Source organism: Rhinatrema bivittatum, chromosome 2 (assembly GCF_901001135.1).
Source record: "Rhinatrema bivittatum chromosome 2, aRhiBiv1.1, whole genome shotgun sequence".
Classification (NCBI taxonomy): domain Eukaryota; kingdom Metazoa; phylum Chordata; class Amphibia; order Gymnophiona; family Rhinatrematidae; genus Rhinatrema; species Rhinatrema bivittatum.
Window position 1 is genome coordinate 769,852,875 of NC_042616.1, and position 576,716 is coordinate 770,429,590.

The 576,716-nt window shown below is 43.9% G+C and overlaps 1 long non-coding RNA gene across 1 annotated transcript; it reads left to right on the top strand.

Annotated features, from left to right (window-relative positions):
• The first annotated feature begins 148,750 nt into the window (after positions 1-148,750).
• Positions 148,751-449,757, top strand: LOC115086284. Its single transcript, XR_003855207.1, has 5 exons — positions 148,751-148,860; positions 219,730-219,900; positions 280,336-280,413; positions 282,108-282,245; positions 449,330-449,757. It is a non-coding gene; the product is annotated as an uncharacterized LOC115086284 (long non-coding RNA).
• Positions 449,758-576,716: the final 126,959 nt, after the last annotated feature.

Consider the following 576,716-nt stretch of genomic DNA (forward strand, 5'->3'; position numbering starts at 1 on the left):
ATCACTTTGGCAGGTTGTGAAATAGCAACTTAGTCGTGTAAATGCTGGCCTCTCTCTGGATCACCCCTGGCCCACCCCTTTCTACACACACAAATTTGGATTTTGAATCTTGATTTACGCATGTATTTTGTGGGTTCTAAAATAGCAGGCACTTGTGTACATGCTATTTTATGTTCGAAAGTGTTAATTTTTTATGTGCGCAACATTTGAAAATTCACCTTTAAGAATCTTAAATCCAATGTCTTGCTTCAGTCCCTTATTTTTAGAATCTTAGATTCAAACAGACATTGGAGATTATTTACTAAGCTGTATTAAAACGGTGCTTTAAGGGCTTCTTCTGAATGAGGAGAAGCTGGAGAACTGAGGTGGTGAGCTGCCCTACCCCACTTCGCCATCGGTAGACGGTTTCTCTCTGCCTATCAGATCAACGTGGCAGTGGCGTGTGGCTGCCACGTTGTGTGAGGCTTTGGCTGTGCGGCAGCGGTGCACAGCCACCGGCGCACGGCCAAAGCCACAAACCAAAGGGGCACACCCCCTAGTGCCCGTTTGGCTGGTTGGTGTTTGACGTTCCTATGGGGAGGAAAAGGAAAGGCAAACTCTCTTGTCCATCATCCGCCTCTGTTCAAGGTCCTGTGCATTGCCGTCTTACACGGCAATTGGGTAATGCCAATGTGGACAGAACCAGAAGTCTCCTCAAATTCGGGAGATTCTCTGAGTCTAGACATGAATTTATCTCTCTACTGCCCTTTTCAACCAGTGTTACGAGGGAACTGAGTGAACCTGATGTCCAATTCATTGGCAATTAGTATCATATGATTTCTTCTGATTTGCCATCAAGTTCATATTCAGCTTTAAGTCCTACATTTAGAGGAGGACTCCCCTTTAGGGAGGTTGTCCTCTACCAGCTGTACTAACTTTCTCTGATGTGTTATGCTTGGCGGACCATGGGCTATTTCCGCGCTCCGCCTCGCTCATCTCCTGGCCAGCCGAGTGGGTGTGCCGCGTTCCGGCGAAGGGGGTGGCTACCTGCGGGATGCGCCAATGCCCGCAGGGGAGGCGCAGCCAGTTCCGGGTCTGACGCGCGGGAAGGCCCTGCTCCAGGGAACTCTGGCTGGCCAGGCACCGCAGGCTTTGCAACCGTCCCTTTTACGCAGACAGCCTTCCTCCAGCGCTGCTTCCAGGGTCTCCTCTTAAAGGGCCAGCGGCAGGAGATCTAGCAGAAGCGTCTCCTGATGACATCAGCAGCCCTGCCCTATGAAAGGGCTATTCAGATGTTTCAAACTCTCCTGTAGCTGATTGCCTTGCTGTTCTTGGTTCCTGATCCTGCTTCTGTTCCCTGGGCCGGTGCTAGCTTTTTTGCTGCCCTGTGCGACAAATTACTTTGCTGCCCTCTCTCCCCCCGATTCATTCAGTGTCTGTCCTGGGCCCATTGAATAAAGCCCAGCTCCATCCTGCAATCTATATTTTTAAAACTGACATGCCGCCCTCCATCCCAGAACCCATGGATAGGAAAAGGTATTAGATACCCTAGGCAAACCTTACAGCCTTGTACACACACGCCACCCTCCCCCCACATCCTTTACAGTCACACAAAATTAAAAAATGCATTTATAATACATTTTACATGAAAAAGAACATTCAAAAGTACAAACTGAGGCAAAAATAAGACTTACAACATGCATATTATTACATGCACTCCTGTGGTGCCAACCAGAAAACTGCAAAAAAAAGACACTTCGAACGCCTGTGGAATTAGACATTTTGCAATGCATTTTTGGTGTGAGCTTGGCCCTCAGAAAGCCATGAACAAACAGAATTATCATTACAATATAGTAAACCTCTCATGCTAGAACATCCCTAACAGCCTTATCTATGAAAAGGCAACACTGCACATAATATACCAGACCCTAGAACACCATTAAAACTCTTATTAGGAAACCAGGCTGCGATAGATCCCTACACAGAAATTACATGCTAGCAAAACACCTCATCTCAGTTACATATGCAGAACATAGAGAGACCCTGACCAAATACAGAATAAAGAGATCATAAAGTATAAACAGAGACATACTGAGAAGAACTGAACTGGAACCCACAACAAGCCAGCCTCTATAAGCAGAGCAACAATGAAAAAACAAAAACATTACCATTCTTCATAAAAACATTAAATAATAACATTAAGAAATATAACACAATCATAATAACAAAATCATATTCATAAAAAGAATATTTCATACATTTAATAAATAGAATATACAAAATTTCCCAAACACCAAGAAAATATTTCAAAATATCTGATGAATAAAAAATTCAATAATTAAAAAATGGTCTACTCCCCCCTAAAATTAATATTTCAAAAGAGCAGAATTATCCAATTACACCCAATAATTAAAAGTAATAAGTATTTAAAAAAATCTCCTGCTCTCCATACCTGTGATTTTCTGATTTCCAGTTACCTTGAGATTGTCGTGGACTGGGGGAGGTAGGGACGCCAGAATTTTATCTTCTCTCTCACACATACACACAATAACGCATTCATTCTCTCACACACTCCCTCTAACATACACAGGCTCCCTCTCCCTCACAGATACATTATGTGTGTGTGTGCCTGTGAGAGCCTATATGTGAAACATGGGCTCTCACAGGCACACAAACATACACGCAGGCTCTCACACAGACACATACATACATACACATACATACACAAGGGCTGTGGCTGGTTTGGCATTCTCAATGCAGAGCTCCCCTATTCCCTCGGAAGAGTCCAGCGGGGGGGGGGGGGGGGTGTCTAAGATCGGTTCTCCTTACTTCCCTGTGGCTGGTGTGGGGAGAGTTGAGTCATTGGAGGAGTTAGCCCCGCTGACCACTTCCTGGGAAGAAAGATACATCATTGGTGGTGAGTTCTTTTTGATTCTATCTCGGTTGGAAACAATGACACTGGAGTCTACGTAGGACTTGGTAGTTGGATTCGGGAAAATCGATGAATTTGCTTAATTCCAGGATTGATCATCTTTCTCCAAGCTCTCAGCAAAAGGCTTCAGAATTCCATGAGCATTTAATAGCGGTTGACTCCAAGGTTTCTGACCTCGAGAACTCTGTTAAAGATTTGCAGGCTTTCAATGTTGCAACTGTGAAAGATCGGAATGTTCTCTCTAGATGTCTCAAATATCTAGAAAATAAAATGAGGCACCTTAATCTCCATTTTTTGAATTTCCCCAAGGTTTTAGGGGAAGCTCCATGCACTACTTTAAAGAGGTTTTTTTCAAGAAACCCTGGGTTTCTTTCTTCCCAAGAAGATTTCTGGTTCTTCCTTGAATGTGTATGTGTTCTGGCTCAATAAAAACTTCCCAAGTTTTCTCATCCAGACAGCTAACTTTCCTCCAAATCAGTATCCAAACAAAGATCTTTTAAGTATGAATCATTTATTGCATAGATAATTTTTCTATTACTCACAATTATTGGATTCAATTCGAAGTAGATTCGAAGTAGCCTCAGGCGAAGATCCTTATGGCTGGAAATAGGTGGGAGAGGGAGGAACGGGAGTTTCTTGAGATGTAGGGTAAGAAGACGAAGGTTTGAAGCTGATTAGTCTTTAGAATTTAAAGCGGTAGGAGGAATGTAAAAAAGCTGTTCGTGTAACAGAGGTTACAGGCACGTGCGTCTTCTACATGGCGTGGCTGAGACTGGCTCACAATCTTGGAGAGTGATTACAGGAAAAGTCCCCACAGGCTGGGGCTAGGGGCGAGATCCAATGGTGGCGAGCCTAGGATCCATGTGACACAGGAGGGGACATGAAGGGCAGTCCCTTCAACCAATAAGACCCCTAAGAAGACCCAAGTTAGATTGAGAAGGCATGCAGACCCTTTCCCAATGGGAGGAACAGAGGGGAGGGGGCTTCTGTTAAAGGCAAAACTCCCTTTAAAGGCAAGGCTCCCAGACTTTTGCCCTGGGTTACAGAAAATGTCATGAGTTCTCAGGAGGGAGGGACTGCAGTAACACAGGTGGGATGCAATGTATACAGACACAAACATGTACCCTTTACTGGGGACAGAACAGTATGCTCAAGCTTTAAATTTGCCTAGCTTTTTGGAAAGGTCCTCAGAGGAGATAATTGATCGATGTACTCTTGTGGTATATTTTATCTCTTGATTTAAGTGAAGTGATGCAAAATTACTTCAGAAATGTTTCTGCCCAGTTTTATGGTCAATCTGCGAAAATGTTTCCTAATCTCACACAAGTTACCCAATTTAGAAGAAATGGTTTATTTATTTTTAAACAGGAAATCACTTCCTTAGGTTTTTTTTTCACCTTGAGGTGTCCCTGTAAATGTATTATTAAACGTGGTATTGAATGTTTCATTTTCTTCTTACCTGAACAATTGAAAGCTTTTTTGGAGTCCCGGAAACCATTAAATCTCAAAGGGGTTATTATGAATTTCTGCCAGTTTAAGTCCTATGTTAATGCCATTTGTTGTGAGTTTTCTCATAATTCATACTGCTTGTGTTTGGAAGACGGTTATTTGTATTTTGTATTTTTATTTTGTTTCTTTGTGCTAAGCACATAATTGTGTTTTATATACTGTGATTCAGGGACAAAAAATTCTATTTTGTTCTTTGCATTATTGAAAATCAATAAAGTATAAAAAAAAATATATTTTTCTCACATTTTTCTAATTGTTTAACCACTCTCCTTATTTTAGAATGGCTTTATATAAACCTATCAGATAGCTGAATGTTCCTATCATAGAAACTTAGAAACATAGAAATGTTGGTAGAAAAGGATCAATAGACCATCCAGTCTGCCCAGTAAGCTTCCCATGGTAGTATCTGCTGTGTAGGTTCCCCCATGTATCAGTCAGTGCTGCTTGATGTGCTTTGCTTATGGACTTGGACATAGAAGCAGCCCTGTGTTTTTTTTCCTTAATGGCTCGCATCAGTACTACAGGCTGTAAAAAATGTAATGGCTCATTTTGGTTGTCCCCGAATCCAAATTCCTTTTTTCCTCCATCCCCCATTCCCCTCCTTCAAAGCAGCATCAAGGTTGATTTGTTAAGGGTAGAATCCATGCCTTCTGTTAAGGGTAGTAACTGCTGCTCTGTTCTGGTTACCCCCATGCTTATCAGTTCCCCACACCATAAAAGTCGTGGCCCTTGTTAGTTGTTGTCTGAATCCAGTTCCCCTTTTCCCCAGCCGTTGAAGCAGAGAGCAATGTTAGAGTTGCATCTACAGTATGAAGGCTTATTGGTTAAGGGTGGTAACCGCCGCACCAGCAAGTTACCCCCATGCACTCTTTTTTCGTTTCTTTTAGGACTTGGCCATAGAAGCAGTCCTGTGCTTTTTCCCTTATGTTTGCATACCGGTATCCCAGACCATGGAAGTCAGGGCCCTCTGTTGTCTTCTGAATCCAATTCTTCTTTTCTTGCAGTTGCATTAAGAGCATCAAAACATATTGGTTAAGTGTAGTACTCTCCATGCCTTCTGCTAAGGGTAGTAACCGCAGTACCAGTAAGTTACCCCCCAATATGCTTATCTCATTTCCATCCACTAGCCTTTGGAGATCCACAGTGTTTATCCCTTGCCCCTCTGTTCTTCACCACCTCCTCCGGAAGGGCAGTCCAGGCCTTCACCATCCTCTCTGTGAAGAAATATTTCCTGACCTTGGTTCTGAGTCGTCCCCCATGGAGTTTCATTTCGTGACCCCTAATTCTATTGTTTTCTTTTCAATCTTCCCTTTCATCTTCCTGATAGTAAAAATTGAACTGTTTGGTCCTCTGTTACATATCCTGCAGCATTTTGGTAGCCTTCTTCTGAACTGCTTCCATCCCTGTAACATTTTTACAGAGAAACATTTAAAAAAAAAAATGAATTCAGATAGCCTCATGTCCAATGATCCTTTGTGCTTATTCCAGGCTTTCTTGAATACCATTAAAGTTTTAGCATCTCCATTGGGAGGCTGTTCAATGCATTTACCAACCTATGTGTGAAGACCCATTTCCTGGATTCTCTACGGAGTGTACTCCCTTTAAACCTTATCAATATCCCTTGTTTCATGCTTGCTTCTTTTTGGATTATTAGCAGCTTTGATGTCTCTATATCTCCCTCTTCTCCATCCTCCTTTCTAGATCCTCAAGTCCTTTAGTCCATAAGACTCATTTCATAGCACTTCTTTTTTTCATTTATTTTTCATTTATTGGATTTTACACAAATACACAATTACACCCTTGTGATTGAAACAGTGGTTACACATTATTCAAACTTATAAGAAAATTATTCCAGGACTTAATATAACAAGTAACCAATTTCATAGCACTTCTAGTGCAAACTGTGCACCATTTTGGTAGCCCTCCTCCAGCTGCCTCTTCTTGATATATATCCTCTTGGCCTTCAGAACTGGACCCAATATTCTACAGGAGATTTCACTAATGACCTGTTCAGAGGCATTTCCTCCTCCTTTTCTCTCTCTCTCTGTGCACCCTTACATTCTTCTGGCATTTGTCACCACCTTATTGCACTGCTTTGCTACCCTGAGGTCATCAGATCTGATCGTCTGGTATCGCTGTCCTGTTTGGTGGACATCAGTACCTCTCCTCTAGCAAACAATGCTCTCGGGATGTCAGGCCTGATTTTACATATTATTGCACTGAAAATAAACATCTAAACCCTTGAACATTATTATTTTTTCAATGTTCTTCCCTTTTTCCCATCCCTTCTGTGTGTCAATTGTTACATATTTTTGTTTCATCTGTAAACAAGTATCCAGACATTCCATTAAGTCCTACAGCAATATCACTAGCAAAAATTTAAAAAGTACTGGCCCCAGCAGAGAACTTTGAGTCTTCCTGCTGCTTTTTTTTACCTTCACCAAGGGGTCTCCATTCATTACCACTTCTTGAGCTCTTTTGCTTAACCAACTCTTGCCTGAATTAATGCACGAATGCACGAATGCACGAATGCACGAATTGCACGAATTGCACGAATCCTCACAAATACACGTAGAAGAGAGCATATTACCCCTATCCTAGTAGACCTACACTGGCTGCCCATCCAATTCCGCGCCCAATATAAGACCCTAACTATTCTACACAACACTCTCTACAAAAACAACTCCCCCTGGCTTAAGGAAATGCCCCACTTCCACCTCTCAACCCGCCAGACAAGATCCACATCTACAGGCACCCTCCACACCCCCCCCCCCTCAAAACAGCACGCCTCTCCACCACCAGAGAAAGAGCCTTCACCATTGCAGGCCCCGCCCTCTGGAACTCCCTCCCCACACACCTCCGTCTTGAACCCTCACTACCCAATTTCAAAAAAGGCATCAAGACCTGGCTCTTCAGACAGGCCTACCCCGAACCCAACCCCTCATAGTCAACCCCCCCCAAACCCCCCTAATCACTGTACCGCCCACCACCCTCCCACCCTAACCCCCCCCACCTTACACCTTTACACTTTACCACACCCCATCTACCCCACAACCTGTACCTCCCGCATGGTAAAAGTTAAAATTAATTATCTTCTTCACCTGCCTCACCTGCTGTAAAAAAGCATATATATATGTGTCTCATAACTTGCCATAACTACCGCAAATAAGCCTTCACAGTTATACTCCATGCAATCCATATATTCCATGCAATCCATATTTCCTCATTATCCGCTGTAACTTTGTGACAATGCCCTAACCCTCATTTTATTGCCTCTCATGTAAATAATGTTACATTCCTTTTAATTTCCCAGCTGCTATCTTCTTCCTCCTTTACTTTCTCCCCTCTCCCCCTCCCCCTTTTTTCTCGAACCTGCTCCATCCCCCTCTCCCTGTTTATTGTAACTTCCTCCTTTCGCAAGTTTATTGTAAACCGGCGTGATGTGCCCGCACGAACACCGGTATATTAAATAAATTAATGATTTTCTGTCCTACTCCCTTACTGCCTAGCTTGTTTACCAGTTGTCTAGTTCCAAGCAGTGTTTATTTAAAGCACTATTGGTAATGATCCCCATTGAGTCATTACATATGGAGGTGTGATCTACAGACCACCATTACAAAGGGAAAACATTTAGAAAGAATAAAGTTATCCAATGAACAGAATGCAAGCATGGTGTGTTGTTAATGAGGGTCTTAAATCTTTCAGATATACTGTAGATTGCAGAGTAGCAGCTGCAGGATCAACTAGAAGCAGGGAGGTATTTGAATCCTTTCAAGAAGTGTTTCTTAAGTAACTAATTAAGGAGTCCACTTTTGGTGAAGTGAAATTGGACCTGGTACTGACAAAAGGAGGCAAAATGGAGTCCAACGATCACTGATAGTGGGTCAGAAACAAACTATATTAGAAGAATAGTACAAAAGGGCTGGCTTTCAGAAAATAAATGATCATGTTAAAGAAGCCTAATCAGGACTAGGTATGTGACGAGGTATATAGGTATATAGGAGAAAACCCCCAAACACCTTAAAAGACCTGATCCAGAGATTTGTCCTGGTCCACTTAAGCCTAAGAAAGGCAGACAGCAGGAAATACTGCTCTGGTTGAAGGTCCCTGGGAGGTGCATAACTAGCCAGGCCCAGAGGGAACAGGAGTCCCAGGGGAGAGAAGGGAGCCTAGAAAAAAAAGAGTAATGCTGAACTGTAAGTTGTAATAATGCATTTGTGTTGTTGAACTGTGAAGAATAGCAGAGCTGCTTTTGCTTGTTTTCTTGTCATCCAGCCCGTCTCTGTTCTCTGGCTACCCTAAGACTGCTCACAGTGCCACAAGGGAATAAAAGACACAGATACAGCAACAGCAAGGAAGGAAGTGAAAACCATGCTCATGGATGAATTTTGTAGCACTTTTTAAATTTGATCCTATTGAAAATGTCCTCACCCTTATTGAATTAAAATTGTTTGCAATAGGGTACCTGCCAAGAAAATGCACTGCGTTTATCCTAAATTTGGACCCAATTGGTAAATTTTTGGAGAAGTTATCCTATCCCTGGACAGATGTTAAGATTGATAGGTACATTGAATTACTGGAGTGGAGGAGTAGCCTAGTTTTTAGAGCAACAAACTGAAAACTAAGAAAGCCAGGTGCTCCTTGTGACCTTAGGAAAGTTACTCCACTCTTTATTACCTCAAATACAAACTTAGGAGCCTATTTACTAAACGTTTTCTCCCATTCTGTGTTTATGGGAAAGATGCATAATAAATAGGTGCCTTACATTGTAAGCCCTTTGGGGCAGGGTACTCGAAATATAATTTGCCTTGAGCTCAGATTTGGAAAGACAGGTAACTAAATCTAAACGCCAAATCTACTGCTCAGGTTGAAAAATGCTAAAAAGGAGCACTGAAAGAGCAATAATGCTTTGTGCCATGCATGTCAGCAAAGGGAAGAGAACAAAGAGAGCCTTATGGTTCACCATAGAAGGAAAAAAGAGCAATATAACATGGCAAGGCTGACCTCACTAATTGTATATATTGTGAAAAGTGTCAGCAATGGGAGGTTCCATGGGTGTAAAGCTAATTTGAGTGATGGGATCCAACCTTACAGGGTGTCCCTGTGTCCAAATTCTATTAAAGTGACTCCATGATTCCTTGGGAAGAGTTGTGGACTGAGGATCTGGAGCAAGGCAGCAAAAGGATCTTGGAGTCATTGGGGACAATAAATTGAAATCCTCAACTGAGTGTGCAGCAGCAGTCAAAAAAGTAAATTCAATCTTAAGAATGACCTGGAGAAAAATGAAAAATAAAACTGCACTTGAGTATTTTGTCTGTGGCCCAGGTCTTAAATTCTGGTCCCTTTGCCACTAGTAATGTTCCCTTAAACTTCCCCAAAATTCCCATTTAACCTCTGCTATTGGTTAATTAATGGGTATATGTGAAGATCAGGGTGGTACTGTTTTGCCTTGTCCTTTAAGTAAGTGTATGGAGAGATGTCCCCTAGGGAGTGAGAGAATGTACCTCCCACTCCTTAGGGGACATCTCTAGGATGAGAGTGGAGATGTGTGTTTCAGAGGGAAGAGATTTTCGGTGCTTTTGACCTTGACGTCCAGAGGGACAGGAGCCCTCCTTTGTTCTGCAAATATCTCTTACAGGTTATTCAAGTCCAGCCAGGCCTTCCTGGGCTTGAACTCAGAGCATAAAAACATAAGAACATAAGATATGTTGTACTGGGTCAGACCAAGGGTCCATCAAGCCCAGTATCCTGTTTTCAACAGTGGGCAATCCAAGCCACAATTAATAGCAGTTTATGGATTTTTCCTCTAGCAACTTATCTAAACCTTTTTAAACCCAGATACACTAACTGCTGTATCCAGAGCTGTATTCTAGAGCTTAACTATGCACTGAGTGAAAAAAAATGTTCTTTGATTTGTTTTAAATGAGCTGCTTGCTAATTTCATGCAGTGCCCCTTAGTCCATCTATTATCTGAGAGTAAATAACCAATTTACATTAACTTGTTCAAGTCCTTTCATATCCCCCCTCAGTTGTCTCTTCTCCAAACTGAACAGCCATAATGTCCTTAGCCTTTCCTCATAGGGCAGCCGTTCCATGCCCCTTATCAATTTGTCCCTCTTCTCTGCACTTTCTCCAGTGCAACTATATCTTTTTTGAGATGCGATGACCAGAATTGCACACAGTATTCAAGGTACAGTCAAACCATGGAGCAATACAGCATTATGACATTCATCATTTTACTTGCCATTCCCCTCCTAATAATTCCTAAAATTCTGTTTGCTTTTTTGACTGTCAGAGCACACTGAGCTGACGATTTGTTATTGTTTGTAAGGTGCCAGAGGTGGCAGTAGTGAGTAGAGATGAAGCCCGGCTGGGCTAGGGTTCCTCAGGACACTGGAACAGCGATTCCCTCTATGGCTGTGCTGTAGTGGAGAAAACTGAGATAGTGAGTACAGTGGAGCATACACAGAGTTCTGGTATAGAGCCTCGTTGGTAAAGTTACTCACACAGCGATTTCTCCAGGAAGGTAACACAGAAGCTGGAATAGAGGCAGGCCCTCGAGGAGCGAGTACCTGGTTCCAGGGAACAGCTCTGAGGAAATAAAGTTGGTAATTCACTGATGATGTAGGCAGTGGTTTCTTCCAAGCAGAAGCGATAAGTTCAGGCAGCGACCTGAAAGAAATGAGAGAGGCCCCCGAGGAGCAGGTACCCTGTTAGGATAAAGTCCAAAAGTTGGAGAGGCAGAGTAACTAGGTACGGAGAACGAATCCCATTCGTAAGGAGTTCCCTTGCTAACTCAATTAGCTACCAAAAAGTGTAGGCTTTTGTATCTGGGATGCATGACGTCATCACAGGGGGACGCCACTGAGGTTCACGCCAAAGAGGGAATAAGAAGCAGGGCCGCGCAGTGCACGCGCCCTATGGTACCTGGACAACATGGCAGGATGCAGCGCCCAAGCCAGACCGCGGATGCTGGAGAGGACGGCAGGCAGATGCCGCGGCAGCCAGACGTCCATCAACCATGGGAGGAGTTGCAAAAAAGGTAAGGTGGGCAGAGTGGAGACGTTGGGCAGTGATAGTCATAACACAATTTCATTGTATTATCCACTATGACATTTAGATCTTTTTCCTGGGTGGTAATTCCTAAGATAGAACTTAACATTGTGTAACTACAGCAAGAGTTACTTTTCCCTATATGCATCACTTTGCACTTGTCCACGTTGAATTTCATCTGCCATTTGGAAGCCCAGTCTTCCAGTCTCGCAAGATCCTCCTGCAATTTATCACAATCCGCTTGAGATTTAACTACGCTGCATAATTTTGTGTCATCCCCAAATTTAATCACCTCACTTGTCATACCCCTTTCCAGATCATTTGTAAACATATTAAAAAGCACCAGTCCAAGTACAGATCCCTGAGGCACTCCACTGAATATCTTGTTCCACTGTGAAAACTGACCATTTAATCCTACTCTCTTCCTGTCTTTTAACCAGTTTGTAATCCATGAAAGGACTTTGCTCCTATCCCATGCCTTTTTAGTTTTCTTAGAAGCCTCTCATATGGGACTTCATTGAACGCCTTCTGAAAATCCAAATACACCACATTTACCAATTCACCTTTGTCCACATGTTTATTTACCCCTTCTAAAAAATATAGGAGATTTGTGAGGCAAGACTTCCCTTAGTTAAATCCATGCTGGCTGTGTCCCATTAAACCATGTCTATCTAAATGTTTTGTGATTTTATTCTTTATCACAGTTTCCACAAATGTTTCCAGCAGTGAAGACAGGCTCACCGGTCTATAGTTTCTCGGATCACCCCTGGAGCACTTTTTAAATATCGGGGTTACATTGGCCATCTTCCAATCTTCAGGTACAACTGATGATTTCATGATAGGTTGCAAATTAATTGAAATAAGTATGAAATTTCATTTTTTAGTTCTTTCAGAACCCTGGGGTGTATACCATCCAGTCCAGGTGATTTTCTACTCTTTAGTTGGTCAATCAGGCCTACCACAGCTTCCAGGTTCACCGTGATTTGGTTCAGTTCATCTGAAACATTACCCTTGAAAACAGTCTCTGGAATGGATTTCTCCCCAATATCCTCCTCAGTAAACACTGAAGCAAAGAAATCGTTTAAACTTTCCGTGATGACCTTATCTTTCCTAAGTGCCCCTTTAACCCCTTGATCATCTAATGGTCCAAATGACTCCCTCACAGGCTTTCTGCTTCGGTTATATTTAAAACATTTTTAATGTGAGTTTTTGCCATTATAGCTGACTTCTTTTCAAATTCTCTCTTAGCCTGTCTTATCAATGTCTTACATTTAACTTACCAGTGCTTATGCTTTATCCTATTTTCTTCTGATGGAGCCTTCTTGCAATTTTTCAATGAAGATCTTTTGGCTAAAACAGCCTCTTTCACCTCACTTTTTAGCTAAGCTTTCCTTCTACCTTTCTTAATGCGTGGAATACATCTGGACTGTGCTTCTAGGATGGTAATTTTTAACAATGCCCATGCCTGCTGCATACTTTTTACTTTTATAGCTGCATCTTTCAATTTTTTTTAACTATTATTCTCATTTTATCAACATTTTCCTCTTGAAAGTTTAGTGCTAGAACTGTGGATTTACTTACTGTCCCACTTCCAGTCATTAATTCAAATTTGATTATATTATGATCACTATTGCCAAGTGGCCCCACTACCATTACCTCTTTCACCAACTCCTGTGCTCCATTGAGAATTATATCTAAAATTGCTCCCTCTCTCATCAATTCCTGAACCAATTACTCCATAAAACTATAATTTATTCTATCCAGGAACTTTATCTCTCTAGTATGACCTGATGTTTCACTTATCCTGTCAATATTGGGGTAATTGAAATCTCCCATGATTACTGTGCTACCAGTTTGGTTAGCTTCCCTAATTTCTCTTAGCATTTCACTGTGCGACTCACCATCTTGACCAGGTGGACGGTAGTATACTCCTATCACTATACTGTTCCCCAACACACAAGGGATTTCTACCCATAAAGATACAACTGTGCATTTATTTTCATGCAGGATCTTTATCCTATTGGACTCTATGCCATCCCAGACTTAAAGCTCCACCCCTCCACCAAGATGCTCCTCCCTGTCATTGGAGGAAGTCTGACTAAAGATTACCTCTTACAGAGGAAAATACACTTGTACCAAGAGCCAGATTTAAATGAACTCTTATGGACAAATGGACTTAATTTAATGATTTCCAATCAGTAAACTTTTATTTAACACCCAGAGCCTATTACAATTGTTTCACAATAGGCAGGATATAAATACTATTAAATAAATAAATAAACAGAGTCTGGTCTTGTTTGATTTGTCCCATCCTCTCAGCTCATGAGATGCATCTACAGTCTATACACACACTGGGGTAGATTTTAAAAGGGTTACGCACATAAGTTATGTGCGTAACCCTTTAAAACCCCCCCTGCACACCCCGAGCCTATTTTGCATAGGCTTGGCGGCGCGCTCAAGCCCCGGGATACGCGTAAGTCCCGGGGCTTTGCTAGGGGGCGTGTTGGGGTTGGCGCGACGTTCGGGGCGTTCCGGGGGCATGGTTCCAGCCCAGGGGCGTTTCAGGGGCATGGCCAAGGCCTCCGAAATTGCTCCAGGGCCGGGGAATTGCGCGGCGGTGGCCGACCAGCGCACGCGTGTTGGGGCAGGTCTAACTTTCGCGATAAAGGTAGGGGGTGTAGATAGGGCTGGGGGGGGGGGGGGTGGGTTAGGTAGGGGAAGGGAGGGGAAGGTGGGGGGAGGCCGAAGGAAAGTTCTCTCCGAGGCCGCTCCGATTTCGGAGAGGCCTCGGAGAGAACAGGCAGCGCATGCAGGGCTCAGGGCACGCAAGGTGCACAAATGTGCACCCCCTTGCGCGCACCGACCCCGGATTTTATAAGATACGTGCGGCTACGCGCGTATCTTATAAAATCCGGTGAACTTTTGTTTGCGCCTGGTGCATGAACAAAAGTACGCGCGGGCGTACTTTTCTAAAATCTACCCCACTGGGAGCAGCACAACGTCATCTGGGCCACAAGCGAGAACTTCCCCCTAAAAAGATTGAGTCAAGTGTGGGAGTCATTTGCTAGCCAGAGTAGCCCCGGAAGAGAAATAAATAAAGGTGCCAGCTCCTTGAACACTACATCCTCAGCAAATGGTGTGCTCACTTTACAGATTCTTTTGTCCTTGCCTTTTGCTTTTGGTTCATATTTGTTTAAGATATCTTCTTTTTACTGATCACTTGCTTCATTTACCTCTTTCTCCTCTTTAATTCTTTCTATTTAAGTTTTAGTCTTCTTTTAATTTATAAATAAAAACATACTTCTCCATTACAGCCATTGCCTATCTAACTGCTTTTCCTGTCTGTCTTTGATCCTACTGATAATTTTCCCTGTGTTCCTCCTTCTGTGTCTGTTTGAATTCTCTAAGTGTAACTCCCTTTCTCGGGGCACTCCCTATAGAAGACACGGGGCCACCTACAGGGGGAAAAAAACCAAAACAGCTGCAACTCCAGATCATGGCGGGCAGCAAGAGAAGCAGCAAAACCCAAGGGGAGAGCAGGAGTGGAAACATGTTGTTAAATGTTAGTTTTTGTTATATATTCTTGATGTCCTTTCTTGGCAGTACATTCTATCATGTTCTCTTGTTGTTAGCAATGGGATTTCGTAGAATGTTTTTATTTATATGTGATATCATAGTGTTTGATAGGTCTTTTTCATGTATGTATATTGTGAATTGTTTTAGAGTGTTCCTTCTTTGTATATTGGAAAAGATGTTGGTCAATAAAATGTTTTTAAATTATATAGTGATAGATAGATAGATAGATAGATTGCAGTCCTTGAGTTTCCACAGTCTGCAGCACAAAGGGGTAGATTTTAGAAAAGTACACCCGTGCGTACTTTTGTTCGCGCTTTTCTGAACTTTTCTTAAAAAAAAAAAACAAACCTTGGCAGACTGCTGAGTTATGAAGACCGACGCCGGTAAACTCGTCGATTTTCGTAACCGGCAGCCGCGAATCCCTAATTTGCGTATAGCATGGCGCTCCCCCCCTTGCGGGCACCATGCGCGCGTTAACAAAGCGGGCACTGACTTTTCAGTGCCCGCTTTCCGTGCTTTTTATTGCATCGGCCCCAATGTGAGAAAGTAAACACACTCAGTGGCAGGAAAGAAAGGCAATCTGCCCTCTCCTTTCCAGGAGCCCAGAGAGCCCAGAATATGCCGCCCTAAGGCAGATCGAAGATTCACCAAGCTGACAGTGGCCAATCTATGTCCCAAATACCTGGCAGAACCTAAAGAATGAGCGGAGACTTTCCCAAATCTACCTAACTAATAATAATATGGGGGCTTTTTATCCAGGAACTTAGCCCCTTTAAACCCAACTTTGCTGGATGCCATCACCTATTTATCTGTTGGGCCCCCCCACTCATGATTTGATAAACCTCTATCATATCCCCCCCCCCCCCCCCCCCCCCGTCACCTCTTCTCTAAGCTGAGGAGTCCTGATCTGTTTACCCTCTCTTCAGTCCATCTACTTAATCAGGCTTGTTGCCTTTCTTTGTCAAACTTTTCATTTTCAGAAGAAAACCAGTATGTAACAAATGCCTTCGGAAGGCTGCATAAAGTCCTTCATGTAGCAGCCTAACATCTTGTGAGGCAATGTCACCGGACATACTGCACCAACAGACAAAACACTCTGACTCGAAAGGGAAACTAGTTTGCAGGCGGAGCACTGAGAGGAGAGGGGAGAGGATCACCTTCCGGGTGGCTGAAAAGAATCAGTAAGTACTGCTTGGGGAAGTTTTCAAAACTTGAAATTACTGGGGAAAAGGAAACTATTGGGGTAAATTATTTAGTGCGTTTGTGTGATTTGTATTAAAAAGGTAGTCAGAAAGGCAGGCAAAAAAACAGAAGGGTTTAGTAATTGTCGGGTAGATTTTAAAACCCCTGCGCACATAAATCCCAGGGTCTACGTGCGTGGCTGGCCCTACATGCGCCGTGCGAATTTTCAAACGGGCCCAGCCACGCAAGTAAACCCCGGTATGCGAATAAGTGCCAGGGCCTGAAAAGGGGGCTGGGCGGGACGGAGGCATTAGACACTGTCCCAGGGAAGCGCACGCCAGCAGCCGGCCGGCATGCATAAATTACTTCTGTCCCGGAGGAGCAGCAAGTATTAAAATAATAAAAAAAAAGAGATAAGGTAGGATAGGTTTAGGGGCTGGGGAGGAGAGGGGAAGGGGAAGGTAGGTTAGACAGGGGGTTAGGGAAGTTCCCTCCCAGTCCGCTCCTTCATTGGAGCACGTATTAAAATCTACTTCTAAGAGTTTAGATTTTCTGTAAATTATGATAATTCGAGCAATGTCTGAATCTGATCTATCCTATCACCAATTTTGATATTATTTGACATTTCCTATATTTTTTTTGCTTTTCATACTAGGAAAGCATTTTTGGGTATTTGATTGTTTTCTTGATGATATTAGCTGGCAATACTCACCCAAGAGGGTTGCAAAGCCTGCTGTGTTGAGTCCTCTCCGCCTGATATGATTCTCTCTAAGCTCCCCCACCAATAAACAATCCTCCCCTAATCCCTGCACCCACCCCTGGCATGATCTTCTCCCTTCTACCGGCAGAAGGAGAGTAGCACTTCTTACTTGTGTCTGCCTCCTCCTCTGTAAGCTTCAATCTGAAGTTTGATCCGTGCAGGGCCCTATAATTTCATGGAACTCACCTTCACATTGAAGCCAGCAGAGGAGAAGGCAGAAGTAGGAAGAGAGATGCAGAGCTCTCCTCCTACTGGCAGGAGAGAATCAAAATGTGGGACCCTCTGCCAATGTGTGAGACCTGGGGTGTTGCTCCGATTTCCACTCCCCTCCCATGGAAGGCCCTTACTGTATATGCTAGTGCTCAGTGAACTGGCACATATACAGGGTGACCACTCGAGATTTCATTCTGATATTTTTGATTATTTACTTTTTATCCTTCAAAAACAATTGCTAAACCTTTTTAGCTTGGACCTTGTTGAACATTCAACCATCAACATATTTCAGAGATTTAAAATGCATTTTCTTATACTTTATGATCCCTTTTATTGGACCAACATGATGATTATAAAAAGAGGCTATAATCAATGACCCTTTGAAATCACGCAGGGATATCTGAAGAAAGGCCCTATGTGGCCTTTAAGATTTGCACACATCAATATCTAGATATAACTTTCAAGTTTATCAATCCAATTAAAGACTCCAGCTTTCTCCAGGACCAATATAGCCACTAGAGGATGCTATGAAAAGTTTAAAATTAAATTAAAGCAGTCATATATTGGACAGTATGTGCATCTTTATTTCATAATTGCCAAAGAGTAGGGGACCAATAACCTAGAAATGAAAATATAATTAAGAAAACCTGTTGGTGTTTTATAATTACTTCTATAATGAATCACATTTTATTTGTGATTTCACAGTGGGCATACCTCATAGGGGATTATAGTCCAAGGTTACATTTAACTCTCAGGAAGACTGATAGCAACCAAAAGACAAGAGCAATATTAGATTACACAAAAACATCTTGCTCAGCATTCAAGAAAGTTACCTAAGTATCATATAGCGAGCAAGTCAACACTTTAGATGTGGCGAATAAGAATGCTTAACCTACAACCCATTATAATAAGATTCTGGTCATTGCTTATGCCAATCTACAATCTGATTGATTGATCTGTGGCACAGGTCTTCTTTGATTCACTTCACCTAGGATCTAATGAAAACGTTCCTGACTGGTTATCTATATAGGAGATTCTTGTTTGCTTAGAACAAAATAAGGGCTCAAATAAGTGTGGCAACTAGGTTCAACTCAGTTTAAAACTACATAGTCAACTGTCCTGATCCATTCTTGAATGCATTTTAAACTGGTTTCAAACCAGGTTCACAAGCATTGCAGATGAAGTTGTATACTATACTGAAGCTGCTTGTTTGATGACACATACTCCTGTTGTAATAGCCATTGGAAGATCTGATATAGAAAAATGCCACAAACTTTTAAAACTCCATGATATCATTGTAATGTACTCCGTAGAGCAGTAGAATACTCCAAGTTCTGATTTTTGAATATCCATTAAAGGGATAATTTTGTAACATTGTGCCTAAATTATGCAGCAAATATGCATCTAAGTTTAACCTATTTTTAAAGCAGACTTGCATGCATAAGTCCGTTTTGAAAATTATCCCACCAAATTTGCCTGCATACTTCCACCTGCTATTTGGTGTGCGCAATTCTTTTTTCAGGAAAATGTTCGCGCACATATATGTGCGCGAACATACTTACTCCAAGTTCTATATTTCCCTGTTACATGTAACTGCTTTTTCTGCACTATTGTTCAAGTTGTTAAGTTTCTTTTAATTTGCACTCCTGTTTCTTGTGAACCAGCATGATGGGACAATCGTCTTGAATGTTGGTATATAAAAAACTTAAATAAATAAAATAAAATAAAATGTTTGAATTTTCAAAGTATGCGTGTAAGTGCAAACCCCTCCCCACCTCGCTCCCTCCCCCAGGTATGCCATTGCTCAGTTTGGATACATTCATTCGCATACATGCCATACCTGCACCTTGGGCAGGCAGCTTTGTAAATGGCCATTTCTACACTGTTATACTTGCAGAGGGCCCTTTGAAAAATACCCTCCTGCTTCACTGAGCATGGCTACACCAGGAAAACTCCCTCCTTCTCTGTAAGCTGACCATCCGGGCTCTCCTTCTCTGCTCTTAAAATGTGTCTATCTACACCTCCTACTGGGTGAGAACATATTTTGTGAAAGCAGAGGAGTGAACGCGATGGCACAATTCCCTGAATGAGGGAAATGGATTTTATGGGCGAAAGAGTCTTACATAGAACCTATAATATGACAACAGATGAAGATCTCCAGAATCATTTGGATGCCCATTACCCCTTCTTACTGCAATATTGCCACCCTTTCTTGGCCTCTAGCTCAGTTCGTCTTCTCCTCTAGCAAGAATCCTCTATGTTTTTCCTCAGGTTTTCTTGAATTCCAGTATTTTCTTCCACTTTGGAAGGTGATTCCCTACATTCAGAACTCTTATGGGCCACATATACTAAAAGGCTTTTTTCCCCCCCGTTTTGTGCTTGCAGGAAAGGTGCTTAGTTCATCGGATTATATTTTTGCCACAAACCAAAAATCTGCCTGTTACAAGGACACCATGCTTGTTTCAGTATCAGTTGGCTATTGTTATTGAATGTTTCTGAGAACACCTCCCTATAATGCTGAAGTCACCAGGTCCACCTGCAGCTGGGATGCCAAGTAAAAAATGCCTCAGCCAAGTCCCTCCTAGGCTTTTGTCCAGGGTTATCATTTTATTCCATACTCTTACTGTATGCTAGCCATTTTCTTTTGCATGCTGTAAAGACATTTTTCCGCTGTGTTAACTTTGTTGTTCAGCGCCAAGAGCCTGATTGACTAAGCTTTCCCCCCCCCCCCCCCTAGAGTGAGTGAGAATCCCATGCAAATCTGGCCCTCAAGCATTTGAGGTATCTTTAGTGTTTGGAAGAGCTTGCTTGCTACCTTTTATTTGTCATTTGAACAGATGATTAATGCCAAGAAACTTCACCTTGTGATTTTTTTTGCTTCCTTCTGACTGTCAAGATGCTTCCTACAGTAAACCCGTGGAGTAAAGATTGATTTTTATCACAAACGTACAATAAGTCATATTCCCATTAGACTCTGGACCAAATGCCCATTCAGCTCTCTCAATCCTGCTGTTCAATACTTTCATGAATTTTAAAGCTGCTGACTACAATAAAGCAGACAAGAAGCACCTTCTGAAAGTGCAAATAATCAGTTTCACACCTGATAAGCAGTCTATTGTATATAAAAAGAACTCCTATATAAAATACCATATGATATATTTGATACTTTTGCTGTAAATGGTTTACAGACCCACCCGCTCCCTCTTTTCTACCTGAAACACGTGGTGGGTCCTTTATCAAGATGGCACAAGCCATGTCAGTGCCAACACTAATGAGCCTCAATATTTTAGTGCCGGGTGAATCTATCATGCAGCTTTAAAATGTCAAGGCATCAGGCAATTTGGGTCCAGATGAAAAATTAGCATGGAATAGCGCTAGCTCTGATCTATGCTAGAAACATATATAGAAAATGATAGCAAAGAAAGATTTCTGAGGCAACAGCACTGAGTGTATTTGATCTCAGGCTTTGCCCTCATATCATCCAAACATCCCCTGATGTGAGCATAACAGGAACCCCTTCAAATCAGCAGCATGACTCTCCTTGATACTGTGCATAAGTTTGAAACTGAGAAATTAACTTTATTAATATCACCTTCCCTTCTATTACAGCCTTAGTAGCAGGCAGTGCCCTTTTACCGGTAATTGTATTTTCCTAGCAAAGGTATGCAATATTTGTTTATTTAAAATGTTTTATGTTCTATATATAAAAAACAAATTGTTCTATATAGATCACAAATTAACATCTAGCAATATAAATAAACAACAAATCATAGAAAAAAATTATAAACCATCAGACAAACACAATAAAATTACAATAACACAAGTATTAATGTTCATCTCTATGCCAATAACATCCAAGTACCAATCCTTTAATTCCTGCGCAGAGATAAAAAAAAAATGTGTGTTCAAAGAGGTGGCCTACCCTTTTGATCTTGAGATCTCTCCACATGGAAAATATATTTTCAAGAAAATCTTAGGTAAGTCGGGATTGTTTCACAATGGAGTGAGAGAGGAAGGGGAAGTTGTTAACTCCATTTTAATCCAGAGATCTACAACAGGACATCTGTGACATTCCCATTCCAAATGATAAAAGGTTTGATACTAGCAAACCAGATATAGAGGCAAATGATAAAAAAACGCAAGACTGGCATTGCCAATAAGGTGTGAAGGAGAAACTTTTTGTTGGTTTTGTTTCTGGGACTGATTTTCTTTTTTTTTTTTTTAGTTAACTTTCTTTGTTTTAATGAATGCTATTTTAGAATAGTTACACTAAAACCAAACCCCAGCTGCTATTTTAAAAAGCCCTCCAGGGATCTCTTCTTCCATTTTCAGTCCCCTCACCCCAATTTGGTGCCACTGTCCCCACGATCCCCATTTGATGTCACGCCATTTTGTTGTATGGCAAATGAGAAATGGTAACAGTGAGGCAGGAGCGACTGAGTAACTCTTTCCTTGATTTTCTCAGAGCCCAAACTAGGAAGATCAAACTCCTTTTCACATATCTGTTCCATCTTTATTTGTATTAGTATTTCTCAGGATGATCATTCAACTAAAATACTATATAGAATAGACATAAAAACATAAGAACATAAGAACATGCTATGCTGGGTCAGACCAAGGGTCCATCAAGCCCAGCATCCTTTTTCCAACAGAGGCCAAACCAGGCCACAAGAATCTGGCAAGTGTTATGGTTTTGAGGTGTTTGAGTGGATTCTTGGGTACTGTGGTGATGACCACTCCCACAGGGAGGAGCCCCGTGAGGAACCACAGTACTAGGCTAGACTCGAGACACGCAAACACAGAGATTTGTCTTTTATTATACAGCTGAGATATACCACCAGAGGACCCTCGGCAGAGGAGACCCGTCTCACAGAGATAGTATAGGGAGATCCGGATGCAGGTTCCCAGAGCAGCAGGGCTGTAGATGAGACAGACTGACAGTGTTAGATTACTCACTAAGTTGGTAGCTGTGTAGGTGGAGATCCCAGCAGGCAGAAGTAGTTGTATACAGGCACCGAGCCAGGGAGAGCAGGCCCTCGAGGAGCAAGTACCTGATCCCAGATAGGCACCTGAAAGAAAGCAAAGAGCCCCCGAGGAGCAGGAGCAACTGGGCATCACCCCTGTCCTATTTGGACTTTGGAGACTTCACAGAAGGGATAAGAGGCTTCTAGGATGGGGGAGGTGGGGGACACAGGAGAAGGGCGGGGAGGAGAGGTTAATTATTCTAAACTTTGGCTGTGCTGATTTTTTTTTTTTTTTTGTGGTGGCAATGGGAGATCGGACCAGGTTTGGTGCCTCCTACTTTTGAAATGAAAAACTCGAGACATTTCACTGGGGTTTGTTTTTGAAATATATAATGAAACAGGCTGTTTTGTGATGTTTTTTCATGTCATTTCAAAATGAATGCACACCCCTACCTCTTACCATGAATAGGTAATATCTCCGAAAATACTATGTTCTTTGCCAAGAGCTTAAGCCCCTGCCCTAAATAACTGACATCCTCCTGTGCTTTACCAGCTCAGTTTCTTGCCAGATCACTGGTCTCCAACTGAAATATGGCATCAGCTTCAGAAGCCCTTTCTGAAAATGTTCGTATTCCTGTTAGCCAATGATCCTAGCAAGCATCTGAGCCCATTATTTCCCTCCAAATGTGGCCCTAGCCTAAATTAATGCCTTTGATAATACAGACTTCCAGGAACTGGAGAGACCTGCTCCTCCAGGATCTTTTGACAGTGCCTTTGGATTTTTGTTTACAATGGGTGTCATTATTCAGTTCTGTTACAACTTAAGATATCTTTTTTTCTTGCAGCATCATTTCTATCTAAAACCATAAAAACATGATGGCAAAAAAAAAAAAAAAAGACCATATGACCTAACTAGTCTGCCCATCCACACCAACTATTCATCTTTACAATCTCTACCACTCTCTCTGAATACCATGAAGGCATTTTGCATCAGTGTCATTTGGGAAAGGGAAGAGTGTCTGAGTCGCAGGTCTCTTCCTACCAGAAACCCACTGTCATCCATCTATTCCTGGTTTATGGGATCCTTTGTGGGAGTAGAGGTAGATTTCTGGGATGATGTATATGGAAGGTAGGAACTCTTAAGTTTAGCAAGCTGCTCTCTTAGCAAAATCAACTCCTTTAGGATTACAGAGAGCTTCAAAAGTCTTAAAAAATATAGTGGTGGTATAGTGGACCTCCCCCAGACCCTCCTTCCATAACACATTACCTAAAATAAAGCATCAGTGATCAGCAATAGCGCTCAGGATAATCCCTAGCCTCGGACCCGTTCAACATTATTTTCCACAATAGGGTCTACCAGGCCTTGCCTCTGTTTTTATTTTATTTTATTTTTTTCTGGGAATTTCAATGTTATAATAACAACAACAATAAAAATCAGTGGAAAATAACTTTATTAGGAAACAAAGGAGAAAAATCAGGGAAATGTCATTTTTCCACAGAATTTTTCTTATAAACATTGAAAACTTACAATAAACTTACAATAAAAACTGAAAACAAAAGCCCCCAGTTATCCAGCTACAGTTAGTGAGTATATTCAGCAGGACGTTTATCCCGCTGAATATCCAGATAACTTGTCCACCTGCCAGCTTACTGACTATGTCCCTCTGTATGTTTTGTCAGTCTGTCTTGATGACTAGATTGTAAGCTCCCAAGAGTAGGGACTGTCCATTATGTGTCTTGGGCAGCGATCTGTATATCTGGTATTATACACTATACAAATGATCAATAAGAATAAGAATAATAATCCTTCCAGAGAAGGCTTTTAGGGATGATGGCAGGGTAGACAGAAGGATGTGAGTATAGGTTGTGCCAGTTCTGCAAATAGATGGATCTCTCCTCATTTTCCAGGGCTTTCAATATGGCATGTTTCATTAGAAAGAAAAGGCTTTATCTGTTTATTTATTTATCATTTTTAATCTGCTCAGCTTTAGCCTTTAAAGAGCAGACTTGAGAACACATTTCCTGCTAAACTGATGTCACAGCCCCAGAGAAATGAAAGCTGACGAGGAGCTGATCCTTACTGCCAGTATCCTGATCACACTATGTCAATATTGGAATATTATTTTCATAAGTGCTGAAGAGAATGACTGCACATGATCGGATCAGAGTTTACTTTTCTCAGGGAACAACTTTCGGCTAGAACACAAATTCCTTTGCAATTACAGTGATGTTAAGGGATGTCTAAGGCTAAAACTGGGTAACATTAATGCAAAATACTAGGGATGTGCAGCAGGGACGGATTCGTCCCATTCGGTATTCGAATTTGTCGGGTCCCAAATCCGTTGCATACGTTCTCGGGGGACGCCGATCCGTTCATTAGTTACATATGTATTCGTTTTCCAAAAAAACCCCCATCCCAACCCTTTAAATTTAATTAACTACAACTCCCCACCCTCCTGACCCCCCCAAGACTTGCCAAAAGTCCCTGGTGGTCCAGCAGGGGTCCTGGAGCGATCTCCTGCACTCGGGCTGTTGGCTGCCGGTATTCAAAATGGCGCTGATAGCCTTTGCCCTTACTATGTCACAGAGGCTACCGGTGCCATTGGTCGGCCCCTGTCACATGGTAGGAGCAATGGACGGCCAGTGCCATCTTGTGCTTCTACCATGTGTCAGGGGCCGACCAATGGCACCGGTAGCCCCTGTGACATAGTAAGGGCAAAAGCTATCAGCACCATTTTGAATACAGGCAGCCAACAGCCCAAGTGCAGGATATGGATCCAGGACCCCCGCTGGACCACTAGGGACTTTTGGCAAGTGTTGGGGAGGTCACATGATAGGAGCACAAGATGGCGCCAGCTGTCCATTGCTCCTACTATGTGACAGGGGCCGACCAATGGCAAGAGATCGCTCCCGGGACCCCCACTGGACCACCAGGTACCTGTAAAATGTTTTTGGGGGGGTCGGGAGGGTGGGGGAAGCAAAGTGATTAGTTTTAAAGGGTCGGGTGGGTTTAGGGGTTATTTTTGTGTGCTGTTTTTCCTGTCCTCCCCCAAAATGATAAGAGAACCCCCACGATCAATATCTTGGGGGGTTCCTATCGTTTCAGGGGAGCCCCTGATTTCTGACGATTTTGAAAATATCGACAATATTTTCAATCGTCCGAAGCCCGATTCACTTCCCTATCAGCAATAAATATGTAAGAGATTGATTTGCATGCACTGGCCTTCATTGAATGCAAAATTATCTCATACGTATTCATTGCAGATATCCTGGAAACCTGGCTGGCTAGGTGTGATTCAATGAATGGTTTGAGAAGCCCTGCACAAATGTATTCTGCTATCTAGTGGCTGTTGAGTCTTCCTAAGAAATCCTTTCAGAAAGATTCCAAGGCATAAGAAATGCATCCACTCATTCTCCGAGCTTTATTTCCATAGGCAGGTTTTGAAGTTAGTGGCCCATTTATTTAAAACAGAAGAGCTCCTAGATCTGTGTTCACTCAAATGCTTATGTAGAGCAACACTCTAAAATTTGAAACCACAACTTTGGAGTTATCTACAGTTATTTCTGGCCATGGTATCAACATTCAATGCTGCCATAGTAAAAATGTGGTTATTGTTTCATTCAAATGCTTTCCCTTTCGTCTACTACTCCACCTGATTGACTTCTTAAGAAAAAAACCTTCTATTAGGAATTGACTCCTTGGACAATCAGGTACTATTGTTATGATTCTAGCAGCCATATTGCTCCTGGAAAAAAACCTGCAGTTTTATTGTACAGTACTGGAGATGTTATTGTACAGTATGAGTTTTAGAGACTACATGGATCTCTTCTGCAGATGTGATTAATTGTCTCTCATCATTTTTCATTATGTGCCCATCATACAAACTTAGATCAAGAAGACCATTTGTGGGTGCAGGTGCTCACATGGTTAGGAATGATGTTTAAGTCCTCAACTGTTAACAGCTTCCCCAATAAGGGTGAGGCATTATCTGCTTTTCATCACAAATGCAATTTGTGTTCCCGGGCCTGGTCATGATTGCGCCATTTCTTGAGGTTTACTTTGAGGCAGCTGACACCTATATAGACATCACTACCGCTTCGTATCCAACAAGTGCCAAGCCTTTAGCTTTTAGAAAGCTAGTAAAATCGTGACTCTTTTTTTAATAGCCTTCGGCCCATATTCACAGTGTGAATAAAAACTGGAACTCCTGTTTTATTGCTCCCGTCCTATTGTCTTCTGGAAATACGAGACTTTGTAAATATCATTTTGCTGCAGCTCTGTATGCTCCCAATACTTTCTGTACAATGTGTTGGTGCCCCCCCCCCCCCCACCCCCGTTAGCTCGGGGTGCTACAGTACTGGGGTTCATCCAGCGGGGTGGAAGTTTAACTTCCTGGGCACTTGGTGTAGACATGGTCCGTGGTCACTAACTGTCCATCAAATACTTACCTCTCAGTGGGACTGGTGTCAAAGAAGGAGGCAGAAGTGGTTAAAAAATGTAGACTAATAAAAAGAAAAAAACAAAACACTCCACACTCTCTCTTTCTCTCAACAATCCAAAGTGCAAGGAAAAATAACAAGTCTTAGAGTCCACTTGGTCTTCAAAACAAAAGTTTAAATTAATATCCAACCTTAACATTAGGGAAATTAAAGTAAAAAATGTCATAGTTCCAGTGTCCATGCCTCTCCTCCTTGTAACTCTTGGCTCCTTTGCACCTTCATCTATATCAAGTAGTCCTTCCCCTCTTAGGGTAGGATAGGTTATCCCAACTCCAACATCAAACTGGAGAAAAAGTGGGAAAAAATCCCCTAGGTCCAAAAACCCAGTCTTTCAAAAATCAAGACCCCCTTCAGCTATCCTGCTTGAAAAAGCTTCAAAATCTTAGATCTCTTCACTTCTTGCATCACTCCTTCGCCAGAGGCAAAAAGAAATCCATATCCAGTTTGTGCAAATACCGAGGGGAATCCTGTCTGTAAGAGCTGGTGCAAACTCAAAATAGCAAATAAACTTCCAAAGTTGCTTCTTTGGTCTCCTCCACTAATATGCAGATAAGCCCTGGAAAATGAAGAGATCCATTTATTTGCAGAACTGGCACAACCTATACTCACATCCTTCTGTCTACCCTGCCATCATCCCTAAAAGCCTTCTCTGGAAGGATTATTCTTCTTCTTATTATTGGTCATTTGTATAGTGTATACCAGATATACACATCTCTGCCCGAGACACATAATGGACAGTCCCTACTCTTGGGAGCTAACAATCAAGTCATCAAGACAGACTGACAAAACATACAGATTAAAAACAAAAATGGACAAAGTCATAAGCTGGCAAGTGGACAAATTATCCGGATAAACCCAGCTCGCACAAATGTACACCCGATTTTATAACACGTGCGCGCTGCTGTGCACGTGTTATAAAATCCAGGGTCAGCGCGGACAAGGGGGTGCACACTTGTGCACCTTGCACGCGCCGAGCCCCGTTCACTCCGAGGCCGCTCCGAAATCGGAGTGGCCTCGGAAGGAACTTTACTTTCACTCCCCCCCCACCATTCCCTCCCTTCCCCTCCCTAACCCACCCTCCAGCCCTACCTAAATCCCTCCCCCTCCCACCTTTGTTCTCTGTTACGCCTGCCCGAGGCGTAACTTGTGCGCACCGGCTGGCTGCCGGCCCGCTGTGCCGGAGGACTCGGGACCACCCCCGCACCCACTCCCAGACCACACTTGAACCGCCGCCCCACCCCTGGCCCTGCCCCCTTCCCGCCCCTTTTTCAAAGCCCCGGGACATACGTGCATCCCGGGGCTTGCGCGCGCCGCCGAGCCTATGCAAAATAGGCTCGGCACGCGCAGGAGGGTTTTTAAAGGGTTACGCGCGTACATTACGCGCGTAACCCTTTGAAAATCTACCCCTCTCTCCTCCTGGTCAGTCCACCTAGGGAATGGCAAAAGACATAAATTATATGCCAGGAGGAAATGTTATAGTCCTCTTAAACCTTCCTACATAAAGATGGGAATAAGAGCAATAGAGGATTCCCAAAAATTGCCCACTCCCTACTATGCTAAAAATATAGCAAACGCTTAGTGACAGGCAAACCTGTGTCACAAAATTCAACTGCTGCTATCCACTAGGGTTGCTAACTGGCTCCAGATTTACCCAACAGGTTGATCCATGTCATTGCATGTCTAACTGCACCCCCATATGGTGAAGACCACTCTCGCTGTTGTGGCTGAGGGATAAGATGCTTCTTTGCAATTGTGGACAGTGTTGTAAGGTCCTCAGTCGACGTCCTACAATGTGCACAGCTCGATGCCCCCCTGCCAACTGGGTTTCTCACAAAGGAAAGGGGTCTGGAACCCACCCAGCAATGTCCCCAGGTTTGGAGAATAAGTAGGTATAAAAGTACAGAGCTGAACTCTTCTTTTGAGCATTATGGATTTAAAACAATTTTATTCTTATCAACAGCTTCTTTTCTTTATATCTTTGAAACAAATCGGGTTCCATGAAGACGCTTACAACAGTAAATCAACAAATTTCTTTTCCTGTTTTCTTTTCTAGAACTCAGGTTTTATGGAACAGATTCCCTCAGTAAAGTAAAGGAAAACTATCATAAGTTTAACCTTGAAACCTAAATCTTTCATTCCAAATTTACTTATTATTTATGTTGTAAGCTTTAAGGTTGATGCTTTATGTTTACTTTTCTCAGGAACAAAGATTACTTAAAGGAAACATTTCCATGGGTAAGTATACTATATTATTTAATGTTCCTTTCTACTTTTTGTACTTTCCCTTTGTATTTCTTTCTAAGTACTCTTTTCCTTTCTTCTCTTTCCCTTTCCTCTCCTGTCTCTGTCCTCTGCTTTGCCTTTCTCCTTTTCCCATGTTTGTAATTTATTGACATGGTATCTTTAGGCCTGCTTTATCTTACTGCTGGTACATACACATTCAGCAGAGATTAGCAGGAGCTGAAGTTGCTTGTCCTTATGGCTTGAGAACGTTCCTTGAGACCGTTGGTATTGTTGTTTGAATGTTCTAATTGCCAGCAATCGAGGCTCGGGACGATGCCTGGAGACCTTGACCTCTCAGATCTCTCTCAGGTTCATCTTCCTACTGCCGACTCTTTAGAAATTTAAGAGAGATTCTGCCTCACTTGCACTATCGATCTTCGGAAGCATATGTCCCCATTGGCTTGAGGAACTGGAATAGCTAGCTAATCAAAATCAAAGGATAAGCAGTACAACCCTATCACTAGATGTAGGATAATGAAGTGGAGCATATGAGAATTCAGTCTCCTCACAAACTAATCACATTTTTTTTCTCCAATCCTTTTGGAGTTAATCTAATTTTATCTTTCTTAAGCTTTCTTATACAGGAAGGAGTTAAATTTATTACAACTCACTAATATAATAGTATCTTATACTGCTTTCAGCTACAACTCAAATTATCTTGTACAGGACTTTTTTGTTAATGAGAACCGATATTGACTTCAGTTGTTTATAGCAACTTTTGTCTTTTCTGTGGCTCTCTGCTTTAGAACTCAGAAAGCTAATTAGTTCTTTCATTTTTGTAAGCTCCACTGGCAAAGTCTCGATGACTACTATTGTCCATATAGATGTACAATAGCTTAACATCTCCTAGGATAATGTATCAAGAAGCTTCAAGTATTAGGCCTCATTCACTCTTTTATTGAATGTTTCTCTTTTAACTCTGTTTTCATTCAGACCAGTTAACTATAAAGGTTGACAATTAATTTCCGTGGGTCAGCAATCTTTATAATATTCTTGACTGCTTTAAGTCTTACCTGGATTGGTCTCTTCTTTACATAAGACACTTTTCGCGCTCACACTCACAATGTGTTCCTATACTTTCCTTTTCAAAGAAAAATTTATTTTTTATTTAACTTTTACATTGTATCCGAGAGGAGCTTGGGCACAGCACTCCCATTCCGGTAAAAATCTAAACTGAAAACAGGGTTACTTTCTAATTGATATCTTTGCTTTAGTGACATCATAAGAAAAAATAGTTCTTATGCTGACTGGGATACCAATTAAACAACCTATAGCCAGCTTCCTTTTCCCTCTGCTGTAGAAGTACTTAATCCTGGGTACATTTTGATAAATATAAAAGGTCTCAAAATGAATTTAGAAATTCAGGAGAAACTGGTCAAAGCACAACTTGAGTATAAATATGCCTGCCTTCTCACCCTATCGTTTACCAGCTTGTTAGTCAGATTGCTTAAGAAATGGGTTCGGAATGTTCCCAATGCTGGGCTGAATGGCGCCATTTTCTGAAGAAAACACAGACCAAACCCAGTCCAAACTGCCAAAACCAATTCAGTCTGGAGTCGATTTTACAGTAAATTCAAATTGTATTCTCCAAAAAAGCTCTGTAAGAGGTGAATTAGAAAAAAAAGTTGCTTGCATAAAAAAGCCCATATATGGGCCGAACGCAGACAACTCCTGTTTTAAAAGTGGCAAATTACGCTTGATTAACGGAACACGTAAAAAAAAGGGGTGGATTTGAGGCAAGTCAGGGGCATTCTGGGACGGGGCCCAGCATTTCTGTGCATAAATCCCGGCGAACTCAGCGTACATAGGGCTGTTTCCTGCGCATATTTACTTCTGCTCTTTGTCAGGTGTAAGTCTGAATAAAACTTGTTGTGGCCAAAAACTGACGGGATAAACTGGAGGGAGTGCAGGCTGAAGAACCAAAGAGAGTCTTGATGACCTAGAGACAGACTGGGCAAAATGGTGAACTACTTGGTCAAACCGGAAATCTCCCTTCACACTCACACGTTTCAAAATGCGTTCACTTGAGCAGATAAAAAGCCAACAAGTCCTAAGGAAAAATATGCGAATAACATTTCCTTGCGTGACTTCTTAAAATTACGAGCGCTAGGTAGATTTTTATTTTATGCACATGTGCCAAATTTTAAGTGGGCTTGCAAATCCTGCTTGTACTGCGTAAATCCAGGGGATTTTAATGACATCATTCCTAGTTTACCAGTTTGTCAACCAATTCGCCCAGTTAACAGCTAGGTCATCCAAGGCCCCCCCCCCCCCCCCCCCAGTTACCCCAGTCCCTTTAAACCCCTCAGAAATGTCTCCATCCTTTTATTTTATGTTATATGTCATCCACGGCAGAGGTAAAGTTACGGGGTGAGGGATCTCGGCTCGCACCCTGGTGCGTAAGTATTTACGTGCGCATCTCTTGGCCATGCCCCGCCCAGACTCTACCCAGACCTCACCTCTTTTTGAAAACAAATGAGACGTGTGGGCCGCAGGAGATACTCGTGCATCCCAGCAGCTTTTAAAATTAGCTCGGCGAATGCCAGCCTGACATGTGCGTGCATGTACCGGGTTTGGCGCCACAGTAAAAGCTTGGTTGGGGACTCTAAACCCCCCCACACACGGTCCCAAACTGTATTTTAATTTATTTTGGCAGATTTTATAAAAAAAAAACAAAACCCCATCATGGATAAACTGGGCCCGCTGTCACTTTTTTCACCCCATTTTCAAACATGGTAAGGGTTTACCCCCATGCCCTTGATCACTGACCTGTTCCCTGTGGTTGTTATAATTTAATTTGGCTGTTTTGACTCTATTTTTATTACTTTTTATGTAATCCACGCCAGATCCACGACTGACATTATGGTCATGACCCCAGAAACATGGTCTACTCTTAAACATCATGCTGGGGGATTTCTTCATGCCCCTGGATGTCTCTAGCAGTAAACCGCGGTGGCACACACCCATTTTAATGACTGCCGTGGCCCGCATAACAGCAGAAGTGACGGCAACAGCAGAGGCCCAATGTCATGCTGCTCGCTCCACCCCCCTCCCTCCTGCAACTTATCTTCACCTTCTCGGCACTAGGGAAAGCTCCATACTTTTCTCACAGTTGCCTCCTGCACAGTCCCACACTGACTCTCCAGTGCCACGGGAAGCTGCTTCTTTACTCCCATGACACCAGCAGCTCCTAGATGCCACTGGCAGCACCGCCTCACTAGCCTACAGAGCCCCTCCACCTCTTCTTTCAGGCCTACACCAGGCCCCTCTCCCAACATGGGAGCCTCTACTGGCTGATGCGGCCTTCTGTTGCTACCAGCCTCTGGCTTCCTAGACCCCCACAGGACCTCCAGAACAAAATAAAAATAAATTAAAAAAAAAAAAAGCAGGGCTATCTAGGCAGGTCAGCTGTTTTTCACCCCGGGCTACAGCCTCTGGCCCCCCCCCCCCTTCACATGCTAACATCTCCACCAGCAGCTAAGGCACCCAGGGAATATCCCTCCAGGTAATTGTTTATATTTAAATTTTATTGTAAACCCCTTATTTACACATGCAGGGACTTGTAGCTCTGATTTTCCTGTTGCATTCTCTATGAAAAGTAAGACTACAAGTCCCTGCATGCAATGGGGTGAAAAGACTAGATCAACTGCGCCAAGTGAATCTGGAGCCAGTAGGTAATATTACCCTCCCCCCAGTCTATCCCCCTCCCCCACTTCTAACTAGGATGTCACCACCTTATCCTAATGCCATGTTTTTATATTGGTTTGCTCTACAGCTATAAATGGAGACTTAAGCCTCATATCCTATCTGCACTAGAATTGTAACTATTGACCTAAGCATCTTCCTTTTGTAAGATTTTGAGTGATTTTCGAGCTGGAAATGTGTGAAATGAAATGATGAATGACGATGTACTTTCACTTTGAAAACTGATGTAAAGACTATGGGTAAAATGTCGGCATGTGTCTTATTACCAACAACTGGAAAATTGTCCCATTAAAGCTGGCATGTTAAATTTTAAACTGCAAATACAGAAAATGAACAGCAGCAGATTTTAATTATTAGATTTTTTTTTTTTTGATCTTTGTCCTAAAATATCACTTGCTCTGTATTCTGCTGTTTGATCTATATATATAAAGGCACATTTTAAAAGCCCTGAGCGTGCCAAAGCCGTGAGATATGCGTACCAGTTGGTCCAGTGCGCGCAGAGCAGATTTTATAAACCACCTGCGAACGTTTGTATCTCCCGCTACACACACCTCAAAAGATTCGAACATGGGGTGGGGCATGGGCATGTCAGGGGAAGATTAAGAGATGTGTGCATAAATACTTATGCGTAAAGGCACGTGCCGGGATCCCCCGCTGCGTAACTTTACTTCTGCTATGGATGGCTTGTAAGTAATAAGATAAAAAAATCTAGGCAGGTCAGCAGGGCTTTAAGGGTGGGGGCTAACAGGAGGAAAGAGAGACTATTAAACTAGGGGGGGATTGGGAAGTCCTATCCCTTGCCTGGTCAAACTGGGAACTAACTGGTGAAGCTGGCAATGGCGTGTACATGCGCCCCTTTTAAAATCCTCTCACTTGCGCAGGATTTGCACACACTTGTGGGCACCCACTCAAAATTATGCGCACATGTGCACGCACTCAGCCTATTTAATAACATGTACGCATACCCGCACGTATGTCATAAAATGGGTGCGAGCCAGCAAACGTGCTTCCGCACGACTGTTTAAAAGTTCCCGTCATTCCGATTATAGTGTATATATGATATATGATATATATATTTTATATATATATATATATATATATGATCATTAAGTTTAATTATACTTAACAGTAAAAATTAATTTAAACATTTAAACAATAGTATCAAAGAAATACACTTCCTATTTGCTTTTAGTATTCTTTGTGCCATAATAGCATAGGATTAAGTGTACTTTCAGGGTACTTGTAAGAATCTAAGATATGTCATTACTGGGTCAGAGCAAAGGGCCGTCAATCCCAGTGTCCTGTTTCCAGTCCAGGTCACCAGTGGCTGGCAGGATCCTAAGGGGTAGGCAGATTCCATGCTGCTGATCCTTGGGACGGAAACAGACTTAGGAGTTTGCCACCTCTAGGCACTGTTGCTGCTGTTGAATCCCCCCCTCCTCCGCAGTGTAAGTTCAGACAACAGTGAGCAGGAGGTGTAAGGCAGAGTCCCCACAGTTCCCTGCGGCGCCACAGGCACAGATTCTGTCACAAAATCTGGAAAACTCTGAAGCGCACTGACAAACATTTTCATCTATCATAGTATAAAAAATTAAGTCATTTCCCAACCTTGTTTGTGGGTGTATAATTTATTTTATTTTACTGGGTGAGCAAAAGGGATCTTAAGTATTAGTATGGGAAGGAGATCTCAGGGATGGGCAGAAGGAGAGGAGCAGGAACAGGGAGAGGAAAGAAGGAGAACCATGAATGGGGTGAGGAGAAGGTGAAAAGATTGGAGGGAGGAGTATGAGAAGGAAAGAGGACTGGGAATGGGGGAGGAGAGATAGAAAGGACCTGGGACGGGGAGGATGAGAGATGGGGAAGAGCGAGGAAAGGGGGAAAATATGAGATGGGAGAGGGAGGGAAGTTCTGGGATTGAGACTGGGGGAACGGGAGTAGGGGATGTTGGGGGGTGAGTTTGTTTCAGGATCTGGAGAGAAGGGAGGATAAAGGATCTGGGGATAGAATTTGAGATCAAGGGAGAGAGAACCTGAAGTGCAATGGGTGGGGAGGGGGAAGGAGAACAGGAGAGAAGGATCCCTACTGTGCCCTGGTCCTAATCCCGCTTACAACTCCTCTTTAACCTCTCAATCTGTCTCAATGTGGCAAGAACATAAGAAATTGCCATGCTGGGTCAGACCAAGGGTCCATCAAGCCCAGCATCCTGTTTCCAACAGAGGCCAAACCAGGCCACAAGAACCTGGCAAATACCCAAAAACTAAATATATCCCATGCTACTGATGCCAGTAATACCAGAAGCCATTCCCTAAATCAACTTTATTAATAGCAGGTAATGGACTTCTCCTCCAAGAAGTTATCCAAACCTTTTTTGAACCCAGCTACACTAACTATGCTAACCACATCCTCTGGCAACAAATTCCAGAATTTAATTGTGTGTTGAGTGAAAAAAAATTTCTCCGATTAGTTTTAAATGTGCTACTTGCTAACTTCATGGAATGCACCCTAGTCCTTCTATTATCCAAAAGTATAAATAACCGATTCACATCTACTTGTTCTAGACCTCTCATGATTTTAAAGACCTCTATCATAACCTATCAAAGAACTTAGCTGTTTCTTCTCTAAGCTGAATAGTCCTAACCTCTTTAGTCTTTCCTAATTGTTTCATCCCCTTTATCATTTTGGTCACCCTTCTCTGTACCTTCTCCAGTGCAAATATATCTTTTTTGAGATGCGGCGACCAGAATTGTACACAGTATTCAAGGTGCTGTCTCACCATGGAGCGATACAGAGGCATTATGACATTTTCCGTACTATTAACCATTCCCTTCCTAATAATTCCCAACATTCTGTTTGCTTTTTTGACTGCCGCAGCACACACACAAACAATTCCCCCTTCCCCCATATGACCCCCCTCTCATCCCTCAGCCTCTCTTCTCACCCGCAACGATCCCCATTCAGACCCCTCCTAATCTTACCAAAATGATCCCCCTTGCTCGCCCCCCTCCCATTTTGTTCCCTGCCTGCTGCCTGGGAAGGGAGGGGCTGGATCAGGAAGCAGAGGGCTGTTCTCTGGCTGAGTGAGATTCAGCACAGCTGGAAGGCAGTAAATCTTCAGCCAGCCCTGCTGTCCTCACCCCCTGATTTTTGCTGCCCTCTTGACAAATCCAGGCCTGCCTAGGGATAAGCACTGGAGCCCTGCAATTCCACCTTAAAAATGGTTTACAGGCCTTCCCTCAAGGAACTTGCCCGAACCTTTTTTAAATGCAGCTATACCGTGACGGTAACTTTCAAACGGGCGCGCGGGTGCGAGCCCAGACGCCGCAATTTTGTAACAAACACGCGCGCATGCGTGAATGTTATAAAATAGCCTAGGTGCGCACATGTGCTCTCCTAATTTTGCAAGTGGGTGTGCACAGCTTTGTAAATTCGGGTATGAGTCACGCACATGGGTAGGGATGTGAATCGTGTCCTCGATCGTCTTAACGATCGATTTCGGCTGGGAGGGGGAGGGAATCGTATTGTTGCCGTTTGGGGGGGTAAAATATCGTGAAAAATCGTTAAAAATCGTTAAAAATCAAAAAATCGAAAAATCGAAAAACCGGCACACTAAAACCCCCTAAAACCCACCCCCGACCCTTTAAATTAAATCCCCCACCCTCCCGAACCCCCCCCCAAATAACTTAAATAACCTGCGGGTCCAGCGGCGGTCCGGAACGGCAGCGGTCCGGAACGGGCTCCTGCTCCTGCATCTTGTCGTCTTCAGCCGGCGCCATTTTCCAAAATGGCGCCGAAAATGGCGGCGGCCATAGACGAAAAAGATTGGACGGCAGGAGGTCCTTCCGGACCCCCGCTGGACTTTTGGCAAGTCTCGTGGGGGTCAGGAGGCCCCCCACAAGCTGGCCAAAAGTTCCTGGAGGTCCAGCGGGGGTCAGGGAGCGATTTCCCGCCGCGAATCGTTTTCGTACGGAAAATGGCGCCGGCAGGAGATCGACTGCAGGAGGTCGTTCAGCGAGGGTTCCGGCGCCTCGCTGAACGACCTCCTGCAGTCGATCTCCTGCCGGCGCCATTTTCCGTACGAAAACGATTCGCGGCGGGAAATCGCTCCCTGACCCCCGCTGGACCTCCAGGAACTTTTGGCCAGCTTGTGGGGGGCCTCCTGACCCCCACGAGACTTGCCAAAAGTCCAGCGGGGGTCCGGAAGGACCTCCTGCCGTCCAATCTTTTTCGTCTATGGCCGCCGCCATTTTTCGGCGCCATTTTGGAAAATGGCGCCGGCTGAAGACGACAAGATGCAGGAGCAGGAGCCCGTTCCGGACCGCTGCCGTTCCGGACCGCCACTGGACCCGCAGGTTATTTAAGTTATTTGGGGGGGGGTTCGGGAGGGTGGGGGATTTAATTTAAAGGGTCGGGGGTGGGTTTTAGGGGGTTTTAATGTGCCGGCTCACGATTCTAACGATTTATAACGATAAATCGTTAGAATCTGTATTGTATTGTGTTCCATAACGGTTTAAGACGATATTAAAATTATCGGACGATAATTTTAATCGTCCTAAAACGATTCACATCCCTACACATGGGGGAATTTATAACAGTCGCGCGTCCACGCCGTAACTAGTTTCACCAGTTGGTCCACCAGTTCTCTCAGTCTGCAGTTAAATCCTCCAGACCCCCCCTGGTTCTTTAGCTCGCATTCCCCCAGTTACCCCAAAGCCCTTAGACCCCTCAGGGATGCCGATTTTATTTTTTTTAAACTTACACGGCACTGAACCCGGGCACACACCAAGGCGTGTGAGTTCTTGTGTGCACTTCCCTTGGCCCCGCCCACACTATGCCCACCCTACATCCGTTTTTTTCCCTGACGTGAGATGTGAACGCTTCGGCACATGTGCTTGCATCCATCCACTTATTAAAATCAGGTGGACGCGCGCATATGCTAGATGCGCACTCATCTGCCGGCGTCGGCGCATGTCTCTTTTAAAATTCACCTTAAATGTTTTCACCATATCCCTTAGCAACAAATTCCAGAGCTTAACTATAGAGTGAGTAAAAAAATATGTTCTCTTATTAGTTTTAAATGTATTACCTAGTAACTTCATTGTGTCCCCCCCAGTCTTTGTACCTTTTGAAAGAGTAAACAACTGATTAACGTTTACTCGCTCCATTCCATTCGTTATTTTATAGACCTCCATTGTATCTCCCCCTCAGCCGTCTCTTCTCCAGGATGAAGAGTCCTAACCTCTTTAGCCTTTCCTCGTAGGAGAATTGTCCCATCGCCTTTCTCATTTTGGCTGCGCTTCCCTGTACCTTTTCTAATGCTGCTATATCTTTTTTCAGAGAAAGTGAAAACTTTTTTTTTTTGTGTGTGGTGCAGTGAAAGGTATCAGTTGTATGAACCATGGAGATCTGCAGCGCTGCCCGTGTAGTGAGTCACATACAAGGAGGTCATACTGTGGCTCCATATGCGAGATGGAAATCTCCATGTTTCATCCTAAGAACACAAAGACTTCTGCTCTTTCTGCAGCTGGTGTTAAGGAACCATCACTGGGAGCCCCTTGGAGGTAGTTCCATAAATAGTTTTCTGCCAGATTGCATCTTTGATCTCTGATTTGACTCTCTGTACAGTAAATGTGTCCTACCTATGCACTGAATCATACAGTGCTCTCAGTACTGTAAGATATACCCTCTATGCCACTTACAGTTCAATGAGTCGCAAGGACTGGTGCAAGGACTAGTGCAAGCAAATGGCAGGGGCAGCGAGGTATCCAACAAACAGTTGGGCCGATACAGTAAAAACGCGGGAGAGCGGGTGACTCTCCTGTGCGCGCAATTCAGTACCTTAATTTATTTAAATTAGACCCGGAGGTAAAAAAAGGCGCTAGGGACACTAGCGCGTCTCTAATGCCTCTTTTTTGACGGAAGCGGCGGCTGTCAGCGGGTTTGACAGCCGACGCTCAATTTTGCCGGCGTCGGTTCTTGAGCCCGCTGACAGCTACGGGCTCGGAAACCGGACGCCGGCAAAATTGAGCGTCCAGTTTTCGACCCGACAGCTGCAGGCCCATTAAAAAAGTTTTGTTTTTTTTAATTTTTTACTTTTTTAAACTTTTGGGACCTCTGACAATATTGCCATGATATTAAGTCGGAGGGTGCACAGAAAAGCAGTTTTTACTGCTTTTCTGTGCACTTTCCCGGTGCCGGCAGAAACTAGCGCCTACCTTTGGGTAGGCGCTAGTTTCTGAAAGCAAAATGTGCGGCTTGGCTGCATATTTTGCTTACTGAATCGCGCGGGAATACCTAATAGGGCCATCAACATGCATTTGCATGTTGCGGGCGCTATTAGGTTTCGGGGGGGGGGGTGTTTGGACGCGCGTTTTGGACACGCTATTACCCCTTACTGAATAAGGGGTAAAGTTAGCGTGTCCAAAACGCGCGTCCAAATGCCGGCTAACGGTGCGCTCCATCGGAGCGCACTGTACTGTATCGGCCCGAGTGTTTGGAACCACTAGCATAGCAGGAGGGCCCAGGAAGTTACAATTTTCTGGTGGTGAGCAGCGGCATGTTATTTCCATAGGTCAATGAGTACACATTTCCGAGGCATCAGTCACTTGAATGTGTGTGTCTGCTTTGAATAGGAAAACCTGTACTGGGCATTTTTACTGATGTTGGGCTTTTGGCCCTGGCTATCGAGTAGCAACGAGCAGAGGAAAAAACAGAAGAGGCCACAGCACAGCTTTCCAAGCTGCTAATACTCAGCTGCATCTGGTGCTTGCACGATTTTGTGGCAACGGCATTTAAATGTGTCCATGTGCAAGAAAGCAAGAGCTGCATAGAGCTGGCTTGACCCTCGGATTGCTTACCACAAAAGAAGCCCGTACGACCGGGACATGGTTCCATACTTAAAAAAAAAAAAAAAAGAAGAAGAAGAAGAAAAAAAAAAGCGGGCACGGCTGTTCCCGTCAGCTGTTGCCTGGTTTCAGCTCTGACATTTTAGGACAGCATGTGATTACCTCTGCTTCTTTAGGCTGTGTCAGATTCCACTTTCCTCGAACTAGGAGGAGGAGGAGGAGGAGGATTCTGCACCGAAGAATGTGGGGGGTGTAATAAAACAACCTGATAACAGCAGGAGCTGCTGTTCAAATGTTACCTATTATACATGCATGGTCATGTTGCTAATTAAAACGCTTTTTTTTTTTTTGGCTGTTCAAGCCATATCTTAAATAGGATATGTAAATAGGCTTAGGCCCGAGGTCTCCTCCCTCGGAAATGTCACTGAAGAAGTTGGGTGGGGAGGCCAGAGAACATGCTGACTCAGCGCAGGCTGTGAGCTCATCCTTCTATTACTAATTAGCTGATATCTCCTTCCAATCCCCTGATGTAATGAGCGGTAAGTGCTCTGTGCTTACACACAGCACTGTATCACCCATCACCTTGGAACACAACCTCTAGAAACAGCAGGGAGAGGCAAACAGAGGAGCAAGGGAAAATATTAAGGACTCAAGTTTTAAAACAGAAGCAAAATGGGAGCACATTTATGCATGTGGCGGTTTGTATGTTTGTGTACAATATGTATGCAGATGTATGGGAAGGTGCTGTAGAGAAACCAGGGTTCAAATTCCACTTCCCCCGATGATACTCCTCCCATTGCCTCAGGAATCTACTTAGGTTGTCAGCTCTTTGGGGGAAGGGACTCAATGTATCTGAGTTCTAATAATGCTGTAACAACCCCTGTTGGGGAGATTTACATTTGTTCACGTCTTTTAGTGGTGCTAAGCATCACTGGGAAAGGAAGGCTAAAAATGCAAAATGCATTATTATTATTCTATGCATTTGAGTATATGTAGATATGTGCAAACATATCTACTATAGGCATGTGGTCAATTGAATGTGGGTCTGGGTGTGTGTTATTTATTTATTTGCATTTGTTAAACACCTACACCAAGGCCCACAGTAGCTTACAGAAAACATACATAATCAAAATAATACATGTAGACATACCTATAGTACCTGAATGTAATCCACTTTGATGTACACTTTGAAGTGCCAAAAAGCAGAATATAAAAATCAAAATCAAAAAATCAAAAATAAAATGTGTATTTTATGTATTTCTGTAAGTGTTGTATGTCCATGAGGATATATGTGTAAGATTGTACGTTTGTATGCATGTGTGTGTATGTGAGTCTGTGTGTATTTGTAAGAGTACAGTGTCTGTGTGTGTGTGCATGTGTGGTTCTATGTTCATGTGTAGGAGTATAGAGGTTCATGTTTGCGTGTGTATGTGGGTCTATGTGTATGTGTAGGAGTGTAGGGTGTATGACTGGATATATGTGTATAATTGTAGGTTTGTTTGTGTGTGTATGTGGATCTATGTGCATGTGTAGGAGTATAGAGGTTCATGTATGTGTGTATATGTGGATCTATGTGGATGTGTAGGAGTATAGAGGCACATGTATGCGGGTATATAATGTGGGTCTGTGTGTATGATTGTGTAGGAGTGCAGGAGTATGTGTGTATATCTAGGCATCTGTATGTTGGTCTGTGTTTATTTATGTATGGAAGAGAGAAAAAGGTTGCCGCTCAAACGTGTAAGTGTAAATAAGGAAATCAAGGCAGCTCTTGCAGCAAGTTACATCATCCAGACATCTGACTTGCTGCCAGCTATTGTCATAGAAAGAAAAAGACTATGGTACCAAGTGCATTTCTGTTGTTAATTCTGCAATCCTTTGGCAGCTGGCCCACAGCCTGGGCCCGGCTCCCAGCGAAGCCTCGACCCGATCAGTCTGCTGCAGCATCTCTGACTAATCTTTACTGGATCAATGCGGTCAGCCCTTGATAGCTCAGTGTGCTGGGAATCAATGCTGCCTCATTTGCAGTGCATCAGGAGGTAGAAATGTGTTAGCCTCAGCTTTTCTTCTTTCATAGATATGTTTATTAGAGATGTGAATCGTGTCCTCGATCGTCTTAACGATCGATTTCGGCTGGGAGGGGGAGGGAATCGTATTGTTGCCGTTTGGGGGGGTAAAATATCGTGAAAAATCATGAAAAATCGTAAAAAAATCGAAAAAAACGTAAAATCGCAAAACCGGCACATTAAATCCCCCTAAAACCCACCCCCGACCCTTTAAATTAAATCCCCCACCCTCCCGAACCCCCCCCCCAAATGACTTAAATAACCTGCGGGTCCAGCGGCGGTCCGGAACGGCAGCGGTCCGGAACGGGCTCCTGCTACTGAATCTTGTTGTCTTCGGCCGGCGCCATTTTCCAAAATGGCGCCGAAAAATGGCGGCGGCCATAGACGAACACGATTGGACGGCAGGAGGTCCTTCCGGACCCCCGCTGGACTTTTGGCAAGTCTTGTGGGGGTCAGGAGGCCCCCCCCAAGCTGGCCAAAAGTTCCTGGAGGTCCAGCGGGGGTCAGGGAGCGATTTCCCGCCGCGAATCGTTTTCGTACGGAAAATGGCGCCGGCAGGAGATCGACTGCAGGAGGTCGTTCAGCGAGGCGCCGGAACCCTCGCTGAACGACCTCCTGCAGTCGATCTCCTGCCGGCGCCATTTTCCGTACGAAAACGATTCGCGGCGGGAAATCGCTCCCTGACCCCCGCTGGACCTCCAGGAACTTTTGGCCAGCTTGGGGGGGGCCTCCTGACCCCCACAAGACTTTCCAAAAGTCCAGCGGGGGTCCGGAAGGACCTCCTGCCGTCCAATCGTGTTCGTCTATGGCCGCCGCCATTTTTCGGCGCCATTTTGGAAAATGGCGCCGGCCGAAGACAACAAGATTCAGTAGCAGGAGCCCGTTCCGGACCGCTGCCGTTCCGGACCGCCGCTGGACCCGCAGGTTATTTAAGTCATTTGGGGGGGGGTTCGGGAGGGTGGGGGATTTAATTTAAAGGGTCGGGGGTGGGTTTTAGGGGGTTTTAGTGTGCCGGCTCACGATTCTAACGATTTATAACGATAAATCGTTAGAATCTCTATTGTATTGTGTTCCATAACGGTTTAAGACGATATTAAAATTATCGGACGATAATTTTAATCGTCCTAAAACGATTCACATCCCTAATGTTTATTGAAGGAGATTTTTTTGCAATAAGATAAATATATGTGTATATATATATATTTTTTTTTTCTCTGTTCTTTTTTTGGTCAAAATGTATGGCTAGAAAATGTGAGCTGTCCAAATGAAGTAGCATGTCGCTTTTACTAGATACTTGCAGCATTACTTTTGTTGAGCTTTGTCGTAATATTTGGTGCAGTAGGCAAATACCTTAAAAGAAAAAGAAAGAAAGAAAGAAAGTGAAGAGCTCATTGTCCAACAAATAAATTGTTTTCATTCTTCCTCTTGGCTGGAAGCACAGCGCGGCAGCTAGAACACAGAGTCCCGCCCCTCCAATATCAGTGTCCTGACTGTGTGCAGGATGCTGACGGATTCTTTGCAGATTTTAACAGCTTTCCTTACCCCAGTATAAAAGTCACCTAAAAATGATGTCAATATATGAGCTTTCAGGAACACATTGGGCCTTTCTTCAGATGTTACCACCTCTAGATAATGTTTGTGCCAAGCAGATAATCAGTATCACCACCTGCTTGAAATCTACTGTCCTTACTGAGTGACCTTAACCTCCCCGGGCTCAGCTTTTGATAGTAACCTCCTTGAAACTAGTTAAGTTATCATACACAGTGTTGCGCTTGGGGGTGGACCCTTGGCCTGTGGTAGTATAGGGACTGTCCACAGGGGGTGGAGCACGGAAGGAGACAGAAGCAGTGTAGAGCTTCACCACTGGAAGCCCGAGGTCCCCCCCCCCGGGCTTCCAGTGGCCCACCTAAGTCCAAGCGGCCCATAGGGACCCGGGCCGCTTGGACTTAGGTGGGCCTCGCAGGGTCTCCTGGGAGAGTGTAAGTCCGGCGTGCCCACGGATACTAGATGAGTGCTATCGGGCTCGAGGATGGAATCAGGTTGAAGCAAGGAGAATTGGAATAGTGATGGCGATGACAAGGCTAGGGACAGAGCCAGAATCAGGAATGGTCAGGCAGGCAAAGGTCAAAGTTCAGAAGTCAGTCCAAGGGGTAGTCAACGAAGTAAGGGTCAGGAACCAGAGGTCAGACAAGGTTGAAGAGCAGGCTAAGGTCTTGGGCAGGCGGCAGGCAAGCAGGCAGGTCAAGAGCAAGCTGGTCTTTGGCAGGCGGCAGGCAGGCAGGCAGGTCAGGAACAAGCCGAGGTCTTTGGCAGGTGGCAGGCAGGTCAGGAACAAGCTGAGGTCTTTACCAGAAGTCAGTCTGAGGTAAGACCAGGAAGACGAACAACGAACACAGGAACAAGCAGGGCTAGGAAGCAGGAACAAGCAGGAATGGAACTGGAACAGAAGGATCCTGGAACGAGACTAGGAACAAGCAGGCAGGAACACAAGCAAGGGCAATCTCAGGAACAAACCAACCCAATTGCCAAGGCAAGGAAGTGAGGCCAGGAACTTCCTTTTAACATGGAATCTATCAGGGTGCGCCGCGGAACTAAGCCCCGCCTTGGGACCTATAAGAGGGCGGCTAGTCCCCGCGCGAGTGCTCCTAGGGGCGAGGCTAGCTGCTGCGATGCCGAGGCCCAGCATGAGGCCGGGCCTCGGCATCGCAGCAGCCGAGGCCCGGCTGCTGCGATGCCGATTGAAGATTGCTTTTATACTGGGTAGCTCTTCCTTTTCAGAAATAAGGAACTTGCATTAGAAAGAAGAGACTTGAGCTTGTTCTTGAAACACTGATCAGCATTGGGTGAGTGGCAAGCAACCATGTTTTTCAAAGATAAGTCTGGGGTAGTTGCTTTTATATGCATAATGAAAATATCAAAAATATTAGGCACATCTGCAGACAACCCCGGACGTGGAGAGTTACCTGGAGGTCCAGCGTTGCCATCCCTCCGCCCCGATCCTGACATCACCTTGAGGAGCCCCAGCGCCTACAAATCCGGTGCTAGAGCGGCGGGTAAGCTGCAGACAACCCCAGATGTGGAGAGTTACCTGGAGGTCCAGCATTGCCATCCCTCCGCCCCGATCCTGACGTCACCTTGAGGAGCCCCAGCGCCTACAAATCCGGCGCTAGAGCGGCGGGTAAGCTGCAGACAACCCCGGACGTGGAGAGTTACCTGGAGGTCCAGCGTTGCCATCCCTCCGCCCCGATCCTGACGTGACCTTGAGGAGCCCCAGGGCCTACAAATCCGGCGCTAGAGCGGCGGGTAAGCTGCAGACAACCCCGGACGTGGAGAGTTACCTGGAGGTCCAGCGTTGCCATCCCTCCGCCCCGATCCTGACGTCACCTTGAGGAGCCCCAGCGCCTACAAATCCGGCGCTAGAGTGGCGCGCGGCTTTGTTCGGCTTCGTTCGGAGCAGTGAGGAAGTGGGACACTCCTTGTCGGATTCTTGCCTGCCCCAGGGATAATAAACAATAATCACAGTTTATCGGACATACCGAAGTTCCTGTTTGGAAGAATTTAAAATTGACTTACTTATGCCTCCTAAACGAAAGGGAAAGGTAAGGGTTTTTCCCTCTGCGCCTCTCCCTTCACCGATCCAGCAGGAAATCGTTCGGTTTATGACCGCTACGACTCTGCAGAGTCCAGCAACCAATGATACTGCGAGTCCAGACCCTTTGGGAGGAGGATCAGGACTATTAGAGGAGGCATCGCTGAGCCCAAATCAAGGATTACCACCTTTGCAGAGGGCAGGAGAGGCCCCACCGGGAAACATCACGGGACAGTTAAGTATGCCAGAATCCAAGTCTATCTTGGTTAATTCTGATGAAAATATCCCAGAAACAGATAGAATTGGGGAGGATCTGATAGGAGTGATGGAGGAGCAGACCCCTCAAACTACTGCAACTGGAGGAATAGAGCAGACTGTTGGAAGTGAGGCCGAGGGAATACTGAATCGCCCTACAGTGGTAACACTGGAGCTATTGTGGGACTTCATGGCTGCTATGGCTACAAACATGAAGGGGTTAGAAAAGAAGATAGATACTATTGCGGGGAAAAATCTACAAGATATATCAGTAGTGCATAATGAGGTTATTAAAGTGGAGGAGAAAGTAAAACGTTTAGAAGAAATGGGTAAAAAGAACCTAGAATTCCAAGCTGCTGTAGCAATAGATAGAGATGCATTGTCTACTCTAAAAGATTAGAATCAATTGAAAACAATTCTAGGCTTCTAAATTTAAGGCTGCTCAACTTCCCTAGAGTGGTTGGTCAGACTCCAATTGAGACGCTTAAAAAATTTCTTAAGGAAGTATTGTTGTTTTCTGAAGAAGAGTTACCTGTGATAAGTTTCTGTTATTTTCTTCCTAAAAAAAATTCTAACTTAGACATTAGAAATGCCTTTTCAGGGAAATCTTACCAACTTTCTTGAAAACTCTAATCAAATTATAGATAGCGGAGTCTTATTAGTATCCTTTGTTCATTTGTCTCACCTGAATAAGGTTATGAAAAAATATTTTGCCAAGTACCCTGTTATGTATTATGATAATGCTGTAAAGATTTTCCCAGACTTATCTTATACTACACAACTTAGAAGAAAGGGGTTTTTACTTTTTCGTCAGGAAGTGATAAATATGGGATACTCGTTCACTTTGAGATTTCCTTGTAAATGTTTGTTAAAGAAAGAGCAAGATATATTTGTCTTCTTCTTTCCCGAGCATTTAAAAAATTTTGTAGAGCAGAGAAAATTAGTCACATCTTCCCCATTGCCCAGTGAGTAAAGAGATAAATATCAGAGTAGAACTGTGTGTGATTGAGAGAAATATTTGATTTTCCTTTTTGATCTCCCCTATGTTAAAGTATCCCTGGTATATTCTTATTGTCTAATAAATGATTGCCAATTGATATGTTATAAAATAAATAAGTATGTTAGCTAATGAATAGTTTAGGTATTAAGTCTGAAGTGTATCAAACTGTACCTTCTTTTTGCTCGCTTTGTTTAATTTCTGTATTTACGAAAGAAAATTTAATAAAGTATAAATTAAAAAAAAAAATATTAGGCACATAAGAGAGAGAGACCTATGATTAGAACTACGCCATATAAGTGAATTATTTCACAAGTGCAGCTTGGCAGTTCAGTTTTGATGGGCTCATTATGATATAATAATTATTAATGGTCCTTGAAGGGTATATTGATCTTCATACAGAAGTCATAATCCAAAGATATTGTGGTCTTTTCTCTGGCACCAAGAGAAGTACAATAGCTTTCTCTCGGGTACTGAGAGTGTACTATAGCATAGGACTTCCAAGATGGCTGGGGTGACCTGAATGGAGGGACCATAGTTAAAACACAAACTTCAGTGAGCATGAGGAGACTGTATTTATTTTTTTTAATAAGATATAGGAGGTGGCCAGTATTGGTCTCATCAGCGTTGAAAATGGCAATACCTGAAGTGGCCTACTAAAGGAAGTGGAGGCAACCATCCCTGTCACAGATTTTAACCACACTTGGGACAGATATAGAGGGCAGTGGTAGGAAAAGAGGTAGGAAATCAGATAATAGATATGAGGAAGAGGGAAACTGGTGTTGGTTAGATGTACAAATAAATTTTCATATGCAACCCAAAGTGCACAAATCTGAATGTAACCTCTTTTTGGCTCTCTAGTTTGCTTTTCTTTTCTTTCCATACCTTATATTATATACTTGTCTCCTTTTGTGTCCAAGAGCTGATTGAGATGGAGGCTACATCTATTAGCCAATAGTACTTAGAATGCTCCAAGAAACCCACCAGTCCTCCCACACGATTGAAGCTCTCTGCTGAGCACAATGCGTAGCATGAAACAAGAGTAACACCATAGGCCTTAGAAAATCCTCCTTTTTTCCCCCCTAATTCACATAAATTGACAGCACACCTATGATTCTGGTTTATTGAATGTCAAAATAATCGTATGGACTGCTCACTGCTTAAAACAAACTGTGCAAAAGAGAAGATGGAAGAATTTGTATATAAGAAAGGCCTGCACATTAATGCCATACATATATAGAGAGAGAGAGAGAAAGAAAGAAAGAGAGAAAGAGAGATGTATACATTGTTATTGTATTTTATATTTGCTGTAAGTTCTGGTTTGGTTACAGGTTTATGTAGTTTGGCATACCCATTATATTTACTAGCTTACAAGTTGTAGTCATCTCTCTGAATTGCTGTGATGATTTCATTCGGACAGGGTACACTTGTTTTGAATTGCCAATGACTAAGCAAATAGAGACAGGTCAAAACAAACAGCAAGGATGGTGTGTGACTGCCATCTGGCATAAGAGAGTAAGTTAATGGAGTGAAATGTGAACTGTACCATTATTCTTGCAGGAATAATTGCTTCTCACCTCAGGCTTCTGCTTCCTTACTATCCCCAGCCCCAATTTTACTTCCTTTGGTAAAGGTTTCACCAGAAGTCCCCCTTTCTTCCTGATTCTTTCTCTAGATTTCCAAATTCCCAGCTGCAAACTCTTTTTTTTATTTTGCTCCATTGCTCGCCATGAGCGGAGGTATTCTCGGGTGAGGGGGTTAGGGCAGGGAATGCAATAACGCATGTAGTTGGGCATTTTCAAAATTATGCCAACTGTGTTTCTGCACTTTTTTAAAACTCCCGATGCATCAGCACACCATTTACTTACTGCATAAAGAGTTAAATATTATTTTCCTGACGGGTTAAAAAACTGTGCCTGGTCCTGACGCTGGCATCAGCCCTGGGCCCAGGCATCGGAACCCTAGCTCCTGGCATTGCATCTGGGGCTAGGCCAAGGCCATGGCACTAAATATCAGGAGCAGGCCTCAAAGCCTGGGCTGTGCCTAGGCCGAGGCCGTGGCACCCTATCATGGCCTAGTCATACACAAGGCTGAGGCTTTGGCCTGAGCCTAGTCCTCGTCAGCAGAACCCCCAGACTGGGTAAGTGGGGGCTGGGGAGGTTCTTGGCCTCGGGATTTTTGTGGGTGAGAGAGATGGGTATTGAGGGCAGGTGACCTCCAGAGGCCACGTTTCTTTTTTTTTATTGCATTTTTTTGGGTATTTTTTTAAATGTTTATTTCATTTTGTAAACTAAAGAAAACAAAATAAACATTAGATGAAAAAAAAATTTATGAAAAAAAACAGCCCCATAACGAAATTAAAAAACAAAATTAAATTTTTACCTCTATGCACCCGTAAAAGTTATTGGGGTTATAGGCTACTAAGGCTTTGAGGAAGAAGGTGACTAAACTAAAGACAGTGGATGGACTACACAAAATCATGCCAACACTCATCTTCTGGAGTAAGTTAGTAGCCAGGAAGTGAAGGAATTTCACGTCTATAGTCAAGCTGTCAAGGTGCTCTAAATGGGGTTGCAGGTGAACTCTAGCCTGCTTACATAACTCAAAGATGAATGGTCTAGTTAGCAAAGGTAGGTATCCTCTAGTCCTCAAGGAGACCAATTTGCTTGGATTTTCAGGATATCCTTAATGAATATGTATGAAATAGATTTGCATGTATGTGCATCCTGAAAACCTGAGGGGATTAATTCCCATGAGGACTGGAGGTTGACTGTCACTACTAGTTAGGAAAATCCTAGTCAAGCACTAGTTAACTCTTCCAGGTCAAGTCTAACTCTAGAGACTATTTTCTGGGTAGCTCACCAGATGCTCATTTTCATTTCCAAGAGTGCCTTGCTCTTGTGATTTTTATAGAGTAGTCTTCATTAGAACTCACAGCCTTATATAACCATCTTTAAGGATATGGGATTGGAGAAAGGCTCTATTAGGAGCTCAATGCCATAGCCTTTTTGCCATGTAGACAATGATGTCACAGGATGTTATGTATGAAAATCTTTAGTGCCTGATTACAGCAGAGAAAGGAACATGGTGCCAACAACAGCAGCAGCAACAGCAGCCAGTGGAAGAGAGAAAGCATCTTGCCACATTTTTACAACTCATTTAAGGTAGGTGTACATGGAACTTCTTGCTTTCTACTGCTGTAAGAGTTATTTTTTATTCAAAACCAATTTTATTTATTAGTATTTGCATGGTAGGAGAGGTGTGAAAGAACCTATGTTGCCTAGTAGAGAAGCTATGTAGAGAGAGGGCCTTCAAAGTAATATCCTTTGTGATATCTTAATTAATGAACCAATCAAATCCAACGAGAATGAGGTAACGTACTAACAAAACAAAGTAGATGGTAGCAGTTGAGGATGGGTTGGTCCAGTTTTTTTCTCTTGTTTTCTACTACTCTGGGTAGATGAGCATACCTGTCACCCCATACAGTCACCCTAGTTACTCCCACTCTTACCAGTCACCCCCCACACAAACCAGGCTTTGTCTCTTTCACCGGTCACCACCCAAACCAGCCTCTCTCCCATCTGTCACCCCATATAGTCATCCCAGTCACTTCTCCTCTCACCAGTCACCCCCCCCCCCCACATTCAACAGGCTGTCTCTCTCTCAACAGTCACCACCCCAACCAGTCTCTCTCTCACCTGTCACCCCATACAGATACCCCACTCACTTCCCCTTTCACCAATCACCCCCGAAACACAGAGACACACACTAGGGGAATTAAATGTATGTATTATCCCAAAATGCCAGGGCCCCTTTCCTAAAATACAAAGGGACCGGCGAATTCAAAGTATGCATTTGCGTTACATGATTTTGCTTTTGCTATCTAGAACTTGATGCTATTACATCATTAGTTTGTTTACAATTGTTACCAGGCACTGGCCATCCCCCCAAAAACACCACCTTGGAGAACCATACCTCTAGCTAACGAACTGCTCCCCCATTGACACTTTTTAACATATCAGTTCACTGCAGTGAGTGCTTGCTAACATCCAGTTAATGTGCATTAAGTCCCGTTAGTTCCCCAAAATTAGGGAAACCCAAAATAAACACCTCCCGAACCTTTTAAAAGAAAGAAATCAAACAGTTAATGATCTGAAATAAAAATGACACACAAAAAAGCACCCCAAAGCACACCCTTATTCTTTATCCAATATTTGATATTCATCTAAAAAAATATCAAACTGAGTCAAAACCCAATTCTTAAAAATTTTGGCTGCAGTGTAGATATTTGAAATAGGACAGTATTTAGATAAGGACTCAGATAATACTTTAGAGTTCTTTATAATGGGTTTTACAATTTATTTTATTTATTTATTTATTATTTTATTATACCGAATTTCATGACTGGAATCACATCAACCCGGTTTACAATTAACAATGTGTGTAAGGCAGAGAGTAACTTAGTAATCAACATTCCCAATTCAAACTTCAAATACAGTAAGAAACTTCAAATACTATAACAATATTATGGATGTGAGAAAGTTACAATAAAACAGGGAAAATTAACTAGGATCTGGAAGGGGGGAGAAACTGAACAAAGAATATTTACATTTCAGCCTATTGTATCAATTAATAAATATATATTATAATATTGTATATATATAGTTGTATAGTAAAAATGAATATATATGATACAGTTGTGAAGGAGGATAATATGGTGCTGTTTATGAGTGGGAAGTTGGTGGATTTTTATTTCAATCCAATTTTTGAATACGAGTTTGTGCTGATGGGTGGAGATTTTAATCAAGGCATGGGAATGCTTTAAAACACAGACCCCCAGCCTAACCTCATCACATCTTGTCCCCCTGCCCAAAGATAGCACCCTTCTCACCTGCCAACTTCCTTCCCTAAATTGACCCCAAAATACTGTGACCCCCTCATAAGCTCACCCGGCATGATCTGTCTCCCCATCCTCAGCTAGATCCCAATACACTGACCTCCCCAGCTCGATCAAGCACACTCAGCCCCCTCCCTCCCCAGCTTGACCCCAGCATATGTGACCCACCCTAAGCTTGACCCTAGTACACTGGGCTCTTCTTCCCAAGCTCAACCCCAGCACACTTGGCCACCCCCCCCCCCCCCCCCAGTTTGACCTTAGCATACTCTGATTCCCTCTTTCACAGCCTGATCCCAGTACTTTCTTCTCTTTTCTCTGGCACAGCCCAAGCACACTATGACTTCCCTCGCCACCCAACCCAACAGTATAGCATTTTAAAGTACTGTCCAGAAGCCATTTGGAGGACTAAAATGTCTGGAAATTGTCCGGATTTTAGCCCTCCATTCTAGTGCATCAGCTTTCGGCATCTGCATCTTCTCAACCAGCCTGAAGGAGCTGTGGTTTAACTCCATAGCCAACGGTGGCGCTATATAACTTCCAGGAAGTTGCCTGTGTATATGCACACCCCCCCCTCTCCTTGCTACAATCTCAGCTGCTGCCACCTTCCTTCTCGGCCACCAACCTACAATGAAAGGCCCTGCGGGGCCGCAGACACCACTCCTCCCAGTTCCCATCTGCAGCAAAATAAGAAAAGAGGCAGCTACCAACTCATCCCCTACCCCTGGCACTTCTGCCCCCGGTGGCAGGCTTGCAGCAGAACAAGAAGTCTGGCCACCAGCACCTTTCCTCCTGCCCGGGGCCCAATAGGAAAAGGATCAGTTTGGGGCCGCTGGCACCATACCTCCAGGTTACCACCAGGGGGCAAAACAAGAAAAGGGGCCTCCAACAACTCACCTCCCACCCGTGGCACCTCTCCTCCCGGCCGCAGTGCAACATGAAGTGGAGCCACCAGCACCTCTCCTCCTTACCATGGGGCAATAAATAAAGGCCACCGACATCTCCTTTCCCATCGGCGACAATATAAAAAGCCCAGGAGGACATAGGTGTGCTGAAGCAAAAGCCAGGAAGAATGAGTGTGAGGATGAGAGAGTCAGTGTGTATGAACCTGTATATATGTATGAGGGAGAGTGAAGTCAGTGAGTGTAAGAGATCCTGGGTGTGTATATGTGTGAGGGAGAAAGTGAGTATGAGAGAGAGCCTGGGTGTGAGAGGGAAAAAGTTGGTGAGTGTGAGAAAGCCTGTGTGTATAAGGGAGAGAGAACTAGTGAGCATGTGAGCACCTGTATTTATGTGAGTGAGGGCCAGAGTTTTGATTGAGCGGGTAAGTGAGAGAAAGCCTGTATGAGTGAGAGAAAAAAGTGAGCATGTAAGAGAGAGCTTGTGAGCACTGTTCCCTCTAAACTGCACGTGTGTGTGGCCACGCACAGCATTTTATTCCCCTATGCAGTAAGATCGGCAGGGCCATGATGGAGCTCATCCCACCATGGCCCAAAGAACAAGACACCCAAACCTCCAGATGCTCCTTCTTCTTCCCGTCCATGCGGCCCCGGAAAATAAACATTGCCAGAGCCGCGCGGGCAGAAAGGAGGAGGCGCGACAGCCTATGTGCAGAAGAGGGGCATCATTTGTGGCAGGGATGCTGCGGATCCCACCTTGCAATAGCCCGAGAAGAGGAGGCCCAGTAGCAGGGCTGCTGTGGATCTCATCTCATGGCGACTAGAGATGATCAGGGTCACCGAAGAGCCCATCCTGCAGCAACCCGTGAAGAGGAGGCCCAGAGGTGAGAGGGAGGCTGAAGCTATGTACAGTAAGTGTGTATGAGAGTGAGTTGAGAGATTTTGTGAGTGTGTGTCTGTGTGTGTGTTTATGAGAGAGAGAGAGAGCGAGTAGAGAGACTATATGTGGGAGTGAAAGTCTGAATGCTGAGAGGCGGCATATGAGAGAGACAGCATGTGTGTGAGACAGCATGTAAGAATGAGAGCCTGCATGTGTATATATGTGTATGAGACAGCGTGTGAAAGACAGTATGAATGAGAGAGAGAGCACGTGAAACTGAGAACCATGTGTGTGTGACAGCATGTGAGAGTGAGAGCCTGTGTGTGTGTGAGAATGAGAGCCTGAATGTATGTGTATGAGAGAGAGAGAGAGACAGCGTATGAGAATGAGAGCCTACGTGTGTGTTTGAGGGAGGAAGGGAAGAAGACAGGTGGAGAGAGATGAAACAGAAAAAAAACTGAGATCCTGTACAAGGAATTGGGAAAAGACAAAGAAAGGGAATGAGGGAAAAAAAAAAAAAGCATGGGACCAGTCAATTAGACAACTAAAGATCACATAGCAAAGGTAAAAAATAAATTTTAAATTTTTAGTGATTGGCATATGTTATCTTTGGGAACATGCATTACATATTTGTATTTTGTTCTTTTAGACTTTCCATTTTATTTTTGAATATATATTTCTGTTTCTAATTTGTAGTCCCTTATTCTGTACTAGAAAAGAGTCTGCATTTCTGTTGGTGTGTAGTTTTTCTGTAGGGCTTAGTAGCAGTACAGCTTGTTCTTTTAATCCCAGTAGGTGGTGTATTAGTATTCTAGGGCATGGTATAATATTTGCATTGCTGCTGTGACATAGATAAGGCTGCTGCTGTTTGAGACTTGAGATAGTTATGGTATGGCAAGGTTCTAATTGTCTTTTTTTTTTTGCAAGGGTTTGTATTCTCAAAGTGTTTGGCAGTGAAGGGTTTGTAGTTACTTAGATGAGTGTGTATTTGAGTCTGATGAGAGTGAATGAGAGACATGAGAATATGTGTTTGTGAGAATGAACATGTATGTGTGAAAAAGAGTATGAGAGTAAATATGCAAGTATGTGTGTGTGTGTGTGTGTATGTGTGTGTGTAAAAACGTTTGTGTGCATGAAACCACCAATGTTTCCTCTAAGGATTGGGTTGCTGTGAGCATAAAATTGATAGGCTTTTTGCATCAAAGAAAGAAGTGCTCACATGGTAATGAAACAAAAATTTTGCTCACGAGCAAAAATGTTTGTACACAGCAACCTATTCCTTACAGGGAACATTGCTTGTGAGTGCCTGAATGTTTGTGTGAGTGTGTGTGTGTCAGAGAGAGAGAGGCTGTGCATGAGAGTGAACGTATGTGAGAATGTGTTTATGAGAGAGAAAATGAATGTGTGTTAGTGTGTGTGTGTGTGTGTGTATGAAAGACAGAGGATAAAGTGTGTACCCTTCCTCTCCCCCATTAATCCATGACAATCTAAGGTGACTGGAAATCAAAAGTTCCCAGGCATGGAGTCCTGGAATATTTTTTACCTCTATTTGTTTGAATTATTGGACTTTATTTGATATGTCTGCTATTTTGAAATATTTTATTGATGATTAGGAAATGTGTACAATTTTTAATATGAGTTATTAATTACTCCGGGGAACACAATTTTCATTGAGTTACATCTGACACTTGTTTTTGACTAACTTTTGACATCTGAAGCCAAAAATGACCCCAGTTTTTCTCTATCATATCAACTTTTTAAGGTATAGGATCCCCTCCCTTTGTCCCAAAAATCATACAAAATGTACATACAAAGGAAATAAAAAAAATAATTACCTGAATATACTGTTTATTTAGAGTTATTTTATTCATAGAAAGGCTATATATTGTTACTGTAAGTCAAATTGAGTACAAGTAGTAAAGTTCTGCTACCAAACATACAACCTAGCTTGATGGACTCTCTACCTGGGTAACATCAAGCTAGGTTGAGAGATAATTGCACAAATCTCATCTTTGGGTGAATTTCCTCACTCTGAAGGTCATCAAATCTTCACAAGAGTGCACTGTTCTGTTTGTACGTCGCACTCTGAATATCAAAGTGGCCCCTATCCCCTACACTAATACCTAAACCTCACCTTGAGTAACTAGGTGGGCCTCCTATAGAGGTATAAATACCTACCTAGTATGAGGGCATTATAGTCAGTCAGTCAGTCACTCTCTCTCTCTCTCTCTCTCTCTCTCTCTCTCTCTCTCTCTCTCTCTCTCTCAAAGTAGGCTGTGCTCTGTCTCCCCTAGCAGCTTAAAACACTATTTGTGAAAACATCCATTATCCAGATAGCTTTGTGATAAACATGCCCCTTTTCCTATCACATGCACTATTTAGTGCATTTTGATAAATCCAAGCCTAACATAAGCTGTAGAGAAAAAACTTGACGTGATAGAAGAAAACTAACTGCAGTTTTGAAATCAGCATGCCTATTTAAGTCTAAAACAGCTGAAAAATCAAACTCAACTGAAATATTTATGAACCATATTGAAATATAATTTTACTATTAAGATGTTTTATAGTTATTGACCTTATTCTTTGTTTTGTGAGGAATGGTGATGTTTCTGTTTTTTCATTCTATCACTTTATAAAGAGTCTGGCTTGTGGTTTCCACCTTTACGTTTCTATTTATACTTTAAGGTCTCTGGATTCTGTATTTGGTGCGGATCTGTGTGTTTTACATGTGTGACCAAAGTCAGTTATTAAGCTAGTGTATAGTTTTTGGGTAGGGATCTATACCAGTCTGCCTTGTTCTGTTTCCTAATAGGAGGTGTATTGGTGTTTTAGAGCCTGCTATAATATTTGCAGTATTGTCTTTTCTTAGATAGGGTTTTTACTTTTTGAGCACTGGCAGTTAGTGCTGTTTTATTTTGGGAGATTTACTATATTGTAATTGTAATTCAGTATACTTCTTGCTTTCTGCTGGCCAAGCCCACACCCAACACACATTATAATGGACCTAATACCATATGGATTCCAAGTGCCTTTTTTACAGGAATTTCTGTTTGGCACCACAGCAGTGCATGTAAATATATTTTTACTTCAGAAGACTGTACTTTGAATGACTTTTTTCCATGTAAAATCTGTTATCACTGCATAATTTTTAATTGTGTAAGAGGGAGTGAGTTCTGCAAGCATGTAAACCTCATACCCTTGCACTGGACCTGTGATGGTAGTGATAGGTAAATGGGGTGTGATATTAGGTAAAAAAAAGCACAAGACAGTGGGAAGAAATTGGTGTTGGGTTGCATGTGGGAAGATGGGTGCTCATCTATCCAAAGCAGAGGAATCTCAATGGGAGACTGGAGGGACCAGTTTGGCTTCATCTGCCATCATCATCATGCCCAATACAAAGATGGTATCACTCTCCAACCCTCTTCTCCAAAACAGACACAGACGTCTTATAAACATCCCTCTTTTGAAAAATAACAAAAACTTTCTTTGTCTCACCTTCCTCCTCATCAATGCTCAATCCTTATCCAAGAAACACATGTTAATTTCCGACATTCTACAAGAAAATAACCCAGACTTCTTTGCCATAACTGAATCGTGGCTTAAAAACACTGATCAAGTAATTCTGAACCAACTGGTCTTCAATGAATATGATACCTTTTCAATCCCTCGCAATTACAAAAGAGGAGGAGGCCTGCTACTTATTATAAAAAAACACTTTTCAATGAAAATGATCCCACATAATCTCCCAAAACAATTTGAAGTTTCTCTTTTCGAATCCCAATATCTTCAAATCTGCCTTGTATATTGCCCACCTAAACTTTTAGACAGTAACATTTCTCCGCTCCTTGAATTTCTTATTACAAACATCAACATGAAAAAACCTTCTATCATCCTCGGTGACTTCAACCTCCATACAGATGCCAACCCCTGTTCTCCAAGCTGCGAAACTCTATTAGACATGATGTCAAGTCTAAACTTCATACTTCAAGTGAATAATTCCACTCATAAAGCAGGTCACACACTTGACCTGATTTTCACCAATAGTTTCTTCATGAACACTTCCATTTCTTATAACCCAGTCCCATGGTCTGACCACCATCTCTTATTATGCAAGTCCCAAACAAACTGCAACAACCCATCAAATAACATTCCTACAAAAAAATCCTTCAAATTCCGTCCTCCTTTTCATTCTAATCTCCTCCTTCAAGAGTTGGGATCTCAACTAGAGAATCTAGATCTGTCAAACATAAATAACGCTATCCAATCCTGGGCTCTAATCACTGAAAAAACCGCTAACATCATTAATCCAGAGAGGGTCAAACATCTAAAGAACAAAAATGAAAATCAAAACCCCTGGTTTAACACCACTCTCAAAAACATGAAAACAGCCCTCAGGAAAACAGAGAAAGAATGGCAAAAAAGTAAGCTGCCCGCCACTCAACAGAAATATCGCACACAATTAGCTGCCTACAAAAAATCAATCCAAAACACAAAACGGGACTACTACGGTAAAAAAATAATAAACGCCACCAACAAATCCAAATCCTTATTTAACATTGTTAACAACCTCATTACCGATAACTGCATCTCCAACTCTACCATCACCAAAAAAAACCTAAGCCAAGATTTAGCTATCTTTTTCAAGGACAAAATTTCCAAAATAACAGATGCCTTCAGCACCTCATCAAACTCCAATATTCTAACATCAACAAACAACATCTCTCCTTGGCTCGACTTCAGACCCATCTCCATCACGGAAACAGAAAAAATGCTGAAAAAAATCAATCCTGCACTCCACGACCTTGACACCATTCCCACCCGAGCACTTAAAGAAATTGCTTATCCTTTAGCCCCTACAATTGCAGCCATCATCAACAAATCGCTTGAGGAAGGCGAGCTACCTCCCAAACTAAAAACCGCCACTATTATACCTCTTTTAAAGAAAAAAAACCTCAATCCTAATGACTAAATAATTACCGCCCAATCTCTAACCTACCCTTTTTTGCCAAAATGACTGAGAAGGCTGCTCTGAAACAACTCATCGATCATCTTGATGATAACAAAATTCTTTATCCCACCCAATTCGGCTTCAGAAAAAACTGCAGTACGGAAACTCTCCTACTTAACCTTTCCAATACCATCCTAAGAGGTCTCGACAACAAAAAAGGTCACCTTCTGATTCTGCTGGACCTCTCTGCAGCCTTCGACACAGTGGATCACAAAATTCTGATTTCCAACCTTGAATCTATTGGGCTTGCTGGCAAAACTCTTAGTTGGTTTACTTCCTTCCTTAATAACAGATTTTTCAAAGTTTCTTACAACAATTCATCTTCAAGCCCTATCCCCCTCGAAACAGGTGTACCTCAGGGATCGGCTCTATCTCCCATTTTATTCAACATCTACCTTATTCCTTTATGCCATCTCTTATCAAGCCTTGACATAACTTATTACATGTATGCCGATGACATACAAATTCTTGTTCCAATCTCCTCTACGATAGAAGATGCCATGTCAAAAGCAGCCTCTCACCTTGATGCAATCAGAAACATGTTAATCCACCTCAAATTATGCTTAAATATGAGCAAAACTGAATGTATCCTAATTAACAGAAAAAACCTTGGATTAAAAACAATACCACCCTTTCACTTCAATAAGACCCTCATCCAACTTAAAGAAAACGTGAAAGACCTGGGTTTTTGGTTAGACATTGATCTAAATTACAAAAAACACATCTCTACAAAAATTAAAGAAGGCTTTCATAAACTTCAAATAATCAAACACCTAAAACCTCGTCTTCACCCCCACGATTTAAAAACCGTACTTCAAGCCCTCATCTTTTCCGGTTTGGATTACTGCAACTCCCTTTTAATTGGTTTACCAAAATCATCTTTGAGACCCTTGCAGCTACTTCAGAATGCTGCTGCCAGATTTCTAACGGGTAAAAGCAAATATGATCACATTACCCCTGTCCTCAACCAATTACAATGGCTCCCAATAGAAAAAAGAATTGAATACAAAGTTCTTTCATTGATCCACAATGCAATCTACAAAGCCGACTACACTGCCTTTGATGACATTATACACATACTTCGCCCTCAACGCACAACAAGAACTTCTAGTAAACTTCAACTTGTGATTCCCTCACTCCCAAATGCCAAACTATCCTCCACCAGAAACAGAGCCTTCTCCATCATCGGACCAAAACTATGGAATTCACTACCCCACTTCCTCACCGCGCAAGAAAACTCAAAATCCTTCAAAAAAGAACTAAAGTCTTGACTTCTCAACCATTCTCTTAAGGACAACTCTCAATAACTTTATACTATAATCCCTTTAACTGCCAACTTTAAATATTCCATTTGGACAATCTCTACTGATTCAAGCCACTGATGCCTCCTTTTTGAAGAACCCAGTTATCTCTGCCTATCTATTCAGTGTATCTACCCTGTTTACACTATGTTCTTTGTTCATATCTCTTCTTTTGGTGCCATTTCCCACTATTGTTAAATTTAAAGTTTAATATCTTTCAATGTAACAAGTTGTTCTATATGTAAACCGGAGTGAAGGCAACTATGCTATACCTCGGTATATAAAAAAAATGCTAAATAAATAAATAAATAAATCACTGGCTCAAGGCATAAGCAACAGTAAAGGGGCAAAATATATTTCACAAGTTATTAGAAAGATTGTGTGACCGGATAAATGAGTAGTATTTGTGATTCCTTTTCAAATCAAGTGCAGGTTTTCCTAATGGTGCGGGTGGCAATTCTTAAGAAATTTTAGTTTCCCTGACTGTTCTCATAAAATGTTATTGGTATTTTTAGATTTGGGATCATATGGTTGCACCTTGATTTGTGCACAGCTTTCTAGTAATAAAGTAGGTAATAAAAGTTTAAAATAAATAGTCAAGTGGAACGACAAAGGTGAAACTTTTACTCTGTGTGACCAAATGTTTGAATTTTCACATTTGAAAGATCCCCAGTTGAATCTGGCAGACTCTTACCCATCTCCCACCTCTCTCCCACCCAGCTCCAACGCACTCCCAGCTTGGTCCCAGTACAATCTGACTCCTTCTTTCCCATTACCTCAAAGAAAATAAACACCAAAAAAATAAAAACCCTCAGAAAAAGACAATGAAAGTACCCCAACCCCCAAATTCATTTCAGCCAAGGCCTTCCCTAATCCCTAGGGCCACCCCAATCTTCACTCACTCCAAGTCTCACCACATCATGGGACAGTGGATATTCCTGGAGTAGGAGACATCCCTCATCATTCAGACCTATTAGTAAAAATTTGTAACCTATCATTAAAATCATCCATTGTACCTGAAGACTGGTGGATAGCAAATATAACCCCAATATTTAAAAAGGGCTCCAGGGGCGATCCGGGAAACTACAGACCAGTTAGCCTGACTTCAGTGCCAGGAAAAATAGTGGAAAGTGTTCTAAACATCAAAATCACAGAACATATAGAAAGACATGGTTTAATGGAACAAAGTCAGCATGGCTTTACCCAAGGCAAGTCTTGCCTCACAAATCTGCTTCACTTTTCTGAAGGAATTAATAAACATGTGGATAAAGGTGAACAGGTAGATGTAGTATACTTGGATTTTCAGAAGGCATTTGACAAAGTTTCTCATGAGAGTCATGGGATAGGTGGTGATGTCCTTTCGTGGATTACAAACTGGCTAAAAGACAGGAAACAGAGAGTATGATTAAATGGACAATTTTCTCAGTGGAAGGGAGTGGACAGTGGAGTGCCTCAGGGATCTGTATTGGGACCCGTACTTTTCAATATATGTATAAATGATCTGGAAAGAAATACGAGTGAGGTAATCAAATTTGCAGATGATACAAGATTAGAGTAGATTGTAATAAATTGCAGGAAGACCTTGTGAGACTGGAAAATTGGGCATCCAAATGGCAGATGAAATTTAATGTAGATAAGTGCAAGGTGATGCATATAGGGAAAAATAACCCATGCTATAGTTACACGATGTTAGGTTCCATATTAGGAGCTACCACCCAGGAAAAAGATCTAGGCATCATAGTGGATAATACTTTAAAATTGTTCTCATGTGTTTGTTACATAAATTACCAGGGGAAAAATTTTGGATTCACAGACCCGGTTCATTTAGAGTCTTTTTTGTTGGACAAGTCAGAAGTTGGAAAGTTAGAGGGAAAAGGTCCTTAAAGAAAGATAATAACTCTTTTCTCCAATTATTGTTATTCTATGTCTAAGTAAATCCCAAGATAGATATTTGGGATTGTAATAGATATTGAATTTCCTATCATTTTGATTATTGTGATATTCTCCCCCAGTTATGTTATATGTATAACAATGTTACCTTTAAATTCTATTAATGATGATTGCCTTGATATTGGGATACATATTTTAAAATTGTTTTCATGATGTAATCATTGAAGAAAAAATTTAATAAAGTATAAATATAAAAACAAATAAAATTGTCGGCTATTAGAAAGGGAATGGTGAATAAAATGGAAAGTGTCATAATGCCTCTGTATCGCTCCATGGTCAGACCGCACCTGGAATACCATGTACAATTCTGGTCGCCGCATCTCAAAAAAGATATAGTTGCAATGGAAAAGGTACAGAGAAGAGCTACCAAAATGATAAGGGGATGGAACAGCTCCCCTATGAGGAAAGACTGAAGAGGTTAGGACTTTTCAGCTTGGAGAAGAGACGGCTTAGGGGGGATATGATAGAGGTGTTTAAAATCATGAGAGGTCTAGAACAGGTAGATGTGAATCGGTTATTTACTCTTTCAGATAATAGAAAGACTAGGGGGCACTCCATGAAGTTAACATGTGGCACATTTAAAACTAATCGGAGAAAGTTCTTTTTCACTCAACGCACAATTAAACTCTGGAATTTGTTGCCAGGGGATGTGGTTAGTGCATTTAATGTAGCTGTGTTTAAAAAAGAATTGGCTAAGTTCTTGGAGGAGAAGTCCATTACCTGCCATAAATTAAGCTGACTTAGAAAATAGCCATTGCTATTACTAGCAACAGTAACATGGGATAGACTTAGTTTTTGGGATCTTGCCAGGTTCTTATGGCCTGGATTGGCCACTGTTGGAGACAAAATGCTGGGCTTGATGGACCCTTGGTCTGACCCAGTATGGCATGTTCTCATGTTCTTATGCTCTTCCCCGGTCCTCCAACGTAGCAAAATGGCCGCCAATCAAAATGAGGCCAGCACCATTACACTGTACAGCAGAACCCAGGAACTTAGGAGAAAGGTGTGCAGCAGGAACAGCAGAGCAGGTCTACAGGACTGGATGTGGAGCAAGAACACAGGTTTAGGACTGCATAGCTGGATACACAGCAGGAACATCAGAGCAGAAATTTAGGGCCAAATATAGTACTGGCACAAGGTCAGATGACCAGAGGTTCTGGAGGACAGCTTCCAGGAGTCTGTGGTACCAGCAAAATTATGTCTTTGTTGCTCTTTTTATATACTATCACCCATCAGAGCATGACCTGTGCTGAACTAATGGGACCTTCCAAGGACCATGTCCAACTATCTGGCAGCTGGAGGGTAACTGTTCCCAGGTCTTTCCCTGCTCCGCTGCCCTTCCCAGTCTCTTTCTTCTAGGGTCGCCAGTTCTAGCCTAATGAATGCACATGAACAACATGAAATTTCATGACCCTCTGGGAAGACTGGGAAAGCTGTTGCTCAGCTAATTTCAAGACATCATGCAGCAGCAGCAGCAGCAGCAGAATAAGACACTTTAGTTTCTTCATTGTGGTCTTCTTCTTTAGAGGTTTGTTCAGGTGCAGTGACTCTCTTCTCAGGCTCAACCTTTTCTATGATTTCAGCATCTGTCAGGGTTTGTGTAACATCAAGATATTGATCAAAGTTAACCTACTCTTCAATGTCAGTATCTCTGAATTTAGTGAAGGGGGTTTTGGGGTCAGCATCTTGACTGAATTCAAGAATCTCTTTTAGTGAATTTTTTTTTTATATTTCACAATTTGAAACCTTCAAATTCGTCTTCAGCAGCTATATCTCTCTTCAAAAGTCACTGCTGTCCACTATTTTCTCCAAGGCCTCCTTAAAGTTCTACTTCTTAAAGCAGACTAGGCACATGCCACATTGAAACGGTGTAACCTGACATGGTGTACTGCAACTAAAATACTTGTGGAGGTCCTTCAAGTTGAGGGATGTGAATCGTTTTCCATATCGTCTTAACGATAGAAATCGTGTGGCAGGGCAAGAAAATCGTCTTAGGCACGATTTTTTAGTTAAAAAATCGTTAAAAATCGTTTTTTTCCGATTAGTGCGCACTAACTCAAGTTAGTGTGCACTAACGGGAGTTAGTGCGCACTAACTGGGAGTTAGTGCGCACTAACTGAAAATGATACAATTTGACACTTTTCAGGTCAGTTAAGGTCAGTTTAGGAATGAATATGTATTCCTATTGGCTGCCCTCTTATTTATTCATGTTACCAAGTTTCCTACTGACAGTATATGGGGGATGGGAAATGGAAACAGTTGGTAGCTTGACAAAACAAGTAATGTGATCAGTCAATGTGACTAGAACTTGTGCCCTAACCCTGATACCAGGGGTATTGTGATCTTCCTGCACACAGTGCCCTATCCCTATTAATACCAGGAGTGTTGTGATCTTCCTGCACACAGTGCCCTATCCCTAATACCAGGGGTGTTGTGATCTTCCTGCACACAGTGCCCTATTCCTGATACTGGGGGTGTTGTGATCTTCCTGCACACAGTGCCCTATTCCTGATACCGGGGGTGTTGTGATCTTCTTGCACACATCCCGGTATCAGGGATAGGGCACTGCATGCAGGAAGATCACAACACTCCTGGTATTAATAGGGATAGGGCACTGCATGCAGGAAGATCACAACACTCCTGGTATTAATAGGGATAGGGCACTGCATGCAGGAAGATCACAACACCCTGGTATCAGGGATAGGGCACTGTGTGCAGGAAGATCACAACACCCCGGAGGAGTGAGGGTCAGGCAGCTCCCCCCTGTCTGTGAAGCCAGCCTCTCACTAGTAATGCAGGGAGGGAGCTGTCTCAGACTTCACCATCCTCCCCCCCCCTCACCCACACACCATTCACTAGCTGGGACATGGGGGAAGTCAGGAGTGAGGGTCAGGCAGCTCCCCCCTGTCTGTGAAGCCAGCCTCTCACTAGTAATGCAGGGAGGGAGCTGTCTCAGACTTCACCATCCTCCCCCCCCCCCCTCACCCACACACCATTCACTAGCTGGGACATGGGGGAAGTCAGGAGTGAGGGTCAGGCAGCTCCCCCCTGTCTGTGAAGCCAGCCTCTCACTAGTAATGCAGGGAGGGAGCTGTCTCAGACTTCACCATCCTCCCCCCCCCCCCTCACCCACACACCATTCACTAGCTGGGACATGGGGGAAGTCAGGAGTGAGGGTCAGGCAGCTCCCCCCTGTCTGTGAAGCCAGCCTCTCACTAGTAATGCAGGGAGGGAGCTGTCTCAGACTTCACCATCCTCCCCCCCCCCCTCACCCACACACCATTCACTAGCTGGGACATGGGGGAAGTCAGGAGTGAGGGTCAGGCAGCTCCCCCCTGTCTGTGAAGCCAGCCTCTCACTAGTAATGCAGGGAGGGAGCTGTCTCAGACTTCACCATCCTCCCCCCCCCCCCCCTCACCCACACACCATTCACTAGCTGGGACATGGGGGAAGTCAGGAGTGAGGGTCAGGCAGCTCCCCCCTGTCTGTGAAGCCAGCCTCTCACTAGTAATGCAGGGAGGGAGCTGTCTCAGACTTCACCATCCTCCCCCCCCCCCCCCTCACCCACACACCATTCACTAGCTGGGACATGGGGGAAGTCAGGAGTGAGGGTCAGGCAGCTCCCCCCCTGTCTGTGAAGCCAGCCTCTCACTAGTAATGCAGGGAGGGAGCTGTCTCAGACTTCACCATCCTCCCCCCCCCCTCACCCACACACCATTCACTAGCTGGGACATGGGGGAAGTCAGGAGTGAGGGTCAGGCAGCTCCCCCCTGTCTGTGAAGCCAGCCTCTCACTAGTAATGCAGGGAGGGAGCTGTCTCAGACTTCACCATCCTCCCCCCCCCCTCACCCACACACCATTCACTAGCTGGGACATGGGGGAAGTCAGGAGTGAGGGTCAGGCAGCTCCCCCCTGTCTGTGAAGCCAGCCTCTCACTAGTAATGCAGGGAGGGAGCTGTCTCAGACTTCACCATCCTCCCCCCCCCCTCACCCACACACCATTCACTAGCTGGGACATGGGGGAAGTCAGGAGTGAGGGTCAGGCAGCTCCCCCCTGTCTGTGAAGCCAGCCTCTCACTAGTAATGCAGGGAGGGAGCTGTCTCAGACTGGTATCAGGGTTAGGGCACTGTGTGCAGGAAGATCACAACACTCCTGGTATTAATAGGGATAGGGCACTGTAAGAGATGACTGTAGTAGATTGAATAAAGATCTGATGTTTCTGCTCTCCTCACACCAAACAAAAACAACACACAAGCAGAGAAGCCCTTCTTACAAAGCTGAGCTAGTGAGTTAAGTAGGAGGAAAAGTAAACATACTTGTGCCAGTGTGGCTACTTAAAAAATACACTTACCAACAATCAATTACATATATTTGAACTGTGTACAGTTCCAGCCAGGACCACCTTTCTAAAATGCACAGTGATTGGCAAATTCAACATGCACTAGCATTTCAGGTGCCTGCTAACAAAAATAATAAACAAACAAGTTCTAGTCACGTGAGTGCTGATCATTACATTACTTTTTTTGTCAAGCTTCCAACTGTTTCCATTTCACATCCCCCCAACCATTACCTCAGTATTAGCCTTGGTAACATCAATAGATAAGAGCACAGCCAGCCAATAGGAATACATACATACATATTCATTCCTAAGTGACCTTTACTGACCTGGGAAGTGTGAACACTTTGTTTCATTTTCTGTTGGTGTTCGTTAGTTTCCAGTTCCATTTCCCATCCCCCCAACCAATCACCTCAGTGGTAACCTTGGTAACATCAATAGATAAGAGGGCAGCCAACCAATAGGAACACATATTCATTCCTAACTGACCTTCAGTGACCTGGAAAGTGTTTATTTGTATCATTTTCAGTTAGTGCGCACTAAATCGAGTTAGTGCGCACTAACGGGGAGTTAGTGCGCACTAACTCGAGTTAGTGCGCACTAACACGATTTAACGATTTTTAACGATAAATCGTTAGAATTTCTATTGTATCGTGTTCTATAACGATTTAAGACGATATAAACATTATCGGACGATAATTTTAATCGTTGAAAAATGATTCACATCCCTATGAGTAACTTCCTCATAAAACTGTTTTGTAAATGGATTCATTTATGAGCCCTTTTCCATTGGCTAGTAGATCTCTGGGGTATTTTTGAGATTGCTGGGATAAGCAAACACTTTATTTACCAAGCAAGCCATACTTTTTAATAATGCTTTATTGAAACATGTTCAATAGATGGACTTGACTTGTTCTAGTGTCAGGCATGGCCAATAGATGGCAGAGCAACCAGTAACAGCATTCCCATCTCATAATATTCCCCCACCATTTCTTTAATTGAAATTGTTGAGCACAAAAAAAATAACACTTATGTAACAGAATACACATGCTCTAATAATGCCTACAATATTAACTTGTAAAACTGAGAATTTACTGGAATCCTAAATCTGAATTATATCACAGACCTGAATACATGTCTACCAAGGCCCTTCAGTGCACAAAGGGTCTGATTTTCAAAAGTATTTCATGCCTAAAACTGGATTTTACATGTTTAAATGCACCTTTGTAAATGGTGTTTTGAAAATTGCTACAAAGTATGCCATTGAATTGTCAATGTACTTCTTGTTAACAGGTCTTATAGCTTTTGCTATTTCAGTTCAGGACGGTGGACTGGAATTTTCACACCACTGTCCTAGTCACCATAATTTCATGTGCTACAGACATTTACAGACATTAAAAGCAGTCTTTAGTGGTTTGTAGTCTGAGTCCGCATAGAATCAAATGGTTCAGAATTCAGAGGCTCGGATGTTGACAAACACTGCCATGAGGGAACTATACTCACCCTCTCTTGATCTGAACTATGAATTACCCCTATGCCTGGGATGGGGAGTACCACATGAGAAATTATAATTACTAATATGATTTATTTTTGGGTTTGTAGCCTGAGTAGGGGATGAGACAGGGTCCCAGTCACTCCGATACCACAGTTCTGTGCCCTTCCCAAACAACCTCTCACTTGTGGCACCACAGACCAGATAAATCATCAGACCAGAATAAAATAGTAATAAACCATTTACTAGTATTATGTAAGCAGACAGTAAATTCAACCAGAATAGCAATTAGGAAAATTACAGTAGTGAAGTATAATATAAACTTGCATTTTTTCTTATTTTAAACCAAGCAATGCAAAAATAACACTGGGTATGGCCTGTTAGCCAGGGTAACCAACATACTCATAAGGATAGTAAAAAAAAAAAGGAACGCTAATAGAAAAAATTTGTGAGAAAAAGCAGTGAAGTAGACAGCTTTAAAAATTGTCTTTACCCCAGAGTACTCAAAAAGAGGGGAGGGGGAACAGATCCACCCCATGTCATCAGTTTGTAAAGGTTGCACCCTGTCCCATGCTAGATACAAGTGCTGCAGTATCGGCCCAAAGCAGAAGAGCAATGCGGCCCGGAGCAAGGTGAGCCCCCGCGACCGATGGGACTCCTTTCTCGAGGCTACAAGCGTTGGAAGAGGGGGAAGCTGCTTCTGCCACCAGTTGTTCTTCGGTGTTGTGGGGGGAGAGTAAGTGAGCAAGCATGTGTGTTTGACACCCTGTGTGTAGGTGTGTGAGAGAGACAGCATGTATGTAAATGTGTGATTAAGAGCCTGTGTGAGAGAGAGAACACATGTGTGGGTGTGATTGAGAATCTTTGTGTGAAAGAAGGAGCATGTGTGTGGGTGTGTGATTGAGAGCCTGTGTATGTCTGTGTATTATTGAGATCCTTTGTGTGTGTGAGACACAACATGTATGTAAGTCTGATTGAAAGCCTGTGTATGTGTAAGAGAGAAAGCATGTGTGTTTGAGAGAGAGAAAGCATGTGTGTATGTGAGAGCCTGTGTGAGTGAGAGAGAGCATGTGTCTATGTGATTGAATGCCTGTGTGTATAAGTGTGAGAAAGCCAGAGAGCATGTGTATAAATGTGTGATTGAGAACTTATGAAAGTGAGAGAGAGAGAGAGAGAGAGAGAGAGAGAGAGAGAGAGCGAGAGAGCATTGTATATGTGTGTGACTGAGAGGAGAAAATTGCCAGCAAACTGCTCCCCCCTTTCACTTCTCCTCCCTCTGCTAATTCACAACAATCTCAGGGCACCTGGAAATCAAATGTTCCTAGGTATGGAGAGCAGAGCATTTTTTTTATCATTAATTTTAATTATTGGGTCTTTGCAACTGCTATTTTGAAATATTTTATTGATGTCTGGAAATTTTTTATGAGTTTTTAATTATTGGATAATCCATTCATCAGCTGTTTTGAAATAATCTGTTCTTTATTATTATTATGATTTTATTGCTATTGATTTTATACTTCTTGATTGGTTTTATGAAGACTGGTGATGTTTCTCTTTTTCCTTTGTTGCACTGCATACAGAGTCTCTGTCTTATAGCAGTTTCCAGTTCAGTTTTGGTCTGCATGTTTCTAGTTATGCTTTTTGATCTCTTTATTCTTTGTTAGGTGAGGGTCTGCACATGTGACTGAGTTGATGTATTCTGCTGTATGTAGTTTCTGTGTAGGACCCTATAGCAGCCTGGCTTGTTCCGTTTTCCTAATAGAAGAAGTATTAGTGTTTAAAGCCTGGTGTATTATTTTCAGTGTTGCCTTTTCTTAGGTAAGGTGGTTAACTGTTTGGGTGCTGGAAGCTGCTGCCATTCTGATATGGGAGGTATACTATTTATGTAATTTCTGTTCAGAGAAAGTTCTTATCTTTAACTTGTGTCGTTCTGAACAATAAAATTAATACCGGGCCTTTTTTTTTTCTTTAAAATTTCCACCGTGGATTGTAATGAGCAGTGTGTCACACATATGAGCGCTGTCTGTCAGGTGTGCCATGATGGGAAAAAAGCTGAGAACCACTGGATCAGAGGATGCTTCAGAGCCGAAGTTGCATGTATTCTTGTATATAGCCTTCTCCACGTTCAGTCTCTGGAGTTGCATTTTCTCATATGTGTCAGCTGATAGAAGAGACTTGTGTGCTCCTTGCACAATTTGAATTTGCATACTGTGATCCTTTCCTTTGTAGGAGCAGGGGCAAGAACATTGTTCTCTAGAGTCACCATTCCACTTTAACTTGACTTTAATTTTTTGCAACAGGGGAATCTCATCTTGTGCTGTAATCATCCCAATATGCTATTAGGCTGCACGATGAACCTCAGTCCATCTGGCACAAGACTTCCTTGCCTGATTGGTTTCTGGTGCTCAGATGAAGTGACACGAACCACTGCACTCCTGAGCTGCTCGCCTTACTGATATGTGTGGTATAGTTGTGAAAACTGATTCATCAGAAGGGCTGCGTCTTCTACCACATGGATCTTGTCACTGTTTGATTGCTGTATACAGACTTTTGCAAAATGATTCCTTTGCTTGCACTTTCAGCGTATCTCCCCAAACGCTGGGCATTGTTGGATGATGCCAGCACTTACAGCTTGACAGTATGGGCACCTGCTGCATTTGCAGATGTAAGCACAGTCAGTCATTTGCAGCTCTGCTTAAAACCAGCTACACCAACCTCACCTGCACCAGCCAGGGTAGATGTTTGCATTCAATACCAAAAAAATGCTGGCTTCATCAGCATTGTAGATATGCTTCTGAATAAACTTCTCGAAAAATGCACATTTTTCAGCAGTCCTTATGATCCGCAGATTTTCTTTTTCTCCTGACACCTCAAGCTTTCTACCTGGGTTCAGGATGAAGCAACACAAACACCAGCCTCGGTCATTTTCATTTGTTGATAGAAATCTTTTGCCTCTGGGCTACAAATCAGGAGCTCCCACTGAACATTTTAAGACAAATCATCATACCGCAGCTTGTCTATCTGTTCTAATATTGGTTCATGCACACTGCAGAATTGTTCAATTGCTTTTCTTGACTCAGAATTAGTCACAAACTATGATAGCTCTATCTTCTGTGTCTTGATGATTTAGATCATAGATGAGCTGACATTGAATTCTTGCATCTACCTTGCATCTGTGGTGTTCACTTCTTTCTCCATGTGACTAATTATGTCCGATTTTTCCATAACTCTCAATACAGCATGCCTTCACTTCTATCCTCTGCTTGTTGATGGAGTGCTAGTAGCCATAGTTGCAAGATAGACAAGATTGTTGTTTTTTTTTTTTTTTTCTTTTTAGAAACAAAATGACATAGGGCCTTATTTTCTAAGGCTATCGCATGCCTGCGCTACCTACATCGGGGCAGAGTAGCCCCTGGAAGAGGAAGAGTCGGGGCGTCACCGGGGCCGACTCTGCGAGGACGGCGCGGACAGCGAGAAGGTAAGGAGCCTTTTCGCTGCCTATTTCGCGCCCAATAACTACACCTTTTATGGTGTAGTTATTGGGCGCGATGCTGGCAGCGATAGCACCGCGGCGGTGCGATCGCTGCCGGCTAGCGCAGGACCGCCCCCCTCCCGTTTCTCCCCCCGCCCCCTGTGACCACCGGATTTTCTAAGTTCTGCGAAATTAGAAAATCCAGCCCATAATGAGATATGAAGTACACCTCCTCCAGTGATTTCCCTCTCACCTATGCTCTCTCTTCCCACAGTGCTCCTCCTCCCTTTCACCATACTCTCACTCCCCCAAAGCTCTTCCTCCATGTTCCCCAATATCCTCCATTCCTCCAGTGCTCTTCTTCCTCACTCAACTTCTGTGGCAGCAGTCCTAGTAATCTTCCCTCACCCAGCATTGCTGTGAAAGGAGTGTGTGCATATGCTCCCTGCCTTGAGGACGTCCCCACCTCCATGCAGTTGTGCAGTCAAAAAAAAAAAAAAAAAAAAGACGCTGTCTGAGATGGCAGTTAACAAGTAAACTGGATAGTGAAGTGCTGGATAATGGAGCTTTTACTGTATTTAATTGCCAAAGTTACTGCTTGCTGTTTGTACTTTGAGAAATACTAGACAGCACATACAGGTACATTTTCAAAAGGCTCATGTGCGTAAATTTTGGGGTTTACGCGTGAGGCCGGGGCACACCATTAGCTGCTGTCCCGGGGAAGTTGCTTCTGCGAAGTTAATAAAAAAACAAAAAAAAAAAATGGGGATAGTTAGGGTTAGGTTAGGGGTCAGGGAGGAGAGGGGAAATGGTAGGGAGGGTAGGGTTAAGGATAGGAAAGTTCCCACCAGGCCCGCTCTAATTGATTTTAAAATCCGCATGTGCATGTGTGGGCAGTGCGTGTGGGGGAGGGGGGGTGTTGAATTTTAGTAATCATAGCACAGCGATGCACTCGGGAGTGGACAGGGAGAGAACCGAGGGCTGACTGCATCGCTGTGCGTAGTTTATTTAAATCCACATCCCCCCCCCCCCCCCCCCCGCACGCACTGCCCACACATGCGCATTCGGATTTTAAAATCCGGCGAGCATGTGCGTGCTGCCATGAGATTTCATAACAATCGTGCGCTGGCTCGTGCATGTTATAAAATTGGCGCATTCCTTTTAAAATCGACCCCATAGTAGGTATAGGTTCCATTTAGTGAAAAGGGCAAAGAAAAACTTTAGAAACTAAAGGACTTATTTGCTAAAATACTTTGACATGTTAACATGTTAAATATAGATGTTAGCACCTTGCACATTTAATTTACATTAATGGCAATTATTGGCAATGCATGCAAAAGCCTTATTGATAATGAAAAAGATAGGTTTCTTGGTGCAAAATATCAATGAGTTATGTCACATGCAAATACTTGCAAAGCAATTTATTAATATTATAATGTCTAAATGAACATAGTGATGCCCTGCAATTTTTGCTAAGCCAAAAAGGAAACAATACTACAAGAAGTGCTGTTGTCTGGTGGCGTCAGTAGGTTAATGCGCCTGCTGATATCTCATCACCAATCCCTGACCATCAGCAGCCTGATGGTCAGGGAGCAGATCATCCTCAATACTCTCTCCTTCCAAGCAACGCACCTTCCTGGAGCAGAACCTCCCCTTGGAGTATCATCTCCCACACCTGAGCATCACCTGTCTTGAATATCACACCCCAACTGGAGCAGATGTCCATCAGGAACAGAACAAATTCCTCCAAGGTTCCTCTTCCCCTTTGCCCTCCCCCTAAAAAAATCCCACCCTACCCCATCGAAAGAGGTTCCTGGAGCTAAGGAACCTCTTTCGGCGTTCTCCACATTCCTTCCTTACTCGCTTAATCTGCTCGTTAAATATATCCGACTGATCTGAAGTTCCACTTTGCCCTGCACATGCAGGTCAAACAAGAGATTTGGGTCAGCTGGCACCAATTTGGAGAATGGAACAGGTGAGGCAGCAGAAGTGAGGATCACTCCTGCCCTGAAGGGTAATGACCCCAGGTGGGGTAGGTAGGGATATGGGGACTTGGGAGGTAGATAGGGTCTCCAGGGGTAGGCCTCATGCCTACAGCTCAATCATTGCTCTGAGAGGCTCCTTGAATTACCACAGCCAGCAACTCTCATGCACTATTGCTGTTGATAACATACACACCTTATCGCCCACAGTAGTTGCTTAATGCTAAATTTACTAGGCGCTTAACACCCTTTAATAAATACAGTGTTAAAAAAGGCCACTGTCCCTATTTTAGTGAATAGGACCCTAAGATAGAGCAACAAAGAATTTGTCTTTGAATATATATTAGGGTTTGCACGACACAACATATTAAGAAGAGAATGTATTACAAACTGAGTACAGCATAGAAACAGCAGAGAAAATCTTTTTGAAGTAGAAGATGGATTTTATTGACACCGAATAAAAGCATAGGAGAAAATATTTTTAAACAGTGTTTTGTTTTTTTTTTTTCAGGGGTCAATCTGATATTCCACAGATGAGACATGAGCACGAACAGAAGAAAGCCCTAGCACTATATTATTGATAAAGGTGCTGTCTTGTCAGTCAGAGGATACAACCTCACATCTCTATTAATATTTCATGCCACCAGCTGCTGGAACTAGCTGCTCCCCATGAGCTTTAGTTTAACCTTTTGATGAGGTCTATAAATGTAATGCTGGCTGATGGATATCATTAAAAATTATACCGCCCCCCCTCCAACAAAAAAATAATTCTGACATTCATAAATTGATGAGGTCAGCAATTTGCATTGAGTTGAGTTACTGTCTGGCATTAATGAGGTGATTTGTAATCCTAAGTAGTAGCGTCTGGAAGGAAGAGGAGCGACAGCGAGAGACAAGAGACAGAAAGACAAACTGAGATGGGAAAGAGATAGAAGAAGGGGGCGAGCGTTCATGGATCAGAAAGCGGAAGCAAGGCCAGCCGAGCATAAGCAAATTAATTAAATGTAATTCAATAAGGCAGGTCTGGCTGGTGCGTGGAGATGAGCCGGGCTGTCTGTCTGATGCAAGGATGTGAAAGTCACACATTGTTCCTCCGTCAGGCAAGCAGCCTGAAGGACCTGCGATTATCCACTGCACTCCAGCGACCAGCAGTAAAATTAAAGGGAACATGGGCAATGTGCCACAGTAATAAATTCATTTCGGTTTTATCCTTGTACAGTGAGTGGGAAAGGCAGCAGGATGGGCTTCGAACTTGTATGGAAAGTGGAAACAATCGTTGGATTTTATGATTAATCTGCTGGCAAAAATCATTGTATTTCCAGGGAGGAAAGGGAACATAAAAGGCAAGGTATTTGTGGGCTTAGTGAGGAGATAGAAAGAGAGAGAGAGATGCTAGGAAAGAGAGAGAGAGACACATGCAAAATAGAATAAATAGAGCAAAACAACATTTCTTAAATTTTTCTGTTTAGTTTTTCAGTTTTTAGTTATATTTATTTATTTTAAACTTTATAATATATTCTGCATTAAGTAGGACCGGCTGTGCTAAGTGGATTACAAAGAAAACATACAATTCTTATAGACATTCAGCAATTAAAACAAAAAACCTCACCCATTCTCCTCTCCATTAACAATTGCACTACTCTAAGGGAAAAGCATCCAAATATAACATCTTCTTCCTAAAAATAACATCATCAGACATCAGCTGGAAATCCCCAAGCAAGCCATTCCACGGGATAGGCCTGATCACTGGAAAAGGCCAGCTTCTTGTCTCCTGAAGGCAGACTGCTTTAACTAATAGTCACTTAGCCTCGCAGTAAAGACTTCACCTGGGATTATACAGAGCCAAAACATCAGATAAATGAGCAGGCCCATTCCCACTGATAGCACAGAAAACCTTACATAGCACATGCAACCTAACCCGATAGAAAATGGGCAGCCAATGTAATCGCTTCAGTATTGGGGGTCACATGTTCCCTTCTGGGCATTCCGTAAAAGCTGCAAAGGCCGAAGCTGGCAGCTAGGAAGTCCCACATAGGAGATACAATAATCTAAGGTGGTTAAGATACAACAATCCTTAAATCAACATTTCTTCCCATGCTTTCTCACTGCTCCACCTTGAATCCAGATCCTGTCTCACTTGATGCAACTTTGCCAGGAGATGGAGACATTTCTCAAACAGCAGGCGATAGAACCAGTCGCTTCCTATCTCCAAGACAGGGATTCTACTCCCACTATTTCCTTATCCCCAAGAAATCCAGAGGACTGAGGCCCATCCTGGATTTAAGAAGCCTGAACAAGCATATATTCTGGGAGAGATTCAAAATGAATTCTTCCACCCAATCTTTCCATTCCTTCATCCAGAAGGGGGAACAAATCTGCTCTTTGGAACTTTTTTTTAAATCTTTATGCATATAGGCGTGAACAGCATAGAACACTGAAATCAGTTGACATATCAAGATACATTTAATAAAACAAGAGTACATTGACAATGCCAATAGCTATAAACAGCTATAAATATGAAAAAGAGAAAACAGCAACAAGTTCCAATATACAGAGAACATCCCCAAAGTATTTTATAATACCCAGGAAAATTGACCAACACATTCATATACAATCATACACAAACAACCACACTCACACAGTTGCAACCACTGGTGATTCATGAAAGAAGAAAGAAATGAAACAAAAATAAAAATTATAGTTACAGATAGGGGTGGCAACAAGATCCTATAGTAGTTACCATTGTGAAGAATAACCACCCATAGCTAAGGACTGTTGAATCTTAGATGGTAACAGGTTATATATATCTGCACATAATTTTACAAATGCTCTATGCACTGTCATGTGCATACACATTGTATCCAATCTCTCTATTTGCATCCAATCGGCTACTTTTTGGTACCTCATCATAGATACAGGACCATGAGGTTTGATCCAGGTAAAGAATATACAAGCTTTAGCCAATATAACTAATATTTGTTTGAATTTTGCTTGATGTTTAACAATACCTGGAGCCCAATGCACCGCACCCAGTAACAAAAATTCACCATAAAAGGGAAGTTTATGATGAATAACTTGTTCAATAGTTTTTAGCACCGTATCCCAAAAAGAGAACAATATTGGAAAATGTACAACGTTATACATAAATGTACCTTTATGTATATGACATTTAATACACATATCTGATTCAGTGATGTTCTTTTGGTATGCTTTGACTATATCTATGTAAGTCCAATACAACAGTTCAAACTGCATTTCTTGAAGCTTTGCATCTATATTCATTTTATATTTTAAATCAAAATAGTTGGTCATAATTTTTATGGTTACTGGAGTTCCAAGTGTTACTGTCCATGGTGAGGCCGCACCTTGAATACTGTGTACAATTCTGGTCGCCGCATCTCAAAAAAGATATAATTGCGATAGAGAAGGTACAGAGAAGGGCAACCAAAATGATAAGGGGAATGGAACAGCTCCCCTATGAGGAAAGACAAGAGATTAGGACTTTTCAGCTTGGAGAAGAGACGGTTGAGGGGGGATATGAAAGAGGTGTTTAAAATCATGAAAGGTCTAGAACGGGTAGATGTGAATCAATTATTTATTCTTTCGGATAATAGAAATACTAGGGGGCACTTCATGAAGTTAGCATGTGGCACAGTTAAAACTAATCGGAGAAAGTACTTTTTTTTTTTTAATTCTTTATTTATTGTTTCAATAAAAATACAACAAATAAAATTTTTGCTGCAATATCATAATGACTTGTACATAAGCAAATTATGTATCCAAACATCAACATCATAAAACTCTCAATCTCTAAACAAGTCACTATTAATATAAAGAAATGACTAAGTGATACACTTCCATATTAAGCGGTAATTATTAAAAAATAAAAAATAAGGAAAAAATTGCACTATATAACCCTGTTCTTTTACTAACTTCCCATCTACAGATTGAGAAGGGCCCTAAGATCCTCCGGGTCAGTGAATATGTAGTTATTTTCATTCAATTTGATAAAACATCGACATGGGTACCTCAATGTATATGTTCCTCCCTTATCTAATACATTCTTCCTCATGAGCAAAAATTTTTTCCTTCGCAATTGAGTGGATTTAACTAAATCTGGGAAAACCCAGACTTTTTGTCCATAGAATGTTTTTAAACGGTTGCGAAAGAAAAATGTCATTATGTTATCCCTATCATTTATAAAAGCACATTGAATCAACAATGTTCCTCTTCGAGTAACTTCTAATTCTTCTTGAGATTTCAACAATAAATCAGAAATATCTATGGAATTATCTTTAGTGCTACTTTCTTTCCCTTGAATTCCTTTACTTAACTTTTCTTGTTCCAATTCTTTTTTTCTTATTTCCCAAATAGAAAGCTCTTACAATAACTGGAAGGCATTTTTCTGGTATACCCAGAATTTGCGATAGATAATCTCTAACTAATTCTGAGATGAGAAAGGGGTGAATATTACCTTATTGCAGCTGAGAGAACTCCGGGGGTAAGCCCCGAAGGCTTGAACACCGCCAGCTTGCAATTACCACGCCGGAGGGGCGTGTCCTTGGCCGGACCCGGAAGAGGGTCCCTATAAGTGGAACCTTTTGCCTTTTCCTTCTGAGACTGAGATGAGAAAGGGGTGAATATTACCTTATTGCAGCTGAGAGAACTCCGGGGGTAAGCCTTGTGTTGCCCCGACGGCTTGAACACCGCCAGCTTGCAATTACCACACCGGAGGGGCGTGTCCTTGGCCGGACCCGGAAGAGGGTCCCTATAAGTGGAACCTTTTGCCTTTTCCTTCTGAGACTGAGATGAGAAAGGGGTGAATATTACCTTATTGCAGCTGAGAGAACTCCGGGGTAAGCCTTGTGTTGCCCCGACGGCTTGAACACCGCCAGCTTGCAATTACCACGCCGGAGGGGCGTGTCCTTGGCCGGACCCGGAAGAGGGTCCCTATAAGTGGAACCTTTTGCCTTTTCCTTCTGAGACTGAGATGAGAAAGAGAAAGTTCTTTTTCACTTAACGCACAATTAACTCTGGAATTTGTTGCCAGAGGATGTGGTTAGTGCAGTTAGTATAGCTGTGTTTAAAAAAGAATTGGATAAGTTCTTGGAGGAGAAGTCCATTACCTGCTATTAAGTTGACTTAGAAAATAGCCACTGCTATTAATAGCAACGGTAACATGGAATAGACTTAGTATTTGGGTACTTGTCAGGTTCTTATGGCCTGGATTGGCCACTGGGCTTGATGGACCCTTGGTCTGACCCAGTATGGCATGTTCTTATGTTCTTAAGAGATATTATCTACGAGGGAGGGACCTCAAATTTGTAGAGCCTTACACCATTCCCAGCAAAATATCATCTGGCAGGCAGCATTATAAAATCTAAAATGAGAAAGCTTTAAACTCCAAATGTTTTGGATCACATAAATGTAGCATAGCTAATTTTAGATGTTTTCCCCTGCCATATAATGTGTACAACTAATGACCGCAAATATTCTACATCTTTAGTTTTTAACCAGATAGGAAGCATTTTCAACTTATATAATAGTTTGGGCAAAAGAGACATTTTAAACAAAACAACATGTCCAAATAAGGAGAGGGGAAGATCTTTCCATAGCAAGAGCTGTTCCTTAATAGACACAATTAATTTAGAGCTATTTAACTCATACATAGAAGATAAGTCCCTTGATACCCATATACCTAAATATTTAAAGCGTCATGAAGAATATGCCAAAGGGAAAACACCTGTCCAGCTGCCAAGATTGGGAGGGTCTCAGATTTAGGGGGTCATTTTCCAAGGAGTTACCGCGGGTGATAATTCCGCAAATCGCGCTAACAGCCGTTAATGCGATTGCAAATTTTTAATTTTGTATTCAGGGGGCGGAGCAAATGTAAAGTAGGGAGGATTTATCGTGTGCCGCAAAACAGCTGCAGTGTTAGCACGGCCAATAACTACACCTCTTTCATTAGTGTTATGGTAAAGGTTTATTGCAGTTCACGATGTATCCGGACAGCCTGTTTCAGTATAGATGGAGAGAGAGAGAGAGAGAGAGAGAGAGAGAGAGAGAGAGAGAGAGAGACTTGCTATAGTGCCTCCTCCCTAGACAGGTATTTGTATCCCTATGGGAGGCCCACCTAGTAACTCGAGGTGGGGTTTAGGTATGAGTGTAGGGGGTTGGGGCCACTTTCACATTCAACATGAGACGTACGAACAGAACAGTGGTCTCTTGTGAAGATTTGCTGGCCTCCACCTGTGGAGAGAACATTGCCCAAATCTCATCTTGGAGTGAGTTTCCTCATGCTGAAGGCCAGCAAATCTTCACAAGAGACCACTGTTCTGTTCGTACGTCTCATGTTGAATGTGAAAGTGGCCCCAACCCCCTACACTCATACCTAAACCCCACCTCGAGTTACTAGGTGGGCCTCCCATAGGGATACAAATACCTGTCTAGGGAGGAGGCACTATAGCAAGTCTCTCTCTCTCTCTCTCTCTCTCTCTCTCTCTCTCTCTGCAGCATACTGAAACAGGCTGTCCGGAAACACCATGATATATACTGGCAATGTAGCCCAAATTGGGCTAATAGTGCAACTTGTGATAAGAGCTTTTCGCATAGCTGATATCACAATTTGCAATACACATGCTTATTAGCATAAGGTACACCCCTTTTTGGTATCGCATGCGATACCAATGCGATATTGGAAAATGAGGCCCTTAGTGAACCTAATCTTCAAGCCAGCAAATAAACCAAACTCTTCTATTAAACTTAAGAGCTTATGCAGAGAAAAAGTAAGATTCCTAAGGAACAAAAGCATATCATTCGCGAAAAAGCAAACTATGTCCTCGATCACCCAAAATAAACCCCTCATTATCTGAGGTCCTCCTGATTTTAATAAGTAAAGGCTCAACCGTCAATATATAGAGCAAAGGTGACAGTACACAGTTGAGTGCCACAATTCAGCGAAAAGGTCATGGAGATTTCCCCTTTAATCAAGATACTAGAGGTGGGCAGAGTGTATAGAAACCGTATCCAATTAATAAAAGTATCAGGACTGTTGTTGTAACGGCCAGAACATATAAGACCATTGGACGTTCTCAAAGGACTTTTCTGCGATCAGATGATCTGGGTTACTCGTTTCACCAGACCCAACAACTTCCAGAAGTTTACGTATATTAGTCATCACTGTTCTCAGCAAAGCCCATTTGGTCATCAGCAATTAAGTGAGGCATGATAACATTGAGACTCTTGCCTCTGAAGCCTCTGAAGCTAAGTTTTAAGTCTACATTTAATAAAGAGATTGGCTGATAGGAGCCTGGTGCTATTAAATCTTTATCCAGTTTTGGGAAGACAACCATCAGGGCACGATTCATATCATTTGAAAATCCTCCAAAAGTAAGGGAATGATTGTACGGATCTGCCACATCATCAATTAAAATTTTATAAAATTCGGGGGAAAGGAGGAGAACCAACTGCTAGCTGGGACCCCGAGACGAGTGCTTTGAGCGGTGAGAGTGAGAAAAAGAACTTTCAACTCCTCGTAGAGGGAGAAGGGAGGTGCAGCCTGAGAGCGTGCCCCCTTGGTGATGTCATCTTCAGGAGCCCCGGGACACCATAAAAGAACGGGCCCTGCGGCGTGTTAGTCGGGGAAAGGAGGAGAACCGACTGCTAGCTGGGACCCCGAGATGAGTGGTTTGAGTGGTGAGAGTAAGAAAAAGAATTTTCAACTCCTCGTCGAGGGAGAAGGGAGGTGCAGCCTGAGAGTGCACCCCCTTGGTGATGTCATCTTCAGGAGCCCCGGGACATCATAAAAGAACGGACCCTGCAGCGTGCAGCCGCCGGCGCGCTGCTAAAGCCGCGTGCCAAAGGGGTGCGCCCCTGATAAATCTTTTTCTTTCCTCTTTTTTTTTCTTTCATTTTTTGTATAATTAGTGGATATTTTGGGAAGAAACACAAAGCAAAGACCTGGACCTCCTCTCCAACAACACCTGGGTCAAAGAAAATCGGACCCATGGATGACCATATAATACATATGGGTGAGTCCATGGCTAGGGACGATATAGAAGGAAACTCCCAGTTGGGGGTTTCCCTAAGTCCCAGGTCCATGCAACCTGGGACTTAGGGAAACCCCCAACCTTCCCTTACAGCCTTCAAGGGAAGGTATTGGTATGACAAATGATGTTGAAAATCCCCTAACAGTGACCCAAGATCTTTTAGGAACTGGGTGCACTGCAGAAGGGAATAGGTTGTTGGTAAATGAAATGGAAGAAGTAAGAACAACTGTTAGTAATAATTTAGTTCCATGTCCAATGGTATTACCAGATATAACTGATGAAGGTGATGAATGTAATGTTGAACCAGAAAGTGTTACCCTCCTAGATGTATGGAGGTTATCTGCAAACATTGATAAAAAATTATCTGTCTGTTTCACAAGTGCATGAATTCTCTCTTCAAGTACGTTCAAAATTTGAAGATTTAGAAAGTAGGGCTATTAAGGTAGAACAAGCGCTTGCAGTATTGAGTCTACAAGTAAATGTTATGTATAATACCAATACCACATTCATCAAGGATAATTTGATACTGCACAATCAAATTGAAACATTAGAGAACGAACTAAGGTCGTTCAATTTAAGGTTATTGAATTTTCCTAAAACCAGATTGCTATCAGCTATCGAATTATTTAATAAATATGTAGTGGAGATATTGTCCTTTGAGAGTGATAAAATTCCTGTGCTGTCAAGATTGTATTATTTGCCTAATAGAAGAGTGCTCCAAGTTCAAGAGGGGGGTATGGACATATTGAATAGTCCTGGAGTCTCCACCTTTTTGGAGGATTCCATGGATAATATACATATTAGAGCCACTTTGTTGGTCTCTTTTTCTTTAAGGAAAGATAAAGATTTATTCTTTTCAAAGTATTTTCAGGTTAAAGATTTTATATTTTGTGGGCAAAACATTCAAATTTTTCTGGATGTTTCACGCATTACGCAAGCGCGTAGAAAACAATTTCTAAATTTAAAAAAACAGGCTCTCGATCTGGGAGCTAGTTATTTCTTAAAATGTCCCTGCAAATGTCATATTACATATCAGAATAATAAGTTTATTTTTACCGACCCCACTCACTTGGAACGCTTCTTAAAGGACAAGTCTCCAAAATGATGTTTATTGTATAAAGAGTTAGGGTTGCAAAAAAGATTAGCGATATGCAGCAGTTAGGATCTCCACCCGTACCCCTAGATGTGGACTAGGAAATAAATATATTGTGTAAAGTATAATTTGAATTGTCAAATGGTTAAAATGTTACCTGAATGCCTTGATTATTACATTTGTGAATAAATGTTATAATTTAATAAAAATATTTAAAAAATTTTTTTTTTATAAAATTCAACATCAAATCCATCTAATCTCAATGACTTGGTTAAAGCTAATGAATTAATAACAATAATGTACCTGCTTTATTTACTTGTTGAAACATGAAATTCTTATATTGCATTATGTGTTGGACCTCTCTAATATAATAAGTGATTTAAGGAATTCCTGACGGAGTCAGTTTGCTGCTGGACATCTGATTGGAGAAATTGGATATGTTGTTTCTTTAAAGATCTCAATTGACCATGAAGTCTAACAATTTCTTTATCCCTGGTCTTAGTTTTATTAGCTGTATGTGCTATAAAATGGCCCTGAAGCACCACTTTTCCATCATTCAAAAAAAAAACATTTCCTGATATATCCTCAGATTTGTTAAAACTCACATATTCCTTCCATTTATGTTTCAGGTAAACATGGAAATCAGTATCATGATATAAGGCCGGGTGTAATCACCAATGAAAGACTGAGGATTTGGGCAAACATGAGGAAAACGAAAAGGCACGTACCAGTCCACAAAGACTCATTGATCTGCATTAAGTTGGTCAAGCAGTTTAATTGCTGTTCAGTTGTTGTTGCTATCGTAGTCTTTCCATCATGGAAAATCCTGAGCTTTGTCGGATACTGTGACGTCTTGTGATAAAGCTCAGCACAAATGGGAGAAAAGGCTTTTCTATTTTCTGATTTAGCAGAACAGTCTTTAAAGAGCAAAAGCTGTGAGCCCTCATATTGTAAGGGTGACAATAGATGTTTCTTTATCTATGCTGTGAGCAATCTCATTTTATCAGCAAAGTTTAAGATCCTCGCTCTTACCGGTGTCTGTTTGTCGCTATTTTGCAAAGGTTAACCAATTCTATGTGCTCTGTTTCCAGAGAAAGGCCCAAATCCTCAGGCAACCATACCTGGAGCCGGATCTTTTACAGATTCAGGAATACTGATCAGGCGCAAGTTGTTACATCTACTCCTGTTTTCCTGCTCTTCCAAACACTCCAATAATATCACTGTGGATCCATAAAAGGCTAGAGGATGGGAATAAATAAAAAAGCTTAACTGGCACGGAGCGGCAGTTACTACTCTTAAGAGAAACATGGGGGTGACCTGCACAGAGTGGCAGTTACTACCTTGGGAAGCTTGCTGGGCAGACTAGATGGGCCATTTTGGTCTTTTTCTGCCGTCATTACTATGTTACTATGTCCTTTATTGCCACTATCTTTGCCTCCAAACAATCCATTGCCATTTCTTGTGTAAGCACACGATTCTCAATTTCATCAACATGATTAAAATGCGCTTCCAAACAGTCTTTTAGCTCATCAATGGATGCACATAATTTGTTTCGTTTGTCTTCCAGTGCTGCTGAGCCATTTTTTGAAATTTCTTTAATAAGCTTGGCTTTTAGGTCTTGTAGCACTGTTTCAAACTTGGATGCGGCTTGAAGAATTTGTGGAGGAAAAGTCAATTTTAGATAAATACCAGTCTGGATTTCACAAGGCCCATAATAAAGAGCATCTTCTGTTATCTCTAACTGATATTTTATACCAAAGATTAGATAAAGAGGTATCTGGCCTGTTGGCAGGGCTAGTGCATTCCAATATGCAAACTAGGCTGTTGCCTAGGGTACCAGCCATTAGAGGGCAGCAAAGAGCAGCCATGTGGGGCCATTAGTGGAGCCAATCCCACTCATGGCCTAGAGGAGTAAAGACTCGAAGGGCCACGAGCAGCAGAGACTCAGCAGGCAGCGACATGCACCCATCCTGCTCACGGCCAAGAGGAGCAGAGACTCGGCAGGCCACGAGTGGCACGAATGCTGCTTGCAGCTGAGAGAAGCAGAGAATCGGTGGGCCACGAACAGCTCCTCTGTTTATGTTTGTGAGTGTGTGTGTGGTTGAGTGAGAAGGATTGTTTGTGTACCAGAGAGCAATGGTGTTAGTGAGCGAGAGGGAGGGAGCCTGTGAAAGGGTGTCTGTGTGAATGAGACAAGGAACCTAAGTGTGTGTAAGAGAGGGGCCTGTCTTAGTGCATGAGATTGGGCCTGGACTGTAGGGGGAGGGGGCAGACACAAGGCAGAAGGTTCGCCTAGGGTGCCTAATACCATTGCACCGACCCTGCCTGTTGGTACATTTAGACATTGTGTCTGCTTTGATACAGTAAATCTGATTTCTCAGTTGGCTAATTTTGGGATTGGGGGAGTTGTGTTGAGTGGTTTGGGTATTTTTAGCAGAAAGAAAACAGCAGGTTTTAAGGGGTTCATTGCAGTCAGTGGAAAAATGATTGTTGGGGAGCACCACAAGGATCTGTATTGTCTGCTGTATTATTCAATATTTCATGGCTCCCCTGGGTATGGGAATGGACTCACTTGGAATTCAATACTTTATATATGCTGATAACATCCAGTTATATATTCCTTGTGAAACCGATGGATCTCTTTCTTATATGCTTTTGGAGAACTGTTTAGATGCTATTAAAAACTGGTTGAATGTAGAGAGCTGTTGCTGAATATTAAAAAGATCAAAAGTCTCTGGGTTAGCAAGAATATTTATAGTTTAATGAGTATAAGCTATCATGATGAGCTACTGAGGGTCGTTACATGGGTTTTTTCTGGATTTTCAATCTCAAGTACAACATCTTGTTAAGCATTCTTTCTTTATGTTAGAAATGCTCAAACCATTAAGATATTTTTTGAAGCACAATTTGTTTAGGATGGTTTTGTAGGCATTAGTTTTAGGGAATTTGGATTACTGTACAGTCTATTGGTTGGGCTTCCAGCCATACTTCTCCGGGTGCTGCTGCTGGTGCTACAAACATGCTGCCGCTCGAATGGTGAGTGGGCTGGTTATTTTGAACACATTTCATTTATTCTTCTTTCTTTGCATTGACTTATGACTGTTTGGAGATGCCAATTTAGAATTGTGGTTATCTTACCTGATACAGGTTGTATACTTGCACAGCAGCTGAACTGGTGTGTTCCAGCTCAAGATGTGAGATCAGCTAAGATGCATCTCTTTAGGCTTCCACTAGTAGAGAACTATAAGTTTCAGACTTCGGGTAAACATGCTTTTTTTATGTTGGGCCCAGACTTTGAAATGAACTTTCTAGAGAAATACGATCTCAGATATAACATTTTTTCGGAAGATAGTTTAGGATTATTATTTTAAGATGGTGTTTACTAATATTGCTTAACTTTATTTATGTTTTATTTGATTGTATTATTTTATTGTTTGTGATATTTTTATGAATGTATTTGTGTAATCCGCACTAGATATACCAAAGGAAGTTGCAGAATAGATAACTTTTATACATATATATATATATATATAATTTTGTAAAGTACTGCAGAGAGAGCTTTGTCTATGACTGGCAATGGGGTAGCTTGACTGCCAGGGTGCAGAACCTGCTCTCAAAAATACAGGCAGGCAACTGAACAATCAGAATGGCTGAATGGCCCCCAGTGATTTATGTTTGTGAGCTCGCGTCCTTTGACTTGTGATCTGTCGGAGTAATTCGAGTTTTTAATCATAGATAAATGGATTGGAATGGGAGCTTTTGTGTCTTACATGATACAGGTCACCTTTAGGTTTTTCTCTCTCTCTCTCTCTATTTTTTTGAACCCACATTGGATGCAGTTCATGAAAGGGAGGTAAGCCTGAAAAGCATCGTTCAGCCTTTCTGGAGATTATTTTCTGCTACGGTTTGCAGTTCCTCTCTTTAAGTACTGCCCTGTGTCTTTCACTCTTGTTATTTGCCTGAAGAGATCAGAGGAGGAAACCCCCCCCCCCCCCCATCATTTTTTGTTTCCTACTACCCCATCACATGCAAACAAGAAATATCTGGTACAATTGTCTGTATAAATAATATATGCTAAGTTGTTTCCCTCGTGCCACAGAGCCTGACCTCTCATCTAATTATTGATCATGGGGGTTATGTGGCTGCTTGCTTGCAGGTGCAAAGCGGGGGTATTTTTCTTTCATCTTTTGGATTTTTGTTTTAGCTGTCCTTCTCCTGATTTGCGGAGACGGCTTTGCTGTCTGCAAAGGCTTTTGCGTATCTCTTGCAGGAAGGTTTCCGCGCAGGAAGATTTTTCGCAGCAGCAAGAAGAACAAGCCCGCACCTCTCCATTCCCCAAACCCTACACTGCTTTTCTGCGTTGCATCACCAGAACGTTCGGAAGACAAATGATTCCGCCTCGGGACCGACCATGACAGCTGAAAAAGATCTACAGCTGCCCGACGATAGGGCGACCTTCAATAGGAGCGGTGGGCGAGCTGTGGTGTCAGTGCCTTTGAGAGAGGAAAAAAAAAATAAACACATTTTTTTTTTAAACTTTATTTGTATTCGTTTTTAAAATATACCACGAGAATAACTTGCTACAGAAAAAGAACATCATGCTGTAAACACAAAGAAAATGACAAAGTGAAACAATCAATGCAGTTTTATTTTCAAAGTTCTTAAAACAGCAAATTCGAATTGCAGTTCTTCTAAAAGCAACATTTCCTCTGCCTAATGGAGTGTACTTAATCTACAATATTGATCAAGAAACGTTCTCTCGTTTAATTACCATGTGTAGCTCTAACGCAGAATGTAAATTATGGGTTTAGCATGGAGACACTGAGTGGGGTGGGTGGATGCCTTGTTCCTTCGAGCCTGCAATCTCATTTTCAAAGGGAAATTCCCCATGCCCCATCTGGCATGTGCAGTGGGTATACAAAGTGACCACCTGCATTGGCGGAAACTGCACATTAATAGGAACACTTGGTGATTTCAAACTAAAATCACTGCTCATACTTTTCAGCCCCCAAAACTGATCCTGTCCCCTTTAGTCACGAGTGCAGGAGATTGCTCCCAGACCCCCGCTGGACCCCCAGGGACTTTTGGCCAGCTTGGGGGGCCTCCTGACCCCCACAAGACTTGCCAAAAGTCCAGCGGGAGTCCGGGAGTGACCTCCTGCACTCGCGCCATATTGCCAATATTCAAAATGGCGCCGGCGCTACTTTTGCCCTCACTATGTCATACGAGTACAGGAGATCGCTCCCGGACCCCCGCTGGTGATTGACTGCCAGTATGGCACAGGGAGTGACATAGTGAGGGCAAAGGCGATCGGCACCATTTTGAAACCAGTCCAGCACCGGCGGTATGATTGAAGGGATGGCTCCCGGACCCCCCGCTAGACCACCAGGTACATGTAAAAGGTTTTTTGGGGGGTCGGGAGGGTGAGAGAAGCAAAGGGGTAATTTGTAAAGGGTCGGGGTGGGGTTTTTTTTTATCGGGCCATCGGCGCCATTTTTATCAGTGGTAGCCAAAATGGCGCCGATGGCCCGAGAGCGGGAGATCACGCCGGGACCCCCCCCCCCCACTGGACCACCAGGTAACTTAACATTTTGGGGGGGGTTCAGGAGGGTGGGAGAGCAAAGGGGTCATTTGTAAAGGGTCGGGGTGGGGTTTTTTTTTATCTGCTCAGGCCTCACTAAAAAATTAACGATGTGAATTGGAATCGGAACCGATTCCAATTCACATCTCTAACGATCCGATTTTTTTCTCCCTCCATCCGAACCTGATCGTTAAAACGATCGGGCACACGATTCACATCTCTATACCTTACCCTCACAGCTAAGGATAGAATCTGATATTAAAGCCTTTAAAAAAGGAATAAAAACTTGGTTGTTTTCCCAAGCTTTTCAGTAGTATAATTATTTTATATTTTAAGTTAATTTTATATTTCATGTTTATAACTAATTCTTACCATTGTTTTTAGCTGTATTTTAATGGTTTTATATGAGTTGAAACAATGTATTTATGTATTTATATATTTTAGATTGTTAATTTTGATTTGCAAATATTTTTAACTGATATTTGTGTAACCTTGTAAACCGACATGATATTTTTTAATGAATACTAGTATACAAAACTTTAATAAATAAAAAAAATAAAAAATTTGGAGTGAGTAAAGTCACACAAAGATGAGATTTCTTCAATGTTCTCTAGCTCTAGCAAAAACGGTAGCTATATTATGCTGAGGAAGTGGAAACTGAATTTTTTGAAGAAGCAGAGGTTTTTCACCATTTACTGAAGAGTATAATTTAAAAGAGCATTCAATTAAATTTGTTAAGTACTTCTTAGGGCGGTAGCCAATCCCAATAATTTTGTGAAGAATACTACTATTACACCATTGCGGAAAAGGTTAAAGAAGTACCACAATTGAAGCCTTTTATTGTTTTTGAGAAAGTCGGTTAGACTGTTAGATGACCGAGGGCTTAAAGGGGATCTTAGGGAAGATAAGTCCATTGCAGAAAGACTAAATTAATTCTTTGCTTCCATGTTTGCTAATGAGGATGTTGGTGAGATACCAGTTCCGGAGATGGTTTTCAAGGGTGATGAGTCAGATGAACTGAACCAAATCACTGTGAACCTGGAAAATGCAGTAGGCCAGATTGACAAACTAAAGAGAAGCAAATCACCTGAACTGGATGGTATGCATCCTAGGATACTTAAGGAACTCAAAAATGAAATTTCTGATCTATTAGTTAACCTATCATTAAAATCGTCATTGTATCTGAAGACTGGAGGATGGCCAATGTAACCCCATTATTTAAAATGGACTCCAGGGGTGATCTGTGAAACTATAGACCAGTAAGCCTGACTTCAGTGCTGGGAAAAATACTGGAAACTATTCTAAAGATCAAAATCATAGAGCATAGAGAAAGACATGGTTTAATGGAACATAGTCAACATGGATTTACCCAAGGAAAGTCTTGCCTAACAACTCTGCTTCATTTTTTTGAAGGGGTTAATAAACATGTGGATAAAAGTGAACTGGTAGATGTAGTGTATTTGGATTTTCAGAAGGCATTTGACAAAGTCCCTCATGAGAGGCTTCTAAGAAAACTAAAAAGTCATGGGATAGGAGGCGATGTCCTTTCGAGGATTGCAAACTGGTTAAAAGACAGGAAACAGAGAGTAGATTTAAATGGTCAATTTTCTCAGTGGAAAAGGGTAAACAGTGGAGTGCCTCAGGGATCTGTACTTGGACCGGTGCTTTTCAATATATATATAAATGATCTGGAAAGGAATATTGCAAGTGAGGTTATCAAATTTGCGGACGATACAAAATTATTCATAGTTAAATCACAAGCAGATTGTGATACATTATTGGAGGACCTTGCAAGACTGGAAGATTGGGCATCCAAATGGCAGATGAAATTTAATGTGGACAAGTGCAAGGTGTTGCATACAGGGAAAAACAACCCTTGCTGTAGTTACATGATGTTAGGTTCCATATTAGGAGCTACCACCCAGGAAAAAGATTTAGGCTTCATAGTGGATAATACTTTGAAATCGTCAGTTCAGTGTGCTGCAGCAGTCAAAAAAACAAACAGAATGTTAGGAATTATTAGGAAGGGAATGGTTAATAAAACGGAAAATGTCATAATGCCTCTGTATCGCTCCAAGGTCCAACCACTTAAAATCTTTATTGGGATAGTTTACTATTCCAAAATTATAGAAAACAAGAATAGAAAGTTGATTGTGTTCCCCCCCCTGTGTTAGTGGTCCAGTGCTCTGCAGGACTAGGAAGTTTGGCCGCCTGCCCTGAAGGGGAGGGAGGTACACATTGCATTGTGCTGTACTAATCTGATGTTTTATATTGTATTTGTGTGTTTTATATTTTTCAGCTGCTTTGTTTGTTGTTGTGCTGATTTATTGTTTCAATTTTGTGTTTTGTTTTTTTACTGACACTGTTTTAGATGTTTTAAGATTGTTATTTTAATTATTTTATTTTATACTGCTTTGTGCAATTTTATTGTAAGAGCATGTTGCGCTCCCCGTCCATGCCCAGCCCACGCAAGGGCCAGCTCACCTCGCTAACTTCTCTGCAAGTCACGGGTTGGCCTCCCCAGTGGCAGCCACGAGCTCCTCCAGGTTTTGGCATCCCGCGGCGGCAGTCGCCGGGCCTTCCATTGCGCACCAGGCCTCACGCCGGAGTTTGGCATCCTCAGTGGCATTGGCCACACCCCTACACGCGCACGGACCACCTGGACTTTTGTAGGGCCAGGGGCGGGTTCTAGCTCTGCGGTGCGCCCTGATTGAATGCACAATATAAGGAAGTCCCTGCCTGCACTTCCTTGCCTTGGCAATGAGGTCGGCACTGTAAGTGTACTAGTTTGCCTCCGCGTTCACAGTCTTGTTCCAGCCTTGTTCCAGCCTTGTTCCAGGGTCCTACTGTTCCAGCATCCTACTGTTCCAGCCTTGTCCAGCGCCCTTCTGTTCCAGCGTCCTTCTGTTCCAGCATCTGTCCGTCCTGTCTCCCCAGGTAGTACCCTCGGATTGTATCTCTGGTACTGACCTCGGCCTGCTCCTTGACCATTCTGTTCGCTGCCTGGATCCTGACTTCTGCCTGCCTTGTGACCTCGTCTGACCTCTGGAACCTGACCCCTGCTTTGTTGACTACTCCTCGGACTGCTCCTCAGATTCTGACCCTGGCTGCCATTGACCACGTCTCCTGATTCTGGCTTTGTCCCTTGCCTAGTCATCACCTACACTGTACTGGCCTTCCTTGCTTCTCCAGACCTACAGCCTAGTGACTGACCGCGCTCCCTTGCTGCTCATGGGCACGCCTCTCTACTACCTCTCCGGGAGACCCTACAGATGACCCGGGTCCCTACAGACTCATCCTAGCCTCTGTCTCCTCCTGGGCTCCGCCCTCTGGGGGCAGTTACTACCTGGTCCTTACCAGGGAGCCATTCTCCTCTGCTCCAGGACAAGGGTCCACCTCCAAGTGCACAGAACAGTTAAAAAGTTATTAAATTAAATGTCTGTGCCTGCTCTGTCACTGGGCTCCCTACTGAGACTTCTATCAAGGGGACCAATTATTGTCTAATTGCGGGGTTTTTTTTTTGTTTTTTTTCAGTTATGTGATATTCATCCAGGCAGGCATTCACTGGGAACTGGACTAAGGCTATCAAGTAATTATGTAACCTAACTGTGCTCAGATAATAAAGATTTTTGGTCCTTAACCTGAACTGGATATGTAGGGGTGATTGTAAACCTCTAGTAAGCAACAGAGCTACCCAACATCCTTAATATGACACCTTAAGAAAGCAATCACAAGCAGAAAAAAAAAAAAAAAACACCAGGGTGGAAATCAAAGTGAGGAAAGACAACCCAGGATGAAATCCCAAATGCAACCTATATCTAGCCTAAAAGATATTCATAAATAGGGGATAAAAATGCTCGCTAAATTGAGGTTCTGTATGAAGTCATAGAATTGGAAACCAATGATTACACAAAAATAAGGGTTACTATTTATCATGGTCTCTTAAGTTAGGTCTAGGCTGCATTTGGAATTTCATCCTATGTTGGTTTTTTCCTCACCTTAAGAAAAAAGGCAGGATAATTTTCAAAGCCTGGGTAATCTAAGCTGTTTGAGCAGTGAACGGTGCTGTCCTCTGTCTGCCTTCCACGTACATGCAGGCTTCCATAGCACAGCTGCAATTACTTTGCAGCTGGGTTTAAAAGAGATGCTCCTGGGTATGTGTTTAGACCAGGGAAGTAAAAACAGCATCCGTGCTTTCAGTTTTCAAATGCACATGGCCACCCACGGGAATAGGTGCAAAGTATGTGGGCGATCTTAGGGCATTTGTTTTGTGGCTGCTGTATTTTAAAGGGAAACAATGAGAGTGGTTTCCCTTGGAAATCTGACTGCCATGTTCGCGTTGAAATGAAAACAGTGTGGGTACATGGTTCCCTATATGGTTTTCTCTACATGGTTTTACAATTGATAAAACTTGAGCAACAAAAAAACCGGTTGTCAATATTCTTCCTAAGATGAAATGAGACTTTTTATATTTATCCAACCTTGAGCCCTTTTTAGTAAAAATTGTTTCCCAGTTAATTCCAAGAAACTCTACTCAGTTTAGAATGTGTTTTCATCGTCAGTTATACTATATTACATTTTCTAATTATTTGTCAATGTAATATAACTTCTCCCAGTGTTGTCCTTTAAAGTTTCAAAGTCTTTAATTACTGGAATCTCTATCGCATAGAAATATGTGAAGCTCCACAGTCACATACTTTCTTCCTCTTTTATAATTAATATTGATGGTTCGACTGGCAGGTTTCAAGACGCATTGATTTTAATTTTGCATATGTAAATTTTGATAAATTGAATTGATCCAGTCTACATGTTACTATTGCCTAATTCAAAAGACATCTAGCTAAGAATAGGGATTGTTTAACGGAGTTGTATTTTTCTCTTGAAAAACTGAGCCATTAGCTTCATGTTTTGTAATAATCCAATTAGTGGTTGGAACAAATGACATTTTATTATACCACTCTTTTTGGATTTGTTTTTTAAATTGTATTCCTTGCTGTTTTTAATAGGGATGTGCAGAGGCATTTTTGTTTCAGTTTGCTTATTCATTTCATAGGTCACCACCATTCATTTGGTTTGTTTCAAATAAAAAAAAAAAAGTTTATTTGTTCCATTTGTTTTTCTGTTTCTTATTAAAATCAATGGGAGTTGCAATGCAGCCAATGTTGAGCTTCAAAATCGGGGCTGCTAATCAATTCTAATAAAACGCTCTCGTCAGAAAAGGAAAGAAAACTCCAAGTCACCAGGATTGTTGCAAAGTGGCACCAAAAGTGGCACGAAAAGCCTAAGGCACCGTAAAGGGGAAAAGTATCTTCTCAATGGCAGAGGTTCTCCAAGGAGCCATGAAAAACACGGAGCCATGAAGAGCCATGGAAAACACGGCATTGGATTGGCCTGTGCCACGAGCAGACCCAGGGAGGGCTATGGTGCAGGATGTAAGTAAGCGCGGTCGCAGCTGTCTGCGACTGACGGGCATAACAGTATATAAGAGAGCCGGACTGCATGTGTGTGTGTATGTGAGAGCCAGTTTGCGTATATGGGAGAAAACCTGCATATGTAAGAGAGAGTGAGAGAGAGAGAGAGAGCCTTCATGTGTATGAGAAAGAGAGAGAGAGTGAGCCTGCAAGTATGTATGTGAAAGCCTGCATGTGTATGAATGAGCAAGCCTATGTGTGTGTTTGTGTGTGATTGAGGGAGAGCGAGAGTGTGTGTGAGAATGTTTGTGAGGGAAAGAGAGAGGGGGTGTGTGTATGTGTGTGTGAGGAAGAGAGTGGGAGTGTGTGTGACCGAGCATGTGAGGGAGTGCATGAAAGAATGAATATGTGTAAGTGTGTGTGAGTGAGAGAGAATAAAATTTGTGTGGCTGCCCCAATGCACTGATAAGACATCAGCACAAGACGTCTCAAATTTTTCCTGGATTTTCCACAGCAAGTTGGGTTTCAAAATAACTTCAATGAATATACATGAGATAAATATGCATACAAATATGAACATTTATGTCATGTTTATTCAATGTGCATATCTTGAGAATCTGATTGACTACGAGGTCACCAAGATAGGTCTGAGAAGCCCTGTATTAAGATTAAAAAATGTTGATAGTTCCTACTACTAACTGTTGCAATTCTGGCTGCTGTGTGGCCTCCTCTCCACCAGACAACCCCAGTGAGCCCAGCTCTGAACTGTTCTCCAGTATTCTCTGGCTCCTGTCCTCAGCCTGTGCTTCTGCCTCCATGTCAGCAGGGGACCGCCATGAGTTCATTCCCCTGGCTAACCAACCCCTTCTCTCTTGCCTGTACTACACCCAGACTCCAGGCCTATTTAACTCTGTCTCTCCCATGCCTCAATGCTTCGCCATCAAGTCTTTCTTGGCTCCCTGCTCTAGCCCTCTCTGCCTTGTGGCTTTTTCAAGCCATTCATAACTTTGTCTCATGATCTCCAGACCTTCAGCCTTGCTTTTCCCTATCAAATGGCCTCTGGGCTTTCTATTCCCAGCTTACCTTGGTCTTGCCTTTTGGCCATCCATCTTTCTGTTCCGAGCCTTGCTCTGTGGCCTGTGGGCCTTCTGACCCTTCCTTGCCTTGAGGCCTGCCTGGCCTCCCAGTTTCCTGACCTGATCTTGCCCTGAGACTCAAGATCTCTTCCTTGCTTCTAGGGCTCTTTGCCTTGCTTTGTCTATTCTGCTTTTAGGCATTCTATGGTCCATGTTCTGTGTAGATCTTGTCCTGGTTTGTCCTGTCTTGTCCTGGTCTGTCTTGCCTTGTCCTTGTTCCTGGAATTCCAGTTCCACGCTTACCCTCACTCTGTTCCAGTATTCAGCTCCAGTGTTCCAGTTCCATGCTTATCTGCATCCAGCTCCACGCTTATCCTCACTCCGTTCCAGTCCACTCTTACCTGACCCCTGCTCCAGTTGTTCCTGCACCTCACTCCAGAGCTCCAGCCCAGCCTGTAACTTGTCCCAGTGCACCAGCTCAGCTTGCATCTTGTTTCAGTGCTCCAGCCTCACCGAACCATGTACACTCTGTTCCAGTCCTGTGCCACTCCAGGAGGTGGTGTCTACAACACCCCCTCTCCAGCTTCCCTTCATTCACAACACTAACTGCCACTACTAAACATTTATATAGCCTTACAAGGTGTCCACACACCACTGCACAGGCTCAGAAGAGACAGTTCCTGATCTGTGAGGGCTTACAGTATAGTCTACAGATGGACATTGAGGACAGGGCTGCCTTAGTGGATCAGAAATTCTTTGTCCTCTAAAGTCTAGAGGAGAGAGCCATCAGCGGAGAGGGTGAGAGTCCAGAGAGGGCTTGCAGATAAGACCATTTGCTTCTTTTGGCTAAATTGAATTGCATGCAAACATGGCTCGTGTACATAGAGTACAATTGGGGATGTTTGGCTAGCATTTTCTTTCCCATTCTCTTTCTTCAACAGATGGCTGGATCAGAGCGAAATCTATAATGAAATCTCTGGTAGAACCTGTAATAGGATCATTTATTAGAGGGAACATACAGCCATGCTCATTATGAATCTAATTAGGGATTCTGCTTTGCAAATCTTTATTAGAAACCTATTTAGGAATCATTTTAGGGGAATAGCCGTAATAAGAGGCTCATAGCTTTTATTTCCTACCAAAACAATGAGAAATAAAACTGTATCTAGAGAAAGAGACAAGAGTCACAAGATTATAGAAAGCGGTGTGAGCTCGTCTTGCGCCGCTGTACATAACATGGGCAGAGAGCGTAGATGGGTGGGGGCTGGTGGGCGGGGGAAGCTGAGGCAGACGTGGCAATGGCAACAATTTTAAATTGCTGCATTGTCATTGGCTGCGGGGCATTTATATGGGGACGCCGGAGGGAACGTTGGCAGTTGGGCATCAACAGCGAAGCAAGCAGCAGATTTCTGCTTCCCTCTCGCCCGCCCTTGAAAAACAATGTTAAAGGATTACTGTGTTTGCAGTTGTTCGTTGCAGTTGGGGGCGGAAAACCCGAACCCTAAGTTGTATTGGACTGTGAAGGACATTGGAGGGGGGGAGTGCTCGTATAGTTTGGAGCTGCTACACGGGAAGGCCTAAAGAGCAAGGGGGGGAGGGGGGTCGATGCTCAGGCCGCACGCTTACCCTCGCTGGTGCTGAAGCGAGGTAAGATATTGGGGGGGGGGGGGGGGGGGGGGGGGGGGTCGAAGTAGGCTTACCATTGGGATGCGGTGGTAAGCGAAGAGGAGCACAACGGAGGGGGGGGGGAATTCTGTTTTGGTTTATTGTATTAACAAGTTGCGGGCTCGGGTTATGTTTGTTAATAAACTGCGGCCTCGTTTTAAAGCCTTCTTGTTGTTAAAGTGTTTTTTGTGCTTTTGGGGGGGAGGGGAGGGGGCACTGGAGAGGTGAGCTGCTGTCTTCCTTCCCTATGTTAAGACACATATAAAATAGGGAGGCTGATATTTTTTAAAATCCACTTAGTACTACTGCTGTACCATTTGAGTACTCAGTCCTTATAGAAGGACTGGAAGGGAATCAGTTGATTTGTTCATCCTGTCAAGGATTTATTTCAGATTTTGGCTGCTAAATCAGATAGTTACATGAATTATTATTGAGGTTTGTTTGATCAAAGATGTGTAATAAAAGCATGTTTCATAAGGAGTTTCCACTTTGTAGGGCTACCTCACACAATTGTTTTCCCCTTCTTCTCTGAGCATGGAGGAAGGTCAAATCATATGATGTTTTTCTGTCATTTGAAGGGTACTGGTTAGAATACATCTGCCATCCATTCAGTGGATAGAGAGTTTGCATCCCTTTTCTACGATGCTAAATATCTGATCACTGCAAAAAAGCAGACCTGGTTTGATGCTTCATTACAAAGAATGACAGGTCATTTGTGTCATGTACTTTGCAGTTACCAGGTGTCAGTATTAAAGGTAGTTTATTTGAGATAGAGCTCATGAATTGTGCTCCTTGTGCTGTTGTGCCTTTCTTGACTATGATGAATCATTCTCACCATTGTGTTCAATTAGTATCATTCAGCTGATTCCATGGCGAGTTTGTACCCGTTGTCCTCTAGCATCTGATAAATCATCTTTGATTGGGGGCACCAAAGACATAGCAGAGCGGTGACACACGCCGGACGGAGGACAAAAATGTGTCACTTCTCTGTCTTTGAAAGACTGAGCTGACCTTTGATGACATTTGCAAGCGGCCATTTTATCCTGATGTCCCTTGGCCATATTGATCTCACGATAGGATTAATCATGGACAAGCAGGCCATCTAATTTATGTAAACTGTTTAGGTAATTAAATGCCTTCTAGTAAAGGTCAGAAGAATATTTAAAATTCCATTTATGAGTTGAAACAACTGGCAAACAAAAAAAAAGAAAACAAAAGAAAATAGAAGCCAACTGGGACAGGGATGCCATTTTAACAACCTATTTTATATGACTGATGTTTCTTTCATGGGAGAAGATATTTTCTTGCTAGGTATTATTCATTGATTTAAAGATGTTTTGAAGCTTGGCCAAGGGGTTCTGAAAAAAAAAAACAAACCACTGGAAAAGGCTCATAGACTGAGTCCTTTATCTTGAAAAAATGATATTTAACATGATTTCCAGGGCTCCTGAACACAGCATTGCATCCTAAGAAAAGCAGTGCATGGCATTTTATTAAAAATTTCCCAGGTCCTACGAGTTCGAGCGCAGAAAGGTAAGATAACTTGCTGATAATTTAGCTGCATAAAAAGAGGACATCGCTGGGGATGCTCTAGAGGTAGGCCTAAACTTTAGCCGCTGAGCACTGAAATTAAAGTCAGCTGAGTAAGTCTGGTCAGAAAAATAGCTGTCCCAAAGTTACTTGGGTTACATTACTTGGGTAACTTTAACCAGGTATAACCAGTGGAACACGTACCCGGCTAAGTTCTGCTGAATAGCTGGATTAAAGTCACCAAGCTAACTTTCTCACTCACCTCGAGAAGTCCTAGTGGAAGTGCAAAGGCTGACATAGCAGTGTCTATCTGGCAGGTTATTCAGAGGACCTAGGCCGAGTATTTGGGTAACAGCTACTAGTGTTGCTGGTTATGTAGATTATTGCAGTCCTACATGTCAGGCCTAGGAAAGGTGGGTGATTTAGGGAACAAAGTGGGATCTTGTATGCTTTTCTACCCAAGATGCAAATCACAAAGGAGAAAGACAAAAACACAGTCTTGATTAAGGAAAAATCTTACAGGTGGTAACACACTATCGGGCCGATAGAGTAAGGACGCGTAAGAAAGAGTGCGGCAGTGCCGGGCGTGCCCTCGTTTGCCGCGCGCATATTTTGGTTCACATACCGCTTGATTCAGTATTCAAATTAGACGCAAATCCAAGTGGCGTCCAAAGTGCGTCAATGAAGCAGTAGGTGTGCTCAATCCATCTTACTGTATACAGCGGTATACAGCACCTATACAGTATCCAGGGTGCGCTGGTACCTGTCATTTGAAATGTCATTCCACCAGGAAATGGATGGTTCTTTCCTACAGACTCCGCTGCCTTGAACGCCTAGCTGGACATCCGAGGTCACGGCTTGGACGTCCAGCCTGGGCGCTCAAGGCAGGGGGAAGGCCCATGAACGTCTGTCCGCACTGAAGCAAGTACCACACACTAGTTACTCACCGAAATACTCTTTCTTCATGTGCAGCTCCAGCTCCTTCTCCAGTTCCAGGGACTAGCCGCACAGGCTGGAGGGTGGACTGGCCTGCGGTGGGCCGGCGCCGTCAGCCTCAGGGTTGCCCGGGGCCCCATAGTGCAAGTCCGAGTAGCTGGAGCGAGGGCTGACGTGCCGCTGGTCGTAGCCCATGCTGATACCGCTGTTCCGGTTGCTGCTGGGCTTGCTGCCGCTGTCGTAGCCGGTCAGGTCGCGGCGTGCATTCATGCACCTTCCCGCTGCCTTGAGCGCCCAGCTGGACGTCCAAGCTGGATGTCCGAGGTCGCGGCTTGGATGTCCAGCTGGGCACTCAGGTCGCGGCATGCATTCATGCACCTTCCCGCTGCCTTGAGCGCCCGGCTGGACATCCAAGCCGTGACCTCGGATGTCCGGCTTGGACGTCCAGCTGGGCGCTCAAGGCAGCGGGAAGATGGACGTCCGAGGTCACGGCGTAGGGTGTGTAGGGATAGGGCCTGATACAGGAGCTCATGCCCACTGCAAGTCAGCGGCGACAAGGAGCCCAGACCCATGAGAAGGCCAGAGGAGCCCCCGGAAATGGTGTCCGTTCTTCCGTACAGAAACTAAACCCTACGGAACCAAAGTACTCTGAAGTTAAGCGCGGTGGTGCCAGGTTGGGTTACTTTTTTCCCCCTTGTGCGAGAAGCATTTTTTTCTGTGGATTGGGTTGGTTTGGGACTGGGCGGCTAAGTTCTAGCAGTCCTCTTTGTTGCTGGCATGTGGTGCTTTTTTTTCTTTGCTGCGGGCAACTCAACCAGTAGTTAGTGATGACTCTTCGGCCGGAGCCAGCGGTGGCATAAACTGCAGCGGGACAAAACGGATTCAGATTCAGAGAACTGCTGCTGGGCTTCAGCTGGGCGCTCAAGGCAGCGGGAAGCTGACTGAACACCACACTAACGCCAGGATTAGGGTAGGCGGTAAATATGCAGGTTAAAGATGCGGCAAATAAGCTGGTTAAAAAGGCGATAATATGGGCACACGTTACTGTATTGGAGGGAATAGCTAAATCGATCATTAACATATCATATACATGTGGTGGGCGGAGACGGATACGCGTCCATTTTGGCAAGCGGTAAGGATGCGTAAAACCGGATACTGAATCGCGGGTTCGCCTTACGCGTCCAAATTGTGCGTCCAAAGCGGGTTAGAAACAGGGTAACCACGGCCGCGTTTTACTGTATCAGCCTGTATGTCTGGCAGCTGGGAATGTATCCTGAGCAGTGTGGACAGAATAACAGGGCAGACTGAATGGACTGATGGTCTTTTTTTCGCTGTCATTTATTATATATTTAAGTTACAACTAGAGATGAGTGTGGGTAAAAAAATAAAAAAACAGGCAGCCTAGTGGCGTAGTGGTAGTGCTACATACTATATTTCAGATTCTCAAGTTTGAATTCTATTCCTTGTGCCAGTTGGGGATGCTATGGAGGAAATGTTATCAGTACCTGGAGGAAATGGAGTCTCAGCCACCACACAACAGTGACATCTAGTGACAAGACTCAGGTGAATGCATAACAGATCCAAGGAGGATTGATTCCTAGCCAAGAATTGTTGCTGAAATTCTTGGGTTAATTGGAAAAGGGAAAGCCTTAAAAAACAAAGGGGGAAAAAAAAACCAGGTTGTGGTGAATGAAGGCTTGGTAACTTGAGTGGTAGTGGCTTGGGGATGGCCAGAGGAAAACAGGAGGCAGAATCTGGCTGTTCCTTAAGTGCAGTTTATTTACAGTGAAAACAAAGGAAAGTGTAGTGCACAGTCAAACAAAACAACTTAGGCAACTCACCTTGGCTTCAGGAATCACAAATATCAAATTATAGGGCAAACCAAAGCAATCACTGGTAGGCAGCTCACCTTGACTTCAGGCAAGTTCCAAACTTAAGGCCTGCAGGTCTTAACAATTGTCACTCTCAATCCTTAAATGTAGCAGGTCTTCTCATATGGTGGGACACTCTCTCTCTCTTCCCCGGAGCCCGCTTAACTTTTCTAGGCCCTGAGGTCTTATACTCTAGTGAAGGGCTCCTCCCTTCACCCAGGATTCCCTGTGGGTCTCAATCTTAAGGAGGACTGGGCGAGACTGATGTGCCTGGTCTCTTAAGAAGGGCTGAGGGAATTTTCTGTATACTCCGTCACACAGTTCCAATTGGAAATATAGAAACATGATGGCAAAAAATCTGCTTTGAAGTGCCAAAAAGAGGAATATAAATCAAATCAAATGAATGAACAAATGAATAAACAAATAAAGACCATAACCATATGGCCCATCTAGTCTGCTAATCTGTCCAATTTATGTATCCCTTACAATTCCCCTCACTTCCTCAGAGATCCCCTCTATTTATCCCATGCTTTCTTGAATTCAGATACAATTTTCATCTCCACCACTTCCATTGGAAGGTCGTTCCATGTATCCACTACACTCTCTGTAAAATAATATTTCCTAATAGTATTCCTGAGTCTAATCCCTTTCACCCTCATACCATGACCCCTCGTTCTAGAGCCTTCTTTCTATTGAAAGTGGCTCACCTCTTGTGCATGGAAACCTTTAATATATTTAAATGTCTCTATCATATCTTCCCTATCTCTTCATTTAGAACCCCCCCCCCAAATATAGAACCCTTCAAAGGAAGGGATGTGTCTGTTTCTACACCACCAGCTGTTGGAGATAATGATTCTTCCCCAATTTTTAATTCTCAAGGAGTTTCTCCTGTGAGTGTAACCCCCATTGGTTACCTTTTTTTTTCAGAGACCGATAAAGAGTGGAGATTAAAAACGTTTTTTGTTTACAGGATAAGATTTTTCTTGCTTGGCATTTGGCTATTTTTCCTGATGTGTCTAAGGCCACCCAATAGAGGAAAAAATATTTTCTTCATCATAAGCAGAGGGTTTTAGCTTTGGCAGTTAACATTATGCTCATGTTCCCATGTAAGTGCTTAAGTTAAAGGATGCTAAATTTCATTTTTATGATCCTGAGCATCTGGAGAAATTTCTCCAGGATAAGCAAACCAGACAACAAGTTTGATTGGAAGGACTTAGCAGTTTAGATGGAGTTTTATTTTCATTTCCTTTCATCCTTCTTTAAATTACTTCCCCATTTGTGGTCTATATGCTGGTGATTATTTAGTTTGTATATCCTTTTACTGATTTTTTGATAATATTTGTTGCTTATTATGGTCACTATGCTTGACTCTAATTCAAATCCACAACATATAATAGAGAGGGTAACCCAATTGCAATTTTTAAATTGTTAAATGTATAACTAAATACTGTACTGAGGACAACTATAGCAGAATAAAGTACCTTGTTTTTAATCCACTGCCTCTCACCCGCAATGGGCCCCAAACAGTATCAGCCATAACGGCACTGTAGTTTAATCATTTATCTACGCCTCATGAACTAAACATATCTATCTGTTTCCAAATAGACGCCTTCAGAACTGTTCCCTCATCCTAAAATTAAAATCAAAAACAGCAAACGTAAAACAATGTTAACTCTGCAACCCCAAATTCCGAAGACTTGCAACCACCTAATTTCCCATCAATGTTATTAATCATTATCTTCCTCAAAATTTGAAAACTCACTGAGGGGGTGCACATTTGTGCCACTTGCGTGCGGCGAGCCCTGCGCGCACTGCCGGTTCCCTTCCACCCCCCCCCGCACCTTCCCCTTCCCCTTCCTTCCCTTACCTAACCCACCCCCCCCGGCCCTATCTAAACCCCCCCCCCCCTACCTTTATCACACAAGTTACGCCTGCTCGAAGCAGGCATAACTCTCGCGCGCCGATGGCCCACTGCCGCACTATCACCCGATCTGGGGGCTGGTCCGGAGGCCTCGGTCATGCCCTCCGGAACGCCCCGGGGCCACCACCATGCCCCCGGAACGTCCCCCGGAACGCCCCAAATGTCGCACCACCCCCGACATGCCCCCCAACACCCCCTCCCTAGCAAAGCCCCGGAACTTATGCACGTCCCGGGGCTTGTGCGCGCCGCCGAGCCTATGCAAAATAGGCTCGGCGGCGCGCGCAGGGGTTTATTTTAAGGGTTACACGCTTAACTTAAGCGCGTAACCCTTTTAAAATCCGGCCCATATTGCACTACCACCTGCGTATTAAAATATTTCTCATGCATATTCATTAGGGCTATCCTGAAAACTTGACTGGCTGGGGGGGCCCATAAGACCGATTTGAGCACCCCTGCTCTAAACTAAGTGCCCAATTTTTAAAAGCATTCACATGTGTAAAACTGGGTTTTACTCGAATAAATGGCTTTTGAGAATTGCTACAATAGTGTGTTACATTTACACATGTAACTCCTTTGAAAATTTAACTGTAAGAAAGGAAGACAGACTTTTTTGCTATATAGACCTAAAGTATTGCAGATTGGTCTTCCTTTTATATGAAATACCCGTGTAAATATCTCAATAATTAGCTGGGAGTGAGAAGTGTTTTGGTTTTTTTTACCTTCCCAGCTATCCAAGTTTTTGTGAGACAAGATACCATCTACCAGCTTCAAAATTACTTGATTAAGTGATGCTTTATATAATTGCTTGTACCTTGGTCTGCTGTGCTGTTTCTTTACTTCATATATTTTCCTTATTTTCTTCTCTTGAGAATTTGGTGCATGGATTTCCCTCTCTTTTTTTAATTTGTAATCTTTAAATATGATGTTAGGTGCTGGTTTTTCCAAAAAATAGTTATTTCTTGTAACTTCATTTGAAATTTCAATAAATATGAAGTTAAACACAATACTAGTATAAATCTGTATGAGCTCACTCACATCATAAATTGTATATCACGGACAGTTTTGAAAGTTGGGCATTAATTGTTACAACTATGTTCAATAATCTAGGACTAGGATCAATCTGAAAATGATTATCACCAAGTTGTCTGTTCATTTCATTAATGTAATAAATAAGGGGTATTCATAACCACAATTCCTCCTTCCTTATCAGCTAGCTTAATAGATCTTTCCTTCTTCTCCTTCATTTATTTATTTATTTATTTAACATTTTTTATATACCGAAGTTCTAGCAACAATGTTGCTAATCACTTCGGTTTACATATAACATTGGAGTGACTTAACAAGTGTGTCTTACATGGAACAGGAAAATGAACTTGGAGAAAATTGAATAAATACTAATAACAATGAACATTAAAACAACAACAGTAGTAATAGAAAAGTTATATACAGGCGAATTAAAGTAAATCAATTATGAATTAGGTATCTGCAAAATGGACAAGAGGGATTGGCAGATTAATTCTTAGTTGTTGATCTAAGAGGAATTATATTGCATAGATCTGGAGGAGAGCTTTGTGAATAGTACTCAATCGTAGGCTTGAGAGAAAAGCCAAGTTTTAAGTCTTTTTTTAAAAGTGAGGGGGCATTGTTCAAGCCTGAGATCTGATGGTAGAGAGTTCCAGTGGATCGGACCTGCAGTGGAGAAGGCTCTTTTGTTTGATGAAATTTTGAGTGGAGGGGTTTTCAGAGAGCCTTTTTGCGCAGATCTCAGTGGACGGGAGGAAGTATGTAGCTGGAATGGGATCCTGAGGTCTAAGTATGAGGCTTTGTAAATGGATTTATGAATGGATGAAAGGGTTTTGTAGGTGATTCTGTATTTTATAGGGAGCCAATGGAGATTTTTTAATATTGGTGTTATGTGGTCTCTTTTTTTTGCTTTAGTTAAGATCCTGGCTGTGGCATTTTGGAGCATTTGTAGCGGTTTTAGGGAGATATCTGGGAGTCCAAGTAAAAGGGAGTTGCAGTAATCAATTTTAGAAAATATGATTGCTTGCAGAACTGATCTGAAATCCTGGGGGTGCAATAAAGGTCTGAGTCTTTTTAGAACCTGGAGTTTGAAGAAGCATTCTTTCACTGTGTTATTGATAAAACTTTTGAAATTCAGTAGGTTATCCATAGTGACTCCAAGGTTTCTGACCTGGGTAGATAGAGGAGGTGGTGCCGGAGGATGAGTGTTGGAGAGATGGTAGTTGCCTTCTTGGGTGATTAGGAGGTATTCCGTTTTGTTGGTATTCAGAACTAGACAGAGATCAGCAAGGAGATTGGATATGGAGAGGAAGCATGAATTCCAAAAGTGAAGAGTTTCTTGCAAGGATTTGGTGATAGGAATAAGTATTTGGACATCGTCCGCATACAGGTAGTGGGTTAGATTTAGCTTAGAGAGTAGGTTACAGAGTGGGAGCAGGTAAAGGTTGAATAAGGTCGGGGATAAAGAGGATCCTTGAGGGACGCCAAGATTAGAACTGATCGGTTGAGATTCATAGTTGTTTATCTTAACTTTATAGAACCTGTCTTGTAGGAAGGATTTAAACCAGTTGAGTGCTGAGTTTTTGATACCAATCTCTGCTAGTCGGTCTAAGAGGATCTTGTGGTTTACAGTGTCAAACGCTGCTGAGAGATCAAGGAGGATCAATAGGCAAGGGTGTTTTTTTTCTTGGTTTAAGAGAATATTGTCGGTTAGAGAAATGAGAAGGGATTCAGTGCTTCGGGATTTGCGGAATCCAAATTGTGTTGTGGCGAGAATGTTGTTATCGTCCAGGAATTCGCAGAGTTGATGGTTGACTAATCTTTCTAGGATTTTAGCTATAAATGAGAGATTGGCTATTGGCCGAAAGTTGGCTGGATTTTCCGGAGAGAGGTTAGGTTTTTTTAGAAGGGGTTTTAGTATAGCGAGTTTGAGTGGGGTTGGCACTAAGCCCTGTGTAAGGGAGATATTAATGATCTGAGCAATGGGCTTAGCAATAGCTTTTGCGCCAGCAATGAGCAGCATATTAGCAGGAATCGAATCAAGCGGGTGGGAAGCAGGTTTAAGTTTTTTTAGAATATTTTCAATCTCTATAGTGGATGCTGGCTCGAAGGCTTCAAGGCTTGAAGTCTGAAGAGGATTGGAAGTTGAGAGAGGAGGTTGGGGGGAAGTTTTTTTCTGATCAAGGAGTGGTTTAAGTAGGTTGGATATTTTCTCCTTGAAGAAGATAGCAAGTTCTTCGGCTTTGCTTGCAGATTTTTCATCTGGGATGATGAATGTGGGTGGTTTAGTGAGGGATGAGACCAGGGAGAAAAGGGCTTTTGGATCATAGATGAAGTGGTGGATTTTTCGAGAGTGGAAATCTTTTTTTTTCTGTAGGATGGAGATCCTGTATTGATGCATGATGGTTTTGAAGGCTGAGTTGTTTTCTAAAGTCGGGTTTTTTCTCCAGATGAGTTCTTTGTTTCTAAGTTCCCGCTTTAAATGTCTAAGTTCGGGGGTATACCATGGCTTTTTCTTTTCTTTGTTAGAGTTGATGGTTTTGGAGATAAGAGGACATGTCTGATCTGCAACTTTTTTGGTTATAGAGGACCAGGATGAGATGGCTGAGTCAGCGTCCGAGATGTTTATGTGTTTTAGTTCTTCCAATAGATGTGTGATAAGGGTTTCCTGATTGCATAGTTTTCTGAATTGAATCGAGGTTTTTAATGAGGTAGTAGTGCTTGGGAGGTGGGTTGCTAAGGATGAGCGGATTAGCTTGTGATCAGACCATGGGATTGGCAAGCAAACTACTGGAGCCGATAGGGAGAGACCTTTATTTATAAAGATTAGGTCTAGGGTATGGCCAGCTTTATGAGTTGATTCGTTTATTAGTTGAAAAAATCCCATGGAGTTGAGAACATCTCAACAAAATGGAACATCTCCACAAAAGAGAAGAGCTGACTTGTATTCTTAAATTTTCGATCTTGGTTCATAAAATAGCCACATTGATTAAGTGTCTTTGGCACATAGTTTCGACGTATTCAGTATTTCAGACTCCTCCCTGTTTACCATATATGCAGGGCAACAACATTAAAGAGTATGACGTGTGAGCTGCAATACCTATTGATGTAGAAAAAATGGAGATGTTGGGCCATTTTGCTTGGACATTGAAATATGTGTGGGAATACGCTAACTGTAGGGACCTTCATATTCACTTTGGGGTGGATTTTAAAAGGTGCGCGCATACGTCCATGTGCATGCGCTTCCCGGTGCGTACACATGGATGTGCTGATTTTATAACATGCGCACGCTGGCACGCGCATGTTATAAAATCCCATGGACGTGTACTCATGCGCGGGGGTGGGGAAGCCCAATTTTGTAAGATTATGTGCGGCGACACAATCAGGCCTCCCTGAGTTCCCACCCAATCCGCTCCAAGTGAGCAGACTGGGAGGGAACTTTCCTACCCCTCTACCCATATACTCCCTCTCTCTTCCCCTCTCCTCCCCACCAACTACCCATACTCCCTCCCTCTTCCACTCTCCTCCCCACCCCCTAAACCCTTTTCTCTTACTTTTCCTATTTTTTTTTCATTGCGTCCTGCTCCGTTGGAGCAGAGGCAACTTGTGAGTGCTGGCCAACTGCTTGCACGCACTTCCCTGGCACAGCGGCAAATGGCTGCTGTACCAGTCACCTCTAGCCCTGCCCCTTCCCGCCCCTTTCTCTGGGCCTGGGACGTCTGCACTTAACAGGGGTTACACACTTTGAAAATGTGCACGGCATGCGCAAGGTCCGGCCATACAAATAACCCCCGTTTTTATGCATGTTGCCGATTTAAAATTCAGCTGTTTTTATTGTTCTTTTTTCTTCCCGGAATTTATCAGATTTTAATATGATATGAACAAAAATAGGAGAAAATCAGTTGAAAAAAATGACTGATTTTTCCAGGTAAATATTGGAGTTTATTTTGGTGACAGAGGCCCGGACACTAAAATATGAACAGATTCATCCACCCACCTACTCAGCAGTATCCCCATCTCTACCCCATCCCCTGCCTAGCATGCCCCTCTCTTTTTCTTCTCACCCCACTGATAATCGTGCTCTCTCCCCCCCCCCCCCCCATACCTATCGCCTCTCTCTGCAATACTTGCAATACTGCACTTCTGCTTTTGTGCAGGCCAGGGAGCCCACTGGAAATTGTCTCTGGTGGACAGAGCCTGCTTCAAATGCATTCACAGTACCAGAGAGCTGTTAGGAACCCCAGCTGCGCTGGCCCGCAACTGGATTCCCCTCACCTGCACCAGCTGGAGGCCCGGCTCTGCCGCCGCCGCTCCCGGCCTGCTCTCGTGGCGCCCCCAAACGCTGCCAACTCCAGCTCCTCGTGGTCTCCTCTCTAGGCGCACGCGCGCGCCGAGTTACGGGATTTAAAGGGCCAGCGGCGAGAAAGTTCCCCGCGGCCCGGGCTGATGATGTCAGGCTAGGCGGGTATTTAAACCCTGCCCCAATTCACCTCAGCAACGGGTCCTGCTCGCCTGAGAGTGGGCGTTGTCAGTGCGTTCCTGATCCCCGCATTCCTGACTCTGCCTTGCTTTGTTCCTGATCCCTGGTTCTAGCGTTCCTGTTCCTTGTCTCCGGTTCCTGCCTTGCTCCTCGTCCCTTGGATTGCTTTCTCGGTTCTGACTCCTTGCCTGGTACTTGAACTCCGCCTGCCCTGACTCCCTGCCTGGTGCTCGACTCTGCTTGATCGCCGCTGGCCTCTACACCTGGACTTCTCCGACACTGCCTCTATCCTCGCCTACTGGTTAAACGCCTGGGAAGGCCCACGCCTAAGTCCTGCCGGCCCAGTACCCAAGGGCTCAACCTGCGGGGAACGAGGGCTGGATTAGGTGAAGGTCCTGTTGGGGTCTTCTCTCCCAGAACCGCCGCCCAATGACGAGGACCTGCAGGGGCCGCCCCCTGGGGGTAACAACAACCTCGCCTCGGCTCAAGGGTCCACTTTCCCAACAAGAGCAAGCACTTTGGCTGCTTGGGGGGTAAAGAGATGGGACTTGAAACCTGGCACGAGCGGCGTCGGAGGGTGAGAGCTTTCAGGGGTGGAGGGTGGGAATTGAAGCAGTATGCACTCTGGCATATGTTGGCTTTCAGCAGGAGGCTGAAGGTCTTTAAATGATGCATCTGCAGCTCTAGAGCAGCTTTCTAATTACCCTAAAATTAGAGTGAATATCCGTTTTAACTGATTGTCACCTTTGGAAATATCTGGGAATTTATGTGTGAAAATTGGTTTAAACTGAAAATAAGGATCCTAGTTATCTGGTACACAATGGGGCAGATTTTCACAGGGGTACGCGCGTAAGATACGCACGTACCCCCCCCCCAAAAACCTGCCCCAAGTTCCCCCTGCGTGCGCCGAGCCTATGTTGAATAGGCTCGGCGGCGCACGCAAGCCCCGGGACGCGCATAAGTCCCGGGGCTTTCCTGGGCGGTGTGTCGGGGCGTGTCGGGGGCGTGTCGCGGCAGCACGTCATTTGGGGGAGGGACCGTGGACGTGGTTCCGGCCCAGGGGCGTTTCGGGGGCGTGGCCTCTGGCAGGCGTAACTTTTGAAACAAAGGTAGGGGGTTAGATAGGGGTGGGTGGGTTAGGTAGGGGAAGGGAGGGGAAGGTGCGGGGGGTGGAAGGAAAGTTCCCTCTGAGGCCACTACGATTTCAGAGGGCCTTGGAGGGAACGGAGGCAGGCTGCGCGGCTCGGCGCACGCAGGTTGCCGATTTTGGGCAGCCTTGCGCGCACCAATCCCGGATTTTAAAGGATACACGCGGCTATGCGCGCATGTATTAAAATCCTGGTGCGCGAACAAAAGTACACGGGAGTGTACTTTTATAAAATCTACCCCAATGGGTGCATCTAAATACAGGTCAGGTGATATATTGCGGAAACCGGATGGATTGCATTGCAAAGAATGTGATGTATGTGTTACAGTGCCCTTTAGCAGATTTGTAAGACTGGCAGATGTTTGTATTTTGAGTAATATTGTGTTGCTTGTACAATTGTTTTATAATTTTATATTTGTTTTATAGTACTGTGAACCGCTCCGACCAGTATTTTTCTGAATGGGCAGTATAAGAAAAGCCTGGAACTAACTAACTAACTAACTAAATAGATGGAGTGCACAAGCCTCTCTATATGTGTGTGGCTGATAGAACACCAAGATACAAACCTCAGTGGTCTAGCATTGCTTCGATAAGCAGCATAATTTTTGTCATCTAAAATGGACAATTTTGGAGGTCATCATTAGGAGATGGAGATGTGCCACTATTCTTAACAAACGGGAGCACGTTTGGCATCTGCTCCCGAGCTCATTTCTAAGATAGAGCTGTCTGGGAAAGGTGTCCCACAGCAGCACCATGTATAACTTTTGATAATTCTGGGCAGCCATCCTGATGGAGACAAACAATAGATTAAACATAGTTGTTTTAGTTTTGAGTTTTTCTCAGATTTAAGATACCTTATCAGCTTTATTTTTTAGAATGTTCTTCTGTGCTATAAATATATGATTTCTTTATGTGATATTTCGAGCTGACATATTTATTTTTATACCCTGATGATGATGCAGATGTTACCAAAACACTGAGACAGTGTCTGATGATCTGTGCCATAAGAATTTGAAATGCAAATATTGAAGACAGACACAATAGATACATCTTTTGTTTGTTTTTATTTGCATTTACAAAATACCTCAGAAAATATAAGCTCTTCTTTGACCAATGATTAAAAATTATAAACACATGGAGTTTCATTAGACACATGACATATGTGCAATTGGCATTTCTTTTATGATGCTCATTTTCACCCATTATTATTTATCTTCATCAGCATCTATCTGAGCGGAATTATTTTCTGGTTGATTTATATTTTCTACTCTATGGTCTATTATTTATAAGGTATAATTAACAAAATAGGTCACAACACATTTTCACCCATTCACTAATTGCTAATAGACATTAACTGGATTTAGTCATTGCCAAAGACCGATAGTACTATTTTTATTTATTTAGGTAACAGTAAAATCCCGGACAGTCAGTACATGCAATGAAATTGGAAATAATTTAGGATTCATTTCAAAGAAGTGAAAATAATAGCACAGTACTACCCTCTCATTGCACTTCCCTCCCCTCCAAAAGCTTATTTGATCTATCATGCTTGAATTGAAGAATGAAACACACTTTTTGCCTGTTTCTGCAAGGTGCATTGCTGCAGTGCCTTGTGGTAAGATATAATGGCTCTTCATCCTTTATGTTTATGCATGAGATGGGCAATAAATCAAAGTGACCATAACCATGGCAAGAAACAGATGGATGATTAAAGCTTTATTTTTTTTTGCTATATAGTTTTGCAAAACTGCTAGAATGGGTTGCAATATCAATTTAAGCTAGCTTCATTCTTGCAGTCATACACTCTCATTTGGGGGATAATTTTCTAACAGTCCACATTTCATTGACGTCAACTACCCATACATTTTATATCAGCTTTAATAGGGAAAGTAGACATGTACTTTCCCTATGAAAATTAACCCACCAAAACTACCTGCACACAATTACACTTGCTAATTTGTGCATTTTGGGAAAACTTCCTTGTGCATGTTAGAAAATGGAAGTGTTTGCATGTAACTGCAAACTATTCCCCCAAGCCCTGCCCCCAGGAATGCCTCTGCTCACTGCGGGTAAACATACATGTAATGACCCACTGGGGTTCATTACTAATATTTCCCTGGTAACTCCTTTAGCTAGGGACAGGCAGGTTAGAATAGAATGGGAGGAACCATTCGGTCCAGCCCTTCCCTTTGAGGGAGCTGGGATGGCCATCCTCCTTGTAAGGCTATAAAAGCAGCTCTCTACCGAGAGACTGGAGGCAGTGCTTTTGAGTTTCAGAGTTAGGTGGGAGTACAGGAGCGTTTTTCCTTAGATTGGATTTTGAGCCTACTTGGAGGAACCAGACAAGCCTTTCCTAGGGATCCTGAGCAAGGTCGGGAAGCTGCCCTACCAGTCCACTAACTGCCTGGTTTGGTTTGCAACCATGGCTATTTCGGGTTTTTTGACATTTTTCAAGTAAGAAGCCTTGTGAGACCCCTGGGTGTCACCTGGGTAGAGGGCATGAGGAACCATTTCCCGGGGGGGCCCCAGGATAAGAAAAACCTGCCCTTCTGCAACCTTCTGGAGGACAGAGAAATGGTGCTGACCTGATGCAAGGACATTCTAGTGTTCTTGTGGAAAACAATTTTTGATTAGAAGAGCCAGGGGGAACAGTTTTGCTCTTCCTTCGTTCCTTCCTGTGAGAAAAGGAACATCGAGAGCTGTGTGTTCCATCGTGGGATTTGAGATAGAGAGAGAGAAAAGGTGTGAGAGATCGAAAGAGAGAGAGAGACATTGGAAGAAATGAAATACCATCTTGAAACTTTTTAAGGACACCCTCTGTATAATAATTTCTGGACTCAAAGCTAGGGCAACAAGAACACTTCCAATCAGCAAGAAGTTTAAAATTTAGTTTATTTGGCTTTTTAAAAGACAAGTCAAAGACAAGTGTTCCTGGGAGTTGCTATATGCCCTCTATCTGTAATAACGAGCATCTCAATGAATATGTGACATGCCCTGACTTATATAATCAAAATACAACATTCCCGAAGCTTCCAGAATGAATGACGTGACTGCCCAAAGACTTCTTTACAAAGATACCTTATGCTGTTGTCATGACAATCTATCATGTATAGGAAATGCTTGTGATGACACCCCCCCTTCAATTGTAAAAATCATTCTATACTAGTCTTCCCTGAAACCACCCTTCCATGATAAAAGTTCCTGTATCACCTTGGCTTTGATGCACTGTATTCTCTTCTGTTCTTCTTTTGTTCTTCTTTGTTGTATAAACAAATCGCAGTCTGGGTCTTAAATAGGAGTTAGGCCTGAATTCCATTTCTTGGCACCAGGATTTAATTAAAACTGTCACCTCACAGGATCTTCTTTTCAACTGATTTCTGTCCGTTGAAATATGCATCTGCAAGACAAAAGCCTGCATCCTGGACCCAGCTTCTCTGTATTGTGAAGTAAATGTTGCCATTAAATAGGCCTCTTTCCTGTTGTTGCCAGCAAATCTGTCTCAGGGATTTTCTGCAAGTCATGCTCAGAAAAGCACTCAAAGTTCATTCACCTCTGACAAGCCACAGTACAGCAGAGGTGTCTGGGTATTCTTGGTTGTCTTAATCAGACATATTCTTCACCTCTTGGAGTCTTCACCCCTGGGGAGAGAGAAATTTGGATTCTCCTTGCAGAGACCTTGTTACCTATTTTTACCAGTTTTGGAAGGGTTTTCCTGCCCACACAAAGATATCCTGTCCACTGGGTGAGCCTCATTTATCCAAGCCCTGGTGAGTGTCTCCCTGCCCTAGTAGTAAGAGACCCTGCTTTCCTGGAAATCCAGATAAAGGCGAAGGGGGTAGATATTTAAAGGTACGCGCACTCATCCATGTGCACGTGCTTCCCGGCGCACACACGTGGACATGCCAATTTTATAACATGCGCGCACCGGGGCAAGCAAGGGGGGGGTGTGTACATTTCCAAGTCCATGCGGTGATGCAATTGGCACTTCCCCAGTTTCCTCCCAATCCACTCCAATTAAGTAACTTCCCTACCCCCCTGCCTAACCTTCCTTTCCCTTTCCCTTTCCCTTCCCCTCTCCTCCCCACCCCCTAAATCTACCCTATCTTACCTTTTTTTTTTTTAAGTTGCTGGCCTTCCAGAGCATTAGTAACTTGCGCGCGCTGGCCTGGCTCAGCGGCAAATGGCTGCAATACTGGCTGCCTCCCGCTCCGCCCCTTCCCGCCCCTTTATCTGGGCCCGGCACGTTATCGCATAATGGGGATTGGGCGTGTGGAGGGGCCCCTTTGAAGGCTTTTTACTCATTCTTAAACTTCAACTAGTTATGCTTGTGATTTCCCATCCATCATGATGCCTCTGAGCCTAAAGAATTGTATCTCTTTTTACTTATTTGTTTCCCTTTAAAAGTCAATGAAACATGTTTTGTAATAGAGAGATATCTTTAAAAATATATGGAGTAGTAAATGGATTATTTAGTGGCCAATGTTCTATCCATTTTATGTGAGTAGCCATTGGTTTATCCATATTAAAATGATATTTGATTATTACACAATGGTCAAGACAGATCAGGAAGAGGCAAAGTAGAGTCTGCATTTTCAAGTATCTGCTTGTGGTTTTTGGTTACTGACCCCTGGTTTCTGTATTTCAGTGAAATTAATGATCATAATGTAGACCTCATGTAATTGGACATGAAAGTTACAGGGTGTCTTTTGGATTCTTTCTCATCTATGTTACTAAAATCAGCATAAGCGGGCTTACTAACACCTTTGACTATAATTCAGGAATGGTTCTACCATTAAGCAGGGTGAAGGAGTTATCTCAGGTGGCAAAATTTAGAGGCATCAGTAAGAGCTTCCCCAATCCCCTTAAGTGGCCTCTTCACTTTCCATCCAGTTGTTGGCAGATGTGGGTTTAAAGATGTGCTGGTGGGGTTCCCACACCCTACCAGCAGGAAGAAGACTCGCATGTCTATACCAGAAAATGACATGCCTACTAATGGGGGTTTCAATACTCCACTGGTTAGAAGAAGACTTGCATGGCCGCACTAGAAAATAACGTGCCTATGGTGGGTTCCCACACCCCACTGGCAGAAAAGAACTTGCCAGCATGCCAGAAAATGAGGTGCCTGCCAGTGGGATTCCCACACCCCACCAGCAGAAAGAAAGAAGACCTGGAGTGGAAGAGGGGAGGAAGGGGGGGGAAATGAAATAAGAGAGATGGGGAGTTAGGGAATGAAGCGAGTGGAGAGAGTGAAGAGAAGGGAGGTAAGAAGGAAGTAGAGGTGATTAAGTGGGTGAAGGGATGAATGAGACAATAGGAATGAAAGGGGAGGAAAGGAAGTGGGAAGAGAAAGAGAGAGAGTAAGAAAGGAGGGAAGGAAAATGGAAGAGGATGAAACTAAGGCCTGGATTTATCAAAATGCACTACATATTGCCTGTGATAGAAAAAGGGATGTGTTTTATGGTAATAGACAGTTTATGCTAATGCCTAGTTTTATGAGAGAGAGAGAGAGAGAGAGAGCGAGAGAGAACCTAGCTGTAAGATGATAAACCTAGATAGGTATTTATATCTCTATGAGAGGCCCACCTATTAACTCGAGGTGAGGTTTAGGTATTAGTGTAGGGGTTAGGGGCCACTTTGACATTCAAAGTGACACGTACAAACAAAACAGTGCTCTCTTGTGAAGATTTGATGACCCTTGGAGTGAGGAAACTCACCCAAAGATGAGATTTGTGCAATATTCTCTCAACCTAGCTTGATGTTACCCAGGTAGAGAGTTCATCAAACTAGGTTGAGAGACCATTGCACAAATCTCATCTTTGAGTGAGTTTCCTCATTCCGAAGGTCATCAAATCTTCACAAGAGAGCACTGTTCTGTTTGTACGTCTCACTTTGAATGTCAAAGTGGCCCCCTAACCCCTACACTAATACTTAAACCTCACCTCCAGTTATTAGGTGGGCCTCTCATAGAGATATTAATACCTATCTAGGGTTAGAGCCTTATGGCTAGTCTCTCTCTCTCTCTTTCTCTCTCTCTCTCTGTCTCTCCCTCCCTCCCCCCAGCTTGGCTAGTGCTCCAGGAGCCTCAAAATTACTCAAACAGGCCTTTGAGAACACATTACAAAATGCAATGAAGAGAATCAGCATTAAAGCCATGAAATAGGACTTCACAAAATGGTTAGCCCACTCCTCCTCTTTTTCAGATTTGCATCTCACCATACGTTATGGTGCTATCGCATTGATTAAAGGCGTTTTTGCACACGTTAAGGGCTTATCACATGCAAAAACGCCTTATAGCATTTTGATAAATGACCCCCTAAGAGGGGAAGGAAAGGAAGGAGGGTATGAGTGAGAAAAAGGGGAGGAAAGGGTAAGAGAATGGGGGTGTGAGTGAGATGGAAGAAGGGAGTGAGAGGAGAAAAGGGAGGAAAGTAGAAAGGGAGCAAAATTGTATGTGGTATGTTTGAGTGGGAGAGAGTGAAAGGCTTTGGAAGGACTAGGCAGTTGCCTAGAGTGCCATAGTTCTAGGATAGTGCAACTGTGGTGATTGCTCATCCTTGTTCTTGCCACTTTTGGAGGCCCGGAAGAAGGAGGCACAATTGCCCTGGCCAGAAGCAGCAGCATGGCCTACATTAAAGGAGGAAAGAGGAAGAGTCCCATGGGCTGAGGACAGAGGCTGCTCCCACTGTGAATTCTGGATGGGAAGAAGACTGTATATATATAGATAGATATTTAGATAGATAGATATTATACTTAAGAGATGACAAAGTTTGTGCTCACCCCCCAACAAATATTCAACAATCTCAGAGTGACTGGAAATTAAATGTTCCAAGGTATGGAGAGCAGAGGATTTTTTAAAATCCTTATTCATTTTAATTATTGGGTATTATTTGATATGCCTACAGTTTTGAAATATTTTATTATTTTTTGGGAAATTTTAATATGTTTAATTATTGGATGATACTATATATCAGCTGTTATGAAATATTTATTCTTTTTATTAGCATTGTTTTATTATTTTGATTGATGTTTTAGATTTCCTGCTTTTATTTTTTTATGAGGAATGTTTCTGGTTTCCCGACTCGACAAGAATCCAGGCCTGAGGAATAAGGCAATCCTGAGATTATCAAATTCTTTTATGGCCCTAATGGAGTGCAGTCAGCTCCCCAGGATGGGGTTACGCTTATTTGATTCATTTTGGTGTTTTGTCATCAACATTTACAGGAAAACTCCAAGCCTGAATGACGCCTTTCACCACACTATTTTACATTTTCCTTTTCATGTTACATTTCAGGTTCTGACAGGAAGATGATGTCCTTTATTGAGGTGCATTTAAATGTTACATGGTTTGTCACCTCTTCAGCTTACTATCCAAGTAAAGAAGTGTAAGGGACCTCTAACTAAGATATCCAATGCGGTTACTGTATTTACTTATGGTAGTTATTTTCTCCAACCCAGAGCTTATACAAGAGTTCTAAAGAAGGAGCGTATTATCTTCATCCAAGGGATTTTGCAGATATATTGGTGAAAGTGTTTATTTTATTTATCCTAGTGAGGATTTGTAAGCATTTTGCACCAATATGTTTTCAGGGCCTGAGTTCAAGTTCAGTGAACTAATTGCCTAACTAATAGAAGCTGTGTTTTTCTTCCACCACACATAGAAGCATTTGTGTTATTCTACTCACAATCTTTTTGGTATTTTTTGCAAAGGACATTGTTGTATCCATGACCGGAGGGACTGCAGAGCTCTTGGTATTGTTCTATATTTTTTGTGCCACTCTCTTTGGCTAAAAGGAAGCGACATGTGACATGTTTTGTTTGCAAAAATGTATTGTGTTTTATTATTTAAAGTGTCTAATAATAGGATTTTACGTTTAATGTTTTGGCACTGTAATGTTTGAGGGTGCACACCTGAATATGAAGGTAACCTTAGTGCAGAAAGCCGAGAGCAGGGAAAGCAAAATATCATATTTATGTATTCCATTTAGAAACAAGCTAGTGAGCCCCATGCAAATATGTCTAATGGAATGGATCCAAAATGTGAATGTTTTAGAAGATACTGATGTTGTGTGTTTATATGTGTCCTACTTATTTTCATTTCCAGGAGGCAATTTCCATATTTCCCAGGTATTGCTCCTGTGCTGGTCACAGTGACATTGACATCATGCAACTCAATGTGCACTTCGAGGTCATCTTATTAATGGGTCTTACCATCTGATTTGATATTTATTGCTGTATCTTTCTTGTATACTGTGATGGGTTATAGGAAAAAAAGGTTTCCTAGTGGTTTACACATGTTTTCTTCTCAGGCAGAAGAAAGTGTAAAGTTTGCTAGGCTTCACCATAAGATAAAATGTGCAAAATCCCATAGACGTGTCAAGTCTCACGCATTAAGCTATCATGCTATGATTCCCTCGTCTCACACATTTGCCCACCAACAGCCAAAAAAAAGAAGATGGGGCTGTGGTGGATGTCATCCCGCTGTGGCCTGAAGAGAGGCCCAGCAGAACTGCGGCAGATCCCATCTTGCTGTGGCCAGAAGAAAAGCCCAGAGGGGCCATGGCAGATCCCATCCTGCCATTACCCATAGAGAGAAGGAGGACCTGAGTGTGCACATGTGTGAGAGAGTAGGACCTATGGGGCAGATTTTTAAAAAATACGCGAACAAAAGTACGCTGGATTTTATAAGATACGCGCGAAGCTGCACGTATCTTATAAAATCCGGGGTCGGCGCGCGCAAGGGGGTGCACATTTGTGCAACCTGCGCGCACCGAGCCCAGCTCGAGCTGCATGTTCCCTCCGAGGCCGTTCCGATTTCGGAGCGGCCTCGGAGGGAACTTTTATTCGCCCTCCCCCCACCTTCCCCTCCCTTCCCCTACCTAACCCACCCCCCCGGCCCTATCTAACCCCCCCCCCCTTGCCTTTTTCGGCAAAGTTATGCCCTGCTCCGTCCTCTGGTCCCGGGGGCTGGTCCGGAGGCCTCAACCACACCCCTGGGCCGGCGCCACGCCCCCGGGCCCACCCCCGAAATGCCGGGGCATGCCCCTGAAGCGCCGCGTCGTTTCGGGAACACCCCCGGACACGCCCCCTCCCTCCCCTTTTCGAAAGCCCCGGGACTTACGCTCGTCCTGGGGCTTTACGCGCGCCGGCGGCCTAGGCAAAATAAGCGCGCCGGCGCGCGAGGGCCCTGCGCGCGTAAATCCAGAAGGATTTACGCGCATGGGCCTTTTAAAATCCGCCCATATGTGCATATGTGCATGTGTGTGTATGTGTGTGAGAGAGAAAGCCTGTGTCCATATGTGTGTGTGTGTTTGTGTGTGTGTGTAAGAAAAAGTGAGAGCCTGTGTGAATGTGTGTGTGAGGGAGATAGCCTTTGCATATGAGAGAGAGAGTGTGTGTGTGTGTGTGTGTGAGAGAGTGCATGGGGAAGTGTACAAGAGAGAGTGAGAGCCTGTGTGCATGTGTGGGTGTATGTATGTGTGTGTATGTGTGAGAGAGAAAGTATATGTACATGCATATGTATATGTGAGAGCATGTGTGTATGTGTGTGTGAGAGAGAGAGAGAGAACATGGGTGTGTATGTTTGTGTGTGAGTATGTGTGTGTGACAGCATGGGTGGGTGGGATATTTGTGTATGTAAGAATGTGTGTGTGAGTGTATGTATCTGTGTGTGTGTGTGTGTGTGTGTGTGTGAGGGAGAGCATGGGTTTGTGTGTGAGAGAGAGTATGTGTGTGTGTGAATGGCAGCATTATGTGTGTATAAGAGCATAAGTGGGTGGATGTGTGGATGCATTTGTATAAGAGCATGGGTGTGTTTGTTTCTACATTGTATGTATGTTTGTGTATGTGTGAGAGCATGGGTATGATATGTGTGAGAGTATGGGTGTGTGTGTATGTGAAAATGAGCATAAGTGGGTATTTGTGAGCCCTTTCTCCTCACCTCACCTCACATCCCCTTCCCACCCTGAACGTTTTGCCAGGGGGGATGGATAATAAATATTTTAAATATAAAAATAAATATATAAAAGAATCCACAACAATCGCTAGGTGACAGGAAATCAAAAGTTCACAGATAAGAAGAGCAGGGGATTTTTTGTCCTTATTAGTTTTAATTATGACCTTATGCAGCTATGTAACACAGAACACGCTTTGGGGTAGATTTTCAAAGGGTTACGCGCGTAACCCCTGAAAACCTACCCCTGCGCGTGCCGAGCCTATTTTGCATAGGCTTGGTGGCGCGCGCAAGCCCCGGGACACGCGTATCCTTCGGGGCTTCGAAAAAGGGGCGGTCCGGTGGCGGTCCAGGGCAGGGCAGGATTTAGGTAGGGCCAGGGGGGGGGGGGTGGTTAGATAGGAGAAGGGAGGGAAAGGTGTGTGTGTGTGTGTGTGGGGGGGGGGGGGTTGAAAAAAAAAGTTCCCTCCAAGGCCGCTCCAATTTCGGAGCGGCCTTGGAGGGAATGAGGAAAGCCATCGGGGCTTCCCTTGGGCTCGGCACGTGCAAGGTGCACAAGTATGCACCCCCTTGCATGTGGCAGCACATGCATGTTATAAAATGAGGTGTACATTTGTGCGTGCCGGGTAGCGAGCACAAATGTACCCCACTCGCGCTCCTTTAAAAACCTGGCCCTTTGAATATTGACCTCACTATTTTTGATTGTGTGTGGCTGTGGAGGGGAGGCCTCAAGGCTGTTAATTTTGCCTAGGATGATTAATACCCTTGCACCAGCCCTTATCCAGAGCCAAAACACAGAAAGTGCACATGGAGAGAAAGAGGAGGCCATAGCAGTGCCTGAAGCACACACAGGCAGAGAGAGGAACCTGAGACAGCGGGAGGAGGTCAGAGATATATTCCCCAAATTGTTGAGCAGCGCGGTCTCTGATTGTGTTTACTGTCCTCTGATATGGAAATGCCATCTGCCTCCCATGGTACAGGGAGTAGCCCAGAGAGGGTTGAAGAGAACCCACATTTATACTCTGGAATCTCATTCATTGGGGGCGGAGGGGGGGAGGGGGGGGGAGAGAGAGGGTTGGTGGTAATCTCAATTATTGGGCGGGGGGGGGGGGGGGGAGGGTTGGCGGTAATCTCATTCATTGGGGGGGCCACTCTTGGTGTCTCTGTTCCCAGCAATAGGTGAGTCCCATGGTACAGGGTGTTTTGTGAGGGAGTGTCATGGTTCACTCTCGAAAAGAATGAATCTCTCTCTAAAATCTTATATATTTATTTATTTATTTATTTATTTATATATTTATTGTTTTTGTTATACCGAGTTTCATGATAGGCATCACATCAACCCGGTTTACAAATAACAAGGCGTGTAAAGCATAACGTAACGTAAAAAACAATATTTTCAATAAGAACCTTGAACTTTAAATACAGTGAATCAGAAAAAGGGAGAGGGAAAGTTACAAAAAACAAGGAAAATAAACTTGGGATGGAAGGGGAGAAATTGAACAGCACAATATTTACATTTCAGCCTATTGATACATTAGAATAGCAAGTGAAAAAATAAGACTATGAAACGGTACATAGGTAATCAAATGAATAAATATGACACAGTTGTGAATGGTAATAGTATGATAAATATTCAGCAGGAATTAGTGAGAGAGGGTTTGAGGTTGGTTGATATAGATGTCTCCACGAAGTCCCATGGTACAGGGTGTTTTGTGAGTGAGTGTCATGGTTCACTCTCGAAAAGAATGAATCTCTCTCTAAAATCTTATATAGATGTCTCCACGAAGCACCAGAGAGAATCAACTTCCTTGAAGAGTGGAGAAAGGCAACAAGAGTGCTGGCCTGCTTTCTGGAGAGATTTCTCCAACTTCTCACGTTTCCATTTGGAAGGCTACTTTTACGGCCTGTTTTCCAGTTTATTCTACTCCGTTGTGGGAGTGAATTTCCCTTTTGCTTTTTCCACAAAGGGAGGAAAGCTCAGCCCTCTACAATTTTTTTTTTGTGTCCAAGGAACCTCTAGGGAGATTCTAAACATCCAGAGTTGTGAGATGTAATTCTGTTTTATTTATGTATTTATTTATTTTTTTGCAAGACAAATTGTTGAGAACTCTATGGGTGCAAACCTTTGAAGTGTGTCCATGTCAAAGGAAACAGCAAAATCATTGCTGAAGGACTGAAGCACTTACAGATATAACTACAAGACTCATTGAAGCCTACAACGTTTTTGGGAAAGTCTTGAAGGCAAAGGGAAGAAAGAAGGGACTCCTTGGATTTGCTCTTAATACTCTGTATTTAGGATTTTCTTGTTTGGATTGTGGACTGAATGTTTAGGATAAGTACAAATTTGGGAAATTAATCCCTTTTGTGTGTGGGGGGGTGGGGGGGTGGGGGGGCATGGATTTGGAACAACCCTACTGTGTGAATATCTATCTATCTATATCTATATCGATCTATATATCTATCTATCTATAAACAGATGTATAGAAATATAGATATATTTGAAAGACTGTGTGACGTGTTCCCCCTTGGGCCTAGCACCTTTTGCACCCCCTTCCTCCCCCACATCACACACACTGGAGAATCCTGATCTGACGTTGCAGCCACTTTTTCCCTAGCCCGCAGCATTTGAAGATGGTCCCTTGCTCTTCTGTAGGCAGTGCCCTGAGAAAGGGGGTTCCACCCAGAAAAAGTGCCCACAGGAAAGATCTGCGGGTACTTTTGCCCATGGCAGTAATCGAAGCAAAATGATTACTCCAAATTTGTTTTGCAGACCCCATGGGTAAAAACTACTCATGGCGTTTGCATCAATGTGGGTATTTTAATTATTGTCCCCCTTCAATATTATTCCATTTTATGCATATTCACCAGGCTTCATGCCTAATTAAGAACCATTTCACAGTCTGGTCTAGCCAAGCTACCTTGGAAAAGACTCTCACATTAGTTAAATGAGCATTTGATGGCTTAAGGAATGAACAGAGCTCATTATGCTTTATTTTAGTCTGCAGAATACATTTACAAAACGTTCTGTTATACCACTCTGCCCTAGTTACTGTGATTTTTCTCTTGTGTGATCAATAGTGGAGTCTGCTCTAGACCAGGTTGTCTGCAGATTAATTTCCCAAAAGAATAGTGGGATTTGCTGAAACAGCAGGGATATGTATGTCACATTTCCAACAGCAGCCTAAACGACACATGTCCTTGAGCCCTGTTTCGCCGCCTAATGAACCTGGTGGAATGCTTACTGTTAGTTTGCTCTGGAAAGAAATAAAAGAAAATACCGCGTGACCCAGATTTGCTGCAAACCATGTTTAAAGTCCCCTGTAGGATGTTTTCATTTTATTATGGGTTTGAATGGTTCTCCCCCCCCCCCCCCCCTTCCATCTTCCCCAGGCTCCTTCCTCTCCATTGTTGCTAGGTTTTGGAGAACAAAGGTTTCCAAATATTGAGATTTAGGGGATTATATTGGAGGCAATCGGGATGGTCAGATATTCAGCATGGCCCCTGCAAGTGTTATTTGGGGAGTCAAAATGATCTTAGATGCCCCACTAATGCCCTCCAACCCACACACAAAACGACCCCCAAAGTCACACACGTACAGTCTGCTCTTTTTATTCAGGCCTCAAAGCCCTCAGACCTAAATATTTTAATGTCAGGCAAGCACTTGAATATCTTTGGGGCCAGACGGATGCTGTGTTTGCACAGCTCCCATTCTAATCTCTTGAACTGCTTTTGACAATTTTATTTCTCTTTTGAGGTAAAAATAGAAAACCTATCTAAAACAACTCAGGGGATTTGATTTTATCTCATGCCATGAGAGGGAACCATTCTATTAAAGCCACAAACTACTATTTCTTAGGGCCAAAACCATTTTTAAGAAGGCAGTTTCCTGTTCTCTGTACAAGGTTGCTGCAATTGTTCTTTAAAGAATCCTTCACCAACACTACACCCTATAAAATCTTCCTGATACTATCTCCTAACTTTTCATAACCTCTTTTCCTATCCTATATTGTGTTCACATCCTCTCTGTCATATACAGACAAGCAGCATTCACACTGTACACATGCATGCAAACTCTTTCACAGGGGGAAGATAATTTAAAAGAATTGCACACAAGCCCATATTTGTGCTCACATGGGCTTGTGTGCACATACACGTGAATTTTATATTGGTGTGGACGCATGATATAAAATATGCATCATTTTTACATATATGTTGCATGTGTATGTTCTGCACACATGTGCACATGGTCTTTCATTCATGCACAAATTTGTGCATGTAGCGTACATGTGTATGCTTCAGCGATGCGCAACTTCCGGTTCTTCTGGTGATGGCTCATTCCTCAATGCCACCACCAACTTGCCAGCCAAACTTTAACTGGCTGGTAACCCTGGTGGTGGAGCATGACAAGATGCTCTTCCCCATCAGGCAAGTAAGGGAGAAACTCTGGGAAAACAAGCAGGCTTGGGCTGGTCTGCAGAGAAAGTTTAACCACAGAGTATCATACCCAAGTGGGATAAGTACACTGTGGCTAGTAGGGGTAGGGACGTTAGGATGTGCATAGGGGGTCACTAATGATGCTATAGTGGGGATGGAGGTGGGGGATAGTAAGGGTGTACATGGGGGATCACTATGGGGGGTATTAGGGGATGGGGTGGGGGTTGGTTAGGTTGTGCATGGGAATAAGGTTAGAGGTAAGTAGGAAGCTTTTCACATGTCTACACCTTGTTTCCATCACTAGCAACACTATAGGCCTATAACTCAGCACAAACCAGTCTCTGCATTTAGCTTAAATAAACCCTCATGTAAACATACATTGACCTTAACATTTCTTTGGGTTATGGGCAACACTGTCATGAAGGCACCCTCAGGCCTAGCTGGATACCCTTTGAGTTGTTCTCACCCACTCCTAAATTTATTACTACTGAAATTATATGCACCCTATCTTAGAAACACCCATACACTATGTTCTCTTTCAAATCCCTTGATGCCTTGCTATGTAGACCACAATCTAACATAAACTATACTGATAGAGAGTCTTCCACTGAGCCCATATCACAAGCAAGGCACCATCCAGTAACATACTATTTAAATGAAGCTTCCATATGGAAACTTTTTAAAAACCCAAATAAGCTAACTGCATCCTCTGGCAATGAATTCCAGAGCTTAATTATGCGTTGAGTGAAAAATATTTTTTTTCAATTTGTTTCAAATGTGCTATGTGCTATCTGCATGGTATGTCCCCTAGACCTTGTATGATCTGAAAGAGTAAACAACTGATTTACATTAACCCATTCTAACCCTCTCATGATTTTATAGACCTCCATAATATCTCTCTTGAGCCATCTCTTCTCCAAGCTGAACAGACCTAACCTCTTTAGCCTTTCCTCATAGGGGAGTCATTCCATCCCCTTTTTTTATTTTGCTTGCCCTTCTCTGTACCTTCTCTAAAAATCAATTTCTTTTTTGAGATGTGTCGATCAGAATTGAACTCTTGCAGTTTCACCATGGAGAGATACAGAGGCATTATGACATTCTCCGTTTTATTCACCATTCCCTTCCTCATAATTCCTAATATTCTGTTTGCTTTTTAACTACCACAGCAGACTAAACTGATGATTTCAATGTATTGTTATTATGATGCCTAGATCTTTTTCTTGAGTGGTAACTCTTAACATGAAACCCAACTGTGTAAGTGCAGTATTGGTTATTTTTCTCTATATGCATCAGCTTGTAGTTGTCCACATTAAATTTCATCTGCCATTTGGACATCCAATCTTCCAGTCTCAAAAGGTCTTCCTGCAATTTATCACTATCTGCTTGTGATTTATTTATTTATTTATTTATTTAAGGTTTTTTTATACCGGCATTCATGAACTCGTTCACATCATGTCGGTTTACAGAAAACAGGGGTGCGGATAATACAACCAAAAAACATAAATAACGTGATGAAGAGAAGCAGTTACAATTAATTGATTGAACTACTCTGAATAATTTTGTATCATCTGTAAATTTGATCACCTCACTTGTTGTTCCCCTTTTCAGATCATTTATATATATATATAAAAGTATTGGTCCAAGTACAAATCCCTGAGGCACTTCACTGTTTACTTCACTCTACTGAGAAAACTGACTATTTAATCCTACTCTCAGTTTCCTGTCTTTTAACCAGTTTGCTATCCACAAAAGTACATTGCTTTCTATCACATGACTTTTTAATTTTCTAAAAAGCCTCTCATAGGGAGTCTTGTCAAATGCCTTCAGAAAATTAAAATACACCACATCTACTGGCTTACCATTATCCACATCTTTATTAATCCCTTCAAAAAAAGTAGCAGATTTGTGAGACAAGATTTCCTTTGTGTAAATCCATGTTGGTTGTGTCCCATTAAACCATGTCTATATATTCTGTGCTTTTTCCCAGACCTGATGTTAGGCTCACTGGTCTATAGTTTCTTGAATCACCTCTGGAACCTTTTTTTAAATATCGGGGTTTTCAGGTGCAATGGATGATTTTAATGATAGGTTCCAAATTACTAGTAATAGTCCTGTAACTTCAGTTTTGAGTTCTTTAAGAACCCTGGGGTGTATACCATCTGGTCTGGGTGATTTGCTATTCTTTAGTTTGTCAATTTGGCCTACTACATGTTCCAGGTTCACTGTGATTTGGTTCAGTTCATCTGAATCATCACCCTTAAAAACCATCTGCGGGTAATTGTCATGTTCTTGTGGCCTGGTTTGGCCTCTGTTGAAAACAGGATGCTGGACTTGATGGACCCTTGGTCTGACCCAGCAGGGCAATTTCTTATGTTCTTATGTTCTTAAGGGTAGCTTCCCAACATCTTCATTAGTACACACTAAAGCAAAGAATGTATTTAGTTGTTCCATGATGGCTTTATCTTCCCTAAGTGCCTCTTTAACCCCTTGATAATCTAATGGTCCTACTGACTTCCTTGCAGGCTTTCTTCTTTGGAATTTTTTAATGTTTTTATTATTTTGCCTCTATGCCAACTTCTTTTCAAATTCTCTCTTAGCCTGCCTTATCAGTGTTTTAATTTAACTTGCTGTTGCTTATGCTTTTTCCTATTTTATTCAGATGAATCCTTCTTCCAATTTTTGAAGGATGTTTTTTTGAAAAAAATTGCCACTTTCACTTCACCTTTAAATCAAGCCAGCAGGTGTTTGTCCTTCCTCCACCTTTCTTAATGGTGGATTACATCTGGACTGCATCTCTAAGATGGTATTTAAAAAAAAAAAAAAAAAAAAGTCCATGCCTGTTGTACACTCTTAACCTTTGTAGCTGCACTTTTCAGTTTTTTACTAGCTGCATCATTTTATAAAAATCTCCCTCTTGAAAATGTAGTGTTAGAGCTGTAGATTTACTTATTATCCCCATTCCAGTCATTAATTCAAATTGGACATGTTATGATCAGTATTGCCAAGTGGCCCCACCACCATTACCTCTCTAATGAAATCCTGAGTTCTACTAAGAATTAGATTTAAAATAGCTCCCTCTCTTGCCGGTTCCTGAATCAGTTGCACCATGAAGCAATAATTTATTCCATCCAGGAACTTTACCTCTCGACCCAACCAATATTGAGACAATTGAAGTTCTCCATTATTAATGCATTGCCAAATTGGTTAGCTTCCCTTATTTCTCTTAGCATTTCATTATCTGTTTTATCGTTTTGGCCAGGTGAACAGTATGTTCCTATCGATATACTCTGCCCCAACACACATGGAATTTCTACCAATAAAGATTATATACTGTGCATTTAGTTTCTTGCAGGATCTTTATCCTGGTTGACTCTATGCCATCCCAAACACAAGGGCCACCCTGCCTTCAGTTCATTCACCCTATCATTGTGGTATAATTTGTTCCCTGATGTAGCACTGTCCCATTGGTTATCCTCTTTCCACCAGGCTCTGAGATGCCAATTATGTCTGCTTCCTCATTCAGTGCTATATACTCTAACTCTCCCATATTATATAAGAGCATAAGACTTGCCATACTGGGTCAGACCAAGGGTCCTTCGTCCAGGATCTTGTTTCCAACAGTGGCCAGTCCAGGTCACAAGTACCTGGCAGGATCCCAAGGGGTAGATAGATTCCAAGCTGCTTACCCAAGAATAAGCAGTGGATATCTGCAACTCCACCTTAACAATGGTTTATGGATTTTTCCTCCAGGAACTTGTCCAAACTGTTTTTAAATGCAGTTACACTAATAGCTTTTACTACATCCTCTGGCAATGAATTCCAGAGCTTAATTATGTGTTGATTAAAAAAATACTTTCTCTTATTAGTTTTAAATGTATTTCCTAGTAACTTCATTGTGTCCCCTAGTCTTTGTACTCTTTTAAAGAGTAAGCAACTGATTAACGTTTACTCATTCCTTTCCACTCATTATTTTATAAACCTCTAGCATATCTCCCCTCAGCAATCTCTTCACCAAGCTGAACAGTCCTAACCTCTTTAGGCTTTCCTCATAGGAGAATTGTTCCATTATCATCTTGGTCACCCTTCTCTATACCTTTTCTAATTCTGTTATAACATTTTTGGGATGCGGTGAGCAGAACTGCACACAATACTTAAGATGAGGTCGCACCATGGAGCAATACAGAGGCATTATGATAGTCTCTGTTTTAAGCTCCATTCCTTTCCTAATAATCTATAGCATTCTATTTGCTTTCTTGGCCTCTTCTGCACACTGAGTGGCAGATTTCAACATATTCTCAATGATTACATCTAGATCCTTTTCCTAAATGGTGACTCCTAATGTGGAACCTTGTATTGTGTAGCTATAATTTGGGTTTCTCTTCCCTAAGTGCATCACTATGCACTTCTGAGAATTTTACCCTAGAGGTTCTGGATTTCAACTCTCTCTGTAAAATCCTAAATTTGGTTTCCAGAACCTCCCTCCTACACTTTTCTATGTCATTATAGAAACATAGAAACATAGAAACATAGAAATGACGGCAGAAGAAGACCGAATGGCCCATCCAGTCTGCCCAGCAAGCCTCACACATTTTTTCTCTCATTCTTATCTGTTACTCTTAGCTCCTTGTTCTATTCCCCTTCCACCCCCACCATTAATGTAGAGAGCAGTGATGGAGCTGCATGCAAGTGAAATATCTAGCTTGATTAGTTAGGGGTAGTAGGGGCAGTAACCGCCGCGATAAGCAAGCTACACCCATGCTTATTTGTTTTACCTAGACTATGTTGTACAGCTCTTGTTGGTTTTTTGTTTTTTTTTCTTCTCCCCTGCTGTAGAAGCAGAGAGCCATGCTGGATATGCATTGAAAGTGAAGTATCAGGCACATTTGGTTGGGGTAGTAACCGCCGTAACAAGCCAGCTACTCCTCGCTTTGTGATTGCGAATCCTTTTTTTTCTTCACCCCTGTCGTTGAAGCTATGCAGGATATGCGTGAAGCATCAGTTTTTTTTTTTTTTGTTTTTTTTTTCCCCCTGCCCTTGAAGCAGAGAGCTATGCTGGAAATGCGTGATGTATCAGTCTTTCTCCCATGCCGATGCAGGAGAGAACCATGCTGGATATGCATGGAAAGTGAAGTATCAGGCACATTTGGTTTGGGGTAGTAACTGCCGTAACAAGCCAGCTACTCCCCGCGATTTGAGTGCGAACCCTTTTTCTTCTCCTTTGCCGTTGTAGCAGAGAGCTCTGCTGGATGTGTGAAGTATCAGTTATTCTTCTCCCCTGTCATTGAAGCAGAGAGCTATGCTGTATATGCATTGAAAGTGAAGTATCAGGCATATTTGGTTTGGGGTAGTAACCGCCGTAACAAGCCAGCTACTCCCCTCTTTATGAGTGCAAATCCTTTTTTCCATTACCTCTTGCTGTTGAAGCTTAGAGCGATGTAGGAGTCACAGTAAGCATGTGTATGTTTATTTAGTAAGGGTATTGTGTCAATAGCCATCATTCTGGCGAGTCACCCACTCTTCATTGGTGGCCTCTTGACTTTATGGATCCGCAGTGTTTATCCCACGCCCCTTTGAAGTCTTTCACAGTTCTGGTCTTCACCACTTCCTCCGGAAGGGCATTCCAGGCATCCACCACCCTCTCCGTGAAGAAATACTTCCTGACATTGGTTCTGAATCTTCCTCCCTGGAGCCTCAAATCGTGACCCCTGGTTCTGCTGATTATTTTCCTACGGAAGAGGTTTGTCGTTGTTTTTGGATCATTAAAACCTTTCAAGTATCTGAAAGTCTGTATCATATCACCTCTGCTTCTCCTCTCCTCCAGGGTGTACATATTTAGATTCTTCAATCTCTCCTCGTACGTCATCCTATGAAGATCCTCCACCTTCCTGGTCGCCCTTCTCTGTACCGCTTCCATCTTGTCTTTGTCTTTTTGTAGATACGGTCTCCAGAACTGAACACAGTACTCCAGGTGAGGCCTCACCAAGGACCTGTACAAGGGAATAATCACTTCTCTTTTCTTACTTGATATTCCTCTCTCTATGCAGCCCAGCATTCTTCTGGCTTTTGCTATCGCCTTGTCGCATTGTTTCGCTGTCTTCACATCATTAGACACTATCACCCCAAGGTCCCTCTCCTGCTCCATGCTCATCAGCCTTTCCCCCCCCATCGAGTACAGTTCATTCGGATTTCCACTCCCCATATGCATGACTTTGCACTTCTTGGCATTGAATCTCAGCTGCCATATCTTCGACCACTCTTCCAGTTTCCTTAGATCCCGTCTCATTCTCTCCACTCCTTCCGGCGTGTCCACTCTGTTGCAGATCTTAGTGTCATCCGCAAAAAGACAAACCTTACCTTCTATCCCGTCTGCAATGTCGCTCACAAAGATATTGAACAGGACCGGTCCCAACACCGATCCTTGCGGCACACCACTTAAAACCGCTCTCTCTTCAGAGAAGGCTCCATTTACCATCACACATTGTTTTCTGTCCGTCAACCAATTTGCAATCCAGGTCACCACATCGGCACTCACTCCCAAGCTTCTCGTTTTATTCACCAGTCTCCTGTGCGGAACCGTATCAAAAGCTTTGCTGAAATCCAAGTAGATGACATCTAGTGCTCTTCCTTGATCCAATTCCTTGGTTACCCAGTCAAAAAAGTCAATCAAATTTGTCTGACAGGATCTTCCCCTGGTGAATCCATGCTGCCTCTGGTCCATCAGTTCTCCAGACTGTAGATAGTTGACTATTCTCTCTTTCAGCAGTGACTCCATTACTTTTCCCACCACCGAAGTGAGGCTAACCGGTCTGTAGTTGCCTGCCTCTTCCCTGTTCCCACTCTTGTGAAGCGGGACCACCACCGCTCTTCTCCAATCACTCGGCACCACTCCCGTTTCTAGGGATCTATTGAACAGGTCACACAGCGGACCCGCCAGAACATCTCCCTCAATATCCTTGGATGAATCCCATCAGGCCCCATGGCTTTGTCCACTTTCAGGTTCTTTAGTTCTTCCCACACATTTTCTACTGTAAAAGGATTTTCATCTATTCCCCTTCCCTCCAGTTTCTTGTTGTTTAGAGATGGTCCTTCTCCAGGGTCTTCTTTAGTGAACACAGAGCTGAAGTATTCGTTTAATATTTCTGCCATTTCTTCGTCTCTCTCTACACATTGATCATTACCACCTTTCAATTTCACTATACCACTTTGGACCTTTCTCTTTTCGCTGATGTATCTGAAAAATGTTTTGTCACCATTTTTTATCTCCTTGGCAATCCTCTCTTCCGCTTGACTCTTTGCCAACTTGATTAATTTCTTTGTCTCCCTCAGTTGATACAAATATTCTTCTTTGTGCAAGTCACCAAGCAATCCTCATGTCTCCCTCATGTCTCCCATTAGCACCCACATGTACCAAGATAGCAAACTCCTCCCCAGAAGTATCTAAAATCCTATCTATGTGTGATGTGTGAGGTCTGCCACCTTCGCACCAAGCAGGCAAGTCACCAAGCAATCCTCATGTCTCCCAGCCACCCAGCTATCAACCATTCTAATGATTGAATCACCAACTACAACAGCCATCCTAGCCCTTCCCTCCTGGACACATGTCTCTGGAGACCTGTCCTCAGTGCGAGAAGATACTACATCACCTCGAAGGCAGGTCCTAGCTACAGGATTTCTTCCTGCCTCATCAAGTTGATACTCTCTTTTCTGGTGACCTCTCTCCTCCAAGGCAGCACAGGAGCTGCCAGATTGGCGGTGGGACCTCTCTATTATGTCCCTGAATGTCTCCTTTATAAACCTCTCTGTCTTAGTTCCTCTAACCTCCAGAGACTGGACTCATTCTCTGAGGGCTGGGAGCTCTTTGCACCTATATGCACATATACAACGTCGCGCCAGCTGGGATAATCATACATGTGACACTCAGTGCAAAAGACTGGAAAGCCTCCCTCTCTCTGCTGGACTACTTTTTGCATCTTAATTTAGTTGATTTGTTATTGAGTTAAAATTTCTAAGGCAGTAGAGGGATGTAAAACTAATCTAATGTACTTGATTTATTTAATTTCAGAATTACAATGGGTTAGAATTGAAGGCTGTGGTTTATTTAATCTGCTATTGAAACTATGCGAGCACATGAACACTGAGATGACCTCTGTTATTCAGCAAGACTGTGAAGTTTGCAAATTTCGGCACTGCTTCTGACATTTGCCAGCACATTTTACACTGCAGCTCCCGGCCTGTGCACTATTATAGTCCTCATTTTGATCTTTCATATTTGCTTAATACTTAGTCACTAAAGCACTGGAAGCACTTAAGCTCTGGAATCTGGCAAGAGTTCAGAGGAATTTGGTTGTCTTGATCTTTTCACTTCTTTGTGGATAGCAATATGTAACACAGTCCAAACAGGTCAAAAGGATATGACTACTAACATGAAGTATGCCACTGTTGGAACCAAAGGGCCAAAAACCCAAAATAAAACAGCTTTTTAAATTGCATAATAATTGTGAAATTCCAATTGTGTGTTCATTCATCCGCACAGTAATAGCTCTGCCATTAGAAATCCCATTGGTATGTATATATATCTGGTGATCTTCTATCAGACAGTGACTGCAATGGAACATAAGAAGTGCTATGCTGGGTCAGACTAATGGTCCATCAAGCCTAGCATCCTGTCTCTGACAGTGACCGATCAATCATGACTTTATAAACCTCCATCCCCTCTGTCATCACTTTCCAAGCTGAGGATCCCTAACCTCTTAATTCTTTCTTCATAAGAGATCCTGTCCATCCTCATTAATATTCTTACTATTGCTACTGTATATTTTGGGCATGGGGCAATCAGAACTGTGCAACAGATTTATACAGAGACATTGTGATATTCTCAGTTTTATTTTCCGACTAATTCCTAACATACTATTTGTTTTATTTGACCACTGCTGTACATTGAGTTGAGATTTCATTGTATTGTCCAGAATGATTCAGAAATCATTTTCCTGAGTGATAATTTATAATGTGGAACCCAGCATTGTATTCAGATATGGTATTTAGGATTTGTACTTGTACTTGTCCAGGTTAAATTTCAACTGCCATTTGGATGTTGAGTTTTTCAATCTCTCAAGAACCCCTGCAATTCCTCAGAGGCTGTGTTACGATTACAGGCCAAGGAGGCCTTAGGTCAGAACCTTCTATCTTCCGACACCTGGCCCTAAGCTCGGTCCCTTCTGCTCTCGCAGCAGTGAGCAGCCCTCTTTGCGGCTGTGTCGCTGGCGAGCATCCCGGTTCCTCCGGCATGGCAAGGGGTTTCCCCTCTACTGGCCTGCATCTCCTCTCCTCTGCCGATGGCTACCACCACATGGCCCCTGCCACCGCCGCCACCTCCCTCGGTGTCCTGTTCCTTGGCGCATACACGTGCCTCACGCCGAGATTTAAAGGGGCTGCGGTGGGAAAAACTCCCGCAGCCCCCACTGATGACGTCAGCAGCTCAGAGTATTCAAGGCAAGCTCTGCCAATCAGAGCTTCCCTTGGCAACAGGTCGCCTTGCTTGTCTTGAGCGTAGTTCCTAGGTTGCCATATTCCTGTTCCTGAGTTCCAGTCTTCGTTCCTGCTTGTTCCTGATCCACTATCTGTTCCTGCCCTGCTTTAGTTCTTTGGACTGACTTTAGCTTCACCCCTGAACCCCGACTACTTATTGTATTTTATTTATTTATTTTTATTTTATTTAATTATTTATTGATTTTTATATACCGATGTTTCACGAGAACATATCACACTGGTTTACATAAGTTAACAAATATTCATTTAAAAATATTTGCATTTCCAAAATTAAAATGCAAATTAAATACAAAGTTTCACAATAAACTAATAAAAAAAACATTTTTGGGGGATTCAGGGATGGAGGGAAGGGGGAGGGCAAATGGCGCTTTCATGCTAGGAACTGGATTAGGGAGGGGTCTGGGTCAGTGGCTTCATAATTTTCCATACAGAGGCCTACTTATGCACTTAAATGTAGAAGACATCCTGCTAACTAGACAATGATCCTGCCACATAAGACAGCATCACTTTAGTCTTACTCTGCCATATGTATACGCTGGCAGGTTAGGCCTACAGAGAGTCCACCCTTATGTAGCTGCATATATTTTGGGTGCATAAATTAGGTGGCACTTTAATCCTGCTGATTATAGGCGACAGGATCTGCTGCTAAATGGAGCCGCATCACTCGTCCACTGCCCAGCAAATTGACTATGCGCCTCTGTCTACTAGCAGCCTGCTAGAACACCGTGTCAGCTGCTGTGTGACAACTGAGGAGGAGTCACAGAGGTGTGGAGTATAGAGATTCCCCACTGCCCCGGAGCAGACAGTGAAGAGGCCTGCTGCTGTTGCTTGGGACTAGACAGACTTCACCAGACTAGCTCCCGCCCCTGGACTGCCTTGGGTTGGTGATCTGCACATACCTCTTAGCTAAGGATAATCTCACACAGAGGTACTGTGGTTGGTGGTGGCTGAGGCGCTGTCTGAGGCTCCAAAGCTGGCATTTCCCAGGCTGATGGGCTGCTCTGGCTGGGTGTATGGTGCATCCGGCTGGTGACAGAGTGTGCTGGAGGCAGGTGGAGACTGGCCACCTTCGTTCCATAGCATCAGGTTGGAGAGGTTTGGGCTTGTATGAAGTTGGAGGGATGAGGGGAGGAAGTAGCTGGTGTTCTTCTGGTGGCTGCTGCAGCTGCTCTTCCTCTTCCTTGCTCCATTGTGTCTGAGCATTCAATTGCAAGGCTACACTTAAAGGCTGGTGCTGCACTACTTGTTCCTGAGGCTGCACTGCTGGTCCTTGGTGCTTCATGGCTGGGACCCGCAGTTTTCTGGGTGAGAACCGTGAAAACAAGAAGAAGACATAAGAATGAAAGCTAAGAAGTGCACATGTGCTATTTGGCCATAATATGTGCACTTTGCACAATGTATGTGAGCATCTTATGCCAACATATCTGTAGCAGACTTGACATTTACAGATGATGTGAACATCAGCCCTGGCTCGCATGTTGTCCAGGGTCTTATCCATCCCCTTGAAGACGTCCTATCCCAGCCATTGAATCAGGTGCTTCTCCATGGGGGTCAGGACTATTGGGCAAGGGGCTCCTCCTCTTGTCCAACACAGATAATTGTTTTGGCTGGCTACCTTGCTTTTCAGCTGTGCCTTTATGTTGCGGTAATGGTGGGCCACTACTCTCCAGTCCTCTTTATTCCACTGCCCCAGGATATGGCCTGGGCAATGATGTGCCATATCTGGCCCTTGGCTGCCCATGTGTCTTTGCAGTATGGTTCCCAAACAGCATGTTGTAATTCTTAGGGACCATGGCGATGAGCATCTCGTTGTCCTCATCACCGAACTTGTATGTGCTAAGGTGATTCCGACCTTCTGTCTGGCTGCCAGATGAGTGGGTTGCCACTTCCGCTTCCAGAAAGATGTCACTATCCTCGCTCTCACTCCCACTTCCCACTTTTCTCCCTTCCTCCCCCCTCCTGCATCTGCTTTGCCAACTCCCTCCCCTGTCCTCTCTGTCTAGCCCTACCTTGCCATCCCCCTCCCACCTCACTTGCCTTCTTATCCCTTTCCTAAACCTTTCCTCCTTCATATTTCTAGCCTTGTCCCTACGCCTACTCCTCCTGCCACTCCTGCCCTCCTCCTCCTTCCTCCTCTCCTCATGCCTCTTCTTTCCTCTTCCCATGCCTTCTTTGCTCCATCCTCACCAATTATACTCCTCCGCACCACCACCACTCCTCACCACCAGCACCAATCCTCTACCACTACCACCCCCATTCCTCACTTCTTTGCTACTCCTCCTTCACTACACAAAGACTAACTGATAAACTTGACAAACAAACAAAAATTTTCACATACAGATAAAGTCAAGAGACAAAAGTAAAGGTAAACAAATAATACTAAACAACAGGACAACTCACTCAGAATTCGCTATCTCCAACTCCACTAAATTCAAATAACTCACCTCCTCTCCTCTCTCTCTCCCACACCTGACACACCCTCATAGAGACAGCTGCAGGAAGCCGGTATATATAAACAAAGAAAATAACGCTCAAGACATAAACTGACAGGCGACACATAAAATGACACATGTCGTGCTAATGCATCGCACAACGTGATACTGTGTTATGCGATGCGATAGGTTATCGTGAGTTGTGCAACTTACCTCGCAATGTAGTATATCAGAAATTTCCCAAACCATGTTCAGTTTTTTATCGTGGACACTAGCAAGCCATATTTCTGCTTTATTTATAGCATTTTGATGATTCTAGGCCTAAGTAAAATAGCCAAGCATATTCAATGGGGTTGCTGCACTGCTGACTATCTTGGCCAAGTTGGCTGGATAAGTTTATCCAGATAACTTCGTCAGCTGAATATTGGCTTCTTATTTTCAAAATGGCATTAGCCAGCCCTTTGCCCCTATCATGTGACAGGGGCTGTCCAATGACACAGGTAGCCCCTGTCACAAGATGAGGGAAAGGGTGGCCAGCGCCATTTTGACTAATGGCAGCTGCCGACCTGGGAATGGGAGGTCACTCCCACTAGACTACCAGGCATTTTTGGTTAGACCTAGGGTGATTGGAAGGGTTGGGGGGGGGGGGGGCTTTGTTGCTTGGGTGGACTCCTCATTGTAATAAATGGGAAGGGCTGGGGCAGGTTCTGGAGCTTTTTTTTTTTAAGTTGCTTTTCTTGGGTTCCCCCAAAAAAACAATAGAAAAAACAACACTAAATATTGTGCTTTTTCCTATCATTTTTTTTATTCTCAAAATGCAATGAAATAAGAAAGATCATCTTTATTTACTACTTCATTGCAAACTAATGCCCACCCCTATTGATTATTATTATAACAATGAGGAAATAGGGGCAGGAGGAGAGAGCAAAGGTGGGAAAAGAAGAGGCTGAGGAGAATAGGACAGGGCGGGGGCGAAATTAGTCAAAGGTGAAGCATTTGACACATATTTTCATTTCGTGTTTTTGGAGAAACTAAAAACAATAGGAATAAGAGGGATTGTTTTGGCTTGTTTTCATTCATATTTAGATGCACGAAAACGAAAAGTATATGTTGGTGAGGATCAATCAGATTGGTTCTTCAAGGATCTGTCCTGTGGGGTTCCTCAAGGATCTGTGCTTGTAGCAGCCTTGTTTAATGTTTACTTAAGGCCTTTGTGTTCCTTATTGGAGGTGCATGGTATCAAATTTAGAATGTATGCTGATGACCTTCAGCAATTTTTCCCATTAAAGGGGACTATTAAAGTGGTATTATCTCATATTTCTAGGAGCATGGAACTGATTAATAACTGGATGAGAGAAAATTATCTTATTCTGAATCTACAGAAGACTGTGACTGGGTGGCTAAAAACAATATTAGTTTGCCCCCTATTATGTGAATCACAGTGCAATTTAAGAGAGCTGTCTGTAATTTAGGTTTCATTTTTTGATAGTAAATTTACCTTCAAAGAGCGTATTTGGCAGGTTTTAAAAACAGGTTATTTTAAACTTAAACTGTTAAGGCATTTAAAGTATATTCTGGATACAAATGATTTTCGATTCATGGTCCAGGCCTTCATCCTGTCTACAGTTGACTATTGTAATTCTCTTTTGGTTGGACTTCCTACTGTCTCATTGAAAGCTCTACAAGTATTACAAAATTCTGTTGCTAAACTTGTGATAGGGGGACAACAATGGGATCATGTCGTCCCCTTATTTCAGAAGCTTTATTGGCTCCCCATTAAATATCTGATCGAATTTAAGGTTTTACTTCTCAGATGCAAGGTTTAAAAATTGGATGGTCCTTCGTATCTAGTTGATCTTTTGAATGCCTATATTCCTAGTCGTACATTGCGATCAGTTGATACAAATTTACTAATAATTCCCACAGTCAAGACAGCTCGATTACAGGAAACATGAGCCAGATCTTTTTCAGTGAATGGGCCTATTTTGTGGAATTCTTTGCCCACAACTCTACGTGCTATTAATGACACTGGGAGCTTCAGGAAACAGTTAAAAGATTATCTGTTTCTACAAGCTCTTGCATTATAATATTGTGAATAGGAGTTAAGAATTTTTTAAATTGTTTTATTGTTCTATTATATATGTTAATGATGTATGTGATTGTATGTTATTGTTGATTGTTTTGAACTATTTTCATGCAATCTGCTTAGCACGATCCATTGTTATAAGGGGGAAAAAAAACATTTTAAAAAATAAGAAAGCAAGGGGTGGAAATAGGGGGAGAGAGGAGGGACTGAAGGATGAAGAGGGGAATGGAGAGAGAGATGGGTCCTGAAGGCTAGGAGAAGGGGGAAAGGGCTGGTGGCAGGTGAGAGAGATGAAGGAAGAGGGAGCAGGAAGAAAGAGGATGTGACTAAGGGGAGAGAAGAGGAGCCGGTACAAAGCCTTAGGGTTCAACCTGACCAAAATCTCACAATGGTACCCTCAAATTTTAAAAACAGTAAGGTCCTGTTTCATGTATTTGCATCATATTCACCAACTACGTAATTCCCCTGATAAAAGCAAACTTGCTACCTTAATCCATATGTTAATTACCAGTTGAATTGATTACAATTCCTTATATAATGGCATCTCACAATGCAGTTTAAAGCACCTCCAGCTCCTACAAAGTGCTGCTGAGAGAACTTTGCTAAGTGCAAAAGTAACTGTTCATATCAACCCTATCTTATATCATCTTCACTGGCTCCCAGTGGAAAGAAGGATAACATTTAATACTCTCTGCTTTGTCTACAAATGTTTGAATAAACAGGCCCTTGAATATCGCTTTCAACTTCTCTCCCCCTTAAACACCCTCAAGGGAACTCCAGTCTGCTGCAATGGCTCTTCTGCCAGATTGTGCTTTCAGCTGTCTCACACCAACAATTTGGAGCAAACTAGCTTAAGTTAAGGAAAAAAGCTAAGACGTGGCTTTTCAGCCAAGCCTTCCCCTAAGATCCGCATTGTCAACCCAGCTTCCTGAACCCTCTACAAAGGACTGCGTTACACAACAGGGACACAACTGGTCTTGAAACTATTTACAAATGGGATTTCCTATACTGGATCCCAATGCTTCATTAATTCCAAATTCTGATTTGACTTTAAGCTGTTCTATAGTCTTTCTTCATTTAAATTTATTGTAATCTCTCTTGGGACCAACTTTGGGAAAAGGCAGAATATTAAATGTTTATAAATAAAAATAAATAAATAAAATAGAAACAATAAAGGCTTGGTGGCCACAGCAGAATACGGGTTATTATGTTGGGGGTCACCAAGCCTTTGTCCTTTTTCTTTGGCGGGAAGGTAGGGATGGGGTCAAAAAGGAGAGAGAGCAAGAGGAGGGGGAAGGGTGGGAGCAGGGAGAAGAGAGAGCAATAGATGGATGAGGGCGGGGAAAGAAGGAGGAGGGGGCTGAAGGGAGAGGGCGAGGTATGGGCAAGGGAGAGAGAAAGGATGGGGAGAGAAGGGGGCTGAAGAGAGGGGATGGAGCAGAGATCAAGAGCAAAAGGAGATGGGAATAGGAGGAGAGAGAAGAGCAGCATGAGGGGGTTAAGGAAGAGAGGAGATGGCTGGGAGCAGGAGAAGGGGCTGATAGCAGGGGAAAGCAAAGAGGGGACTCGGGGCAGGGGAGGTAACCTCTTCTCTCTTCCCTGCTATCATTCTCCTCCCCCTGCTCCCAGCTCTCTCCTTTTCCTCCTTCAGCACTCCACTTCTCTCCCCCTCATCCTCCTCTTCTTCATTCAGCCCCTTTTCTCCCCTATCCCTGCCCCCTATTGCTCTTGCTCCTGCCCTATCATCTCCCCTCATCACCCATTCTCTCTCCACCCTTGCTCTCATCCCCCTCTCTTTCCTCCACCCCTTCCCCTTCCTCTCCTCTTTTGCCTACTTCCTCCTCTCCCTCCCAATCCCTTCTCCTCCTTTACCCTGCTTCCACCCCTTGCTCTTTCTTTCTTCCTGCTGCTAGCCTTCCCCCTCTTTTTCTTGTCTCCCCCTCCTGCCTCCACTCCTTCCTCTTGCTCTCCTGCAGCCAGCTCCCACCCTCTGCTCCCCATTCCTCCATATCCTCTATGCACCCCCATCCACTTCCCTATCTTCGTAGTGCAACTCCCCCCAACCGGGTCTCAAACTATTGAGGGCAGCAGCAGAGATAATACTGGTCTGACAGAAGCAGCAGCAATAATGGCAGCCTTAGAGCAGCACAAAGAGAAGGAGGCTCCTGGCTAACGGGAAGGAGTTCTGGCAGTGAAGAGGCAAAGGGCTTGCCTCTATCATGTGACAGGAGCTACCCAGTGGCACCATAGCCCCTGTCACATGATAGGAGCAAAGAGGGGCTGGCACCATTTTGAACAATGGCAGCCGCTGGCAAAGATTTGTAATTTTAATACTTTTTTTTACTTCATTAAACAAAGCCGTTTTCTGACATTTCTGAGTCCAGTTAATTTATTTGGTTCTTTATTAGAGGAAAAGTAATCTTTAGTAATAAATTAGTGATTGGGGAGAGGAGATCTCAGAAGAGGAAAACGTAGAAGGAATGTTAGGGAGGAGTGCTAGAGAGATAAGGGATGAGGGGGATAGAGGCAGAAAGGGAGGGAAGGATGGGGGAATCAGGGAGGATAGGGAGGATAGGTGGAGAGAAGAGGAAGAGGGAGGAGGGAGGAAGAAAGGAAGTAGTGTGGATGGCAGTGAAAGAGGAAGTGAAAGAGGAAGAGGGATGATCAGGATGAAGGAGGAAAGACTATGGATAGGGGTGGAGGAGAAGGAGGGAAGATTGTAATGGGGTTGGAAAAGGGAGGAAACCACAGCGCCCCCCCCCCCCCCCCACAGTCAGAGCCCAATCCCTTCACTCTCCCTTATTGTCCCTCACCCACATCACCCATCTGAATCCTTCATCCTCCTGGGTTTACTTCCTTCCCCTTTAATCCCTTCGCTTGGCCTCATTTCCTCCCTCCCCCCTCCTTTGCTCCCCTCCCCCACTCACTCTGTCTCTCCTTCTCCCCGCAATCCACTCTCCTTCACTCCCACCTCCCCAGGATCCCCTCACTCGTTGCCTTTGCTCCCATTTCTACATAATCCCCTCGCTCACCTCTTTCACTCCCAACCCCCTCCCCACAATCCCCTTCATTCCCTCCTCCTACTCACCTTCTCTTCCACCCTTGCCTCAGAAGAGTAGCTTCATGAGCGGCAGGTGAGAGAGCGCATTATTTCCTTTCTGTTCTCTCTCTCTCTCTCCCCGCCAGCAGCTGCTGCCACCACCACTGCTGCCACCCCCGTCCCCCCTCACTCACCCTCCATGTTCTGAAAGTGGAGGGGGGGGATCGTGGCCTTGCAGCACCTTGAGCCACTTCCTCCTCCTTGGCTCCCAGTGCCTGAACAACGTCATGCAGGTGGGCAGCAGCCAGGGAGGAGGAAGTGGCCCAAGGCGCTGCAAGGCCACGATCCCCCCCCTCCACTTTCAGAACATGGAGGGTAAGCGAGGGGGGATGGGGGGGGTGAGGAAAAGAAATAGTGCGCCGTCCCAGCTGCCACCGGTGAGACCTTTCCAGAGAAGGGGGGAGGGGTGAGCTGCTCTACTTCCGCCGATGCTCTGGCTGGACCCGGCCCCAGATCTCTGTAGCTATTTGGCCAGGGCTGGCCAATTCCACAGCGAGGGCTGAATTTTGTGGCCTTTCTCATGGTCGCAGGAGACAGAGGCCTTTGCTGCTGCTCCTGCTCTTTATTTATGCTTTCTTGCTTGTGGCGGAAGTTACATCTGTAAACCCGACACTTCCTCAGTGTTTTAAAGAACAGCATTACTACTAATGCTGATTGTGTTTACTCAGTTGCATGGTATCTTTCCTGTTCGCACAATTGGCGTCTCTAGGTCAAATGGTAAGTCGGAATTTTTCTGCCTATCTTGCTTGCTTGCTGACTTATCTTTTGACCTAGAAACGTCAGTTGCGCGCACAAGAAACAGTTGAGATACCATTTAATAGCCTTAATTTAATTAAATTCTAAACCACTAAACCAGGGGCTTGGTATGATCCTTCCAGCCCTGCTGGAAATACTAGGATCTTGGAGAATATCCAGAGATTTCTTCTCCTGGAGGGCTAGACTGAGGATGCCTAAGGAACTGCAGGTTCGGAGAGTTTGGAACATCATCCACCTCCTTGTCTTTGCAAAAGGACTCTCAAATGGGAACTGTAAGTAGGAGGCATCTGAGCACTGGCATATCTGAGGTACCAGTGTACAAGTTCTTGTGGGACAAGGAAAACAGTGCCAGAGTTCTGGCATGGTGATCAGAAAATAGCTCATGTCTAGATCTATCCCTGGGAGCCTCGCACAGATGGAGCTTTTTCTGCCTAACTAAAAGGACACTGAAGGCTCAATTCATAACTCTCAGCACCTTGATTCTGAGGAGTCGGGAGATTGGAGAAGTCCATTCAGCAAGAAAACAAAGAATGATGACACCTAGACTGTATTTTTCTTCTGTTGCAAATATATATTTCCTTTTGTACTCTAGCAATAAATGCAAACTGTTGGGAACATCAGCCTGGCACATGGATAGCCTTTTTACAGAAACTCTGTGTTCCCTGCCATTGAAGTTCAATTTCTTTTTTTTTTTTCTTTTTTTTTTGTGGTTTTCCTCATGCTCCTTGGGGTCCCTGCATTCAATCAGAACCAGGGTTGGGATCCTAGCACCATGGAATATTTCCCCCATTTGATATCTGCCCCACGCCTCCACCCCTGGATATACCTGTTCTGGTCATTGCAGAACCCTGTAATCATGAACCCTGAATCTAGCCACTCGGTCTCACCCTTAAGCAAAGAATATGTCTTCCTCCCCTCCCCTCTGGAGGGCTGTGAGCGCTGCCTCTGCACCTTCTCCAGCCCCAGTCAGTCCAGGGAGTGAGAGACCCAACTCAGGTATGGAACCTGGGATCTTCTCCATAGCAGCATGAAGCCTTCTGTCTTGTCCAAGGGTTCATTTCAATATCTAAAAGACCTGATAAATGGGACCCATGCATCCTGTGCTCCTGTAACTAGGACAGAGAGTGGCTACATTATGCTTTGGTTTCATACTGTTCCTTCATACAACCCTCATAACCACACCTGTTCCTTCCATTTAGATTAAGCAGAAACAATTATCAATGTGAATAAAGGCCTAGTGGAGTAACTCGACAACCACATTGCTTCCTGTATGATTTGTGTTAGTCATTTATTGTATCCCTGTATGGACATAATCATGCTTAGCTGTGTAAGTGCACTATAAATAGTTTAAAGAGGACATCATTTTGCTAGATTTGCCTTGACTGTCATACATCTGTGTGGTTTCATTGTGCTTTAAAGGCTGAATGTCAAAATCATTTGTTGTTGTTGTTGAAATTTCTCTGATAAATAAATAAATAAATCTTTCCTTTAGAGAAAAAAAGTGTTACTGCAAATGAAGAAAGTAGTATGAAATTAATGTGTCACATAAAAAGACCTTCAAATGTCAATATTCTGTGGGGCTGGTAAGCAGGAAAGGCTACCTGGATATCTTTACCCAGATAATCAGTGGGACGTACCCAGATAATAAATAATATTCTGCTGAATACGCCCAGCTAGAATTACCCAAGAAACTTTAGGACAGCTATTTTAGCTAGAGAGAGCTGAATATCAGGCCCGCCAGCGCTGCTTCTTCTGACCTGGCTGAATCTTGTTGGGGTAAAAAAATTATCCCGACAAAATTTAGCCAGGAAATGGGGGAAAAGTTTCAAGTCTCAGTTTTTGTCTGGGCAACTTGAAAAGTCGCTCAGATAAAGCCTTTAAATATTGATCTCCATATTACTCTGTAATAAAGAGATACATATTGCATTCATAATTTCAGACTGTTGTCCTTATTTATATTAAACTTGCAGAGTCTTTTTGTGCCTTTGGCGAACGAGCTTCTTTAGTAAGATTGTCATATAAATGGAATATTAAGAAGCAACTATTCTTCACTGAGGTTGCTTTCACTACTAAATAGCAATACAAATTCATGTATATAGGCGACAGTATTTTGAAGACAGGTAGACTAAGGATTTAATGACAGACAAAAGAAGCTTTGATCCTACTGGTCATTTGTTAACAAGCAGTCATTAATTTGCCAATTCTGTTGCCATTTGCTGTTTAGTACATCTGTATCCAAAGTGCCACAGAAAGTTATTCATTCTGCAATCTAAATATAAGTTCCTATCTCCAAAACTGCAAAAGGAAGGAGGCTATCATGACATTAATTCAAGTGTAAAGTGATAACTTTGAAGGGCATGTGATTTGTATATTTACCATCTAAGGTTTATGTTCTTCAGATATGTGATCAAAGAAATACGAGGTTTTGAATGCACCTGTGAAAATCTCATAGAGGACATTTTGTAAACACTTCTCTTTTGGTTGCTACTGACAGACTACCCAGTGGTGAAAGTAAAAAAGCAAAATAGTATATACGCACAAGATGAATCAGTTGAAGCTAAGAATCTGCATGGCCCTAATGAATTTTTCTAAACCATTTTCCTCTCTCTTTGCAGAGACACCTAGGTGTAGACATTTATTTTACAAATAGACTTAAAAGTTAGGGCTTATGCTAAAGAGGACTTCCCATTCCTAGAGAGACATGAAGTGAAATATGTATCAGATCACGCTCAGTTCATCCATTCCTACTCTATAGCTACCCGCCTTCCAAGATGAAAAACCAGTGGAGGAATAAAAAGAGAACGTGAAGAGGGGTAGAAATCTTAAACAAGTTCATTTGCTCAGTCTATACAGAAAAAGAAGAAGGTGGTATGCTAAAGGCAGAATATAAGGATATAAGTAATCATGAAATGATCACAAATGCAAAAGGACGTTGGCTTACCTTTTCACCTAGAGAAGCCAATTGTACACACAGGAAAGAGCTGAGATACTATACATCAACCTTAACTTAATGAAATCTTAAACTACTAAACCAAGGCAATGGCATGATCCTTTCAGCCTTGCTGGCAGATTGTAAAAGTTGAAACCCAGTGGAGGGTATACTAGGGTCCTAGAAAGTATCCAGAGATCTCTTCTCCTGGAGAGCTGGAGTGAGTGTGGTAGAAGTACTTAAAATATTTACACAAATGTGAATAGATACGTAAAAGGGACCTGAGGAAGTACACCATAGTCCAGGGATTCTCAATCCAGCTCTTGAGACACACCTAGCCAGTCAGGTTTTCTGGATACCCACAATGAATATTCATGATATAGATCTGCATACAGTGGAGGAGTGCATGCAGATCTATCTCATGCATATTCATTGTGGGTATCCTGAAAACCTGACTAGCTAGGTGTGTTCCAAGAGATGAGTTGAGAACAATTGCCATAGACTACTGAAGGAGCTGAAGAAAGTACTCAATGTACTCCTCCTGTGAGGATCCTGGCTGCGATGTGGCCCTCCTACCTGCAGGTGCCCTCAGTGGGCTGTAGTCTGAGCTGAACAGGCTTATGCACCGAAGACTCTTTGAAGCAGCCCCACCACACCCATAAATGCCTATCTCACTCACAGCAACATTGCCTCAGCTTGGAATCCTTCTGCTCCTTGTTCGGAGCCCTTGTTGTTTCAGTCTTGTGTTTGGCCTTCTCTCTCAAGTAACCTTTTTGCTTTGTGTACCTTGTTGCTTGTTCGTGTTTGTTTGTGGTTTGTTTGAGGCCTTAATTTGTGGCCTTCTGTTTTCTCTGTGCTTGTTTGTCCTGTGTCTCCTTGTCTTGGTTTTGTTTGTTTGTATTTGTCTGTCTTTTGTGGGCACCTTTCTGTCTTATTTTGTTCCTGCTCTTGTGGGTGCCTTTCATTTCCTGCCCTTGAACCATCCAAGTCTTGCCACCGGAACCCAAAGGCTCAATCCAAGAGGGAGGTGGCTGGCCCAGTACAGGTGAAGAGTTCTTCCTGTCCTGTTCCTGCTCCTGCTCCAGCCTGTCTTACCTTTGAGCCGGCGCTGCTCCTATCCTGGGGATTACCCTATAACTGGCCAGCATGGCCCTGATACCTGCCAGCTCTTTTTAGCTTGTCCTTGGAAAGTGAAGAAGTTCTGGAGGAAGGTGAATGTAGCTCCAATCCATAAAGGTGGGAACAAGGAAAAGGGCAGGTAATTAACAAGTTTTTCAATTATCGGTATTTGGTAAAACTATGGAAATACTACTTAAGAAAAAGATAGTTCATCTCCTTAGAGCAAAAAGATTACAAGAAGCCAGACAACATGGGTTTATGAAGGGACATCTTGCATTTTTGATGAGATGGCCTATCTGAAATTCAGTAAGGCATTTGACACTGTTCCACATAGAAGGATGGTGAACAAATTGCCAGTACTGGAGAAGAGGTGAACATTGCTAACTGGGTAAGAAGCTGGTTAGGGAACAGAACTCAGAAAATAGCAGTCAATAGAGTCCATTCTGGTGATGGTAAAATAGAAATGGGGTACCTTAGATAGTACTAGGACCATTTTATTTTTTAATATGTTTATTAATGGTTATGCAGAAGGACTTGAGTAAAATATATGTTTGCAGATGACACAAAAATCTTTAACAGGGTAGAAACACTGGGAGGTATGGAAAGAATTAAAGGGAACCAGAGCAAAATGGAAGAATGGTCGCAGATTTGTAAGCTGCGACCATAGTGCAAAAAGTGTAAAGCTGTAGAATATGGGAACCTGTCAGATAATGTCGAAATTCAAAAAGGCAAATAGTTACAGGCGGTATATGGGGTCATTAGTATATAGGAGTCAATATTAAGACCCGCGCGTGTTCTTGTGCACGCAGTTCCCGGCGCGCGCACATGGACGTAGCAATTTTATAACACACACACGGCGCACGCTTGTTATAAAATATGATATCCGCGCACACATGCACGCATGGATGGAACACATGTATGGGTGGATGACCTCCTCTGCGTGCAGGGGGGGAATTTTAAAAGCCCATGCATGGCGACGGAAGAAGGGCTTCCCCAGTTTCCTCCCAGTCTGCTCCAATTAAAATAATCCCTTAGCTTCCCCCACCCTCCCGACCCCCCCAAAAACTTTTTACAGGTACTTGGTGGTCCAGTGGGGGTCCCGGGAGCGATCTCCCGCTCCCGGGCCGTCGGCTGCCACTAATCAAAATGGCGCCGATGGCCCTTTGCCCTTACCATGTGACAGGGTATCCATGCCATTGGCCGGCCCCTGTCACATGGTAGGAGCACTGGATGGCCCGTGCCATTTTTAAAGTTGGCGCCGGCCATCCAGTGTTCCCTCCATGTGACAGGGGCCGGCCAATGGCACGGATACCCTGTCACATGGTAAGGGCAAAGGCCATCGGCGATATTTTTATTAGTGGCAGCTGACGGCCCGGGAGCGGGAGTTCGCTCCCGGGACCCCCACTGGACCACCAGGTACCTGTAAAATGTTTTTGGGGGGTCGGGAAGGTGGGGGAAGCTAAGGGATTAGTTTTAAAGGGTCGGGGTGAGTTTTTTGTTTATTGGCTCGGGCGCAGCCGATAAACAAAACCGCAATCGGGCCGAACGAAAAAAAAAAACACGATGCGAATCGGAACTGGAATTCGAACCGATTCTGATTCCGATTCACATCTCTAGTTATTATATTTCAAGGGAAGTGGCAGTTTTCATTGGAAAAGGCTCAAGTACTGTATGGGTTTTCTGTTATCCATGCAATCTTGAAGATCCAGAGTGCCACGAATGTGTGCTGAATGTTTGCGTAGACAAGCAGGGAATATGTGAAAATTGCTTTTCACACAAGGAGGACAAGCATGAATTCGTGAGGTGTAGGAATTGAGAAAGAGAGAAATGATGTGTATTAATTAAAAATGAGGACCATAAAAATCTAAAAGAGATGATATGATTGTTATATAGGGCAATATAGGCTTGAGTGTAGGCCAAAGTGCGTTTTTTTTTTTTTTTTAACAAGGCAAGCACTGAAGTTCCCAACTGGAAACGCTGCACTGGCCCTTTAAAAATGGTTTTACATTAAAAAAAAGTTTTGCCACTAATTAAAAATAGAGGAAACTTGCTAAAACTTTTCTAGGCATTTTATGTGATTAAAGAAAAAAGGAAAAGTCTGTTTTCAGCTAATTATCAGTATTTCTTTCCCCAAAACGCATTAAGATATCAAATGAATGGGAACTGTGCCGCTGCAGCAGCGCTCCAACCTGACTCCCAGGCGTGAGTAGATATATTTGAGTCTAAGGGCTGTTAGAAATGGAGAAAAGCTGCATGCATATTTGGGTGAATAGGTGTTTGTGGGTTACTGGAGCGTTGATGGTGGTTCCTCCTCCTGCACGCGCTAAATCTTTTTCTCTGACAGCAATGGACAGCTTTTCTTTTTGCTAAATATCTCCTGAACATCTGCCTGCATGACAATTCCTATTCAGCCTACACCCCCCCCCCCCCCCTTGACGCTTGCCCTCCAGAGAGTACCAGAAATAATTTTGAAGAAACCAGCCCTTTGTAAACTGCTGCCTTACAGGTCATATGACCTTCTGTTTAACATCCTTCTTAGTTTCATTTATTAAATTTACAATTAAGCAGCGATCCCTATGTTGTTTGTATCTGAGGCTGCTGACTGTTCCAGCACATAAACATGCCTTTAGGTTGTTTGCTCAGCACGGAGATCTGTGAGAGGAGAGTACAACATGCTTCACGCACACATAGTTCGTGAGCAGAAAAGCAAAGGGGAAAAAGCCAAATAGAACGGAGAGCTATGCTTGGGTTGGTTTTTCTGAGCAGACTCAGACATTTTCAGATGCCATGCTGGACAACAGAAAGCTGTAAGGCGAGAGACCCCCACGACCATCTCTGAAATGGATTATGGGTGGCTATGGAGATGGCGGCACAGACCGAGCATTTTAGTATTTATTGCCGGCTGAAGTGCATTCTGCTGATGCCTTAGCTACAGCGGCAAAGGCTGATAGACTGGGGCAAGGACAGCAAAGATCAGCTCCGTAATGGAGATGGAGCCAGCGTGGTTTGAAACCAGATGCCATAGATCCTATTGCATAGCTCACAGGCAGTAATTCAGAGGGGAAACAAAAAACGTAATGACTATATTGCCCTACTATGTGGCTGCCCCCTGCCACGAAGCACCACCAGTTCAGAGCAACCATCCTAGTCTTTTCAACCATCCATTCTCTCTTTGCGATGAGATCAGCAAAAAAAAACCCAACCATTTTTGGCAGCTGTTTTCCTGAAAGAAGCTATTATCTGTGTATTCAGGCACCTTACATCTGGATTTTCTCTATTCCCCACCTACCCTTCTGTCTGCCCTGAAATGTCTTTATTACACGTTTCTCTTTTGCAAAGTATGTCGTGAGCCCCTGAGCAACGGCTAACTTTGCGTCTTTTGAATATCAGTCGTTACTAACCATACCCTGCTTTGTGCTGTCCTAACGTAGTAGCTGGAAGGAAGGCCAGAGATAGTTTGAGTTCTGTTTGCTAAGCAGTTCATGGGAAGTTTGAAGCTCCAGGTTATCCAATAGGAAGGTAGCTGTAATGTTCCGGATGTGCTGCTTTCATTTCATCATTGCTACACCACACTGAAAGGCTCAAAGCTGCAAAGACCTGACATGAGGAATAAAGGAGAAACAAGGGAAGTTCAGAGATACATGACAGGGTGACTGAACAAGGCTGCTGTGCAACATGGGGCCTATGGAATAAAAGCTGTGCTAAAAAGTCAGTTTAGCCTGCTCATGAAAAATTTTTTAAGGTGAACTTCAAAATGCCAATTAACAATTGATGCAATAAGACAAGGAAGGGCGCGGTAAAAAAAAATGTCATTCAAAGAAACCCAAAAATTTATCGGGTAAATAATGTGAGCCTGCTATTTACCGAGGGGAAGCTAAATAGCGTGATCACATGAAACTGAGCATGCTCGGTCTCTTTTGCCCTTGGCTCCTCCTCCTTGCTTCCACACTGAATTCAAGAAAGCCTGGGGGGATGGGGGTCTTTTTCAGTGCTGAGGGAAGAAATGGGAGAGCTACTGCACGTTCGGAGAGGAGGAGAAAGGAGGGCAGGTTTCCTGGAGAGCAGAAAACTGATATGAGCGCACGTCCAGGCAATCCGTCTTCCGGGCCAGTAAGGGTCTTGAAATGTAACTAAATGCAAGTTTGGAGGGGGCTGTGAAAAAAGGGAAAAATAAATCCCCACGAAGTTGCGAATAACAGCTCCTGACAGCAGATCCCAGACAAGGTTCTGACACAGGAGCAGGAGGAAAAACTGCTGTGCCAGAAAAAGAAAGGGTGGGAGAGACATGGCCTTACAAGGCAATCCAGGGCTTTAATTTCAGGGTGGGTTTTTTTACATTTTTAAACTAGATTTTAAAGTACCCAGACCAAGTCAGTGATCTTGTCTTTCTTTTGTCTACTAAATGTGTCCCCGTTTCTCATTGCATGTGGATCTCTGACAATGCCAGGTGTTGTGGCATGCTTTTGTGCTTGACTCTTGGGCCCCCCTTGTGACTTTTTTCCTGTGCACTCATGGTGCTAAGTAAAACCAGAATGTTTTTGATCAATCCCAGTATTGTGATCCACACATGGTATTCTCGATCAATGGTCCTTGATTTATTTTAATTTTTAAATCATTTCGTTTGCTATCTCACACTGCGATTCACAAATGATTCCTTCTGATTCGCAGCTAGCCGAATACCTTGCTAAGTAATCTTTTTTTTTTTTTGGATTTCTGAAAGTCATATACAAGGAGAGGAGTCTTAAGGTGATTCATTTTGGCTCTGACTGCTATTTCTTATGTTAAAGACATGCATAGTGGAATCTATGATCCATAAACCTTTCAGCGCTGAGTCATTTTATAAGTTTTGGAGTAATCTTTTTTTTATTTTTATTTTGCAATCTTGCCTAGTGGTTTGAGGCTTATGATTTGCAAATCATGGTTTTGAAATGGAGGTTCTGATTAACTTTGCGTATCTTAGATCATCTCTGAGCTGTTACCAGCTGTTATTGTTTTATTGCGAAGACATAACTAAGGAAGTGAACAAGAGAATAAAACAAAACAGGATAATCATTTTTTAGATCCACTGGGACTGGGATAAACCAAAGCCATGATCTATAAGCATGCTAATTCCAGTCTCTAGTTCTCTGTCCAGTATATCCCTTGTTCTGTTTTGCTTATTCCAAAATTCTCTCTGCATTGTTCTGTACAAGAAACGCTGAAGCACGCTGGTGGTAATGCACTGTTCAGCTGAGCAATAATAAATACAGTGATATACTAAGATTCTGCTGCAGCTCTGTCTATTGCCTTGAATACTAGTAGATCAACCAAAGAAACCTCCCCCAGGAGAAAAGCACGGTGCTGCTCAAATGCAGCTGACCTATGACTCCAACATTGGTCTCACTGGCTCTGAACTCTGACCACAACTTCATTCAAATGAACTGGCATCATGTTTTGTCATCCTTTTCTAAATCATAATTCGAAATTGATAATTGCAGCCCTGCCAAAGAAAGATGCTTTGGTTTGGTAATTGCAGGAGCACAAACACTGTGATGCTATGACTTTAAGCTCTGCTAATGTCATCAGTGATACATTTTGGGAAGACACAAGCTGGTGAGACTTGTAGTGGGAGGAGAGATTCTGCTGAGATTCAGAGAGAGATCTGCAGCTGGCAGCAGTGAAGTAGCAGGCAGGCGGTGGTGCAGCTCAGCTCAAGGAGAGAAACTACAGGAAAGGTCATTTTCAAGCTCACAGACATGGGGGAAACAGTACTTTACCTGTGGAAATGGGCTTTTTGAAAACTTTCTGCGCCATACCAGATGCGGGTAAAAGTATGCTCATGCATGTGTCTTTACCAGCAGTAGGGGAGGCATTCTTGAGCGTGGATGGAATTCCGCGCATAGCAGTTGTAAATGTGTGTGGATAATTTTCCTCAAGTAATTTTCAAAATAAAAGCACAAACACACTTTCACATTGAAAAGGTGTGCTTAGTTTCAGGCCGATACAGTACAGTGCGCGCCGACGGAGCACACTATTAACCCGCCACTGGACACGCGTTTTCCCTTACCCCTTATTCAGTAAGGGGCTGAAAACGCACGTCCAATACGCCGAACCTAATAGCGCCCGCAACATGCAAATGCATGTTGATGGCCCTATTAGGTATTCCCGCGCGATACAGAAAGTAAAATGTGCAGCCAAGCCGCACATTTTACTTTCAGAAATTAGCGCCTACCCAAAGGTAGGCGCTAATTTCTTCGGGCGCCGGGAAAGTGCACAGAAAAGCAGTAAAAACTACTTTTCTGTGCACCCTCTGACTTAATATCATGGCGATATTAAGTTGGAGGTCCCGAAACTTTCCAAAAGTAAAAAAAAAAAAATTTGAAATCGGCCGGCGGCTGTCAGGTCGAAAACCGGACGTTCAATTTTGCCGGCGTCCGGTTTCCGAGCCCGTGGCTGTCAGCGAGCTCGAGAACCGACGCCGGCAAAATTGAGCGTCGGCTGTCAAACCTGCTGACAGCCGCTGCTCCGGTCCAAAAGGAGGCTCTCCCGTGGACTTTACTGAATCGGCCCGTTTGTGAGCAAATCATACCTATGGACTTTGCAAATTACCCTCTTAACCTATTCCTGGGCTAATTTACTACTACATCTCTTTGGAGGACCACGGATATCAGAATCTCGGTTTCTTTTCACCATTTAACTTAACTCAGAAATAGAATACTTTTTTTAATGATGAGGATAAACTGTGCTGGCTGTTCCAGCAAATGAATTCAAGCTGAGAGGAGTTTTATTTGCTGCTGTGATGAACTGCTAACTCCGTGCTTTTCATCGCTGTGGAGCCTGCGGCTGTGAACTTTTGTTATATTTACCCTCTTCTCCTTTCTGCTTTTGTTAATAAATTGGGTATCATGGAACCACTACTGAATGTTTGGCCTGAACTCTTTTTTTTTATCCAGGATTTGGGTTCGGGTAAGGTGAAGAAGCCAGAAGAATTGCTCTTATCCAAAGGGGCCAATACGTGAGGAGGATAGTATGATAGTCACAGAGAGGATAATTCTCCCTGTCCGGTGGAAGAATTACCTTGTTCCCAGTCTACATGAACTGCACGACCATTATCTAAAGAACGCGACCCCCTAATTTCCATATTGCATGGCACCCCCCCTTGCGGGCGCCGTGCGTGCGTTAAAAAACGGGCGCTGAAAAGTCAGAGCCCGCTTTCGGTGCACATGATTGCATCAGCTCCACAGTAAACAGAGGCTTTTGGAATCCACCCACCAGCAATCAATTATATAGATTTTATATATATATATATTTTTTTCTAATCATATATGATTAGAAACAGTTCCTGTAAATCCAAGAGAACTGACACAGGCCACTCATTGTTCTTGACACTCTGCAGCAGTTGGGTGGTTTCCTCCCTCTAGTCAAATATCTTTATAGCTCATCGCACTTCTTTATCGGAAACATTCTACAAACAGCATTGCACAGCAAGATCAAACATAGTGAGGGGAATACAAAAGAGAGTGCACATGCTTTCCTCTTGTTATGGGTTTCTAATTTTACTTTTTCAAAGGCTAAATATATGTGTAATTTTGTATGCACTGAGTATTTTTTTTTGTATGGAACATAAATTTAACTAAAAAGGGATAAGCATACAAAAAGAAAGGAATTAAGGGAAAACATGAAATACGTCAAACAGAATTTAATTTCTCCAAGCAATTCAAAACTTCTGAAGTCTCTCATCCTTCATTTCATAAAATATACTTCAGTGGGAAAGAAAAATTCCTATTATTAGAAACTAGGTCTTTATGTGCCATGGAGATCTGGCTGCCATCCATCTTCTACATTATCCTGCCTCATGATTTGTGACGTCTTTTTTACTGACTCATTGGCCTTGACGTCCTTTCTGCTGATTCACCGATTACAAAGTCTACTCTGTGGCACTGGCAAGGAGGGAAAAAATTACTTAGAGTGACTCTTGTAGTATTCCATTATATCTTACTGAAATTCAACCAAGAAAAATAAAAAGGTCAGATGTATTAGTGTTTAAAATAATGTACATATGGTACTAGTTTCAGGTGATTTTTGCATCTAGACATGTGAATTGGAGGCAGATCTTCAGGGGTCTAGGAGTTAAATCTTTCTTTCAGAAACAAATTTCATCCCTGTTCACCCAATCATTTCCTCTTGCAATGCAATTATTCCTCCAAACCCTCCAATCATTCACCTGCTGCACTATAGCCATGTTGTGAGTGAGAATGGGGTCGCTTGCTCGAGAGAGTGAGCCCTTGGACCACGGCACAACCTGAGGGCGAGGCTTCAAGGTATGCACTGGGGAGGCAAGTGTATCCAGGCACGGGCTGAACTTGGAGCATAGCTTGGACTTGGATCGTAGTTCGGATTGGAACATAGCTCAGTCAGGCCTCTGCTGAACCTGCATGCACCAAGAGTGAGAACCAACAACACAATGCTGGTCTCTGGGGTAGCACCCCAACCACTCAAAAGCCCTTTCGGACTTGCCACTTGGGAACAGTGTGTGCATCAAGACAGATGGATGTCGAGGTCAGAAGATGACTCTGACAACAAGGACTATATGAAGGCACAAAGACTTGGCACAGAAGACTTGAAACTTAGAAAAAGACTCAAGTTCAGGTTTAGGTTTCAGATTCAGGTTAAGTTCATGATTCAGGTTCAGATTTCAGATTCAGGCTCAGGTGTAGAATGAACCCTACATTGCAGAATGCCCTACACAGCCCATGGGCTGGTCACGGACCACGCTGAATGTGGAGCAGACTGGGCTTGGAACATGATGAAGACTTGGGACTGGAAACATGATGAAAGCTCTGGAAGAATCCTGTTCCACTGAGCACCCTATACAACCCAAGGGCTGGTCACAGACCACAATGGAGGCGGAGCAGACTCTGAACTTGAGACTTGGGCATGGACAGAAGCTGGAACAAGGAATTCCAAAGACCAGGAACAATATTCATGGATTCAGGACTCAGGAGCTCAGAACCATGGATGGGACCTCGGCATTAAAAACAAGAGACATCGAAGAATGGACCAGCGAAGACTAGCTTGGAAACAAGCCTTGTACCCCAAAGTGCCCTACAAAATCCATGGACTGGTTGCGGACCACATTGCCGGCATGTCTGGAAAAAGGTGAAGGAGAAGACCTGGAAGGCGGGACTTGGAGACGAAGACTAGAACATCAGGGACTTGACTGAAGACTTGGAAAATGCTGAAGACAGGAACTGATGAGAGACCAGGAACATGGAACATGAAACGAAGAAACATAGAGGAGCTCCCACAAAGAAAGAAGAACATGAAGGCCTTGAAGAAGTGAAGACTGGAACTATGAAAACTCCTGGAGTGAAGAGATGGTGCAGAACCTCCAGGAAATGAAGCAACTCCTTGTCCTGAAGAGTCCTTTTATAGGGCTGCAGGCTAGACTTCATCAGAAAGGGCCGTGGGGCTTTTCCTACTGCGGGCCCTTTAAATGTTCAGAAGAGGCCCATGCGCGCACCTAGAGGATCTGGCAGCAGAGAGAGAAGTCGGCAACCTGGGCCGCGAAGAAAGCAGCATCGGCGGTACTCCCAGCTGCATGAGTAAGCAGTGGCACAACTTGGCGCCAAAGGCAGTAGTGCAGGTCTATGCAGTGCGGAGGTGAAAGCCACCCCAGGAGGTCGGTGGCACTCACGCCACATTGGGAAGCCAAGTGCATTCCGGGGTAGTGAGTGAGCCACTTGCGTGCCTGTCCTGCGGCAGCATTTGCAATAAGTCACACTCTATTCCCTTTCCTGCACTACTCTAGCTCCTATCTCCTGATATATTACAATAAATTATTTGTTGGGACAACTGTTGGTCCAGTCCAGGGTTGGTCTGGACATGATTCAGAGGGATTTGAGAATTAGAGCTCTGATGTTAATGAGAGTTTGAGTGACCAAATTAGTGAGAGTGATGTTGCACTGAGTAGGAGCCCACATGGAGCAAGGATGAGAGGGAGAGAGACTGAGAACTAGCTACCTTGCTGAGAGACTTAACACTTTTGCAGAGTTGTTGTGAGCATGGATGGATGATTGAGAGCATGAGCTCCTGTGCCACAGTGCGATCTGCACAACCCCACGGCTGGCTGTGGTTCATGCCGCTGCCTGCAAATGCATCTGGTCAGGGGCTGACTGGAACAGGAATACTCTTGTCTTGGAACTAGGAAAAGGAACACTTGGATGTTTAGCATGCACCAGGAAGGGACTCAGCAACACAATATTGGTATCTGGGCCATTCAAAAGCCCTTTTGGACTGCTGCTTGGTAGTGGATTGTGCGTGAGGACTGACAAAGGCACAGGACTTGGAACAAGATGAAGACTCGGGCCTTGGAACATGACCAAGGCTCTGAAGACTTGGAACTAGAAGAAGGCACTGAAGACTTGGAAACCTGAAGAAATTCTGGGAGAGCCCTGCACCACAGTGTGCCCCGCACAGAGAGGGGAATGGTCTCAGATCATGCTGATGGCAGCACAGACTCTGGAATTGGAACTTAACAAAGATATGGCATCAGGACTTGGAACATGATGAAGGTTTTGAGAAGATCCAGCACCGCTGCACACCCTAAAGAACTCGTGTGCTAGTCACTGACGATTACAATAGCAGTGCAGGCACTGGACTCAGGTAAAAGGTGGAAGCTGGAATAAGAACTCCAAAGGTCAGAACAGAACTTAGAAACTTAGACTCAGAAACTGAGACTCAGGAACTCAGAACAGACTCAGGAACTCAGGACCATGGATGTTACCTCGGATTTCAGGAACTCGAAACAAAGCTCTAAAAACCAAGGGACTTCTAGAGACTTGGACCAGCAAATGAAGACTCTGATGACTGTGGATAGGACAAAGACTAGAATCAGGAACAAGACAAGGACTTGGATTCAAGAACAAGTCAAAAACTTTGATTCAGGAACATGGTGAAGACAGGAATAAAATGAAGAGATGAGGGCATCATAGGAACCAGGAGACCAGAAACATCGTACAGGCAATATGGAGAACCTTGAAAGTGCTAGCAGAACTTTGTGAATGCCAGGAGTAAAGACTGAAGAATGTTTTTATAGGACTGGCAGGATATGACATCAAGAGGCCCCGCAGCATATCCTGCAGTGGGTCCTTTAAATGCGAGACTGTTGCATGCATGCCTAGGGAGAACGCTGGCAGGAAAGAGACCACACAGGAAGCAGATAGCAGCCTTCGAGGTGCTCCAGGCTGCAGGAAGACATGACTGTAATGGCAGCGTCTCAGTGACACATGGAACACATAGTGGTGGTGACTCTCCAGCTGCACAGAGAGACAAGGCAGTGGCAGCACCACTGCCGTGGAGAGCGGCTGTACAAGGCTGCTCCGAGAGGTGAATGAGCTGCTTGTGGGACCCTCACGTTAGTAGAATCACAACAATCTGATTGATTTTTTTTATTAGGTGACTAGGAAATACGATCAAGGAAGAGCACTCAATGTGATTTAGTTGGATTTCAGCAAAACACTTGATAAGGTCCCGCATAGGAGGCTCATGAATAAAATGAGAAGCTTGGGAGTCAACGCCAAGGTGGTGGAGTGGATTACAAAGTGGTTGACTGTCTGGCGACAGCATGTAATGGTAAATTGAGCCTACTCTGAAGAGAGAACAGTGTTAAGTGGAGTGCCATAGGGATCTGTTTTAGAGCCAGTTTTGTTCAATATCTTTGTGAGCAACATTGCGGAAGGGTTAGAAGGTAAAGTTTGACTATTTGCAAATGATATTAAGATTTGTAACAGAGTGGATATACCTGAAGGAGCAAAGAGAATGAATAGTGATTTAAGAATGCTTGAAGAGTGGTCAAAGACTTGGCAGCTGGGATTCAATGCCAAGAAATGCAGAGTAAGAGTATAGTGATAGGAGTACACTACCATCCACCTGGCCAAAATGGTCAGACATGAAATGCTAGGAGAAATTAGGGAAGCTAACCAATTTGGCAGTGCAGTAATAATGGGAGATTTCAATTACCCTAATATTTTATTTATTTATTTAATGTAGTGTTTTTCTATACCGGCATTTGAGATAAAAATCCCATCATGCTGGTTTACATTAAACAGGGGTGTACAATGAGAAAACACTGGAAATCTATAACAAGTGAACAGAGAATCTGAAGTTACAATAAAACAAGGATATTCCAAACTTGGGAGAGGAAGGATAGTCTAAAGGAAATAACAGAAAGAACAATTATTTACAGTGTTCTAAGAATATCTGACTATGGTTGTCGTTGCATAGAAGAGTCCATTGGGTACTGGGAAGGCTTGTTTAAACAACCACATCTTAAGTCTTTTTCTGAAAGTTGGAAGGCACGGTTCTTGACGCAGATCCGGTGGAATGGAGTTCCATAGCGCTGGTCCTACTGTGGAGAAAGCCCGGTCTCTAAATGTTATATGTTGAGAGGTTTTGGTGTGGGGAACATGTAGTGATTCTCTGTATGCTTCTCTAATGGCTCTGGAGAAGGTATGTTTTCTGAATGGGATTTGTAGGTTGAGTGGAGCCTTATGGCTTTATAGATAATGGTAATAGACTTGTAAATGATTCTGTAGTGAATTGGCAGCCAGTGTAGGTCTTAAAATCAACACATCAACACGAGTGCAAGAAACAATGTGAGATCCTGGTAGAATTTTAAAGTTTCATGTGTAACATTTTATTGCGGCAACTCCTGTATTTCAGAACAAATCAACTTTGAACACAGTACCCCCAACACGGTCCGTGTTTCGCCACCCGGCTGCTTCGGGGGGGAATTACTTTTAACAAAAATCTGAAAAGAGCACAGAGAAGTATTAGAGCCAGGATCTGGAGTGATACCGGCCAGGTCTTAAAATCAAGACATGCTAGAGACATAAAGTTCCTGGATGGAATAAATGACTGCTTCATGGAGCAATTTGTTCAGGAACCATCGAGCGAGGGAACAATTTTAGATTAATTTCTTATGGAACACAGGATTTGATGAGAAAGGTAATGGTGGTGGGCCACTTGGCAATAGTGATCATAACATGATCATATTTGAACTAATGACTGGAAGGGGGACAATATGTAAACCTACAGCTCTAACACTAAATTTTCAAAAGGGAAACTGATAAAATGAGGAAAATAATTAGAAAAAACTGAAAGATGCAGCTGTAAATGTTAAAAGTGTGCAACAGGCATGGACATTGTTTAAAAATACAATCTTAGAAGTGCAGTCCAAATGTATTCCACACATTAAGAAAAGTGGAAGGAAGGCAAAACGATTACTGGCATAGTTAAAAGGTGAAGTGAAAGAGGATATTTTAGTCAAATAAAAACATCCTTCAAAAATCTGAAGAAGGATCCATCTTAAGAAAATAGGAAAAAGCATAAGCATTATCAAGTAAAGTATAAAACATTGATAAGGCAGGCTAAGAGGGAATTTGAAATGAAGTTGGCCGTAGAGGCAAAAACTCATAATAAAAACTTTTAAAAATATATCCAAAGCAAGAAACCTGTGAGAAAGTTGATTGGATCATTAGATGACCAAGTGGCTAAAGGGGCTCTTAGGGAAGATAAGGCTATTGCATAAAGACTAAATTAATTTTTTGCGTCTGTGTTTACTAATGAGGATGTTGGGAAGATACTGTGCGCTGGAGGTGGACCCTTGGCCTGGTGCAGGATTGGTACAGCCCTCTGGTCGTATCCAGAGAGCGCCTGCCACCAGGAGGTGGAGCACATGAGGAGACAGAGGCAAGCTGGAGCTTCGCCAATAACAGTCTGGGGTCTCCGCAGGTTGAGCCCTTGGGTACCCGGACCACTTGGACTTAGGTGGGCAGGGATGGCCTCCCGGAGAGGTAGCAGAGGGGTGTACGCACCACGAGCAAGGGTGCGCGGCTCATGCAGAGAGGATGGACTAGGCCCGAACTGGAAACTCCGGAGACCTCAGAGAGGTAATATTTCAAGAAGGTTCTCCGGGCGAGACAGGCAATGCCTGCGGGTCTAATCAGGTGAAGGTCGCGGTTGAAATCCAAGCAGGTCAGTCTGGTAGTCACGTAGGCCAGAAGAGAGTGTCCGAGTGAAACGCAAGGGTCAAAACCAGAGTATCTGTCCAGAAGTGGTCAGCCAAAGCGGGGGTCAATACCACGGTCAGTCCAAGTGAAGTCAAGGCAAGCGAGGGTCGGTTCCAGGCTGCAGACGAAGAGAGTAATCAGGCAAAATCAAAATCAAAGAACATATAAAAAGACATTGTTTAATGGAACACAGTCAACATGGATTTACCCAAGAGAAGTCTTGCCTCACAAATCTGCTTCATTTTTTTGAAGGGGTTATTAAGCATGTAGATAAAGGTGAACGCGTAGATGTAGTGTATTTGGATTTTCAGAAGGCGTTTGACAAAGTCCCTTATGAGAGGCTTCTAAGAAACTAAAAAGTCATGGGATAGGAGGCGATGTCCTTTTGTGGATTACAAACTGGATAAAAGACAGGAAACAGACAATAGGATTAAATGGTCAATTTTCTCAGTGGAAAAGGGTAAACAGCGGAGTGCCTCGGGGATCTTTACTTGGACCAGTGATTTTCAATATATTTATAAATGATCTAGAAAGGAATATGAGGAGTGAGGCAGTCAAATTTGCAGATGACACAAAATTATTCAGAGTAGATAAAATCACAAGCGGATTGAGATACATCGCAGGAGGACCTTGTGAGACTGGAAGATTGGGCATCCAAATGTCAGATGAAATTTAATGTGGACAAGTGCAAGGTGTTGCATATAGGGAAAAATAATCATTGCTGTAGTTATACAATGTTAGGTTCCATATTAGGAGCTACCACCCAGGAAAAAGATCTAGGCATCATAGTGGATAATACTTTAAAATCATCAGCTCAGTGTGCTGCAGCAGTCAAAAAAGCGAACAGAATGTTAGGAATTATTAGGAAGGGAATGGTTAATAGAACGGAAAATGTCATAATGCCTCTGTATCACTCCATGGTGAGACCGCACCTTGAATACTGTGTACAATTTTGGTCACTGCATCTCAAAAAAGATATAGTTGCACTGGAGAATGTACAGAGAAGGGTGACCAAAATGTTAAAGGGGATGGAACAGCTCCCCTATGAGGAAAGGCTAAAGAGGTTAGGGCTGTTCAGCTTGAAGCTGAGGGGGGACATGATAGAGGTCTTTAAGATAATGATGTGAATTGATTATTTACTCTTTTGTTAATAGAAGGCTGGGGGCACTCCATGAAGTTAGCAGGTAGCACATTTAAAACTAATTGGGGAAAATTCTGTTTCACTCAAAGCACAAGTAAGCTTTGGAATTTGTTGCCAGAGGATGTGGTTAGTGCAGATAGTGTAGCTGGTTTAAAAAAGGTTTGGATAGGTTCTTGGAGGAGGGGTCCATTGACTGCTATCCATCGGGATGACTTGAGGAAAAGCCATTGCTATTGCTGGGAGCAGTAGCATGAGATCTACTTAGTGTTTGGGTACTTGCCAGGTACTTGTAGCCTGGATTGGCCACTGTTGGAGACGGGATGCTGGGCTTGATGGACCTTTGGTCTGATACAGTATAGCATGTTCTTAAATAAGTGAACATGGGTTGAAAGAAGAAATCACTACTAATGTAATAATTTTCAAAGTAGGGCCATCTGAATTGCTTCCCAAAAATGCAAATAGTGATATTGAGTAATAACCCTCCTATTACAAAAAGATCTTTTTTTCTCAAGTAATTCCAGCATAGCAATATTATATATCTTCGTCATCCATTGCCGAAAGGGAGGTAAATCACTTCCTTTCAATTTAACAAAACTCCCCTTTTTCACCAACAACAATGACATACATATAAATTTCTTACTCCCAAATGGAAGCATATGACATTGTGAAAAAAAATGTAAATAGATTAGCAAAGAAGTCCTTTCTACTTTACATTGCAATTTCCTTTCCAAAAAAAGCAAACATTTGCTGCCAGTTGGTGCCAATTAATAAACATGTGACAGAAATTCACCACAGAAATATTACACAAGACAGAGATCTGAATCCCATAACTTCATTTTAGACCACCTCTCTTGTAATATACATGCGATGAATAATTTTAAATTGTGTCTCTCTCATAGTGCTGAAAAAAAAAATACGATAAACAGCTGCAAATGATTTAGCAATATTGGGTGGATCCAAAGGACATCCTAGATCTACAGACAGATGCTAATTTTTTTTTTTAAATGGAAAGAATCCAAGTTATCCAGCAAGAATAAGTACCATATAGCAAGTTTATTGTATGTGGGGATTGTATCTTGCACAGACTCCTCTTTGTCTGTAAAAATTAGACGTAAAATCCTACTTATATAATGAAAAACAATAATGACGTACTTGCAGAAAGCATAAAAGGTATGGGCTAGTAAATCCCATTCTTAACTCTTGCAAGGAAAATAAACAATTTTTGATCAGTATCCACCCCTGCAGGGAAGTCCGCACTGCTACTATGCTTAAAATAGGTGAAACAAGATCACTATGATCAAGATGAAGTCTCCAGTCCACCTCCAAGCTCTTTGTATATCCCCCAGCCAGGAACATTTAGACTGTAAAAGCAAAGACCATCTCAACCTTGGTTTATAAGGAGAACCCCCAAATAACCCTTCTGTATCATATCTGTGGCCATCAGAAATCCAAATCAGAATAAATGTAAACAACTCAGCCACATTATAGAGTGAAAGATCAGGTTGTTACTGGCCCCCGTGGTATTCATTTAATAGCAAAATATCACAATGTAAAATGGGCTGGTTTAGATCTCCACAGAAAAGAGGAAACTAGAGACCGAAAAGGTTTAATATCCTGACCCTTAACCCAGAATGGAAGCATTTGTATCCTGTACAAAATCGTTGGGAGGATCACGATTTGAACTAGTGCAGATCTACTGAAAAGGGACAGAAGAAGACATTTCCATGTGTCCAATAAAGCTCAAATCGTGTCTAAAGAAGACCCAATATTTAACTTATTTAAATCAGAAACTGAAGGAGCCTAAAACAATTCCCAGATAACGTATGTTAGTCAGTGCCATTTAAAAGGAAATGGTCCCTCCCACTTATCCTTGAAGGATGTATCCAATGGAAAGGTCTCCAGATTTTTCATAGGTAATTTGTAATCCAGAAAACCCAACACTCACGTGAATTAATGGTCAGGCAAATGTGAAAAAAATAAGACTCAATGTTCTTGGACAGCAAACTTTCAGTATTCATAGCCATGGAACCCAAAGGTGCCTTTTGGTACTCGGCCTTGGCATTTAGCTTTCAGTATTTCCTTATTAGGCAAATAGAGGTTCAAAGCTGGTCTCAACATTGATGTTTTGATGTGCCTTGTTTTGGGGGACCTGTTAAATGAGACTGATAATGGTTGCATGTTGTCACAAATATTTAAAATTACTCAGTCATTTTCCACGCTTCCACATCACATGTTCATTTCATGTCCAATTAGAAGTTGAAAATAATTTTGTTCATGAAAATTGTTTTAAAAGAATGCTGACCACTCAGTTTTAGCATTTAAATCGAAAGGAGTGACTTTTTAAGTCTAGAGATCCCTTTTTTTTTTTTTTTCCATTTAACTAAATATTGATCCAGATCAATCCCTCATAAAGAGGGCTTTAAAATATTCAGATTGCTCTACCACATCTCAATGACAAGTGTGACCTTTCCCAAGGCAATGAGCAGCCATTCGGGATGCGACCCATGCATTTGAGATCCAACCGCAATGTTCTATAATCCTGGTTCAAATTTTCTCTGGGTCTTCCCAAGGTACAATAAAGAGCAGGGGCATTTGATGGCACGAATAACATGCATCATCTCACAATGACTTGATAATTTTAAAACAATGGGAGCCCAATCAGCACATTTTAAAGGGTCAAATTGGGAGCTTTTGAGATATTTTAAAGGCAAATGGAACATCAAGAAAGAGAGCATGAAACAAAACCACTAACTACCATGACTTTATCCAAAAGGATATCATTAGAAGAAATATAAGAATGCACCAGCACTTTGGCCACATTTAAAATTTAAAAACCCAGTGGAACTTGAAACACTCTGTGTTTGGCTAAAAGTGGCCAACATTATAAGATGATTCACTAGAGAGTTGTGAAACTGTGCCAAAAACATTAAAATACAAATCAGCTGTTTTGCGTCTCATCCGCGCTCGGCCCGCACACGGGCCTACTCATCTTGCTAGCTCCTCTGCAGGTCACAGGTTGGCCTCCCCAGCAGCAACTGCGAGCTCCTCCAGGCCTCAGCGTCCGCAGCAGCGGTCGCTGGGCCTTCCACTGCATATCAGGCCTCAAGCTGGAGTTCGGTGTCCTCAGTGGCATTGGCCATGCCCCTACATGCGCATGTGCGGACCGCCTGGCCTCTTGTAGGGCCACGGGCAGGTCCTAGCTCCGCGGCACGCCCTGATTGAACATACTACATAAGGAAGTTCCTGCCTGCACTTCCTTACCTTGGCAATTGGGTCGGCACTGTATGTGTACTAGTTTGCCTCCTCACTCACAGTCTTGTTCCAGTCTTGTTCCAGCATCCTACTGTTCCAGCCTTGTCCAGCATCCTTCTGTTCCAGCGTCTGTCTGTCCTGTCTCCCCAGGTAGTACCTTCGGACTGACTCTCTGGAACTGACCTCTACCTGCTCCATTGACCATTCTGCTCGCTGCCTGGATCTTGACCTCTGCCTGCCTTCATGACCTTGTCTGACATCTGGAACCGAACCCCCTGCTTTGTTGACTACTCTCGGACTGATTACAGGTATTTGACCTCTGCTTTGGCTGACACTTCTCGGACTGATCCTCGAAACCTGACTCCGGCTACCATTGACCATGTCTCTTGATTCTGGCTTTGTCCCTTGCCTTGTCATTGCCTACACTCTACTGGCCTTCCCTGATTCTCCAGTCCTGCAGCCTAGTGACCGACCGTGCTCCCTTGCTGCTCATGGGCACACCTCTCTACTACTTCTCCGGGAGACCCTGCGAGGCCCACCTAAGTCCAAGCGGCCCGGGTCCCTACGACCTCCATCCGGGGGGTCCGCGGGCTTCCAGTGATGAAGCTCATCCTAGCCTCTGTCTCCTCCTGTGCTCTGCCCCCTGGGGGCAGGTGCTTCCTGGTCCCTACCAGGGAGCCGTTCTACACTGCTCCAGGACAGGGGTCCACCTCCAAGCGCAACAGGTTGCCAAGGCCATGGACTCGGCAGAGTCTCCCGCCTCCAGGGCCCTATCGGGTTTGGCCGCAACAGTCCAAGAACATCGCAGAGCTTTGGAATCGTTAGCCTCTTTGGTGGAAGAGCTCCATTCCCAGCTGCGAGATATGGGCCTATTATCCTCTATGCTACCCAAAGCATCGTTGGCGCTCCTGCACCTCCTCGATACAACAGGGACCCACGCTCCTGCTGTGGCTTCCTCAATCAGTGCTTCATGCAATTTGCACTGCAACCCTCCTTGTTCCTGAAGGAAACCACTAAAGTGACCTTCATCCTTTCCCACCTAGAGGGAAGACTCTTGCATGGGCCTCTCCATTGTGGGAACGCTCTGATCCCATGCTTTCCAAGTTATCCAAGTTTGTTGCTCTCTTCTAGCAGACCTTCGGAGACCCAAGCCACCAAGCTGTGACCAGGCATAATCTACTCCACCTCCGTCAAGGGTCTCGGACCCTCTCAGAGTATACGCAGGAATTCAGGACCCTAGCTACTGAGCTCGGGTGGCAAGAAGATTGTCTGGAAGCCATCTCTCTAGATGGTCTCTCCAGCGCTCTCAAAGATGAACTCTCCATCTGTGAGACTCCCACGTCTCTAGAGGACCTGATTTCCCTCACCGGGAAGATCTACCATCGACTCCGGCAATGGCGCCGAGGAGTAAAGGCCTCTCACTCTCCTACTCCACGCCCCATGTGTGTCCAGAGTCCTCCAGCCAAGACTCCATCACCACCATCTCCTGTGGTGGAACCCATGGAAGTGAAGCATGGGTGACTGTCTCTGACTGAACGTCTTCATCGGAGGAAGGAAGGTCTTTGCCTTTACTGAGGCACCTCCGGACAGCTTCGGCAGTTGTGTCCGGTTCGTCCAGAAAACTACAATGCCTGAGCCTGGTGGGGATCCCGAGCTTGGGCGCTACTGTAACCGATCCTTAACTCCTGATTCCAGTCTCTCTGGGCATCGAGTCCCACTCCTTCGCCACCACTGTTCTTGTCGATACAGGGGCAAGTGGCAGCTTCATCATGGTTGGCATTGTCAAGCTTCTGAACATTCCTCTCCAACCATTAGAGGTGAGCCTTCGTATTACCTCCATCCAAGGAGAACATCTTCCAGGTCTCATCACCCATCAAACAGTGGCCATTCATCTTACTGTGGGCACTTTCCATGAGGAGGAGATGTACTTCTATGTGTTAAAATGCTCCACACATCCAGTCATCCTGGGGCTGCCCTGGCTCCAGTCCCACGAACCCCAGTTCGATTGGCAATCTCTGCAAGTGGTACAGTGAGGTTCCAAATGCCAGAAGACATGTCTACGTCAAGTATCTCCAGCTGTCTCTGTCTTGAAGTCTGCCACTCATCTGGTTTGCCTACCCAATATGCCATCTTCTCGAAGCAGAAGGCTGATACACTACCTCCGCTATGTAAGCTGAATTGCCCTATAGAACTTCTGCCGGGCACAATGCCTCCCAAGGGCAGAACTTATCCATTGTCTCATCCAAAAACCCTAGCCATGTCTGAGTATATTAAAGAGAAATTATAAAAAGGGTTCATCAGACCCTCCGATTCTCTCGCCGGAGCGGGTTTTTTCTTCATCAAATACGCCCTTGTATTGACTACAGAGGGCTCAATGCCATAACCTGAAAAGACTGGTACCCATTACCCCTTATCAGTGAGCTGTTTGACTGCCTTCAAGGGCCAGAGGGATGAAGAAAGCCCAAGGAGTAAGACAGAAGCCTTGAGAATGCAAACTGTAAGTTATAATTATTTTTGTTGACTTGTACAAACCAACTAACTTGTTTAGTTTACTATTGCTTAGCAGTGAAGAAGATTATAAAGACTGTTGCCAGAATCCAGCCTGGAGTCTGATCTATGGCTAGTCCTGACTGTTCGGCATCACAGAGAGGTCCACCATCTTGTCCAATCATTATAAACAAGGTGCCATTTTCCAATCAGTGTAACAAGGTGCCAGCATGGTGCCTCACACTTGAGGAAAAGAGGAAATGTACCAAAACAATATTAAAGAAAAGGAAAGAATTTGGTTTGATAGAGGTACAACTAAGCAGGATTTCCAGGCACAAAGAGAATCCTAAGAGGTGAAGGAATTCTATTAATACTACCAGTAGGAGAACCTAGCTGACAGCATGGTGTAAGGCAATGTTGACTGAGTTGTTGGATAAGTGAATGGATACTACAGATTCTTTCACCACTGAATTCAGTGTGTCAAATCATTTATGATGAAGACGGTTTGTTACAGTAAATGTTACTTTTAATGTGGCAACAGTTATTCTAGGTCAAAGTCATTGCACCAAAAATGCCTAGAAGTGAAGTTCCCCCTATTACTTGAGAACGAACAAATCACACCCAGTGTCCCCTTTTTGTAGTGAGGACATAAGAAGTGGGTTACAACAGAAATAAAAGTCAACAGATGAAAAATGTATAACCTAAAACTTATTGGACAAACCCAAATTTAGGCTAGTCACAAATTTATTATACATTTATAATAAATGGATCGTTTATGATTTACTTGTTAATCTTCATTTCCAAGTAATGCGTTTGAAATTTTCTGGAATGCAAAACTAGAAGAAAAAAAGAAGTGATTATGCTGTTGTGCAAGTCATTGTGAGAGCTTGTTTGGAGTACTGAGCCCAGTTCTGGAGGTTGTACTTCCAGAAAGACATACACAGACATACACAGAGGAGGTGGTCCAGAGAAAGCTACCAATATGTTTTGGGGTGTTCACCAAAAGTCCTGTGAGATGAGATTAGTGAACTAAATATATATATATTTCTAGTTAAGAATGAGAGAGAGGGAGATATAATATACATATTCAAGTTCCTCAAAGATAGTCTTTTTCAATGGAAGAAAAGTTCTAGAACAAACAAAAAGGGCAGCAGACTACTCATCCCTCTCCTTCTAGTATCTGGCACCCAGACTCACAGGACACTGGGTTTTCCTGCTGGTGATGCACTTTCAGACTACTAGGAAGCCTTTGAGGCATCTTTATCATTATCCAAGGTAGGAGGAATCAAGGAAATGGGTGCCTGTCAAGCTTCCCCATTCTATATGTCAAAATGCCCTACTATGGAAGAAGGTGAGAAAAGTATAATCTGACAGACTCCACTGCCTTCATCCATTTCAGAATGCTCTGAAATGGATAAGGAAGAAAAGGCTTCTTAGAATCCTATGGCCCTCTTTCTTCCTACTAGGGATGTGCATACATTTTGAACAAATGTGAAAAACATAATGAATGAGGCTATTTTAGATCTGTGCGAATAATACAAACTGAAAACAGGCCTCAGATGAAAATACATGAAAATTTTCATCACGACTAGACCTAGGCTCACATCCAGGCATCAGCGATGGGACCTGGCCTTGGCCGGGCCCCAGCATTGGGCCTAGGTCTAGGCCCAGGCTCAGACTTCGGACGGACCCTGGTGTTGGACCTGGGCCTTGGAGACTGGGACTTGGCTTAGGCCTAGACCCGGTACTGGGTTTCAGCCGGGTCCTAGTGTTGGGCCTAGGACTAGGCCCTGGCCCAGGCATTGGACTTGAATCTCAGGCATAGGATTTAGCCCTAGGCATGGGCCTTGGCAACGGACTCGCTTTGTTCTGGGCCACAGCATTGGGCCTAGACCTCAACCTTGGCATGGAAACCCAGCCTTGGCGTCAGACCCCAGCCAAGACCAGAGTCTGGGTCTTGGTGATAAAACCTGGCCTAAGGCAGTATCCCAGGCCTATTTCTCTTTATAGTGAAGTCAATGAGGCCTTCTTTTATTGACTTTATTGTAAAATAGAAAACAAATGAAACGAATGAATGCATTTTTTTTTCATTTTCAAACTAATGAATCTAATTGTGGTTCTCCCGAAATGAATTAACAAACTGAACCAATTTTTTTCCCTTTGCACATTCCTACCTCCTACTAAGGAGCAAGTGGAGAAGAGAGAAACCTGATAGGTTTGTCATTTCCCCCTTCTTTCTGGAGATGGCAGGATCCTGTAGTTCCTCCTTCTTCCCTGGAGAAAAGTGAAAATGCAATGTACTTTCCCTGATTCAGCTGCTTGTATGCATAGGTAGGAGAACTAGATAGGCTGCAATTCTCTTAGCTGGCTTCCCATGGTCCTGGCAGGAAGACCAGGACTGCTGATTGTCTCCCAAAGGTCTGGCTGGGAATCAGTAGGCGTATGGAGATACCAAGGGTGCCCTGATCAACCTGCGAGTGTCTCCTCACTTTCACCTGATAATTTTTCCCACGGCTGTTTCCTAGCTGCAGAAAAAAGGATAATTTGATGCAATTTTTGCTATTAAGCATGAATTAGCTATACACTTCTAAGAATTTGAGAATTTGATATAGCTAATTTTTTTTAGTAAATAGAGTGAAAACACCCAATTTTAGATGCAATAACTATGTGACTGATAATTTTGGTGACATAGGTTCTATTTTTTTTACCTAACATCAACATGTAGAAACTCAGTCCATGTGAGTGCATCAACATAGCACTAAATATTTAGAAACTAAAGCAGCACCGATGAGACTGAAATGCCAACTTTATTTATATTTTCTCTTTGTCCTCATTTGGCCTCTGTTGGTTATGTGTGTATGGAACTGTAGCAGCATGGGATCTATCTACTAATTGGGGTCCTTCCAGGTGACCTCAATTGACCACTACTGGAAATAGGATACTTGGCTTGATGGACCCTCAGTCTGACCCAGTATGGCATTTCTTATGTAAAGCATTAACATGGGTTTGTCACAGTCTGCCAGCTGGGCTATGCATGATTTGTTAACAGTTTCCTGGAAGGGACATTTCAGAGTCGGCTATTTACAGTCGCATCAGATTCATTCCACGTATCAGCATTTAATCTATTCAGTTTTCTCTCCAGCAACACCAGGATCACCTCAGAATGGTTCACTATAAGTCAGGTCTATGCCACCCCAATTTCCTAGGACCTTACAACATTTATTTCCCACCGGGACCTTTAGCACAATTAAGCCACAAGCAAAGGCTGTAGGTATTTCTGCTTCTGGGTCCCGTCTGGTTCTGACTCTGTTTCTCCCTTCTGTCCACAGGCAGAGCCTAAGAGACATGTTGATTGCTCTGCTGTCTTTTAAATCAATCTCAGTTGTGTCTTCCAAGTGACACCATCCATTTGCCTGGCTGCTGACTGGCTCCTATTGAATTCTCTGCTCAGAATCTCAGGACTACATTTCCCAGCAGCCTTGTGTTTTCTGTTACATCTGACTTAAAATCCCCTAGATTTTTCCCCCCATTTTGAAACAGTGTTCTATGTGAACCTGCCATAAGAGCTCCCTCTGTTTACTAGAGTTTCTACTTGTCCTGTTTCTTAAGGCTGCTTTACCATGTGGAACAATTTGCCAGTTCAAGTTAGAGATGTATCTGATGTTAAGGAGTTTAGACAGGAGATAAATACTTTGTTGTTTATGGAGGCTTTTAGTTAGATATGGAACGTTTCTAATGTCTGCATTTTATGTGATTTTGTTTTAATTGATATTTTAATGTATATTATGTATGTTTCTTGTGATACGCTCTGAACAGATTGTTAATTTGGATGTAGCAGAATACAAACATTTTCAAATAAATAAATAAATTATGACAACTTCTGCAGAATGACCTGGGAATTTGTTTACTGTTCAAATTGTACATGACTCAGGCTACAAGGCTATACATGGAAACTTCTAGGGTTTGTTTCCTACTCTGCCAAAATGTATTTTTAAATTTAATAGGACTAGCTTCAGCAACCTCTTGGCTTTATTTCTTCAGTTCCACATAATCTTTCCTGACACCCTCTATCCCTTGCCAGCTTCCCAGGTTAGTATAGACGGAGTTTTGAGATCAGTGCTGTCATGAACTATGTAATTCAGAAAGATAAATTACCTATGACACAAATGTCCTTCTGAACTATATTTGCTATATTGCAAAATTACCTTAAAATACTCCATTACATGTCCAATAAATGTAATTTGAGGAACAGTAGTGTAGTTTAGAAGACTACATCTAAACCCTGTTTACTACTTACATGGTATATCTCATTATTCCCTTAATCAGAGATCCTGTTATGCTTGCCGCCTGCGGGAGGCCTACAGCAGGGCCCTCTCACCTTCCCAGACGGATCTCAGCGCTCTCCTCTCCATCATTGGTGGCAGTTGGCCGCCGGCTCTGACCTCGGGCCCCTGCCAGTGTCCCTGGTCCCGCCGTGCTGCCTGGAACCTCCAGCCAGGATTCCTCCTCTGGACAGGCCTCTCCGCCTGCTCCGCGAAGAGACGCTGCATCCTTGATCCTTTTAAAGGGCCCGTGGTGGCTGCAGACCCGGATGCTGACGTCACCACTCTCAGCGTACTTAAACCCAGGCAGCACTCCTAAGCGTTGCCTTTGCAACAGGTCTCCTCGGTTCCCTGTTGATAGAGTACTCGTTGCCTTCAGAGATTCGTCTCAGCCTTGTGTTCCTGTTTCCTCGGTGTTCCTGGTTCCTGTCTCTTCGTTCCTACCCTGTTCCTTGCCTCGGATTGACTTTACGGATTTTGACCTTGCTTCGCCTGACCACATGTGCTTTCTCCAAGTCTGATCTCTGCTACGCCTGACCACGCCTGCCTTCTCCAAGCCTGACCTCTGGTACGTCTGACCTCACCTGCTTTCTCCAAGCCTGACCTCTGCTAAACCTGAACACATCTGCCTTCTCCAAGCCTGACCTCTGCTACGCTTGACCATGCCTGCCTTCTCTGCGCCCTGACCATTGCTACGGATAACCTCGCTATAGACTCTTTCTTGTCCAGAGTTCCACGTTGCTTGCTACAGTCTCCTCAAACCGACAGCTTCCATCCGAGTCTCTCAGTGACTTCTCTGCCTCTATCCTCTGGACGTCGACTTACAAGGCTTCGGCCTTCCTTTGCTCAAGCACCCTCTGTCTCTCCTTGTTCCTTGGGTGCCAGTTCCATAACCCGTCTTGGATAGACTTACGCCATCTGCTGGCTGCTGTCTCTGGGCTGAACCATCTACCTTGAATCACATATCTCGAGGCCTGCCTAAGTCCTGCCGGCCCTGGCACCCAAAGGCACAACCCGAGGGGAACGAGGGCTGGTATAGGTGAAGCTCCAGTGGCCTCTAGCTTCAGCCCACTCCACCTGCTGACGGTGGGGACCCATAGGTCCTTACCTACGGGTTGCATCAACCCCACCTCAGCCCAAGAATCCACCTCCAGTGCAACAGATCCTTAGTGATCCAGCCTGATATTCACCCTAGAGGAATTCAAATATGATAATGCAGAGCTACAACTGGTAATCTGTAACCTACCATTCAAATCTGCCTCTATACGTGAGGACTGGAGGGTAGTGAATATAACACTAATTTTCAAAAAGGGCTCCAGGTATGACCTAAGTAACAACAGATCAGTGAACCTGACATCTATCTGTGCCTGGTAAAATGGTGGATGATTAAGAAAAAAATGACTGGTCATATAGATAGACATAGTTTAATAGGGATGAACCAGCATAGACTTAGCAAAGGGAAGCCAATCAAGCCATACCTTACTAACCTTTGACGGTATAAATAAGCATATAAATAAAGGTGAGCTGATCGATATCATGTATTTGGATTTTAAGAAGGCATTTGCTAGAGTTCCCCATGAGAGACTCTTCAGAAAACTAAAAAGCCATAAGATAGGAAACTGTAGATTAGTTATTGGTTAAAAGATAGAAAACAATGAATGGGATTAAATAAATGGTTAGTTTTCTCTATGGAAAAAAAAAGGTGTATGACAGAGTGCACCAGGGATCTATCCTGGAACCAATGTTGTCCAACTTATTTATTAATGTTCTAAAATGTGAGTGATGCTGGTTGTGTACTTCGTTGCCTCTTCTGGTGATTCCTTCGTGTTCCTGGACGCGACCTCTGCTTTGCCTGACCATGCTACTGATCTCATCTCCTGGACGCGACCTCTGCTTTGCCTGATCACGCTATTGATCATCTCCTGAACCCTACCTCTGCCTTGCCCGACCACGTTACCGATCATCTCCTGGACTTGACCATTGCCTTGCCTTGCCTTGCCATTCCTTCTTGCTTGCCACCTGCCCTGACTTCAGCCTGTTCTACGACATCTCTGTTATTTCTACTCTCGACTTGGCCTCTCAGGCTTTAGCCTGTTCTTACTCGGGTTCCACCTGTCTGATTCTTGTTCCTATTGGTACCCGGGGCTCTGGGACTCCGCCTCTTCCAGCTCAGACCTTCCACTCCTACTGTTGCTGGTGCCTGGCTGACCTCCTCCTCGTCCATCCAAAGACCTCGGACAGAGGCCCACCTAACTCCAGCCAGCCCCAGCACCCAAGGGCTCAACCTGCGGGGAACAAGGGCTGGTATTGGCGAAGCTCCAGCCGGCCTCCGTCAGTCAGCCAGCTCCGCCTACCGATGGTGGGGACCCATAGGGCTTGCCCTGTAGGTAGCGTCAACTCCACCTCGGCTCAAGGATCCACCTCCTGCACAACAAGTGTATGATGCAGCAAGGTGGAAATTATGAAGTTGGCTGCACAGATATAAGCAACTTACCCAATGAATGGAATTCACAAGGAAGGGCATAGAAAGAGAAAAAAGCTAGATAATGAGAAGGTGCAGAAAGCGCTCACGCAAAAAGCCACATATGCATGCATGCGGGGCGAGTGCGAGCAACGCACATTTTAATAAGATGCAAAGTATGCGCGTGCATGCTCATGTGCGCATCAAGAATAAGGGGACGGAAAAGGAGCGGGGAATGGGCGTTCTGGGGCGAGGCTGAGACTTACTCACGTACCTCCAAATTTTAAAAAAGCTGACTATGGCGCGCATCAGCATGTTATCCGTGTAACTTTACTGCTGGTCCTGATGAGGAGCAAACCTGGAGATCTCTGTTTTAGGGCTTTCAGCACAGCGTGAGGGTTCAAGGTCAAGCTCAATATAAACTGAACAAACTGGTGGACTAATTAGAAAAACTGGGTTTTCCCTCGCATGAGCATGTTGCAAAATCCGCCTGCATAAGCGCGTAAAAGCTGCTAAAGCCCTAGCAGAAATACACACGGGACATTTACTAGTGTTGCCTCTTGTGTATGCGCATACGTGCGGAGGGGTATTTTAAACGATACGCGCTTACTTGTGCGCATGATATAAAATTGCAGCGTTTATGGTTGCATGCACATTTTTGGTAAAATTAGCCACTTAGATTGTAAGCCCTCTGGAGTTAGGGAAATACCTACAGTACCAGAATGTAGTCCACTATGAAGTGCCAAAAAGTGGAACATAAAATAAATAAATAAATAAATAAGAGAAGCTTGAACTGTATGCAAAAGTGGATGGGGAGCCATTATTGTGACTTAAGAAGGGAGGTTACATGATCCTAGCAGTACTTTAGGAAGATAAATCATGAAGCTGAATTTTAAATAGATTGTAGTGGAGAAAAATGATTCAGTGGGAGGTTCATGAAAAGCAGCTTGCAGTAGTCTAAACAGGAGAATGGATGACTATTTTGGTTCCATGCTCTAAAAGAAAGGGACAGACTTTAATGATGCTGCAGAGGAAAAAAACAATGCACTTTAGCAGTGTTTTCGATGGATGTAGAGGAGAGAAAGACAACAAAGATGCCCTCAAGGTTACGGGCCGAGGGGACCATAAAGATGAGGGTGCCACCCACAGAGACAGAAAAAGAAGGAAGAGGAAGAAATGAACTTGAGTGGAAAGATAAGAAATTCTGTCTTAGATATGTTAAGTGTAAGGTGGCGATGGGACGTCAGACAAGCAGCCTCATTTGTAATACACAAGGGCTCTATCGCTCCATCCCAGACACATACACTATATCCATAGCAGTCATAACATAAGAAAAGGGGATCTGCGTTCATCCATCCCACTCCTTCCATCACCCTGCTACCTTCTACAGCGCTTTTATCATACATATTGACTGGCATAATGTCAGAGCTCTGAACAAAGATGCATGCCAATAGTTATGGAGCTACCCATGTCATGTACAAACATGTCTGGAGGCCAAAGAGTGACTACTGATAGTCTTCTTGCCTTTCCTCTAAAGGCTGCTTTCATCACCAAAGAACACATGATACCTGTCAGTTGTGCCTAGGCAGTACAAATGCTGGGCATTTCCAAACAAGCTGAATACTTCAAAACTACATGAATTTCAGTCAATTATGTCATTTTGTGAAACTTAATATTCAGGAAAACCCAATATTTGAGTAGAGGTCCAAACCTCCAGGGGTAAAATGAGTTCAGGATGTGTATTTTGCCGCTACTTAGAGTAATTTTTCTGATACCGCTGTGGGGTTACATAAGAATATAAGAAGTATTATGCTGGGGTCAGACAAAAAGTGTATTGAGCCCATCATCCTGTCTCTGACAGTGGCCAATCCTAAAAAGTTAATCCAATTTAATTTTGCTCAGTATCAGACAAGTGGTGGGTTTGTCAAAGTCACCTGGTTAATTATGTATTTATTTATTTGTCCATTAATCAGGATCACTTATTTGTTTGGAGATATTTCAAACGTTACCCTCAACAGCATGCATTGCTCCAAACAAATGAGAGTTCCTGATTAGTGGGTTGATTTTTTGGAGAATTTGTTATAAATATTTGACCTACAAGTGGTTTGGGTTTAGGTATGTTTATTTATTTATCTCCATTTGACATTCCACCTTTTCCCATTGTTGGTCTCAAAGCGGATTATTATTATTCATATTTGTGAACTTTTATTATTATTATTTTTATTATTATTGTGTTGCGCAGCTTGGACTAGTGCATCCAATTCTGCTTATCTTTTCTCCAGCTTGGAGGTTGGGACTTGGGCCTGGCCGTGGCGCTTCCATGGCGGCGCGCGCGGGACTCGGTCGGAAGTTGATCGCGGTGCGGCCTTTGATGAGCGCGCCGGATGTCGAGCCTCTGTCTTCGGCTCTGCGTCCGGGGTCGGGTCACTGCCGGGATTCTGCTGGGCGCGCGGTTGGAGCGACTCAAATGCTGGGGCTCTGCTGTCTTCCTCTGGATTTCCAGGTTTCCCTGACGTCAGGTCTCCATAGTCGTGCGGGTTGTTTACTTTTAATTTTAAAGGGCCAGTAGTTTTTTCCTCGAGGCCCTATTCTCTGACATCACAGTGCAGGGACTATATAAGGAAAGTACCTGCACTGCACTAGTGCCTTGGCAACGTTTTTTCCTGTCCCGGGTTCTTTTGATTTTCTGCGTCTCCTGAGTTTTCCAAGGTTCCTGATTTCTAGTGACTCCTGATTTTCCTGGACTTCCCAAGTTCTTCGATGATTTTTTTAAGGTACCGGTGGTTGTCTGATTTTCTGATTCCTCTGACTCTTCGGACTGACATCCTTTGATCTTCGTTGACTGACCATGAATATCGCCACCTGCCTTGTTCTGTGCCCGGACATCGATCAGAGACCCCACATAAGTCCAGCCGACCCCGGTACCCGAGGGCTCAACCTAAGGGGAATGTGGGTTGGTATTGGTGAAGCTCCAGTGGGGTTTCTGATTTTCTCCAGTCTCGCCTCCTAAAGGAAGGGATTAGTGCCTCTTCACGGGTTGGATCACTCTCCTTCAGTCAAAGGGTCCACATTCGGAACATATTGCTTATTTTATTGTATTATTACTGCTCACGGGCTTTTATTTTTGGAATTTGCCCAAAACCTTTTAAAGTCAGTTTGCTAGTTGTCTTGACCCTACCCTCTGGCAACAAATTCCACAACTTTATAGTTTGTTGAGAGGAAAAATGCTTTCTACAATTTTAAATCTGCTACTTGCTAATTTCAAGGATTGTCCCCTAGTTCTAGTGATCTATTCACTTGTTCTACCCCACTCATGATTTTGTAAATTTCTATCGTATTCCCTCTCAATCAACTCTTCTCCAAGTTGAAGAATCCTAATAGAAAGTTTAAGCGTGATTTAAAAACCTGGCTTTTTACCGAGGCATATACAGTTTGAGCTCAGTGTGCTTTTATGCTTCTATTCTATATTTTATGCCTTTTACTGTTTTGGTCAGTTTCTGTTTGCTTCTAATAATAATTTTATTTGCCTTTTATCTCTTTGTTTTATTAGTATACTGTTAGGCTTGAATTTTATGTTTTACTGCAGTTATTATTTATATTACTATTATTCTATGAGCTTTCTTATTTTATGATTAAGGTGTTTATTTTAAGAATTTTCTTAGGCCTCACTGTTCATATTTACCTTTAGTTATTATTTTTAATAGTTCTTATTTTATGTACAAGAATGTTATGACCATATTTGTTTTTGTATTATTGCTTGTTGTTATTTTTTACTATGTTGTGAACCGTTACAATGGTTTGTCTTAGTGACGGTCTATAGAATCAAATAAATAAATAAATAAATCTATTCAGCTTTTCTTCATAAAGGAGCTGTTTCATCCCCTTTATTATTTTTGTTTCCCTTCTCTGTACCATTTCTACTTCCAATATATCTGTGAGATGATGCAATCAGAACTGAGTCCTGTCACCTGCTATGCAGTTTCCTCATGCCAAGGTTTCACCTGCTGTGAACCTTCCTTCCACTAGGGGTCCTCAGTGAGCCTCGATCAGTGCTTCTAGTTACCTCTTCACTGATCACACCATGCCTCAGCCTCATCCCTAATTAACACAGCCTGCTCAAAACCTCAGTGCTTCTTCATCGAGTCATCTTGGCTCTTTGACATGGCTAACTTGTCCTTACTATACTGCCTTGCCTTGTGACCTACCTGGGCCTTGTGCCTTGCTTTGTGGCCTTCCTGAACCACAAAGCAAGGAACAAGGCTACCTGGACCTCCTTGCCTTAATCTGTGGCCTTCTGGGCCTCCTTGCCTAGCTCAGTGGCCTCCTGGACCTCCTTGGCTTGCTCTGTGGCCACCTGAGCCACTTCTGCTTACCTTATGCCTTGCTAGGAACTCCTAGCCATCCTTGTGCCCTATTGGGTTTCCTGTTTATTGTTCCCTGTCTTCTACTCCAGTCCTTGTCTAAGCCCTGTCCTTGTCTAGTCCTGTCTTTGTCCAGTCTTTGTTCTGGCTTGTGTTGCCCAGTCCAATTCCTTCTCTGTTTCCCAGTCCTTGCCCTTGACACTGGTTCAGCCCTGTCTTTGTCCAGCCTGTGCCTGCCCTCCTCTTCTAGCCAGTGCCTGACTCCAGGTCCCAGCCTGCACAGCAGCTCCCAGTCCGTGAATGCACCATGATGTTCTGCCAGAGGCAAGTCCTTCCAGCCCCTACAACCCAAGTGCTCAACCTGCGGGGGAGAGGGGACGTTATGCAGAAGACTAGTCCAGCCCTGTGGTCCTGCACTACTTCTGGGGGGGTGCTCCCTGACCCCAGCTCGCTGCCCCGTGACATACAGAGACAGTCTGATGTTCTCCGTTTTATCCTTCATTACTTTCTGAATAATTCCTAGCATTTTGTTTGCTTTTCTGATTACTGCCATATTCTGAGCTGCAGATTTCAACATATTGTTCACAGTGACTCCATGATCAATTTTTCTGGGTGGTTACTACCGAGTATTGTATATCTAGAAATAGGATAAAGTTTTCTATGCTTCGCTTTGCATTTGTCCACATTTAATTTGTCTGCTATTTAGATACTCTGTTCTCCAGTCTTATAAAGTCCCTTTGTAGTTCCTCACAATCCAGTACCTGAATTTTGTTGTGTCATCTACAGATTATTACCCACACCTCCTACAAAGTTTGGGGTGTGGTACAGTGAAACATTTGTAATTGTTAAAACAAAATAACACAAACATCTACAAACATCTATATAAGATGACATAAGGTAGACATACTGGGGCAGATTTTCAAAGCCCTACGCGCACCGGGCCTATTTTCAAAAGGTCCGGCGGTGCGTGTAAAGCCCCAGGACGCGTGTAAGGGGCGAGGCGGTCTGGGGGTGGGGTAGGACTGGAGCCTCCAGGCACAGCGGCTATCTGGCGCTGTGCCCGGGATCGCGGGCCAGCCGTTGGCTGGCACAAGCAATCTACGCCTGCCCAGAGGCAGGCACAACTTATAAAATAAAGGTTAGGGAGGGATTTTAGGCAGGGCTGATGGGGGTGGGTTAGGTAGGGGAAGGGAGGGGAAGGTGAGGGGATGGAGGGAATGGGGAAAGCCATCGGGGCTCCCCTAGGGCTTGGCACATGCAAGATACACTAGTGTGCACCTCCTTGTGCGTGCCAACCCCAGATTTTATAACATGCTTGCGGCTGCACACACAAATATTCGCCCATGCGTATGTCTTAAAATCCGGCCCACTTTTTTAATGAGACATTCTGATTGCAAGAGCTACTATATCACAGAGGTGCAACTGGAGGTAAACCAAGGTGCACTTTCAAAGTGATTAATTGTCAGGAAATGCAAGCTTGAAAAAATACATTTTTAGTAATTGTTTAAACAGCTTGGAGTCTCTGGTTAATCGTATGCTACTTGGAAGAAAATTCCGTAATTTGGGGCCATTAATAGAGAGAGAGCAATTTTTGGTGACGGAAAAAGACACTGTCCTGTAGAACGAAGAACACGAGCAGGAACTAGCCTACAGCTGCTATCTGCATCAGATTTTATTTTTATTTATTTATTTTAACATGTTTTGTATACCATCATAACGGTTTACACTGATGTCCTCCCTCGGTAAATCTGAACATGTGCAAGAAGCTCAGCATTTTCTCTAGCAGTTGTTAGGGAAAGACCTATGCTGAGAAGCTCTCTCAGAGTTGAAAAAAAGCATTGAAAGTGTTGGATTTGGCACCGGTTTTTGGCTGCTTCTGATCATCTCTGTGCTGCAGCGGTCTCACTCTCATTGTGCCAGAAAGAGAGGCGGTGCACTGATTATTTTTTTTATTCACTGGGGGAGGGTTGGGGTGGAAGACAGAGTGGAGGCAGTTGCAGCAGCAGTGCAAGTAGGATATTTTGTCTCTGTCTGGACATCAGTGAGGTGAGCAGCCAGTGCACGCTCAGAAATTAAAGAGAAGAGTCATACCAGGCTGCCAGTCTTTTGGTGCTATTACAGGCCGATGCAACATCATTTCGTGTTAAATGGGCACTCATGATTGAGTGCTCGCTCTCTTAATGTGCGCTGATCCACCTCTCCTGGGCGCTCGATTCAATATTTAAATGGGCATCCCTAGTGCCTCCTTGGCATCAGGCACCCAGGAGAGGTGGCTGTCAGCGGGTAAGGAGTGTTCATGCACAGCCTCAGGTTAGGAAAATGGATGATTGTGAATTGAGCATCCATTTTCCTAACCAGACCGCCGGCGACACTTTTTTTTTTGGTTGTTATTGTTTTTTTCTGTTCTTATTTTTTAGGTTCCTCCAACTTAATATCACCATGATATTGTGTTGGAGGAACTAAGGAAAAGCAGTATTTTCTGCTTTTCTGTAAACTTTTGGGCTCCTCAAGAATTAACACTTACTCCGAGGCAGGCATTCATTTTTTGAGAGTAAAAATGTGTGTGTCGGGTGCACTTTTTTTTTGTATTGGGAGTAATAGCTAATAGTGCTTATCAGCATGAATTTACATGCCCCAGGACGCGTGTAAGGGGTGGGGTGGTCCATGGGCGGGGCGGGGCTTGTTTGGATGAGTATTTTGGATGCGTTAATCCCCTTATTGCATGAGGGGTTTTGGACGCATGTCCAAGCGCTGGTAAAGTTGTGTATTCAGCCGAGCGCACTGTACTGCATCGGCCTGTTAGTGTTTAACGGTTGTTTTTTTTTAGAATTAGTCAGCATTAGTGCACACAGCACAACCTGTAGACACTGTATATGTGTCTGTCTCTGTGTGCATGTGTGACACAATTATCCAATCTGTGAGTGGGAGTACTGTAATAGTATCATTAAATAAATTCATTTGTAATATCAAAACACCCAGTAGGCAGTGCATTTGACCAAATTCCTTTATGCCAGGAAAAAGGAGAAGACAGGATGTTGGCAGAGGGTAGAGCAAGTGGTGCGAAGACAACCTAATATAGTAGCAGTGATACAAAAAAAGTCAGTATTCCCTGAAAATTAAAAAGACACTTTTTTTGGCTGCATGGTAGCAGGAACCGAAGGCCGAAGAAAGTGAAATTTGCCGAGCATAAGCCACTGCCACTTGTTTCTCTCCCTCTTGTTTTGGTACAGAGGGAAAAGGTGGGAGAGCCAGCCAAGGCAGACAGAAGAAGGACTGGGGCAGCAGAAGTGCAATAGCCAAAACCAGCCCTTCTCAGACAACAGAGGAAGAATATTTTCTGGGATTCCTTGAATCAGAACTTAAAAGGCCCAGTAGTTGAAGGAAATTTGGGAGGATAAATCGATGGTATTTATCCTCCACTTCAGTCAGTCAGTCAGTCAGTCAGTCAGTCATTTATTTATTTATTTATTTATTTATTTATTTATTTATTTAACACTTTTCTATACCGACCTTCATAGATAAAACCATATCGGATCGGTTTATGGGGAGACAGGTGATTTGTAGCCTTTTTTAGGAGCCAAGATTCTGAATTTATTCTTTAAGATGACTCTCCTAGTGAGACTAATTATATACTTCAGTACCTCCCTTATATCACATCAATGATAAGAGATCTCTCATCTCTCTAACCTTGCATGAGACAGCCCTTGTTCCAAGGGATAGAAACAGTGGGCCGGATTTTAAAAGGGTTACGCACATAAGTTATGCGCGTACCCCTCTTAAAAGGCCCCTGCGGGCGCCGAGCCTATTTTGCATAGGCTCGGCGGCGCGCGCAAGCCCCAGGACGCGCGTAAGTCCTGGAGCTTGCAAAAAGGGGTGGCCGGGGGCGTGGTCAGGGGGCATGGCGTCGCATTCGGGGCGTGTTCGGGGACATGGGGGCGGTCCGGGGGCTTGGCCAAGTGCCCCGACACAGCGGCCTGTGTCGGGGCCTGCTGCGCCAGATGACAGCTGGCGTGCGCAAAGTTACGCCTGCCTCGAGCAGGCGTAACTTTGCCGACAAAGGTAGGGGGGGTTTAGATAGGGCCGGGGGGGTGGGTTAGGTAGGGGAAGGGAGGGGAAGGTGCGGGGGGGTGGTGGAAGGAAAGTTCCCTCCGAGGCCGCTCCGATTTCGGAGCGGCCTCGGAGGGAACAGGCAGCGCCCACAGGGCTCGGCGCGCGTATCTTATAAAATCCAGCGTACTTTTGTTCGCACCTGGTGCACGAACAAAAGTACGCGCACGCGCTGTGTTTTAAAATGTACCCCAGTAAGTGCAGTAGGGGGGTTACGCATGCCAGACCTATTTTAGGGCTACGCATGCCGGCCGGGGGATCGCACGCCGGCACAGCACTCGGCTGGCGTGCGCAGGCAGGCGTAACTTATAAAACAAAGGTACGGGGTTTAATTTCGGGCTGGGGGGCGGGACAGGTAGGGGAAGGGATGGGAAGGTGGGAAGGGGGGGAACGGAAAGCCAGCTGGTCTCCCCGAGGGCTCGGCGCACGCAAGGTACATTAGTGTGCACCCTCTTGCGCACGCCGATCCCTGATTTTATAGCATGCGTACGGCTGCGCGCGCATGTTATAAAATCGGGCGTATGTATGTACCCCGCGCGCGTACATTTTAATATCTGCCCCTTAATGATCAGATGGACAGAGCATCGTACAATTTTTTTTTTTAATTCGGTAACCTTTGACTTTACTTGCTGGAATTCTCAACCTCTGGAGTTGTTTGGAAATTTGCTCTGGAATTGTTCTCAAATTGTTTTCTGACTTCCCTGTTGAGGATAACTAGGGTCTAATGTTAATTAGGGATGTGCGTTCGTTAAATGTAGCACATTTAAAACTAATCGGAGAAAGTTCTTTTTCACTCAACGCACAATTAAACTCTGGAATTTGTTGCCAGCAGGATGTGGTTAGTGCAGTTAGTATAGCTGTGTTTAAAACAAGGATTGGATAAGTTCTTGGAGGAGAAGTCCATTACCTGCTATTAATTAAGTTGACTTAAAAAATAGCCACTGCTATTACTAGCATCAGTAACATGGGATAGACTTAGTTTTTGGGTACTTGCCAGGTTCTTATGGCCTGGATTGACCACTGTTGGAAACAGGATGCTGGGCTTGATGGTCCCTTGGTCTGACCTAGTATGACATGTTATTATATCTTAAGTCACCTTAGCGCTACTTAACTGCACTTTTATTGCCACTTAGCTGGATAAATCGAAATGTATCCAGCTATGACTAAAATACATGGCATATATTTTTTGATACACAAACATGCTATTGGGTAGATTTACATGTATTTGTGTGCGTGTATTTGCACATATGCACATATTATATAAAATAGTGTACATACAAGCACGCGTCCATATAGCTGCTTATATGGGTGTGCTTGTGCATGTTTTAAAGTTATCCTCATTGCTGCCTGTCTCCAGAATGAATCTCTTCCAAGCCTTCTGTCAGGCAAGTAAGTAAGCTTAATCTTGTTTTCCTTAATATTACTTCTTTTAAGTTCAGCCTTAAATTACACTGATTCTGGGTTTGCTTTATTTTGGGAGTTGGGAGGTCCTGCCATATGTTAAATCCAATCTACCAAATAACTCCTTTGACAGGAATACAAATATTTTAAATATTCTTATTCCAGTCTTCACAGTCAATGATTTTATTATATGACTAAAAAAACGGAACTGCCTTAGATTTACATGGCTGGGCAGATTTATATAGCTGAATCCTACCAGCTTAAATGCCTAGAAACAGCAATCTTAGGCAGATTATTTCAACATGCATTAAAATAGCTAAAAAATGTAGCCAGCCTGCAGATATGACCTGCCTGACACAGACATGCTGCATCTTCCTGGTCTAACAATTGTAATATATTTGTGAAAGGGCTTCTGGATTTAAGATGAATGGAACTGAGGGTGGCACGATTGCATGATCCAGGTAATGCTGGACTTCTGCAATTTAACAAAGTCAGCACCAGATATTGCTAGCTAGGGATGTGAATCGTTTTTTGACGATTTAAAAAATCGTCCGATATTTTTTAAATCGTCAAAAATCGTTAGAGTGCGCGATACAATACAAATTCCCCCGATTTATCGTGAAAAATCGTTAATCGGGTACGGGAGTTATTTGGGGGGAGGGCGGGAAAACCGGCACACCAGAACAACCCCTAAACCCACCCTGACCCTTTAAAACAAATCCCTTACCTTCCTGAACCCCCCCCAAAATGTTTTAAATTACCTGGTGGTCCAGCGGGGGGGGTCCCGGTGCGCTCCCGCTCTCGGGCCATCGGCTCCATTTTGGCTGCCACTAATAAAAATGGTGCCGATGGCCCGATTAAAAAAAAAACCCACCCGACCCTTTAAAACTTACCCCTTAGCCTCCCCCACCATCCTGACCCCCCCCAAAACCTTTTAAAATTACCTGGTGGTCCAGTGGGGGCACGGGGAGCGATCTCCCGCTCTCGGGCCATCGGCTGCCACTAATAAAAATGGCGCCAATGGCCCTTTGCCCTTACCATGTGACAGGGAAGCCGTGCCATTGGCCGACCCCTGTCACATGGTAGGAACACTGGATGGCCAGCCATGGCCCACGCCATCTTTAAAGATGGCGCCGGCCATCCAGTGCACCTACCATGTGACAGGGGTCGGCCAATGGCACGGATTCCCTGTCACATGGTAAGGGCAAAGGGCCATCGGCGCCGTTTTTATTAACGCAGCCGATGGCCCGAGAGTGGGAGATCGCTCCCCGTGCCCCCACTGGACCACCAGGTAATTTTAAAACGTTTTTTTGGGGGTTTGGGAGGGTGGGGGAGGGTTTTTTTGTTATCGGATTGGGCGCAGCCGATAACAAAAAAAAAATCGAGCCGGATGATAAAAATTTTAAGATTTGAATCGGAACCGGAACCGATCAGATTCCGGTTACGATTCACATCTCTATTGCTAACCATCAGTTACAGAAGCAGGATCCTCCGACGTCGGGGCAAAACCACCAGATGGAAGCGCAGAAGGCCTGAACAAGCCCAATGCGCCGGCCTGAGGAGCGCCGCTGCCAGCTGCCCAATGCGTCTGCCCGAGGAACATGCCAAAATTGCTGCCATTTAAAGGGCCCGCAGCTGGAAATTCCTTGCAGCACCCTCTGATAATGTCAGGAGCAGCTCCCTATTTAAGGCTCCTTCTGATGCCCCTCAGACACCTCGGCAATAGTTTGTCTCCACTGGAGTAGCGGTTTACCTCTGTGCTCCTGATTCCTGATCCTGATTCTTGCCTCTGTGTTGCTGGTTCTGCTGTGTTTCATTTTCAGTTTCCTGTGTCCTGTCTGCTCTTCCCCTGAGTTCTTGTCTTCATGGTCTGCCTTCCCTCATCTGTCTTCAGCATCTTGCCTGTCCTGTTGTCCCTCTTCTCCTCGCCCTTCATATTGGACTCCTGGCTTTGACGTCGGTTTGTACTTTGACACTGCTTGATTTCCCCTTGCCCTTCGACCTCTGCCTGTTCATTGAATTCTGCCTACCAGACCTCTGCCCGGACCACGTCACTGCACAAACTCCACCTGCCTCTGACCACAGCCTGCCCCAGTCTTTGCTGCCTTCTGCCTGCCCCAACCACTGCTCGTACTGTCTCCACTTCTCTCCTGCTGGCCTGTAACACCCTACGCGACGGATCTACATCTCCATGGATGCCCGCGCCTAAGTCCAGCCTGCCCTGGCATCCGAGGGCTCAAACTAAGGGGAACAAGGGCTGGTTTTGGGAAAGCTCCTGTTGGGCCTCTGCTCCAGCTAGCTCTGCCTGCCCATGGTGGGGACCTACAGGGCTTCTCCCTGTGGATTGCGCCGACTCCACCTCGGTCCATGGGTTCATTTTTGCACCAGTAAGAGAAAAATCAAGCCACTGAGTGTGAAAGAGTGCCTGTGTTTATGAGGGAAACATAATTTTTATTTTATTTTTTATTTGTTAGCTTTTATATATCGACATTCGTGAGTGTGAGAGGATGACTGTGTGTATTTGTGTGTGTGAGAGAGAGTCACTGAGTGTATGTGTAAGGAATAAAGAGCCACTGAGTGTGACAGAGTGTCTGTGTATATGTGGGAGAGCCACTCATGATGAAAGAGAGTGCCTATGTGTGTGAGAAAGAGAGACAGCCACTGAGTTTGAGAGATTACCTGTGTGTATGTGTGTGGGAGAGAAAGCCTCTGAATGTGAAAGAATTTCTATGTGTGTGTGGGAGTGAGGGCTACTAAGTGCGCTCGCATGCGTGAGAGAGAGAGAGAGAGAGAGAGTGTGGGAGGGTGGGTGAAGGGAGACAGCGATTGAGTGTGAGGAAGATGGCAGGGATAAATCAAATTCCTGCTCGAGCTAATGCTGCACTCAGCTGCCACTTCCTTACCCCCAGAGCTGGTAGCAGAAGTAAGGGAACATTATTTCCTGCTGCCCTTGGGATCATAGTTTATTATAAGATCAGTCCCACAGCAGCAGGAGTTCATGTTGTATTAACGTGACTGCTATGGTCGCACAGGCTATTTGGAGCCTATTTTGTGGATGAAGAAGACAGGAGACCCCACAACCTGTCGGCCCTGTGTATGTGTGGGTAAGAATGGGAGCCTGGGGGTGTATGTGGATTAGAATTGCAGCCTGGGCATGTGTATATGTTAGTGAGAATGGGAGCCTGAGTGTGTATCTGTCTGTGGATGAGAATGGGAGCCTGCGTGTGTTTCTGTGTGTGTATAAGAATGGGAACCTGGGGGTCCATCTGTATGTGTGAGAATGGGAGCCATGGGGGTGGGGGGGAGGGACGGCAATTGAAAGAATGAGAGCTTGTCATTGTGGTACAGCATGTGAGAGTTAGTGTATGTGTATGTGTGTATGTGTATGTGTGTATTAGAGTGAGAACTTGTGTGTGGGTGTGTGGTAGAGCATAGAGTGAGAACTTGTGTGTGTGTGTAAAGAATGTGAGCGTGAAAGCTTGGGGGGGACAGCATATGAGAGAGAGCTTGTGTGTGTGAGGGAGTCTGTGAAAGCATTAGCCTGTGTGTGTTTGAGGGAGGAAGGGAAGAAGACAGTAGGAGAAGAAAAAGAAAGAGAGACCTTAAAAAGGTATTAGGAAATGACCAACAAGGGAAAAGTAGGAAAAAAGAGACCGGGACCAACTGATTAGAAAAATACAAAGAGCAGACAACAATTGGAATATGCCATCTTTGGGAATGTGCATTTCTTATATTTTTGTATTTTGCTCTTTCTTCAGTATTCCACTGCACAGAATCTAGTTTCTCAGGCTTTCTATTTCGATTTTCACTGCATGTTTCTGTTTCTAATTTGTAGTCTCTTATTTCTATATTAGGTAAGGGTTGGTCTTTGTTTTGCCTGTGTGTGTGTGACTGAAATGCAGTATTTCTGATTGTGTATAATTTCTCTGTAGTAGATGAGCTTATTCTGTTACTCCAGTAGGTGATGTATTAATATTCTAGGGCCTGGTATAGTATTTGCAATACTGCTTTTTCATAAGGTTTCTGTTATTTGAGTCAGTGCTGTGACTGTATGGTATGGCAAGGTTCTAGATGTCTCTTTTTTTGTTGCGCGTCCCAGCCACACCCGGGCCTGCTCACCTCACTCACGCTCCAGCAAGGCCCGGTCCGACCTCTCCCACTGCCGCAGCCAGTTCCCTGCATCCGCGATGCCGTGCGGCGGCATCCCCAGGCCCTTCGGGGCCTTCTACCTCCCAGCTCTTCTCACAACGGCATCTTCCTCGGCGTCGGGCCCGCCCGGCCCTTTAAAGGGCCAGGGGCGGGAATCCGCTCCGCAGCACGCAGTGATGACATCACCTAGCTCTAGTATTTAAGCTAGGGCCCGCTCCGCAGTCCTTCACCTTGGCAATCGGGTCATCAACTCTGTGTGAGCTAGTTTGCCATTCTCGTTCCTGTGCTTGTTCCAGGGTTCCTGCGTTCCTTGTTCCTGTGCTTGTTCCAGTGTTTCTTGTTCCTGTGCTTGTTCCAGTGTTCCTGTGCTTGTTCCGGTGTTCCAGTGCCTGTTCCAGTGTTCCTGCCTTGCTCCTATGTTCCTGTGGTCCTTCCTGTGCTCCAGCATCCGTTCCTGAGTCCTGTTCCTCATCTTGCTACCCAGGTAGTACCTTCTCGGGCTGATACCCGGTACTGACCTCGGCCTACCTTTGACCACGCTCAGACTGATCCTTGGAACTGACCTCTGCTTGCCTTTGACCACGCTTGGACTGATACCTGGAACTGACCTCTGTTTGCCTTTGACTACTCTTGGATTGATACCTGGAACTAACCTCTGCTCACCTTTGACCACGCTCGAACTGATACCTGGAACTGACCCTCGCTTTGGCTGACTATTCTCAGATGGATACCCTGGCTTTGACCCTTGCGCTCCATTCGGACATTCTCTTCGCTCCTCCCATGATCACCGGGCCTGCCTATTTTGACATTACCCATGGCTTTCTTCGAGCTGGACCACTAGGCGTTGCCTATCCTATCCAGAGGCCCTTCAGTTCCTGTCTTGTTCCAGTGGTTTCCGGTACTCTCGGTTCCGGTTTAGCTCACCTGTTTACTGACAGCCTCACACCTCTTCTCTTGGTGGGCACACCTCTCCGTCATCTTTCCGGGAGACCCCCAGAGGCCCACCTAAGCCCAGGCAGTCTGGGAATCCAAGGGCTCAATCCACAGAGCCCCTGGACCGTTATTGGTGAAATTCCTGTCAGCCTCTATCTCCTTGTGTGCTCCGCCTCCTGGGAGCAGGAGCCCTCTGGGATCCCTCAGAGAGCCGTACCAATCCTGCGCCAGGCCAAGGGTCCACCTCCAGTGCAACATTTTTTGCACGAGTTTATGTTACTTCACAGAATGTTTAACAATGGAGGGATATTTTTTGCTGAGGTGACATCAGAGTTTGAATATTTGTTTTTCATATTGGTCGTAATGTGAGTTGTTCTAGCTCTGCTCTGCACTTGTACAGATGAATAATGCTATTTTATTGTAGTTATGATGATTTCTGGCTTTCTGCAAAGAGTACTCTTGAAAAAATGCATTGATTTTTGTTTTATTACATGATTGATTGGGTCTGTTTGTTTTCTTTGCTTTTTACATGATATACTCGTGCATTTATAAACTGCAATAAATATAAAACAAATTAATACAGATTAATAAGGAGTTTTTAATGCTGGTTAGTGCTTGAAATAATTGAGGTAAAATCTTTTAAAGTTTCATGCATGATGCATAATGGCTGTTGCAAATTACTTAGAAAGCCATTTTAGGGTGCAGTATATGGCATTAGTTATCAATAAGAATATAACTAGTAGGCCTCAGACCTGCATGCCTACAGCCCACCCATGTTGTTAACCTTGTACCCACCTAAAAAATCAGTTCTGGCTATGCCACTGTTTTGAACACCACTTTGGACTCTGCTCAATTTTCCTTATTTACCGAGTCCTGTGACTGCATGGATGGATGTTGGTTTAAATCCTGTCTTCTACCGCCTTTTGTTGGTTTTGGCTTCTTTGCTCCTATTTTGGACCAAATGGCACCTCTTGGAGATTTATGAGCTAGGATGCGAGTTTCTGACCGTGAATGGTGATTGACCACACCAGGGGCCCTGGAGATTAGTTTCTCCCTCCCTCCCATCCGGACTCGGACCCGGAACCATGGTACCCCTGGATGGTGCTCACAATATAAGACAGGAGCCGGCTACACAAAATATGAAAGATTGATAATTGTGCCACAGGACAGTGCATGCTCCTTCTCTCTCTCTCTCTCTCTCTCTTTCTTTCTCTCTTCTTCATCTCTCCCCTATCCTCTTCATCCCACTTGCCATAACATTGCTTCCTCTAACAGCCTCATCTCCTCTGGATTATAGGTACAGTAATTAATGTCTATCCTGTATGAAGCAGATTTAGCCGTGGTGATCCATGCCCTAATCGCTACTTGAATTGATTATTATTTATAACTCCATGTTTGTGGGTTTTGACAAGCCACAAATAAATAGGCTTCAGGCATATTCCAAACACTGCTGCACATACTGTATACTAATGGACCACATTTCCCCTCTACTAAAGACGTTTCATTGGCTTCCTGTTTCATTTACAGTTAACCTCAAAGTCCTTTCTCTGGTTTTCAAATGCTTGAATAGTATGGGCTCAAAGTCCCCGAAAGACCTTATGCAGTTGTATAGGCCTGTTAGACCTTTTGTGTTCAGACAGCATGCTGACTTCGTAAGATGTAAAAAGGCTTTTGACCATTGGAAGCTTTGTAAGGCTTGATTTTTATTTCGATACCACTCTTTCTTCATTTTGACACAGGTTATTGTTCTAATGATGGTTACCTAAAGCATGTGCTGATATCAGATTTGTCTCTTCTTAGGACTTTGATTATATTAATGTTTGATATTTTTTAGGTGCTTTTAGACCTACAGGGCTGATTTACTTTTTTTTTTGCTTTTTGATAAGCATGCATTTTTTTTTAATTGTTTTATTTGTGTCTGTACCATGCATAGTCTTTATTTCACATGCTAGGTTCGGTGTTTATACCCTTTTGTTGTCCAGACTTTCCTTATACATACTGAGTTATGTACCTGTGCATTTCTGTTATCTATTCTGTACACAGCTTTGAGCCCAGGATGGATAGGCAGATAACGTAAATAAATAATACATCCTGTTAACTGATTCCTCGAAACAGTATGCAGGCTAAAAAGTTAACAACTAATCCAAGGCAGGTGTTGCATTGTAGGTCTTTAACCGTCCTAATCAATAAACCTTGATCCTGTGGATTCTTTCTTGAGTCTCACTCTCTACTACAGATGGAAAAAGAACAGATCATAAAGATGGCTTTGAGCCCAGCCTGTCTTGCTCTCCTCTACTGAACTTTTCTGATATTGCAGTGTACTTCCAGGTAACATAGCCTCAGAAGTGCTGTTAAAACTGATTTAATGTGATAACATATGTAAAGATGATGCAGCACAGTAAAAGCTAAAGTCATAAAATATTATCCAAATTCTATTGTGTATTGGGCATATGACAGCATAGTGACACTGCTGTATAAGCCCATTGGGGTAGATTTTTAAAGCAGCGTGCGCGGCATACATGTGCGCGAGCTACCCGGCGCGCGCACATGTACACCCGACTTTATAACTTGTGCGCGTGCAAGTTATAAAATCAGGGATCGGCGCACCCAAGGCAGGTGCACAATTGTGCACCTTGCACACCCCGAGCCACGCTGCCTTACCCCGTTCCCTTCCCCCTATACTGACCTTCCCACCCCTTCCTCTAACCTTTCCCCCCAGCTCTACTCTACCCCTCCCCAAATTTTTGTTTTACCTTTTGCGCCTGCCAGCTGACTGCCGGTGTGCGATCCCCTGCCCCCGCCCCTTTTTGCAAGCCCCAGGACTTACACGTGTCCTGGGGCTCTACGCGCATCGCCGGGACTTTTTAAAATAGGCCCGGCGCGCGTAACCTTTTTAAAACCCGGCCCATTGTGCACTGTTGGTATTGGATTATTCTTTTGGAACTAATGGCAAATGAAATTCTCTTGTTTCCTAATCCTGAAACTGAAGCCACACCATGCAAGGTTAAAACATTTGTTTTGTGTTTTGGTTCATTTTCTGGAGGTTTTTCTCCCATGAATTTCAATTTATTTAAAGGTTGATTTACTTCTTTCATTTAAAAAAAAAAAAAAAAAAAGATTCAAACATTAAAACCAAACCCCCCCACAAAAACAAATAAAAATAGAAATTGGGGCCTCCCGAGACCTCCCAATCCCACCACCTTTCCCTCCCACCTCCCCCTCCCCCGATTTATGATTGTTTGACGATAAATCGGGGGAATTGTTATTGTATCGCGGCTCTAACGATTTTTGACGATTTAAAATATATCTGACGATTGTTTTAAATAGTCAAAAAAACGATTCACATCCCTATTACAAACTGGCTAAAAGACAGGAAACAGAGAGTAGGATTAAATGGGCAATTTTCTCAGTGGAAGGGAGTGGACAGTGGAGTGCCTCAGTGATCTGTATTGGGACCCTTACTGTTCAATATATTTATAAATGATCTGGAAAGAAATACGAGTGAGGTAATCAAATTTGCAGATGATACAAGATTAGAGTAGATTGTAATAAATTGCAGGAAGACCTTGTGAGACTGGAAAATTGGGCATCCAAATGGCAGATGAAATTTAATGTGGATAAGTGCAAGGTGATGCATATAGGGAAAAATAACCCATGCTATAATTACACGATGTTGGGTTCCATATTAGGTGCTACAACCCAAGAAAGAGATCTAGGTGTCATAGTGGATAACACATTGAAATTGTCGGTTCAGTGTGCGGCGGCAGTCAAAAAAGCAAACAGAATGTTGGGAATTATTAGAAAGGGAATGGTGAATAAAACGGAAAATGTCATAATGCCTCTGTATCGCCCCATGGTGAAACCGCACCTTGAATACTGTGTACAATTCTGGTCACTGCATCTCAAAAAAGATATAATTGTGATGGAAAAGGTACAGAGAAGGGCTACCAAAATGATAAGGGGAATGGAACAACTCCCCTATGAGGAAAGACTAAAGAGGTTAGGACTTTTCAGCTTGGAGAAGAGATGGTTGAGGGGGATATGATAGAGGTGTTTAAAATCATGAGAGGTCTAGAACGGGTAGATGTGAATCGGTTATTTACTCTTTCGGATAATAGAAAGACTAGGGGGCACTCCATGAAGTTAGCATGTGGCACATTTAAATCTAATCGGAGAAAGTTCTTTTTCACTCAACGCACAATTAAACTCTGGAATTTGTTGCCAGAGGATGTGGTTAGTGCAGTTAGTATAGCTGTGTTTATAAAAGGATTGGATAAGTTCTTGGAGGAGAAGTCCATTACCTGCTATTAAATAGGTTGACTTAGATAATAACCACCGCTATTACTAGCAACGGTAACATGGAATAGACTTAGTTTTTGGGTTCTTGCCAGGTTCTTATGGCCTGGATTTGCCACTGTTGGAAACAGGATGCTGGGCTTGATGGACCCTTGGTCTGACCCAGGATGGCATGTTCTTATGTTCTTAATAGTGGTTATCACATGTAAATTCCATGTAGATGAGGCTATTAGCTATTATCTCTCAATGCAGAAAATCACCACTTGGCTAATGCATCCTTGTTAATGTGGCAAATTTAATGCCAGCCCCAGAGCTGGCATTGTCATACCGCAAGTCAAGGGCCTGTTAGCCGAGCGACGATTTTCTGGTTCCTCCCACTTGCAAAACTAAGATCAGGGTTTGGACCTTAAAAGACTTCAGATCGCGGAATCTGGGTAGTTTCCAAAGCAAGCAAAAAATACTTTGAGGCAGGTCTGGAAAATGGAAGACTGTTTGTGAATGAAAGGAGAAAGAGGGAGAAAATCTGCGGTTCTTTAGTTCCCTACTCAATGACAATGCGTCAGCTTTTCTTCGGCGGGACATGAAAACGGGCGCTCATGTTGCGCGTCTGTCTCCCTAATGGTCACACAGCCACAGCTCTCCTGGGCGCCCGATGTACAATGTTCTCTGGCATTTTCTTTTTTAATGTAGCAGCTCTTTAAAATATAGCATCAGGTGTCCAGGGGCGGTGGATGGACACACGTTAGGAAACCAGGCGCTCAGTAGGAGCACCCATTTTACAGCACAGTTTTATTGCATCGGCTCCAGAGTGAGAGGAACAGTTTTGAAGAGATAAGTTCTATGATGTTATGTGAGTGTTAATGGCTGTTGTTGGAATGCCAGATTTGAAAGCAGTAGTTAAATTGATCAAATTATCTTCTTGACTGCGTCTTTCTCAATTGTTTCTTCTTCAGCTTTTGCTCTTAAATGACTTTTACATAGTTTTTTTTTTATTTTTATGCTTTAGAAAAGTATTTTATAAAATTAAAATAGCGCACACCTTTTATTACATCCTTAGTTTCTGCTTTTATGGCCCTTTCCTCATTGCTTAGCACTCCATGCTATATTCATGCATCGCATATGTGATGTTTGTATACACACTACACATGATACAGGTAACCATGTTTTGGTTACATGCATTTTGCACTGTTACCAAATATCATGCCTTTAAGGCTGATTTATGTATTAAATAAATATGTAAATGGAAAATGTGCTTAAATAAAAAAACCTCAAACCAGGAAGAAACAAAACACAGGTCAGGTAAACCAAGTAAAAATACAAATAATTATAATTAGAAGGGCTCAAGAATATACCCAAAACGAGTAAACCAAATAAAAGTAAAAAAGGATTATAAATAAAATATGCAATAAAAATAATTTCTAAGACTTAAACATAGAAGCAAACAATAATTAAAATAAAAGTAGTATTTAGTTCCACTTTTTAAGACATGACAATTTTAATTTTGATTTTGATGTGTTGTGAATACCACCATGCCTTGTAAATCCTCGGATATATATTTGTTTTGGTTGTAATGTTTGTGATATTGAAAACTCCAATAAAAATAATATAAAATAAAATAAAAGTAGTAATAATAGCAAACAATAGTAGATAAAATTTAAAAAGGCAATAATAGCAACAAATAAAACAAAACTTTACAAACTTTTTTTTAAGCAGGGTTATTCCCAAAAACCAGACATTAACTGGCAAAGAAAAATCCTAAAAATTAAGGCTAGCTGACTAAACACAGAATAACATTTACCTATCCAATGCCAGAATAAACCTATTAGCCACTCAAGTAAAACACAAACACAGATGAGGACTTCTACATTCCATCCAGTTTATCATCTTCCAGCCTCTCCTTAATAGGTTTCAGTCTTCTTTTACTTATTATGCTTACCTTGCAGCTCAAATACTGGACCTCTCATGTCTAGCTCCATCTTCTTTCTCTAGCCTCCTCTTGATAGGTTTTAAGCTTGAAACCCTGAAACCATTTGCTCATATTGACCCGTATGCTATGATCCAGTCCTGTACCCTCTGCCTGTTTGCTTTGGCTGGTCATCTTTTGTGAGGGAGACCTTGCCTCGTACCTTCTCCTGGCTTCCCTAAATGCCACTGGTTGGACCTACTCACAACAAAATTTGCATTCCCTCCTATGTGTGTGAGCTTTTTTCTACCATAGCTTTCAACATCTGGCAGCTTAGTGGAAACACAATTTGTAACCTAGGGCCCAGCTAAAATTCAATGCAACGGGCTTATGTGCCTCGATATCAGAAACAAACTGGCATTTCGTTTCAAAGTGTTCTGTTTAGGAGTTTTCCAGCACAACCACAGTTAGTGATTAGTGTGAATTTCAAACTGGATGCAATGATTATGGATAGGCATCATAATTTAGAGAACGGTAACTCTCCCAAAATAATGTTAAATACTACATATCATTTGCTATGGCTTCCAGGCATCCAGAAAAGTAGGCTTGTTCTTTTGTAGACTTCAATATTTTTATGGTGACAGTTTTCAACAAACACTTACAGGAGCTAAATATACCCTAGCAGGGAAAAAAAAATATGTGAAGGTGAATTTTAAAAGAGACGCACAAATAAATAGCAGATTCACATGTAAGTAATGCTGATTCAGGCTAGAGCTATTTTATAGAGGTGTGCAGGGATACAAAAATAATTTTTGCTTTTCAGTTCATTTTCGGGAAATATTTTCCCTATACATTTTGGTTCATGGAAATTTTAATTTCTTTCATTCACGGAAAAAACATAAAATAAACAAAAAGAAAAAAAAAGAAAAAACAGGGTCTCCCAAGGTCTCCTGTCCCATCTCTACCACCCATCCCTCCTGCCTGGAAAAATACTAGGGCCAGGATCCACCCAGGGACAACTTATTTGATCTGCTAGGTATCCACCTGCCAGGCCTAGGCTTAGTCCAAAGCCTCGGCCTTGTATAGGCCATGATTTAGGCCTATGCAAAGCCCCTAGGCTGGAAACTGGGCTCAGCGGACAACACTATTTTGTTGTACAGCAATGCCATACAATGCCTTACATCAAAATTTATTTATGTATTTATTTTTATATACCGACATTCGATCTGAGATATCCCATCGGGTTACATTCCGGTACTGTAGGTATTTCCCTATCCCCAGAGGGCTTACAGTCTAAGGGGCGGATTTTCAAAGGCCCGCACGCGCCTATTTTGCATAGGCCGCCAGCGCGCTTAAAGCCCCGGGACGCGCGTAAGTCCCGGGGCTTTTGTAAGGGGGCGTGTCGGGGGCGGGGCCTACTGACGCGGCGCTTCGGGGCGGGCCCGGGGGGCGCGGCGCTGGCCCGGGGGCGTGGTCGAGGCCTCCGGACCAGCCCCCCGGACCAGCCCCCGGGACCGGAGGACGGAGCGGGGCTGCCGGCCGACGCGCGCAAACTTACGCCTGCTGGAAGCAGGCGTAACTTTGCCAACAAAGGTAAAGGGGGGGTTAGATAGGGCCGGGGGGGTGGGTTAGGTAGGGGAAGGGAGGGGAAGGTGCGGGGAGGGCGAAGGAAAGTTCCCTTCGAGGCCGCTCCGAAATCGGAGCGGCCTTGGAGGGAACGGAGGCAGGCTGCGCGGCTCGGCGCGCGCAGGCTGCCGATTTTGCGCAGCCTTGCGCGCGCCGACCCCAGATTTTATAAGATACGCGCGGCTACGCGCGTATCTTATAAAATCAGGCGTATTTTTGTTCGCGCCTGCTGCGCGAACAAAAGTACGCGCTCGCGCAACTTTTTAAAATCTGCCCCTAAGTTTGTACCTGAATGGAGTGAATGTGCCAGAGTTAATTAACTCTGGTGTGATCCAGTGCATGGCACCAGTTTAAAGAAGAAAGAAGAGGATATAGTGTCAATGGAGCTGTGAGGCCTGGGCTCTGAGCCTGGGCCTGACCCTGAGCAGAGGCCCTAGCATCAGGACCTGGCCTCCAGGCCTGTCCCCGACATCGGCCTGGGTATGCACGTATGCCTGCAATTCCTGATGCACAAATAACTTTTCCCATGTAAAAAAAGGATGGTTTTGGGGTGGGTCAGAGCTTTCTGGGCCGGGCCAACATTTACGCCCATAAATTTTGATTTTATAACCTGCGCATGTAGGTCTGTTATCTGCACATATTTACTTCTGCGCTTTATCAGGTGTAAGAATAAAACTCATTATAGCCAAAAACTGATGGTATAAGGGGTCTGGGGAAACGGGGGGGGGGGGGGGTGTGTGCAGGCTGAAGAGCCAGAGGGGTCTTGATGACCTAGAGATAGACTGGGAAACTGGTGGGTAAGACTTGTTATTTCCTTCATGTGAGCATGTTATAAAATATGCTCACTTGAGCGCGTAAGTCAACCAGTCCTAACGATAATATGCGATTAACGTTTTCTTGTGTAACTGCTTAAAATTAGGAGCACACATGTGTGCAGTTAGGTGTATTATATTAAATGTTGTTCACCTGTGCGAATGATATAGAATTCAAGACTGTGTGTGCTTACACCTCCATGCACAATATAAGGGTGTGTGGGTGCTGATTTTAAAGTAACCATCAATCAGGTCAATCCAGTACCGAGCGGTAGGAAGAGCTGCGTTAGTGCCCGGCGCACTATGAGGGCAGAATGGTTTAAGAAAGCAGAGGTCCGTTAACCTATGTAGTTCAAACATCCCTTTTTAGCAGAAGACCTTTCAAGAAACCACTTGCTTATGTTGCAACAGTCTATCTATGCCTTCTATGTCTATCTATGCCTATCTATGTCAGAGAAACAAACTGAAGATTTAGGTATTCCAGTACCTTGGGAGAGAACCTAATTCACGCAAGGCAAAAAAACAGTCCTAGGATTGTGATTTGAGATGGTGCTTCTGATCACAAATTGAAATCCAGGATCACAGCCCGCTCATGATCCCCTGATATGCATCTCTAATACCCTTTGAGTGTAATTTTAAAAGCCATTTCCATGGGAAAACAAACAGCACGTTATCCAGGGAAACGGGCTTTTAGTAAATTGCTTGCCCAATATGCGGGTAATATTAGGAACATAGCCACATTACACATGAGACTTTACTAACATAAGTAAGAGGCATTCCTGGGGCAGGGCTGGGGATAAGTTTGTATTTTTGCGCATACTTCTGAATTTTCAAAAGTACGCACAGAATTTTTCTCGAGAAAATCAGCTTCACAAATTAGCAGTGTATGGGAAGTTTTCCTGGGATAATTTTCAAAGTGAACATGTGCGCAGAATTTCATTTTGAAAATGAATGTAAAGCCTGTGGATAAACATTACTGCAGACTTTGCACCAATGTGGGCAATTATGAAATTACCCCTATTAAGGGCAATTTTCAAAAGCCATTTACCCTGAATGTATGGGGAAAAGTAACAATGTGACTACTTTCACCCACATTTTCCTAGAGGTCTTTCTGGGTGGGGTTAGGCTGTTGGAGGCAATGGCATGCGTAGTTTCTCATTTTCAAAACTATTGTATGTTGATTTGGCTGGGAAAAATACTCACAGGAAAAAACAGGCACATATCTCGCCAGATACGTTTTCCTTGGGCAATTTTCCAATGGAAAATATATTTGTTCTTTCCTTTTGAGAACTGCTATAAACTCTGCGGATAAAAGTACCCACGGACTTTACACCTGCCTAACCAGTTTTGAAAATTGCCTCCCTAGAATGAATTATTTGCCAAAAGTAGCATCATTCGTGACAGCACTAGAGCTATGTTGCCCTGCACTGTGCCAGAATGCAAATTTTATTGTCAGGAATTAATTACAATCTTGCAGTAGGATAATATTTAGTTTACTCATGTTCTTAATTGGCTTTCTGACGTGAAAATCAAAGTGACTTACAATCATAAAACAATAATTCAAAAGTGCAAAATAACTAAAATTAAAAAAAACATGAAATACATTAGTATGAAAAACATAAAAATGAATCACAGCTTGTTGCGTCCTTTGGTCTCAGACAGCTTCACCCCTTGTGCCTCACCTTTTTCTCTGCTCTCCCCGCTAGCCTTGGGAAGATGGCTACCGCCGCGTTTGCAAGCCACATTCTCCGGCGTCCCCGGCTATGGCAAAGCCTCACGCCATGTTTCACCCACATCTTTATCCACGTCATGGCAGGAACCTCAGGGGCGTCCCCCTCGAGTGACGTCACGCCATCTGGGTATTTAGCCTACGCTTGTTTGCTAGCTCGTTGAGTTAGCAAGGATTGTGATACGGATCGTATGGATTGGACTCGTCTGGTCTAAGCTACTCTGCCGCTTCCATGCTGCCGCTGGAAGCCTCTCTGCCCTTCGGGGTATTCTCTTACCTGGGTACCCGCTCCTTGGGGGTCCTCTGCTTTCATTCAGGTGCCTTTCTGGGATCAGGTACTTGCTCCTTGAGGGCCTGCTCTCCCTGCCTCGGTGCCTGTTACCATTTACTTCTGCCTGGTGGAATCGTCAACCTTACAGCTACAATCTAGTGAGTAATTCTAATTCTCAGTCTGTCTCATCTACAGCTCTGCCGTGCTGGGAAACCTTCACCTGGATATCCCTATACCATCTTGGTGAGACGGGTTCCCTCTGCCGAGTGTTCCTGGACTGCTACCTCTGGATCACCTCACTACTGCCACCTCTGGTGGTATACATGATCTGTGCAATAAAAGACATAACTCTGTGTTTGTGCGACCTGAGTCTAGCCCAGTTCTGTGGCTCCCTGCAGGCTCCTCCCCGTGGGCGTGGTCATCTGCCACAGTACCCAAGAATCCACTCAAACATCTCAAACCATAACAGATTGCTAACTCCATGGATTTGGCTCAGCTCACCGCATTGCAGGCTATTCCAGGCCTGGCCCAGTGAATCGCCGAACAGCAGAACGCACTGGAGAATTTGACTGCTGCATTTCACCAGCTGCACGAACAGATGAATTCACCAACCACCACAGGTAAAGAAGTTACACCGCCAGAAGTGATGGTCAAGACAATTGTACCTCTATCTGCTCCAACACGCTTCTCAGGGGAAGTTTGGAGATGTAGAGGATTTATCAACCAATTTTGCATGCATTTTTCCCTGCAACCTAATCATTTTCCTACAGCCTATGCCAAGACCACCTATATCTTGTCTTATCTGGACGGAAGAGCGTTGGCTTGGGCCTCTTCGTTGTGGGAGCGCGATGATCCTATCCTACATGATCTTTCCGGGTTCCTTGAACTGTTCAGATCAGTTTTTGATGACCCTGCCCGGCACACTACTGCAGGATCTTCGTTGGATCACCTGAAGCAAGATAATAAACCTTTATCAGACTTCACCATAGAATTCAAGACACTGGTGTCTGAATTACATTGGAACCCTAAATGCCTGAGGACCCTCTTCTTTGAGGGATTAAACTCTCATTTGAAAGACGAGCTGGCAGCTCGCGAGATGCCTGAGACCTTGGCTGAACTGGTGAAGTTAGCAACAAGAATTGATTGCCGACTTTGTGACAAGGTTCAAGAGACCAAGACTTCCAGAAAGGGCTTGGAATGGTCGGAGGACTGTTCATAAGACCACCATTGCATTGTTGGTTTTTCCAAAGTGTGCAGGTCTGGTGGAGGGTCAGTACCTTTGGTCATCATTGTCTTCATTCCAGTCTTGTTCCTGCTCCAGATTCCTTCATCAGTCTTTAGTCTAGCCTTGCTCCTGTCGAGCCCATGCTCAGGCATGCCTCGCCTGCCTTGGCACCTCTTCAGAGTTCCTCTGGGGTCGAGCCGAAGTCCAAGGACACACAATCCCCGGAAAGTGGAACCACTCTCCTAGCGCTTCCGTAACATACTGTATTTACAAGGGTAAGCTATAAAACCTGTTTTGCGAGTCAGTATGGGATTTTTTTCTCCGTCATTCAAGGCATCCTAGTGCTTGTTTTTTAAGTTTCAGCTGAGATGTATATCAGGGTGCATTATATTTGCACCATCTTGTGCTCCTACCATGTGACAGGGACTGACCAATGGAACCGGTAGCCCCTGTGAAATAGTAAGGGCAAAGGCTATCGGTGCCATTTTGAAAACTGGCAGCCGATGGCCCGAGTGCAGGAGATCACTCCAGGACCCCCGCTGGACCACCAGGGACTTTTGGCAAGTCTTGGGGGGGTCAGGAGGGTGGGGGTTTTATTCGTTAATGATACGTTGCATTCGTGGGGGTTCGCCGTATGTTTCGGGGACCCACGAATGCAACGAATAGGGACCTAAACGTTGAGGATTGCGCATTCGTTTAAAACAAATGCACATCCCTAGAAGCTGCTCTGCCGCTTCTACTGGAGCTGGAAGCTACCTTCGCCCTACAGGGTTCTACTAACCTGGGTACCCGCTCTTCGGGGACCCTTTGCTTATTTCCAGGTGCCTATCCTAATTACAGGTACTCACTCCTCGAGGGCCTGTGAGTCTATCCTGGTGCCTGCTACCAATCCTTCAACCTGCTGGAACACTACCTATCAACTACAGAGAGTGAGTACTACTTCTCCCAGTCTGTCCATCTACAGCTCCTCACTGTACATCTGCATCGGGCCCTACACCACCATTGTGGAACGGGTCTCCTCTGCTGAGCATCACAGACTGTTGATATCTATCCTCTCTCTAATGCTCACTGGGAACTCTATCTACTCAGCTACAAGGGAGTATGTTATAACATCTGCCAGTCTGTCTCTCCTACAATGCCGTACTGGACATCTGCATCGGGACCTTACACCACCATTGTGGGACGGGTCTCCCACGCCAGGATCACAGACTGTTGCTATCTAATCTGCTCTTTACTGCCACCTCTGGTGAACCAGACAAGCTGTATAATAAAAGATATATTCTCTGTGTTTGTGCATCTGAGTCTAGCCCGGTGCATCAGTTCCCTATGGGGCTCCTCCCCGTGGGAGATATCACCACTGTTGTCCCAGCATGGCAATTTCTTATTTTCTTATGAAGAAACAGTGTGTATTGAGGATGCTGAGGACATCCTAGAACACTGTTGGTATACCAGGTACTGTACTGGGGTACTTAGGGCGACATTGTTTGATATTGATGAAACTAAGAACATAAGAACATAAGAAATTGCCATGCTGGGTCAGACCAAGGGTCCATCAAGCCCAGCATCCTGTTTCCAACAGAGGCCAAACCAGGCCACAAGAACCTGGCAATTACCCAAACACCAAGAAGATCCCATGCTACTGATGCAATTAATAGCAGTGGCTATTCCCTAAGTAAACTTGATTAATAACAGTTAATGGACTTCTCCTCCAAGAACTTATGCAAACATTTTTTGAACCCAGCTGCACTAACTGTACTAATCATATCCTCTGGCAACAAATTCCAGAGCTTAATTGTGCGTTGAGTGAAAAAGAATTTTCTCTGATTAGTCTTAAATGTGCTACTTGCTAACTTCAAGGAATGCCCCCTAGTCCTTCTATTATCCGAAAGTGTAAATAACCAATTCACATCTGCTTGTTCAAGACCTCTCATGATCTTAAAGACCTCTATCATATCCCCCCTCAGCCGTCTCTTCTCCAAGCTGAATAGCCCTAAGCTCTTCAGCTTTTTCTCATAGGGGAGCTGTTCTATCTGTTGTGACTGTCGCTGCTTGACGTCCTCACTCCGCCCTCTTTACCTCTGTGGCGACTCCCTCCGGGTCTGATGGACGGCTGGCTGCCGCAGCTTCTCCATGCCATCTCCCTCTGGCGTCCCCGGACCGGCTTGACGTTGCAGATCCGCAATGTTGCCTGAAGACTTAGGGCGCGCGCATGCTCTGATTGAAGTACCAGCAAGAGCGCGAGCCTCAGGGGCGTCCCCTGAGATGATGTCATCCGCTTCCAATATTTAAAGGTCTCTAATTTCGCTATCAAACTGAGTTAGCAAGGAAGGGGTTTGCTTCTGCTACACCTCCCAAGCTACTCTGCCTCCTCAGACTTACCAGAGGTATCCGCTCCTCGGGGGCCTCGCTCTTTTTCTTTACTTTCAGATTACAGATAGGAACCGGTACTCGTTCCTCGAGGGCCCATGTTCCTGGACACTCTGAAGATTCTCAAAGAGATTCTGGATGTTCGTAACAGAGGCAAGACTTTTGAATACCTTCTGATTTGGGAAGGCTTTGGCCCCAATTTAATCTCTTGGGAGCCTCAGACCAATATCTTCGACAAAGAGATGCTTCATCAGTATCACCTCGCGCATCCTTCTAAACCTAAGCTTGGTACCCGAAGACATCACCCTTTGAAGGGGGGGTACTGTTGCGACTGTCGCTGCTCGACGTCCTCACTCCGCCTTCTTTACCTCTGTGGCGACTCCCTCTGAGTCTGATGGACGACCCCCGCAGCGTCTCCATGCCATCTCCCTCCGGCATCCCCAGACCGGCTCGACGTTGCAGATCCGCCATGTTGCCTGAAGACCTAGGGCGTGTGCGCGCGCACGCTCTGATTGAAGTACCAGCAAGAGCGCGAACCTCAGGGGTGTCCCCTGAGATGACATCATCCGCTTCCAATATTTAAAGGTCTCTAATTTCACTATCAAACTGAGTAAGCAAGGAAGGGGTTTGCTTTGGCTACACCTTCCAAGCTACTCTGCCTTCTTGGACTTACCAGAGGTATCCACTCCTCGGGGGCCTCGCTCTTTTTCTTTACTTTCAGATTACAGATAGGAACCGGTACTCGTTCCTCGAGGGCCCATGTTCCTGGACACTCTGAAGATTCTCTACTACTTGGAAGCTATCACTGCTACAAACAATTGTGAGTTGCCATCGCTCTCTCAGAGCTTTCCTTGGAACCAGGTACTCGCTACTCGAGGGCCTTTCCAGCTCCTGAGCTTCCTTGTGACCTTACGTGAGTTTTGACATCTAGTTCTGTTCATGAACTGCCTACTCTGCCTACTCACTTTCTACAGTTTCTCAACAGCTCAGCCATCCTGGATCGCTGTTCCAGTACCTGAGGGACTACAGCCCTGCTGGGCATACCCAGTCTTCAGGTGCAATGGATGATTTTAATGACAGGTTACAAATTTTAACTAATAGATCAGAAATTTCATTTTTGAGTACCTTTAGTACCCTAGGATGCATACCATCTGGTCCAGGTGATTTGCTACTCTTTAGTTTGTCAATCTGGCCTACTACATCTTCCTGGTTCACTGTGTTAAGGTGAGGTTTTAAGAGAAGGCTGAATTACTCTTTGGATTGAGGGGTGAGGTTTTGCACAAGTGAGATTTTGTGGAACGATGTTGATATGTAAATAACTTATTTCTAATGACATGTGAATGAAGAGTAATGTAAAGCTTAGTGCAAGTTTGGTAAGATGATTGGCAGTTTTGTATAATTTGTTGATCATGGTATAATTAATTTCTGGGTTACTGTACTTGGGCTCGGAAAGCCTGTAACAACTGTAGTAATCCTTTACTACCCTCTATTATCATGGAAATAATTGCTATTTTGATCTCTCTGGGATAATAGTTTGATTGTTTGGAAGTACATTTGGTGTGAATCTTGCTTGGAGGGGAGGAACGGGCATATTGGCTACCAGCAACCACCATGGAAATAGAAAGGGAAAGGGTACACAAAGGGGAACTCTAAGAGGCTGGTTTCCCTGTTCCAGCTCAAGAAGAGAATATTACCCTCTATGCCCCTGGGCCTGGATCCACTTCATAGTTTGCCTGATCCATATTGATGAATCCTAAAACCTGAGAGACTGGAACTTGGCCAGCTCAGTGCCAGACCCTCTCATCTCTGGGGAGAGGAGAGAGGGGATGGGTTACAATTAGATATAGCTTCACGCTTGCAGGTTCTTAACAAGGAACGGGAGACCTCATCATCCATAATTTCATCTGCTAAAGGGATGTTATTTGCATCTTTAGTATCAGAACCTGATATAAATTTGCTCATGAGACTTTCTTTCATAATATTATTAAAACCTTTATGGGTTAGTTGTCATGTTAGTTTATTTTCTTATGTATCTTGTATGACACAGTCCTGATATTTCTAAACCGGGAGCTAGCTTTTTCATTAAAATATGCCGCTAAATGTTGTATCTTGCATATATAGTTACTTATGATTTTTGGGACCTTCCCGAGTTAAAAAATATTCTGAAGTACATGCCACATCTACCAGATCTCCGTCGTGCAATAAGTGACGTCAATTCTGGCTCCTCTGAGGGTATAAAATAATGGTACTACACCACTTAGTCTTTCTTTGTTTTTCTTTTGTTAGATGTCTTTTCGTTTGTAGGTGACTTGTAAGAATTGCAGCTTATTTGCCTGTTTTTTTTCTTGCTGAAATGCTACAGGACGTCTCATATATGTTCAAACTTTTTGTTGATTTTCATCCTCACCTTTTCTCCCATTTTTTTCCATTTTTCTGGATCTCTTCTCAGTTTCGCCTCTTCTTTTTTTTAATAAAATGTATTGTATTCTTTTTGTTAATATGGTATGGTGTAGCCAATCACATGTGTTGGTTGTATAACTGACATATTGCATTTGAAATAATAAAAGAAACTGCATGAAAAACTGAAAAGCAGTGAGTTTTTTATGAGAACAGTTTGAAATGAAACAGTGCATAGAAGTAGAGCAAAGAACGTAACGGCTGATGAGGACTGTAATCATCATCTAATCATTGACTATTTGCATCTATGAGTTGGATCAAAAAAAATTCTAAGATGAAGGGTGATGTTTTACTTTAATAATTTAGAACTGTAAAAGCTCATTTTGGTGCAACTGGACTTTGGTGTGAATATTTTTCACATGTCTTTGCCTAGCAAGGTGACTCCTGCCACAAAAAGCATGAACAGAAGCAAAAGCATAAATTGTTGTTCACCCACATGATAATATGAAATAAAACCAAAGTGAGAAAAAAGGATCTTAGCCACTTGGGGCTGTTTCAGTTGTCCACTGAATTATCTTCTCCCCCCAATAAATAAATAATAATTCTCCTTACTTGCCTAAGTTGTAATGTAACATGCAGACTATACATTTTAATAAATCAATAAGCTCTTTGGATGGGATTCTAAGAAATGTTCAAGCATAAACTCTGCAGCAGCCCCAGTCCTCTGATGCCAAAACCACAGAGCTTGACATATTTTTTGAATTTATATAGTAAACGTCTTTCCAAGATAATCACATTGAAGATCCTACTGTACATCCTTAGGGATATTGACCTAGCTTATAGTCCTGCCATTCATTCGTTTAATACTCATTTGGTTTTCTAGTTATCACAAGGTTGTAGCTTATTTTGTGTCAGGAGAATTGTTTAATTTCTTTAAGTAAATATTATATAATTGCGTTGTAGGACCTGGGAATCTATAATAATGTCTGTTCCCAGAGTGGGTAGTGAAGCCCGTCCAATAAAATCATTCTCGTGGTATACATTTCTGGTTCCAGTGAACAGGTGGTCTCTTTTCACATGTGCAGTGCATGTGAACTGGTAAATAACAGGGATAATTCCTACTGATGTACTAAAAGTTACTGAGAGGTGGTTCAAAGACAGGTTTCATTTATCATACATAATCTTATTTGCCTTTGCATCTGCTTTATAATGAGCCCATTCACATTGCATCTTGTTCCAAGGGTGATCGTAAAAGGAGAAAATGAGGCAGAGTTGTTTTAGATAGTTGGCTGAACCTGAAATGAAGAAACTCCCATTGTGCTCTGGCAAAAGATAATATGGAGAAAGTGTAGGGAAGATAAGGTTGAAATGTCTTTTTGTGGTTGAACAGCTGAGCTAATTATTATCAGCAAGAAGACATGATGCATTTGTACAATAGTGTAGTAATTTTCCAGGATCTAAGCAAAGTGTGTCTCTGAGAAGAGGGAGTTGGCCAACATGCTTGCTCTGATAACTGGCTCTAGGTTTCAGCCACCCCTGAGTGTCTCTTTTGGAAAAAGTGTCACAAAAGGGCATGGAGAAATATACAGAAATATGGTTCAATAAGCACCAATTTGGAACTTGGAAGCACACAATTAGAACATGTCAAGGTTTTAACGCTGTAAATATGGTATCAATCATATACTGTAGTGGGTCAAAGACTTATATCTTGGACAAGGTAGATGGCATAAAAGTGTGGTCGTAAAAGGCACCAAGAGAACCGATGTTGACCACAGTAATACAATTAATAATGACTTACTTATTAATTAATGACTATGGTTTAATTCAAACAATATCCAGAATTTATGAATGAAAATTTAATAAAGCAATGAATAGACTATTTAAACATGTATCAATAACACTTTATTTCTTTCTATTCCTTTTCTGATCAATTCTTTTAATACATATCAAAGGAATCAAAGGAATCAACAATTATCAACACATTGTTATGGTAATGGACCCTTGGGTCAAGGCAAAGTTGGCACTATCTGCTGGTCCTCGCTGTCGACAGGTGGACCTGGCTGAAGAAGACACCCAAAGGGATCTTCACCAATACCAGCCCTCATTCCCTGCAGGTTGAGCCCTTGGGTGCCAGGTTCGGCTGGACTTAGGTGTGGGTCTCTGGATGGTGAAGAATCTCATGCAGACTGGAGATCCGCTGAGAGCCGTTGGTACAGGATAAAGGTTGGACAGGTAGCAGGCAGAGTCAGGAGGTACCAGAGGTTGGGGCAGGTGGCAAACAGCAAGAATGAAGACAGGCCCAAGATTGGGACAGGCAGAAGACGAGCAGAGTCTGGAGGAGATCCTAGATTAGCCAGGCATTGATTGAAGAGGAGGATGAAGTATCAGGAGCCAACGAGTCCAGGAGTCCAACGAGTCCATGTCAGCCAAACAGGTTCAGGAATCATAAGTTACGTAAGATATGCTATACTAGGTCAGACCAAGAGCCCATCAAGCCCAGTATCCTGTTTCCAACAGTGGCCAATCCAAGTCACAAGTACTTGGCAAGTCCCCAAACATTATATAGATCACAAGCTACTATTGCTTATTAATTACCATCACAGCAGTTTATGGATTTATCCTCTAGGACTTTATCCAAACCTTTTTTTAAAGCCAGTTACACTAACTGCTGTAACCACATCCTCTGGCAATGAATTCCAGAGCTTGACTATGCGCTGAGAGAAAAATAATTTTCTTTGATTTGTTTTAATTGCGCTATTTGCTAACTTCATGGAGTGCCCCCTGGTCCTTTTATTATCTGAGAGAGAAAATAACCGATTTACATTAACTTGTTCAAGTCCTTTCATGATTTTGTAGACTTCTATCATATCCCTCCTCAGTCATCTCTTCTCCAAACTGAACAGCCCTAACTTCTTTAGCCTTTCCTCATAGGGCAGAGGCATTCGCATCTGGGCAGATCCTGGTTTAAATACCCATGCCCTGCTGACATCATCAGGAGGTGTCACGGGATTTTCTCGCTGCAGCCGCAACGTGCGTGATGCACCTAAGGCCACCCCCTCACTCAGAATGGCATCTCTTGTATGGCTGGGTCCGTGCAGCAGCCTGCCACGTCTTTGCCACGGCATTGGGGAGAGGTAAGAGCGGCTAGCCATGGGGTGAGTTGGCAGCAGGCTGAACACAACAATACCCACTTCTCTAGAGCCTCCCTCCAGAAGTTGGAGTCTTCTGGGGTGATCTGCATGGAAGGTCCTTAACAGAACCTTATTCAAGATATTTGAGATGGGATCCCACATGTTTTGTTTGGGGCCATAGCCCTCCCAGGACATTAGGTACTCCCACTTGTGATTCCTAAGGCATACATCCAGCACCTCCCTGACCTGGAAAACTTGGTTCTCTTTGGAGGATAGGTCTGGTGGTTTCGGCACTCTATGGGAAGGCCAGGAGAGTACTAAGGGTTTGAGTAATGACACATGGAACACATTGTGAATCTTCAGAGAAGCGGGTAATTGCAACTGGAAGAAACAAGACCAACCTGGCGTGTAATAGAGTAAGGTCCAATGTAACGTGGTGCGAGCCTCATGGAAGGTACCCGAAGCTGGATATGGCAGGTGTTTAGCCAGCCCATATCCCCTGGTTTAAACTGAGGAGCCAGTCACCGATGAAGGTCTGCTGTCTCTTTAGCTCATTGGGCCGCCATCTGAATCAAGCCCTTAGTTTGAACCCAGAGGGTGTGTAATTCCTTAGCTGTCAGCTGGGCTGTAGGTGATGGGACAGAGAAATTGGAAGAGGGGGAGCTGGCTGTCTCTTGTGCATTATTAAAAATGGTGAAGACCCTGTGGCAGCATTAACGTGGGAGTTGTGAGAGAATTCGGCCCACGGAAGTAGTGTAGCCCAATTATCTTGCTGTGCATTGATAAATGGTCTCAAAAATGTCTTCAGAGTTGTTCACCTGTAGGTGATAGGTGGTGGTGAGTCGTACGTAATATTGAATTTCCGGCAGAGTGAGCACCAAAATTTGGCCATGAATTAGATGCCTCAGTTGGAGACTATGGGTTGTGGGATACCATGCATACAAAAGATGTGAGAAATGATGTGCCAATTCAGGGGCAGATGGGAGGCTTGGAAGTGCAACGAAGTGAGCCATCTTAGAAAATTGGTCAATTATGAGCCATATAGAACAACAGCAATTAGAAAGAGGGTCCACCACAAAGTCAATGGACAAATGGGGGCTGGCAAGAGCTGTAACAGCCTCCAAGGTATCCTACTGCAAGTTTTTGTTGAGCGCAGGTAGGACATGAGTCCACATAGGCCTCAATATCACCCTTCATCTGGGACCACCAATAATACCATTGAAATTGTGCCATGGTTTGAGCTCGCCCAGGATGTCCTGTGATATGAGAATCATGGGGCCATTCCAGAAATTTCTAATGGAGTCGACTTGGGACCAGGAGGAACAGTCGAGGCAGTTGCCAGGATAATTCGAGTTGGGTCGATGTTATGCCCCGGTGGATGGGCATGTCCTCTGCCTTGAAGGACTGGATAGAGCATCTGCATGGACATGCTTGTCTGCCGGCCTGTATTTCAGCTTGAAATCGAATTTAGCAAAAAACAGGTTCCACTGGACTTGGTGAGCGCTCAAGTGTTGGGCCTTGTGTAGGTGTTCCAAGTTCTTATGGTCAGTATATATTGTAATTTGTTGTTGTGTACCCTCCAGCCAGTGTTGGCACTCCTCAAGTGCCAATCTTATGGCTAAAAGATCCTTATCCCCTATACTGTAATTTCACTTGTCTGATGAAACCTTTTGGGAAAAAAATGAGCAGGGTCGGAAGACTCCCGAGTTCACATGTCAAATTTCACACAGCTCCCATGCCCAGGGAGGAGGCATTGACCTTTAAGAAAAAAGGACGTGTGGGATCCGGTGACAGAGACAGGGTTTCTGAAGAAAGGCCTGTTTCAGCTCATGAAAGGCCGTGACTGCTTTGGGTGTCCAGGCCTTGGTATTGGCTCCTTATTTGGTAAGTGCTGTGAGGGGAGCGGCAATCTAAGAGAAACTGGGAATAAAGTGTCGATAGAAATTGGCAAATTCCAGGAACCTTTGTAAGACTTGGAAGCTGGATGGTTGCGCCCAGTCTTGAATACAATGAATCTCCTCCAGGTCCATACAAAAAACCCTGCTAGAAATTATATACCCCAAGAAGGGTAGGATCTCTTTCTCAAAGGAGCATTTTTTGAGCTTGGCATACAGCTTGTGAGCCCATAGACATTGTACGACCTGGTGGATGTCCCACTGATGGGCTTGAAGATCTCGTGAGAAGACAAGGATATCGTTGAGGTATACTTCTACAGAAACATATAGCAGATGCCAGAAAATCTCATTCATCATGTTCTGGAATACAGCGGGGGCATTGCACAGCCCAAAGGGCATTACCAGATATTCTTAATGACCGTCCCGCATGTTGAAAGCTGTCTTCCATTCATCACCTGGCTTGATGTGAAGAAGGTTATATACTCCACACAAGTCCAGCTTGGTAAACATTCTGGTACCCTGAAGCTGGTCAAGAAGTTCTGGGATGAGGAGTAAGGAGTCTCAATCTTTTTTCGCTATAGCATTGAGCCCACAATAATTAATGTAGGGGTGTAGAGTCCCATCTTTTTTAGACAGAAAAAAGAACCCCACTCCTGCTGGCGAGGTGGAGGGTTTGCTGAATCTCTTGTCAAGATTTTCTTGAATGTACTGAGACATGGCCTTAATCTCTGGAAGGGACAAGGGGTATACCCAAGGGGTATACCACAGGAACTGCTGCTGGGGGGGTCTAACTCGAGGAAGGCATGAGTCATGACAGCAGGGACCCAATGGGTAAGCTGTAGTGACTCCCAATCAAATTGGGGTGAGTGACGCTGCAACCAGGATAGTCCCAAAACTATGGGGTGCACTTCTTTGTCGATGATGAAAAATGTTATTTGCTCCATGTGCAGGAGACCTGTGTGGAGGCGCAGTGGAGCTATCATTGTTGTAATCCGAATGGGTATTGATTCTCCATGGCTAGAGGAGATGATAAGAGGCATCTCCCAAGGGACTGTTGGTAGCTTCAGATGGTCTGCCAAAGCTTTCATGAGGAAGTTTCCTCTCATGCTGGAATCCACCAGTGCCAGTGTGGCAAATTCGTGGTCTCCTACGGAGATCATTACTGGAAAGGTGAGTTGGGGAGCTGAATTAGTACAACCTAGGATCATTTCCCCACTGGCTCCTAGGCTTGTTCGTTTCCCAGCCTCAGGGGACAATGGTCCTGAAGGGCCCCTCCCGGCCCATTGGTAACATAGGCCCAGCCTCTGGCAGTGGAGCCTCTCCTCCATGGTGAATCAAGACTGTCCCAGCTGTATGGGTTTCAAAGCTGAGATGGCCATGCCTGGCAGAACGAGTGGAGGAGAAAAATGCAAGGCCAACAGTACTTGCCTCCAGGGACCCCGTAGCTCCCGAGCCTGGGCATCAAGGGACTCGAGGATTTCCCTGGCTGCAAGTTCATCTTTTATCCATGAGGACAGACCTTCAAGAAAAATACTACACAGGCTGTACTCCCACCAATTCAGCTCCATGGCCATGGTACGAAATTCAATGGCATAATCAGTCAAGGACCGCGAGGTCTGCCGAAGGTGCAGCAGATCATAGCCAAGGATGGCCACCCTGCTACTGGTCATCAGACACTGGCTTGAAAGCCTGGATGAACCGCTGTATATCTTGGAGTAGCGCCTCTCCATGTTCCTAAAGAGGGGTGGCCCAATTCAGGGCTTTTCCATCCAATAAGGAGATGATGAACATGGCTTTAATGGCACTAGTTGGGAACTGCATGAGTTGTAGTGAAAAGTGCATCAGGCATTGGTTCACAAATCCTCGGCAGCGTTTGGGGTCCCTCACATACCAAGGTGGTACCGGAAGGTGCATTATGGGAATGGCTGCCACAGGATCTGGAACAACCGCTGTCAGGGTACTAGTCATGGTGGTGAGGGCATCGAGACAGGCTCTAAAATGATCCACGGTGCCTGCTGCTATCTCTAGATCTTGCTGCTGCTGCTAAATCTTCTGGTCTAGGCCAGGTATAGCCTGAAGGCTGGAGAGATCCACTGGGTCCATGGCCTCTGCAAACTGTTATGATAGTGGACCCTTGGGTGGAGGCAAGGCTGGCATTACCTGCAGGGAGGAGCCCTGCAGGTCCTTGCCATCGACAGATGGACTTGGCTGAAGCAGATACCCATAAACAACTGACAGAGGACTATAGCTCGATGACCCCCTCCGCCTCCTTTGTCCCAATCAACCCACTAGAACCTCCAACAAAGCAACTCTCCAAGTTCCATCCCTAAAGAAGGCATATCTCACCTCCACGAGAGATCGGGCCCTTTCTATTGCTGGCCCAATGCATTGGAACTCTCTACCAACCCACCTTAGGCTAGAAACTTGCCCTGTGAAATTTAGATCTATTAAAGACGTGGCTTTTTAAACAAGCCTTTCCCCACATCACTTAACAGCCCCTGTACTTTTTCTTCTGCTGGAATATTGCTCTGTATTATAATCTCTCCGTTTCAAATATTGTCCATAGCTGTATTAATTTGTACATAGCCGTTCTTGTTATGACAATCTTATAACTGCTCTTGTTACCCGTTGTGATTTGCTCTTGTGCTCCTCTCTGGCTTTTAGTTTTGTATCCCTTTCCCCTTTCTCTGTTCATTATAATTCTCATCTTATAAGTTCCCTGTAAACCGATATGATGTCCCCACTAATATCGGTATAAAAGACTTTCTAAATAAATATAGAGTATAATGTACAAGATGTCCAGTATCACTTGTATGAGCTGAAACCATACATTGGTTATAGCTTCAATATTTATGTATACCAATTTTAATTTTTATAGATTTTCAATTGCAAGTGTTCCCAACTCAGTGGTATTTATGTAATATAAATTTTTTATCATTAAAATATTTGTGAACGTCTTTTTTGTGGTAAATGAATTGTCTAAAGATCGCGCTCTCCCAAACGGTCACCCCAGATCGCATATTGCTATCCAAAAGGTTTTTTGCACTTATCTAGTCTCTATTTTGGATGCCATCATCTCATTTTGAACCCATGCAACTTCTGCGAAAATGGAACAGTCTGCCCAACACTGCCAGTGTTTCGATGAAAACTGTCTTCTTCAGGGACTAGGAGAGCTGTATTGAGACAAGTCTAGAATTAAATTTTTTTTTTTAAAAACGAGTGTCACCATATTTGTGTACATTCTGTGCTTTTTACTTACATTTATGACATCTTGTTTACTTATAGCACGCCGTTTATCTTTCGGATTGCGTATCTGAATCACTCTGTTATTTAAATGTTAAAGGGACCAATTACCTGTCTTCATTTCTAAGCGAGGCTGTGGGCAGTTCTATATTGTCCTGACAGACCTAACTCGACTGATAGTTCTCCACCACATCTTCAATTCTCCATTCATACTTCTATCAGGGACAGGTCTTGACTTTTCAATAGGGACTCCTTTCACGTCCATTTCTAATAGACTACTATCTGTTCACCTTCAGGTCCTCTCTCACATCCTGATGATGCCTATTGTTGCGCTGCAAAACCGGTGACTCGTGCATCCCTGGGAGTCTCTATCGCGACCAACTCTCATGATGCAAACTTATTATGAAAGGGGCTTTCCCACCTTTATTGTATCTTCAGCTATCACCTACATTATGGAACTCAATGCCACCCGAAATAAGACTAATGAGGGATCAAAAACTTTTCAAAAAAAGCTTAAAAACATGGCTTTTCAAAAAGGCCTTTCAAAGTGAGAATGGGAAATAGGTAGTACTAAGAAACAAGAAAAGGACTTATACACACAAGCAAAAGTCACCTGAGAACATATGTGTGTTTTTTTATTTTTATTTTATCACATTTAAGTATTAAGTTAAAGAATTACAGTATACCTCATCTACGGTTAGCCCATAAAGGGAATTTTAATACACTTTACATATAGCTTATAATATTGAATCATGTATCTGAACAACTGCGGCACCCTCTGGTTAAAGTACAATCCATCTCGAATTTATTTATGTGCCTATTTGTAAACCGTTGTGATGGTATATCACTAAATGACAGTATAGAAAAATTTTAAAATAAAATAAATAAATAAATAAATAATGTCCCATTCTTCTTTTTACAATGGTTTAGGACTATCATCATTTCAGAAAAAGGCTGTAGATTGTTCTATATTGTCCAGACAGACCTGACTCTACCGGTTGTTCTCCACCAGCAGAGACCCAACAGGACCTTTACTAATACCAGCTCTCATTCCCCGCAGGTTGAGCCCTTGGGTGCTGAGGCTGGCTGGACTTAGGTGCGGGTCTCTGGATGGTGAAGAATTTAGTGGAGGCTGGAGATCTGCTGAGAACCATTGGTACAAGATAAAGATCGTACAAGTGGCAGGCGGAGTCAAGAGGTACCAGAAGTCGGGGCAGGTAACAAGTAGCAAGAATGAAGTCATGCCCAAGGTCGGGACAGGCAGCAGAGTCTGGAGGAGATCGTAGGTCATCCAGGCATCGATCCAAGAGGAGGATGATGTATCACGACTTAACGAGTCCAGGAGTCCAATGAGTCCAGGTCAGCCAAACAGGTTCAGGAATCAGGACCTGTTGCAGAGGTATCTGAGTCTAGGCAGGTCTGGGTTTAAATACCTGCGTCCTACTGATGTCATTGGGAGGCATGATGGGAGTTGTCCCGCCACAGGCCTTTTAAAACAGCCCACAATGTGCACGTATGTACCTAAGGCCGTCTCTGCTTGGAGCAGTGTCTTTTGCACAGATGAGTCCGCACAGAGGCCTGCTGAGTCTACACTGCAGCATCGGGGAGAGGTAAGAATGGCTGGCCGTGGGATGAGCCCGCGGCTGGCCGAACACAACACACAAACTGTTAGATACATATAATTTTAATATTCTTAAACCTTTATACTATATTCCATAAAAGTCTTTATTATAAATCTGAGAATAGTTTCTTTGTCTAAATCTTTAACAATGCTGATGTATCTTACTGTTAAGGCTCCTATAAGGTAAGTAAATTGTTCATTTCTTTTCTATTGTCAGTCTCTTTAAATAGGATGACGAGCTCAGGCCTAGCTATTTGACTATTAAATTGAATATTCACTTATCTGTTCTCGATTTCTTCTTCCTTCTTTTCTTTTTCCATTGTTGGCCAGTGTGCTTGTCTTTCTCTTCTTTCTTTTCTCCTTCTTCTTTGTAATTATTACTCTGTGCTTTAAATAACTCAAAATCAACTATCATCTCCCCTCTCCATTTCATAAACTACAATCAGTAGTATATCCTACGAGTATGAACAGTGGTATAAATTAATTACAACTGTATCAACTCTAAAAAAAAAAAAAAAAAAATCATTTTTCCCTATCACTGGGTTAAAAGAATTGTTTTACAAGCTTTCACTCGTTCTTTCTTTTATCATTTCTTTTTTTAACTCATTTATTCACTAGAGATATTCTACATCACAATGCATCTCAATTTTTTAAATTTACCATCTTGTTAAGTTTTGCTTAAATTAAACTAAAACTAGTCATAAACTACATCCACACCATTTATACATCAATCATTGCAAAGATATTATTTTAAAATAAATTAATTTCCCTAGATTTTTAGGCCTTACAGTGTGGAGAATAGTGCAGCACCTCCTTCCTCATTGATAGCCTGCTCCTAACTGAAGCTATTTCCAACTGTCTCTTGCTTTTCCTAACTAATGGTATTCTGCTTTTGATGATGTCACTGACTCAAATAGTGCTGAGAGTTGCTTGATTATTGAGGCTCCTTCTGCTTGTGTGTTATTGTTATTTTATTTTTAATTCTATTAATGTTGCTTATTTTTTAATACATTAGGTAATCTTTGAGCTTTTGTTAATTTTGAATAAGACCTTTGTGCTTTAACTATCAGGGTCATTTATCATTTCGTGTTACGACTTTATTGCGCGCCATAATGCCATAACACGCGTGATAATGCTGTAATGGGAATGATAAATAACGCAATGCAAAATATGTATGCAAATTAAAAATTGAATATTCGTGTGGGAGGAGTTTGGGCGGAGTAAATGGAAATGTGTGTCTGCTAGCGTGGAGTGAGATAGAATAACGCATGCTATCTTGGGATTTAATGCTGGAAATAACTACACCCTTTTTTTGCGGTACGGTGAAAAAACTATTTATTACACTTCCGCAGCCGGTATTGTGGATCGCGGGTATTATCACAGTGATTATTGTGTGTGATATAAAAAGGAATTATAATGGACACACACACCAGGCCTTCCTGCCCCAATAAAAACACCTGTTCTTACCTGGTCTAGCTTCCTAAAGCCACAGGGCTGGATTTTAAAAGCCCTACGGGTGTAAATCCTGTGGATTTACGTGTGTAGGTGGCCTTTCGCGCGCCGAGCCTATTTTAAAAAGGCCCAGCCACGCGTGTAAAGCCCCGGGACGCGTGTAAATTTCGGGGCTTTGGGAAAGGGGAGGGGGCGGGGCGGTCTGAGGGTGGGGTGGTTCGGGGGCAGGGTGAGGCTAGATGCCCCCGGCACAGTGGCCATTTGCTGCTATGCCGGGGGATCATATGCTGGCAGGGCAGGTGTGCTCCTACACTCAATGATCTGCTCTGTGTATAGCATTAAGGCTAGAGAAACTGCTGTCAGCTGATGATACATGAACCTACAAGCTGCCTCCATAGTACACGGGACATGTGATTGGCCTGATGGCTGATGGCCTTTTTGTGTTGGTCTCTTGCCAGACACACATTTAGTGCCTCCTAAGGCCTTCAGGGGCCCATGTCAGTACCTCAGACAAAGTAGGTGTCATATATGCCTCTGACAGATGTGTTTTATGTGGCCAGGAAGGACTCAGACTACCTCATTAGCAGTTAGGGACAAGCAGCCACAGACATCAATGTTGTTTGAGGTCAAACATTCCAGGAAGTGCTGCAGGTAGTCCGTACTCAAAAGATAAGTGTGTCAGTATGCGACTCGGTGAGTGATGTGCTGTGTTATCTTCTGTCAATCTCTGTCTCTGGGGGTGCTGTAGCACTGAGAGGTCCCTCCGTTACCACAGCAATCCATACCCCAGAGTAGGCAGTGTGTGTGCATTCATTTGGCACACACTGCTTTTGGACTGCAGTGATCGAGTGCTTCCACTCTTGAGAAGGGGCGCCTCTGAGAGTTGACCGTATGGACTGCAGTATGCATGGTCTCAGGCCTCCTACTCTAAAATTTCCCCTAGTCCACTCACTGTTTATACCAAGCATTGAGAGAGGGGCAGAGGTGTGAAACTTGACAGCGTGACACATCAAATATGCAGTCTTACAAGTATGCGTATTAGTTGATATTTGCCTGTAATGCACACTGTCCAGCCCACCACCACGGAGGCTTTTCCACCTAGTACTTGAACTGGGCCTAATAGTTTTTATTTGGGGGTGTGCAGGCTACCCAGAGTTTGTCACCAAGGCTTGCCACTTTATGGAGGGAGGGAGGAAGTGGGTGTTAAGAAGCTCTCCACTGAATGTGGGGATACTGGGATGGCAGAAACATGGAATGGCAAGGACCACCTAATGGCTTCGATGTTGGGCTGCTTCAGGAATGGTTTGGATGAGGGTTTAGTGGCAGCATGTAGTAAGATACCCAGTGCAGAGGGTTGTGTGTGTGTGTGTGTGTGTGTGTGGGGGGGGGGGGTTGGTTTGCTTGACAGGTCCTGGAGGCAGTCCTATTTGAGAGTCTCTTTTTGCAGTAGAGATGTGAATCGGAACCAGAATCGGTTCGGATTCCGGTTCGGATTCACATCGTGTTTTTTTTTTTTCATCCGGCCGATCGCGGTTTTGTTTATCGGCTGCGCAGATAGACCAACAGCAGAGGCCTAGAGGGCTCTGCTTGTTGGTCCATAGGCCAACAAGCAGAGCCCTCTAGGCCTCTGCTGTTGGCCTATGGACATTCTCGACACAACAATATTCCCTCACTCCTTTCTAGTTGTCACACAGCAAACCAGACAACACACTCAGGTAATCTAATCAGGAAAAGCTCCTACTCCCTCTACTCCCATGCCTGACACACCCTCAAAGAGGCAGCTGCAGGAAGCTGGGATATATAAATTGAAAAAATAACGCACTATGTACTAATTTACGCTAGCCGTGTAAAACGACACGGCAAATGCTGACACAACGCGCCTTGTGCTGACGCAATGCTCCATGTGTTACCTATGCAATATGGAAGCCTGCAAATTATCTTAACAACGCCCCTTTTTTTTATCGCGGGTGCTATTTTCGCTATATTTATAGGGGTAGATTTTATAAATTTCCGCGCGCATACTTTTATTCGTGCACCAGGCGCGAACAAAAGTATGCTGGTTTTTATTAGATACGCACGTAGTCGCGCGTATCTTATAAAATCCGGGGTCGGCGCGCGCAAGGGGGTGCACATTTGTGCAACCTGTGTGCACGGAGCCCGGCGTGCGCTGCCTGTTCCCTCCGAGGCCGCTCCGAAATCGGAGCGGCCTCGGAGGGAACTTTCTTTCCACCCCCCGCACCTTCCCCTCCCTTCCCCTACCTAACCCACTCCCCTGGCCCTATCTAAACCCCCCCCCCTACCTTTGTTGGCAGATTTACGCCTGCTTTCAGCAGGCGTAAATCTGCGTGCGCCAGCGAGCTGCTGGCGCGCCATCACCTGACATATTCGAGGCCTCCGGACCAGCCCCCGGGCCGGCGCCACTCCCCCGGTCCCGCCCCGAACCGCCCCTGACCCCAGACACGCCCCATCCCCGCCCCTTTTACGAAGCCCCAGGACTTACGCGCGTCCCGGGGCTGTGAACGTGCCGATGGCCTATGCAAAATAGGCACGCTGGCGCGCATAAATCCGGCTGGATTTACGCGCGCAGGGCTTTTAAAATCCGGCCCATAGCTTTTTGATGGTTTATGTTTGGTGTACCTGCGCTGACCTGTTTACCTGTATCCAGGGGAGCCAATGACACATTTACCTGGATACGATCTCTCTTACAAGCTCATATATAAGTTTGTGAGCTTGCTGGTGATGATGTTTCCTGCATGTGTTAGTGCTGTCACTAACAACATACACTATTTTAGACTGAACTTTTATATCTTAAAAATAGCTTCTCACCACCACCAGTAACCAAAAACAACAGTAAAAAAAATACAAATGGGCTCCAAAGGCACTTACTTAAGCAGATCGGCAGCAAAGGCAGTGGCAACAGGCTTCTTAATTTTTATTATTTACAGCAGCTCTTGCCCCAGGAGGAGGTCTCTGCCGGCAGTGCCAGCTTTTTTTATTACAGCTGACTGCTGCCGGTCAGCTTAATCCTCCCGGTTCTATTTTTCAATCTTCTTTTTTCTTCAGACATCCGCTAACAGCATCGCGGCCTCTCTCGGTCTTTCTTCACAGTCATTTTGATTCATTACCGCCATTCCTGCAATTGGCTTCTTTTCAGCGGGGTCTCTTGTCCCATTGTTTCCAGGGCTCATTGTAACTCTGTGGTCCCAGTCGCCTCAGGCTGGGAGGTTTAACCTCTGCACTGCTCTTCGGGTACTTTGATCGTGGCTGTCTCTTGTGGCAGGAAGGCAGGAGCCAGTGTGGCACTTCCAGGTCTGTGGGGTCTCTCTCCCTCTCTCTTTTCAATATGACCATGGCAGACCTCAAAGTGGATCATCGTGGTTGGGAGCCAGGTTGTGGAAGTGCTCCTCCTGCTGGTGAATCCGGCGTTGCTCAGCCCTCTGCGTCGCGCCAGCTGCTTCCCACAGGATGTCACACTCCTCCCTCAGGTCCTCCTGTGCTCAATATCGTGGCCTGCCATCCGCAGTGCTGCACTTCCGGGTCACTTTTGGCCCTGTATCACAGTGGTGCACTTGAATGAGAGCGACGATCCAACCTCTCTTCGGAGCGCCAGGTCCAGGTCTTCCTCTTGTGTCTCAGTCCCTGCTCCTCTCTCACAGCCGGCTCTTTCCTTCGCAGCCCTTGTTTTTCTTCAGTGTCTGTCCCTCTGGGCTTTCTCTCACCAGTTTTCTCTTGTTTCCCAGTAGTCCATGCTTACCAGTCCTCTTCTTCACAAGGTGGCTCTCTCTTGTTGAGTCTTGTGTACCACCGTTATCACATAAGAACATAAGAAATTACCATGCTGGGTCAGACCAAGGGTCCATCAAGCCCAGCATCCTGTTTCCAACAGAGGCCAAACCAGGCCACAAGAACCTAGCAATTACCCAAACACTAAGAAGTTACCATGCTACTGATGCAATTAATAGCAGTGACTATTCCCTAAGTAATAGCCACTGCGCACTATCGCCGGTCCTTGTTTCAGTTGAGCTGGTGCCTTTCTATCTTGGAAACCAGCTTTTGGTGTCTTCAGCCAGCTTCTTCTGGGCTTCCCTTTCTGGAAGCTCTGTGGTCCTGTTTCACTGCGATCTGGCCTCCTCACCCTCAGTTGTAGTTTAGCTCCTGGAGCTCTTGATTTGGCAATTCTTTTCTTTTTCTTGTTTGGTTTTTTTTTTTTTTTTGGTTTGCTCTGTTATGTCTTCTTAATCTTGGGGTGGGTTATGGTTTTTGCTGGTAACAGGGTATCAGGTTGTTATCTCTCTGTTGTTATTTTCTCTCTCTCTGATCTCAGTTTTCTCTTTTTCTTTTTCTAGGTTTCTTCTTGTATCGGTTCTAGCCTGTAGCAATTGCAAGTCCCTCGCAGCTTCGTAGAGTGCTGTCTTTAGCCTCTGCCCTGCCACAGCCTTCGGCCTTCTCAACTCAGGCCCCTTTCCAACTCCGGACCCATCTAGACATCAGCACCCTCCCTGGAGCCCAAGGATCAGGTAAATCATATTTTAATTTTTTTTTATTAGGGTACCCCCTTTACAATGGCCGTGCAAATCATGAGCAGAGCGTCCGCTCTGGTGCCAAGAGCTAAAATGTGAGAGTTGCAGCAGCATGAGAGAAGGATTGGCCTAGTTGTTAGAACAAAGGGCTGCCCACCAGGGAAATCAGGGTCTAACGTCTGGATGCCCCTTGAGACTGTAGGGAAGCCACTTTGCCTCCTGTTGCAGATTGGACCTTGTTTAAGTAGAGCAGAAAATAAGTATTCATGGGGAAGGAAGGAATTACTAAGGCCTCATGACATTTAGCAGCTAGTTCTACCTACTGGATGGACAGAGTTTGCAAAAAAATATTTAAGTTACACTGACTTACTTCATCAAATTCTGTGTTTTCTTTTTCTCTTTGTGTGTTTGCCATTTTGAGATAAGGTTTGCGAAAGATCATGAGCAGTGTCGAGCAGAGAGCCAATCAAAACCGTCCCAGATTTGATCATTCGTGATGTGTTAACACCCATAGCCAGCAACGAATGTAATTTTAGATGTGCTGCAGATACAGATGTCATTATATAGTTGAGCACGTTCAGGAAACCACAGAAGGTGAAAAAGTCAATGCAAAAAGAAAGAAAATGTGCTTTGGATGCTGCCCAATATCTGTGCCATTCCCGGAACTCTTGTTTTGCCCCGCATCCTGTTTGTAGACTGATCATTGTCATCATGCTAATTAAAATAGAAAAAAAACAAAACCCAGAGGATTTTTTTTTATTCCATTCGGCTTCATGAGTTGCTAAACTCCTGAAGAAATGAAAGCACCTTTTGTGACAGAAAACCCAAGTAAAGCCCATATGTAAATATTAGACACAGGACAGTATCCCCTAATTATTCACATTGCACAAAGGCAACACCGAGCGGTTGTAATATGGGGGTGGGGGAGAGATCAAGGCTAATTGTGGTTTTTCAAAAATTACCAATGTAGATTCCTACATCTACCACTAGTATTTAAGGTGTTTTGTCATAGTGGAAAACTTCTTCAGCGCGATTTCCACCACAGGAAGTGTTCGTATGCATATATACCCTACTCAATAAAAAAAAAAAAAAGATAGAAAAGAAAGTGACACCTTTGCCTCTTGCTCTGCTCTGAATAAATGTTTGCCATGCAGAATCTCATGTTCTCCAGTACCATGCAATTTGCAGGTCATCAAAGCAGGCATGCTGACTTGCAGATGTTTCGCACTAGCTATGCCTGATCTTTCAATCCGATCCAATGAGTACCGTTTACATTTGGAATTCAAAGCAATCAGTTTTTTCTCTCTTTTTTTTTTTTTGTTTTTTTTTTAACAAGAAGCAGGCTATTGATATTTCGCAGTAGTATGCTGCAAATCTACTTGTTCCTTGTTATACTCTCAGCCTTAATTCACAAAATTATTAGCACTTCATCAACTGTCCAGTTTAATCTTTTTTTTGCAAACGTGTATGATAAGAGCAAGCAATGTCAACAAAGATGACGGGCTCAAATAAACATTTGTTAGAAACTATTTGGGGGAGAAATGTGAGTGGTTGACATGAGGTAAGGACGGTGCTATAGTCTGCCAGAGTGTTGTGTTCGTCAGTCGCAGACGGCTGCGACTGCTCTGCTTTACCTCTTTTTCTCCCCTTTCTCTCTCTTTGGGCAAGATGGCTGCCTCCGATGCCAAGTGCCGAGGGCTTCGGCGTTTCCAGACCAGCATGGGCATCCCCATCCGCCATGCTCACTCCCGTGGCCTCATAGGGCGCAAGTGCGCACATCTCCTACTCTCAAATACTCATCATGGCGGGAACCTCGGGGGCAGCCCCACTGCATGACATCAGTACCTCCGGGTATATCTAGCCTCCTCTTTCACTACCACCTTGAGTTAGCAAGGATTTCGATTTAAGCTACTCTGACCGCTCTAAGCTGCATGCTTAGACGCTGCTTCACTTCAAGGGCCTCGCTCCAGTAGAAGTTCAAGATACCCGCTCCTCGGGGGTCTCTTGCTTCCAACTACCCTTCGGGGTCCTCTCTAACTACACAACCGCTCCTCGGGGATCTTTCTCTCTCTTCTACATTTCAGGATTTCGGACCATCGGGTACTCGCTCGTCAAGGGCCTACCAGCCATTATATCCTGCATCACGGAACTAAGGTCCCAGCTTTCCACCATCAGGAAGACGCCGTCATTCCTGTGAGTACCTCTACGATCCGGTGCTCCAGCTCCACCCACCAGCTGCGACGTTACCCGCACTGCGGGCTTCTGCCTACCGTGAAATGTCTGGGTGAGATTTCACATCTGAGCCTGTTGAACGTACTGGCACTTCTGGGATCAGTGCCTTACCTTCCTGCTTTACCATCTATCTACAAGCAGTACAATAAAGCCTATATCCATACTGTGTCTACTATCTGAGTTCAGCCTATCGCAGTGGTTCCCCACGGGGCTTCTCCCCGTGGGCAGAGTCATCTCCATTGCGACCAAGTGTCCACACTATGCCACAAACACAACACAGGGGTTCCAAACCCAGTCCTCAAGGCACACCTACCCAGTCTGGGTTTTAAGATATCCATAAGGAATATGCATCAGATAGATTGGCATCCAACAGAGACAGTGCATGCAAATGTATCTCATGTATATTGATTGTGAATATCCTGAAAATCTGACAGGCTGGGTGTGTCCCGAGGACTGGGATGAGAATCCCTGGTCTGTGCTCTTCATCTGCTCCAAAATAACTTAACTATCCCTGAAACAGTAAACAAAGTACATGAACACTGCCAAACATTTACAAACTTGATGATACTTCTAGAGTGAAAATGTTGACCTTCCCCCCCACCCCCCCCACACTAAATATCAGAACGGGTAAAATGAAAGCCATATCTACAGTGAACCTTAATTTTACTAATGCATGGGGTGGCCCACTCCAGTCATAAAATCCACAAACAGGCCACATTTTCAGGATATCCACAATGAATATGCATCAGAGAGACCTGCATACCTGGAGGCAGTGATGCAAATTTATCTCATGCATATTCATTGTGGATCAATTGAAAACCTGGCCTTTTTGTGGCTCTTGAGGACTGAAGTTGGCCACCCCTGTATTAGTGAGTTTTGTCATTCTGGGTACAACCCAAATAAACTAATTGGTATCCATATTGGGGTAGATATTCAAAAGCCATTATTTATTTATTTATTTAAAAAATTTGATATACCGCTTTTACAATATTAAAATTTATCAAAACAGTTTACATACAGTACATACATAATAAAATACAAAAATACTTTAAAGGCTTATCCAGCTAATTTCTAGCCAGATAATGAATTACCCGGCTAGAATTTAGCTGGGTAAATCAGGGGCATTCCTAGGCTGGGAGGTAGGCGTTCCAGGGAGGAATGGCCAGATACCAATAATCTGGCTAACTCTAACTTATCCGAGTATAGTCAGCTGCACGGCTGTGTCACTGAATATCCTGGTTAATTAATTAATTAATTAATTAATTAATTCTTATTTATTTAAAGCTTTTCTATACCGACTTTCGTGATACAAATCAAATCAAATCGGTTTTAGCCGGATATGGGTATCCAGATAACTTAACTAGCTTCTTAGCGACTGAATATTTACCCCATTATTTTTAAAATACAGTATATATTATTAAAATCATGAACCATATTCTTTATCAGCTGAAGTTCCCGAAAAGCCCTTATAGGGGCCTGGTTCTGCTCTGCTTACAAAAATGGACTTACTTTGTGCTTACAAATCTAGCTTTGATATTTCTGTTCTGAGTCAAGTGCCTTCTTTGTTGCAGAATGAAACCTTGAAAGAACATTGGTCTTTTTTCAAATTTCATTTGAAAATTTTCAGACTAAAGGATTTAAATGAGAAACCCCCATGTGTAGTATAAATGTTCCTGGTGGAATCGTACTGCCGTCTAATTTGATAGCGTCTAAGCTACCTTCACTTCAGTGAAACCTATAGCTAATTCACATGGCTGTCATTGGTCTATGTCTTAATCTGCAAGTCTTTACTCCAGGCTTTTCTCTTTCTTAGGGCTAAATTGCAGGGCTTCATTTCCTGTAAACCCCAACGCTGAGAACTACTGCAGCTTGTCAAGGAGCGTGGGGCTACCCCATGAGTAAGAGTGAATACAATATCAAACAATCAGATAATGGGGGCGGAATGTTATTCTCATTGATTAAGCTTTCCTTTCTCTGAACAAACATATGCTCATGGATGCTGTTTTCTAAGGCATGTTTGTCTTAGCCACTGATTAACATTGCCTTCCCTGCAGCCCCATCCTCATCAGTTTATGGGAATTACTCTTGGGAACTGGGAGGGTAAATGTAGAAGGGACGATAAGCCTCCTCTTCCCTTGTGCCATAGGTGAGCTGTTGTTTATGGTTAACCATGCAGCTTTGGCAATATTTGATTGTGAGGGCTGTCCTTGGCCAGTCGGCGCAGTCAGATTATTGTCCAGATCATGGCCAACCGTGGTCAACAAAGATTGTGTCTGTTTCTGAGTATGAAATCCTGTGCCTTTGTTGGATGGTACAAATTTTTATGAAAATAAATGAAACTGCAATCATGGGCTTGATTTTGAATCAAAACTAGAAAGATTACTTCCAGCTGTCCGTTCCCCTTTTATCCTCTGAGGATTGCACCAGGTTAATGAAGTTGGGTTTCAGTTCAGATGGCCACTGTCTGCTTTTGAAACTGAAGCCCACAAAACTGGAAATCTACTACCCTTGATTGGTCCTATGACCCATTCAGAAACATCCGGAAGTCCTAAGCTTTCATTTAGCCCCTCCGTCCTGAAAGTTTGTTCATCTTTCTACCAGCTGTTGTGGAATGGGAAGACAGGAACAGCTATCTTTACATACATTTAAAACTCTGATCCTGTTCCCTCTGGGAACAGCAGGCTATGGAGACAAAGTCCCACTAAACTTTAAATAAATCCAGCTGCTATGTTGGTCCTGTTCCCTATTGCAGTGGAAGAACAGCACTAGTGATTTAAGCAATGAGCTGAGAACCAGGGAAGCCAGGGTTCAAAGCTTGCATTTCCCACTGATGGTTCTTGTGACCTTGAGCAAGTCACTATACTCGCCATTTCTCAGGTACAAACTTACGGGCCGATTCAGTAAAGTCCGCAGGAGAGCGGATGAACTCCCGGCACACGCACAGGCCACTCGCCTGTGTGCGCGATTCTGTATTTAAATTAGGTGGTGCGGTAGAAACAGGCAAAAGGAGGCACTAGGGACACTAGCGCGTCCCTAGAGCCTCCTTTGACCCGGAGCAGCGGCCGTCAGCGGGTTTGACAGCTGACGCTCAATTTTGCCGGCGTCGGTTCTCGAGCCCGCTGACAGCCACGGCTCGGAAATTGGACGCCGGCAAAATTGAGCGTTCGGTTTTCGGCCCGACAGCCGCCGGCCCATTTAAAATTTAATTTTCTTTTTTTTTACTTTTTTTACTCTTTGGGACCTCCGACTTAATATTGCCATGATATTAAGTTGGAGGGTGCACAGAAAAGCAGTTTTTACTGCTTTTCTGTGCACTTTCCCGGTGCCGGCAGAAACTAGTGCCTACCTTTGGGTAGGCGCTAATTTCTTAAAGTAAAATGTGCGGCTTGGCTGCACATTTTACTTTCTGTATCGCGCGGGCATACTTAATAGGGCCATCAGCATGCATTTGCATGTTGAGGGTGCTATTAGGTGACGCGGGTTGGACGCGTGTTTTCTGCCCCTTACTGAATAAGGGGTAAGGGAAAACACGCGTCCTAGGGCAGGTTAAGAGTGCGCTCCATCGGAGCGCACTGTACTGTATCAGCCTGTTAGAGATATATTTACCAGGGTTTGGAGAAAAATCCTACAGGATTCACAAACCCTCGGTAATACCGCTGGTAAAAATACTGCAAAGAAATGCCACTGGTTAGTGATGGTGGCCCTATACCCCGGGACTGAACTCTTCTTAAAGGGCCCTAGTAGCCCTAGTTCTCTCTGTGTGCGCCTTAAGGGCGCACACAGAGAGAACAGGAACAACCTATAATTAAGGACCCCCTTCCCTCAGTGGCATTAGACCTCCCCCTGTTCCCTTACTGCCCTGCAAGATAGCCCCTATGGTCACCATATTTTTAAAAGAATAAAATACTGCAGGGCCCTGACCCTTCCCTCTCACATTCTGACCCCTTTAAATATAAAATTAACCCCCTGATCTCCAACCCACCCCCTACCCTAGCCCTCTTCCTATCCCCTATCTTCATTTCATGATGGTCTAGTTGGGCCAGGAACACCTTCTATGACTCTAGGCCCTTTGCCACCATTTTCAAAATGGTGCTGGCCAGGCCCGGTGCCACCGGATGTGCAAACCATGCAATTGCACAGGGCGGCACACCCGGTGGAGCAGCATCGGGAGCAGGGAGAGGTCCGTGCTGCCACCAGTGGACTAGATCCCACCGGCAGCGGAAGAAGAGCGTCCGTGGTACTGCTGGTGGACCCAATCCCACTGGCGGCAGAAGAAGAGGAGGCCCGTGGTGCCACCGGTGGACCCGATCCCACAGGTGGCAGAAGAAAGAGGTCTGTGCTGCCAAGAAAAAGCAGCGTGGCCCCTCAAAATCCACAACAGGGTCAGCAACAACCCTACCCCGTTATCCATACCTTGGAACTTTTGATTTCCAGATGCCCTGACACCACGGGCATCTGGAAATCAAACTCACATACATACTGTGTATGTATGTGAGGGAGTGAGAAAGCATGTGTGTGTATTAGAGGGAGCATGTGTGTGCACAACTACCTCAGTTACTCTCTGCCTGATAATCCATGACAATTTTAGGGCATCTGGAAATCAAAGGTTCCAAGTATGGATAATGGGGACTTTTTTAAAATTCTTATTTTAATTGTTGGGTGTTATTTGATGTGTCTGTTATGAAATATTTTATTGATGTTTGGAAGATCTGTTTAATGTAACGCCTCAACCGCGACAGTTTTGTTCTATGTAAACCGACCTGATTTGATATTTGTATTGAGAAGGTCGGTATATAAAAACCATAAATAAATAAATAAATAAATAAGATGTTTATATGACTTTTTAATTATTGAATGTTATTCTATCCATTAATTGTTTAGAATTATTCTTTTTATTGGTATGTTTTACTAATTTTGTTCTATGAGGCGTGATAATGTTTCTGTTTTTTACATTGTTGCAATGCATACAGCATTTGGCTTGTTGCAGTTTCCAGTTCAATTTTTGTCTATACATTTCTATTTATACTGTAGGGTCTCTTTATTCTATATGTATTTATTTGAGGGTCTATCTGTGTTTTGCATGTGTGACTGAAGTGTTAGTGTGTAGTTTCTATGTAGAGATCTATAGCAGCTTGGCTTGCTCTGTTTTCCTAGTAGGGGGTATATTACTATTTTAGGCCTGGTGTAATATTTATAGTATTAACTTTCATAGGTAGTAGGGTTGTTGCTGTTTGAGTGGCTTTGTGAGGGTCATGCCCATGCCCAAGATGCATTACAGTAGTCCTAATACCAAATAGATTCCAAGCGTCTCTTGCTTTTTTGCAGGGTTTTCTGGTTGGCACCTCAGCAGTGCATGTAAATATAATATACATATTGTAAGTGATATCTTTACCTCAAAAGACTGTGCTTTAAATGTTCTTTTTCATGTAAAATCTGTTATTATAAATGCATAATTTTTAATTGTGTGTGAGGAGGGAGTGATGGGGTAAGAGGTGCAAGGCTGTAAAGTTTTCCTAGGGCACCTAATACCCTTGCACTGGCCTTGGGCATTGCTGTACAAACAATGAACAGAGTCTCCCAACTCATGTTGTCATGTGCCATAGGCGCCAAATTGCCTGGCTACAGCTCTGGCGGAAGGTGGCCCGTGGTGCCACTGGTGGACCCGATTCCACCAGCAGCAGAAGAAGGAGGCCACAACAGAGGAAGGCCGAATAGCAATTCCTCCCCCGGTCCTGGTCCTGCAGTACTAGATGAGAATGCAGGAAGTAGGGGTGTGCATTCGTTCCCTACGTATTTGTAATCCGCAACGTATAGGGCCATATTCGTTGTATTCGTGGGGAAGTGAAAGGTATTGCGATTCCCCACGAATATAATGAATCTTTGCCGAATTATTCGGCCGTCTAAAGAGGCGAATTTAAACAAACCCCCCACTCTCCTGACCCCCCCCAAGACTTACCAAAACTCCCTGGTGGTCCAGCGGGGGGTCCGGGAGCCATCTCCTGCACTCACACCCTCAGCTGCCGGTATTCAAAATGGTGCCGATAACCTTTGACCTTCTATGTCACGGGGGTTACCAGTGCCATTGGTCAGCCCCTGTCACATGGTGGAAGCAATGGATGGCCGGCGCCATCTTGTGCTCCTACCATGTGACAGGGGCTGACCAATGGCACCGGTAGCCCCTGTGACATAGTGCAATGGATGGTGCCGGCCATCCATTGCTCCTACCATGTGAACACAGAGCATGCACCCTCAAGGACAAAGTCATTAAGAACCTATCTCCTGAACTAAATACCCTATCCCAAGTATGTGTCAATTTTTAAAATGTAAGTTGTTTGACTTCATTAAGTCAATGACCCTGTCGATGTATAATATGTACATCATGTTGTAAACCATTGTGATCCATTGTGATCTTTATTTAGAATAATGGTATATAAAAGGACCAAATAATAAAATACATAAATAAAATAAACTCTATATATTTTAGAACAAACTCTATATACTTTAGAACAAAGACCATTGATCATTTTAGTAGCCACCCTCTGGACTGACTCCATCCTGTTTATATCCGTTTGAAGGTGCGTTCTTTGGTATTGTACACAGCATTTCAAGTGAGGACTCAATATCAACTCCCTTTCCTGCTGACCATTTCTTTCCCTATGCAGCCAAGCATCTTTCTAGCATTTTCTGTCACTTTATCTACCTGTTTGGCCACCTTAAGAACATCATATATAATCTCCCCCAGATTCCACTTTTCCTTCATGTTCAGAAGAATTGCATCTCCAATACTGTACCTCTCCATTGTGTTTTGCATCCTAAATGCATTACTTTGTATTTTTTAGCAATGAATCTTAGCTGCCAGTCCAGAGATACCGGTAATTCCTTTAGCTTTGCTCATGTTGGCTGTCCACCCTGTGGCAGGTTTTGGTATCACCAGCAAAAAGATAAATCGTTCCTGATAATCCTGCTATGTTAAAAAGAACTGGTCCAATGACTGCTAGTAACAACTCCCTCCTCAGAAAAAAACTCCATTTACCACTACCCTTTGTCACCTCCCACTCTTCCAGTTTGTAACCCAGTCAGTCACTCTAGGCCCTATACCAAGGGTGTCAATTTTTTTATGTTTCTTATGCAGAACTGTGTCAAGGCCTTAATGAAATCCATGTATAGTACATCTAGCACTCTACCTTGATCAAACTTTCTGGTCACCGAATCAAAGAAATTGATCAGATTTGTCTAACAAGATTTACCTCTGGTAAAACCATGCTGCTTCGGATCTTGCAGTTCATTGGATTCCAAAAACGGCACTATGCTCTGTTGTAGCAGCATTTCCATTAATTTGCTCACCACAAAGGTCAGACTCCTCCTTACTTCCACTTTTATGACTAGGAATCACATCAGCCAATCTCCAGTCCACACCTGACTCTAAAGAATCATTGTAAAGGTCAGCCAGCAGAGCCATACCCTTAGACTTATCTCATCTGGCTTCTTCGCCTTATTCATTTTGGGGTAGATTTTCAAAGGGTTACGCGTGCAAGATACACGTGTAACCCCCGAAAACTTATCCCTGCGCGCGCCGAGCCAATTTTGCATAGGCTCGGCGGCACGTGCAAGACCCGGGACGCGCATATGTCCCGGGGCTTTGAAAAAGGGGCAGTCGGGGGCATGGCCGGGGGTGTGGCGGCAGTCCAGGGACGTGGCCGGGGGCATGATGGCGGTCCGAGTGCTCTGGCACAGCGGCCAGAGCACTCGGACCGGCTGGGGCATGGCGCACCGGCAGATGGCCAGCACGCGCAAGTTATGCCTGCCAGAGTTGCACGCAGGCGTAACTCGACGAGATAAGGTAGGGGGGGGGGGGTGGGATTTAGGTAGGGCTGGGGGGTGGGTTAGATAGGGGAAGGGAGGGAAAGGTGGGGGGGGACCAAAAAAAAAGTTCCCTCCAAGGCCGCTCCGAAATCGGAGCGGCCTTGGAGGGAACAGGGAAAGCCATCAGGCCTCTCCTAGGGCTCGGCGCACGCAAGGTGCACAAGTGTGCACCCCTTGGGCGAGCCGACCCCAGATTTTATAACATGCGCGCGGCAGCGCGTGCATGTTATAAAATCAGGTGTACATTTGTGCACGCCGGGTGGCGCGCACAAATGTACCCCCCGCCCGTAACTTTTAAAATCGGCCCCTTTAAGTTTAGTTAGGTCCTCATGAACACACTGCTCTGAAAATCAATTTGAGTTTTACCTCGTTTCCAATCTTATTTGTGCTTGTTTTATGTGGTCCCACTCCAGGCCTTTCCACAATGAACACCATTTGTTAAGAAATTTGTTAAGAAATTTTGCTTTTTCCTCAGCCTCTACATATTCGTTCCCTTCACCTCTGAGTCTTGAAACATCACTTTTCCTTCTATCTCTAACATATCTGAAAAAGTCCTGTCCCCTCATTTCACTGTTTGTTATTTTTTATTCTATTTGCATTTTTAAGTACTTGACAATTTTCCCAGATTCTCTTACTTTTTCCAGATGTTGTCACCTGTCTTTCTCTTGCTGCAATCTCTTGTATGTAACCCTTTTTTGATGGATTTGCACTGTTTCCAAGGGCACACGAAAGAATGTGTTTCTCTGGGGCTGTCTTCGCTAACACTCTCTCTTCCCCTCTTGCTTGCCCCCGAGGTGTGAGTTCTTTCTGTGGGAGTGAAGACCGACCTTCTTGGCCCAGGGGGTGGTGATATGAATTTATCCTAGTGTGTATATCTCTCAGATATCTCTTTTGATGCAGAAGTAGGTGGCTGGGAATGTCTCTGGGTTTGTGTCCTGTCTCGCAGGTTCCTGGGATGGAGCTTATCACGTCCTCTCTGAGTGCATAAACTATCCCAGTGGATCAGGGAAAATCTTACTTGTGGGGAATCCCCTAAATCCCAGAAAAATCCTACCTGAGCCCAAATGTTCAATCTCTTGCTCCCAGCCTGTGTCCTGGTCCCTTTGGGATGGAGATCCTACTGAGGGTCCCTAGATTTTGCTCCTTCTTCCCAGCCTTCTGATGAAAGTGATCCCTCTGGAGGAGAGATCTGATGGTGAACAAGAAATTGTTATAAAGTCTCCCAGAGAGAAAGGGTGGATCAAACCTCCTCATAACACAAAGAAGGGAAAACGTCTTCCAATCAAAAATCTAACTCTGGGGTGAAGTTATCACTGATCTCGCTCCATCTCTTGTCTATTTATTTATTTATTTATTTAATTTATTTATTTATTTATTTATTTAATTAATTAATTAATTAACAGCTTTTCTAAACCGACATTAAAATACACATCATATCGGTTTACATTTTAACGTAAAAATGGTGGAAATAACAATAAACAGGGAAAGGGGGAACCGGGCAACTGATAAATACAAAAGGAAGCACAGAGAGGCGAAATTTAGCAAAATGAAAAATGAAAACTAAAGAGAATACAGTATGCAAAAAGTAAAACATATCTACAAATATACAAGCAGTAGTATGTGGCTACATGGAGTCATCAGAGAGCAATTGAGAGGTGTCATGGAGCGACGGGAGGAGTAATAGGTGCCGGGGAGGAGGATAGTAGTCGAACGAGGAAAATTAATCAGGGAAATCCTGGTGAAAGAGCCAGGTTTTTAGCATTTTTCTGAACTTAAGAGGGCATGGCTCCAAACGAAGGTCAAGGGGTAGAGTGTTCCAGTGCATGGGGCCAGCAATCGACAGGGCGCGGTCCCTGGTGACTGTCAGACGAGCCTTTTTAAGTGGGGGGACATGTCTAGAAAGGGCTCACAGGTCTTCAGACCTTGACCTCTGGATCCAGGGAATGACCATCAGCCAAACCTCATAAAAATAGCCCAATAATGCTATTACAGTCTCTATCAAAATTGAGGCAGAGCCTCACAGGCAGGGAGTACATTGCTTGGAATTTCCTCAGTGAACAAAACTGAATGGGGTGAGTAGGCCTCACTCAAAACTAGAGAAACACAAAATAGCTACTCACTCCTCTGATGCTAACTCAAAATACCTACACTATTTCTACTCCTAGCTACCCCCAAGTAGAGACTAAGAGACTTATCAATCACAGGTAACCTCAGGGGAGGTGCTGCATAAAAATGGTGTCTCTCTTAGCTGGAAAAACCTATGGCAGGGATCTAGGGCCATATAGTGGCTGACCAGGGGGTTGCCATATGTGGTTTATGAAAATTTACAAATACAAAAGATGTAGCGCTAAGAACAATAGGATCCACAAAGTAACAAGAGGATTCAGTCAATTCCACAGGATTGTGAGGCAATTCCACTTTTATTAACAGTCGTATCAAAAGGAGCTGATTTTGGTCCCCTGACACAGACCGTGTTTTGCCACTCCGGTTGCATCAGGAGGGACAGAAGCCGAAATCTAATGTGCGTGGCACTACACCTTTTGAATCTGGATGTTTTCCACTGAGTGTACCACTCGTCCTCTCCACCTTCATTTTTGTTTATGAAAATTAACATTTCTCCCTTGCCTTTTCAGTTACTTCTTTAGAAAACCAGAGCAGCCTCTTTATTTACTTTCCTTACAAAAAGATTAGTTGCCCTTATGATATCTCCTTTTAGTTTTGCCCACTGCCCTTCCACTTCCCCTAGATTTTCCCATCCAGTCTAGGCCCCTCGCTTTTGAATGAACCTTCACCTCTTGTGCCCTAATACTGAACAGCACCATCCAGGGATCACTGGATCCCAAAGGCTCATCCACTGCAACATCCAGAGATACTGTGCCCATTCGTAAGCATCAGGTCCAGTACCGCCCCCCGAGTGGGTTCCGTTACCCTGACAATTTGAAAAGCCTGACTCTACAAATCATACTCAGCCTCCCTCAATCCCCTCAACGATGACAGCCACTGAGCTGAAAATCTGATGCTTTTAGGGAGTGGAGAACAAAAACAGCTGCTTTCAGTCAGTGGTAGAGCTCTTCTATTATTCACTATCAAGGAAATTACTAGGCATGCAGAGGAGCAAACCACAATGCAGATTTTAGAAGGGTTCAGGCAGAGCTACCAGCCAGTACTCTGCTTCTTGTAAACTCCCATGGGTTTGCGTGCACTTTTGCTTTCATTATTGCCTCCTGAAATATTAACTTCAGGGAAATGTGCCTGCTTTCTCTGGGGGTCTTTTTTTTTTTTTAATGTCGGAAACGGAGCACATGGTTTTCATTATGCAGGCCTATATGTGTGGTTCCATCCCCCCCCTCCCCCATCCCTCTTCCTGCCAAAACCCCTCCCCCTACCCCGGGAATGCCTTTTAACAAGGAGGGGATTTTGCCGGCATTGAGGGTGGGCAATAATCAAAGGCCTTGCTTCTGTGAGTAAAACTATATTTTAACCTGGGAAATGGCTGTCATTATGGATAATAATGCTTAGCGATAACAAATGCCTATCCTTTAATTACAATAGCACTTGTGAGCCCTGTTTTAGATGCAAGGGAAACAGCAAATCTGTAAATAATCAATGCTTTACATTTTCTTTTCAAGATCCTTTAAGTAACTGCTTTTCGATGGATGGGTCAGTGAAATAGATAAATGCAAACCCAAATCATCTGGGAATTTTGGAGTACGCTGAGCTATTTTATGAAAACAGCTGGGCTCACTGAGTGGGGCAGAGGTGGTGAGATCTCCTTGCGATAAAAATAAAACAACTGGTAACAGATCACTGGTGCTCAGTCTGATCTCCTTTTACCATATGAGGGCTCCAGGGAGGGAAGAACAGGTAGAATAGGGAGAGTGGAGATAGAGAATGAAAGAGAAACATCAAGGCAAGGGGGAAATACATTTAAGCTGCTTGTGAAAAAAGGCTGGGAAGAGTTAAATGAGCATTTTCAAAGAAAACAAGAGAGAGAGTGAAAGAAAGAGGGGAATGCAAGAAATCAGCTGGAGTCTAAGGCATTGCAACAGGAAGTAAATTGATCATATTAGATGATCTTTACCAGCCTTATCTGCCATCACATTCTATGTTTCTGTATTTCTATGAATGAGTTTGGGGACAAGGATGTTGAAGCAAGTCTTATGAATGTACATTGTGCTTGCCTGCACCCAGCAAATGCAAGTGCGCCAGTCTTAGCCCTGGGTGAATTGTGAATATATTTTAAATGTATATCCTGGCATTGTTCTATAGCAGAAGAGCTAAAATCATAGCAATCATTTGCATGGTGAATTACAAATAGAATATGCACTATGCTATTATCCAGCATTTAGGTTTGGTACAAAGGTTGTCCTCTCCCATGCTGGCACAACTAATTATGCAGGGCAGATGGCATAATAGAAAGAGGTAATAAAGGTCAGTGAAGACCTTGCCCTACTGGTTTCAAGTTCTCTCCTTTACCCTGCCCTCCAAATTCACGCCACTGTATTGGTCACCCAGTGCTACTGTATTCTGCAGGACTGCAGTTCCACTCCTCAGTCATTCACTTAATACTCCATTTCTTGTGTCATTGCTCCTCTGGCACAGGTGTCACTCATTGCCCTTGCTTTCACTGTACAAGCTTGACCAGCTTCATGCATTGTCTTCCTTCAGGTCACTCTCCTACTGCTGTGCAGTCTTCCTCTTCCTCCTCCTCATTTCCTCAGCCATTCATGGCCATGAAAAGCTGAAAACCTGGGCTGGCAGGATCACAGGATCTGACTGCCAGAGCTTTTGGTGGGCAAAAAACACAACTGTGACAAGTGAAATTCACCTCCTCCCCCCAGCCTGTTTATTGCTCACTCATCCCCTCCCCCATTACAGTTGCCTCACATTTAACCAACTGGACCTGTGAAAGAACTCTATATTTGAGAAAGAAAATCTTTATTGGATGTGTATGGCCACACCATAGGTCGACTGCATACACAAAATCCATAGCTGAATATAAACAAATATGCTGTCTTATTTCCTGACTACCCTTAGGATGAGCACTCCCTCACCTGCTGAATTTCAATTTTTTGAGGATTGGTGAGATGTGTTCAGATCTTTTGGTGTTTGAGAGTGATCGTGCCACTGCATTTTGGAGCAGTTGCAGTAGCCTTAGAGATTTGGATGGGAGGCCCAGGAGTAGGGCATTACAATAGTCGAGTTTGGAAAATAGCAGTGCTTGGAGTACTGTTCTGTAGTCTTGGGCGTAGAGCAGTGGCTTGATTTTTTTGAGGACCTGGAGTTTGAAGAATCCATCTTTATTATTGAGTTGATATGTTTCTTCATGCTGAGTTCATTGTCAATGAGTACACTGAGATCTCTGGCTGAGGAGGTTATTTTACCATCTGTGACAGGTGCTGCATTGTTGTCTTTGAGAGTTGAGATGGTCTTGTTGTTAATGTGAAGTATTTCGTTTTATTGTGGTTGAGGTTGAGGGACATTTGTGATAGTTATGTTATTTTCTGAAGGTGGTTGTCCCAGGATTTTAGTGTGTTTGTGATAGTTTCTTTTATAGGGAGTAGGATCTGAACATCATCTGCGTATAAGATTTAGACCATATAGCAGCATACATAGGGGAAGGATGTAGATGTTGAACAGGGTGGACGAGAGAGATGAACCTTGAGGTACACCCTGTGTGAGGGGAATTTGTTTGGATTCTGCAGAATTAAGTCTAACTTTGTATGACCGGTTTGTCAGGTATGATTTGAACCATTTGAGTGTGGTGTTGCCTAGGCCGATGTCACTTAGTCTATTTAGTAAGGTTTCATGGTTCACAGTATCAAAGGCGGCAGAGATGTCAAGTAGGATTAGGAGGTAGGATTGCCCATGGTCAAGGCTTCTGAGGATGTGGTCAGTGAGGGATAGAAGGAGCGTTTCGGTGTTAAAGTATTTTCGGAATCCATATTGGGCTGGAGATAGGAGCTTATGATTTTCCAGGTGTTCGGAGAGTTGACGGTTGACAATTTTTTCGAGGATCTTGGTGATGGTTGGAGATGGGTCAGTAGTTTTATGGATCATCTTTGTTGAAATGAAGTTTTTTGAGGATTGGTTTGATGCTGGCGCATTTGAGAGAGTCAGGGAAGGTGCCTTGTTCAAGTGAAATATTAACTATGTTTGCTATAGGTCTGGCTATGGTGTTTGGGATTTGCTTTAGAAGTTTTATTGGAATGGGGTCAATGGGGTGTGTAGCTGTTTAGTTTTGGATTATTGATTCTACTTCAAATGAGGCAAATGTTTCAAATTGAGACCAGGATGGTGTGGTAAGGTGTGCTGAATTGGGTGCAGGTTGGTTGGTGTGTGGGTTGGCAGCAATTATTTTAGCAATTTTGTCGTTAAAAGTAGTTGGCAAGTTCATTACATATTCTGGAGGAGTTTTCTTGATGAGGTTTGTTGGGGATTGGTTGCATTAGGTCTGTGACATAGGCAAATAAGGTTTGGGATTAAATTGGTGGTCATGGATCTTTTTGGCATAATAATCTCTTTTGGCTTTTTCAATGTCTGTTCTGTAAATATAAAGAATGGTTCTGTATCTATCTTTTAGTTGAGGGGATGGGTCTTTTCTCCATTTTTTTTCAGATTGTCTTAGGAGGTGCTTAAAGTTTTTTAGTTTAGGTGTATACCATGGTGTTTTGTGTTTATTGGCGGTCTTGATAACTTTTTTGATGGTTGGGCACTTAATCTTTGCTACTTCAGTGTTAATGGCCGTCCAAGAGTTTGTGGCGGTGTTTGCGTCATTCATGTCAAGGTCTTTTAGTTTGTTTGGGAGGATTTCAGTGAGTTCATTGCTTGGGCATAGTTTGATGAATTTGATGGGTTTGTTGGTTTGGTTTGATTCTATGGGTGGGTGATTCAGTTGTAGGGTGGTGTGGGTGAGTTTGTGGTCTGACCAGGGGATGGAGGAGGTGGATGGGAGATGGGTCTGGGCTATGGTCTAGGGTGTGTCCGGAATTATGGGTGGGGGTGTTAAATATTTGTTTGAAACCTATGGCTGTCATGGTTTCAAGGAGGAGTTCGCAGGTTGGTGAGAGTGGTGTTTTGTCCATGTGTAGGTTGAAGTCCCATAGAACAATGGCAGGTATGGCCATGTTGATGTTGGTGATGAATGTTTCAATTAGGGCGGATATATTATGTTATAGTGTTCCAGGTGGGGCATATAGGAGGATAATTTGTAACGATTTTGATTTTAAAAGGCTGATTTCTATGGAGGATGGTGGGTTGATGGGATGGACTGCAATGTTGAGTTTCTTTAGGGCCATGAGGAGCATGCCGCCACCTTTCTTTTTTGGTCTTGCTTTGGAGTATATATTGTAGGTTGTTTTGGGTAGTTGGTTGATAAGGGCGGGGTCTGTGTTTTTGAGCCAGGATTCGGTTATACAGAGTATGTCAGGATGCAAGTAGATTAGGAGGTCATGTATTATTGGTATCTTTTTGGTGATGGACTGTGCATTGAGTAGTAGTTGCGATATTATGGTGAGGGTTGTGATTAGATTGTTTGGGTGGGTAGGGATTGTGATAAATTTTCGTGTTCTAAAGGTGCATTTTGTTTTTGATTTGCTGGAGGCAAGATGTTGGTTTAAAGTTGGAGGTGTGATTATTGCAAGACTTGAAGATTGGGCATGCAAATGGCAGATGAAATTTAATGTGGTCAAGTGCAAGGTGTTGCATATAGGGAAAAATAACCGATGCTGTAGTTACACGATGTTAGGTTCCATATTAGGAGCTACTACCCAGAAAAAAGATCTAGGGCATCATAGTGGATAATACTTTAAAATCGTCAGTTCAGTGTGCTACAGCAGTCAAAAAAGCAAATAGAATGTTAGGAATTATTAGGAAGGGAATGGTTAATACGACGGAAAATGTCATAATGCCTCTATATCGCTCCATGGTGAGACCACACCTTGAATACTGTGTACAATTCTGGTCGCCGCATCTCAAAAAAGATATAGTTGCGATGGAGAAGGTACAGAGAAGGGCAACCAAAATGATAAAGGGGATGGAACAGCTTCCCTATGAGGAAAGGCTGAAGAGGTTAGGGCTGTTCAGCTTGGAGAAGAGACGGCTGAGGGGGGATATGATAGAGGTCTTTAAGATCATGAGAGGTCTTGAACGAGTAGATGTGACTCGGTTATTTTCACTTTCGAATAATAGAAGGACTAGGGGGTTACAAGTCTTTATTGCAGGATTTTGTGTTGGCACCACAGCAGTGCATGGAAATACATATATGTTGTAAGTGATATTTTTACTTCATAACACTGTACTTTGAATGCCCTTGTTATGTTCTGTGTGTCTAGAGTTAGACAGTGGGCCCCTGGGTCGTGGTAAGTGTAGACTCCACCCACAGGGAGGAGCCCTGTGGTGACTCACCATGATAGGCGGAGTCTCAGTGATGATGGACAACAGAAAAATAACTTTATTGTACTGCAACGGACCGGAGGAATGGGTAATGAACTTAGTCCAGGAAGTAGGACCTGCAAGCAGATCTTTTCCGATGATAGCCCGCAGTGCGGGATGGTCCTGGAAATACTTCCTCTTAGTGGTGCTTGTGTAGAATATCTCTGGTAGAGGCCCATAGTACAGAATAGGCCGGAGATAGTAGATGAATGTACACAAGGTAATAGAGAGCCGGTGATAACCCCCAGTGTGGGGTGCCCTGAAGAATACCTTCTCTTGCTGGTGTCTGTGCAGGCAATATCTGGTAGAGGTCCGCAGTGCGGGGTAGGCCGGACACTGAGCGCAAGTTGCACAAGATGGTATGGATCCGGTAGTGGTCCGCAGAGTGGGGTAACCCGAGAATCCACACAGTGAAGGTAGAGGCAGATGGAGAACAGGCATTGAAAAAGTAGGCAGGTGGAGAACAGGCATTGAAAAAGTAGATTGAAGCGTAGGCATCGAGAAGACCTGGAACGTAGCAGGGCCAGGTCATCCAAGGAACAAAGCTGGACTCACTTAAAAAGAGAGCAGAGGCAGTGAGAGAGGCCTTCTGAGGAGCGGATATCCCTGAGTGTGAGCGAGGCCCCCGAGGAGCGCATACCAAAAACACTCAGATAGGAACAGCAGAGAGCTTTCCAAGATGGTGACCTGAATGGTAGCGGCGAGAGGAGCTCCTGATATTTTTTTTCCTCTTTTCCTATTTCATTATGCCTCACACAAAGCGCAAAGCCCGGGTGAGGGGTGGAGAAAGCACCTCCACTCCTCTGGATTCATCACAGCCCAGGATTGGGAGCTTTTTCGCCACTATTCCCCCGCTTACACCGGGTGAGGTTGCTGGGGAGAGAGTTCAGGAGTGAGAATCTACTTCCCTGACCGAAACATCGCTAAGTACCGGATCACCAATAAGGCTGGAACCGCCAGGACGCAACGAGGAAAGAAGATTGTTGACTGCCATGGGCCTAACGGAGAGAAACCATGGAGAGGCTGGAACATCTGAGCAAGACGGAGAAGGACTTACCATGCAAGTGCAAGGTAAACCCCGGAGGAGCTGAGGGTGAATTGGGGTTGAACCTTGCAGCAGGGTGAGATCCTTTGCTCCTGGAAATGGCGGCGGCCTAGCACTGGGTGTGGGCATAGGAGTGAGTCAGGAACTCTCGCAGCAAAAAACGCTACTCCCTGAGTCGGAGATATCTCTTAATTCTATTTGGAAAGCTCTCCAATCTTTAGAAAAAGCTATATTGGGACTAACTAAAGAAGTAATTGAGGTAAAACAACAAGTTAAAGATAATGCCATCGAAATAATGATATTGAGATTTTGGAATTGAGAGTTTGGAAATAATGATATTGAGAGTTTGGAATTGAGAGTTTGGAAAAACGAGTACTGGAAGTTGAGAAAATAAATACAGTAATGATTCAAAATGATACTGAAGTAAATAAAAGGCTTGAAAAGGTCGAGAATGCACTGAGAGCGCATAACTTAACATTCTTAAATTTTCCAGTTCTAAGGAACATTGCCCCTATTGATTTATTTAAGCTGTACGTTGCTCAGGTATTGAAGATCCCGGAAGAGCTCAAGCCGGTAGTCTCTAAGGCTTATTACTTATATCCAACAGAAGAAAATCGTGAGAATGCTCCAGATCAGGATATTCCAGACATAACATCTCTTTTGAATTCATCTCAAGATTTGACTGTTTCTTACCGTAGACCTCTTTGGGTCACATTCACATTTCTAATGGACAAAAATAATGTCTTCAAGCAATATTTTAGAAACAATTAAACTTTGCTTTTTGGTCCAAAAGTACAGTGCTACCAGGATTTAGTAAAGCAGACTCAATTAAGAAGGAGAGCCTTCCTGGATTTAAGAGGAGAAGTCTTGCAGAAAGGTGCAATTTCCTTGCAAATGCTGTTTGATGTATCAGGGGCAGCGTTATATATTTTTTGACTCAATACAACTGCGGGCTTTCATTGCGCTAGTCCATATAATCTCACTGTTTTGGTGGATAATGAAGATTAGTTGGAGGGACCTGTTTAGATCGCTATATAACATTTGATTATATTTCCAATTGTTAAACGCTCTATTTAAGCTCTACAAGTATTTCTTCTATTTAACTACAATGCAATAGTTTATATATGATTGTAATATATGTTTCATTTTGTACTCATTGCAAGGAGGTATTGTAGTATATTTCATTAACAAGTGGATGTTTGTAAATGTATAAAAGCATTAAAAAAAAAAAAATAGGAACAGCAACCAGAGTCGCAGGAAGGCAGAATAAGCAGGACTGGAATCCTTGCTAACTCATCGTACTGAAGGTCAGATGAGCTTAAGTAGTAGAATCGGGTGACGCGCTCAAGAAGGGGCCAGGCGTGCGTGCGCATGCCCTAGGTTACCCCGGAAGCAAGATGGCTGCCAGGAGCGCCCACTCTTGTGGGGAATGGAGAGTGTTATGTTGGAGCTGAGGGTGTTTTGTTACATAACACTCACCCCCACCAAATACAACAATCAAAGGGGCTTGGTGGCCTCAACATAACACTTCCTTTGTCTGTTTTATCTTTTTTATCCTCTTTTGTTTTTAATGTATTCCCGCTTGGTTAACATGCTTTACAAGTGGAATATAAAATATTAATAATAATAATAATAATAATAATACCCGTAACCCCTTCCAAGTTTTGGTACTTTGCTTCTCCCAGCCCAGTACCAGTATTCCTCTCTTTCCCCTGTGCGCAGCAGCCTCTAGCCCTGACTCCATCTCAAAGTCATCCAGCCTCAAGCTTCAAAGCCCCCCTACCATAGCCATCTGCCAGCCTCCAGAACTCCTATGCCCTCGTACAATAGGCCAGGCTCAGTCTCAGACCCCAAACCCAAACCCCTGCCCCAGCTAGTCCCTTACCGGCCTGGGTCTGTTACAGAAATGCTGCTGCCGGGGCCACCGCACGCTTTCTGCCTCTGTTTTGCATTGGACACCAGAGGAGCGCAAGAGTGCAGGCAGCAGCACATGCGCTTGTATCCTTGCACTGATCTGAGGCACTCGCGAAGACAGAGGCAGAAAGCAGCACGGCTGCAGCATCTTCACAGGCAGCAGCAGTACTTCTGGAGATGGCAGCGCAAAATTTGGGTGGGTCGGAGCCTGGGCGGCCTACCCCGGTCCACCGCCTATGTGCTGTGCCACTGCCAAATTGTGAAGGCAGGGGGGAAGAGACAGAGATGGGGTCCGGAGAACGGGCACGCTGTACACCTGTGAAACAAGCTATTGTTCCACCTATTTGTGGCAAATTCATTTTACAATTATGCAGTTTTTTGGTTTTTTTATGGTTATTAGTGTGGATGAAGGGAAAGGTGAAGAGAAATAGAAAATGAAAGAGAAAGAAATAAAAATGTCTTTCCTCCTTCACCCCTAGGTGCATCTTGATTCTCTTGAAATTCCCCTATAACCCTAGGTCTCAGGCAACACCAGCAGCTGGAGTGGAAACAGCCAAAAAAAAAAAAAAATCATTTCCTAATTCCACTCTCACTTCAGAGGTACCAAGTAAAACAAAAGTGCTCCGATCTTGCAAGTTCCCTCTCCCCCCTGGTGAGTAAAGCATTTCACATCTGGCACAGAAACTTCAGATTTCAGTCTGAATCAGATTAGAGCTGGTCGAAGAATACCTTTCCCTCTTCCTGCCCAAGTGAAGTCAGTTTGATCCAAACGGAATAACAGCAGAACATGGGGGTTCACATCTGCTGCACGCTGTCTATCCTCTACAAAAAAATAAATACATGAAAAATAAATATGAAAGAAGCATATTAGCTGGTGATAAATTCTACAAGCACTGAAAGAATTACAAATTAGATGTATTTTATCTGTGTCAAAAGAAATGATGTCATATCTGTCCCCTTTGGGAACTTCTGCCATCAGAGTTTTCACTGTTTGGCTGCATGTGTTTGATGTCTGGAAGCTCGAAGTCCTTGACTGGAGAGAAAATCATCACCTGCTCGGTCACAAACAGCATAATAACACCTACGCCGGTTGGTTGTTGACTGAGATCATCTAATGCTTGCATAACGGAGCATCAAAGCCTAGCGGCAGAGTTAATGAAGTTTTTGTAGATACTGTGGCTCCGCAGAGGCCTTGGACTTTGCTGCTGACATTTAATGCGAGCTGTTTTTCTTTTTTTTTTTTACTTTGCTGTTAAGGCCTTGTTTCTGCTGAAATCTCCAAAGCAGTTCTCAGCGGCAGGAAATCGGTTATTTCACATCCCAGAAATGAATCGTTCAGAAAGGACTTATTTTCAAATGTTCATGTAATAAATTCGCAAGCTATCAGCAGGAGGCTGCGTAAGCAGTACACGCCAGACGTCTAAATTCGCCCTCAAGTGCATTTGAAAGAAATTTCAGCTTGCTTTAGAGGCAATTTTCAAAGGGGCAAATGGCAGAGTGAAAATTACCCTTCCCAAATGTGGTTCAAAGCCCGCTTGGCTTTGCATAGCATACATACCTGTTGCTGCATTAAATTATGGCCCTGGGGGAATTCTACGCTACTGTGGAACACAGAATTTGCACAAAATTCCCCCACTGACTAGAATTGCCAAATTTTGCACAGAAAATGGCAAAGATGGAGGAGAACCTGGCGTGCTACGAGCAGAGCTCATCCCGCTTGTTGCAAAGGTGAACGCCACAGTGAGAGTGTGTGTAGGAGGGGAGAGAGTTGAGTGTGTGTAGGAGGGGGTGTGTAGGAGGGGGTGTTTGAGAGGGTGAGTGTATGTAGGAGGGGTGTGTGGTGTGTTTGTGTGGGTATGTGTGGCAAGGGTGTGTACGGGGGTGTGGGGTGTGGAGATGTGTGTGGGTGTGTGTGTGTAAGTGGAGGGTGGAATGTGTGTAGAGGTATGTGTGGGGTGTAGGGGGAGGGTGGGGATGTGTGTAGGTGAGGGTGTAGGTGTGTGTGTGTGTGTGGGGAAGATGTATTTAGGCGGGGTGTGTGGTAGTGTATATAGGGATGTGTGTGTGAGACTGTGAGCCTGGGGGGGGGGGGGGGTGAGAGAGAGCATGTGTGGGTACTTGAGTGTGGGTGCCAGAGAGAGGGAGTCTATGTGAGCAGATTGTGAAGGAGTGTGTATGTGCGTGAATTGGGAGCTGGTGTGTGTGAATTGTGATTGTGTGTATGTGAGAGTGCTTGTTTATGAGAGAGGGAGCCTGTGTGAAGGGGTGTGTGAGAGAGAGAGATATTGGTAGCCTGTGTGAAGGTGTATGCGTGAGAGAGAAAGGGAGCCTGTGTGGGTGTGTATGCAAGAGAGAGAGAGAGGGACCCTGTATGAGGGAATGTGTGTGTGGGAGAGAGAGAGAGAGAGAGGGACCTTGTGTGTGTGAGAGAGTGAAGGAGTCTGTATGAGGGAGTGTCTGTATGTGCCTGTGTATGTGTGAGAGAGCGAGAGACAGGGGGACAGTGAGGGGCAGTACTGAGAGAGGGGTCATACTCTGGGAGTTGAGATAGAGTGAAGGAGTTGAGTCTAGAGGTGGAGGGGAGAGATACTGGCAGGGGGAGGAGTTGGGGTCTGAGAGGGCAAAGTGGCCAGGAGAGTAGGGAGAGAGAGTGGAAGGGACACTCTTACAGTGAAGTTCCAGGGAAATTCTGCTCAAAATATTTTAAATTCTGCATCTTTAAGTAATTTTTTTTCTTTATTACATTTTAAACTAATTACTTAAAGACTGTCATGTATATTATGTTCTTTTGACCAATAAAAAGTATGCAGAATTTTGCAGAATTTTAAGTTTGTGGTGCAGAATTAAACATTTTTTGCGCAGAATTCCCCAGGGAGTAATTAAAGAGAATCATTCTTGGGGGTATGTTTAGGTCGGTGGAGGAAAACCACCTACCTCCATTTGATTTTGAGTTATTTAACCACCAGCACAAACAGCAGGAAGAAAGCAGGCAGAGGCTTTTAACGTGAGCACTTTGAACCGGCTCACGTTTGAAACCAAAGAGCACAATTTCTCTTTGAAAATGTGTGGAAAAATGCGACTGTCAATACGAATAATTATTTCTGAACTGCTGCTGAACATACCTAGCACTGTGCAGTAGGGATGTGAATCGTTTTTTGACTATTTAAAAAAATCGTCAGATATTTTTTAAATCGTCAAAAATCGTTAGAGTCGCGATACAATAGAAATTCCCCCGTAAATAGGGGGAGGGGGGAGGGCGGGAAAACCGGCACACCAAAACAACCCCTAAACCCACCCCGACCCTTTAAAACAAATCCCCCACCCTCCTGAACCCCTCCAAAATGTTTTAAATTACCTGGTGGTCCAGTGGTGGGGTCCCGGCGCGATCTCCCGCTCTCAGGCCATCGGCGCCATTTTGGCTGCCATTAATATAAATGGCGCCGATGGCCCGATAAAAAAATCCCCACCCGACCCTTTAAAATTACCCCCTTAGCCTCCCCCACTCTCCCGACCCCCCCAAAAAACTTTTTACACATACCTGGTGGTCCAGGGGGCCGCGGGGACCAATCTCCCGTTCCCACGCTATCAGCTGCGCTAAAAAAAATGGCGCCGATGGCCCTTTGCCCTTACCATGTGACAGGGCAAAGGTAGCGCCGGCGCCATTTTGAATATTGGCATTACGGCCGGAGTGCAGGAGGTCGCTCCTGGACCCCCGCTGGACTTTTGGCAAGTCTTGTGGGGGTCAGGAGGCCCCCCAAGCTGGCCAAAAGTCCCTGGGGGTTCAGCGGAGGTCCGGAAGCGATCCCTTCACTCGGGCCGTAATGCCAATATTCAAAATGGCGCCGGCGCTACCTTTGCCCTGTCACATGGTAAGGGCAAAGGGCCATCGGCGCCATTTTTTTTAGCGCAGCTGATAGCGTGGGAACGGGAGATTGGTCCCCGCGGCCCCCCTGGACCACCAGGTATGTGTAAAAAGTTTTTTGGGGGGGTCGGGAGAGTGGGGGAGGCTAAGGGGGTAATTTTAAAGGGTCGGGTGGGTTTTTTTTTATTGGCGTGGGCCTCACTAAAAATGTAGTGATGTGAATTGGAATCGGAACCGATTCCAATTCACATCTCGTAACGATCAGATTACCCCCCCCCCCCAGCCGAACCAGATCGTTAAAACGATCGGGCACACGATTCACATCTCTACTGTGCAGATGCCTGAAGAGATGGCTCCTGCTCCTTAGAGCTTACATTCTAGTCAAGACAAACATTCATGATGAACGAGTCCAAAGGAAGCGTATTTAACGTGGAAAAGTAGTTAGGTTTAAAAAGCAACTTGAAAAAGGTGAATTTGACTACCGCCTCAAAGGGAGCATGATGCACTGACTCCGGAAGATTTTTCTAGGCAGGCGGCACAGCGAGATGGAAGGCGTGAAGATGGGAGTTGGCGGTGAAGGATAAGGGCACAGATAAGAGAGACTTGCTGATTGAACAGAGTTCATAGGGAAAGTTGTAAATTGAGAAAAGAGAAAATAGATTATGAGGAGCTGCAGAATGAATGCATATCTAGGCTCGAACTATGTGTGGAAGTGGACTTGGGAAGAAGGGGTGCATGGTCATAGCAACAATGAAGGAAGATATCTGCAGCTAAAGTTTGAATAGACTGCAGTGGAGAAAGATAGTTCAGTGGGGGGCCCATGAATAGCAAATTGCAGTAGTCTAACCAGAGTGGAACCAGGCTGCTGGAGCTAACTTTTAAAAAGGAGATAGAAGAGCTTTTAAACTAGAACAAGGGGGAAAGCCAACAGTCACTCAGCAGTGCATGGTTCGAAGGAAGGGATCTTCAAAGGATACTAATGAAACAGGGCATCCCAACAGAGAGGTTTCAATAAAAGCAAAAGTAATCCATGTGCCTATAAGTAGTAATCACCGGAACTAAAGGATTCCAAATGATCTCTGTCAGCTGAAAAGCAGGTTCCTAAATCAAAGCAAAACACACACTTTGAAATATCAGTATGCCAGTGCCAGAAGTCTACGTATGATGGGAGAGTTAGAGTGTATAGCAGTGAATGATGAGATAGACATAATTAGCATCTCAGAGACATGGTGGAAGGAGGACAACCAATGGGACAGTGCTATATCAGGGTACAAATTATACCACAATCTGGCCAATACAGTACAGTGCGCTCTGACAGAGCGCACTGTTAGCCCGCCATTGGACGCACGTTTTCCATTACCCCTTATTCAGTAAGGGGCCGAAAACGCGCGTCCAACCCGCTGAACCTAATAGCGCCCTCAACATGCAAATGCATGTTGATGGCCCTATTAGGTATTCCCACGCGATTCAGAAAACAAAATGTGCAGCCAAGCCGCACATTTTGCTTTCAGAAATTAGCGCCTACCCAAAGGTAGGCGCTAATTTCTTTGGGCACCGGGAAAGTGCACAGAAAAGCAGTAAAAACTGCTTTTCTGTGCACCCTCCGACTTAATATCATGGTGATATTAAGTCGGAGGTCCCGAAGGGTAAAAAAAGTAAAAAAAAAATAAATTTGAAGTCGGCCCGCGGCTGTCGGGTCGAAAACCGGATGCTCAGTTTTGCTGTCGTCCGGTTTCCGAGTCCATGGCTGTCAGCGGCCTCGAGAACCGACGCCGGCAAAATTGAGCATCAGCTGTCAAACCCGCTGACAGCCGCCGCTCCGGGCCAAAAGGAGGCGCTAGGGACGCACTAGTGTCCCTAGCGCCTCCTTTTGCCTGTTTCTACCGCTGGGCCTCATTTAAATACTGAATCGCACGCACAGGCGAGTGGCCTGTGCACGTGCCGGGAGAGCTGGTGTTTGCCCGCTCTTCCGCGGACTTTACTGAATCGGCCCAAATGATAGGAAGGATCAACTTGGTGGGGGTGTGGCACTTTATGTCCTGGAGGGCATAGAGACCAACAGGATAAATGCTCAGTAGAATCTAAAGTTCAATAGATTCCATGCTGTTTATCTCAAGTTTTCCTAGCTTTTTTGAGATATGCAAAACCTCTGTAATGTGTTTTCAATAGGGATGCACGTGGCAAAAAATGTTTCTGTTTTTCATGGGGGTTTTTTTTTTTTAATTTTTTAAATTTCATTTTCAGGTCTTTTATTTTTTTGTTTTAATTTGTTCTCGGCAAAGTATTTCAAATAGCACCCACTATTTGCAAATAGTGCAAACAATTTGTAATACTTTGCTGAAAATGAACAAAATCTAAAATTGTGTTTTTTCAGGGGGCCAAATTTGTTTCATTTGATACAAAATAAAAATGGGCTCATTCATCCCGTCTTTCCATTTTCATTTCAAATGAATGTACATTTCTAGTTTTCAATTTAGGGCCTGATTAAATATATTTACTGAAAACTTTCTGTTGAAAATGTTTCCACTTCTTGAATCTAGATGAATCAAACTTATAATGATAAATAGTAAAATACTTCCCTATTTCATTTCTTCACACCATTTACCGATTTAGATCTCTCTTTTCTGGCTGAAGAGTCCTAACCTCCTGAGTCTTTTCTTGTAAGCAGACTGTTTCATCCCCATGATCATCTTTGTTACCTGACTTTGTACCTTTTCTATGGGTACTATTTAATGTGGATACGTGCAAGGTGATGCATATAGGGAAAAATAACCCATGATATTGTTACACAATGTTAGGTTCCATATTAGGTGCTACAACCCAAGAAAGAGATCTAGGCGTCATAGTGGATAACACATTGAAATCGTCAGTTCAGTGTACTGAGGCAGTCAAAAAAGCAAACAGAATGTTGGGAATTATTAGAAAGGAAATGGTGAATAAAACGGAAAATATCATAATGCCTCTGTATTGCTCCATGGTGAGACCGCACCTTGAATACTGTGTACAATTCTGGTCGCCGCATCTCAAAAAAGATATAATTGCGATGGAGAAGGTTCAGAGAAGGGCTACCAAAATGATAAGGGGAATGGAACAGCTCCCCTATGAGGAAAGACTAAAGAGGTTAGGACTTTTCAGCTTGGAGAAGAGACGGCTGAGGGGGGATATGATAGAGATGTTTAAAATCATGAGAGGTCTAGAATGGGTAGATGTGAATCGGTTATTTACTCTTTCGGATAGTAGAAAGACTAGGGGGCACTCCATGAAGTTAGCATGGGGCACATTTAAAACTAATCGGAGAAAGTTCTTTTTTACTCAATGCACAATTAAACTCTGGAAATTGTTGCCAGAGGATGTGGTTAGTGCAGTTAGTATAGCTGTGTTTAAAAAAGGATTGGATAAGTTCTTGGAGGAGAAGTCCATTACCTGCTATTAAGTTCACTTAGAGAATAGCCACTGCCATTAACAATGGTAACATGGAATAGACTTAGTTTTTGGGTACTTGCCAGGTTCTTATGGCCTGGATTGGCCACTGTTGGAAACAGGATGCTGGGCTTGATGGATCCTTGGTCTGACCCAGTATGGCATTTTCTTATGTTCTTATGTTCTTAAGGCCCAATCTAATAGGATGCGAGTGACAAGGGTGCACTGAATTTCAGCCCACATTGTCTGTACATGCTAAAAATGCGAATGCATTGGAAGCATAAAAAATGTTAATTCAAAAATGTGTACATAAAACATGATTTATGCACATAAAACGTATTTTATGCGCATATGCCTGTTAAGGTGTGCAGAAAAGCATGATTTGTGTGCAAAAACGTTGTGCACAGAAAACATGAGTTAGGGGCATTAAAAATGTTCCCCTAAAAGGTCAACAACATGAGTTTGTAGCACAAAAGCTGAGCTCATAAAAATGAGGAGCATACCTTGGAGCACAATTTTTATTCTCCGAACTCATATTTTGAGCACACACTTTTTATGGAGCAGAAAATTTGTGCGAACAAATCATCTTCTACACATAGCAATGCACTGAGACCATGGACCTGATCTGTTTATTTATTTATTTATTTGTTTGTTTAAAACATTTGTATTCCACCAATCCACAATTCTTGGTGGATCAGAACAATACATACATAATTTATTAAAACATTTTTCCCCTTTTTGTGTTTATGGGGAAAGAACTTAGTGAATCAAGCCCCAGAAAACATGATTTGTGCACAAATCATTGTTTTATGTGTATAAATGTTGACTGCCTCAAACTCTGGGTTCAGCCCCATAGACTTACATTAGCCCCAGAAACTTTATTCCACCTCTGACCAGAAATTCCTTTACCAGTTTTAAGGAAACCTGAGTTAAGCCTACACATCTGTCTGCATTAGGGAGTAATAGCTAATGCCTTGATTCACATGGGATTTGCATGGAGGAGCACTAATTTGTACACATGGGGCTGGATTTTAAAAGATTATTTTACCACGCGCCGGGCCAATTTTCAAAGGGCCCAGCCATGCTTGTCAGATCTGGGGTAAGCGAAAGAGGTGGTCGCAGGGCTGGGTGGTCCGGGGGTGGGGCAGGGTGGGGCTAGAGGCGCCCGGCACAGCAGCAATTTGCCACTGTGCCAGCACGAAGGTAGGACAAAGCATTTGGGGGGATTTAGGATAGGGGTAGGGGGAGAGGTCAGGCTAGGGGGGTTGGGAAGTTCCCGCCCAATCCAAACCTTATTTGGAGCGGATTAGGAGGACACTGGGGAAGGCCCCGATGCGTCGCCATGCGTAAGTGCATATGTTTCCCCCCCCCCCCCCTTGCGTGCGCCGACCCTGCATTTTATAACATGCGTGCGCCAGCTGACGCATGTTATAAAATCGTGCGCCCATGTGTGCACGCTGGGTAGCGCGTGCACATGGATGCGCGTGCGAAATGTTTTAAAATCTACCCCATAGTTTACTCTGGGTTGTGCGCAACTGTTTTGTGTGCTACATTAGTTTATCAGAAGTATTACATATGCATAACTCTGTGCATACAACAGTACATGAACGTGTGCGCGCAGCCAAGTTCATCTTATTATATCTGGGCCGAACTTAGGTGATAGGAACTGTACACGGCAAGTCAAGATGTGTGGATACATCTTTTGTTTATATAGTGGAATCTTTTTAAAAGAAATGTTTTTAACCTTTGTAATGTGCACCCAAATAATTAATTTGATTCTTTTTTTCCTTTTTGCATTTCATTCCTTCCCTCTTCTCATTTCTGTTGTCTTTTCTGTCATTCCTTTTTCTTTCTCCAATTCCTTTCTGCACTTGCCTTTTCTCTGCTCTCTCTTACACCATCTTTCAGGCCGATACTGTAGAATGCACCCAGCGGAGCGCACTGTGTAATCCAGGTTGGAGGCGCGTATTGGGCGCGTCCACAACTCCTTATACAATAAGGGGTCGATTTTTAACGCAGTGCACGTACGGGGCGAATTTTCCTTAAATACGCACAGCGACACAATCGGGACTTCCCCAGTTCCCCTCCAGTCTGCTCCAATTAAGGAACGGACTGGGAGGGACGTTTCCTACGCCCCTACCTAAACTTCCTCCCTCTTCTCCTCTCCTCCCCACCCCCTAAACTAAACCTAACTTTCCCAAAATTTTTTATTCTATTACTTACTGTTCCTCTGGAACAGCAGTAATCTTCCCCGGGACAGCGTTGAATCGCACTATCCTGGCCTGCTCCCCTCCGGCCAGCCCCTTTGGAGGGTCCCAGCACTTTTTCGTGTACCAGGGTTTACATGCGTGGCATGCGCGCAAGGCCCAGTCATGTGCTTAAACCCCAATAATTGCGAGCATGGGCCTTTGAAAATTTCCTCGTTAGGGGTTTAGCGCATCCATATCGCGCATCCAAATGGCCCCCGCAACTAATAGTGCTCATCACATGCAAATGCATGTGGATGAGGCTATTAGTCATTCGCCCCAGATACTGAAAACAAAATGTGCACCCGATCGGCAAGGACAGGCGTTAATTTCAGAGTACATCGTCCGACTTAACATCATGGTGATATTAAGATGGAAAAACCAAAGGTTAAAAAAAAATAAATTTTTTTTTAAAGTGTGCCGGCGGGGTCAAGTTAGGGAAACGGATGCTTGTAAAATTGAGTGTCTGTTTTCTTAACCTGCGGACAGCCTCCTCTCCTGGGCCAAGGAGACATTAGGGGCACGCAATTGTCCCTAGCACCTTCTTTTAGTGCAAACCCTCATTTGTTTGCTGTATCATGTGCCCAGGAGAGGGGGCTGAGCACGTAGCAAGAGCGGATGCCGAAAATGGACACACTTTTTTGAAAGTGTCTCTTCTCCTCTTACCTCCCTAACTTCCCCAATCTGTGCTTTCTACCCTTCAATGCACCCTCCCCTTAATGTCCCTTCCTCTCTTCGGGTAGCTCCTCCACACCTCCATTCCTCATGCATTCTCTCCAGCACTCCCATCTCTCCCTTCCCTTCAGTCTCTCCACCATGCTTTTATTATCGCCTTCTCTCCTACCTTTCCCTACAATATTTTCTCATGACACTTTCCTCCCCCTCGCTGATTTCATTGCAAGTAAGGAAGGTGGCTGAAAAGTTAAGTAAAAAGAAGTCTGATTTGCTGCTTTCTGAATGTCACGTGGTGCTATGAATTTCACCCCTGGTATATTTTTGGAGTAGCAGAGCATGGAATTTTAAGGCTTTCTCTCATGAATAGTGGTTTCTTTCTGCCACTAAATTAGCTGGTAACTTTGCTGGCCTGTAACTCTGATTAGCATGTCACACGGCTGCTTCTTAAAATAGAGGGGAAATCCCTTGCAAGGCTTTCACTGTGGGTCTCAGTGCTCATTCTCAATCACTAAGGACACATTTCTGGGAAACCAAATGCATGAAGTACAGGATTAGAGTGAAACTGGAAGGCATTAGTCATTATTGTATTTTTTTTTTGCTGTTCTAGCTGGATGGTCAATTAAGCTTTTGAATACAACAACTTAACTGAATTCTTTCACTTAACTTCTGACGGCTTTGCATATTATGATGTTAGGTACATATGCATTTATTTATTTGGAACCCTACCCAGAGTGAATCAAGATTGGCACACACAGTAGTTAGCAGAGCATAAAGGAGCAGAGAAGCATTTGAAAAGGAGACACGCTAGGGTAATTGCAGGAAAGTCAGTTTAATGAAGTAGATATTTAAGTGAGAGAAACATGCGAACAATGTTGAAAAATCTTGAACTTCTGGGGGCAGGTTCTCCCAGAGCCAAGAAGGAGAAGATAGAAGACGTGTAATCATGAATGTACTTGTTTGGTTTGAGGAATTCAGAGGGGGTGAAAGACGAGAATGCAGAGGTCAATGAAAAGAGCAGCAGGAGATAAGGGCAGAATGATAAGCTGGAGCCAAGCCATGTATGCACTTGAAGGCAACCTGATATCTTGAATTGACAATGAGGTTGAACCAATACTCAGCGGAAATCGGAAATGACAGGAAAGGCAGAGGAATAATGGGGCGTCTACAAGAGCACTTAAGCAGCAGAATTCGGAAGTTGCTGGAGAGGATGTAATGTGGAAACAGAAAGCCCAGTCAGACACTGTTACAGTAAGCAAGACAGATGAAGAGAGCTTAACGGAGGTTTGAGGTCAAATGAGATCAGGGGCTGAATCTTATGAATGTTGTAGAAGAGGAAATGCTGAGAAATACAGATACTAGAGATGGAGGGAAGGGGGGGTTGGAGGGAGTGCGCAGCAGCGAAAGTTGGAAAGGTAAAGTAAGGCTGGAACAGAAAGAAAATCAGATGTGGTTGGCAATTAGGGTGGGGAGAAATTCAGTTTTTGAGGGTTTCAGAATCAGGAAATGGAAAAACAAGAAGAAAGAAAATATGATTCTGAGGGAGATGGTGGAGAAATAAACAGAAGGATTTGAGTGTTGTCCACATAACAGATAGGAGTAACCAGCTGGACGAACATTATTATTCAAAGATGATATTGTGTATGAGCTTTCAGATGGCACTAAAGAAGAAACCTATGTAGTCTTCAAAGTCATGAACAACAGCATACATAGTAAAATAGTAAATGATAGCAGATAAAAAACAAAATAGCCCACCCAGTCTGCCCAATTAAGATTCATCCTCTTTTAGCAGGCATGCATATAATATTCATAAATGCAACCCAACACCAACTCCTCCTTTGGGTCTTTCACTTAATCTCTCAATCCCCCTTTCATATCTATCCCAGGCATTGCCAAAATCCATCACAGTCTCCCAGCACTTTCCTGGAGTCCTGATGCAATTGTTCAGCAGTGGTTGAGGATTGTAACTGTGCAGGCGATCCCCATGTTTTCTTGGAGTCGCTGTTTCTCTTGACCCAGGACATCAACCTTTCTGGGTTGCTGGGCACCCACCTCCAGAGGCATCGATTGGTTCCTCTCTCTCCCCAGCCTCCTTCCATTTTTTGAGTGTACCCGAGCATGAGCAGTCGGTGATTTAATATGTTTTGAGATTCAGCGAACGGTATGCTGTTTGAATTCGTCCATTATTTGTGATAATTGATCACAAAAACATCAACTACAGCACTACATTCACTGGCACCACTGTTTATTTATTTATTTATTTATTTATTTAAAAACTTTTATATACCGGTATTAGTATGCATACATCATACCGGTTTACAATGTAACTTCAAAGGTAGAAATTACAATGAACAGGGAGGGCGAACAAGGAGGAGTATACAAAGAGCAGGAGGTGGAGGAATTAAAGCAATAAATAAAAAGACCATATGATGCTCCTTTACACATTTTATCAGAATAATCAAGAATTTTAATTTGATTAAACAAAGCCCCTGATGCAGCCCCATTGTGAGAGGGCAAAACTCGGCCTGAGTCGGGCTTTTTAAAGATATTATTTCCTCAATAAAGAATCTTAAATTTGGACATCTTGGCTTCTAACTCTCATCTTGTTGCCTCCACGGCTTCGTTAGACAGCCTTCCTTGCTGCTTTCTCAACCCTGAGGATTGTAACTGTGCAGGCTATCCCCATGTTTTCTTGGAGTCGCTGTTTCTCTTGACCCAGGACATCAACCTTTCTGGGTTGCTGGGCACCCACCACCAGAGGGCATCGATTGGTTCCTCTCTCTCTCCAGCCTCCTTCCATGTATGAAGCCAGCATTCCTTTGGTTCCTTGCTCCTTGGGTTGCAGGGTTGTTGTGAAAGAGGTCCCTGCCCTCCACACCTTGAAGTGATTTTTATGTTGGCTGAATAAAATGATTCACTGCCTGCAAAGAATCTCATTTTATCCAGTGACATTTTTTTTAAATAAACTAGAGCAGGTAGATTCTATTGAGACAGCAGTCAGCTTTGGACTTAATGGGAGAAGCTCATCCTTCTGTAGAGTAGAACTGGACGGGGATATCGATATATTCATTGGCCACTTAAAGGGGAACCAATTTGAACAAGAGTCACAGAGTTAGTTTGCTTTATAAACCATTAAAAAATGCTGTTTATCAGACAGTGCTCGATTTTACAATTAATGCAGTAGGAGTTTTTTAATTTACATTTTTTCTAAGAACATAAGAAATTGCCATGCTGGGTCAGACCAAGGGTCCATCAAGCCCAGTATCCTGTTTCCACAAAAGGCCAAACCAGGCCACAAGAACTTGGCAATTACCCAAACACTAAGAAGATCCCATGCTACTGATGCAATTAATAGCAGTGGCTATTCCCTAAGTAAACTTGATTAATAGCCATTAATGGATTTCTCCTCCAAGAACTTATCCAAACCTTTTTTGAACCCAGCTACACTAACTGCACTAATCACATCCTCTGGCAACAAATTCCAGAGCTTTATTGTGCGTTGAGTGAAAAAGAATTTTCTCCGATTCGTCTTAAATGTGCTACTTGCTAACTTCATGGAATGCCCCCTAGTCCTTCTATTATTCGAAAGTGTAAATAACCGATTCACATCTACTCATTCAAGACCTCTCATGATCTTAAAGACCTCTATCATATCCCCCCCTCAGCCATCTCGTCTCCTTTCCAGATCATTTATAAATATATTAAAAAGCACCGGTCCAAGTACAGATCCCTAAGGCACTCCACTGTTTACCTTTTTCCACTGTGAAACTACCATTTAATCCTACTCTCTATTTCCCGTCTTTTAACCAACTTGCAATCCTCTTAATCTTGCTGATTAAGAGGCTGATATTCAGTGCCACTTAGCCAGAAAAGTTTAGGCTTTTCTGGCTGAGTGGCCCCCATTTCAACATTTGGCTGCATTCAACAGCTGCCACTTAGCAGGATAACCATTTATCTGGCTAAATAGTTAGTTAAGTGAGGGATGGAACAGGGCATTTCGGGATGGAGCTATTTATCTGGCTAACTTAGGTCTGGATTCATCATTCTTCGCAGAATGATGAATCCTGTGAAAACGGGGGCAGGTGGGCAGGCCTGCGAAAGCCTGCAGCCTTCGCACCACAGCGATGCGCCACCTGCCGGCTTTCGCACCAAATAGTGCCACCGTGAAAGGTGGTGCTATTCGGTGCGCTACTGCCGAAGATAATGTTAGTAGCATTATTGCCGGCAGCGAAGACACTGCCGATTCCGCCCCCTCCCCACCCCGACTCCTCCCCGTCCTGACTCCTCCCCTCCCCGACTCCTCCCCTCCCACTAATTTGCATGATATTGCACGTGATACGCCTTTGATAAATGACCCCCTTAGCATGATATGTTGCGATATCCAGCCTTATCCAGCTAAATTAGCTGGATAAGTTAGACCTCCTATTACATAGAAACATAGAAATGACGGCAGAAGAAGACCAAATGGCCCATCCAGTCTGCCCAGCAAGCTTCCCTCATTTTTTCTCTCATACTTATCTGTTTCTCTTAGCTCTTGGTTCTAATTCCCTTCCACCCCCACCATTAATGTAGAGAGCGGTGATGGAGCTGCATCCAAGTGAAATATCTAGCTTGATTAGTTAGAGGTAGGAGGGGTAGTAACCGCCGCAATAAGCAAGCTACACCCATGCTTATTTGTTTTTACCCAGATTATGTTATACAGCCCTTATTGGTTGTTTATCTTCTCCCCTGCCGTTGAAGCAGGGAGCTATGCTGGATATGCGTGAGGTATCAGTTTTTTTCTTCTCCCCTGCCGTTGAAGCAGAGAGCTATGCTGGATATGCATCGAAAGTGAAGTATCAGGCACATTTGGTTTGGGGTAGTAACCGCCGTAACAAGCCAGCTACTCCCCGCTTTGTGAGTGTGAATCCTTTTTTCTTCTCCCCTGCCGTTGAAGTTATGCTGGATATGCGTGAAGTATCATTTTTTCTTTTCCCCTGCCGTTGAAGCAGAGAGCTATGCTGGAAATTCGTGATGTATCAGTCTTTCTCCCGTGCCGTTGAAGCAGAGAGCCATGCTGGATATGCGTCGAGAGTGAAGTATCAGGTACATTTGGTTTGGGGTAGTAACCGCCGTAACAAGCCAGCTACTCCCCGCTTTGTGAGTGCGAACCCTTTTTTCTTCTCCCCTGCTGTTTAAGCAGAGAGCTCTGCTGGATGTGTGAAGTAACAGTTTTTCTTCTCCCCTGCTGTTGAAGCAGAGAACTATGCTGGATATGCATTGAAAGTGAAGTATAAGAATGGAGTGATCAAGCTAGTTGAAAGGCATCAGGAATAGAGGAAGGTGGAGGTAGTAATTTGGTTATTTGGTTTGGGGTAGTAACCGCCGTAACAAGCCAGCTACTCCCGTCTTTGTGAGTGCAAATCCTTTTTTCCACATTTCCTCTTGCTGTTGAAGCTTAGAGTGATGTTGGAGTCACAGTAACCATGTGTATGTTTATTGAATAAGGGTATTGTCTCCAGGCAGTAGCCATCATTCTGGCGAGTCACCTACTCTTCATTGGCGGCCTCTTGACTTTATGGATCCACAGTGTTTATCCCACGCCCCTTTGAAGTCCTTCACAGTTCTGGTCTTCACCACTTCCTCCGGAAGGGCATTCCAGGCATCCACCACCCTCTCCGTGAAGAAATACTTCCTGACATTGGTTCTGAATCTTCCTCCCTGGAGCTTCAAATCATGACCCTATTAAGCATGCAGAGGCAGGAACTTTATAAAGTATGTGTGTATACCATTTTGAAAATACTTGCACCTATCCTTGTAATCACCAGTTCGCCATTACCTCCACCTGTTCATCCAGTCATTTTCCAGTTCACACAGACCCTCTAGAATTTCACTATGAACCCCCACCAGATCACCCAGACCATTCCACCCAAAAAATGCAGGCAACAAACAAGTCCAATTTCACTTGCATGTGTCTGAGGAATGGGAAGTAGAGAGAACAGGCCTGGTTAATAAAAATTACTCTGCTAGGCCTCAAAATTTCACAGAAACAGCAGACTCAGAGGCCAAGAAACCGGCCAACCCTAGGCATGCTCTCCATCTACTCTCCCCACTGTGTTTGGGGCTGATGGAAGAAAGTCAGAGCTGAGTGTCCCATCACTATCTGGCAAGATTGCGATAACTGTGCCTACTGGCTTTGGTTCACTTTTTTGGCATGAAGCATTTGTCTATACTGATTTGTCTGCAGTGGCATCGTATTTGTCTTTCATCATAATAACCCCTTGAGGTGAAACAAAGAAAAAAGAAGAGTTGTTTTTTTCCTGAAAGGCAACAAAGAAATGCCAGGACATAAATATAACTTTCTTTTGTCATGCAGAAAGCAGTAAGGGACAATGCATCTGGTCTGCATGCTGCCCTCTTGAGGAATGGCTAATTAGCTTATTTTACACAAGTGAGCGAGTAAGTGGGTCATATTCTCATGTAGTAGGCAATGAACAGAGCTGCCAAGTTACCCAGCTCCAGGAGGGAGACGTTTTGGCCAGGCCTGGTTTTAAACTTATATTTCCAACTCAGTGTGGTATTTGTAGACCCTGATTTCACCCAGTGACGTTAGTGCTTCAGGTCCCAGAATGCATCAGAATGAGGTTGTCAGAATCCTAGGACTGTCTTGCAACCTCCCTGGGTAACTTGGCAGTGCTGCTTCAACGATACTCCCTTTTATCAACCAAAAATTGAATAGGAGGAAATGCTTTAAAACAAGCACCTGGAAAGGTTGTATTCACATTTATTTTTGCTAAAAGCTGTGATATTCTGTATAGCAAACGGAGAAAGAGAACAAATAGAACAGAGCTCTGTACACATATCCCCTAGCACAGAATGTTCCAGGCGTGCATGAAAGTGGCAGTTCATGAATAGGGGAAGGCAAACAAATCAGTATTGACAAAGAAGAAACGTGAACTTAGGAATAAGAAACGACTAACAAAAAAAAAAAAGGAAAAGCAAGGTGCAGCTATGGAAAGAATACATTTTATTGGAATATAGTTAATGAGAAAAATAAATAGAAAAGAAGCATATTACTGTTTGCCTGTTGAAATGGAAGTTAGGATTGATATTTCTTAATTCACTCTGAACTTGAAGGCATGGCCTTTCAAGATCCACCCTGTGCTTACAGAATGCTGCTTCCTTAAGTTAGAAGGTCATGGAGCTTACGGAGAACTACATTTCCAAAAGGGATTTTTCTTTTTGGAATAGATCTAATGAAAACGTGATCCTTGAGTGCGCACGATGCTGTCGGCATACATATCAGTAATACACGAGAGCTTGTATGACTGCAAACTCCATGTCCCACTGCATGGGAACAGATTGTAAGACAGTCTTCCAGCTGGAATGCTGTGCTCGGCAGATTAACAGCCATTGAATGATATTTTGCTTAGGTACGCAAGTTAAGGGGGCGCCATCTGAGTTGTAATTTAGTTTCATTCAGAAGGAGTTGCACATTTTGAAGTAGATTTTAAAAGCCCGGTGCGCATCAGTTAGGAGTTGCATGCACAAATTGGGTTTAAGTGCTCCCACTCAATTTTCAAAGATCTGAGATGCGTGTGCATCTTGGGCTGCACACATATCTCACGGAGTTTCAAAAAGGGACAGGGCATAGGCCTGGTCTGGGCGTGACACGGGTGTTCTGAGGCGGGGCCAAGAGATGTGTGCGTAAATACTCACGCATCAGGGCGCACAGGTCCAATTTACTTCTGCTATGGAGGAGGTGTAACTTAAAATATTAAATATAACTGCCATTTCTGATGGGTTTAAAGGGTCGTTGGTGGGTGGGAGAGCAGGCTATTCAACCAGGGGGTTTGGAGGACCTAGCTCTCGACTGAGCGAACTGGTGGATGAACTGGTGAAACTGGCAATGATTAGGATGTGCGCCCATTATTGAATACTCTGGCTATGTGGTAGAAATGGAATTTATACACATCGGTGTGCCCGGTGTATTTAGTAATATGTGTGCGCATGTTATAAAATAGCCACGTCCTTGGGTGTGTGATGACGGACACGAATCAATGTGCGTCCATGTGGCGGTTTGAAAGTTACCGTCCGTGGCTTTACACTTGGACACTTTAGGAGTTGATGATTGTGCTTAAAATCCATTGGACTAATATCTAGCACTTGACTGATGACCCCCTATCATTTATTGAATATTATCTATTTCTTTGTGCTAGAGTTTTTGATATTGAATTTTGTACTTGTCTGCAATTGCTACCATCCATTCCTATAATGTTGATTTCTTTTTATGCTGGTAGCCCTTTGTTTTTACTAGTTGATACTGATAAATGCATCTTTTTTCTTCTTGTGTCTGCCTACAATCCCATGCATGCATAGGGAGCAGGGGAGCTCCTATGGAGACACCTCCTGTGCTATCATTATTGTGTCAGGAATGATGTTGGAATGCTACAGCAGGTAAAATAGTCTGATAAAATCCTCCTTTTCTAGAAAACTACATTTATCATCGTCTGGTATTTATGTTTATAAGAGGGATATACGTACTGTGTGCCTAAAGCAGAGGTTCCCAACCTTTTTGGGAATGTGGACCCCTTTTCAGCCTTCAAAATTTTCACAGACCCCCACAAGCTTCTCTTTAATTTTTGCCTGCAGTAATATGTCATATGTAGAAAAGTTATTGTAATAACAAAGATTTAATTATATGCACATCAGACTCATTAATAATAAATACAACTTATTAAACAATGTTTACTGAAATAAACTGAATACCTATAATTGCAAAGCACAGCAGTGTATGTACTCATCTTCATTAACTTATATAGTATAAATACAGGCAGCCACATAGCTGGATCTGTCTGGATCTGGATCAATTGGAGGGATTGGACTGGTGGAGCAAGGGGGAGAGAGAAAGAGAGAGAGAGACTGGTGAGAATGGAATGGTGGAGGGAGAGACTGGTGGGGATGAACTGGTGGAGGAAAAGAGAGACTGGTAGGGATGGACTGGTGGAGAGAGAAAGGTACTGATGGGGATGGTGGAGGAAAAGAGAGACTGGCAGGCATGGACTGTGGAAGGGAGAGAGAGACGAGCGACTGGCAGGGCTGGACTGGTGGACAGAGAGTGAACGACTGGCAGGGCTAGACAAGTGATGATCTGAAGGTGGCGAAGAATGTGACAAGGCGGTAGCTAAAGCCAGAAGAATGCTGGGCTGCATAGAAAGAGGAGGAATAACCAGTAAGAAAAAAAGAAGTGATAATGCCCTTGTACAGGTCCTTGGTGAGGCCTCACCTGGAGTACTATGTTCAGTTCTGGAGCCCATATCTCAAAAAGGATAGAGACAGGATGGAGGCGATCCAAAGAAGAGCGACCAAAATGGTGAGGGGTCAGCACTGGAAGACTCATGAGGAGAGGCGGAAGGATCTGAATATGTACGTCCTGGAAGAGAGAAGGAACAGGGGAGATGTGATACAGAACCTTCAGATACCTGAAAGGTTTTAATGATGCATAATCTTCAAACCTTTTCCGTGGGAAAGAAATCAATAGAACTAGGGGTCATGAAATGAAACTCAATGGAGGATGAATCAGAACCAATGTCAGGAAATATTTCTTCATGGAGAGGGTGGTGAATACCTGGAATGCCCTTCTGGAAGAGTTGGTGAAGATGAAAACAGTGAAGGAATTGAAAGAGGCATGGGATAAACACTGTGGATCCATAAAGGCTAGAGGTTGGCAATAAAGAAAAGAGTGCATGGGAGTAACTGGGGGTAACTTGCTGGTGTGGCAGTTGCTACCCTTAACAAATAACTCTTGATACTGTTAATGCAACTCCAACATTGCTCTCTGCTTCAACAGCAGTGAGAAAAGGGGAATTGGATTCAGAAAGCAACCAGTAAGGGCCCCGCCTTTTACCATTTGGGGAACAAATAAACATGGGGGTAATTAACTGATGCGGCGCTTATTACCCTTGTTACTAAGCCTGATACTTTTGATGCAACTCCAAAATTGCTCTCTGCTTTCACGGCAACAGTTAAGGGAAATTGGATTTAAACAGCATCTGAGGGCCCTGACTTTTACAGTCTGGGAAACTGATAAGCATGGGGGTAAACCTGCACAGTGCAGCAGACACTGGCATTAGCTTGCTGGGCAGACTGGGTGGATCTTTTGGTCCTTTTCTGCTGTCATTTCTATGTTTCTATGTTAAGTGAAGGGAGAGAATGGGACTGGTTGGGATGAAACTTTAGGGAAATACCATCTTTCCACCAATAGACCCAGAATGGGAGCAACACTTTAGTAAAACACCCTAAACGATTCTGGGCAAACAAATGAATTAATGGAAAAATAGATTGTGAAAGACTAATAGAAATAATTTGCTCTAGCAATCCCAAGTGGAGTTGCTAAGGGTTGTACCATTTTGTTCTGAGCATGTACATTTTTTTGGGGGGGGGGGGGGGAAGGGTGGGGACTGACTCTTGTGAAAGCTCAAAATGGAGAGAGTTGTGCTTGGAATTCATTGCCATAAGATGTGGTTAAGGCAGTCAGCATAGCTGGGTTTAAAAAAGGTTTGGAAAAGTTTCTGGAGGAGAAGTCTATAAATTGCTTTGAGTGATTTATTAAAATTTGTATAGCAATTAAAAAACATTTTAAATAAATAAGCTGTCATTAACCAAGTAGACTTAGAAAACAGCCACTATTTATCACTGCAAGAGAGTAGCATATAATCTATTTACTGTTTTGTGATTTTGATTGGCCACTGTTGAAAACAGGATATTGGGCTTGATGGACCCTCAGTCTGACCAAATATGGCAATTCTTATGTTCTTATCCTTCATGCAACCTTAGAGGATCTAGCTTCCTGTAGAATGAATGTAAACTCCTAAGGGAACATGCCATCCAACTTCTTGAATCCTTCCTATTGAGCCTCAAAATGAACTGTCTTTTGTGAAAACCATGGAGTTGCATAAGTTCATGAATAATAACTCTCAGATTTTATGAGCAAGACTTCTGATTTACCACCTTATAGTGCACCAGCAGTTCAGAATTTAATTTTTAACATCTAACTCCATGCTGGTGACTTATTGTGAGCCATGTTAAATGTATGCAAGAAAACAAACAAGATGATTGGAATTGACCTGAGTGTTTCTGGGTTTCATTTGGATCACATAAGAGCATGGAATGCTTAGGTATCGATGAGGACTGAACACTTGAGGCCTACATTTTGATAAACTCTATAAACCCAATCGAAGAAAGGGTGTCATAGGTTGCATCAGCACCTGAGATGGAAAACAAATGAAACGAATCAAGCAATCCATGAACTACAATTAGTGGGGGAAAACCTCCCAAAAACCTCCATCGGTGCTTCCATCGATGCCGTCGGTGCCACTTTCGATGCTGTCTGTGCTGCAGTCAATCCGTCGGTGCCATCGTCGGTGCCACTGTCGATGCCATCGCATCGGTGCCTCCTCTGATACCAGGATTAACACTATTTCTTCCCTCTGCTGATCCTATGGGATCTGGGGATCAACCTTACGATCCTTGGACCGATGACTCTTCCCAGGATTCTAATGATTTGCCTTCAGAGCCCTCTCCCCCTGAGGAAAGACGACGCTCTCATCCAGAGGATCTCGCCTGTATTAATTTCATAAAGGAAATGTCTGACATGATTCCATTTCAGCTTCAGACAGAAGAGAACTCAAGGCACAAGATGCTGGAAGTACTCCAGTTTCTTGATGCCCCAAAGGAAATCATGTCTATTCCTATTCATGAAATCCTAATTGACCTGCTGAAAAGGAATTGGGAGCACCCAGGCTCGGTACCACCTGTCAACCGAAAGACAGATGCCACCTACCTTGTCCAGACAGCCCCTGGCTTTCAAAGAACACAGCTGGATCACCATTCTGTGGTTGTGGATTCAGCCCAGAAGAAGGCACGACGTTCTAAACCTCATTCCTCCATACCTTCAGGGAAAGAACAGAGGTCCCTAGATGCTTTTGGTAGGCGTGTCTTCCATGGCTCAATACTCATTTTTCACATTGCTTCCTACCAGTTATACATGACCCAGTATAGTAGGGACCTGTTCAAGAAGATCCAAGATTTCTATGAATCTTTACCAGAACAATTCCAGGATCCACTCAATGCTCTGGCTCAAAAAGGCCTAGATGCGGGCAAACACGAGGTCCGTGCTGCCTATGATATTTTTGACACTGCCTCCAGAGTCTCTGCAGTGGGAATTAGTGCAAGAAGGTGGGCCTGGCTGAAGTCCTCAGGCCTACAACCAGAACTGCAGGACCGGTTAGCAGACCTACCCTGCGCTGGAGATAATCTCTTTGGGGACAAAATTCAGGAAACAGTGGCACATCTAAAGGACCACCATGAAACACTGCACCAGCTTTCCTCAGTACTCTCTGATTTCCCATCCATTTCTAAGAGGACTTTCTGAAGGGACTCTAAGCGACCGTCTTTCAAGCCATGGAGATATTATCCTCCTGCCGCTCAAGGTCATCCTTCCAGGCCTTACCAGAAGGGTCAGCCCAGGCAAGCCCGACCTCAGAAGACCAAGCCAGCCCCTCAACGGGGCCCAGCTGCTGGTTTTTGACTCCTCGCTGGAGAGCGTAAGCCAACCTCCTCTACCGCCCATACCAGTCGGCGGTTGACTGTGCCATTTCAGCACATATGGCACACGATCACTTCAGACTAGTGGGTACTTGCTGTACTGACCCAAGTCTACCACCTCAACTTCCTATCGGTACCAGCAGATTCCCCACCTTGGCTGACGTGGGGTTCATCCGACCACTCCGCTCTTCTGGAAGAGGAGGTATCAACCCTCCTGAAATCCTGGGCAATAGAACCAGTGCCCCTCTCACAGCAGGGACAGGGGTTCTATTCCAGGTATTTCCTCATCCCAAAAAAGTCAGGCGGCATTCGTCCAATACTGGAACTGCGTGCCTTAAACAAATATCTATAGAGGGAGAAGTTCAGGATGGTGACCTTGGGTTCTCTACTGCCTCTTCTACAAAGAGGAGATTGGCTTTGCTTTCTAGATCTTCAGGATGCATATACACACATTTTGATCACTCCGTCCCACCGCAAATTCCTTCGTTTCCTGGTCGGCTCCTGGCATTTTCAGTACCGAGTACTGCTGTTCGGCCTATCATCCACTCCTCGAGTCTTCACCAAGTGCCTCATAGTCATAGCTGCCTCCCTGAGATGATTGGCTGATAATGGCTCCGACTCAGATGGATTCATTAGCCTCCTTGCGTCTCACTATCCATACTTTGCTGTCTCTCGGGTTCCTGATCAACTACCCCAAGTCCAGCTTAGTACCATCTCAAACTCTATTCTACATAGGAGCCGACCTGGACACCATGCAGGCAAGAACATTCCTCCCTCAGGACTGAGCTCGTATTCTCATATCCCTGGCACAATGCCTTCAGAATCGGCATTATTCAACAGCTCGTCATTTTCTTATTTTGCTGTGTCACATGGCGACCACTGTACATGTCACTCCAATGACACACTTCGCCATGAGAGTCATGCAGTAGACTGTACAGTCCCAGTGGACTGAGGCTTACCAGCCAATGTCCATGATTGTCCATGTTACCCAGCAGCTCTGCCTGTCGCTTGCCTGGTGGATGCAGCACTCCAACCTCCTTCAAGGCCTTCCCTTTCAGGTTCCAGTGCCTCAAATTGTCCTAACGACAGACACCTCCATTCTAGGTTGGGGTGCTCATGTCAACGACCTACAGACTCAGGGTCCCTGGTCTCCAGAGGAAGCCAAACATCAGATAAATTTCTTGGAACTTTGAGCAATCAGATATGCCCTCAGAGTCTTTCAGGATTGCCTCTCAAGCAAGACCATCCTGATTCAAACCAACAACCAGGTAGTGATGTGGTACATCAACAAGCAAGGGGGAATGGGCTCCTATCTTCTGTGTCAGGAAGCTGCACAGATATGGGCGTGGGCTCTTTCCCACTCGATGTACCTCAGAGCGACCTACTTGGTGGGCGTGTACAATGTTCTGGCAGACAGGTTGAGTCGGACCTTCCATCTTCATGAATGGTCTCTCAACCCCACAGTAGCGGACACAATATTCCAACGTTGGGGGTATCCACACATAGACCTCTTTGCATCCATCCACAACCACAAAGTAGAGAACTTCTGCTCCCTCACTCGCAGCCACCACTCACAGCCGAGGGAAGCTTTCGCCCTCTCATGGTCCAGCAGTCTCCTCTACGCGTACCCTCCACTTCCACTCATATCAAAGACTCTCGTGAAGTTACGAAGGGACAAGGGCTTAATGATTCTGATAGCCCCACACTGGCCACGCCAAGTCTGGTTCCAATTCTCGAGGATCTATCAGTTCACCAGCACATCCCTCTAGGGAAAGATCCGCTTCTCATAACTCAGAGCAATGGGTGCCTGCGCCACCCCAATCTCTTGGCCTGGATGTTGAAAGGTTAATACTTCAACCCCTTAACTTTTTGGAGTCAGTATCCCAAGTCCTGGTAGCTTCACGAAAACCTTCCATGAGACGCTCTTATCGTTCCAAGTGGAAAAGGTTTACAGTCTGGTGCACATCTATGTCCATAGACCCCCTTCACTTGTTCCACTGCGAAGTTTCTGGACTATCTCTGGCATCTGTCAGAATCAGGTCTGAAAACTTCCTCTAAAATAGTGCATGTCAGTGCAGTAGCCACCTTCCACAACGGAATAGGAGATGTCTTTATTTCAACACAACCCTTAGTCACACGCTTCATGAGAGGTTTGCTCCATCTGAAACCTCCATTGCGCCCTCCGGCTCTCACTTGGGACCTTAATGTGGTCTTAGGGCGGCTCATGAAACCTCCGTTTGAGCCTCTCCACTCCTGTGAGCTCTGCTATCTCACTTGGAAAGTAATTTTTTCTTCTCACTATAACTTTCGCTCATAGAGTTAGTGAGTTACAGGCATTAGTCACCTACCTGCCTTACACTAAAATTCTACATGACAGAGTGGTCCTCCATACACACCCTAAGTTTTTACCAAAGGTAGTGTCTGAATTTCATCTTAATGAATCCATCATCTTACCTACTTTCTTCCCAAGACCCCATTCAAACCCAGGAGAAAAGGCTCTAGATTCCCTGGACTGCAAACGTGCCCTAGCCTTTTATCTAGAGCGCACATCAGCCCACAGAAAGTCCCCTCAATTATTTGTTTCTTTCAATAACATCAAATTGGGAAATCCACATACTTTTGCTATACACGAGACTGAAGGGGGACCCCTGCTGGATGCAGGGTTAGTGCCATGCTGGGCATGCCCAGTAGGTGCCAGTCAAAGTTCTAGAAACTTTGACAAAAGTGTTCCGTGATTGGACTCTATCCTGATAATGTCACTCATATGTGAGGACTAACATCCTGCTATCCTGTGAGAATACCTGTTACAGGTAAGCAACTCTGCTTTCCTCCACCAGTTCACCTAGTTAACCTGGTTGATCAGCCTACACTCCCCCCAGTTACCCCAAACACTTAAAACCCTAGAGATATGGCTAGATTTTATTTTTTTAAACTAACACCTCGATCCTAGCAGAAGTAAGCTTACGTGGCAGAGGATCTGGACACCTGCCCAGGCTCATAAGTATTTATGCACACATCTCTTGTCCACGCCCCAAAACACCCATGTCCTGTCCAGACCAAGCTCACACGCTTTCTGAAAACTTTTGAGATGTGCATGCAGTGGGAGATACGCATGCATCTGGATGGCTTTTAAAATTTGGTGGGTGCACGAATATACATCCCAATTTTGGCACGACCGGGCTTTTAAAATCTACCTCAGAGTGAGCTCAGTATTAAACTAGTTTGAGCAGCTAAGTCCCTAACTGTTCATTTCATTTGTTCTTTCTTTTTTCATTGACTTCAATAGAGGAAGCAATCCATAGGCCCTATTAACTTAAATGTAAACCAAAAAGTGGGCCAGGACTGGCACCAAGGCACAGCTCAAGGCAGGGTCCTGTTCCTGAGGCCTGGACCTAGGCCTAGCCCTGATACCAAGACATGTCCCATTGTGGATGCCCAGGACTGATGCTGGGGCCTTGTCTGAAGCTGGGTCCTATTGCCAAGGCCCAGGCCCAATGCTAGGTCCCAGTTTGAAGCTGGGTCCCATTGCCAAGGCCTAGGACGCATTGCTGAGGCCCAGGTGTAGGCCTAGGCCTGATCCAAGGCCAGGTCCTGTTGCCAAGGCCCAGCCTAGGCCCAGAAGTGATGTGGGGCCCAGCCTGATCTGGGTCCCATCACTGAGGCCCAGACTTTAAGCTGGGGCCCAGCCCAAGTCCAGGTCCCATCACAGAGGCTCGAGTCTAGACATTCAAAATTCGGTGTCACATATTGGAGTACCTTGAACTTCATGTGCTCATGCTTTACTGATTTCCATTCTCCATTGATACTCAGCGAGATCCTCCTGGTGCTAGTGGAAGAGCAATACCCACAGAAACACCATACTGCTAAATGCCAGGCCAACCCGCAGCCAGAGCACGGCCTGAGGTTGGGTCCAGTTACTAAAGCCAAGTCTTTGGCTCAGGGTTTCCACCATTTTCTTTCTTCTTTTATTGAATAACAATGATGCTGTCTACCAGACGGATTCGCTGTATTTGACATTGTCCGTTCATCAAAATGGCGCCATTTCTCAGGAGGAAGGTGCTGCAGTGTGGCTAATATATCCAAAGACTTCAACAAGCGTTCAGAGAATTCAGGAATTTCAGTAGTCTGGGTATCAATGGTTTCTTTCAGTTCACCATTTCTTGCAAATCAGTGAATTTAAATGCACAACTGTTTCCTTAGTGTGCCAGCTAAAATTTCATGAAACTTACTTTTAGTGATTGTGTACTCTGCATATCACTATCTTAAGGGAGATTTTTGCATGCATAGTTAAAAATGTAGTTCCTCCATGCTAAAATATTTTTAGTGTATAATTTAGTAACTGGAACCCTAGTATTTACAATGAAAGTCAATGGATTCTTCATAAGTTGTGGTAGTTTTATATAGGCCAACATACAAATTATCCCAAGATGCTGTTGTACATGAGCTTTCAAATCCTCTAAAGGTCGTTTTTTATGTACCATCATCTTTGAATAATTCTTATGTTGGGCCAATAAAAGGTATCAAACTACAAAGAATCTAGTTTCTTTCATGGCTAATGTGTAATTTAAAACTCTACACAAATGCATCAAATGCATGGGGATGGGGGCATTGCTTACTGTAATACTTGTTCCATCTCCCATCTCCTTGAAGTCAGCAGTACAAATTTTGCTTGGCTGCTTGAAGGAGCAAAAAATATAAGAACATAAGATATGCCATACTGGGTCAGACCAAGGGTCCATCAAGTCCAGTATCTTGTTTCCAACAGTGGCCAATCCAAGCACCCAAACATTAAATAGATCACAAGCTACTATTGCTTATTAAGTAATTCCTCTAGGAATTTATCCAAACCTTTTTTAAATCCAGTTACACTAACTGCTAAAACCACATCCTCTGGCAATGAATTCCAGAGCTTAACTATGCGCTGAGTGAAAAGGAATTTTCTTCGATTTGTTTTAAATGAGCTACTTGCTAACTTAGGTTAAGAAATCCCAAGGTAACAATCAAAAGATGAGTGTCGTAGCTGAATAGCTCCACGTGATCAGAGAGAGGATGAGTCCGTGCCTGTTTTGCCTTTATGCATGTATGGATTTATAGTCTGGATTTTGTTATAGGGAAATCAGAAAAGCATATACAATGGGGAAGAAAACAGGAGAGGCTCAAACTGTTTCCGATGATAGGGCAGAGGGTTGCCATCTCAGAATGATGGATGTAGAATTTTATTATGAACCGCTCTCCTTTTTTTTTATTCTTTCTCCTCCCTCTTTCAGTAAATCCATTTGACAAAATTAATTGTGGATTGTTTTCCTTGCAATCAGGATTAAATAGTTCTTCCAGTTCTCCTGGATTAAACAAATGCATTGGGATGAATTTTCAAAACATTTTCTCGTGTACATGCGATTTTAAAAACATTAAAAATCTGTGTGTAATTTTGGTCTCATGCGCACATTATGTGCTGCTCAAACAGGAGCGGTCTAGGGCCAAGAGCTATGCAATGCAAGTTGCTATTTTATAAGATGTTTACGTGAATAAACTTGTCAACTTATTCGTGGAAATTTACTCCTACTATCTTGCACAATTGATATCAGACTCATCTGATATATATGGGTGAATTGGGGGGGGGGGGGGAGGGGGGGGCAATTGACGGAATACAGACCTAGCAGGGTCTCGATGACCTGGAGAAGAACTGGTTGAGATGGGGGAGTGATTTCAATTCCATATGCATTTTTTAAAATAAACCTGTGATGAGTGACTTGGGAGTGAGCCCTTAGTGCTGTGGCTTAATTGATGACACCTCATAGGTGAAACTTTTTGGCCGACACCAACAGCTGGTGAATGCGCCCTGAAGCGGGACCGACTGGAGCTTCACCTATACCAACCTCTGCTCCCGCAGGATGAGCCCTTGGGTTTTGGCGCCTGGAAGGGGGTATCTAGGGTGGTAGAGAGAGAACGAGTCCAAGGGCATGCCAGGGTTAGGACAGACAACAGGCTGGAGATACCAGGAACAGGTCAAGGCTGGGGGCAGATGGAAGATGTATAGTTAGATCTAAGGCTAGAGTTCAGGTCCAGGCAGCAGGCAAGCTTGGTCAGGCCCAAGATAAGAGGTTAGTACCAGGAGATCAGGCCAGTGTGGATGAAGACAAACAAAGACTGGGAGGAGGAGACGAGGCTGGATGAGACAGGTTGGGCAAGGCAAGACTGGATGAGGCAGGCTGGGCAACGCAAGGCTAGTCGAGGGAGACTGGGCTAGGCAAAGCTGGAACTAGAACACTGGAACACTGCAACAGAAGACATTAAAGCACAGGAAAACAGGAATGGCTGAATGTAGGAGCAACATGTACTGCACTGCACTTGGCAGGAGATCTGTTACTATGGCGTCATGGCATCATCTTGGGAAGCCTTATATAGGGAGGGCCAGTGATATCAACACAGGGCACTGAGGGGGGTCTTCCCGCCATGGACCCTTTTAGTCTCTATACGCGCCGTGCACATAAGGGGGCCTAAGGATGGAGCAGGAAGATGGTGGCATCCAGGTGCAATGTGCCACACTCATCAATGCTCCCTCATTGGCAGCGTCCATGCTGCGGAAAAAGGCCATCGAGATCTGGGGTGAGTGCAACAGCTTACGGGGTCATCCTGTGAGCTGCCAAATGTAAGATTACCGACTTCCGAATATAAAACATGGTTTTATGCGAGCAAGTTGTGATTTTTTGCATGTAAAATATACCTGCATCTGTTTTTGAAATAGGTAGTAAAGGTATGTGCTTTCAATGCATTGCAGGTATTCGTGTGCATGTTTGGAGATAGGCATATGTGTATTTTATAATTTGTGCACACCTCATATGCGCTGGTTATAAAATAGTTTCGTGGATCTCCACGAGGCCATATATGTGCATATATGAGGCCACATGGAGTTCTTTCAAAGTTACCCTCCCTGATTCTGGCTAATTTTTAAAAAAATCTTGCCCATCTCTATTTAAAAGCTCTATGCCTTAGGCAGAGAATGAAAAAAAAAAAACCTTTTGGAAATAGATCCCAGAGGTTAATTCCCTGAAAATGCCACGTGTCACTGAATTAAAATTTTAAAAGAAGCCTGCTTTGAGGGCTTTCTTTTAATATGAAAAAAAAATTCCTTAGAAAATCGAAAAAATGAAGCACATTTTTGCTTAGAAATGCAATCATCCTTCATGGGCAGGGCAATTACTCTCCATTAATGCCTTATCTGTGCTAAAAGCTTGTAATTTTGCTATGGGCTTTCATGTCCGCCGAATAGGGCATTAAATGTCAGGAAATGCTCCATCCTTTGGTAATTATTTCTTGATTAGAAAGTTATCTCTTAAACAGCAATATAATGTTATAACAGTAATTCAGTCTGATTTTTAGGAATACATAATTTACTGGTAAGGGTATGAAATCAACTGCTTAGTAAGCAGGTTCATGCAGTATCAGTGGACATGTTTTAAGAGAAAATTGGGTAATCTCATTAAAATATGAAGCATCAATGAGTAATATATCACTGAGCAGGACTGGTTCCAGAGGCAATCAGAGGAAAACTGAGCCCAATAGACAGTTTTCAGTCCAAAAATATGTCTAATTTGATTTAATACAAGTGGAACAGTAGCTTCCAGTTATTGGTCAGATACATTTTTTTTGTTCCAGACCATCACATTCAGTTTAACACAATGTGCTACAGACATAGCTGTGTACTGTTATGGAAGTTTAGGTTTTATAATAGATTCAGCAATTAAAATGCAGCAAGTCTTAAGAAGAATACACATCAGTGATAACATTCTAGGAACATTTTGTAACGGTAATTTCTGTTTCTCCGTATTCATCGATAGATTTGTCCTGTGCAAATCTGTAGCCATCATACGCTAAAAACTTGAAGGTGAAGACTCAGTTTTCAGGCGTTGGCATGCACGGTGCCTATGGAGACAGGCAGCAATTTAGATTTGGGCGTGCCAGCATTCTTCTTCACCACTCCGCTTGGAACGTTCAGACACATGCAAAGGTAGGCATGGCCTGCCTGGTCCTGCAGGGAGCCACCGAAGTCCTGGTGGCAATCTCCATCTCACTTACTTTTTTGAGTAGACCAGTGCAACTACTACTGCTATTACTTATCGGGGTCCATTTTCAGCTGCTGTGCGGCTCGGCTAGTTAGCCGGATAAACATTACTACCCACGGATCGCACCCATGTTATCCATAGCCGGGTAGGGATGTGCATCCATTTTCCACGGATTTGTAATCCGCAACTTATTTTTTGCTATCTGTTAAATACGTGGGGAGGCGAAACGCATCGCGACTCCCCACGTATTAAACAGATTTCTGTTTTATTCGGCCTCCTAAATAAAAATGTAAACCCCCCACCCTCCTGACCCCCCCAAGACTTACCAAAACTCCCTGGTGGTCCAGCGGGGAGTCCGGGAGCCATTCCTTGCACTCTCACACCCTCGGTGCTGGTTTCATCATGGCGCCGATAGCCTGTGTCACAGGGGCTACCGGTGCCATTGGTCAGCCCCTGTCACATGGTCACCGGCGCCATCTTGTGCTCCTACCATGTGACAGGGGCTGACCAATGGCACCGGTAGCCCCTGTGACATAGTATGGGCAAAGGCTATCGGCGCCATTTTGAGTCCTGGCATCGGACGGCAGGTCGCTCTGGGACCCCGGTTGGACTCACAGGGACTTTTGGTCAGCTTGGGGGGGGGCCTCCTGACCCCCACAAGACTTGCCAAAAGTCCATCGGGGGTCCGGGAGCGACCTCCTTGCACACCAGCCGTCCAAAGCCAATACTCAAAATGGCGCCGATCGCCTTTGCCCTCACTATGACACACATAGTGAGGGCAAAGGCGATCGGCGCCATTTTGAGACTCAAAATCGCCGTCCGATGCAAATACTCAAAATGGCGCCGATCGCCGTCATAGTGAGGGCAAAGGGCTACTATGGTAGGAGCACAAGATGGCGCCGGTGACCATGTGATAGGGACTGACCAATGGCACCGGTAGCCCCTGTGACACAGGCTATCGGCACCATGATGAAACCGGCAAACGAGTGCAGCGATGGCTTCCTGACTCCCCGCTGGACCACCAGGGAGTTTTGGTAAGTCTTGGGGGGGTCAGGAGAGTGGGGGGTTGTAGTTAATTTTAATTTTAGCTGGGACAATAATTTAACTCGCCGTAGTAACGTATTTACAGATTGACAACTTATGGAATTCTCCATACTTCCGCATGAAACGGAATTGACCCCCCACGAATTCGTATCACGTACGCAACGAAAACATTTTGGCTGCACATCCCTATAGCCGGGTAAGTCATTAAGAAGGATAACTATTAAATAATCCATTTAAATGGCTTTTAAATATCGATCTCATCTTTTTTTAAAGCACTACTAGATATGTGCAGCGCTGCTTTAGAGACAAAGAATGGAATGTGTGATTATGCAGCCATTCGTCTACACATCCCACAAAGAAGCTTAAGATCAGCTAACAAGGGCCTTTTAACTATTCCATCAGTGAACTCTACCCATTTAAGCCAGGTAAGAGAGAGAACAATCTCACTAGCTGGACCCAAACTGTGGAACTTGTTACCAACAGAACTAAGGCTCCAATCAGAGATCAAAATTTTTTAAAAAGATCTAAAAACATGGCTATCTAGTAACGCCTATAATGACCTTGACTGAGATCAGCCATGCGACCTACTTCATTTTCTCCTTTATTTTATGTATTTTATTAATATTGCTATTTGATTAAGAGTATTTTCTATCACTTTTCTATGTCATTTTAATTTTGTAATTATTTTATTGTATTTCCTTTTAACTTTGTGAACCGTTGCGATGGTACGTCTGAACGACGGTATATAAAATTCAATAAATAAATAAATAAGAGGGCTCGTTATCTTTGAGCGTTGTTGCTGCTTTATTTTGCCTGCAGCCATGCAGCGACGCTCAAGCTGATTCAGCATCAGCTATTCCTGATCATTTGTGGCTCTGTTCAGATCAGGGCGGGGTGGCAGCTGCATCCTCAAGAGACGCTCGTTCCGGCTCCCGCCTCGCTATGGCCACATTCTCTTGCCACGGGGAGCTCCCCAGGCTCCCGCGGCACTTCTCTCCATCACAGCAGACTGCCACTTTCATTTTTTAATCACGGTTCAAAGCCGCTGGCATCAAGAGGCTGCCTCTCCCTCTGGGCCTTAAAAAATATTTTTAAAAACCTTGCAGCAATGCTCCAGGCCGCCCAGAGCCCTCCATTCCTCCGGGGCTCACTCTTTTTTTTTTTTTTTTAATCTGGCCAATTCTTTTTATGCCTCAGGGCCCCTGCATAATTACAGCCTCTCAGCGCCACCACAGAGAGAGGACACAGACCTGGCAACAGCACAGCCCCCCCCCCCCCCCCCCCGGTCTAGGGCAGTTAAATAAACTTATTTTATATTTAGTTTTATCACATTCATATTCTATAAGAACATAAGGAGTATTATGCTGGTTCAGACCAATGGTCCATCGAACTCAGCATCTTTTCTTCAATAGTGGCCAACCAAGGTCGCTTGGAAGTTCCCAGTTGATGTTAACGGAGAGATCCTTTCCTTGTTACTTATTCCCAGAAGAAAGAGGCGACCATCCCACGTCTGCTCAGCTAATTATTGCTAATGAACTTTTCATCTACAAACTTTTCATCTACAAACTTGTCTAAACCGCTTTACTGTTGACCTTGACCACATCATCCAAGAACAAAGTCCACATCTTCATGGTGCATTGACTGAAAAAAACATGCTTTCCTAAATTTATTTTAAATATGCGACCAGTAAGTTTCACTGGGGTTTCTCCCTGGTCCAAGAACTCTTGGAAAAGGTAAATATCCGTTCCCCATTATCGCGTTGCACACTGCACATGATTTTGGAAACCTCTTATTCCCTCTCAGTTGTCTCAGTCTCATAAGGTCCTCCTGCAATTCCTCACAGTCTGCTCATATTTTAACTAATTTGAAATATAAGCAGATTGCGAGGCATTGCAGGTGGTCACTATTTTGCTTCCTGTCATGGTTAAGCTATTTAGTCATTGCATTTTGAGGTTTCTGTGCATAATAATAGTATGAATACATTATCAGAGGCATTTATTACCATATCTAAGCTAAATCTTCCTGCATTGCATAGTAAGTGACATTTTAATGTGCAAGTTAATTATTTTCCAACACACACATTTAAAACATTTAACACAAGTTTTATTGCATAGGTTCCAATATAACATTTTCCTCCTGGGTATGGTAATATTGAATCCTGCCAGGGTCCTTTAACTGAGCCAGGCCTTCTCAGACTTTACTTAGGGGTTTTCTTTTTATGGCATTTCAGATATATCCATTAGTTTTCCTTCTGTTCTGAGCTGTTTTCATAGATTTTACAAAACCCCTGCATGCAGGTAGTGTGAAGGTCTGGCCCACTCACTTCTCAGAACTTTGCCCCAGGGGCTCTTCTAGACTTTCTGCTTTCCAAGCAACAATATACTCCTTCTTGGGGCTATGTTAAACTTCTCCTTGTCAGAAAATGTATTAACATTTCCCTGCAGTTTCCTGGTGTGGTTGCCCCATCCCTATCTAATCATGCCTTTCTATATGACCTTGTGGAATTATTAGAAAAAATAAAAGCCAGGTGTTACATTTTTGGTTTTAGTAAGCATATGCTAAATAGTAGATGGAGGAAAGCATACTCTACTATTTCCAGTGCACATGCAAAGCCTCATGTAACGCCCTCAGTAATGGTAGACCCCTGGTAGTGTGGTGAGGTTGATGCAGCTCAGCAAGCAAGCCCACTAGGCCCACACCAACTGCTGGCGGATAATCCTGGAGGCAGAACTGCCTGGAGATTCTATACCAACTGCTTCCCTGCAGCTTGAGCCCTTGGATTCTGGTGGCTGGCAGGACACAGGTGAATCCCTTGGGCACTCTAAGGTACAGAATCCAAAACCACGGGAAGATTAAGGCAGGCAGCAGACAGCGGATACAGAAGATGAGCCAGACGTCAGGGCAGGCAGCAGACAAGGCGAGGTCAGGTCCAATGCAGGGGTCGGATCCAGGCAGCAGTCTAGAAGGTCCAGGCAGAGGTCAGAATCCAAGAAGGCGGGCCAAAGAGAACAAGATGAAGACATGGACGAAGAGAAGACAAGTCTTGGGCTAGGCAGGGCAAAATGAACAAGGACTGGGCGAAGCAAGGACACTGGAACGTGGAACCACAGGAACAGGAATAGAAGCAGGGACAGTGGGGCACAAAAACAGGACAGGACAAGAACAGGACAGGAACAGGAACAGAAAAAAAGGAATGCATTCTGAAGGCCGAAGAATTCCTGGAGACCCTGTTGCTGGAATAAGTGAAATGGAGATTCCCACCAGGACTTCTGTAGCTCCCTGCAGGACCAGGCAGACAATGCCCACCTTTGCATGTGTGTGTATGTTCTGAGCAGAGTGATGAACAAGAATGCTGGGGTGTCCAAATCTAAATTTGGTACTGCACATGCAAAAGTCTGAAAACTCAATTTTCACCTTCAAGTTACAGCGCATGGTGGTCACAGATTTGCAGAGGACAAATCTGTCAGTGAATACAAGAGAGAGAAATTACAGTTACAAAATGTTTCTAAAATGTCCTATTCTTGCTCATTTTTGGGAACACAGAATACTAATGTATTCTGAACCCCCATTTTTAGAATGTTCTAACCTTCCTTAGCATGCACACTAAGCTTTATTTCAAAGGTCCCAAAGAGTTCCAGAGTTTCTGCCTCCTTTTTCTCCCTCTGATCCCTTTTCCAGTCCTTTAGTGTAGAGCACCTCTGGTATTTGGATGTCCTAGGCTGAAGGCAGGGGTGTGATGGTAGATAGGGACTCGCAATGTTCCCTTGCGTTGTCCCTTCTTAAAAGCCCTCTTTCCTGCTGGGCATTGTGTGGTCGAATAAAATGACCTGCCCAGTCCATCTCCCAGGGATAGGATGGGAAATCAGGGATAAAACATCCTCTGAGGGGTTGTTGGTCCAAAAAAAAACCCCTCTGCAATAAATAATTTGTGCGGTAAAAGTTTTAATGGTTTTATTTTAGTAGGATAAACAAAAAATATATATTTTTTTCAGTTTGGCAATAAACAATAACATAGATACATGAATTCTTTCAACAAATATTTTCTCTGAGTCTGTGAACCCCTAGGCCGGCTGACTGGAGGAAGGACTCCAGCCGATGGTAAGGAAGCCGGGAGGCGGAACAAGGTCAGAGCGGATGACGAAGTCTTCGCTCTGGAAACCCGAGACCCCCCCAGGAGGAGCCCGTAGGGGTCCGGGTTGCTGGGACTTAGGAGATCCGGTAGTTGAGGCTGGCTGAAGACAGGGAGAATCGAGAAGAAGTCCGGTGGTCGAGGCTGACTGAAGACAAGGAGAAACGAGAGGAAGTCCGGTGGTCGAGGCTGACTGAAGACAAGACAAGGTGCTGGAGAGGCAGGAGCAGGACCAGGAGAGCGGAGGCAGGAACAGGCGGTACTGGAGAAGGGCTGGAACAGGCAGGATCCGGAGCATGGCAGGAACAGTCAGGAACAGGCAGGAACCAAGGCACGGCAGGATCAAGCAGGAACCAAGGCACGGCAGGAACAGGCAGGAACAATCAGGAACATCAACTAAGCACTCACTGGAAGCGACCTCATTGCAAGGCAAGGTAGGAGAGACAGGCGCCGGTTTAAATAGCTGGCCGGCGTCTGACGTCAGGAGAGGGGGGTTCAGCACTTCCGGGTGCTGGACCTACAAGAAGCGTGCCCTCGCGCGCGCGAGTTCCCCAGCAGGGGGAGGAGTCAGGTTCGGGCCTCGGCGGCGTTTCCACGAGGGAGACGCCGCTGCCATGCAGCCAGGCAGGCCCTCTTCTTTGCGGTTCGTGGCGCAAGCGGGGGGATCGGCAGCAAGGTAAGGACCCGGTTGCTAGCCTGGCGACCCGGATCGCAACAGTACCCCCTCCTTTACGCCCCCTCTTCAAAGGTCCCGGCTTATCAGGATGGTCTAAGTGGAACTGTCGCAAGAGGGATTTGTCCAAGATGTTGTGGGCAGGTTCTCAGGTATTGTCCTCGTCCCCACATCCCTCCCATGCAAGCAAGTACTCCCAACGTCTGTTGACAAACCGAGTATCCAGAACGTCTCGTACTTGAAAGGTGGGATCTTCGGCCGTGGGTGCCAGACTAGAATCGGGTGGTTTAGGATGGAACCTGGAGAGGATCACCGGCTTCAGCAAAGAGACGTGAAAGACATCATGAATGCATAGTGTGGTAGGTAAACGCAAATGATAAGATACCAGGCCCACTTTCTCTGCTACACGAAAGGGACCTGCAAAACTTAGGTGCCAACTTCTTTGAGGGTTGTCTCAGATGGATATTCTTGGTGCTGAGCCACACTCGGTCCCCTGGAAGAAAAGTGAGTGTGGGTTTTCGATGCCGATCAATATATTGCTTAGAGGTGAGTGCGACCCTTTGGAGCCGCCGTTGAGTGGATATCCAAAGTTTACCCAGTTGGTTGGCAGTTAACTGCGTGGCAGGTGAGGAGACAGGTACTGGCAAAGGCAGAGGTGGTTTGAGTTGTTTTCCGTACACAATTTGAAAGGGTGATTTCCCAGTTGCATATTCAAATATGAAAAATTTAGTCACGTGGGAGGAGTTTACGAAAATGAGGGGTGCTTAACATTGCGTGCAATAGCATAATGCATGCTGTTGTGGGATTTGACTACACCTTTTTTTCCTGGTATGCCCAAAACAGGATTTGCGACAAATATGGCAAATCCTATATGAGGGGGAGGGAGGGGGAGAGAGAGAGAGAGAGAGAGAGAGAGAGAGAGAGAGAACCTCTGGTGAGGTGTATATATTAAACAGATTTTTACACCACTGTAAGAGGGGCCATTCTGAACTCTGTGTGAGGTTTTGGTGGTGGGCTAGGTTCTGGGGGGGGTGGGGGGGGCGCAGTTTTACATGCACAGTCAGAGGTACAAAAAGCACAATAGACATCAGTGAAAATTTTATGTGCTTTGGAGTGATGAAAGATGTAAAAAGATGAGATTTGTACAATGTACTTTCGAACTAGATTGATGCACTTTCGACCTAGCTGCTATCAAGCTAGGTCGAGAGTACAATGTACAAATCTCATCTTTGTGTACCTTTTTCACTTCGAATCACATAAAATCTTCACTGATGTGTACTTTGGTGTTTGTACCTCTAACTGTGCATGTAAAACTGCCCCTCAAAACCTAGGCCACACCAAAACCTCACCTCGAGTTATTAGTTGCCCTTCTTACAGTGGTATAAATAGTTCACTTATATGAGAGCCTCTCTCTCTCTCTGTCTCAGCAGCAGCCCAAAATGCGATAAACGCCTGTCTGGGCACTTCTCATCTTGCTATGTGAAAATATCGCGGTGTGATTAATTTAATGCGCATTGCAGTAATATAGCTATGTGATGTGGTATCAGGAAAATTACCCTAACCACGGCCCTTTTTTTTTATCACAGGCACTATTTTTCATAATTTTATAGCAAAATGATAAATCTAGGGGTAAGTTTGTATCTGAGGCAATGGAGAGTGCTCAATATCACAAAGGGTGTCAGAGGGATTTTAACTTTGGCTTCTCTGGTTTGCTCTAACTAGGCAGGTAACTAAGGAGTTATTTGATTAGATTTGTGGTACTGATAAGTTGAATCCCACTGGGCAAGTACTTTCTTACTGAAAATCCAGATATATTTATGTGGATAAATCTACCCAGGGAATGTAATCTTCTCAGCTTCCCTCTCACTGCATGTGAGCTGGTAGTGGGTGAGTTGCAGGAGATATGTACTAGGATACTTCTGTACACATGACTTGCTCTCCAGAGACAGATGGGAAGGAAATCAATAGGGATGCATTTTAGAAGAGGAAGAACAGAAAGAAATCATAAAAGGAATCAGAACAATTTTAAAGCTGTTGATCCCTGGTACTACAGTTTCATGCAAGCAGGTTGTTTAGACGAATGGTACAGTGCTGCAGCCCAATGTCGCTTGCATGGGTTGCTCTTATGACTGTTCTAAGAATTCACAGCTCCATTAATAAACCACAGATTATTTGCTCACTTTAATTACTTTTAATCCTGTTTGCCTGGTGTTTATTTGTTGTTAAATGGCTCTTTTGATCTGTTTTTCAGTGTAATTACAGAGAAATGGAAAATTCACAGATGATTCTCTACTATCAATCTGTATCTGCAACAAATGATGGCTGGAAGGTAAACATTTATCTTTTACTGATATCTTACTTAAATAGCACAGTGCTAGTTGTCCTAATATTTTCCTCTCATTAAATATGAGCAGAATTTACTATAATCAATGTATCTGCTTATTTGCTTCACTAAATAGTTTTATCTTGTGGACATTTTTTTAAAAATTGGAATTCCTGTTTTTACAACTGAAACCCTTGGGCTGAAGTCCTAGGTGGGCTCGCGGCGCATGCGAAGAGCCCACTGCTTACCTGGGGCCGTGGGCCGAAGACGGGCGGGAACCCCCAGCGCAATGGCGCTGGGCCGATGGCCTCGGGGAGCTCCTGTGCTCCGAGGGCGGCGTGAGCCAGTGTCATCGAGGCACACCGGAGCACCGGTGCGTCCCGATGATGACAGCAATGTCGCCACGCACGGGGGTGTGTGTGTGTGTGTGTGTGTGTTCCTGCAGGCCGATGTCATCGGGGATGGCCACGTATGGGATGGCCACGCATGGGATGGCCATGCATGGGGATGGCCACGCACGGGATGGCCACGCATGGGGCCGACGTCATCGGGGATGGCCGCGGCCGGCCCTGATGACGTCGGCCCGGGTACTTAAGGCACGAGCCGCGCTGCAGCCGGCCTTTTTTCACCTCCCCCCGGGGACCAGCATCCCACCCACCCACCCCAAGGAAGGGGATTAAAAGTGTCAAGGATTAGGGTGGGGACGGGGCGCCTACCTGCACGTAGGCAATGTCGCAGCTTGGAGGCGGGTACCCGGGCCAACAGAGATTAGACCTAGGTCAGCCGTGGGGCTGACAAAAGGCAGGTTGAATACGGGGTGGGGACCACGCCTGGAGGCAGGGCCCCCTTGCTGGTAAACGCAGGGGGGGGGGGGGGGGGTCGGAAGTGACGTCGCCTTGCTAGAATCGTGGCGGGCTACAAAAGAGGGGCGTGGTTCCAGTAGCAGTGAGACTGTCGGGTTGGCCCGGGTGGGTGAACTGTTATAATGTTGAGTTCATATTAACTGTTATGTTAATAAAAGCTGCGGCCAATTAATACCAAGATTAATGTGTAACATGCAATTATTTCGGGAATGGAAAAGGGGCAAGTTTCCGAAGGGAGCCCGAGAGGTGTCACGGCTCCCAGAGTCAATTATTAAGGAATCCAAGAGCACTCCTCAATTTCCAGGGCTTAAGATGCCCTCTCCTCCCGTACCACAAGCCCACCCTTTTTCCAGATTCCCTGTCAGAGAGGCAATTTCTTTCCAAGGCCCTCAGTGCTGCTTTAATCATTTTTAAAGTAGACAGTAAAAATACCCTGGACTTTTGATATGGTTCCCACACAACTTTACTGATAATTGATTTTAAATTGAACTTAATAACAAGGTACAAGTCCTTATTTAAGGTAGAGTCCATTTACATAATCCTTTTTCAATAAATCTGTGATTTTAAATACTTTATTTCGTAGTTTCATCCATATTTGTCCCTCCCAATCTGGGGCAGTTTTGAAGCTTCCTTTATCTGATGACAATGCTGGGGAATAGTTGGTCCAAAATAATTTTCCCATTTGACCATTCCTTAACTCTGATGTCTTGAAGCTCATCTTCACTCTCCTTTCCTGTCATGTAATCCTGGTGGTACCTTTTTGAGGTACCTCTCTACTCCTTCTCCTTGAATATCAGAATTATTAGACGTTACTTCTTAAACTTCTTCTCCTCCCAGGAATGGATGGCAACCCATTCCCCTCTGATGGGATAAAGATGAACCTCTCTGATGAGAGACTCCACTAGAAACTCCAACATTCTTCTCCAACAAAAATATGGAAGGAAGGGTTGATAGAAGCTTCCGTCGATAAAAATGGTAACTGAAAGCAAAGCACTTTTCTATTTCCAAACAGGAATTACTAAAAGAAAGAAAAAAAGAATCGATACAATTCAACTCCTTCTCCTTGGAAAACTAAACTGGAAATCCACACCCTCTCTAGATATTTCTCCTTTTTATATGAACAAGAAGCAAACAACATAACAGCCCATAAGAGGGAGCTGGAAAACTCTCGGGGGTAGATTTTAAAAGGTGGCGCGTGGGGGTACATGTGCGCGCACTACCCGGCGCGCACACATGTATGCCCAATTTTATAACATGCTTGCGCATGTTATAAAATCCTGGGTCGGCGTGCGCAAGGGGGCGCATGATTGTGCAACTTGCGTGTGCTAGGCCGTGCTGCCTTCCCCCGTTCCCTCCTGGGAGGCCCTATCCCCCCACCTTCCCTTCCCTTCCCTTCCCCCCACCCCACCTTCCCTTCTCTTCCCCTACCTTCCCCGCCTTTTCCCCCCCTACCTTTTCTTTGTTTTCGTTTTTATCTCGAAACTTACTTCAGCCCTGGGGCGCAATCCTTGGCACAGCGGCAAATATGGCCGCTGTGCTGGGAGCCTGACCCCGCCCACTCCCCTCCCCCTCCCCGCCCCTTTTTGCAAGCCCCGGGACTTACATGCGTCCCGGGGCTTTACACGCGTCGCCGGGCCTTTTTAAAATAGATCCGGCGCACGTAACCCTTTTAAAATCCGGCCCTTGGTATGCTTTTCCTCTATCTCCACTGATGGTACAGTCTGCTTATTAGAGTTCCAGTGGGACTCTACACAACAAACTGGGGGCTACTTTTTGGCTCATTGAGAGGCTCAGTCACTAAGGACTGCCAATACTTAGTAGAGCCATTTAGGGGCTTATGCATTTAAACTCACATGTTCCTCGTGTGTTTTTCATGACTGTATGTTTTTGTTTGAAGTTTACTATAATGTTTACTTTGCTGCTATAATAAAAATTATTTTGCAAAAAAAACCCCCTCACACTAAAATATTTAGCATTAGTCACCAAAAGTGAAGGAGATAATGATCAAACGGCCTACATTTCTGCAAACTCTACAAGTTTTTTTAATTACACAGATAGATTATCATAACATCATAACATAGTAATGATGGCAGAAAAGGACCAGATGGCCTATCCATTCTGCCCAGCAAGCTTCTTAAGGTAGTACCTGCTGTTTCGTGCAGGATACTCTCATGTTTCTCTCAAGGATAACAACTAGGGATGTGAATCGGGCTTCGGATGATTGAAAATATCGTCGATATTTTCAAAATCATCAGAAATTGGGGGCTCCCCCAAAACAATAGGAAAACCCCACGATATTGATCGTGGGGGTTCCCTTATCATTTTGGGAGAGGGCGGGAAAAACAGCACACAAAAATAACCCCTAAACCCACCCCGACCTTTTAAAAGTAACCTCTTAGCTTCCCCCACCCTCCCGACCCCCCCCAAAAACCTTTTACAGGTACCTGGTGGTCCAGTGGGGGTCCCGGGAGTGATCTCCCGCGATCTCCCGCTCCGGGCCGTCCTCCTGCTTCCAGGCCATCGGCTGCCACTAATCAAAATGGCGCCGATGGCCCTTTGCCCTTACCATGTGACAGGGTATCCGTGCCATTGGCCGGATCCTGTCACATGGTAGGAGCACTGGATGGCTGGCGCCATCTTGTGACAGGTGCTGACCAATGGCACCGGTAGCCCCTGTGACATAGTAAGGGCAAAGGCTATCGGCACCATTTTGATTACTGGCAACCGATGGCCCGAGTGCAGGAGATCACTCCCGGACCCCCGCTGGACCACCAGGGCTTTTGGCAAGTCTTGGGGGACCCTCCTGACCCCCACAAGACTTGCCAGGTACCTGTAAAAAGTTTTTGGAGGGGGGGGTCGGGAGGGTGGGGGAAGCTAAGGGGTTACTTTTAAAGGGTCGGGGTGGTTTTTTTGTTTATCTGCTGGGGCGCAGCCGATAAACAAAACCGCGATCGGGCCCGATTGAAAAAACCCACATGTGAATCGGAACCGGAATCCGAACCGTTTCCGGTTCCGATTCACATCGCTAATAGCAACTGCCACTCTGTGCACTAACCCCCAAGCCTTATGATAAGAATAGTAATATTTACAATTAATCAAAACCAAGCAATGTCAAACCCATAAGTCAACATTTTTACTGGGTAATGAGCTTTTTTGAAAGTTCAGACTGTGCTGCTTGATGTTCTTTGCTTTGCGACTTGGCCACAGAAGCAGTCCTGTGCTTTTTCCCTTATGTCTGCATGTCAATACCCCAGACTGTAAAAGTCAGGACCCGTGTTGGTTGTTGTCTGTATCCAGCTCCCCTTCTCCCCCCTCCCGGCTATATTTCATTGCATTAAATATCATAGCTTAGTAAATAATCCTTAAGTTTGTACCTGAAGCAATGAAGGGGGAAATGACTTGTCCAAGATGATGATAGATATACTCATGACAAGAATACCCATGATAAGCAGCCCTCTGATAAAGATAATGCTAGACAAGTACGTTTTAATGAATCTGAGGTACAACATGAGGGTAATTACCCTATTAAAAACGGAGCAACGGTAAGGGGTAAAGGCTCTAGAGGGGATTACAATTACAAGTCACGTAAGACCTACGGCTATAGGGAGCCCTACAATTTTCGACGTTAATCCAGTAATTTTGTCAAACCCAGATAATGATTTAGGTAAACATAATGTGGTAAATTTATCATCTAGATCTTTCGACAAGTCCAGAGATCGGTGCAAGGGCTAACTGGAGCTTCACCTTTGGAAGCCCACGGTCCCCCCGGGAGGAGCCCGGGGGGACCCGGGCCGCTGGGACTTAGGTGGGCCCTTGGAGATGAGGATCCACAAGAAATCCGAGGTCAAGTGCCAGAGGGTCGTCGCTTACCAGTCCGAGGTCACACACCAAAGGATCGCCACTTGCCAGTCCGAAGTCACACACCAGGAATCACCGCTTGCCAGTCCGAAGTCAGGAACCAAGAATAACTGAGACGAGAAAGGAACCAAGGAGCAAGGATCCAAAGTACAATAACTCACCGAAGCAAGCAGACCTGACTACGTGGAACGTTGCCAAGTCAAGGAATGAGCAGAGGAAGCCTCCTTTTATACTTCCTCTGCTCTGGCTCATTGAAGACAGCTGAAAGTAGTTAAAAGGATCAGGTCCCTTTAAATCTGGTGAGGAGGTGCGGCCTCACACCTAAGATGGCAATGGCCATCTTGGATTCCAGTTGCGGGGGAGAAGCTGCCTGAAGCCGCGCGGGAGGAGCAGGGACGGCTCCCAGCCTGGCGGTCACCCTGGGGTCCTGCGCTGACGCATGGGAACACCGGACACCGGGCCACGGCTCTTCTCCTGATGCTGCCGCGGCGGGTCGCCGTAGTTGTCAGATAGGGGGACGCGCCCGCGGATGACCGCGGGTGCAGAACACAACACTAAGTTATCTGGATAAACTTATCTGGCTAACTTAGCCAGGATATGTAGTGGTGGCCGCTGAATGGGACTGGATAGTCAGACTCACCGGTTAGCCAGATAAGTCCCTACTTATCTATCGCCTGTATGTAATGGGGTCTTGAATGCTGAGACCCTGCACTAAAACTCACGCTAGGACTAGCACATCTTCATGCAAATTGCAAGATAATGAACTTATTAACCATTTCCCTGCAATGCAGAGCTGGAGGGTGTTCTGCATTTTGAGGGCTGATGTGACATGGTGGGGTCCTGCCCCAACCCATAATACAGCAAGACACTCAGAAATATAGGGCCAGACTTAAGAAAAGGGAACCCAGGGTGGGGCTCCAACATAAGAGACCAGTGGAGTCTTAGGCACTGAGGCTGTATCTAGGTCAGGAGCAAGCTGAGGGTAGAGGACTTAATCACCTAGGCAACCCACCTGCAGCAGCAGGCAGGGAATTAGGGCCCAGCCAATCCTAGGATGAGCCCTCCCCTGAAACCGAGGCTTATAAACCCCTCTAGCAGGAGGCCGAGCTCTCTATGAAAGAGATGGAGGTAGACCCGATACTACTATAGACCCACCCAACAATGATGCAGAGATCCTTTTCTTGAGTGGTGACTCCTAATGTGAAACCTTGCATTCTGTAACAATAATTTGGGTTACTCTTCCCTAAGGGGTAAATTTTGAAAGGGGTACGCATGTAACTTATGTGCGTAACCCCGAAAACCTGCCCCTGCGTGCGCCGAGCCTATTTTGCATTGGCTCGGCGGTGGCGCACACAAGCCCCGGGATGCGCGTATGTCCTGGGGCTTTGAAAAAGGGGTGGGGTCGTGGGTGTGGCACCAATCTGGGGGCGGGCTGGGGGCGGGACCTAGGCCTCCGGCACAGCGGCTGTGCTGGGGGATGGTGCGCCCGGCGCACGCAAGATACGCCTGACAGAGGCAGGCGTAAAAAGTTACATAAGGTAGGGAGGGATTTAGGTAGGGCTGGGGGGTGGGTTAGATAGGGGAAGGGAGGGGAAGGTGGGGGGGAGCGGAGGGAACGGGGAAAGTCATCGGGGCTCCCCTAGGGCTTGGCATGCACAAGGTGCACAAGTGTGCACCCTCTTGTGCGTGCCAACCCTGGACTTTATAACAAGCGCACAAATATACCCCGCGCACACTCATTTAAAAATCTGCCCCTAAGTGCATCACTTTGCTCCTGTCCACATTAAATTTCATTTGCCATTTTCATGCTCAGTCTCCCAGTTTACTTTAACACTCAATATGAAAAAACTGGTGAAATATGTGATAAAAATATCAACAAACCAAGAAAATCACATATATTCAATGTGGGTTATTGAATAAGGTGCACCCTCATATATGAGCTATTGTACATGTCTGCTGAAACAGCGTTTTAACTGTTATGCACTTATTACAAGTGCCTGCTCACTTAAATTAATCATGGGGTAACCCTTTTCAATTCACGTTGTGGTATGCTGCTCTTTTAAGCAGAAAAAAACTTTTTTTTGAAAAATTGTTTGATACATTTTTTTCCCATTAGAGGTTTGCAACATCAGCTCCAACTTAGTAGGAAAACATTAATGGAATAGAAAACTTATCTTTTCCTAAAAAAAACGGACTAGAGCCCAGAGCTTGTCAGCTCTGCTCAGCCGAACGCCCGACACCGCTGGTGTTTCGAAGGCTTATTCTTCAGGGTCTTTAAACAATATCTAGAGTTGGAGAACAGATCATCAGATGATGATGTGTCAGGCTTTAGGCTGAGAAGAGTTCGGTGTCGGGCGTTCGGCTGAGCAGAGCTGACGAGTTCTGGGCTCTAGTCCGTTTTTTTCAGAAAAGATAAGTTTTCTATTCCACAAACAAGAGTACGCCGGATTTTAATAGATAAGCACGAAGCCGCGCGTATCTTTTAAAATCCAGGGTCAGCGCACGCAAGGGGGTGAACATTTGTGCACCTTGCGTGCGCCAAGCCTGTGCGCACTGCCCGTTCCCTCCGAGGCCGCTCCAAAATCGGAGTGGCCTCAGAGGGAACTTTCCTTCCGCCTCTCCCCACCTTCACCTCCCTTCCCCTACCTAACCCACCCCCCAGCACTATCTAAACCCCCCCACCTTTATTATAAAAGTTACGCCTGCCTCAGGCAGTCGTAACTCGCGTGTGCCAGCCGACCACTGGCGCACAATTCCCCAGCCTGGGAGCAGTTTCAGAGGCCTTGGCCATGCCCCCGAAACACCCCCAGGCTGGAATCACGCCTGAGGCCCCGTCCCCAGGCGACGTGCCACCGTGACACGCCCCCAACACTCCCTGACATCCCCCCCAGGAAAGCCCCGGGACTTACTCGCGTCCCGGGGCTTGTGCGCACAGCTAAGCCTATTCAACATAGGCTCGGTGCGCGCAGGGGGAGCTTGGGGCAGGTTTTCGGGGGGTACGCACGTATCTTACGCGCGTACCCCTTTGAAAATCTGCCCCATAATGTTATAAGATGATAGAGTACATTCTGTTTGTTGGTACCAAGCTGGATTGCTACCACTCTCTATAAGCTTTGCTAAAAATGATAAATTTGATATTGGTTGGTGATTAGAGAGTAGATTTGCATCTATGTTTACTTTTTTTTTTAAATGGAGCATATCCTCTTTTACTCTTGATTGCAAGATCCCTGAACTAAGCAACACTTTAATAACAGATTTCAGTATAGAAATTCACCGTTATTCACAATTTCTAATGAGCCATGTAGGAGAAGGATCCACAAGAGTCTAAAATTTTTTCAGAAGGCATTCCAACTCCTTATCAGAAACAAGATCAAACTCTTCTAAAATCTCAACCATCCCCACCTGCTTAATCAGCTGATATATAGCAGAATCTTGCAAAAGAGGCAATTCAATCAACTTTTTAGATTCAAAATATTGAGAAAATTCAGTGGCCTTAAAAAGGTCTTTTCCCCTGGCTGAATTCATTGAGCAGGAATAGTTCTCTACAGTCCATTACTATTTGAAAAAGTAGCTTAAAGCAATAACCTTCATCGGAGGTCTTAGAGAAATATTTCTTCTTTATACTATTTTTTTCTATTATAGTCTCTAAGAAGTCAGTAAATTATTTTGTCTTCCCAGATCTGCAGCAAAGGCACTTCAATTGCTTATCTTTAATTTTTAAAGTACTTAAGTCCTGCATATACCAAGGGGCTGATTTATTAGAATGCTTTCATACTCGTTCATTAATAGGGACAATCCTGTCCAATGCCTGAAAGCAGCTCAAATACCATGCGACTACCCCTTTTTCAAGGGAAATCACCAATTACAAGGAACTGGGAAGATGTAATGGCCTTTATAGAATGATATTGACACAGTGTTTGTCTGTGAAGCCAGATGCATCTTAGAACCATAAGCATCAAAATTGATCAAATAATGATCTGTCCAGCCTACTTCATTCACTAGTATATTTGGCAAAGTGAGCTAATAATTTTCTGCTGCTGGAAAGTTTTCTAAGTCTCAGATATGGGTGAACCAAATTCATTCATCACTGTTCTGTTTATTGTGTGGATATCAAACAAAATATAACCATCTTACATCTGAATTTAATGTCATAGTAACCTATTAAATAGACATTTTCTAATAATACAGAAAGCCCAGAGTGATCTAATTGTGATGACATGTTGATCTCATTATAATATGAAAGGTACAATCATAGTTGGTCAGTCGTGACTGTGAATTTCATTACTTCTTTTATTTATGCATATTAAAATCATGTAACACAATTTAGAAAATTACATGTTACATTTAGATTACAATTTACATGCATATTTTATTAACATTTATAGATTGTCTTTCATCCAAATAGAGCCTTTGTAGTATTAAATGTATCCCACTGCATTTTTTTCTAACCTTCCTCAGAAGCCTTTAAAAAAACAATGTAGGACTTTTACACATTGCTGGGTAGGTATATATAACTTATTTTGAATCTATTTCCTTAATGAAGGTCCTAACTATGGAACTGAAACAGAATTTTTATGGATATATTACATTTCTTATAATTTGGACTGGGATGCTGGGTTGTTTTGGACCAGTTTTAATATTGCCATAATACAGCACGTGCATTATTTGCTGCATCATACATCCTCATGCAGCATCCTATTACTTCTGTAAGTGCCAGTCCATGCAGGCATTTGCATTTCATTGGTCACTTCAGTTGAAGCCTTTGGGCAATAAAATTCAACTGTGCTCCAGTACGGTCTACTCAAACTGATGATTTCATGATTTAGATCTGCAATCTGAATTTTCAAGGTAACAATAAGAATATTAAAAAAAAAGTGTCTGGTGTCATAAACAGGACAAACCTTAAAATGAAATATTCTAAAGTGAAAAGAACCATAAAAATATATACTTTATATGTGACAATGCATGTATTTGTTTATTCAAATATTTACTGATTGCTGTATCTACTTATATTTGTACCTATTCAGTGCCCTTATCCATAGTGCCTTCCAAATATGGGAGTCTAACATATAACAGCATCAGCACATAAACAATAAAATATGCACATAACCAGAGAATATGGCATCAAATAAGGACCAAGAGATCTGTCTAGTCTACCCTATTTCATTACTGGGGAACAGGCATAATAATGCGTCAGTTGATCTTTGACTTTCCTGTCTCTTCGCAGCAACATTTATTTATTTATTTTTTGATTTTGTTACTTGGTATATATCAGTGGAGAAGTCATAGCGGCATACAATGCAACATTATTACAATAAACAATTATAACAAATTTACAAATAATACAGACTGACACAAGAAAAGAATATAACAATATAAAATAAAAGTATAGGTATGAATTTTCAAAAGAATTTCTGCATATAAAATCTGATTTTAGGTGTATGAGTGGTCTTTGAAAAATTTGCATGGGGGAGGGGTATTTTAAGCATTTAAAAATACACACAGAAATTATTCCATGCATGCTCTAGAACAGTGATGGCCAACCTTTTGAGCTCAGTGTGTCAAAATTCATAAAAAAAACCGAGCATAACTCGGGTGGTGTGTCACTTCTAGAAAAATCCATAATTGTGATATTTGTAGCTCTAATTAATAACAAGAAGTTATAATTTTAATATATGTACTGTATTTATTAATAAAGCAAAAACAAATAATTCTTTACCTTGCCTGCTTAGTGACTTTTTTGTTGCTGAATTTCGTCGGCTAAATCTTCAATTAAAACACTCTCTCCCCCTCCCACACAAACTCTTACTCCCCTGGATTTTCTCATACACACTCATGCTCTCACACTCACTGGCTCCCTCACATACACACAAACACACACACCCAGGCAGGCTCCCATTCATTTTCACACCACTCCCGCTCCATCCTCCAGGCAGGCACCAATTCATTCTCACACACACACACCCCCAGGCAGAGTCCCATTCATACACATGTACACACTAAAGGCAGACCCCCCTCTCTTTTGCCAGCAACCTCCGAACCTCTCTCATTCCTCTGCTGCCACTGTCACTGCTGCCACATGACTACTGGGGATGTTGCTATTCTTGCACATTCCCAAAGATTACATGTGCCAATCACTAAAAATATATTTTTTTTTAACCTTTGCTGTCTGATCTTAGTTTTCTAATTGGTTGGTCACGGGCTTTTTTTTTCCACCTTCCCTTTATTATTTTTTTTGCCAATTCCTTTTATATTGTCTTTTTTTCTGTTTCTTTTCTCTCCATCTTCTTCCCTCAAACACACAGTCAGGTTCTCATTCTCACATGCATTTCTCTCTCTCACACACACAGTCTCTCACTGTCACATGCTCTCTCTCATACAACCATTCATACACACAGTCTCTCACTGTCACATGCTCTCTCTCATACAACCATTCATACACACAGTCTCTCACTGTCACATGCTCTCTCTCATACAACCATTCATACACACAGTCTCTCACTGGCACATGCTGTCTGACCCTCACACACAGGCTCTCTCTCACTCCCACATGCTGTCTTGCTCAAGCACATGCAGTCTCTGCAAACATTCAGGTCCTCACACACAATCTCTCAACTCATCTCGCGCGCGCACGCGCACACACACACACACACACACAGACCCTCAGCCTCTCTCTCACCTCTGGGCCTCTTCTTCGCGGGTCGCCGCAGGATGGGCTCTGCAGCGGCCCTGCTACCGGGCTTCTTCCTCTTCTCGGGCCGCTGCGATTTGAGATTCGCGGCGGCCCGTAAGCGCAAGCGATGCTCCTCTTCTGCACGCACTGATGCTTCACCTGAGCCTCCTTCCTGCCCACGCGGCTCCGGCAGCGTTTACTTCCGGGGCCGCACGGGCAGGAAGGAGGAGGAGCATCAGCGCGTTCAACACGATCTTTTTCTTTGGGCTGTGGTGAAGTGAGCCTCACCACGGCCCTGCCTATCTGCCTGTCGCTGCGCTTCCCTGCGCCCGGGGGCATTGGCGGGGGGGGGGGGGGGCTGGAGGGATACTAAAAAAAACTAATTTTAAAGGGTTGGCACAGCCGATAAAAAAAAAAAAAGGCTCGGCGCAGCTGATAAAAAAAAAAAATCGATAGTTCCGAAACGCTACGCGTGTCAGCAAAAACGGCTCGGCGTGTCACCTCTGACACGCGTGTCATAGGTTAGCCATCACTGCTCTAGAAGGAGGCATTCCAGGAAGTTGGTAGATAAAGAAACCATTTATGCACATACTTTCAATTTTCAAAAGAAAGGATGTAAATCTGATTGTACACATTTACATATGCTAATGACTAGGAATAAATTAGTGATGTACAGGTGCAGACATTTTTTTCAGTTTATTAATTCATTAAGTAGGTCGTAGTTATTCACTAGGTTCATTTGAAATGAACAAATATATCATCTTTTTATTTCATTTATTTGTTAGTTTTTCATTGAAATCAATGGCCCCGAGGCTGGGTCCCCCTAGGCCTGACCGAGGCAGGGTCCTGTCTCTGAGGACCAGCCATAGGCTTAGGCCTAAGCCCAAAGCAGGAACCAGGCCCAAGACTGGTTTCTATTGCCAAGACCCAGGCCCAGGCCTAGGCCTAGGTCTGATGCAGAGACCAGGTCCCAATGCTGAGGCTCAGGCCTGGGCCTAGCCAAAATGCTCGATTCTGGTGCCTGGCCTGAGGCTGGAACCAAGTTACCAAGGCTAGGTATCATCACAGAGGCATGGGCCTGGGCCTAGTCTAGGTCCAAAGCCAAAGCCTGGCTTGAGGCTGGGTCATAGGTGCTGAGGTTCAGGCCTAGGCCTGTTTTGACACTAGAGCCCAGTCAAGATCAGATCCCATTGCTGAGGCCCAGGCCTAGGATAAGGCCCATATCCAAGGCCTAGACTTGGGCTCAATGCTAGGGCCCAATCATGGTCCTGTCTCCAAGTCCCAGGCCTGAGACCTGGGACTTGGATTCCACACTGGGGCACAGCTGAGGCTGGGTCCCATTGCCAATGCTCGGCCCTAGACCTAGGCCCAAGCCTGATGCCTTGGTCTAGGTATAGCCTCAGACTGGCTCCCGTTGTGGAAGTCCAGGCTCTTTTCTGAGGCCTAGAACCAGGCTCAAAGCCAGGGCCTGGCCATGGCTGGTCTCATCACTGCGACCTGGGCCTAGGCCTTCTGTCACCTTCTTTCTTCTTCAGTCAACTCAAACTGTTATCCTTCACTTGGAGGATGTATCACACATTAAGAAAGGTGGAAGGAAGGCAAAACGATTACCAGCATGGTTAAAAAGTGAGATGAAAGAGGCTATTTTAACCAAAAGCACTTCATTCAAAAATTGGAAGAAGGATCTGAAAGAAGAAAATAGGATAAAGCATAAGCGTTGGCAAGTTAAATGTAAGTCATTGATAAGATGGGCCAAGAGAGAATTTGAAAAGAAGTTGGCCATAGAGGCAAATACTCACAGGGAAAACCTTTTAAAATATTACCAAAGCAGAAAGCCTGCATGGGAGTCAGTTGTTCCGTTAGATGATCGAGGGATTAAAAGGGTACTTAGAGAAGATAAGGCCATCACAGAAAGATTAAACAATTTCTTTACTTCAATGTTTACTGAAGAGGATGTTGGGGAGATATCTGTTCTGGATAAGGTTTTCATGGGTAATGATTCAAATGAACTGAACCAAATCATGGTTAAATTAGAAGATGTGGTTTCCCTGACTGACAAACTGAAAGTGTAGTAAATCACCTGGACTGGTGTTCTAAAGGAACTAAAAAATGAAATTTCAGATCTAGTAGTTAAAATTTGTAACCTATTATTAAAATCATCTATTGTGCTTAAAGACTGGAGGGGGCTAATGGAACCCCAATATTTACAAAGGGTGCCAGGGGCGATCCAGGAAACCACAGACCTGTTAGCCTGATTTCAGTGCCAGGAAAAATAATGGAAAGTGTTCTAAAGATCAAAATCACAGAACAAATAGAAAGACATGGTTTAATGGAACAAAGTCAGCATGGCTTTACCCAGGGCAAGTCTTGCCTCACAAGTCTGATTCACTTTTTTGAAGGAGTTAATAAACATGTGGATAAAGGTGAACCAGTAGATGTAGTGTATTTGAATTTTCAGAAGGCATTTGACAAAGTTTCTCATGAGAGGCTTCTAGGAAAAGTAAATAGTCATGGGATAGGTGGTGATGTCCTTTCGTGGATAAAAACCGGTTAAAGAACAGGAAACAGAGTAGGATTAAATGGACAATTTTCTCAGTGGAAAAGATTAAACAGTGGAGTGCCTCAATGATCTGTACTAAGACCCGTGCTTTTCAGTATATTTATAAATGATCTGGAAAGAAATATGATGAGTTAGGTAATCACATTTGCAGATGATACAAAATTATTCAGAATAGTTCAGTCACAAGCAGATTTTGATAAATTGCAGGATGATCTTGTGAGACTGGAAAATTGGGCATCCAAATGGCAGATGAAATTTAATGTGGATAAGTTCAAGGTGATGCATATAGGGAAAAATAACCCTTGCTGTAGTTACACGATATTAGGTTGCATATTAGGAAAAATATCTAGGCTCAGTATCATGTGGCAGTCAAAAAAGCAAATAGAATGTTAGTAATTATTAGGAAGGGAATGGCAAATAAAACAGAAAACATCATAATGTCTCTGTATTGCTCAATGGTGAGCTGCACCTTGAATACTGTGTACAAGTCTGGTCACCGCATCCTAAAAAAGATATAGTTGCAATGGAGAAGGTACAGAGAAGAGCGACCAAAATGTTAAAGGGGATGGAACAGCTCCCCTATGAGGAAAGACTAAATAAGTTAAGGTTGTTCAGCTTGGAGAAGAGATGACAGGAGGGGATATGATAGAAGTCTTTAAAATCATGAGAGGTCTAGAACGGGTAAATGTGAATCAGTTATTTACTCCCTGGAATAAGAGAAGGATTAGGGGGCACTCCATGAAGATAACATGTAGCACATTTAAAACTAATCAGAGAAAAATTCTTTTTCACTCAAGGCACAATTAAACTCTGGAAATTGTTCCCAGGGGGTGTGATTAGTACAGTTAGTGTAGCTGGGTTTAAAAAAGGTTTGGTTAAGTTCTTTGAGGAGAAGTCCATTATCTGCTATTAATCAAGTTGACTTAGAAAATAGCCACTGCTATTACTAGCATCAGTAGCATGGGATATACTTAGTTTTTGAGTACCTGCCAGGTAGTTGTAGCCTGGATTAGTCACTGTTGGAGACAGGATGCTGGGCTTGATGGACCCTTGGTCTGACCCAAAATGAAAATTTCTTAGGTTCTTATGTGCGAGATCTCGGTGTCTCCCTAGACCATCAACTAAACTTCAAAAACCACATTAATGGAGGATTTTTCAAGCTCCATATCCTCAAAAAACTTAAACCCCTACTCGATTCGCAAGACTTCCGCACAGTCCTGCAAGCGACAATGTTATAAAAAATGGATTACTGCAATTCCTTACTTCTAGGCCTTCTCTACTCTACTATTAGGCCCCTGCAAATGTTACAGAATGCTATGGCAAGAATCCTTACAAATACACGCAAAGCTGACTACATCACCCCTATTCTTAAGGAACTCCATTGGCTTCCCATCTCCTCCCGCATCAGATACAAACCCCTCACCATTATTCACAACTCCCTGCACAACCACAATCACTCCTGGCTTGAGAATGTTCTTCGATACCGCTCCTCCAATCGTCCTATTAGAACCGCACTTTCAGGAACCCTCTACACCCCTTCCCTTAAATGTGCTCACCACACTTCCACCAGAGAAAGAGCCCTATCCATTGCAGGCCCCTCCCTCTGGAACACTATGCCACTTGAGCTCCTACTAGAACCATGCATTTGGAAATTCAACACAGGAGTTAAAACATGGCTCTTTAAAATGGCCTATCCTGATCCGGATCCTACGTAGTCCCCCTGCTCCCTCTACTCCTTCAGATAAAGTGCCCTTGTCATTAACGTACTCATAGCCTTCTCCTTTATTCCTTTAATTATACTGTCTCCCATTTCTCTTCACCTCCTTATTTACCCCCATTTATACCCCTTTCCCCCTTCCCCTGTCCTTATACCCTACCTTTTTCCCTATAGTAACCCTTTTATACCCCTTTTATTTACCCCTCCGCTATCCTTTAAACCTTACTTTTCCCTATAGCAACCCTGCTAGTCTATATATAGTTGCCTTTCTGAACGCATAATTTGTAATGTCATATATAGTGTCTCCTGTATGTACTAGTTAAAGATAATGTATATTATTGTATATTATTGTATTTAATACTTTGTTATTATTGTATATAATACTTTTTGGAGTGTATAATTTATATAAGGTTATTCCCAGTATATAAGGTTATACACAGTCCCTTACTGAGTGTATAATTTGCAATGCTACTTATTTTGTTCTTCTGTTTTCCATCAGGTACTGTTCCTTTTCTCCTCTTCCTGTTTTTCCCTCTCTTCTCTCACCCCTTCTCTCTTCCTATCTGCTCCCTCTCCCCCCACCCTGGTTTTTTGTAATTTCCTCCTTCAGTTGTATTGTAAACCGGCATGATGCACCCACGAATGTCGATATATAAAAGCAAATAAATAAATAAATAAATAAATAAAATAGTGACTCTACTGTAACTCCTTGCTCTAGAACGGATGGTGCCATTTTGTTGTATGGCTGAGATGTACAAGTCTGACAAAGGACCGGGCCTTAGCTAGGCCCTGGCATCACACCCGACCTAAGCCTCTGTGACCTGGACCTGTCCTTATCTAGGCCTCAACATCGGACTCAGGCCTAGGACTGGGCCTCAGTGATGGGACCCCACCTTGGAACAGGCCCCATGGTTGAGACTAGGTGAAGGCCTTTTCCCACCAGAGGCTCCCTTTCTTTTAAATGGCAGAATACAAATTCTCTGGAAAGAAATACAACTAGTGAGGTGATCAAATTTGCAGATGACACAAAATTATTCAGAATAGTTAAATCACAAGCGGATTGTGATAAACTGCAGGAAGACATTGCGAGACTGGAAGATTGGGCATCCAAATCAAAGATGAATTTTAATGTCGACAAGTATAAGGTAATGCATATTGGAAAAATAACCCATGCTCTAGTTTCACAATGTTAAGTTCCTTATTAAGAGTTACCACCCAGGAAAAAGATCTAAGCATCCATAGTGGATAATACATTGAAATCATCAGCTCAGTGTGCCACCATGGTCAAAAAAGAAAACAGAATTATTAGGAAAGGAATGGTGAATAAAACTACCATATGGAGAATGTCATGGGGTAAATTTTAAAAATTTTAAAACATACGCGTGCACATGTTATAAAATCGGGGGTTGGTGCGCGCAAGGGGATGCACACTAGTGCATCTTGCGCACGCCGATGCCCACGGCCTGGGAGGGAACTTCCCTTCCCTCTATTCTAACCTTCCCACCCCTTCCCCTAACCTTTCCTACCCTTAGCACTATTCTAAACACCCCCATGACCTCTATCTTACCTTTTGCGCCTGCCTCTGAGCAGGCGCAAGTTGTGCATCCCGCAGCCTCTCGGCATGCGATCCTCCGACACAGCGGCAAATGGACACTGTGCCGGAGGCCTCTGGCCCTGCCTCCACCCCACTCTGCTCCTTTTTTAAAGCCCTGGGAATTAGATGTGTCCTGGGCCTTTATAAAATAGGCCCGGTGCGCGTAACCCCCTCTATGCGTGTAAATCTTTTAAGATCCGGCCCATAATGCCTCTGTATCATTCCATGGTAAGATCATACCTTGAATACTGTATGCAATTCTGGTCGTTGCATTTCAAAAAAGATATAGTTGCACTGGAGAAGGTGCAGAGAAGGGCAACCAAAATGATAAAGGGTATGGGCAGACTGGATGGGCCGTTTGGTCTTCTTCTGCCGTCACTTCTATGTTTCTATGTTATGAATGGCTTCCCTATGCAAAAAGGCTAAAGAAGTTAGGGCTGTTCAGCCTGGAGAAGAGATAGCTGATGGGGAATATGATATAAGTCTATAAAATCATGAAAGGACTTGAATCGGTAAATGTGATTTGGTTATTTACCTTTTCAGATAATACAATGACTAGGGGGCACACTATGAAGTTAGCAAATAGCACATTTAAAGCAAATTGTAAAAATTATTTTTCCTCTCAATGCACAATTAAGCTCTATAATTCATTGCCAGAGCATATAATTAAGGCAGTTAGTGTAGCTGGGTTTAAAAAAGGTTTAGATAAGTTCCTGGAGAAGAAATTTACCAGTCTCCTGGTCTGATCATCACTTAATCACATCCTCACTATGTTTTAAACTCCCACCTGTTGAACGACTCACATTTAAGATTGAAATTTAATTTAGAAAACCCTGTAGTATGGATGAGTTGACTGCAACATTCCTGGAGGCCTTCACTTGTTTAGATACCTCTTCCACATCAAAGGGAGTTAATTCCTGGGAAAAGATTATGTTAGATTTTTTCAAAAACTCTGTGCCCTACTATTAAGAAATGGATCACTCCATTTACGAAACATAAAGCCCGATGGTTTACAGCACAATTAAAAATGCTTAAATAAGGCCTTCGTCGCCTTGAAAGATCTTGGCGTAAATATCGCAATTCTAGTGCTTTGACTCAATATAGAATAGCTTTACATAAGTATAGATCTGTCATTACACAACAAAGTGCAGTTTCTATTCTGATAAAATTCACAAATTTCAATTTAATCCAAAAATCTTATTTGCTTTTGTCTCGGATCTTACCAATTCTAAATATTCCTCACAATCTTCGGAAACTTCTAAAGACAAAGCAAACAAATTTGCCAACTCTTTTAAAGATAAGATTTCTTGCATTTTAAATAAGATAGCCACTACACCTAAACAAGTTATTTTGCTTCCTGAAAACCCGTCGGTTAGTTGGTTGTCCTTCGAAATGGTTTCGTCCATTAAAATCGCCAATATTCTTAAAAAGATGAACCCAGCATCCCATGCACCCAGCATCCCATCCACAAGACACGATTCCAATAAAATCACTTCAATCTATCCCAAATATAGTTGCCCGCTCATTAGCTATCATCAACATTTCCTTGGAAGAAGGTTTATTTCCAGATTCTCTAAAATGTGCAGTTGTTAAACCTCTATTAAAGAAACCGCAGTTAGATCCTGATGATATAGCAAACATTCGGCCCATATCAACTCTTCCCTTTCTAGCAAAATTGATAGAAAAAGTAGTAAATACACAATTAATGGATTATTTAGAGTCTAATCAGTTGCTCTTTCCTTCCCAGTTTGGGTTTCGGAAATTTCATAATTTTTATTTATTTATTTATTTAGAACTTTTCTATACCGACTTTCCAATAACAGAATTACTGATCAATTCGGTTTACATTTTGAACAATAACAGTGACAAGAAAATGTCTTACAAAAAACAGGTAGAAATAACTTGGAGATAAATATATGGGGTTAAATAACAAAGAAATACAATATACAAAGCCTAATATAGGCTGAGGCAATACATAATACAGAAACTCTTCTCACTTCTCTTTCAGATACAATGTTAAGAGGGCTTGATTACGGCAATTCATATCTTTTAATTTTACTTGACATCACGGCCAAATTTAACATCATCAACTATGGTTCAATGATAGCCAGACTTCAAGAAATTGGTCTTAAAGAAACTACTTTATCCAGGTTCAAATCATATTTTGTTAAATGATTTTTCAAAGTCAAATTAGGGCCTGCAGAATCTGTCAAAGTTCCCCTTAGCTCTGGTGTTCCTCAGGGTTCTTCCCTTTCTCCTACTCTATTCAATATTTACATGGCACCGCTTTGTAAACTTCCGACAGGTCTAGGACTAGTCCACTATATTTATGCGGATGATGTCCAGATCCTTTTACCAATTAAAGACTCAATACACAATACTCTGAAACTTTGGGAAATTTATTTTAGTTCTATTAAACTTCTTACCCAAATGATTTTAGCCTTAAATGAATTCAAAACTGAAATTTTGCTCATATGTAATAAAATTACAGAAAAAATTACATCTACTATTACTTCATGCCTTCCTTCTTACCAAATTAATCAAGAAGCTAGAGATTTAGGCTGTATTCTAGACCATGAGCTTAACCTGAAAGCTTTTATCAGAGCCACAGTCAAAGAGGGCTTTTATAAACTCCAAATATTGAAGAAATTAAAACCACTGCTTCATAAGAGTGATTTCCGGATGGTCTTACCAGTTTTAGTATTATCAAAACTTGACTATTATAATGCCCTCCTTTTAGGATTGCCCTCAGTAGCAATCTGCCCTCTGCAACTTCTGAAAAATGCAACGGCACGCTTACTTACTAATTCAATGAAATTCAATCATATTACCCCTATGCTGGCTGAGCTACATTGGTTACCAATCCACGCCCGAATTCATTATAAATGTTTAACATTAATTCAAAAAACTATTTACAGAGAAAACACTGATTGGTTAAATGCACACAACAGTCCATCGAAAACCAATCAATAGAAATAATCTTCTAATGTATAACAGTTTCCATCCATGGGCCTTTAAAAATGGCCTCCCTGTCATCCAGTTTTTTAGAATCCACAGGCTGTGTTCAACCAATCATGAATTCAAAATTCAAGTATTTTCATTAGCAAAAAGATTTTTTGACCGCGGCTACCCTTACCCTGTAATGTACAAAGCCTACAAACGAGCCTATTACTCTCCCCGCACTGCATTATTACAGTACCAATCCAAACTACCTGTCACAGCTAGTATTTGTGTTTTACAACACACAGACAAATCATATTTGATTGCACAATGCATTAAAAAAATCATCCTTCATTCGCTGAATCTCCACTGATTTCGTACCAAAGAAGTAAAAATATTCGAGATTATGTGGTGCATGCAACCCTGTCTCAGGTTGATCACTCTCCATTCAATGGAGTTCACAGGCAGTGCGGTAAATGTGATATGTGCATCACCACCATTGAAGGTAATGAATGGCACCATCCAATCACCGGAAGAACATACAAAAGAAATCACAATACCACATGTGAGTCCACACAAGTAGTGTACTTGATCCAATGTCCTTGTCCACTTTTATACGTTGGCCGCACCAGTAGATAAATTAAAACGCGGCTGCGTAAACATAGAAGCCATTTAAACACCGGCAACATAGAGGCTCCAATTGTCAAACATTGTCTCCAGGCTTACCATACATTTGAACAAATTAAATGGACAGTCCTGGAACAAGTGTCCAAGAGCGATCGCAGCGGAGATATCAGTTGTCAACTCAACTATCGCGAGTGGTGGTGGATTTTCACCCTCACGTCAGAAGCCCCAGAAGGTCTAAATGACAGTGTTGAATGGTCTTCATTGTTCTACCCTTCAATGGTTGTTAGGACCACTTCCTCCACCACTGATTGGCTTGTTCTGAATCAACTGGTTACTTTAAAAAGTTTGTTACAAACAATGGCAGATCCCAATTTAGTTAAAGCTGAGACCGAGTAGCAGCGCATGCAGTGAGACAAATACAAAGAATGTATGAAACCGTGGACAGCGATACATATTGATGTTCAGCAATTTAAGAAGATAAGTATAATTCTTTGCTTTTATATTGTAGACACCACACAACTTTACCACCACTGACGAAGCCCGCGGAACATGAACCGTGTCGGGTCGGGCCGGTGTTGTCAAATGCTGTCCAAGCAAAGCAATGCAATAAGTGTCCAGTCTCCAAACAAAAATGTATTTAAAAATTTTTTAAAAATGCATAACAACAAGTGTGGTCACCAATGATTGCAATGAGGTTATACAGTCTTAAGCAACCCAACTGACTGGTAAGCAGCATTTAGAATGCTGCAAAACCTAACCGTGAGTAAACTTCTTAAAACAAAAAGAAGCTCACTTTGTTTATGAGGTTTCCACACTCATCCAATAGCCAATTCATTCAAAACAATTGCACATCCTTAATATAAATGTATGCACATATGCAGCACTGAATTCCACTCACACATGCTAATTTTCAAAGTGGACCAATGCTTATAAATACGCTTTGAAAATTCATGCTGAAATTTGCGTGTCCTTTGTACATGCAAACTTTAGTCCTACATAGCCCGCTGAAAAGTGCCCTCCCTTTAAAAGACAAACTATAGCTAATCATGTGCCTGCAACCGAAAGAATAAGACAATAAGACCAAGAATAAAACCCTAACATGTAGATCAGTTTACAATCCAAAACTCAACTCCACAATACCAACTCAGATTAAACAAACATAAAATTCTCTGGCACAACCCAAAATGCTGATCGAGTTGTACTCCTCGACTCTGTACAGTCTTTAGATTGTAGGGGGTTCCTTACAAGGAGGGTAAGGTTGTCTGCTTAACCACAATACTATTCTCAAAACAGTTTTTTATTCAGGACTTGCTACAGCTCTGACACTAGACCTTACCATCCTTACACCTGTGTGGCTGACAAGAATTTACAGAGCCATGGCTCATGTTGGTTGTCCCTGAATCCAAAATTAATTTACTACAGTAATGTTCCTTTTAGCACCATTGTTTGCTTTAACCTGAGTATTCATTGTTTTGGATGTGAATATAATTCTATATATATATTAGCCACAGAGTGTGGGAAAAGTGGTATTTTTATTTCTCCCAGGCCTTTGAATCAGCGAGGGAATTGCCTGTTTATATGCAGGTATAAAGGAAATCCAACTTGACCAGTTAAGTGTTTGTTTCTTTTGTTTTATTACTTACAAGGGCTATCAATGATGAACTTTAATGCCTGTTTATATAATACACATCATGCAATGAGATCAACAGCTATGGATTGACAGTGAGGAAGGAGACTGCAGTGTACTTTTAACCTCGAAAAGTGCATTGTGCAAGAGGTAAGACAAGCTGGTATGAGTTGAGTGATGATCTAACACTAGAAAAAGATTGATTAGAAATTTCAACAGCTCACATGTGACAGTAATGAATCAGTGTATTCATTTTTGCCCTTTGGTCCCAACTCTTTATAAACTCTAATTTAGTAAAACACTGTGCATATTTTTTTCCTACAAGGAATTCCCCCCACTTTGCAGCATATGTATATCTGGCCATGATGAGATCACCAGATTTGGATCTACGTGGAATAAAATGTTTGAATGAGAGGCAAATATGATGAATGATTTACAAACCAGACTGTTGGATGTTAGATATTCACTTTGCTTTGATCCAGCTCTCTATTTCTTCTATCCCTTTATGACCTCTTGGGTCAGAAGAAACAAAAAGCAGGATGGACTTTCTAAGATCTTCAGTCAGCTCAAGATAGAAAGTTAAGGCTCTTTTGCAATCCAGACTGCTCAATGCTTAAGAACATAAGAAATTGCCATAACTGGGTCAGACCAAGGGTCCATCAAGCCCAACATCCTGTTTCCAATAGTGACCAGTCCAGTTTACAAATACCTGGCAAGTACCCAAAAACTAAGTCTATTTCATGCTACTGATGCTAGTAAATAGCAGTGGCTAGTCAACTTGATTAATAGCAGGTAATGGCCTTCTCCTCCAATAATTATCCAAACCTTTCTTAAACCAGCGACACTAACTCCACTAACCACATCCCCTCACAACAAATTGTAGAGTTTAATTGTGCGTTGAGTGAAAAATGTTTTCTCCGATTAGTTCTAAATGTTCTACATGCTGTCATCATGGAGTGCCCACTAGTCCTTCTATTATCCAAACGATTAAATAACCGATTCACATTTACCCGTTCTAGAACTCTCATGATTTTAAAGACCTCTATCATAACCCCCTTCAGCCGTCTCTTCTCCAAGCTAGACAGCCCTAACCTCCTTAGTCTTTCCTCATAGGGGAGCTGTTCCATCCCCTTTTTGGTCGTCCTTCTCTGTACCTTCTCCATCACAACTATATCTTTCTTGAGATGCAGTGATCAAAATTGTACACAGTATTCAAGGTGCGATCTCACCATGGAGTGATACAGAGGCATTATGACATTTTCTGTTTTATTAACCATTCCCATCCTAATAATTCCTAACATTCTGTTTGCTTTTTTGATTGCTGCAGCACACTGAACCGACGATTTCAAAGTATTATCCACTATGATGCCTTGATCTTTTTCCTGGGTGGTAGCTCCTAATATGGAATTTAACATTTTGTAACTACAGCATGGGTTATTTTTCCCTATATGTATCACCTTGCACATCCACTTTAAATTTCATCTGCCATTTGGATGCCCAATTTTTCAGTCTCACAAGATCCTCCTGCAGTTTATCATAATCTGCTTGTGATGTAACTACTCTAAATAATTTTGTATCATCTGCAAAATATAATTACTTCACTCGTATTCCTTTCCAGATCATTTATAAATATATTGAAAGTACGGGTCCTAGTATAGATCCTTGAGGCACTCCACTGTATACCCTTTTCCAGTGAGAGAATTGTCCATTTAATCCTACTCCTGTCTTTTAGCCAGATTGTAATCCACCAGTTTGACATTGCCACCTATCCCATGACTTTTTACTTTTCTTAGAAGCCTCTCATGAGGAACTTTGTCAAATGCCTTCTGAAAATCCAAATACACTATATCTACTGATTCACCTATATTCACCTATATTCACCTATATCTACTGATTCACCATTAATCATGCCATTTGTACATAACTTGTAATGTGACTTGTATATCGTTTAACCATTTATTCTTTCCTTTTTCTTCCTCTTCACCAAGTTCTGCCACCCTTGTTAATTGTAACTGTACTTTCGGTCACCTGAGTTCTAGTTTGATGTATTTAATGCACTCCCGTTTCATGTAAACCAGCAAGATATGTTCTCATGATTGCCGGTATATAAAAACCTTAAATAAATAAAATAAAAAAATAAATATCTACATGTTTATTAACCCTTTCAAAAAAGTGAATCAGATTTGTTAGGCAAGACTTGCCTTGGGTACCATATTTTTCGCTCCATAAGACGCACCTAGGATTCAGAGGGGGAAAATTAAAAAAAAAATGGTGTGCTAAACCGGCTCTGTTCCCGGGCGTCTGTGCATACAATTATTTTTGTCCCCATTTCATTTTCAGATCTGGGGAGGGCCATTTCGGTCTTTGTCTGGAAAAAAAAACCCACCCCAGCTCTTTAAATTTAATTAACTCCAACCCCCCACCCTCCTGACCCCCCTCCTGACGCACAGACATTTTCCCCCCACTTTGGGGAAAAAAAAGTGCGTCTTATGCAGCGAAAAATACGGTAAGTCATGCTGACTTTGTTCCATTAAACCATGTGTTTCTATATGTTCTGTGATTTTGATCTTTAGAATACTTTCCACTATTTTTCCTGGCACAGAAGTTAGGCTAACTGATCTGTATTTCCTGGATCACCCCTGGATCCCTTTTTAAATATTGGGGTTACATTAGCCCAAGCACAATGGATGATTTTAATGACAGGTTACACATTTTAAGTAATCGATTTGAAATTTCATTTTTTAGTTCCTTCATAACCCTGGGGTGTATACCATCCAGTCCAGGTGATTTACTAGGGATGTGGAGAGGGACACCATACGTTGCATTCGGGATACGTATTCGTCGGGGGGGCAGATACGTTGCATACGTTCGTATGGCGCCCCGATACGGTTATACGTCTAATCCTATTCGTTACCCGGCTAAAATTAAAATTTACTACAACCCCCCACCCTCCTGACCCCCCCAAGACTTACCAAAACTCCCTGGTGGTCCAGCGGGGGGTCCGGGACCCATCCCCTGCACTCTGATACCCTCAATACTTCAAAATGGTGCCGGATAGCCTTTGTCACAGGGGCTACCGGTGCCATTGGTCAGCCCCTGTCACATGGCCATCGGCACCATCTTGTGCTCCTACCATGTGACAGGGGCTGGCCAATAGCACCGGTAGCCCCTGTGACATAGTAAGGGCAAGGCTATCGGCGCCATCTTGATTCCTGGCACCCGACGGCACGAGTGCAGGAGATCGCTCCCGGACCCCCGCTGGACCCCCAGGGACTTTTGGCCAGCTTGGGGGGGGCCTCCTGACCCCCACAAGACTTGCCAAAAGTCCAGCGGGGGTCCAGGAGCGACCTCCTCCGATCGGGCCGTTTTGCCAGTATTCAAAATGGCGCCGGCGCTACCTTTGCCCTCACTATGTCACAAGGGCCGACGGTCGGTGACATAGTGAGGGCAAAGGCTAGCGGCTGCCAGTACTCAAAATGGCGCTGGCGCTAGCCTTTGCCCTCACTATGTCACAGGGGCCGACCATCGGCCCTCCCCGCTGGACTTTTGGCAAGTCTTGTGGGGGTCAGGAGGCCCCCCCAAGTGATCTCCTGCACTCGTGCTGTCGGGTGCCAGGAATCAAAATGGCGCCGATAGCCTTGCCCTTACTATGTCACAGGGGCTACCGGTGCCATTGGTCAGCCCCTGTCACATGGTGGGAGCACAAGATGGCGCCGATGGCCATGTGACAGGGGCTGACCAATGGCACCGGTAGCCCCTGTGACATAGTAGGTCAAAGGCTATCCGGCGCCATTTTGAAGTGGTATTGAGGGTGTGAGAGTGCAGGGGATGGGTGCCGGACCCCCTGCTGGACCACCAGGGAGTTTTGGTAAGTCTTGGGGTGGTCAGGAGGGTGGGGGTTTTTTTTAATTGGCGGCCGAATAATTCGGCGAAAATTTGTTGTATTTGTGGGGAATCGTGATACGTTTCACTTCCCCAAGAATACAACGAATATTGGCACATCTGTTGCGGATTGCCAATACGTAGGGACCGAATGCACACCCCTATGATTTACTACTCTTCAATTTGTCAATCAGGCCTACCACATCTTCTAGGTTCACCATGATTTGGTTCAGTTCATCTGAATCATTACCCATGAAAACCTTCTCCAGAATGGGTATCTCCCCAACATCCTCTTCAGTAAACACCGAACCAAAGAAATAGTTTAATCTTTCCGCAATGGCCTTATCTTCTCTAAGTGCCCCTTTAACCCCTTGATCATCTAACAGTCCAACTGACTCCCTTGCAGGCTTTCTGCTTCAGATATATTTTTTAAAAAGTTTTTACTGTGAGTTTTTGCCTCTACGGCCAACTTCTTTTCAAATTCTCTCTTAGCCTGTCTTATCAATGTCTTACATTTAACTTGTCAGTGCTTATGCTTTATCCTGTTTTCTTCAGTTGGATCCTTCTTCCAATTTTTGAATGAAGATCTTTTGGCTAAAATAGCCTCTTTCACCTCACCTTTTAACCATGCTGGTAATCGTTTTGCCTTCCTTCCACTTTTCTTAATGTGTGGAATACATCTGGACTGTGCTGCTAAGATGGTATTTTTTAACAATGTCCACATCTCTTGCACACTTTTTTTTACCTTTGTAGCTGCTCCTTTCAGGGGGCGCTCCTTTCAGGGGGTGCTCCATGAAGTTAGCATGTGGCACATTTAAAAATAATCGGAGAAAGTTCATAAGAACATAAGAACATAAGAAATTGCCATGCTGGGTCAGACCAAGGGGTCATAAGAACGTAAGAACATAAGAACATGCCATACTGGGTCAGACCAAGGGTCCATCAAACCCAGCATCCTGTTTCCAACAGTGGCCAATCCAGGCCACAATAACCTGGCAAGTACCCAAAAACTAAGTCTATTCCATGTTACTGTTGCTAGTAATAGCAGTGGCTATTGTCTAAGTCAACTTAATTAATAGCAGGTAATGGACTTCTCCTCCAAGAACTTATCCAATCCTTTTTTAAACACAGCTATATTAACTGCACTAACCACATCCTCTGGCAACAAATTCCAGAGTTTAATTGTGCTTTGAGTAAAAAAGAACTTTCTCCGATTAGTTTTAAATGTGCCACTTGCTAACTTCATGGAGTGCTCCCTAGTATTTCTATTATCGAAAAAAGTAAATAACCGATTCACATCTACCCGTTCTAGACCTCTCATGATTTTAAACACCTCTATCATATCCCCCCTCAGCCGTCTCTTCTCCAAGCTGAAAAGTCCTAACCTTTTTAGTTTTTCCTCATAGGGGAGCTGTTCCTCTCCCCTTATCATTTTGATAGCCCTTCTCTGTACCTTCTCCATCGCAATTATACCTTTTTTGAGATGCGGCGACCAGAATTGTACACAGTATTCAAGGTGCGGTCTCACCATGGAGCGATACAGAGGCAGTATGACATTTTCCTTTTTATTCACCATTCCCTTCCTAATAATTCCCAACATTCTGTTTGCTTTTTTGACTGCTGCAGCACACTGAACCGATGATTTCAATGTGTTATCCACTATGACGCCTAGATCTCTTTCTTGGGTTGTAGCACCTAATATGGAACCTAACATTGTGTAACTAAACATGGGTTATTTTTCCCTATATGCATCACCTTGCACTTATCCACATTAAATTTCATCTGCCATTTTGATGCCCAATTTTCCAGTCTCACAAGGTCTTCCTGCAATTTATCACAATCTGCTTGTGATTTAACTACTCTGAACAATTTTGTATCATCTGCAAATTTGATTATCTCACTCGTCATATTTCTTTCCAGATCATTTATAAATATATTGAAAAGTAAGGGTCCCAAAACAGATCCCTGAGGCACTCCACTGCCCACTTCCTTCCACTGAAAAAATTGTCCATTTAATCCTACTCTCTGTTTCCTGTCTTTTAGCCAGTTTGCAATCCACGAAAGGACATCGCCATCTATCCCATGACTTTTTACTTTTCCTAGAAGCCTCTCATGAGGAACTTTGTCAAACGCCTTCTGAAAATCCAAGTATACTACATCTTGAAAATCCAAGAATACTACATGAAGCCCAGCATCCTGTTTCCAACAGAGGCCAAACCAGGCCACAAGAACCTGGCAATTACCCAAACACTAAGAAAATCCCATGCCACTGATACAATTAATAGTAGTGGCTATTCCCTAAGTACATTTGATTAATAGCCGTTAATGGACTTCTCCTCCAAGAACTTATCGAAACCTTTTTGAACCCAGCTACACTAACTGCACTAACTACATCCTCTGTCAACAAATTCCAGAGCTTTATTGTGCGTTGAGTGAAAAAGAATTTTCTCCGATTAGTCTTAAATGTGCTACTTGCTAACTTCATGGAATGCCCCCTAGTCCTTCTATTATTCGAAAGTATGTGCCATGCTTTTTCACTCAACGCACAATTAAACACTGGAATTTGTTGCCAGAGGATGTGGTTAGTGCAATTAGTATAGCTGTGTTTAAAAAAGGATTGGATAAGTTCTTGGAGGAGAAGTCCATTACCTGCTATTAATTAAGTTGACTTAGAAAATAGCCACTGCTATTACTAGCAACAGTAACATGTAATAGACTTAGTTTTTTGATACTTGCCAGGTTCTTATGGCCTGGATTGGCCACTGTCAGAAACAGGATGCTAGGCTTGATGGATCCTTGGTCTGACCCAGCATGGCATGTTCTTATGTTATGGAAGAACAGTATCAGAATTCAAGAAAACATGGAACAAGCACTGAGGATCTCTGAGGTAGAAGGGACTATAAAACTGAGCAGGATGTGTGGATGAACAGACTGGATGGGCTGTATGGTTATTATCTGCTGTAATATTCTATATTTCTATCATTTATGTATGACTGTCAAACATTAGCAAATCCTGTGACTGAAATTAAAATTAGACTGAAGAAAGAGAACAGTATGTTATACAGCATAAAAGAAATATGTGTTTGCAGGCTCAAGAATTAACATCAGTCATCACTTCAAGGCAAGGCTTGGGTGTATCATGTTACTGTAGATGTTCTGTACATGGCCTTGAATGAACTAAGGGCTGTGCAAACAAACTTTCCTTCAAAGTGCACATGATTATTTTTAGCAGTTTTTGTTAGGCAGCGCTAGGAGAGCGGTTCCGCTTACCAGGGGATGTGTGTTCTTGGACCATGGCTCGACCCCAGAGGAACTCTGAAGAGGTGCCGCGGCAGGCGAAGCATGCCCAAGCATGGGCTGGACAGGAGTGAGGCTGGACTGAAGACAGATGACTGAAGATACTGACCCTCCTCCGGACCTGCATGCTTCGGGAGACCACAATGCAATGGTGGTCTTATGAACAGGCCTCCGACCGTTCCAGGCCCTTTCGGACCTGCCGCAGGGCACGGAAAGAAGCGGCAGGCCGGATGGAGGCCAGGGCAGCGAAGACCGGAACATGGAGATTCAGATGAAGACTCAGGAACAAGGTACTTGGGTGCACAGACGAGGACTCAGGCAAGGTTCTAGGTATTCAGAAGACTCGGGCAATATTCAAGGTACTCAGAAGACTCAGGCAAGATTCAAGGTATTCAGAAGAGTCAAGCTAGGTTAAAGGCATTCAGGAGAGTCAAGCAAAGTACTGGGTTGAGCCTGCGAAGCAGCGCACCCTACACAGTCCACCCACGAGACTGGTCGCAGACCACGCTGGACTCGAAGTAGCCTCTAGACGAGATGTGGAGTAATGAAAGGAACATGTCTCAGAAGCTGTAGAGGCCTGCACCGGGGCACACCCTACACAGCCGCCAGTGGCTGGTCGCGGACCATGCTGGGATGGCACAGATTCTGGCAGTGTCTTTGGCATGGACAGAGCCAAGCACAAGGGACTCCGAAGACCAGGGATAAGGACAGAAGTGGACGTCTCCCGGAGGCTTGTGCTGCAGAAGTGGAGAAGGCATTGCACCACGAAGCGCCCTACACAGCCCGCCCATGGGGCTGGTCACGGACCACGACATGGCATGCCAGGAAGGGTGGCAACGAGGAACCAGGGGTTCAGGATAACTGGACCACGGACATCAGGATCAGGAGAACAAACATCTGGACTGGAACACAGATTACAGGATCAGGAGACAGACCTCAGTACTGGATCACGGACATCAGGAACAGCAGGCAGACATCTGGACTGGAACATGGACAACAGGAACTGGATCACAGACATCTGGACGAGACATGGAGCTCCAACGAAGAACAGGAAACACAGGACCTTGAAGAAGTGCTGGAACAGGTACGACTCCTGGAGCAAAGGTCAGAAGGATCCCAGGAGTTTCTAACTCCTTGCGAAGGCAACACTGGAATGGATGCTGAGCCCTTTTTTAGGGCTGAAGAGGACAATGCCCGGAGAGGAGCTAGGAGAGGGCCACACCTGGCTGGCCCTTGAAAAGGAGAAGAGAGGCGCACACCTGCGCCTAAGAAGAGCAGGAGGAGAGAAGCAGGATCGTTGGTGGCGTCTTCTCAGCCACGTGGAAGGCCCAAGAAGCAGGCAGGCAGCGGGAGCAGCCCTGCCAAGAAGCTGGAGGAAGGTAGGCTGCAGGAGCGGCCTCCAGATGCGAAGAAATCAAGCAGGGAGAGAAGAAGGGCTGCAGGCACCGGCAGGGACGACCTCCCTACCGGCTGAAGACCCCGGCATCAGTGAGGACGGCTCCCCGCCATCCGAGGACCCCAAGGAAGGTCCTAGCCGCGTCGGGAGGAACAGGAGCGGAGGTAGCTGTCCTGGCCATGAGGGAGAGTCCCTGGCAGCCTGACCCTGCCACGCAGGGCCGGAGACCGCTGGAGAGGAGCCCAGTGATGGCAGCATGCCTGCTGCGAAAGAAGCAGCGCCAGCGGCCCGACTGGCCGTGGCAAGGTAGGGGACCTGCCCGCGCTCCTCGCGGGCAGGTTCACAACAGTTTTGCCTTTTTATGAATTTGCATACAACACAAAAGAAAGAGAAAGCTCTTTGGAGCCTCAATGCTGCAACATTCAGGAGGAACCAAGGACTTGATTTGCTGTAGGCTTTTATTTTCCCATTCTGTATAGGAAAAGACCTTGATGAGTCATGTTCCAAGTTTGTAGATACATGGACTTTAGGTTTATTTGTTTTTCTTGCCAATGGAAATATATTATGCTAGCTAGACGTTTGCATATATTTGACAGGTTCTGTGCCAAGATTATTCAGGCAGAAGAGGAGAAAACGGTGGCAGGGATGGGGGAAGCTCCATAGTCCTTGTCCTGACTTGGAATTATAGAATCATGCTGCACACTTCCCAGGTGCCTTCTGCAAGCAGGATAAATCCCCGCCCGTGGTTACCAATGGGAGAAATACATTTCTGTTCAAATCTATGGTAACCTTTGCTGCTCCAATTTCTTTTCCCTTCTACTCTCTTCCACAATATCTCTTTCTTTCCTCGTTTTTTGATTCTTATGCCTTAATTCACTTTAAATTAGTCCCCTCCTATAGCCTACAGCCCAACTTTTTTCATTCTCTGGTCCACCTGGGCTTATTACCCTTAACATATGAGAAGTGCAGTAAAAGCTCCATCTTATGTACTATGGTGTGCTATGTGGCAGTGAGACATTATTTTCTTCTGCTTGAAGACCAAGATGTGGATGGAGAATCTGCAGGAATTGAGCAGCAGCCTATACAGAACAAGAATACCTCTGAATTGGGCATGAATCGGCAATCCTTTTGAGTGAGTAAGTTGTTCTGCTGGGCAGGATTATCTGTAAAATTATTGTAACCCAAGTATTATTCTATAAAGGCTTGTCATCTTTGGAAGTCAAGTTTTCCTTGGAGAATCTCAATCCTAATGCTATCTTTTTCTGTTTTGTTTTTTGTTATGATTCAAAGGAACATAAATACTACTGCAAATGATATATGACAACTGGGTCCTTCAAGCTTTGCTATTACACACCTATACTTAACAGTTACCTTTTTAAACAACACATCCAGTGGTACAATTTGAGGTTCAGACTCACTGGATTTGGGTATAAGAAGTTTCCCAAATCTATACTCTGAGTTTTCATATATGTTATTGAGTATGCAAAAGAAGGTAGGACTGCTGCAGATTCTCCATCCACACCTTGGTCTTCAAGCAGAAGAAAATAATATATACTTATGCCTTCTATGTAGTGGTCCTCTCATAGAGCAGTGAAGTTTGGTTCCCGATGTAATGGTGGCTTCGCATCCTTATCACACATTTTTCCCTATTTCCATCTGCTTATGTAAATTGTGTTTGGCTGTAGTTTTGGTTTGGAGAGTATTGGAGGGTTTTGTGCTGTGATCCCAGTAGGCTCCACAGTCTGTAAAAAAAAGGATAACAGAGAGAAAGACTACCAGTGTTTTGTAACCTCAGTTCTCAGGGTATTTGCTGAATTCTAATGAGGCCATAAAAATCACGTGGCTAAGTCCCAGTGTTAGAAAGACTGGTCCTTTTGCTCTTGGGCTGTGGGATCTTGATATCTGGGGGAAAGTATGTCCTTCTAGATTTAGAGCGTGCATGTGAAATCCCTTCCTGGTGTGTTACTATTAGCTATGTGGGGTAGGTACACTAAAAAAACAAGTTGGACTCACTGGTGGGGTGTTCCAAATGAAAAGTTTACTATAATTGAATTCAAAATAATCAAATGGCAAAAACAAAATGATATCTCTATCTCTTTCCCTGTGGAAGTGTCTCTCAGTGCTGAGTCCTGAGAATGGCTTACCCTCCAGGGAGTGGAAAGCTAAGTGTACCAGGGGGGCCTGGAGGTATCTTACATGTGGAGGGATTCCCTTCCCTACAGTACTCAAGGTTCAGATACACTCCAGATCTTCAAAAACACACCGCTGTTCTGTGTCCCAGGGTGAAGACTCCTTTGGGGGTCTCAAGATGTCATGACTCCTTTCTCTCTTGATCTTCTCTCCAAAACAGATATAGTAGACCTACCTGGAGGAAAGGCCTCTCACTGGAAAGACATGTGATAGGAGTCCAATCCATCATTAACATTGCTCTTGTAATTTGAATATTCAGTAGCTATAGAAGAGTTTTGTATTTTTGATTCCTTCCTATGTGATAACTCTACCTTTTTGGGGGTATAAGATCTGGGGTATATATTGCCCAGGAGCAAGCTGAGAACTTCAGAGAGAAAGATGCAGCCAGAGATTCCTACAGGGTTTTGAGCAGTGGGCAGGTGGAGCTGAGAGTAGAAAGTAGAAAAGAAGAGAGCTGGTGATGCCTTCAGGATCTCAAGCAAGTAGGAGCTGGTTTTTTTGATAACCCCCCAGAATTTCAACTATTTTGAAGAGCTTTGGTTCTCCTCAGGATCTACAAGAAGGAGAGATAAGTTTTGGGACTTTCCACAGGGTCTCAGAAGAAAAAGTGCTGAGTACCTTTTGGATGGTCCTTCTGATCATCAACTTGAGTATTTTTTGCTATTGGAAGACTTTGGATTAAAGATTTTTTTGGACTTTGGCTTGATCAGTTTGAAGGGAAGGGTGTACCTCCAGTATTGCTAAGTATTTGGGCAAGAATCTTGTTGCCTGAGCGACCTGAAGATGAAAGGGTAAGAAGATTTTCATACATTTTGATACAAGATTCAAGAGGCTATACCTCATTGAGATAGTGATACAGTTTTTCCCAGTTTGAAGAAAAGTTAAAACTTGGACAAATTGAAGTTGGATGTTTTAGTTCATGAGAACAGGTGTCCTGCAGTTTTGTGCTTAAGGATTTTCTTCTATTTGCTGATTAACTTCATGCTGGAACCCCATTCCAGTTTTCCCACATTGCAAGGGTAACCACTTTTCTCCATGGATAATGCTGCAAAAGAAGTGCGAAGGGCGGTAACACCTAAAGTGGACAAATTGATAATAATCTTCATTGCTAGTACTTTTTTTTTTTTTTGCTATTCTTGTATTGTGGCATGGATTATCCTTTTTAACTTACAGTAAAGACTATTTTATTTGAACACCATTCTTGGACTTAAGAGAATATTTTTTCCTGAATTTTCTACCCTTTTAGTGGTTGAACTGTATGGCTGGACATTGGTGTGAATCCATTTATATACCCTTGTTGCTGTTATTTCCTTCATTACTCCTTCTCTGGATTGTTTCACACCTGTTGGAAGTCCTCTACCTCCAGTGTGAACATTTAGAGTGGATACATATGCCAGAGGCCCCGGAAGATTATTCTTCCTCCCCATCTGGATTGAACCTGGACCTGTACCATCCCTTAGTGATGGATAAAGCACCAAATGGGCGACACTTACATTTATAATTCCCATTACTCCATTAGAGTTTCCCTGATTTATCCCATGTTGTCTTAAATTCAGATACTATTTTTGTCTCAACCTCATCTCCTGGGAGGCATTCCATGTATCTACCACCATAACTGTAAATAAATATTTCCTAAGATTACTCCTGAGTCTACCCGCTTTCACCCTCATCTCAGGACCTCCTCATTCTAGAGCCTCTGATCTGTTGAAAAATGCTTGTCTCTTGTGTATTGAATCCTTCGAGATATTTAAATGTCTATAATATCTTGCTTTTCCTCAAGGGTGTACATTTTAATTCTATCCCCATATGCTTTAGAACAAAGACCAATGACCATTTCAGTAGCCACCTTTTGCATCTACTGCAGACTAATTATATTCTTTTGAAGATGCAGTCTCCAGAATTGTACACAGTATTCAAAATGAAGCCTCATCAGAGAATTATACAAGGGCAACATTTACTGGCAATCTTCAAGTCATCCAAGATGATTATTCCTAAGTCCCTTTCGTGTTTGGTAATTACCAGCTTTTGCACACTTCACTGATTTTTGTATCCCAGATGCAGAATTTTACACTTTTGCCGCTGAAGCACAGCTTCCAAACTCTTGTTCATTTTAACATTTTTTTTCAAGTCCCTTTTAATTTTTGCCACCCCTTTTCATGTATCTACTTTGCTATTTTTTTTAATGCCATCTATAAACAGATATACTTTTCCCTCTACTTCTAGTGCATGGTTACTAATAAAAATATTGAAAAGAATGGGCCCAAGACAGAGCTAGTGAAAGGAGTCAAGATAGCTGCATGACTGGCGGTCTTCTATATCTTTTCTCCTTGCGCTGTTTGCTTTTTTTAAATATACTATTATGCCATCTAAAAGGAAGGGAAACATGCAGGCTTTCCCTCTGGAGTCTTCACCTTATCCTCCAGACCAGCAGTGACTTGAAGGTTTTCTCTGTTGTTCACCCAGGACCTCTATTTGGGTGAAGGGTTACTTGGTGGTGTCATCAGGAGTAGACATGCTGCCTGGAGCACAGGTATCGCTCTGTCCCCCAGAGCGAATTCAGCCACTCTGTCCTGAGGGTATCCCTGTTCATGCTCAGCATGTTATGGTCCCAGGCCATGCCCTGGTTCCTCCACCTACCTCGGGTTCGGCCCGGGCCATTTCTGGGGTTCCTCGGGCCTGCAGGCTTCTAGCGCATCTCTCCCTCCTCGGGAGAGACGATGACAGTCCATGCGCGCATGGGGAGGAGCTCCATTTAAAGGGGCCAGCGCGGGAAAACCTCAGTCCTGCCACAGGTGATGTCAGACGCCCTCAGGGTATAAGCACCCTGCATCCAGACTACTCCAGTGCCTTGCAATGAGGTTCTTTAGGGTTCCTGACTGCTAGTTGCTGCGTATTGGTGATTGCTTTCTGTCTTCAACCCGGCTTGCCTCCTGACTCGTCTCCTGCCTCTGTCCCCTGGTTCTGGTATCTACTTCTGACCTTTGGCTTTCGACCCGGCTTCATTCCATGACTTCGTCTCCAGCTTCAGTCCCTGGCTTGGCTTCACTTCTAACTTCTGGTTCTGACTATGGCTCCGTCCTTGACTCCGTCTCCTGCTTCATCCCTGGCTTGGTTTGGATCTCTGACTCCCGGTCTCCGACCCGGCTTCTTTCCTGGACTCCGCCTTCGGCTTCCTCCGCACCTCAGGTACTCGGTGCTCCCTGGCCCAGAAGATTCGCCTAAGTCCCAGCGGCCGGGCCCCTACGGGCTCCTCCCGGGGGGGCTTCGGCTTCCAGGGTGAATCTCCTGTCCCAGCGGCTGGACTCCTACGGGCTCCTCCTGGGGGAGTACCGGCTTCCAGGGTGAAGACCCTCCAGCCACCCGGGCCCAACCGTCGTCCGTCTCTTCAGCCACTGTCGAGGGTCCTTGGTCGCATAGGACTCCATCTAGTCCGAAGGGGACCTCTGACTGCCAGCGACAAAGCCTTCCCTGAGTCTCTTCCGAGCCGCCTCCCGGCTGGGACGCTTGCTGTGGTCATCCATAGCATACCATCCTCTGTCCCAACTGGCCCAAGGGTCGACAACCGTAACACAGCAATTGGCACCATCTGATGATGTCAGCATTGTACTGACTGTGGAAAGAGCTATTGTGAGGAGCATTATTCTAAAGGCTGGAGGAGTGGATGGAACTGGTATTTCTATCCAGCCGGTACATGTGGAACTGACTTCAGCAGCTGAAGATCCATTTGGAGGAGAAGATATGGAGTGAGAAGGAGGATCAAAAGCCTCTCATCAGGATCATCTTACGGAGGTGACACTGAGTCTGGTGAGTGCATCACAATCTCCTCTAGTAAAACCAGTGGTGGTTACCCTGGAAGCTATTTGGACTGTTCTTTTTTTTAATGTATGTATTTATTGAAATTTCAAAATAATATTTCTCAAAGAATCCACTTTGCTTCAGGAACATGATACTTCACTTTACAGAAATTAAAAAAGGAAACATCTCCCATTTCAAAATCAAAATCACAGTATCCTTTAGACCCAAATCATGGGGGGAGGTTAGCCTTATTTAGGAGATTTAAAAGGAAACATATTTTGAAAGGTAAGAGTTAGCTTAATACAGCTACCAAATTTTTTTTTGACGTTGTCTGGACTTCAGTCCTAACAGATGGTAACATTTTCCTGGAATCAATAAAGTTCTTAAGTTGCTCCTCTGAAAAAAAACACAAAACTATCTCCTTTATTCTTGACTAAACATTTGCATGAATATCTCAGAAAGAAGGATGCCCCTAGGGCTAGGGTATCCTGGCGCAAAGCTAGGAATCACTTCCTTCTTTCTTGTATGGTCTTAGCCAAGTCCAGAAATATTCTTACAGACTGTCCCATAAATGGTACGTTAAATTTCTTGAAATACTTCTTCATGACGGAACTCAAATCACTATCCATTAAGGATGATACCAACATAAGAACATAAGAACATAAGAAAATGCCATACTGGGTCAGACCAAGGGTCCATCAAGCCCAGCATCCTGTTTCCAACAGTGGCCAATCCAGGCCATAAGAACCTGGCAAGTACCCAAAAACTAAGTCTATTCCATGTAACCATTGCTAATGGCAGTGGCTATTCTCTAAGTGAACTTAATAGCAGGTAATGGACTTCTCCTCCAAGAACTTATCCAATCCTTTTTTAAACACAGCTATACTAACTGCACAAACCACATTCTCTGGCAACAAATTCCAGAGTTTAATTGTGCGTTGAGTAAAAAAGAACTTTCTCCGATTAGTTTTAAATGTGACCCATGCTAACTTCATGGAGTGTCCCCTAGTCTTTCTACTATCCGAAAGAGTAAATAATCGATTCACATCTACCCGTTCTAGACCTCTCATGATTTTAAACACCTCTATCATATCCCCCCTCAGTCGTCTCTTCTCCAAGCTGAAAAGTCCTAACCTCTTTAGTCTTTCCTCATAGGGGAGTTGTTCCATTCCCCTTATCATTTTGGTAGCCCTTCTCTGTACCTTCTCCATCGCAATTATATCTTTTTGAGATGCGGCGACCAGAATTGTACACAGTATTCAAGGTGCGGTCTCACCATGGAGCGATACAGAGGCATTATGACATTTTCCGTTTTATTCATCATTCCTTTTCTAATAATTCCCAACATTCTGTTTGCTTTTTTGACTGCCGCAGCACACTGAACCGACGATTTCAATGTGTTATCCACTATGAACCTAGATCTCTTTCTTGGGTTGTAGCACCTAATATGGAACCCAACATCGTGTAATTATAGCATGGGTTATTTTTCCCTATATGCATCACCTTGCACTTATCCACATTAAATTTCATCTGCCATTTGGATGCCCAATTTTCCAGTCTCACAAGGTCTTCCTGCAATTTATCACAATCTGCTTGTGATTTAACTACTCTGAACAATTTTGTGTCATCTGCAAATTTGATTATCTCACTCGTCGTATTTCTTTCCAGATCATTTATAAATATATTGAACAGTAAGGGTCCCAATACAGATCCCTGAGGCACTCCACTGTCCACTCCCTTCCACTGAGAAAATTGCCCATTTAATCCTACTCTCTGTTTCCTGTCTTTTAGCCAGTTTGCAATCCACGAAAGGACATCGCCACCTATCCCATGACTTTTTACTTTTCCTAGAAGCCTCTCATGAGGAACTTTGTCAAACGCCTTCTGAAAATCCAAGTATACTATATCTACTGGTTCACCTTTATCCACATGTTTATTAACTCCTTCAAAAAAGTAAAGCAGATTTGTGAGGCAAGACTTGCCCTGGGTAAAGCCATGCTGACTTTGTTCCATTAAACCATGTCTTTCTATATGTTCTGTGATTTTGATGTTTAGAACACTTTCCACTATTTTTCCTGGCACTGAAGTCAGGCTAACCGGTCTGTAGTTTCCCGGATCGCCCCTGGAGCCCTTTTTAAATATTGGGGTTACATTTGCTATCCTCCAGTCTTCAGGTACAATGGATGATTTTAATGATAAGTTACAAATTTTTACTAATAGGTCTGAAATTTCATTTTTTAGTTCCTTCAGAACTCTGGGGTGTATACCATCCGGTCCAGGTGATTTACTACTCTTCAGTTTGTCAATCAGGCCTACAACATCTTCTAGGTTCACCGTGATTTGATTCAGTCCATCTGAATCATTACCCATGAAAACCTTCTCCATTACGGGTACCTCCCCAACATCCTCTTCAGTAAACACCGAAGCAAAGAAATCATTTAATCTTTCCGCGATGGCCTTATCTTCTCTAAGTGCCCCCTTAACCCCTCGATCATCTAACGGTCCAACTGACTCCCTCACAGGCTTTCTGCTTCGGATATATTTAAAAAAGTTTTTACTGTGAGTTTTTGCCTCTACAGCCAACTTCTTTTCAAATTCTCTCTTAGCCTGTCTTATCAATGTCTTACATTTAACGTGCCAATGTTTATGCTTTATCCTATTTTCTTCTGTTGGATCCTTCTTCCAATTTTTGAATGAAGATCTTTTGGCTAAAATAAGGTGGCTCATTACATCACTTCGTAGCTGGATGATTCAAGATATTCTGTGTTATCCATATCGACAGTGTTGCGTCGGATGTGGACCCTTGGGCCAAGGTGGAGTTGACGCAACCCATAGGTAGGGACCTATGGGTCCCCACCGTCGGCAGGTGGAGTGGGCTGAACATAGAGGCCACTGGAGCTTCATCTATACCAGTCCTCGTTCCCCGCGGGTTGAGCCTTTGGGTGCCGGGCCAGCAGGACTTAGGTGGGCCTCGAGGTTAGTTAGTGAAGAAAGGTGGTTCAGCCCAGAGACAGAAGTCGATAGGTGGTGTAGTCCTACCCTGGACTTGGTTCAGTACAGGAACTCAGGCGCCAATGGAACGGAAGGTAAGTGTAGGCGCTTAAGCAAAGAAAGGCTGGAGCAACGCAATAGCGTGAGGCCTGAGCTTTATATAAACTGATGTCAACATCCGGGGCCGTGGCCAGGTTTCCACTGCGGGCCCTTTAAAAGGATTAATGATCCACGCGCGTGCACCTAGGGAAGGGCACGGCGCCGACGGCGGCGTTTCTCCGTGGGCCACGTGGAGAGGCCCGATGAGCAGGGGCATCCTGGCTGGCAACACTGGGGATCATGGCAGAGCCGGAGGCACCGGAGGCGACCTGAGGTCAGAGCTGGTGGCCCACTGCCACCAGTGAAGAGGAACCAGGAGCTGGTTTCTGTGTAAGAAGGTGAGAGGGCTGCGCCATGGGCAGCACGTGTAACAGACAGCAGGCACTTGCATTCGAAAACCTGAACCAGCTGGTAAAAAATATACTTTATCCAAGGGGGGGATTGCTTCAGAAGAGAACTCCAATATTTCAAGAAAAAACTTCTTTAAGGAGAAACGTGGCAATTCTCCTACAACCCTTGGAAAGTTCAGAAAACGAAGGTTCAAGTGTCTCAGTCTATTCTCAACAAATTCTACTCTTCTATTCAAGAGGCCACTATCTTGAATTAGAGAACTTTGTACTCCTCTAATAGTATGCAAATCTTCTTCTAATTGATTACATTTTTGCTGGTTATCCTGATATTGAAGCGTGTTATTTTTACATAATGTCTCAACTTAGGGAGGAGAATTAGCCTAGTGGTTAGAGCAGTGGACTATGAACCAGGAGACCAGGGTTTGAGTCCTGCTGTTGCTCCTTGTGACCTTGGGCAAGTCACTTTACCCTCCATTGCCTCAGGTACAAAAACTTAGATTGTAAGCCCTCTGGGGATAGAGAAATACCTACAGTACCTGAATGTAAACCGGTGTGATATCTCAATTGAGATCAAATGTCGGTATATAAAAATAATAAATAAATAAACTTGATGTGACAAGGCATTAATCTTAGAGGAGCACTCAGTGAAAGCTTTACCAGTTGTTGAAACAAGGTCCCACATTGATTCCAGGGTTACCACTCTCTCTATAGCCATTATCCATTCTCTCTTTCTTCACCACCTCTCACCCCTTGCAGCATCTCACCTGCTGCAAGGGTGCATCCGAATTCCTAGTTCCAGTCGCAGAGACTTCCAGCACTGGGGGGTGTGCAACGCAGCTGCTCCCTCGGTGTCTGCTGCTCTAGAAACCTCTCCGTTACGCCGCACGACAAGCTGCTGTGGCCTCTCCCGTACGGACAGAGGTGGTCGAATGTCAAGGGGGCTCAAAGATGCCTCCTCCGAAGCTGTGGTGAGCTCTTCTCCGCTCCACACAGCAGCCAGATCCACAGTCCCTGAATGCGTAGCTGCTGCTGCCAGGCATTGCTGAATTGTTGGCTGCCCAGACAGAGGAAGGTGCTCCGAGGGGAAAGATTTAACTTTCCCCTTTTTCTTAGGCGGCATCAGAAGGTAATTTGAAAAGGGGGAAAAAAATCTGCTTTGCAGCGCCGAGCAGAGCAATGTCGGTGTTGGGCCGCCATCTTGGCTCTTCCCCCCTATGTCATTTGGACTGTTCTAACAAGATTGGATGCAACTGTGTCTGCATATGCTTCAGGTCTGAATCTGCTGGCTAAGTCTTTTACTGACTTGACTCATAAAACAAGATGCTAATGTGTTGGAATATAATGGGAAGTTTGAAATTATTGAAAAGGAGATTTGGGAGTTAAAATCTGCGGATGCTTCTTTGATACGAAATAAAGGACTGTTACATAGGAAATTTGAGCAGATGGAAAATCAGTTGCGACATTGCAATCTGCGCTTTTTGAACTTTCCAAGAGTTTCAGGATCATCAGCAAGGGACATCTTTTGTAATTATTTGTGAGAGGTTTTGGCCTTCCCTCCCAGTAATTCTATCACTTACTTAATGAGATTTATTTTCTCCCTGGCAGGAAGGTTGGAGGGAGTTTAAGAGAAGGGACTATTTTGTCCCCTATTTCATCTGGGAGTCTGGATGTATTGGCTTTTTTTGAAAGCTCTCCAAAGGAGAGTATTCTCCAAAGGAGAGAAACATTATTTCTTGGTCAAAAAATCTGAATATATCCAGATATTTCTAGAGTCACCCAAGAAAAAAGAAAATATATTTTGGCTATGTGTCAAGAGAGTAGAGCTCTTGGAGCTGTTTTCTTTCTTTAATATCTATGTAAATGCATTGTTAAATATGCTGGAGCTAGACATCAATTTTTTTGGCCAGTGTTGGTCAGGTGGCTCCCGGTGAACAGTAAAGTTGACACTGCTGTAACATTCACCCTGAAGCAGAGTCTCATTCAAAACATGACGTTTGTGTCTGGTGATCTCACATGTCGCAGTGCTGCCTGCTTGCCATCTGTGAAAGGGAAATAACTTTCCAGTTTTCTATTTGCAAAATTTATAATTCTAAAAAAGTGTATTTTTTTTTTTTACAAGACCTATGACTAAACATGACCCATGTGTGAATGCTATTTAATATGCGTGTATGGTGTTATGATGGTCCACTGCAGCAATTTTTTCAGCTGTGTCTTGAATATATATGAATCTATATCACATTCGGTAAACTTGAATTCATTGAATTCCTTGTTGTGCACTTTTCTGCCTTTGGTTTTCACATCATTTGCACTCAACTATTGTGACTCTTCTTCTTTGTATGATCAATTTGTTTTTTAACCTGAACAACTGTGTTTCTTCATATATTCTAAAAGGCTTACTGGACCATTAGAGTCCACTAAAGAAATAATCTGAGCATCTCGCTGTATGCATTATACCTGGATGTTATCATGTTATCGCCTTTATTCCTTTTTATAATTTTCCTTTATTTTCTGGCTTATAATTTCTTTTTTCTTTTTTGGGGGGTCTAATGGATACCACTTATGGTTTTTTTTTTATTTTGTTGTGGATTCTTATGTTAATTATTGGCATTCTACTAGCGGTCTTTATTGTGTAATCCTTGGGCTTGCAGTCCCAGATAGAAGGTTCCAAAGGCCATGCCTCAAATCACAGTTTTGGTGGTAAACTCTATTTTAGGTTAGATCACTTAAAATCATAAGATATGCCATACTAGGTCAGACAAAATGTCAATCAAGCCCAGCATCCTGTTTCCAACAGTGGCTAATCCAGGTCACAAGTACCTGGCAGGTACCCAAACATTAAATAGATTTCATGCTACTAATGCCAGCACATTAAGCTCTAGGATTCCCTGAGTGGGGGGAAGAGAACTCTTCTAGGTCCTCTTTGCATTTGAAAAGACTTAGATCCCCAGAACACAGTCCTTGTATACAGTAGTGATGAGTGCTCAATTCATCAAACAGTAAGAAGCACACTTGAAGCAAACTTAGGGGGTTATTTTCCGACTCGCGTTATGGCATTTGTGCACCACAACATAAGTACAAAAAAGTCAGAGTGGGGTAAAAAGTTAGAAGATTCTCATGCACTTTGACACAGTTATTTAATGCCAAAGTACATGAGAATGTGTTTGTGATCTACACTAGCAGGATCTAAAAACAAATTCATATTCCCTGTCAATTGTTATTTTTTAACTCTGTTTCTCTCTTTATAAACCTCCAGCAAAATTGAATAAACCCTGGCCGGCATTGAGGACTGCTCTTTTGATACTAACCCTTGGTGCCACCCCTAAAGCAGCAGGGGTGACTGCAAGAGCGGCAGCCATCTTCCCTCCCTTCCCAGAACTGGAGCCCTTTGCTTTTGCATTGTGATTGAGTGCCTCATTGAAGAGGAGGCTTAAATCTGAGCCGTCCGCGCAGCAGCTCGCAGCACCATCACCCAAGCCACGTGTCGGGTCCGGAAACTGACTATTGTGTCACGAAGGCCACTGTCTGTCACGCAAATGTGTTCCACCTCTAAGTGGTGCGAAAACAAAATGGCAAAGCTCCAATTATGATTTTAATGGCAAAATGGCAGATAAGATTGGTTGGAGGACAATTAACAATCCTCTGGAAAATGGAGATAGCAAGGGCCCTCTGCCTTTCTCTATGATGCCCAAAAGGATTTGGCAGATAGACACTGACTAATTTGCTCGGTGCCTGTAGTCCTAATGAAAAGAGATCTGATCCACTCACAGATCTGCAGATGGACATCTGGAAGCCTAATTTTAAGAGCAGAGGCCAGGGGGGGGCAAAGAAAGAAAACAATCTCTTTGTGTCAAAAAAAAATCCCTTTTTCCTCTTGGCTTTTTTTTTTTTTTTTTAACTTATCAGAGCGGGTTGCAGCACTCTGTGCTGGTAAATCTGCTTGGCGGGTAATCTGCCACCCATCTGCCAGCTGCTGTCTTGGCAGAGCTTGTGCTCCTGTTGCCATGGCAAAGCTTAGGCAGGCAAATGACATGGAGGGCTGGATCTGTGCCAAGGTAATCTGATGGCACAGCTTTTGTTCATAGAAAGAAGACTGGGGGGTAGCCTGCCTCTGCCTGCCAATAAAGGCCGAACTTTGAACAAAGTGCAGGACTAATTAACTGCCTCAACCAGCTGTTGGTTGTTGCATGCCAGATCTGACAAGTGACCGAAGCTTGTGCACATCTTTAACCCTTGGTGCCTGACAGTGGAATAGACTTTTGTTGACTGTGCTGCCTGCCCGGTAATGTATTATTTCCTGATCAAAACCTCTGACTAACGCACTGCCTTCATCAGTGATTTGGAAGCAATTGAGGTGTGCTTCCCCCATTGATCTGCACATTTCTGGTGTTCACAGAGATCTCCTCCCTTCTCTTTTCTGCTATCTTCACATGGCCCAACATAGATGCACCCCCATGCACACAAGTTGCAATGCCCTGCTTTGATTCTAAAATCTTCTTGTTATTAGAAAAAGATATGAATAATTTTGGGAAATGTGGCTGATGTGAACATCCCATTTTTTGTTGCTTAATGAAAATCTGATATTTATGCTGATTCAGAAAAGGGTATCACATTCAGTAAATTCAATTTTTCCTGGGACTAGTGAAGTTTTAAACATTTCTAAAAAGGAAATCATGAGGTCTGTATTCAGCAGCCTTGACATTGTAAAGTTTGCCAAGAAATTCAGTGGGACTTACTCACATAACTCTGCCGCTGAATATACTTGTCTGAAGTTGCCCAAGTAGTCTTAGGCCAGTGCATTTCATTGGTAAGTTTAGTCCGATAGTGCTCAATATTAAACACCCCCAGAGTTACCTTCGCCCTTCTTTATTTTATCTGGCTACACCAGGCCAGCAGAAGAAAGGGTTGAGTGCGAGCCATCCATTCACCTTGGGTTCCCTTTCCTGATTCCTTCACCCCTCTGTTGCTCTAGTTGCTGGCTACTGCTGCTCCCCCAGTCCTGCCCATGCTAAGCTTATCAAAGGGGCCAGACTAGCCAGCCAAAGGGCCATGCTGGAGGTGTGCCTTCACATTGGCGGGCTTGATGACACTGAAGGGGCACATAATTCCCAAAACTTTAACTACCCAGATCAAGCTGAAGAATGATGTTGCCTACAATTCCTACAATTGTGAGTATCACTAAGGGGTTCAAGCAATAGCTTAATTTCCCTTCCTGTGACAGGGCAGGAGCTACAATAACCACCCCACCCTCACCCACTCATCCCTATCCTAAAATATGGGCCTCAGTCCCTCCTCCACCTAGCCCAAGACTCTTTCTCCTGTTCCTACATAAAAACAATAACAGACCAAGGCACACCCACACAAACATATCAGTTCCCAGAGAACCCTCAATCACCCATCAAGACAAACTCTAAGGCCAGCAATTCCAAACCCTTCCAAACCACTCCTCTCAAATTACTTCTTCTCAACATTAGGCCCAGCAAAAAAATTAGTCTCACTATATGACCTTCTTATAGCATATCCTGTGGAAATCATATGCCTGACATAGACTTGGGTACATGATTTGGAGTCTCTCTAATTCCTTCAAATCTGCCTTCAAATCTGACCTTACGCTCATTCCCCATGCCAAAACAAATAAAGGGGAGGGGATAGCAATATTCTTCAGGGATACTCTTGGTTTCATCCACTCATCCCATTAGAGAACTGGACGGAATCAAATCTATATTTGTACAGATGAAACCAAATGGGTCCTCTTCCTGCCTTACTGTCTACCACCTAACCAGCAAAAAGCCCTCCAAGACCTCTGAATAGCCAAGGCAAAAATCATCCTAGAACATCCAAGAACTCTCTTTCTCATTGACTTTAATGTCCCAATTCAGAACCCAAACTCTTCATCCACAAAGGAATTCCTCGCTTTATTGGAAACCCCCAGCCTCGCCCAACGCATGAACCAGGCCATCTCCTTGACCTTGTACTTGCATCATACATTTGGCTCCAAGAGCTGCACTTCAACAGTACTCAAATCTCCCCACTCTCTTGGACAGACCACCATCTAATATGCCTAGAGATGCAGCCATTTCCAACCACAAAAAACCCCCTAAAATGACCACCAAAAAACTGGCCAGTCCTTCTACTAACCTGACCCCTGAAACCTTTCTACATGTCTTGGAATGTCACTGCCCCTGCCACCCTCCAGCATTAACCTAGGAGAATTCTCTATAACAGCACTTATAGACTCCTGGAATTCTGGAATGTCGTAAACCATAGACACATTTGTCCAAAAGAAAATCATCCACCTCAGATTTCCCAAACCCAAGCCCTGGTTTTCACTTGTACTGAACAGCTAAAACAAATTGGAAAAAGACTTAGACCTCAAATAGAGGAAATCTAGATCAGAAATGGACATATACAATTGTAGAAGACACCAAACAACTTACCACAGTGCCATTAGAGCAACAAAAACACTTACTTCTCCCAAACTATTATCCAAGGTAAAAACTCACCAGGAAACACTTCTTTATAGTCAACAAATTAAGACTCACTGCTGCTCCACCTCCATCCATTACAACAGAAGCCTTATGTGTCAGATTAGCTGACTTTTCACGTCCATCAGATCAGATCTAGACAGCACTAACAAAAAAATGTATCCCTCAAGAAAAACCTCATCGATCCCTCAAAGCATTCTGCCTCCTACTTAAAGAAGCAGTAGACTCCCTCCTCACTAAATTTAAGCTCACAATATGCCCAGAACATCCCAACCCCTCCTAGCTTTTAATTCAATCCAAAACTGGGCCACTAAGCCATCTCCAGCTTCTCATCACCACCTTATTATCAGAAGGCCACCTTCCAAAGTCCATAAAAATTAAAAAAGACAATAGTAAAACATGCATTGAAGAAACCCAGCCTGGACCTAAATGACCTATGCAACTACCGACCAGTCTCAATCTGCACAATAAGCACTAAAGTTGGGGAACCTCTTAGGAGACTTTTAGGAGGGAAAATGGAGGGGGGGGGGCAATTTATTAAAGCTCCATGGGGTAGAGGGAAATATGCTAATAATGGTGGGAAAATGAATGTGGAGGATGGAAAGAGTGGTAGACTATCGCAGAGAAATGTGAAAATGTTAAATGTAGGACATAGTTTGGAGAAGGAAGCTGATAATAGTGAAGGAGGGGGAATTGAAATGTATTTTAGTAAAAGCAAAATCAATACAGAAAAATAAGTTGTAAATACATGATGTGATATTGGAGAGGAAATTGGATATGGCTTATATTATGGAGACCTGGCTTAAGGGAAATAAAGGTGTGGCTTTCTCACAAATATGTCAGAAAGGGTTTAACATATAATAGAATTTAGGTTTAACATGTAATACAATTAGTAAAAGGGGGGGGGTTGGGTGGCAATTATTTATGGGCAACATCTGCCATTAAAACAATTGGTTGTGGAAATTGTGAATGTTTACTAGTAAGGCTAGAATACAGCAAGCCTATAATTCTGTTTTTATGGTATTGTCCCCCAGATTTTACAGGGGACAAGATGGAAGAGGTTTTAGAAATGTTATTAGCTCATGCTATTAAATATCTATATTATTAGATAATAGGGGATTTTAATTTGCATCAGGACAAAAACACCAGTTTGAAGATAGCTGATTTATTAATTGCATTGCAGCTTAGTGATTTGGTTCAAAAATTTCTGAGCCTACACATAGGAAAAGGCATGTTCTTGACTTGATTTTAGGTTTGTTTTTGGCACAACATTCAGGAAAGATTGAGATATGAAGGAGTTGAACAAATTTTGTGGTCTAATCATTTTTTGATTAGTTTTTACTTGCTGGTTTTCCAAGGACAGGATTAAAAAGGTAGTGTGAAGAGGATCAAAATGGGGGCTAGTAAATCCAGAATTGTTTAGGGAAGAGATGGATCAATTAGTAGATAAGTATGGGGGAAAATTAGAAGAAAGAAATGTTGAAAATATTGTTGAGGGTTGGTATGAAATAGTAGAGGAGAGTAAAGTAGGAGGAGATGAGGGAAAAAATTAAGGGTGTCACATATGGTAAGAGTATGCAATCCCCTTGACATACATTAGAGTTAGCTGAAATAAAAAGAAGCTGTCACCGTTTAGAAATAAGATGACAAAAACCATGAATCGGCAAAAATCTATTACAAGTTCCAACAATCAAGTCCGCTAGGCTGGACTTAACAAGGAAATGTGCCTTTTCAGTAGCAGGCCCCATTCTATGGAACTCAATCCCCAACTCCCTCAGATTAACATCAAATGCAAAAGAGTTGAAAAAAATGTTGAAAACATATCTATTTTCCACCACTTTCAGCAAACTCCGAGCAATATGAGACCTTGCTCATTTGGTTAATTGAACTGTTTATTCAACAATTTGTGTGTCTTATTTTTATTTATTTTTTCTGTTTACCTCAAATTCCCTTCCCTCTTCCTTTATGATTTGAATTATGAATGTTCTTTTATGTAAACTGCTTAGATCTACCGAAAAGTATTGTATAGGCGGCATACAAAAGATTTTAAGTAAATAAATAAATAAAGTACTGCGGAGGAAACCTAATACTGAGTATTTTGAAAAGGGAATATTATAATGAAATAGTCCAAATTTCACAATATAATCCCAAGTTGTTATTTAAGATAATGAAGTCTTTAGTAGGAGATTGGGAAAAGCTCATACGTTGTACATGGATATCCCATATTGTGATGTTAGCTACATATTTTAAGGAAAAGGTAGATTTTTTAGTGAATATTTTAGAGAGAAAACTAGGAAGTGGAAATGATGGAAAGCAAGTATTCCAGGTAGATAAGGAACCACAAGAGATATAGGGAAAATAGAAAATGATTGATAATTTGGAGGTGTTTGAGCTGGTTTCACTATGTGAACTAAAGTCATCTTTGGCACAGATGAAGCCATCAAACACTTTTTTAGATCCCTGTCCTTCTTGGTTAAAACAAGGGATGTCAGATAGGGTTTTAAGAACATAAGAACATAAGAAAATGCCATACTGGGTCAGACCAAGGGTCCATCAAGCCCAGCATCCTGTTTCCAACAGTGGCCAATCCAGGCCATAAGAACCTGGCAAGTACCCAAAACCTAAGTCTATTCCATGTTACTATTGCTAATGGCAGTGGCTATTCTCTAAGTGAACTTAATAGCAGGTAATGGACTTCTCCTCCAAGAACTTATCCAATCCTTTTTTAAACACAGCTATACTAACTGCACTAACCACATCCTCTGGCAACAAATTCCAGAGTTTAATTGTGCGTTGAGTAAAAAAGAACTTTCTCCGATTAGTTTTAAATGTGCCCCATGCTAACTTCATGGAGTGCCCCCTAGTCTTTCTACTATCCGAAAGAGTAAATAACCGATTCACATCTACCCGTTCTAGACCTCTCATGATTTTAAACACCTCTATCATATCCCCCCTCAGTCGTCTCTTCTCCAAGCTGAAAAGTCCTAACCTCTTTAGTCTTTCCTCATAGGGGAGTTGTTCCATTCCCCTTATCATTTTGGTAGCCCTTCTCTGTACCTTCTCCATCGCAATTATATCTTTTTTGAGATGTGGCGACCAGAAATGTACACAGTATTCAAGGTGCGGTCTCACCATGGAGCGATACAGAGGCATTATGGCTAACTTTTTTTGAATAATTCACTTGAAAAGGGTACCCAGTTTCGAACTTGGCCTATATGGTGAAAAATCTAAAACGACTTATGACAAAGCAATTATCAGATTACTTTGAGACAGGGGAGCTTTTTGATGTAACATAAGAAGGTTTTAGAAAAGGCCATAGCACGGAAACCCTAATGAAGTCCATGATAGATGAGCTTTTACCAGGAATTGATAAAAGGGAGACAGTTATGTAAATTTTGCTTGATTAATCTAGTGCTTTTGATTTAGTTGACCATTTTATTTTATTACAAAGATATGAGGAATTTGGGATAAAGGATATAATTTTAAAATGGTAGAATGATTATCATAGGGATAGACAACAATGTGTTTTTTTTTTTCAAGGAAAGAAGTCAATATGGTGAATGGTAGAGTTAGGGGTACTGCAAGTTTCCTCCCTCTCACCTTTACTTTTCAATGTTTTTTTTATCACCATTGGGAAAAATTGTTTGTTCCTTTGGATTTAATGTGTATATTTACACTGATGATATCCAGATTTTGGCCTCTTTGGGCCACAATCGGAATGATGCCATGGTATGACTAAACAAATGTTTATGGAGGATTATGGATTGGTTGATGGAGAACAGATTGGTTTTAAACACCTCAAAGACAGAACTTTTGAAATTTGGGAATGGAAAAATTTAGGAATGTACTAAATTGGGAAAATTAGAGCTGTTTCCTAAAGAGGAAGTTAGGTCATTGGGAGTAAAGTTAAATGAAAAATTAAATATGTAGAAGCCGATAGCACAGGTTACTAAAAGTACGTATTGGAAATTGAACATATTAAAACAATTGAAACTTTATTTAGACTCACAACCTGCATACAATAATGTATGCCTTAATTTTGAGTCATATATATATGATTCTAATACATTCTATTTGGGGCTACCAAGTAAGACATCTTAAAAATTGCAATTGATCCAAAATGTAGCAGCTAGGTTTATAACAGGTAGATTGAGAAGGACGTCAGCAATATCATTATTGCTGAAATTATATTGGTTGCTGGTGTTGTGGGAGCACTGGAGGTGGTTCCATCTCTGGGATTTCGTGTAACCTTGGGCCATGACACCGTCGCAGAGGAGCTCCGGCAAGCGCTGTGGCAGGCGAGGAGTGTCCAAGCATGGGCTGAAGATCTAGGAATGCTGAACTCTGGCCCCTGCCAAACCTGATCACATAGAAGAGACCCAGCAACACAATGTTGGTCTCTGGAGTAGCCCTCCGGCCACTCGATAGCCTTTTGGGACCTGCCGCACAGGAGCAGCAAATGCGACAGGACGGACAGTGGCTGAAGGTCAAAGACATCAAATGAAGACATCAATTGAAGACGAAGACTCAGGATACGTGAGGGCTTCACGGAGGGTTACATGAAAAGTCGACAAAAACGAAGACTTGAAGGGCTGAGATGCGACTCAGGGAATCAATGATGGAACAAAGACTTGAAGGGATGAGACGAGACTCAAGGGTAATCCAACGTAGAGATGAAGTCTTGTAGGCTAAGACAAGCCTTGGTTATACGGAGGACTCAGATGGAGTCACAAGATTTGAAGTTCTGAATTGGAGTTCTGCAGTGGTACTGCCACACCATGCGCCCTACACTACCAAGCAAGGCAGGTCGCGGACCATGCTAGAGGTTTCCCAAGACAGGTTGCTTGAAGAATCAAGATGAAGGTATGACAAGACTCCAGCAAGAACTGAACCCGAGGAGCGCCGTCCCGGCCAATGAAGGCAAGGTGCGGTCACGTCAGAATGGAACAGGGTTTAGCAGAGTTCATTATCAAGACAGAAGTAGGTGCAAGAGGCTCCGAAGATCCGGATGGACTCAGGATGAGGAGAAAACTTCAGGATCTGTTCCTGCACATTAAAACCAGGGTTACAGCTAAGGAAGCCCTCAGGATCCAGGGGCTCGGAGTGAGGCTCGGCATGAAGCTCAAGCGGCCTCGGAGTATGGATGCTTTTGCTGGGAGAATAAAAGTTGGGATCATCTGGAGTGTTGCACACCAAGACAAAGAGCATCTGGAGATCTGAAGAATGAAACATCAGCAGATCTGATGACAAAGGATGAAGACATCAGGACAACTAGAACTGACGAGACGAAGATGCAGGGTCAGACAAGAGACCATACAAAGATGAAGACGTAGACATGGAATTCCAACAAAGAACATGGAACAGAGTGCCAACAAGAAGCTGGATTGAATAGAAGTCCAAAGGAGGACTGGCTCCTTGCGAAGGCAAGGGAGAAGTGAGCCAGGCCCTTTTTATAGGGCTGAAGAAGAGACTCCCTTGATGATGTCAGAAGAGTACCACTCCCTCGCTGTACCTTTAAGAAGAGAGAGGAGGCGCAGCCTCGCCCCTTAGGAAGAAGGGGCGGACCTTGGAGAGTGGTGTCCCTGCCGCTAAAGACTGCAGGAACAGGAGCAGGCCCTGAACCAGGCCTAGCACATTGGAGGCAGCTTCCCTGCCGCAGAAGAGGGACTTCTGGTGGCTCCATGCCGCAGGAAAGCCTGGGGATGAAGGCACTCCCCGCTAGGAGACGAGGTAAGGTCAGTGGCCTCCATGCCACCTAGGAATGCTGAAAGCAGCCTCCTGAACCCAGGTCAGCACCCGGATGGCTCCCTGCTGCCGGGCAGTGGGTGAAACATTGGCGGTTTCCGGACCAGGGAACGCCGTAAGCGGGCCCCTGAGCACAGGGGTTGCACAAGTGCGGCACCTGCCACGAAGGAACAGCAGCGGCGGTGGATCCCTGCTGTGGGTCGCAGCAGAGATGACTGTCAGCGGCCTCCGGGCCGCAAAGGCTGTACAGGGGCGGCTCCAGCCACGTGTGAAGTGCGTCGGCGGTCTCTGGGCCGCGTGATGTGCAGAAGCGCGGCTCCAGCCACGTGAGGAGAGCATCGGCAGCCTGGGCTGCAGGAAGAGCAGTAACAGTGCGGCTCCAGCCGCACTGAGAAACGGCAGAGCGGGAAAAAAAAAAGAGAAAAAAGGTGAGATACTGCCTAGAAAAGGCAGAATCGCAACAGCTGGTAGAGGCAAGATGTACATTTAAGAGCCATTTAGATGGATAACCTAACAATTAACAATCTAAATGGCGTAGTTACCCAGCTAGAATTTAGCCAGATAAAAAAAGAGGCATTTCAGGGGCATTCTGAGGAGGGTCTGAAATATTGGGCTAACCTAACTGGATAATTTTAGACTGCTCTAATGGGGGGCTCCAGGGGGATGGATAAGCATTCAGCGGAAAGGAATAAATAAATACTTTTAGACTGGGGGGGGGGGGGGGGTCGTCAAAATTGTGCAAGGGGTGAGACAGAGACAGCCCATAAATGCATTTGAGGAGCACTGGGCCAGTTATTCTAATTTATGAGAGGATGAGCACTGTGAGCCCTTTAGTTATCCAGTCCAGCTAATTTTAAAATCTAATCAGCTGTATTCAAACTTAGGAGGTTATTTTCTAAATGTTTATCCCGTGTGTTAGGGCCTAACGCACGCGATAAATCCCTATCGCACGCAAAAAGGGCCTTTTTGCGTGCGATAGGATGCAAAAAAGCTGGAGGGGAGGAGTCGGGGCAGGGAGGGGGAGGAGTCGGCTGCAGCACCTCTGCCGGCGATAATGTGAGGAACATTATCGCCGGCAGTAGCATGGTGAATAGCACCACCTTTTATGGTGGCGCTAATTGTATGAAAGGCTGCAAAATCACACCAAAGTGCAGCGAACGGCTGCAGCCTTTCACAGGCCCGCCCTCACCTTTGCCCCCCCCCCCCCCCCCGCTCCCTTTTTTGCGGGCTTCATCATTCCGTGAATCCGGCCCTTAGCTGGTTAGGTATTAAGTTAACTGGATAACTTTACACTAGTATATTCAGTGGGGAGATTTATCCCACTGAATATATACCAGACAAGTTATCCGGCTAACACTGGCTGGATAAATTGTCCACTAAATGGCCAGCAGAAAAAATGACCTCTAAATGTCTAACCTTGGCCTTTAAAATATTAAGAGGGAGTGGTTTGCCAATTTGAAAAATAGTCTGAAATACATGAGGCAGCAAGAAATCTGCATTTGGCTGGAAAACATCTACTGCAATTGGTACCATCTAAAATGTTCTGTCATTTGAGATTGTTTAGCAGATCATTTTTGGTTTCTGCCCTGATATTATGCAGCAATCTCCTGCTTTATATAAGAGTCAAAACTGATTTCAAGCAATTTGAAAAAAAATGAAAACATGTTTGATGTCTACAATCTTCAGTTAATCCCATAATGAGTAACTATCAAGGGTTGCTAAAATGTTTGCAAGAGCTTGTAATGTGATCTATATAACAGCATGAAGGAGATCTAGTAGAAGTAATTACTGGTATGTGATGATGGTAGCTGGCAATTGGTATAGAAAAGTATTATTTTATTATTTTTAATGTTACATTGTAATTTTGTATAGTGTATTTTGTTTTACAATTGTATATCGCGTTGGGTGTTTTTAACAGTCAGGCGATTAATAAATGCAATAAATAAATAAATGCCAGAGCAAGTAGCCATAAGTATCTGCCAGGGAGAAGGCGATGTTTCAAAATTAGTCATGGAATGGGATGAGTTATCTGAGTCAATGAAAATAAAAAAAAAATATTCTGTAGTGGTTTAGTTAAAATGAGGCAGGGATTAAGGAGGCTTGAAAGACATGGCAAAGAGCAAAGCAGATCAAGTTGAGAGAGCAATATCTGTTTACCTTAAAGATATAAAGAGGAGGAACAGGAATGTATATTATTGAGAGTAAAAAAGGTCATCTTTAAATCAACCCAGGGAACTGATTTTTTACAGTAAAGAAATTGATGAGGATATGCAGAAGGCTATGGTAAACAGGCCCAGTTGTGAGGACTCTGCAGTTTTTTCAGACGATGGTACAGAATTTAAATGCTACCTTTAAAAATGCGGAGTTACATGTAGTTGGAATGGAGAAGGGAAGCTTTGAGGCGCGGTGATCACATACACCAACTACAATGACCGACCTTGAGAAGTTAATTCCAAAATTAAAATTAACATATAGCCAATTGGATCCTTCCTCTTTTGAGCTGTAAGGAGTATTCAAGGTGTTATGTAAGGACTATTAGTGAAAATTGTGAATGCCTCACTGCAGGAAGGTTTATTGCCAAAAATGCTAAAGAAAGTGATAGTCCGTCCAATATAAAACAATCCCCTGCTTTCATGATCTGACATTTCAAATTATAGGCCAATTTTGATCCTTCCTACATTAAGTAAGATGAATGAATGTTTAGAAGATAATAATGTTCTTGATGTCCTGCAATTTGGCTTTAGAAAAGCCTGTGGGATAGACACTTGTTTACATGTTTAACTGGATACATTACATCGTCAGGTTAATAGACTGCAGCATTATTAATATAGTTATAGATATTGGCTCTGTTCAATACAGTGAATGATCAGATACTGTTGTCTCGTTTGCAGGACATTGGAATTTGATCTACAGTACTCAGTTGGTTTTCATCCTACCTCTCTGAGAGAGAACAGCAAGTAAGAATAGGTAATAACTTAATAAATTAATAAGAAATTCAGGGAGTTCAACAAAGATTGGTCCTATCGGCTGTTTTGTAAAGTGTACTTGCAACCATTAGCAGTGATATTGAGAGCATTAGGAGTATATTTTTACATCTGTGCAGATGATATTCAGTCTGTCATTTCATGCAAGATGGATGAGTGCCCTCAGAATTTCTCAATTACTGTACAAAAACAATACATATCTGGATGCATGATAATAAGCCAGCAAATAATTTACATAAAACAAAGTTATTATGGGTAGGAAAGGGAGTTCCTGTTAGCACTGTATAATGTGAGATGATAGCATGGGATTTAGGAGCATATTTTGATTCAATCCTCCCTTTTAAGGATCAAGACAGAAAAGGTGGCGGTGTCAGCATTTTCAAATTAAAAATGATTAGACCATAGTTGCAAAGATAGATTTAAAGTAGTAATTCAAGCCCTGGCATTAAGCAAAATGTACTACTGCAATTTCCTATACCTGGGATTACTCAAGGGTCTTGCAGCTAGTCCAAACTGCAGGAGCGAAAGTAGTAATGGGAATAGGTGTTGTGTTGGAGGTGGACCCTTGGGCTGAGATGGGGTTGATGCAATGCATGGGCCTATGGGACCCCACCATCAGCAGGTGGAGTGGGCTGAAGCTAGAGGCTGCTGGAGCTTCACCTATACCAGCCCCCCTCAGGTTGAGCCTTTGGGTGCCGGGGCCGGCAGGACTTAGGTGGGCCTCGAGGTTAGCTAGAGATGAATAGTAATTCAGCCCAGAGACAGCAGTCTGTAGATGGCATAGTTCTATCCTGGACTGGATTCGATACGGAGGCTCAGGTGCCAAAGGGACAATGAAAAACTGGGGGCACCCAAACAAAGGAAGGCCTAAGCCTAGAAAGTCCACGTCCAGAGGATAGGCGAGGATAGGCATCACTGACAGGCTAGGTTCAGAGTTGGCAGTGAGTAGAAGTTGTGGCAAGCAATGTAGAACTCTGGACATAGGAAAGTCTGTAGCGTAGTCGTACAAAGCAATGGAGAAGGTAGGCGTAGTCAAACAAGCAATGGTCAGAGCACGAAGAAGGCAGGCGTGGTCAGGCATAGCGGAGGTCTGAGGCTGTGCGACAATGGGTATCTGTGGATTTCTTAGCCTGAGCCGCTGCTTGACGCAGATGAAGTTTAGTCTGATTCCAAATGGCTTTGAGGGCATCAGCAGTGGTCTGAGCGGTTGGCGAAGGCACAGTCAGTGGGATAGGTAATGGAGGTTGTGGCTGCCTGCCATACACAATAGAGAATGGCGATACCCAGTAGCAGTGGCAATGTGGGAGTTGTGGGAAAACTCTGCCAATGGGAGAAGTTCTGCCCAGTTGTCCTGCTGATTGTTGATGTGGGCCCGTAGGAAGGCTTTCAAGGAGTGATTTGTGTGTTTGGCTTGACCGTTGGCCTGCGGGTGGTAAGCTGTGGTGAGGCTGATGTTAATGCCGAACTTGCTGCACAGGGCGCACTAGTAATGGGTAACAAACTGGGGACCTCTGTCCAAAGCTATGTCTTTGGGTAGGCCATGCAGACAGAACACATAGAGAAAGAAGAGACATGCAAGTTCTGGAGCTGAAGATAGGCCAGGCAGTGGAACAAAATGGGCCATTTTAGAGAACCTATCGATGACCCAGATGACTGTGTTTCCTTTTGACGGAGGCAAATCCACAATGAAATCTTTGGAGAGGTGCATCCACGGCTCCTCCAGAGCAGGAAGAGGTTGGAGAAGACACCAGGGTTGACCAACCGGGGGCTTCTGCTGGGCACATGTGTTGCAGGAATCGACATAGGCTTTGGTATTGGAGACTATGTTGGGCCACAGAAGAAGCGCTGAAGTAGCGCAAGAGTTCTTGCTCGTCCTGGGTGGCCAGTGAACTTAGAATTGTGTGCCCAATGGAGAACTCTTTCATGCAGCCGGCAAGGTACAATGGTTTTTCCGGCTGGTACTGGGATGGTAGCTGGTAAACAGATATATGCAGGATCAATGATATGGCTTGATGGCTTGGCTCCCCGGGAACATCCTCTGGTTCAAAAGAGTGAAACAGGGCATCCGCCCATAGGTTCTTCTCTGCAGGACAATACTGGAGTTCGAATTTGAATCTGGAAAAGAACAACACCCAGCAGGCCTGGCGAGCGTTGAGACGCTGGGCATGACTCAAGCGTTCTAGGTTCTTATGATCAGTGAAAATTGTAAACTTGTGTTGAGCACCCTCTAGCCAAGGGCACCACTCTTCTAAGGCAAGCTTGACAGCAAGCAGCTCCCAGTCACCGATACTATAGTGTCCCGGTCGCTGATACTATAGTTCTGTTCTGCGGGGGAGAATTTGTGGGAGAAGAAAGAGCATGGAGTCAAATTCCTGATGTCTAGTGCTGGCTCAAAACCTCCCCAGTCCCTATAGCAAAGGCGTCTACTTCAACAATAAAGGGTCGGTTTGAGTCCGGGTATCGCAGACAGGGTCCAGCAAGAAAGGCCTTTTGAGGCGTTGAAATGCAATCAGGATCTCAGAGGACCAATTCCGAGTGTCTTGGCCCTTGTGGGTCATAGCAGTGAGGGGAGCTGCCAGAGTCGAGTAATTGGCAATGAAATGGTGGTAATAATTTGTAAATCCTAGGAAGCATTGTAAAGCTTGTAAGCTCACTGGCTGGGGCCAATCCTGAATATCTTTCAGTTTTTCTGGGTCCATAGAAAACTCTCGTTGTGAAATGATATATCCCAGGAAAGGTAGACTGGATTGCTCAATGAGGCATTTGTCCAACTTGGCAAAGAGATGGTTCTCACGAAGACGTTGGAGGACCGTGCGCACGTCCGCTTGGTGGGTGGCTAAGTCCTTAGAAAAAACAAGGATGTCATCAAGGTATGCAATGACTTTGACATACAGGAGGTCTCGGAAGATCTCATTGATCATTCGCTGGAATACAGCTGGGGCATTACAGAGGCCGAAAGGTATTCGTAATGCCCATCCCTGGTATTAAAGGCCATTTTCTAGATGTCCTCAGGGCATAGGCATACCAGGTTATAGGTTCCTCTTGTCTTGTTTAGTGAAGATGGAAGCCCCTTGAAGGCGATTGAATAATTCAGAGATCAGTGGCAGAGGATACTTGTCTTTGCGAGTTATAGCGTTCAAGCTGCGATCGTCCAAACACGGCCTCAAGGACCCATCCTTCTTCATGACAAAGAAAAATACCACTCCAGCGGGAGAAGTCGAAGATCAAATGAACCCTTTGGCCAGGTTCTCTCAAATGTAGTCCGTTATGGCACGGGTCTCAGGAGGCATAGTGCCAGGTAGAGGTTCGATTGGACAAGCGAACCTGCAGAGAGGTGGAAGGATATTGGCCTTCTGTTTTGAGAAGATGTCTTCAAAATCTGCGTAGGGAGCTGGGATGCCTGAAGTAGTGGTCGCAAGAGAGACTGTAGGTGGTGGTACCACCTTCTTCAGACACATCTGATGTCAAGCTGGACTCCATTCCGTGAGCTGGAGTGTTCCCCAACCAAATTAGGAGGAGTGACGTTGGAGCCAGGATAATCCTAAAACCACCAGGTGAATAGATTTTTCTAAGACGAGGAGTTCCACCTCCTTTTCATGGAGGGCACTGGTGAGAAGGTGGACTGACTCAGTTAGAGAAATTTGGTCGGGCAATGGCTCACTGTATATGGAGGCAATACGCAAGGAAATCTCCAGGGCATGGGTAGAAATACCCAGGAGTTGTACTAAATCCTTCAGAATAAAGTCCCCCCCCCCTGCTCTGGAGTCAATGAGAGCAAGGAGAAGGAAGGAAAGGGAGTCCCAGGTCAGGATAACAGGTAGAGACAATTGGGGGTCCGGTGAGGTAGCACCCAAGTTCAGGATCCCTACTGAACTTAGGCCCAGAAGTTTCCCAGACAGACTGGACACCCTGGAGACGGTGACCAGGAGCTCCACAGTATAGACTGATATCCAATCTCTCGTTTTTAGCAAAACTAACAGAAAAAGTAATGCAAAAACAACTCTCAGAACATTTTGGGGTAGATTTTCAAAAAGCGCGCCTTCGCGTACTTTTGTTGGCGCATCAGGCGCAAACAAAAGTACGCTGGATTTTAGTAGATACGCGCGTAGCCGCGCGTATCCGCTAAAATCCTGGATCGGCACGCGCCGGCTACACGATTTACTTCTCCCTCTGGGAGGCGTAAATCCCCCAACAAAGGTAGGGGGGGGTTTAGACAGGGCCGGGGGGGGTGGGTTAGGTAGAGGAAGGGAGGGGAAGGTGAGAGGAGGGCGTTAGCGAATTCCCTCCGAGGCCGCTCCGATTTCGGAGCGGCCTCGGAGGAAACGGAGGTAGGCTGCGCGGCTCGGTGCGCGCCGGCTACACGAAATCGGTAGCCTTGCGCGCGCCGATCCAGGATTTTAGCGGCTACGCGCGTATCTACTAAAATCCCGCGTACTTTTGTTGGCGCCTGGAGCGCCAACAAAAGTACGCCAATGCGCCGTTTTTGAAAATCTACCCCATGGTGTAAACACAAAACAGTAAGGAACAAACAAAAAATATAAAACAGTGATTCAACAGGTAAAAAAAAATCACATCTCCAAGTAACTAGAGTTTCTCACAGTACAAGCAGGATGGTAGTCCTCACATATGGGTGACATCACAGGATGGAGCCCAATTATGGAACACTTTTGTCAAAGTTTCTAGAACTTTGACTGGCCTCTACTGGGCATGCCCAGCATGGCACTAACCCTGCAGCTAGCAGGGGTAACCCTCAGTCTTCTTTTTTCCACGCAGCAGTAGCCACACGGTTAAGGCGCTCCACAGAGATTCCTGACAGGAATTTTCCTCATGGAATTATTAAAAAGTTTTCATACCCCACAGGGGTCCCTCCTTCAAATTTTTGACTCCGCGGTATTCCAGTAAGTTTTTTTTACCCATTTTCGGTCGATTCCCATCGAGTTTGGCCCTCGTAGCCTACTGGCCAACGACTGTACCGCAGCTCGAGTTTTTCATGGCCATGGCATTGGGGTTCCATCAGTGCCCGGACTGTAATCGCACCATGTCCATAACAGACCCTTATAAGGTCTGTGTAATGTGTCTCGGATGTGAGCACGATGTCCTGATACGCACCAAATGTGCCCTAATGACACCAAAAGGTCGCAAGGCCAGAATGGAGAAGATGGATTCTCTTCTGTGCTCAAACCCCGACGCCGTCGATTGCATCAACGTCGTCAGAACCGGCACCGTCAACTTCACGCCAGCCCAGTATCGACCACTGGCCAGTGACCGGACGGCATCGACGACTTCTTGGCCTTCAACTCCCTCTACTCCCCCTCAGGACCGAGGGGATCGTAGATAGCGACATCGCCATCAACATCGGAAGTCTCGGACCATCGAGGGAGCAAAATCATCAACCTTGCCATCGTCCGAGCCGCCATCGAAGAAACCCCATCCAGAACAGGCACCGACCTTTTCAGCGACCGGTCACCAAGGCAACCCTCACCTGAAGGGAATTGGGAGCCGTGACGCCGTCTTAATGGTGGTTCCTCCGACTATGCCTCTGCCTCCTTCTTCTGTTCCGGAGCCGGGGCTGCTTGCTCCAGGTCTCCAAGAAGAACTGGACCAGCTAGTTCAGGAGGCCATCGACAAGGAGATGCATCGACTCCAAGTTCCTCCGGCACCGCTGACCCGATTCCGGCAGTGTTGGCACAGCTGCTCTCGAAGATGGAAGCGCTCATCACCCGCTTTTCCACCAATGGATCCTGGGTCACCGATAGCTCTGGTGCCCTCTCTCCGCTTACCTTGTCATTGGGAGGGGAAACACCGTTCCGCATCCCTCCATCAGGAGTCCTACCGATGCCTCAGCGATTGATGCCGATACATCCATCGATGCAGATACGTCCGTTGGTGCCACCGATCCATTCATCGATGCCCTCAATGCCTGCACCGGTGCCTTCGATGCCTTCATCGGTGCCTTCTATTATTCCTTTGATTCCTTCAGAGCCTAGACTAGGACCTTCAAGGATTCCACCGTACCGTACCCCTAGGGCTCCTAGAGAGGCAGATGCTGATCCCTATGATACCTGGACAGATGATTCTTCACCAGACACCGATGACCTGCCTTCACCACCTTCTCCTTCTGAAAGCAGAAAGCGTTCTCCGCCAGAGGACCTTTCCTTCATAAACTTTGTGAAGGAGATGTCTGAAATGGTTCCCTTCCAATTACAGACCGAACAAGATGACAGGCACCAAATGATGGAGATGTTGCAATTCCTGGATGCTCCCAAGGAAATAGCCTCCATCCCTATTCACAAAGTTCTTCTGGATCTCCTCAAAAAGAACTGGGAACACTCTGGCTCTGTTGTTCCCGTCAACAGGAAGGCTGACACCACTTATTTGGTACAGTCAGCCCCCAGGTTTTCAATAATCTCAATTGGATCACCACTCTGTCATCGTGGAATCTGCCCAAAAGAGGGCAAAGAGATCAAAGCCTCACACTTCCTTTCCCCCAGGCAAGGAGCAAAACTTTTAGATGCCATTGGGTCACCGGGCCTTCCAGGGATCAATGCCTCATCTCTCAAATCACCTCTTATCAGCTCTATATGACCCAATACAACAGGGTCTTATTTAAACAGATACAAGACTTGACAGACTCCCTGCCTCAGCAAATTCAAGATCAGCTCCAAGCCCTAATAATTAAGGGTTTTGAGGAGGGCAAGCATGAGATAAGATCATCTTACAATATCTTTGACACCACTACCAGGGAATCTGCAGCTGCTATCTCAGCGAGAAGATGGGCCTGGCTCAAGTCTTCAGACCTTCGCCCTGAAGTGCAGGATAGATTGTCTGACCTGCCCTGTGTAGGAGACAATGTGTTTGGCGAACAAATTCAACGAACAGTGGTGGAATTCAAGGACCATTATGAGACCCAGAGACAGCTCTCTCTGATGCCTTCTGAGTATGCCTCCAAGCAGCCATTCAGGAAGGATACTAAAAAGTCATTCTTCCGTCCAAAGAAGTCCTATCCACCACTGTCTAGGACTTGTTCCACAGACCTTTCCAAAAGTCCCAGTCTCGTCAGATATGAAAACAAAAGCCACAAGCAGTTCCTCAGCTGGGCCCTGCTTCCGGTTTTTGACTCCTGCATAGAGAGCATCAGCCAGCTTCCACTGCCTCAGATACCAGTGGGAGGTCGATTGTGCCTTTTCCACAACAAGTAGAACACAATCACCTCAGACCAGAGGGTCCTCACCATAATCTCTCAGGGTTATCACCTGAACTTTCTCTCCATCCCACCGGACTCCCCACCTCGGCTGATGTGGGGAACATCCGACCACTCACCACTTCTGGAACAGGACCAGACACAACCGGAACTTTTGGCCAGCTTGGGGGGGCCTCCTGACCCCCCCAAGCTGGCCAAAGTTCCGGTTGTGTCCAACGAGGGTCCCGGAGCGAACGCGCGGGGAATCACGTGACGTCCGCGTCACGTCGGAGTGACGCGGATGTTACGGTTTCGCCGCGCGTTCGCTCCGGGACACAACCGGACACAACCGGAACTTTTGGCCAGCTTGGGGGGGCCTCCTAACCCCCCCAAGCTGGCCAAAGTTCCGGTTGTGTCCAACGAGTGTCCCGGAGCGAACGCGCGGGAATCACGTGACGTCCGCGTCACTCCGATGTGACGCCGACGTCACGTGCTCCTCGCAAAGGAATATAGAAATGGCATCCTGACTCTCCGCTGGACCACCAGGGAGTTTTGGTAAGTCTTGGGGGGGGGGGGATTAAGGAGGGTGAGGGGTTTAAATTTTTATTTAGGATCAACAATTGCGATTTCCAACGTATTCAACATAGCTATGTTGAATACGTTGGAAATCCGATCGTTTTCGCCTCATCACTTTTTAAGTTAAAAAAAAAATTACGTTGCGTTTTACATATGCGTTGATGAAAACGAATGCACACCCCTAGGACTCAATGCATTCAGCCCCTGTTGAACATTATCCATGTCACCGACTCACTCCATCAGTCTCTCGCCTGGTGGAAAAATCAGATCAATCTCCTTCAAGGCTTGCCCTTCCAGCCTCCAGACCCTCAAATAATTCTCACCACCGATGCTTCCAACCTCGGCTGGGGAGCCCATGTGGCCAATCTGCAGACACAAAAAACTTGTCCAGAGGAAGCCAAACACCAAATCAATTTCCTGGAGCTGCGAACAATCAGATATGCTCTCAGGGTATTTCAGGATTGCCTCTCCAACCAAGTCATCCTGATTCAGATGGACAACCAGGTGGCCAAGTGGTACATTAACAAATAGGGAGGGATGGGCTCCTACCTACTGTGCCGGGAAGCTGCGCAGATATGGGCGGAGGCCCTCTCCCTTTCGATGTACCTCAGGGCCACCTACTTGTCAGGAGTGGACAACGTGTTGGCAGACAAGCTAAGTCACACCTTTCAACTGCACGAGTGGTCTCTCAACCCCTTAGTAGCGGACTCGATCTTCCAACAATGGGGTTACCCTCATATAGATCTCTTTGCCACATGTCAAAACCTCAAAGTAGAGAACCTTTGCTCCCTCACTCGCAGCCAACACTCACAACCAAGAGATGCGTTCTCCCTCTCGTGGACGACAGGTCTCTTATATTTATTTATTTATTTATTTATTTATTTATAATTTTTCTATACCGACATTCTTACATTAAAATGCAAATCATACCAGTTTATATGCATTCCCTCCACTTCTACTTCTCTCAAAGATTCTCGTGAAGTTACATCAGGACAAGGGAACCATGATCCTGATAGCACCTCACTGGCCTTGCCAAGTGTGGTTTCCAATACTTCAGGATCTCTCTATTCACAGGCATATTCCCTTGGGAAAGGACCCGCTTCTGATTACGCAAACGATGGTGCCTGCGCCACCCAATCTTCAAGCCTTGTCCCTGACGGCATGGATGTTGAAAGGTTAATCCTTCAGCCACTTAACCTTTCTGAATCAGTTTCCCGTGTCCTCAATTCAGGTAAAGCAACAGAACTGAATTCATCCTATTGTCATTTACCAATAGTATCTAAATACTGAACTAGAGGATGACTCTACCAAGGTCTTATTAGATCTTTCTGCACCCTTTGGCATAGTTGATCACAGCCTTCTCATTCAGTGAAATATTGCATTGAAATTATTGATCTTAAATGGTTTTAATCTTCTTATCCAATAGAATACAATATGGTTTGAAGGCCAACAAATATCGATGTATAGATCACTTAATTGTGCACTAATCTAAACAGACTCCAGTATCTTAAATAATATCCCAAAAAATACCAATTAGTGGTTAACTGGTCAGATGATTAAGCAACTGGAAAGTTAAATATTTCTTAAGGTTGTTTTGCTGAACTTTGATTTATTATTCATGTTGATTATGGGACATTTGATGACATAGAGAAAGTATTAATTGGACGCATTTATTAAAAGTTTTTTTGTTTTTTTCAATAAATTAAAGTGGACAAGCTTACGTTCAACTCTCTTAAGAACAAAAGAACATAAGAAATTGCCATGCTGGGTCAGACCAAGGGTCCATCAGCCCCAGCATCCTGTTTCCAACAGAGGCCAAACCAGGCCACAAGAACCTGGTAAGTACCCAAACACTAAGAAGATCTTATGCTACTGATGCCAGTAATAGCAGAGGCCATTCCCTAAGTCAACTTGATTAATAGCCATTAATGGACTTCTCCTCCAAAAACGTATCCAAACCTCTGGCAACAAATCCCAGAGCTTAATTGTGCATTGAATGAAAAATAATTTTCTCAGATTAGTCTTAAATGTGCTACTTGCTAACTTCATGGAGTGCCCCATAGTTTTTTATTATCCGAAAGTGTAAATAACCTATTCGCATCTACTTGTTCAAGACCTCTCATTATTTTAAAGACCTCTATCATATCCCCCCTCAGCTGTCTCTTCTCCAAGCTGAACAGCCCTAACCTCTTCAGCCTTTCCTCATAGGGGAGCTGTTCCATCCCCTTTATCATTTTGGTCACCCTTCTCTGTACCTTCTCCATCGCAACTATATCTTTTTTGAGATGCGGCAACCAGAATTATACACAGCATTCAAGGTGCAGTCTCACCATGGAGAAATACAGAGATATTATGACATGTTCCGTTTTATTCACCATTCCCTTTCTAATAATTCATAACATTCTGTTTGCTTTTTTGACTGCCACAGCACACTGAACCGATGATTTCAATGTGTTATCCACTATGATGCCTAGATCTCTTTTCTGGGTGGTAGCTTCTAATATGGAACCTAACATCATGTAACTAAAGCATGGATTATTTTTCCCTATATGCAACACCTTGCACTTGTCCACATTACATTTCATTTGCCATTTGGATGACCAAACTTCCAGTTTCACAAGGTCCTCCTGCAATGTATCACAATACAATTGTGATTTAACTACTCTGAATATTTTATTTATTTTAGATTTATATTCCACTTTTCACACTTTTTTCAGCACTTCAAAGTGGATTACATTCAGGTACTGTAGGTATTTTCCCTATCCCCAGAGGGCTTTACAATCTAAGTTTTTACCTGAGGCAATGGCGGGTAGAGTGACTTGCCTAAGGTCCCAAGGAGCGACAGCAGGACTCAAACCCTGGTCTCCTAGTTCATAGCCAAACGGCTCTAACCACTAGGCTACTCCTCCACTATCATCTGCAAATTTGAGAACCTCACTCATTGTATTCCTTTCCAGATAATTTATAAATATATTGAAAAGCGCCGGTCCAAGTACAGATCCCTGAAGCACTCCACTGTTCACCCTTTTCCACTGAGAAAATTGACCACTTAATCTTGTTATGAGCTGTTTCAGCATCGGTCCTACATATTTATAAAAATCCAAAATGTTGTTTTTAATGGTGAAATTACTTACCTGCTAATTTTGTTTTCCTTAGTATAGACAGATGGACTCAGGACCAATGGGTTATGTGCTCCCCTGCTAGCAGATGGGGACGGAGTCAAGTTTCAAAGCTGACGTCACCATGGATATAACCCCTGACCTCAGCCACTCAGTATTTTCTTCAAAAAGCCATTGTAGACATATTATTTATTTATTTATTTGATGGGTTTTATATACCGTCATTCTGTAGAGCCATCATAACGGTTTACAAAGTGTACATTTTTCTTAGCAGTTTTGCCACAGTATAACAATGTGAACATTTACAGAAATAAACATATCAAGTCCAGAAAGCATTATTAGGTTGGATGAGGAGGGTATGCATGTTCAGGTTGGAGAGAATGTATTAAGAGGTTTATAGCTGAGAGTTCATTTGAGAGTTGGGATGATAAGACGTATGAAGGTCAGTGTAGAATTTGCGAAACAGGGTTTTTAGTGTTAGGACTTGTGGACCCTTGGGCCGGTCGGGACAAGAGCTGGAAGCTGCGGAGGACCTCAGCTACAGGTCCCAACCAGGAGGTGGCTCGATGGACCGGGGTAGGCTTGAATGCCGGAACTGGGCGGAGTCCTATGCGACCAAGGACTTGAGGATGATACGGAGGCTGGACAGCGTTGGGCCCTGGAATAGGGATCTCTTCACCCTGGAGACCGGCGCTCCCCCGAGAGGAGCTCGTAGGAGCCCGGCTGCTGGGACTTTTGGAGATTCGCCCTGGAAGCCGGAAGCCCCCCCAGGAGGAGCCTGTAGGAACCCATCCGCTGGGACTTAGGAAAATCTTCGGGCCAGTGGAGTGGTGAAGATCCGAGATGGAGTCCAGGAAGGCAATAATTCGGAGTCGAAGGTGGAGCCGGGTCAAGCCAGAGATCAGAAGTCGTACCGAAGCCAAAGGACAATTCCGGAAGCGGAGTCAGGGACGGAGCCAGGTCAAGCCAGAGGTCAGAAGTCGTACCAAAGCCAAAGGACAGATCCAGAAACGGAGTCAGGGACGGAGCCAGGTCAATCCAGAGGTCAGAAGTCGTACCGAAGCCAAGGGACGGATCCAGAAGTGGAGTCAGGGACGGAGCCAGGTCAAGACGGAGAATGGTCAGCAGGCAAGCCGGGTCAGAGCGAAGCTGGAACCAGGAATGCAGCAACTGAAGACAGGAACCCTGTGAACCTCGTTGCAAGGCCAGGAACGCTGTGACTGCAGGGCTTAAATAGCCCTGCAGCGTCTGACGTCACCAGCTGGCTTCCTGAATCTCCCGCGCTGGCCCCTTTACATGCAGAGGCCTGCCGCGCGCGTGCGGCTAGGGGGCGGGGCCAGCCGCGGGAGGACGCCGGCTGCTCGCTCGGCGTGGAAGCGCCGTGCCCAGGGCCTGCACGGCCCGAACGCAGCTCGAGGGGGGCTGGGACCGAGCCAGCGGTAAGTGGCGGTCCTGGGGCCGACCCGGGATCGCAACATTTAGGTCTTTTTTGAATGTTTTTAGGTTGTGCTGGGTTCTCAGGACTTTAGGTAGGGTGTTCCAAAGTTTGGGGGAGGCGATGGAAAAGGCTCTTTCTCTTGTTGTTGCCAGATGCGCATCTTTGATGGTGGGGATGTTTAGGTAACCTAAGTTATTAGAGCGTAGGTTTCTTGGAGGATTTTGAGGAATTATGTTTAGGGTCTTTAGACCTTGATGATCATTGATGATCATTATTGAAGAACTTGATTAGAATTTGGATACAACTTGATTAAAAACTTGATTAAAAACTGGAGACCATAACTGTACTCAACCAATATAAGTGCTGAAACCCAGCAAACCTATAAATAGATGCCATCATGAACTAGGGAAAGGGCAATAGCCTTACCCATAATCACATGAATCGAGGTTCACCTCATGGACGATTCCTTGGGCACCTCTCCTGGGCAGCCTTGGGCAGGATGCTGAGTCCATCTGTCTACACTAAGGAAAATGAAATTATCAGGTAAGTAATTTCTCCATTTCCTAGCGTGTATCCAGATGGACTCAGGACCAATGGGATGTACAAAAGCTACTCCCGAATGGGGCGGAAGACTTGCCCATGATCCAGTTAGCACTGCCCTTGCAAAGGCTGTGTCCTCTTAGGTCTGGACATCCAGGCGGTAGAACCTGGAGAAGTTGTGTAAAGAGGACCATGTCACTGCTCGACAGATGTCAGCGGGAGACAGTAGCTTAGCTTCTGCCCAGGATACGGCCTGGGGCTTAGTAGAATGAGTTTGACCTGAAGGGGGTAAAAGCTTCCCTGCCTCTATGTAATCTCCCTTGATTATTTCCTTGATCCAGTGAGCTATGGTAGCTTACGAAAGCTTGTTTCGCCTTGTTTCTTTCCCCCGTGAAGAATAAACAAGCGATCTGTCTTGTGCACCAGTTCTGAACATTCAGATACCGCACTAAGAAGTCTACCGACATTTAGATGGTGAAGAAGGCGGTATAGTCTTCCGTGTCCTTGCGTCTATCCAGGGACAGTAGAGGAGATGGATTGGTTCAGGTGAAATTCCGAGACTACCTTGGTAAGAAGGATGGAACGGTACGAAGCTGTACTGCTCCTGGAGTAAATCGAAGGAACGGTTCCCGACAAGACAGTGCTGTAGTTTAGAGATGTGATGAGCCCAAGCATTTGCTAGCAAGAATACCATCTTTAGTGTTAATAAGCGTAGCGACAAACTGCACAGTGGTCTCTGAAGGAAGGCCCTGTAGGAAGTCCAATACTAGATAGGTTCCTTAGGGGGTCCGACCCACTTAAGGGTGGTCGGAGTGTTTAACCCTTTTTAGGAAATAGGCCAAGTCCGGATGCGCCGACAGATGGTTTCTTTTCATCTCGGCCCTGAAGCAGGAGAGGGCTTGCCACCTGGACCTTCAGGGATTTTGAGGGACAATTCTTTGTTCAGGCTGTTCCTGTAAAAATTCCAGAATCATGGGGATCTTAGTCCCGCGCTCCTTGCAACCAGGCTTCAAATATTCTCCAGATCCAGGAACATTGAGAACTTCTGCGCACGGAGCAATGGGGGTGATCAGGGTCATCAGGTTGAGCCCTCTCAAGGGCCAGACTATAAGATAGAATCGAGTTGGATCTTTGTGAAGAGTTGGGCCTTGCTGGAGAAGGTCCCTGTGCGGGGGGAAGGCAAAGAGGACTCTCTACAAGAAGCCTCCTCTTGTCTGCATTACCACGGGTGCCTGGGCCAATCAGTGGTGGACCAGAAGGACTAATCCTCTGTGGTATTCGATCTTGTGGATGATCTTGCCCAAGTAGAGGCCATGGAGGGAAGGCGTGTACAGAAGTCCTCCTCTGGTCAGGTCTGGATGAGGGCTTCGATCCCTTGGGAACTGTTGATGCCCTCTTTGATCCTTAGTGTGTTCTTCCTACTCTTGCTGCTTCTTTGATTTCATGGTGCCTCGGAGAACTCCTGCCACTGCTATTACCCCTTGGTGCCTTTACAGTGCCTTTGGCAATGCATGCCACTTTTGGTGCCACTTTGCCACAGTCTAGGTGCTGTGGAGTTCTTTTTCCCTTTTGATGATGTCTTCCCACAAGTTTCATTACAATTAATGAGAAACCCCAAATTTTGTATCCCAATATAGGCTGCAATGCTTCCCCCATTGACTTTAATAGTAAACAAATGAACAAATAAAAAAATAAACATTTTTTTCATTTGAAAAGAACCAAACAAATGGAGGTGACCTACGAAATTAATATTTTGCTTCTGCACATTACTAACAGTTATTTAGCCTTTCAAATAATAATAAAATAAGGGAACACTCCAAGAAACTAAAAATCAGCAGATTTAAAACAAATCATAGAAAGTACTTTTTCACTCAACACACAATCATGGTGTGGAATCTGTTGTAAGAGGATGTGGTCAAGGTGACTAGCATAGGTGGGTTTAAAGTGGTTTGGATAAGGCCCTGGAAGAAAATGTCCATAAGACATTTATTAGCCAGGAAAAACTAATGAGCTATTGTTATTCCTGGGAATAAATAGGAAATAAAATAGATCTACTCTATGGGATCTGCTGGGACCTGGAGTGGCCACTGTCAGAGACAGGATGCTGGGCTTGATGGGACTTTGGTCTGACCCTGCATGACATTTTTATGTTAATATTTAATATTATCACAACACTATACTTAGAATAGTTTTGTTTTGTTTTTTTTTGCTTTGCAGTAATTGGATGGAATTTCAGATTTAAAGGCAGAATTAGCCGGACAGTTTATGCACTACTATTTCCATATTTATCTTTTAGAAGCTAACAGGTTTTTGTTATTGGTGAAGACTGTAGAGGTTTGGCTGTGAGGACATGTACAGACTACCAAACCATTTTGATGAATACAGTGACATTGTTAAGCTCTAAGACATATTAGCAGTAGCAGTGACTAACATTATAAAGCATGTAATAATATTTCTAGGTGCATAATAATAAATATAGATATTTTAAAAAGTGCTTCCCCTTCCCTCCACCTATCCGCCTCCAATAGAACAGTATAACTTCTGTTTCATTGCATATGCTAGCTAGGACTGTAGAAGATATGCAGGAAAGGGAAAATGTTAGTCAACTGAACAATTTGATTGACTGCCCCCTCCCAATACTCTATGATAGAAGTACTGGCGCATACAATACTTAAATCATCATGGTGTTTTCTCATCAACACAAAATGGGAGAAAAACCTTAAGGGCAGATTTTAAATGCCCTGCGCGCGTAAATCCTGGCCTTACGCGCAGCGGGCAAATCTTCCAAGAGGCCCGGCCATGCGCGTAACGGCTGGGACGTGCTCAAGTGCTGGGCCACTTGGAAGGGGAGGGCCGGAGGGCGTTTGTTTTGGCGGGGAGGCGGTCTGGGACAACGCCATTGTTCGCTCTGTCCTGTCGCTCGCAAGTTACTTCAGGTCGGGCGCGCTGAAGTAACTTGAAAAAAAAAAGGTTAAAAAAATTTAAATTTGCTTTTAGAGTGTGGGGAGGAGAGGGGAAGGGAATGGGAGGTTAGGGTAGGGGGTAGGAAAGTTCCCTCCCAGTCTGCACCTAAATTGGAGCAGACTGGGAGGATACTGGGAAGGCCCGATGCGTTGCTGAGTGAATGATACAAAACGACTCCCCCTCGTGTGCGCCGCCGATTTATAACATGCGTTGCACCGGCTGCGCGCACTGATATAAAATTGTGCGTCCATGTGTGCGCGCGCTTGGTTTTTAAAAATCTACCCCTTGGTGAATCAAACCCTAAAACTAAAAGGAACTAGTTAAATGTTTGGTGGGAAAATATTGTAAATGAAATCCATGGCATTGTTAGATATATAAACAACATTAACCTGGTTAATGGTTGTTTATAGTTACTGCTTGTTCGATTTTGTAAACCGAGTTGATTTGATTTGTATCAAGAAAGTCGGTTATAGAAAAAACCCTAAATAAATAAATAAATAAATTTGTAGAGATCTCAAGGGGATCTCCACCTAATAGATCATCAGCTGCATCATCAGGTTTTATTTAATCAGATTGCCACTCCCATCCAAAACACTGAAGGTGATAGCCCAAGTGTTAGGATGCATCAGTGAAGTATGAGGTGGAGTATTTATTTTAAGTTTTGGAAGAAAGTTTTTTTGCTTATCCTTTCTGCACAAGAGAGGTGTGGGATAAAAAGAGGGCTTTGTTTCCTCTGTTGTGATCTTGAATCTTTAAACTTGGGAGTGAGTGGAGGGGGGAAGAGGTAAAGCTGACTGGGCTGGCATTGAATTTTTTACTTCTTTCAATTGGGGGGTGGTGGTGGCTGCAAGCCCTGACATTGAATCCTCGGGAAGAGAGGGTATGTGCTAGGCCTAGCAGACCCACAAATATATATATTTTTTAAAGCCTCATTTCAAAAGAATATCCAGTTATATTTAAAATTATCTGGCTAAGAGTAGCCGGATAACTTTAATCGGGATATCCAGTGGGATGTTTATTATACTGAATATCTAGCACAAGTAAACCAGTCTACTAAAGGGTCTATTGAATATTGGCCATCTAGTGTTTATTTCTCCTCAAAAACAAAGTTTGAAAGAAAATCCATGAAGACAAAGGGGAATCTTAATTGGTTTATTTGCTTCAAAACTTTGATGGTTAATTGGATTATAAAAAAAAAAAAATGTTGGTAGTTGTGTCACTTTAATCCACTCTTAGCTGAAGCAAACACATATACTCAGGTGAGATCCAGTCTAATTTGCATACATTCTCAGCTTGTCAAACATTCCTTTGCACCCTTTAAACTTAGCTCAGTATATCATCTGCAAGCTCCAGCAGGCTTAGCAAACGAGTGTATAATCACAATTCTCAACTTCTACAGTCCCCCTTTTTAAAATGATTAATAGCATGAATGCAGCAGAGGCAAGGTGAGCTGTTTTGCATATTATTTGAGTGGAGATCTGGTTTTCTGGTTAGAAAGCAAAAGCATTTCATTTAGCATCTTTGATTGACTGAAAAAAATTGAATTGTATTTGCATGTCTGAAGCAGAACAAGCTTTGTGAATGTATCTTTTTTAAAATAAAAACATTACATTACTTTGCTCTCAAGAAGTAAACTTGTTTAACCTGGTGTTATGTAGTTTACAGACCACTGCTTGAATTTGTCATGAACTAAGCTAGCAAAATATTCAACAATCACCTGCAGTTTTGAAAAAAACCCCTTCCTCTTTTTTTGATTTCTGTATGATAGTTCTTGTAGCCATATTAGTTGGCTGTGTGTAAGACCTTGTATATGTAGCCACCTACTTCGGTTGTTGGGCCAATTGGTTGCAGGAGACACATTCAGTCCTGGGGCTAAGCCTCAGTTCTCTTGGACCAGTCTCTCAATGGCGGGAGCCTTATCCTCCTGGGCACAAGCTGTGCAGGGGAATGGAAAACCCCCTTTCCGTCTCTGCACTCTCCACAGTTAACACTCACTATCCATTAGCTCACAGGGATGGTACCTTCCTTCAGAGTGGAAAACAGGCAGGACACTGGAGGTGGTGTTCAAATAATATTTACTGTATCAAAAAATAACTGCACAGTTCATTCAAAAGCTAAAGTTCAGGAATCTTCACAAAAACACAAACACTCACAGTGCCTGTTCTAATTTTTCTGAAACAGTAATCCCTATGGGGTAGGGACAAACTTAACACCCATACTCCCGAGTAATTGAAAGTGGGCTTCTGGAAAAAAAGGTCATGATCTCATTCTCTTCAATGATAATCAAAACTCCTGGGACCTTGGATGGCCAAAGTGCAAAAACTTCCAAAACTGATTCTCTCTTACTTTTCTTCTCTGGGCAGATGCAAAAGCCACTAGAGATGTGAATCGGTTCCGGAATCGGTTTCTAGTTTCGTGCATCGTGGACCCGCGGGAAATCTTCTTTTCCTACAGTCCAGACGTTTGGTTTTTTTTCGGCTGTCCCGAGCCGAAAAAAAAACCCAACCCACCCCGACCCTTTAAATCTAATTATTTAGAATCCCCCCCCAACTTTCCTAAAGTACCTGGTGGTCCAGCGGGGGTCCCAGGAGTGATCTCCCACTCTCGGGCTGTTGGCTGCCAGTAAACAAAATGGTGCCGATGGCCTTTTGCCCTACCATGTGACAGGGGCTATTGGTGCCATTGGCCGGCCCCTGTCACATGGTAGGAGCAATGGACAGGCCGGGCACCATCATAAAAATGGCACGGGCCATCCATTGCTCCTAGCATGTGACAGGGGCCGGCCAATGACACCCGATAGCCCCTGTACATGGTAAGGGCAAAGGGCCATCGGCGCCATTTTGATTAGTGGCAGCCGACGCCCGAGAGTGGGAGAATTGCTTCCCGGGACCCCCACTGCGACCACCAGGTACTTTAGAAAGTTTTGGGGGTCAGGAGGGGTGGGGGATTCTAAATAATTAGATATAAAGGGTCGGGGTGGGTTTGGGTTTTTTTTTTTCTGTGTGCCCTTTCTTACCCTCCCCAAACGATAAGAAAACCACACGAAAATTGTGTGGGGTTTTCCTATTGCTTTTGGGGACCCCCCGATACTTGAAAGATTACAAAATATCGTATGATATTTTCATCCGTCAGAAAAACGATTCACATCCCTAAAAGCCACTCCACTTAAGATTTATTTGTATTTATTTATTTTATTTATAAACTTTTTATATACCGACATTCGTGAGAACATCACGCCGGTTCACAAATAAAAGAATGGAAATTACAAAGAACGGGGTGGGGGGAGGGGGAAGAGAGAGGATAGCAGGCAGTGGGAAAATAAAGGATTAGAGAGAAAATAGATCATAACAGTGCTATAGAGAGCATAAACTTCTTATGAGAACTCAAAAAACATCGTAAAATATGTACAATAAAATCGCGTGAAAAGACCATAGTAATCATTTACAATCTTGCAATGATACAGTGCTGTACAATTCTAAAGGGGGGGTGGGGGCAGGAAGGGCAGGACTAGGGGTACAGAAATAAAGGAGCTGAGGGACTTAAGGACAGCCTAAAGTGCCAAATTTGGACATCTGGCTAGGTTTTGCTTGTGTCAGGTTAAGCCATGTCTTAATTCCTTTTTTGAAATTGCGTAAGGTGGTGTTTTTTGAAATTTTTTGAAATTGCGTAAGATGGGTGTCAGGCAAGAAATACACCCAGATTTTCTTTCCCTCAGAGTGGGATCAAGTCTCAAAAACAGTATCAAGAAAAACCTTTCTTCCAAAAAGTCAATCTCTCCAGCGAAAATATTCTTTCTCTTCTCCACACCAGGGAGGGCCCAGCAAGGGACCCCTGCAAAAACACTTCTTCCAGCTCTTGCTCAGCTCCAACATCCTCTGCTTTCTCCATGTGCTCAACCCAAATTTAAAGGACCAAGCTGACCAATCCCAGCCTTGGGAAAAGAAAATTTTTAGGGATGGTCTAAATAACTGCAAGTCCCTTTAGTCCACAAAGGGAAAACTTATTAGTAAGGGATCAGAGTATCCCTTACATATAGGACCAACAGATAAAAATGGTGCAGCACTTAATTAATTTTTTTGTTTGTTTGAGAAATGTATATGCTGCATATCCACAGTTCTGTGCAGCTTATAATAAAACATTCATAATGAAAATTTAAATAAAACAATAAATAATGCAATACAACAAGACAAATTAAAAGCAAAATCATATAAAACATAAAACTGACTAAAACAAGTCATCTTCCAATCATTTTCTCTGCCTTTCCAATTCCATGAGTCTTTACAACTAACCCCTAAACATCAGCTTAGAAATCAGGGAAAGCTTGCTGAAATAAAGGCTTCAGCACTTTTTTAATACTCACAGAGCACTCACTTAATCGAAGCTCTCTTGGTAAAGAATTCCACAAGATAGGAGCAGCAGCAGAAAAGATCATCTCTTGAGACTTGACCAGTCTTACTGCATGAACTGATGGAACATATAATAGCCCCATATGAGATTATTTATTTATTTACAAACATTTGATATTCCACCTTTTTCCAAGGGTGGTTTCAAAGTGGATAGCAATCAGTTTTAATAGACTAGCAGTTACATTAGCAGTATTGTGTGCAGTCATCATAGCATCAGGGATGTGAATCGTTTTTCTGACAATTGAAAATATCGGAAGATATTTTCAAACTCGTCAGAATTCGGGGGACCCCGGAACCCGATAGGAAAATCCCACGAAATTTTTCGTGGGGTTCTCTTATCATTTTTTTGGGGGGGGGGGCAGGAAGAAAGGGCACTTAAAAATAAACCTCAAACCCAGCCCAACCCTTTAAATTTAATCCTTTCACATCCCCCACCCCTCCCAACCCCCCCAAAATGTTTAAAGTACCTGGTGATCCAGCGGGGGTCCCGGGAGCGATCTCCCGTGCTTGGGCCATCGGCTGCCACTAATCAAAATGGCGCCGATGGCCCTTTGCCCTTAGCATGTGACAGGATGGCCCGCGCTATCCAGTGCTCCTACCATGTGACAGGGGCCGGCAAATGGCACGGATACCCTGTCACATGCTAAGGGAAAAGGCCCATCGGCGCCATTTTGATTAGTGGCAGCCGACGGCCTGAGCACGGGAGATCACTCCCGGGACCCCCGCTGGTCCACCAAGCACTTTAAAAAAAATGTTTTGGGGGGGTCAGGAGTGTGGGGGATGCGAAAGGATTAAATTTAAAGGGTCAGGTGGTTTTTTTTTTTTCAGCACGACACAGCTGATTAAAACGGGTAAGAATCGCGGGAACGAAGATTTTCCCACGGTTTTTACCCGAAATCAGTACTGGAAACGAGTCTGGTTTCCAGTACCGATTCACATCCCTACATAGCATAAATGTACAGCCAAAAGGGCGGATTTTCAAAGCCCTAACTGCGTAAATTCCGGCATTTACGCGCGTGGCCGGGCTTTGCGCATGCCAAGTGAATTTTCAAAGAGTCCCAGCCACGTCCGTAAATGCCGGTACGCAAATAAATGCTGGGCCTTTTCGAAGGGGCGGAGAGGGGGGCGTGTTCTGGGTGGGAAGGGGGGGGGAAAGGGGGCGGGCCGGGACAGCACCATTGTTCACTGTCCTGAAGCTTTGTGAAACAAAGTAATTTGTGAAACAAAGGAAATAAATTTAAAAGATAGGTTTTAGGGGATGGGGAAGAGAGAGGGAATCTAGGTAGGTGGATAGGGAAGTTCCCTTAATTGGAACGGATTAGGAGGGAACTGGGGACACCCCGAATGTGTCGCCATGTGGAGGTTGCATAATTTCTCCCCCTCTTGCGTGCGCTGTCCACACTTACACGTGCAGATTATAAAATCTGGCACGCATAACTGCGTGCATAACTGTGTGCATAAGCGCACGCGCACCTAGCGCACAACCGGTCGCTTAGATCTACACACGCCAAGGCGAGTCTGTGCGCGCTTGAGAGGCATTAACCGGCTAAACGCATAAGCTACAGAGGTGATGGCCCCCGGCAGCAAAGAAGCTCAGACGACACTCCCTGCCATATTAGGGCTGCACAGTTTGCCCTGGAATCCTGCCTTTGTCAGCACAGTGAGGAGGCCCAGGGAGAGCTGGATTCTCAGAACTTTTCCAATTCCGGCCCATCCCAGTCGGAGGTTGGGTCAGGCACGACTTTATCTGACAGCACCCCGAACCTGAGCAATTCTGGGGCTGCGTTCTCCCCAGGAGAGGGCAGTTCAGTGGCCCCTACCCTGGTTCCTCCTGAGCCAAATATGGACACGATGGCCTTCTCATGATTGGAATTTTTTCAGGGCCTTCACGGCTTTGTTCAGATGCAGTCAGCTCCTGCCCCTGCCCAGGCTGAGCCCTAGCTGGGGAACCCTCGCCCTGCCAGCCCTGTCAGCATGCCTCGGGACATGCCTCACCTCACCAAGGGTATTCCTGACAGGGACCCAGACACCACAGATGACAAAGGGGATTCATTGGAGAATGGGGAAATCCCTCCAAGCCTGGAACCATACCGGACCATGCTTCGATTTTCCCACAAAGATGAATTACCGGCCCTAGTCTCCCAGACCCTGAAGACTCTGAGAGTTCCAGGCATGGACTCTATGTTGGAGCCAAAGAAGAACCCCATCTTGGTGTCTTACAGAAAGCCTCTTGCTATTTACCAATGCTGGAAGCCATTCAGGCGTTGATTGACCTGGAATGGGATGGCCCAGAGGCAAGTTTTAAAAGAGGTCAGGCCTTGTACCCTTTGGACCTAGTGGTTAAGGAACGCCTGCATTTCCTGAAAGTGGAGGCCCTGGTCTGTGCTGTGTCGAAGTGAACAACTATTCCTGTAGAGGGAGGAGCGGCCTTGAAGGATGCTCACAATAGGCATCCTTAAGCAAGTCTTTGAGGTGACAGCAATGACACTGCAGATTGCTTCCTGTTGTGTCCTGGTGGCTTGTTTGTGTCTGCTCCTCTCGAGAAAGGCAGATAGCTCAGGGGCACATGCCAGAGAGGCGATTGAGCCCGCCGCAGCCTTCCTAGTGGATGCAAGCTTGTACCTAGTGCGTACCTCAGCCAGAGGAGTAGCCTCAGTGGTGGTGGCCAGAAGACAGCTATGGTTGTGAAATTGGTCAGTGGATGTAACCTCTAAGGTGAACCTCACAAAGATGCCCTTTAAAGGATCCCTCCTATTCGGAAGTGAATTGGAGAAGCTAGCCAGTAAGTGGGGTGAATCTCCAGTGCCCTGGCTACCGGAAGATAAGAAAGAGGTCACAGCCTTACCCATGAGGGGTCAGGCCAGGGGCTCCCAGCACTTCTGGACATAAGAACATAAGAAAATGCCATACTGGGTCAGACCAAGGGTCCATCAAGCCCAGCATCCTGTTTCCAACAGTGGCCAATCCAGGCCATAAGAACCTGGCAAGTACCCAAAAACTAAGTCTATTCCATGTAACCATTGCTAATGGCAGTGGCTATTCTCTAAGTGAACTTAATAGCAGGTAATGGACTTCTCCTCCAAGAACTTATCCAATCCTTTTTAAACACAGCTATACTAACTGCACGAACCACATTCTCTGGCAACAAATTCCAGAGGTTTAATTGTGCGTTGAGTAAAAAAGAACTTTCTCCGATTAGTTTTAAATGTGCCCCATGCTAACTTCATGGAGTGTCCCCTAGTCCTTCTACTATCCGAAAGAGTAAATAACCGATTCACATCTACCCGTTCTAGACCTCTCATGATTTTAAACACCTCTATCATATCTCCCCTCAGTCGTCTCTTCTCCAAGCTGAAAAGTCCTAACCTCTTTAGTCTTTCCTCATAGGGGAGTTGTTCCATTCCCCTTATCATTTTGGTAGCCCTTCTCTGTACCTTCTCCATCGCAATTATATCTTTTTGAGATGCGGCGACCAGAATTGTACACAGTATTCAAGGTGCGGGTCTCACCATGGAGCGATACAGAGGCATTATGACATTTTCCGTTTTATTCATCATTCCTTTTCTAATAATTCCCAACATTCTGTTTGCTTTTTTGACTGCCGCAGCACACTGAACCGACGATTTCAATGTGTTATCCACTATGACACCTAGATCTCTTTCTTGGGTTGTAGCACCTAATATGGAACCCAACATCGTGTAATTATAGCATGGGTTATTTTTCCCTATATGCATCACCTTGCACTTATCCACATTAAATTTCATCTGCCATTTGGATGCCCAATTTTCCAGTCTCACAAGGTCTTCCTGCAATTTATCACAATCTGCTTGTGATTTAACTACTCTGCACAATTTTGTGTCATCTGCAAATTTGATTATCTCACTCGTCGTATTTCTTTCCAGATCATTTATAAATATATTGAACAGTAAGGGTCCCAATACAGATCCCTGAGGCACTCCACTGTCCACTCCCTTCCACTGAGAAAATTGCCCATTTAATCCTACTCTCTGTTTCCTGTCTTTTAGCCAGTTTGCAATCCACGAAAGGACATCGCCACCTATCCCATGACTTTTTACTTTTCCTAGAAGCCTCTCATGAGGAACTTTGTCAAACGCCTTCTGAAAATCCAAGTATACTATATCTACCGGTTCACCTTTATCCACATGTTTATTAACTCCTTCAAAAAAGTGAAGCAGATTTGTGAGGCAAGACTTGCCCTGGGTAAAGCCATGCTGACTTTGTTCCATTAAACCATGTCTTTCTATATGTTCTGTGATTTTGATGTTTAGAACACTTTCCACTATTTTTCCTGGCACTGAAGTCAGGCTAACCGGTCTGTAGTTTCCCGGATCACCCCTGGAGCCCTTTTTAAATATTGGGGTTACATTTGCTATCCTCCAGTCTTCAGGTACAATGGATGATTTTAATGATAAGTTACAAATTTTTACTAATAGGTCTGAAATTTCATTTTTTAGTTCCTTCAGAACTCTGGGGTGTATACCATCCGGTCCAGGTGATTTACTACTCTTCAGTTTGTCAATCAGGCCTACCACATCTTCTAGGTTCACCGTGATTTGATTCAGTCCATCTGAATCATTACCCATGAAAACCTTCTCCATTACGGGTACCTCCCCAACATCCTCTTCAGTAAAAACCGAAGCAAAGAAATCATTTAATCTTTCCGTGATGGCCTTATCTTCTCTAAGTGCCCCTTTAACCCCTCGTTCATCTAACGGTCCAACTGACTCCCTCACAGGCTTTCTGCTTCGGATATATTTAAAAAAGTTTTTACTGTGAGTTTTTGCCTCTACAGCCAACTTCTTTTCAAATTCTCTCTTAGCCTGTCTTATCAATGTCTTACATTTAACTTGCCAATGTTTATGCTTTGTCCTATTTTCTTCTGTTGGATCCTTCTTCCAATTTTTGAATGAAGATCTTTTGGCTAAAATAGCTTCTTTCACCTCCCCTTTTAACCATGCCGGTAATCGTTTTGCCTTCTTTCCACCTTTCTTAGTGTGTGTAATACATCTGGACTGTGCTTCTAGAATGGTATTTTTTAACAATGACCACGCCTCTTGGACATTTTTTACTTTTGTAGCTGCTCCTTTCAGTTTTTTTCTAACAATTTTTCTCATTTTATCAAAGTTTCCCTTTTGAAAGTTTAGCACGAGAGCCTTGGATTTGCACACTGTTCCTTTTCCAGTCATTAAATCAAATTTGATCATATTATGATCACTATTGCCAAGTGGCCCCACCACCGTTACCTCTCTCACCAAGTCCTGTGCTCCACTGAGAATTAGATCTAAAATTGCTCCCTCTCTCGTCGATTCCTGAACCAATTGCTCCATTAAGCTATCATTTATTCCATCCAGGAACGTTATCTCTCTAGCGTGACCCGATGATACATTTACCCAGTCTATATTGGGGTAATTGAAGTCTCCCATTATTACTGCACTACCAATTTGGTTAGCTTCCCTAATTTCTCTTAGCATTTCACTGTCCATCTCACCATCTTGACCAGGTGGACGGTAGTATACCCCTATCACTGTAGTCTTCCCTGATACACAAGGGATTTCTACCCATAAAGATTCAATTTTGTATTTAGTCTCATGCAGGATGTTTATCCTATTGGACTCTATGCCATCCCGGACATAAAGCGCCACACCTCCTCCCGACTGCTCCTCTCTGTCATTGCGATATAATTTGTACCCCGGTATAACAAACTCATCATTTCAGTCATCTTGGCTCTCGGGAAGGTCTCAGTCCTTTCGGAACCGACAACCAAAAAGAGAAACAGATTCAGGCTGAGGCTTGACCTGAACTTCCCAATTAAGTTATGCTGACCCATCCACGGCACGAGGCAGATTATCTCTCTTCTATCAGCGGTAGTTAGAGATCACATCGGATAAATGGGTACTGGACATCATACGAGAAGGATACGTGCTGGAATTTCACAGCATCCCTTGGGACAGGTTCATGATGTCACCTTGCCACTCCCAGCACAAGAAACTGGCAGTGGAATCCACACTGATAAGGCTCTTCAGTCTGAGGGCTATAACTCCTTTACCTACACCCCAAGTAAATACAGGGTGTTTTTACATCTGTCATCATGCCCAAGAAAGAGGGTTCCTTCCGACCTCTCCTGGATCTCAAGAGCGTCAACCGTCACCTGCAAATAATTCACTTCTGCATGGAAACTCTTCACTCTGTCATAATGGCAGTGCAACTGGGAGAGTTCTTATCCTCCCTGGACCTCTCAGAGGCCTACCTTTGTATCCCAATCCATCAATACCACCAGCATTTCCTACACTTTGCAGTACTGGGCCACCATTACCAGTTCTGGGCATTGCCCTTCGGCCTGACAACTGCCCCCAGAACATTCTCCAAAATTATGGTGGTTGTGGTGGCGGCACCGAGGAAAGAAGGGATCCTTACTTGGATGACTAGCTGATCTGGGCGAAGTTGTTGGAAGAGAGCCTCCAGGTGACCAGCAGGGTCAGATCTCTCCTACAGGAACTCGGTTGGGTTGTAAACATGGACAAGAGCAACCTCAAGCCCTCCCAGTCCTTAGAGTACCTGGGGGTCCAATTCGACACCAAGCAGGACAAGGTCTTCTTCCCTCCCTCAAGGAGAAGGAAACTGATGGACTAAGTGCATCAGTTGACAAACACAATGCGCCCCAGGGTGTGGAACTATCTCCATGTCCTCTGCCTCATGACATCAACCCTAGAAGTTGTACCATGGGTGAGGGCACACATGTGGCCTCTCCAACACTCTCTGCTGTCTTGTTGGAACCCACTGTCTCAAGACTACCTGATTCGCCTCCACCTACAAATAGAAGAATGCTCTCAGCTCCAGTGGTGGCTACAGGAAGTTCACCCAAGCAAGGGTGTAAGCCTGTCCCCACCTAACTGGATTATCCTCATGACAGAAGCGAGCCACTGAGGGTGGGGAGATAACTGTTAGGAACTGACAACCCAGAGGCGATGGACTGAAAAAGAGGTGAGCTGGAACATAAAATGCCTGGAAGCTCACTCTCTCCTCCCTCCCTCCACCTCACTCTCTCCTCCCTCCCCCCACCTCACTCTCACCTCCATCCCTCCCTCTCCTCCCTCCCTCCCCCCACCTCACTCTCACCCCCCTCCCCCACTCTCTCCTCCCTCCTCTCAGCTCACTCTCTCCTTCCTCCCCTCACTCACTGCCCCTCTCTCAATCCCCTCCCCTTTCAGCTCATCCACACCTGGCAGACAGGGGGGTGTCCCTCCCTCGCGTGCGTCGCCGCCGCTGCTCCTCCCGCTCCTGCTTGTTGTCTTTGTTGTCGTTGTCGCCGCCGCGGCTACTGCTCCTCCCGCTCCTGCTCGTCGCCGCCGCTCCTGCTCGTTGCTGCTGCCGCCGCCGCTCCTGCTCCTAAGGAGCAGGCGCCATTTTTTTTTTCGGGCACGCTCCGCTCTGGCCGACGTGCTGCCCGCGCATGCGCAGTAGAGTTGCTCTCTACTGCGCATTTGCGGCACGTCGGTCAGGGCTCCCTTATCTAGTAGATTCTGCTTTTCAGTTGATAGGGATAAATTAGAATTTTTTAGCTCAATTGAGTCTTGGACTACTTTTCTTATTATTGGAATCTCTCTGTTGGGATGCCCTGACTCTAATACTTCATCAGTATCCTTCGAAGATACCTTCCACCGAACCATGCTCTGCTGAGTGACTGTCGGTTTTCCCCTTTGATTTAGTTTTAAAGCTGTTCTAGCTCCTTTTTAAAGGTTAGCACCAGCAGCCAGCTTCCACCCTAGTTAAGGTGGAGCCCATCCCTTTGGAAAATACTCCCCTTCCCCAAAAGGTTCCCCAGTTCCTTATAAAACTGAATCTCTCTTCCTTGTAGCATCATCTCATCCACACATTGAGACTCTGGAGCTCTGCCTCCCTCTGGGGACTTGCATGTGGAACAGGAAGCATTTCAGAGATTACTACCCTGGAGGTTCTGGATTTCAGATTTGTATCTAAGAGCCTAAATGTTGACTTCCAGAACCTTCCTCCCACATTTTCCTATATCATTGCTGTCTACATGTACCACAACAGCTGATTCTTTCCCAGCATTGTCTAAAATCCTATCTAGGTGACGCATGAGGTCCACCACCTTCGCACTAGGTAGGTATGTTACCAGGTGATCCTCGCCACCCAGCTGTCTACATTCCTAATAATCAAATCATCAACTTTGACGGCTGATCTAACTCTTCCCTCCTGGGCAGTAGACCTGGGAGACACATCCTTGGTGAGAGAGGACAATGCACCACCTGGAGAGCATGTCCTTGCTACAGGATAATTTCAGTCTGTACCAGGTTGATACACTCTGATGAGAAGGTTTTCCTTCTCCAAAGCAGCACCAGGGCTGCCAAACTGTAGTTGGGACTTGGCTACTATGCCCCTGAGAGTCTCATTTATATACTTCTCTGTCTGCCTCAGCTTCTCCAGGTCTGCCACGGTAGCCTCAAGAGATTGGACTTATTCTCTGAGAGACAGGAGCTCTTTGTACATTATTGGCAGGTAAAAAATCATACATTTGACACTCAATGCAAAAGACTTGGATATTCCCCTCTTGCTGCTGGATTGCTGCCTTCATCTTAAATTTGTTCAATTCCTAGTTAAATTTAGGTTGCTCTGGGAGGAGGAATGCATACAATTGGTCCTTTAAATGTATTAGTGTTTTCACTATTTATCTGGTAGTGACCTACAGGGGAATGATTAAACTCTTGATAAGGTGTGGGGAATTTCAGAATTTAAGTTAAAAGGCTGATTATAATTTTATTTTTTAGTGTGAAAGTATCACCTGCTTATAAATTAAGGATGAGCTAGGGGTGGGAGGTAGGGAAAGACAAACACACAAACTCCTGGTTTTTGCCTACCCTTTGACTAGCTTGGATCTTACAGGAAGGCCTGGCTGAAAAGCCATGTTTCAGTTTTTTTCCTGAACTTAAGGGATCATGGCTCTAGTATATTGTACGTCTTCAGTATTTTTTTTTTATTTATATTCCACTTTTCCATCACTTCAAAGTGGATTACATTCAGGTACTGTAGGTATTTCTCTATCCCCAGAGGGCTTATAATCTAAGTTTGTACCTGAGGCAATGGAGAATAAAGTGACTTACCCAAGGTCACAAGGAGCAACAGCAGGACTCAAACCCTGGTCTCCTGGTTCATAGCCCACTGCTCTAACCACTAGGCTACTCCTGCTGTTATTTCAGAATTACAGGATCCCCTTGCTCTTCCCCTGTTCTGGACTTTTCTCATACACTCAAATTCTCAGCTAAATTTTCTGCTGAATTTGTTTGCTTCTTTTCTGAGATGCATTTATTAGGGATGTGCAGAGGGACGCCATACGTTGCATTCGGGATTCGGATTCGTCGGGGGGCGGATACGTTGCATTCGGCCGTATGGCGCCCTGATTCATTAATATGTCCATTTCGATTCGTTCCCCTGCTAAAATTAAATTAACTACAAGCCCCCATCCTCCTGACCCCCCAAGACTTACCAAAACTCCCTGGTGGTCCAGCGGGGGGTCCGGGAGCTATCCCTTGCACTCACACCCTCGGTGCTGGTTTCAAAATGGCGCCCATAGCCTTTGACCTACTATGTCACGGGGCTACCGGTGCCATTGGTCAGCCCCTGTCACATGACCATCGGCACCATCTTGTGCTCCTACCATGTTTAAGGGCAACCGACGGTCCGAGTGCAGGAGGTCGCTCCCGGACCCCCGCTGGACCACCAGGGACTTTTGATAAGTCTTGGGGGACCCTCCTGACCCCCACAAGACTTGCTAAAAGTCCAGCGGGGGTACAGGAGCAACCTCCTGCACTCCGGCCATCAGATGCCAGTACTCAAAATGGCGCCAATCGCTTTTGCCCTCACTATGTCACAGGGGCCGACAGCCGAGTGCAGGAGGTCACTCATGGACCCCCACTGGACTTTTGGCAAGTCTTGTGGGGGTCAGGAGGGTCCCCCAAGACTTGTGAAAAGTCCCTGGTGGTCCAGCGGGGGTCCAAGAGTGATCTCCTGCACTTGGACCGACGGCTGCCAGTAATCAAAATGGCGCCGATAGCCTTTGCCCATACTATATCACAGGGGCTACCGGTGCCATTGGTTAGCACATGGTAGGAGCACAAGATGGTGCTGATGGCCATGTGACAGGGGCTGACCAATGGCACCAGTAGCCCCTGTGACATAGTAGGTCAAAGGCTATCGGCACCATTTTGAAACCAGTACTGAGGGTGTGAGTGCAGGGGATGGCTCCCGGACCCCACGCTGGACCACCAGGGAGTTTTGGTAAGTCTTGGGGGGGGGGGGGGTCAGGAGGGTGGGGGGTTTGTTTAAATTGGTTTCTTTAGATGGCTGAATAATTCAGTGAAGATTCGTGTATTCGTGGGGAATCGCGATATGTTTCGCTTCCCCACGAATACAATGAATATGGCCACATCCGTTGCGGATTGCCAATACATAGGGACCAAATGCACACCCCTAGCATTTATTCCTGCACTTTTCTCCCCATTTGAAACAAGATGAAGAATACTCTCTTTCTGATAACATCTTGCTGCCTTCCAGATTCTCAGTAAACTCCTCTTACTGTATCCCTGTACTATTGTTTCTGGGATCATTGTTTTATGAAGATTAGAGAGTAGTATGAGATAAGCACAAGTGATCCCTAATGGCTAAACGATGAAGATGAAGGAAAGTGATAACCCATATTAATTGGTGTAACCTGCACAGAGTAGCAGTTACTACTCTAAGGAATAAAAAACTATGCAAAATAACATAAAAATAAAATTGCCCAGCAGATTGGATGGACTTTTTCTTTCATCAATTAGTGCATTGCTGTGATTTAAAACTGGAAACTGGGGTAGGAGGAAAAACTTGTTTTCTTTTTTTAATATTATTTCTTTATGGGGACAAACACCTCCGAATGAACAAGAATGCAGCCGGATGAGAGAATGGATCCTGAAAATCTATAAAAAAAACAGTAAGGTAGAGAACTAGAAAAGAGATGGGGGTGGGAGGAGGAACTTGTATTTTTGTCTTTTTTGGTCCCAAAAAACACAACGGAAGCCAATCCTATATAGCATTGTAGTGACCAAAAAACAGGGCCCTCATACTGTGAGAATAAAGAATTTTGCCATTACACTGATCTCTTTTTACATTTTATTTTGGGGACAAAACATCCCAGTATAACCAAGGAAGAAGTAGGGTGGATGACCTAGACTGGAATCCAACATTAAGGCTTTAGAATCCCCAAGGCACCCTTAAATTAGGTGCCTGGATCTTTTGAACATCTGCCTCTTATTTTGCGCACCCTTAATGGCCTTTGCATGCACACTAAAACTTCAGTGCATAGTCCCCGCAGTCTTTTCTCACCATTGTATGAGCTGAAAGTGAGAGGAGCGCTGAAGAACTGTATTTCTGGCCGTGATGCCTAGCTTCTTATGCTGGCTTCATCTCTCCTCCTGTACACACTGCTGTGAAGTGCACTCACTGCTGTCAATTTTCAGCAGGGTAGGAGATGCACATGAAAAGGGAAGAGGGAACATACGCTATGTTAACCTTGCAAATTGCAGTAGTTTGGAGACTCCAGGCACTCACTTTCTTGAAAGACTTTTGTACACTTTCATAAAGCAACACTGCCTTGTGGATATTTATTTTCTTGGGAGAGGGGGGCGGGGGGAGAGAGACAGAGTCGTGGGGAAAGAAAGGAATCTATCTTCCCTCTTGAATTCTGCTAAAGGCCTCAAAATGTTAGTCAAACTTTCCTTTCCCGCTTCTCCTCCACCCTGGTTGCCACTTCTTCACCCTATGGGGAGGTGACAAACTTTGAATTCTCCTAAGGCAATAAAAACTTTGTAGAGTGCCTCAATCTGTTATAAGCAGTATTTCATTTTTATTTAAAGTACAAACATTTTTTTTTCCCTTTTACACTCAAACTGTTTAAAAGGCACAAAGGTTAGAAAAAAATGATTAAAATCCTGGAGCACTTCTGTTTTCCAAAGCTCTGCCTCGAGGCTGTGTGGCATGGCGAAAGGTTGAACTGACTGCAAATTATTTAAACCTTTTCTCCTCACTCAGTCTCCTCCTGCTCCAGGCAGAAATAAGTAGTACAGCTGACTGGAAGTATTGCAAAAAAAAAAACAAAAAACGTGCCTACAGGGATGACACGGCAAATTCCACAGATATCTTCACATCTAGCTCTACCGTCCTCTGGAAAATGTGAGTTGTTTTAGCTTTAAGGTACTTGCAGATCAGATTTCTTAGATTTCCCCTCGTTTCATCATCCTTTCTACGTTCACTGAAATGCACCGAAGCCAGCTGGGTCAACTGACTTGGCAGCCTTGAGAGGGTTTAGTGTTACCCATGAACTCAGCCAGCAAAGCCTGAGAAGCCAGTAACAGCAACAGGCAGGATGCCAAGTGCTGGAATTATAAAAAATAAAAAGATACCAGGGTTATAGTGGAGTGTTTTTATTGCAGGGATCAGCCCTCGGCCTCTAGGAAAAAGAACACATGGCAGCAGGGCCTTGTGAGCCTTGGCTGCAAGGCCACGATTGATCAGCTGATTCTGCTCTGCCTCGGATGTGAAGGGCAATGCTCTCTTTTTTTTTTTTTTTCATGCATAGGTTTCCATTTCTTGTGGGGAAGGACCCCATGTGGCTTTTCTTGGTATCTGAAACGAACCGTAACACATTATTGCACCTGATGCTATAGAAAAGTAATAATAAAACCTCTTATATGAGTATCTGAACAGATTATGCTGTGTTTTTGATTTATTAATTTTATTTGACTGCATATTTTAAGCATTTATTGCTTTAAAGCAGGAGCTGCCACTTCTCTCTGCAGGGAAGTTTGAGGATGGGGCCAGTTCACTCTAATGCAAGAGTCACTAGCGTGCATGCTAAAGAGCAGTATAGTCACAAACAGGGTCATGATGAAGCAGCTCACTAAGGGGCAGATTTTAAAAACTTGCGCGAGCGCGTACTTTTGTTCGCTGGATTTTATAAGATACGCGCGTAGCCGCGCGTATCTTATAAAATCCGGGGTCGGCGCACGCAAGGGGGTGCACATTTGTGCAACCTGCGCGCGCCGAGCCCAGGGCGCGCTGCCTTTTCCCTCCGAGGCCGCTCCGATTTCGGAGCGGCCTCGGAGGGAACTTTCCTTCGCCCTCCCCTCACCTTCCCCTCCCTTCCCCTACCTAGCCCACCCCCCCGGCCCTATCTAAACCCCCCTTACCTTTGCGCGCGTCGGCCGTCTGCCCCGCTCTGTGGTCCGGTCCCGGGGGCTGTTCCGGAGGCCGTGGCCACGCCCCTGGAACGCCCCCGGGCCGAAACCACACCCACGTCGCCGCCCCCGAAATGCCATGCCCCGCCCCCTAAACGCCGCGTCATCCCGACACGCCCCCCGACAGGAAGCCCCGGGACTTACGCGCGTCCCGGGGCTTTACGCGCGCCGACGGCCTATGCAAAATAGGCCGTCGGCGTGCGGGCCTTTGAAAATCCACCCCTTAGTCTACAGGCTAATTTTTACCCGCAGACATGAGCCAGAATTTTCAAGATGGATTTGCACAGATAAATCCACTTTGAACGTTTGTGGATTTGCTCAGAGTCCTCTGAAGCATGCACATGTAGGTGTGACTCCAGCAGGTGTAACTTTGTGCATGTGGGAAGTGTACACCTACTTTGGAAAAGTGAAAGTATGTGCTTAAATGCTGATCCTGTCCCTGTTCTGCCTCCCGGAACATCTGTTTATTATGCATAAAAATATATGTGCAAAATCCTGTTATACACTAACTTTTACCTGCATATCAGCCATGGCAGTTTTCAAATATCCACTTACATACATAAAACTGGATTTTAGGTGCATATGTGCCTTTGAAAACAAATTATCCCTAAAACACATAGGGGCAGATTATCAAAGGCTACATGCGTAAAATACGCACGTAACTTGAGAAAATCTGCCCCTGCGCGCGCCGAGCCTATTTTGCATAGGCTCGGTGGTGCACACAAGCCCCGGGATGCGCGTATGTCCTGGGGCTTCAAAAAAGGGGCGGTCTGGGGGCGGGGCCGGGGGCATGGCAGTGGGGTGGGGGTGGGGTCGAGTGCTCCTGCTCAGCGGCCTGTGCCAGGGCATGGCGTGCCGGCAACCGGCCGGCGCGCACACATTACACCTGCCTCAGGCAGGCGTAACTAATGCAACAAAGGTAGGGGGGGGGGGGGGGGGGTGGGTGCGGAAGGAAAGTTCCCTCCGAGGCCACTCCGATTTCGGAGCGGTCTCAGAGGGAACGGGGAAAGCCATCGGGGTTCCCCTAGGGCTCGGCGCATGCATGGTGCATAAGTGTGCACCCCCTTGAGCGCGCTGACCCTGGATTTTATAACATGCGCGCGGCTATGCGCGCATGTTATAAAATCGGGCATAGATTTGTTCGCGCCAGGTTGCGCGAACAAATCTACGCCCGCACATAAGTTTAAAAATCTGGCCCTTAGCATGTATTATAGGGATTTATATGCATAAGCTGCAGCCTGGATACTGCCCTTGTCCCCCTCCCTATGGGAACTAGTAATACACAAAAATTAACACTTATTTTATCTTTACATAAGATCCGATCAGCCCAGGAACTCACACTTGTTTAACTCAGATTAGTGATTTATTTGCAAGGCTTTAGGTTACTAAAACAAACACTAACAACATAGAGATCTTAGTAATCTATAATACATAATTAGCACTCATGGTGATTAGTTTGGTAGGCATGACTAAATTAGAAGAACATAAGAACTAAGATATACCTTACTGGGTCAGACTAAGGGTCCATCAAGCCCAATGTCCTGTTTCCAACGTGACCAATCCAAATCATAAGTATCTGGCAAGTACTCAAACATTAAATAGATCTCAAGGTACTAATGCTGGTAACAAGCAGTGGCTATTTCTTATTGTTTAGTAGCAGTTTTTAGACATCTCCTCCAAGAACATATCCAAACCTTTTATAAACCCAGCTACACCAACTGCCTTAACCACAACCTCTGGCAATGAATTCCAGCGCTTAATTGTGCATTGAGTGAAAAAGAATTTTCACAGATTTGTTTTAAATGTGCTACTTGCTAACATCATGGAGTATACCCTAGTATTTCTATTATCTGAAAGAGTAAATAATCGATTCACATTCACCCGTTCAATTCCTTTCATGATTTTGTAGACTTCTGTCATATCCCCCCTCAACCGTCTCTTCTCCAAGCTGAACAGCCCTAACCCATTTAGCCTTTTCTCATAGGGAGAGCCATTCCATGCTCTTTATCATTTTGGGTGCCCTTCTCTGCACTTTCTCCAGTACAACTATATCTTTTTTGAGATGCAAAAACCAGAATTGCACACAATATTCAAGATGCAGTTTCCCATGGAACGATACAGAGGCATTATGACATCTACCGAATAACACATCATTTAATCTGGAACTTGCTTAAATCAAAAGCAGCTCTAACTTACTAGCCCTTAGACAAAACCCAGAACTGAATCTCCTCAGTCTCAACACTATGTAGATTCTTGGTCTCTGAGCTGTGAGAGTAGCTGGAGGTCCGAAACACTCTCTCTGTCACTATGAAGCAGGCTGTAGTCATGTCGTCCTGCACACCTGGATGAAGGGTGGAGGACTCCCCTAGTTCCTTGAGAAGAACCAGGCAAGTTTAACTCTGGCTAAAATAGCAGGACTTGAGACGCTCTTCCAAGGAATTCTCCAGGACACTGGATCTCATTTAGTAGCACAGTAGCAGGGCAGGGCTGTAAGCCATGACTTGCTGGTGTGGATGGAATCTTCTTAGCCCCCTTTTCTAAGCTGATTTAAAGAGATAGCACATGCTTGCTCAGTAGCTTCATATATATGAAAACAGGGATAGGAGTCAAATTCTGATTGGTTCTTCTTTCTTCATTTCAACTCCTTGACCCTCCCAGCTTGGTCCTCCCCCCCGGCTCACCTTCTGCTGCATGGCAGCTGACCTGGGAGTTGACTTGGATCAGATAAGGGCTGCTCTCAGGATTGGAGGCTGCTTTGCCAGGTACTTCTCGGCTTTGCTAAAGCTCCAGGTCTCAGTGACAGTGAGGTTCACATTCAGCAAACTGGTGAGCGGAGAAGTAATCTGAATCAAGTTAGCTGGATAACTTGTCCCAGATATTCAGTGGGAAGTGTCTCGCTGCACATATTCATCTTAATTTATCCAGATCAAGTTAGGATGTAAAATGCACCTGCAGATTTAACCTATGTGAGCTGCTTGAAAATTACCTTCTTAATAACTAAACTGGATACTTAAAAACCCAACTGTCTCTCAGAGTCATTTATTAAAATGTGAATAATGAATCCCAGGGTATGATGGAAAAATAAGGATTAACTTTATCCTGTGCAACCAGATATCTTCAAAGCTACTATGGGCCTCATTTTCCAAGCACTATGGGCCAGTAAAGGGTTATCACGGTCCACACAGCAGAGAGAGAGAGAGAGAGAGAGAGAGAGAGAGAGAGAGAGAGAGAGAGAGAGAGAGAGAGAGAGAGAGAGAGAGAGAGAGACTTACTATAGTGACTATGCCCTAGACAGGTATTTTAATCCCTATGGGAGGGCCACCTACTAACTCGGGGTGGGGATTAGGTATGAGCGTCGGGGGTTGGGGGCCCCTTTCGCATTCCACATGAGACCTACGGAAAGAACAGTGGTCTCTAGTGAAGATTTGCTGGCCGTCGGAGTGAGGAAACTCACTCCAAGAGGAGATTTGGGCAACGTTCTCTCCACCTAGCTTGCTGGACACTCTACCTGGGCAACAACAAGCTAGGTGGAGAGAACGTAGCCCAAATCTCTTCTTGGAGTGAGTTTCCTCACTCCGACGGCCAGCAAATCCTCACTAGAGACCACTGTTCTTTCCGTAGGTCTCATGTGGAATGCGAAAGGGGCCCCCAACCCCCGACGCTCATACCTAATCCCCACCCCGAGTTAGTAGGTGGCCCTCCCATAGGGATTAAAATACCTGTCTAGGGCATAGGCACTATAGTAAGTCTCTCTCTCTCTCTCTCTCTCTCTCTCTCTCTCTCTCTCTCTCTCTCTCTCTCTCTCTCTCTCTCCCTCTCTCTCTCTCTCTCTCTCTCTCTCTCTCTCTCTCTCTCTCTCTCTCTCTCTCTCTCTCCCCCCCCCCCCCCCCCCCCCCCAGAGCCTGAAACAGGCTGTCTGGAACTATCATGGCCCATGATGAAAAACCAGCAAATATCGTGCACTGTGATGAAACACCCAATGAATCATTGCACACTGGGAAAACATTGTGAATTGTGCTAATGTAATGGTGAAAACATTGCCGCATGTGATGTTTCCCCACTGCATGAAAGAAGCTGCATTGGTAATGCCCCCTAATGTGTTACCAATGTGATATTGGAAAATGAGGCCCTATATCTGGTTAAGTAGTACTGAATAGTAACAAAAAGAAGATGTAAAAGGGGCCTGTAGCCTGACTCCCCCCCCAAATTTTATAAAAGGCCCTACTGGGCCTTGCACCATCCCACTCCCCAAAGCCCTCTTAATTAATACAATATTGCAGGGTTTGCAGTTCGGGTCACTCCACCCTCTTTTCCAGTTCAATTTATAAATGCAGGTCGGGTACCAACTCCCCTCCCTTCACCCTCCCATATTTCCAAAGTCCTTGGCCTCACCTCCCTACCTCCCCTCCCCCACAACCCTAAAACTCCCAGCCTGGAACATGGCATGCACAGATTTTTTTTAAGGGGGGGGGAGGGTTTTCATCATGTTTAATTAAGCCATGTAACTTATCTACCCAGGAAGATCCCTTTGAAAATTGCCCTCATAATGTAACATTCTACATTCTAGAATAACAAAACTGGTACTTGAAAATAAAATTATTTCACAAGCTAAGAGCTCATGCTCTTTGTTAAGCTAATCATTCAAAAGGGGCTTTTCTGTGAATGCGCAGTCCCTCCTGCCGTGGAATAAAAAAAGTACCTATGGACTAGTAAATCCCTATACCAGAAAAAGAAGTACCTATGGAATGGTAGATTCCTACACCAGGAAAAGAAGTACCTATGGAATGGTAGGTTCCTACACCAGAAAAAGAAGTACCTATGGAATGGTAGGTTCCTACACCAGAAAAAGAAGTACCTATGGAATGGTAGATTCCTACACCAGAGGAGTGAGTGGAGGGTGGAGAATTGGGGTGATGGAAAGGGATCCTGCATTCTCGTGAGGGAGAAGGGGATTGAGAGGGGGCTTCTTGAGTTGCTCTGTGGGTGAATCAGGACTTTGAATGTGGTCCTCAGGGCCTGCAGCAATAGGGTGAGGGGCTGGGGGTGGAAAGAAATGATCTTTATGAGGGGGGTTGGGGAGATGATATCCTCCCTGCTTTCTAGCCCTCTCACTTATTTCATGGCAACTCTACTCCTGAAAAGTTAGCACTTGTATCTAATTCATAGTTAATAGTTGGTGGAAGACAGCATAATCTCAATGCTTACCAAATAATTCTTTTTAAGCCTCATTTGTAAATGGCTTGTTAATGCGTTGGTGGGTCAATTTAATGTTCATTTTAAGATGTCATTGTATTACATGCAAATTGGCCTAAATGTGTATGAATATTAGTCAATGTGATTTATGTCAAAAAGGGAAGAATGTATTATGATTGTGCTTCACTGTTGCTACAGTGTAATCATTGTTAGCTGAACATGCATACAGATATATATATATAGATATAGATATATATCTATATATTTAACTTGATAAAGCTGGAGCTATTTTTGTACTACAGCAAAACTGTCCTTAATATTTGTGTCAGATCTCAGCGTTATTCTACCACACTCCCTATACCAGTAGAAGCAGAAAGGCCCTAAACCAAGACAGAAATAGAACTTGAGTGTATACTGGAAGTTAGGCGTGCTTGTTACTTAAATTGTATGAGTTATGTTACCCACCACAGTGACATTTGGTGGCTGTCTTCTCTTGAACTTGATGTGGTTGACTTTAATTGTTTACTGAAGGAAGTGACAGCACTGAGCTTTCTAATGGAAGACCTATGGTTTACATTATCATAGAAGCTTCTTTACAATAGGAAAAAGCTCATCATTACAGCTGATTTCAGTTAACATGAATTACAATTACATCTGGAATTGAAAGGCAGACAGGAAAGGGTGACAAGGCCATATATGGGTGTAAAGTGAAGGGAGGTATCCAGCACACTTTCTTATTTACCTAGCGAAAAAATAGTTTCCAGAGACCTGTACTTGGTATGGGAAGAGTCTGCAGGTATTGTTTTCCATTAGCTATGTCAAACACTAGTATATCTGTGACTAACAAGGTGAAAGGACTTAAGTAGAAACTCTCTTGAGCCTAAAATATTGTACAAAAGTGCATCAATTACAGTGCTTACTGTGAAAAATGGAAGGCTCTGATTGTACTGGATGATACAAAAAATACCTTAAATGTCAATATTTCTTTGAGTTGATTTAGGGTTTATTGATGATTCAAATTGAACTCTTTTTTTCATGATGATGATGATAATGTGATACCAGGAACAGGAGCAGGAGCAGTTTAATAGCAAATAGAATGCTTGGGATTATTAGGAAAGGAATGGAGAATAAAACAGAGAATATCTTAATGCTTCTGTGTCGCTCAGTGGTGCAACCTCATCCTGAATGCTGTGCACAGTTCTGGTCACCACATCTCAAAAAAAGATGTAGTAGAATTAGACAAATTTCAGAGAAGAGTGACCAAAATGATAAAGAGGATCGAACAATTCCCCTATGAGGAAAGGCTAAAGTGTTGTGAACTGAGACGTGGATCCTTGGTCCACCTGATTGGAGATTGGATGAAGGAGGTCTCCGCTGGTAGAGCTCGGTCGGAAGACGGCGAGGCAGCTGAAGGCAGAGGAGCTTCACCCTGGAAGTCCGTGATCCCTCCAGGAGGAGCCTGTGGGGACCTGGACCGCTGGGACTTAGGTGTCTTCGCCCTGGAAGCTGACCTCCCCCCGGGCAGGGCCCGTGAGGATTCGGCCGCTGGGACTTAGGAGAGTGACGAGAGGCGTGGACGGAAGAACGGACCAGGATCGAGACAGACGGCAGGAGGCAAGACCGGGAGGCAGACTGGGACCAGAACCAGAAGGCTATCCAAGCAATCTCTAGAACCTGGGCTGGAATAGCGGAAGCAGTCAGCCAAGACTGGATGGCAGGAACAGACAAGCAGATGGACAGGCCGGGGCAGGCAAGTAGGAAGGCAGGCAGGCACGGCAGGAACAGGAATGGCAGGAACGCAACTCACCACTCTGAAGAGTCAACCATGTTGCAAGGCGAGGATCCGGGATCAGACGCCGGGTTTAAATCTCCCCCGGCGTTTGACGTCAGCGCAGGAGGCCGGCTCTGCTTTCGCACTAGAGGCCCTTTAAAAAGGGGACCCTCTGCGCGCGTGCGTGCCTAGGGGGCGGGGTCAGAGTGGCGTTCGGCAGTGTCTCCCTCTTGGAGCGCCGCTGTGTAGGCCTAAACAGGCCTGAAGGATGATTCGCGGGTCCCGCCGGCGTTCCCCTGGCCAGGAAAGGTAAGGATCCTGTCGCGAGGGTCACAACCGGAACCGCAACATAAAGAGGTTAGGACACTTCAGCTTGGAGAAGGGACTGCTGAGGGGAGATATGATTGAGGTCTATAAAATGAGTGGAGTGGAATGAGTAAATGTGAATAGGTTGATTACTCTTTCAAAACGTATAAAGACTAGGAGACAAACAATGAAGTTGCTAAGTTATGAATTTAAAACTAAGGAAAAATATTTTTTTACTCAACATATAATTATAATTAGCTCTGGAATTCTTGCCAGAGGATGTGGTGAAAGCTGTTAGTGTAACTGTTTTTAATAAAGATTTGCACAAGTTCCTCAAGACAAAATCCATAAACCATTATTAGGTTGGACTTGTGGAAATCTGTAGACCTTTTAGGATCCAACCAGGTACTTGTGACCTGGATTGGCTACTGTTGGAAACAGGATATTGGGCTTGATGGACCTTTGGTCTGACTCGGTATGACAAATCTTATGTTTGAATCATTATTTTAAGTTGAGAAATGTAGAAAATCTTATGCAGATCAAAGCTTATGTACAAGAATAGCATCTGTTCACTAAATACAAATAGTGTGATGCCATGATAAAAATAGCATGTACCTTCTAAGACGAAGTATAGTTCTCTTTTTCTCATGGTTCGGCTCTTGCTGAAAACCCAGAAGGCATGGTGCTACCTGAAAGAGAAAACATGGTAAGGGGATAATTTGCATGGAGTGACAGTTACTACCCTAAAATAAAACCTCACCGGGCAGCCTGGAAGGACCACTTGGGTCTACTTCTGCTAACATTTACTATGTTACTAAAAGCAAGCCTGACATGTGGGGCTAAATACATGTAGTGCCACATTTCACTACAATCATGGAGTCTGACTGTAACATGTGGGATGGACCTTTATTTATAAAAGCTGCAAGGCTGAATCTTTTACACTGTGCAGTGTATAGCAATGTTTGAAAAGCAGTTGTCATTTGTGAACTTTAGGTTAGAAATACATTTTCCTGTCTAAATAAATAATACATGAAGACGAGCATACCATACTATTTCCACATAGCTACTATAGCCTCATTTGCATGAACATCTATAGTGCACTGATTTTAGTGTGCATTTTCTACTGGATGCTGGTTTATTATGCACGTTAGGGCCTTACAAGTAAATTGTAAAAGAAGTGTGAGTGCACCCATAAATGCATATATTAGGCACACAAGTAAAAATACTCTCAATTAAATTGTGCATGCAAGTAGTACACATATTGGAGTCTTTACATACGTACTCATGAGACAGTAAGAGAGAGAAAGAGACTCTTCTAAAAAGACAATTTAACACTCTATACATCTCCTGCTGTAAGAAGGGCACTTTCAACTCAGGGTGGGGTTTTTTTTTTTGGGGGGGGGGCAGTGTTACAAGGGTCTACAGACCCTTGTGTCCTAGGCAGACCAATGTAACACTGTCCCCCCCCCCCCCAAACCCACCCTGAGGTGAAAGTGCCCTTCTTACAGTAGGAGATATATAAGAGTATTAGACGTTCCCTTTAAAAGAATCTATCTCACTCAGCTTCTTAAAATTTACCCACATACATAAGTAGGGGCTGTTTTTGCACAATCATTGCTTTAAAAAAATCTACCTGTAAGTGCCTAGCACACTATTTCACATGCTTGTTAAACATCTTTAACTTGCATGCTAACCTTTAATGCTTTGGCTCCAAAATGCTTAAGATATTAATAGCAATGTACTGTAACTATGTTTCTAATATTATTTTTAACTTGCCTTTTCAAAGATGCTCAAGGAGGCTTATAGCATTGTTGGAATTCAGATAGAATAAGTCCCTGCCCCCAAACAGCTGAAATTTCAGTAAGTCAGCCAGGTAAAGTTACCTGCATAACTTTAGCCAAAAATTCAGTGGAACAAGTCTTTCACTGAATATTATGGGTTAAAGCTACCCACATAAAAATGTGCCACTGGCAGACCGCATGATAAATATTGGGGGGGGGGGGGGGGGTGTTTGTTTTGCTTTTTTACAAACATGCACTAGTGACCTCAGTCCTTTTCCCTCCCTCTGCCTTTAGGTGCTCCTAGAACTTTGCCCCGCGAGGGCTTCTCCAGCCTGTACCAGGGCACTCCCTCTTTGGAATATCTCACACTTTCCTCCTGTACCTTTTCCCCCTTCAGGTGATAGAGGATATCGACTGAAAATATGGATCATGGACCTACAGGGAAACCCACCTACTGCATAAGATGTCGTAGCTAAAATTCCTTTCTTGGAAGTCATTTGGGACATAGCTAGCTTAGAACGAATCCTTCCATATAACTATATATCATTAACAAAGAGAATTGAGGTAATTTTTAAAGAAGCATCTGCTAATAACTTGCCTGGTCTGCCAATGAACAGAGGACTGCTTTCCATCAGTACTTTTTTTACTGTTTTCAAAGAATGAAAGTCATAAATTAAATCTTCGTCGAGTGACCTTATGATTAGATCTGTGCAGTACCGCGTTAGTGCACAACATTCCAGATAGTTTACTGACGAGAATAATAGCATCTGATTTATACGTACTTTGATCCTCTGCACAGAGCAGAATACAACAAAAGAAATTTACAAGGCCGAATAAAGAAAAGCAAACTTTACTTCTGATTTCCTGAGCTCCAAGTGATAGGTAGCTGGGACATGTGAGTCTTATGGAGGAATGAAAGAAGATGATGAGATTCATTGAGAAGAATAAAGGAAGCAACTCTCTGGTTCTGTTCTTCACATACAGCAGAAGATCCTGAAATTGTGCTGGTTTTTAACCCTTACCTAGAATTGTTAATTGTTAATGTTAGAGATGGAGAGGTCTAGTGGCTAACTAGCATTCAGTTCTTCCTGACACCCATGGACATTCTTTGGGATCTTGGGCAAGTCATTTTGAATCCAGTTTTCAAAACTGTCTGCAGCACACCATTCGGTGCGTAAGTGCATGTGGGAAGTTTCTGCTAGTATTTTATAAACTGTGGGTTGGGAGCTGCACAGTTTTAATCTCCTACTTTATTTTTGTCCCAAACGTATGTTTCTATGTGTTAGTACGTGCATATATTTGCAATGCTGGAACACACATACTTTCTCTAACCATTTCAAAAAAAATATGCACAGGAAGCCTAACGTTCAAACAAATCTGTGCGCCCTCCCCCCCTATATGCACAAATTTGATCAAATATTTTAGCACCTGCATGGAGCCATCTGCACCAATTTTAAATTATGATTATCTCTGCCCCCAAATTATTTTTATTTTGTTTAATGTATTTGAAGTATATTCTGGATTTTTCAGGTAGTAAAGGTATTTTCTTTTCATTTTTTTGTGGAAATGTGTCTGGATGTTAGTTGTTCTGTATGTTTTCCTTAATTTCATGCAAGTATATATACACTTGTGATTTATTTATAAAAGTTTCATAAAGATAAAATAGAAACAAATAAAAATAAACTATCTTTAGTATAGTCTCTATAGCATTAGATCTAGGCTTTATTATTTATTTAAAAAGCATTTATTACCCGCCCTTCCTACGTTCAGAGCGGGATACAATATGAACGTACATAAATCAGGTGGATAAGATAAAACAACATATTACACCATTCTTCATTATGGAGGAGCAATTTCTAGAAGCATTGGAGTTGACTCTATTGAGACAGGAGAAAATGGAGTGGCCGCTAGTCAGTTAAATAGAACTCAATGAGGAGGAAATACATAGGGGGTGATACATTATCACTTAGGTTTGGGAATGTTTTCTTGAATAGGAAAGTTGTTAGGGCTTTTTAAAAGAATGTTCTTTCTTGGAGGTATCTTATTTCCTTTGGTAGGCTGTTCCATAGGCGAGGACCTGCAAAGAAGAAAGCCCGTTCTCTGGTTTCATCAAGGTGGGTAAGCTTAGGAGATGAGACATCTAATAGCATTAGATTTGCTGACCTGAGGGGACAGGTGAGAGAGTGGAATTTTAATATCGAGGACCCATGGAGAGTGTAAATTGTAAATGATGGAGTGTATGATCATGGTGAGCTTATATTGTATATGGTATGAGATCGGGAGCCAGTGTAATAATCCAAGGACAAGAGTGATATGTTCATGAATGAGAGTGCTATGTTAGAAGTCTTGCTGCCAAGTTTTGTATGATTTGAAGAGGTTGGGTCATGTATAATGGTAGACCTGCTAGGAGAGAGTTACAGTAGTCTATCCCAAAGGATAATAAGGAATGGAAGCCAAACAGAAATCAGAATGTTCAAGAAGGGGCTTGAGATGATGGACTAGGTGTAGTTTGAGGAAGGATACATTGGTAATGGTTCTTATATGGTTGAGCATAGAGAGAGAGGGGTCAATTTTGATTCCTAAATTACATACAGTTTGGGAGATTGTGATGGAATGAGTATTGAATGAGAACTTGTTGGGTGTGTTTTCAACAATGATTTCTGTTTTAGAGATGATGAGAGCTAATTTAATGCTGTGAAACATTCCTTAGCGAAGACAGTGGGAAAGGAAAGATTACAAAAGGGCTCGTGTTTCTTTCAGAAGAAAAAATAATTGGATATCATCAGCATGGAGCTTATAATGAAATCCAAGTCCCGCAAGGGTGTGACATAATGGTGTTAGGAAGATGTTAAATAATGCAGCATTTTTTACAGGTAGGGAAAACCAAATAATACCAATGATTTATGCTTTTCTGAAAGTTCATAAAACATTACTTAACCTACCAGGAAGTCCCAGTGCATCAATCGCAGTTTTGGAATCTCTTTCAGTTTTTATTTAAATTTTTTGCAACTATTCATTCCTAAAATTCCTTCATATGTTCGAGATCATTACTATCCTGGATAATTATGCTGGTAATTTGTCCAACCAAATTTTGGTGAAATTAGACATTGAAGCAAACATTTCACAAGATGATGCATTAAATATTGTTAAAAAGTATCAGGATTTATGTAAAGAGCATGTTCATATCTCTGCATCCTTCTTATCAGGTAAATTTTCAAAGGAGTTATGCATATAAATGTAACATAATATCGTAGCAATTTTCTAAAGCCTTTACGGCTGATTTTAAATCGGCCACCAGTGTAAAAATCCCCACTTATGTGCATGGATGGGCCATGCGCGCTGCGCGCATTTTTAAAATGACCCAGCCACATGCATAAGTGGCAGTTACTGAGAAAGATGCGGGCAGGGGGGCATGTTCTGGAAAGGGCGGGGTGGGTAATAAAATTTAAAAAATGAGGCAAGGTAGGTTAGGTTTAGGGGATGAGGAAGAAAAGGGAAGGAAGGTTAGGCAGGGCGTGACTGCGTGCGCATGTTATAAAATTGGGCGTAGATTTGTGCGCGCCTAAATCTTAAAATCCAGCCCATTATGTATGAGCAGGTTATAAAATACGTGTAATTCTTCTCTGCAGCATTCAAGCATATTTAAAAACATGTAAATAGATAGTCAAGTTAGCAGGATAAGTTCCGATTTATCTGGCTAAGTGGTGGCTTTGCTGCCACTTACAGGATAAGCTTTAAAATTACTACTTTTCCAATTAAGTTGCCCCTAGATTCATCATTCTGCTATATTTATAGCAGAATGATGAGTCATTAAGAAACAAGGGGCGAGGGGACTATAGTGGGCAGTCGGCTGCATCACGGTGATGCGGTTTCACCCACTGCTGTGTGGCTGTGCCGCACACTATCGCCCCCATAGCGCCAATGGAAAAGGTGTAGTTATTTCCCACGGTGCTGCCAGTGATAATGTGAAAAACAATATTACCCACAGTGTTGCCGGGAGATAACTCTGCCTAAACCCCACCCACACTCCTCCCCTTCCCCTAATTAGAATAATACTGCCACGATGTGGCCGGTATCACGTGCGATAAGGCCCTACTTCACGCAATACTGGCACATCGCAGAATAAAGAATGACCATGTAAGATAGCAGGATGTCTCAAACAGAGTTACTTATCTGGCTATCTTATCCAGCTAAGTAGCTCTTTTTGAGACATATGTGAATAAATAGCTCTCTTTAAGGCTAATGCAATATCATGCACATAAAAAATAGGCATTCAAAGTGGACATACATTTTTTGAAAGCGTACACATCTACCTCTCCTGGGAACTCAATACAATATGCAAATGAGCTCCCGTGATAAAAGGGACACACAATGGATAATTTGTGCATCCCTCGCGCTCTGTAACGGGTGCCCAGAGAAGTAGCTGTGCATCCACAACAGCCTTACCAGAGCTCCCTCCCCACCCTCCAGCAGGGCTGTTCTTGATTGGTCCTTTTCACTGTCAGTGAAAGGACCAAAATCTTTTCAAACAGCCTTCTGAAAGGGGATTGGTGCGTTCACTGTCATGTGACAGTGAATGGACCAATTGGCAGTAAGTGAAACAGCGAATAAATTAATATTAAGTGCCCTGTGTCTCCAGGTTACCAAAATGTTTTATCCCGCATCAGCTAATTTACTAGCACAATACATATATACAATATACATGGCCCTGAGCGTGTATATTGTGGGTGTATATTGTGCCCCCTGAAAAAATTTTTTTTTTTATACCAAGACTTTTTTTTTGCATGGTGCTGCTTCTGTGGCTCTTCCTACTTGGTATCGTGATGATACTAAGTAGGAGAAACCACTGAAAAGCAGTTTTTTTGTTTTTAAATTGAGCCCTTGATGCGCAGGAAGACTCTTCGCCTGCTCTGGGCAGGCATAAAATTTGATAGGTTACACGGGGATTTTTTGCATAATGGGGTAATTGCTAATAGCCTCATCTACATGGAATTTACATGTGATGAGCGCTATTACCTACGCATGAGTTTAGATGCATGTTTTGGACATGCTGATCCCATTATTGCATCAAGGGTTATGGACGCATGTCCAAAACATGCATTCAAGCGCTCATTAACCTGTGTGCTAGGCTCAGCGCACAATATTAATTACATCAGACTGTTTGAGACTTAGCAGGCTATCTCATATCTAATTATCTTAGCTAGCTGGATAACTAGTCTCTTTTAAAGGTTTTATGGTCTGTGGGGTGAAAATTGAAGTTTCTGATCCACTAACCTGTGCAGCATCAAATAGGTGGAAGTCCAGTGGGTGCCAACATCGTGAATATGAAACATCCCAAATTCTTCCTGCTTCTCAGGGATTAGTTGCCCACTCCTCATACTTCAGTGAAAATGCTCCACTATTTTACTGCATCTTTCTATCAGATCCTTTAGGACTGGAATTCCTTGCTCTTTAGGCCCCAGCCATAGCACCAGCCCAAGCCCCAGAGCATCCCTTACTGCCAGGTGCAGCAATTATTCATGTCAACAAATCCTCTTCTCATACTTTCACCACTGTCTGTCACAAAAAAGCCTGCCTGAAGACTCCTGACTCTCCAGTTTAACTGCTAATCCTCCTGCATTTTACTCATGGCTGATAGGATATTGCATGAAGTATGAGGGCTATCCATCACCTGGGTGTGAAGCACGGCCCACAGGTCCCCGCAGGACCTGCTGCCTGCCTCTGCCTTGGCAGTCCCAACAGTGCACCATTAGAGAGAAGTAAACATGTGTAACATTCGTGCTTATCCAGATGTCATTGCTAAATTCTATTCCCCTTTGCCTTAGCGAGCTGTGCCTGCAAATGAGAAGGACACTGGTTGTACAGAATGAGGATAATCAGCTTACTAAATGAAGATAATCAGCTTTCTAAATATGAGACTGCACCTTGAGTACTGTGTGCAATTCTGGTCACCACATCTCAAAAAAGATATAGTTGCGATGGAGAAGGTACAGAGAAGGGCAACCAAAATGATAAAGGGGATGGAACAGCTCCCCTATGAGGAAAGGTTAAAGAGGTTAGGGCTGTTCAGCCTGGAGAAGAGACGGCTGAGGGGGGATATGATAGAGGTCTTTCGCGCTTACTAGTCTCCGACATTGCTTTGATATGCCGGAGCTGGGCTTGGTTTAGTTCTGTTAACTTAAGGATTATGGCATTGTGCTTCTTATTTTGGGTAGCAACATAGGCTATAATGTGCCTCCTCATAACTGCCTTTCCTGCCTCCCATACAACCCAGGGTGCTATGTCAGGAGTAGAATTGAGAAGCATATATTCCTCCCAACGTTCTGTGAGAAAGCGGGAGAACTCTTTATCCAATAACAAACCCGGGGGCATGCGCCAAGAGAAGGGGGGTTTAGGGGTTCGCCCAAGTGAGACAGTTATGGATATCGGCGCATGGTCCGATAGGGCAATCATGCCTATGGAGGCAATTGTCGCTCTGGAGAACAGGAACTCAGAGATCAAAAAATAATCTAATCGGGAATAGGACCCATGAGAGTGGTAAAAAAAAGTGTAATCCTGATCTCCAGGGTGTAAAGCTCTCCATAAGTTCAGCAGGTGCAATTCCTGACATAAAAAGTTAGGGCCCTTGTGAATATCATTTGGTTCTATGGGTTTAGGAGGTTTGCAGTCATCCAGCTTATTGGCTACCATATTGAAGTCTCTTCCCACCAGCAAAGCACAATCAGAAAGTTCCCCCAGAATTCCCAGGAGGTGTGTAAAAAACTCATGCTGATAAACATTAGGAACATATATGTTGCATAAGGCCACTCTTTGCTGGTTACATAATCCCTGGACAATGACGTAGCGACCATTGGGGTCGTGCCATACTCTTTCTGATTGGAAGGGCAATTGTTTATGAATTAGTATAGCCACCCCTCTCTTTCGAGATGAGTATGAGGAGGAAAAGCACTGTCCTACCCATTCTCTCTGTAATTTTGCATGTTCACACGCCGACAGGTGAGTCTCCTGAAGAAACACTACCTGTGACCCCATATGCTTAAAGTCCATGAGTAATATATTTTATTTTATTTATTTATTTAAAACTTTTTTTTATACCGGCATTAGTGGGTACATCATACCGGTTCACATCAGAACAAAAGCTGGAAAATGAGGGAGTGAGGGAGGGATCAATGAGCAAAAGAGAAGGCCGAATGATAGCACACAGAGCAAAAAATTAATATGTAAGTAACAGGTTAACTATCAAATATCAAAATAAGTAAGAAAATTACAGATTCAAATCTATATCCAAGGGTTCAAGTCAGGGGAAGGTGTCACTTCAGTGTATGCCATCTACATTGAGAGATGTAAATTTTAACGTAGCCATGTCAGGGATTACCTAAGAATCATCCACAAAAAATATTTCAGAGTGGGTGCAATTAGCAAAATTCCCTTAGCTCCCCAGCCTGAGCCTCCAGGATTATATGGGGACAGCAGCAAGAGACGTACGTCATTTTCCATTAAAAACTGCCTCTTATCCATCTCAAGAGGGGTGTCTCCCAAGGTTCCCAGTAACCCCAGCCCCATTCCCAACAAACACATCCACGCATCCCAGGCACACCAGTCCCACCAGCCAAACCAGGCACTCCCCAGCCACTCCCAGACACATACACACACGACCAACAGCACAGCCACACACCCCAAGAGGCTCAGAGTTATTCCCCCCCACTCCTTGTGATGGTGGAGAGCAGCTCCCCTCTAGGCTCCCCATAGCCCCCCCCCCCCCCCCCCCCCGAATAGTAACAGAACTTTATAGAACAGTCAGTCAAGAACGGCATAACCTTAAAGTCTTTGTAGAGCTGTGAGGTCCCCAATCCCAAGAGGCCCCGATGCCCCGGTCCCATTCCACTTCCTCGAGTATCAAACGCAGGTCAGGCCATAGCATTTCTTGATGACATAAACAGGAGATAAATTCCCACAGTCAGCAAGCGCAGGAGAATATCCCGAACAACAGGAGCCCGAGCCGGCAGTGAACTTCCATCATTAAGACAGCGGGAAGACAACCTATCAAAGACTGGCCATCATTCTCCCCCGGCATTGGGCAAGGTGGCTATAAACTTTTCCGCGTCGTCTCTAAGGGTGAAAAAGAGAACCTTATTATCATGGAAGACATGCAACTTGGCCGGATAGAGCAGTCCAAATTTGATGCCTCGCTTGTGTAATTCCGTGCATGCCGGGGACATATTTTTCTGTTGTGCTGTCATAGCCGCCGAAATGTCGTTGAAGAGAAGAATCTTGTGGCCCTGGTATTCTATGGTAGCCTGTTGCTTGGAAGCCCTCATGACCTGTGTTTTGTGGGTCCAATTCAGGATTCTCGCCAGCACCAATCTGGGCCTTGCAGCCTCTTCATGCAGCACTCCAACTAGGTGAACCCTTTCACAGACCATCGGGGCCGCAGGGAACTCTAGGCCCAACTGTCCCGGCAGCCAGATCTCCCCAAACTCAGACAATGCACTGTCCTTGACTGACTCAGGAACCCCAATGATATGGATGTTATTCCTCCGACTTCTGTCTTCTAAATCTTCAATTTTTGCTAGCAGGTCTCGTTGGGTAGCCTGCAGCGCTTCAACATGGCGTTCTGACTCACCCAGCCGGTCTCCATGGTCCGACAGGATGTGCTCTGCCTCGTTCAGTCATTTAGTTTGACCTTCCAAGGCCGATTTGATGTCTTCCATAGAGGCCTGTATCTTAGTAAGGCGAAGATCTAATGCCACTGTGACACTTTGAGAGATTTGAAGCAGAGCATCCGCAGACAGCGAATTCAAAACCTTGACGCCTGCACGGGCTTCCGCCATCTTGGCAGCAGAGGGGCGAGAGTGGCAGATGACACTCTTCTGTGCACTCCTTTGTCACATTGCCCCCTCCTCCAGATAGTAAGAGGGCCCCCAGGATAAGGAGGCAAACGAGGGATGTCAGGCTCACACCGATTAGAGATCTGGGATGAAAAGTCCAAGCAGGCTAGCTGAATTTAAGAGTAAAAGCCTGGAGCGGAGTCAGCTACTGCCCTCAGTGATAGTAACCCTCGTGAGCCGGGCCTCAGACTGGGCTGGGCAGGAGACTTCCATGGAACACTTAGAGGGCGCAGTCCATCTCCTCTCCACACCAGTAGAAGGGAGGAGGACATAAATTACAGGGGCTACCAAGTTTTAGGGGTGCTGTCACTCACAGGGATCAGACCCCCTATCCCCATCATGGCCAGGCAGTTGCCTTCTCAGATATTTTCCTGCCGCTGCCCTGTCAAACTCACTGCAAGATCCCAAGGCTAGCAGGGAGGTATTTGGGGGTCTCCAGAGAGGAAACGCCATAGGATCGCTCACTTACATCCGAGGGAAGAGAGGGCCTTGCAGTGTGTGGCTGCCATCTTGGACACGCCGTGGTAGCCTCAACCATTTATTTATTTATTTATTTTTAATTTTTATATACCGATGTTCCTGTAAAGTATACATATCACACCGGTGTACAAGAAAGAAACTGTCGCCTCAATGGCGTTTTACATTGAAACATTTAACAATTTACAAATTAACAATTAAACAGTAACCTTTAACAGTTAACAATCTGCCACCATCTACCGTCGTTTGGCTCTGAATCGGCAGCCTCGGGGTCCCATTGGTCTCCAAAGTCCCCCCGAGTCGAGGGCCGCTCAAATCACCACTTTATCGTGGGGTTATCAGGAGGAGGTTGGTGGGGGACCGCGGAGCTCAGGTTTCTTCCGTCGTCCCTGGTGACGTCATCACCAGAAGTCCAATGCAACCATGTTTTTAACATTTTTTGAAGGATTGTAAATTAGCTTCTTGTCGGATATCAATTGGGAGCGAGTTCCAGAGTTTTGGGCCGGCCAGCGATAAGCCCCTTTCCCTGACTGAGTTTAAGTGAGCTGATTTTGGAGAAGGTATTGAAAGAAGTGCCTTGCCTAGTGATCTTAAGTTGCGTATGTATGTGCAAAGAAGCATTTAACCAATCAGTGTTTTCTCCGTAAACTGTTTTTTGGATTAATGTTAGACATTTATACTGAATTCGGGCATGAATTGGCAGCCAGTGAAGATCAGCCAACATGGGGGTAATATGATCAAATTTCCTGGAGTTAGTAAGCAGACGTGCCACCGCATTTTGCAGAAGCTGCATAGGACGAATTGATGCTAAAGGCAATCCCAAAAGAAGGGCATTTCAATAGTCAAGCTTAGACAGTATTACGGCTTGAAGAACCATCCAAAAATCGCTCTTGTGAAGTAGGGGTTTTAGTCTCTTCAAAATCTGATGGGCAGTTTAGGTATTTCCTTGCTCTTATTCTTTCTCTTGTTTGTATTCTGGGGTATCTGTGATTACTTCTCCCCCATATAATTAGGATCTTAGAGTTCACTGAAGTTTATGAGTTTTGAAGCAAAAGTCTCATTTTGAGTCAGCAGTTTGTTTTTAATTGGGTTGGTTTTGGAGGGACTGGCCAGTCAGTCTCAGTCATTGGAGATCTCTCTCAATGAGTAAGAATGGTAGCACTGTTTGGACATGTAAGTGGTCTCTATTGGCATCATAGTCTCAGGTTAATTTTAAAATGAGTGCGTGTGCATCCATACCTGCAAATATAGGGCACACAAGTGGAGATATGCTGCAATTTTAAAGCATGCATGCACATGCATGCAAATATTTTTAAATATTCCTCCCACATGTAACAATGTGCCAAATCTTAAGAGATTGCTTAAGAAAAAGTACTTCATGTATCTTTCCTAGAACTTTGCCAACTTTTACGAACATATGTAGGTGGATTTTAAAACATCTTGGCGTGATGGATAACACAGTTTTTACAATTGGTCCTTGAGTTTGCCCAGTTAATATCAAGTTCTTCAAGACCCCTATGGTTCTTCATCCTGCACGCCCCCTGTCCTGTAAGCCCTAAAACTTGAGATCTACAGAATTGCTCATCATCTGAAGCAGCAGTAAAATTATGTAGATAGCAAGTTGACATGCGCCACGGTCTCCAGTTTTAAAATACGGAGTTGCGCGTAGAACTGTTGGCCCCACACTGGAACATCCATGCTTCACCCATGCCCCGCCCTTTTCCTGCCCTCTTATTTTTGACATATTGGTGGGTATATACGCATGTACTTCACAACTTTTTAAAATCCGCATTGCTTGCATGCGGCCCACATATGCCATATATGGGTATTTTCGAGCGAGTAATACTTTTTAAATCAACCTCTCTGAACACAAAAGTAATCTCTCATTTAAAAGAGAATGGCATCCTAGTTTGGACAACTGGATGTGACTTTTCAGCAGTGAGGAGGTGCTATGGCAGCAGTGAAAGTGGAAGCATTGTGTTAGCACAATCTGTACACAAGAATAGTCTCTCATAAGAGAATGAGTGATAGCACAATCAGAACACAGCTTTGCTTGAGGTAGTAATGTAAAGGCTAAAGAGAGATTTAATTTATAGAATAAACAGAAAGTACTGATGTATCTTGACGAGTAGTTAAATCACAAGCAGATTGAGATTGTGATAAATTGCAGGAAGACCTTGTGAGACTGGAAAATTGGGCATCCAAATGGCAGATGAAATTTAATGTGGATAAGTACAAGGTGATGCATATAGGGAAAAATAACCCATGCTATAATTACACAATGTTAGGTTCCATATTAGGAGCTACCACCCAAGAAAGAGATCTAGGCGTCGTAGTAGATAACATATTGAAATCATCGGTTCAGTGTGCTGCGGCAGTCAAAAAAGCAAACAGAATGTTGGGAATTATTAGAAAGGGAATGGTGAATAAAACGGAAAATGTCATAATGCCTCTATATCTCTCCATGGTGAGACCGCACCTTAAATACTGTGTACAATTCTGGTCGCCACATCTCAAAAAAGATATGGTTGTGATAGAGAAGGTACAGAGAAGGGCGATCAAAATGATAAAGGGAATAGAACAGCTCCCCTATGAGGAAAGACTAAAGAGGTTAGGACTTTTCAGCTTGGAGAAGAGACGGCTGAGGGGGGATATGATAGAGGTGTTTAAAATCATGAGAGGTCTAAAATGGGTAAATGTGAATTGGTTATTTACTCTTTTGGATAATAGAAAGACTAGGGGACACTCCATGAAGTTAGCATGTGGAAAATTTAAAACTAATCTGAGAAAGTTCTTTTTCACTCAATGCACAATTAAACTCTGGAATTTGTTGCCAGAGGATGTGGTTAGTGCAGTTAATATAGCTGTGTTTAAAAAAGGATTGGATAAGTTCTTGGAGGAGAAGTCCATTGCCTGCTATTAAGATGACTTAGAAAATAGCCACTGCTAATACTAGCAACAGTAACATGGAATAGATTTAGTTTTTGGGTACTGGCCAGGTTCTTATGGCCTGGATTGGCCACTGTTGGAAACAGGGCTTGATGGACCCTTGGTCTGACCCAGTATGGCATGTTCTTATGTTCTCAAGGATCAAAAATGTGCAAAAATGGGTGCACAAAGAGGCATATGCTTTGGCATGGCCCTTCACTGTTGGGCTTGTCTGTATGAGGGCCCAACTATGGTGGCCCCTACAAGGGAATATAGTACAGTATCAACCTCACATTCTAATTTGAATGCATTTTTAATAAGGAGAAAAAAGACCTCAGAAAATTGATGCCACGGTTATCAAAAGCTTAAGAATACATTATCAAATCATAGGTCTCAGAATACCTTCAACCTCCAAATTTTATTTTATTTCAAAACTAGTAATTAATTCCTATTAACCCTTTTTTTATATAATATTTTTTTAATTTTTTATATAATATTTTTTTTAAATGTGAAAAGCAAAAATATAGCTGTGATCTTGCTGGTTGATTTTAAAAGCCCTGTGCACCAAAGTCAGGAGATATATATGTGACTTAGCCCAGTGTGCACTGAGTGGATTTTAAAAAGCATGCGAATACATGCATTTCTCCTGGTTTGTGCACAAATCATAAAGTTCAAAAAAGGGATGGGGCACAGGCTGAGTCTTGTACATAAAGGGGCGGATTTTAAAACGAGCGCGAATAGCCTACTTTTGTTTGCGCTCCAGGCGCAAACAAAAGTACGCTGGATTTTAGTAGATACGCGCGGAGCCGCGCGTATCCGCTAAAATCCTGGATCGGCGCGCGCAAGGCTATCGATTTCGTATAGCCGGCGCGCGCCGAGCCGCGCAGCCTACCCCCGTTCCCTCCAAGGCCGCTCCGAAATCGGAGCGGCCTCGGAGGGAACTTTCCTTTGCCCTCCCCTCACCTTCCCCTCCCTTCCCCTACCTAACCCACCCGCCCGGCCCTGTCTAAACCCCCCCCTTGCCTTTGTCGGGGGATTTACGCCTCCCAGAGGAGGCCCGGGGGCGTGTCCGGAGGGCGCGGCCACGCCCCGGGCCGCCCCGGGCCGTAGCCACGCCCCCGGAACGCTCCCGACACGCCCCGAAAACGCCGCGCGGTTCGGGCCCGCCCCCGACACGCCCCCGACACGCCCCCTCCGAAAACCCCGGGACTTACGCGAGTCCCGGGGCTCTGCGCGCGCCGGTAGGCCTATGTAAAATAGGCTTCCCGGCGCGCAGGGCCCTGCTCGCGTAAATCCGCCCGGTTTTGGGCGGATTTACGCGAGCAGGGCTCTGAAAATCCGCCCCAAAGTGTGCACGTAAGTACGTGCACAAGCGCGCGCCAGGGTCCATACATAAAAGTATGTAACTTTACTTCTGCTATGGATGGCATGTAAATATTAAAATAAAATAAACTAGGCTAATCAATGGAGTTTTAAGGATTGGGGCTAATGGGAGGCAAGTTAGCTAGGAGGTTTAAGAAGGTCCTCTCCTTATGAGATCAATGCGGGATTTGGATGTACATGCACGTATCAATATAAAATCATGTGCACATGATTGCGTGTATAGCCAATTTTATAACTGGCACACATATACACGTACATATGTGCTATGTCTTTGTGCACGAGCCGGCAAACGCGCGCACATTTACACCCGTATATGGGTCTTAAAAATCACCTAATAGGGAATACTATTGCCAGGACATTTTCAAAGACTCCGTTGACTGTTTTTTAATAGTATAGAACATCTCATTAATTCTTTCTTATTCTTTCCATTTTAAAAGTGTGTTTAACACTACCCTTTTAAAATAACAGTTCTTATAACATTGGAATGATCAACTTTCAATGGCATTCATTAAATTTTAGAATAAAAATTAAGAGATGAGTCATCTGATCTCTTTCACTGCTGTCCTTTAAATGTCCTCCCATTTTTATGATCTCAAGCATGACAATGCCAAAGCAGACAGTGGTCATTGTTTTGCAGGAAAACTGCTTCAGGGCAATCCCTGCAATACAAATTTTCAATTAGTTTTTTAGAAAAATATAATAAATCTGACTCTTAAGTTTATCACTTGTTTACCTCCAAGAAATCATGTTGAAGCTTCTATTTGGAGATCAAGTCTCTCAAAGTCTTCTTAAAATACCCCCATATGCGCAGTGTCAATTAGGTGTTTCAAACAGCATCAACCAATCAGATTCAAACAAACAAAAATCATATATTTTTATTGGTGCAAAAACAGAAACCTCTTTTCAACTCATCAAATCAGTAGATTAACTACTCTAAATAGAATACAACAGGAAAAAATCTTCCTTTTTGAGAGAGATTTTTATTTAATAAAAAGCATACCATTCAATAGGCAGGTTCATTCCCAATGGTTCCATGGAATTGAGCCTAAAATCCTATCACTGTTCTAATTTAAGCAAATTTTTATCTCGACCACCCCCTCTGAGATCCATAGCCAAACATTGTAATGATGGAAAATTATGGTTCTTTTCCACACAGTGGGAAACCATCAGTGCCTCCATCTAGTTTTTAAGCAGCTTTTATACTCCGTGATCTTTTTTCCCACATAGATGCAGGAACGTGGACATATTACTATATAAACTACGTAATCCGTGAACAAGTGGTAAAATGTTGCAGTATCTACTTTGTCTGATCTACCGGATTAGTGAAAGTTTTAGTTTGTAATGTGTTTTCTCAAATTAGACATTTTCCACATCTAAAATGTCTGTTCACCTTTTCCCAAGTTAATGTTCTTTCCAATGGTAGAACAGGTAGAGTAGACAATGAAATCAATTCACCCTGATTCATAAATCTATTGTAAACCATTCTAATGTCTTTGCCCTTAAACACAAGGAGTAATTCTAATGTAGATTTATATTTCCTGAATATACATTACCAATCTTCTCATTATATCTGGAATATCTCATAACAAAATTGAGTGAATCATCCAATGAGGACAGTCTTTTTTTGTCAGCAACATTTGTTCTCCATTAGAAGATAAGGCTTTTCTATAGGGATTCTTAATACATTTACAAGGATAACCACATTGAAGAAGATTCCCAGCAAAAGTATAAGAATGAAATTTGTAATCACTGACGTCTGTACAATTGTGACGGATTCTTACAAATTGGGAGAAAAGCAAGTTTTTATTCAAAGAAAAGGGATGAAAACTTGAAAAATGTAGAAAATTATTACAATTTGTAACTTTTCTAAACAACAATGTATTAAATGACCTCTCCTCTTCCTTGCTCACTTGAACATCCAAAAAGGAAATTGATGATGTGTCAAATTGCATAGAAAATTGCATATGGGGGTCACATGAATTTATCCATCTATGAAAAGACAGTAAATCTTGGACGATAACTACCCAATGTAGAAACACGTTGTCTATGTATCTTTCCCATTAATTGATACATCCAATGAAAGGAGATTTATATAACCAATTCTCAAGGTTAGACATTTGCTAATGATGGTACAAATGTAGTCACCATTGCCATCCCCACAATTTGCTGGTAATATTTTACTTCTAAAATGAAATAATTCTTTGTCAGTGCTAATGTAATCAATTTAATTAGAAAGCCAGTTATAACAACACGTGGATGTGTACTTTGAGATAATATTTTTTTCAAGATGTCAATAGCTTCAAGTTGAGTTATACTGGTGTATAAAGAATTGACATTCTGGTAAAATGTTCAAAAAATGTGTAGCATCTTTTAGGTATGATGGAATTTCAAATAAAAACGGTTTTAGAAACACATCCACAAAGATTGAAACTCTTTTCAAAATCAAATCATTAGATGACATTAGATGACATTGGAATATATGGATGTTGCATGTTTAAAAAAGCAGCCATTACTGCACTGCTTGTCCAAAATTTTATAACTTGTTGAATAGATCTAGTTGGATTCTGACCCAATTTCATATATCATAAGAACATAAGAAATTACCATGCTGGGTCAGACCAAGGGTCCATCAAGCCCAGCATCCTGTTGTCAACAGAGGCTAAACCAGGCCACAAGAACCTGGCAATTACCCAAACACTAAGAAGATCCCATGCTACTGATGCAATTAATAGCAGTGGCTATTCCCTAAGTAAACTTGATTAATAGCCGTTAATGGACTTCTCCTCCAAGAACTTATCCAAACCTTTTTTGAACCCAGCTACACTAACTGCACTAACCACATTCTCTGGCAACAAATTCCAGAGCTTTATTGTGCATTGAGTGAAAAAGAATTTTCTCTGATTAGTCTTAAATGTGCTACTTGCTAACTTCATGGAATGCCCCCTAGTCCTATTATTCGAAAGTGTAAATAACTGATTCACATCCACTCATTCAAGACCTCTCAAGGTGCGGTCTCACCATGGAGCTATATAGAGGCATTATGACATTTTCCGTTTTATTAACCATTCCCTTCCTAATAATTCCTAACATTCACTGCATCTCAAAAAAGATATAGTTGCGATGGAGAAAGTACAGAGAAGGGCAACCAGAATGATAAAGGGGATGGAACAGCTACCCTACGAGGAAAGGCTGAAGAGGTTAGGGCTGTTCAGCTTGGAGAAGAGATGGCTGAGGGGGGATATGACAGAGTTCTTTAAGAAAATGAGAAGTCTTGAACGAATAGCTGTGAATCGATAATTTACATTTTCAAATAATAGGACTAGGGGGCATTCCATGAAGTAAGCAAGTAGCTCATTTAAAACTAATTGGAGAAAATTCTTTTTCGCTCAGTGCACAATAAAGCTCTGCAATTTGTTGCCAGAGGATGTGGTTAGTGCGGTTAGTGTAGCTGGGTTAAAAAAAGGTTTGGGTAAGTTCTTGGCGGAGAAGTCCATTAACTGATATTAATCAAGTTTACTTACGGGCGGATTTTAAAAGCCTTGCTCGCAAAAATCCGGCCGGATTTTCGCGAGCAGGGCCTTGCGCACTGGCGCACCTATTTTCCATAGGCCGCCGGCGCGCGCAGAGCCCCGGGACGCGCGTAGATCCTGGGGTTTTTGGAAGGGGGCGTGTCGGGGGGTGGGACCCGATGACGCGGCGTTTCGAGGGCGGGGCGCGGAGTTTCGGGGGCAGGACCAGGGGCATGGCCCCGGGTCGGAGGACGGCGAGCCAGCAGTCTGCTGGCGCGTGTAGATTTATGTCTGCCTCTTGCAGGCGTAAATCTACGGACAAAGGTAAGGGGGGGGGGTTTAGATAGGGCCGGGGGGTGGGTTAGGTAGAGGAAGGGAACGGAGGCAGGCTGCGCGGCTCGGCGCGCACCGGCTGCCCAAAATAGGCAGCCTTGCGCGCGCCGATCCAGGATTTTAGAGGATAAGCGCGGCTATGTGCGTATCTTATAAAATCCAGCTTACTTTTGTTTGCGCCTGCTGCGCAAACAAAAGTACGCGATCGCGCTGTTTTTAAAAATCTACCCCTTAGGGAATAGCCTCTGCTATTAATTGCATTAATAGCATGGGATCTTGTGCCTGGTGTGGCATCAGATTGGAAACAGGATGCTAGGCTTGATGGACCCTTGGTCTGACCCAGCATATTTCACTGATTTCTTTTAACGCCTTTCCCATCACAACCAGCATATGCAGGTGGTGCAGGTACTATAACCTGTATGGCTGCAGGATGCCCAATCTTCCAGTCTTGCAAGGTCCTCCTGTAATGTATCACAATCCGCTTGTGATTTAACTACTCTGAATAATTTTGTATCATCCGCAAATTTGTAACCTCACGTCATATTCCTTTCCAGATCATTTATATATATATATTGAAAAGCACCGGTCCAAGTACAGATCCCTGAGGCACTCCACTGTTTACCCTTTTCCACTATGAAAATTGACCATTTAATCCTACTCATTGTTTCCTGTCTTTTAACCAGTTTGTAATCCACGAAAGGACATCGCCTGCTATCCCATGACTTTTTAGTTTTCTTAGAAGCCTCTCATGAGGGACTTTGTCAAACACCTTCTGACAATCCAAATACATTACGTCTACATCCACATGTTTATTAACCCTTTCAAAAAATGGAAGCAGATTTGGTAGGCAAGACTTCCCTTGGGAAATCCATGGTGACTGTGTCCCATTAAATCATGTCTTTCTATATGCTCTACGATTTTGATCTTGAGAATAATTTCCACTATTTTTCCCGGCACTGAAGTCAGGCTCACTAGTCTATAGTTACCCGGATCACCCCTGGAGCCTTTTTTAAATATTGGGGTTACATTGGCCACCCTGCAGTCTTCAATTAGTTTTCTCCAGCTGTTGACAGATCCCATTAACAGATTCTACATGATATTGAATGACAATATTTCCCCCTTTGTCTGTTCTTTTTATCTCTATTGAACCATCATCTTGCAGAGATTTTAAAGCACTTTGTTCTTCCTTGTAAAATTGTCTGAAGGCTTTCTAAAGGTGGTTTCTAAATTTTCCATGTCCTTAAACACTAAAGCAGCTTATTTAAACATGCAACATCCGTGAATTCCAACTAAGTGGTGACCACTGAGTGAAGATTGATATTCAGCAGTCTCCAAGTAACAGATAAATTGCTTTGAATATTGGACTCATTATGTTCAGATAAATAGTTGAAAATAGTACTGGAGTATATCTTGGTGCCTTCATATTTCAGATTAAAGCTCATTGTGCAGCATAAGGCTGGAAAGCTGAGATTTGGCACATATCTATTTTCAAATAACACTCTTACCTTCTCTTTTAAAGTATTCTTTTGTATATTTTTTGTTTGACATGATTAATTTAATCTTTTCTGGTATTGGGTACTTCATGTGAGGAATTGTGTTCTCTTATATTTATTTTGTTGTGACCTACATTTTAAATTAGCCAAAACTAAGGCCAGGATTCATCATTCTGGGTAGAATGATGAACCCTGTGCTACAGGGGGGCGGGGGGGGGGGAGAAGCAGGGGGTAGTAGCCTGCAGCTGGCCGCACCAGGGCGGTGCAGTATTGCCTGCCGCCGGCTGTAGGCTATCGCGGGCATAGCACCACCATAAAAGATGGTGCTATTTCCTGTGCTATTGCCGGTGATGTTCGAAACATTGCTGGCAGCGGTGCCGCCACTGATTACCATAATTCCCTCCCCAACTCCGCCCCTACTCCTTCCCTCCCCCTAATTTAAATCTTACCGTCGCAATAAGACCCTTATCACGTGCGTTAGGGCCTATCGCAGCTTGGAAAATAACCCCCTAAGTTCGCTGTCCTTCATACCACATCCACTTCTTCTCTAAAGGGGGGCAATTTTAAAATATCTGTGGGCAGTTGCAATTTCTGCAGGCATTTGTCACCTTGGGCTTTTTACCAGTTCTCAAAAGGATAGGAGGTGCAAACTTTCCCTAGCCACAAAATTGCCTAGTGGTTCTCAACCACTAGGCACTAGCATGCAAATGTTCTCAACCATTAGGCACTAGCATGCAAATGTTCTCAACCACTAGGCACTAGGCACTAGCACTAGGCACTAGCATGCAAATGTTCTCTCATGCATATTCATTGTGGATATCTTGAAAACCCGATTGGCTGGTGGGGTCCCCAGGACAGGGTTGAGAACCACTTACCCACAGAGAGATTTGAAAATTCACCTCTTATTATTTTATCTGTGTCTCTCTTCCAATGCCTTTCACTTTCTATATTTGCTTGTAGTATTTATTTACCTCCTTATATTTTTTTCTCCCTTTCTCTTCTATTTCTGTCAATGTATTAGGACAAATCTGGTTTTGCCTTTCTTCTTCAGAACTGACTAGTGCACCGGGCACCCTCTACCGAAGGCATTTTCTCCATCCTTGCCTATTTATTGTAAGGTTTAGGGGAAGGCCAACAGCCATGTCTGCTCTTATGCTATGAACCTGCCAAAGACAGAACATGGCATAGCCCATCCATCGTTATGTACTCAGGAAATTCCAGGGGCCTTGTATAAAAACATTTGAACATACATGTAAATTGGTCCATATGTACCTCAATTTGTTCACTGTCTCAAATTCGATCACTTAGGGAGCAGTGTCATAGACCACAACAGTTAATTGGGGAGCTAACTACAAAGGCACGGCAGGTGATCTTGCATCCGAGCCAAGCCAGCATCTGCCAGTATTAAATTGGCATTTGCATTACCTACGGTCTTTGGAATCCATCCAAAATCCAGTTTTATTTTGCCCCATCTGCTCTAATGAATAACTCTCTTGGCCTAATGCAACAAGCTCAGAACTCATGCCCTGAATAGCAGGTAGGAATTATGACTCAAATGTATGTTACCCAGCTCTTGGTGAGGCATATGTAATGTATTTATAATTGTTTTTAGCATATTAAACTGCTGATTTTTCTAAGCCGGTTAGAGCTGCTATTAGTTGACAGGTGATAGAAAGTAATTGAATATCTAAGAATAGAAAATTTGCTGGTAGGGGCAACTGGTTAGAATCCAGTATCTTTATTAATAGTAATCCTTACAATGTTGCTTTTGTTTATTATCGTCAAAGGACATTTTTCATAAATTGCAGCTTTCTTGGTGACTCTGTTAAATTCAGTAAATCAGAGCTGGGATTTTATTTTTCTTCCCCCCATAAACTTCACCCTAAATAACGTAAACAAAACACCAGCTACAATAATGCAACTGGATTATTTATATACATTCCAGAATAGTGCTCTGATTCCCCCCAAAATTTGCTTTTCCCTGAAGGCGCGTCCCATCACATAGTATTGAAAGGTGATATTGATATAACTTTTCAGATTGCGCAATCATTGTTCTCCCAATCCACCATATTTCACTCATTTTTTTTTTTTAACGCCTTTCCCATCACAACCAGCATACGCAGGTGGTGCAGGTACTATAACCTGTATGGCTGCAGAATAGCAGGTTCCATCTTTCCTTCCTCCAAGGTCTGGAGTGTGCTACCTCCACAATGGGGCCAGTTCCTCCTAATGCCATTGGAATGCCAGACTTGACCCTACCGTGCCACTATAGGCCAGTCCAGTTGCGCTGTCATTTAAATATTTGGCTAGTGGCTAGTGAGAAACACACCCCTTTTATTGCTGCAGCTATATTTCTTTATTCCTGTCCAAAACAGCACTAGTCAGACAAAAACAGACCACATAATTTCCAGTTAAAGAAAACCATTAAGATCTCTTTTCCTGGGTTTTGTTTTTTTTTCTCTATTATTGAGAAAACAGTGTTTAAAGTTGATACCGGCTTAAAAATGACAATATGATATCATGATTGCAAATGTTGCTTATAATCTGGGCATTTGCACAAGTTATAAGGGTTCACTGGATCAAAGTGACAGCTCACCGGGGTCCTTGGCATTTATTCTTCAATTTTGTGGGCTTCTCTTCGTGAAAACTAGTGAACGTGATCTAATGAACCCTATCTCTAGTTGAATGAGAGAATGTGTACATATTTTATTGCAAAAAGATATAAAACATATTCAGACCAAAAAACTATGTGCCAAATCTCAAGAGATTGCTTAGGAAAAAGTACTTCATGTATCTTTCCTAGAACTTTGCCGACTTTTACGAACATATGTAGGTGGATTTTAAAACATCTTGGCGTGATGGATAACACAGTTTTTACAATTGGTCCTTGAGTTTGCTCAGTTAATATCAAGTTCTTCAAGACCCCTATGGTTCTTCATCCTGCACGCCCCCTGTCCTGTAAGCCCTAAAACTTGAGATCTACAGAATTGCTCATCATCTGGAGCAGCAGTAAAATTATGTAGATAGCAAGTTGACATGCGCCACGGTCTCCAGTTTGAAAATACGGAGTTGCGCGTAGAACTGTTGGCCCCACACTGGAACATCCATGCTTCACCCATGCCCCGCCCTTTTCCTGCCCTCTTATTTTTGACACATTGGTGGGTATATACGCGTGTACTTCACAACTTTTTAAAATCCGCATTGCTTGCATGCGGCCCACATATGCGCATATATGGGTATTTTCGAGCGAGTAATACTTTTTAAATCAACCTCTCTGAACACAAAAGTAACCTCTCGTTTAAAAGAGAATGGCATCCTAGTTTGGACAACTGGATGTGACTTTTCAGCAGTGAGGAGGTGCTCTGGCAGCAGTGAAAGTGGAAGCATTGTGTCAGCACAATCTGTACACAGGAATAGTCTCTCATAAGAGAATGAGTGATAGCACAATCAGAACACAGCTTTGCTTGAGGTAGTAATGTAAAGGCTAAAGAGCGATTTAATTTATAGAGTAAACAGAAAGGACTGATGTGCCTTGACGAGAAGAGGTTAGGGAAAGCATGCAAAGGCTTGGCTTTGGGAATACTTTCCAGCAACAGTTTGTAAAAGAGGTGTGTGTGTGTGTGTGTGTGTGTGCTGGGGGTCAGGTCGGGTGTTAGTGTGTTGGGGGAATGGGGATATGAAGGATTGTGGAGGTGTGAGTCTGGGCAGGAGTGGACTTTTCAATAGGCAGATTAGACAACTGCCTAGGGGCTGCCTACTGGAAGCCCACCTAGCGATTGCCCCTACCTAGGCTTTATTTTAGGACATCTGATAATGGTTCATCATTGCCCAGAGTCAGTAGTGCTGACTGCAACCTCAGCGATTGCTTCCCGAGCTGCAGGTTTGATGAGGACCTCTCCTGGCTGCAACTTTTGTAGAGGCTTCCCCCAGGCCATAACTTTGGAGGAGACAGGTGTAGCGGACTGCTGAAATGCTTAAGGCCACCCTTAAGCTAGGGGTGGATGGAGTTTGTATGGGTGATTTGTGTGTGTGTGTGTGTAAGTGGATGGGGTATGTGTGACTGTGGGTATGTGGGTATAGGAGTGTGTGGCTTGTGGGTTTATATATGGTAGGCAATTAGGAATGTATGGGAGAATAGGGGAACAGATGGGTCGAGGTATATAGTAATGTGTAAATGTGGTGTGTTTCTATGGGTAAGTGAATGCTAGATGTCTATGTGATGTGATATATGTTTCTGTGTGTGTGTGTGTGTGTGAGAGAGAGAGAGAGTGGCAGGTGTATAAGTGTGCAAAGGGAATGTGAATGTGTGTGTGATCATGTGTCAGAAATACTATTTTTAATCAGATATGCTTGAGAGTCATTTTTTGTGTCAATTACATTTGTTAGGGTTTTTCTTTTTTTACTTTTTATGTATACCATTTCAAATTACAAGTCTCAAGATAAACTTGAAAAATAAAATCTCAGGCTGGTATGAAATAGAAACAAAGCAATAAAACATTAATAAAACAAAGATAATTAATTTTACATCAACTCACAAGATCAATTCCACAATTTAGAGAGATCCAAGATTATAATCCAATAGGGTATAACATATTCTAAAAGGGTAAGGTAGCTAGGTCTGAGGATTATAAATAAAAAAAAAATGCTGCTTACATCTGTACATCCAGTACAGTAACAGGAGGATCTATCAGCTAGAAAAAAAGAAAGCTGGCTGAGCTAAAAAAATACATATTACTATTGTATTTAACACAGCATTTGCAAGCAAACTTAAGAAAAACTGCTCCTAATTGTAATACTTTAGGTCTCAACACAAGAAACTGCTTCCATTTTCTCTGAGCTGATCTAGAAAAATTGGGAAGAATCATAATTTTATACTGGAAAAAACCAAAACAAAACATGACCTAATGTCTAAAATACATCTTGACAAGTCAATCTCTGCCAGAATCTAATTTCAAAGTAAACAATAATATAGAAGGGTTAGCCAAGGAAATATTGGACATCTGCAATATTGCAGTAAGATCCAAAGAATTATCAGATATAGAAGAAACATAGAAGCATGACAGCAGAAAAAGATTGTGTGGCACATTCAATCTACCCAATTAACAGAGTCATTTATCAAATAGTGTTTTCACATGCGTTAAGCACCTTTAACACATGTGAAAATGCCTTTAACATATGCAATAGCACATAATGTATGGTGTGATGCAAATCAGAAAAAGAGGTGGGGGGTTCACCATAATGCCCTCACACTAGATAGGTATTTATATCTGTATGGGAGGCCCACCTAGTAACTCGAGGTGAGGTTTAGGTATTAGTGTAGGGGTTAGGGGCCACTTTGACATTCAAAGTGAGACGTACGAACAGAACAGTGCTCTCTTGTGAAGATTTGATGACCTTCGGAGTGAGGACTCTCTACCTTGGTAACATCAAGCTAGGTTGAGAGAACATTGCACAAATCTCATCTTTGAGTGAGTTTCCTCACTCCGAAGGTCATCAAATCTTCACAAGAGAGCACTGTTCTGTTCGTACGTCTCACTTTGTATGTCAAAGTGGCTCCTAACCCCCTACACTAAAACCTAAACCTCACCTCGAGTTACTAGGTGGGCCTCCCAGAGAGATATAAATACCTATCTAGTGTGAGAACATTATGGCTAGGCTCTAGGTATTAGTGCAAATTGCAATAAACTGCCTATTACTATAAAACATGCCCCTTTTTCTATCACATGTGATATTTAGTGCATTTTGATAAATCAAGGCCTAATTTAGCATTATAATTCTCATTACTTCCTTAGAGATCCCCATTATGTATCCCATGCTTTCTTGAATTCAGACACATTTTTTGTCTTCATCAATCAACACATCCACCATCCTCTCTGTAAAGAAATATTTTCTAAGATTACTCCTGAGTCTACTCCCTTCCAACCTCATCTCATGATCCCTCATTCTAGACCAGTGGTTCTCAACCCTGTCCTGGGGACCCCCCCAGCCAGTCGGGTTTTCAGGCTATCCACAATGAATATGCATGAGAGAAAATTTGCATGTTATGGAGGCAGTGTATGCAAATTTTCTTTCATGCATATTCATTGTGGATAGCCTGAAAACCCGACTGGCTGGGGGGGTCTCCAGGACAGGGTTGAGAACCATTGTTCTAGACTATGCTTTCCATTGAAAAAGGCTCACCTCCTGTGCATGGAAACCTTTGAGATATTTGAATGTCTCTATCATATCTCCCCATCTCAACTTTCCTCTAGGGCAGTGGTTCTCAACCGGTGTGTCGCGACACACCAGTGTGTCGCCAAGAACACGCAGGTGTGTTGCCACACTTCCCAGTCCCCCGCTGACCCAGCTGCTCCCCGGTCCTCCTCCACCCGGGCTTAAAATGCTGTCAGCCCGGGCGGAACGCGGCAGGACAGCTGGAATCAGCGGCATCGACATGATCTCTTTGGTCTCTTCTTCCTGCCCCCCCCCTGCGGCCTGGAAGAGGAAGTGGTGAGCATCGGGTGCGTGCGCGGGAAGAAGAGACCATGCGAGTGTGGTCAGCATTGGACCGAAGAACAGAAGGAAGGCACGGTCTGAAGAATGTGCAGCGTGGCTCGGAGGAAAATGAAGAAGAGCGTCAACCCCCGCGGCCGATGGGACTCCTCCTCCGTGAGGGCTGAAAATGAAGGAGGTTAGGGTTGGGAGGAGGCTGCTGCTGCCGCTAGTTCCAGGGGGGGGGGGGGAGGGAGAGACAGTGAATGAGGAAGCAAGCATGTGTGTATGTGTGTGAGTGAGATAGCATGTATGTGTGTGATTGAGAGCCTGTATATGTGAAAGAGAGTGTGTGTGTGATTGAGAGCCTGCCTTTGAGAGAGAGAGCATGAATGTAAGTTTACAATTGGGAACCTATATGTGTAAGTTTGTGATTGAAAACCTGTTTGTGTGAGAGTATATGTGTATGATTGAGATCCTTTGTGTGTGAGAGAGATCATGTGTATGTATGATTAAGAGCCTGGGTGTATAAGTAAGGGAGAGAGCATGTGTGTCTGTGTGTGACTGAGTGCTGGTTTAGGTGAGAGAGCATGTCAGTATTTGATTGAGAGCCTGTGTGAAAGTGAGAGAATGAGAGAGCATGTTTGTAAGCATGTGAATGAGAGTCTGTGTGTGAGAGAAAAAGACAGCATGAATGTCTATGATTGAAAGCCTGGGTGTGTAAGTTTGAGATTGCAAACCTGTTTGGGTGAAAGAGTATGTGTGTATGATTGAGATCCTTTGTGTGTGAGAGAGATCATATGTATGTATGATTAAGAGCCTGTGTGTATAAGTAAGGGAGAGAGCATGTATGTCTGTGTGAGATTGAGAGCTGGTTTAGGTGAGGGAGCACGTGAATATGTGATTGAGAGCCTGTGTGTAAATGAGAGAGAGAGAGAGCATGTTTGTAAGCATGTGAATGAGAGTCTGTGTGTGAGAGAAAAAGACAGCATATATGTGTGTGATTGAAAGCCTGCGTGTGTAAGCGTGAAAAGATAGACAGCATGTGTGTAAATGTGTAATTAAGAGCCTATATAACAGGCTGATACAGTACAGTGCGCTCCGACGGAGCGCACTGTTAGCCTGCTCTTGGACGCGTGTTTTCCCTTACCCCTTATTCAGTAAGGGGAGGGAAACGCGCGTCCAACCCACGGCACCTAATAGCGCCCTCAACCTTTATTGTTGTGTACAAATGCATGTTGATGGCCCTATTAGGTATGCGAGTGGAATACAGAAAGTAAAATGTGCAGCCAAGCCGCACATTTTACTTTCAGAAATTAGCGTTGACCAAAGGTAGGCGCTAATTTCTTCCGGCACCGGGAAAGTGCACAGAAAAGCAGTAAAAACTGCTTTTCTGTGCACCCTCCAACAATATCATGGCGATATTAAGTCGGAGGTCCCGAAGAGTAAAAAAAGTAAAAAAAAAAAAATTTGAATTTGGCCCGCGTATGTCGGGCCGAAAACCGGACGCTCAGTTTTGCCGGCGTCCGGTTTCCGGTTTCCAAGCCCGTGGCTGTCAGCGGGCTCGAGAACCGACGCCAGCAAAATTGAGCGTCGGCTGTCAAACCCGCTGACAGCCGACGCTCCTTTTGCCCAATTCGACCGCACCACCTCATTTGCATACTGTATCGCGTGCACCGGCGAGTGGACGGTTCGCATGCCGGGAGAGCAGGCGTTTGTCCGCTCTCCTGGGTTTTTACTGAATCGGCCTGCTTGTGAGAGAAAAAGCATGTGCATATGTGAGTGACTGAGAGCATGTGTGTATAGGTGTGTAATTGAGAGCCAGTGTGAGAGAGAGCACTGGTATGTAACTGAGAGAGAGGAGAAAGTTCCAAGCAAACCACCCCTCCTCCTGCTAATTCAAAACAATCTCAGGACACCTGGATATCAAACGTTTCCAGGTATGCAGAGCAAAAACATTTTTGTATCCTTATTTTTCATTACTGAGTCGTTGTGTCTGCTATTTTGAAATATTTTATTGGTATCTAGAAATTTTTTATATGAGTTTTTAATTATTAGATATTCCACTCATCAGCTGTTTCGAAATAATCTGTTCTTTTTGTTAGTATGGTTTTACTGCTACTGATTTTATATTTCTTGATTTGTTTTATAAGGATGGGTGATGTTTCTTTTTTCCTTTATTACACTGCACACAGAGACTCTGGCTTGTTGCAGTTTCCAATTCAGTTTTTTCTGCATGCTTCTAATTATGCGTTTTGATCTCTTTATTCTTTGTTAGGTGAGGGTCAGCACATGTGACTCAGGTGAGGTTTTCTGCTGGCGTGTAGTTTCTGTGTAGGGCTCTATAGCAGCCTGACTTGGTCCATTTTGCTAATAGGAGATGTATTGGTGTCTTAAGGCCTGGTGTAATATTTCAGTGTTGCCTTTTCTTAGGTAAGGTGGTTTCTGTTTAAGTGCTGGAAATTGGTGCTGTTTTGGTGTGGGATGTTTACTATTTATGCAATTTCTGTTCAGACAGAATATGTATCTTTTTCTTGTGTCATTTTAAACAATAAAAATAATTACCGGACCTTTACTTTTTATTTCCACCGTGAATTGTAATGAGCAGTGTGTCACACATGTGAGCATGGCCTGTCCAGTGTGTCACGATGGGAAAAAGGTTGAGAACCACTGCTCTAGGGTATACATATTTAGATCTTTAAGTCTATCCCCATATGCTTTTAAAGCAAAGACCACTAACCATTGTAGTAGTCACCCTCTGGACCGATTCCATCCTTTTGAAGGTGCAGTCTTCAGAATTGACACAGTATACCAAGTGTGGTCTCACGAGGGACCTTTACAGGAGCATTATCACCTCTCTTTTCCTGCTGATCATTCCTTTCCCTATGCAGCCAAGCATCTTCTGGCTTTAACCATCACTTTATCCACCTGTTTGGACACCTTAGGATCATCAGATACAATAACCCCCAGATCTCGGTCTTCCTTTGTGCTTAGAAGCAGGTGATCTCCGATACTGTACCTTTGCCTTGCGTTTTTGCATCCTAAATGCATGTTTTAGCATTAAATCTTAGCTGCCAGACCTTAGATCATTCCTTGACCTTCACTAGATCCCTCCTCATGTTTCCCATCTCTTTCCTGGCTGTCCACCCCGTTAACGATTTTGGTATCATCGGCAAAAAGGCAAAGCTTTCTTGACAACCCGTCCATTCACAAAAATGTTGAAAACCAGTCCAAGGACTGATCACTAAGGCCCACCGCTTGTAACAAACCCCTCCTCAGAGAAATCTCCAGTTACCACTACCCTTTGACACCTCGCACTTAGCCAGTTTCTAACCCAGTCAGTCTCTCTAGGACCCATACCAAGGATGCACAATTTATTTATAAGTCTTCTGCGCAGAACTGTGTTATAGGCCTTGCTGAAATCCAAGTACACTACATCTCAAGACTTTGAGATTTATTAATTTCATTCTTAAGAGGTGGTATGGAAATCTCCAAATATAAATAGGCCTCTGGTCATTTTCCTTACTTAGATGGAATAGATGTCACACACACGTTTTCTGCAGTAAGTACCTTTATTGATGTGTGCACATCAAGAGAAAAAAATGACAGAAATAGATCTTGTCAGAGTTCTAAATCTAACAAAGATATACTCGATTCTATATCTCACCAAGCTAGCATGATTCACTTGTCTCAGCATTTTTGGTTTAACTTTGGCCTATATTACCATCTGCACAGAAAAGTAACGTTAAAATATCCTTTAACCTTAGCATAAATCCTCATTCATTCTGTTTGCCAAGCCACATTCTAGTAGCATAATCTTATCAAAATTTTCCATTATATCTGCAAGATATATTCTAAGTATATCTACTAATGTCTGGTTGTCTATGTTGTACAGTTATCTTTTGACTTATTTCTGATAATCAAACTGAAATGCTCAAGAATAGCTTTTGCTAAATCTCCACAGTGGAAAACAAAATCTGAGCAATAGGCAGTAATGCAGTTTCAGTAATTTTAAGAACTTCGAACATGTCTAAATATATCTTTAGCATTAGCATTAATAACTAGTATAGATATAAGTGTGTCAAAAGCTATATTGTTTGCAATTAAAGGCGAAATCTGATAAGAGATAGCTTTGCCCAAACCTGCTATGTCTTCCTAAATAGACTTGAGAGTACATTTAGTTGAAGTAATCTGGCCATCCATTTCAATTAAGCCACTTAGACTACTAGAATCCTCCCTCTGTGCCAGTTCAGCACCAGAAACTACTGAGATGTCCATGCTAGTCGTAATATCAGTCACTGCAGCGGTGACACTTCTCATTACGTTCCCTGCCTTGACGGGAATCATGGCTGCATCACTGAGGAGCAACTCTCCAGACTATGAGGAGACGTTCCTGCCCCCCTGCAGGATCCGGAGACAGAGTTGGAGCAGCCGTGCTGAGTGTAGCAAATGATCCCGAGGAAGGTGGAGGCAATATTCAGCCACTGAACAGCTCAGCTAGTTAGCCAGATAAACTTATCAGGTTAACTAGTCAGGCCACTGAATATACGGCTATCTTAAAATAGGCTGGATATGTTATATGGCTAACTTTAGGACAGGTCAGTGGCATGATTAGAGTTAACTGCACATGTTAACCATCTAACTCCGGTTAACTTATGAGGCTAATTCCAGTTATCGGTCTAAATGGCTTTTGAACATCGCTCTCCTAGTGTAGAAGTCCAAAATGAAATCCCACATGCTGCCTGATGGGATGCTATTATGTAAAAATAAATTGCTGCCAAACAAGTAATAAATTAAGTTTGGAGTAAAACCTGTGGTGAACCAAAACAACATATAAGTGGAGATGTGATTTGGCCGAACCTTTTGTTTTGGCCTTCGTTATCAGACCGCCGCAGGAAATTTCGTTTTCCCGCGGTTCGGGATGAATTTATTTCATCTTCCCCCTTGAAATGATGCCTGAAACCCACCCCAACCCTTCAGATTAAAAAAAAACAAACCCCCAAACCCACCCCAACCCTTCAAATGTAATTAATTGCAAACCCCCCCCCCCCCAAGACTTACCGAAAGTCCCTGGTGCTCCAGCGGGGTCCCGGAAGTGATCTCTCCCTCTAGGGCTGGCGCGGGCCATCCATTGCTCCTACCATGTGACCGGGCCGACCAATGGCACCGATAGCTCTGTCACATGGTAAGGGCAAAGGGCCATCGGTGCCATTTTGATTAGTGACAGCTGATGGCCCTAGAGGGGGAGATCGGTCCCGGGACCCCGTTGGATCACCAGGGACTTTTGGTAAGTCTTGGGGGGGGGGGGGGGGTGTCGGGCAAGTCTTGGGGGGTCGGGAGGGTGGGGGGTTACAATTAATTAAATTTGAAGGGTTGGGGTGGGTTTGGGGGGGGGGTGTTTTAATGTGCCCTTTTTCCCCTCCCCAAAAATGATAAGAAAACCATACAAAATTTCATGGGTTTTCTTATTGTTTCATCACCCCCCTCTGAACCGCGATGAAATAGGAAATATCATCTCTATTTCCTATTTCATCGCAAACGAATGCACATCCCTAATAAGTATTTCCTGCCACTATTAAAACTAAAAGAATTACATTCAGCAGGAAGATAGTCCCTCTCTAGCTCTAGGAGTTTTCGATTTCCTTGTTCAGGAAAGTTCATTCAGAATACATTCAACCTGGAAAATCTACTATTCTTGCTATTTGAGTACAAGTAGATAATACAGGGTGGCCCATGGAAAAGTAGACTGCCTCCAATGCACTGGTATTGGAGGCAGGCTAATTTTCCATGGGCCACCCTTTATTTTCCTACCTTATAACTGTTATTCTTAGCCTTTGTCACAAATCTCCTTCCAAGTATGATTTACCCAAAACTAAGACTTAGGAAAATTCACAACCAAAAACTATACATTGACTTCAGGGAATTAAAAACTAATCAGATCCTATATTTAAAAAAATAAAGTTCAGTGGCATTGTGCATCATACGAAAGTCATATAAACCCTATGAATGTGGCTTTTTCAGCTGGCTATTCCTCTGAATATTCAAGCCACTGGTTAAAAAGAAATAAAATCCCCCATGTTAAATGGTCATTTCATTTTGGGCCTGATATCAGTGAGGATCTTGATGTGCAGGTCAGGCATGCTTCACTTTTTGGCGTAGCATACAGTACAAGCTCATGTTTCTTAGTGCATACTAACTATAGCTGAATTTTAGTGTACACACAAAACAAATAGAGGTTAATTTTCAAAGGGGCCAATGCAAAAAAAATGCATTGAAAGTGGGCGCTGAGTATTCAGCACCCGCTTTCCTAACACACCCCCAGGCACCTCTCCAGGGGGCGCCATGCAATATTTTAATTAGAGGTCATGCTGTCAAGGAAGCGCTAGGGTCGATTGCGTGCCCCTAGCACCTCCTTGGCAACTGGCGCCCGCAAGCAGTCAGCTGTTGCAGCTGTCCACCAGTTAAGAAAAAAGATGCTGAATTTATCGGCATCAGTTTTTAAATCAGCGCACAGCCACAGGTTTGGAAAATGGATGCTAGTTAACTAAGTGCCCATTTACTGAACCTGACCGTTGGCACTTAAAAATTTTTTTTTTTTAAATCTTTTGTTCCTCCGACTTAATAATCACCACAGTATTAAGTTGGAGGATGTACAGAAAAGCAGTATTTTCTGCTTTTCTGTACAACCTTTTGGGAGCGCTCAGAAATCAATGCCTGCTGCGGGCAGGTGTTAATTTCTGAATGCAAAAATGTGCGTATTGGATGCACGTTTTTTTTTTTTTTTTTTTGCATTTGGAGTAAATAACTAATAGCTATTAGTTTCATGGCGCATTGGACACATAAGGGGATTAGGATGCACCTACACAACCCACGTCAACTGCGGGTTAAACAGTGCGCTCGGATGAAAGCACTGTATTGCACCGGCCCCAAAAGGTTTAGGCTCTTAACGTTTGGATCTCGGCCCCTAAATTTGAAAATTTACTACAGATGAATCCCCAAATCTAGGGTCCTAATTTTACTAGGCTCTTAAATTTAGGGACCTAAAAGGTGGATGTCAAAGAATTGGAGTTAGAATAGGAAAACAAAGTTAGGAGCTTAACATTGATTTGCTCAGGCATCCAAGTTAGGGTCCTAAATTTAGACAAGTGAATAGCAGAGCTAAATTTAAAAATGACAAGAGTCGGGTGGCACCGTATAGACTAACCAATTTATTGAGGTCAGATTGAGAGGTCAGAGTCCACTTTGTCTGATGCATGAAATATATAGTACAGGAGATGGGTAAATTATATGGAGATGGGGGGAGGAGGGAACGAGAAGGATACAGACTAAGAGAAGACACTGAATTAGGCAGGCAGGGTGTGAAAAGAGAATGTTAATAGGATTATAGTACAGCCTACTGACAACTAAAGTAAGTGTGAAAAAACCAGAATGATCTGAGAACAGTTAAATTCATAGATACAATGAAGCCATTATCTCTGTTCAGGTGATGTTGTTAAGTGTTTTGATGAGTTCCTATTCAGCAGTTTCTCCCTTTTTAGGAGTATGACAACCTTAAGGTCAACTCTGAATATCCTGGAAGGCTGAAATGTTCTCCTGTTGGTTTCTAAATGGTGCCATTTCTAATGTCAGATTTTGTCCATTTATTCTTTTTCTCTTGTCATTTTTGCTATACCAGACTTACAGCTATCACTCTGAAGATCTAGGCCTAAATTTAGGTGCCTAACTTTTAGGATCATAAATATATATGAATTTTCAACTGAAAACTTAGGTCCTCTAAGTTTAGCTGAAAATAGGTGCCAAACATAGGAACTGAACTTGGGAGCTGAAATTTAAGAGCTCAATTTTTTTTTTTATGAATTTTGAAAGACAAACAACCAATTTGCATTTACCTGTTTCATTCTGCTCATTATTTTATAGGCCTCTATCATATCTCCCCTCAGTCATCTCTTTATTTATTTATTTTATTTAGAGCTTTTTTATACCGGCATTCATGATACAATCACATCATGCTGGTTTACAGGTAACTGGGGGTGAGATAACTTTGAACAATTAACAAGTGGTGAGAAGCAAAAAAGTTACAATAAAACAGGGGAAGCTAGAACTGGGGGAAGAAGAAGAGAAGCAGGAATAAGTTAACAATAACAATGAGAGGCATAATTATTTACATAGTGCTGAAAGGTATCTTAAAGGTAGTTGCATTCTGTCTGTTGGGAAAGTTAGGTGAGTCAGTTGGGTTCGGGAAAGGCTTGTCTAAACAACCATGTCTTAAGTCTTTTCCTGAATATTAGTAAGCATGGTTCCTGTCTGAGGTCAGGAGGAATGGCATTCCATATAGAAGGTCCCGCTGTAGAGAAGGCCGTTCTCTGAAAGCTTGATGGTGTAGCTTTTGTTTGGGGGTCGTGAAGGGATCCTCTGTATGATTCTCTGATGGGTCTGGATGAGGAGTGTAGTCTGAGTGGAATTTAAAGGCTAAGAGGGGCTTGGGAATAGATGGTTTTATGAATGATGGTGATGGACTTGTGGAGAATTCTATAGTGTATTGGGAGCCAGTGTAAACCTTTTAGAATGGGGGAGATGTGATCTCTTCTTCTGGTGTTTGTCAGAATTCTGGCAGCAGCGTTTTGTAGCATCTGGAGAGGTTTAATGGAAGAAGAAGGGAGACCTAACAAGATAGAGTTACCGTAGTCTATCTTAGAGAATATTACAGCTTGGAGGACAGTTCTGAAGTCATGAAAGTGAAGGAGTGGTTTAATTCTTTTTAGTACCTGTAGTTTATAGAAGCCGTCCTTGGTAGTATGGTTGATGAAGGTTTTTAAACTTAAGTGGTTGTCGATTATTACTCCTGGGTCTCTTGCTTGGGTGACAAAGATGTTGGATGGTGTACTTTGTGTAGTATTGCTGTTTTTTGGGGAAATAAGGAGGAGTTCAGTTTTCGCTGAATTTAGAATCAGGTTTAAACTAGAGAGGAGGCGGTTGATCTCTTGTCGGCAAATTTCCCAGTACTTGAGTGTTTTTGTAATTGATTCTTTGATGGGGGATCAACATTTGCACGTCATCGGCATAAAGGAAGTGTTTTACTTGAAGGTTGGTTAACAGCTGGCATAGAGGAAGTAAGTAGATGTTGAAGAGGGTGGGGGAAAGAGAGGAACCTTGCGGAACTCCTAGTGAGGAATTGCAACAAGGGGATTCTTTATTGTTAATTTTGACCTTGTAACCTCTGTTACTAAGGAAGGTTTTGAACCAAGTAAATGCTGTTCCTGTTATTCCGATGTCCATCAGTCGGTTAAGGAGGATGGAATGGTTGACGGTGTCGAAAGCTGCAGACAGGTCCAGGAGGATTAGTAAGAAGGATTGTCCTTTGTCCAGGTCCATGATGAGGTGGTCAGTCAGTGAAATGAGAAGGGATTCGGTACTTAATGCCTTGCGGAACCCGTATTGGGTAGGGTAAAGTATTTTGTGATCTTCTAGGTAATCGGAAAGTTGCGAGTTGACTAATTTTTCCATTATCTTGGCTATAAAAGGAAGATAGGAGATAGGGCAGAAGTTTTGGGGGTCTTTTGGATCCAAATTTGGTTTCTTTGGAAGAGGTGTAAGAGATGCCAGTTTTATGGTGTCTGGGAAGATTCCCTGAGCTAAAGAACAGTTTATGATATCAGCCAGGGGTTTGGAGATGGTGTCAGGTATTAGCAGGAGAAGTTTTGTAGGGATTTGGTCGAAGGGATGGGAGGAAGGTTTCATTTTCTTTAATAGAGATTGGATTTATGAAGCAGTGGTGGGTTCAAATGATTCAAGAGAGATTTTTCATGTTTGGTAGATGGTAGGGGCTGGTAGTAGAAGAGGGGCTGGGGGGCAGCAGAGTTAAAAGGTTGGAAATTTTGTTTTGGAAGAAGAGTGCCAGTTCGTTGGCTTTGAATTGTGCCTGATTGGGGATCATTGGGGCGTTGGTTTGTGTAAGTTCGGATATGTATGAGAATAATGCTTTGGCATCGAAAATAAGGTCATGGATCTTGTGAGCGTAGAAATCTCTTTTTGATCTTAAGGTAGAGTTCCTGTAGTGGTGGAGAGCGAATTTGTATGCGGATAGAGTGCTGGGGCAAGGTGTTTTCCGCCATTTGATTTATTTCTTTATGAAGGCTTGTTTGAGTTTTCGGAGTTCGTTGGTGAACCACGGTTGTCTTTTTGAGTCGGGGTTAAGTTTTTTTGATGAGAGTGGACATAATGGGGTAGATTTTATAAATTTGCGCGAGCGCGTACTTTTGTTCGCGCACCAGGTGCGGACAAAAGTACGCTAGATTTTATAAGATACACGCGTAGCCGTGCGTATCTTATAAAATCCGGGGTCAGCGCGCACAAGGGGGTGCACATTTGTGCAACTTGCACGCGCCGAGCCCGGCGCGCGCTGCCTGTTCCCTCCAAAACTGCTCCGAAATCAAAGCGGCCTCGGAGGGAACTTTCTTTCCACCACCCCCCCCTGCACCTTCCCCTCTCTTCCCCTACCTAACCCACCCCCCCGGCCCTATCTACACCCCCCTACCTTTGTTGGCAGATTTACGCCTGCTTTCAGCAGGCATAAATCTGCGCGCGCCAGCAGGCTGCTGGCGCGCCATCACCCGACCTGGGGGCTGGTCTGGAGCCCTCGACCACGCCTCCGGGTCGGCGCCACGCCCCCAGTTCCGCCCTAAACCGCCCCCTGACCCCGGACACGCCCCCTCCCCACCCCTTTTACGAAGCCCCGGGACTTACGCGCGTCCCGGGGCTGTGCGCGTGCCGGCGGCCTTTGCAAAATAGGCACGCTGGCGCACGAGTATCCGGCCGGATTTACGCGTGCAGGGCTTGTAAAATCTGGCCCAATTTATTTGCTACTGACTCTTGATGTTGCTCCAGGAAAGGAGGGCGGTGTTGGGATCTGGCAGGTCAATGCGCTGCAGTTCTTTTGCCAAATTTACTTATCCACTGATACTTTGTAATCTTAAAACTGTATATATTATAATGTTATTTGAATATACCTACATATTTCTGCTTATACCCATTTACCTTGTAACCATGTATAGATATTTGGTTCCCTACTTCTTATAATATAATTGTTTCTCTAATTTTCCTCACTAATTTCTTTCCCTCTTTTCTCTCCCTTTCGCTTTTTTCTAGCCTTCCCCCCTTCCCTGTTCATTATAATTTCTCCAACTTTATTGTTAATTGTAAACCGGCATGATGTTCCTCACAAATAAATAAATAAATAAATAAGTGGCTGCTGAGGTCTTCGGAGGGGCAGGATCTTCTGTAGAGAAACGAAGATTGAGCGGGATGGGTGTTACGGGTTTCTGTCATTTTGAAGGTGGCTGAGATTAATGAGTGATCCAACCAGGGGACCTGGGTGCATACAGGAGGGGATGAGTGTATAATGCCAGAGTTAATGAAAATAAGGTCCAGGGTGTGGCCCGCTTTGTGGGTGGGCTTATTGATGATCTGCTTGAAGCCCATAGCTGAGAGGTTGGTGAGAAAAACCTCACAGTTGGATGTAAGTGTGGTATTGTCGACATGAAGGTTGAAATCTCCTAGGATCATAGCAGGGGAGTCTAGGTTCATGTATTTTGTGATAATTAATTTCTACTAAGGAGGAGGAGTCTGAATCAAGAAGTTCTGGTGGGGCGTAAACGAGGAGGATTTAGAGTTGGTTTGCTTTGAAGAGGCCTATTTCTAGCTTTGAGTCAGATTTTGCTGGGAGTTGGGAAAATCTTAGCTCATTTTTGGCTGCTAGAAGAATGCCCCCGCCTCTTTTCTTTTGCTGGGGAAGGGAAAAGAAGTCATAAAACTGGGTGGGGAGTTGATTTATTAGTGGTGTATGTTGGTTTAAGCCATGTTCCTGTAATGGCGCAGATGTCTGGTTTTGCATCTAGGAGATAGTCATTAAGGATCAGTGATTTCTTAGTGATGGATTGAGCATTGAATAGTGTAAGTGAGAATAGAGCGAAGCCGAGGAGTTGAGTAAGAGGTGAAATCATGATTGGGATAAGGGTCTTGGTGGTGCGAGGTTGAGGTTGCATTGTTGCTTTTCTTGTGATGATGAGACTGTGGTGAAGAATCAGGATTGGGAGGCCCAGAGGCATTGTGATCTTGTTGTGATGGAAAGGATGGGGTTGACTACTGGAAGCGGCTGGATGAGTGCAGGAGGCGGCTGGATGAATGCTGGAGGAAGCTGGATGAATGCTGGAGGAGGCTGGATGAGTGCAGGAGGTGCCTGGATGAATGCTGGAGGAGCATAACACAACGGTCTGGTAAAACAAGTCATTGGATACCAGCATATCCACAGTGGTGGATTTATACCTGACTTTGGGATTGATACACTCTCAGCATGAAGATTTCTCACCCATGATCTTGGCGCCATAACAGTGAGCACAACACAACGGTCTGGTAAAACAAGTCATTGCATACCAGCATATCCACAGTGGTAGATTTATACCTCACTTTAGTGATAGTTTCATATATATCCAGTGCAAGCATCACACGCTCTGGGGCAACCACTGATTATAAAACATCCAACATCCGCAGCTGTGGAGTTGGAGCAACAGTAGCCATATAGGCATCAGTAGCCTATTGTAGGCACTATATGAGGTTTCCCCAGAAGCTTTCATACAATCCTTATTCACAATTGTGCTAGACCCCTTTATATATATTGATATTTTTCAAGTGTCTAGTATTCTTGGATTTTTTCTTGCATATTTATGCCCCTAATTCCACCATAACTGCTACTCTGTCTACCTACTATGTCATTACCTAATTATGTCAGTGAATAAAGGTGAGATGGCATCTAATTTAACATACATGTGTTAAGGTTATGTGAAAAGCCTTAAACCAAAAAGTTATGGTTTACTTTATTCCATCAACTTTTCATTCCAATATGGTAAATTTTGAGAACAAGTAATTTTGTAAGCGAGTCTATCCCTCAACATGAACGTATTTCACACAGAGTGCTTCTTTGGGATTGTAGTGTTTTATCCCTCACAAAGAAGCACTCTGTTCAGAATACATTTGTGTCGGGGGATACTTTTGCTTACAAAATTACTTGTTCTATTGGAAAGATATGTTGATGGAATTAAGTTCACCATGATAATGACTTTGTGGTTTAAGGCTTTTCATATAATCTTAACACATGTATGTTAAATTAGATATCATCTCACCTTTATTCACTGTCTTGTTTGCTTTGTGAGATGGTCACTTGCCTCCAGCATCATACTGTGCAATTGCCTAATTATGTGTATAGGAATTTTGGTGCTTCCATGTTGTTTGCTATTGTTTGTTTCTTGCTTATACTTGGGGTGTTTGTTTTTCCCCAGAAAAAATGTAAGACATTTAAAAAAAATGTGTCCTCCCCCTCTACTTTTTTTTTAGGTTGTTTTGTTATGTTCTAATCCCGCAACAATGATCCCAGACTAGTTCTCCCACCCTGTTTGTTTGTTAGTTCCACTAGGATATGTTGTCGGCAGAATAAAAATATGAAAAAAGACAAAAGAAATGGTTTTTCCTACCATGGACTTGCTGCCTCATACCTACTCACCCAGCTGCCATTTCACCGTAAGGGACTTGCTGTCAAATGCCAACCTGCCATAATGTTGTTGGTGCCCTCTTTTGGAGCCTTGAGCTGTTCTTCCCATCCCATACTTGCTTTCTTCTTGGTTTGTTATACTGGGATGTTTTGTCCCCAGATCAAAAGGTTGATAAAAGATACAGGTTTCACTACCCTGGCATGGCACCTGATCTGTACTTTTTCCTTTTCTGCAACCCCTACACAATCTCAGCCTGATTCTCACACCCTAGTTCAGGGTTGATTGTACTACGGTGGTTTTTCCAAAAAAGCCCTTATTCAGAAGGAAGAAATACAAGTAAAAGAGAAAAAAATGCACAAGCGAAACCATTTCCTGAATGTCATAACATCTAAAGTAGTAGGAGGGAACTCATGCAAAACAGGAAAATCAAGAAATGGAACAGTTCTGATACAGGAGACATGAAAATTTTCTAAAATAAGAAAAAAACCACTCATAACTTACTATATAAGCTAACCACACAAATTTCTGAATCTATTTTCATACTCAGTTTCATTTGGGCAGGTTATTTCACAAGAAAATTGAATATTCCACCCAGCATCTTAGGGTCTCTGTGGCACTCAGTCTTGCTTCTATGCCCAGGCTTTGCGCCTTGGAGTTCTTTTTTCCAATACGTCTTGCTCTCACTCCCCAGACCTTACACTTTGAATTGTTCTTGCCAGTCTGGGGGGGCTGTGTTACATCTCTCATGATGTTTCGGTGTCTTGAGGCCACCCCTTTAGCAGCGTCTTGGGGTTTTTTTCTGCCACCTTTTCTGCTTCATTCCCCCTTCATGGTGACTTAGGATGCTGATGCCACTTCTGGTGCCAGTTTGCCAATTGAAATACCATCAAGGGTTCATGTCACTATTACTGATGCCCTCTTTTTGAGCCTTGGGGTGTTTTTCCCCACTTATGGATTGGCCACTGTTGGAAACAGGATGCTGGGCTTGATGGACCCTTGGTCTGACCCAGTATGGCATGTTCTTATGTTCTTATGCTGTTTTTTTTGCTCCTCTCACAGTGACACGGAGGAATCTCTTTTCCCCTTTATGTAGCTTTATGCTATTCAAGCCACTTTCACAATATTTCTAGGGACTTTGGAGTTCTTTCCTCCTTCAGATGATTTCTTCCCACAAGTTCTAGGACAATTGATTAGAAAACCCCAATTATGGAGCCCTATATAGGCTGCAATGCTTCCCTCATCGACTTTAATGGAAAATGAAAAATGAATCAAACACATTTTTGTTTTAAATTATGAAACTAAAGAAACAAATTTGAAACAAAACAAAGTTTTTTTTTCTCCTGCATGGTCTGTTCACTTTGAAACTTTAATCAAAGAGGAAAAGGCAAAATTCATGACAGTTAGTTATGACAGTGAAACAATATAATAAAAAATATTGTATCCCACGTGAGTGAATGAGCAGTGTATTTGCAGAGATGACCTTAGAATCATCAAGGGGACAAAGACAAAATATGCAGAAAATTGTGGTCCATCATCACTGGAAGTTGTGGCAGGGGCATCAGAGCATTAGATGAGCTGCTGTGTTAAGTTGACAATAGCTATATATCATAGAAACCTATTGCAACTGGATGTGGTGTGGGAATGGCAATTCCCTGTGGGATTTGTTTCCATAGTACAGCGTAGTTAAGCAATGTGACCTGCTACTATGACCCAGTTGCTCAGAAAATGATTCACTCTTGCTGCCAGATCTTTTCCTGTAGTACTATCTAATCAATCATTCCTCATTTGATATTTTCACATTTTATTTACCCTTCTTATGTGTCGCACCCTTCATTTGTCTTTGTTGTAGCTCATTCCCATTATTACTGACTATCCTCCCAAAATATTGTTTTGAATTTTAATAAACATTCTCTTTCTTGTCAGATCATAATAAACATATTGACTAGTACTAAACTTAGGACAGATTTCAGGAAATACTACTTGATACATTCTCCTAGGTTGACATTGAACCATTAATGCCTACTCTTGGAGTTTATTTTTCCAACTGGTTTTCTAACAGTATTGTAAATTATATATTCTTTGTTTATATCATATAGTGAGGCAGAATACAGAGAGTAATTTTAAAACATTGCCTGTAACTTATGTGGCAAATGCAAACATAACTTACAATGATTTTCAAAGGGAATGTACGCATGTAATCTCCTATCAATCATAGGCACTGTAAGAAAGAACTTTTTTGCCTACCCACAAAAATCTAAGATTGAACCCTTCTGAAACCCAATGATAATTCTTATAATGACAAATGACCCTAATCCTTGTTAACCTCCGTTAAGCCCCCGCTTACACCTTTTAATTTCTTGTTAACATGTTTAGTTCAGCCAAAGTTTTTTCCATGTTTATCTGCTAACCTTTGAATCTTTTGTTAACTTGTTATTGTTCATCTAAAGTTAATTCCAGGTTTTCTGTAAAAGGCTATAGGAAACAGTAATGTTTCCAGCATCATTTAGTATCACATCGGTTTACAGGAAACTAAATGATGCTGGAAACATTACTGTTTCCTATAGCCTTTTACAGAAAACCTGGAATTAACTGGAATTAACCGGGAATTAACCTGGAAAAAAAGCAGAATGTCAGTATATAAAAATAAATAAATAAATAAATAAATAAATAGATAAATAAAATAAAATTTGAAAATTTAAATGTGTGTATATACATTTTTCCAAAAACTTTTCCATGCACTAAATAGCAGGTGTAAGCGAATGTGGGTAGATCTGGTGGGAAAATTTTCAAAATGGACTAATTTACCCAAGTTCGCTTTGAAAATTGTTATAATGTATGAGTGTATTTGCAAACTAGCTTGTGAACAATATTACAAAATTACCCACTCCATTGTTAAGAATGTACAGATTCAAAATATTTTTTGGGATTCAATCATTTGTTTTGAGGTCAAAGCCATTCATTAGATTCATTTCAAACAATGAAACATTTTTGTTTGTTCGTTGTATTCATTCATTTGTTTAATATTATAGTCAATGGGAGAAGCAATACAGGCATATTTGGGCTTCCAAATTGGAATTTTCTAATTATTTCTAATAAAACAGGTCACTAGACATCATCAGAAGGCATGCCAACACATCAAAACTAAGTTAGCGTGGTACCAAAAGTATAATGAAGAACACAAGAACCTAAAATTTGGCAAAGCAGTGGCAGGAGTTCTCCATGGCACTGTCAGAGAAGCATATGTGGCCAGATCATCCAGAGTCTGCAAAAGAGGGGCCAAGGGCACCAACAACAGTGGTACTCTTGGCCCACTGTACAAGAAGGGCAAAACAGCATCAAGTGTGACATGAATAGCTCAAGATACCATGAAGGGGGAAAAGAGCACCAAAAGAGGCAGAAAACCCCACAAGGAAGTTATAGAAAGTGAAAGCAAGTGAAAGAGTGGCATAAAGACCCAAAAACATCATTAGAGGTGCAATGCAGCCACTCAGAAGGGTAAGAACATCTCAAGGCTCCAAATGAGGGGCAAAGGGTTTCACCAAAATTGATAGAAAACCTTAGACAGAGAGAAGCCAGAGGAAATCCTTGGGGGAGGCCTGATGTCATTTCAATATGGCATCATTAGGTGAAGGAGCTGACTGAGCTTGGAGTTGGTCTTCACTGCGGACTAAGATGCTACTCTTTAGAGGAACAAAATGTTCTCTAGCCACAAGATGTTTAATATCATGGGACTTAGAGAATCCAGAACATTATTCTTCTTTTGAATTAGTTTGTTTTACAAATACTGTCTTCCTTACCTCAGAAGCAGTAATCAGGAGAAGCATAGTCCTGGTTCTGGATGCTGCACTTTGGCAGACCTTGCCATTTGCTGTATTATAATCCTTTGAAGGGTAAATACCTGATGAGACCAATAATTGCAAGAACTGTAAGAGAACATAGTTTGAAGAAAATGTCCAAGAATGCATGAAACTGTTAAATATAACTGGGTGGATAAGGCCCATGTAAAGATTGGATGGCCAGGACAAGTCAAAGAGATGGCAAGTACCATAAGGGAAGGGGATTTGGAAAGCAACAAGAAGACAACTGGAGCAGTGGAGGAAACACCCTAAACTACTAAGTCTGTCTTGGAATGGTGGCAGCAACAGTGGTGCTGGCACTTAGAAACAGAAATGGTAGGAGCAGAACAATACAGTATGAAGAATAGTTGAAAAACTCCCAAGGTGAAGCTTGAGGGCTAAGCTGCGAAGAAGAAGAATGGCATCAAGGGGGGCAAAACGTTATCTGAAGTGGCATGAAGAGCCTGAGGAGTGGTGCAGCATGCATGTACAGCAATGGATGGCCAGTCCAAAACCAAGAAACAGCAAGTATCATAGGGGAAAGGGATTTGGAAAGCACCAAGAAGCCAATTGAAGCAGAGGAGAAAACACCCTATGGTACGATGACTGACTTGGATTAGTGGCAGTAGCAGTAGCACTGGAGTTTATTAAAAACAGAAACAGTAGGAGCAGAGCAATGTAGCAAGAAGCATAGCCCCCCTCCCCTCCAAGGTGTATCTTGAGAGCTGAGATGGAAGAAGGAAAAATGCATCAAAAACCCAAGGTGCTAGGTGGGATAAAGCAGTACCTGCAGTGGCTTGAAGGACCAGAGCGGTGCAGAAACAGTACAAAGCAATGGATGATAAGGGTAACACCAAGATTTGGCAAGTATCATAACTGAAGGGGATTTGAAAAGCACCAAGAAGCCTTCAAGAGCACAGGAGGAAGCATTCTAAGGTACCAAGACTAGCTTCAAGTAGTGGCAGCAGCAGTGATTATTAAAAACTGAAATGGTAGGAGCAGAACATCTCAGCAAGAAGAGTAGCTGCCCCTCAACCCCCAAGGTGTACCTTAAGGGCTGAGGTGTGAGGAGGAAGACTGACATCTAAAAGCCTGAGGAGTGGTGCAGCAAGCATGCCAAGCAATAGATGGCCAGGGCAAGACCAAAAGAACACAAGTACAATAGGGGAAGTGGATTTGAAAAGAACCTCGAAGGCAGCTGGTGTGGGGGATCAGTAGGAGGAATGTAGTTGATCCTACTTGTAGCATATGCTTCGGTCAGTCTGTAAAGATGAAGCCATCCACATGTTCTGTACACATGGCTAGCACAGCGAAACTGTGAATGGCTCATTAAATCAGTTATTGTTTAATCTGTTACTTGTATAACTGTGGTGATTGTAGAGCAAATAAATGATAATGAGAGCTGACCCCCAAGACATAGTGCAGGGAATTACAAACAGCACAAAAATGTCTATACCTCCAAAGCACTGTGTGTGGTCCATCATGAACAGCATAAAGGTGTTTCAACTCCCAAGACATAGAGTGTTTTCCATCACAATCAGCACAAAGGTTTATAAACCCCCCAAAGCATAGAATGTAGTCAATCGCAATCAGACAGGCAAGACCAGAAAAGAGGTGGGATGAGAGGAGAAACTTGTACTTTTTTCTTTCTTCAAATTACTTTTCTAGGAACAAAACCAGTATAACCAGCCCGGTATAACCATTGTGGGAGAACTAGGCTGGGATTGCTGAGGAGTAGAACAAAGAGGAGCATCATCACTTAAAGATTATGAATCATGAAAATAATTTTATATTGCCAGTGCTTATGCTGCTCCTGTTTTCATTTATATACCTTTTCCATTTTTTGAAAGATGTTCTTTTAGCTATAATAGACTCTCTCACCTCACATTTTATCCATGCCGGTAGTCATTTAGCCTTCTTTCCACCTTTTGTAATTTATAGAATACATCTTGTCTGAACTTTCACAATGATATTTTTAAACAAGGTCCATGCCTGCCGTAAATTTTTAACCTTGGTAGCTACTCCTTTTAGTTTTTTCCTAACCATTTTCCTCATTTTATCAGTCTTCCTTTTGAAAGTTAAATGCTATCACAGTAGATGTATTTAGTGTCCTCCCTCCAGTCATTAAGTCAACTTTAATCATGTTATGATCATTATTGCCAAGTGGCCCCAAAACTGTTACATTTCACACCAAATCCTATATTTCACTAAGAACTAGGTCTAAAATAGCTGTCCTTCTTTTTTTGTTCTTGTACCAGCTGGTCCATGAAGCAGTCATTTATTTCATTTAGGAAATTAATTTCATTAGCATGTATTTTTGTGAGATTTACCTAGTCAATTCATGGGTAATTTAAGTCACCCTTTGTCATTGTGCTGCTAATTTTGATATCTTCTCTAATTTCTGTTAGCATGTCATTATCTGTTTGATCAACCAATACAGATAGAAGTCAACAACAACAAATCCCTCCCACAGATTTTCATCTTCAAGAATGGCCATGTACCCTGTCTCACACTTCTATAGCTAATTTATGGAGTATTTGATGCACCTATTTTGCTGTGGTCTACATTTTAATGAGGTGCTGTGCTAATATTGCATTGTAGCATTCCACTTGTAACCCCATCCCTTGGTGTAGACTGCTATCTGATGGGGCCATAAAAGAATGTACTTGTCTTTGGGGATGGACCCACTCACCAGATAACTCTCTCACTGTCCATCTTTTCCCCAGTGCTGGATTCTTTGTAAGTGGGGTAAAGATTTACTTTCAGGTCCTAATGTGACAGGGGTGATTCTACTTGTGTTCCCCGGGAGAGATACATTTTTCCCAATACTGTATGTGCCAGAAAGAATACATAAGAAACTTTCAGTTTTTGTGTTCAAAATCAACATTTTTACTGATAAGCAATCAGATGAATAACACAATTCAACATAATTCCTTTGGTTTCCATAAGTGACTGTTACAGTTCTTTATCTGTGCAAGGGGCTCTATCTTTGTCTAGGGGTAAGGAAAACACCCACAGTCCTGAGCTTGTTAATGAGGTTCACAAGTAGGCAGGGATATCCTTGTTGGGACGGAAAGCCCCCTTCCAGCTGGCCAAAAATCTACCATACAGTCTCTACACAGTATTCCCAGTTATCCCTCTTCCTAGGGGTGAAGATTGCATGTGGGGGACCTCAGATATAACTAAAATTTGATCTTATTCGCAGTTCTCCTCAGTCCTTTTCAATCTCACTCGCTGTATTCAAATCCCAAGTTGGATAGGGATCCCCTGGAACATCAGCTCTCGATGTTCCCTCTCGGGGTAGGAAGAAGGAGCAGCAAAACTCTTCCTCCCAGATCTTGAAACCAAAATGTCTCTTTATGCCAAAAACTGACCTTAATACTGGCATTGTTCTTTGCTTCAGGTCATCACCTCTAAGGGGAAGGTCTTCCCTATCCCTGGGCACCCCAGACATGAGGTTCCTCATCCCAATGCTCAGGAGAGGCCCAGTTATCTCACAAGGCTCCTAACACAAAATTTCAAAAAATCTCCAAAATTATTCCAAGAACAACCCAGCCAACCAGATAGTGGACTGAAAGGGATGATCCCTCAAACTCACCCAGGAATTGCATCCCCCTCCCAACTAAACAACTGAACTGCTCTGCCCCCAGAGCTCACTGTTACAAACTGCTTTTATTAACTCACAGGAGGCCAACCATCTGAGCACCCTCAAGGGATGAGCCATACCGAATGGTTCCTCTCCTTTTCTCTAACCTAACCTAAACTGCTTTCTAAATACAGGAATATCTAGGACTTAATGGTAAAATCACACAGTGTCTGTTACACACCATTTTTTATTTTACCTCCTGTGTGGGCTGCAATGTGACTGGAATTTTTTGTCATCCATATAAGAGGATATGCCCAAGATCTCTCAAAACTGCTGGTCTTCTAATTGAAAGTCTTTAGGTATGGCCAGAGAGCCACCTGCCCCCACGGAGGACATGTTAGGTAAGCCCTTCCTCCACAACCCCACTCTGGGTGTGAAAGCAGTGAGGAATCATGCAAAGAGCCCATGGCTGGACATGGCTGATGTGACTAAAGTCAGTAATCTCCTTCAGTGCCACCAGTAACAGTGGATAGAGCCATCACAGCTGGTCTAGCATAGGAGCATGGCTTCCCCCTGTATCATTAGTTGGTTGTTCCAGGAGACCAAAGCTTGATGGCCACTGACAAGTTTCCTCCAATAGAGGGGGGTCTGCAGGCCAGGGGTCCCTGTGCCTTTTCCCCAGCCCCCTGCCCTGTGTATAAGGTCTAGAATGCAATTAGATGAACCGTCTCTGTCTTGATCTTCCCATACCCATAGTGTTAATAAGTTGCAGAAGATTCCCTTTGCATTCTTCTGCTCTGTGCTATGGACGAACCTTAACCTGTTCATCATCCACATTATTCAATGCCTTGTTCTCTCACCTTTCATCTCAAAACCATCTGATGGAAGTGTTGGGAGGTGATGGATGCCGGAATTTACCTGGAGTTTGGTGCATAGCATGGAAGTGAAAGGAAGAATTTTTAGCTTGGGTGAAGAACTTCTCCATGGAATGTCCATTCTGTAGGAGGGAGGAGTCCCTGGGGCTACTTGTTAGTGGGATGTGTATGTTTGACCCTCTATTTGAATATCCTCTTGAACCACCTTTCAGAAATCGGCATCACTGGCTCAGCCCATCTCTGGCTTAAATCTTATCTTGACAAGAGAAACTACAGAGTCAAAATAGGTAATGCTGAATCTACACCCATCCAATTAACTCAAGGTGTTCCCCAAGGGTCATCCCTATCCTCCACCCTCTTCAACATTTACCTTTTGCCCCTCTGCCAACTCCTCTCTGACCTCGGCCTCAAACATTATATATATGCAGATGATGTCCAAATCTTGATCCCCATATAAGAATCCTTAACCAAAACCCTTAAGATTTGGGAAAACTGCCTCTCATCTATAAATACCCTCCTCACTAATTTCCACCTGGCCTTAAATACAACCAAAACTGAGTTACTAATCTTATCCTCTCAACATGACATAATACCACCCCTCTGCAATGCTCCTCTCCCCTCCGCCATGTCCATCCCTATCAGTGTACAGGATCTTGGTTTCACCATCGACCAACACCTAAATATGAAAAAAACATTAATGCAATCATAAAAGACAGATTCTTCAAGCTACAAGTTCTTAAAAAACTTAAACCCCTCCTTTATGCCCATGACTTCCGCAGTCCTCCAAGTGACCATTTTCTCCAAACTGGACTACTGCAACTCTCTTCTACTTGGCCTCCCATTAACCACCATCAAACCCCTCCAGATGCTACAAAAAGCAGCAGCTAGAATTCTCACCAACACCTGGAAATCAGAACACATTACCCCTGTCCTCAAGGAACTGCATTGGCTCCCAATCTCCTCCCGCATTAGCTACAAAACCCTCACCATCATCCACAAAACCTTACACTCTGACAAGACCCAATGGCTTGAAAACTCATTCCGTTTCCTTATCTCCAACCGCCCTACCAGATCTGCCTACAAAGGTTGCATTTTTTTTGCCCTCTTCCCCTCCCCATGCCCCCCGGTTCCCCCCGTTCTTCTGACTTGTTCTATTGTATTTTAAGTTTGCTGTAAACCGATATGATGTACCCACGAATACCGGTATAAAAAAAACCAAACAGTTAAATAAATAAATAAATAAATGTTTTCCATTTCTTTTGCCATTATTCCTTTAATTCTGGCTGAACTTTACCTTCCGCTTTTTAATTTATGGGCATGCAATGCCTAGGTCCTTGCATGAGTTCAGGACTGCCTGGCAAAATACCTCCTGGACAAGGTCAAGCGCATTATCATGGACAAGGAGGCCAGATGCAATTCCCTCAACTGCAGGGCCCTGATGAGGACAACCATGCATGCCCAATTCTGAGCACAGCCCAATACCACCATATAAATGGGAAAAGCAATATACAGTGTGCTCTATCTTTCATCTACCTCCTTTATTTTACATTATTTACCTATTTAGTTTCCCACCCTCTGTTTTTTCTTTCCTTTGTTTTCTGTTAAGGACTGTAAACAATCCCTATTAGTTTTGCATGGGGGCAGTGAGGCATTTCCACTCCCTTAGATTATGAGCCTTGGGGTTGTACCTTGGGCAAGTGCAAGCAATCGCTCAGCCACCCCTGGCCAGGGTCATGGCATCACTTCCCCACCAAGTTTCCATAATCCATTTTGAGGGATCATAGGACACTCAGCAAGGGCAGTACTTTTTGGACTATTTGATTGGACTTCACTGATAGTAATTACCCTTTCTCTACTCTGGAAAGGGTCTGGACCCCCCTCCCCTATTTTAAAGGTATTTTGATTTCTTTGAATTTTTTTGTACTGAGCCTTAGGACACCCAACCTTCAGTTGTCCAGGGTTCGTTTTTTTTAGTTGTGTCAAAAGGCTCCTAGAAAGGGACATCAAAGAGAATAAGTTGTCAAAAGCAACAAACAAATTGTGGGCGGCTCTGCCTTTGTCCACAGGTTTCCCATAGCATGATATGAAAGGGGAATATATTAGGGATGTGAATCGTTTTTCAACGATTAAAATTATCGTCCGATAATGTTAATATCGTCTTAAATCATTATAGAACACAATACAATAGAAATTCTAACGATTTATCGTTAAAAATCGTTAAATCGTGTTAGTGCGCACTAACGGGAGTTAGTGCGCACTAACTCCCAGTTAGTGTGCACTAACAGAAAATGATACAAATTGACACTTTCCAGGTCACTGAAGGTCAGTTAGGAATGAATATGTATTCCTATTGGCTGGCTGCCCTCTTATCTATTGATGTTACCAAGGTTCACACTGAGGTGATGGTTGGGGGGATGGGAAATGGAACTGGAAACTCACGAACACCAACAGAAAATGATACAAATTGTTGACACTTCCCAGGTCAGTAAAGGTCACTTAGGAATGAATATGTATTCCTATTGGCTGGCTGTGCTCTTATCTATTGATGTTACCAAGGTTCCCACTGAGGTAATGGTTGGGGGGATGTGAAATGGAAACAGTTGGAAGCTTGACAAAAAAAGTAACGTGATGATCATCACTCATGTACTAGAACTTGTTTGTTTATTATTTTTGTTAGCAGGCATGTGAAATGCTAGTGCATGTTGAATTTGCCAATCACTGTGCATTTTAGAAAGGTGGTCCTGGCTGAAAATACACAGTTCAAATATATGTGGTATTTGATTGTTGGTAAGTGTATTTTTTAAGTAGCCACACTGGCCACCAGATCACGGATCATGGAGAGCTGCATCCCTGCTCCCAGCCAGTCTGGGGCTGCCTGTCCCAGTCATCCATGGAGGGCTGCAGCCCTGCTCCCAGCCAGTCTGGGGCTGCCTGTCCCTGTAATCCATGCAGCGCTGCATCCCTGCTCCCAGCCAGTCTGGGGCTGCCTGTCCCAGTAATCCATGCAGAGCTGCTTCCCTGCTCCCATCCAGTCTGGGGCTGCCTGTCCCAGTCACCCATGCAGAGCTGTATCCCTGCTCCCAGCCAGACTGGGGCTGTCTGTCCCTGTAATCCATGCAGAGCTGCATCCCTGCTCCCAGCCAGTCTGGGGCTGCCTGTCCCAGTAATCCATGCAGAGCTGCATCCCTGCTCCCAACCAGTCTGGGGCTGCCTGTCCCTGTAATCCATGCAGAGCTGCATCCCTGCTCCCAGCCAGTCTGGGGCTGCCTGTCCCAGTAATCCATGCAGAGCTGCTTCCCTGCTCCCATCCAGTCTGGGGCTGCCTGTCCCAGTCATCCATGCAGAGCTGTATCCCTGCTCCCATCCAGTCTGGGGCTGCCTGTCCCAGTCATCCATGCAGAGCTGTATCCCTGCTCCCAGCCAGTCTGGGGCTGTCTGTCCCTGTAATCCATGCAGAGCTGCATCCCTGCTCCCAGCCAGTCTGGGGCTGCCTGTCCCAGTAATCCATGCAGAGCTGCATCCCTGCTCCCAGCCAGTCTGGGGCTGTCTGTCCCTGTAATCCATGCAGAGCTGCATCCCTGCTCCCAGCCAGTCTGGGGCTGCCTGTCCCAGTAATCCATGCAGAGCTGCATCCCTGCTCCCAGCCAGTCTGGGGCTGCCTGTCCCAGTAATCCATGCAGAGCTGCATCCCTGCTCCCAGGCAGTCCGGGGCTGCCTGTCCCAGTAATCCATGGAGAGCTGCATCCCTGCTCCCAGCCAGTCTGGGGCTGCCTGTCCCAGTCATCCATGGAGGGCTGCATCCCTGCTCCCAGCCAGTCTGGGGCTGCCTGTCCCAGTAATCCATGCAGAGCTGCATCCCTGCTCCCAGCCAGTCTAGAGATCACAACACTCCTGGTATTAATAGGGATAGGGCACTGTGTGCAGGAAGATCACAACACTCCTGGTATTGATAGGGATAGGGCACTGTGTGCAGGAAGATCACAACACCCCTGGTATCAGGGTTAGGGCACTGTGTGCAGGAAGATCACAACACTCCTGGTATTAATAGGGATAGGGCACTGTGTGCAGGAAGATCACAACACCCCTGGTGCCAGGGTTAAGGCACTGTGTGCAGGAAGATCACAACACTCCTGGTATTAATAGGGATAGGGCACTGTGTGTACATGAAGATCACAACACCCCTGGTGCCAGGGTTAGGGCACTGTGTGCAGGAAGATCACAACACCACTGGTATCAGGGTTAGGGCACTGTGTGCAGGAAGATCACAACACCCCTGGTATCAGGGTTAGGGCACTGTGTGCAGGAAGATCACAACACTCCTGGTATTAATAGGGATAGGGCACTGTGTGCAGGAAGATCACAACACCCCTGGTGCCAGGGTTAGGGCACTGTGTGCAGGAAGATCACAACACTCCTGGTATTAATAGGGATAGGGCACTGTGTGTACATGAAGATCACAACACCCCTGGTGCCAGGGTTAGGGCACTGTGTGCAGGAAGATCACAACACCACTGGTATCAGGGTTAGGGCACTGTGTGCAGGAAGATCACAACACTCCTGGTATTAATAGGGATAGGGCACTGTGTGTACATGAAGATCACAACACCCCTGGTGCCAGGGTTAGGGCACTGTGTGCAGGAAGATCACAACACCACTGGTATCAGGGTTAGGGCACTGTGTGCAGGAAGATCACAACACCCCTGGTATCAGGGTTAGGGCACTGTGTGCAGGAAGATCACAACACTCCTGGTATTAATAGGGATAGGGCACTGTGTGCAGGAAGATCACAACACCCCTGGTGCCAGGGTTAGGGCACTGTGTGCAGGAAGATCACAACACCACTGGTATCAGGGTTAGGGCACTGTGTGCAGGAAGATCACAACACTCCTGGTATTAATGGGGATAGGGCACTGTGTGTACATGAAGATCACAACACCCCTGGTGCCAGGGTTAGGGCATTGTGTGCAGGAAGATCACAACACCACTGGTATCAGGGTTAGGGCACTGTGTGCAGGAAGATCACAACACCCCTGGTATCAGGGTTAGGGCACTGTGTGCAGGAAGATCACAACACTCCTGGTATTAATATGGATAGGGCACTGTGAGCAGGAAGATCACAACACCCCTGGTGCCAGGGTTAGGGCACTGTGTGCAGGAAGATCACAACACTCCTGGTATTAATAGGGATAAGGCACTGTGTGTACATGGAGATCACAACACCCCTGGTGCCAGGGTTAGGGCACTGTGTGCAGGAAGATCACAACACCCCTGGTATCAGGGTTAGGGCACAAGTTCTAGTCACATTGACTGATCACATTACTTTTTTTGTCAAGCTACCAACTGTTTCCATTTCCCATCCCCTATATACTGTCAGTGGGAACCTTGGTAACATGAATAAATAAGAGGGCAGCCAATAGGAATACATATTCATTCCTAAACTGACCTTAACTGACCTGAAAAGTGTCAAATTGTATCAATTTCTGTTAGTGTGCACTAACTCCCGTTAGTGCGCACTAATCGGAAAAAACGATTTTTAACGATTTTTCAACGAAATAATCGTGCCAAACACGATTTTCTTCTCCTGCCACACGATTTCAATCGTTAAGACGATATGGCACACGATTCACATCCCTAGAATATATGATTCCTTTTCACCCTGCCCCTACTTTTCCAATGCTCAGGCAACCTTAACCTTGCCTGACAGCTCAGGCAAGGTTAAGTTTGCCTGAGCAGTCAGGCCACCATATTATTAGAAAAGTGGTGAGTGCTTCTGCAGATTCATAGAAAGATGTGCTAATATGAATAGAATCTCTTAACGGTAGAGGTGGGTATTTCCATTCAGGCTTGTTTTTATAATGACTGAAGTACATGATGCTTGTTACTTTCCTAAGCTAGTGATGGTAATTTTTGTCCTGTAATAAGCATTTTGTCATGTGGGCGAATGTTGGGGATTTCCCCATTGATTTCTATTTTGCTGGGTTGAATAAGTGAGTCAGTGGTTATGCAGATAAGGCTATGTGGGAATTTAAGAGAAGGCATGTATTTTATCCTTAGAGTGTGCTGAAATTATGTCAATGTATGTTTGCTCAGTGACTGATGTCAGCAGAATTGACCTTGTATGTCGGAAAACTGATAGAGACTCATGAATAAAGAAACAAAAGGCTTAAGATGTGGATGGGAGTTGGGTGAGATGAAATTGCTGTTGCTCTGTTCTCTATGCAGCTGCTCCTTTTGATTTTGAATAGCAAACAATTTTATTTGCCAGCCTGCCCAGATACCTGCCCATTTCTGGCAGTTTTTTGATTAAAAAGAAGAACATAAGAACATATGCCATACTGGGTCAGACCAAGGGTCCATCAAGCCCAGCATCCTGTTTCCAACAGTGGCCAATCCAAGTCACAAGTACCTGGCAAGTACCCAAACATTAAAAACATTCCAAGCTATTAATGATGGCAACAACAGTGGCTATTCCTTATTGATTGATAGCAGTTTATGGACTTCTCCTCCAGGAACTTATCCAAACCATTTTTAAACCCAGCCACACTAACTGCCTTAACCATAAATGGGTGAACCAAGTCAATTGTTCTTTCTTCCTTTTGCTTTGATGCGCTAAACATAGAGTCCAGGTGAAAGAAATTTGTGATCATTCTGAATTCAAATAATAGGTGTGTACAGAGAGAAAAATTATTTTGATTTATTCATTCATTTTGTGGGGACCTCTGTTCATTTCATTAGTTTCAAAAAGAAAAAAAATATATTTGTGTATTTGTTTTTGTTTTTTTATTCATTCGTTTGCCATTAATGTCAATGGGAGAAGCACTGCAGCCTATTTAGGGCTCCAGAACTAGGGTTTTTTCATCCATTCTCATGAAATTTGTAAGAAGACATCATCAGGAGGAAAGATTTTCAGGGTACATAGATTGTGGAAAAGTGGCAACAAAGATAGCATGTATAGCCTAAGACTCTGTAAAGGGGCAAATGGGCACCAACAGGGGCAGGAGTTTTTCAAGACACTGTAAGAGGATCAAAGCAGCATCAATAGTGTTTAGAAAATTCCAAGCATTGTAACCTAAGATGTACTTCCACAGTGAGAACATAGTTCTCACCGTAGAACATTTTAAGGGCACAAATAATAGTGCATGAACCCTTAAAGGCAGCACGAGAGGTAAAGTGTCATCAAGAATGGCAAGAACATTCTAGTGCACAATGAAGGGGGAATAAAACAGAAAACATGGCAAGAAAAACTCAGACACTGATAAATGGACAAAGTAGCACAAAAAGTGGTATCAACATATTAAGGAACCATGCGAGGTGCAAAGCAGCTCCCCACAGTAGCAAGAACATCTTAAGGTTAGAGTTTGGGGTACGGCAGCAATGCAGAGTATATTGGGAGATGTCTATCTTCTTGTGGAAGTATTTGCCACATATGAGATTCAGTACAAGATAATCATTTATCATCAGTATAATTTTTTACATGAGCTTTTATTTCATTCCCTACTTGAGCTTGAACTTGCTGCTGTGAGGCATTTTGGGTTGCTTGTGTATTTTGCTTTCCAATTGAAAGTGTAATCACATTCTGAACATCTAAATGGTTTCTCATCAGCATGGTTTTCCTTGCAAGTTGTGAGGTTTGCTTTATTAAAAAAGGTTTTACCATATTCTATAACAAAAACAGGTTCATTCCTATGTTGTTTTTCAGGTATTGCTAGTTTTCTCTTCCTTCTAACACTGTTACCACATTCAAAACATAAACATGGTTTCTAGTCTGTATGTTGTATGTTCTGCATGTATTTCTTCTTTCTGACTAAAGACTTTTGTATACAAACCACTCCAGTATAATCAACAAACAAACAGGGTGGGAGAAACAGGCTGAGATTGTGGAGGGGTAGAAGAAATCAAAGAGCTATAAAGGAGGTGCAATGGAAGGAGAGACTTGTATGTTTTATCTTTTTTCACATTTTTGCTCTGTGGGCAAAGCATCCCAGTATAATAAACAAAGAAAGATAGAGTGGGAAAAACACTTCAAGGCTTTAAAGGACACTAACAATAATAGTATGAACACTCCAAAGCTGTATGAGAGGGGCAAAGTGGAATCAAGTGTAGCATGAATAGCTCAATGCACCATGAAGGGTACCAGAAGAGGCAAAAAATCCTCCAAGGCAATGAGAGAGAGTAAAAGTAAGTGGAAGAGTGACCAGAGACCCCACAGAACCATGAAACATGCAAAGCAGCCACCCAAATTGGCAAGAACACTTCAAGGCTCGAAATGTAGGGCAAGAGGCATCATTCAGATTGGTAGAATACCCTTAATAGGAAGAAGCCAGAAGAAATAAGGCCAGATATTATTTTCAAAGACACTGGCTGCTTGAGCTTGGTCTTTTCTGGAGTCTAAGATGGTACTGAGAAGAGGCACCAAATGCTTTTTAGCCACTAGCTGTTTAATAGCCTATGATTTAATATTCCAGTGGCCCATGGCAGCAAGCCTCCTCTTTTCTGCCGCCGCTGGCCTCAGTCGGCAGCTGCGGCAGGGGCAGGAAGAGTGAGGCGGATGCCACAGTGGCATTCTGAGAGGGTCATTTTTTACTGCCTCAAAATGTTGCTGCCTGATGCAACCGCCTCTTCCTGCCTCATTATAGAACTACCCCTGTGTTCATGGCAGTGGAATGATTAGCTTGGAACACTGGTAGCAGAAATGACATTGCAATTGTTAAAAGCTGAAACAGTGATGAGGAAGTGACATCATCACCCGAGATGGCAGCATAGTGTCTGAGTTCCGTAGCAGATGTAAGATAAAAGACAATCCTTGGCCAGTTTTTTGAAACTTTTACGGCATTGCAGTGCTTGGGAATGTGGGTGAGAGATTCAGACTATGGGCACAAGTCGCAAAACCACAGATTTGACGCATACTTTTGAGGCAAGTAGTGGACAGTGTAAGTGCACTAGCAAAATACAGGCCATGAGGGAAATGGCATCTTTAGACTCTGAGATGGAGAGAATAGAGGATAACAAAACTGGATGGGAAGAGCAAGCAATTACACACACAGAGTTGAAATCCTGGTTGAAGGACCTCCACCAGGATATCCAGCAGGTTAAGCAGGAAATCTTGGAGCGGGTGAATGACTTACAAAATAAAGTTGCCAAGATTAGGGGTTGCATGGACAAAATGAAGCAGCATATTGAAGACCAAGAACTGCACTTAAATAAACTACAAAGCGCTTCTTCCACATTTTCTGGCCAACAGTCTGAGATTTAGGACAAATTGGAGGACCTCAAGAACAGATCAAGGTGCAATAATCTGCAAATTCGAGGCCTCCCAGAGGTCAGTGAATATGATGATGCCAGATCTGTGCCACATCAAATTTGCAAGGCATTACTGAATACAGAAAAGGTGGTTGTGCAAAGGCAGAAGCTGAAATTTTGATTGATCTTGCTTACCATGCACTTGGCCTACGAAGAGGAAATCTGCTTTGAGATATTATAATATGCCTGCGTGACTTTCTAATTAAGGAGGCATGAGCCAGAGCATGAGCATGAGCCAGAGCCAATGGCATAGTTTGGGAAGGTCATACATTGGGTAATGATTTAGATGGACTGAATCAAATCACGGTGAACCTAGAAGATGTGGTAGGCCTGACTGACAAACTGAACAGTAGTAAATCAACTGGACCGGATGGTATACACCCCAGAGTTCTGAAGGAACTAAAAAATGAAATTTCAGATCTATTAGTTAAAATTTGTTACCTATCATTAAAATCATCCATTGTACCAGAAGACTGGTGGGTGGCCAATGTAACCCCAATATTTTAAAAGGGTTCCAGAGGCAATCTGGGAAACTAAAGACCAGTTAGCCTGACTTCAGAGCCAGAAGAAATACTGGAAAGTGTTCTAAAGATCAAAATCACAGAACATATAGAAATACATAGATAATGGCACAAATGCTTTACCCAAGCAAGTATTGCCTCATAAACCTGCTTCATTTTTTAGAAGGGGTTAATAAACATGTAGATAAAGGTGAACTGATAGATGTAGTGTATTTGGATTTTTAGAACGCATTTGACAAAATACCTCATGAGAACCTTCTAAGAAAAGTAAAAAGTCATAGGAGATGTGGCGATCTCCTTTCGTGGATTACAAACTGGTTTAAAGACAGGAAACAGAGACTAGGATTAAATGGTCAATTTTCTCAGAGGAAAAGGGTAAACAGTAGAGTGCCTCAAGGATCTGTTCTAGAACCCATAATTTTCAGTATATTTGTAAATGATCTGGAAAGGAATGTGACGAGTGAGGTAATCAAATTTGCAGATGATACAAAATTTTTCAGAACAATTAGATCACAAGCAGAATGTGATAAATTGCAGGAGGACCTTGTGAGACTGGAAAATTGGTCATCCAAATGGCAGGTGAAATTTAATGTGGATAAGTGTAAGGTGATGCATATAGGGAAAAATAAACCATGCTGTAGTTACATGATATTAGGTTCCATATTGGAGCTACCACCCTGGAAAAGGTCAAGGCATCATAGTGGATAAAACATTGAAATCGTTGGCTCAGTGTGCTGTGGCAGTCAAAAAAGCAAACAGAATGTTAGGAATTATTAGGAAGGGAATGGTTAATAAAACAGAAAATGACATAATGCCTCTTTATCGCTCCATGGTGAGACTGCACCTTTAATACTGTGTACAATTCTGGTCGCCACAGCTCAAAAAAGATATAGTTGCGATGGAGAAGGTACAGAGAATTGCAATCAAAATGATAAAGGGGCTGGAACAGCTCCCCTATGAGAAAAGACTAAAGATGTTAGGGCTGTTCAGCTTGGAGAAGAGATGGCTGAGGGGGGATATGATAGAGGTGTTTAAAATCTTGAGAGGTCTATAACGGGTAAATTTGAATCAGTTATTTACTTTTTTGGATAATAGAAGGACTAGGGGGCACTCCATGAAGTTAGAATGTAGCACACTTAAAACTAATCAGAGAAAATTATTTTTCACTCAACGCACAATTAAACTCTGGAATTTGTTGCCAGGGGTTGTGGTTAGTGCAGTTAGTGTAGCTGGGTTTAAAAAAGGTTTGGATAAGTTCTTGGAGGAGAAGGCCATTAACTGCTGTTAATCAAGTTGACTTAGAAAATAGCCATTGCTATTACTAGCATCAGTAACATGGGATATACATAGGGGTAAATTTTAAAAGGTACGCACGGGCATCCATGTGCGCACGCACATGGATGCCCAATTATATAACATGTGCACGCCAGTGCGCGCATGTTATAAAACCAGGGGTCGGCGCGCGCAAGGGGTTGCACATTAGTGAAAACGTACACATTCTGTCGCCCGTGGCCTTCCCCCATTCCCTTCCAGGCCTCTCCAATTTCGGAGCAGCCTAGAAGGGAACTTCCCAACTCCCTAATCTAAGCTTCCTTCCCCTTCTCCTAACCTTTCTGCCACCTAGCCCTATCCTAAACCCCCCTGACGTTTGTCTTAACTTTTGTGCCTGCCTCTGGACAGGCACAGGTTGCGTGCGCCAGCAGCCTTCCAGCACTCAATCCCCTGGCACAGCGGCAAATGGCCACTGTGCTGGGAGCCTCTGACCCTGCCCCACCCCCTGGACTGCCCCGCCTCTGCCCCAACCCTCCCCACACCTTTTCTGAAGCCCAGGACATACATGTGTCCTGGGGCTTTACACGCGTGGTCAGGCCTTTTTAAAATAGGCCCGGCACGCCTAAAGCCTTCTACGCGTGGAAATCCTCCTGAAATCCTCTGGTTCTAGTTCCACTGTCACTCTTGTGACCTTGGGCAAGTCACTTTATCCTCCATTGCCTCAGGTACAAACTTAGATTGTAAGCCCTCTGGGGATAGGGAAATACCTACAGTACCTGAATGTAATCCACTTTGAATCACTGAAAAAAGTGCGAAAAAGCGGAATATAAATCAAATAAATAAAAAAATAAAAATAAATTTACATGCGTAGGGCTTTTAAAATCCGGGTCTTAGTTTTTGGAACTTACCAGGTACCTATAGCCTGGATTGGCCACTGTTGGAAACAGGATGCTGGGCTTAATGGACCCATTGTCTGACCCAGTATGGCAATTTCTTATATTCTTATGTTCTTATGGCTATTTTCATAGTCCTGGCTCCCGCCATATTGAAGAATCATGGGGAAATGCAGGACATTACAATTCAGCTCTGGAGAGAAAATGTGAGGTACCAGTGGCTCTTTCCATTTGTCTTGTTATTCACAGTTAGCAGAGCCAGCTACAGAGTGAAGAATGTTGTGGAGGCTCTTAGAGCAATGCAGGCCAGCCTGGGAACATTGAGTATGGCACAGAAAGAGTGTCGTAAGGGAGCAAGATTTTCCTCTTTGGCAATCGCCTGGTTCAGATCATATCTAAGTAACAGATTTTTTAAAGTACAGATCAAAAATGTAATGTCAAAAGAAATAAATCTACAAACAGGAGTACCACAGGGGTCAGTCCGCAACATTCTTTAACATTTACTTGCTTCCTCTGTGCCATCTACTAGCAGGCCTAGGAATCATACATTACATGTGAATCATTTTTTGACGATTACATGTGAATCATTTTTTGACAATTTAAAATATCGTCCGATATTTTTTAAATCGTCATTAATCATTAAAGAGTGCAATACAATAGAAATGCCACCGATTTATCGTGAAAAAATCGTTAATCGGGTTAGTGCACATTAACGGGAGTTAGGACACAACCTATAAACCCACCCCGACCCTTTAAAACCACTCCCTTAGCCTCCATCACCCTCCCAACCCCCCAAAAATGTTTTAAAATTACCTGGTGGTCCAGCGGGGGTCCCGGGAGCAATCTCTCATACTCGGGCTATCGGCTGATAAACAAAAAACCCACCCCGACCCTTTAAAACTGCTCCCTTAGCCTCCACCACCCTCCCTACCCCCTCCCAAAAATGTTTTAAAATTACCTGGTGGTCCAGTGGGCCCCGGGAGCAATCTCCCACTCTCGGGCCATCGGCTGCTACTAATAAAAATGGCGCCGATGGCCCTTTGCCCTTACCATGTGACAGGGTAACCATGCCATTGGCCGGCCCCTGTCACATGGTAGGAGCACTGGACAGCCGGTGCCATTTTTAAAGATGGCGTCGGCCGTCCACTGAATGAACACTCCCGGGACCCCCACTGGACCACCAGGTAAATTTAAAACATTTTTGGGGGGGTCGGGAGGGTGGTAGAGGCTAAGGGAGCAGTTTTAAAGGGTCGGGGTTGGTTTTTTGTTTATCGGATCGGGCGCAGCCGATAAAAAAACAAACGATCGGGCCGGACAAAAATAAAATGCACGATTTGAATCGAAAATGGAACCGAACCGATTCCAGTTCCGATTCACATCTCTATTACATATATGCTGATGACATACAACTAATTTTACCAATTGAAGACACAATTGAAAAAACATTAAACCTAGCTAACATGTACCTTGACATCATCAATCAACTACTAAACCAAATGGAGCTAGTTATTAACATTGAAAAAACAGAATTCCTACATTTAGAGCGAAAAAATATTGAGATCATTCACACACCAATAATGCTTAAGAATAATCAAAAAGTAGAATTAGCTGAAAAGGTACGGAACCTAGGTGTGATAATTGACACAAAACTCAGCCTTAAATAACACGTATCACTAAAAGTAAAAGAAGGATACGCTAAACTTATGGTTCTCAGGAAACTAAAACCTTTACTAACACCTACTATCTTTTGAACAGTTCTACAAGCACTAATATTTGCAAGCACCGATTACTGCAACACCCTCTTTCCAGGATTACCATACACAACTTTAAGACCACTCCAAATATTACAGAACTTCGCTGCAAGAATACTTACTGGTAAAAGTAAAAGAGATCACATTACACTGGCTTCCCATTGAACACAGAGTACAATACAAAACACAATGCATAATACATAAACTAATTCATGATGAAAAAGCAGAATGGTTGAATACAGCACTGCGTGTCCATGTCCCACATAGAAATCTGAGATCGGCTAACAAAGCCCTCCTAACCATCCCTTCTGTTAGGACAGCAAGACTATCCCAAGTTAGAGAACGGGCATTATCCTTAACAGGACCTATACTATGGAATACCATGCCCTTAGAGATTAGACTACAGAGAAATTTCAAACTTTTTAAAAAAAGTTTAAAAACCTGGCTTTTTAAACAAGCATTTTACAAAGAGAACGGAGCATAAAAATACAAGTGTAAACAAAACAGGCAGCAGAACATCAGCACAGAGCACATAGCTCAAATGAGCAGATTTTTATTATTTTATTCCACCACTAACATAAGAGAAATTATACAGTTCTAAGAGAACTATACATGTAAAGAAAACTGATACATGTATAAAAGGACAAGATTTATTACATTCATCAAATAGCCTTTATTATGAAATTATGTAACCGGACCTTAATGGCACTTTATAAACGTATTACCATATACAATTCCTGACATTACTATTTGTGCCTTTCTGTAAACCGTTGTGATGGTATATTACTTAACGATGGTATAGAAAAGATTTTAAATAAATAAAATAAATAAATAAGTAAATAATACAGGCCCTATCACTATGCTGAAAAGTTATTTCTGGGAAACAAGGTTCCAAGACCTGAGGACCTAGTGTTCCAGAAATTCTCCTTGCCATTTGGGAGGAGTTTTTCTATTCTTTGTTGGAAGTTACTTTACTCATTTGGTTTCTTATACCCAATATTAATTTGGGTTGGGGCACATAGCTTTGGGGTCTGAAAAATAGTAATTTTTCCTTTACTCTTAAGAAAATGTGTGGATGCTGATATCTGGGTAACTGCAACTTATCTCTGGTGGTGGGTTGCATGAGGGACTATTTCAGAAAGTTATTTACTTGATATGAGTGGTTTTCTTTTTAATACTGGCTGTACATCTAGGAGGTGAAGTTGCTCCTCCATAGGGATCTGCCAGGTGGCAGAAGGAGGTCAAGGCTTTGACTCTCTATGTAGAGGTGGTGGTGGTGGTGGTGGGGTAATAGGGCAGGTTAGGGGAAGGGGAGGGAGGAGACCAAGGGCATGGGGGAAGGAGGGGGGAGTTTGCTGGGAAGTTATAAAGTGTAGAAGAAGGTGTGGGAGGGGCTATTGGTGGCATAAGCTGGAATTTCTGAATGGCGTTACAGGATGGGATAATGTTATCTAAAAAGCTTATGCCAATAAATGTGAGAGGCCAAGAGGCAGTTGTTATTTAAAGAGTTAAAATGTCAAAAGGTCGATATTGCTTTTGTGCAGGAAACACATCTAAGGATAAGGGATGAGAGATCACTTAAGCATAAAGATTGCCCATTCACTATCTTGGCATCTACTAATGAGTAAAAAGGGATGGGACTTCTCTTTTTTACAAGTCGTTTAATGTTTCTATTTTGGATATTAAAAAATGTAAGGATGGTAGATTCTTGTTTCTCAGTGCTCTCTTTGAAGGGGTGGTTGTGACCATGGCACTATATACGCTCCAAATCAAGAGCAGGGCAGTTTTATGAGTGTGAGACTGAATATTTGGGGAGCTTTGCCAAGCGGCCTGTCATCCTGGGAGGGGATTTTAACCTTACAGTGAGCCCACAGATTCTAAATGGTTGGGGTGACTGCAAAAATCGCACAGGAAAAAATTGGTGAAAATGATAGAAACACTGGGAATAGTTGATTGCCGAAGAATTTTAAATCCTATAGTAAAAGATTATACTTTGTATTATGTACCAAACGACACATGTTCCCAGACAGACATGATATTCTGTGCCTTAGCTTTAGTGGGAAAATTGGTAGAAGCTGGGACTGAGGCATGAGTTTCAACAGACCATGCTCCCATATGGTTAACACTTTTGAATTTTTCATCTTTTCCACCTCAGCGCTTTTGGAAGCTGAATGATTCCCTCCTGAAAGATGAGAATTTATGTTAAAATTGAACATGGGCTACAGGGATATCTGGATAAAAAGGATAATTGGGAAGTTTTGGAGGTTACTTTGTGGGATGGGTTAAAGTGCGTGATGAGGGGTAGACTAATTATGTGAGCAGCCAAAAAGAAAAGAGAGGGGGTGGCTGAAGGATTAAGGAAGAGCCTGCTAGAGTTGGAAAAGAAGCATAAAGAGGGTGCTTGCTGAGTTAGAAAGAGAGAAAACTCAGCTAAAATCTCTGACCTTAGATGAAATTGATTATCTCATGACCCAAGTCAAACAAAATTTTTTTGAGCATGGGAACAAAGCATCTCGGTTATTAGCACCTAAGGAGGAAGGTAGCACGATCCCAAGTAGTGGGGATTAAGACAAGGGGAGGGCAAATGGTCCCAGCAAGATCCTACAGAGATTTAAAGAGTTCTATCAAGACTTCTATCAGAAGGAAGAAATAGTCCAAGATGAGGATATAGATACCTATTTGGCTGAAGTTAATCTGACGAGGCTGTTTCCATCTCAAAGGGAGGCTTTGAACAAGGAGATAACTGCCTTTGAAATTGAGGCTGCTATGAAAAAATTAAAAATAAATGTCTGCTGGCCTAGATGGGTATACTGCTTGTTTTTATAAGAGATTTTCCAGTGTGTTAATGGGACCCTTAAAATCAATGTTTAATAGTCTAATTGGGGTGGTCATTTTCCCCCCTCCATTCACTTAGCAGAAATTACAGTTATTTTGAAGGTGGGACGAGATTGTACTAATTGTGGTTCCTATAGGCCTATTTCAATTGGGCTTTTATGTACAAAACATTGGGTAAATTTGGGCATGGAGATAATTTTTATCAATGGATACAAAAGTTGTATGACTCTCCTCAGGCATGCGTGAAGGTAAATGGGGGGTCCTCAGATAGCTTTCTCCTGGGCAGGGGACTGGGCACGGCTGTCCACTATTGCCACTCCTCTTCGCATTATTTATTTATTTATTTATTTAGGATTTTTATATACCGACCTTCTTAATACAAGTATCAAATCAGGTCGGTTTCCAAAGAACAAAACTGTCGCGGTTAAGGCGTTACAATAAACAGAATTAGTGATTACAATAAACAGCATTAGTGATGGAACCTCTACTGGAAAAGATTTGACAAAGTATGGAGGTAATAAGCTAGGTGTAGTCAACTATAAAGTCTCTCTCTTTGCAGATGATGTGCTGTTTACTTTGTTCAATCCTTTAACCTCTCTTCCAGTCTTGGTAATGGAGATGAGTCACTAAGGAGCAATTTCCGGATTCAAAGTTAATATGAGTAAATTTGAAATATTAAATATTTCTTTAGAGCCATCTTTGGCGGAGAGATTAAAGGTGGTTTCCCTTTCAAATGGGCTTCCCATTACATTAAATACTTGGGGGTAAAAATTACTCATTCTTAATTAGGGAGTTAGTGTTTGATTTGCATAAATAGTGTCAAACAAACTTGTCTTGGCTTGGTAGACTAGCAGTTTTGAAAATGAATGTGCTTCCTTGTTTAAATTATTTGTTTCGGGTTCTCCCTGTTGCATTGGTCCCAGGGGAGTTGAAAAACGTTCAGGGGAAATTTATGGACCTTGTGTGGCAGCAGAAATGGGCCCACCTGTCTTGTCATGCTCTGTTTACACCCAAGGGGATGGGAGATTTCAGGGTACCACAGATTGATAGGTATTATTACAAAGTAGTGCAGGTTAGGGTGTGTTGGAATGGTTTATGAAGTGATCCTTGAAGTAACAGGTCTCAATTGAATAAAGTTTCCAGACAATGCCATTAAAGGCTTTGCTTTGGAGATGGAAAGAGTCATAGCTTGATAAAGATGTTTGAAACCCATTCACTAGGAGAACATTAGAGGTGTGGGCATCACTAAAAAGAAGCTACTCTCTTGTGGAGAGGTCTCCCTTTTAATGTTGATTCGTTATAATGAAGATTTTTGGCTAGGATTGAACCCATGATTTCAGACATTGGAGCAGCATAGATTAGTGTGATTGGGGCAGATTCTTTCTTCCCAGGGTTGGGAGTCTTTTGGTAGTCTGAGGAAATAATATGGTTTGGATAGAGGTGATTTCTATGCTACGTGCAAGTCTGGAACTTTATTTCTAAGATGGTGGGGAAAAGATGAGAGGGAAAGGGCTATTCTAATATTTGAAACATATTGCATAAAAGGGTTACCTATTTTGGTGTTTATTTAAAAAAATGTATAAAAGATTGAGCTACCCCCCTGAGGATACCCTTCTTAAACATGTGAAGGATAGGATAAAAGAGTTGGAGTGTTCAGATGACAATGATACTGGAATGATATTAGGGGGCGGGTGGTGAAAACATCCATTTTGGCACTGTTGACAGAGAATTCTTTAAAAATATATCTGAGATAGTATTACACTCCAGTGGGCTTGAAAGTCATGTTCCCTGAAACAATGACTCATCGATGTTGGAGGGAGTGTGGGGGTAGAGGTAGAGGGCTAATGGGCCATAGAAGGTAGTTATTTCCAGTAATTGTTCTGTTTTGGAACATGATTAATAGACAGATGTTGGATATCATGGGTTTTCAAATGGAAACAGACCCATTATCATTTCTGCGTTCAGCATTGGTTGAGGGAATGCCAAAGAAAACAGATTGACTGGTTACTTCAATTTTGAATGCAGCATAATGTGAGATTATGGCTTACTGGAAGGATAGAAAAAGACCAGACACATTTTTGGTATATAAAAGGCTTTTATTTATCTATCAGATGGAGAATTTGTCAGCTCTGAAAAGGGATAGAATGGAGAAATTTAATTCTGTTTGGTTGGTTTTTCAAACTTTCAGGGTCATTTATCAAATTGCGTTAGGGCCTTATCGCATGCATTAGGACCCTAACACACATGATAAGGCCTTAACGTGCGCAATAAATACCACATCACAAAATGCGTATGCAAATTAAAAATTTGTATTTGAGTGGGAGGAAGTTGAGCAGGGTAAATGGAAATGAAGGCTTGCTAGTGCACATGCGATACAGTAATGCACGCTAATGCGGGATTTAACGTGGGAAATAACTACACCTCTTTTTTTGCAGTATGGTGAAAAAAGTATTTATCATGGGTGATATTGTTGATCGCGGCTATTATTACAGCGATTATCTCGCGCAATAAAAAGAGTAATTTTAACGGAAACACCTAGCAGGCCTTCCTGGCCCAATAAAAACACCTGTTCTTACCTGGTCTACCTTCCTAAAGCCATAATGCTTGTGGCAAGGTTAATTGTTGCGACAGCAGGCTCGCTGCAGATAACAAGCGGAACAACAATAACCTCAAGAACAGGCAAGGCCAATTCCAAACCCTCTTAGGGAAGTCTCTGCACTGTAGGTAAAGCCACAGGCCCTGCATGCAGCCACGGCACAGGAGATACAGGGAGTGCATTTCCTTTCATGAACATCCTTTCTGGGCATGCCAGAGGACTCTGTGGTTTTCAGGTATCGCCTCAACTCTCAGGCTATCCTGGAATTATATGAAGAAATCCGAGGAGATCTGGATCCGATCACACAAAGGTCTCACGCTGTGCTTGGCCTCACCAAACTGTTGGCCACCCTGCATATCAAGGCAAGCGGCTCCTTCTAAATGACAGTAGGGGTCATGGGGGGAATGTCTCAAACCACTTTTTTCCCACTGTCTGGACCAGGTCATCACAGTGAAAAAATCCTTTACCTGAATGCAAACAGGCCTACTACACCTATCTACATAAATATAAAAATGAAATTGATCACACCAAGAAAACCTTCTATTCCTTACAAATATAAGTTGCTAATGGTAATCCACATGCTCTTTTCAGCATAGTAAAATCACTTACTACTATACGCCAAACTCCACTGCAGATTTCTGTAACAACATTGCCCAGTACTTCAAAGAAAAAAATAGACAAGATTTCCTCTGAATTTACTCTCCTATCAATCCCCCTTCCTAATCTTCCCCCAGCAATCAGTTCTTTCTCTGATTTCACTCCTGTTGAACTTGCCACAGTAACCCGTATTATATCCAAATCCAAAGCCTCAAATAGTCTCCCAGACAAATGCTAAAAATATTAAGGAACAAATCTCCCCTTTCTTAGCTGACATAGTCAATCTACCTCTTTCCATGGGCTGTTTTCCATCTATTTTGAAACAAACTTCCATCCTGCCAATACCCAAACAGAAAAATGTTGACCCGCTCGACATTATCAATTATTGCCCCATTGTCTCACTTCCTTCGCTAGCAAAAATAATTGAATCTGTTTTACTCCATCAACTATCCGAATACATTAATGACAATAACCTTCTACATCCACATCAACATGGCTTCAGAAAGGGTCATAGCACCGAATTATTTCTCATAACCTCTGCTGAATCTATCTTCAGAGGTTTCGACTCCAACACAGTCTACATTATAGTATTTCTGGATATCTCTGCACAGTTTGACACATTAAACCATGATATTCTCTTTTCTAATTTACAACACATAGGCATTACTGGTTGTGTTATTCAATGGTTCAAATCGTTCCTTGCCAACCGTGCACAAAAAGTCATTCTTGGTGATCTCAGTTCTAACTGGTACTACACCAACTCAGGTGTCCCTCGAGGATCTTCGTTATCCGCTACTCTCGAACATTTACTTGCTTCCCCTTTGTCATCTCCTAGCCGGCCTTGATCTAAACTTTAAAATATTTGCAGATGACATCCAGTTTATCGTTCCCTACATAGATTCTTGGACCAAAACCTTAACTTTAATACAACTATACTTAAAAACAATAAATATCTGGTTATCACATAACCATTTAAAATTAAACACAGCAAAAGCAAGCTGATTTTCCTATCCACCTGAATCCTCACACTGTCCGCCTGTAAACTTTACCTTTGAAAATCATTCTGTTCCAATAACAAACTGTGCCCGAAACTAGGTGTATTGAAACACTGAGCTAGAAGATGTGAATGAAGAAATGGGGTAATCAGGGTTAACTTTAGGTGTAACACTTCTGCAAGGGAGTAACTTGTACAAAGCTGCAGTTACTACCAAAAGCAAATTGCTGGGCAGACTGGATGGACCATTTGATCTTTATCTGCCATAATTTACTATATTTATTGAGTTCAATATTCAGCACCACAACTGAATAAGTAAGAACTTAGTCAGCTAAGTGGTGAGTCGGAAATGGGCATTTTGGGGAGGAGCTATTGATCCAGCTAACTTATCCAGATAAGTAATGATATCTAAATTTATCCAGTTAATTTAATCGGATAAACAGACCTGCTCAATAGCAGGTCTAAAGTTAGCCGATTAAGATTTATTCAGCTAACTAGCAGCTTATTTAGGGATATTCAGCAGAAATAACCATGTAAGTTAGTTGGATAAGTCTTATTCATCTAACCTACTTAAATGTTTTCCTTTGAATATCTCCCTCACTAAGGGGGTCATTTTCTATCGGTATCACATGCAAAAAGGGACTTTTCGCATGCGATAGCTAGATAGGGGCGGAGTCGGAGCAGAGTCGGGACCGGAAGAGAAGGAGTTGGGGCAGACGCGGTGGCGATAAGGTACGACCTGATATCGCTGCCAGTAGCACACCCAATAGCGCCACCTTTCACGGTGGCGCTATTGGGTGCAGAAGCTGGCAGAGATAACACCACGGTGGTGCGATCACTGCTGGCCTTCGCAGGCCCACCCCCGCTTCACCCTCCTGCCCCCCGTTACCGCGGGATTCACAAACCTGTGTGCCGATAGAAAATCCAGGCATAAGTTTACAATGTTTTCACACCAACTTTTCTTAGTACAGCTACTTTTGGATATAAAAATATATCGGCATCAAGGAAGATTTGTGACATCAGTACATGTGAAGCCAATGGATAGGAAGTCCATCCTTCACTTTGAAAGCTTTCATCCTAGGAGACTGAGGGAATCTATCCCTATTAGTCAATTTTTAAGGTATAGGAGACTCTGTCATTCCACAGAGGATTGTAAGATGAAAGCGTAACAATTGATACTTAAATTTATTGCACAGAGGTACCCCAAGAAATGTGTGAGATGAGCATTTAAAAGGGGCTTATATGCTAATAGGGAAAATTTGCTGATCAAAGGCACACATTCGCAAATTGATAGAGTGGTGTCCTGCATATCGTATTCATCTAAGGTGATGCAGATTAAGAATGCCATCTTGAAGCATTGGGCATTACTAAAATCTATTCCAGGGTGTAGGGAACCCCCAGTATTTGCATTTAAGAAAGGAAAGAATTTAAGGACACTGGTGGCCCAAGGATGCAAAAAGGAATGTAGTTATGGTAGGGGTCAATTGATATGTTCGGGGTGCTCTGTATGTGCTAATGTACTGGAAGGGTGTATGTTTAAACACCTCAGTAAGAAAATAACATTTGCCATCAAAGGAGACTTTCCGTGCACGTCCGAGAGGGTCATTATGTGCCCTTGCAAGTTATTATATGTAGGAACACCAAACGGATGATCCGTCGGAGGATTATAGAGCACAAGAGTAATATTTTTGTTCAAAAAGAAGGAGCCCCTCTCGTTGCTCATTGGATGAGTGCCAAACATCAGATTGATGAATTACGATTTTTCATGGTGGCACAGTGTGTACATAGTCATCGAGGGGAAGCTACCCGTTGGCTGTGGTGCATGGAACAGAAATTCATTTTCCAATGGAACGCTGTACAGCAGTAGGGTCTCAATAGTGAGATTGAATGGGCGGCATATTATGTTTAAGGGATAGAGACAGGTAGTAAATTGAAGTAGGGATCAATATGTGGTTTTGGTAAGGACGTATTGAGATGTCAAGTGATGCATTACGTTCTGAGATGGAGGGGTGTGAAAAAAGGAGTGTTCAGATTGGTTAAAAGATGGGTCGGGCTTTAGTTCTATTGGATATAAGATGGACTTTAAATCGAGCGATGAGGTAATTCTTCTTCCGGTATGGTGATCCGGTAGACGGCGGCCTGTTTGAAAGCATTGTCAGTAAGTACTTTGAAATATATGAGAAGTATTGGTATTATCTGGCTGCTTTATGGGATGGTATGTTTTTCATTGTAGTATTTGTGTTTGTTTATAGGTTGGATAATGGTGGGTAGTTGAAGCATTTTGGATGCCTGAAAGCAACAACAGAGTAATGCTGATGTGATACAATTACCATCTGTAAGAGTTAGTCTTGAGTTAGTAACTTTATTTAACTAATGCTTGAAAAAGTAGTAGAAGATACTTTAGATGTTGCATTAACTTTTTAGAATTGAGAAGTTATGAGAAACTGGTGATACGGAACAAATGGAAGAATCTTGGAAATGCAGTGATATGAGATAGTAGTATAGGATTGATGAGTCTAGATTGTAAGTAATATAATACATTTCTTTATACATATGTATAAATTGTTGATACAGTGTTTTTACACATTATAGGACATCATTTGGACACTGGTGGATAAGGAGTGAACATTTTCGACAGCTGGGATTTTCTATATGAATGTGGGAATGGAGAATTTTCTATGAAGATATTTGAAGAAGATAACCCCTGAGGAAGCCTTGCAGGGCAAAACAAGGGTCCTTGTAGGGATTGTGGAGACAATGATAAATGTATAGGAGTATAATAATAGAGAAAAAATAGTGAAAGAATACCCAGGTTGTTGACAAAAAATATTTGGATATATGTAGGTAATGGCAATATAATATGTGTATGGGGGGGGGTGAATTTTAATGTGTCCCTACGGGGAACAGGTAGTGTGAATGTCCGAATGAATGAGAGATATTTTTTAGGGGGAATATTTAAGTGATTGTGTATTTGGTATATAGTTGTATTGTATCCACATTGTCATATGGTAAAGGTTTTACAGTGTGTTTAAAATATTGATATATAATTAATGTTGGAATATTGAAGTAACATTTAATAAAGGATTATGTATTTAAAATATGTTATATGATATTGACTGTATGCAATAATATATAGGTTCCCTTATTTGTTGTGATATATTCATTAAGTATAAGGGAAGTGACAGTCTCTCTGGTTTGTTGCAAAAAAGTATGTCACGGACATTTGTGCTGGACCTCCTTTGCTTGGGTGGGCTGAGAGTCTTTCTTGCCAGCTACTTTTAGTATAGTCTGAGTTAGAAGAGATGATTCTTTATGGCCAATATGGTTTTGATATTGAGGTGGGGGAGGAAGTACTAGTTGCCTGTCTCTCCTTCCATTTTGGATTTGAAAAAGTCCCTTTTCAATTTAGGTCCCTGTTTTAGTTCCTCCTCTGCCAACATTTTTCCCTTGGCTTCTGCCTTTTCCTAACATGATGGAATTTGTCACCTCCTACTCAGGGCTGGTGGGAGGCATTAGGGGAAACAGGCGGCCGCCTAGAATGCCGGAAGCGGGCAGAGTGCTGCAGGCATCGTGGTAGATGTGACGGCATCACACAGCATGATGCATGCATTGGCGAGATCGCCAGCGAGTGAGAGATCATGTGGTAGGATGACGTCATTGCCTAGGGAGGCTGAACATCTTGCCCTATGACTGTGCCTACTGGGGATCTGGGTAATAGGATTATTTCTGTATGAGTTGTACTGTAACTGACTGTGTGTATACCATTAACCGTACAACTCTGTGTACGGTTAATGGTGCATTAGTGCATAGAAGTGTAGTGCTATGTACTAGTGCACAGCTGAGACCGCTCTACTCAGATGCTCCATAAAACAAATGCTGGCAGTCTGCATGGTATGTTGCTTGCTGCTGTCTCTCTGTGCATTGAGTACTCACATCACTGGACTGGAATGGTGCTGCAGTGCCCTTCCAGAAGAGAAAAAATATCTTACTCTGTACTAGCACTGCTGGTCTGCTTCAACTCTCCCCACCATCTTCCACCATCACCCAGATCCTGCCTGCACCCTTTCCCAGGGGATAAAAAAAAATTCTGCAGCAAAGTGTCACTGCTGGCAGCCTGGCACTATCTTCCTTTCTCAGTGGGTGAGACAAGTGCTGCAGTCTCAACCACTGAGTACAAGTGAAGTTTGAAGTTTTGGACACTCTGTGAGAGCAGAGCTCACTATAGCTTCCTTCCAGGACAAAGTCTCAGACACACTCCTCACAAATTCCGACTCCAGGATCAGCATCACTGGATCCAAAGAGCAGAGATAAGATGGATTGATAATGCTTCACTCTGATATGTCGTCTCTGTAATTTCCTTCCCAATATGTCCTGCCCAGTTGGGAACCTATTTGGATAAAAAAAAAAAAGCTATAAATCTGCATCATAATTGTTAGAAATTCTAACAATTCGCTGTCTAGCATCAAGAACATTATTGAAACTGGAGGCTGGAATAGTGGCAAAGTATCAAGTGCTGTAGTGTATACTGCCATGGAGAAGACTTGGGTTCTATTCCTGGACCAGGCTTCTGCTACCCAGGCTGGCTAGGGCTGGTGAAAATACTGGGGCTACACTCACGGTCCCTGGGGGAAGGGAGTCTCAATCATCACTTAGGTTCCATATTATCTGGGTTTTGGAGGGAGCCATGGTTCTTGGCTTCTGACTAAGGCCTGTAGCTCTGAGGACTATTACTGCCAGGCCTGAGCTGAGTTGGGAGAGAGATACTAAAAGAGGGGGAAATACCCTCAGGAAATCATCGTGAAACACCATAGCGATGTTGAGGACAATTATGATTCATCTGGAAGCCCAAAAAGATCAGAAGGGAAATGCCAGGCCAAAAATAAAAAGGAACATTATTGTAACCAGATACAAACATTTTTATATAGTAGATGTCATATATTCTTACAACAGAATGTGCTTTTATTTAAAGGAAGATTTGATCTATCTAGTGCCTATAGGAATACATTCTTTATAATCAGTTCTACTATGAAAGCTGTTTTTGTAGATGTAATTATTATTTAATCAAGGTAAAAATGGTCTTCTGTTAGATGAGTGGAAGTCACTGTAAAGCAAAGTGTACCTTAAGCAGGATTTCTATGAAAATCAAAAGTTAATATTTTAAAACAATTAAAATAAGGAAGAAAGCTCACAGGAACCTCTATGCATGTTATTCACTGGGGGTACTATATTTAGATGTGCAAAGTGTTCAAGTGTGTGAGTTTCAAAGGTAAAACCTGTTTCCTGCTTTCTGTGAAATGTACTCTGAATTGACATCCACCCAGCCGCACTTACCAGCCCAGGCTCTCTGCTATCTCTAGCTAACCAGGAAAGTGGGGGAGGAGGGAGTGCTAAAAGACTGCATCAGATATAATTATACACTGTTTCCCACAAGACCTTTCAGTTCTCTTAAAAGTAGCTAAACAAAATGTTTGCATTGAGTTAATGTTCTAATATTAATATTATGAACACCCAGATCAATGGAACCTATCCGCCCCCCCCCCCCCCCCCAAACACATAACACACATCTGTAAAGCATTAATGATTAATTGAATTTTGGAGCCAACTAACAACACGGATCTTTGACCAGCTGACTGGTGCCATCTGAAAATATACAGCAATATAGAGACGTGGAGATGCGCATTTGTTTGTAATAAATGGGTCATACAAAATGAAACCAGACATTTCTGTTTTGTTTCATTGAAAATGAAATGAATGGACAGTGCCCTTCAAAAGAATTACACTTTACATTTTCATTCTTTTTTTTTTTTAATCCCATTCAAGTTTATGGGGGCAAGCAAAACTGCAAGTTTTTTGGTTTTTTTTTTTCTACTCAAGGCAAGCCAATGAAATCACTGACGCTAGACTGACCTGATCCTTGATGGGAAAGATGAAAAAGAACAAGGAAAGAGCAGGACCAATCAAGTCCAGTCTATCCCAGCTGGCACCTGCGTGGATTGACAATAAGCTAAGCTTCTCTTATTTTTTTTTTTCAACTTGAAACTGAAAGCAACATGCAACTTTTAGCAGTCACCATTTTCTTTCATCATTTCTCTGATAAATTTCAGAAAGTCTTAACGTGTCAGTAATACTAGTAACGTATGCCTCTAGCATTGCTCTTAGAGCAATGGAGGACACCCCAAGAGAAATACAAAGACACTACTGGCTCCCATCATGGCCTGGGAAGTTTTAGGGTCAGGGTGGGAGTAGGGGTAACAATGTGGTGGGAGATGAGGTGGGGAAGGAGGAGGAATAGGTTTGGAGCTATAATACTAATACTATGGGGCATCCTCAACAGAAAAGCTCCTGAAAAAAGGACAACAAATTATTGTCATAACAGGACAATAATACACTCTTTATAGAACAAATTAACTTGATCTTTCTCATCACAACACTTAACCACCACACACTTTCCAAACACCTGCTAGTTGAATTAGTAGGGAACTACCTAAGTTCTTCACATTACTCCATCTACAGAAGCTCTTCATCATCCTCAGATTCCTCATATGTGTCCTGCTCTTCTTATGTTCAGTTCAGATGCTGACAGACACAAATGCTTTATAACAAGCAGCACACAGTGAACACCTTCCTGACCACAGACACAAGGATTAGGAAGGTTTGGGTTTGATTAGCCAAGAAAATCTGGCTTTTTCATAGGCCATATGTGAACTCAATCAGGCAAAACGTGGAGTGAAGTACAAGATTATACCAATCTTCAGAGGAAGAGGACATATGGAGGAAGGAAGTTAGTAGTGTAGGCAACAGAATTACTCTCCCTTCATATACAGTATAGCCATCATGGCAAGGACCAGGAAACTTGATTACCACATCATCACCATTAAGCAATGGTAACGGTAGATCATGATGTTCAGTCTGTGGTTCTGTTTACAGTTCCAGTAGATAGCCTTTTATTTCTTTGAAGGAACCAGATTTACACAAATACAATTGATAGCTATGATGATATTATTATTATTCAAGAACTGAGCAATATCTTCCTTCTCTCTTGCTCCATACTAGAAGTGGTCTGACATGTAGACAAGCATATCCTCCAGAAAAAAGTGGACAAATGTAGAAAAAAAAAAATCTGTCTCCTGCAGTTCTCTGGAAAGATCCAGTAGCCAAACAATACAGAACAGTTATCACTTTTATCTCAAGCTATAAATGGTTGACCTACATGGGAAGTAATATGTATGTGGAACTTCTCACAGAATTGGGAGACAGGAACTCTGGACAGTACGAATTTACTCAGTTATTATTTAAGGAAACTCCATTAAATTTCCCTAGGTTAAATCATTCTACTGTGGGAGGCTCAGTGTTTTCTGCAATGAACATCAAAGAGTATATGACCACACATATGGCAACCCTTATTTCAAATTCATATCCATCTTAGACCAATTGGAAAGCAATGTGTCATTCCCTTGTACCTCTTTTATACAGGCTTCTGCTAACTGCTGTTCACAGGATTTATTTCAGTTGTGTCAAGTGACCATGCTCCTTTCTCCAGCTGGTCCAATCTGATAAGTTTTAGGCCAGAAAACGTGGAGATCATGCTAATATCTCTTTAAAAACATTCAGATATGGTTGTACATTGTTCTTTCAAAAAATCTTTTTCATGAGCCTTTTTTTGCTTCTCTTCCAATGGAATTTAATAGAATAAAAGGAAGAGATTGGCACAGGCCAGTTTCCATGATTTTCCATGGGAGGAAAAATATATATGTTTTTTTCTTTCATAGGATGCAATGTTCTTATGGAGAAAAGACAGCTGAGGGGAGATATGATAGAGATGTTTAAAATCACGAGAGGTCTAGAACGGGTTAATGTGAATCAGTTATTTACTCTTTCGGTTAATAGAAAGTCTAGGGGGTACTCCATGAAGTTAGCATGTGGCACATTTAAAACTAATCGGAGAAAGTTCTTTTTCACTCAACGCATAATTAAACTCTGGAATTTGTTGCCAGAGGATGTGGTTAGTGCAGTTAGTGTAGCTATGTTTAAAAAGGATTAGATAAGTTCTTGGAGGAGAAGTCCATTACCTGCTATTAATTAAGTTGACTTGGATAATAGCCACTGCTATTACTAGCAACAGTAGCATGGAATAGACTTAGTTTTGAAGCACTTGCCAGGTTCTTATGGCCTGGATTGGTCACTGTTGGAAACAAGATGCTGGGCTTGATGGACCCTTGATCTGACCCAGCATGGCATGTTCTTATGAGAGTTGTTTGGCAAATGGGATTTCAGAAAGAACTTACTCCTGCTTTACGTTCTCTCTATTTAATCCCCAGCTTCTTTTCTATGCTCCTAGTTGTATCACTCCCTTGTTTTATTGTAACTGCATACCTTAACCTTCTCTTGTTTAATGTTTTATTATTATTATTACTACAACGATTATTATTATTATTAAGATAAATGTTTCTTACCTTTTTTTGTTACCTATCTACTTGTTAATTGTAAACCGACATGATGCGATATCTATTGCGAATGCCGGTATAGAAAAACTTAAAATAAATAAAATAAATAAATAAATGGAGTAAAGATATTTATCATCTTATACTTTTATATTGCCTTCCAAAGTGTAACCGAAAGTGGTGTAGGAATCAAATACATAAAATACAAACAATACATCAATTTAATGTAAATTATCAAAACAAAATCATACTGCAATAAATAATTACAGGAATGATAAACATTGCATTCGGTTGGAAGTTTTGGAGGACACACTTCCCACCATCACCACTGAAATCTCAAAAGGGTACCTCTGCCACCAAGGGGAATAGTGACAGCAAATCCTGCTTTGGTTATAACCCTTTTTCGTAATAGTAATACTCAATAATCAAGCAAATGAGGAATACCAAACTTCTCACTTTACTTTAAATTTTCATTTAGAACCCAGGGAATTAGTATCAGAATATACTAAGAACATAAGAAGAACATAAGAAAATGCCTTACTGGGTCAGACCAAGGGTCCATCAAGCCCAGCATCCTGCTTCCAACAGTGGCCAATCCAGGCCACAAGAACCTGGCAAGTACCCAAAAACTAAATCTATTCCATGTTACCATTGCTAATGGCAGTGGCTATTCTCTAGGTGAACTTAATAGCAGGTAATGGACTTCTCCTCCAAGAACTTATCCAATCCTTTTTTAAACACAGCTACACTAACTAAGCACATTCTCTGGCAACAAATTCCAGAGTTTAATTGTGCATTTTCTCCGATTAGTCTTAAATGTGCCACATGCTAACTTCATGGAATGCCCCCTAGTCTTTCTATTATCCGAAAGAGTAAATAACCGATTCACATCTACCCATTCTAGACCTCTCGTGATTTTAAACACCTCTATCATATCCCCCCTCAGTCGTCTCTTCTCCAAGCTGAAAAGTCCTAACCTTTTTAGTCTTTCCTCATAGGGGAGTTGTTCCATTCCCCTTATCATTTTGGTAGCCCTTCTCTGTACCTTCTCCATCGCAATTATATCTTTTTTGAGATGCGGCGACCAGAATTGTACACAGTATTCAAGGTGCGGTCTCACCATGGAGCGATACAGAGGCATTATGACATTTTCCGTTTTATTCACCATTCCCTTTCTAATAATTCCCAACATTCTGTTTGCTTTTTTGACTGCTGCAGCACACTGAACCGATGATTTCAATGTGTTATCCACTATGACACCTAGATCTCTTTCTTGGGTTGTAGCACCTAATATGGAACCCAACATTGTGTAATTATAGCATGGGTTATTTTTCCCTATATGCATCATCTTGCACTTATCCACATTAAATTTCATCTGCCATTTGGATGCCCAATTTTCCAATCTCACAAGGTCTTCCTGCAATTTATCACAATCTGCTTGTGATTTAACTACTCTGAACAATTTTGTGTCATCTGCAAATTTGATTATCTCACTCGTCGTATTTCTTTCCAGATCATTTATAAATATATTGAAAAGTAAGGGTCCCAATACAGATCCCTGAGGCACTCCACTGTCCACTCCGTTCCACTGAGAAAATTGTCCATTTAATCCTACTCTCTGTGCTCAATCCTTTTGGCTCTTGCCCTTACAGGGCTGCAACCATATTCATGGTGGAACAACACTTTATTTTTAACCTCAATTACTAGTTCCCATTGGCAAAATATTTTTATTATTATTTTAAAATTGCATATTACTTTACTAAATCACTTATCTTTTAAAATATTCTGTGCAAACTCCATCACCTCCTCTCGTAACTCCGAGTCCCAATGTGCTTATTGATATTAATTCAATATCTTTGTTTTTTTAGCAATTTTTGTTTTTGTAGCAATTAAAAACTCTTCAACCTCCCAACATTGCAATGTTTTGGTGGCTCATATCGCCTGCTTCAGGGGATTCTTCCTAGCAATTGAAAACAAAACACACTTAATCCCACTCTTCCCCTCAAAGCGTTACAATATATTCTACAATATTAAATGACAACTTAGCAAAAGGGACTCACTCATTTCATCGGCCACTTCCGGCTCCACCCTGCAGCACAAAAACAAAACGGCATCTCTTCACTCGGAGTTTTTCTTCCGGATGTTCCATTTTTAAACAGCCCGCCTGCCTCGGGTTTTCACCAATCAAATGACTCGCTTAGCCTCTAAACCAATCAGAACCTTCACTACATGTAGACTGACCAGTCAACTTCTTTGTTCAGGCCAGCTGGAAACGTAGTTTGTAGTTTAAAAATCCATTTCTGTTCTCTCTGCATTAACTTTAAATTTAAATTACCTCCTTGTTCACTCTCCCATAGAACTTCCAACACTGTGCATTTCATATCGCTGAACACATGGCCTTTCTCCAGACAATGTTGCACCATCGGGGCTTCTTGCTTCATACATTTCAGAGCACTTTTATGCTCTATGAGCCGGGTCTTTAAACTCCTCACAGTTTTCTCAATGTACACTAATTTGCATGGACACCAGATTGCATATACTACTGCTTGAGTCATGCAAGTTGTTCTTACTTTAGGCCTGTAAAACTATAACTTCAATATTGGGATATTTATATTTGAATGTGCATTGAAACACATAATGCAAGCATTACCCGGGAAGTGGCCTACTTCCTCAATGATCTCCTGCTTTGGCTTTTTAAACATAGAATGAACTACTAAATCTTTAATATTGCTTCCCCTTTTAAATGCCATCCATGGTCGCTCTTCAAAAACTTGATGCACTTGCAAAATGTGCCAATGTCTTTTAATACTAGTCACCACCTTCCCTATGCCCACTGAATATGGTAAAACGCAGGTTAGTTTATTCTTTTTCACTCTTTGCTGGGGAGTTAACAACAATTCCCTATTATTCCATCGGGCTCTCTTCATCACTCGCCGGACCACTTTTTCTGGATATCCTCTACTCAAAAACTTTTCACTCATATCTTTGGAACGTTTCTTGAATTCATCTGTAGTGGAGCACAATCTCTTTAACCTTAAAAACTGTCCGAAAGGTATGCTGTGAATTAACTGTTGAGGATGATGGCTCGAATACGCCAACAAAGTATTTCTATCCGTCGGTTTTTTATATATTGTGAAGAAAAACTCATCACCTCTAATAGAGATCAGAATATCCAGAAATGATACCTCTTTATCCCCAAATGTATATGTGAATTGAAGTAAGGGGTCACAGGAGTTTAACCAATTTATGAACTGCTCAAACAGGATTTGTCCTCCAGACCACACTATGATGATGTCATCTATAAAACAACGCCAAAACAGAATATTCCTTTTATACGGACAAACTTTCAGCCATTGCTCTTCAAACCATCCCACGTACAGATAGCGACACTAGGAGCCATGGTCGCTCCCATGGCTGTGCCCCCTACCTGTTGATAATATTCTCCATCATTATAACCCTAACAGCAGTTGCAGGATTGAATCAGGGTTTCAAGAATGCCCCACCCCAAAATCAGCTCCAAAATACATGTGAGAACACCAAAGCAATGAAAATAGCCAATATACTTAGAAAAGCCAACAGTAAAATACCAGATTATCAATTTCCCAAAACCTACTGTTGTGTTCCGCGGCCGCAGGTGTCCGCGGCTACATCCCCCTACCTCATCGCAATGGTGATCCGCCATGGCAGCATCAGGGGAGACGCCTGTTGTCAATCCCCATTGTCCCCGCGCAGTGGTGCGGGCCTCCGAGTTGGCCGCCAGGTCAGGAGCCATCCCTGCTCCTGCCATGCAGCATCAGGCAGCTCTCCTCCATGGCCAGATCCAAGATGGCCGTCGTCATCTTAGGCGTGAGGCTGCGCCCCCTTCTGAGATTTAAAGGGACCTCGTCCCTTTAATTACCTGCAGCTGATTCCAATGAACTAGAGCAGAGGAAGTATTTAAGGAAACTTCCTCTGCTCATTCCTCGACTTGGCAACAACCCACATAGTCAGGTCTGCTTGCTTCAGTGAGTTCTTGTACTTCGGATCCTTGTTCCTGTCGTGTCTTGGTGTTCCTGGTTCCTGACTTCGGATTGGCTAGCGGTGATTCCTGGTGTGTGACTTCGGACTGGCAAGCGGTGATTCCTGGTGTGTGACTTCGGACTGGCAAGTGGCGATCCCTTGGTATACGACCTTGGACTGGTAAGCAACGACCCTCTGGCACGTGACCTCGGACTTCTTCTGGACCATCGTCTTCAAGGGCCCACCTAAGACCCAGCAGCCCGAGTCCCTACGGGCTCCTCCCGGGTGACCGCGGGCTTCCAGGGGTGAAGCTCCAGCTAGCCCTTGCACCGAACTCTCGACTCCTTGATCTCTCTAAGGTCCACCTAAATCCCAGCGGTCCGGGTCCCTATGGGCTCCTCCTGGGGGGACCACGGACTTCCAGTGGCGAAGACTCTGCTCTTCTCCTGGACGTCACGACTCTTCATCTGCTTCCACAATCGCCTCAGTCTCCAGTACCGAGGGTCAGCTGGTCGCATCTTCTGTTCTGCCTCGCCACCTGATGGGAGAACCTACGGATCTTCCTCCTAAGGTACACCATCCTCCCCTCGGCCCAAGGGTTCACAAGCCTGTGCATAACACCTACAGCTTGGCCCTGAGGCTAATGAAACCCATGCAGCTAGGGGGCAGGATAAGGCAGTAGAAGAGGGGGGCGGGGTGTAAAACTTCTAGCTCTGGGTGAGAAAGGAGGCAGAGAGAAGCCTGGCAATAGAAAGCATAGGAATGTTCTCTGTTCCTTGTAAAGGCAATGCCCATTTATACATTGGTTTTAAGTTACATGTAAACCGACACGATGTGCAAACGGTTGTCGGTATATAAAACCGTTTAAATAAAATAAAATAAATAAATGTTCCATTTTCCGCTTCCTATGAATTTGGGCCCTTGGAAATACCTTTTGAACAGTTTGAAATAGCTTGAACCAGATATATCCTTTTAATGTAATTTAATACAATTGGTGATTTATATTCCACCTTTCATGACTGGACTGCCACTTCAAAGTGCATTACAATAAGTTTGACAGTACATGGTTGGAAAAGTCTTCTATGTGACTGTTATTCACATTCTGGAGGTCAAAACAGCTGGGGATGGGTGGGAGATGTTATGACTTGGAAGGTGGACCCTTGGTCCGGCGATGAACGTAAGTCCTACCGTTGGAAGGCGAGGCCAATCTCGAGGGTCACTGGGGGTGATCAATGAAGATCTGGATGCAGGCGCCTCCTGCAGGTCATGTAATCCAGATAGCTGGCGCCTCCAGCAGGTCGTGAGAGCAGAAGCTGGCGCCTCCAGCAGGTTGTGAGAACAGGAGCTGGTGCCTCCAGCAGGTCGTGAGAACAGAAGGTACCACAGCCAGTCCAGGGAACAAGAGCCGGAATACTTCGCAGCCAGTCCAGGGGTCGAGAGCCAGAAAGTCCCACAGCCAGTCCAGGGAACAAGAGCTAGAAAACTCTGCAGCCAGTCCAAGGGTCGAGAGCCAGAATATTCCGCAACCAGTCCAGGGGTCGAGAGCCCGGGCAGGAAAGGCAGCCAATCCAGGAATCACACACAGAGGAGCAAATCAGGAACCACGAACAGGAACAACCACTAGGGCCAAGAAGCCAAGGCAAGGTCTGAGGCTCCCTGCCTTGCCTTAAATAGTCCAATCCAAACAGAGGTCCACAGGAAGGTGTTCTGCCATTTCATGTAGTGGCCCCTTTAAGAATCAGCTTCTGCCACACGTGCGGCCCTAGGGAACTCAGTGGGGCAGAGTCAGCTGCAAGCAGGAAGACGGCCGATGCCTCAGCCATGTTGTGAATAGCAGGAATGCCGCGGAATGAACCCCTGATGCCAAAGCAGTCACCGTAAGCGAAGCGGTCTGCCACGCCGGTGAATGGCCGGTCCCGGTCGCAGCTTACCGTCTCCGGTGGCCATAACAGGAGGGAATGAATCAATTGTAATATCATTGTAGTAGACTGGAATTGACTGCCTTTAAAGAAATGTATGCCCTGTTATAAGGGCACTGATGCTGAGAGCTCTTACTTTTTAAAGTATCTATCTATTATTACTACATCTTATCATTTTCAAGTGCTTCTGTGGTCCTGTACTACTTCACAATCTAGTCAAGTCAAACATATATTACAAACAAGAGTCTGTGAGAAGTATTTTTATTGTAGAGAAGTGTTAAGGATTTAAAAGCAGCTTTAAAATGGTGAGTTTTTAGACTGAACTTGAATAATATGTGTGGAGAGGGAGCATGGCGCACAAAATCAGGATATCTATTCCATGCATAGGGAACAGTAAGGTGGAAAGCACGGAGTTGGGTTTTGGCAGTGGAGTAGAAGGGCAGAAACAACAACAGTGTTCATGAGGAAGGGTGTTATGAGAGAGAAAAGAAAATAGTAATGAGGAGCTTCAGAGTGAATTCATTTGTAGGCAAGTAAGAGAAGCTTGAAGCATATGTGGAGCCAATGTAGTGACGTAGGTAGAGGGGTTACATGGTCACAGTAACAATGAAGAAAGATAATTTGTATTGCTAAAGTTTGAATAATTTGCAGTGGAGAAAGATCAATGTGAGGCACATGAAGAGCAAGTTGCAGTAGTCTAAGTGGGAAGTGATAAAAGATTAGATGAACATTTTTGGTAGCAAGCTCAGAAAGAAAGGGACAGATTTTAGCAAAGTCGTAGAGGAAGAAACGTCACACTTTAGCAGTGTTTTGAATGGGCATAGAGATGGAAAGAGAAGCATCAAAGATGACCCCAAGTTATGGGCTGAAGGAATCAGGAGGATGTGAACACCATACACAAAAATAGAAAAACAGCGAAGAAGAGGATTGGGTTTGGGGGGAAAGACAAAAAGTTCTGTCTTGTCCATGTTAAGTTTAAAGTGACAGCAGGATTGGAAATGAAATAGGAAATGGCAACAATATTTTCTATTATGTTTCATTATGTTTTCATAACAAAATGATAGAAAATGTAATGAAATTTCTAATTAAGTTTTTTCTAATAATTTTTTTTCTCATTTTGTTTAAAAAAAACAAAAAACAAGCCACCTGTTGGGCCTAGGACCAGGCCCGAGGACAGGGCCTTGCCTAGGTATAGGCTAAGATCCAAAGCAGAGGCCATGGCTTATGCCTGAGCATGATATCAGCACCTCAGCCTAGGCCGAGGCCAGGGCTTCGGTTAGGTATAGGCCCAGGCCTGATACAGGGGCTGCAGACTAAGCCAGGTGTGATGTTGTAGTCTCAGTCAAGACTGGGCCCCAATACTGGGGCCTTTGCTGAGACCCAAGACAAGGCCCAAGCCTGGAAGTCACATGAAAAAGTTTGCTTGAGTCAAGAAACTCTCTGGTTCCCACTTGCTGTGTCCATTGACATTCCAACATCATGGCCTTGGCCGAAGCCTGTCCCATGGGACACAGGCAAAAAGCTTGGCTCCAGCCTGGAGACATGGTCCAGGTGCTGGGGCCAGGCCTGGATGCCAGATCCCTACACCTAGACCTTGGCCCATGCCCAGCCCACAGGCTTGGTTCTGATACCCAGGCCTCAGCCTAGGATAAGTCCCAGTCCCAAACCTGATGCTGGGGCCAAGCCTAGAGGCCCAATTATGCTGCTGGGTCCCAATGCCTAGGCCTCAGCTTGGAACCAGGCCCAATGCCAGGGCCTGACCTAGAGGCCCTGTCCCAATACCAGGGCTCAGCCTAGGCCAAGGCCCAAGCCAGGAGGCTGGAGACCAGGCTGTGGAGCTCCTCTTCTGTTGTCTGTCTTCTTGAAATGATGTCCTCCGCTTGAGGATGCACCAAAAAAAATTTACACCAAAACAATTTACCCTCCTCCTCAACAGAAGGTGCTATTTTGAAGTATGGAAATTTAAATAAACTGTACTACATCAAAATGGTGCCCTTCACTGAGGAGGAAGGCCCCAGAGTGAAGTCACTCCTGTGCATCCTCAAGCCAAGGACATCATTTAAGAAGACAAAAAACAAAAGAGGAGCTCTGAAGCCTTGTCTCCATCCTTCAGGCCAGGTCTTGAGCCTGACTCTGGGCTGAGACTGAGTCCCCAGCATTGAGACCGGGCCTCTGTGCCAAACCTTGCGGCCTGGGCCAAGACCTAGGCATCATGCCTGAGCCTGGGTCTTGGCCTTGGCTTAGGCTAAGGTTAAGGCATCATGACCTGGACTCTGAGCCTGGGCATTGGCAAAGGCCGAGGCCCCGGCATAGGGGCCAGGCTCCTGGGCCAAGTTCTGGCATTGGGCCTGGGCCTCAACATCAGCATTAGGCCTCCAAGCTGGGCCTTAGTGTAGGGCCTAGACCGAGGTCCACGGCATCCTCCCAGGGCCAAGGCATATGCAAAGCTGAGGCTTTGGCCTGGGCCTAAGACTCATCATTGGATCACCTCTGGACCAGGATTGAGGTGTGACAGATGGAGGGGATGATTACAGGGAAGATAAAACTAAGGAGCTGGGTGGGAATGGGGCCAGAGGAACAACTAATGAGCTTGGAGTTTGGTATGCCTTACAGGACAGGCGAGGGATGGAACAAGAGTATCCAAAGTATTTTATTCTAAGAAGAAACCTCCTCATCAACAGACTCTGAAAAGGCTGGAAAGAAGAGGAGAGATGAGACTGTACCGAAGAGGATGCAGGTGTTGGTGGTAATTGGAAAAGACTGTGGGGGAGGGTGGTTAAGTGTGAAAATTATCAGATTATAGTCAGAGAGAAGAAGGATAAAGGTGGAGTAATCCAAGCAAGTACAGTTGGAAGAAAAGACTAGGTCAAGACAATGGCCATGCTGGTGAGTGCAAGCAGTAGAGTATGGTTTGACTTTGAACAAGCAGGTTAAGGTAAGGATCTTTAAGACAAATGAGACAGAGAAGTCATCAACTTGGAGATTATATAACAAAGCAGCAGATGTATAATAAATATAATTTTTGACCTGCCTTTCTGAGTAATGTTCAAGGCATCTTACAGCATTATAAGAATCTAGGTACAATTAATTAGTCCCTTCCACAAAGAGCTTACAGTCTAAGACCTAAGTTCATCATTTTGCTATAAATATAGTGAAAATAGCACCTGTGATTAAAAAGGGGGTGTGGTGAGTTAATTTTTCTGATACCGCATCCCATGATACATTTATCGCACCGTATGTTATTTCACATCGCACTCTCTACCTAGCTTGATTGCAGCCTCCCAAACCCCACCTCACCCTGAGTTCATAATGACCCCTCTTACGGTGGTATAAAAAGTTCAAGTATAAGTGAGCCTCCACAGAGGTGCTCTCCCCTCTCCCCACCCCCGAAACAGTATTTGCGATAAATACAACTTCGGCCGGTAACACATACAAAAAAGTTGTAATTAAATCCCACAATAGTGTGCCTTACTTTATTGCATGCCATGTTAACTTACCCTCATTTCCATAAACTCCTCCCACTCAAATAGTAATTTGCATACATATTTCGCGATGCAGTACTCATCACGTGCGTTACGATGTTATCGTAGTCATTAAGGCCCTAACGCGTGCGATAACGCCCTAACGCATTTTGATAAATGACCCTGTCAGTGGGTACCATGAGGCAACAAGAGATGAGGAGATCCATATTCAGAAGTATTTAGATGGATAACTCAGAAGTTATCCAGCTAAATGAATATTTAGGCACTTATGGGTACATTTTAAAAGGGCCACAAGTGTAAAAAACGGGGGATATGAGCAGGGCCAGGTCTTGTGCGCGCTCCTTTTCAAAGGGGCGCGGCCTCGAACGTAACCCCCGGTTATGCGCAGAAGTGCTGGGCCCAAAGAAAGGGCGGTCCGGGGGTTGGGGAGCGATGGGGCCGGAGGCGGCCAGTACAGAGGGAGGGAGTATGGACAGGAGGGGGAGGGAACTGGGAGAGGCCCGTTCTCGTCGCCGCGCATGATTTTCTAAAATTAAGCCTCCCTGTGTTTGCCGCCCGCACACGTGCGTGCAGATTATAAAATCTGCTGGAAAGCATGTGCGTGCAGCTCCCGGATTTTATAGCGCGTGCATGCTATAAAATTGGCGCGTCCATGTGTGCGCGCCGGGAAGCGTGCACACATGGATTTGAACCTTGGTTTCCTTAAGTTTCAGCCCATGGTTCTAACCAATAGGGCACTGCCACCATAGTATGTAAATATTTCTCATGCATATTCATCTTGCATATCCTGAAAACCAGGCTGTTAATGACACGCAAGGTCCAGAGCAGCCTACCCTGCTCAAAGGTTTCTTACATGGCACAGATTGCGCCAGATTAATCCATGATACTGTCCCTGAATTTCAAACTGGAAAGACACTAGAGTAAAACCTGCAGAAATGTTTTCCCTGGGGGAAGGCCACCCCTTAAACTGCCTATGGAGCCTGTTCAGAACCAGTTGGACTCTGGGCTTTCTCTGGCAGTGGTAACGCTGCCTGATGTGAAACGTGCCCACACCTTCAACTGTAGATATCATCTGCAGGAAGAAGAACAGCTGCAGAAAACAAAAACAAAGAGACCTAAATAGGTTTAAAAAAAACTGAAAAGGAAAGAGGAAGAAGCAGAAAAAAAAAATAACTCAGGCAGGCTGCAGAGAAGAAGGAAGCAAATAGTGACTGACTGACAGGTCAACAAAACCTTGCCTATTGAAATAAATAATATCTAAAGTAGAAAAGGGGCAGGAAAGTAGAAACAAAAAGCCTGATATAAAAGAATTCACCATAAGCTCCAAATGGTAGGAAAACTGCACAGAAATGTTGCCTAGTAACTGTAAATGGGACAAGAGTGAAAACAGAGCATTCGACAAGAGCAGCATCTGCAGACTGCCACAGTCATCTGCCAGCATCTTTCGATTTGATTAATCAAGCAAAATGGGCAAAGCTGATTTACTGCTTTGATCAATTTCATCAGCTAACAGAAGCCCCAGAGGAAATCCAGATGAATACTCTGATGCATCTTATAGGGAACTGCCATGGTTGACGTTTTCTCTGAGCAATACTGGTCACTGGGTGAAAGCTCAGCTTAAGAGCACCACATCAAGCCCGGTCCTCGGCATGGATGTGCCTGATTTCCTGAGGCCTTTTTTCCCCCATTCTGTGTGCAGGAGGAGGAAAAAAAAAAAAAAGCGAAATAAATCAGGCCCTTAATTTTTGCAAACTTGAACCAGTAAACCAGCCTTGCTGAATATTGAAATTATGGAGCCTTTAAAAGAAGAACTTCTGTGGGTTGAACTGGTTGGTAAACCTAATTAATGCCAATCCCTCAAAAAGCTCTCAGGATGTACAAGAACTCTGCCTTGTAAGAAATGTCAAAGGCCATATATGTTTTACGAGACACCATATTATCTAGGAGTGCCAGCAAACTACACCAAAGTGTTTATAATCTAACTTGGTACTTGAGGCAATGAAGAGTGAATTATTTGCCCAGTAGGAGAAGCAGGCAGGGCCGGTGCTAGCTTTTTTGCTGCCCTGTGTGAAAAATTACTGTGCTTCCCCCCCCCCCCCCCCCCCCCCGATTCATTCAGTGTCTGTCCCGGGCCCATCAAATAAAGCCCAGCTCCATCCTGCAGTCTATATTTTTGAAAACTGACAAGCCTTTGCTTACTGTGTATAAGCAAAGTTATCTCATGCATATTGCTTCTGGAAGGTTTGTGAAGGCCTGTGGTATGGGATCTGTATCACAAGCACTGTGAGAGGTGGCTAGAGGACCTAACTATATGTACACCTTATAGGAAAAGAGAGACAGCGAAGAACCTGTAGATATATCCAAAGACCTGAAATGTATTAATAATGCAAAAAAAAAAAAAGTAAATCTTTTTCAATGGAAAACAATTTCTACAAAACCAGGTCATAATATGAGACTCCAATGGAGTAGATTCAGGCGCAATGTCAAGATATATTACTTCATGGAAAGGGTAGTGGTTGCTTGTAATACTCTGAAGAAGCAGATAGTAGAGGTAACAGAATTCAAGAAAGTATGAGATCCTTACTTGCATTTGTTAATCTGGTGCATGGTTTCCTCAGAACCAAAAATTCACACATTTTTAGTTTTTAGGAAGAAAAAATGTGGTTCCATTTGTCAAGTTTTTTATTTTTGTTTCAAACAAATGCACATCCCTGCTGTAGGTAACATCTGGAAAGGTTAGAGGGACATAGGAGGCCAGAGGTTTGTACACCAGCCATGCTAATATTGGTACTACTTATAATATGCTTACCCATGGAAAAAATCCCCCTCTCCCCCTTCTCACAAGGAAAAGGAGCAGCACAGGATGTGAGCTGGGTGAATTAAGCATGGAGCATTTTATTTTGCAATCCCTGTGCCTGCTTTCCTCTGCTTTATCCCATTCGCAAAACACAGCAGTGGACTCCACGGGGAGTTTTGCTTTGATTGATGGCATGGGATACAATGCACAAGCCCTGTGGGAATTCTGAAAATGTCCTCATCCAAGCTTTGTGGTCAGACATGAGAAGGGAAGCATGCTGGGTGTGATATAAATAGGAGACCTTGTATGCTCGTTTACCCAAGGGTTTATTGGAACCAGAAGTCTGGCTGATCAGAAAAATGAGCTTAATTTAATAATAAACAAATGATTTTTCTTGCCTTGGAATCCCTGACAGCTTTTTACTTTTAGCTACCAAAACAAGAAACCAACTTCCTCCGCTAGGAATATGATGTATCTTACTTCACATCCAATGGTCATTCTGAATGAAACAAGACTATGAGAAATCGGGTGGTAGGAGTGATCAGAATTGTAGGCTAGTAATCAGAAAACTTAGATTCAAATCCTGTTTTTAATTCTTGTTATGACCTTAGACAAGTCACTATAGCTCCCATTGCCTTAAGTAACTTCTTAGATTGTAAGCTTTCTGGGGCAGTGGATCATGGTACCATATACATAATTTGATGTGAATCACCCTATTTTAGGGCACCTTATAAATGCTGAAATAATAACTATTATTGTCAGACATGTCTTTAAAGACTCAATTCACTGTAGAATGCATTTGAAAAACAAAATGCTGATTGCTACTTTACTGCAGGCAGACTGCGTACACAATTGATCTGCTGTAATTTGAACTTAATATTATGGCATGTATCCTGCATGACTAATGTGCTGCTTTTCCTTAAGAGTGGGTGCAGTACACACTCAAGGACAGTGATGTGAAGGGTTGGGTGCATGTGGTGGTCACACAGCTGACTGCTGCCGTGATGTTGAAGCTTCCTTATCTGAGGAAGAAAAGGTGACTGCTCTTTCTTCTTATTCTGAATTTCACTGTAAGCTCTTTGATAACCTGTTTCCTATAATTCTCTTTGGATTTTGATCTCATTAGTTTTCTTTCACAATATGAATTTAGGAGGTAGCTTGGCCCCAGTGGAGGGAAACTACCACCTAACATCTGCAAAGAATCATGCATCCTGTTATGTTGCTTGGTTTTGGGTAGGTTGGTGTACCTCAAAGTACGTAAAAACGTTGTCATGGTTTTTAACAGGATAGAGCCCTGCCTTAAAATGCAGAATAGGCAGGGCATTTCTTTTAAGCTATTTCTAACTAATATGAATGAAGGAGGAAGACAACATGCTTCAAGCTAATAATCATATATATATAATTGAGCCTTGTTAATGTTCCTTCACAGAAATAAGCTGTAGCCCCGATATATAGAGCCTTTCACCTCACTTAGCAGTCCAAATCTGGCTCCGGTTGCTAAGAGTTAAAAATCTTTATCATCTGAAAATCATGTGAAATTAAATTTGGTGGGCTCAGTCCAATTCCATATTATGATTAAAAAAAAAAAAAAGAAAAGAAAAGCAGGAACTTGATAATAAGCATCAAAGAAATCTATGTAGGTAGCCAAGTGACTAATTAACTTCTCATAGCTAGTGTAAGTAATTTGATAGCTTAACAAAGAAATAACTGACTCACAGTTGTTATCGTCATGGGCAGCAGAGAAGTAAAAAGTTGAATGGGCATGGAAAGTGACTTATCTGCTCGCCTCTAGATATTGTCCCTCAAGAATAGGGTGGAGGCCCTTTGGTAATGTAGAGAAGCATGACCTATATTCACCAGTGAATCACCTGATTTGTGGATAAATGAAAATCTTTGGTTTCCAGAAATAAAGACAAAATTTAAAAAGTGGATAATACCAATGCATTGATTCAAATATATTTAAATAGGTATAACTTGTCTTTTTACCATATCAGTTCGACTAAGCAATACAAAAGATCTTAACTGCAAATCTTTAGAAGCAAAAACAATTGCTTTCCAGCGACAGCATTTTATTATGATCTCATTCAACTGACCACAAAAAAAGGATATGCTGAATTTCTAAGAAAGAAAATAATCAACAGCAGCTATTTCCTCACTTGGAGGCCAATGTGCGAAACTGCATTAAAACCAGCTGTTTAAACACCATAAAAGCTGATTTTAATGCATGCATTTCCTGCAAAATCTATTATTTGATGCCAAATATACTAGGCTGTAAAACTAGGGGATTTGTGGAAAATGAAGCTGATTCTATGCTACCACTGGCAGTGCATTGACATTGACTTGCAAGGATAAATGCTAGGCTTAATGTGGGCTTGAATGACCCCTAAACCCTCTCCCTCCCCTAATGATAGTAAACGTCCTCGGTGGGATGAAGCAATCCTACCTCATTGGAAAAATCCTTCTAGTCCTCTTACCTAACTCTAGACGAGGCCCCCAAGGGTCAAAGGGCTTCATCTTTGGTTCCTCTCCCTCCCCACTTGGAAGCCCCTACTCTCCTATCCCTTCCAAGACTGACAATGGCTTGAGGGGGGAAGGGCATAGTAACATATATAACAATGGGGCCAATGCAAAATGGGACACTCAGCCAAGTGCACTGTTTAACTCACAGTTGGAAGTGCGATATGGACACGCATCCACAGCCCCTTATGTTATAACGGGATTAGCACGTCCAAAACGTGCGTCCAACCACCCCCCCCCCCCCTTCCCGGCGAAACCAATAGCACTCATCACATGCAAATGTATATTGATGAAGCTATAGTTATTCACCCTAAATATAAAAAAAAATGTGCGCCTGATCCACACATGTTTGCATTCAGAAATTAACACCTGTCCAGAGCAGGCGTTAATTTCTGTGCACCCCAAAATGTTGTAAAGAAAAGCACAAAATACTACTTTTCTGAACGCCCTCTGACTTAATATAGTGGCCATATTAAGTCGGAGGAACCAAAAGTTTAAAAGGTTTTAAAAAAATGTTTTAGAAAGTGCCATGGTCAGGTAAGGGAAATGGACGCTCAGTTAACGAGTGTCCATTTTCCTAACTCGTGGCCGTGCACCGATTAGGAAAACGGACGCTTGTAAAATTGAGCATCTACTTGCCTAACCTGCGGACAGCCGACGTCTCTTGGGCACCCACTGCCAAGGAGGTGCTAGGGGCACACAAATGACCCTAGTGCCTCCTTGGCAGCATGACCCCTCATTTACACATTGCATCGTGCACCCAAGAGAGGCGCCTGGGTACGCTTTTGGAAAGCAGGTGCTCAACACTGAGCGCCCGCTTTCCGTACTCAATAATTGCATCGGCCCCATAGTAATAAGGCAGATGAAGGCCAAATAGTCCATTTAGTCTGCCTAACAATTTGCTTATGTTAGTAACTGCCACTCCATCCAGGTTACCACAATGCGTTCTGTTAAGGGTAGTAGCAATCTTCAATCCTTACCCCTCCTGCTTTGGCAAGCAAAATAGTGCTGGTTAAGCTAAGGCAGCCACTGGATGATAACACAAAAATGTAACTATACCCCAGGAATTTGTAGTTAAGATTTTGCATTATAAGTGGGTTGAATCTAATGAGATTTCCTAGCACAATTTGCATTAACTCCATTTTAATATTAGTGATCAAATTAGCATGAATTTGCATGTGATACATCTTAATATTTTTTATGTGCAAGCTCTTGATAGCATTAATGCTCGCTGTGCATTAAGGGTAAATCAGAATTGTTACCTTTAATGCACTTTTGTTACCTTTAATGCACTTTAGTAAGTACATTGTTCCCTTGGCTCTCTAAATGATTGAGAGAAAACATATTTTATACTGAGCAGATTAAGATCTCTGAAATATAGTAGGGGTGTAAAGTCAAAGAAGTGTCACAGGCTTGATGATGCCAGTTGAATTCAGGTGTTGGGTTTAGCCACATGCTTGATACCGGAGAAAACAATCAGCTATAAATGCGTCATTTCCATCCATATGTAAAGGCTTTCTTGATCCTCACCTCAGCAACTAATCAGCATTACGTTAATTCTAATATTAGTGAAAAAAAGGCCTGTGAGGTCCCAAAAACATCTTTCTTGTTAGTCTTTTAAAAAGACAACAAAACCCACAGTTTTCTTGAAGGCCAATACAACTAATAATAATCTCCACATAAAATAATGGCAAAGAGATTTGTCTGTGGCTGGGGATACAGCGAGCAGGAAAAGGTAGAAACAGAGCAACAGATAGAGAGAGAAAAACAAATAGAAGAAAAGAGAGTCAAACCAAGACATGCATTGGAAGAGAGAAAGATAAATCATGAAGCCAATTTGAATAGTTTTAATGCAGTTTTAATGCAGTTTTAAGATTTTTGGAAAATATTGACAAACTCCAAGCAAATGTCTACTCCATAAAGAAGCTGCCGAGAGAAAGAGATAGGGACATGGGGTGTAGCCTACAAAGGGTGTAGGATAGTAAGGAGAGTTTGTGATTCAGAATGGATAGAGTAAGTAGTCATATGTAATGCCCCCTTGACTGCTTACCTTACGGGGCATTCCTGGAACCGGGAACGACCTGGCGGGAGCCCCTCAGGGCAGACTCTGTCGGTCCTCATGTTCTTGGTGCTTGGTGCCTCTACCTGGGGAAGAAGGTGTTAGTGGGTGGGATTTCTCTCCTTTCACCCCAGGAAACAAATGGGACTGTGAATAAGGCAGGCAGGATGTACAAATATATATACAGGTTTATTAGACTAGACAAGTGTATACATTTCTAAATGACTATGCACATTGCTAATAGGATGTCAAGCAGCATACTTATCTACTCATGGTTAGAAGTCTCAGTCTATAGAACTATAAATATAAGGTAGCAAGAACATTTACATTTGGCAATTTGAGGTTGTTGGCCTTCACGGTATACCACCCTATTGAATAGAAGGGACCTCTTGAATTCCAAGTTACTCAAGCGTTCTTATTATCCTCCTCCTTTTTATTCCAAGTCTCACCCATGCAAATAGATGCAACTGGGCTGGTGGGCATCATTGGCCCCAGGAGGGTCTGTTGTATCTAAATTGTATCCTTCTGCTCTGCCTCCTGGTCTGTTGCTGGGTTCATGCACTCCTGGGGGATCTGACTCCACCTCCTGGACTACCGCTGGGGTCCATGCCCTCCTGGGGGACCCATCTCTGCCTCCCAGACTGTTGCTGGGGTCCATGCCCTCCCGAGGGACCTGACTCTACCTTCCACCTGGCTCCACCTCCAGTCTGCTGCCTGGGTGCTCGTCCTGCTGGGGGACCCGACTCCACTTCCCAGACTGCCGCTGAGGTACATGTACTGCTGGGTGACATGACTTTACCTCCCGGACTGCTGCTGGGGTCCCCTTGCTCACCTGGGACTGCTTGATTTCTACATCTGCCGCTGGGGTTCCCTCACTCAAGGGGGGGGGGGGGGGCACTCCATGCCTGCTGATGTCCTTCAGTTCTCTTCCCTTGGTAGTAAGGTTTTCCATGGCTTGGATTTATAACTCCACTAGGCTCTTGGCTGTTTTAGCATTCAGTGATAATGGCCCTCCACCTTCTCAGCTTTCAGTGATTTTAGCTCTGTTAAGTTCATGGCTAGTCATGTGCTGTTACCCAGCTTGGATAAGTTACCTTCTCTCAGCCTGGCTTTTGCTTTATCTGTTGTCTGACCCTGTATGGGTCAAAATGCCAAGACCTAAGCAGGCCCACAGAAAAAGACCATGTGCACACCCCTCTATCCTGCCTTACCATCCTTCCCCCTGTTGTCTAGGATCTCACTATCCATGTGTCTGAAATCCCTTGTTAGTCAGGGTGAAAATCTGTTTGCTTGCTAGGACTTTTTGCCAGTATATTTCTATCGTAAATCCCTTCCCTAGTCATGGTTCTGTTATTTAGGACTTTGAATTTTTTTAGTGATATTTCCTACACATTTTCCCACAGAAATCCAGGGAGCTGTGACATGCAAATCCCCTACCTGAATATCTGACTAATCTATTCAATGGTCAGTTAAGTACCTTCACACTAAGGGGTCTGATGACCATTTCAGTTTCATTCTGTGTTTTCTGGGCTGGCAGATCATATAACACAGCTGCATTGTCCCCCCCTCCTTTTTTTCTAAAGTTCACTTATATAAGTAGCATGCTCAAACCTCCTTCTCTTGTGAGCAGGGGTTTCACTCTCCCCCACTTAAATTTATTGTTATCCTCATCAAGACACCACTCTCTTGCATTCCTTCATTAGTTTTGGGTAATAGACTGTCTCTGTTTGTGTGCTACTATTAGGGGGACATTCACTGGATTTCTAGGGCTATTATAAGTCAACCTTATTGTGGGTTTCACAGTCCTATCTGTCCTTCCGGGCTCTTGGGATAGCAGTGGAACCAATTCCTCAGCCTCTTTAATTTCTGATTCTCTCTGGGGGTGAATCTCATCTGTGGCACCTCTCTCCCTCTCTTGTTTCAGGTTGTCCATCCCTCACTCACCATCTGTACCACCCTCAGTCCTATCGTTACTCTGGAAGACTTCTTGGATCTCCCTGTCCTGGATTTCCATTCCTGGGAACTGTCTTACTAAGTCTCCATCATGTGCCTGTTGGTTAGTGTTACAGTCTCTCCAATGTAGCTCTCAGGTAAACCTCATATGTCCCCCACCTAACTCTTCTTGTTGCATCCGTCGGTCGCAGACAGCTGCGACTGCTCTGCCTCACCTCTCTTCTACCCTTTTCCTCCTCCCTGGGAAGGATGGCTGCCTTCAGTGCTCATTGCTGAAACTCTCGGCTTCTCCAACACAGCATGGGTGTCCCCGTCTACCATGCTTCTTCCTGAGGCCTCCTAGGCACGCGCGTGCACGGCACCTACGCTTTTGAATACGTCATGGCGGGAAACTTGGGGGCGTCTCTACCGCATGACGTCAGTACCTCTGGGTATTTTAACCTCCACTCCGCTAGAGCCCAATGAGTTAGCAAGGACTTCGGTTTTGCTACTCTGATCACTTCTAAGCTGCTCGCTTGGATTCCTCTCTACCCTCCAGGGTAACTCACTCCTACGGAAGCTCTGGGTACCCGCTTCTCGAGGGCCTCTCACTTCTATCTGCCCTTTGGGGTTCAACTACCTAACCTAGGACACCCGCTCCTCGGGAGTCCTATCTACTTTCTTCCAGAATCTTTCGGAGCTCCTAGGTACTCACTCCTCAGGGTATCCTGCACCTCTGACCTCGGGTCCCTCTCTCCATTCTTCTACCAAGGAAGATACCAGCATTGCCACTCTGTGAGTATCGCTATGCTCCAGCTCTCCTTATTCCACCCTTCAGGTTCAGCTTATCCCGTGCTGAGGAACACTACCCAAACTTGCTACATCCGGGTGAGACCATCATCTATAGAGACTGTCTGAGCTTACTGTGATATCGCTGGCCTACAGTACTATCCCTTCCTTGAAGCAAGATTCAACTTAAATCAGCAGTATAATAAAGCTTTCTTCCCTTAGTGTCTGCTTACTAGAGTCTAGCCTATCACTGTGGTTCCCCACGTGGCTCCTCCCCTTGGGAGGAGTCATCGCCACTTCGACCATGAGTCCACAATATGCCACAAACCCAACAGATTGCTAAATCCTTGGACTCGGCTCAGCTCGCGGCCTTGCAGGCCATTCCTGGCCTAGCCCAGCGGATCACCGAGCAACAAAAGTCTCTGGAAAGCTTAGCTACTGCCTTCAATCAGTTACATGCACAACTGAATACTTCAGCAACTCCAGTGAAAGAATTGCTGTCTCCAGTGGTGAGTGTCAAGACCACTGTACCACTATCCGCGCCTATCCGATTCACGGGTGAAGCACGGATGTGTAGAGGGTTTGTAAACCAATGCAATATGCATTTTTCTTTGCAGCCCACCCTCTTTCCCGCAGAAGCTTCCAAGACAACCTATATCCTTTCTCTACTTGAAGGAAGAGCCTTGGCTTGAGCTTCACCATTATGGGAACGTGAAGATCCTATCCTGAATGACCTAGCAGGATTTCTGAAACTTTTTAAGTCTGTCTTCGATGATCCGGCTCGCCAGATTGTTGCTGGATCTGCTCTGCTTAACCTCCAGCAAGGTAATAAGCCCCTTACAAACTATGTAATCGAATTCAAGACTTTAGCATCCGAACTACACTGAGACACTGGATTTCTACGTACTATCTTCATGGAGGGCCTCAAATCAAGAGGGTAGGAGTCCTCGAAAGTCCATCTTGGGAGCTAACCATCATAAACATGTGCCTATTGCCTCAAGCCTACCATCTGCTCCCTTAGAAGATGACGAGCCTATGCAACTAGGCCAAAGTCATTTAACTTCTAAAGAAAGACATTTTCACAAATGCATGGGCTTATGCATTTACTGTGGCCAATCTGGCCACGCTGTCCAAACCTGTCCCATCTGTCCAGGATCTGCAAGAGGACTTCTCCTAGGCCTCACCTCTCCAATTCCTCCATTATCTTTACCAGTCTCACTACTCTGCGGAAGCCTTGAATTTCAGACCCTCGCTCTCATAGACTCCGGAGCCAGAGGAAATTTCATTTTAAAACACTCAGTAGAACATCTACAGATTCCTGCCACACCAATAGCTAAGCCATTGCTATTTTCCTCAATCCATGGGGAACCACTTTCTGGAGAAGTTTCATGGATTACCCAGGCCATTGGCCTGCGCACTGGTGCTTTACACTCTGAATCCATTTCCTTCCTTGTATTGGAAAAGGCCATGCACCCGGTGGTACTTGGACTGCCTTGGCTACAAGATCATATGCCACAGTTTGATTGGGCCACGCTGGAATTATCCCAGTGGGGACCTGGCTGTCATGGTCGGTGTCTCGCGGAAGTCTCACCGTTAATGTGCATGCTCACTACACCATCGTTACCTGGCTTACCTCCACAATACGCCTCCTTCCAGGATGTCTTCTCTAAACAAGCAGCATATGTACTCCCTCTGCACAGGGTTTTTGACTGCACTATAAACCTGAAACCTAATGCGGAGCCTCCTAAGGGAAGAGTTTACCCTCTTTCTGCAACTGAGTCTAAGGCTATGTCCGCCTATATAGAAGAGAACCTTCAAAAAGGATTCATCAGACCTTCCAAATCCCCGGCTGGTGCAGGATTCTTTTTTGTAGGAAAAAAGGATGGCACCTTACGACCCTGCATCGACTACAGGGGTCTAAATGAAATTACCATCAAGGACCGGTATCCCCTGCCCTTGATTTCTGAACTATTTGACAGACTCCAGGGAGCCAAGATATTTTCTAAACTGGATCTCAAAGGAGCTTACAATTTGTTGCGCATTCATGAAGGAGATGAATGGAAGACAGCTTTTAGCACTCACGATGGACACTTTGAATATATCGTCATGCCCTTTGGATTAAGTAACGCACCTGCAGTCTTTCAAAATATGATGAACGACATCTTATGGGACTTACTATATCAATGTGTAGTAGTACATCTTGATGAAATTCTGATCTTCTCACAAGATCTACAAACACATCAAGAGGACGTCAAGAAGGTTCTAAGACACCTGTGGGAATGCCACTTATATGCAAAATAGAGAAGTGCAAGTTCCACAAGGAGTCTGTACACTTCCTGGGCTACATTGTTTCTAAAAATGGGTTTCAGATGGACCCTAAGAAATTAGAAAGCATCCGGGATTGGCCCCAACCTACAGGCCTGAAGGCACTGCACTGCTTCTTGGGCTTCATGAACTACTATCATTCCTTTATTATGAACTACTCATCATTGACAGTTCCTCTCACTGCTATGACCAGAAAGGGAGCCAATTCCGCCAACTGGTCGCCTGAAGCCATATCAGCCTTTTTGACACTCAAAGAGGCTTTTCAAAAGAAGCCATCCCTCTGTCATCTAGACCCGCTTCGTCCATTCATCGTCGAGGTTGATGCATCAGACGTCAGCGTGGGAGCAGTTTTAAGCCAGTATAGTGAATCCAATGTGTTCCATCCCTGCTCCTTCTTCTCGAGGCGATTCTCGCCTGCCAAAAGAAATTACAGAATCGGAGACAAAGAGTTACTCGCAATAAAGCTGGCCTTTGAGGAATGGTGTCAATGGCTGGAAGGTGCACAACACTGGTGTTGTGCACTCAATCACCGTGAAGCAAGATGGTCACTCTTCTTTAACAGGTTCGATTTCCTCTTGAAATACCATCTGGGAGAGAAGAACACTTGGACTGATGCCCTGTCACGATCCTTCTCACCTCAGGATGTGCCTGACGAACCCCATCATATCATTGACCCCGGAAGAGTGGTTCTTGCAGCTACGCATGTTGTACTCGCCGGGAAGATGGTTGTGGCTAGAAATCAAAGGAAAAAACTGTTGAAGTGGGCACATGATTCTCGCCTAGCCGGCCATCCTGGACAGAGTCGCACTTTGGCTATGTTACTGTTATTGTTTGTAAGGTTTTGGGTGGACCCTTGGATGCTGTGGCAGATGACCATGCCCACGGGGGGAAGTCTCATGAGGGGCCACAGGTCAGGCTCAGCTTTAGGACACATAACACAGAATTATCTTTTATTAAACAGAGTTGAGAAGCCACCAGAGGTGGCAGTAGTGAGTAGTGATGAAGCCCGGTTGGGCTTGTAGTCCCTCAGGACACTGGAACAGCAATCTGTCAATAGCTGTGCTGTGGTGGAGAGAAACTGAGATAGTGAATACAGTGGAGCAAACACAGGGTTCTGGTATAGAGCCTCGTAGGTTGACTACTCACACAATGGTTTCTCCTGGAAGATAACAGAGAAGCTGGAATAGAGGCAGGCCCTCGAGGAGTGAGAACCTGGTTCCAGGGAACAGCTCTGAGAGAATGTAGATGGTAACTCACTGATGGTGTAGGCAGCGGATTCCTCCAAGCAGAAGTAAGCTCAGGCAGCGAGTCCGGGAACATGGGCCCTCGAGGAGCGCGTACCGGTTCCAGACAGCGACCTGAAAGAAAAGAGAGAGGCCCCCGAGGAGCGGGTACCCCGATAGAGTAAGTCCAATAATGGAGAGGCAGAGTAGCTAGGTACGGAGAGCGAATCCCATCCATAAGGAGTCCCTTGCTAACTCGAATAGCTAGCAGAGTAGGCTTTTGTATCCGGGATGCATGACGTCATCACAGGGGGACGCCCCTGAGGTTCCTGCCAAAGAAGGAATAAGAAGCAGGGCCACGCGGCATGCACGCCCTAAGGCAGCTGAACAACATGGCGGGATGCAGTGCCCAAGCCGGACCGGGGACGCCGGAGAGGACAGCAGGCAGATGCTGTGGCAGCCAGATGTCCATCAACTGTGGGAGGAGTCGCCAAAGAGGTAAGGAGGGCGGAGTGGAGACATCGGGCAGTGACAATCATAACAGTACCCCCCTTCATAGGGCGGTCTCCACTGTGGGTGCCTATTAAGGAGGGATATCACTTCTAATACAGGGATTGTCATGATTGATGTATAAGGCAATTTAGTTCATTAATTCTGTACTTTGGCTATTTATGTTTATGGTTTATAATATTTGTTGTAATTTATGAAAATAATAAATAGAGAATTAAAAAAAAAATTCTAGGTCATCTTCTGCGTAGATCTCAGGTGGTTCCTGAGTTTTGGAAGAGAATTCACTGCGTATGAGAGGTTTCAAGAGTGAAACGTGAAAAGCGTTGTGGATGTTAGTCCGGGTGGTAGCTTCAGACTGTAAGTGATGTTGCCAAGACGTCGGAGGATTGGAAATGGTCCAACATAGCGAGGAGAAAAATGAGTGGAGGTAACTTCAGTCTGAGATATTTGGTAGATAGCCAGACTTTGTCACCAGGTTTGAAGACAGGCGCTTGAGAATGGTAAGCGTCATAAAACGTCTTAGCACAGAAAGAATTAATAGAACACTTAAACTGTTTCTATGGTCTTACTTTAACTCAAGACAGAGTGACTGGGCAGAACTGCTGCCTTGGGCAGAATTTGCTATCAATTCACTTCCTGCTACATCTACAGGGTCTTCTCCCTTCCATCTCGTCTATGGATGACAAACACTTCCTCCTCTGCCAATTCCTTTATCAGTGGCTTCTCCTGCCACACAGGCTACTGCAGCAGAGCTATCTCTGCTTTGGAAGTGAACTAAGGACCTGCTCCTCAAGGCAGGACAGAAAGCAAAAAAGATCTACGATGCTCACCATCAAGAGGCACCTTAGTTTCAGCCTGGAGACAAAGTTAGGCTAAGTACCAAGTTCCTCAATCTTAAACTACCTTCAGCACGCTTTGCACCTCGCTATGTAGGACCTTTTGCTATCCTTCGGTACTTGGGAAATCTGACGCACAGTCTAAAACTACCTCCATCTATGAGAATACACAACGCTTTTCATGTCTCTCTGTTATAACCCTTGATGCTCTCAGAGTTCTCTAAGAAGACCCCAGAACCCACAAATCTGGACACGGAGAATGACATTGAATATGCTGTAGATGACATCTTGGATGTCAGTAAGAGAGGCAAGACATGGGAATACCTTATCTCCTGGGTGGGCTATGGACCAGAAGAAAACTCATGGGAACCTCTGGCCAACATCATGGATAAAGACATGGTACGTCAATTTCATCTCGCACATCCTCGAAAACTCAGACCACCAGGAAGAGGTCCTGGAGGGGGCCCTTGGAAGGGGGATACTGTTGCATCCATTGGTCGCAGATGGATGCGACTGCTCTGCCTCACCTTGCTTCTACCCTTTTCCTCCTCCCTGGGAAGGATGGCTGCCTCTGGTGCTGATTGCCGAAACCCTCGGCGTCTCCAACACAGCATGGGTGTCCCCGACCGCCATGCTTCTTCCTGAGGCCTCCTAGGCACATGTGTGCATGCCACCTACGCATTTGAACATGTCATGGCGGGAACCTCGGGGGCGTCCCCACCGCATAAAGGGGTAGATTTTAAAAGAAGCGCGATCAGCCTACTTTTGCTTGCGCATCAGACTCAAGCAAAAGTACGCTGGATTTTAGTGGATACGCGCGGAGCCGCGCGTATCCACTAAAATCCTGGATCGGCGCGCGCAAGGCTATCGATTTTGTATAGCCTGCGCGCGCCGAGCCGCGCTGCCTCCCCCCGTTCCCTCCAAGGCCGCTCCGAAATCGGAGCGGCCTCGGAGGGAACTTTCCTTTGCCCTCCCCTCACCTTACCCTCCCTTCCCCTACCTAACCCACCCACCCGGCCCTGTCTCCACCCCCCCCTTACCTTTGTCGGGGGATTTACGCCTCCCGGAGGGAGACGTAAATCCCCGCGCGCCAGCGGGCCTGCTGCGCGCCGGGCCGCGACCTGGGGGCGGGTACGGAGGGCGCGGCCACGCCCCCGGGCCGTAGCCACGCCCCGTACCCGCCCCCAAAACGCGGCCGACACGCCCCCGAAACGCCGCGTCGACCGGGCCCGCCCCCCGACACGCCCCCGACACGCCCCCCTCCGAAAACCCCGGGACGTACGCGAGTCCCGGGGTCTGCGCGCGCCGGTAGGTCTATGTAAAATAGGCTTACCGGCGCGCAGGGCCCTGCTCGCCTAAATCCGCCCGGTTTTGGGCGGATTTAGGCGAGCAGGGCGCTGAAAATCCGCCCCAAAATCAGTACCTCTGGGTATTTTAACCTCCGCTCCGCTAGAGCCCAACGAGTTAGCAAGGATTTCGGTTTTGCTACTCTGATCGCTTCTAAGCTACTCACTTGGATTCCTCTCTACCCTCTGGGGTAACTAGCTCCTACGGAAGCTCTGGGTACCCGCTCCTCAGGGGTCTCTCGCTTCTATCTGCCCTTCGGGGTTCAACTACCTAACCTAGGACACCCGCTTCTCGGGAGTCCTACTTTCTTCCAGGATCCTTCGGCTCTCCTAGGTACTCGCTCCTCGAGGACCTAGCCTGCTCAGGGTATCCTGCACCTCAGACCTCGGGTTCCTCTCTCTATTCTTCTACCAAGGAAGTTACCAGCACTTCCACTCTGTGAGTATCGCTACGCTCCAGCTCTCCTTATTCCACCCTTCAGGTTCGGCTTATCCCGCGCTGAGGAATACTACCCAAACTTCCGGGTGAGACCATCATCTATAGAGACTGTCTGAGCTTACTGTGATATCGCTGGCCTACAGTACTATCCCTTCCTTGAAGCAAGATTCAACTTATATCAGCAGTACAATAAAGCTTTCTTCCCTCAGTGTCTGCTTACTAGAGTCTAGCCCAGCACTTCTCAACCGGTGTGTCGCGACACACTAGTGTGTCGCCAAACACCGCCAGGTGTGTCGCGTCTCCCGGTGTCCCACTGCCCCATTGTACTTTCCTTCTCCCTTTTTCCAGCCCCCGCGGTCCAATTGAAAGCTTCCTTTCTTCCTACCCCCACTGCCCAATGGGAAGCCTCCTTCATTTTGCCTTCCCCCGCGCAGGCCAATCGGAAGCCTCCTCCCTGCCACCTGCCAGTGGTAGTAGGAAGAAGGGAGGAAGCCTTTGATTGGCCGGTGAGGCAGGCATGGCACTGTCCGGGAGTGGGGTGGGAGGAATAGCAGTGTAGGACCCCGATGAAGCAAGGCCGCTACGGGAGCCCAGCCCCATAGCGGTGAAGAGAAAACCCAACCCCGACCGTGCAAGGCCGCTACGGGAGCCCAGCCCCGTAGCGGTGAAGAGAAAACCCGACCCCGACGGTGCAAGGCCGCTACGGGAGCCCATCCCCGTAGCGGTGAAGAGAAAACCCGACCCCGACGGTGCAAGGCCGCTACGGGAGCCCAGCCCCGTAGCGGTGAAGAGAAAACCCGACCCCGACGGTGCAAGGCCGCTACGGGAGCCCAGCCCCGTAGCGGTGAAGAGAAAACCCGACCCCGACGGTGCAAGGCCGCTACGGGAGCCCATCCCCGTAGCGGTGAAGAGAAAACCCAACCCCGACGGTGCAAGGCCGCTACGGGAGCCCATCCCCGTAGCGGTGAAGAGAAAACCCAACCCCGATGGTGCAAGGCCGCTACGGGAGCCCAGCCCCGTAGCGACGAAGAGGAAACCCGACCTCTGACTGAGGCGCCCATCCCTGTGGCGCCGAAAAAAGAAGGCCCGCCGGATTAAAGCCACGGCGAAACCGGAGCCTATCCCTGCAATGAAGGAAGAAGTTATTTTTGGTGAGAGCTGGTGTGTCTGTGTGTGAATGGGGGCCTGGGTGAGAGCTTGTGTGTGAATGGGGGCCTGGGTGAGAGCTTGTGTCTGTGGGTGTGAATGGATGCCTGGGTGAAAGCTTGTGTCTGAGGGTGTGAATGAATGCCTGGGTGAGAGCTTGTGTCTGAGTGTGTGAATGGATGCCTGGGTGAGAGCTTGTGTCTATGGGTGTGATTGGATGCCTGGGTGAAAGCTTGTGTCTGAGGGTGTGAATGAATGCCTGGGTGAGAGCTTGTGTCTATGGGTGTGATTGAATGCCTGGGTGAGAGCTTGTGTCTATGGGTGTGATTTGATGCCTGGGTGAAAGCTTGTGTCTGAGGGTGTGAATGGATGTCTGGGTGAGAGCTTGTGTCTGAGGGTGTGAATGAATGCCTGGGTGAAAGCTTGTGTCTGTGGGTGTGAATGGATGTCTGGGTGAGAGCTTGTGTCTGTGGGTGTGAATGGATGTCTGGGTGAGAGCTTGTGTCTGTGGGTGTGAATGGATGCCTGGGTGAGAGCTTGTGTTTGTGGGTGTGAATGGGTGCCTGGGTGAGAGCTTGTGTCTGAGGGTGTGAATGGGTGCCTGGGTGAGAGCTTGTGTCTGTGGGTGTGAATGGGTGCCTGGGTGAGAGCTTGTGTCTGTGGGTGTGAATGGGTGCCTGGGTGAGAGCTTGTGTCTGAGGGTGTGAATGGGTGCCTGGGTGAGAGCTTGTGTCTGTGGGTGTGAATGGATATCTGGGTGAGAGCTTGTGTCTGTGGGTGTGAATGGGTGCCTGGGTGAGAGCTTGTGTCTGTGGGTGTGAATGGGTACCTGGGTGAGAGCTTGTGTCATTGGGTGTGAATGGGTGCTTGGGTGAGAGCTTGTGTGTAGGGGTGTGAATGGAAGCCTGGGTGAGAGCTGGTGTGAATGGGTGTAAGAGCTTTTGTGTGTGATTGAGAGCTTGTATATAAGAGAACATGAGTGTGATTGAGAGAGCGAGACTGGTCAGGGAGGTGATGTGTTTCTGTGTGAGAGAGAGAAACTGGTCAGGAAGATGACTGGTGTGAAAGAGACCGAGACTGGTCGTGGGGTCTATTTGGGGGTGTGTGTGTTGTGAGTGACTGGTTGTGGGTGCTAAGGAAGAAGATTGAGGACAGAGCTTCAGCAGCCCTTGCTGCTTCTGGTTAGTGCTATTGGCCTGGAAGGGAAAGGAGTAGGAGAGTTGCTGGAGAAGGTAAGTAAAGGTGGCTTTTTAAATTTATTTTTCTTGATTGACTGCCATTTTAATTATTGGGTATTATGCGATGTCTGCTGTTTTGAAATATTTTATTGATATTTGGACATGTTTTAATAATTTTTATGAGTATTTAATTGAATATTATTCTGTTCAGCAGCTGCTTTGTAACATTTTTGTTATAACTTTACAATGATTTCTGTGTGGGGCTCTGTAGCAGCTTGGCTTATTCTGTTTTCCCAATAGGAAATGTTTTAGTGTTTAGGGCCTGGTTTAATAGTTGTATTTCTTAGATAGGGTTGTTACTGTTTGCGTGTGTTCCGTAATACAGGTGTAACTTTGTGCAGGTTAGTTTGTGTGCATTATTGCAAATCCTGAGTCTGTTAGGTGTTATATTTCTCTTTCCATTTCTCCAGGTTCGCACTGTATGCAGAGTGGCTTTTTTGTTTTTTCCGTTCCAGTTTCTGTCTCCATATTTATAATTTGTGTTTTTTCTGTACTTGGTGAAGGTCAGTTCTGGGTGTGTGACCAAAGTGAGGTGTTTTACTAGCATGTAGGCATTTGTATCAATCTTATTTGATGTGTTTTCTCAATAGGATATGCATTAGTGGTAAATTACTGTCTTTTCATAAGGAAGGCTATTGTGCCTGGTAGTAAAGGGAGTTTGTTTTGCTTTTACTGAGATGTCATCAGAACCAGAATATCTTTTTTTTGTATGGTGAGTTGTACGGGTTATGCCCTAGATCTGCTCTGCACTCATTGCTGAGGGTTGAGGGGAGTCCTGTGGATGCAGAGTGCATGTTTACACTTAGCCCCGTGATGGTCACATGTTCAGTGTGTCACGCATATGAGAACCATTTGTCAGGTGTGTCCCGGCCAAAAAAAGGTTGAGAACCACTGGTCTAGCCTATAGCTGTGGTTCCTCACGGGCCCCTCCCCATGGGAAGAGTCATCACCACTTCGACCAATCCACAATATGCCACAAACCCAACACTTCTGAATCCTCATTATCATATCTACTATGTCTGTCTTCCAGTGAATACTCAGGGGTCCCTACCAGTTCCCAATGGGGATTCCTGTCAAACTCCCAATGAGTTTGGGTCTCAGGTCTTTCCGTTCCCCTTTTTCTTTGTTGAGGTGTAAGGCATTCAGCTATAGCTTGGGGGTTCCTCTAGGAGAAATACCAATTACCCAATAGGCAGGAGATGGTTTCTGTGTACTGTTTTTACACGTCCTTCACCCCACTCTGGCCTTACCTGGTAAACAGGCAGGTTGTTCAGTTTTTCCTCAATGACATAGGGGGTAGACCTCCACCTATTAGCAATTTTGTGCCTCTCAGTTCTCTAAGAATACTCTGTCCCCAACCTTCAAGGCATTCTGCTTCACCTTCTTGTCATATTGGTCTTGTTTCTCTGGCTCAGTTTGTAGGCAGACTCCACAGCCAACCTGTGGGCCACCTCTAACTGTTCTTTTAGCTTCTTCACATAGCTTTGAAAAGTCTGAGGCAACGACCAATCTACTGAAACCCCAAAGTACAGATCAATTGGTGACCGGGCCTCTCTCCCAAACATCAGAAAATAGGGTGAAAACCCTGTAGCATCTGTTATATTTTGGTATGGTTGTGGACTATGGATCATAGTGAGAGTTGTCTCCACCCACAGGGAGGAGCCCTTTGGGAACTCACCATGATAGGCTTGGCCTCAGCTGAGACTGACACAGATAGTAATGAGACTTTATTAGACTGGAACGTAGGTGAAGTACCAACCCAGTGGGAAGGAAGACACAATCCAGAGTAGTAAGGTTGCTCAGTGATGATATCCCTGGTAGTGGCCTGCGGAGCGGGGTATGCCGGGGAAGTCCTCCTCCAATGATACACTTCTTAGGGTAGATCCGGTAGTGGCCCGCGCGCGGGGTACGCCGAGAATCAGCATTTTCATTGGTAAGAGATGTGCAGGAGGACAGCAGAGCTGGGTAGATGACGGTACTCACTCTGAAGTGTAGAGGATGGTTTGCTGAGGTGAGCACAGTAGTGGCCCAAGACAAGGGGTACACCGGAGGTTCTGTCAGCAAGATGGTATCAAACGTGAAGCGTACTCACAAGGCTGAATGAGGCTGGGTCCCAATCAAGAGTAGATGGATTCTCCAGGCAGGAAGGCCCTCCGAGGAGCAGATAGCCAAAATGTGACAAGGCCCCCAAGGAGCGAGTACCTATAGTGTCCAAGTCCCGGAGTTCCAAGTGGAGTTGAATTCAACAGGAAGGGAGTCCTTGCTAACTTGTAGGAAGCATAGGCTGGATAGCTTAAATACACTGGTCGGTGACATCAATTTAAAAAAAGGTTTAAAAAATTCACAGTTGGCTTATGTATCGGAATTCCATATTAATAAAAATTGTTATACACGTTTATGAAATAAAGTTGTACATGGGATAGAATATCTTTTTTTCTTTTTAATTTAGGATGGGATAAGTGAACAGTTTTCTATGTCTTTCAGTTACTCCAGTCTGTCTATCCCCAATGTGAAGACCATGAGTGCAGAGGAGGCTTGAATGGAGTGGCCCCTGGCACCACCACCTCCCATACTTGCTCATATGCCATCGCTGTTCAGGACTCTAGTTTCTCAATTTTATTTATCCGTCATGTTGTGGACAGGGTGAGAGTGCAACTTTTTCATTTGGCCATAGGTGCCAAGTTGCCTGGCTACAGCTCTGCCCATTCTATATCTATGGGCACAAAGGCCCTATGTGTTGGAAGCAATCCTTCAGAAAACTAATCACCTCACTCGTTTGCTTCCACGGATTCATTTTCCAGTCTCATCATTTCAATTATTTCAGTGACATTTTTACATTTTTCCTTTCTTGACCTGTACATATCTATCCTTTCATTTAGTCACAGCCATTCATTTTAATGTGCATAGTGCATATATATATTTCTATCTATCTATCTATATATATATATATATGAACCACACCCACTTGACTGAATCAATTCCATCCCATTCTCTGGAGCAGACATATGCACAAATATTGCAAACTTCATGAAGATTGTACCACCAGTCTCTGATCCTAGCTTTTCAGCACATCTCTGTGCATTCTCCAGTGCTATTTCCTCTTATAATATCATAATCATAATATATTATATTACCAAAATGATAAGGGGAATGGAACAGCTCCCCTATGAGGAAAGACTAAAGAGGTTAGGACTTTTCAGCTTGGAGAAGAGACGACTGAGGGGGGATATGATCGAGGTGTTTAAAATCATGAGAGGTCTAGAACGGGTAGATGTGAATTGGTTATTTACTCTTTCGGATAGTAGAAAGACTAGGGGGCACTCCATGAAGTTAACATGGGGCACATTTAAAACTAATCGGAGAAAGTTCTTTTTTACTCAACGCACAATTAAACTCTGGAATTTGTTGCCAGAGGATGTGGTTAGTGCAGTTAGTATACCTGTGTTTAAAAAAGGATTGGATAGGTTCTTGGAGGAGAAGTCCATTAACTGCTATTAAGTTCACTTAGAGAATAGCCACTGCCATTAGCAATGGTAACATGGAATAGACTTAGTTTTTGGGTAATTGCCAGGTTCTTATGGCCTGGATTGGCCACTGTTGGAAACAGGATGCTGGGCTTGATGGACCCTTGGTCTGACCCAGTATGGCATTTTCTTATGTTCTTATGTTCTTATCTCTGCATGCCATGTCAACATTTTTTTAGAGCTCTTATAAGTACAACATATTCCCATATTTATGCATTTTTAATCCCTCTCCTTCAAATTATCCAGCAAAGTCATCCTCATTAATAAAACTCAGTGCATCACATTTAAAGTCAAGAGTTGTGTGGATTAATAGTTGCGCAAAATGATCATGTGTTTGCTGCATATCTCAGATAAAGCAGCAGGGTGTTCTTGTTTTTATAGTTAAATTCACATGTTCTTAATCCCCAGCAAAGATTCACCAAACATCATAAACTGATGAAGCATTTCATTGTTATTTGCACAAGATGTACAGACATTCTTCCTATGACTTCCTGTCAGGTTTTCAGCCTCTAGAACTGCAAGTTGCATATTTCAGAGCTCAATCTTGGTTTTATGTATAATAGTATCAAATATATTGGCATGCAGATAAAAACATAAACACAATACCTCTACTTTCAAGGATGTATGCACAGCAGGGATGTTAGTTCCAAGCATTTAATATACAAGTCCACTTTTGCATTAACATTCAGTTCCATCTAGGTTTCAAGTCTTCACCAATGAGCATTTGCAGAATCTCCCACTAGGTTCATCGCATCAGCTCACCAGCACTCAAAATGCCAGAAACAATATATTGTACCCAGCAATTCCATTTTTGTTCATCTTGAGGAACAATTTGGTTCCTCGGGGGTAGTGTTGTAAGTCTTGCCTCAAGACTACAAGCAAGTCCACTTAGGTTCTCAACTTCACTTCATCAGAGCCACTCCTACCTCCCATCCCAGCAGTTTACCTGTTTGAGGTCTGCCAGGGGTTTTGTGCCCTTGTACTCCCACATAACATAGGAATCCCTATATCTCTCTGCAATTCACAGACTGCCTCCTTTTCCTGTCCATGTCAGGCTCCAAACCTCAATAATAATTGTCCCCTTTTAAATCTCCACTTGTAGTTCAATGAACTTATAATGCAATAATATATTCCAACAGATGTTCTACTAGTACTACTGCTGCTACTTAACATTTCAGTAGCACTACATGACATATGCAGTGCTGTACAAAGACAAAAAAAGACAGTCTCTGCTTAAAAGAGTTTACAGCCCTATAAGATGAACATACAGATCAAGAAACTTAGGGCATTTCGTAAAGTTAGACAATGGTTAAAAAAGAAAAGAAAATGAAAGTTAATGAGGCTAAAAGCAGATGTTTGCCATTTCTTCATGCATTCTAAGATCTTCATCTCTGTATTTTCTATTATAGCCATACAAATTAATTTTTAAAGGAGTTATGCATGTAAGATTAGCAAAATGATAAGGGGAATGGAACAGCTCCCCTATGAGGAAAGACTAAAGAGGTTAGGACTTTTCAGCTTGGAGAAGAGACGGCTGAGGGGGGATATGATAGAAGTGTTTAAAATCATGAGAGGTCTAGAACGGGTAGATGTGAATCGGTTATTTACTCTTTCGGATAATAGAAAGACTAGGGGGCACTCCATGAAGTTAGCATGGGGCACATTTAAACTAATTGGACAAAGTTCTTTTTTACTCAATGCACAATTAAACTCTGGAATTTGTTGCCAGGGGATTTGGTTAGTGCAGTTAGTATAGCTGTGTTTAAAAAAGGATTGGATAAGTTCTTGGAGGAGAAGTCCATTACCTGCTATTAATTAAGTTGACTTAGAAAATAGCCACTGCTATTAATAGCAACGGTAACATGGAATAGACTTAGTTTTTGGGTACTTGCCAGGTTCTTATGGCCTGGATTGGCCATTGTTGGAAACAGGATGCTGGGCTTGATGGACCCTTGGTCTGACCCAGTATGGCATGTTCTTATGTTCTTATATGAATGTGTAAGCAGCTTGCAGGGGGGAGGGGGGTCTAAGGGCATTCAGGGGGCATGACTGAGGAGTTGAGGGTGAAGAACTAGGAGAGTCTTGATGACCTGGAGAAGAACTGGGCAAACTGGTGGGGGTTTTGGCAAACCTGTGATTTCAATTATGCATGCATGTATAAATCAGGGTTTTATGCATGCAAATTATATTATCTTTCACATAAAATATACATGTATATGTTTATAAAATAAATAGGAAAAGAATGCACTTTCAATGCATTGTAGATATCTGTGCATAAGCAAACATATGTGCCTATGTTGGAGGGGTAGACGTATCTGCATGCACCTAATGGGGTAGATTTTCAAAGCAGCGCATAGGTATACATATGCCTGCACTACCCGGCACGCACACATGTATGCCCGATTTTATAACTTCCGGGCGCAGACGCACGCAAGTTATAAAATCAGGGTCAGTGCGCGCAAGGGGGTGCACAATTGTGCACCTTGCGCATGCCAAGTCATGCTGCCTTCTCCCGTTCCCTCCCCCTAACCTAACCTTCCCACCCCTTCCCCTAACCTTCCCCCCCAGCCCTACTCTAACCCTCCCTGACCTTTGTCAAACCTTTTGTGCCTGCCTGAAGGCAGGGCATGTTCCGACACAGTGGCAATGGCCATTGTGTCGGAGGCCTCTGGCCCTGCCCCTCCTCCTCCCCACCCCTTTAGTAAAGTCCCGGGACTTAGACGTGTTCCAGGGCTTTACACGCGTCACCAGGCCGTTCTACAATGGGCCCGGCGCGCGTAATGCTCCCTACACACGGAAATCCTCTGAAAATCCGGACCAATATGTGCAGGCTATAAAACACTGTAGTAGATCTCCGCTCATATATGGGCCGGGGCCACGTAGATTTGTTTGAAAGTTATCCTCAGTGGAGTTAATTTTCAAAGGCGTTTTGGATGTAAAAGTAGTAGCATGTATGTGCATAAGTAGTCTGCACTCGCATATATGCGTATTTCTTATGTTTACAAAATAGCATGTATTTCTTTGTTTTGCACTCACATTTATCTGCAGAAAAAAGAAGCAGTGTACGGCATCCCAGGGCAGAGCCAAGAGGAACATGTGTAGGTTGCTATTTAATAAAAGATTTACATGACTACATTAGGAAACGTATTTGCACAATTTTATTGTGCTGCTAATTTTCTAACACAATTAATATCAGACTTGTCCATTGTTTGCTATTGTAGAGTGGGAGGTCTAGATGAACTGGGGGGAGCTCAGAGTGAAGTGTTAGGAAGGACTCAATGAAATGGAGATGGGTTGGGTAAACTGGTGCAAGTATCAGTAAACTGGTGATTTGAATTATACATGCATGTTTTAAAATATACTGACTTCCACATATAAATCAGGGTTTTATGCTAGCAATTTATATTTTTTTCACATGTAGAATATATGCATGTATGTTTATAAAATAGGAAGGGAAAGTACACTCTTTCAATGCATTGCAATGCATAACTATGCATTGGGGGGTAGACATATGCATATATTATAATCTGCATGTATTTGATACATGCAGATTATAAAATACTATAGTAGATCTCTCCTCAGCAATATATGCATATATGGGGCCACATGGAGTTGTTTTAAAGCTATTGATGAACCATATTTAAATGTAAATAATGTAATGGAGATAACTGCAATATTTCCATATGGACCTCCATTACTATGATACATTCTCTGCATATCCAGAAGATGTTTCACTTTGCATAGAGGCACAATGGGACTCCATGTTGTTATTATAGTAAACTCTTACACACAATAAACTTCACAGTCCCCAATAACACATCTGTTTCCAGACCTGAAGCTCTCAGACTATACAAACTTCACATGAACTGATTCACACTAATTCTTCCTAAATCTCTCAGGTACTCTCAGTATTCTTGCAATTAGTCCACTTGTAGTCAATAATCATACTAAAATCCAAACCCACAGAGAGATTCTTCTGTGCAATTATAAAGGTGCAAATAAAAAAATCAGCATGTAATCTCTTAGCTGGAAGAACAATACATAAAACTCATTGTCTCACTCTGGTACTCTCCATTTGCCTCCTTCACATATGAATCACTGAGTCATCATTTTGTTTTCTGAAAGAGAATCAATATAACCTTGTAGTTTGCCTTATTATTCGCCGTGATATTTGTTCTCACTGGATTGAACAATCGAAACCTTGCTCTCACATTGCCAGAAACATTTTCCTTTTCTGTGCTGTAACATAAACTAGGACTATGAGAATGAAAATGTATTTAATTATAACATTTATAATGCACATTAGGTCAAATACAAAGAAGGTAACAAAATAACAATCATAAAAATACAACAAACATTAGACCATAACATAACTTTTGAGATTCTTTTACCAACTCGATCCATTTGCATCTTCAAAGGACCTTCACAGTTCAGCAATGATTTAGATTTTGTCCTATAGCATCTTCCAACAAGGAGATTCTTAATCCAGTTCATTCAACTCTTTTGAAATAAAGAGAATTGCTCTGGGAGACCTCCTCCTTTTTAATTTATTGTGTGGCCTTATGATTCTTTGGCATTAGTATTGAGACAGGACAGTATTCCCTGACAAAGGTAAGTTGGCAAAAAATCAACTTGGTTATAACTGGAAATGGCTGTTAGATGGAAGAAAGTACAAAAGCTGACTAATTCTTATAGTGGGTCCCTAGGAGAGGGCATCCAGGAATGAGAGTAGGATCAGAGCCCCTCTTAGCTATAGCCAGTTAAGAGACATTCAGCAGCTAAAATAGCTTAAAAGGTCAGTGTCTGCAGGCTGGTTGAAAGAGATGCCTGACTTTCTGAGGGATATGGACTGCTTGAGAATATATATATAATATTTAATATATAATCAGCTATCCCCTTACATGATTTGAGCACGGATATATACCTCGCTATTTTGTAGATATTGATTTGGATTAAGTTATTGTTCGGAACCAGTTTCAGTTTCTGTTAAATGCTTTAGATGTAACAGGTTGTTGTAAATGTAAACCGGAGTGAAGGCAATTTCTGCTATACCTCGGTATATAAAAAAATGCTAAATAAATAAATATTTAAAGAGTGGACCTGGAGTAGTATTGAAGGAACTAAGTCAGCCTGGCCTGAAAAACGTCATGAGATCATGAGTACCAGAAGGCTGCAGAACTCCCAGTCAAGCATCAAAAAGTACAGTACACTGTGCATAAAAGTCTGTGAAGGAAGAATCCCTGCTTGGAAAGAGGCCTGGGACAATACAGTAAATAAGGATCACCTATAAAATGTAGACTTTTAGCTTAAAATACCTATTATTTTTGTTGTTTTAATTTATTTATTTCATTTTGCAATATGCCTGTCACCAAGGTACTTCATGTGAGATTACAACAATACAAGCTGTCGGTCATGTTGCTACTTCACATGGAAGACGATATATATCCCTTCATAGGAAGTCCTTTTCAAATGGACCATGTTGTGTTATTAGCTGATTTCAATATATTTTGATTTTAACTGCAAGTTTCAAAAATTGTGTTAAAATATAATAAGAAATACAGTACCTATGATTTAAGGACTATTCCAATGTACCAAAGTGTCAAATGAAGAGGGAAATACCCATAAAATATATTAAAACAGAACCTTCAGTTAAAATGAACGTGACATCATAATGAGCACTATCAGCAAAATATTGCCTTCCTTGCCTTATACTTCATCATCATCAGTTACTGGCATGCGATCAATTTATTTATTTATTTATATATTTTCTAAATATTATTTATTATAAATAAAATATGAGCCTTGACTTTTGGTTATCATCTAGAAATGCTGTTTTCTGTAAATGTGCTGTACAATTGAACCCCAACAAGGGTCTGTGTTTTGTTAACTGTATCAGAGGGTTACAACATTGCATGTCTTCAGTTCTTTTAATAATACTGAACAAATCCCAAGTTCTTCCAACAAATCATTTCCACCAATGAAATAAAACAGAGATGACTCATAAAGAACAGATATTCTATCTTGCACTCAAGACCCTAATGGCTGTAGACCTTACTCACAAAACCGGTGTCTTGGTTTAGTTTTGCACCAAATTTACCCAGAAGTACTATGAATGAGTTTTTATAAGGAAATAAAAGTACTAATTGAAAAAATTCTTAGTTTAAAGACAGAATACAATTCTATATCAATATTCAAACCATGTGGAGCAATGGTATTTTGGGGAAATATCCAAAACTGTTCCCTCAAATTCAATAGAGCTTCACGATCACCACCTCACAGGAAGGCTGAGGCATGCTCAACAATCCTCAATCTGAGTTGACTAAATTAATGATTGTATGCAAGACAGTGAGACACTATTGGAGCTTGAATTCGTTTTAGTAGAAATACAACTTTTATGTTCTGATAAACAGGTCTTAATTTGTCCTTTTCTCCTTCCTATGTAAAATTCTGTATACGAGCAGAAAATGTAATATACCACAAAGGAGGAACAATATTCCATTTTATTTCTAAGATGAATCATCTTATGGACTCCAGGAGTTTTTCCAACACTGGCCTGTGATCGTCTGTGAGCAAGAAGTACAATTGCTACTTGCAGAATGTCCGGAAGTTAACATATGATTTGCATAGGAGTCAGGGACGAAAGTGAGAGATTTTACCACATAGTCAAGTATATTGTTGCCTCTTATATATCCAATCATTGGGAATGCAGAAAAGATGGGATTTAGGTGGCGCCATTTTGAAATACGGCATTGCAAAATGGCGCCGGTCGTATGGCCATTTTGCAATACGGCAACACGATTCGAGTGCAGGAGGTCGTTCTCGGACCCCCACTGGACTTTTGGCAAGTCTTGTGGGGGTCAGGAGGGCCCCCCAAGCTGGGCAAAAGTCCCTGGGGGTCCAGCGGGGGTCCGGGAGCGATCTCCTATGCTCGTGACGTCGGGGGACAGGAACCAAAATGGCGCCGGCGCTACCTTTGCCCTGTCATATGACAGGGCAAAGGTAGCGCCGGCGCCATTTCTATCAACGCACCCGTGGCCCGAGAGTGGAAGATCACACCGGGACCCCCCCCACTGGACCCCAGGTAATTTAACACATTTTGGGGGGGTTTGGGAGGGTGGGGGATTTATTTTAAAGGGTCGGGGTGGGTTTTAGGGTTGTTTTAGTGTGCCGGTTTTCGCGCCCTCCCCCTTCCCCTTCCCCTCCCCCTTCCCCCGATTTACGATTTTTGACGATAAATCGGGGGAATTCCTATTATATATCGCCTCTAATGATTTTTGACGATTTAAAATATATCGGACGATATTTTAAATCGTCAAAAAACGATTCACATCCCTAGTATTCAAGGTGTGGTCTCACCATAGAGCGATACAGAGGCATTATGACATTTTCTGTTTTATTCACTATTCCCTTTCTAATAATTCCCAACATTCTGTTTGCTTTTTTGACTACCGCAGCACACTGAACAATGATTTCAATGTGTTATCCACTATGACGCCTAAATCTCTTTCTTGGGTTGTAGCACCTAATATGGAACCTAACATTGTGTAACTATAACATGGGTTATTTTTCCCTATATGCATCACCTTGCACTTATCCACATTAAATTTCATCTGCCATTTTGATGCCCAATTTTCCAGTCTCACAAGGTCTTCCTGCAATTTATCATAATCTGCTTGTGATTTAACTACTCTGAACAATTTTGTGTCATCTGCAAATTTGATTATCTCACTCGTCGTATTTATTTCCAGATCATTTATAAATATATTGGAAAGTAAGGATCCCAATAAGCACTAGCATAATCAGATGCAAAGCATTGATAAGGAAAGGAAAGAGAGAATTTGAAAAGAAGATTGTTATGGAAGTAAAAACCATAATAAAAACTTTTTCAGGTACATTAAAGTTAAAAGGCCTACAAGGGACTCAGTTGGATCATTAGGTAGATGATCAAGGGGTAAAAGAGACACCTAGGGATGACAAAGCCATAGCAGAGAAACTAAATGAATTCTTTGCTTTGGTATTCACCGAGAAAGATTTAAGAGCTATGCGAATGCCAGAAATGACATTCAAAGATGACGAATCAGAGGAGCTGAAACAAATCTCAGTGAACCTGGAAGATGTACTAGGGCAAACTGACAAACTAAAGAGTAGCAAATCATCTGGACCAGATGGTATACATCGCTGAGTGCTGAAAAAATTGAGAAATGAAATTGTGGCCCTGCTATTGGAAATTTGTAAACTTTCATTAACTTTATCTAAATACTTGTAGACTGAAGTGTTGCCAATGTAATGTCAATTTTTAAAAAGCAATCAGGAAACTACAGACCAGTGAGTCTGATGTCTGTGCCAGACAAAATGGTAGAAACTATCATAAAGAACAAAATTGCTGAACATATAGATAAGCATGGTCTAATGAGACAAAGGCAACATGGATTTAGCCAAGGGAAGTCTTGCCTCACAAATTTGCTACATTTTTTGAGGGTATAAATAAACATGTGGATAAAGGTGACCCAAATGATATATTGTATCTAGGTTTCCAGAAAGCATTTGACAAAGACCCTCATGAGAGATTTCTTAGGAAATTAAAAAGTCATGGAATAGGGGGCAGTGTCTCATTATGGATTGCCAACTGGTTAAAAAATAGCAAACAGGGAGTAGGGCTAAATGGTAAATTTCCCTAATGGAAAAGGTGAATAGTGTAGTGCCCCAGGGATCTGTTCTGGGACCACTGCTTTTTAATATATTGATATATGACCTGGAAATGGGAATAACAAATGATATGATCAACTTTGTGGATGACACAAAATTATTCCAAGTTGTTAAATCACAAGAGGATTGTGAGAAATTGCAAGAGGACATTGCAAAACTGGGAGACTGGTCATGCAAATGGAAAATGAAATTTAATGTGCAAAGTGATGCACTTAGGGAAAAGTAACCCAAATTATATCTACATAATGCAAGGTTCCTCATTAAGTGTCCCGACACAGGAAAAGGATCTAGGTGACATTTTTGAAAATACATTGAAATCTTCTCAGTATGCAGCAGCAGCAGCCAAGAAAACAAATAAAATGCTAGGGGTTATTAGGAAAGGAATGAAGAATAAAACAAAGAATATCATAATGCCTCTGTATCACTCCATGATGAGAATCTTTATTGGGTACAATTCTGGTCACCACGTCTCAAAAAAGATATAGCAGAATTAGAAAAGGTAGAGGGAAGTGTAGCCAACATTGATAAATGGAAAGGAACAATTGCCCTATGAAGAAAGGCTAAAAAAATTAGGACTCCAGCTTGGAGAAGAAAGGTCTATAAAATAATGAATAGAATAAAATGAGTAAATGTTAATCAGTTGTTTACTCTTTTGAAAAGTACAAAGACCAGGGGACACACAATGAAGTTACTAGGTAAAACATTTAAAATTAATAAGAGAACATATTTCTTATTGCAACACATAATTAATCTCTGGAATTTGGTGCTCCATGGTGAGACCGCATCTTGAATACTATGTGCAATTATGGTCACCACATCTAAAAAAGATATAGTTGCACTAGAGAAAGTGCAGAGAAGGGGTATGGAACACCTGCCCTATGAGGAAAGGTTAAGGAAGTTAGGGCTGTTCAGTTTGGAGAAGAGACGACTGAGGTGGGATGTGATAGAGGTCTACAAAATCATGAAACATAGAAACATAGAAATGACGGCAGAAGAAGACCAAACGGCCCATCCAGTCTGCCCAGCAGTCTGGATGGACCGTTTGGTCTTGTAAAGGACTTGTAAATCAATTACTTACTCTCTCAGATAATAGAAGGACTAGGGGGCACCATGAAGTTAGCAAGTAGCTCATTTAAAACAAATCAAAGAAAATTATTTTTCACTCAGGGGTAAATTTTCAAAGGGTTATGCGCGTAACCCTGAAAACCTGCCCTTGCGCGCACCGAGCCTATTTTGCATAGGCTCAGCGGCGCACGCAAGCCCTGGGATGTGCGTATGTCCTGGGGCTTTGAAAAAGGGGTGGGAAGGGGTGGGGTCGTGGGCATGGCACCTATCCGGGGGCGGTCCGGGGGCAGTCCCAAGTTCTCTGGCACAGCGGCCGTGCCAGAGGTTCGCATGCCGGCAGCTGGCGAGTAAGATACGCCTGCAAGAGGCAGGCGTAAAAACTAAAATAAGGTAGGGGGAATTTAGGTAGGGCTGGGGAGTTGGCTAAATAGGGGAAGGGAGGGGAAGGTGGAGGAGAGCAAAAGAAAAGTTCCCTCCAGGGCCGCTCCGATTTTGGAGCGACCTTGGAGGGAACGGGAAAAGCCATCGGGGCTCCCCTAGGGCTTGGCGCGCGCAAGGTGCACAAGTGTGCACCCCTTGTGCGCGCTGATCCTGGATTTTATAACATGCATATGGCAGCACGCGCATGTTATAAAATCGGGTGTACATTTGTGCGTGCCGGGTAGCGCGCACAAATGTACCCTGCGCACGTAGGATTAAAAATTTGCCCCTCAGTGCATAGTTAAGCTCTGGAATTCATTGCCAGAGGATGTGGTTACCGCAGTTAGTGTTACTGGATTAAAAAAGGTTTGGATAAGTTCCTAGAGGAAAAATCCATAAACTTATTAATTAATAGGGATGTGAATCGTGTCCTCGATCGTCTTAACGATCGATTTCGGCTGAGAGGGGGAGGGAATCGTATTGTTGCCGTTTGGGGGGGTAAAATATCGTGAAAAATCGTGAAAAATCGAAAAAAAACGTAAAATCGCAAAACCGGCACATTAAAACCCCCTAAAACCCACCCCCGACCCTTTAAATTAAATCCCCCACCCTCCCGAACCCCCCCCCCAAATGACTTAAATAACCTGCGGGTCCAGCGGCGGTCCGGAACGGCAGCGGTCCGGAACGGGCTCCTGCTACTGAATCTTGTTGTCTTCAGCCGGCGCCATTTTCCAAAATGGCGCCGAAAAATGGCGGCGGCCATAGACGAACACGATTGGACGGCAGGAGGTCCTTCCGGACCCCCGCTGGACTTTTGGCAAGTCTTGTGGGGGTCAGGAGGCCCCCCCAAGCTGGCCAAAAGTTCCTGGAGGTCCAGCGGGGGTCAGGGAGCGATTTCCCGCCGCGAATCGTTTTCGTACGGAAAATGGCGCCGGCAGGAGATCGACTGCAGGAGGTCGTTCAGCGAGGGTTCCGGCGCCTCGCTGAACGACCTCCTGCAGTCGATCTCCTGCCGGCGCCATTTTCCGTACGAAAACGATTCGCGGCGGGAAATCGCTCCCTGACCCCCGCTGGACCTCCAGGAACTTTTGGCCAGCTTGGGGGGGCCTCCTGACCCCCACAAGACTTGCCAAAAGTCCAGCGGGGGTCCGGAAGGACCTCCTGCCGTCCAATCGTGTTCGTCTATGGCCGCCGCCATTTTTTCGGCGCCATTTTGGAAAATGGCGCCGGCTGAAGACAACAAGATTCAGTAGCAGGAGCCCATTCCGGACCGCTGCCGTTCCGGACCGCCGCTGGACCCGCAGGTTATTTAAGTCATTGGGGGGGGTTCGGGAGGGTGGGGGATTTAATTTAGAGGGTCGGGGGTGGGTTTTAGGGGGTTTTAGTGTGCCGGCTCACGATTCTAACGATTTATAACGATAAATCGTTAGAATCTCTATTGTATTGTGTTCCATAACGGTTTAAGACGATATTAAAATTATCGGACGATAATTTTAATCGTCCTAAAACGATTCACATCCCTATTAATTAATAAGCAGTAGTAGCTTGAGATTTATCTAATGTGTGGGTACTTGCCAGGTACTTGTGACTTGGATTGGCCTCTGTTGGAAACAGGATGCTGGGCTTGATGGACCCTTGGTCTGACCCAGTATGGCATTTCTTATGTTCTTAGAAATTTGGAAGGATGTGGGGTGGTGACTGAATGAGAGGAGTGGGAGGCAGTTCATCTTTCCTCACACTTTCCCTCTGCCTTCTTTCCTCTCCCCAGTCCTCTTCACGTTCCTCTCCTCATCTGCCTTCCTTCTTTTCCCCTTGCTTGTGAGCTTCTCTTCCTTTGCTTCCCATTTATTTCTCTCCTCCCCTCCCTCTGCTCCCTGATCCTCCTCTCCTCCCTGTGTCGCCTGGATCCCCTTCCATCCCACTCCTCCTCCCTCTGAAAACGTCCAGGGGGGAATTATCCAAGCAAGGCATTTTCTGTCCTGGCAGAGTATCTCATCAGCTCAGGAGAGGAACAATTTAAATGAAAATTATGAGGTTTTGGCTAAATTGATTTATTTTATGTAAACAGAATTTTCAGGGGGGGGGGGGGAGTAGGTTTAGCTCACAGTTCCCCGGTGTGTATCTGAGATCCCCTTCCTCCTCATTCCCCAGGATCCCTTCCTCTCGCCCTGTTCTCTATCCCTTTCCTCTTTTCCCAGCACCGATGCCTAAGATCCCACAAACGGATAAATAAATAAATGATGAAGACACATGAGAAGTTTAGGGAAACGGTTTTATTTTTATTATGTGGTGAGACGTTCATGTGTTCATGTGCATTTTACCTGGGTAAATAGGTTTGTACCAAAAGACCTGCCTTGGAAAAGTGATCTCATAGCCAGCGAAATTCATTCCCTCTTTCAATCACATGTCCACACTCAGCTTACTTTATGCCATAGACGTCACCAAGCTAAAATTGCGCTTAGAAGAGATTAAACCGCACAGTGTATTCACTCAAGCATAAAATCTTACCAAGCCCCTTCCCCTTCCAAAGTTTTAGCTGTTAGATATTTCTCCTGTTTGAAGTTTTCTCCTGCAATGTTTGGTTTATTATTTATTTTTTTCACTGTTGTATTTTCTGCTCTTTTCCCTCCTCTGAGGGTGAGGTAGGGGGAGGGTTGGGGGGGAGAGGGGACACAAGAGGCAACGAGTGTGCTGAACCCTCCTCCGGCAGTTAATTAGAGGGAAAATCTGCGGGGTCCCTTTGAAAATTATCCCACAAACCTCGCTGCGCATGAGCTGCCGTGAGTGACCTTCGCACTTTTGGATTTTCAGAAGGATGCGTGGAATTCCAAACCCTGCCCATATTCGCATACTCTTATCCACGTAGCAGGCTGGCAATTTTTTTTAAGAAGCCCCATATCCGTGGATAAAGCGATATTCTGTCCGCGGAAACGGCTTTGAAAATTATGTATGTATTTATAAAACTTGATTGAACGTGGTTCCCTTGTAAGACTAAGAGGTTTACAATAAAAAAAACAAAAACAAACAACACACAATCAAAGCACAATGCTTAATAAATCAAATCCAGCTGTACAATCACACAATTATGAATCTCAAAACCCACAGATACAAAACAATCTCTCTCTAATAACCCGTGTTTCCAAACGCCTCCTCCTGGTGATTGCAGGCCCTACTGGCGACTCTGCTACTGGAACCGATGGATTTCAAATTCAAATCCTGTTTCACTCCCGTATCTTCACCAAACGCCTACATCACTGAATTTGATTTTCTGCTCTATCGTCACAATCTTATCTTTGCCTCCATCTTTTTTCCACCCTTTTAATTGTTGCAAAAAAAAAAAAAATGCAAGAAAACAGTTGAATTATTTCATGCAAATAACATCCAGGCATTGCAGTTCTTTCTCTCTCTCTCTCTTCAATTTGGAGATATTTAGACAGATTCAAAAAATCAAACATTGGTGATTCTTCTTTCCTTTCTCTGTCTCCTTGCCTGGGCATCTCTTTCTCCCTGGCTACCGAAGGCCTAGGGCCGCAGGCTGTCTTTCAGCTCTCCGCCAGCTGAATGCTAATCGATTACTATCTCTCAAGGCAGAAAGGATGATTGGGGGAGGGGAGGGGGGGTTCATTCTGGGCTGGAACCCGAGGCTTCCTGTGAGGTCCCCCCATATGCATGCGATCATTATTGGACTGAAAGTATAGAGCTGTCACGGGAGATAACTGTTCACGGTGTCGGCAAACCTCAGTGAAAGGGACTAACATTTACCACCCAGAGGACCTTCAGCTCATTACACTTAGGCCTTAATGATTTGTATCTGCTGCCTCGGTATTAATCTATGAAAGCTCACTATTAAGTTACCTAGGGATAGAAACTCAGCCCGACAATTTAGCACCTGGGTAATACCTCCTACTTCTGTTGAGAGGATTTTCCCTCGGTCTCTCTCTTTTTGCCTATCGAGCTACGATGTTATATAAATGAGGACATTCCCTAATTCAGTCTTTGCCTTTCTCTGATATTCAGCAACTAAAATCTGGATCTCAAGGGCTCTTGCCACTTCTAGTTAGACTTAGTGCTTTCTGTAACCCCCCCTTTTCAGGGCACATAAAATGAGAAAGTGCCTGATGCGTGTTTGTGAGCTAAGCACCAGTTTCACATGGGTTCACCAAAAAAATAAAATAAAATAAAATAAAACATGGTCAAGGAGATGGTGTAGTGGACCTGGCCCAAGGGTAAAGGCTGTCTTGATCAAACTGAATAGGGAAAGCAACACACACAAATAAACTCTTTCCCCTCTGTGACTCTTCCGACCACACCCCTCCTTTTTCCATGAACTGACAGATGCATCTCCCAAACTCACACCATGAGATAAAGGAGGGTCTCACACGAAAAGGTACCTTCAACAAACTTCTGTTTCTGGGGTGTCCATCAGTCAGAGTTCTGCAATATTAAAAATCTACTGATTAAATCAGGGGCCGCAAGTTCTTGAAACAATGATTAGCAGCAACATCAACAGCAGCAGCAATAAAATATTCTTCCTCCAAGAACAGATACATCTTCATACTCACTTCTCCACACAGAAGTCTTCTCAGTCATAGTTCCTTCAATACAGTTCTCTCACTTACCATCTGATGTCCATAAGGCTATAGTGATCCATAATGCTCCTGGGTTTCCTATATGTACCACCCTGCAAATGGTTCACAGGCCTCTCATGGCTTCTCCTGGACATGGATGACCAGCTGCTCTCCTAGGAGCTGTGGGGGAGGGGCTCCCCTCTCTTAGATCTCTGTAGCAGCAGCCAGAATAAGACCTACCCGCTCTGAATACTTTATATTGACCCTAAGGAAACTCCCTCCCAACACTCCCTTAAGGAATACACCAAGTTCCCTTTAGAAACCTCTGTTACATTGATTCATCACAATAACTCAACAGTAGAAGATAACTGACATCCTTGAACACTTTCTGATAGGACCTTCTAATGACCTAGGGTCTAGTTTACACTACCTAAATTTAAAAACATGAAAAACATAGAAACATGACTGCAAAAAAAGACCAAATGGCCCACCCAGTTTGCCCAGCCATCCAATTAATTTAGCATCATAATTGACGTCACTTCAGCAGAGATCCTCTGTATTTATTCCATGCTTTCTTGAATTCATATAGGGGCGGATTTTCAAAGGGTTACGCGCGTATATTACGCGCGTAACCCCGAAAACCCGCTCCTGTGTGCGCCGAGCCTATTTTGCATAGGCACGGTGATATGAGCAAGCCCCAGGACGGGCGTATGTCCCAGGGCTTGAACAAATGGGTGGGGAGTGGGCGGGCCAGGGCCGGGGCTGGGTGGGGGCGGGACCGAGGCCTCCGGCACAGCTGTCGTGCCAGGGACTCATGCGCTGGCACTTGGCCGGTGCATGTAACCTACGCCTGCCCAGAGGCAGGCGTAAATAAAGAAATAAAGGTGGGGGGATTTAGGTAGGGCTAGGAGGTGGGTTGGATAGAGGAAGGGAGGGGAAGGTGGGGGGCGGAAGTAAAGTTCCCTTTGAGGCCGCTCCGATTTTGGAGCAGCCTTGGAGGGAACGGGAAAAGCCATTGGGGGCTCCCCTAGGGCTCGGTGCTCGCAAGGTGCACAAGTGTGCACCCCCTTGCGCACACCGACCCTGGATTTTATAACATGCATGCAGCTGCATGCGCATATTATAAAATCGGGCATAGATTCGAAAATCTGGCCCATACTGTTTTTGCCTCTACCACTTCCACTGGCTGTCCACCGTTAGAAATTTTGCTATCCTCAACAAGAAGCAAACCTTTCCAGACAATTCTTCCACTATGTCACTCAGAAAAATGTTGAAAAGAACTGGTCTAAAGACTGATCCTTGAGGCACAGCACGACCCTCTATCACCTCCCACTCAGTCAGTTTCTAACCCAGGCAGTCGCTCTGTATTCTATACCAAAGGCATTCAATTTATTTATAAATCTCCTGTGTGAAACCGTGTCAAAGGCCTTACTGAAATCCTAGAACTACATCTATCATACTCCCTTGATCCAACTCACTGGTCAAAGAAATTTCAGATTCATCTGATAAGATTTATCTCTGGTAAGGCCATGCTGCCTCAGATCTTGCAATCCATTGGATTCCAAAACTGCACTATTCTCTGTTTTAGCAGCAATTCCAATTTTCAGTTTCCTAAAGGACACGTAACATAAACAGGTTCTATTTGATTTTAAATTGGTGTTATTAGCTCTAAGCTCAGTAAAAGGTGTTTTATTTTTTGTTCTTTGGTCTATTTTGTCTTCACACTTGATAGGCAATATTAAAATTAGAGGTTGCAGTTTTAAGCTCTGTGTTTATTTTGAGGCTTCAACTTCTTTTCCAGTGATTAAAGCAGAAATGATTAACATAGGTTAAATACATCTAAATTATAACCTTCAGTGAGTATGCAACTAAGTCAGACTTACTTGAAAGATGGCATTACTGGGATTATTATAATTTAGCAAACCACCGCAAACATTTTTTGTTTGTTTGTTTTTTAAGTGAATTGAAAGAAGCCATTAACCAGCAGTTAGCAGTTCACCTCTGGGTCATCCACCAATCATGTCCAAATCTTGAGTCTTGTTCACCTCACACCTTCAGAAGACTTGGGTTATGCATTGCGAGATAAATGTCTGAATCATCCAGTAACATGGGTAGCCAAGATTTCTCAGCACCTCCACACCCACACTCCCCTTACAATCAAATAACAGCCCCCCTGCCAAAAACAAATAACCCTGTCCTACCTCAATACCTGCAAATCCCCATCATCTTGTCCCAGTCGATGGTATACCTTCAAACCTAGAAAGGAGAAAGCTGAGCGCACCTCCCTCCCATTATACCAGAAAAAACTCTCCTCCTTTTTCCTTGACTCTGTGAGGCTCCTGGCCAATCAGTTACTGCCACTTGACTTCTGTTATTTAGTTACTTATTTATTTTTACAGCCTTCTTGTTTCAATTCCTCTCGTTCAGCAAGGATTACATTAGTGCAATCACAATTTAAAACATAATTAAAACATTGCGTTCAAACCCCCAGAGAAAAGGGAACCAGGTTGCCTGTCCTTCACGAAATCCCCTTCCCCATCCCAGGGCACAGTGAATGGAGGCTAGATCTAGGCTGGCACCATGTTATTCACAGATGCCAAGCCTGGGCCTGACGGTTTCCCCACCAGTATCAAGAAAATTGCAACCTAGCACCTATTAATTGTCCAACGTTTTGAAAGTATAGATCAAGCAATTTTTTTAATTCTCCCTTTGACTTTCACTTCATCCACACCTTTATGCTTTTAGACATATATGTTCCCTTTGTTCCACTGCATTAGTTTTAATATTGAGTAGGATAATTAAATTAAAAAAAAAAATAAAGTGAGGGAACTATCCCTCTTTCTCATCCATGAAACCAAAAGTTCCTATAGCATGAATATTATTCTCTTTCTGATAAAACCATGAACTGTATGAAACTGTAGCCAACTAACCATATACTTACATGTACTATTAAGTTGCACATTTTACTTGTCTAGTATCTCTGACAATGCTGAAGAGTTAAATCTGTTTAAAAGAATGTTTAAAGAATACCAAATTTCATAGTGATTATATTTTATCTTTGTTTTCTCTACAAAATTAACAGCTTTCAAAATGCACCTCTTTTGTTATTTTTTTCCAAATTAGAAACTAATGTATGATGCTAATAACTGATGTATGTAATTTAGGTCAATATTGCACTGTGTCTGAAAAGAACAGAATAATAACAGATCCATAGGTAATGGGCTCGGTTCTCCCAAGTTACTGTTGTCTTCTGCAGAGTGTAAAGTGTAAAGAACTTTCCACAAATGAAACTTTACATTCGAACTATTTACATTGCCTCACTACTGGGGTGCTTCTGCCCATCTCTCTAACTCCCGGGAGGGAACTTACCACCGTTTCCTCATCTCTATGCAAACAGCCCAGTTAGTTGTGGAATCCTAGGAGGGGTCTCCAGATCTTGATGTTTTAATCCCTTTTCTTCTTTCATTATTATTATTATTATTATAAAAATGTTATATCCTGCTTGTAAAGCATGTTAACCAAGTGGGGATACATTAAAAGCAAAAGAGAATAAAAAAGATAAAACAGACAAGTGGAATATAATAAAACTAAATTAAAATCACAATCAATCAAAAAAAGTTCTTAATACAATTACCTAAAATAAACCAAAACAGAAATAATATACACATCGTTGATAAACTAAAATTGTAAACAGAAAGATGTTATTACCTGTTTACAGCTAAAATTGTTTACAGGGAGGTATTAAATATCTGTTTAAAAAGTAAAGTTTTAACTGCCTTTCTGAACTTAACATCAGCACAAATTTCCAGTGGCCCATGCTGGACCACCAATGACTAATCTGGATCAGCAGGAAGCAATGCCTCAGGAACCACATCCCTTAGTAAACAACAAAACATCAGCAGCCAACTGCCATGCCGGTCCACTAATGACACCCTGAGGAATCATCTCTCATGGGAACAGTGACACCATCCAACATTGTGGATATTAGCTGTCAACTGCCAATGGTAAATTGGAGTGGTGGTGCTGGTGGCAAAGATCCTGGTGTTCAGTTGTCTCTTACAATTAGATGCCAACCATGGTGTAGTCTGCACAATTGCCATGTAGGGTTTCCCCACTGCATTGTCTTCTTAGGGCTGCATGGTGGGAGAGGCTCTATTTTCCAGAGGTGTGGTTCAGAATAAGATGCCTCGTTTGAGCCATCTCTCACGGCACCATTGATGCTGGTCTCCTCTCCTCCCATGAGGTTTTGCGAACCAACATTACTGTACATTACTGGGCACTGAAAGGATCACTCTCATGCCCCCAAAGTTGCATTTCTCACTTTTGGTTTTCTTTCAGTTTTCTGCAGGTGGGAGCATCATCCGCGCTCATAGCTGCAGTTTGTCGAAATGGTGGTTCTGCTCCTTCTTTTCCTTCAGGTGCAGATGCTCCTTCCACCTGGGTGCCTCGTCTCTACGCTGATGCTTCTACCCCTTGTCCCTACCACTGCTCAACCTGACACTGACGCTCGTCTCTTCTCTCCCTGTGAGTATTTACATTTTGACATTCCCCAGCACTATCCTTGCTGGTTCCCTGGTGGATACTGGTCAGCTTCAGACTTACATTTCTCACTTTATTTCTCTTTTTCCTTTCTTTTGCAGGTGGGTGCATCATCAGTGCTTGGCAGTGCAGCTTGTGGAAATGGTGGTTACAATTTTGCTCTTCCTTCCAGTTCAGTTGCTTCACCCATTTAGATAGCTCGTCTCTATGTGGCTACATTGCTGTGTACTATTCCTGCTGGTTCCACAGTGAGCACTGCATGGTCAGTCTCTAGGCTTCCGATTCGCATCTCACACTTTTTCTTTTCTTTTCCCATCTTCTTGCAGATGGATGGATCTTCATCAGCAGCACTCATCGCTGCAGTCCACAGAAATGGTGGTTCTGTACCTGCTCACTCATCACTGCTGTTTTGCTGAAATAGTGGATTATCTACAACTCTTCTTTCGGATGGTGGATGCTTCATCCGCTTTGCCAGGTTTTCCAAATGTTTCTCCAGTTTACAGACCTGTTGATGGAATTTGTGGACTTTTGCTGCAGATGCAACTTTGCATTTCCCAGGCTGTCAGCACAGGTCTTCAAATGTTACTTTGATTTATGGACCTGTTGATGGGATTTGTGGACCTTTCCTACATATGCAGCCTTACATTTTATGCAATTACTTTGAAGTCAATTTTAAATTTTTACTGGTGCAATTGCTTTTCAAGTCAAATAAACAATCTGAAAATTTTACTTGTGTCTTGCAAGTGGGTCACTGTCCTTTCTCACTTTTGACCTGGGATTTACAGGACAGTCTGAAAACCTCAGACATGAAAATGGCCAGTTCATGATAAGATCAAGGGCCCATCCTCAGATCAGAGGTTTCCAGACCTGGGTTTCACAGGTGCCACAGGCACCGTCTCTTTAGGCCAAGGATGCAGGGCCTGTTATAGGTACCACAGGGGCTGCCTCCTTGGGCCAAGGAAGCAAAACCTGTTACACGTGCACCAGAGTGTGAAAATCTCTGGCTCAAACATGACAGGTCTATGATAAAATGGAGTCACACCAATGAAAAATCAGACCAATCTGTTATTAAAAATGTAACCTTATTAACTTGCATTCAGAAACAGAACATTTTATAAAACAGTTACATGGCATATTAAAAACACATTTAAACATGGAAAATATTTAAAACATTTAAAAAAAACCAGTAGATGGCCACAGTGCATATTTCTCTAGGCATTCATCTTCCCTCGGCTTTGTGTCTTCTTTGAGAGTAAGTTCTGATGTTTCCAGTCTTGGCCAAAGATCTCTAACTCCTTCCTCCAAGTTGTGAAGAGGGGTAGGAAAAAGCCTCCATGCCAACAAAAAGGAGAAAATCCAAATAGCTCAAAAATGTCTCACGCTGGGTAATGCTATTATTGGTCTTGCTTCCTCTAGGGAGAAGAGGGATAGCTCAGAGGTTTGCAACCCCTGTCCTCAGAATTGGGTGTGTTGCCCCTCTCCAGGGTGTTCCCTAGAATGAGAAAAACCTATCCAAAATCTAACCAAAATCTTCAAAAAATGTCTCTATCTTCAAAAATGAGGCAGACCCTATCAAACAGAGAGCGTTCTGATGAGGAATCACCTCTGAGTGCAGGAAAAATACCAAGCTAGGTTAGAGGGCCCAAATTAGCAGGGTGAAAAGAAGAATAAGTCCTTACTCTTCAACCAGCTCAAAATGGCAATGCTCTCTATATCTTTAGCTCCACCTTAGGCCCTTGGCATAGCCAATCACAGTGAGCTCATGGGAGAGACTGAAAAAGGAATGGAAAAATCCACTAAGCTGTTATTAGTCCTGATGGTAGGGGATCTAGGGCCATCTAGTGGCTAACCATAGGGTTGGCCACATTTGCAAGCTCTCTGGCTGGATTTGGCAGAAGAAAAACAAACTATTAAAAATTCCAGGGTTCTCTGGGCCCCATCTACTGCAGTTTTTTTTACCAGCACTCTGGCTGGGGTTTGGCAGAAGGAAAACACACAATCCTAAAAACACAGTTCAAATAGCCAGTTATAGGCCCCTAAGTCTTACTTCCCTTTTCCTGTCCAGTTCTGCCTCTCCGGATGCGTTCCACATACTTATTTCCCTCTGCAGCTTGGGAGGAAGAAAAATCACCTTAGTTTTCCCTCTGGAAGAGCAGGAGGCAGAGCGAGTTGCCCTAGAGAAAAGAAAATGGGTCTGCCATTTACTTTAGTGTGTATTTTTTTACTGGTGACATTAAAGAACTGCAACTGTATTAACACTTCAGAAAGATAGGAAAGTAAAATTTTATTTAAGATAACTTGAAGAACAGTTAAGGATTAATGAAAAAAATGCATTAATATGTAACCCCGGGATGGGATACATAAAATGATGGGGAATGGAATTACCTGTTCTTTAAGGGTCATCCCTCCTATCTTTTGAGTGGGTTCCTCGAATTTGATCATGCAGATTGTGAAGTCAACAAGATGGGGACAGCATGCTCCTCGCACCATTCTCCTTTGTTCATTACTGAATGGACAGGGAGGACGTCCCTCCATGATCTGACTCCATTTATAAAACCAGGCTGGCTCAATAAAGGACATCTACAAACCTGCAACTTTATGTAACCTCACCCTGGTGTGCATGGGTGGGGCCCTTAAAAGAATTTGTAAACTCTTCAGGCTAGTAAACTCTTCTAGCTAGTGCTAGCTTGGTTCTCTCTCTTCCCCAAGGCTAGGATGCTTTGTTGGTGCGGGGGAGGTTTACTTCCAAGGCCCAGAGAGCTAAGAGTGACCCTTTTTACCTCCATCTTTGTTCTTGGGAGAGGGGCACTGTTTCCTCAATGTGTGTGCTGCATGTTCCAATAACCACATGAGAATCGCTTGGTTAGTGTGCAAAATTAAACTTCTTTACTATTGCAAAAATTCAGAAGAAAATGGTACAATTTAAAGTTAATCCTCAGCACTACAGAGCAGGATAAGGGAACTTCTGCCCTTCAGGGCTAGGAAAAATAGTCCCCGGGTGGGCAGGGGATCCCTTCCAAACTGGCAAAAAAAAGACAACATTGTCTCTGCACTGAGAACCCAAACCTCTCTATCCCTAGGGTGAAGAATGTTGATGGATGTCCTCAGTATTCTTAATTCTTTCTTTACTCACAGTTAGTTGGTTTCAGTATTCTCTTGGTTCAGATGAATCTCTGATGGGTAAGAAAAGGGACAACCAAATCTTCCTCCCAGATCTTCTTACAAAAAATATTCTTTCCCAAACTGCTATTAACATAGGAGGGTCCCAGTATCGTGTTACCACCTCCTCCATTCTCTCTGAGGGTCTAGAGGGGCAGGTCTTCCCTAACCTGGACTGCCCCAGACACAGGCTTCCCCATGCTCTGAGCCCAGTGGTGCACAGAGTTCCACCAAGGCTTCCCACAACTTAGTCTCTTCAAAAGCCCAAATAGTCCCGAGAAGATGCAGACTTTCCCCACCAGTGAGTAGAAAAGAAAGGACCCAGCTCACAGACTCCCAAGCAGGGTTTGCTGGAGCCCTAAGAGCAGGCCCAAAAATTCAAAACAGGAAAAACTCCAAACACCTCCACTTCAAAATTAACTCACACTGCCCCCAGAACCCTTTGTGGAGCGCTGTTATAAAACCTCTCAAATGTGCTGGCCAGCTCCCTCAAATGGAGGAGCTGCATTTCAACGGTTCCTCCCCTCTATCACTATCCTGCACTGCTCTTAACATTATAGGGAATTCCCAGGGTTATTTGTAATGGAAATGTAGTGTCCGTTACATTTATTTTCTGGAATATTCAGATAGTCAAGAACTATTTCCATGGATGAGAAGGTGTTTCAAGATGGAAAATGATGCGCTTCAATTCAATGCATGTTCTAATCATGGCTGATCATAAGGAATCAACCTGTTATCCTCTCCACACAATTCCAGGACAGTGCAACACACTATCTCTTCTTCCATGGCACTGCTCCCCTCTCACCATGGTCATGGGCCTCTTTCCCAACTCCACACCACCATCTTTCAGTGCTGGCTTCCCTGGACACAGCACTAGCTAGGACATATCGGGGCAATTTCTCAGTACAATTCACCCACAACGTCTTCCCCTCTTGGAGCCTCCTGTTCTGTACCTCCTGATCAGGTTCTCCGGAGGAGGACAAAACCTCTTCAGATGCTGGAAACTGGCCTTTCTGCTTCCCCATTTTGGCAAGCTCCTCGAGGAGAAGAGAAAACCTCTCCTTTCCATCTGTGCTAGATTCCCCAGACACCACACGTAAGGAAAATTACATGGCATTTCCCCAATTGGTTAACTCAACCCATTCCTGCGCTCCTTTTTGCTGTAGGGCAGTTCCATTGGGGGAGTGGGGATCCTACTCTTTGCCACTCAGGTACTTTTCTGCTCTGGTGCAACCATAATGGAGGAGGGGCTCCACGCCCCTTCTTCTCAGCTTCAGGCCTCTCTCCTTGAAAGGGAGAGCCCCTGCAAGATACCACTCCACTTTGAGGGTCCCTGGGTCCTCCAGTTTGGTCACATCCCTAACAGGTCAAGGGAGGAAAGGACAAAAAACCCTCCAAAACCTTTTCCCTTTATACTGCTCGCTCTCTAGAGTCCACTAATAAAATAGGCTCAAACTGTTAAGGAAACGTACACATTTGTTAACTAATGCACCTTAAACAAATTTACATTGCGATTCATTCCCTTTAAATGCCAGCCAGTGATCATTTCATGGTGCCACGTGATAACTATTTAACCCCTACTTTAACAAGTCAGAACATGATGGGGTGAAGGGTATCACCCCGATGGGCTGGTACACTTCACTCCATAATAAAAGAATTAACCTAGAGGGTTGCCACAAATACATGTGGGGCGCAAATGCACAAGTGTGCAATACAAGGGAGCAAATACTAATACTGAAGACAACAAAACAAGAAAGAGGTCTGAGGTGATCGTATCTTCATGGTTGTCCAACAGGGCAGGGCACAGTATGATAATGGGAAGTATCTTTAGAATGCTAGGACATATGGAGAGAGGGAAAAGAAGAAAAAAAAAAAGAGGCAGCAATATTTCTGTAGAAATCACTGGTGAAACATTGTTTGGAATATTTTATCCAGTTCTAAGGGCTGAATTTCCAGAGTGATAGAAATAGAGGCAATTCAGAGGAGGGCAAGCCTGACTTTATTGCTGGGAAAAATAAAATCACAGAACATATATGAAGGCCTGGTTTAATGGGACACAGCTAGCATGAAGTCTTGCTTCACCAATCCACCCCCATGAAATACTCCTGAGAAAAATAATAAGTTATGGGATAGAAGGCAATGTCCTGTTGTGGATTGCAAACTGGTTAAAAGATAGGAAACAGAGTAGTAATAAATGGTCATGTTTCCTAGTGGAGAAAGGTAAACAGTGCAGTACCTTATAGATCTGTACTGGGGATGGTGCTTTTTAATATATTTATAAATGATCTGGGAAAGGGAACAATGAGTTGAGGTGATCATATCTGCAGATGACAAAAAAATTATTTCGAAGTAGTGAAATCAGAAGCAGATTGTGAGAAATTGCTGGAAGACCTTGCGAGATTGGGAGATTAGGCATCCAAATGACAGATGAAATTTAATGTGCACTTGGGGAAAAGTAATCCTCCACACTGTAGTTCCATATTAGGAGTTACAACCCAGGAAAAAGATCAGGGCATCTTTGTGGCTAATACTTTGAAATCTTCGGCTTAGTGTGTGAAGACAGTCAAAAAAGCAAACAAGTGTTAGGAATTATTAGGAAAGGAAAGGAGAATAAAATAGTGAATGTCATAATGCCTCTGTATCACTCCATGGTGAGACCACACTTAGAGTATTGTGTACAATTCTGGTTGCTGCATCTCAAAAAAGATATAGCTGGAAAAGGTACAGAGAAAGGGTGACCAAAATGATAAAGGGGATGGAATGGCTCTCCTATCAGGAAAGTTTAAAGAGTTTAGGGCTGTTCAGCTTGGAGAAGAGATGGCTACGTAGATGGCTGCATAGTGGTATATAAAATAATGAGTGGAATACAGTGGTAAATGTGAATAGATTATTTACTCTTTCAAGAAATACAAAAACTAGGGGACACTTCATGATGTTAGTAAGTAGCACATTTAAAACAAATTGGAGAAAATCATTTTAAACTCCATACACAATTAAGCTCTGGAATTCATTTTGGGAGGATGTGGTAAAGGCAGGGTAGCTGGGTTTAAAAATGTTTGGATAATTTCTCAGAGGAGAGGCCCATAAACTATTAACCAGTTAGACTTGGGAAAATCCATTACTTATTCCTGGGTGTCATCAGCATGGAATCTACCTACTGTTTGGGATCCTGCCATGTACTTTTGACCTAGATTGGCCACTGTTGGAAACAGGATGCTGGGCTTGATGAGCCTTCAGACTGACCCAGTAGGTCAACTCTTATGTTCTTATAAGGGTTACCAAACCCTTTGAGATGAGACTTAAAGTTCAAAATATGTATAATTAGAAGGGATAGAAGCTAGGAAGGGGGGGCGGGGGGAGGGGGTAATGATAGATATATTCAGATACCTCAAGTGTAGAAGTAATATGCAAGAAACAAATATTTTTTGGTGGAAAGAAGATACCCTAATAGCAAGGATCATGCTTTGAAATTGATAGAGGGAGATTCAAGATTATTATTTTTATTTATTTGTTTGGAGATTTATATGCCATAAAATGCACAGCTCTAAGTAGCTTACAGAGCAAACATACATAATTATAAACAAACAAATCAAACCTTCTTATAAAACAAAACACACCTTCTGTTAACTCTGGAAACTGCTAATAAAACTGCAAGGCACAACAAATCCCTTATTAAAACTTGCTAAGCACTGCGAAGCACAATTAAAATCAGTCAATAAAAACTTGCTGGAATAAAAAAGCCCTTAAAAGCTTCAATGTCTTTGTGCATTCCACAAGTCACAATTCTACTGGCAGAGAGTTCCAGGAAAGGGAACCAACCTAACCTACAGAGCAGAGAGAAGGTATGCCAAGGAGACCTGTCTATTGTGACTGCAGAGTGCATCTGGGGTTATAGATGATGTGTAGCATTCGGTTAATCCATGGGAGAGAGTCAGTTCTTATTAACTTCTTGTGTACCAGTATTTATCACCAGGAAGAGTAGTGAATGTATGGAATAGCCTATCAGCAGAGATTCTCAGGGCAAAAAGGCAAATGTCTCTTTTTTTTCAACTGAGAACACAGGAGATAAAGTACTTGCCCAATATCACACAAAGAGTCAGCATCGGGAAGCACTCATTTTATGCTGAAGCATAGTCCATTGCTCTAATCACTAATCTAGTATAAACAAAAAATCCCTCGATATGAAACTCTTTTGTCACTATTCAAGTTATGTTAGTAGGTCTATCAAGTGCTTATACTCTCATATGATCAAAGGCTATATGAGAGCATTCATAGGTTAGTGTCCATTTTAATGTGAAAACAAAATAAGAGTCTCTGTAAGCATTCATTATTCTTCTTTTCCTATAAATAGACAACAAAGAATCACATTTGTGTTTAACATAAGATAACTTAACTTGTACATGGCACATCATCTTCATGCTGCCAAGAAACCCCATCATAGTGCCATGTTTTGATAAAATCTGAATCAGGAGGTATGCGCCATGTTCTTACCCTGGTTAAATGATCCTGTTTCAGTATGCTTCTGAATAAAAATGGAGGAAATGCTTTTTTTTTTTCAAAATAATTTTTATTGGCAAGAAAACACAACCAGGCAGTCCAGAGCTCATACAGAATAGAAGCAGGCCCATAACAGCAAGGAAATGGAGGAAATGCTTTTACATATTTACAATGGAATTAATGTAATAGCAATAAAGTGATTGGACAATTACAAAACCAGTATTCATATTAACAATAATCATAAGTGGAAATCCGAATGAACTGTATTCGATGGGGGGAGAAAGGCTGATGTGCACGGAGCAGGAGAGAGGACTTGGGGTGATAATGTCTAACGATCTGAAGTCGGCAAAACAATGTGACAAGGCGCTAGCTAAAGCCAGAAGAATGCTGGGCTGCATAGAGAGAGGAATATCGAGAAAGAAAAGAGAAGTGATTATCCACTTGTACAGGTCCTTGGTGAGGCCTCACCTGGAGTGCTGTGTTCAGTTCTGGAGACCGTATCTCCGAAAAGACAGAGACAAGATGGAGGCGGTCTAGAGAAGGGCGACCAAAAAGGTAGAAGGTCTTCATCGAATGACTTATGAGGAGAGATTGAAGAATCTAAATATGTACACCCTGGAGGAAAGGAGAAGCAGAGGTGATATGATACAGACTTTCAGATACTTGAAAGGTTTTAATGATCCAAAGACGACAAACCTTTTCCGTCGGAAAAAAATCAGCAGAACCAGTGGTCACGATTTGAAGCTCCAGGGAGGAAGACTCAGAACCAATGTCAGGAAGTATTTCTTCACAGAGAGGGTGGTGGATGCTTGGAATGCCCTTCCGGAGGAAGTGGTGAAGATCAAAACTGTGAAGGACTTCAAAGGTGTGTTGGATAAACACTGTGGATCCATAAAGTCTAGAGGATGTGAATGAATGTGGAAAAAAGGATTTGCATTCACAAAAAAGCAGGGAGTAGCTTGCTTGTTATGGAGGTTACTACCCCAAACCAAATAAGCCTGATACTTCACTTTCAATGCATATCCAGCATAGCTCTCTGCTTCCACGGCAAGGGAGAAAGACTGATATTTCACACACATCCAGCATAGCTCTCTGCTTTAACGGCAGGGGAGAAAGTCTGAAGCTTCACTTTCAATGCATGTCCAGCATAACTCTCTGCGTCAACGGCAGGGGGAATGAATAAAAGAGGATCTATATACAGACAACAACCAAAAAGGACTGAATTACATAGTTTGGGAAAACAAATAAGCATGGGTGTAGCTTGCTTATTGCGGCGGTTACTACCCCTAACTAATTAAGCTAAATATTTCACATAGTTGCAGTTCCAACACTGCTCTCTGCATTAATGGTGGGGGTGGAAGGGAAATAGAACCAAAAGGTTACTAAGAGCCAAGAATAACAGATAAGTATGAGAAAAGAAATGTGCAAAGCTTGCTGGGCAGACTAGATAGGCCGTTTGGTCTTCTTCTGCCGTCATTTCTATGTTTCTATAACACACTCAACTAATAACAAATCAACAAAACAATAAAATCCATCTTTTTCAAATTAAAGAGTACCACACTAGTTGTTCATTTAGCTCATTAGGAGCTGCAATCTGTAGAGAAAAAAATCCAATACTGTTCATGCTTATTCTACACATCCCTAATAGAGATCAAAACTTTTTCCAACACAATCCACTACAAATCCTGAAAAGTATGTTGCTGTTGAATACAAAGTACGACCATAGACATCATAATTGTTTGTGTGTTAAGATGGTTCTGTAAATCAAACCCTCACAGGTCTCTTTGTACATCCAATGCAAATCGAATTACATGGACATTGTACCAAGTATACCACTCCTGAGAACCACTATCTGCCCTCCCCTTAAACTGGTTGGACTTACAACACTCTGTTAAACATGCATATTGGGGCTGGAACTAGATTTACTTCATGAATTAATTATAACAAAAAAGAGGACCTTCAAATTTTGCTATCTGAATTAATTTAAAAATGTTTTTGATTATTCTGCCTGTTACACTGCCTAAAAATACGGTACACATTCTTTGTTAGTTGATGACAAAAGTGCGACCAGACATTTTATACCTGAATGTAATAGTGCTCATAATGAACAGATAATGGTAGATGCAAAGTGTATAATTAAAGGTCAGATTTTTATAAAGGAACTCTACTTTTTGTATAATACAGCATATGCTCCCCTCTGTTTCTTTCACTAAACACAGACCTTTCCCACTCAAGAGATTTAACTCAAGGTCTGTTGTCATTAAACTAATCTTCCCTTATCTTCTATTTAACTGAATTAATTCCTCGCCTGGTTTGAGCTGCCAGTGTTCTTAGAAATATTTCTTAGAGGAGAACGCCAAAGGATGAAAGTCCATTGAAGCTTTTGTGTTGCTAATGAATTGGGGCACAATCAGGCACCCAGCAGTGACTCACTGTTCTCCTGCCACTGAGGGACTGATTTGGCCTCCAGGGGGAAGAATGAACTGAAACAATAAAGGTTTACGGGAGTCCTCCTTCAGTGCATAGGGAGGTCACTGGCACTGCTACACTAACAGACTACAGATTACTGTTTAAGGCCTGGGATGGTAAAAGGGTAAAGATGGGGGTCGACAATAGGGTGAAAGGCTTTCTCTGAAGCCAGTAAACTGTGAGGAAGTAATGATGGCCATGAATTGTTTCACTCAAGGTATTAATGGTCACGAGGTGGGGGGGCAGTGCTATCAAAGATCTGCTGACGCCTCTGCTTATAAAAAAAATAATTAGATTTCTGTGATTGTGAATTCTATTCTAGTTGTACAGAAAAGTTATCCATGGGACTCCTCAAGACAATGTACTCAACGTTGCTATTTATTTATTTATTTGTTTGTTTGTTTGTTTGTTTGTTTGTTTTATTAATATCATGGAAGCACCTTCCACGCCATTTTATTTTTATCTGCAATATAAAAATCACAAATGCTTTCTTTTTCTGACCCTACTATGGAAATTTACATTTATCATAGAAAAAAGCTGCAATCTGCCCAAGTTCAATTTTTATTTCATCATATTTCTGGTCGTACTTAAAGAGGACCAGTTCCAGAGTCATTTATGGGTTGATTTTCAAAGGGCTTTACGTGCGTACACATAACCCTGTTTTATTACCTTACATGGAGCTTTGAAAATCACCAAGAACTTCTGCATGTAAAGGTCAGGGTGAAACCCAGTTTTGAGCATAGTTTTCTTCACTGTTGGAGTAGGTGTTCTGGGGGAGGGTGGTTTGGATTTGGGATGGGAAAAGGATTTACATGCATACTTTTGATTTCCAAAAATATGCGCATAAATGTAAATGCAGAAAGTTAGACCTGCTCCTGAGTGGTATTATTTCTATATGTATTTGTTTGTTTGGAAACTTTTATACCGCTGTCTTCAGAGATGCACGAAGCACTAACTTTGTGTGTGCATGTTGTGATAGAATGGGTATTCTATACACACAGAGTTGCCTCTTCAAGGTCAGGCGAACAGTTTGTCAGTGTGACGCTGAGTTCTGCAGAAGGAAAAGTAGGACTTTTGGGCAATGTAGTCTCAGAAACATGTAGAGATACACTGCACTTGTTACCTCAGAGCAGCAGAGGGAACTCCACAAGGGGAAAGGACCCATGTGAGCACAGACATAGTATGGTCTTCTAGACAAGGTTCATGGGTAATGTAGTTCCACAGAACCAACACCCTGGGAGACAGGTGGCACTGATTTGGGTGTGGCAAGGCAAAGAAACAAAAGCCAAATTGCTGAAGGGAAAGGAAGAGAGAGACAGCAGGGCCTGAAAGGGCCAGGTTCCTACCATGTAAAAGATGGAGCAGCAAGAAATGCTGGGGGCGCTCAGGAAGCATCATGGAAAGCCTAATGCCACCATTCCAGGTGAACATGAGCTCTGAAGCCTGGAAAACCTACAGCTCAAGGCTGGTTCGGGTGAAGGGCACCCTACAGCTCTAAAATGATTTTAAGTTGATTGCTTAATAGTTGGATAAACCTGAGTATAATCCCTGCTGAACGGGTAAAGGAGCCCTGTTGTATAGAAGGAAGAGAGGTGTAGAGTTGCCAGACAGGTGTGATTTAGCCTGACTGGTTTACTTTTGGGTGTTTTCTGACAACGATCCAGGGCAGAACATGGGCAATGGCCTCAGCCTGTCACAATGTCCACTTGTGTACTCAGCGAACCTGCACATTTTCAAAGTACCTGCAGCCGGTTTGCCTATGCGAGTACTACTTACCCTCTCTGTGTAGGAAAGCAATTTACCTGCAAAGTTTCCCTTCCCTAATGCGACTAAAAGTGAGTTCAGAGTTGCAAGGCCCTCGTATACTTTTAGCAACAGTTAAAGGAGGCTTTCCCCTAGTCTGTTCAGGTTGGGGGAGGAAATAACAGTGCATAGATTTCAAACCTCTGTCCATTGTTTCCATGTAGAAAGTGCACGAAGAAAAAACAGCTGCAAATGGCTAAGCAAGGGCATCCAGGCAAACGTGCCCAACTAGCCAACCAGCTCAAATGGCCCCAATGCAACTTTCAAAGCAAAAGTCTGGCCATATGCTTGTTTTGAAAATTGGGGCAATGTCCACGATTAAAACGTACCTGAGGACTCGGTCCCAGAATGCACACTTTGAAACCTGACCCTCAAATTATATGTGAGGTGAACACTTAGGGATCACTCTGCGGGCTATTTTCAGAGGGCTAAATTCACTTAGGGGTGTTAAAAGACCCATATTTGCAAGTATCTGGGCTGAGCACAAGCAACTTGTATTTTAAAAAAGCACAATAATGTGTGTATATGCGCATGCAGGAGTAACCAAACGAGTGGAATAAAGGGGCGGGGTCAGGGCATGTTAGAGTCACCCCAGGGCAGGGCCAACATTTACACATATAAATTCGTATTTTAAATCCAGCAGCCACAGGGTGTGGCAGGCTGTTAGCCACACACATTTACTTTCGCTCTTGATAAAGTGTAAGACTGAAGAAAACTCGTTTTAGGCCCAAAACCACTGGGTGATGGGTCTGGGTGAACAGGCGGTGTAGTCTGAAGAACCAGAGGTAGGCTAGGCAAACTGGTGGACTCATTGGTCAAGCTGCCTATTTCCTTCACACGCACATCTTTTAAAATCTGCATGCCCGCACGTGATAAAGCTGACAAATTCTTAAGGAAGGTACGTGATTTACATTTGCTTGTGTAGCTGCTTAAAATTAGCACACATATGTGTGCCTAGGGTATTTTAAAAAGTATGCACGCAACTGTATGGATGATTTAAAATTCCAGCATAAGTTCGCTCGCACGCACATATGTGCGTGTATAGGCACTCACACGCTCGTTGTAAAGTTACTGCCTTGGCTTACAAGCCCATCGGGTATTTTGCACCCATGGACATTCATAGCCATTTTCAGAGGGAAACTTCCCACAGGGTTTCTCTTGTGGCCGGTTCCATTGGATTTCTATACCCCACTTACAACATGTGGAACTTTCCAAATGAAATACTTCAGCCAGCCCACCCTAACCACATCACCAGTGCTGTTACTTTTTCCCACATGTGGTGGAGGGGTGCATTTTTCAAAAGAGTATTTTACATATCTGTTACCCATGGAAATTTTTTTTTGAAAGTGTCCTCCTTATGACTTACAATGTGGACGAGAAAGAAAATTAAATATATTTTTTTACTTGGCTGGTGGGGCACTCATGCTCCCTGGCAGATGTCCTCTTGGCACGTTTTCTGGCATGGTATAGGGCTGTCTGGCAAGAAGCTGTCCAAGCACCATTGCAGCTCAGATAGAAATAGGGCTGAGAGAGCCTAACTTCTTTTAAAAAGAGAGAAACATTGATTTTTTTTTCTCCTGCAGCTCACTATTCTACCTACAGTCCATTGTTTAAACCCCTCCCCAGTCCTCTGGACAGAGGGAGAGGTAATCCTAGCAATCACAGTAGCCCAATGGGATAGCCTTGTGGGCTCATGGGAGTGAAATGCCCAGTGTAAGATTAGCACAAGTATAAAATAACCAGCTCCCTGGGATTATTGAGACAGGATAATATTTCGAGCCCAAGGGGAGCCCCGATGGCTTTCCCCATTCCCTCCATGGCTGCTCCGAAATCGGAGCGGCCTTGGAGGGAACTTTTTTTCGGCCCCCCACCTTCCCCTCCCTTCCCCTATCTAACCCACTCCCCAGCCTTAACTAAATCCCCCCTACCTTTGTTCCAAAAGTTACGCCTGCCCGAGGCAGGCATAACTTGTGCATGCCGGACAGCTGCTGGCGTGCCATGCCCTGGCACAGGCCGCTGTGTCGGAGCACTTGGCCCCACCCCCGGACTGCCTCCAGCCCACTGCCACGCCCCTGGATTGCGGCCACGCCCACAGCCCCAACCCAGGGCCGGCCCTTTTTCGAAGGCAAAATAGGCTTGGCACGCACAGGAGTAGGTTTTCGGGGGGGTTACGCGTGTATCTTATGCACATAACCCTTTGAAAATCTATCCCAAAGTGTTTCTGGTGCCAGGCAGGGGTCAGTGGCAGGCAGCAGTGAAGCATATCCGAGATCAGGCTGATGTCAAACCAGGTATATGTCTGAAAGGAAGGAGGGATGGATAGGCAGGAAGGCAAAGAGAAGAACTGGTAGGTGACGAGGAAGGAGTTGAAGACAAGGATGCTGGAATTAAAGAACTGAAGAATTGAAGACGAGGATGCTGGAAGCAACAGGATCTACTTCTGGAGTAGATGGACTTGTTGCTGAGGTGTTGAAGGAGTGTCTGCAGTGGTCTTTTATAGGCCAGCATGAATGATATCATCAGGAGGCATCTTGAGGCTTTTCCCGCCACGGGTATGCATGGGCCTTAGGAGGAGCAGGGCCAGCTGGAGTTCACAGCATCTCGCCACGAGGAGGCCAGGAGGAAATGCGCTGCTTCTGGAGCCAGTGGGGAAGGCCCTCACCTGACTTTTGCTGAAAGGATTGTTTTACATTTGTACTGCTGTATTTTGAACTTTGAATAAAAGGTTATTATGATTTGATCACGCCCATTGTGCGGGTACCAACTACTTTGAACTGTGCACACCTTACTCTATTCTGCTGATATATTTATATGTGAGGTTGAGTTATTTCGCTTCCTTTTGGAGGTTGACTTGTCTATGTTATTTCAAAGAAAGCACATCCCTAATGGATATGGTTGAGGAGTATAGAATCTATACAGGAAGGGGCAGAACCCTAAACACGATGCACCTTCCATTTTGTAACACACACTCCGCATCTATAGAAATCCCCCCAACAACAGACAGGACATTTCCTTTTACAACTTGCTATACAAAATAAATAAAAAATCAAATTCTAGTGTCACCTCAGTAACAGCAAAATAAACGCCTATTAATTGCCAGGCATTATGAAAAATCCTGCAAAAAAAAAAAAAGACACAGAACCTAAGTAGCAAATCTGCCATAGCATAACAGCACTTACACCCGACTCAAACAGCAACAACTCTTCCTACGTAAGGGCAGCACAGGTTACTACAGGTCCCCGAGCACTAATTCACCAGCCAGACTGATTTAGATCCCTATATAGAGTAGACATTACACACCAGCAGAATCCCTGATATCTGTCACATATGCCAAGCACAGACCTACCTTTAGCTAATGCAAAACAGAACCATTTAGACAAAAACTGAAATGGAAACCCCGAAAAGACAGAGACACTGCATGCAATGCATCACCAGGGAAAGAGAAAAAGATGCATATCCTCCTGTACTGAGCAAAATACAAAGATACAAGAAATGCACATTGTCAAGGCTGATATATACCACTCTCTAAAAAATGAAAATAAAATATTTTCTTTTCTGGGCAATTTATTTTTTAAATTGGATGGATCTCTTGGTTTTTTTCCTATGCTCTTTTTCAGAGTCTCCTATCCATTTTTCCTTTCTTCCACCTCCTCGTGTCTTTATCCTTTCCTTTCCTACATCTATCTCTGACTTTGATCTTTCCCTTTCATCTTTTTTTCTCCATTTCTCTCTTCTCTGCTTTTTGTCCACTTTTGATACATTTCACCCCCTTTTCTCCCCCTATTTAATGCTCTATTTCTCTGTCTTCCTCTTTTCACTTCTCACTTACATATCAACTTTCTATCTCTTACCTTCTCCCCAGCCCTCCCATTCCTCTGTCTCTTACTCCTTCCCCAGATTCTTATTCCCTCTCTGTCTTTCACCCGCTCTCTAGTCCTCTGTTTCTACCCTCTGTACTCACCCTCTCTCCAGCTCTCATTTACCCTACTCTGACTGTCATCCCCTTATGAGCTCCTTCCCTGTCACTCCTTCCCTCCCTGGCCTTCAGCCGGTTCTTCTATCTCTTACCTCCTACCCAGTACAACATATTTTGCAATTTGCTGCTAAAGTTGCTGTTTCTCATGTTCCCACAGGATTAACAGAGTTTTTCTTGCTCATTCTTTTATTGGAAGGCTTTGATTTTCTCTTTTAGGTGTGAATAATGTACATCTCTGTATTTTAGAAAGTACAGGACAAAAAGCCCTTCTGTTTCTTTTTCATCAGTGTTGAATTGCATGCAGAGTTTGGCTTCTAGGGGTATAGGTGTAACCAATAGCCATTTTCAGTTACCAGTAAGCCCTGGATAAGTCATTTTTTCAAGTTAGAGCAGTGCAGGTCTGTAAAAGGGAGGATTCCGTTCAGATGCAGCCCCTCCTTTTGAGGGGTCTGGAATGGCCGTACCCCTGGGAGTGTTTTAATGCAGCTCCCTAGAGAGAGTATGTGGGCGGCCCTTTATGGCTTTTCTTGAAGTTAGGAGGCAGTTCAGGTCAGGAACTTAGTCTGTTGATTTTCAGGCCCAGTCAGAAAAAGCAGGCTAAGCCAGCCTACGGAAGCTGACCAGGGTGGGGAGAGTTAGCTGGTTGGGATATCCCTCTGGTTGGAGTTTGGGCTTTTACATTTTCTTGGTAGGAGGTCTGCTGAGACCCTGTACACCACCTGGACTCAGGGATTGGAGAACCCTATTTTTGGGGCTGCCCAGTTTAGGGAAGAACTGATCCTCTACACATCAGCGAGGATGGAGGAGGAGTTGACCCGGTGCCAGGACTCTCCGGTATTAAATTGGTTTACATGGGAAGAAACTTTGTGCTTGACTCAGGAAGAAGTGTCCGACTGCCCCTTCCTACCTGAAGTGAACATCAGAAGCTGCTGTTCCATCTGGATTCCTCCTATGAGGGATCCAAGCACTTAGAGAATAATGATCTGTGAATAACAAATAAAGGGGCCGATGCAAAATAATGGTGAGGAAAGCAGGCACTGAGTGTTCAGTGCCCGCTTTCCTAGCGTGCCCCTAGACACCTCTCTTGGGGATGCCATGCAATATTTAAATTAGGAGGTCGCATTGTCAAGGAGGCCCTTAGCGCCTCCTTGACAGCGGGAGCCCGCAAGCGGTCGGCCATCTGCCAGTTAGGAAACAGACACCAAATTTATCTGGGTCCATTTTCCTAATCGGCACACAGACAGGGGTTCGGGAAACGGATGCTTGTTAACTGAGTGTCCGTTTCCTGAACCCGACAGCCGGCGCTTTTTTTTTATAGATTTTGTTCCTCCTACTTAATATCGCAATGATATTAAGTAGGAGGATGTATAGAAAAGCAGTATTTTCTGCTTTTCTGTACAACATTTGGGAGTATTTTGCAATAACCACTTGCTCCGAGCAGGCATTAATTTCTGAGCACCAAAATGTGCGTATTGGACACACATTTTTTTTTTTTTTTTGCATTGGGAGTGAATAACTAATAGCCTCATTTACATGTGATGAGCGCTATTAGTTTCGCCGTGCGTTGGACACGCGTTGTGGAGGTGCTACTCCCCTTTTTGCATAAGAGGATTAGGTAGCGCCTACACAACCCGCGTTCAACTGCAGGTGAAACAGTGCGCTCGGCTGAGCTCACTGTACTGCATCGGCCCCAAATTGAAAACACTGAGGACACCACAAGGGAGCTTTCACCCTGGGGAGAAGGAGAGAATTTTGCAGCTCTCTATGCCAAGACTGTTTTGTATTTTTATCCAGGGTTGGAAGAGAATCGCTGCCACACAACCAAAAGTGGGAACCTTTTCCACCCAGGGTCTCCACTCTGTTTACTCATTGGAAGCGGGGACACCCAGGATCCCTGGGAGGGATTGAGAGAAAGAACTGTAAAATGCACAGATTAAAAGTGGGGCTGAGACTGAATAAACTGAGCCCAATTATCACTGTTTATCCACTAGTAAACTTTAATTTTCGACACTACCTCGGAGTCTGCAGTTGTTTTTTGCCTAATGAGCCCACAATGTGAACTTCATCACGAGATGCTCCTCCCCCAAGGCCACCCAAACATACCAGCGACATCTTTAGCACTCGGGGGCCTTGGAAAATAAATTCTCCCCCATCCAACAAAGGATCCACACCCTGGGGGAAAAAGAGACTATGTCTACCGCTAGCCAGGATCCGCTAGCTAGCTGAAGAGACTATAAATTATTTTATGGCCTCACCCGTGTAGGACAGGCACATCGAGGAAGAGTTACATATAAGTTCATTTGTTCCGCATATTTCTGTTTCTAGTTCATGGTCACATATTCTGGATTTGGGGAGGGTCTGTCTATGTTCTACATGTGTTCTACATGTATTCTCTTAGTGCAAGGCTCCCCAAACTACGTCTTGCCGGCCGGACCCAGCTGTCAAGCTCATTTGACCAGTCCACCGTGATTTTGATTTGTGCAGCCAGATTCAGTCCGCAGAGACATTGTTTGTTTTTTTTTAACTGCAGCAGCAGAAAGGCCCCAGGACCTGCCCCAATGAAGGATGTCTCTGGCAGGGAGGTCAGGCCCCACCAGTGGGAGAAGAGTTTTCAAGATCAACCAGATAATTGATGCCACTGGCATGAAAGCCATGCCCCGCCATGAGAGAATAGGCATCAGGAATCGTCCCATTAAACAACAACTCTGGTGGGAAAAGCCAGGCTCTGTCAGCAGGAGAAGATGCTCCTGAAGAATGGCACCAATGGCAGGGAGGCCAGTAAGGGCAGTGGATGGGTGAATGAGTGAGGAAGGAGAAGGGGTGATAGAGAGAAGGGAAAAGATGGAGGGAATGAGAGGAATGGAAGGGGAATAGGGTTATAGGAGACTAGTGTGAGGGGGTAGGGGAGAATAGGATGAGGGTACGAGAAGAGGAGAGGACAGGGAAGGAAATGAGAGGGAGGAGTGTTGGATGAGAGGAGAGTGGGGGAATAAGAGGGAAGGGAAAGAATAGGAGAGGAGGGGAGAGAGGAAATGAGAGTGAAGGTGGGGAAGGGAAGGTGAGATGAGAGTAAAAGTGACGGGAGGGAAGGAGAGGCAATGTGCCACATATACAGACAAGCACTTCAGGGGAGTAATTGCAGGGGAAATGTAAGCCAGGGAACAGGGTTCTTGGGGTGTGGGAGGGTTGTCATAAGAACAAAGGAAATTGCCCTGCTGGGTCAGACCAAGGGTCCATCAAGCCTAGCATCCTGTTTCCAACAGAGGCCAAACCAGGCCACAAGAACCTGGCAATTACCCAAACACCAAGAAGACCCCATGCAATTAATAGCCGTGGCTATTCTCTAAGACAATTTGATTAATAGCAGTTAATGGACTTCTCCAAGAACTTATCCAAATGTTTTTTAAACTCAGCTACACTAACTGCACTAACCACATCCTCTGGCAACAAATTCCAGAGCTTAATTGTGAGTTGAGTGAAAAAGAATTTTCTTCTGAAAAGTCTATAAATATTATTACTGGCTTTTTATATTTATTTATTTATTTATTTATTTATTTAACACTTTTTATATACCGGCATTCGTAGGACACATCATGTCGGTTCACAAGTAACTGAGAAAGGAAATTACAATGAACGAGGATGGAAGGCTAACTGGGAAATAGTTGGATAATATACGAAACTGGATAACATATGCCACACCTCTGGAAACACTGTTCCCTCTCTTTCTCAGAATTTCAAGTCATCCAAAGGGTCAGATATGTCCTCCCACTCCCAGTTCAAGAAACTCCAAGGGGGCCCTCCACACCCAGCCCTATTGATGATTTGAAATTTCCTATTTTGCCCTTCTCTTGATAAGTTTGGCGTCCCCTCCGTTAACAAGTAGGTTCTGTGTAGGGCTAGATAGTAATCCTGTTTAATTTGTTTTCCAATTTGCTCCCCCAAAAGGAGATGTATTGGTATTGTAGGGCACATTACAATATGTGCAGGGCTGCCCTTTCATAGGTAGAGTTTTTGTTATTGAATTCTAGGAGTTAGTGCTGTTTTGGTATGGCAGATTTTCTATATATGTACCAAGGGTGTGTTTTTGCAGGATGTTGTGTTCCTTCACAGAGTTCCTGGAAACAGAGAAAATTTGTATCACTGTTGCTGAGATGACAGCAGAAACTGAATATTCTTTTTTATGTGGGGAAATACACTATTATTAGGGGTATTTCTGAGGATGTGGAGTGTCTGTTTGCAAATCTGGAGGCATAGAATTTCTACTGGGGTTCTTCCATATATAATAGAATTAGGTTGCAGTTTTACTGCAGAGTTTTGTTTCTTAGAGAAGTCCATTACCTGCTATTTATTTATTATATACCAACATTTGATCTGAGATATCACATTGGTTTGCATTTAGGTACTGTAGGCATTTCCCTATCCCCAGATGGCTAAATTGGTGATATATGAAAACTGTTTCATGTTTGGTACAGCAATCTATCATCAGACCCATGGCATTGCTATGGGGTCCCCTGTTGGACCAGATGTGATGAATCTTTATCTGTACAAGTTTGTTTTTTTTTTTTAATTTATAGAAGGTGGGATTTTTTGGACCAATGTCTGTACAAAGGAGTATGCTTAAAGTGAACACTCATGTGCATACTTAATATCTGAGGTCTTTTCATCCTTAGTTACAAATTGTCTTGTGCATTCAAAAACTGTTTATTTAATTGGGGAAGGTTTATTTTGGTTGGTATTTTTCTATTATTCCTTCACTTGTCTCTCTTTCATGTTGAGAATCTTCATCTGGCCCATTCTGAAGACACAGTTGTATATACATTGCACCAGTTTTCCAGTAAGCTATACTTTGGACCAGGTACATATACTGTATTTTTGTATGGCAGAAGAGAAACTGATGGCTTTTTACCAATGGCTTGATACAGCAGGCTGCAGTTCACTATAAGTTTTCATCATGAGATGATTTCATATTTGGACATAAGGATTTGTAAACAGGGTTCATCCATTTCCACTTCATTATGCCGTAAGCCTAGAGAACAAAACAAATTGTTGCAATTTCAAAATCACCCTCACTGTTTTAAAACCGGATTGCCAGTTAGCCAATTCTTCAGGTTAAGAAGGGTCTTTTCAGAGACTTCTGAGTTCAAGAACTGTTCGCAAGACCTGGCACAGCATTTCCAGACAAAGAGTTATGCTAAGAAAGCTATTAGATGGTCTTACTTGAGTGCCAGATTTTCAGATCAGTCCCAATTTTTGCAATATAAATCTACCCCCTTGTGATCTACACTATTCTAATGTGGCTTATGAGTTTGCTAAAATATTCAAATGTCATTGGCATTTACTTGCTATCCATGATTTATTTCATTCGCTGCCTTGCATCTCATATAGGCAGGCATGGAACTTCAGAGAACAGGTTGTTGGAGAAGCATTACCAGGGCTTAATTTGTGGGGGAATGGCCTGGAACGCAGCTCCGGTACTTCTCAGACTAACGAGGCAGAGCAGCAGGGGTATTCTGCTCTAGCCCCTCCTCTTCAGGCAGCCTGCAGGGAAAAGGAAGTGAGGGAGTGAGCTCAGAGAACAGCCACTCTGCTCCCCACTTCAGCCCCTCCTCGCCTCCTGTTCTACAGGGAATAGGAAGGGAAGGAGTGTTACTGAAGCAGAAACTGCAGAGCAAAAAAAGATACAAAAGGTTTGAATCAGCACAAGTTTGAAACTTGTGAGCAATAGTGCTAATCATCAAGGCCAGGGTCGAAGCAAACCTGTGCTAATTCAACCCCTTTCAGAGTCTGTTACCCAGGACTTATTTTCTGGTGGAAAACAGAATGACGTTCTGCCACTTTTTTTTTTTTTTCTGGGACCTAAGGAAGCGGAGTAGAGCTGTCAGTGTAAATGAATTCTGGTTCACCCGCAAAAACAGAACAGAGCTGGTGGTATAAATCACTTCCAACCCTCCTGCAGAAACGGAGCAGAGCTGGTAGTGGCATTTATCATTCCTGGCTCACCATGCTCCAGGGACAGTAACTTTAAAACAGGTGGGTGGGCACCCATACACATGCGAGCAAACATACGCTGGAATTTTAAACCCTACATGTATTTACGCACATAAGATTTAAAATACAGCTACGTATACTTACGCATGTATGCATGCTCCTAATTTTAAGCTGTTCCTCGAGCAAATGTACTTCACGTACCTTCCTTAAGAAATCGTTGGGTTTAACGTGCGCAGGTAAGCAGATTTTAAAACATGCTCACGTAAAGGACACAGCCAGTGTTCACAATTGGTCCACTGGTTTGCTCAGTTTATCTCGAGATCATCTGGATCTTCATGCTGCACGCCCCGAAGTTGTCTCAGATCCCTCCCCTTGGCATGTTAGTCCTAAACAGTGATTTTAGAGACTTACACCTCATTAGGAGCAGCAGTAAATATACACGGCTAACTCCGGTTTTAAAATAGGGAGCTACGTGCAATACTGTTGACTCCCGTCCCAGAATGCCCATGCCCTGCCCCCAACTCTGCTCCTTTTTCACCCCTTTTCTTTTTTACTCGCGCATGCGTATATGTGCACGCAATTTCCAGCTTTTAAAACATGCGTTGCTCATGTGCGGCCCAAATACTCACGTATGTGAAGGCCTGGAGTTGTGAATAGGCACACTAGGCCTGAACCTAGGCCAGCAAAAGCCTGGGGGACAGCAGGTTGGCTGAAGATGTGCTGCCTTTCAGTTGTGTTAAACAGGGGAGGATTGCAGGCAAATATCAGCCCAGGGAATTTTTTACAAAACTGGCCCACGGGTATTTGACTCATGTGCGCGCTTTCCGTGTGACACCTACTTTAAAAGCTCCCAAAACCACACCGAGCTAATCATTGAGACGTACATCGTGTGACCTGAGCCTGGCAGAATTCAGAAAAAAATCTCCAACATAAATTTCACATTTTCCTAACATCTAAGTAAAGCACATCCTAGAGTGGAGGTGAGCAAACTGGGTAGCACTTACCCCCCCCCCCCCCCCCTTTATCCAGGCAATTGGTTGGCCACCCCCAAAATTCTGATTACATCTCTCCCATATCCTGGATTCCTGGTCTAGTGTTAGTCTTTTGCCAACCAGTCTGCTCTTGAACTGGCTGCCAAGTAGTGAGACAGCCGCGCTGCCAGCCAGGGGTTCAAACACATGCAGACATTTGCTGTGGTGCTGCTTCTCGTGGGCTCATTCAGTGAGTGTCCCCCCTGCCCCCCAGCACTGCTGCATCATTATGTAAAAGCTGATGCTTGTTGCAAGCCCTTCCTCAGCCTGCAGCAGCCCCTTTGGCATTTTCGCTAGATCCCCAGCCAGCTGCCCCTCTCAAAGCTCAGCCCAGCCACCTCAGACAGAAGCCTCACTAACCCCGCAGGGGCACTTCCTTCTGGCTCACCCCTTTCTATTACAGTAGTGTGCCTCCTCTTCTCAGGGCTTCCCCCACTCCTACACAGTCTTCTGCTTTTATAGCTCCCTAGGCTCTGCTCTGCCTACCTACTCCTAGGGAGGGGGACCTGATATGAGCCCTACTGCCTGCTTCCTCCAGGGTTTAAGAAAAAGAAAGTTAAGCCATGGCCATCACTGCCACAGCTCAGGCTAGGAGCGCCTACCCATGACAGCACAGCCGCAGGTCGAATTCTGCTTTCCCACATGAAGCCAGTGCAGCCGGGGCTGCTGCACAGGTATTAGGCATCCCAGGCAAACCTTACAGTCTTTCACTCCCTCCCCCCCCCCAGTCCCACCCTCTATACACTCACACTCAATTAAAAATGATGCATTTGTAATAAGATTTTGCATGAAAAAAGAATATTTAAAGTACAGTCTTATGAAGTAAATATATCACAACTATCTTTACATGCACTGCTATAGTGTCACCAGAAAACCCTGAAAAAGTAAAAAAAAAAATTGTAACTCATATGGTATTATGGCTATTTTAATATGCATCATGTAGCAACCCTATTCATGAAACGGCAACACTGCAAATATTACAAAAAGCCCTAAAACAAGAATACACTCTTATTAGGAAAACACAACAAACCAAGCTGCTTTCTCTATATCCCTTATACAGAAACTATACCATAACCTCACCTCGGTTTGACAAATGCAGAAAACAGACAAATACAGAATAAATGGACCATAAAAAATTAAATAGCAATATGTACACAAAACTGAACTGGAAACTGCAATATGTCAGATACTGTTTGTGAAAAACCAAAACAGAACTATTCATCATAAAACAAATAAAACCAAGAAATATAAAACTTACTAGTAAAAGCATACTAACCAAAAGAACAAAATTAACAGATAAATAGAATATTCAATAAGTAAAAACTCATATTTTTTTTTTAATTTACTGTTCTGAAAAAATTTGTTGGTGTTTGGGAGACCTGAAAAAACACTCAATAATGAAACCTAGAAATGATTTTAAAATGTCCCCTGCTTTCCATACCTGGGAATGATTGATTTCCAGTTATCAAATGATTGTCGTGGATTAGCTGGGGAGAGGGGGGTGCACAAATTTTCTCCTTCCTCCCTTTCTCACTCATACACACATACATACAGGCAGGCTGCCTCACATACACACACACACACAAACAGACTGCCTCTCTCTCTCTCTCACACACACACACACAAGTAGGTTGCTTCAGACACACACACGGTGCCTCACACACACACACACACACACACACACACATACACAAATATGCAGAGAGCCTCACACATATACACAATACACAATCAAGATGCCTCTCTCTCTCTCTCTCTCACACACACACACACACACACACAAAGTGCCTCACACACACACAAACAGGCTGCCTCTCACTCTCCCACACACACACACACAAGTAGGTTGCTTCAGGCACACACACGGTGCCTCACACACACACACACACATACATACACAAATATGCAGAGAGCCTCACACATATACACAATACACAAGCAAGATGCCTCTCTCTCTCTCTCACACACACACACACACACACACACACAAAGTGCCTCACACACACACACACACACACACACACAAAAGCAGGACGCCTCACACACACAAGCAGAGTGCCTCACACACACACACACACAAGCAGAGTGCCTCTTATACACACACAAGACACACCAGCAGGTTGCCTCACACACACACACACACAGACACAACACACACAACACAACACACACACACACATGCACAATCACACAAGCAGAGTGCCTCAATAACCTACACATATTGCCTCTTACACACTTAAGCAGATGGTCTCACACACACACACACAAATTGTGCCTTTTCCCATTTTTTGGCCGCCGTTGACCTGGGCTCTGGTAGCGGCCCATGGCCTGCTTTCCCTTCCTTTGACCGCCACCGGCCTGGACTATGGCAGTGACGTGAGCCTTCTTTTTTTCTCTCTTGGTCATCACTCTCCTGGGCTCTAGTGGTGACCTGTGGCTTCTCTTCCCTTTCTGTAGCCGCTGCTGACCTGAGTTCTGGTGGCAGCTCGTGGCCCCTCTTTTCTTCAATTGCTGCCAGCTTGGGCTCTGTCAGCAGTTCACAGCCATTTTTTCTCCTGGCTATCAATCTTCTGAGCTCCAGCGGTCTCTTTTTTTCTTTCTTGGCCATCATTTTTCCGGGCTCCAGTGGAAATCCATGGCTTCTCTTTTATTTCTTCAGCCACTGCTGACCTGGATCCCAGCGGCAGCTCACAGTTCCCCTTCCATTTCTTTAGCAGCTGCCAGCCGGGGCTACAGCCCTTCATCTTATTTTTTTCTCACCAATAAGCTCCTATAACGACTCCTCTGAGCCCTTCCTACTAGAGTGCGGGGAACACAGCAAACAGAGATCATGTGGCCAATTTGAGCGGCCCACAGGGGCATGCCCAAAGCCCTGATAGGCCAATCCATCCCTGGTGCTGAATCTCACTTAGCAAAGAACAGCCCTCTGCTTCCTATTCCAGCCTCATCCCTCCAGAAACAGGAGATCCTGCAGCAATACAGCAAAGGGAGATCATTTGGGGGAGACTAGGAGGGGCTGAGTAGAGATCATTGGAGGGTGGGGAAGAAAGGCTGGGTGTTGCATCAGAGGTGGACCCTTGGGCCGAGGTGGGGTTGACGCAACCTGAAGGCAAGGACCTAAGTGTCCCCACCGTCGGCAAGTGGAATGGGCTGATAGGCAGAGGCCGCTGGAACTTCACCTATACCAGCCCTCGTTCCCCGTGGGTTGAGTCTTTGGGTACCGGGGCCGGCAGGACAGGTGGGCCTCTGTATATAGTTGCAGGAGAAGTTGGTTCAGCCCAAAGACATTAGGTGAGAGATGGTACAGTCCTACTCTGGACTGGATAATGTCCTGGATACTTGGGCGCCAATGGAACAAAGGCAGACAGAGGGCGCTCGAGCAAAGGTAGGCCGAAGCCTGATGAATCCACATCTAGGAAGTAGGCAGAAGAGGCGTCCAATGGCAGGCTTGAGTCAGGGCTGGCGGCGATCCAGAGGCAGTGGCAAGCAAGGCTAAACCTGATCACGGAGATAGTCAAGAACGTAGTCAAGCAAAGCTGAAGTCGGATCATGGAGATAGTCAATAATGTAGTCGGACGAAGCAAAGGTCAGGGTCTGGAGATAGGCAATATGTAGTCAGCAAGCAGATGTCTAGGGCTGGAGATAGGCAGTAGCATAGTCAGGTGAAGCAGAGGTCTGAGTCTGGAGATAGGCACTAGCGTAGTCAGACGAAGCAGGTGTTGTTTGTGGCATGGTTGTGGACCCCTGGTTGCTGTGTCGATGACTCCTCCCATGGGGAGGGGCCCCATGGGGAACCACAGCAATAGGCTAGACTCTCAAGTAAGCAACACAAGAAGGAAGGAAGCTTTATTGTACAGCAATGTAGCAATGCCCGAGAAGGGGCAGCTCTCCTCAGCCACAGAGTAGTCTCCGATGATAATGTTCAGTCCAGGCACTGGTGACACAAGTACAGAGTAGATCTCACCTGATGCTGGGAAGCAGAGGGTTCAGTAGTGGTCTGTGGAGCGGGGTAGACCGAGAACCCAGTCCCGAGAACCCAGTCCCAGAGGATGTAGATCCAGTAGTGGTCCACATGGCGGAGTACGACGAGAATCTGGTCAGTGGTGAGACAAGGTAGAGAGACTGAAGAATGAGGTTCTCACAAGGCTGGTTAAATGCTGCCAAGGATATAGTTTCCACAGTAGGAAGGTAGCAGGCAGGCTGAACACCAGTGCCTTGAGGAGCAGGAAACCCAGGAAGAAGACAGGAGCGGCCAGGGTACCTGGAGAGAATTAGAAGAAAACAAGACCCCCGAGGAGCGAGTGTTTTGAGTCTGTTGTTGAGTGAGAAAACCCCGGAGGGTGGATAGGAGTGATAGGGCCCCTGAGGAGCGGGTACCCAGAGCATCCTGGAATCAGTGTAACCCTGGAGGGTTGTAGGAGTAGGTATTCTGAGCAGGCGACTCTGAAGCGGTCGAAATTAGCTGGACCAGAATCCTTGCTAACTCGTAGCGGAGATCAGAGGCTAAGTACCTGGAGGTAGTGACGTCATATGATGGGAACGCCCCTGAGGTTCTCGCCATGATGTATTCAAAAGGAAGGGTGACGCACATGGGCGTGCCCTAGGAGGCCTCAGAGAACATGGCAAACGCAATCGCCCAAGCCGGTCCGGGGACGCCGGAGAGGTCGGCAAAGTGAAGCGGAGGCAGCCATCTTTCCCAGAGGGGAGGAGAGAGAGAAAAGAGAGATAAGACAGAGACCGGCACAACAGCAGGGGTCTGGGTCTGAAGAAAGGCTGTAGCATAGTCAGGTGAAGTTGAGATCCGGGCTTGGAGAGAATCAATGGCAAAATCAGGCAAAGCAAAGACAAAGTCCATGTAGTCAATCTGAAGTATGAAACAGGGTAGGAATGAAGAGACAGGAACCAGGAATAATGAGGAACAGGAATGCAGGGATGAGACAAATGTCTAGGAGGCAACAAGTACTCGACCAGCAAGGAGACCTGTTGCAAAGACAAAGCTAGGAAGCGGAGCCTGAGCTTATAAACTGTAGTTAAGTTGACGTCATCATCCGGAGCCGCGGCAAGGTTCCCGCCGGGGTCCCTACTTAAGAATCAATAGTGCGCGTGCCTAGGGAGGGGTGTGGCACAAGTAGCAGAGTCTCTCCGCTGGCCACGTGGAGAAGCCCGATGAGAAGTGGTAGCAGGCACCAGGGGAGGCCCGAGGACGGAGCTGATGGCCCACCACTGCCAGCAAGGAGGAACCAGAAGCTGGAGTCACTGTAGAAAGGTGAGGGGGCCGTGCCGTGGGTCTGCCATGGACGGCATGTGTAACAATAGGATAAAGCATAAGCAGTGACAAGTTAAATGTAAGACATTGATAAGACAGGATAAGAGAGGATTTGAAAAGAAGTTGGCTGTAGAGACAAAAATTAATAATAAAATCTTAAAAAAATATATCCAAAGCAGAAGCAAGGGAGCTGGTTGGACCGTTAGATGATCGAAGGGTTAAAGAAGCACTTAGGGAAGATAACGCCAATGCAGAAAGACTAAACACATTCTTTGCTTTGGTGTTTACTGAACAGGATGTTGGGGATACCTATTCCGTAGTTGGTTTTCAAGGGTGTCAATTCAGATGAACTGAAACAACTCACAGTGAACCTGGAAGCTGTGGTAGCCCAGATTGACAAATTAAATCACCTGGACCAGATGGTATGCACCCCAGGGTTCTGAAAGAACAAAAAAATGATATTTCAAACCTATTTCAATTAATTTGTAACCTATCATTAAAATCATCCATTGTACCTGAAGAGTAGAAGGTGGCCAATGTAACCCCGATATTTAAAAAGGGCTTCAAGGCTGATTCGAGAAACTATAGACTAGTGAGCCTGACTTCAGTGCTGGGAAAAATCATGGAAACTGATTTAGACATGGTTTAATGGAACTAGCATTGATTTACCCAAAGGAAGTCTTGCCTCACAAATCTCCTACATTTTTTTGAAGGGGTAAATAAACATGGGAACAAAGGTGAACCGGTAGATGTGATGTATATGTATTTTCAGAAGACGTTCAACAAAGTCCCTCATGAGAGGCTTCTAAGAAAACTAAAAAGTCATGGGATAGGACGCAATGTCCTTTTGTGGATTGCAAACTGGTTAAAAGACAGGAAACAGAGAGTAGGATTAAATTAATTGTCTATTTTCACTGTGGAAAAAGATAAACAGTGGAGATTAAGGGTTCTGTACTTGGACCAGTGCTTTAATATATTTATAAATGATCTGGAAAGGGGTACGACAGGTGAGGTGATCAAATTTGCAGCTGACATAAAATTATGCAGTATATTTAAATCTCAAATGGATTGTGATAAATTTCAGGACACTGTGAGACTGGAAGATTGGGCTTCCAAATGGCAGATGAAATTTAATGTGGACAAGTGCAAGGTGATGCTTAAGGAAAAATAACCCTTGCTATAGTTACACAATGTTAGGTTCTATCTTAGGAGTTACCACCCAGGAAAGTGATCTAGGCATCATAGTGGATAATACATTGAAATCGTCAGCTTAGTGTGCTGTGGCAGTCAAAAAAGCAAACAGAATGTTAGGAATTATTAGGAAAGTTCCACATTAGGAGACACCACTCAGGAAAAGGATCTAGGTGTCATTGATGAAAATATGTTGAAATCTTCTGCTCAGTGTGCAGCAGCAACCAAGAAAGCAAATAGAATGCTAGGGATTATTAGGACAGAATGGAGAATACAACAGAGAATATCAGAATGCCTCCATGGTGCGACCTCATCTTTAGTATTGTGTGCAGTTCTGGTCACCACGTCTCAAAAAGATATAGCAGAATTAGAAACGTTACAGAGAAGGGCGACCAAAATGATAAAGGTGATGGAACAATTCCTCTATGAAGAAAGGCTAAAGAGTTTAGGATTTAGGAGAATAGATGGCTGAATAGAGAGATATGACAGAGGTCTATAAAATAATGAGTGGAATGGAAAAAGTAAACGTTAAATCAGTTGTTTAATCTTTCGAAAAGTGCAAAGAACAGGGGATACACATGAAGTTTCTGGGTAATACATTTAAAGCTAATAAGAGAAAATATTTTTTTACTCCATACATAAATAAAATCATAAGGAAACTATAAGGTGATACCATTTTATTAGACTAAATACATTTCTTGTTAAGCTTTTTGGCACTATACTCCATTAGGTCAAAGCAAAATGAGTCTGGTAGTATCTTAATTTTTATAGACTTTAATTTCTGTAACAACTTTATGTAATCAGTCGATCATAACAGTTGTATCATTTGGCCTTCTATAAATTCCAGTGTATCAAGTGCTATGATATTGATTACTATCTTACTATTGTTTCTATTTTTATAAGAAAATAAAACACAATTTGAAATAAAAAAAAATCACTGTGAAATTCAAAATCTCAATATACTACAGAATTCAGTCTTTATTTGTTTCACTTTTTGCTGCTTAAATAAGAAACCTTGAATAAAATTTTTCTGAAACATCAAACTTCAGCTAGTGCCAGAATGACCTTTGTCCATGTTGTGACTTGGATCCCTGTCAGGACTAATAGGCAGATTACAGGAGCTTCTCTTCTCAGAAGTGCAGTTCTAGAAATCAGGCACTCACATGTGACATGTGTTTTGTGATTGCTTTGGATCTTGGCCAAGAATTTGAGTTCATCTAAGTACAAGAGCTGCTTTAATGGCTTTATCTTCAAACAGGAAGCAGAAGTACAGAGAGCACAGATAGCCCTAATGGTAACAGAGCAGCAACCAAGGGCAGGCCTGGATTTGTCAATAGGCACTCATTGTACTTATGCCTAGTTGCACTGGAGAGGGTACAGAGAAGGGCAACCAAAATGATAAAGGCGGTGGAACAGCTCCCCTATGAGGAAAGGCTAAAGAGGTTAGGGCTGTTCAGCTTGGAGAAGAGATGGCTGAGGGGGGATATGATAGTGGTCTTTAAAATTGTGAGAGTCTAGAACAGGTAGATGTGAATCGGTTATTTATTCTTTCAGATAATAGAAGGACTGGGGAACACTCCATGAAGTTAGCAAGTAGCACATTTAAAACTAATCAGAGAAAATTATTTTACACTCAATGCACAATTAAGCTCTGGAATTTGTTGCCAGAGCATATGGTTAGTGCACTTAGTGTAGCTGGGTTTAAAAAAGGTTTGCATAAGTTCTTGGAGGAGAAGTCCATTATCTGCTATTAATCAAGTTGACTTAGGGAATAGCCACTGCTATTACTAGCATCAGTAGCATGGGATCTACTTAGTGTTTGGGTACTTGCCAGGTACTGGTAACCTGGTTTGGCCACTGTTGAAAACAGGATCCTGGGCTTGATGGACCCTTGCTCTGATCCATTATGGCAATTTCTTATATTGCACCCTCCTGTCTGAGGGGAACAGGAATAGTGAGGGGGTTGCCCGGATTGGCGGGGCGTTGAAAATGAGTGCATAGCAGAGCAAAGAAGCATTCAGTTTTTCTGATCGCTTGTTTATTTATTTTATTTATTTATTTAAGGTTTTTTTATACCGGCATTCATGAACTCGTTCACATCATGTCGGTTTACAGAAAACAGGGGTGCGGATAATACAACCAAAAAACATAAATAACGTGATGAAGAGAAGCAGTTACAATTAACAAGGGCTAATGAACTGGGAATGTAAGAAATAGAAAGAGATAGAGGAGAATAATTATATACAAAAGTTCAATATAAATATAAATGTTTGTTGTTATAAATGTTTTTGGTGAAGATCTGTGTTCTGTACCTGAGGCTGATGTGAAATACTCTGATCATGTGTAGGTTCTATGTAGGGATCTGCAGTAGTCCTGCTTGAATTGTTTCCCCTCTAGAAGGTGTATTTGTGTTTTAGGACCCAGTGGGATATTTGTCGTGCTGCCTTTTCATACAGGGTTGCAGCTATCGCATCAGCCCACTCAGCTGGAGGAAGGTACAAGGGCAGTTTTGACCTTTGCAGCCATAAGAAGCAAGAGGAGTCCTGTCAGCTGCAAGAAGGTGCAGGGGCAGCACCAGCCCCATATGGCCAGAAGGGAAAGGAGGAGGAGTCTCGTTGGTGCATGGGAGCGAAGGAGGAGGCTGCTGAGTGGGGAAAGGGAATGAGTAAGCAGCATATGTGAGAGATCTGGGTGGGAAAAGGAGATAAGTGAGAGGGAATGTGAGCAAGCATGGGTGTGAGAGGGAGAGAAGTGAGTATGAGTGTGCATGTGTGTGTGTGTGTGTGTGGGATAATGTGGGGAGTGAGAGTGTGAGCAGGAGTATGAGTGAGAATGAGCAGGCATGCATGTACATTATTTATTTATTTATTTATTTATTAGCTTTTATATACCGACATTCGTGAGTACATCATGCCGGTTTACAATATAACTGAAGGAGGAAAATACAAAAAATGAGGGAGGGGGAGGGGGAGCAGCTAGGAAGAGAGAAGGGGCGAGAGAAGAGTGTGAAAAAGAGGAAGAGGAGAATAGGAACAGTACCTAATGGAAAAACAACCAAAGAACATAGGGGCGGATTTTCAGCGCCCTGCTCGCCTAAATCCGCCCAAAACCGGGCGGATTTAGGCGAGCAGGGCCCTGCGCGCCGGTAAGCCTATTTTACATAGGCCTACCGGCGCGCGCAGACCCCGGGACTCGCGTACGTCCCGGGGTTTTCGGAGGGGGGCGTGTCGGGGGCGTGTCGGGGGGGCGGGCCCGGTCGACGCGGCGTTTCGGGGGCGTGTCGGCCGCGTTTTGGGGGCGGGTACGGGGCGTGGCTACGGCCCGGGGGCGTGGCCGCGCCCTCCGTACCCGCCCCCAGGTCGCGGCCCGGCGCGCAGCAGGCCCGCTGGCGCGCGGGGATTTACGTCTCCCTCCGGGAGGCGTAAATCCCCCGACAACGGTAAGGGGGGGGTGTAGACAGGGCCGGGTGGGTGGGTTAGGTAGGGGAAGGGAGGGTAAGGTGAGGGGAGGGCAAAGGAAAGTTCCCTCCGAGGCCGCTCCGATTTCGGAGCGGCCTTGGAGGGAACGGGGGGAGGCAGCGCGGCTCGGCGCGCGCAGGCTATACAAAATCGATAGCCTTGCGCGCGCCGATCCAGGATTTTAGTGGATACGCGCGGCTCCGCGCGTATCTACTAAAATCCAGCATACTTTTGCTTGAGTCTGATGCGCAAGCAAAAGTAGGCTGTTCGCGCGCCTCTTAAAATCTACCCCATAATATGTAACATTGCAAATTATACACTCAAAAAGGGTGATTATAGGAGTGCATTTTTAAAAAAAATAATTTTATTCTATGTTCGCACAATACAGTAACACATGAGTGTCTTAGAGCGTGCATGAATGAGAGATGGGAAAGTATGGATACATAGCATGAACTTTGCACCAAGTTTAAAAGAGAAAATCCATATATACATTCATTTTGAAACTTGCTGTAGGTACAAAGAAACTGCTGACTTTCTGTCAAAAATAAGAAACATCCTTGGAAACAGCTCCTCTAAATGCAGCTAAAAGTATGTGCACTGTTCCATGTTTAGCAGCATTGAGGGAGGGCAACTTTCAGAATGCTGATTTACATAGGTAAAGTGCTACTTATCTTCATAACATGGCTTTGAAATTATCCTCGTAATGATATTGCATTGTACTCTCACTTACCTCTCAGCTGAAACAACTGAGCAAAGAAGAAAGAAAAAGATGACTTTTTAAATTTCAAAAGCAAAATAATGCATACTTTCTTTTGGGTCCTAGAACAATTTAGATAAGAATGATCAGACCTTTAAGGGGGTATCCTAGAGGATTCTAGCATAGTGCCTCACAATGACAAAATTCTGATCTAGCTACATTGCATTTCCTCCAGCCATGGCCAGATTTTAGGGTGAGTAATCTGTGGAGCTGTACAGGGCACCATACACTAGGGGGTGCCAGTGACCACCTCCAATGTAGCATAGAGGCTCCTCTGCTGTCTCCCCTCCTGATGGGACCCATGGAGCCAGTGGCATAGCCACGAGTGGGCCTGGGTGGGTCACGAGCGCCCAACCACCGCCCCAGTGACAGAAAAAGAGGTACTGCAGCATAGTTGCCATGGAGCCCATGCCACAAGAAGAAAAGTACAAAGTTTGCAGATGCTTTTAGCCTGCCTTGTTTTCACTTGGCCAGATATAAAACAACACAAGTAGTTTTTCTTTGGCCAAAAGGTGTGGATTTTTCCAGCTCTTTCTAAAGTCACACAGGACCATAGAAAGAAATTTCTTAGTATGAGACCTGAAGTTTTAGCTCTGGGTGCTACTTGTAACATTTGATTTCCTTGTAAATGTTTGATTTTCCTGAATGGTGCCAAATATCTTTTCTTTGATCCTATCCAGTTATGGGTTGTTTTTTTTTTGGATGCTAGAGGTAATGATGCTCCTTAGGTTCCCTAATATTTCTTTTGGGGGGGGCACAAAGTGTATTTTCGATGGTGGTCTAGTTCAGATGCTTTCTTTTATTTTTCTGTAATTTCATTTTGTTATCATTTGGGCCCTGTCTCGGACTCTGTTTCTTCCTCCCTCGTAATAGTGGTCTTTATAGTGCAAATGATTTCTCATTTAGTTGATTCTATATTACATGTAATTGGTTTTGCACTTTTTTCTTTTTCAAATTCATGTTGGTATTTGATGTAATAATTCAAATTAATAAAATATAAGATTAAAAAAAAAAAAAGTTAGCTGGATAGGTATAGCTGACTAACTTTAGACCTGCCTGCAGCATGGTCAGCATTAACCAGTTAAGTTTATCGGCTAATACCATTCCTTCCCGGAATGCCTTTCGCCCACCGCAGGAATGCCCCCGACATATCCGGCTAGAATTTAGCTGGATAAGTCACCGAATATCATGGCTAAGCCGTTTAGACAAATAACTTTTTCAGTTATCTGTCTAAATGGCTTTTGAATATCGACCTCCAAATACTTAATACTAGTGCTGAGAATTGTGCAGCATGGATATTTTACTGCTCTGACAGTACAGTCTCATGTGTGATTCTTTGTACGACTCTTTCCAGGAAATTAACCTCAGATGCCAAATCACAGGTCAACTGAGTTTCCTCACACATCATTCCATCAAGTCATGTGATCAAGAATAAAGGTATTTGCCAATGCTAATGTAATACAGATGCAGTTGACTATTTCCATTCAGTATACTTTTAGAATGCAATCAGTTTCACTATTTTAGAGAAGAGTAAGAGTAAGAATAATTTGGAGAAGAGTAAGAGGAATTATAATAAGAGTTTGACTGCAAGTTGAAGACTTTACAGAGTGAATTTTAAATGGGGGTTATGCATGTAAAATCAGCATATGCACATATAAGTAGCCTCTTTGTGGCAGAATAGTGGGAGTATTTGAATATTTGTCACTGCCACACAAAAAATTATGCACACACAAAGAGGGCTTTTCAAGGATGTTACAGAGCAGGGTTTGGAAGTACACACACATTGATGTATTTTATAATGGAATACATGTGTGCATTCTTAAACTATATCTTTTTTTGAGATGCGGTGACCAAAATGATAAAGGGAATGGAACAGCTCCCCTATGAGGAAAGGCTAAAGAGGTTAGGGCTGTTCAGCTTGGAGAAGAGACGGTTGAGTGGGGGAATGATAGAGATCTATAAAATCATGAGAGGTCTAGAACGGGTAAATGTGAATCAGTTATTTACTCTTTCGGATAATAGAAGCCCTAGAGGGCAATCCATGAAGTTAGAAGTAGCACATTTAAAACTAATCAAAGAAAATTCTTTTCACTCAACGCACAATTAAGCTCTGGAATTTGTTGCCAGAGGATGTGGTGAGTGCAGTTAGTGTAGCTGGGTTTAAAAAAGATTTGGATAAGTTCTTGGAGGAGAAGTCCATTAACTGCTATTAATCAAATTGTCTTAGAGAATAGCCACTGCTATTACTGGCATCAGAAGCGTGGGATCTTCTTAGTGTTTGGGTAATTTCCAGGTTCGGCCTCTGTTGGAAACAGGATGCTGGGCTTGATGGACCCTTGCTTTGATCCAGTACGGCAATCTCTTATATTCTTGTGTACTCAAAGGACTGAAAAATTTGAGATTTGCATGCCATTAGGCACATGCTTCCGCTCTTCTTCTACCGCAAAGGGTGCGGGGCCTCTGGAAGCTGAGGCTGTGGATATGAAAGCCTGGATCACTCACTTTGACCTCTGGAGTCCTCTCCCAGTGAATGCTGGGAGCAGTATGCAGATGAGCCTTCTGGTCCTCTTCTACTGTGTACTATGGTGATTGGGAATAAGTTATGAGCCATATTTCAATTGATTTTTGAAACAGTAAAAAGACTGATTTTGGACACTGATTACTCGTCTCCAGAGCAGTTATTGGCACCTGTAACACACGTTTAACCAAAGGAAAATACCCCTCTCCCAGGGACAAGGGTTATAGAGAAAGTACCTCTAGCATGCTGGGCCACGAAAAGTTAACTCCCCCCCCCCCCCCCCTCCCAACCCATCTAACCAAGGATCCAAACCCTGGGGAAAAGGAACTATGTTTTAAGAGCTGGCCAGGGTTCCAGCCCCAAAAAGATATTAAATATTTTTATGGTTGCCCCTCGGAGTGCAGTCTGCTTCCAGAAGTGGGGTTAAATTTGATTTGCATGTATTATGGTAGTAATGAACTGATTAGCATGTATTTGTGTGCCAATTAGCTCACTAGCATACTCAATGTACCAGGGCATTTACCGCGAGGTAAACAGCCTAACGCCTCTTTGTAAATGAAAGCCTTAGGCTTCTAAATCTAGGAAAATGAATCTCAGGCCTAATTTTAAGTACCTAAGTTTTATAACTAAGCCCCACAGGTAATGGGTACCTGTGGGCGTGCAAACCATTTAAAAAACGTCAAGTCTCGGGTCCATTTTTGAGCTGGATAAATGAACAGGATAATCCTGAGAGAGATCTACTCGTGTTACTTAAGTATCCGGAACCTATTTAACTAGGTTGAGACCACCACCCCCACAATTTCTAGAAGGTACCTTGGGGCAGTGAATCTGTAATCTGTCTGCTTCTCACTCTATGTGCTAAGATAACACTTGAGGCAGATGTGCAACTCGTTATTTGATGTAAAAAATCATGGGAAAGGGGGAGGGGGGATACTATATACTACATACTTGTAAAAGGGGAACAAGCATCAAAACTGTATATAACATGGGGATACAATACACTCACTTGGCCCTCCATCCCTATTCCCCCAATAACACATGACACACATATTTGGCTTAAAATAGGCCGCAGTTTATTAACCTAACCTGAGTCCTTACAATTAACAATTATAACATAAATAACATGCCCCTCCCTCTTTACCCCTTTTCCTCCCCTTTCATCTTCACCACCCCACCCCAGTGGTGAAGCCCGACCCCACCCCCCCAAATGCTACCTACTCCACCTCAATCCAGCGAGAGCAAGCTCTGACCGTGAACTTAGCTCCATAGTTCACCGGCCATCCCATGTAGCAGCCCCCCCCAAATTACATGAGGCACTCCCCCCTCCCACTCCCACTAACCAATACATTCAACTATAATATGGGCTCAGGTTTCCGCCACAAACAAGTTGAACCATGTCAACAGTTTCTCCGCTGCAGCCTCCTACCACCTACTAATCTCCTTCTCCAACCCGTCCTGCAGAGAGTTATTGAACAGGTCCATTCCCACTTCTGACAGATGAAACCCATTGCCGCTAAACAATCCCCCTTCTACTTCCCAGGACCATGAATGTCTGACCCAGAATCCCCCTTCCCACCCCATCCACTTTCCCATCTGCCTATTTAACTCTTTAACCCCATTATACCAAATTGCCTCATCCTTATTCTTAAGTCAGACGATGACATCTGACCACTCAATCCAAACCTGCAGCCATCGAAGCATCACCTGGGCTAGATCTTTCTACATGCACATGATTAAATCATGACATGATTAAAGCCAATGTCATTTCCCCCCTGATGTACCAGTAAGATGTTGGGCACTCCCCACATATCAACCATCTCTTGCAAGAAGGGCAGAAGTTTGTTCCAACCCATACCCTTCCTACTGAACCATGCCAACTTCCATCCCACTCGCTCGAGGTTGAAGTGTTCACCATACGGGCACTTCAGCACTCTTCTCTGTGCCCGATAAATGTAGGAGTGGCCCATGATCTAGGCACACCCCTTGAAACACCGCACCTCCATGCACTCTGCAACATAAGACAAACGGGTTAGTATTCCCCACCCCAGATTCCCCTCCTCCTCTTTCTCCTCCCCAGTTCACTGCTCTCCTATAAACGAACATAAGCTCAAAAGGCATTGGACTTCCAACGGCCTATGCTCTTAACCCCATCATCTGATATTCTTGCTGCTGCCACAGCTGTAGCCACCCCTACACGAAACGAATGAGAGCTGTACCTTTGTACGTCCCATCCTGTCTACTGATGATCAACCGTAACACTACCAAACTGGAATCTGGTCAATGGTAAGCCGTCCGCATGAAGTTAGCATGGGGCACATTTAAAACTAATCGGAGAAAGTTCTTTTTTACTCAACGCACAATTAAACTCTGGAATTTGTTGCCAGAGAATGTGGTTCGTGCAGTTAGTATAGCTGTGTTTAAAAAACGATTGGATAAGTTCTTGGAGGAGAAGTCCATTACCTGCTATTAAGTTCACTTAGAGAATAGCCACTGCCATTAGCAATGGTAACATGGAATAGACTTAGTTTTTGGGTACTTGCCAGGTTCTTATGGCCTGGATTGGCCACTGTTGGAAACAGGATGCTGGGCTTGATGGACCCTTGGTCTGACCCAGTATGGCATTTTCTTATGTTCTTATGTTCTTATAAAAAATTAACCAAACCGCGCTAGACGTAGCCTTATATACTCCTGCGTCATCCTCAGTGGACACACTCTGGCACTCCATGCTGGCAATAATGTAATAAACTTCCCTTTTCCCATTTGATCAGTTTTTGACCTAGGGAGAAATAAAGTAATAGATGCCTGACGGTCTTGCACACAATCAGCCCTTAAACTTATCTCTCTTCCCTCCGCCCGTGACTTAGCCACCAGCTCGCTGACCCAAAGAATGCCAGTGAGAAAGCCACTCTAAAGAGTGTCACTTTGTAACAAGACCAGCATACACCAACCAACTTTTCTGACAAGCATATCAACTCCTCATAACCTATAAGGTGCCTCAAATACAGGCAAGGTCCTCTTCATCTTTGCCATCCCCCAAGTTCTCTCCTCACCTGAAAACTGCCCATCGGGTTCCCCCAACCCTGCAATTTTTGGAAGAAGGAAAATCCTGCCACTTGCATTCTCACTGTTGCCCATGAATATCCCACACTATAAACTGTACTAAACTATTCTCAGGTACTGGCCCCCCCCCCTCCCCATCCAACCATACATTTGCAGGAAACCCGCGACCACATTACTTCCTTTTATATAGGCCGTCCAGGTGGCCGGAGCCACAGAACTCTGTATCAACGCCCATTCTTCTTCCACCCCAGGTTCCATAAAATCTCTGGAAATGGTTCCGCCTCAATCTTCGCTTAGGGAACACACCTCCGGAAAACCTTCCATTGAAAATGAGAAAGTGCATCAGCTACTACATTTTGCACCCCTGGGACATGCTTAGCTCTGATACTTACATTGGTGTCCAGGGATAACTGTACCAAATTTCTCAACAGCTCCGACACCTGTATGCAATGTGCCGATAAACGATTAATGACTTGCACCACCCCCCAAGTTGTCGCACCAAAAAACAACTCTCCTGTTCGTCAATTGTTCCTTCCAAACAACCAACGCCACCACCATCGGGAATAACTCAAGGAATGTAATGTTCCCCATCAAACCGTTTTCCACCCAATCCTCCGGCCAAGATTGCATGCACCATTGCCCCTGAAAGTATATGCCGAAGCAAGAGGACCCCGCAGCATCTGTGTAAAGCTCTAACTCCTGATTCTATACCTTCTTACCCGGTATCATCGATATGCTGTTAAATGTTTCCAAGAATCCCTCCTACACATCCAGTTCTTCCTTTATTCTCACTGCTCTCATTCCTACTGTGGCCGTTGACAAACATCGAATGAAAGCTCTCCCCATGGGTATGACTCAACAAGCAAAGTTCAAAGATCCAATGAGGGATTGCATCTTCTTTAACGTCAACTTGGTAGCCTTCTTCACCTCTTGGACTACCAACCTCAACTGTCTTACCTTATCTTCCAGCAGCCTGGATACCATATCTACCATATCTAATTCTATACCCAAAAAGGTTATCTTGGTGGCAGGGCCTTCCGTCTTCTCAACTGTGATTGGCACACCCAGGTTCCCAGCCACCTGTAAGAAGCCCTCTAACAGTCTTGCACACTCTAAAGACTCCCTGGGGCCGATAAACATAACATTGTCCAAATAATGTAACATCTGCCGACTACCCATATACTGTTCTGTAACCCATTGGGTAACCCAGCACAACTCACTGGCAAGCAACAGTCCACAAAATAACTGCCTCTAAAAGAGAAACCAAATAAATGCACGCTATTAGGATGAATAGGCAACAACCAGAATGCCAATTCAATGTCTGCCTTTGCCATCATGGCTCCGCACCCAGCAGATCTAACCAAATCCAAAGCAACATCAAAAGAAGAATATTTCACCGAACAACACTCCCTAGGAATAAAATCATTGATGGACTTGCCTTTCGGATAAGACAAATTTAAAATAAGATGAAATTTACCCAGGACCTTCTTAGGAACAACTGCCAACGGAGAGAGGTGCTTCCGGAAAGGAGGATCCCGAAAAGGCCCCGTAATCCTCCCCAAGTCTACTTCCCCTACCAATTTGCCCCAAGCCACTTCCTACAATCACAATGCCGATCTAGCATTATGCACCCTCCTCCATGCCCCGGTCTGATATATGGTATTGGAAATCCATCCCTGAAACCCAAATACAGAAAATTTGCAGACAAACGATCCAGATAGCGCTCCAACCACACCTCCACGTGAGGAAGCACTATCGAGAAATCTGCTTTGCCTAAAATACTCTTACTGCTTGCCCCCTTTGTTGGGGACACTTCCAAGCTGTTGCGCACACTTGAACGCCGGATGCGCCCCATTGCACAAAAAACAGGCATGTCTGAACTATCAGTCTGGAAATAAACATGTTGCTTTGTTGAATCTCCAACATACATCCGAAGTCCCTGCAACTCCATTTGGTGCTCCAATCCCTTTGGTAACATTCCCTGCTCTACGAAAGGAACTGCCTGCTCCATTTCCAATACTCACGCCAGCACTAGACCCTACCACTGGTCCTGTCCCCAACCTCTTGACATTCCCTGCACTCTTATTAGTCATCTGTGTAAGCCATAAATTGATATACTGAATGTCTCATGACATGAACCGATGAAATTTTTCATCATTGTTGAGTCATGCCCAACCTTCATAGTCCCTGAAAGCCCCAAGAATGCTGTCCCCGTATGCCAATAATGCCCCGTACTGCCCTGGCTGATAATGCCCTATCACACTAGCCAGCCTGAAAAACCCCCTCACCCAGTTTAAAATGTTCTTAGATACTTTTTGTCCTGCCCCCTCTTACTCTTCTTCTTCTTCCCCTTCTTTTTTCCTTTTCCCCTCCCCCTTCTGCCATCTAACAATTGAAAGATATTAACATATTCCTTTTCCTGATCCTTTTGTACAATTTTTTAGGAACTCCCTGCCACAATTCTGTCAAAGATGCCAAGGCTGGATATCCCATGTCCTGACTAGATCCAAAACCCGTGGACCCATCTTTATTAGCTGCCGAGCTGATAGCCGACAATGAGGTGGAGGAAGAAATTGACTCTGAACTCGACAAGGTCGAAAAAAACCTCCTTCCGTTTTGTACCCTTTTTTCTCTCCCTTCCTTCCTGCCCAATAACCTCATTACCTGCTGCCACTCCATGAGATCTGCACATGGCTGTACACGCTCCTCCCTTCTTGTGCGCCGTTGGCTGCTGCTTCCATCCTGAAGTCCACCCCGGCAACTACTCTCGCCACGCTTCCTGTCCAGACGTAGAAGGCTGATCGTCTCCCACATCACCTGGTAAAACGGACCAGCGGTAGGATCTGTCCTTTGATCACCCCCCTGCACCTCCCTGTCACCCCTGTCTCCCAATCTTTCTGCTCCAAGGAAATCCTCAGGAAAACTCTTATCCCCTCCCTGTATCCTCTTCCCCTGTCCTGGAGATTCCTGTCCAAACTCTTCCCCACGGGCCTTCTGTTGCCATTGCATCCAGCCTCCAAACCCCCAGATACACTGCTCCTGCCCTGTATTGCCCCAATACCATACCCACTCCCTCCGCCCGTTCCCTCCTGAAACCCTCAACCAAAGGCCCTGTACCAAACTCACCGCAGGTATGACTGTCTGAACCAAGCTGTACTTCACAATCCCACGCGGCCCTCGCGCCTGCTCTGTCAGCTCCTCTGCTTCACCCCCTGACGACTCGTGGTCCTCCCTGCTCCCCACGTTTTTCCACTATCCGCGCTGTCTTCCAATTGCCGCTGATGCTCTCTATTCGTGGCCCCGCACCACTCCTTTGCTGTCTCACTGCCGGAGCCTTGTTGCCGCCGCCGTGGGAAAAACCCCCATCATGGCGAAAACCTTTTTTATCCATCCCGGTTTCCAAACTGGATGCACTCTGAGGCAAATCAGGCCAACTTCCACCACTCAAATGGAGGAGGGGCCCTAGCTCCAACAAGCCTGGGGGTCAGGGGAAGGTCGCCCGACGCGTTGAGGGAAAGATCTACCATTATTTATTTATTTATTTATTTATTTGTTGATTTTTATATACCGACATTCGTCGGAACATCCTGCTGGTTTACATTGATCCTTCCCCCCTCCCTACTGTATTCCTCCTACCATTTCACGCCTTCTCCTAACTCTCTTCACCCATCCCCCTCCCTCTTCCTTCTACCCCCTCTGTCGGCCTCTCTTATCACGATTTTACCCATTACAAGCATGCACTACTGGTCTTTTATACAGATGGAAAGAAATATGGAACCCAATGTGCAATGTGAATGTGCAATGTGCAATGCAATGTGAAAAAGGTTTATTGTTTGTCTTTGATGTTTTGTACCTTATTATGCTATTATCACGCAATAAAAATTATCATTTAAAAAAAACAAAAAACCCGACAAGTCTCTGCAGCATTTTCCTTTGAAAATCCAGTAGCAGGATAGTGCCACGGGGATTCTTCACCCCAGGTGCTTTGCAGGGGTAAAGTGCATGGGGTAAAGTGTATGTGGTCAATTTGAAAAGGCAATCCTTGCATGTACTTTAGAGGACCTATCCTTGCTCCCGACACTGCCCCATGGGGAACGAAGCGTGTGAGCTGTGGACAGCAACTGTACTTTTCCCCACAAACATGGAAGGAAATGTTCAGAAAGTGCTTTTCCCTAGGTAAACACCTATTTAGCTGCAGAAAACCTTCTGAAAATTGTCTCCTTAGGAAAATTAGCAAAAATCTAAGGGGTAGATTTTTTAAAAAATTCACACACGCGTCCATGTTGCGCACACTACCCAGCGCACTCACATGGACGCGAGATTTTATAATAGGCATGCGCCAGTGCGTGCATTTTATAAAATCGGGAAGGGGGGGGGGGGTGTGTGTCAAATTCGGCAAGTTTTCCACGACAATGCATCAGGGCCTTCCCCAGTTCCCTCCCAGTCCGCTCCTTAATTGGAGCGGACTGGGAGGGAACTTCCGCACCCCCTAGCCTAGCTTCCCTTCCCCTTCCCCTATCCTCCCCCTCTCCTCCCCATTCCCTAAACCTAATCTCTAGTACCTTTTTTTTTTGTTCTATAAATTGCTGCTCCTCTGGAGCAGAAGCAACTTGCGCACGCCGGCCAACTGCCGGCGTGCTCCCCCGGCACAGCAGCAAATGGCGGCTGTATCGGCGCCTCCAGCCCCCCCCCCCCCCCCCCCCCCAGCCCACTCCTCTCCGCCCTCCAGATCGCCCCCTTTTCAGGCCCCGGCACTTACTCGCGTACCGGAGTTTTTGCGCGTGGCCGGACACGTTTGAAAATTGGTCGGCGCGCATAAAGCCCGGCCACACGCTTAAACCCCCGGGATTTATGCGCTGGGGTTTTAAAATTCGGCTGTAAGTGATTAAAGCTTAGTGACCTAAATGATGCAGCGAACATTTTTTTGGAAAATGGTTCCCTGTGTATCAATGAAACGATGATCTAAATAAAAGTTGTCATGTTGTGAAACTGGAGAAGGTGAGCTCAGGAGTAATGTGTGTGCTGGTATTTCTTCCACAAAAAAGAAAGGGCATAGGACAGCCTTGGAGAAGAGGCCACGGGAATGAAGATCGTTCTAGAATTTGAAGACGCGCAGTGCCTGCACAGAAGATTCTCACTGCTGTGGAAGCAGGGGGTAAAGCCAGAGAACAAGTGAGGCCAGGACCTCTGCAATCAGTAGGGGCAGTGGGCAGGCTTCATAGGTGGGGGCCATGCTTATCTGTCTCAATTTTGGTTTCTGAGCTTCTAGGATTAGAAAAGAAGATAACAGAAGAGAGGGAGGTAAGTGATCACCCACAGCACGAAGCGCATTTATCTAATTAAGATAAGGTTTCAGAAGCCTCGATTTATGCAGATATCAGGAATTGCCCACAATGATAAATCTTTAGGATTACCTAAAGGTTTTTACTTTCTAGCACATTTCAGATGACTGTGATGGTTAGGTACTAAACAAGAAAACCTCAAATTAAAATTGGAAAGTTAAAGGTGGAATCCTAATAATTTTGCTCATTCTGTAAAGTGAAATAAGGCGAAAAAAGAGGAAATTTTGGGAACCCTGTTTCTTTAAGCTGCAACACATACTGATTGGCTCATGGTTTTAAAAATGGAAAAGAAATCCATTTTGTGTTAAAATCAATACCATAAGGCTAAGCGTTTAGAGATCTATGGGCCTTGTTCACTCACTCTGGCTCCCCAGCTCATGGAAAAAAAAAAAAGTTTAGTGAATCAGGCCTTGTAATGCTAACATGATTCTGCCCACAGTATAGTTTATTGTTGGCGTATAACTCCCTCACCACATGTTTTAGCTCTGGAACCACGTCAAACTTGTCGCATCATGGCACGCAGAAAACCCAAGTCCCCCTTCAAGAGCTGCTAGTACGGTAGAGAAGTGAGCGTGCAGACCACAGACTCATGAAACTGGGGATCCCCCTGTAAAGATCTCACAGCCAGGAGGATGCCCATGTCAGCTTCATTATGCAAACTTCATACAATGAGTAAAACTCTCTGTTCTCAGTTCTCTCTTTCTCTGGACATTCTAGAATCTCTCGGCTTTTTTTTTTTCATAATTTTACTTAAGATGAACATTTGGGGGGGTGAGACAGCGATAGTGCTTTATGAAACTATGAGTAGAAATGTTTTCATTTAGAGGTTATTCCGGTCCTGAACAATACAACCAGACTTATCTATGGCAATCAAAAAGCTGTCTTTCCTGTCAATACGTTGTATTGTTATTTTGCTAACACTTTAGATCCTAGCATAGTAACACAGTGAATGACGGCAGATAAAGACCAAAATGGTTATCCAGTCTATCCAGCAAGTTTTCTTTTAAAAAGAAAAAAAGAATGTTTATAATTATTTTAAGGGAAGTAGCAACTGCCGCTCTTTGCAGCCTACCCCGAGCCTTCTTTTAAAGGTAGTAGCAACTGACGCCCTGGGCAGCCTACCCCAAGCCTTCTTTTAAAGGTAGTAGCAACTGCCGCTCTGTGCAGCCTACCCCCGAGCCTTCTTTTAAAGGTAGTAGCAACTGCCGCTCTGTGCAGCCTACCCCCGAGCCTTCTTTTAAAGGTAATAGCAACTGTCGCCCTGTGCAGCCTACCCAAAGCCTTCTTTTAAAGGTAATAGCAACTGCCGCTCTGTGCAGCCTACCCCTGAGCCTTCTTTTAAAGGTAGTAGCAACTGTCGTCCTGTGCAGCCTACCCCGAGCCTTCTTTTAAAGGTAGTAGCAACTGCCGCTCTGTGCAGCCTACCCAGAGCATTCTTTTAAAGGTAGTAGCAACTGTTGCCCTGTGCAGCCTACCCTCGAGCCTTCTATTAAAGGTAGTAGCAACTGCCGCTCTGCAGCCTACACCCGAAGCCTTCTTTTAAAGGTAATAGCAACTGCCGCTCTGTGCAGCCTACCACCGAACCTTCTTTTAAAGGTAGTAGCAACTGCCGCTCTGCAGCCTACCCCCGAGCCTTCTTTTAATGGTAGTAGCAACTGCCGCTCTATGCAGCCTACCCCCGAACCTTCTTTTAAAGGTAGTACCAACTGCCGCTCTGCAGCCTACACCCGAAGCCTTCTTTTAAAGGTAGTAGCAACTGCCGCTCTGTGCAGCCTACCCCCGAGCCTTCTTTTAAAGGTAGTAGCAACTGCCGCTCTGTGCAGCCTATCCCGAGCCTTCTTTTAAAGGCAGTAGCAACTGCCGCTCTGTGAAGCCTACCCCGAGCCTTCATTTAAAGGTAGTAGCAACTGACGCCCTGTGCAGCCTACCCCAAGCCTTCTTTTAAAGGTAGTAGCAACTGCCGCTCTGTGCAGCCTACCCCCAAGCCTTCTTTTAAAGGTAGTAGCAACTGCCGCTCTGTGCAGCCTACCCCCGAGCCTTCTTTTAAAGGTAATAGCAACTGTCGCCCTGTGCAGCCTACCCAAAGCCTTCTTTTAAAGGTAATAGCAACTGCCGCTCTGTGCAGCCTACCCCCGAGCCTTCTTTTAAAGGTAGTAGCAACTGTCGTCCTGTGGAGCCTACCCCGAGCCTTCTTTTAAAGGTAGTAGCAACTGCCGCTCTGTGCAGCCTACCCAGAGCATTCTTTTAAAGGTAGTAGCAACTGTTGCCCTGTGCAGCCTACCCTCGAGCCTTCTATTAAAGGTAGTAGCAACTGCCGCTCTGCAGCCTACACCCGAAGCCTTCTTTTAAAGGTAATAGCAACTGCCGCTCTGTGCAGCCTACCACCGAACCTTCTTTTAAAGGTAGTAGCAACTGCCGCTCTGCAGCCTACCCCCGAGCCTTCTTTTAAAGGTAGTAGCAACTGCCGCTCTATGCAGCCTACCCCCGAACCTTCTTTTAAAGGTAGTACCAACTGCCGCTCTGCAGCCTACACCCGAAGCCTTCTTTTAAAGGTAGTAGCAACTGCCGCTCTGTGCAGCCTACCCCCGAGCCTTCTTTTAAAGGTAGTAGCAACTGCCGCTCTGTGCAGCCTATCCCGAGCCTTCTTTTAAAGGTAATAGCAACTGCCGCTCTGCAGCCTACACCCGAAGCCTTCTTTTAAAGGCAGTAGCAACTGCCGCTCTGTGCAGCCTACCCCGAGCCTTCTTTTAAAGGTAATAGCAACTGCCGCTCTGCAGCCTACCCCGATCCTTCTTTTAAAGGCAATAGCAACTGCCGCTATGCCGCCTACCCCCGAGCCTTCTTTTAAAGGTAGTAGCAACTGCCGCTCTGCAGCCTACCCTCGATCCTTCTTTTAAAGGTAGTAGCAACTGCCACTCTGCAGTCTACCCCCGAAGCCTTCTTTTAAAGGTAGTAGCAACTGCCACTCTGCAGCCTACCCCCGAGCCTTCTTTTAAAGGTAGTAGCAACTGCCGCTCTGTGCAGCCTACCCCCCAAGCCTTCTTTTAAAGGTAGTAGCAACTGCCACTCCGTGCAGCCTACCCCCAAGCCTTCTTTTAAAGGTAGTAGCAACTGTCGCCTTGTGCAGCCTACCCTCGAGCCTTCTTTTAAAGGTAGTAGCAACTGCCGCTGTATGCAGCCTACCCCCTAGCCTTCTTTTAAACGTAGTAGCAACTACTGCTTTGTGCAGCCTACACCCGAAGCCTTCTTTTAAAGGTAGTAGCAACTGCCGCTCTGCAGCCTACCCCAAGCCTTCTTTTAAAGGTAGTAGCAACTGCCGCTCTGCAGCCTATACCCGAAGCCTTCTTTAAAAGTTTGTAGCAACTGCCACTCTGTGCAGCCTACCCTCGAGCCTTCTTTTAAAGGTAGTAGCAACTGCCGCTCTGTGCAGCCTACCCCCAAGCTTTCTTTTAAAGGTAGTAGCAACTGTCGCCCTGTGCAGCCTACCCTCGAGCCTTCTTTTAAAGGTAGTAGCAACTGCCGCTCTGTGCAGCCTACCCCCGAGCCTTCTTTTAAAGGTAGTAGCAACTGCCACTTTGTGCAGCCTACACCCGAAGCTTTCTTTTAAAGGTAGTAGCAACTGCCGCTGTGTGCAGCCTACCCCCTAGCCTTCTTTTAAACGTAGTAGCAACTACTTCTCTGTGCAGCCTACCCTCGAGCCTTCTTTTAAAGGTAGTAGCAACTGCCGCTGTGTGCAGCCTACCCCCTAGCCTTCTTTTTATACGTAGTAGCAACTGCCGCTCTATGCAGCCTACCCCTGAGCCATCTTTTAAAGGTAGTAGCAACTGTCACCCTGTGCAGCCTACACCTGAAGCCTTCTTTTAAAGGTAGTAGCAACTGCCGCTCTGTACAGCCTACCCCTGAAGCCTTCTTTTAAAGGTAGTAGCAACTGCCGCTCTGCAGCCTACACCCGAAGCCTTCTTTTAAAGGTAGTAGCAACTGCCGCTCTGCGGCTTACCCCCGAGCCTTCTTTTAAAGGTAGTAGCAACTGCCACTCTGCAGCCTACACCCGAAGCTTTCTTTTAAAGGTAGTAGCAACTGCCGCTCTGCAGCCTACACCCGAAGCATTCTTTTAAAGGTAGTAGCAACTGTCGCCCTGTGCAGCCTACCCTCGAGCCTTCTTTTAAAGGTAGTAGCAACTGCCGCTGTGTGCAGCCTACCCCCTAGCCTTCTTTTAAACGTAGTAGCAACTGCCGCTCTGTGCAGCCTACCCCCGAGCCTTCTTTTAAAGGTTGTAGCAACTGCCACTTTGTGCAGCCTACACCCGAAGCTTTCTTTTAAACGTAGTAGCAACTGCCGCTGTGTGCAGCCTACCCCCTAGCCTTCTTTTAAACGTAGTAGCAACTGCCGCTCTATGCAGCCTACCCCCGAAGCCTTCTTTTAAAGGTAGTACCAACTGCCGCTCTGCAGCCTACACCCGAAGCCTTCTTTTAAAGGTAGTAGCAACTGCCGCTCTGTGCAGCCTACCCCCGAGCCTTCTTTTAAAGGTAGTAGCAACTGTCGCCCTGTGCAGCCTACACCCGAAGCTTTCTTTTAAAGGTAGTAGCAACTGCCGCTCTGCAGCCTACACCCGAAGCCTTCTTTTAAAGGTAGTAGCAACTGTTGCCCTGTGCAGCCTACCCTCGAGCCTTCTTTTAAAGGTAGTAGCAACTGCCGCTCTGTGCAGCCTACCCCCGAGCCTTCTTTTAAAGGTAGTAGCAACTGCCACTTTGTGCAGCCTACACCCGAAGCTTTCTTTTAAAGGTAGTAGCAACTGCCGCTGGGTGCAGCCTACCCCCTAGCCTTCTTTTAAACGTAGTAGCAACTGCCGCTCTATGCAGCCTACCCCCGAGCCTTCTTTTAAAGGTAGTAGCAACTGTCACCCTGTGCAGCCTACCCCCGAAGCCTTCTTTTAAAGGTAATAGCAACTGCCGCTCTGCAGCCTACACCCAAAGACTTCTTTTAAAGGTAGTAGCAACTGCCGCTCTGTGCAGCCTACCCCCGAGCCTTCTTTTAAAGGTAGTAGCAACTGCCACTTTGTGCAGCCTACACCCGAAGCCTTCTTTTAAAGGTAGTAGCAACTGTCGCCCTGTTCAGCCTACACCCGAAGCCTTCTTTTAAAAGTAGTAGCAACTGCCTCTTTGTGCAGCCTACCCTTGAGCCTTCTTTTAAAGGTGGTAGCAACTGTCGCCCTGTGCAGCCTACCCCAAGCCTTCTTTTAAAGGTAGTAGCAACTGTCGCCCAGTGTAGCCTACCCCAAGCCTACTTTTAAAGGTAGTAGCAACTGTCGCCCTGTGCAGCCTACACCCGAAGCCTTTTTTTAAAGGTAGTAGCAACTGTCGCCCTGTGCAGCCTACTCCAAGCCTTCTTTTAAAGGTAATAGCAACTGCCGCTCTGCAGCCTACCCCCGAGCCTTCTTTTAAAAGTAGTAGCAACTGTCACTCTGTGCAGCCTACCCCAAGTCTTCTGTTAAGGATAGTAGTAACTGCCGCTCCATGTAGGCTACCAATAAGCAGAGATGTGAATTTTAGGTATAATAATAAAGTTACACCATTTCTTCATTTCCATTCTCTAGCCAGCAGTTCCATTCCCCTTTGAATTCCATTACCGTTCTCGTCTTCATTACCTCTTCCAGGAAGAAAGATTTCCTGATTCTGATATTCAAATAGCACTGAATGCCTAATTCAGGCCCCTACGTTAGGTGTATAATTTCCGCTGATCTAAGGAACCTCAATTTTGGACTGACTATAGGCACCTTAAACTGAGGTGCCTTTTACTGTGAGATGCCTACAGCTATTGCATTAAGATGGGTGATGCCCAGCGCTGAGTGCCTAACTCATTCCCTGTCTTGGCTTCTTCCACTTTATGCCACCAAAATTTAGATGTTGAGTACTACTAACTTTAAAAGTTAGGTGCCTAAATATTTTGTATTTTGGCATTCTTGGGGGTTGTCCTGAAGTGCAGTAAGGCATTTATTACATGGTAAATGCCTTTGTCAATTAATAAATGCCTCGCTATGGACAAGCCAGTTAGTACATTTGTTAAGATGCAGTAAATGCTGTTATCCCAGTTACCTAAGCAACTATGGTAATTGGCAAGCGAATGAAGAAAGAAATGTATAAGCATTCCCTGTATGTGTAAGCTGTGATAAGTAGTAGGGATGTGAATCGTTTTTTGACGATTTAAAATATCGTCCGATATATTTTAAATCGTCAAAAATCGTTAGGGCCACGATACAATACCAATTCCCCCGATTTATCGTCAAAAAATCGTAAATCGGGGGAAGGGGGAGGGCAGGAAAACCGGCACACTAAAACACCCTAAAACCCACCCCCGACCCTTTAAATTAAATCCCCCACCCTCCCGAACCCCCCCCCCAAATGCCTTAAATTACCTGGGGGTCCAGCGGCACACTAAAACACGGCACACTAAAACCCCCTAAAACCCACCCCGACCCTTTAAATTAAATCCCCCACCCTCCCGAACCCCCCCCCAAATGCCTTAAATTACCTGGGGGTCCGTAGCGGCGGTCCGTAGCTAAATCGGGGGAAGGGGGAGAGCAGGAAAACCGGCACACCAAATCGTGTAGTCTTCAGCCGGCGCCATTTTGCAAAATGGCCGCCGCAAAATGGCGGTGACAATAGACCAAAACGATTCGACGCAGGAGGTCGTTCCGGACCCCCGCTGGACTTTTGGCAAGTCTTGTGGGGGTCAGGAGGCCCCCCCCAAGCTGGCCAAAAGTTCCTGGGGGTCCAGCGGGGGTCCGGGAGCGATTTCCTGCCGCGAATCGTTTTCCGTATGGAAAATGGCACCGGCAGGAGATCGACTGCAGGAGGTCGTTCAGCGAGGGTTCCGGACCCCCGCTGAACGACCTCCTGCAGGTCGCGGCAGGAAATCGCTCCCGAACCCCCGCTGGACCCCCAGGAACTTTTGGCCAGCTTGGGGGGGCCTCCTGACCCCCACAAGACTTGCCAAAAGTCCAGCGGGGGTCCGGAATGACCTCCTGCGTCGAATCGTTTTGGTCTATGGCCGCCGCCATTTTGCGGCGGCCATTTTGCAAAATGGCGCCGGCTGAAGACTACACGATTTGGTGTGCCGGTTTTCCTGCTCTCCCCCTTCCCCCGATTTAGCTACGGACCACCGCTACGGAGGTAATTTAAGGCTACGGAGGTAATTTAAGCTACAGACCGCCGCTACGGACCCCCAGGTAATTTAAGGCATTTGGGGGGGGGGTTCGGGAGGGTGGGGGATTTAATTTAAAGGGTCGGGGTGGGTTTTAGGGGGTTTTAGTGTGCCGTGTTTTAGTGTGCCGCTGGACCCCCAGGTAATTTAAGGCATTTGGGGGGGTTTTGGGAGGGTGGGGGATTTAATTTAAAGGGTCGGGGGTGGGTTTTAGGGGGTTTTATTGTGCCGGCTCACGATTTTAACGATTTTCACGATACTTTACACACCCAAACGGCAACAATACGATTCCCTCCCCCTCCCAGCCGAAATTGATCGTTAAGACGATCGAGGACACGATTCACATCTCTAATAAGTAGTATGGTATTTTCTGCGAAAAATTGGTGATTTCTGTTCTGCCTCCTTTCTATTATCTACAGGGGTTCCTCAAGGATCAGCACTATCACTGATTCTGTTTAACATATATGTGTTTCCTTTGTGTAAGAGAAGGATGACCAAAATGAGAAAGAGGATGGAACATGAGGAAAGACTAAAGAGGTTAGGGCTGTTTAGCTTGGAGAAGAGACGGCTGAGGGGGGATATGATAGAGGTCTTTAAGATCATGAGAGGTCTAGAACGGGTAAATGTGCATCGGTTATTTACTCTTTCGGATAATAGAAGGACTAGGGGGCATTCCATGAAGTTATCAAGTAGCACATTTAAAACTAGTCAGAGAAAATTCTTTTTCATTTAATGCATGATTAAGCTCTAGAATTTGTTGCCAGGGGATGAGGTTAGTGCAGATAGTGTAGCTGGGTTCAAAAAAGGTTTGGATAAGTTCTTGGAGGAGAAGTCCATTACCTGCTATTAATCAAGTTGACTTAGAAAATAGCCACTGCTATTACTAGCATCAGTAGCATAGGATAGACTTTGTTTTTGGGTACTTGCCAGGTACTTGTAGCCTGGATTGTCCACTGTTGGAAACAGGATGCTGGGCTTGATGGACCCTTGGTCTGACCCAGTCTGGCAATTTCTTATGTGCTTTTGTACTTAAGATCCTGCCTCAGCTGGACCTTACTTTTAAATTATATGCAGTTGTCATCCAATTTCAGTTACCTATCATTTCATCCCTTAATGCGATGTTTGAAAAGCTAACTCACTGCTTTTCTACTATAAAATCCTAATTTAGTTCTTAATCTCAGTAAAACTGAGATTATATTTCTGTCTCAGAGACTTTCAGTATCCATGAACAGTGGTCTTTTGAGGGTACTCCCATTCCCATTAATCTCTGTGCTTGTGACCAGGGCATGAAAATAGACTCCTCTCTTTCTTTTCATCCACATATACAATCTGTTGTGCAGAATTCTTTTTTGCATCTTCTCTGAGCAATAAAACCTTTTCTAGATTTTACTGATTTTCGGACTGTTACTCAGGGCCTTATTCTTACTTTGATTTATTGTAACTCTCTCTATATGGGCCTTCCAAACTACTCTTTAAAAGCATTACAACTCATCCAAAATTGTGCTGCATGCCCTATCTCTGGTCATTCTATAAATGCTCACATTACTCCTGTTTTGATCAATCTACACTGGCTACCCACCTGCTGGCATATAAAATTTAAGGAGGTTGATATTCAAAAGCCATTTAGACAGATAACTGAAAAGTTACCCACCTAATGGCTACCAGGCTACACTGAGCATTGCGTGTGGCTAAATTCTAGCATAAATTGGGGGCATTCCGGGGTGGTGGGAACCGTTTCCGGATCTGAAGACAATCTGGACTGGAGTCAGGTAGAGAGTAGAGGCAAGACCTGGAACTGGAGACCAGGGGCCATGCAGGAAAGGGCTAGAAGACCAAGGAGGCCACAGGACAGTTACCTTCCACAGCCTCCAGTACCAGCTGTATTTCTAGTTCTAGGCCTAGTCTCCTGGTCCATCTAAGTCCTACCGGCCACCATATCTTGAAGGCTGAACCTAATGGGCAGGTGGCTGGTCCAAGTGGAAGATCCAGTCTGTCCTTGCCCCAGAGCCTGGCCCTGCTCCTGCTGGGGGAATTCCCAGACCCAGCCTGCACCTCACCTTGGTGTATAGCAGTGGTAAGTTGCACATGGTAATAGTTCACTGACTTCCTGCAGTAATATGTAATTGTAGTAATCCTTTGTAAAAATACATCTGTAGGCAAGATTCACTGTTTAATATGAAACAGTCACCGAAGCTTTTAGTGCTTTGTGGAGAAGGAGCCAGGTATTGATCTCCAAGATCTTCTGGTGCGGGAATCAAGTACTTTTAGTTCTAACGGATATCACAAATAAAACAATATACACTGGACTGTTATTCCCACAAATTTCTTCATTTTACCTATAGATGTATAGCAGATACATTTTTGCAATAGACTATATAGTTCTTCTACACCTTTAGATCAGAGGGTAACTCACCATAATGTCTCTTAAGAAATGTAATGTAATATATCCTACTTAAAAAATAAAGTCTTTCCCTTCTTCCTGAATAAATGCCAATGGTTTCTTGCCCATTCTATTACTTCTAGGAAAAAGGTATTGCCTGCCCACTGGAATACTCTAGGGATCTCTCTCACTTCCCAAATTTGTATTATTATTGGGTGCCCTTGAATATAAATTCCAGTATTAGAGTTTACTTTCAGCTACTGCACTGGATGGATCCAGAAACTTTTTATTTCAATTCATAAAAATGCATGACACTGACTGAAATCTTCAAGCATGCTGCTGGGTGAGACAATTCTTCATTATGTCTGGGTCCCTCTTAGCTGATCTCAGGTCACAGAACAGTCTGCCTGAGCAGACATTTCTCCTTCCAATCAGATTGATACTCTAAGGCCGCGGTAGAAACAGTGCGGCAGTGTCAGGCGCACCCTCGTTCCCCGCACGCACAGTTCTCTTCACCTACCGCTCTATACTCTCTTCTAATTGCATGTAAATGCATGCCGCGGCTGCGAAGCCTTAGGCAAGCGTTAGGCCCGCGCAACCCATTTTACTGTATAGAGCACCTATACAGTATCCTGGGTTCGCGGGCCTAACGCTTCACGGCTGCGCTGGTATCTGTCATTTCAAATGTCATTTCAAATGACATTTGAAATGACAGGTACCAGGAAGTGGACAGTTATGTTCCCCGATGTTCGGCAAACTATCCCCCAGCCCCCGCTCACCTGCCCTGGCCCCGTCCGGTCTCCGGTGCAGCCCCAGTCCTGTCTCCTCCTCCCGAAGCAAAAAAACAAAACAAAACTGCTCAAGGCGGCCGGGTGGGCGTGCATTCATCCAGGCAGAGGGAGCCGGCGGCGAAAGCGGCCTCCGGCTCCCTCTGCCTGGACGAATGCACGGCCCCCGCCGGCAGTGAATGAATGCCCGTGCGATTTTGGCGCTCAAGGCGTGACGTCACGTCATGTGACTGCCTTGAGCGCCGAAATCGCACGGGCATTCATTCACTGCCGGCGGGGGCCGTGCATTCATCCAGAGGGAGCCGGCAGCGAAAGCGGCCTCCGGCTCCCTCTGCCTGGATGAATGCCTGGCCCCCGCCGGCCGCGAATGAATGCCCGTGCAATTTCGGCGCTCAAGGCGTGACGTCACGTCATGTGACTGCCTTGAGCGCCGAAATCGCACGGGCACTCATTCACAGACGGCGGGGGCCGCTGGATGAATGCACGGCCCTCGCCGGCCATGAATGAATGCCCGTGCAATTTTGGCGCTCATGCCTTGAGCGCCGAAATCGCACGGGCATTCATTCACGGCCGGCGGGGGCCGTGCATTCATCCAGGCAGAGGGAACCGGAGGCCGCTTTCACCGCCGGCTCCCTCTGCCTGGATGAATGCACGCCCACCCGGCCGCCTTGAGCGCCGAAATCGGGAGGAGAGGAGAAGGGAGAAGGGACTACTGTAGCAGGCCCGAGCCTTGCTACTTTTTCGGGTTTTTTTTTTTTTTTTTGCTTCGGGAGGAGGGGACAGGACTGGGGCTGCACCGGAGACCGGACGGGGCCAGGGCAGGTAAGCAATGTTTTTACACTTTTTTTACACCATTTTTTACACTTTATTCCCGTTTTAATTTTCGAACACCACACTAACACCACACTAACACCAAGTAGAGGGTGGCGGTAAACTAACAGGTTAAGGACGCGGCAAAATAGCGGGTTACAAAGGAGATAATCTGAGCGCGCGTCACAGTATCGGAGGGGAATAGCTAATTCCTTCATTATACAGCTAATTTGTTCATTTATTTTATTTATTTTTTATTTATTTGTGTTTTTCTATACTGGCATTCACGGAAGTTCGTATCATGTCGGTTTACATAAAACAAGGGGTGAGCAAATCATTATAACGTACATAACTAAAACATGAGCGTATACATTACAAAAGTATAACAAGTGCATAGAAGAAAAAGTTACAATAAAACAGGGGTTATTCTAACTGGGATTAGAGTTAGAGGAAAGATAAAAAGTTTAACAAGAAGTAAAACGTTGTGGTGAATGGTTGGTAGTGTCTGTTTCAGTTTAATAGAAGATGCTCAGTATTGCTGCATTTGATGGAAGTGAATCGTTAAGGATCCGGAAATGCTTTCATGAACAGCCATGTTTTAAGTCTCTTCCTGAAGGTTGGAAGACATGGTTCTTGTCGTAATTCTAAGAGGATTGAATTCCATAGTGGGGGACCTGCTGTGGAGAAGGCCCGATCTCTCAATGTTATATGTTGGGTGGTATTGTTGTGTGGTACCTGTAGATATTCTCTATATGCTTCTCTGATGGGTCTGTTGGAGGAGTGTTTTTTGAGAGCTATTTGTAGATGGAGTGGAGCAAGTCCATGGATATTTTTGTAGATTGTGGTGAGGGACTTATGAATTATTCTGTAGTGGATTGGTAACCAGTGAAGGTCTTTAAGGACTGGTGTAATGTGATCTCTTCTCCTTTTGTTTGTTAGAATTCTTGCTGCCGTGTTCTGTATCATTTGGAGAGGTTTAGTATGGGATGATGGGAGGCCTAGTAGGATAGAGTTGCAGTAATCAATTTTCGCAAATATTATTGCTTGGAGCACTGTTCTGTAATCATGGAAATGAAATAGGGGTTTTATTCTTTTTAATACGTGCAGTTTGTGGAAGCAGTCTTTGGTTGTTTGGTTGATAAACGATTTTAAATTTAGCCGGTTGTCTATAGAAACTCCTAAATCTCTTACTTTTGAGATTTGCAAGTTGGCTGGCGGGTTTGTAGTGATTTTGCAATTATCTGGAGAGATTAGCATGAATTCGCTTTTTGATTGGTTTAGAATAAGATTTAAGCTGGATAAGAGATCGTTAATTTCTTGAAAACAGTTTTCCCAAAGTTCTAGAGCTTTAGTGATGGATTCTTTGATGGGGATCACAATCTGGACATCGTCAGCGAATATGAAGTGTTTTAGGTTCAATTTGTTTAGCAGTTGGCAAAGCGGGAGAAGGTATAAGTTGAAAAGTGTTGGTGAGCGAGAGGAACCCTGAGGAACTCCTTGTGAAGATGGGTATCTGGGGGATTCTTTGTTGTGGATTTTAACTTTGAAACCTCTGTTTTCTAAGAATGTCTTGAACCATGTTAGTGCTGATCCTGCAATACCGATGTTCGCCAGTTGGTTTAGTAATATGGCGTGGTTAACAGTATCGAAAGCTGCCGATAGATCCAATAAGATCAGTAGGAAGGCCTGTCCTTTGTCGAGGCCCAATATAATGTAGTCAGTCAATGAGATGAGAAGGGATTCGGTGCTTGAAGCTTTTCTGAAACCGAATTGAGTAGGGAATAAAATTTTGTGTTCTTCTATGTAATCTGATAGTTGTGTGTTAACTAGTTTCTCCATCACCTTGGCAATGAAAGGCAGATTGGAGATTGGACAGAAGTTGTTAGGATCTTTGGGGTCCAAGTTAGGCTTCTTGAGGAGCGGTTTGATGGATGCTATTTTGAGGTCGTCCGGATAGAAACCCTGGGTGAATGAGCAGTTTATGATGTCCGCTAGGGTTTTGGTTATGGTGTCCGGGATTAGCAGTAGTAATTTAGATGGGATCTGGTCTAGTGGATGCGATGAGGGTTTCATTTTCTTAAGAAGTGTTTGGATCTCTGAGGAAGTGGTGAGTTCAAGAGACTAGAGGGAGATGTCTTTATTATGGAGTGCGTAATTGCTGGTTGGTGTGCCTGTATTAGGCTTTAATTGTGTTAGCAGGTTTGTGATTTTCTTACTGAAGAAGAATGCCAGCTCATCAGCTTTTGTTTGAGCTTGGTTAGGTGGTATGTCAGGAGGGTTGGCCTGAGTTAGATTGGAGACAAATGTGAATAGCGCTTTGGAGTCGAATATAATGTCATGAATCTTATGTGCGTAGAAGTCCCTTTTTGTTTTTAAAGTGGAGCTCTTGTATGATTGGAGGGCGAGTTTGTATGTAGAGAGGGGGAAGGGGCTTTACGCCATTTACTTTCTTTTTGACGCAGGTTAAGTTTGAGGTTTTTAAGTTCGTTAGTAAACCATGGCTGTCTTTTTGACTCACCTTGTTTGACTTTTTTTGTTATCCACGGACAAAGTTTGTTTGCCACAGTTTCTGTTATGGTAGACCAGGAATTTATAGCTGCATTAGGTGATGTGACGTCTATGTGTGAGAGTTCCGTGATTAGATGATTGCTGAGTTCATCCGAGGCACATACTTTTCTGTAGAGAAATGAGTGTTGAGGGGAGAGTTTATTGCTCATTTGGGTCATTGAGAAGGTGGTGGAGATTAAAGAGTGGTCTGACCAGGGAACTTTTTTGCATGTGGGTTGTACTGAATGTGTTATACCTGAGTTCACAAAGATAAGGTCCAGTATGTGACCTGCCTTGTGGGTAGGTTCATTGATTATTTGTTTGAATCCCATTGCAGACATGGCTGTAAGAATGGTTTCGCAGCTGGTTGAGAGTGTGGGGTTATCAACGTGCAAGTTGAAATCTCCTAGGATTATCGTTGGGAAGTCTGGTTTTAGATAAGATGCTAAGATTTCTAGGAAGGGTGATGGATCTGCTTCTAGAAGTCCTGGGGGGGCATATACTAGAAGAATTTGTAGAGAGTCTGATATGAAAAGACCTGTTTCCAATTTCGAGTCAGATTTGATTGGGTGATGAGAGAATCTGAGATCTTTCTTAGCTGCTAGGAGAATGCCCCCACCCCTTTTTTTCTGTCGTGGGATTGAGAAAAAGTCGTAGGTCTGAGTTGGTAGTTGATTAATTAAAGCTATATCTGTAGATTTAAACCACGTTTCTGTTATAGCACAGAGGTCTGGGTTTGCATCTAGGAGAAGGTCATTTAAAATTAGAGATTTCTTGGATAGTGATTGAGCATTAAATAATATCAGTGAAAAAAGAGTGAATCCTAGAAGTTGTGTGATTGGAGTAATCATGATAGGGATAAGGGATTTGTAGGTGCGTTGATTGTAGAGTATGTTTGGTTTTCCTGCGAGTTGCGTTCGATGATGGAGAATCGGTATTGGGAGACCGTGGCACATTTTTTGCATTGTTAGTAGCGTAAGTGGTGTTAGTGAGTATTAGCTGAGTTGTCAGTGATGAAGCGACTGGATGTCAGATCAGTAGCTGAGTTGTTTAATTGGTGACGTTTAGTTGTCTTGGTATTAGTGTGGTTGTCTGAGTGGTGGCGTCTGGTTGTTTGAGTAGTAGATGGTTGTTTGAGTAGTAGTTGAGTTGTCTGGTGTTGGCGTCTGTTTGTCTGGGTAGTAGTTGAGTTGTCTGGTGTTGGCATCTGGTTGTCTGGGTAGTAGTTGAGTTGTCTGGTGTTGGCGTCTGGTTGTCTGGGTAGTAGTTGAGTTGTCTGGTGTTGGCGTCTGGTTGTCTGGGTAGTAGTTGAGTTGTCTGGTGTTGGTGTCTGGTTGTCTGGGTAGTAGTTGAGTTGTCTGGTGTTGGTGTCTGGTTGTCTGGGTAGTAGTTGAATTGTCTGGTGTTGGCGTCTGGTTGTTTGGGTAGTAGTTGAGTTGTCTGAGTGGTGGCGTCTGGTAGTTTAGTTAGTTTCGTTGTTTGTGATGTCTGTGTAGTCTGCTTATCAGTCAGTGCTGTCTGTTTATCTGCAAATGTGGAGTCCGGTTGTCTGAGCAGTGAATACTTATTGTTTAAGCTGTGTCGTTAGTGCAGACTGCGGCGTCTCATTGGGTTGTCTGTGTTGTAGAGGGCTTGTTTGGAAGACTGGTAGTCTGGATGATGAATGTTTGTTTGGTAAGGCTGTGCTGTGGGTTTGGTTGCCTCTGTGGGGTTCAGCTCCGCTCTCAGGGTCCGCACGAAGGGTTACATAGCATATACATGCTGCGTGCGGAAAGGGTTATGTGTCTGTTTTAAAAAGCGCTAAGGACGCGTGAAACTGGAGACTGTATCGCTGAATCGCCTTACGCATCCGAATTGTGCGCTCCCAGCACGTTACAGACGGGAAATCTTCAACCGCACGTTACAGTATCGACCTGAAAGTGAGATGAACAATGAGCAAAAATTCAGAACAGAACATTCTAGGTCTTTTACTTCAGAAAGATAATTTGTCTCGCTCCTTCATAGCACAATCTCTCACTCCTCTCCCCTATTTCTACAGGGATCACAGCATAGCCTTCTACTGGCAGCATCCATTTACTGCACTCCCAAAGGGGTATGCAAGAATATGTCAGTACTTGTGTTAAAGAATGCAGTTAACCCTTTAGTATGGGAAAAAGCCCATGCACAACTTACTCCAGAAAGATACACCAGACTTACTTGACATAAAATATGTTACCTACACTGAAGTGCATAGGGCTTGGAGTGATTAACTGTATGCTGAGGGTGTGCAGGAAAAGCAATTATTTTTTTGAGAGATTTTTTCCCATGAATTTTGGTTTGTCAAACATTTGAGTTGTTTCACTGTGTGAAAAAAAATGAATCAAACATTAAAGAAAAAAAAATAAAAAATGGACAAAAAAACCAAAATGGGGCATCCCAAGACCTCCTGTCAGTCCAACCCACACTTCTGGAAAAATGAGAGGCCAGGATCCTACCTGGTCCCCACTTACCTAATCCAGTGGGGATCCCTTGGCTTCAGCCTAGGCCCAAGCTGAAGCCTTGACCTTGTATAGGCTCAGGACTAGGTATGTTATCGCGACCTCAACCTAAGCAAGGTCTCAGCCTCAGCTGGAGCCTGACACTGGATCAAGGTCTTGATACCTGGGCCTCAGCCTAGGTCGGAGCTTGGGGCCCAGGCCTGTTGCTGCAGCCTGGTCCCAATGCCTGGGCCTTGGCCTAGGCCGGAGTCTGGGCCCAGACCAACACTGTGGTCTGACCCAGATGCTGGTTCCCAATGACAAGGCCTCTGCCTAAACCAGAGCTTGGGCCCTGGTCTGATATCATGGCCCAGCCTGGTGGCCAGGCCCTAATGATGGAGTCTCAGCCTAGGCCAGAGCTCAGGCCCATGCTCAATGTCATGGTCTGGCCCAGAGGCCAGGTCCCAATGATAGGACCTTGACCCGGATCCAGGCCCGGAGGCTGGTCTCAATGCATGGCCTCAAACTAGGGTCAGGCCCAGGCCATAGAACAACTCTGTTGATGTCATCTTCTTCCTTCTTTTCTTTTTCAACTCATGCCATCTGCTGGGGTTGCAGCAGAGTTAATTAACTCCGGCCTATACACCCCAGCAGATGATGATGCACTGTGAGACTGGAAGATTGGGCATCCAGATGGCAGGTGACAAATAATGTGGACAAGTGCAAGTTGATGTATATAGGGAAAAATAACTCATACTGTAGTTACACAATGTTAGGTTCCAAATTAGGAATTACCACCCAGAAAAAACATTTGGGCGTCATAGTTGATATTACATTGAAATCGTCAGCACAGTTGTTGTGGCAGTCAAAAAGCAAAGAGGATGTTGGGAATTATTAGGAAGGGAATGGCAAATAAAATGGAGGATGTCATAATGCCTCTGTATCACTCCATTGTGAGACTGCACCTTGAAGATATAGTTGCTCTGGAGAAAGTATAAAGATGGTCGACTAATATGATTAAGGACATGGAACAGCTCCCCTATGAAGAAAGGCTTAAGAGGTTGGAGAAGAGATGACTGAGGGGGGTATATGATAGAGGTCTACAAAATCATGAAAGGTTGTTATCTTTTATTCTAATAACTCAGTTTACTTTTAGTATTTGGTACATTTTATATATAATTTGGTACAATTTATATATAATATTAATTGTAAGAAAGGTTTATGTATCTACATGTAGATTAATTATGGTACATGTATTTAAGAGCCAAGAGAAATGAAATACATCAAATAGATTTTTATGATACCATATTTTGTAACCGGATTTTAAATTGTTGGCACTTTTATAATTTTTTTATCCATTTTAGATATGTAATGCTATTTTATGTGCCTTGATATAAACCGTTGTGATGGTAAATAACTTAATATCGGTATTGAAAAATGACTAAATAAATAAATAAATAAATTGAATGGGTAAATGTGAATCGGTTTGTTATGTTTGCTGGTTTGCAGGCTGCCCTCGTGAGCCGGATCACTTACCTGGTGCCACCAGCCCCGCAAACATCAGCAGCTCCCATGCAACCTGTATACCGCTGCCATTGACCGCTGAGGCCTTCTCCCTAGTACACTCATCTATGAAGACCCCACATCAGGAATAGTTCTCCCCAGTGCACTCAGATGACATCACATGACCATGTATTTAAACCCCAGCTGTGCAACACAGCATCACCTCAGCAACGGATCGACTGCCTCCAGAAGAGTGTGTTACTGCATTCCTGCCTTCATCTCTTTAGCCTTGCCCAGCCTGCCCTCATCTTAGCAGGGTGTGTTGACCAAAGTTTCCAGGAGAGGTTTTAAGAGAATTAAGCTTGGCTGCCTATCATCCTCACCCTAGTTCCAACATCCACCTTCTCCACCTACATCTCATCTCCTGAGGTTAAGCCCCCAGAAGAACCCATGCAACTAGGTAGCAGCCATCTGCCTCCTGAGGAGAAGTTGCACAGAAGGCAGATGGGCCTGTGCATGTGTTGGCAGAACACGGGCACATTGTAGCCAACTGCCCTGCCTAGGGTTGAAAGGGGAGGTAACCCTAGGCTGGACATCCTCTGCTCCCCAAATCATCAATCCTGTGTCTATCACCGTGGGTCAAACCCACTTATTCTCAGAAGTATTCTTGGACTTCGGGGCAGGAGGAATCTTTATCGACCAAGCTCTGGTTCTTTGTCATAGTATACCCACTGTTCCCCTGAGTCAACATCTCACAATCTCCTTGGTCTTTGAAGACCCCCCTTCCTGGTACAGCTCACAGAGAGGATAATTCCCCTGACTCTCCACATGGGTCTTCTGCACTCTGAGACCATTACGTTCTATGCCATTCCATAAGCAGTCAACTCCTGGAAACAGGAGTGGTACCGTGGGATTGGAGAAGAGCGGTGGTGGTCCCGCTTCACAAGAGTGGTAGCAGAGAAGAAGCCGGAAACTACAGAACCGGTGGTGGGAAAATTAATGGAGACTCTGTTGAAGGAAAGGATAGTAAACTATCTATAATCTGGTGTGTTGCTAGACTTGAGGCAGCATGGATTCACCAGGGGAAGGTTCTGTCAGACAAATCTGATTGATTTGTTTGATTGAGTTGACTGATAGGAGACAGAGTGTAATGGTAAATGGAACCTACTCTGAAGAGAAAACATTGTTAAGTGGAGTACTACAGGGTTCAATTTTGGGACCAGTTCTGTTCAATATCTTTATGAGTAGTAATGTAGAAGGGTTAGAATGTAAAATTTGTCTATTTGTGGATGATACTAAGATCTGCAATAGAGTGGATATGCCTGAAGGAGTAGAGAGAATGAAAAGGGATTTAAGAAAGCTGGAAGAGTGGTCGAAGCTGGTCTGGTATATCTGAGGTATGGTGATGGGGGGATGAAAGTCAAAAGTGTACAGAACAAGAGAGGGATCTTGGGGTAGTAGTGTCTGGAGATCTGAAGATGGTGAAGCAATGTGACAAGGTGATAGCTAAAGCCAGAAGAATGCTGGGCAGCATAGAAAGAGAAATAACTAGTAAGAAAAAGGAGGTGATAATGCCCTTGTACAGGTCCTTCGTGAGGCCTCACTAGGAGTACTGTGTTCAATTCTGGAGTCCATATCTCAACAGGAATAAAGAAAGGATGAAGGCGGTCCAGAGAAGAGCGACCAAAATGGTGTGTGGTCTGCAAGAGTTGAGAGGCTGAAGAATCTGAAGAATTTGTAAGTCAGTCAATGTAGATGTGATATGATTAATATGCTTTAAGCCTGATAGCAGACGTACGGCCAAATTTAACAGCAATTGTAATGGTCATAAAGAAGTATTAGGGGTACCTAAATATAGGCTATTACAGTAGTCAAGGATGGGGAAAATAGATGCTTGTACGACTGTATGGAATTCAGAGAAGTGAAGTAGCTAAGACTGGTAAGGACACGAAGCCTATAAAATCCTTGAGAAATAACATGTTTTATTTGGGGACGAAATGAAAGAGTGTTATTTATTTATTTATTTATTTCGTGCTTTTTTTTTTATACCGGCATTCATGATACAATCATATCATGTCAGTTTACAAAGAACCGGGGTACAATAACCTTAAACTTTAACATAGCGAAGAGAGGCAAAAGTTACAATGAAACAGGGGTAATGGAACTGAGGGAAGACGAAGACAAAGCAGAAAGTAACTCAGTGACAATAACAAGTATTTACAGTGTGCTGAATGTTCAGTAATGATAGCTATGGAGGATCAGTGAATTTAGGGAAAGGCTTGTTTAAATAACCAAGTCTTAAGTCTTATAGATTACACCGACTTTTGATATGATTCTTTATTGGAAAAGAAAGATTGTTCAGGGTGATGGTATTTTCATTGAAGGAGGATTATGGATTATGTATTACTAAGATTTCTGTTTTAAACATGTTTAATGAGAGTTAGTGAGAGTGTAAATTTCACCAGTGACATCTGGACAGCTACAAACACTGTGCACTCTTTTCTCTCTCTGATAGTCACATCCTGCTTCAACTTTCCATATCATTAACACCACCACAGGGGCCTGACACATCCTTCTTCAGCCTGACATACCTCCAACACCACCACAGGGGCCTGACACATCCTTCTTCAGCCTGACATACCTCCAACACCACCACAGGGTCCTGACATATCCTGCTTAAGCCGATGTCCCTAACATCATCACAGGGGCCAGCCACATCTTGCATCAGCTTGCCATGCTCCAACCACCACCACCACAGGGGCATGACACAATGACAGAATGCATGTTTCAGAGAGAGAGAGAGAGAGAGAGTTTGTGTGGGTGTCTTTCTCCTTGACACATAAAGAAACCCATACACACACTATCACTATGACATACCAATACACTGTGAGCAAAATTGTGTGTATGAGCGTCTTTGTGTCTGAGAGACTATGTGTGTGTCTGACACTAGCTGGCAGTGTGGTTGTCACATTGCTTGGCAATTACTTCAGCCTAACATGCTCCAAACATCACACTGTGTCCTGACACATCCTGTTTCTGCCTACCATACCTCCAACACCACCATAGGGGCCTGACATATCTTGCTTCAATCTGCTATGCTCCAAACACAACCACTAGGGCTTGACATATCCTGCTTCAGCCTGCCATAACCCGCAACACCACCACTGGGGATTGTCACATCTTGCTTCATCCTGCCTTGTTCCAAACACCATTCCGGGGCCTGTCACATCCTACTTCAGCCTGCCATTCCACCAGGGACAGACTGCAGGAAAATATCAGCCCGGGGGATTTTTTTCAAAACTGACCCACAAGGTATCTGTCTGATACCCTTGTGCATTTTCCCTGTAGCATGTGTTTCACCAGTTCCCAAAAGCATGCCAAACTGACCCTTCATAAGTATATCATGTGACCTGGAACCTGAGAGAACTGAACTAAAAAATCTCTAACATAATGTCACATTTTCCCTAAATTACTAAATAGTAGAGATGTGAATCAGAACCGGAATTTGATCGGTTCTGGTTCCGATTCAAAATCTTAAAATTTTTATCGTCCGGCTCGATTTTTTTTTTGTTATTGGCTGCGCCCGATCCGATAACAAAAAAACCCTCCCCCACCCTCCCGAACCCCCAAAAACCGTTTTAAAATTACCTGGTGGTCCAGTGGGGGCGTGAGGAGCGATCTCCCGCTCTCGGGCCATCGGCTGCGTTAATAAAAATGGCGCCGATGGCCCTTTGCCCTTACCATGTGACAGGGAATCCATGCCATTGGCCGGCCCCTGTCACATGGTAGGAGCACTGGATGGCTGGCGCCATCTTTAATTGCTGCCTGACCTGACCTCCACCTGGAACTTTGACTACTCTCGTCTGCCACCTGGAACCTGACCTCCTGCTTGACCTGACTGTGCCCGGACTGACCTTTGTTACCGACCATGCCTGGCTGACCATTCTGCGCCAAGACTTTGGCCTTACTTCTCGCTATAGACTCGGACACTTTCTTCTGGCCTCCTGCGACCTCTGGACTTCCTTGTCTAAATACCGACCGCTCACCCTTGTTCGTGGTGAGCACTCCCTTGAACTTTCTCTCTAGGAGACCCTGCAAGGCCCACCTAAGACCAGGCGGCCCGGGTAACCAAGGGCTCAACCTGAGGGAACCCCGGGTTGCTATTGGTGAAGCTCCAGCTAGCCTCTGTCTCCTCCTGTGCTCCGCCTCCTGGTGGCAGGTGCTCTCCGGGTCCAACCGGAGGGCCGTACTTATCCTGCACCAGACCAAGGGTCCACTCCTAGCACAACATGTTGCCAAGGCCATGGACTCAGCGGAGTCTCCCACCTTGCAGGCCATCCCTGGCCTAGCAGCTCACATCTGAGAACAACAGCGAACCCTAGAAGCATTAACTTAGTCTGTGGAGAGACTATGGTTGCAACTTGAAGAGTCTCTTAAGGCCAACTCGAGAGGCTGGGTCCAACCAGCACCTTGTGGTCATCTGTGGCCCTTCCTGCTCCACCCCACTTCAATGGAGATCCGTGCCTCTGTCGAGGTTTCCTCAACCAATGTTTTATGCAATTCACATTACAACCTGAGCTGTTTCCAAGTGAAAATACCAAGATCACGTTCATCCTCTCACGCCTTGAGGGGAAGACCTTGGCATGGACTTCCCCACTTTGGGAACGTTCAGATGACATCCTCTGTCATCTCTCCAACTTCATCTCCGTGTTCAAGTGGACCTTCCAGGACTCCGGCCAATAGGCGGTTGCCGGTCACCAGCTCCTTCATCTCCGTCAAGGTTCACATTCGCTCACTGAATTCACGGTAGAATTCAGGACATTAGCCACAGAACTGGGAAGGCAAGAGGACTGCTTACTGGCAATCTATCTGGATGGCACCTCCTACCCTCAAGGATGAGCTGGCTGCCTGTGAGATTCCCACATCTCTAGATGATATCATCTCCTTGGTTGGCAAGATCAATCATCGCCTATATCAGCGACATCAGGAGGTAAGAGCCTCTCAGCCCTCTTCTGTATGTCCAGCTTGTGCTACCAGTCCCCAACTCCTCCTCCTTCAACAGAGGAGCCAATGCAGATTAACCGTAGACGCTTGCCCTCTGAAGAACACCTTCAACGTAAGAAGGAGGGCCTTTGCTTGTACTGTGGCAACTCCAGACATTTCTTACAAGCCTGTCCTGTTCATCCGGGAAACTGCAGAACCTGAACCCGGCGGGGGTCCCGAGCATGGGTGCCACTGTTACTGGCCCCCAATTACTACTCCCTGTGTCTCTCTCCTGAGAGTCATGATCCTTCTCCACCACAGCCCTTGTGGACTCCGGGGCAAGTGGCAATTTCATCTTGGACGATATCGTCACACTCCTCCAAATCCCACTCCAGCCTTTGGACATTCCTCTCAGGATTGCATCCATCCAGGGAGAGCACCTTCTTGGACGCATCACTCATCACACCATAGTCTTCCGCCTCTCCGTGGGAACCCTCCATGAAGAAGAGATCTCACTATATGTCCTGAAGCGTTCCACGCACCCAGTAATCCTCAGACTTCCATGGCTCCAGGTGCATGGTCCGCAATTTGACTGGCAATCCCTACAGCTAATCCAGTGTGGACCCCAGAGCCAACACCGCTGCTTATGTCAAGTATCTCCAGCAGTCACCGCGTTGAACTCTGTGACCCTAACTGGGTTGCCTGCTCTGTAGACAGACTTCCAAGATGTATTCTCTAAACATAATGCTGACATCCTACCTCCACTCCGGAGGTTTAATTGCCCCATTGAGCTCCTACCAGGTACCATGCCTCCCAAAGGCAGGACCTACCCGCTCTTGCTACCTGAGACTAAGGCAATGTCTGAGTATATTAAAGAGAATCTAGACAAGGGATTCATAAGACCCTCTCTTTCCGGCAGGAGCCGGTTTCTTCTTTGTAAAGAAGAAAGATGGTAGTCTATGCCCTTGCATCAACTACCGTGGGCTAAACGCTGTAACCCACAAGAATCGTTATCCTCTGCCATTCATCAGCGAACTTTTTGATCACCTCCAAGGAGCTCAGATCTTTACAAACAGCTCGATACAGTAAAGTTCAGTTGAAGATTTCTCGTCTGTAACGAGCTCGCTGCGCACAATTCGGACGCGTAAGGCAAACCAGCGATACAGTCTCCAGTTTTGCGCGTCGGTAGCGCTTCTTAAAATAGACGCGTAACCCTTCCCGCACCCGGCATGTAAATGAACGAATTAGCTGTATAATGAAGGAATTAGCTATTCCCCTCCGATACCGTAACGGGCACTCAGGTTCTCTCATTAGTAACGCACTGTTTTGCCGTGGCCGTAACGTGTTAGTTTACCGCCTCCCCCTAGTAGGAGTTAGGACTGTGAGTCTAGTAACAAATCCATCGACACCGCTTAAGATACTCAAAAACAATAAAACACAATTAAAAAAAAAAGCCATACAGAGATGATCGAGAAAATGTAATGATGTGGGACACATAAAACCTGTCAGAAGAAAAAATAAAAATTTTTAAATACCTGTCGGAGGGCCGCATGCCTTCAGCCGGCTCCTCCGCCTGGATGAATGAATGAATGTGCGCCTGTGCGACCCCTGCGATTCGGCGCTCAAGGCGTGACGTCACGGCATGTGACTGCCTTCAGCGCCGAATCGCAGGGGTCGCACAGGCGCGCATTCATTCATTCATCCAGGCGGAGGAGCCGGCTGCTTTCGCCACCGGCTCCTCCGCCTGGATGAATGAATGCGCGCCTGTGCAACCCCTGCGATTCGGCGCTCATGGCGTGACGTCACGGCATCCGGCAGCCCCCACCGGCAGTGAATGAATGCGCGCCTGTGCGGACCCGGCCTAGATTTAACACGCGACCACCCGCCGCCCGCCGGCCGTCTCGAACTAACGCGTGTCCCCCCGCCGCCGCCTGGAACAGGCGCCCACCCGCCCGCGGCCTAGATTTAACACGCGACCACCCGGCTCTCGCCGCCGCCGGCCGCCTGGACCCACGCGGCCATCTGAAACTAACGCGCGTCCACCCGCCGCCCAGAACAGGCACCCACCCTCCCGCGGCCTAGATTTAACACGCGACCACCGGCCCCCCGGATCCCGCCGGCCGCCTGGACCCACGCGGCCCTCCGACAGGTATTTAAAAATTTTGATTTTTACACTTCCTGGTACCTGTCATTTCAAATGTCATTTGAAATGACAGGTACCAGCGCACCCAGGTTACTGTATAGGCGCTGTATTAAGCGCCTATACAGTAAAATGGGTTACGCGGGCATAACCCTTCCCTACCGCTTTAAAGCCGCGGCATGCATTTGCATGCGATTAGAGGAGAGTATCGGGGAGTTAGTGAAGAGAACTGTGCGTGCGGGGAGGAAGGGTGCGCCTGACACTACCTCACTGTTTCTACCTCGACCTTACTGTATCGACCTGAAAGTTAGATCTCCAAGGGGCATACAATCTCGTCAGGATCCAGCCACAGGACATTTGGAAGACCACTTTCAATACCAGGGATTGCCACTACAAGTATGTAGTGATGACCTTCAGACTTTGTAATGCCCCTGTGGTCTTTCAATGCTTGATGAATGAGATCTTCCGGGACCTACTATACTCATATGTCGTTGTATATCTAGACGATATACTGATCTTTTCCAAGGATCTAAAAACCCATCGTTCTCATGTTCAGACAGTCCTTCAATGTCTCAGGGTCAACTGTCTTTATGCGAAACTAGAAAAGTGTATCTTTGAACAGACATCTTCCATTTCTGGGGTATATCATTTCCAATCGTGGTTTTACTATAGACCCTGAAAAGCTCCAAGGAATCTGAGACTGGCCTCAACCTGTAGGGTTCTGCGCCCTACAAAGGTTCTTTGGCTTCACAAACTATTACAGGAACCTCATTGCCAATTACTCCACATTAGCTGCTCCACTCACTGCCATGACCAGGAAAGGCAGTAACCACAAGG